This window comes from Lissotriton vulgaris, chromosome 7, assembly GCF_964263255.1.
Source record: "Lissotriton vulgaris chromosome 7, aLisVul1.2, whole genome shotgun sequence".
Classification (NCBI taxonomy): domain Eukaryota; kingdom Metazoa; phylum Chordata; class Amphibia; order Caudata; family Salamandridae; genus Lissotriton; species Lissotriton vulgaris.
The window spans coordinates 1,713,995,638-1,714,503,723 of NC_141695.1; the positions used below are offsets into that span (position 1 = coordinate 1,713,995,638).

Sequence of the window (508,086 nt, forward strand, 5' to 3'; positions counted from 1 at the left end):
GGCAAATAGGTGAGACAGATAGACAGATAATGTGACAGACAGGTATGCACCTATCTAAGGGTTGCTCAGTTGAGAACACTGGAGCACTGTAGTCTGTAACCACTGGGGGTTAGCTGTTGCAGCAGGTCAGAGGCAGGTCTGCTCGTTTAGACTAGTGAGGAATAGCTTTGCTATCTGCACTAAGAGAGATGTTAGCTACCTAGGCAAAGGCCAGAGATGCTTTATGGCATGGACAATTGCCCAGGGCCCCCACCTTCCAAGTGCCCCCTTTGGAGAGTGAAGTTTCTGAAAGGGAGAACTCACTTGTGTATAATATAGTAACTTAGGGCCATATGTATCAAGCAAAATGGCATTTGCAAACGCCGAAATTTTGCGAATTTCGGCGTTTGCGAATGCAATTGTGCCAAATGGTATGCATTAAGGCAAAATAAGGAATCTCAAAATTTGTTATTCCTTATTTTACGATTGCATTTAAGGAATCGCAAATTTTGCGATTCCTTATTTTGCAATTGCATTTAAGGAATCGCAAATTTTGCGATTCCTTAAATGCAATGTAAGAAGCACCAAAAAAGTGCAATTTGGCCTTAAGGAATCGCAAATTACCACCAACTTCAAGTTGGTGGTAATTTGCGATTTCTTTGAAAAATTCACTTTTTTGCATTTTTAAAGTGCAATGTGAAGCACATACATGCCAGGGCATGTATGTGCGCCACATGTGCACCCATGCTTATTTCAGGGGTGCATCAGGGTGTTCTTTTGACATCCCTGCACCCTTGAAATTATTCTCAATTTGCGATTGTCAAATTGCGAATCGCAAATTGAGAATAACTTCCCATTCATTCCTATGGGCCTCCTGGCCCATAGAAATGAATGGGAAAGTATTCCTTAATTGCGATTCGCAATTTGCTAATCACAATTAAGGAATATTAAGAAATCGCTAAAAAATTGCGATTTTTTACATACATCCCTATTTGCAATTCTCAAATAGCGATTTCTAAAAAATCGCTATTTGAGAATTGCAAATCAGGATGTTGATACATATGGCCCTTAAATTTTAAGGTATCATTCAGCATTGGAGGCCAACTTAAGGCTTGAGTTAGCCAAAAATAAGAAATAAAATGCTAAGCTGTCACAACCGAGGCCCCAAAATAGATGTGGCCCGGCCCCCCCCCAAATCCTTAAATTGACACTGGCAAAGGCATTGATCCGCAAAGGTGTGAGATAGCTCTTCTGTCTGAGACAAGTTTTTAGACGTTCTCCTGTCTGTGACAAGAGACAGAGAGGTGGTAGTTGCAGAAAAGCTAAATTCTTTACATGCGTGTTCCTGCAGGGCGCGCTGGTTTAAAAAACACCCGAGTGTGTATTTCAGATCTGTTCTTTTGTGCAGGGTTCAGGATTGCGGAAGAATGCCAAACCTCGCGTGGCCATTCTTTGAGCGCAGTGACGTCACGGTGGCGTGCGGGTTAAATTAGAGCCTCGCTCGGAGGGATGCACAAAGCAATGTGGCTCGACCGGTGGAGAAAGTGGCTGAGCGGTCGCTCTTTGTCCCACATGCGCCGCCTTACTACGAAACGCAAGCAACAGGTGGACTCGAGGAATACGTCATTTGATAATTAGGTATGCGGCTCAACATGCCACACATGCCTTGGCCCTGGTGCAATTACTTTTAATGGACCTGTCAATTACTTTATGTTGTTTTTAAGTTATGATGATGATAAATCAATGTATGTTCTTTATGAACGTAGTCTGAGGAGCAGGTGCCCGGAAACAACTATTTTTGTAGGACGTTCATTTTTACATTGAGTTTCGCGTTAAGTTAAACAGGATCAGGGAGGAGTGATAGCAAAAATATCTCCTCTGAGTAACGATAGTATTGTTCGTAGTGTCTGTTCATGTAAAGTTGATGAGAAGATATGCTCTACTTATTATTATGTTGACAAAAATGTACCTCGTCAGAGTTTGCCTTCGGTATTTTGACGTGCAAAGGTGCTGTCGGGTTTTAAACTAATGGGGGGGTTGATTCAGTTAAGGGAATCAGAGGTGGAATCTATAACAATATTTCACTACAAAAGTACCTCTGACACCATGAATGAGAGTCACTAATATCACAGAAGTCCCTTTTATTGACTCTGCGTTATAACTCATTTAACTTTACTTTATATTTTTTATATATTGGTATCTACATTCGTTTCAAAAGCTCTCCTCTTATACACAACAAATTATGTGAGGTTATTGCCACAAAAAACGTATTTACATCACAAAACATAACTTTACACAAAACATATATGCACTTTCTGTGCGGTCAGTTAGATTCATCTGTACATTTCATTTGATTAGTTCAATCAAGTCATTTAAATGCGTCCTACTATATGTTATGTTATGTTATGTTAACTGTTTTGTAAAGCGCAAACAGCTGCCCCAGCAACGGGGCGTCCCGGCGCTAGAACCATAACACAACCAGCTGAAACGAGAGACGGGACCTACAGGGAGGGAAAGAGATGGGTTTTGATCGCTCTGCGGAAAGCTAGAGTATTGTCGATGCATCGAATGTGGAGGGGAAGGGAGTTCCATAACTTGGCCCCCAGTAGTTTGAAGGAACGCCCTCCGATGCGGCAGAACTTTGTGTGGGGTACCATGGCTAGGTGTTGCCCCTTGGACCAGAGATTCCGTTTGGGATTATAGGGGGTCAACAGCGAACGGAGGAGCTCTGGACCTTCGTTCTTCAGGATTTTAAAGGCAAATGTGAGGGCCTTGAACTGGATGCGGGCTTCCATGGGTAGCCAATGTAGTCTGTGAATGGTCGCTCTCGCCGAGCACCTTCTAGGAAGACCTACTATAGCCCTTGCAGCCGAATTCTGGATCTGTTGGAATCTCTTTATTTCAGTTTTGTTTGCTCCTAACAGCAGGACACTCGCGTAGTCCAACCTGGACAGGATGGTAGATTGTACGATAAGTTGTCGTGTTTTGGAGTCAAAGTAGCCTAAGATGGGGTTGAGACTTCTCAGTAAGCCAATGCAAGTTGCGGCAACTTTTTTGGTGTGCGACTGGAAGCTAAGAGTAGAGTCCAGCCAAACTCCTAGATTTTTTGCTAGAGTCTTTGGGGGGGGTGCTGGGCCCAGTGATTGGGGCCACCAGAGGTCATTCCAGTTGTTACTATTTTTCCCCATTATCAGCACCTCGGTTTTGCCACCGTTGAGTTGGAGGCAGTTTGCTGTCATCCATTTGGCGACGGCAGTCAGTCCATCCCTGAATCTAGTGGCATCGGGAGAAGGGGCCTCATTGAGGCTGATGACCAACTGAGTGTCGTCGGCGTACGACACCATTGTGAGGCCCCATTTCTTGGCAACCTCCGCCAAGGGTTGCATATATAGGTTAAACAAGGAGGGACTGAGGGCAGAGCCCTGTGGGACTCCTTGTCCTATGTCTTGGGGTTGGGAGATGAACGGAGGGGCAGATACCCTGAATGATCTGTTGGTTAGAAATGATCGGAACCATTGAAGCGCCGAGTCTACGATCCCTATGTTTTCAAGGCGTTTTAGTAGGATGGCATGGGAGACCGTATCAAAGGCCGCGCTGAGATCGAGCAGTATCAGCGCGGCACTTTTGCCGGTGTCCATGATTTCCCTTAAGTTTTCCGTGGAGGTGAGGAGCGCGGATTCCGTGCTATGGCCCGGCCTGAACCCGTGCTGGGAGGGGTCCAGGATGTTATTTTTCGCCATGTGATCACTGAGAATTTTGTTCGCGTGGGCTTCCGCTAGTTTCGCGACCCATGGGAGCAGTGAAACGGGCCGGTAGTTCTCCGGTTTAGCGGGGTCTAGGGAGGGTTTTTTTATAATCGGTGTAACCCAGGCCTGTTTCCAGCAGGTGGGTACCGTGGCTGTGGCAAATGAGAGATTAAGGAGAGAGGTCAAGGATGGGAGGAAGAATTCCAAGGCTCCCAGAAAGTGAATTGGCCTCATCGGATCTGTGGGTGCACCAGATTTCACCTTCCTACAAAGTTTGGTAAGTTCTTCACCGGAGATAGCGGGTAGGCATGTGAGCCTGGAGTCTCCGAAGGTGGCGTTGGGAGGGCTGATGTCCTCTGGACTATCCTGGGGGAAGGCGTTGTAAATTTTCTTCACTTTTTCCGTGAAGAAGGTGGCTAGGTCTTCACATTGCTGCGTGGAGGTGATGTGAGAAGCCGGTTTGTCTCCGTTTTGTAATTTTTGCACGATTTGGAAAATGGTTTTCGTGGGGTTTGGGCTAGCTTTTATCTCAGTAGCGTAGAAGGCAGCGCGGGCTACCCGGATTGCCTTGTGGTATGTTCTGAGAGTGGCCAAGTATGCGTTTTTGTCCTCCTGCTTATATTCCTTCCTCCATTGCCGTTCCGTTTTTTTACAGGTTTTCCTCATCGTTTTGAGGTTCTCATCGTACCAGGGGTTGGAAGGGGTGTTTCGCCCTTTTGTCCACTTAGCTGGTATAATGGCGTCCAGTCCCTTGGTGATCCAGTCCTGGAAGGACGCATATGATGTTTCAATGTCGTTTATATCCTCCAGGTTAGGTCCCCCTAGGCTGGCCGCTAGGTCACATTGTTGGAGTTTGTGCCAAGGTCGTTTTAGGCAAGAGGTGGGTGACTTTTTTACGGGAGGGGAGTTGTTCGGGATTGAGAAGGTTACTAGCGAGTGGTCCGTCCAGGCCATGGGTTTGGGGTCGTCAGCTCTGGCCTCGGGAATGTTAGTAAATACCGGGTCAAGCAAATGGCCCGCGACATGTGTAGGGGTTTGGACGAGCTGGATTAGCTGCAGGGCAGCTAGGTCTGCTGCAAAGTTGCTGATTTTAGCGTCCGCCGAATCGTCTAGGTGGAGGTTGAGATCTCCTAAGATCGTGAAGTTGGCCGAGCCAGTGATCATAGCGTGTGTTGCCTCAATGAGCTCTTCAGTGAATTTCGTAGAAGGCCCCGGGGGTCTGTAGATAAAAAGGCCTGAAAAAGTGCAATGGGGACAAATGCTAAATCTGGGGTAGAGTTATATGCTCCTCAGATTTAGACTGTGTCTATAGTCCTAGATAGTGTAGGAGAGAATTACTATATACAATTATGCTCCTCTAGAAAAATATCTTTTGTTTCTCTTATATATATATAAGTAGTTGTAGAGCATAAATATCTCCAATCCACTAATTCGTGCCAACGCGTTTCGACCGTCTTTCGTTAGGACAAGATAAACTTTTGTTGTGCGGTCTTCATCAGGGCTGTGATTTGGTTGTAGGACATCACCTAGAAGAGGTAATGGTACTAGTTCAGTATGAGTGTACAACTGGCTTTTAATCAAATTTGTGTGCTTTTAAGTGGAGTGTTATGATCACGTACCCTTGGTTTTCTGAATCCATTGTGGGAAATACTGTTGTCCCTCTTCGGGGTTCCTGGTGTGTCTTGGGTCACTGTCTTGGCTTTATCTGCAGGGAGGAACAGAGCGTCATGAGTTTTGGTGCGTGTGCTCTGGTCTATTGTTTCTTATCTTTCATTGGACCTATCTTCCTGTTATGGTTGGGTTGAATTTTTTGGGGTCCTTAGTATCTGGTAGCGTGTCCCTCGTGCTGCGTGGTTGTTCTATCCCCTATTCCCTGTTCCCTGATCGTTCTCCCCCGTGTTTACCACATGCTTTACGGAGAATAGCGTGCTGTGTCGCTCACTGTTCGTGTTCGGCAGGTGTCCTTTGATAGGCTAGGCAACGCTGTTTTGTTGGTTTTCTTGGTTTGATTGCCTGCCGAGAAAGGATATTCTGTGTAGATTATTCCGGGCAGGTTACTCCACTTTGTTTTCTTGCTTTTAGGGTGGCCGAGACAGTTACCAGTAGTTGGTCAATTCTGACATTTCGTTCAGTCCGTTGTTCATAGTTCCCAGATAAAGAATTGTTTTGGCTTCCAATCTCGACAAAATGTTTTCCCTGTTCTCTGGGGCTACAAATGACATCCAGAAAATTGTTCGTAAGAACTGGACTACAGTGAAAGGCCTAAAACCACTTGAACGCCTACCAACCTTTGCCCTAAAAAGAAATGGCAATATAAAAAACATGCTGGTGAGAGCCGACACTTACAGTCCAAGAGGAGAGATGTCCCTAAGGTCCATGTTGAGCCTACCACCGATTAAAGGCCACAGGAAATGCGGAAATTGTGTCTCATGCGACAGTACCTTAGAAGGAACCATATTCACATATGGAAACAAATACATACACCATGACGAATTCACCAACTGCAACACACATAACGTCATTTACTGTATGATATGTCCATGCGCAATGGCATATATAGGTAAAACGAGCCAACCAGTCAAAACTAGAATCTCACAACACCTTTCAAGAATCCGGTGCAAAACCCCCAACGCACCCATGGTAACACACTTTGAGAAAGAGGGTCACAGACCAGAGGACCTACAATGGACAGTTGTGAGACACATAAAAGGCAAAAACAGGGAAAACATTTTGTCGAGATTGGAAGCCAAAACAATTCTTTATCTGGGAACTATGAACAACGGACTGAACGAAATGTCAGAATTGACCAACTACTGGTAACTGTCTCGGCCACCCTAAAAGCAAGAAAACAAAGTGGAGTAACCTGCCCGGAATAATCTACACAGAATATCCTTTCTCGGCAGGCAATCAAACCAAGAAAACCAACAAAACAGCGTTGTCTAGCAACTTCCCTCACGCAAGCACCCCCCACGTGACAAACACTGGCGGAGTTCACCCAATAACAATAAAGCTAACTAGAACCAATCACCGCCTTCCTACGTTCGGAACAACGATTTAGATCCATATCCTGTACGCGGAAGACGACAGAGCAAGACAACAAGAAAGAAATAACTATTGGGACCGGAGAAAACAAAGAAAGGTATGAAATAAGATAAATACTGCCAACCCGCGCTCTGAGATAGTGAACACTTGAAGCCCTACCCTCGGCCACAAAAAGCGAGCATATTGTGAGAAACATCCCTTAAACCTTAATATCAAAAGGACACCTGCCGAACACGAACAGTGAGCGACACAGCATGCTATTCTCCGTAAAGCATGTGGTAAACACGGGGGAGAACGATCAGGGAACAGGGAATAGGGGATAGAACAACCACGCAGCACGAGGGACATGCTACCAGATACTAAGGACCCCAAAAAATTCAACCCGACCATAACAGGAAGATAGGTCCAATGAAAGATAAGAAACAATAGACCAGAGCACACGCACCAAAACTCATGACGCTCTGTTCCTCCCTGCAGATAAAGCCAAGACAGTGACCCAAGACACACCAGGAACCCCGAAGAGGGACAACAGTATTTCCCACAATGGATTCAGAAAACCAAGGGTACGTGATCATAACACTCCACTTAAAAGCACACAAATTTGATTAAAAGCCAGTTGTACACTCATACTGAACTAGTACCATTACCTCTTCTAGGTGATGTCCTACAACCAAATCACAGCCCTGATGAAGACCGCACAACAAAAGTTTATCTTGTCCTAACGAAAGACGGTCGAAACGCGTTGGCACGAATTAGTGGATTGGAGATATTTATGCTCTACAACTACTTATATATATATAGGAGAAACAAAAGATATTTTTCTAGAGGAGCATAATTGTATATAGTAATTCTCTCCTACACTATCTAGGACTATAGACACAGTCTAAATCTGAGGGGCATATAACTCTACCCCAGATTTAGCATTTGTTCGAGTGTATATAGTAGGACGCATTTAAATGACTTGATTGAACTAATCAAATGAAATGTACAGATGAATCTAACTGACCGCACAGAAAGTGCATATATGTTTTGTGTAAAGTTATATGTTTTGTGATGTAAATACGTTTTTTGTGGAAATAACCTCACATAATTTGTTGTGTATAAGAGGAGAGCTTTTGAAACGAATGTAGATACCAATATATAAAAAATATAAAGTAAAGTTAAATGAGTTATAACGCAGAGTCAATAAAAGGGACTTCTGTGATATTAGTGACTCTCATTCATGGTGTCAGAGGTACTTTTGTTGTGAAATATTGTCGGCTTTTAAACAGCAAGTGACTGACAGCTTGCACTTGCAATAATAGAAACCCCACCAAACAACGGACATGAGAGGTACAAGGTTATTTAGAGGTCATACTTGCCAGACCAGCAGTACAGCCAAGGCAGGACCTCGTTACCAGGACTCAGTCACTTTGGGACAGTAATATTGCACCAGGTAAATACTGTACCACAGGGTGCGTAATTACAAGATGTGCTATCAGTGCTTAGTTTGAGCTGGTGCTTTCTGGTGCTTGGCACTGGCACATAATTGTAAACACCGGTACTTTTGACAGTCTGACACATGATGGCGGTGTTTGCCTAATTTAGAAATGAGCACAGCAATAGTTGTTTATTCATTCAATATACATTTAGAAATGACTACTACCTCTTGCCCAAACCATTCTTATACCTTTGGGGGTTTGGAATAGTCTGAATTGTCACACTTACTAGGGGAATGATGGTTAGTAGTTGTGTTGGTATTGTCATTGCCAGCACTGACAAGGGCAATGGGTGGTGCAAGCTGCAATGGCTTCCTGACAAGGGCCTGGAACATGTTTTTTTTTTCTCCAAATTTAGTACGGTGTAGTATTTCATCAGTCAACTTCTACAAGGCTAAATGGGAGATAGCACAGTCATACTGAAGGTTTCCCTCCCCCCATCAGGGCACGAGTCGGGGTACCACACGAGTGGACGGCGTCCCTTCACTTATTATCCAGGTTGGACGCCGTCCACCCTGCATATCAAAACACCGTCCACCACGCCGTCCACCCTGCGCTGCTCATCTAAAGCGTGATAAAGTGCGCATCAATCAAACCACGCATTTGGTGATTGCCCCGGACTGCCGGCCACCACTCCCCTCACCTAGTTGTTAGGTTAACTTGCCTGCCTATACGGTCTAGCGCAGATCTTGCTCTTTAAACCTGCCCTCACCTCTTCGGAAACTTGCCGGGGACCTACTAGTAGATCACAGATGTTCTGCGACCAATCAGTGGTCATAGCAGACGTTACTGGATGGGTGTATCTGCAACTCAGCAGTCCCGCCCTCGTGCTCCTTGCCCTTTTGTTTTGGGCTTGTCTGCTCTGCCTCCTTTCCTTTTTGGATGTGACCGGATCTGGATATTGACGTGTCTCTCGGCTAGCCCTTGCCTGCTGCCTGACCTACTGGAGTCTTTGCTTCCTGCCTGGTCTCACCTGCTGCCTGACCTGCTCGAGACTTCCCTTCCTGCCTGACCTCGCCTGCTGCCTGACCTGCCTTGCTTTTCCGTGGTATCTACGATCTGCGATCTACACCGTCACCTAGGAAAACATTTTCTTCTTGGCAATGTTGGTGACAGTTTCACTTAAGAAGTGTTCAACAACACGCCATTTAATATTGAGTATTGAAGATGATCGTACCGCTTTTTATGAGCACCATGCAGACTGACGCATTCGTTTTTTAGGCCATGGAGAGAGATTAAGGGGCATATTATCAAGAACGGCGTTAAAAATTATCGCTGGTTTAGCGGCAGTAAACTGCAGCTAAAGCGGCGATAATGGGCTTGATAATATATTCCCTTGAGAAATCCAATAGAAGCCAAAAGAAGGCAGAAAGTCCCTGTAAATATCGGTAAATGCTGTTTTTGGCCCGAAAAGCACCAAAATTTGTGTGCTGTGCCCCGCTTTGTTTATGGGCAAACTCGTGGTTGGTGCTATTTCACTGGTTGCAGAAAAGGGCATTTTCTTTGCAGTTTTTCAATACGAGCAATGAAACAACCGGAAAAGAGTGCACACCATCATTCCCCATCCGTTTCAAAGGAAAGGAAAGCACTCTCCCATTCGTTACTTGTCGCTGCTATTTTGAGACAAGGCGTTGCGTTGAATCTGGCGTCAGTCACAGAGTCAGAACGGTTAACGAATAAAAGAGTGTTTTCCTTCCCTTTGAAACTGATGTTTCTGCTAGTTTCTTAAATTGCACGTATTTCTGTTGTGTATCAGTGATAAATTTACGACTCTGACCATAGATCCACGCTAAGGCTTTAGGCTGGATTCACTGATTATAGAAGAGTCTTCTTCTAAGTAATATCTACTGACCTGAAAATGGTCTGATGGACTGACGCCACAAAGACCGAAACGTCGACTCCGCCATCTATTCCTGACAAATTTGTTGTTCTTTAGTGACTTTTATTCTCATGAGGAGATTTGTGGCTTTTGATTTGGTTGGAATAGATGTTTGTCATGAATCGTTGGATTAATTGGATTTTACTTCCTTTCATGACTCATTGCTGATTTGTTTCATGTTTTTGTACTCCTTTTTAATTTCTGCTATATAAAAATACGTATACTTTCAAACAAGTAGGATTTCGCTTGTTTTTGTGCTTGCAATTTGCATTTATTGTTGTTGTCTAATGATATTTTGGTGTATGTTCCTGTAGGCCTCACCCCTAAAGTAATTCCGCTGGTTTAGCGGCAGTAAACTGCAGCTAAAGCGGCGATAATGGGCTTGATAATATGCCCTTGAGAATTCCAATAGAAGCACATGTTCTGGTGAGAACATGGGCTTCTATTGGAATTTTTTGTAGGGCCCACTGTATTTGCTCTCTAAGCCCAGTTTCTTGTTTTTTCTTTTTTGAAAACAAGCCTTACGTTCCCAAGAATTCTAAACTCTGTGCCCATAAGCGATATTTTGAGAGGAACATGTTTGGTCACTTTAACAATACTGGCTGTGGGTATCTATATCCCGTACAATATGGCCCACCTCCAAATAAAACCCCTCTGTATGATTAGGTTACTTTCTACAGAATAATGTTTATGTGTATTAATCACTGTTTATATTAAACATTGCCCACTTAGTGGGATTGGTATCAACAATATAGCCGTATATCCCCATGCAACTACGTGCGTAATAGCCGTACAACTAAAGTTAGTTCGTACAAGACCATTGAATATTCATGAGTTGTGAATATGTCCGTGCGTTCTTTTTAATAAGAACATTTTCTGCTCAAGTCAATTTGCATAAAATAAATGTTCATTCGCAGCAAACATAGCTCGTATCAATCACGGTTCACCCAGTGAAGCCTCTATCAGCTATGTGGTTGCATGCGCGATACCCATCAATCCCTAATTGGTTTTCACAGGACCAACATAGGATCAATATAGGGTCACGATCTGTAATCATATACCGTTACCTTAACACCAGAGTCCTGAAGAATAACGGTCACTTCCCCTTTAATAACTATGGTCAAACCCATTTCCGGGTACTTAAGGCAGGGCAGCCGTTCCGGCTGGCTAACTATCCTCTCCCAACGGCTGCGGGACGCCGATTGAAAGTTCTAACGGGGCGCCCACAGGTTGATGTTACGGACCGGACTCTATCTTTTCCCGGTAAGCAAACTACTTAGACGTACGCTGCCGCCCTATGCTTGTTCCTGCTCAGCGCTATGTACCAACACCCTGAATTGAAATAATTTAGTCCCGTTCTGTATTCCCTTCCAGGAACAAGCACGTGCAAGCCATCGGCTGCAAGACGCCGTAACAAACCATAACTCGGTAAGCAAACAGCTAGGACGCACGCCGCCGCCCGATGTTCGTTATTGTTCATCTCTATGCACCGGCATCCTGAACTTTAATAATTTAGTTCCGTTTTGCACTCCTGTTTAGGAACATACACGTGCAAGCCAACGGCTGCGAGACGTCGGGATTAACTAAAAAAGATAAAATAATATTTGTGGCGTCAAACAGGTTGATTTTACGGCCTGCACCTTTGATATTCCCGGTAAGCAAGCTATGAGGCAAAACATAAGTGACTGAAAGTTGAATTAGATTAGCCGCCGTTCTAGCTTGGACCATAAAGAATTGTTTATGTTCTAGACCTCCTCCAGGAACAAACATACGCACACCAACGGCTGCGAAGCACCAGAACACAGACGTTGGCATTGTTGGCCTCCCTTTTATTTTCGGTAAGCAAGCTAGAAGGTTACATCAAATCCGTTCACCTCTACAGACACACTTGAGAGTAATACTATGCGCCCTTTATTCCTAGCATGTCCCAATTTCACCGGTAGTATACAGGATCCTAGAGTGAGGATCGCTTGCACATCGCCAATATTAATTCACGTTTTAACAGAAACGGTAAGCTTTTTCTCTGCTACCTGATGCACGGATGTTATGCCTAACAAATTGCCGCATGATGGGTATTATCTGACTGCTTACCTGATTCATATACGATCTTCTATGCTTTCATTAGATCCATGACAATACAAACCTGGTAGGAACAGAAATGGGAATCATGCTGCTTTTTAGCTGATACACAAGTAGAAACCTATTATTTGCGGATTATGAAAGTTTAGCTAATATCCTAATAAAAAACTCTGCATAAAAGTAAGGAATGCCCACAAAATCTACTTGTGTGAAAGGTTTAGCTAATATCCTAATAAAAAACTCTGTATAAATGTAAGGAATGCCCATAAAATCTACTTGTGTGAAATAAATATGAAGTCATATTATCTTACAATATATATAAAAATAATCAGTATCCAAAAAACGCATTACAATTATTTCATCCTTTATAAAGAATTTATTTCTATAACCAAACTGTGAATAGAGTGTTATACATGTTCATTAAATACATCTTTTACAGACCGAGACTTCTAGCAAGGCGAGATAGAGTTCCGCCAAGAGAACAGCTGTCAGACTTTGTCCAGCACTAATAGAGAACACCTATCTTGTGTTCACTAGGTAAGACCAAAGAGAAGAGATCCATGTCCAGGCCCTTTTTTCTTTCCCGGCCTGATCGCGCTTTAGCCAACATGAGTAATCTATATTTCCCTCTGTTGCTCCATAAATGACAGCCATTTTGCTGTCATTTGCACTCAAAAAAAGCCCTCATTTTCCAGCAATGGATATAATTACTGCTCAAATATATATTAACTAGTTTGTATCAGTTGCAGCTACAATTTGTAGCTGCATCTTGTAGGGGTTCATTTGTTATGTAAGCACAGCGATATGTTTTTAATTGATTGTTGATTATTTTCTATGAGGTATTTATGACCTCTACATGTCTCTAAACTTTTTTTACACATGTCTTACAGATTGAATGTGGCTCCTGATGAAGGCGTTTTGTTAACGCCGAAACGCGCGTCGATGAATTGCATTGTTTGCCACCCATGTTTTTTATATGTGTTTTTGTATAATTGTGTTGCAAATATTTTTTTACATATAATTTTGTGAATTTTTATAGAAACATTGCACTGATTGTGTTTTTTTAAAATTGATACTGTATTCTCTTCAATAAATCAAACTTGTAATTTTTAATTGGTTGTTGTGCCTTACATATTGCTCTTTTCCCTTGTTATATTATCAATTGCCTTTTCTTTTTTACACATCTTCTATTGGAATTCTCCAGGGCATATTATCAAGCCCAATATCGCCGCTTCAACCGGCGATAATTTTAATGCCGTCCTTGATAATATGCCCCTAAGTGATTTGCCCAGAACTTCACGATGCTTGAGCCGAAACCAGACTCCAACCTGATTCCTCAGCTTTAAAGTCGGCCGCTCTAGCCTACAAAAGTAAACCTAACTTACTTTTGTATGCTAGAGCGGCAGACTTTAAAGCTGAGGAACCAGGGTGGAGTCTGGTGTCGGCTTAAGCCTCGTGAGGTTCTGGACACATCACTTAATCTCTCCCTGTGAGTCTCCTTAAACTGCGCCCCGCATTCTCTGGATTTTTCCCTCATTGAAATTTTAGCATGTAAAAACAGTGAAATTTAATTGGGGGCGGAAAGTCTTGGTAAATATCGTTAACTGCTCTTTTTGGCGCGAAAAGCACCAAAATGTGCGTGCTGTGCCCCGTTTTGTTTTATGGGCAAACATTTGGTTGGTGCTGTTTATCGCACTTGGTAAATTCAGAACTTCTGGGTATCGGATTTCACTGGTTGCAGAAAAGGGCATTTTCTTTGCAGTTTTTCAATACGAGCAATGAAACAACCGGAATAGAGTGCACACCATCCTTCCACATCCGTTTCAAAGGGAAGGAAAACACTCTTCCATTCATTACTTGTCGCTGATATTTTGAGACAAGGCGTTGCCTGGAATCCGGCTTCAGTCCCAGAGTCAGAACGGCTAACAAATGGAAGAGTGTTTTCCTTCCCTTTGAAACTGATGTTTCTGCTAGTTTCTTAAATTGCACGTATTTCTGTTGTGTATCAGTGATAAATTTACAACTCTGACCATAGACCCACGCTAAGGCTTTATGCTGGATTCACTGATTATAGAAGAGTATTTTTCTAAGTAATATCTATAGACCTGAAGATGGTCTGATGGACTGACGCCACAAAGACCGAAACGTCGACTCCGCCATCTATTCCTGACAAATTTGTTGTTCTTTAGTGACTTTTATTCTCATGAGGAGATTTGTGGCTTTTGATTTGGTTGGAATAGATGTTTGTCATGAATCGTTGGATTAATTGGATTTTACTTCCTTTCATGACTCATTGCTGATTTGTTTCATGTTTTTGTACTCCTTTTTAATTTCTGCTATATAAAAATACTTATACTTTCAAACAAGTAGGATTTCCCTTGTTTTTGTGCTTGCAATTTGCATTTATTGTTGTTGTCTAATGACATTTTGGTGTATGTTCCTGTAGGCCTCACCCCTAAAGTAATTCCGCTGGTTTAGCGGCAGTAAACTGCAGCTAAAGCAGCGATAATGGGCTTCATAATATGCCCTTTTGAATTCCAATAGAAGCACATTTTCGGGTGTGAACATGGGCTTCTATTGGAATTCTCCAGGGTATATTATCAAGCCCATTATCGCCGCTTCAACCGGCGATAATTTTAATGCCGTCTTTGATAATATGCCCCTAAGAGATTTGCCCAGAACTTCACGATGCTTGAGCCGAAACCAGACTCCAACCTGATTCCTCAGCTTTAAAGTCGGCCGCTCTAGCCTACAAAAGTAAACCTAACTTACTTTTGTATGCTAGAGCGGCAGACTTTACAGCTGAGGAACCAGGGTGGAGTCTGGTGTCGGCTTAAGCATCGTGAGGTTCTGGGCACATCACTTAATCTCTCCCTGTCAGTCTCCTTAAACTGCGCCCCCGCATTCTCTGGATTTTTCCCTATTTATATTTTAGCATGTAAAAACAGTGAAATTTAATTGGGGGTGGAAAGTCCTGGTAAATATCGTTAACTGCTCTGCTTGGCGCGAAAAGCACCAAAATTTGCGTGCTGTGCCCCGTTTTGTTTGTGGGCAAACTCGTGGTTGGTGCTGTTTATCGCACTTGGTAAATTCAGAACTTCTGGGTATCGGATTTCACTGGTTGCAGAAAAGGGCATTTTCTTTGCAGTTTTTCAATACGAGCAATGAAACAACCGGAATGGAGTGCACGCCATCCTTCCACATCTGTTTCAAAGGGAAGGAAAACACTCTTCCATTCATTACTTGTCGCTGATATTTTGAGACAAGGCGTTGCGTTGAATCCGGCGTCAGTCACAGAGTCAGAACGGCTAACGAATGGAAGAGTGTTTTCCTTCCATTTGAAACTGATGTTTCTGCTAGTTTCTTAAATTGCACGTATTCCTGTTGTGTATCAGTGATAAATTTACGACTCTGACCATAGACCCACGCTAAGGCTTTATGTTGGATTCACTGATTATAGAAGAGTATTTTTCTAAGTAATATCTACTAACCTGAAGATGGTCTGATGGACTGACGCCACAAAGACCGAAACTTCGACACCCCCATCTATTTCTGACAAATTTGTTGTTCTTTAGTGACTTTTATTCTCATGAGGAGAGTTGTGGCTTTTGATTTGGTTGGAATAGATATTTGTCATGAATCGTTGGATTAATTTGATTTTACTTCCTTTCATGACTCATTGCTGATTTGTTTCATTTTTTTGTACACCTTTTTAATTTCTGCTATATAAAAATAGATATACTTTCAAACAAGTAGATTTCCCTTGTTTTTGTGCTTGCAATTTGCATTTATTGTTGTTGTCTAATGACATTTTGGTGTATGTTCCTGTAGGCCTCACCCCTAAAGTAATTCGAAACAAATACAAGTCCTCTGTAAACAAAATCCCTTGTAGGCACTTTTCACCTCTTAATATTGTATAGCCTAAGCCTCCAAGGGTTTATTGGGTCTCCCAAATTATATACTGATCTTTATTCGGGCACCATATGCACTTTGACACAGCGGGGGCTGTTGCGATTTGGGTTTGCGGTGTACTTAAAGGTAGGTGTAATTGAAGTAGGGTGTACTTTGAGGGGGTGTATGTGTTAATCCAGACAAACCTCGTAGCTATTATTTTTCTTTAAAGAATAGTGGATATTTTATGCAGAATAAGAACAGAGAGGTTGCAAACTTACATTTAGAGATATTGGTTTAGTAAAACATGTCGGATAGTGTTGTTGTTAAATTCTGTGTTCAATGCGGTAGATGATGGATTATGTGGCAAATGCAGAATGCCTATACTAATGTGTAGAATTATGTCACAGAATCGGTTTAATGGCTTTATTCCAGTGGCTCTAGATATAATGCACAGAAACCTGAAAGAATCAGAGGTATCTCAAAAGACAGATCAATAAAAAGGTTGAAACACATGTTTGTTGTCAATTAAGCTATTCTGCCAGCAAAAATGAGCAAATACCAAACCCTATCCATCATGTTACACTGCTGCCCTCTATTGGCACATGATAAAAATATAGTACACTCGGTTTTGATTTACAATAAAAGGTCTTTCGATGATGCCCGCAAAGACCAACTGAAATGAAATAAAAATAAGTTAAAAATGAAACCGCTTTCCTGAAGAACTTTTATTCCATCTTGTCCTAGTTGGATGTGCTAATTTATTTGTTTAGAAAACAAATATTATAAGACAACTTGATGATAGTGATCATTAGCAACATGTAGTGATTATGTTTGGGATGTAATCGACAAGCTACTGAATGTTTCACGCTTGTTTCTTTACTAAAAACATATATTTGTTAAAAGGATACAAAAAATAATTTTAAAAAATCCAATGATATACAAATACGGACTAGCCTGCCTGCATAAAAAATAGATTATTCTTTTCACAATTTTAATATTCTGAAAACGTTAAGCAGAAAATACGGAGGGTTATCGTTTTTCACATACACCTCCCATTAAAACCAACAAAGATCTAATTTACTGAGCACAAAAACGGACACCTTGGAATAAATGGGCACCACTTCAGACCAGGACTCAATTGTCAATATCACTGCGAAACCTGAATTGCTTAACCCCTTCGCTGCGGCGGCTATTCCGCCGCAGCGCTAAAGGGGCGGGGCGGCCGCATGCTAGTGACAGAACCGCTCCGTCACCAGCCGCGGTTGAGCTATGCTGGTGACGGAGCGGTTCCGTCATGACCCGCCCCGCTCATTAGAATGCCCGCTCAGGCGCGAAATCAGCGCCGCGCAGGCACGGCGGCTGGGCCATGACGGAACCGCTCCGTCATCAGCACAGCCCAACTGTAGCTGATGACGGAGCGGTTCCGTCATCAGCAGGGGAGGGGTTAAACAAAGATATAGGCAAATGTATATGAAGCAGATCTTTTTACACAACACCACACACGGAGCAAGGGCAGTCTAAGAGTATTCCTAACGTACACATACCCATACACAAACATGCAACAAACCAACTAACACGGAATAATTTAGAGGATGGACTCTGGAGCCGTATTGTGAAAGAAGGAGAAGCACACAGAGGGTGGGAGAGAGTAACACAAAGCATGGAGGGAATTTGCAGGGGGGAAGTAGACGGGGAAGAGAGTAACACAGAACAGATGGAGCATCTTCCTGGGGGGGAAGCACAGAAATGATAGGGAGGAACAGATATCATGGGGCAAGGGAGGTTTGAAGGAGCAAGAAGCGCACGAGAGGGAGAGAAATGCATTAAAAGGGCAGGGTATAAATGAGCAAGACAGGGATTTGCAAGGGAAAGCACACAGGAGAGAGAGCAACACAGAGTGCAGGGGTGTTCCGAAGGTGAAGAAAGCACACAATGGAGAAAGCAACACAAATCTGAAGAGTAAGATGTGTGGTCAATACTAGTGTCTCGACTTGCCGATCTTGTTCAACCCTCCCATGAAGCATAGGTGCTTTACCATCGCTTTTAATTGGCTGACTTTTAGAAAGTTACATTTTCCTTGCTCGAAGCAGGTGTATGCTAATCAGTATTTGCTCTCCAATTTCTCAAAACTATTGATTGCATTTGGATCTGTGAACATGGTATGAAACACGCCTTTCTATTTCAGGTGTTTTGCAGCAGTTGCAGAATATTGTGGAGCTTCTCATTGCTGAAAAGGGTGCAATGACTGATATCTATTACTTTGCACTTTGTAGCTTGGTTTCCACTGAGTAGAAAGTGTCACTCCAAGTGCCACACATACACACTGAAACTATGGAAATGTCACACATAAGTAGGGCTCCCGGTTTTATGGTATTTATTTTTTTAACATTTCCATCTGTATTTACTCATATTTATCTTTTGGCCATTTTATCTGCATTTATCTATAATTTTTTTATGCTTTGCGTATGAATGAGGTTGGCAAACTGTACATTTCCATATTTTTTTCACTGAGTGACGCGCACTCATAGTTTGCTGTCTGTCGAGTTTTAGCTATTTAAGCTTGCAATTATTACATAACAATACCTCCACTGTAAATACTAGCATTATACCATAAATGTATGTTGACATATGCCATTGTTTAAAGAAATGTCATCCTGTTTTTTAATGTCCATGCTGTCCAGCTGCTGGCCTATAATTCATGAAATACAGCACGGAAAGTCAGTTAAAAGTAGGGCAATTTTCTGTATTTAACCACTTTTAAAAATAAATGCAGGCAGAAAACACATTGCTTTCTGTCTGTATTTATCCGTAAAAAATCCTTAAAAACTGAACACGGGGAGCCTTTCACATAAGCATTGTGAAAACTTGGTAGTTATTTGTATTAATTTGAGTTATGCACTATTATCCCATCACTTTGCGACATGGAAGTCCATCCTAACTGAAATACACCATACCTACCTTACATGGGAAACATTTCAACCCACTTTGTGCTGCTGCACTATACAAGCCCGTAACATAGCCTGAGGAACTGCATCTTTTTGCTTTGCTCTTGACCAATTCTCCTCCACACTTCATGCGTGACCTTTCCAATTGACTTTCCTCTTAGTTCCCTAGTGGGATTGTTGTTAGGGCAAGGAAGCATGAAGGTTTCTAAGTTTAGGATTAAAAATGATCACTTTCGAAAGGTCGCAATGCTGTCATTAATGGCAACCTGCTGTGCCGCCAACTTTCAAAAGCGGTTTAACCTCTTCAAATATTAAAATGTGGGTGCTCAAGATTGGTTGAAATCTATGGAATGCCTCAGAATGGTTTCTAAGGAATGAATGACCATGGCAGCAGGAGGCCACCATTCCTTCAACTATGAAAATGCTTACAGTTGCCTAATGTGGAATGTTTTATTTGCACTACAGCTTACAGTATCTTGGGAGCCATCCTGTTCAACAGATCTCCCTGCCTTTGATTTTTTCCTGCTCACACCTGCAATGGTCTATCCTGCATTGCAGCAGGGCCTCGTTGGGTCCCATGTTCACCAAGGACACAACACAGATAACCAGGAAGTCGCACAGTCAGCTGCTGCCAGACCGGAAACTCTACCTTCTGCCCCTAGCACTGAGGCTGCAATTATGGTAGCCAAGAGAGGTAAAAAGCGGTGGTACTCCTTGCCAGAAAATGTTTGGTTCTTTTATGACCACAAATATTTTTAATTTAATGTTCATATAATACATGGGAAACACAATGAGCAAGATCACACCCTTAAAATTGAAGATCATCAATTGCTAATTAAGGGAATTTTTCTTTTTTAAAAAGGCATTGTGTGACTTTCTCTTTTTTTTAAAATTGTAATACCACCACAAACCGGGATGGGTGGCTCATTGGACCACACACATTTTCCTTAGTGCGAAAAGTAGTACGAAAAATATTTTTGCCAAGCAATTTTGCAATTTCTTCTCCTCACCAATCATCAGTGAATATAAGAGTGACAAATGAAAAAAATATAGCTGAGTCAATGCTTTCTGCTTTTTACAGAAATAAGCAAACGCAAATCCAGCATCATGAATTTCTTTGCAAATGCGAACAAGAGATCAGGGTTTGATTCTGAAAGTAGCCTAGTACAGCCCAGTGCGTGCTTGAAAGATGGACCTGCACGACATACGGAGAGTATGATGTCAAGCCAAGTATTGATTCAACCTTCTCCACTGAAAGACTCTTTAACAAAGATCCCGGATGAGTTCCCCAGTTTTGAAAGGGATACCAGCTTGCCAGAGTGTTGCAACCACAACCAGTGGTTTTTATTTAAAGAACAGTATCCATGGCTAACCAGTGAAAATGGCCACCTTGGCTGCAACATATGCAGTGAGGTTAAGCTACTTAGAGCATCATAGGGTGTGGGTATGTCTAGAGAATAGGTCACTGGGAGCATTGCTGCATCTGGCCCAACAAAAGCTAGCCAGTTAAGCTCACTGTGGAAAAAAATACATAAGCATAAAATTTCAGAAGCACATTGTAACGCATGTGATATCCGAGCTGCATCCAAGAAGGAGGTACTGCGGTCAACGATCCTGGAGCAGCAGAGGCATTGTCATGTTTCAACGGTTAAGGTGTTTCTCACGCTTTACATTTGTGCAATAAATAATTGTTCCTTTTCAGACTTTCTAGGTCTAGTAGCCTTGCAGGTTGCTAATGAGTCAGATATGGGCTTGATTCTACACAGTTAATTAACTGCAGCACAGATAACCAATTGCATTGCTAAGGAAATGCGGACAATGCTTTTAATCGGCATTGTTGAACAGGCTTCAAAAATCTCAGTTTATATTGATGAGTCAACAACCCATTCTTCCATGACTGTTTTAATTATTTATGTCCGTGCTGCAATCAATGGAAAAAAGCCCCTCACCTTTTTCCTTGACTTGCTTGAGTTGCCTAGGCGCGATGCAAAGTGCATTGGTCCTCACTGTGGAAACGTCTTGAAAAACATGGGTTTTGCAGCAAGTTCCTTGCAGACAATTAAATAGGGGTGTGCAGTGATGGTGCCAGTGTAATGCTTGGGAGAAACTCTGGTGTTTTTTGAGAGGCTATGTTGTAAATGCCCTCACCTTGTAAAATGGCACTGTCTATGCCACCGGCTTGAGCTCAGTGTAGCGGACACCGTTGATACAGTGCCAGGCCTTAAGCACCTTTCATCATTTTTTGAAAAACTGTATGCCATGTACCACCAGTCTCCCAAAAATCAGCGAGAAATCTCTGCAAGTGCGAAAGAGTTAGAAATTGCAATTCTGAAAATTGGGCGAGTATTTTCAATCCGGTGGATTGCTTCTAGCAAAAGGGCAATAGTGTGGGAGTCATACCCAGCACATCACCAGCATTTTGTTCAGTCCAGCTTAAGTACTTCTTGTGATGCCAAACACCAGGCTACTTTCAGCGGGCTCAATAAAATCCTGACATCTTCCGATTTTTTGCTGAATCTCGCCGGTGTTGCAGATGCGGTTCATGAAATTGGAACACTGTCAAAAGCACTTCAAAGGATGAAGTAACTCTGACATGAGCTTACCAGCTCATCAATCGTTCAGTAAGGGCAATTGAAAAGCTTAAGGAGTTTCCATGGACACAGGAAGGAGGCTGAACAAGCTATTGAGAGTGGCTTATTTAGAGGAGTGCCAAAGAGCTGGGAGGTCTCATGTGGGCAAGTAAAAATAAACCTTCCCCAGTTTTATCAAAATCTGGCAGATAACTTGCACTCCAGGTTGTATGCACAGTCTGCAAGCAATAGGTTGGCCACATCATCTTGGACAGATGAATTTGTAGCTCTTACATCAGAGCTAGATGTTATCAACCGACAGAAGTGGCCAAGCAATATTGAGAGCCCATGGTATGAAGGTGAGGAGAAACTACAAAACCTGTGCAAGAGATTCGCTCTTAATTATAAAGGCAAATCGGAAGGCTTCAGAGACTATGGTGATAATGGTGGTAATGAGATTCCAGAGCAACTGCAAAATGTTTTGAGTGCTATAAATACACTTCCTGTGACTTCAAGTGACTGCGAAAGGGGTTTCAGCACAATGAACTTGATAATGTCAACCATACGAAACTGCCTTGGTATTGGACGCCTTCCCTCATTAATGTTTATAAACCTCATGGGCCCTCCTCTGCCTCTTTGGAATCCAATGCCGTATGTCAAAAGGTGGTTGATTGCTCATCGCCATGCTGATGATAATCAGTCTAGAAATGTAAGATCCTACAGCCCAGCACAATAAAAGACATGCAGACGCATGGGCGTTTTTTAATTGATGGTTTTCAATACTATAAGTGGTCTTACAAATTTTCCATGGTCAAACATCCTGGGGCAATATAACATGTCCCTTAATGTCTGCAATAACAGATGTACAGAGTATCAGGTTGAAACTGTACAGAGTGCACCTTGCATTTTTTTCTCATGGTCACAGTGTATTAAACTTGTCAATATATTTGAATGTGGTGTTCAAGGTAGCGCAATAAATTTGATAGTTTTGATAATCACTATTGTAGTTTCTAGTATGTGTTTTTTGGGGGGTTTTTTCAACGCAAAAATTCTGCTTTTGTTCATGTTGCCATGTTTTAGTATGCCTCACTTACAGCACTTAATGGCTTGACTAATGTAGTTGTATGCCAAACTTTATCCATATTTGGGCTGTTTATTCCTCTATACAGAGACCTTAGATCCCAGGCTTAAGTACTGAGCAGCTTCAATTGTTAAATCTTGCAATATGTGCAAATGATAGATCTGCTGCACATGCGATGTCACTTCCTGCCGTGATATCACTTCCTGCAGTGATGTCACTTCATGTTGTGATGTCACTTCCTGTTGTGATGTCACTTCCTGCAGTGATGCCACTTCCTGTTGTGATGTCACTTCCTGTTGAGATGTCACTTCCTGTTGTGATGTCTTTCTGTGACACCACCTAAATTGGAGAGTCCCCCCACTTATTTTTTTAGGACTTGTGCCCTGCCCCCCATTCTTAGATGCATTCTTCGGAATGCACATTTTTCACTGCATAAACTCCACTAAATAGAAATTTGTGTGAGGATAAAACTCACAATTTGCGAAGTTCCACATGTGCCAAAATCAGGATTCCCAAGGAATAGGAATGAGGGCAATAGTTGCGGGAAGTAGTTGAGTACCGCCAGAAGGTGGATGTTAAATTATGGTATTTAGTTTTGCAATCCAGAAGTTGTCAATAAAAAGCACTTCTGATTGTAAATGACACATGGCAGAGTGAGAAAATAATTGTCATCATCGTGGGACAGAAAATAAGAAAGTGCCAGCAGCAAACAGAAGATAGCATCCACCTGGGAAAGTGTAGACACCAAGCACATAAGGGAAGTCAAGTAAATCCAGGAAGCCCATTGACATCGTTATAAAAGCTGGGTTCCCTTTAGAAATGTGTCCTGTGAGTATAACTTCTATATGGAATCATCTGCCTTCAATATGTTTGGGGAGCCATGCACCACTAATACCTCAGTTCATTGAAGGAAAAGAGCATAGGTGTTATGAAGGCTGGACTACTGCAATATTGTGCATGTCACAGCCTGAACAGAGAAATAATTAAACTACAGAACCTGCATAATCAACCAGTAAAATTACAGACATCTTCTCACATCGCTCCTGCCCCAAGGAATTGCAGTGGCTTTCTGTAGCCTAGAGAGTTCAGTTCAAACTATCCTGCACCATCTGTAAAACTCAGGGATACGTGGCTCAAAACATCTCCAGCCGCTGTTCCCAAACTGTGCCTCAAAATGCATTCTGTGATCAAGTACTATTAATATACTTGTTCAGGCCAGATTCAATCAAAATCAGTAGCAGCCTGTGTTTGAGATGAGCCGCGGGGCAGGGGCTGCGGGAGGGCATGAGGGGGGCGAACAAATAATATTAATTAAAAAAAACCTTACCTTTACCCTGCCACATCCGGCGTCGTGGTCCTCTTACATGAGAGCAGCTTCAGGATTGGCCTGAGTGCCCTCGATTAGTGCTCCAGGACAGACTGGGAGTTTGTGCATGCTCTCTCTATTCCCAGCAATGCAGCTGGGGTTGGAGAGAGGTTCACTGCACATGATGGTTTGGCCAAACCATCATGCGCAGTGAAGGGAGTGCACAACCATTCCCCTCAGTGCCTGTCAATCCCCAGGCCCCGCTCCCAAGACTCAGCAGGAAAGGAGAAATAAAACGAGTGTTGTTGCACCTCATGCATAGGCTTGGCATGGAGGGCTGCTATGGCTCCTATGAGGCCCTACTAGAGACTATGTAGGTCATACAGAATATCTCAAGACAGGTTTAGTATAACCCTTTTTCATTCTTTGAATTTTTTCAGCATATACAACCACCTCCGTACGGGAAACAGCGTTTACATCGCATGCGCTACAACGCATGCGATTATAACGCGGTCGTTACAAGGACCACATTGTTACAACGCAAACCATTACATCGCAAGTCGTTTCTACGACTTTGCTGTCGGGGGCGCGCTAAACTAAGCAATAGTATAATTTACTATCCCAACACCTTCCCTACTGTTGCACACACTGGAGATGGAATAGTAAATTGTACTTTTCCTAAGTCTAGCGTGCCCCCTACAGCAAGACGTAAAAATGACTTACGATGTAATGGTTTGCATTGTAATCGCATGCGTTGTAGCGCATGCGATGTTACATTGCATATTCCCTCCGTGCACACTAACAGTGATAATGAGTGTAGGGGACATAGACTTTTTAGAGGGTCTCCTAGTTTGGTCCTGGTAAATACCACTGACCCCTTTTGGGCACAGGTGTTAACAAGCATATGTATCACCTAGAATGGAATCAAAGAGAATGAATACCAATATGCCCATTCTTTGGGGCATATTTGCAAGATAATGATGCAGGGCAGCACTGCCAGCCATCTTGCTCTACCAAGCTGCGTCATTAGGAAAGGGCAGGGATGCATCATATCTAGAACAATATAAAGCATCCCTGTGCTCTCCTCTTCGGTGGCGCACAATAGGCTGCCTAGCACCAATGCCAGAAACCGGTCCTATGAAGCTTGTTTCCGGTCCAGGAAAGCATGGCTTGGCAGTTCGGGCTGGACTGTTCCCATGAGGCACAGGGTCAGACTGATTTGCATATGGCCATGTCTGAACTGGGGTGGCAGAGTAGGCTAAAGAACGGTGATGGATTAAACCCAGATCTGTTGACTGGGTGTGAGTGTGTGAGTGTTTGATTGGTTTAGATGCTCCATCCATAACCACCCCCTTTTGTACTGCTTTGTTCGCCATAAGTTTGGCACGGTATGCTCAGACCTGAGTCCCTTGCTCACTTTGCCACTGGATTCAAGCAAGCCGGGCTGAAGACTGTTGTAATGCCAGAAACCGGTCCTAGGAAGCTTGTTTCCGGTCCAGGAAGGCATGGCTTGGCAGTTCGGGCTGGACTGTTCCCATGAGGCACAGGGTCAGACTGATTTGCATATGGCCATGTCTGAACTGGGGTGGCAGAGTGGGCTAAAAAACGGTGATGGATTAAACCCAGATCTGTTGACTGGGTGTGAGTGTTTGATTGGTTCAGATGCTCCGTCCATAACCACCCCCTTTTGTACCGCTTAGCACCAATGCAGGCACCCTTGCACCATGTTGCAAAGGGGCCTACATTGCAGGGATGATTGTTTTTGTGCAGGAAGGTGCACCTTCCTGCACAAAAATGTAATAATTGATGGAGTTTTCCACATTGTATGTGTGCTGCAGAATGCAGCCAACATAGAAAGAGGAAAAAACTAGGAGAAATAAAGGCATTTCTCCTCGTTGAGCCACTTTTACGCAACCCCTGGGGAGGAGTTAGAATCGAACTCATTCGCAGGTTTACGAAACCTTGTAAATCTGTGAATGCGCCAGAATGCATGGGTGAGCACTCACAGCAACACCCATGGAATGCCCCTTTCACGCAGATTAATATGTGAAAGGGGGCATATTTACAAGGCCATGAAAAGCCACGCAGGGTGACTTTGCATGGCCTTTTAAATATGGGCCAGCACACTGCACCACCGGAGCGTCTAAAAAAAAAGTGACGTTCCGGTGGCACAAGGGGCTTGTAAATATGCCCCTTTGAATTTTTAGTCTTCCCATAGGGAAAACTAATGAAGGTCATATTGTTCACTTTCAGGTAATTTTGATATGTTTATAGGATTGAATGCCAATAGCATTATTCTTATAAGCAACAGGAGAAAAATGTCCACAAAAAAGATCTCCATCAAGCGCCCCTGAGCATAGGAACCCATTGGATAATCTGAACCTTTGTTAACGGGGAGCAAAACTGATGATAAAGCATGCCACAGAGTGGGGGAGGGTTTTGCATCCTTAAACATAGGAATAATTTTATAACCTCAAAGGAGCAACTTGTCATTTTTGGGAACATCATACTTTTGTTTTTGAATATTCACAAACATTTCCAGTAGTATGCCTGGAGAACCGTCCCAGGTACAGGTTTCCAGGTTTACGCAGGCGCAGGATTGAGACAGGAGTGAGATGGGAATGAGACGATCGAAGGAGCAGACGCTGCCTCTGCACCACCTGCTCCGCACGCCCGCCCCTTTTGCAGGGGATCCTAGTGGGGTTTTAGTGCTTCTGTGCCACTTGTTGCCGCTCTAGTTGCGGTCCCTAATTCACTGAGGTTCTAAGTCTTTATGCACAGTTCTATATAGGAGCAGAAATCGCTGCTACATGGTGCCCGATCGTTGGTGGTCTTATTACATGACACTTGAGTAGTACTTATATCAGTCCCTAACACCTTTCGCTATTGTTTCCGGAAAACAGTAGTGTCGGATAAACCTGCCTATATTGATATAGGTCCTTTCAAGCTTTATTCTTTAAAAACGGTTTCCTTGAATTACTACCCAGTTGTTCTACGTACTTTTTGTTGTACCTTTCTCTTTCTGTGTCACTATGGCCGCGGTGGACATTCCGCAACATAGTCGCATTGCGGTGGGCTATCACTTGCAGAATTATCATGTCCCTGTGGATGGCATGGCCGTGATTATGGTGGTGAGTGCAGAGGTGGCTTACCGATACGAAATATTTTATTCGTGGGTGACCTTCCCGGCTCTGAGCGCTAATACCAATGTGTTCGACACATACACTCCCACTGCTGTGCCGCAGGTATATGCTCCATACAGGACACAGGAAGTTCTGATTGATGCTTGGCAGCACCGAGTTTGGTTTGATGGTGCCGTACCCCACTCCTTGACGGCACCAAGATTAGGTCCTTTATCCATTCCAGGGGCTACATGGCCTGTTTTGGCTGGATTTACACAACATCCTCGACATAGAGCGGTTGCCGTTGCTGATTTGCGGCTGTTACATACAGTCGCAATTAATGTAATTAGGTCGTTAGTGCAATACATTACCCGCAATCTCCCAGGCGGGCCCCAGGAGGTGCGGCACTTCCTGCTGGTCAGGGCGGAATGAAACTTAGCCCTGTAATGGTCAACGCTGTGATGGGCAAGCGTCCCCAGGATAAGGATGAATTTCCTTTCTGGCTTGCTGAGAAGTTTGACCAGCTGGAAGCAGTAGTTCCTAACACGACTCCTGGTAAAAAACACAGAATTCTGACAATTAGCATGCCTAAGGAATTGACCCCAGAAATTGGTGACTGTGAGTTTTGGGGGAAGATCTTTGCGGCAGTTTATGCGAGGTGTTTTGGCACTCCGTCCATGACTGTCCTTCCGACGGTCATTAAGCGTGTTCAAGATGAGCACGGACCTGAGGCAGCAGTTGAATTGGGTATGCGCCTATGCGGCTCCTTTGATGTAGTTTCCGATCTCATAATTGCGAATGTCAAGGGGGATGAGGTGAACTTTTAGGTGTCCAATGCTTTGCAGGCGGTTCCCGACGCCGACAAACTCTGACAGTTACCGAGGATTATTGTGGCGGCTTATAAGACCGTGGGCCGCAATAGGGTGGGAGTCAAGCCGTTTCCCACTAAGGAGAAAAAGCAACCCCAAGGGCAGAAGTCAGAGAATGACGAACAGCCTAAGTCCAAAAAACAAAATTGGCAGAAAAAACAAAAACAGGGTAAACAACAACAGCAGAAACAGGAGTCTCGTCCTGCATCACCAGTGCCTGCGCCTACACAACGTATTCATGACTTGCGCGATCGCGCGACGATAAAATCACCTGATCATTTTCAAGTTTCTGAACAACGCTCTCCTCGTTCTTTTCAGGACTCATTGGCCTCATCGACCAGTGGTGGAGGAGGCGGCAGAGGTCGGGGTGGCCAGCAAGGACCCGACCAGCCCCGCCCGAAAGACGGTAAAGGCAAGCAGGACGATTCAACACCGAAGAGACCCCAGTTTCAGAAAAAGAAAGTTGCCGCTTTAACAGCGAGATATGCCACAGATAGTGAGAATGCAGCTTCGGAATAAGACATGGGCTCTGACCTTGCTGGACAGCGCGGCGGAGATTACCATAGTGCGAGAGGCCCTGCATCCGCTACTGAAGGTGACAGCGACTGATCGATATGTTGTTGTGGAAACAGCTGATACTAGAGTAGCACCCCCTGATAGTCCTTTTAATTGAAGGTGACATACAACGTACAATCAAAGGGGTATTTTGGGAGAATCTTACGACTACATATGACATTTTGTTAGCGGAGGTTGACTGGCCCCCACCTTTTGTGTGGGCCAGTCAGCCTCCGCTATTAATATGTTAACATTTAAAAATACAAGAAATTACAAATATTTTCCAAGAAAAAACACAAAATATATATATTTAAAACAATTCCCAACCTGCTATGCCAAAAATTCAACAACCCCAAAAACAAAATGAAATAATAACTGGAAAAAAGATAAAAACACATTAATTTAACAAATACAAATAAAAAATTATTCATATATGTAAAACATATTTCAACAAATAATATGCAAAGCATTAAAACCAATTAAATAATTTACAACATCATTAATATAGCTAACCAATGAAAAAGTACCATTAAATGCCATGTTAGTTAAAATGATTTGAAATAACTGACAAAAATTAAATTGTGTACATTTTATTAATCAAATCAACATATTGACAATAAAAAATGTTTATAAGAATTTTGCAAAACTCCCCAACTTATACCCATGCAATAATATTTTTGACATCACAATATCATTGACATGATATTTGTATTCCACAATATTCTTGATTCAATAGTATGATGGAACACATCCCTAAGATTACAGATAGTAATTTTTTTTAGCATTGTTGTAGCCCAACTGACATCAATGTAGGGGTACAGGGATGCAGCATAGTGCACCGTGCTTCAATTTGCCAATCAACTTTACGTTGTGTCACTGGTAAATCAGATGGGGGGGAAGTATTTTGTCCGGTGCATGGAGTAAAGGCGCAACCTTGTGGCTACTTTTGTGTAATGCAACCAAGTATGCAGCTAGACATGGTGGTGTTACCAATGTTTATGTCATTTTTAGGCCGCGTCTAGACAGCCCATGCGCTGACTCTTTGAGACATGTTGTTTACAATCAGTGGCTTTCAGCCCGCCCATAGCTAACCATTTGTTTGTTTCAACGTCGCTCTAGTATCCTTCGTTCCTGTTTGTCATGACATGGTGGTATCATGCCTCTTCTTGTGACTGGCCCTCCTTCAGAGCGTGGACCAAGTACTTGTGTTCATCCAGTGCCCGTTTTAGAAGCTATTTTTTTATTTGTCTTTAAGCACTCCATATTAGTGCTTGTGTTTTCAATCGCTTCTTCTCCCTCCCACCCATCCCCATCCTTGTTGCTTCTTTTCCCTTTAGAGCCCGGTAGCAATACGTTTACTGCAGAGAGGATGTGGTGTAACAGGCAGAGGGGCTGACTTTGAAGCTGGGGAACTTTTGAGTCTTGGCGTCGGCTTGACATCCTGTGATCCTGGGCAAACCACTTAATCTCTTACCTATAAAAAAAAAATGAATGTGTCCTTGTGTTTTGTAACTGTATTGTAACTGGTGCTCGTGTAAGCGGGTCAATAACTTAAAGTTGAGTTTGTGATATATTAATAAAATGTAAGTCAAAGGGGTCAAATCCTGTGGAACACATAAAGCTACTCATCCTTCCAGAGTCTACAAAACGAACACTGCATCTTCCTGAGGATGGTAAAATAAGTGCCACACCTGTGTTTAAAAGTGATGAATGTAACCTTTCATGGTTACTAATGGTTACCACAAGGTTAACAGTTCATTATTGGGGTAGGGGATGTGAATAATCAGGTCAGAAACAATCAAGCCTGGAAAGGAGACCGTGCAGCAGATATATCTGCAGAAATGAACAACTGCTGCAGAGCCGGCTGGAATCTGGATTCCACTGCTGGGCCATTTGAGTATTGATTTGTAAATGTTTCTGTTTCTTGATGCCTGGCCTTTGACCTGGAAACAGCAACAGACACGCCATGTGGAGGTGGGGGGAGGTGACTGTGGCTGAACATCAGCCACATGGCTACTACCATAGGCCCTAGAGCAAGATAGGAATGGGCCACCTGGTTGCTGTTCAAATCATGAAATGCAGCCATAATAGCAGTTAAATGGGCAGGAAGGAGTTCCTTCCTGCACATAAACAAAGCTTAAATGCCATTTTGTAACTTACATGTGTGCTGCTTTATGCAGCACACATGTAAGTTACAAATTGGTATTTTTAATAAGAGGTTTGTTTATGTACAGGAAGGGACACCTTCCTGTACATAAACAAACCTTGGCATTTTGCTTTTTCCTTGAGTGCTGCACAAGGCAGCACACATGGAAAAAGCAAAAACGAGGAGAAATGAAGCATTTCTCCTCGTTTCGCCACCTTAAGAACAGGTCTGACCTGTTCTTAAATTCGGCGCTGCCACCTATTATCGCCAAGCTTGACAATAGGTGGCAGCGTCGAAGTGAATGGGTGTTGCGGTAGAACGCCCACCGCAACACCCACGGCACTCCCCCTTTCACGATGAGTTTATCGTGAAAGGGGCCCTATTACCAAGACAGCGTTAAGTCAACGTGGCTTTAAGCCACCTTAATTGACTTAACGCTGCCTTGATGATAGGGTGATGTTGATATTGCCGCGTTATCGGCAGAAAAATGCCGATAACACGGCGATAAGGAGCTTGTTAATGTGCCCCTAGGTTTGAGTTTCGGTGACGAGCACCATCCTGTGATTCTGGCCGAAACACTTTTTTTCCCCATGCACACCAAAAATGAATGTCTTCTTGTGTAATGTAACTGATGCTCAGGTAAGTTCCTGCTTTATAAAACTGCAAAACAAACAGTTACATTATACAAGGACGTATTCATTTTTAGGTCAGGACTAGACAGCACATGCACAGGCTACAGGCTCACAGGTGCATCCCAGGTGACCTTGTCAATTTATTGGCTGTGCTGGGATGAGAGGCAGTGTGCTCCCTCTCCCTTTGTGTTTTAAAGGCTGCCGCGAGCCATCGAGCTGACTAGCTCACCTGTGATGCACCTGTGCTCCTGTGGAATGGTACTGTGACCTGTTAAGACTTGAGCACCATTTCAGCAACCCCAGATTACTTTTCTCTGCTATTTACTACTCCTGGTCTCCACTGACGAAGGGGTAAACCCAGAAACACATGTCTAGAGATAACAGAACTACCTGCACTAAATTTGGTGAAAAGCTACAGCCACCTTGAAGCAAGTGTGCTACATTTACCAGAATATAATGGTGTGAACCATGCTGGGAGGAGAGGCGGTATACGCCCTCCCCCTTGTGTTTAAAAGGCTTCCTAAAAAAGGGTACCTGCACTCCCTGTCTCCGACCACTAGCTCAAAGTTAGCACTGCATACTGCACTTCTCTTAGAGTGGCTACAATTCTTCATTAAATACAATTACAAACTCGCAAGATGGATTAAACTGTTACATATCAGAATGTGCATACATGTGTAGGGCTGAGCATATGTCCCAGTGCCGTCTTGTAATCTTGTTACATTGACCCCAATTGCTTAAGGCATTTAGCATTTTCTATAGAATCCAACCTTTCTGAACTACTACTTTTATTTTCAGAATATGTTGCATACCAAGGTGTTCCATCTGGCTGCCTGGTTAATGTGGTGGCAAATTCCAGCACAGTACGGCTGATAGGTTTGAAATATATCCTTATAGCCCAACCATGCCGAGCATTAACTCCTTCCATGCTTATGACGAGCTCAGCTCGTCATGAGGCACAGCGGAGCTGCACTCATGACGAGCTGAGCTCGTCATGAACAATGGAAAATCTGGGATCCCAGCACCGGGGGGGGAAACCCTTAGCAGCCATGGAGTTAAAGGCCCACTCAAGCATTAAAGACCAGATATTTATTGTCTTTAGCGTTCTCTTTCGTAATTCCTTTACAGTACCAAGGGGTGGGGGTGGGCCAGTGCTTTATTTAAACTGGCGTTTTCCAGTGCTTGGCACAGGCGTTAAATTCTCAACACCGGCCCTGAATCCTGATAATCCACCACATGGTGGTGCTGTCTGGCTAATTTTGAGCAGAGCACATCCACAGATTGTTTAAAAATTCAATATACAGATAAATCTCATCCAGGCCTTTCGTACAGGTTTAGTTACATTGAATAATTCGAATGGTCACATTTACTAGAGTATTTTGGTTATTAGATAATGGGTAATGACTGGCATTTTGACAGCACTAGCCAAATGCACACGCCACGGTGGTGTGTGAAATACTTTGGGCACAATCACTTATGTTTACAAATGAAGTACTGGGGCGTGGTACCTATGGTCCTCAATGTAAGCTGAAATATATAAGTTTTTGTGCCTTGGAGTATGTGTGTCCAGCAGCAAAAGAAGAGAGCTGCTGTCTGTTTAAATCATTATTATTATTATTATTATTATTAAATTAGTTTTGTAAAGCGTGCAGCTACCCAAAAAGGGTTTCCCGACGCCTAGCACACAAATTGCTACAAAAGGAGCAGTCAAGAACCATTTGCTACTAAAAGAGCCAAGTTTTAAGATTTCTTCGAAAGCTGAAATAGAACGGGTCATTGTTCAAGGACACTGGAAGAGAATTCCAGATTTTGGGGCCAAGACAAGAAAAGGAGCGGCCTCCCATTTGTGCAAGTTTAAATCTGGGAATCACGAAGTCTCTGTGGGCTGTAGAGTGCAGGGGACGAGAAGGAATGTAAGGATGGATGAGCTCTTGCAGATACGCTGGTGCCACACCTTGTTTGATTTTAAAGATGTAACACAGGGTTTTAAATTAAATTCTTTGATCAATTCGAAGCCAGTGAAGGTCACGTAAAAATAGTGAGATAGAAGCCTGTCTAGGAACTTGACAAAGAAGGTCTACTGCAGAGCTCTGAACTACCTGTAGCTTTCTCAGTACTGTTTGGCAGTTACCGAGATAGAGAACATTGTCGTAATCGAGGCGAGAGGTGATGAGTGCCTGGACTACCATGCGTTGTGTTGAGGCAGGAAGCATCCAAATGATCTTATAAAGCCACCTCAAGATCGTGAAACAGATGGTTGCAACACTCGCCACCTGTTGTCTCATAGAGAGACTATCAGTCAGTCAGTCAAAAATACTTTATTCGGTTTCAAACATAAACCACAAAAGTATACAAAAAACATGCAAATTGGTCCAAAAAGCAACAGATTATACAATTAAAAAGGACCAAGGATTGGCAATAAACAATACACAAGGTCAAGTTAAAAGTGATATAAGTATGTTTTTACGTTAAAAAGCGTTTCATAATTAAAATGTAATAACAATCATATCTATACAACCAGTTAAAAAAGAGTTGCGTGCATTATGTTATTACTTTGCCCAATTAATTTTTTTACTTAATCTTGTTACAATTGTCAAAAATTTAGCAATGTTGTAAATTTCCCAAACACTTGGTAATAACTGGAGAAATAACAACGCAGGTTTCACTTGGTAGAACCCTTTTCCCTTTAATAAAGGTACAATAAACTTTTTCCTAAGGGCGGTGAAGTGTTTACAGAAGAACATAAAATGGGCAGTGTCCATAAGGGAAAGCCCGTCACAATTACATAGCCCCAGATCATTTGAGTTTGTCCAGCCAGAGCGGTCACTGATCAGTAGGTGGATTTTATTCAGCCGGAATTTAGTTAGAAGAAATCTGTGGTTTGAGATGTTTACCACTTTTAAGTAGAATTCCAGCTGACACCCTGACGTCACAATCAACTGGTGCGTTCTTACTGTGGGCTTTACCAGTTCCAAACATTCTCTGTCCATCCTTCTGATTTCCAAAAAGGCATTTTTTACCCAATTGACATCACCCTTAACCAGATGGGATGGATTAGTGAACATCTCAAGGCGTCCCAACTTGATTGATAAAAGGTGGACATATTTCAACCAAGGGATATTGTCCCAATGGTCCAGTGCTAAGCAATTGGTAAGGATTTTATGGTTTACTGTCAATTCTGGATTCAAACATACAGAAATCCACTTCAATAAAGGGGCCATAGCAATGCGGTCCTCCAAGTAATCTATACCACATTCCTGGTGCACAATATACCCAGCCGTGGATCTCGGTAAGGACAAGATTGATTTAAGGATATTGTCCTCTACTAACTGGAGGGTCTTGGCTGGTTTATATCCCCACAGATCTGCCCCGTACATTACAATGGAAATACATTTAGCGTTATACACCTGCAGTACCGCCTCCAAGGGTTTAACCCCTAGTTTACGGGACAACCCCAAAACCGCAAAAATTGAACGTAAGAAGACTTTTTTCTTCTCCTGCAACTGGGGGATCCAAGTTGAACATTGATCGAAAACAACCCCCAAGTAGGGAAATCTGGACACCCTTGACAATCTATGCCCATTGCCATGTAGAGCCTTCATGTTTCTCTCTGGCCTGCTTTTGTGGCTCACAACCATTACGTGTGATTTACCATGGTTCACGCTAAGATCTAAGGAAAACATAAAAGTATAAAAAGAATTTAATAAGCGTTGGAGACCCACTGCAGTACGAGCCAGCAAAGCAGCATCATCTGCATATAATAATGCTGGCAAGTGAAGATCTCCAACCATGGGGATATCTTTACTCGATGTATTTAAGGTCATCCCCAAGTCATTGATGTACAGAGTAAATAATAAAGGCGCTAAGATGCACCCTTGTCTAACGCCGTTAGAGATATTGATCTTACCAGTGCTGTTGCCTTTGCGCTCATACCTCACAGAGGCTGTGACATCCCTGTGGAGGTCAGCCAGGAAGTATACAATATTAGCGTCTATACCAATTCTTAAAAGTTGACCCCAGAGCTTGGACCTATTGACTCGGTCAAACGCCGAGGATAGGTCCATAAACGCTATATATAAGTTGCCTTTCTTGGCTTGTGTGTACTTCCCTATAAGTAGTTGCAGGTTCAGGCTCTGATCTATGGTACCTCGCCCTTTTCTAAAGCCATACTGAAGGGAAGAAAGAGTGTTAGTTTCTTCTAACCAATCAGTCAGCTTGCACAGTACTACTCTCCCAAGAACCTTTACGGCGGAATCAATAAGGGAAATGGGGCAATAATTTCCCGGGTCACCTCTGTCGCCCTTCTTATAGATCGGCACGATCACTGACTGAGACCATGTCTCCGGAACGCCAATACTCGAAATTCTGTTAAAAACATTGGTTAAGATCTTGGACCAGAATGTTATGTTTGATTTAAAAAGATCGGAAGGAACACCATCCGGTCCGGGGGCCTTGTTACTGGTCATTTTCCCAATTGCATCGGCCACCTCGCATTCCTGAACTATCAGCGTATAGGGGAGCCTCCTAAAGGTGGTCGATGCCTCATCCCCGGAAATCTCACTCTCATAGACTGACTTAAAATGATGTAGCCACTTGTCCTCCTGAATACCACAATCCAGTTCGTTATTATCAGAATCGGAGAAGTAGGACTGATTCACCACAGCCCAAAACTTTGCACTATTTTTTAGAACGTCAGTAGATGTTAACTCTGCCCATGCGTCCTCTCTGATCTCTCTGCGCCTCTTGGCCACAGCCTCCTTATACTTTTTCCTGAGCGTAGCAACAAGCTGCTTATCCACTGGGCTGGTTTTAAGGGCCAGTTTCAAGTTTGTGTTAGCTGATGAGCAATTATTATCGAACCAGCCTACCCTCGCACCATGTGTGCTTTTGCCAATGCTGGTCAGGTTAGTAGCAATCTCATGGCACACTTTTTGGTATGCCTCCAATACTTCCCTGTCTCCGGCATCGGGATTCATACATAAATCCAGCTCCACCCCACTACTATTGCGAAGGTTAAGCAGAAACTCACTGGGCACTATATTTCTCCATCTAATTCTGCGTGCTTGATCTGTGGGCCGGATGTCATTTTTATCCACCAGATTTGCCTTGGTCACCGTCATTTTAATGACGTTTTTTACCATTAACAGAACTGGATTGTGGTCGCTAAAATGTGACATTAAAACCGAATAACTAATAGTGTGGCTATGGATACTACTACTAATAAAAATAAAATCAATAATTGACCCGCTACCATGTCCCTCAAAAGTGGGGATCTCCTCACCATCCCTACTGGGCGAAGTAATCCCATTTTCTGCCAACAGGGTTTCCAAAAGGGCACCCTGGTGTGAATGTTCAAAGTGGGTTTCTTCCTGGTCTGGGGGGCCCAAAAACACATTAGAAGAACATTTATCCGGGCACTCGTGGAGGTTAAAGTCTCCCAGTAGGAAAATAATGCACTCTGCCTCAAATGACTCTTTAAAGTTTAAAAGAAAGAGGTTGAGCATTTTTAAGTTGCTGGTTGGTTCTATTCTGTCATAAGAGTTATAGAAGTTTACCACCAGAACATTATGCTTGCCTTTACATATGATATGTACTGCCAAACAGTACGGGCTACCCGTAGCTATTTCTTTATAAGTTCCTGGTATTCTAGCAGAGATCAACGTGATCAGTCCACCCCGCGCCCGTCCCCGGGTAGAGGGAACTGCCGGACAATGAAAGGTCGTAAAACCGTCTAATGTCAAAGCATTACGTGTGTCCCAAGTTTCCTGTATTGCGATGATATCCATACTACCTACAAGATTCCGCCAAATAGGGTCATCAATTTTATTTTTTAACCCAGCAATATTCCATGTGGCAAGTAGACACTCCCCCTCCCTTCTTGCGTTAATGTCTACGGGTATAGAAACAATATTTCCAACATTAATACCAGGGTCATTCACTACAAGCAATGTGCTAGAAGAATTAATCAAGCCTTGTGTGTTGGTGATGATATTGGCCTCTGGTAATGTAACCCGGGGTGGGGTTACGGGGTCCTTTGCCATGGGTCCCTCTCCATGTCAATCTGGCCATCCTAAATTGGCTAAGCATGCATAACGGTTGGCCGTAGGGGTATATAACATTTGATCTTGACAGTTAACCGGCTGCAGGTAGTTATTGCGGTAACCATTAAATTGTGCACCCCCGAAACCCACTTGTGTTGGTCTACCACCGCTGCCCTGTACCATGTTCCACCCCCGTCACCTTCTTCGCCCCAACAGTGATTATTGGGGTAATCCTGCTCCTTCCTCTGTGATCGGTCTGGCCTTTCAGCCAGCTCCATCTTTTATCGAACCGCTCATTTGACTGATAAAAATAAGAGAGAGGTCTGGCGGTGACTGTGCCAGCTTGATGGGAAGGTGGCCTACTACAGATGTAATCCACTACCTGTCGATTTTCAAAGGTAACCACTATGCAGTCCCCTGGTAGTCTCTTTCTATTTCCACCCACCCAGGGGGCTCTTTCCACCTTTAAGATATTACTAGGCATGTTCATTGGTAATGGAAAGTTATTTGATAACCAGTGGCACACTTTGTTCTTCAAGGCTTGGAAGGGTTCCACATGAGGAGGGTTTAATTCAGTTATCCCGGTAAGGACCACTACATAAGGGGCGGCCTCTAAGGGGAGATGAATATTTTTGCGAGGCTCAGACTTTTCTGGGTTCGAAGAAACCTGTTTGGGGATTGGGGTGGTCTGTGGGGTCTGTGGAGTCTGATCCTTAAATGTAACCTGGGATGTCATCCTGGGTTTGGCAGGGATGGGAATGTTTGTAGGGCCAGGTATGATGACAGGTGTGTTGGAGTTTGGTCCTGCCAAGGTGGAACCGCTATTTGGTTTTTTTAACGATGTTTTATTTCCCTGTGTTGACATTCGTCCCTGCCACAGAAGAGATGTGATTGCTATTTTTCACAGTAGGAGCCATATTGCTAGTTGGACCTGGAATACTTGTGTTGACGTGGACATCTTTTAACACAAGTTCAATGCGCCGCAGCCTTGCCTCCAGGGGTGCCAGTAAGGACTTTATGGCCTCAATGACATTCACGGACGTCAGAGCTGCGGCTGAGTTATCCTGATTTAACTCCCCCACAATCTCCAGGTTCTCCCCGCTTACTCCCAGGATGTCGGCCAGGCTGTCATCCACTAACGAGTCCTCCAACATGCTCAGGGACAGGCGCCCTGCCACTGAATGTACGGCCTCTAGGTCGTTAGCTCTTGTTGATTGATCCCCACTCACAGCATCTGTGTTATTACCGATATCGGTTGGCTAGGTGCATGTACTAATACCTTAGTGGGATTGACAGGAAGCAACTTAGCACTATTTTTTGGTATTGCCCCCTCTTTCTGACCTCTTGCATTTATATCAATACATATGGGTTGTACATCCACATTTGAAATGCGGTCACTGGGCACAATGGTATCTGATATGGGATTAAATGTAGGGAGTCCCCCCGGATTTGAGAGAGTACTTAGTCTCTCCGAGGTGTTACCACGTTCTAAGGTGTCGGGTGTACGTGCTTGGGCAATATGGCCTAAGGATGACCTTTTCGCCAAGGCCAAATCCTGCGACACCCTTCTACTCATCAAAACTATCCCCTGATCAATCAGACAGTTTGTACGAATTATAAAATCATCAAGAGTACCGGTTAATTTCTTAACCCCAGCAGTCATGCTACGAGTCTCTCGGCATTCCATATCCAGGTGGTGAGTTATAGTCAATAGAGAACAAAGTCCACAAACCTCTTATTACAAAGTTATGGTATAAGTCTAAAGGCAAATGCTTACAGTTCTTTTAATCAATCCCCGTTGTGGCGTGTAGATGATGCAGAGTTCCTGGCCCAGGCCAGCCTCCTCAGGCCTCTGAGGGCCACAGAGGGCCCGCCCTTTGCCCAGGCTTAGCTCCGGGTGTCCCGCTCGCGTCCCGCGGAGCAGTCTCCGCTCTACCTTATGTAGAAAATTACAAAAAACAGGCTCTGTGACCCACGTCTGAGCTACCCCAGTACACTCAGGGAGAAAATTACAAAAAACAATTTGATGGACAGAATGCAGATCAATGTCTTACATTCACCCCAGTACAAGGATCTGGGCCTAAATCCATCGTTGTTTGCACTCCACGCCACCCTGGGTTAGATAATGGCTTTATGCAAATCAGCTCTGACCCTGTGCCCCATGGGAACAGTCCAGTCCGAACTGCACAGCCATATCTTTCCCAGACCGGAATCAAGCATCCGAGGACCGGACCGGTTTCGAGGTAACACCTCTCATCAGCCCGGCTAGCTTGACTCCAGTGGTGTGGAGGCTCTGGGACCCACGTCTGAGCTACCCCAGTACACTCAGGGAGAAAATTACAAAAAACAATTTGATGGACAGAATGTAGATCAATGTCTTACATTCACCCCAGTACAAGGGTCTGGGCCTAAATCCATCGTTTTTTGCACTCCACACCACCCTCGGTTAGATAATGGCTTTATGCAAATCAGCTCTGACCCTGTGCCCCATGGGAACAGTCCAGTCCGAACTACACAGCCATATCTTTCCCAGACCAGAATCAAGCATTCGAGGACCGGACCGGTTTCGAGGTAACACCTCTCATCAGCCCGGCTAGCTTGACTCCAGTGGTGTGGAGGCTCTGGGACCCACGTCTGAGCTACCCCAGTACACTCAGGGAGAAAATTACAAAAAACAATTTGATGGACAGAATGTAGATCAATGTCTTACATTCACCCCAGTACATCCCAGACCGGAATCAAGCATCCGAGGACCGGACCGGACCGGACCTTATGTAGCCATTAAGGAGGGCGGTGGGCGGGGCTAGCAGGGGGCGCTGGCCGGATGTTGGTAGGCCACGCAGGGACTCCTGGAAGAGCGAGTCCCTGCCGTGCTTCACCCCTGTCGATGTCTCACCGCCTCACAGCCCGCAAAGTCCACCAGGCACACTCTCCCGGGAAGAGAGCCACGCAGCGGCACCCGCGCAGAGGGTGCGGCAAGGAGTATCGTCCGTAGCAGGGAGGACAGGCTCAGGGCTCCAGCAACGCAGGACAGAACAATAGTCGTCAGGTAAGCACTCCTGTGCAAAAGATAGCGTGTTCCCGCTTGTTCCCCGGGATGGAGGCTCTTTAAACACTCTCACTGCCGGGCGGGGGGCGGGGCTAGCAGGGGGCGCTGGCCGGATGTTGGTAGGCCACGCAGGGACTCCTGGAAGAGCGAGTCCCTGCCGCGCTTCACCCCTGTCGATGCCTCACCGCCTCACAGCCCGCAAAGTCCACCAGGCACGCTCTCCCGAGGAGAGAGCCACGCAGCGGCACCCGCGCAGCGGCACCCGCGCAGCGGGTGCGGCAAGGAGTAACGTCCTTAGCAGGGAGGACAGGCTCAGGGCTCCAGCAACGCAGGACAGGACAATAGTCGTCAGGTAAGCACTCCTGTGCAAAAGATAGCGTGTTCCCGCTTGTTCCCCGGGATGGAGGCTCTTTAAACACTCTCACTGCCGGGCGGGGGGCGGGGCTAGCAGGGGGCGCTGGCCGGATGTTGGTAGGCCACGCAGGGACTCCTGGAAGAGCGAGTCCCTGCCGTGCTTCACCCCTGTCGATGTCTCACCGCCTCACAGCCCGCAAAGTCCACCAGGCACGCTCTCCCGAGGAGAGAGCCACACAGCGGCACCCGCGCAGCGGGTGCGGCAAGGAGTAATGTCCGTAGCAGGGAGGACAGGCTCAGGGCTCCAGCAACGCAGGACAGGACAATAGTCGTTAGGTAAGCACTCCTGTGCAAAAGATAGCGTGTTCCCGCTTGTTCCCCGGGATGGAGGCTCTTTAAACACTCTCACTGCCGGGCGGGGGGCGGGGCTAGCAGGGGGCGCTGGCCGGATGTTGGTAGGCCACGCAGGGACTCCTGGAAGAGTGAGTCCCTGCCGCGCTTCACCCCTGTCGATGTCTCACCGCCTCACAGCCCGCAAAGTCCACCAGGCACGCTCTCCCGAGGAGAGAGCCACGCAGCGGCACCCGCGCAGCGGGTGCGGCAAGAAGTAACGTCCGTAGCAGGGAGGACAGGCTCAGGGCTCCAGCAACGCAGGACCGGACAATAGTCGTCAGGTAAGCACTCCTGTGCAAAAGATAGCGTGTTCTATCATTAATAAGAGAGACTATCATTAATAATGATGCCCAGATTATGGACGTGGGTGACAGGTAGGGGAAAAAAACCCATTTCCTGAGGCCAATGGTGAGGGCCCCATAGGTCCTTGTGCTTGCCCAGGATAAGGACATCAGTCTTATCCCCATTTAACTTCAAAAAGGTAAGGCGCATCGACTCTGTCACTTGCCGTAGGCCGCACTGAAGGGCAGATGTCGTAGCGTCTTTAGTGGTTGAAAGCGAAAAGACAATCTGGGTATCATCCACATACGAATATAGGGAAAGACCAGCCTCTTCCACAATCTCTGCCAGAGGTCTGACATAGATGTTAAAGGGCAGGGGGCTTAAAATAACCTAGGCCTCCCGCATAGAGGCGTTAAGAAGATCGATAAGGACACCTTTAGATGTGGCAGAGAGCTGACAAAGGATGTTAATAGGCAAAGGATCAAGAGGAGACCCAGATTTAATACTGTTTAAACAATTTTGGAAAGGCACCTCTTCAAATGGGTGCCAGGAAGAAATCTTGGCTATCTGGTCACAATTACTGTGATATGTAGGGTCAAATGCAGAAGCCATACTACACAAGGAAGGGGAAGGAGCAGAGAGTGACTTGTAAATAAGTTCAACCTTCTGAATAAAGAAGTCAGCAATGTTGTTACATTGATTTTCATCAAGGACAGCAGGGGGAGGGATGGTATCAGAGCCAGCTAACTTCTTCACTACATAAAATAGAGCCCGAGGACGATTAGATGCCTTCGTTATTATGTTAGCAACGTAAAAAATGCGTGCCTTTTTACACGCTGAGTGATAAGTTTTAAGAGCAGCTTTGTAAGCATCTTTACAAGTTAAAGAGTACGATCTCCTCCATCTTCTTTCTAGTGCTTTACATTTAGACTTAGACACCACAGATCAGTTACATGATGCACCTGGAGTTAACAGAAATAGTCTTCCTAGCAGTTCGTTTGCATCCAAAAATGCTAACTGATTAAAAGGGATCTGGAAAATTGTACTCGCAACTGGTGTAATGAAATGTCCTCTGGGATTACTGAAGATCATCATTGAGACTAGTTCTGCCTATCGGCATGACTCTACAGTATGTTTCCATTGACTAGTAGAATAATACACATTATATAGCAGCTACTCATTAAATATTAAGGAATCCCACAACACCAAATATTTAATGCAGACCAGATACAAACTGATCTAAAATTTAATTTGCTCCTTGAAATGATAGCTAGGTGTTAAGTTGTGTTCAGTGACCCAGATTCACAAAGCCCTTGCATCGCCATTATGTCATATAAGGTAGTGCAAAGCAATGTATGGGCTTCAGTGAGCTGTACGAAGCCCCGCAAAGCCACCTTGCATGGCTCTGCGTGGCTTACTAAATGTTGAGTATCCTAAGGCAGTGAAAATCACTGCCTTGAATTACTCTGGGCCGGGACGGTCATGTATGGAGCGTAGGTGTTCTCACTCATCCACCCATGTATTAGTAAATCTGGAAATGAATCAAAACAATACGCCTTCCCAGGGGAGGTGTGGCAAGGAGAAATAACTTTATTTCACTTTACTTCCTATTTCTATGTATGTTGTATTGGGCAGCACAGATAGAAAGAAAAATATACCTCAGAGGATTGTTTTTGTGCAGGAAGGTGTTCCTTCTCGCTTACAAACAATGCTGCCTGTAACGCAGACACTCTTACTCTCTGGTGTCAGGGTGTCTGCGTTGGCACATGGCTTCACTCAGTACAGCAAACAAAACAGGTGATGGACAGAATGTGGATCAATGTCACACATTCACCCCAGTCCAAAGATCTGGGCCCAAATCCATCGTTTTTTTGCACTCCACACCACCCTGGGTTAGACAATGGCGATATGCAATTCAGCTCTGACCCTGTGCCCCATGGGAACAGTCCAGTCCGAACTACAAAAGCCATGTCCTTCCCAGAACGGAATCAAGCATCCGAGGACCGGACCGGTTTCGAGGTAACACCTCTCATCAGCCCGGCTAGCTTGACTCCAGTGGTGTGGAGTGCCTGGGACCCACGTCTGAGCATCCCCAGCACACTTATGGCGGTAATTGCAAACAAAACAGGTGATGGACAGAATGTGGATCAATGTCACACATTCACCCCAGTCCAAAGATCTGGGCCCAAATCCATCGTTTTTTTGCACTCCACACCACCCTGGGTTAGACAATGGCGATATGCAAATCAGCTCTGACCCTGTGCCCCATGGGAACAGTCCAGTCCGAACTACAAAAGCCATGTCCTTCCCAGAACGGAATCAAGCATCCGAGGACCGGACCGGTTTCGAGGTAACACCTCTCATCAGCCCGGCTAGCTTGACTCCAGTGGTTTGTTTGCAAATTCACTCAGTACAGCAGCGCAGAGGGAGAGCAGGAATGTGCCATACGTCCTCATTTGAGGCAGTGCAGAAAGAGAAAGTGTGCTTCACCGCAGCCTTTGAGGTAGATTAACTCCGGTGCAGCAGTGACACCTAGTGGTCCATTACAGTATGCCAGAGATCAAGGTTCTGATGAAGGATGCTTTTGCCTCATACATGGGGGTGCCATTTCCAGCAAACCTAAGAGGAGGTGAAAGGAAACTCAAAACAATGGACAGCAGGGGGTCACTGCCAGCAAAAAGTCCCAATTGCTCCCTAACAGCGAACACGCCACCCTGATCAATGTGTAGATCAGAGAAATATAGAAGCCTTTGACTAAGTATGAGCCAGGAAGATCAGATGCAAAAACTGAATGACAGGAATAGCAGGAAGGCAAGTTCAGTCAGACTGGGATATAAAATAGGCCAGGACTCTCAAAATACAGGGGTCCCATACAAAAAAAGTGGATTTTTAAAAAAGAAATGTGATCTTCATCATATGGTAAATTGTGTTATTTCTTCTTGGTGGTCTTTGAGGGATGCAGAGACACACGTTTATTTTTGCTACTGGCATAGCTAGTGATTATTGAAAAAAAGCATGAGTGAAATTATTTTTTTCCCTGTTGATCAAAAAGATAACATTACATCCCTGCTCTTCCCATCACACAGTATGCTGTTGGTCTGTTGACTGTGCCTTCAATGAGGCGCTGTCATGAAGACAGAGCTTGACTCAAGACAATAGAAGCAAAATACACAAATCTGTACTTGTCAAGGTTATATCAGCTAAATGAAGACACACCACTGTCAACCACCCTGCCATGCTTCAGCACCATACATTTCGATGCCAGCCCAGCAAAATAGAAAATAATTGTTAACACACTAGTTTCCAAAGTGACCAGTGAATAGCAATGCATCTGCTGCAGCATGGACCATATCAAGCTGGCGGCAGGCCCCTGTGATGTCCTCTCCTTTCCCGATATTAATTTGGAACAAAAGTCGTGTTGTGCTAGTTAATCCTAATCTGTTCGTTGACTCCACTCATAATGATATTGGTTTGTGCAATAATTCCTTTCTTCCTTCCAACTCTTCGTTTGACAGGTCCTCGTCTCCTTCGTCAAGAAGTCAAAGAATTCGTAGTGCTCCGTATTACTTAAAAGATTATGTTTAGTTTAATTTCTTTTGTTTATTCTGCTTAACTTGGTCTTTTTCTCTTGTTTTTTTTAAAGAAGGGAGATGTGTGATGTTCTTTTTCTTTTTGTAAAGGAAGGGAGATGTGTGATGTCCTCTCCTTTCCCGATATTCCCTTTCTTCCCCTTTAAGACATGTCATTTTCCCCTTCATTCTAAGTTCTCAGAATGTGTCTACTTATAAGGTTCTTTATCTGTCAGTTACTTGTGGCTGTTCATGGATGAGGTTTTTATTAAACCCACTCTGCTTATTCAAATTGACTTCATCATCATTTATTACTTATTTATACAATATTATAGCCCCTTTGAGCGATGATGGGAAAAGGGCATTGTTTATTACTGTAATATCGCACACGCGTCTTCTGCCAGCAGTCAGCACCAGCCAGTAGAGAAAGAGCACGCTGACAACAGCCACAGTGGGCCAGCCCATGGGCCAAATGAACCAATCAGCAGCTGCAGCCTGGAACTCTGGTGGCACTTGAGCAGCTGATTGGATGAGCCTGTTATCCACCTAAGTAAACCCAAAATGAGCACATGCGTCCTGCAAAGATAGCCACACTGTGAAGGAAGGGGCGGGAGGCTGTGATGCGGGACAGAGTGTTTTGGTGGAAGTAGAGATTTTTAAATGTAAGTGCTCCTCTTCACTCGGCACACTTGGGGGTTATTTACAGGTCCCTTGCACCACCAGGGCGTCACTTTTGTTGACACACCGCGGTGTAGTGTGCTGGCTAATATTTATAAGGCCACCCTGTGTAGCTTTTTATGACCCCTTTTCACACATCACTTTGCCATGAGTGTTGCCACGCAACACCCATGAATTCTGCCATATTCCCAAATTTACAGCATTTCATAAACCTGGGAATGTGTCAGAATCCTATGCCTGAAGGAGTCACACTGAGAAGACATATTTTTATTTGTCCTAGATTTTTCTTCTACTGCAGCACGCAAAGAAAGAGGAAAACACCATCAGTGATTGTTTATATGCAAGAAGGTGTCCATTCCTGCACAAAAACAATCATCCCCACAATGCAGGCACCTTTTCACCAGGGTGCAGTGTTGCCTGAGTTTGCGCACAGCAGCCAATTATGTAACAGCGCAGGAGAAAGGAAAGGGATGCGTCATATTGTTGTAAATATGACATCTCTCTGTGCGTTTAAAATGACGCAGCTCGGGGCAGCAAAATGGCTTTCAGTGCCTTGCTGCGTCATTTTGTTGTAAATGAGGCCCATACTTCTTAGTCATTGATAACCCTGTATTTATGCCCTTGAACAAAGGAGCTCTGTGTCATTCTCCAAGGAGGTGGACACATCTGAGACCACCTGTGTACCTATGCATATAAAATAAACCTCCCCTTTGCCCAAACCCTATGTTAGTTAAACACAAAATGACAGATGAGTAGAACTTGAGACCCTCCTATAATGGGACCCACATCACTCAACCTGTCGATGAACCCCATATACCTGAAATCATGTCTCTGACTGTAAGATGGAGGAACGCAAAAATGAAATCTGGGCAGATGTGTTTTACCATGAAGAAAACATCCACATATAAACACAGTACTTGCAGGCAATTGAATCTAACTAGCTTTTGAAATAAATGGCAATAGGTCTGATTTTTATCTGCTACGCCATGCATTCTCCCTAGCACACAGCTCGCCCTTCACTCCAAGAGCAGAGCATTTTACATGTGGTGTACTGGTAATATGAGTGAGACCGCCAAGAAAGCGCATCTGCCAGCTCTGGTGCAATGGAACTTCAGCACAATCAAGAGTGCACAAGAAGAACAAAACGTGTGAGAGGACATTTAGGTCTGAAGCTGAGTCTGAGCTACTCAGGACAAGTGCAAGTAAGTGCCTTGTGCAGTATGCAACCTGCCTTTAAAAAAGGTCTGTTTGTCACTGGTAACCAGGGGTGGAAGTCCAATTGTGTTTTATCGGAAGGACGCTGAGGTTAATTGAGGCACAGGTTAAGCCTGGGCGGTGGACTCTGCTCTCGTAGTTTTCCGTCCTTCGCGTAACGTGGAGCTCGTCATTTTTTCCCCTCGCTAGCGCTCATCAACATTAAGTTGGCAAGCGCATGCGAGGGGAATCAACCTCCAGCTGAGATTTCTCAACGCGGGTGGTCGGATTTCTCAATGAGAGTGGCCACGTATGCTCGCGACCACTCGTGCTTAGAAACCGTCCATTCGCATTGAGAAAATGTACTCAAGCGGCAGAAATTGAGCAGCGCTCGCTTGCGCTGGTTATGCTGCCGTTCGCGATGATTTCACAGCATGGACAATCACCCGGCACTGAAAATTGCAGCGAACTGCATTTTTCTAACGCATTCCGCCTCCTGGGGAGCTCCGTACTTTGCAGAGTTGTAGGTTGTGAATTGTGTGGTGTTATAGAGTAGGAAATAATAAAAAAGTTAATTTATGTAATACCTAATGTTTTTGATTCTAAATAAACCTAATTAAAAATATTTATTTGTTTTAAAATTATTTTTTAATTTTTTAATATAATATTTGTAGGTATTTGTCATATGCATTTAACATTATAATATGTCATTTTTTTAATATTAAATATATTTGTATTTTAATTTTTAACATATTTATACATTTATTTCTTTTTTTTATATTTTGTTGTTAATATTTTGCTTGTTTTTGATTTTGAAGTGGCCGGAGTGAGAATATTAATTGTTACACCTCTGCAATTCAACAGTTGCCCTACTGTTTCACTGATTGGAGTGGGAATAGTAATGTTTACCCTTCCACTATCCAACACTTTCCCTATTGTTGTGCTCACTGGAGTGGGAATAGTAATTTTCACCCCTCCGCTATCCAACACTTTTCCTACTGTTGCACTGACTGAAGGGGTAAATTTATGTTTAAAGATTTTTAAAATAGTTTCATGTTTTAATTTATAATAGAATGGTTTTTTAATAGATTTTATGTTATTGGTATATATACTGGAATCAAAACCCCCCCGCATTACCTACCTGGATGGAACAAAGCAGTCTGGGACTTGTGGTTCACTACCACTATGTGAACAGCAACAGGTGAGTGAGATCACAGTCTGAGGGGCCTAGCTGACCGCAGCCTATCAGCTTGCAGCCGGACATTCATTACCACACTGGCGTTTTAACCTCCTGTCTATTCCGGGCGCTGAGGAAGGCTTATGATGCCGAAATGCATTCGCCACACAGAATGTTTGAATAAAGACGCCTCCAAGGTTGTCCCCTACTGCGGCCTCTGCTCTTTTTTGTGAGGAGTTGTTTGTGATTATGATTATATATATATATATATATATATATATATACATATATATATATATATGTATGTATGTATGTATGTATGTATGTATGTATGTATATATATATATATATATATATATATATATATATATATATATATATATATATATATATATATATATATATATATATATATATATATATATATAGATATACGGCTCCAAACGCCGAGTCTTAAACCACCGCAGCTCCTGAACGAGGTGTGCGTCGCCTGAAAGGACTGACTCGACCACGTCCTTAATTAATTGTCAAATCCTCTACTCAAGGCACAGGGAGACGACGCCATGTTCTGCTTCTCACAAAAGTTTTATTTACGCAAGTCAGCTGCTGGGACACGTTTCGCCTGTACACCAGGCTTGTTCACCACAGTGAAAATAAAGTTTGCCATATTTAAAGCCCATTGACATCCCGTCACGTGAATGAAACTACACTGTCAGTGCTATGGAAGAAAGACTCGTAGTTTTTTGAGTTTCCAACTCCGTCCACGGCCCATTATTCAGCATTAATGTATCATGTTAACCATTATATAAATACAACGTAAAATACATTTCCTCCATTTTTTGGGTTAAACATATACATATTACAATGTAATGGCATTGAGCATTCATAATTAATATTATATCTCATTGCATAGAATCTGTAACTTCAATACAGAGCAAGTGCTCCAATACAACATTTCGCTGTTTTGTTGCCGATCAATTTGACGTGTGTAGCCCAAGTGGGCATTTCCAATAAGCAAGTACATTGTGTCTATCACTCTATTCTGGACTTTAAACAAAAATTCAATAACTAAGTGTGACCCTAAAAAAATAAAATTATGTTAAAAACATCAGCGAACTCAGAAGGGGATTTATTCCTGCCTGTTAATTACAAATGTGTATGTAGATCTTCCTCCATGTTAAGACCTCCCAGGTATTTACTGTTCAATTTGATTATATACATTGACTCCATTTTGCGCAACTTTTTCTCATAGTTCCCACCTCTTACACTCTGTTTGACAGCATCTATCACAAAATAAGTCAATCCTGCAATGTTTCTCTGATGTTTTTTATCAAAATGTCTTGCGACAGGATAAGACTTATCCCTGTTTTTTATTGCCCACAAATGCTGCAAGATTCTCATATGTGCGGGGAGCGTGGTGCTGCCTACGTACTTCAGGCCACATGGGCATTGAAGGACGTAGACCGCATGGTCTGTTTTGCAGTGAAAATGCCCTCGGATTTTAAACTTCTTCCAATCTCTTGAATAAGAATAGGTAGAGGTGTTTTTACCATGAAGGCATGCCTTACATTTATTGCACTTCACAAAACCTTCTTTTTTAGTAAGCCACAACTTTGCTGGTATTTTCGGGAGCGGAGTTTTCAAAGTGTTGCTTACTAGCATCTGCTTAAAACATCTGGCTTTGCGAAATGTTAATTGTGGTCTTTTGGTAACAATTTTCCCCAAAATTGGGTCACTCCGTATTAAATGCCAATGTTTATTTAGAATACCTCTAACTTGATTATGTTGGGTGTTATAGGTGGTTAACATTCTACAGATGCTTTTATCCTCATTCTCTTTTCTTTTTGCACTGTTACTTTTTCCAAAAAGAATTTCCTCTCTAGGTCTTTTTTTCGCTTTTGTAGCTGCTGAGGCGACACACTCTGAGGTGTACCCTCTCGCTCTAAAGCGTTGACTCAAATTGTTTAGGGCATCATTGCATGTACTTGTATTACTGCAATTGCGTATGGTGCGTAGACTCTCCCCATAGGGGATGCTGCGAATCAAGTTATGTCGATGGAAACGCTTCGCGTGCAACAACGTATTGCCCGCTGTTTGCTTCCGGTAGAGTGATGTTTCTAGTTTACCTTCCTGAATGTAAACAGTTAGGTCCAAAAAGTTAACCTCAGTTTTGCTTATATTACTGGTAAACTTTAAATGTAAGTCATTGTGTTGTAGTGCCTTAATGAAGTTGACCAACTGCATCTCTGGACCTTTCCATGCAATGAGTGATGTCACGGACCATGTCATGAGTGATGTAATATGTGACGTCATCAGCAGTGCATTGCACGCGCAAGTTATAGTGAGTCCAACTAACTATAACATGGGAATTTCAATGGTTTTATGCGAGTAAAATTTCCACCTAACTATAACTGGTGTGAAACCTATGGTTTTTTCAGTGAATATATATATATATATATACACATTTTTATATAATTTAAAATTATAAAGTAAATTAAAATTAATAGTTTAATTGTTTTAAAGTATATATATATATTTTTTTTATTATTTTGTATGTGTTTAACTTTTTAAATTAAGTTTATTTGTTATATTTGTTAAAATGTATATTAAATCGTCTTTATCTTTTAAATAATAATTTTATTTTTTTATATATTTAATATATAGACTTCTGCGCATTGACCATGAAACCTAATTGGTGGAGTAGTTCTAATGTAGTCTGAGTGTGTTGTAAACACTTTTGTTGTGTGCTGGCTTCGATGAGCCAGTCGTCTAGGTATGGGAAGACATGAAGCTGTTGTCTTCTGAGATGTGCTGCTAATTCTGCTAGACATTTTGTGAACACTCTGGGAGCAGTGTGTTTGCCTGCTTTTACAAATCTGAGATATTTGCGATGTGCTCAGTGAACCGAAATGTGAAAGTATGCGTATTTTAAGTCTAGTGTGGACATAAAATCGCCTTGCTGTAGAAGTGGAAGCACTGGTTGAAGCGTGACCATGTGAAAGTGTTCTGACAGTATGTACAGATTTAATGTCCTTAAGTCTAAAATAGGTCTTAAGGAGCCGTCCTTTTTGGGAATTAGAAAGTACAGAGAGTAAATTCCTGAACTCTTGTACGGTAAGGGAACTGGTTCTATAGTTTCTATTGTTAAAAGAGCCCGTACCTCTTGTTTGAGGAGTGGTAGGTGCTCTGACGAGAGTTTGTGAGTGTGAGGTGGAATATTGGGAGGATTGCTGGTGAGCTCCAGGCAATAACCATGTCGGATGATGTCTAGCACCCATTTGTCTGATGTTATGGATTGCCAAAAGTTGAACTCTTCCCCCAACAGGTATGAAATGATTAGGGGGAAGTGTAGGCAAGTCAATGTTTATTGGCAGAAGGGGAGTTATGCGTTGATGTGCTCTTATCCTTACCTTTGAAGTTGTTTTCTCTGTACCTTCCTCTATAGAAGCCTCTTGAGGAAGGAAGTTGTGTATTTTACTTATATGAGAAAATGTTAGGGTCTAAGGATGTTCTTTTGAACCCTCCCATTTAAAATGAGCAGCAAAAGGAGCCTCTGAGTGATGGGGACTGAAGTGCTTCCATGGATTTTGCCACATCTGTGTCTTTCTTAATCTTTTCTAAGGCCTCATCTACTTGAGGTCCAAAAAGATGTTGTTTATCAAAAGGGGTATTTAAAATAGACTGCTGGACCTCGGGTTTAAAACATGAAATTCTAAGCCAAGAATGTCGATGTAGGAGAATGCTGGTAGTAACTCCCCTCGCTGCAGTGTCAGGGGCATCTAAAGTACAACTAATGGATGAATTAGATGTGAGCTTGCCTTATTAAACCAACTCTTGTGATTTCTTTTTGTGTTCTTCTAGGAGGCGTTGAAGAAGGTCTTCAATTTCATCCCAGAGTGCCCTGTCATATCTAGCTAGTAGACCCTGCGTGTTGACAAAGCATCAGTGGTTAGCGGCTTGAACGGCCACCCTTTATCAGCAGCGTCGATCAATTTAGACTCTTGGTCCGGGGGAGGTGAATCTGCAGACATCTATGAGTTTACTCTCTTACGAGATTTAGAGACATTCCAGTGAGTCTAAGGGTAGCTGTCCTTTAATAAAAATAGGATCAGATGGTTGGGGTTTGTATTTTTTGTCAACCCTAGGTGTTAAAATGAGGGCACAAACTGGGTCCTTAAATATCTAATCTGCATGTCTCATCCTTCCTTTTATCATGGGTAGATTCTGACTTGTCCTACATTAAGACCCTAGTGTCTCAAATAAAAGGTCTTATCCAAAGACTCTTTATGTAATGTAACTCCATGATAAGCTGCTGCCCTTGAAATTAGCTCTTGATAAGCTACATTATCATCTGGATGTGATGTCTTTGCAGGGTATAAATCTGGATAATTATCCATGGGTGGATCAATATTATAGTCATCCTATGGATCTGCTGGTAAATGACCATTTTCATCGTCATCATCCTCATCACCTCCTAAAGCAGGCTGTGTGTGAGGAAACCACTGAGGTATTATGCATAGTGTATCTGAGACTGGCAGTGGTGGTAGTTGTGAAGATGGTGGAGGTGGAGGGGATGGCAAAGTAGGGTGAATAGGACTTGTAGCCATGTCCTTCTTTTACTTGAGAGGAATCTTATAGCTAGTGTCCTCTTAACTGACTTTCCTTTTGGAAGGTGTTTTAGCTGAAATGTGTCCAGTATCTGGATTAATGTATAGCTTCTTCAGTTTAGGGTCTAATCTGTCTTTCATAACGTCCAGGATTGGTTCGGCGGGCTTTAGAAGATCTTCTTTCAATTTGGTGCAGATGATTTCGGTACCAAACCGGCTTGTATTTTTTATCCTTCGAAGCAGGAGGTTTTGGTTCCAAACCTGACTTGTCTTTCAGATGGAGCTGTGTCAGATCCGAAGATGATCTGTCTCGACTCAATCCAAACTGGAAGGCTTGACTGTTTGTTTCAGTGCCGGGCCCGAGGGTGGACGTCAAAAACATCCTCTCAGTGCCGACCAAGGGCCAAAGGCACAGGTGGTGCCAAAGCCTTATGTTTGATGGAAGGGAGTTTATGGGGTAAAGGAGCTTTAGTACTCACGGCACCATGTCCCGGTGGAACATCCTCGGGCTCCACTTTGACTTCCAGCTCGGAATCTGATTCTGGGACAGAGAAGGCCCTTTCTTCTTCCGCTGCTGTTGCTTCTTCCTGTTCAGATTCTTCTCTGAAGCTAACTGGAGTATGTTGGATGCTTTGGTTCTGATTTTCTTGTTGTCGAGCCTAATGATCCAGAAGAGTTTTTTTTTATTGGAACGACCAACAAGCCTCACAATCTTCATCCTTGTGCTCCAGTGAGAGGCAGAAGTTGAAGACTTTAAGTAGGATGGCACGAGGGTACTTGGAGTGGCATGGAGCACAGAATTGAAACTGAGTCAGTTTCATCGGCAGATGGTTGCACCAACACGGTTAGGCCTGAAGGCCACCCATGATGTGTTCGACCAAAGATCGAGAGTTTTCCGAACGAATCGATACACGGAGAATAGGAAAACGTGTTTGATGACAATACCGTTGAGGGTACAGTGGATTGTGCACCGAGGGAAACCTGAAGTACAGGTTCGAACAAGAGAGCAGCAATACACATCCGAACCCGATGGCGGAAAGAAAACTAAATCTAAAAGTGGAGTCAATGCCCATGTGCACTATCACCTTACCTCGTGACTTGGGAAGACTTCTTCGAAGAAAAACAACTTGCAAACATCCGGACCCAACACTAGATGGCAGGAGTATGCAAAGCATGTGTATCTACAGCACATATGCCTCGAACTATTTATCTTGAGGAATATAAAATACATGCAGAGAGCCACGATGTGACATTCCTGAAAAGTGTTGTGGCCAGTTTGGAATATCTTTTCTTTACAGAGAAGTATACAATAATAAGTTGTGTACAGGTTATTACATCCAAATGTTTTGAGACCCCTCCTGTAGGCATGCATTATATTTATTCCTATTAGGCAATGAGTACATGGATTAACAAAGAGTATTTGAGAGACAAAATATTCTGTGAGTCACACAGGACGTAGTCATAAATAGTGCGACAGATGCAGTAGCACCAGCACCCAGTGGAGTGAAAGACCCGCTGCTCCCCAACAATGGCTATCTTTCATTGCCCAGGAGTGGGGACAGGTCTCATTTCCTGTTTGCATTAGCACCCATTGCATTCTTACTATGCCACTGGAATGTGTATGGAATCAGTGCACACATGAGGACCAAATCAGTGAAAGATTACACATAAAAGGATGATGTATCACAAGTACAAATAATGTGGTATATATTTTATCATACCCCCAAGAATATTGAGCACACAGACAAACATTGATAAAGAAATGGATTGAAAAGAAATCAGAACTGCCTCGCAAACTTTCTTCTAGAATTTAGAGTAAACGTCAGCATTTTATGATGGGTGTCTGATATAATTCAACGAATTTGTTGCACATTTGCAGCATAACGACTAAGTATGTAAATGTGTTCAGTTGGATTCATTGCATCTAAATTTATCTTATGCAAGAAACTCTGATATTGACTTTGCTGCTCTCATGGGCATACATTGGAAATGTGTAAGTTAGGAAATAATTTTCCACTTTAGGGGCATGTTAAACCCATTGATTAATTTGTCTGAAGTATGATTATGTTAAATGGATTGTGTAGGAAAACTGCAAGGAAAAACTCTTTTTGGTATTAATCTTTATTAGGGGATTGAACTGAGTAAGAATTCTAGTTGGGTTCAGCAAAATTCCCTGTCTCACAGTCTGTTGAAGGATGCATCTGTTACACATTCAGCCAGGCATCTTTTAAAGCAATAAGCACTGATCCCTTCTCCCTAATGGAAACCCCTGAACTACTGGACACCAGGGAAGGGCCAGCTCAATGGCGCAGCTCTAGCCTTCTACCCTTAAAACAATTTTGGGGAAGTATTGTTTGTGGAGTATAGGACCAAGAATCCCACATGGACTTGTCCTAATACCCTTGTGAATTGAGAGGAAGAGATGTGCTCTCACAACAAAATGACCAATGTGATTTCCGTTCTAATTCTCTATAAATAATAATGCTGAATTGCTGGATTGTGGCGGAATGGATCAGCAAACTTTGTAGTATTGCTTCATCACTGAGGGCTCAGCATGTTCCACTAATCATCATAGCCATTCAAAACACACCATGTCCAAAGGAGGCATATTGTTATGAAGTGCTTGGATTCCCTGAAATAGGCATTGTTGGGATGGTTGTATGATGTTACAACGCGATCCAAAAGATCGCGGTGCATCACAACGCATCTTTTACAACGCAAGTCGTTACCACGACTTGCGCTGTAGGGTGCTGGACTTAGGAATATTAAGATTTACTATTCCAACTCCAGCCTACGTACTGTAGGGAAGGTGTTGGAATAGTAAATCTACTATTCCTTAGTCTAGAGCGCACTCCAGCGCAAGTCGTGGTAACGATTTGCGTTGTAAAAGACGCGTCGTAATGGCACTGCGGTGTTTTGACGGCGGTGTCAAGGATGTTTACCGTTGGGATGGGGTGAGATATTCCCTCGGTTTGATTTAGTGATAATTTGCTGAAGAGTCCCCCAAAATGTTGACCTCAGAACCAAGTGCAGTTCCCACTTCTCACAAAACCTCAGAGAAGGAATTCAGAATCAGTAAGATGGCAGCATCAATTGGTGCAAGCCGTAGAGCAGACAGGATGTGGCCGAAGAAGGGAGCATCAGCCCCAGAAGTGATAGAAGTGTTGTGTCAGTGCGCATAGCCATCTTTCATGTTTCTAACATGTCATTTGCTATACACCACATTTTATCTATTTTTGGATGGGTTATCTAGAAGACCAAGGAAGCCAATCAAAAGGACTGGTACATTTTGAAAAGGGGCTGGGAACAAGAGTGAATATAGCTTACAGGGCATAGGCTGAGGGTGTTATGTCATTGAGTCTGGATTGTTAAATTTAGGAATTCAAAAGAAAGTGGTATTTTGTGTATTTGATAAGGCTGGAAGTTAAGTACGCCCATAGTGTTTCTGTGAGTTCAAATCTGCTTGAAGTAAAACCGTTTTCCACTCCTTAAAGCTGCACGTGTAATGTGTTGTTGTAACTTGGTACACCCCTCTTCGCCATTTACCAATTGGATCAAGGTGGCACCCAGACCTTTATTACTAGCATCTGTAGACAATGTGGTATTTGCATTCGGATCAAAGGTGTGTAGGATAGGAGCCTCCGAAATGGCTTCTTTGATGATTTGGAAGGTTTGTTGATGCTCTGTGCTCCATTCGAACTTGGTTCCCTGTTTAAGTAACTCCCTGAGAGGTTGGACTTGGTCTGCGAAATTCTTCACAAATTTCGACATATATTCAACCAGGCCCAAAAAGGATTTTAGCTCATCTTTGTTTGAGGGAGCCGGTGCGAGTTTTACTGCATCAACCAAGCTGGCCTTGGGTTTAATACCTTCACTAGAAATCGTGTGCCCCAGGTACACCACCGTTTCCACACCTATCTTGCATTTATCCTTCTGAGTAGTGACGCCAGCATTGCTGAGTTTTGACAATACTTCCTCCAAGATTTTGTTGTGCTCAATTTCAGTCGCTCCATAGATTAGAATGTCGTCTTGGAAGCAGACAACTTTTTCAAGACCCTGCAAGATGTTTTGCATAATACGCTGAAATACATCGGCTGCAGATGCGAGCCCGAAAGGTAATCTTGAGAATTGATACGCACCAAAAGGGGTTATGAAAGACGTGAGGTGTTTGATTCTGGATGGAGAATGACCTGGTGGTAGGCAGAGGACAGATTTAAGACTGAGAAAAACTTTGCTCCTTTAATGGCCATCAACATCTCATTAATGTTGGGGAGGGTGTGTCTATCCACCCAGATGTTAGCATTCAAATCCCTGAGGTCAACACAGAGGCGGATACCTTCCCCCCTCCCTTTTGCCGCTACGACAATGGGGGCCAACCATTCTGAACTTTCAATTCGCTCAATTATCCTGTTATCTTCCAATCTGTTCAATTCTTTTTGCAAAGGTTCTTTCAAAAGCAAAGGAATGGATCTGGCTTTGTGTACTAACAGCTTTGCATTAGATTTAAGCTTGATTTTGTGGAGGAACCCTTTAAGCTGTCCCAAATTGTCTGTGAACACCTCCGGAAATTTTTCACACACTTCCCTCCCAACTGTAGGCCTATCAATAAGCAGTACGGGTTCAGAGGCATTTGGATCTAATTTGATACCCAGGTCCTTTTGGTGCTTCCATCCTAACAAATTTGAACCCTTTTCTGTGATATACACTTTACCCAGTGTGGTTCTACCTTTAAAATGTATCTGCATCATCAACATTCCAACCAGTGGAATAGGATTGTAATTGTATCCACCTGGTTTAATGTCAGGTGGCAACAGATTAAAGTTTTTATGGCCTGAATTTTGTTTAAAGGAGGTCTCATTTATCAGAGTATAAGGTGAACAGGAATCCGCAAAGACCTCATATACCACATTGTCAAGAGATATTTCACATTCGGGATAACAATTCACATTCTGTTCACCAATGTTCAAAACTTGGAAGATAATATCCACCTGCAAAAGTTGATCAGAGTCCTGGACCACCATGTGAGTAGTACTGTCCTTTTCATGGCATACTCTCGAAAAATGTCCCCTTTTTTTACAATTGCTACAAGTGGCACCCCTTGCCGGACACTTTACATCATTAGCTAAATGGTTTGGGTTACCACATCTATAGCATTTAGGCTTGTTATACTGCGTGCTATTTTTATTCACATCAGGCAGGGTAGATTTAGATCTGCTATCTTTTTGAACCACCTTGTGCACACAATTGTCACTAACCTGTTTCACTTCATGGGCTTCCTTCATTTCATTCATGCAGTAGCTTGTGTGCTCTATGCTAATTGCAATATCAATTGCTCTTTGTAAATCTGGAGCTTCAGCTAAAAGTCTCTCCTGAATTTTTTTTCACATGAGCACCTGACCAATTGGTCCCTGATTAGAGACTGTGTGATCACTCCAAAATCACACGTGGCTGCCAAACCCCTCAAAACTGCAATGTAATTCTTCACTTTTTAATTTTTCCCCTGGGCGCGTAAGAAAAATTTGTGACACCATTTTTTCCAGGAAATAAGAGGATCGCCTGCCGCGAAATTCTTCACAAATTAACCTTCCCTAAGCCAGCAGTAACGCTTCTCCACGGGTAATAGAGAGTCTAAAAGGAGTAAAACTCAAGTATACAGGGTTAATTGCTGTTACGAATGAGATACACCAAGGAAACTGCTCACTGTGGAACAATTGAAGAGAAAAATGAGTTAGTCACTAAATCCCACGACGTCAGCTGTAGAACGCTCCCCCTTAGAAGTTGTGTGCTAAAATTAGGAACAAATTGTCGTTTTTCTGACAGGAATGATTTAGAGTCACAGTCAACTGTAAGACGCTCCTCTTTTTTCCTTGAAACGAGCACTCGATTCAATACCAATTTCCCGCTTACTGACAGGAATCTCGCAGGGTCACAGTCATTCCAAAAAAATAACCCGCTTGTTGAATGAGGAGATTTAGGCAACGACGTTTCCTACCTCCTTCACGCTTGTCTTTGACTAAATGCCAAACGATATCCACACCAGTCTGGTTTAAAGACGCTTTCTTTTCTTCTTTTCCACACCAGTCTGGTTTAAAATCGCCAACTTTTACTCTCGTCCACGGAAGTTACAATCTCATCATCTCAGTAGATTTTGACTTTTGTAGTTGACAAGGATTACAGGGGAAAGAATCCAACCGTCCCCAGCACGGTGATCGTCGCCAAATTGTTAAGAATAAACTCCACACGGTGAAAGGTGAAGAGAGTTTATTATGAACCGGATTCTTCAGTGCCAACCACTAGAGTGAGCTCACCAACATTCTAAAGCGAGCTTCACTCCAACATTCCAGGTAGGAGGAACCAACGGGGGACAATGGCGGTGCAGGTTGCGAAGAGGGGTGTACCAAGTTACAACATGTGTCTTGTCAACTCTCCCCGAGGAATGGTTTGGACGTGAAAAAAAAGCATATTAAAAAGTTTGCAGAAGACTCCTGTCACCATTTTTAATGGCAAAGGCTGGTCACAAATAAACATTGAAATTCTTATAAAAAATAATCTGAAAAGGTGCAAATTATATTCACATTGTATTGTAGGTTTCTGACAGTGAAATCATGTGCATGAAAGCACCATAAACGCAAAACGTACAAAACATCAATTGCGAACATTTCCAAGTTCCAGTAAAATGTGTTTATTACAAAATGTCATTGCACAGAGAGAAAAACAATACAAAGCATAATGCACGTGCTTCCAGTGTATAAACATACCTTTTATGTGAAGCATTTTTTAACATTTTATAAACAAGTCCTGTCCCAAAAAGTCCTAATTCTGTTCACAGAGCGGTGTCCCAAATGGTGCGTGCAAAAAAATATCACAGTTGGCGTCAAGTCCAGAAGTGTCCAGGTAGAAGATGTAACATGAGTGTCCTTCCAGGTACCTAAGCTTTAAACTTCTTTCACATAATATCCTATTGCCTTCAAAGGAAGATGTCCTTTGAAGAATTACACTTCATGCCATTAAATGGAATAGAAGCAATAGGCCAAAAAATTGAGGCAATATTGATCTTGCATTTCTTGATAACAGGCGAGAACCACCTTATTTCAAAGTGCAAAGAAGAAAATGCAATGCAGGGGGTTTCCTGAATTTTAAAAGTATGCAATGTGATTAAAATAAAGAGGCCCTTCTTCCCAGAGAGACAGAAAGGACTTGGCATATAGCAGCATTGGTCATCACAGGACCACATGATTATCCCCATGTATGGAATTAACGTTCAGCTAAATTGCTGAACTACCCTGGTACTTGACAGTCGTTCATACCATCAATAAACAACCAATCTGCATAATGTATCCCCTGAGAGTGCCATCCCTGCAAAACATATTTACAATGAGAGCTTGCTTCGCTCGATACCAGGAACTGGCTTTTTTGCATAGTGTTATATACAACAGTCTAAACACGTAGGCATGCTTGACAGCATATGTTTAAGTTGACTCGCTAGATAGCTCCTGTTGTGTTTTTCTGTTATGTGCACACTAATTTACAAACTAGAGCACAGCTGTCCCATGGGTGATGCAGGTGACTGTGCTTACTTCCGGCAGATATCCCCAAGAGCAGCAAATTTAGGCCCTAGGTGATCCAAGAAGTTACTGTCCATGTCATCCGGAAATGTGAAGGAGTCAACGGATTCAATTCTTTCCAGTTCTCCTTCATAGGCATAAATGCGAGGCTTGTAGGCGATCAGATCATCTTCGTAGTCTCGTAGTCCATACAGCCTCTGGTGAGAGAAAGCAAAAGAGATGTCACATAAAAACAACCAATGAAAGTCAGGCGAAACCTCACAGTATAATGGACTAGAGCTCAAGCCGAATGATGCACAATTAGATACCTTCACCAATATTTGATGGTCCTCAGGGAAAATAAAGGGCTCAAAACATTTATATACTATGCTAGAAGAATAAAATATTTGCTTATCTGAAAGAAGGTCCATAAAATTCACTAGCTGGCTTCACTTTCATGTCAAAAGAAATCTATGTGAAGCATGGCTTCATTTTTAAGATAATTCTTTAAACACCTTTGTCAGGGAAGCCATTAGGAACAAAGGTGAGTGAAGCCCAAAATTAGATACAATCAGGTGATTTATTCTGCATTTTGTAGTATGTATTGTATCATGTGTGTAACATTGTATGGGAACTTCTCAAAATAAATTATTTTGACGATCATGATGTAAAAAGGATGACCCTAGCAACATGGGCAGAAGCATTCACTTGTGATCTTTCTGGGATTAAAAACAATGCCTTATGAAATGGAGGAGACTGGCCATGAGCCTGTATTACCATACATTCAACTGGTGCCTTAGAATCAGTGGGAAGCTGAAGGGTGCAGTTTTTAGATGACCTTGTTGCATAGAAGCCTTGCGGAGAAGCAATCAGCGTTTGCTCCGGTTAACTAACTCTATGGTGCTGATGTGTTTCTCAGTGGTTATATATGCAGTTACACCATGTGTGCAGGAACTCAGCAAATGTTCTTTCATTGAACAAGCACAAACAAAAGGACACTTTATGAAATTTAACCCATTAATCTTAGTCTACAGGAGTACATAGCATTGCTCTTCTAGCTACCATGCTTTACCTAACTTCTTTGCTATTCTAGAATCTATTTTCTTTGCTTAGATATTCCAAGGAGCCAGACTGAAGTTCAAACATATTCTCCTGCAGCTCAGTATTCATGAAAGACTTCATGTTTGTCCATCAATAATAAAGTAATTGTCTGTTTCCTAAGCCTATTGACACTTTTTGCCAGTCCACTGGATAAGTAGAAGGTATAATTCAGTTACAAATGTGTTAATTATTCAAATGAGTCATGTGCTATCATATGTCACATAAGATCAGTTCTCAATTCTAATAATTATGGGCACATTAGGATGGCGGGCGGACAAAGGGATGCAGGATGCGCCCGCCACTGTGGCAGGCGCATCCTAATGGCACACACGGGACTACCGCCCTTATGGCGGGCGGTCTCTTTTTTCGACGGGAAGGGAGGGTCAGAATTATTTGTACATAGCCATGTCTGAACTGGGGTGGCAGAGTGGGCTAAAGAACAGTGATGGATTAAACCCAGATCTTTTGACTGGGTGTGAGTGTTTGATTGATTCAGAGGCTCCGTCCATCACCACCCCCTTTTGTACCGCTTTTGGCCACCATAAGTGTGGCAGGGTATGCTCAGACGTGAGTCCCTTGCTCACTTTGCCACTGGATTCAAGCAAGCCGGGCTGAAGACGGCTGGAATGCCAGAAACCGGTCCTCGGAAGCTTGTTTCTGGTCCAGGGAAGACATGGCTTGGCAGTTCGGGCTGGACTGTTCCCATGAGGCACAGGGTCAGACTGATTTGCATATAGCCATGTCTAACTGGGGTGGCAGAGTGGGCTAAAGAACGGTGATGGATTAAACCCAGATCTTTTGACTGGGTGTGAGTGTTTGATTGATTCAGAGGCTCCGTCCATCACCACCCGCTTTTGTACCACTTTTGGCCACCATAAGTGTGGCAGAGTATGCTCAGACGTGAGTCCCTTGCTCACTTTGCCACTGGATTCAAGCAAGCCGGGCTGAAGACGGCTGGAATGCCAGAAACCGGTCCTCGGAAGCTTGTTTCTGGTCCAGGGAAGACATGGCTTGGCAGTTCGGGCTGGACTGTTCCCATGAGGCACAGGGTCAGACTGATTTGCATATAGCCATGTCTAACTGGGGTGGCAGAGTGGGCTAAAGAACGGTGATGGATTAAACCCAGATCTTTTGACTGGGTGTGAGTGTTTGATTGATTCAGAGGCTCCGTCCATCACCACCCGCTTTTGTACCACTTTTGGCCACCATAAGTGTGGCAGAGTATGCTCAGACGTGAGTCCCTTGCTCACTTTGCCACTGGATTCAAGCAAGCCGGGCTGAAGACGGCTGGAATGCCAGAAACCGGTCCTCGGAAGCTTGTTTCCAGTCCAGGGAAAACATGGCTTGGCAGTTCGGGCTGGACTGTTCCCATGAGGCACAGGGTTAGACTGATTTGCATATAGCCATGTCTGAACTGGGGTGGCAGAGTGGGCTAAAGAACGGTGATGGATTAAACCCAGATCTTTTGACTGGGTGTGAGTGTTTGATTGATTCAGAGGCTCCGTCCATCACCACCCCCTTTTGTACCGTCATCTCGGCAGAGCAGGCCTCCGGGAGAACAGGTACTTGGAGAGACAATGGTGGCTGCTCTGCCATGTGGAGCAGCTGGTAACCATGGCCTTGATAGAACTCTCCATATCCCCAACCTGCGGGAACCTACAGACACTCAGGCATGGAGCACACTTTGTCCCTGTGGTGGTCTTCCCTTTTCTTGGTTGGTGGAGCCCGGGTGAGTTGCCCCTCATTGCCCAGCGACCCGTGGGTTGAGAGTGGAAGCCCTTACTGTTACTGGAAGTGGTGGGTTGCATTTGCACCTGTGCTTTGAGAAGGTTACAGAAACAGATTAGCTGGCCCTCCTGGCGGGTCCTCCTTGTTCCCCTCCTTGTTGGCGGCCCTGGGTCCCGCCTCAGTGGACCCTGTAAAGATGACAGTCCCCACGGAGTGATGAGGCAACGTCAAACCCAGCTGGTGTCAGATCACTCGTGTCACTCTAAATTGGGAGGTAAGGTGGGTCTGGTGTTAGATTTTGCCACTCATAGCTGCACTTACCCCATGGATAGAGGAGATAGTGGACGTGCACCTGGGTTCTTCAATGGAGAAATACAAGACTCTTCCCAAGTATGGCAAGACCAACAAGTTTGCCTAGCTCCTTTCGCAGGATGGAAGCCCCACAACCAAATTAGTATCTAAACCTGAGAAGCACTATCAGCTCAGAAGAGGGCAACTGCTCTAGCACCAAAGCCGTACTGCAGGGGATCCATTTCTCCAGACGAACCCTAGAAACAAAAATTGGGGAAGTGGGCGCTGATGTAGTACTTTTATTTCAAGGCATTTCAACACAATCGACCATTTTGCTGAGGCGGGAAATCACAGAATGACCCTGGGAGACACTGTGAGCGAGCTCCAACAGACGGTCCAGTAGTCCCAGACTTCCAAGATGAAGTGGTGGCCAGGATTGAAGATGCTGAGGGCCGCTCTTACTGGAACTCCATTCACTTTTTAGGATTCCCAGATGTTGTTGATGGACCCAATCCAGAGAAGAGTCTGGTGTCCTGAATTTGTGATATCCTAATTGAGCAAGGACACCATGCACTCACGCAGCGGCTGTTGCCAGGTGCTCTCCGCTGATCCACTATGGCCGTTTTTCGAACTATCAAGGTGGAGATATCATTATTTGGACAGTTGGAGGACTGGGTGAAGTCAAGTATGAATCGTGCGCAGTCCTACCATGACGTATGTCTGACGTAGGGGATTACGGCAAGGAGAAGTAGGGCAGCCCGCAACGCCGCGATAAGGTAAGTGTGCTTTTATTTTACTTTAATTGGACAGTTTAAAAAATATTTTTTGCGGGGCTGGGAGGCGGGAGGGTTTGGGGCTGAACTCCACTCCGCTGCGAAGTTGGACGTTTTGCATGAACTTTGCGTTCTCCGCGGAGTTTGCAAAATTCTGCAAACTCCGCCAGCAGTTCGGAGTTCGGTGCCCAGGGTTAATCTTGATCAAGCTTGGGTAGTTTATTCCATGGGGTATTTGATGAAGGTTGGATGACAGATATTTTAAGGTGGGAGGTGTAGGGTAGCAGGTTGCTGGGTGGGCTACACTTCTCCATATTTCATATGTTCTAATGGCACACAGCAACACTATGCTAATAACACACGCACACCAAGCTCAGCACAATTGGGATGAATATCAACACTCATGCACAAATTAAGGTGCTGACCTGGAATGTAAATGGGCTCCTAGATAGAAGTTAGAGGGGGCAGTGATATGCAAAGAGACTCATGTCTAAAATCATTTTTTCTTTAGAGGAAACTCACCTGCTGGGCACCAAGTACAGATCCTTGAGAAGACAAGGTTACTCCAGAGCTACAAAAGAGGGTTTGGGAGGGTTGGCGATACTTATTCTTAGGTCCCTCCCACTGGTAATTACAAAGTCTTATACTGAGAGGGCCACTTTGTGCTGTTGGCAGCTTCAAAGAAGGGATCCGTGAGTTTTGGGCAAAGTGCACACACCGCCTACGGTAAAATGCAGCGGGGTACATCACTTACAACGCATTTGTTACAACGCACTACCATTACATCGCAACCATTACAACGCAAACCATTACAACGCATTGCGCTGGGGGGCGCTCTAGGATAGGGAATATATTTAATTTACTATCCAACACCTTCCCTGCTATCCACGGGGACTGGAGTTGGTATAGTAAATTAAATAATTCACTATCCAGCGCCTAAAAGCATTATGCATTGTAATGGACTGTGTGGTAAAAACCGCGTTGTAAAGGCATGCGATGTAAAAGCATGCGTTGTAGTGACACCAATCCAATGCAGCACATTGCAGGAGCTATCTGCTGAGATGATCCATGTTCCGTAGGATACGCTGATTTTACAGGGCGACCTTAAAACTTTGTGCAATAGGTCCTTGGACATCGCAACAGCAGCTCTGACTGTAGAACTCAGATGCTAGATAGATGCTTCACCTCTTTGGACTGTAGAGAATGAGTACCCTGACAAACTGAGTTTTACACATTTCTCACTTCTCACAAATGTAGCTCCACAATTGACTATTTAATCATGCCATGAAGCTGCTTATCACTCGCCCTTGCATCCGTCCAAGGGGCCTCTTCCACAACGCACTGTTTGAGATGTTCCTTAAAGGCTCACATCGAGGTATAGGGGCCAATTGGCACTTTAACGCAAGGTGGCTCAGAGAGGAATCCTTACAGTATCTGCTCTGTGATGTTATCAGAGACTACTTTGAGGTAAAGTTACCTTCAGTGATGTCCCCAGTGAGCCGGGAGCAAGCCATTAAGGTGGTCTGTGGCGGGGCATTTTTCACAGTGCACAGGAAAGAAAAATACATGCAACAGGAAATTGTTGCTTTAGAGGTGTACATTTTTTTAATTTGAAGATGTTCGATGTGCCACTATCTCTACTATCCTTAAACACTACAAACATCCAGAGCTTTGTGCCTCTTGCAGGCCAAAATCTCTGTTCTGAAAATGGAAATCAAGCTCTTAGCTAACGATTTAGCCAGAAGGCAGGCCAGGGTCATTAAAACGTTGATCCATAAAGACCAAAATGGACTTATGTCTTGTATCAGTACTCGTCATTGCTAATGTAGATTGCAGGTGACCCTTTCCAGTGTGGGCAATTTACAAATCACAGAACCTCTATTATTAATAGATTATCAGTTGGCTTTCAATACTGTCTACTGACTCTTCCTGTTCCAAATACTCTGCAAGATGACCATTGGTCTGAGATTCATAGTGTGGAAGCTAACTTTAGATAACAATGGTTGCATCCATTTTGTATAATTTGACATTGTGATAATTCAATGATGATGGGAATTATATACAAATATAATAAATGCTTGATATCATGTGACAGTCCTAAATAAGAGTTAGAACTTTGTTTTTAGTAAGCTGCCTGTGACGCACCTCATTGCAAGGCTTGCAGAAAGAGTACGTTTCCATGTTGTTATATTTCTGCCGGCTTGCATTAGCAACAGGCCCTGTAGGCCTCAAATGTATATTCAGCCACATCAACTAATGTAGACCATTGTGATTGCATTTGGGCATAAATGTAATAGTTAACTGTCTGGCTTTAGACACAGGGGGCTTGTCAAGTGCACATCGGGTGATTTCCAATGTGTTCTTGTGTAACGATGTACTGTAAGTTTCCGAGCACAAAATATTTCTTCACCACTTGCCGGACATGAGGGCCTAGACATGACCTGTTATGCAGACAATTTATAATAAAATGTTCTGGTCTGTGTCTATAAATGCTTGTGTTTTACTTGCTGTTCGAGCACCCAGCACCCATCGGAGGCTCCTGTGCATGGTAAATAAATTCTCTTTATTTTACTCAGGTGGTTGTGAGTTATGATTTTGGGTTCAACAGATCTTTTCAGTTTCCACAATAGCTTTTGTGTAGGCCCTGTTGGGTGGTCTTAGAGCATGTGCAAGGGTTAATGGGATACATTCCTCCCTCATCAAATACAGAACATGTCATGGTTGCTCCCTCTTTCCTCTCCTCTTTGCTTTGCTGGTGGAACAGCTGGCGGAGTGGATTAGGAGAGATGTGAATACATGTGGGTTCCTTTGGACAGATGATCAAGAAGATAGAGTGGGGCAATATGCTGATGACATGCTTTTGTATCTTCAGCATCACCTGACTTCTCTGCCATGCCTGACACAAATGTTGAAGATCTATAGCAACACATCTGGCTTAATGGTTAACTGGGGAAAACAATGTATGTACATCTGGCCAGCAAGCCAGCCACAGCAGCACAGAGGGCCCAGTTCCAGACAGCAAAAGGTAAGTTCTTATATCTGGACATACATATAACTTGTGACCAACAAGCAGCTTGGAACACATATATTGCTCTCACACCAACTAGGAGTCGGGTCTCCACTACTGCTTAATCTTCTGGGAAGGGAGACATTTTAGGAAACTGTCTTCCATTATTCCTCTACATACTACAAAATTACCCTTATGTATTCCCTCCACATTTCTTTCAAGTCCTGGTTTCTAAGTTATTCTGAGAGGGTAAATTTTGCATTGTGACGTACGCTAAATAGGCCAGCTAGGTGGACAAGGGCAGTGTGGGGGCCCGGACCTCCGACTCTACTACTGGTTGGCATAGACAATACTAAGTGGATACTGACCTTTGGTGACAGGCATGATTCCACTTGAAGGCTAAAGTTGGTTTCCCTTGAGAAACAAGGGACTTTAAACCTTCTATATTGGAGGCGATCTCTGGCCTCGCTCCCAGAGGTCACAAAACTACCCTTTCTTGTGCTGAAAAGGCAGATCTTTCCCATGTTAAAAGGCTTGACAAACGCATAGCACAGACCCCTCTATTGAAAGGCATGAGATTAAAACAGGGGACACAACTGGAGGGCTTCCGTGCAAGGGACTTGATCAGGATTTCGAAATTGGGAGATGTCTGGGATCATGATCACATTAGGGCATTCAACCATTTAGTTGAAGAATTCGACTTACAAAAAATTCAGTTTTCTAAAGTATCTTCAGCTCTGTCACAAATTAGACAGATATAAGAAAGGTTTAAAGAATGTAGCATAGCCTTATAGTCTGCCGTAGCACGCTATACCTGCTATTAAAGGCCCGCTCCTGTGTTAAAGGCCCGAGCCGAAGGCTAGGGACTTTAACAACAGAGCAGGACTTTAATACCCGGTATAGCCCTGCTACGAAGGGCTATAAGGCTATTAGAACATTCTGCCACTAAAGAGCAGAATGTTCTAACAAATAAAGCTTCTCGAAGCTCGAGGGGATTTAAATCCCCTCGAGCTCCGTGAGGCCCTTGTAAAGCATTGCTCCGGCCCCTAGAAGTAGGGAGCACTACATTGTCTTCAATGGAGCTCCCACCATTACAATGTTCTAATGGAACTTAACATACTTCAGACCAAACTAATGTTAGGCCCACTGGGACGTTAGGGGATATCAAGGCTCTATATATAATTCCTCCTTAACATCCCTCATCCATTCCAGGGCCTCAAGACTGCCTGGGAAAAAGATGTGGGTTAGATCAGCGACGAGGAGTGGTAGGAGGCCAAGATGGCCGCCCTGACACTCACCATTGCACCTAACCTCAAAATGATTCAGTTAAATTATTTGCATTGCATATATTAGAGCCATGATAAGCTTTGAAAAATGGAGAGATCCCCAAAGACTGATTGCACGTGCTGTGGCAACCCAGGGGGTGCCTTCTCTCATATCATTTGGACATGTCCTGTCATTTCTCCTGCTGCCAAAAGTACATGGCATCCTGCAAATCTGTATCTAACTCCTAACATCCTACTCCTGAGGGCTATGGAGAGTTGAGAGTATTCTCTATTTGAGAGTTTACTGACATGCATAGGCTACTTTGAGAACAAAAGTGACATTGCTAAATACTGAGATCTCCCGATCCCCCACCACTGACGGTATTGGCCAGGGGTATGGACCACTGCAGTAATGCTGAGAGGTAAATCTACAACTGCAAGTAAATTCCAGAAAATATGGGGCCCCTGGTCTTCCAGAATTTTAGCCACCGGTAACTGATGTGTTTGTGCTGCTCTTGTGCAGATTATGTCAATTTCAATGTGGGTGCATTAATATGTATCTATGGAGTGTCGCTCCTTTGCAGTTCCTGGTGTGTGGTTGTTCAGGTTATGACTTGTTTTTTATTAAAATTAAAACAAGAAACATGTGTAAATAAAAAAAATGTTCAGTTGCTGCCAGATTATTTCAACTCTGCCTTTACCTTGTTACTGTATGCCATTGTCTGCCTTTCAGAGATCAGATTGGAACGCGTTCAAGACCATAAATCCCTGTATCCATAGTAGCTTTGATCTGTATGTACATCTATTAAAGAACAGACCTTTGCATGCAGCACCAGCCAGCAGAGCAAGAGAAAACAATAGCTCTGTTGTTACAGATTATTTCAGATACAACTATATGCCTCTGCGTGTTTAGAATATGTACTCCATGTATCTGCTCACCTTTAAAGTGACAGAGTTAAAACAACAAAGAGTGGTGCTGGATACAACGTTTGTGACATGTTCATCAGTCACATGAAAGGCTAGCAGAAGGTCATTACTTTGTGGTCAGCTTTGCTGGCAAAGATAGTGGCCTTTTAATGCCTTCAGAAAGAGTAGAATGAGATAGACATCACTTGAATGAATTCCTACAAATATTTTGAGGCTGGTCATGCCGCAGGCAGGGGCGACTCTAGGCTTATGGTGGCCCTGGGCAGGAAGCGTAGGTAGGGGCCCCTGGAAGAGGGGGTCCGGGCGGTGTGGAGCACGGAGGCCAGTGAAGAGGGGGGGGTCAGGGTGTTTGGAAGTGGAACAGAGCCAGAGGCCACCAAATCCCTGCCAGGGGCCGCCACGCAAATATGTATCGATCCTCAGAGGATTCTTATATTAAGGATTTATATTGGTGTGGTGGCCCCTGGGATTTGGTGGCCCTGTGCAGGTGCATAGCTTGCACATGCCTAAGGCCGCCCCTGCCGCAGGGACTAGGCCTGGCAAGCCCAGGCAGTGCACGGAGGGTGGAACGAGAGGACACCAAAGCATCATTGCCCTGAGGGATGAGTTTTTGTAGTGGACGAGCTGAGAGGCCTCAAACAGTGGACTGCTGCTGGAGAGCACCGTCTACCAGCTACCCATTGCAGCCAGTGGTGTAACAAACTTGAGCACCCCCTGCAAAGTACATTGAGCCCCCCCCCCTCCATGCTCTGGACCCAGTCAGGATCTCTCGGGCAAGGCAAACCTGCCACCGGTGCGCAGTGCTGGTGGGAGCCCCCTGGAGCTCGGGCACACTCCGCACCGCGGGGGCAATTGTTACACCACTGATTGCAGCTCCACGCAGCAACAGGAATTATTTCCAACACACCTTCCTCTCTTCTTCCAACGCTTTCAAAGTTTTTAAAAACATTCAAGAAGTTCCATATCTACTAATAAAGCTGTTTTTCAGTTTTGCACCCCGCGAACAAAACTGCCTGAGGTATAGAATGTTTTGTGGAAATTTACACAGGGGAAAAAAGTTAGGGGGAGGCAAACCATATGTCCCACTTAAGCTTTCAGAGAAAATAGTTCTCAATGTTTTAACAAAACCCTTTGAAATTATTTCCCCAAGGCTTGGCATGAAAGTACATTTTCAATCACGAGGGTTGATTTTTAATTTGGCGTAAATCAGTTTAGTAGTTTTGAGACATTAGCATTTGAAATGTTTCGGCCAGATCTTAAAGTGTTTATATTTAGAAAAACCTTAGCTGTTAAAAGTATGAGCAGGAAGCTTGCAAGTTTTGCCAGTTACATTTGAATTTTCATGAACTATGATTGTCCTTGAATTATTTTACCCTCCATGTTGTCATAGTGAGTTTAAAAAAAAGTGTATGTTTGACATGATCAAACTAAAATTCACAAAGAAGGGGGGGGGGGCTCACTGAGCCCTGCCATTCAACAAAAAGTGGCTAGACAAGCTCCCAGGGTAATGGAAAAACTGAACAGTGAAATGTGTGAAAATTCATTTAGTGGATAATAATCTCACAATAATCTCACGAATTCTCAAAAATTTGAGAGCACAGAGCTGACGTTATGGAAATAATAGTGGACGCCATTTTCCAGAGCCTGCAAGTTTCGATGGTTTAGCAGCTTAGAAATGCCAAAAATATAAGGAACCATTTTAACCAAAACTGAAGGACAAAGAGAGTAAGGATGGATGAATAAAGGTAGAGGACTATCATTGTGGAATGGGGAGGGAAGGGAAAAATAAAAAATATAAAACACTTGCATACAGTACCCGTTCTAAGTAAATAGAAATTGGTGAGCTCAAGAGTTTCAAAAAATTAGTGAAATGAAAAAAAAAAAGAAAAATATGAATAAATCATCAAGCCTGTGGCTTGCCGCAGGGCTTTTTGGCAAGCACATATGTTTGGGCACAGGACCAGTCCAAAGGTTGTTTTTTCAATCTCAGACATGCATGGCCAAAGAAAATATCACCAGTAATACAAGGGGTGGTCCTGTGTCCAACTATTAGTGTGTCATTTAAAACAAAAAAAAGAAATTGACTGAAACAAACACATTTGAGACAATGTAAACGACTATGAAATTCACATAAAACTCCACAGTTACAGTGAAGTTATGGTTCCACATCCGAACCTAAAATCCCCCAAATCCACCAGTTCTGGTCCTCTACACAAACCATGCCTCCGGTCCACCACAAGTCCCATTTCAGTCCTGGATGGTGGGTGAGAACTACAGCATTTCCTCTCTGTCCTTGAGAGACAGACTCTGCCCTGAGTGCTAGTGGGGAAATTAGGGGGCCAATTTCCTGCAGTCTGATGTCCTAGTCCTTTATGTGGGACACCCAGCTGAAGGGAGTATGTATCAGAGAAGAGAAACCTGCCTCATCTAGTTTGGGCAAAATCAGGAAACTTTGCCTGACTGCTCAAAATACAAAATTTCCTGATTTGCCTTAGATTTCACACATCTGTATAAATAGTATGGTGTTCTTTAACTCTTCACTATATACACCATTATCATAAGCATATTGGGTTTCTGTGGATATTCGTGGCCCGTGAGCACCTCTGTGGCCTGTGCCAGGCACTGATAAAGGCACAACAAAAGAATTATTTGAAATACGGATTTTAACAAAAATATTGGAACAGCAAGCAGCACCTGCTTTTGTCATTCTATGCAGTCATCTTTTTTCACATTATGCAATCAATTTGGATTGATTAAGAGATTACCACAGAGTGCTACATCTCAAGCTTTATTTGTAGCGCTTAATTTGTAAAAAAATAATAATAAGTGCCAGGACCCTCACCATCTCAACTGAATACTTGTGATTTTATGGAAAGTCTGGCACTGATCCACCTTTGTGGACTAATGTTGGATCCTCTTGACCTAATCAAAAACTGTGGTAGTGCGCCTCGGTATCTCCCATCATGTGCATCTATTATGAGGGGCGCAGCAATTCTGTCAACTTTGAAGAGGTATATGCTTGTCACAGGAAACATGCGCAATTCGAGAAATTGCCAGCTTATTGACCACATTGTGCCCATCGATCTTTCGTTGATCATATTAATTATAAATCACCTCTATTAATTAGCTGAGTCAACTCTTCCTATAAAAACAACACATAAGCTTTTTTGTGGGAAATCCTTGACTACCCGTAATGCTCTTGTACTGACTACAGTGGCTAAATACCTACTAACAAATGTATTTCTGATGTTTGCCACAATTATAAATCTACACAGTATATTTGACTTGATAAGGTAGATCCTAGAATCTTAGGTGCTTAGTTGACCACGTGGTAGGCCATTCTCACTTTTAAGACTATCATCAGTCGCTTTAGGTTACCCGTTGGCCAACGGCCCATCTGGGCAATTCTGATCTTTCTTTTAGGATAGTGAGTTGCAGACATCAAGTTTAGCAAGACTGCGCCATATTGACTTTGTATTTTAACCCATTCCATGCTGAGGACGGCTCCCGGCCGTCCCACGTGATGGTGGGCATGTGCGGAGGACGGCCGGGGGCCGTCCAAACCATGGCCACTGTTTAAAATGCCCGCACCGCAGCGTTATTCGTGCCGCGGTCAACAAGTTAATCTCTTTGCCTCTGATGTTTTCAAACAAGTGGAATCTAAGTATGCATGCACTTGCAAGTTGGTGTGTGTATGTGTGTGTGTGTGTGTGTAGTCCCACTGTTGTCTTCCACGGATGACACACTGCTTCTTGACCTCTTTCCAGTTGGTCTCCAGCATGCCTTCAGAGTTTGCTGCATTACTGCACAGCAAACAATCTATTTTGTAAATGTAAATGTAAATGTATAGGCATTTATATAGCGCACTACTTACCCGTAGGGTCCCAAGGCGCTTCGACCGCTGTGAAACCCTTCCTGGCTTCCCTGAGAGATGGTCCCTTAATGGGTATCTCCAGGGTGAGACCAGGCATCCCCGGCGGTCTGGTGGGGCCGTTAGTGAAGATGAGGCAAGCTAATGCCCAGAGTTGCCGAGTGTGATCGCTGATCAGAGTGGGCACCGAGGCGAGAGAATTATCGAGTCCGCTGACCCTGGTCCAGAAACCTGCCGCGCCGGGAATCGATCCCTGGTCCCGGGCCGTCCTCTGCTCTCGGGTCTGCCGCCTCTAACCAGTGAGCCACACTACTTCACTTTTAATGCACAGTAAAACAATATGCAATCCCAAGAGGTATTGGTCTCTCAATAAAAAGCGCATTGAAGAGGCCTTTGTGTGGATCTAAGAATCTGTATTGTTTCTACGTGGTGCTGTCTAACAAAAATGTTGAAGCTAATATGGTAAAAAACATATCCAGGACTTGCCAAAAGAGCTCCAATGTGGGTGATCGGTGTGGGATAGTTGGAAGCAGATGCTCTGGTTTGATAAAGTCTGCCGCACATGACGTTTTCTGCGGGTCAATTTCTTTGTGCCTTTGACAGTCATTTCTATATTGTTGTCGAAGTACATTTTGAAAGAAGAGTAAGGTTTTGCATCTATGTTTGGTTAAATGATTTTCCTTTTGTGCGTCTACATGATGAAATGTTAAGCATGGTGCGTGTTACATGCTTTTTCTTCATTACAACTGAATTAAAATATTGAATTGAGAAATACAAGGAAAAGACAGGTATGCTGTCTGTGACATTGTGGAAATATCAGCTAAATGCTGATAGGGGTGTTGTGGCAAAACACAGCGTGCATATCTAGATTATTAGTGTGCCAACCAATGCATTGTGTAAATGTTGAAACAATCCTGACAAGTACACTTTTGTTTTGTTAAATCTAACATAACCTTGAACACTCCCAACTTGGTTGTTTTAGGGCCTACAACCATTACATGGGATTTTCTGAAACTGGTACACAAATCTAAATTGTATTTTAATGACACAAAATAATCTAGAAATGTTTGCAGACCTAGTGCCATTCCGGCCAAAAGGACAGTATCATCAGCATAGAGTTAATGCAGAAATCGGGCACCTTCCCACAAGAGGTATGTCCTATTCGCTCTTGGATACAGTGCTTTCTAGAGGCTTATATACAAGAATGCACCATAGTGGTACTCCTCGATTTAATTAAAAGGACTCTAAACAGTCTCCCCCAGGGTTGTACCTGACAGAGGCAGAAGATCCAAATGGAGAGCACCTAAAAAGTTAACAATACTAGACTCAACACGCAGAGACCGCAATGCTTCACACTTTATCTTTATTGACCCTTTCAAAGGCTGAGCTGAAGTCTATGAATGCTTGGTCACTGTGGGAGACAGCGTTTACAACGCGGTGATTACATCAAAGTGCCTTTACAAGGCGGTTGTTACATCGACCGCGATGCCTTTACAAGGCAAGTCATTAGATCGACTTGCTCTAGGGGGCGCTCAAACCTAAGGAATGGTATGATTCACTATTCCAACACCTTCCCAGCTGTTTTGCAGGCTGGAGTTAGAATAGTAAATTATACTATTCCTAAATCCAGTGCACCCCCTACAGCAAGTCGATCTAATGACTTGCATTGAAAAGGTATCGCGTTCTAACAACACAGTTGTGGTAACGACCGCAGTGTAAAGGAACGCAATGTAATAGCATGAGATGTAACATGCTATATTCGTCACTGTAGATTTATTGATGATCAAATAAAGATTTAACCATTGATCAATCTTTCCTAGTCCCGGTTTAAAACCTTACTGAAGATCTGAGATTATCCAGTTCACTATCCCTATTTAAGACGGTTGGCCTTTCTTGACAACAAGTACATTTATGGACTGAGACCAAGACCTCGGGACACCATGCCTGGCTGCGGCCTTGAAGGTGAATGCGAGTAGAGGAGACCAAAGTGCGACATCAGATTTATACAAAGCGCTACATCAGATTTATATAAATACACCGGGACCCCATCAAGGCCTGAGGCTTTCTTAATGGGGGTCACAGTAATCACGTTTCTGACTTCCTCTAGCATCACCTGAAGAACAGTTGCACCTGAGAGCTTAGACCGTTCATATTAAGTACACCTTTAATTTGGGAACAAGGCACTCCGGTATGCCACTGACTCTATTTTGAAAACAATGTGCAGGTGTAAGTCGTTCATTTTTGGAATAGTGTACGGTTGAATGATCTAAGATGCAAAACAACATAATAGCTTGGTAGCCAAACATTTGCCACCTTATAGGGCACAACCACTTTGGCTACATGTCTGAAGTTCCACATATTTGTACTTCAACAACGGCCACAACGCCACCAAGAAAACTTACGTTAGTCACCATTTCGCCCACTTGCTCAACGAAAGGGTCCTTGAGTGCATTTTGGTTCTGGAGTCTAGTCCCATATCTTCCATTCTACATATGAAAAAAATGCCATAGAACATGTGTAAGATAATGATGCAGCAGCAAAATATATTACATGTATGTACCAGAGATAATAACAGATGTTTTCAGAAACCCTACTCAAATGTGTGTGTAGGTAAAGTCAATGGATACATCATGTCTCCCCAGTAGAATCTGCTTAGTATCTAGGACTATGGCTGGGTGTTATGTATTGTCCATTGTAGAGCCTTGTGTAATAGTGAGCACGCGTGGGTATGGGGCTGAGGAGTTGCCTGGAGAGGATGATATATTGATGTGCTTCCTATCATGTGCTCACACTATCTGCCCTGAGACTGCCTATGTGACATTTATTTCTCACAGAAGAAAGTTAACAGAAGACAAAATACCTCCAACGAGAGCAGCACAGCTCAAACTGACGTGCATGCTGTACTGCAGCACTCTCACAACAGGGCACTCACTTGCACATGATGCTCTGCATGCATGTATGTATGCATGACACAATGTGCTTTGTCTTAGCAGAGTCAACAACTATCAGAGTGAGTGAGTGTCCATATGTTACACGCGTTACTTGAGGGTGTAATCAATACAATGATCTTGGCATGAAGCACCTTCCAAAGCATAGTTTATAAGATGTTTATGGGGTGACAGAGAGAGGAAGATGCACAGAATTAAGGTAGGATGCCCCACTCCTTAGTCCATCCTTGAAAGCAAACCGAATAACCCTTTTACTGGACTGGAGTGCTCAGTGACCGCGAAGAGATGGGGACCTATGATGCAAAGTGGACAGGAGGCTCATATTTGGTGACTTTAGATATGTAGGGGTCATGGGCAGCAGCCATGCAGACAGTAATACATTGCATCGTGTAGGGTACCAGTGAGTGATTCATAGGCTTGAGAGATCAGGTCTCTTTTCTTGAGGCCACGAGCCAGCCTTACTTCAGCTTTCTGAGTCAAATGGAGGTACTGATTGAGGAAGACTCAAGAGAAGTGTTACTGGTGTTTGGCCCTATGTGGGGCATTCTTTATTTAATTCACGTAAACAAGTTTCTATTAGTCAAGGATTGCATTTACCTGCATTCTCAAGCCTGGATTCTTGAACTGATTTCGTATGTAAACATACTATCATTTGTTCTCTAATAGCAGACCTTACATGAATGGATTGCTATCTGGTGCTTTCGTAAGACAAGGTGACACAGAAGCCTTATGGCGTCACCACTAGGTGGTGCCAACCAACAGGAAAAGGCTTGCAATTGTGCCTTTTGCTAAAAGGGCTTGGAGCAGTCCCATGTTAGAATGCTTTTTTGCAGGGGCCACTGAAAATCTTTTTGTGCCGAATGCAAATATACAGTGTTAATCTTCATGCTGAGGTGCTCAGTTTGCTCCATGTATTTCGCATAACCCTGAGAGAACAGAACTTACACTTATTTCATACAAGTTCTCCTTTTGTGGTGGTCTTGGTGATGGCATTCCTGTTGAACTCTGTAAAACATGTTTAAAGTTATTGGTTTTGTGAAACAGAAACAGGAAAATACAGGTGATATATTTACAGTCTATGAAACCCCAATCCGGCAATTACATTGGTATTCTCAGACAAAACATTCCCTGGTCACCCTTCGAGGCTTTGTAACAGCTTCCCATAGGATTAGAAGACTGTTGCCTGCCCTATTCTCCTTCAAGGATGACTTAAAGTCCCAACTACATTGTAAATATCCATATGAACATAAATATCACGGGGCATATACAAGGCTCTTGCGCCACTTTTACGTCATTTGTAACATGGGAAAAGTGAAGCAAAAGTGGCACAAGGGCCTTGTAAATTTTCCTCCAAATCTTTACTCAAGTATGTCACTACACACATAAGAACCCACTCAACTTCTGCCCCTCAATCCTTCCAAGTAAAAATCCTGGGCGTCATTTATGAGAAGTGACGCATCGCTGCGTGAAAGCAGCGATGCGTCACTTCTCAGTGCGCCCTCCTTGCGACATGATTGATGATTCATATTTACTAAATGATGCATCGTGTCGCAAGGAGTTACAGATACGTCAGTATTGCTGGCGTATCTGTATGGCGCAAAAGTGACGCATTGCTGGAGAGTGTCACAAAAGTGACGCAACTCCAGCAATGTGTCCTTTCACATGGGGCAAGCCTCATGTGAAAGGGGCTGCGTCAGTCTTACGCCTGCAGTGAGGCAGGCGTAAGATATTGAGGCATATGCGTCCTAGAAGTGGCGCAGTGAAATCTTATAGATTTTACTGCGTCACTTCTATGAACCATTCTTGGGTCAGAACGCCCCCTCTGCATACATTATACCTGGCGCGGGTATAATGTGGCGCTGGGGTTTACAAAGTGACGCATCTACCTAGATGCATCACTTTGTAAATATGGTGCAACAAGGCACATTTTTTACGCTGCTGATGCGTCACATAAAGTGACGCACCGGCAGCGTAAAAGTGACGCACAGCCTCATAAATAAGGCCCCCTGCCCATACAGAAGCTTCTCTCTCATCTACCGATTAACTCGGCACCTCCCCACACCGATCAACATCTTATACTGAACACCGTATTTTTCACAAAATGATCTGTTTACTATCGACTGATGTTGAGGTTTACACGAATGCACACGTTTTCTTCAAGTCGTTCTATCAAAATTGTAACAGAAAACGACAAAACTCATCTGGCTTGAATGCTGCAATATAGTAAGTGTACACAGGGTAGCAGCAAAGTGCAATGAGAGTGATGTAACAAAGCTGGAAATTCCGGCGCCCTTTGACTGCAGATATACTAGAAAATGAATGGCAATCTGTCCCTCCGCGAGGTGCCAGCCCTGTACTGTAAGAACTCATTGCCGTGGCAACAGACAGCTAAAAACACTAAAAAAAGACAAATAAATAGCATACTCTTAACTCAGCGGGAGTCTTATGTAAAGTCTAAGTAAAGATAATAGATGCTGGACCTGCAATGATTTCAAACACTTTCTTGTTATAATTGGCCAACCATACAGACAAGGTCAGAATATTTTTTTAAGGAAAATACCTGTAGGGGTTCACCAAAATATAACCAAGGGCGTGGCTGAGTCAGTGAGATTTGGAGTGGGGGGCGGGGGGTCTCAAATGTCCCAACTAAAAAGCAGTGGGCTGCAGAGTGGAGAGACGAAATGACCAAGATTCGGGATGAACTGTAGATGATTCGGCGGTGAACTTTGCTCCGTTCGCGGCGTTTGCTGAGTTTTCTGCACTCCATGCTCCGCGGAGCTCACAGAGTGCAGAAAACTCCGCACTGTGTAGTGCAGTAGAGTTTTTTCCCCGCTTGCGAACCGTAAGTTGGCGAGCGCGAACTGCCGCTTTGGTAGAATTTCTACTCGAGCAGCAGGAACATCAGCGTGAAAGGCAGTTCGCACTGCACTCTACCACTTGCAGAAACCCATGGAGTTTTTTGTCACTTCACTGAGTTTCGCTACTACGCCTAGGTCTGTTGAAGTGTTCTCATGAAGAACAGGGTTAGCACTGATCTGTTTCAGGTGGGCCCCGTCTAGAGTGGCACAGTGGGCAAAAAACGATGGATTGGAATATGCCAGTGATAACCAGTGGTTAGAATGTTTGCAAGTATTCATCCTATCACGTCTTGGGTGTTTGATTGCCAGTAGTATGCCAGGAAACCAGAGACTGGTGGGGATTTCTGAGTTTAGTAGTGCCATTGTTAGTGAGTTCTAAAAAGTAGTATATTCAACCAGTACATCTGTGGTTTCACATTTACTACTCCCTTGGTTAAACCAGGCGCTATATTTAAGATCCTGATCCAAAGGAGGCACAAGTTATAACCTCTTAGTGAAATGAGAATGTTGGGAAAACCGACACAGACATACCAGCCCCGACTCACAGCCCGCAATCCCAACTAAGAACCAAGAATGCTTTTGAGGGGTGTCACACCCCAAACAGCCACAAACACACCAGCTGAAGCAACACCCATTCCCATCCCACCTGGGCCTGGTAGTTCATTTTGGGATTTCATGAGTACGTTCATGTACAACACAACGGCCTTGACTCCCTGCCCTGGGTTCACTTATTTTAAATGCATTTTCTCATCCTGAACTCTTCTTTGTATATGCTAGAAGAAGCCTCGATGGTAGAGTTTCCAAATCGGTGCATGTGGGCAGGGCTCCGTGTTTCTAATTCTTAGCTTTTAACAATAAATGTATCAAGTGACTGACAACCCCATGTACTAAGCCCGAGTTGCAAAGAGAGGAGGGCATGAAGGCTAATTAATAAGACGAGCAGCGCCAGAGCAGAGCCATGGGAGAAGTGTGGCTCAATGGTTAGAGCAGGGAGACCTCGATGCAGAGCTCTGGCCAGGGACCAGGGTTCGATTCCTGCCCCGGCGGGTCTCGGGTTCAATAATTCCCCTGACTGGATATTCTCGCCTCAGTGCCTATTCTGACCATGGGTCCCACGCTGCACAACTCTGGGCAATAGCTTGCTTAGTCTCCACAACAGCCCCCACAACGCGAGGGATGCCTGGTCTGCACCATGGGGGTGCCCAGGAGTGGACTCTTCACAGGGAAAGCCAGGAAGGGTTCCCTTGTGGTATTCATACAAGTGCCGGGAAACCCACTGCGGGTAGCATTGTGCTATACAAGTACAAAAACATGGGTCTGATTTAACTTTAAGAGTCCATGCAGGAGCCAAGTCATGTAAATGTTTGGCATATATATATCGTGCAATAAAATGGGCTGATTCCCCTGCTGTGCTGAGCATTCCATTGAAACGGGTGTGGCCATGACGAGCTCAGCTCGTCATGAGCACCGGAGCGCCATAGCTCATGACGAGCTGACCTCGTCATGAGCACCGGGGCGCTGTACGCGCCCCGCCCCCCCAGCACAGCGGGGGAAACAGCCCCGCACGGAAGGGGTTAAGTCTTTTAATTTTATTTTAGCTCATTCCTGTCAATAATTATACTTTATTAAAGTATTCCCATGTTAGCCTATGGAGCTAATGTAACACAATGGGAAAATGAAACTGGTAGTTTTCCCTCACCAGGGCATATCAAAAATCTTTTAAAATGTCCCTGCTTATTTTAACAATGCACCCTACCCGGGGGGGGGGGGGGGGCCTTATGGTAGACGTTAGGTGTGACTTATATGTAAAAATAAGGTAGCTTAGTACCTTTAATTTCAAAGTCAAAGTTAGACATAGTCTTATTTTAAAAACAGCTTGCAAAGCAGGGCTGGCTTTTAGAATGGGAGCAGCAACGCAGCAGTGCACTTTTAAGTGAATTAAATCTACTGGGCCTCTAAACCTACATGAGCTATCAAATACTAGGGGCCAGATGTAGGTAGGCGTTTACCAGGTGGTAACGGCCGAATTCGGCCGTTACCGACCGGTAAGAGCAATTTGACATGTAGGTCCCTGTATTTTACAGACTCAGTAAATTTACCGATAAGTAAATTTACCGAGTATGTAAAATACCGAGTCGGTATCATTACGGATTCCGGTAAATTGGTATGTAGGTGGGACTCTTCTGAGTCCCACAAGCAGTACAAAATCGGTATTTTACCATCAAATACTACTTGATGGTAAAATACCGTTTCTGGTGTGCATGCACATGTGTGCATGCACACCTATGCCATATGACAGGCAGACCTGCCCTTAGGGCAGGTATGCCTGCCACATGGCACCCGAGCCTCTTTTGGGGGTGCCAGAGGGTGTCAAAGTGACACCCCCTGCACCTTTGTGACAGTCGGTATTTTCCGATGTGGTAAATACCGACCGGTAAATGCCCAATCAATCCTATGGGCTTCAAAGCCCATAGGAATGAATGGGCATTAACTGGTCGGTATTTCCCGCATCGAAAAATACCGACTGTTTCCGATTCGGTAATTGCACATCTGCATTTACCTACATATCGGTACTTTTATTTTCCGACCTCTGAAATACCGAGTCGGTATGACTCGGTATTTAAGAGGTCGGAAAATAAAATTTACCTACATCTGGCCCTAGGAGCTTACAGGTAGGTTGTCATTCCAATTGTGATGACACCTAATTACCATATACCTTTTACACAGAGCAATGGACCTGGGCCTGGTTAGCAGGGCCTAAGGCACAGAGTCAGTTACCACCAGTATCTGTCAAAAATGGGTGTGATCAGGGAAAAAAGCATGACTTTCTCACAATGATGTAGTCAAGTCAGAATATATGTGGACCCGGGAGAAGGAGTAGCCTAGGATGCAAGTGTGGTCTAAAGAGGAGGGGTGTCACCAGGGTAAAGCTGTGGTCTGTAGTAGTCAAGAGTAAAATTGTGGTCTGCATTAGGGTGCAATTAGGGTCTAGGGTGGTGGTGTGGTCTACAAGGAAAGAACTTTACCAGTGATTATAAGTAATCTAGTGAAATAGACTGGCTTGGCTGTTAAGGCATCAATAGCCCAAAGATTCGATTTTTTCGAATATTGACACACTCTGAGATTGTGTATAAATCACTATATGCACGAACTAGATATGCTGCAAATTCATCATTGAGAGTGTGCAATATTACTCAATCTCTCAAGACAGGGCCACTTAAAGCTGATCTTAGAGGATGGAAATGTTTATACAGGGGACCTTCCTCTCAAATAGTTCAAGGTTTTAATAGACATACAGGATAGTTGAAAAACATTTGTAGGCTGGTGGACAGAGACAATCTTGTATAATTATTCATTACAATGGGAAACCCAACCAACCCTTGACGGCTTGGGCAATATAGTATGAACTGGTAGGTGTACCTACAAGGGATTTGCTTAAATACTTAATTTTGTAAGACCATCTTCAGGACTAGTGTGCAAAAATATAGTAAGTGAACAGATATTCTATGTGGAGGCGCGAATCCTAATAAAATGGTTAGGGCTCTGTTTTGAGAGACTATGAGCGAGCATGTTACCTGATGTGATTCTGCCACGACAGACTTCAGATTCACTTTCAGCACGTTTTATTTGCCACTGCAAACATCCATATAAATGAGATTCGAACTGCGATTTGCTTCAACGAATCTCAGGCGTATATATAATTCTTCTCATATATTGAACAGAGGCTATATCAGACGTACCGTCTCTCAAAAAGAGAGGCATAACCAATTTTCCTTGAGTCATCTACAAATTCTCTGGAGTTCCGTTATAACTTGAAATTAGGATTTGCTCCTCTACATAGAATATCTGTTGACTTACTATATTTTTGGACGCTACAGTGACAGTGATTTTCACACTGATTTTAGAGGATGAACCATTTTTATCTTGCATAGTCCTGAAGATGGTCTTACAGACGACAACTTAAAGACCAAAACATCGACAATTGCACTTATTTTCTGTACAATGTTACCATAGGCTGTATTCTTCTTATTAACCAGTTGATCTGCCTTAATCTAATCTGAAAAAAGTGTACAAATTTGTTTTACTGTGAAGTACAAAAACATCTGTATTTTTCCACACCTTCCTATTTCATTATATGTTTAATGATTTAGTAACCTTTATTATCATTGGTTACGATAAAATGTGTCTTTTGTCATACACCCGTGTGTTTTGATATATTTTTTGACATTTACTGATATAATTTGAAGTTTTCATATTTTATTAGAAAACCAAAATTGTATATAAATCATTTATGCATGAACAGTGTAAAATATACATAAAGAAATTAATCTGCAAATAAGACATAAGAACTTGCATTAAGTAAAGAGCAAACATCATTTAAACATTAAGGGCCAGATGTAGGTGGCCCAATACTGGTCGGTAATGGCCGAAATGACCAAATTTCGGCCGTTACCGCCCGGTATTGGGCATTTGAATTGTAGGTGGCCTAAATTGCGGTGCAAAAGGGGGTGGTGATGGACGGAGTATCTGAATCAATCAAACACTCACACCCAGTCAAAAGATCTGGGTTTGATCCATCACCGTTCTTTAGCCCACTCTAACCTAAATTGCAAATTCGGTAATTTACCGATTCGGTATTTTAAGGAATCGGTAAATTACCAATTCCTTAAAATACCGAATTGGTAAATTACTGAATTTGCAATGTAGGGAGCACTCAAATTAGTGCTTTTCCCATTTTAGGATTCGTTATTTACCACCAACTATAAGTTGGTGGTAAATAAGGAATACCTTTGAAAATGCATATCTGTGCATTTTCAACTGTGCCATGTGGCAGACACCTCTTTCACCCTGTTTTTAATATATCAAAATAAAATGTACATTTTTTGTATGACTGTATCGATTACATCATTTGCTGCTCCGAAGTTGTGATATTTGTACTGATTGTGAATGTGTGTTTCCAGATTTAGGTTAGCTTAAAAAGTTCACCCGAAGGGGAATCTTTTTCTGACCATGTGGCAGACATACATGCCCTTAGGGCATATATGTGTGCCATATCTGGACACAAGCACGATTCAGGGGTGCAACAGAAGGTCAAAGTGACACCCTGGCACCCTTGAATGTTTCCCCCATTTTACCGAATCGGTATTTACCTATTCGGCAATTGCCATTCATTCCTATGGGTCTCCAGGCCCTTAGAAATGAATGTTTATTACCAAATCGTTAAATACCGATTCAGTAAATACCGAATCTTACTGATTCGGTAATGTTTACCGAACATTTATCTACATCCCATTTACCTATTCTTAAATACCGAATCGGTAAAATTGGGTATTTAAGAACAGGTAAATATGGATTACCTACATCTGGCCCTAAGTATTTAAGCAAATCACGTGTAGGCACACCTACCAGTTCATTCTTGTATAATGGCATTGGCTTATAGCCCTAAGCCAATTCTGCCCAAAGATTTTCTTATGGGCACATACATGCTATCCATTGCTAAACGTTGTGGGAACTCTGCATGCTGATGGTTCCTTGTTCTGTTTGACAGTGCCTTCTAGGTTGCAAATCCCCAAAGAATATCCTGATGATGACAGAAGCAATGCAATACGTACCCTTGCTGTCCATTTATCTGACTTTGATTGACGTGATGTCCCAAGTGTTGACATTCCAACAGCAGCCTTAAAAACACAAGATAACACTTTATATTCAAGAATGTTTACAAATGTACAAGTATAGACACACAGGCAGGGAAGTTATATACATAGCAGTATGTCAATATGTAAAAGTGTTTAATTTATAATTAAATTAGTAAAGAGACTCCTTGGTATTTCTGGCCCACTGGTGGCACTAATGAATGCAGGGGCTGCTGTATACCAAGGCTGCCTAGTCTTGATTCCACCACTTGCTCCTTTCTTATACAAGCTTACACTTCCTCTCTTTATCTCCATTTTAGTTGTTCGTTTTTATCCTGTTTTCTCCCTTTATTTCCCATCAAATCTGTCTTATTAAGCCCAGAGCCTCACAAATGAGTGCTGGAGCCCACCACCTGCAACCCCCGATGCACATTAAGCACAGGGCGGATAGAGGAAGATCGACATCTGAAGACAATAGAGTCTTATCAAAAGTCCATAATCATCATACTGGTGGCTAATAATAAGACATGTTAAACAAATACAATATGACATGAGCAGTAACCATGATAAGAAAACATTAGTGAGAGAAGAGGAGAGTTGAAATGATGGAAGAGGGTGAGAACAGATGGCTTCTGAACCCCGTGGTGAACTGCACATTGGACCATAACATGTTTCCCATACCTTTCAAAATATCTATACAACCTGTCTTTCCAAGTTCAAAACTGCCCTATTTGCAAATGTGGGAAATTTTTTAGCCACTTGATTCACTAATAGGGGCCACTTTTATTTTGGTACCGGGGTCTATTTTCTTTCACAGTCCTACCTTACCCCAAGTCCATGAGTTGACGTCTTCTTTTTTTCAGTGTTTGCAGTGAAGCCTTTGCTGCATATCTATTCTATTCCAATATACTCGTAAAATGCAGCAACATTAGTTGTTGTGGTGACGAGGAGCCAACAAGGATGCACACATCCTGCTGCACAATTTAGCATGTTAGTTGTGGTTAAATGATGCAGCTTAGTTGCTTCTACCCAGCATGTCTGCACATGCGGAGGAGAAGCAGACTTAGGGATTGATTGCACATGGTCCATAAAACTGAAATCCATCTGCAAAGCACAGGGTTCACAATTGTAATTGGTGGGATGTTTATCTCACCTGGTAATTAATGGGTGCAAAAACCTTCACACCATCTGTTAATTTTCTGCATGTCAAACCTAACAGAAGTTAAGAGGGGAAAGGCCAATTTTTCCTGGCAAATGCAGATTTTGGTGTGGTAAACACTGCAATGCTCTTGGTATTGACCAAAAATCAGAATATAATAAATGTATTACACTTGATAAATCCCAACACCAGGTGGGGTCAGATTTGATCAGGTGTGACAAATTTCAACTAGCCCTCTGTGCAGAGGAGGCAATGCCAGTGGGCATCACAACCACACTGCAGCCCCTCTTGCCTTCAGCAGCAGCTTCTGGCTGTGGACAGCCTTAGTAGAGTGAGTGGCTTGGTGCGGACGAGCCAGCTTTGCAATCCAGCGCCCTCCTATGGAGCAGACTAAAACCATTCTCCATGCTCTCAGAGTTTAGTTGAATAAACCCACCCAAGAAAGGTCAAGTTTCCCTTTGCTCACCTTCACATTACGGGGCTCGTATGAGGTACTTTTTGCCAGCGCTCCATAGGTTTCCAGTTTGGCCCAGGGCAAAGCTGGCATCTCACGTATCAGTGGTGACATACCCTTACAATGATTCTTTATGTTCAAGGTAAATATGGCAATTCAAGTATTCTGAGCAGGTACTCCGCCTGCCCTCAGAGTAATCTGAGTATGCTTGAAATTGCCGCAACAGATTCGGATTGTAATACTGGGAGATGAGGTTTAGGCCATTAAGGATTCTGCATGTCTCTCACTGACCCCTTAATGGTCCCACACTATCTGGACAGAGTGTTCTTTTCAGAGTGGTGAGAGTGGTGGTACCTTGTTTTTTCTCATCTCTAAAACCTTTTCTTGAAGGTCTCGTCCTCCACTACTCTCTGCAACCTGGACACCTCTGTGGATTCAAGGCTAGACATGGCTGCTATGCCTTTAAGACCAGTGGCCTCTTTGACTGCTGTCTTGGTAGTGAAATTCTGCAATAACCAGGGTTCAGTAGGCCTCTGTGGCCTGGTGCACCTGCACCATCGAAAGCTGCACTCCTGTACAACACTTATTTAGAAATCTTTGATGTTTCCATCTTTTTTATCGCCTACTTCTTCTATGTTCATTCCCAAGGCACTGCCTCTGTCAATCACGTCAAACAATCTGCTCATAACAAGAGTCATAATAACAAAATCTATTTGATTGCCTGTTTGACTCTCTGGCTGTCTATCCCCTCTTATATTGCTCTTACCACAACACTAAAGTATTGCGCATTTTAACCCTTTCGATGCTGATGACGAGCTCAGCTCGTCATGAACAATGGGAATAAATGAGTTCCAGCACAGGGGGGGAAAACACCTAGCAGCCAAGGTGTTAAGTTACTGAATTATCTTTTGGAACAAAAAATAAGGTTCTAGATGTATTTTTGGAGACTGTGAATATGTCCTGAATATAAGATCAGAATAAAATGTACAGGAGAAAGTAGAAAATCAAACGCCACAAGAAAAGGAGCATTACAACAGCCTCTTTCCACCCTCCAAGAAGTGTGCCGCTGTACAAACATGTTATCGAATATCTCACGATCTACAGGAAACCTACCTGAGCCGCCCACATCTCCGTCTTCTCTGGACCCTTTATACCAGACATGGCAGAGGTTCCAACAGCATTCTTCAATACAAAAAAGAGTGACGCGGCTTAGAGTCTTTCAAGCAGCACAAGAGACTATATACACTGACCATGGGATGGAAGTCCCAAGTAGAAAAGTACAGCAAAGAACAAGGCAAGTTTTCAATGTAATTACTCAAGGAGAGACAAGTGTTTGGGACCATGCATGTGTGTGTGTCAAATATAAAGAGGGTTGTCTCCCCTATAGGATGGCATAGATAGTTCACAGCAGATACAATGTTCTTGGGAGTAGGCAACTATCTGGATAAGTCTATTAGGAAGGCTAAACAATCTGTAATAGTGAGTAAGGGATAATAAGGAAGGGTATGCCTCGTGAGATGATGCCTAAATGCATGGGAGTTTCTAAACAGTATACATTCGAGTGAACTGAAACTTTCCAGATTAGACTGGAGAATGGTGGAAGCTGGAAGGAGAGATCTGTGGGAAAGTCCTGCCGGATCGAGGCCCTGCCACTTGTTTAGGGAAATGGAACAAAGATGTCCCTTCAGGAGGGACCTAGCGCTTCATGGACCCTTCCTGGAGGGTGTGCCAGATGTTTGGCAAGCCAAGGGTGAGGCAACCTGGCACAAGGTGATGCCTCAATGTCACATACAAATATAAAAAACCAGAGAACGGAACACTACTCCTCAGTCAAAGGAAAGGGAGTTGCCCAGGTTGAATTTTATTACATTGATAACAAGTAACACATAGCGACAAAGTAACATACCCGATTTTTGATATATATATCTGGACCATTTCCCACTTTGGCTGCAGAAGAAAGCACACTTGGGCTTGCCTGAATCAAAGAAAATGTATAATTCCAAAATTACAGATTGACAATATTGATCAACCATAATAGGGTTATTCAGTAAAATCAAGAATAGGATTATAGAGATCAAGCAAACATCCCAACAGGAACTGACCACACTAAACATCTTTATGAATATTAGCATTATATTACATTTTACCATCTAACCCACCAATGCAAAGTGCAATTTAGAAGAGCATCCCTGTTCAACAGATGGAATACATAGTCACTTCAGCTAAAACAGCAAGCTAAACATTCCAGTGAAGGGCAGCAGTGGTTCTATAACCCATGTTTGATCACAACTGTAAACTAGGAGCTCAGTTAACAAAGGAAAGTCCACATGCAGAATTCTGCATGCATGTAAATTTCTGCCTATGCCGAGATCTCCTCCCAGTAGGCATTGGCCAATCCTTGTCGCAAGTCTCTGCCTTGTATTAGGATTTTTGAGTTCCCAACAATTCATATGGGAGGATGAAGACTCTTACAGAAAAAAATAGGACAGTAAAAGTATAACTGGTAACTTGATGGATTTCAGTCATATGGCTGTTGGGGAGGTTCTCCGCCCTGACGGCTGAGATCGCAAATCTCTGCCACTGTGGTAAAGATTTTCAAATGCACGGGACTAGGGAAACACCTTACACACAAATGTCACATTCCCTGCACCATGCAATCACTTAAATAAAGCTCACATCATAGATACTACCTTCTTCCCTTTAGACCATTTACCGCCAATTGCAAATTCAAAGATGCAACCATCCCCACTCAGAAGGAAGAGGAGCTTCATGGAAGAGGAGACATACCTGGTGTTCCCTTCGGGGTTGCTCATTACAAAAAACTACACAGTCTGCCTCCACAGACTCTCAGTGAGGGAGAGAAGGCAGTCCTGTGGCAGAAGTTGACAGACTCAATGCATTGGGGGTGAATCAGCTCTTAGTAAAATGTAAATTACGCTGGCATAATTAGCATAATTAGATTAAGAAACTTTGCTTAATGCTTGTTATGTGAAATTCCCACAATTGTGCTGCTTCGCGTAATTAAGTGTCATTCGCAGTAAAAAGCAGCTGTTGTTTTCCAGTTATTTTCTTAGTGTGAATGCTTTCTCACCTCAAAATTGATGAAGAGACTTATTTTGCGCTAAATTATAAATTGAAATAACAGATTTTCATTTTATAAAATTTCTCTTAATTTTGCCACTCTTTTGCATAGTTAGGTGAAAGCAAATTACACACATTTCACGAACCTAAATGGTGAAGGCATGCACCATGAAGAAACCCAAGAAAAATACAATTAGAAGGAGTCTAAAGGAGAAGTTCTGCAGGAAACAGGTGTCAAATTCTATTCCAGGACCTGAACCTGGAATCCATCTCCACCTCACCTCTTTCAAGAAGCCTGTCTGCTTTCCCATACAGCCTGCCTTGCTACATGGCCTGCTTACTTCAGGGAACTCCATGCATAAAGGCCAGGTAATAACCCAACACTCTTCTCTCACAACAATTTCTTATAACAATTAATTCCTCTATGTCCTTCAACCACCCTTCACAGATAAGCAGACATCACACATATGTCCCCCGCATACAGCCTGTAACCCTCTACCCATTCAAGAAATTAAACAGCAAAAAAATTCCAGATGCACTCTACCTTTCTGGCATACAATACTCATACCAAGTAGCTTCTTAGCAACAGCTGAGAAGGAGCCGTTCCCACTGCGGCGGGCGATGAGCCGCTGCACTCAGCTGGTGGCATATCTCAATACCTGTCTCAAGCATCATGATGAACTTGCCTTTGAGATGGCTACGGTGTCTCCAATGAGCCTCTGGAAAGATCCAGTGATCAGACTGGAGTGCAGGCTTAATTTCAACATCTGTGGTGGGGCCTGGAGTGTGGTGTAAGGGGTCTGAGCTCCTGCTTCTAGATTACAATCACATCAGATGAGAAGTGGTACCGAACAACAACTGCTTCCCTGGACATGCCAAAGATGCTGATCCACTGCCTCTAAATCCCTCTCTCTTCATAAAATAATTGTTCTTCGGAATGAAGGGGAAGGCAGGAAAGGTATTCACCATCATGGTGAAACCTATTATGTCTGTGTTGCTTCCTTATCTGAGCACGCTCTGTGTGATTAGGTGATGCTGTAGTGAGATTCACAAGTTGATGGGATTGGTGGCATCCCCACTTCTCATGCCCTCCCCGTTTACAGTGGCAGGTGGGTTGCATGTGTTTGAAGCCTTATTTTATATTATTTATGACTAAGTTTAATGTTGTTTTTATTTTCCAAATGTTCATTCAGAATAATGATAATAATACATTTAAGAAATTACATTTGTTCCATTTATTTTTCCCCATGTGGTGGTGGTGTTATTCCTTGCCTCCGTTGATTTCTATGACAGTTTGTTACTGCACCAGATATTTTGATCATGTGGTGTGCTTGACAACTCAAAAGTTTGGCTGATGTAATTTTGAGCCTATTTTGTCAGAGGTATTGTAGATTTAGGTGTAATTTTTGTGAACAGCAATTATCTTACTCTTTTCTGAGTGTTTTAGAATTTGCATGTGACATCCACAATTGTCCGTAAATTCTCCTTAACCCCAAGCATTTGGGTTTTCCAACCACTCACCCTTGTTCTTCACAAATGTACTTTAAAAATATATATCTTCCTGTATGGAAATTTCTACACCTGTGGTAGAGAACTTCACATATAAAAGATATCATAGGCAAGGGTAGAGATCCCAATCTGGATATTTGCAAATAGGATTTGTGAGTACCACAGGAGTACTTCTCCATGTACTCACAATACTTTCCTAAGTAGGCTCCTAGATATTAGCCACTGTCCAAAATGAGTTACGAAAAAGATATTGCATAATACTAGACCTAATTGGTTCTCTTCGTAGTGCGTTTTTAGACATTTTATAATAACATTTAAAATAAATCACCAAAAATGCTTGAGTTAAAACAATATCAACATTTCCCATATCATTGCTTTTATATGGCTGTTGAAGTTGAGTTATTCCCTGCCTTTTTATTCAAATATGCAGGGAATTAAGTGTGCCACTCTTTTTATAAGCAAAGACAAAAAAGGGTTTTATGTATTCATGCACAAAATAATTGACGAGTCTCCTTGTTGCAATATTCAGCAAATCAATATTGGAAAAGAACTGACTTTACAGGGCCTTTTCTAAAAGTGAAGACCCAGAGACAGCAAAGTTCTTGCTTGCCATGTTGCTGCTCAGTGATTTTGAATACAGGCGTATCATCCATCGTTGTCTTAACAGAATTTCAAAACTTCTTTCACGAGCTCTCATGGTGTAGATGGGCACCATTCAGCACTGCAAGGGTACCTTATGACTAGATATTTGTGATGGAGGATAAGGTTCCAGTGTTTCGGGATGGTAATTTACGGTATATGCAGACAGTAGCAGACAGTTGATACGACTGACATATTCATTAATGCCTTGTGTTAGGGTTTCTAAGGTAGACATTTAACAAGCATATACCGTCTGCAGTTGTATGACGTTTCAACGCATGCTTTTACAACGCATGCCATTACAACGCAACTTTTACAACGCAAGTCGTTACAACGACTTGCGTTGGGGGGCGCTGGATAGTGAATAGTTTAATTTACTATTCCAACTCCAGTCCCCGTGAATAGTAGGGAAGGTGTTGGATAGTAATTAAACTATTCCCTATCCTAGAGCGCCCTCCAGCGCAATTCGTTGTAATGACTTGCATTGTAAAAGTTGCGTCGTAATAGTAGTGCGTTGTAAAAGTTTTGTTGTAAAGGATGTTTCCCACCGTCTGTTCATGCAAACTATTATTTAAATACCAATTAGTGTTTCCCCATATTCCATTCCCCGGTCATAGCTTTGTCTTCAACTCAAATGTGAAGTGCAAGATTGATCATGAGACTAGAATTACAGCAAGTCACAAAATACAACTTAGTGGAATGAGACCAAGTATTTCATTCTCACATTACAATGAAGAGACCTCACTTGTTCAAAACAAGTCAGTGTAAAAAAAATAACTGCACCTAGGAGTCAAAATCTGAAAGCAGCTGAAAGCTGGGCTATTATCACCACTTTGTCAAACCTAGTCCCTGATACAATCACTGACCCATCACTTGCACACCCCGGTACCTGTGTCAAGGAGCTGCCACCTTCCTCATTGTATTTGATTAACGTCTGGTTCCCATCATCGAAAGGTGGCAATCCACCACTCTTCTGGGAGGAGCCACAGAGAAGGCATGTCAGAAGAAGGAAGGCCACTACAGTGGGAGAGAAGAGGGCCAGATATATGAGAAGATGATGACCTGTCCAACCACTGCATTCTCGTGCGCCAAGAGGCGCTTTCCTGATAAAATTTCATGGAGCGGAATGAGGTATTGTGAATGAAGCAATCGATCTTTCATGAATTTAGCCAGCTAACAGAATCCCTAGCTACTAAATGCTAATGTATGGCACATTTAAGGTTAATCAAGTTTTTCTACTGTAGATTCAACGTTTCAAATTAGTGGGTGTCATACATTATCTATGTAGTAACACCATGTATAAACATATCAATATTTGGGTTGTGCATACACAACCTATCAAATATTGCAGAAAGTTATTGACCGAAAAAAAAACATTAACAACCTTTACATTATCTCTGGGATACGCTGACATTTCGGGGGGGGGGGGGCAATTTATAGCTATCTTTTTCAACAATGATTTGAGGGTTTTAACTGAGTTCCATACACTTTTTTTCATGTATATTGGTGTTAATTATTATTTTTGTTCCTCTTTAGATTTGAATATAGGTTATTTAACTTAATGATTGACTTAAATCTCAAAATGTCCTGTCCTGTTTCTGTAAAATTCATGCACAATAATTCTGGTCATCTCATTAGTTATCATTCAAATCTCTTTTTCAAGATGTGTAAATGAACTAGTTATTTTTTTCTTTATAAACAGTACTTAGTTGCCTTAATATTCTGGCTCAGCATTTTAGCACTCTTTATATGATTACCAGGTAGGGCTTCTTTTATGCTAAGTCCAGGTATCGCCCCTTAGACTGTGATATTTCAGGGATATCTCACCCTCACTCCAACATTGTTTGATAAAAGTGCTAAACAATGAATAATTATGCTCTTTGAACATGAGCATCATTCAATGGCAGGTAGGAGTAACAATTACTACCTATATGTTGCTGTCTCTGGGCAGTAAGGACCTCTTTGCAACCACTCTGATATTTAAAAAAAAGAATTGTTTTGTTAGTTCTTGTTAGATTTATTAAACAGATAGTTTGCCTATTCTCTTGCTATTAATAAGCAGCTGTGATGAGTATTAGTAAATATAGTTTAAAACATCACACATGGCCATCACGGAAAAATTATTTGAAGTATATTCATTTTAAAAGGTGTATACTATTAAATAATAATGTAATGGTAATATCCTTTTATACATTACCAGATATTATCAGCTCCACAACAAATGTGCTTTTGAAGTAGAAAACCCACTGCACTAGACTAAACTTTTTATGTTGTTAACTCCGGATGGGGTCTTATCCAAAGACAAGCTTGGGATATAGATGGATGTTATTTTGTTTGCTTTACCCTAAATAGCAGGGCTTAGCCCAAAAGTTGTAATAAACAGAATCACAGCATGAATGGAATACTGCAAAATGTGTGTAACTCCCCATATAAATTCATGATCTAATCCTCAATATGATGCAGATACAATCAATATCAAACTTGTCAGGTGGACATCATACTTTGAGGAACACTGATTTAGCTATGCTGCTATACTGATGTTTAATAAATCAAGCCCTCAACTAGAATGAGCTATGCTATGCCAAGTGTTAAATAGGAAGAACTTACACATCTCAATCACCACTTACATAAAAAGAGCATCAGAGCAGCTAGCATTACAGCAATGCTGCCACCACCCAGGAAGTGAGCTGCAGGTTCCATCTTCTCACATACGCGACCATCCGGGCAGGAGCATATTCGGATAACAAGATTCTGTGTCGCTGAATGTCCTTGTCGGTCGTAAATGTTTAGGCCTACCGTGTGATTTCCCTTGGGCAAATTTTTCAGAATTCGGAGTTCAGCTGAACCATCTGCGGGGCAGATAAAATGCTTTAGTTATAATCCCAAGAACTGTCCAATGGAAGGCATGCATTGCTCTGAAATTATCCCTTCACACTATTTCATACAACTGTGAGAACCCAGTATGTATAGCAGTTTAACAAGGGTCTTACGGCATGTGATAGATGAGCAGGCATTCTCTGGGTGGCCCAATCAACCAGTCATTCATTCATTCAAAAGTACTTTATTTCAGTTAAAAACCTTAAAAATTTGTACATAAATAAAACACGAAATATAACATAATTCATTGTCAAAGTGCATCACAGCATGAGGTGAAAAAGAGAAGCTCAACTAAGAATTTGTATCGAAGCACAGTCCAGTGATAAAAACCTAAGGATCGGTCTGAAATGTCATTGTACTATCCTCAAAAATCTACCAATAGAATCCATACACCTAATATCATAGAGGATACCCCCCTCGCACCCAAACAGAAGTGTGTGATAATCAATCAGTAACAATGCAACAAGCTGTATACAGAATAAATAACATACAACAGAAGATATCAGAAAAGTGCAGTCATAGTATAAACGGATATGTACATATCCAAAAGTAATATGAATATGACAGGAGTCCCACTGTATACAATATCACTATTTGGTGAATCTCAATTTTGCATAAATAGCTTTTAGTTTGCAATATGTACATTGATGGTCTATGCTCAAGTTTTAATACATGTCGATTAATCTGTTGATTAGAGTAAAACCATGTAATTAATAAATAACTTAATGTATCAAACATACAAAGTTTACTGGCAATGAATGAATTGTCCAGATTTACTTTTATAATTTGTTAATTAGTTTGCAACTTCAAACCCGTACAGTCTTTTCACTATGTCTATGTCGCACGCTGCGTCATGCATGACGATATATGGGTTCCTGAACTTTGAATCTTTCCATGTGACCAAGACCACAAGAGAGGTCAAAACATGTCATTTTTGTGCCATTAAACCTTCATCTTCGTGAATCTCTAATTTCGAAGTGGCTCAGTCTTCTCATACTAACCAGCATGAGGGGAAACTGTGGTGATATTGAGTGTTAGCGTCCCGACCCGTTTTGGATGGGCGTCATTTTGCAAGTCAGTTACATATATATCTATCTATCTATCTATCTATCTATCTATCTATCTATCTATCTATCTATCTATATATATATATATATATATATATATATATATATATATATAACCTACTGGTGGTCGCCAGTAGGTATATATAGTTAGGATTTTTTTCCTATGGGATTTTTGAAAATTCTATGTGGAATAACTTTGGCGTTTGTGGACGGAATTGGCTGAAATTTTCAGGAAAATGGCACATTTGTTTTCTGAGCATCCCCTGAAAGATTGGGGGGGTTTCGTGAAGTGGGAGCCGAGAAAAAAGGGGGGTTCCAAAACGTGTTTTTAACATTGAGTTTTCCATAGGGCGGTTGGACTCACTTTTAGCTCGAACGGCTGAATGGATTTACACAAAACTTGGCAAAATTGTAGATATGGTTTGCCCGACGTGCCTTTGCTATGTCTCAATATATGTGCTCAAGTGGATTTTGAGAAATTAACGTTTTAAAAAACAGATATATCTGTGACAGCGCTCCGGTTAGCGCCCCGGTTCGCGTACCTGACGCGTAACGGAACTTCGCGAAGTGAAGCTGATTGGCTCTCCGGTGTCTGTCAACATTCTAAACAGTCCGGACCGGCCGCCATCTTGTCTTTCGGTAGGATTGAGAGACAAGAGGAGGAGAAAAACGAAGGGGGAATTTAATGAAAGGGGGCAAGGTAGACCCCTCTTGACCCCCTAGGAATGATGTTGTGGTTATTAAAGGGTCCCGTGGGGCAAAAAAAAAAAATTCGATTTTTCGCGGTAGAAGCGCTTCCCGGTACGCGAACCGGGTCGCTCACCGGTAGCGTAACGGGAGTTCGCCATTTTGTGTTTCGGTGGAATTTAATCACAAGATGGAGGAAAAACAATGTGGGAAATGGGTATAAGGGGGCACGGGAGATGTATCCTGACCCCCTAGGTTTTCTGAGGGTGGCTGAGGAGGCTCATATATGTTGGAATAAAAAAAAAAGATTTTTAATTTTTCGCTAGGTTTAATTGGTCAAAGGTGTCCTTAAAGAGCATTTCCAGACCTACCCCAGTCAAAGTGCCCAAATCATTTCCTCCACAGTGCACTATTATGAGGTCAGGGTTTGGCAAATGCTATTAAAAAAACATTGAAATTCACTGAAAAAACCATAGGTTATAGACCATATATAGTTAGGAATTGGCATTTACAAAACCTTAAAAATTCACTGAAAAAACCATAGGTTATAGACCATATATAGTTAGGGATTAGCATTTACAAAACCTTATTTTACTCGCACAAAACCATTGAAATTCGCATATATAGTTAGTTGCACTAACTATATATCGCGCACCCGCAATCCACTGCTGATGATGTCACATATTACATCATTCATGACATGGTCAGTGACATCACTGATGACATCACTGATGACATTATCCAGTGACTGTATGTTTCTGTAAAGTTAAAATATGTCTTACATATTGAAGAATGAGTGGATGTATAAGTGTCTGGATGAAGGATTTAGTAGGTGCATGACTGACTGTATGAGAGAGCGATTAAATGTGTCTCACTGAGTGCATGGGTTAGTGACTAAACTGTCTTAATTTGTGCATCATTATATCTGTTGTTCTGTAAACTGCTGCATGTGTTGACCAGTAGCTATATGAGTAACTATATGGGTTATTGATTGGTTGCCCAAGTATTTGTATGGGAGAGTGAGTGTGTGTGTGGGGGTGGCTGGGAGGTGTGTGACTCTGTGCATAGATGTGTCAACAGTTGATTCACTAGATGTATGGGTTCAAAACTGCATGTGGAAACAACTGTATGGGTTGTTGACTGTGTGCATGGGTGTATTGGTGAGTGAATGTATATCTCAGTGCTACATGTCAAAGTAAGTACATATGTAAAACACAGTACATGTGAGAGTTGTCATATATAAATTACGGTGCATAAGAGCCAGTGAATGTGTGAGTGGCTGTATGGATCATTGTAAACTTGTATCAGGGATTGTATAAGAGAGTAAATATGTGTTAGTATATGTTTGAATAAGTAAGGTGTGTATAACTGTATAGTTGAGCAAATGGAAGTGTGATTGATTTTCTGCATGAGTGACTAGGTGTGTGAGTAACTCCATGGATGAGTGACAGTCTGTGAGTGTCTGTTTACACTGATTGTATCTAAGGTTATATTAGAATCTGAAGAGGTTCATCGTATTATCACATGAATGATATCATCAGTGATGTGATGAGTAATGTCAAATGAGATGTCATCAGTGATGTCATTTGAGATGTCATTAGTGATGTCATCAGTGATGCCACTGACCATGTCATGAATGATGTAATATGTGACATCATCAGCAGTGGATTGCGGGTGCGCGATATGTAGTTAGTGCAACTAACTATATATGCGAATTTCAATGGTTTTGTGCGAGTAAAATAAGGTTTTGTAAATGCTAATCCCTAACTATATATGGTCTATAACCTATGGTTTTTTCAGTGAATATATATATAGATATATATATATAACACCCCCCATGTTGAAAAAATGAATGCAGTTGTGAACTTCTGTTCTCCCGTGGAACTCAGCAAGGCCCACATATGGTTTTATGTGAGTCCTGCGCACCGAAAGCCAACACAAAAACACACAGGCCAACATTAGAAACACCTAGGAGCATATACACTTCTGGAGACAAGTGCAAACTTCGCTCTTTCCTAGATAACTGCACCGCCTGCATTCAGAAGACAGGACTCTTCCTCAAGGGCAATCCTCACCTCATAACCCAGGAACTGCACCCAACTCCCTATCAAACTGCTTCCATTATACAGGTAAGCAAAAACAAAACTGCTGACCCATGGTTCGCCGTGGCATTATATAGTTATGTACTTCCATATATAACCGTTATGGCCCACAATAATACTAAAACCATAACACACAGCAGTGAGCAACACATTGTAAATGATATCTATTACATTCACATGACAGATCTGCTATGAGGGTTGTACACCAGCAGCACCGTACAGTCAAAAACTAAACATCACCAAACGAATAGGCACAGAATAACTAAAGAGATATGTCACGCATTACTGGACAATTTTGGAGGACTTTAATATAGCCCATTCACTGCAGGTTGCAAATATCTATAAAAACTGTCTCACAAAAAGACACTCAGATATGTAATGCTAATAAAAATACCCATCCTTTCAGATCTTTCTACTTCTCTTTCCCTACAACCATGCCAGCTCAGGATCACAATGATACATATGATTTCAGATTGGACAACAGAGTGAAGTAAACAGCTAAGAAAGCTATATCATGCGAAATATCATAAAGGGGTCTGCAGAGCTATTCAAAGCTGACAACAAACTGAAAACCATACAACTCTCCACCTGTCTCTTACCCTCCACCCTCCAACACACTGATAAATGCTGCATTTCATAACATAATATCCGAAACTCAGAGGTAATCATGCCCAACGCGAAAACACTAACTACTTGGTAGCAAAACAAAATAATATCCTTCCAACTGCATACCCTACTCAATTAGTCAAGCTCTTCAGCGCCCCACATAGGTGCAGTAAGCAATTATTAAATGCTACAATGCAATACAATACAATACAAACTGCAGAGGGCCACAAACCTTTGCGTTGCCGCACTGATGGAGGACACTCACAGTGGTATCAGATGCCTATATATAACATCAGACCTAGTGAAATGGCACCTGTTGAACTGTTTTTGCATTGTAGGGCTCCCACTTTGTTAAGTTTGTCACCGGCTTTGTGTCCCGCATATTGGTTGTTATGGATTGCTTTCCTCAGTTTGTGTACCCACATTCCTTTTATCCACTTCAGCAACTCATACGTTCTACCTGTTTCATGTATTATGAAGATTCTGAATGTTTGGACCACATAGTCTGGCAGCATCTAAAATACTGGTCCCTTCAAGGTACTAGGAATATTCCAGGTGCATGGAGGGCACAGCATAGCTCAGCCTTTTAAAGGAACTGACAAGTCAAATTGCAAACCTGTATAGCATTTATGTTGCTTTCATGGTTATTAGTTTGTTATGCTAATGATGTCATGCAACCTATTATTTTAAGGAATACCAAAACAGATATGACCAAGCAAGGCTAAAGGGTGATGTAGCGGAAATTAAAGTTTATTTATAGGGGTGCATTATAATCACACGTGTAGAGCGCACCCGCATATAATCCTTTGTTGTATTAAGGTGAAGTGTTATAATTTCGAAATGTAATAACATGAAATGTGATGTGTTTTTGTCTGTGTGGTGGGAAATGTATATATATTTATTTTGATTTGTAATAATTTATTTTATGTTGTAATTTATATAATTATGTGTTTGATTTATTACAGTAATAATATTATAATTTACAAATTTTTTAATTTGTAACTTATTTTTATTTAAATTGTAAAATGTGTGTGTTTTTATTTTAAATTAAATTGATTACCTTATTTATTATTCTATGCTTTTGGTATATTTAAATATGTTTACATATATTTTTGATAATATTATGCTATTTAAGATTTTTTTAATGATATTATTAATTAAATATTAGTTTATATTTTATATATGTTTAATTATATATATATTATATATAAATATATGTACGTGTTTATATATTTTAAAAGGAAGTTTATTTGTTGTATTTGTTAAACTATACATATAATTTTTTAAATTAAAATTAGTATTCAATTTATGTTTATTTTAATATTTTAAATTATATATTTTTAAAATCGATATTGAATACAAATATATTATTACAAACAATTTTTTTCCGATTTTGTTTGTACTTACTTTTTAAAGTAAAGGGAGTCGATATTTTTGTATTCTATATTTTTCCCTCAATATTTTTTACATCTATATTTTTTGTGGTCTATTCTGTCTGTAACCCTTCGGAGAGAGACATTTTTAGAACAAGCTCTGTCTCAAAGCGTTATGCTATCTGACCCATCGATGGTGTAGAGACTTCTTAGGGAGACTCCGAATACTAACACCTTGTAGTTCTTTTACCTGAAGATGCTTAAGTAGTAATGTGATATTAGCGTTAGTGTAGGGATAGATTAATGCTTTTTATTCATCAACCCTCGGTGCAGGGAAACTAGGACTCAGTCCTCTGCTTCTTGAATGAATTGTTTTGTATATATTGCACCATTTAAACTGGTTGCACAGGTTTGGCTTTATGCTGATTCCAATGTATTTTTACACTCTTATCTTGAGGTGTGTTTATGTCAAGTTATTTTTTGCATTGTAATGAATTAACTAATCATACGTAGTTGTCTGTGGTTATTATGTGTGGAGAAGCTCCTGTAGAATTAATTGGCAATAATTAACAACTTTCTCCCCTCTACAGTTACATGCTGCTAAAAAGAGCCATCAGATTGTGATTCAAGATTAGGGCTAGAACTTATGGGCCTGGCCCTTTCAAGAGTAACATGAGTATCGGTAGTACCTTCACAGTGCTCTTGGAATGAATGATGTTGATTCTGAAACTTACCATTTGTGTTTCCTAATCTCCACGTATCCTTTGCATTTCTGGTCTCATCTGACATTTCAAAGGTAAAGGGACCTGCGAAAGGATCCTCATCATTGTCAGCAGCATGGATCATCATTTCTGGGTTCTTCAACTGATCACATACTTCCATGTAAGGGGATAGCAGGTAAGGGGTGTTATCATTGATGTCGGCCACGTGGAGCAGAATTGTTCCAGTCCCCGTCTGAGGAGGCTCTCCTAATCCCAAAATAACATTTTTTGTTAAGTTTTCTTAGCAGCATCAAGAGGTCAGTAGAGGATACAAATTAGAAGCAAGAAACATGCATTCGAGTTAAAGTACCAATCTGTTTCCCTACCAGGGAGTGAAAATATCATAACATGAACTCTATTCAAACAACCTCAAATTATTATAATTAGTATTCAGAAACTACTCAAAAGCACACTTCACCTACACCTGAGGAAATCTCTGTGGTTTGTGTGTCCTCTAGAGCCCTTTCCCAAATCACTACAATTCACATCTTACTATTCACCACTGGTGTACAATCTGCAGAGGAGCAATAAAAATGGCATGCAACAAAAATACAAAATGATCATTCTGTTTGGAGTTTAAAAGAAACTTTGTCATGTGTTTGTCAATATTGATTCTTTTTTCCAGGGTGCCGGATATTTTTTTTTTTAACTTAGGTCCTAATTATGATGGAGGTCAGTCGGATCGCTGACTGCCATCGTATCAGGCAGGTGACTGTCCGACAATGAGTCAGCAATCCCACCCAGACTATTTTGATCAGAACAGGTGCAGTCGGCCGGAAAGTGCTTTTTTCTACCGCAGTAGAAAAAGGCACTTTGAGCACATCCATGCACCAACATGTGTCCCCAGGGCCACTTAGCAGTGGCCCACAGGGGCCCCGCTTGGGGCCCTCAAAATCTGTTTCCATCTGCCTTTACATGGCATTGGGACCATCATGAAAAGGCAGTCGGTATGGGACATCCTAATCCCTATGGTGGTGCCTGCACAGGCATTGCCCCCTTTGTAGGGATAGGATCCTACACCCGACGTGATCATGGGTCCGGTGAGAGGCGGCGGTCTTTCCACCTAACCTGTGTTGTGTGACTGGCTGCATCACAACGCAGGAAGGACCGCTACAGAGGGCCTGTCAGTGGCAGTCTGCCCGACATCATAGCTAGGGACTTATTTATTTATTTATTTATTTATGGATCTTGTAGAGCGCACGGCTACCTCCGTCGGAGGTGTCCCGGCGCTACTTAGGGGTATATTACCAACAAGTAGCGATATTTATCGCTAAATAGGCTTAGGGACGATTTTTTTATCGCTGCCTATCGCTGAATATGTTAGCAGAGTAAACATGCTAGTAGCAACGTTTTTCTCCATTGTGCTAAAATATCCAGCGATAGCGGCAAAATGATACAGCGATATTCACGCATTAGCGACAAAATGCTCTTAGCCATGTTATCCACCTCCCATTGGATAACATGGCTAAGAACTGGTCTGGGCAGGTGTTAGTATTTGGAGATATTCGCGCTTAGCGCGAATATTTCCAACGCTACGCCTGCTAACTGGTTGGGTACGCCCACTTTGCATGTCATTAGCGAAAAAAGTCGCTGACATGCCAAGCGGGCCCCAAACCGCTCGCTATCGCCTAAAAGCTGTCGCTAACATCAGTTAGCAACAGCTTGCTAATAGGGCGATAGAATTATCGCCGCTTAGCGGCCGAAAACGGCCACTAAATCAGTGATAATTGCCTATCGCCCCCCTTGGTAATATGCCCCTTAGATTCAAAACAGTCAAAGTATTGGGAAGTTGCAAACATATGTTGTTGATTGTCCTCATCTAGTTGTTTTTAATGCCTCTCCATTATAACAATTTTGTTGGAGTTACATAAAATCAAAGAGAAGGTGATAATGCTGAAGAAAATATTAGGCAAAGCACTGACTTCCAAGGATTGAATGACGGAATCAACGAGCAAAGCCATATCAAAAACACAAGATAGCCATTTTGACCATTTCGAAGCCCATTGGTCTAGCTCATCCTCCTCCCATCCATCCTTCAATATACTCCGGGTTGCTGGAAACAATATCATAAACATGGAGTATGTTCGGGAAGGCGGTCCTCCGCACAGCTAAGAAAATGTCCGGACCTGCCCCATCTTTATGAAAATAATCTTGTCATTGAAAATATGTCAATAATCTTGTTGTAGTGTACAAACATTTGTTTGCAGATCAAGAATAGCTATACAATTCCTATACTTATACAGCAGTCTATAAACTGTAGATTGAATTTAGACCACTGTGAATCCTTATTAACATGGTAGATTTCTGTGAGTGGCTTATTATTCCATAAAGTAATAGCTTCATGTAACCTTGGTAGTCTGAGGTGCACATATCACACCACAACATTCAGCACAGGGCAAGCAATTTTTTTTTAATTTAGCAATCTCCGCAAAGGAAAAGGGATGGGTTGATTTCCGTTCCACAGCTTTGATTGTTGGCACAGTGGTAATGTCTTGAAGCAGACTAGTGTAACACTGGAGCTTTTGGAGCACCCCTCACCCCTCGTAATGATATTTAGTAGAACAGATGGACTTTCCTAAGTTTTATATACCTCCATATTTACAAAAAAGAGGTGTGTTGACCTATTAAAAGAAGGCTGCTGTACATTACTTGTAAGGGAGCAGAACACATATATATTATTTTACTTGACAGCACCCTCTTGACTAGATTGATTCATCATAGGGAGGATTGCAGATACTACTATGTTTGAAAAATAATGATACATTCTTGTAGAACCCCCTCTTAATTCTGCACTTTACCTTGTAGAATTTATCTGTTCTCCCAATCCCTTGATTTTTAAGCAAATTGACAAGCTTTGTGTAATTAAGTATGGGATTACAGTAATAGACCACGAAATTACATATTAATGGAATTTTCCAATAAAAATCCGAAGGACTCAACAAGAAGGTCAAATCAAGAGAGGGGTAAAGTTCCACATGGTCAACAAAGGGTTTTCACCAGTTGTTTGTGGCTGTGCTTTATAATTGTTTAGGCCATTTAAGGTGCATTCTGTCTGAACTGGATACATTTTATATATCAGTGCATGTATAACTTCTATGCACATATTTTGAAATACAAATGATCTTGGACAGTAAAACACTTTCAATATGAGGACACTAAAGCTAGTTGTCACAGATAAACCGACAGAAACACAATACAAAAAAAGAAAGCTTTGTTAAAGATCTTTTTATGCTTCTATTAAATCCTTGATTGAATTTGGAATCTGCACCATACAGACTAGACTAATGTAGGTCACGCATTTATAACATCTTTTATAGTTAAATTGCTGCTTTACATATATCTTTAAGAAACTGCAGTTAGAATTATTGATCAAAGTTCACTTCAAAGCTTCAAAGAGCGTTCTGTGATATTGGAAAGTCATATGTTTAAGGGACAATAAAACATATTGCTTTTTAAAGTAAACGGTGCATATTAATTGGATATAAAAGTTCTCAGAAGGGGCTCATAGGTGTCCCACTGGCTTACCAGGACTCACACATGATAGTGAAACAGCCTCACATACTTAAATAATTGTGTTTTTGTCCTCTGTGAGGAAAGTCTTGGTCTGTATCCGTTTTGTTACTTACCGTCATCAACAGCATGAATAAGGATAGAGTAGACAGAGTTGTTTAAAAATGGTGATTCGCGGTCAAGTTCTTTTACAGATGTGACAACGCCAGTGTTTTCATCAACAGTGACCCAGCCCTCAGGATCGTGGGCCACTTTGTACCTTGTAAAATGAGAGTAATACATGCATTATGTTTTGCTCCTACACAGTGATCAGATGCTAACAATCAAACTTTCCCAGAAATTGGTGTTCAAAATATGAGGTGATGGTTCAAGGGGGGACAACACTGGACGAAGGTTCTTGCTAGTGCGCGTTCTTCCTTCAAATCAATGCAGCAATTGTTGTTTCGCTGCAGATGAAGGTGCTGTCTTTTGGGATACCCTGTTGTGGTTACAAGGTCAGAAACTCAACCCTGACTTCACCACTGCCCACAAGGATCATACAGTCACCCCAAAAACAAATTAAACTTTCACATGACTCCTGAGCCAGGCCACTGTTTCTAAAACCAAATTGACCACACTGCATTAGGTGGATGACCACTTTTTTTTTTTTAAGTATTTTTATTGAAATTTTTTTCCCCTTTTTTCCCCCCCGAGATGAGAACAGGGCACAATAACATTCATTACAATACAAAATCATAAATAAGTATTGGGATTATACAGAGCATTATGATCATAAAATAATATCAATTCATATATGGTTTTCTCAAAACAAATCATATACTCCAAATATACACAGACTTCTATATACTAAATTCTCAATTTCGAACCCCCCCCTGATGATCACTAATCGGGACCTTGTTTCCAGTGGACGAGCGGCTCCCATATTGCTAAGCCTAGTTTCTTACCGTTTCTCCCCCTCCTCGCATAGATAGCTGATTCTAGCTTTTGGATAGATAATAGCTTCCCCAGCCATTGATGATAGGTTGGAGGGTTAGGATCCAACCATGCTGAGGCGACTAAGAGTCTGAGGATAGCCGAAGCTACGAATAGAAACTTATCATTACCCACACAAGTCTCAGGATTGACTCCTAATAGCATGACAGCTGGACTTAGTTCTATTGTTGTTGATAGTACATTCTGTAGAAACTGCTCAATATCCCGTTTTATATTATTCAGATGTGGGCAGAGTGAAAAAATATGTGTTAAATCCGCCCCCAGACTCCCACATCTAAAGCAGGTGGTTCCCGTAGTACCCCCCCATTGAGCAATTTTTCCAGGAGTGTAGTAGAGATGGAATAAAGTCTTATAATGTTGAGCCTGTAATGAAGATGAACACAACAGTTTTCTTCCCAACTCTAATGATTCTGAAAAAATATCCCAACTTATATCCAAATCTACAGACCACCTATTTATCCATTTCTCCATATCATCTTTCTTTAACGCTGTCATCTCACAGTAGAACCTCTTTATAGTACAATCCGAGCCTGTTTCTATAATATCCAACAATATATTTCTATCGAACCCCATAGGTCCTCCTTTCCTGTTTATTAGACAACTCCTTATTTGAAGATATTTAAAAAAATGTTTTGTATCTAGGGTATATCGATCCTGTAACTCAACAAATTGTAAAATACCTTGGGGGCCCAGAATATCTCCAATCTTTCTTATCCCACGCGACTCCCAGTCTTGGAATACAGCTCCCGAAAAAACCATACCCGGAAGTGAGGGATTATTTTTGAGTCTAGTGGAAAAATTATATTTCCCAAATCCAATCTTTTTTGATATTCCCTTCCAAACATTTGAGCAGCCATTAGAATCTTGAACCGTGTTCGTTTATAATAACTTTCCTCCGTAAATCTTAAAAATATATTTTCCGCATTTTTACCTAAAACCAAACCATAAATTGCAAGTGATCCTGCTTTATCCCAGTCATCTATATCAGCCCCCCCTACCAATCCCAACATATTTTGGAATGCAGCGGCCCAGTAATACACTTTTAGGTCTGGTAGGGACCAGCCACCACGTTCCCGTGGTAGAGACATATACCTCAGTGCTCTGCGTGTCTTTCCCTTAGCCCATACGAAGCGGTTGATCATTTGTTCACATATATTAAACCACTTGTTTTCAAATAAGAGTGGGATAGCCCTAAATATATACAAAAATGTTGGCAATATCATCATTTTAATAATATTAACCCGACCCACTAGCGATAAGTGTAAATTTTCGTACCGATCCAAATCCTTCTTTATTTTGCTTATTATTGGGGCGATGTTATTTTCCACCAAGTTGTTTAAATCAGCTGTTATTTTAATTCCAAGGTAAGTCCCTGCCTGTACCACACGATTATCATCACACGGAGTCGAGTTTTTAATTATCTGAGTCTTGGAGACATTTAGGGCATACCCGGATACGCGTCCGAATCTGCGGGTCTCTTCTTCTATATGCCCAGTTGCCTCTGTGGGGTTTGGTGTTATCACCGCCACATCATCAGCATAAGCTAAAATCTTACATGGTCCCAGTAATGTCGGCAATGGAGTTATTTCTGGACAGAGCTCTAATTTGCGGATCAGTGGATCCATATACATGGCAAAAAGTAATGGGGAGCATGGGCACCCCTGCCGTGTACCCCTTTTAATAGAGAATTGGCCAGTAGTCCCCCCGTTGACTCTTAGGGCCGCGACCGGTTCTTTATATAGGGTTTGCAGTGCTTTTATAAACCCACCCTGAAGCCAACTCTAGCCAAGGTGTACCACAAATAGTCCCAGGAGACCCGATCAAACGCCTTTTCAGCGTCCAATAGAATGACTGCCATCGGGTCCCCTGTGACTTCGGCGGCATCCAATAATGTTATTACTTTCCTAGTATGATGGGTTGTTCCTCTACCAGGGATAAAGCCATGTTGGGTGTGATAAACTAGTGAGTTAATTACTTCTGCAAATCTCATTGCCAATATTTTAGAATATATTTTAGTATCGTTATTCATTAATGTAATGGGGCGATAAGACCCAGGCTCCTCCTCCGGCTTGCCCTTCTTAAGAATCAGGACGATGTCTGCACCCCCCCATGACTTTGGTGTAGACTGCCCAAGCTGTGCAGATTGAAGCACTCTAGTTAACTCTTGTGCAAGTACCCCCCAGAAAGTTTTATAAAATTCTAGAGGTATCTGATCGGGGCCGGCAGCCTTACCAGAGGGGAGTTTGCCCATGGCTTCCTTGACCTCTTCCATTTCTAACTGGGTTTCTAATCTATCTGCATCTTCGTCTGTTACCCTCTCATTTGGTATATTCTCCAAATAGTCACTAATCTCTTCACTACTACAAGGATATTGATGATCATAGAGGGTCTGGTAAAATTTCCTGAATACTTCCCTAATTTCTTCAGGACCAGTTTGTATATTACCATTTTCATCTCTAATTTGCCTCACCGTGCCCGCTGCCGCTATCTGCCTAGTAGGCATGGCCAGTACATGCCCAACTTTTTCATTATATTCGTAACATCTTTCCCTACGGATTGTATAGTGTACTGCCGCTTTTTTTGCCAGATCCCCTTCCGCCTCACTTTTGACTTTTAGTAAATCTATCAGATATTGTTCTACTGGGTCACCTCTAATAAGGCAATTATCGACTTGCTCTTCTGCTTCTGAGACGGCTCTCTCTAGCTCCCTTTGTAATATCCCTTCCATTTTGCGTTTGTGAAAACTGTAACTGCATGTTTCTCCACGGACGCCTGCCTTAAAAGCATCCCATATAACTCCCTCCGATGCCGTTCCTTTATTATAGTAAAAAAAGTCAGTGATCCATTTCGACATATGTAATACATAATCCTCTTCTAAAAGAAGTCTTCTTTCAAAAGTCCATACCCGATTGGATCTTTTTCCTCCTTCTACCTTTAGTTCCAGAATTAATGGATTGTGATCACTTAGAATTCTTGGCAATCTATCAATATTGACCCTTGACATTAGATTACTAGAAATTAAAAAGTAATCGAGCCTAACACAAACTTGGTGTGGTGCAGAATAATAAGTATATCCTTTCTGTTGTGGTCTAGTAATACCCCAAACATCATTCAAGTTGTTACTACACAGGAGATCAACAAGTGCCTTATGAACTCTTTTCTTACGGCCTTTATAGCTTCCATTTTGACCAGTTCCTAGCCCATCGGCCCCGTTAATATTAAGATCTCCTCCTATAATAATCTGTGGGGGCCAAGCAGCTAACTCAGAATCTATAAACTGTAACACCTCCGGGTCGTCCTGTGTAGATCCATAAATAGACACCATCGTCGTCCAAACCCCATCTATCTCGATCTCTACCATGGCCCATCTTCCCCACTTGTCCTCTAATTTTTTTCCTATTCTCAAGTTTTTACTCCTTGACAGAATAGCGACTCCTCTATTTTTAGCACCTTGTTTGGAACTAACTATGAGTTGATATCCCATCTGGTTCAGGAAAAGCTCTTGGGTACTCATTATATGCGTTTCTTGCAGGAAAATGAAGTCCACATTCATCTGGCGTAATCGTACACCTATCTTATGTCTCTTTTGGACATCATTTAAGCTGCACACATTCCATGTTACAAACCTAAGTGTCATTACTAATTTTCACAAAACTTTTGACTGCCTGATCACTTGACATTGTCTTAACATACTTTATCTTCAATTCGCCTAAAACACTCAATACATGAAGCTTAGAATTGATAATCCCTTCCTTGACATCCTGCCACTGAGAAACTTTTTCCATCACATGCCCGTCATTACCTCTACAAGTTACCATATCCTTGTGCCCTGCCCCTAAGTTCTCCCTCCCCCACCCCAGACGCCCCACCCTCATGATCCCTCCCCCCCAACAGGCAAATAGGTCCATAAGACCTATGTCTGGCTGACGTTTGCCTCTGGGTTGTCTCACCCTCCCCTCCCCGATTTTCCTTTAACTATATACATTGTTCAGAATGCTCACAGCATAGACACAGACCCAATCATTTTGTTATTATTTTTCCCTTTTCCTTCCCCCCCCCCACCATGATTCATAATTTTTAGCAGTAATTTCAGAATTTTTACACTTTTTTTTTCTTTTCTTCTTTCCCTCTTCTCCCTTTCCCCTTTCCCCCCTTTTCCCCCCTTCTTCCCCCCTTATCTTAAAAAAAAAAGAGAAAAAAGAAAAAGGGAGAAAAGCATGTCACCAATTTGGGCAGCAAAAAAAAAAAAAAAAAAAAAAAAAACCAAATTCTTGAATATAAAAATATATTGCAGAGAGTAATATGTCTAATGGGGTTAGTAGTTGACTACACTACCATACACCGCTATACCACTATGCAGCCACCCTTCAATTAATAATATAGACGAGGAGAAAAGGAGTTTAGCAATCAGGCTGCTCCTGATGCCTCATTTTCCTTTTTATACTTATTGCTTAGCAGAATATGCTACTTTTTACTTTTTACGAGGTATATTTTGGACAGGTCCAGCTTGTGTATCTTGGACCTCCAAAGATCCACGTGTAGGCTTTTGACGACCTCTATTCTCTCTCAAGTAAGAAAGATATTCTTGCGCCATAATTTCAGAATGAAAAACTCTAAAGCTACCCTCCAAGCCGACTTTCAGACGTGCCGGAAATAAAAGATAAGCCTCGTAGCCTATATTATGGAATGGAGTAATAAGCTGTCTCATCCGCCACCTTCTTTCCACGGTGGCATGGCAAAAATCGGGGCGGGTGAAAAACTCAATTCCCTTATAAGAGCGTTTAGCCTGTGATTTTGCCTTATTGATTAATTCTTCGCGCAGAAGAAAATTACCAACATAGATCAATATCGCCCGTGGCTTGCCCTGCAAATCCTTTCGTATCAACGGAAATCGGTGCGCTCTTTGAATCTCATGTTCCCAATCCCATGAGACCAACTCAGGGAATGCGCCTTTCAACAAATCAATAACAAATGTTCTAACATCCCCCGCCTCTTTCCCCTCTTCAATTCCAATTAATCTGATGTTATTCCGCCTTTGTCTGTTTTCAAAGTCCTCTAGCTTCCAGAGCATATCTGCAGTTGTCTTGTCTTTATCATCGCCAGCGTCTTTCATCTTAACGAAGTCGTCTTCCAGTTTGCTTGTTCTGACCTCAAGCTCGGATACTCTCCCGACCATATCCTCGTACATTTTGTTGACCTTTTGCAGAGAGGATTGTATCTTTCTATTTGCACGCCTGGCCCTTCTACTTGATCTGTGACTCTCAGCGCGTGCCTCAGTTTGGATTTGTTTTAGGGTTGCAAACAAAAGTTCAAAATTGGCGGCACCCCTTCCAGGGTCCCCCTCTGCTCCATGAGTGGTAGATTCCTGAGCCCTTATTTCCGTATTCACGGATACTCCAGTGTGAGCTATTCCATGCTCTGCGATGTTATCCCAGATTAATTTTTTTGCAACTGGTTTCACTTGTCTTCTGCGAGGTGCTTTAGATTCATTCCTGCGGGTTGGATTGCCTGTTTTCCCCGTGTATGCAGAGTCATTATCTTTTGACTTTCTGAGCTCCTCTCTTAAACTTTTTTTAAGTTTTGGTCTTGCCACCCTTTGTACTGTCTCATGTGCCACTGAATCAGTATCGCTATCCGAGATGGTCGATACGTTCCCGAGACCGGATATGTCAGTTTCTGAACCTGAACCTACTATGGAATCTGAATCACCCAATTCTGACTCTGCACTAGAGGATTCTGCAGTGCTTGTCTCACTTCCATCTAACTCCTCCTCATCTCCTTCATTGTCTGCTTCATCATTCCCAGTAAAAAAGATGTCTTCACCAGGAGATGCCATAGATGGATCTGGGATGCTTTGCACATGTTCCATGCTGCTAATAGTCATACTTGTATCCACTGACATATTACTACCTAATTTTAATTGATCCGATACCTCATATGCTTGAGCTCGTGTCTCTTTCCTCATATCCTGCACATCTTGCGTTCCTTCATTGTTTCCACAGAGGGCTGAGATCATACCCTCACTCTCAAGGCTACCCTCTGCCCCAGAGTCTCTATTACGAAATTGGAGTGAAGGCAGCGCTGCTGCATGGTTATTTCCTACCTTCCTTGTTATTGACTCGGTTTCATGTTCCTGGCCCTTTAAGACCGCGGGCCCGCCCCCTGCTGCAACCACTGAAGAGACAGCCACAGCCTCTGCTTCTGTAACCTCACTTCCTGTAAGAGGCGTCGCCGAGCAGCCAGCAATCTCATCGCGCACCACGTCCACGTTGATTTCTTGAATAACACCAGCCAACACGGAGCTCTGCAACTGCACATGGCCCAGCTTGCTCCCACACAAAACTGCCAGCGTGGGAATGAAAGACGCCTGCTGCCCAGCTGTTATATCCGACGAGACTGCCACCGCCGCTCCAGGTGCAGGTAGGAATGATTCCACTATCGTGGTCTGTCGTAAGGCAGGTTCTCTCCCCAGCGCTTCCAGCAGCCTCGGGTCTGTGGCTCCCTTGCCAGGACCCCTACCAGATCGGGCGCTTTCCGTTTTGTTTGTTTTTGCCAGCTCCCTTTCTTTCAGCTTGCGTGCTTTTGCTTCCTTTGCCTCTTTCGCAGCCTCCCGCCTCAGCTGAGCTTTGCTCCTCGACTTTGCTCTCAGGTTAGTAGCTGAAGATCCAGGACCCTCTTCAGAACATTCTTCATCGGAGGGGGGTAAATCCCTACTTTTGTTGTTAGTGCGATAGATCTTGGGCGCCATCGCAGCAGAGTAATAAAGACGGCCCGCCTGAAATGTCCTTGAGATTAAAGCTGTAAAGGACTCGAAGAAATGTCTTCCTTTTCTCAAACTTCTGTCCTGAGTCAAATCCTTAACAATCGTAGGCCAGTGTGGATGACCACTTTTAATGTCAAAACATTCTCAGTACCCTGATCCAGAGTCAGCCTGATTGTCATAAAAATATAGAAACCTGCACCCACGGATTAATGGCCTGCAATATGTAATTGTACAAAGTGCACAATCGCACACTGAGAAATACATCCTATAACTGCGTATTTGCACATTTTCACTATCTTTTTTCTCAAGGGAATAAATAGTTTTTTTACCTTCAGATATTCTTTACCTTGTTAGAAGTAAATCTCCATTTGGAGAATAGGAGTGGGTGTAAAAAGAAGTTAGTGAATACCTACACTTAAATATATCTCTGGTGTTTTTGCAGGCGTTCAGGGTATTCCCACTCTTTCCTTGCCAAAGGCTATAAATTTACATATACGAAAATCCTTGTGTTGTAAAGATTTTGTGAATTGAAAAATGGATTTTCAATTTATAAAGAACGCTATTTGCGTGTAAGTTAAACGTGAATGTTCAAATTATGTTGTGAATCAAGTCCACTGAATTATCCACACAATAACCCCAAATCCAAAATGACAAGACCACCATAAACAACACTGCTAAGGCTAAATCTAAAGTTTGTATGGCAGCACTGCCAGTCACCCAGTGACTTCGAATACTACAACTATCAAATCTCCCAAAACTGGATAGCAGCTTCTAAACCCCAACCTGCCACTTGTAGTAACCTCTAAAGCCCAAACAAAGTGAACACACTTACATCACACAGGATTTGAAAAACTTCAAACTGTCATTACACTCTGAACCAAAAAGTGACCTCTACATTTAAAACAACAATACCCTGAGCCATTTAGTTACTCAGCTACCCAGGCCTCCTACAGCACCAACTAACAAAACTAACAAAGCACCATCAACCAGAGTTAATCAATCAATCAATCAGTCCATTTATTGAGCGCGCTACTCACCCGCGAGGGTCTCAGGGTGGCGGATTTACTCTTAAACCCAAAACTTCCAAAGCACCCTGAGCCAGACAGTGACTTCTAAACCCAAATTACTAAATCATTCTTATACATACAATGACTTATAAATGTAAAACCAGAAAGACTAGAGTAAACTTGATGCACGGTGAGCAAGGAACCCGAACGTAGCACAGTACCTTCAAACATACACCATCTTATTATCCCAAAAATACCACACCTACCCAAAACAAAGAATACTTAAACCCAAATCCAACACAGCACTTTGACCAATGAAGTGACATTTAATTCCAAACATACCAAAACACCCATAGGTAAACAGTGATATACAATGCAGTACTATACATCACCCTAAGAGTCTACCGCAAATCCATTTAAAAATGATTAGAGAACCCTGGACCATGCAGTCACTTTTAAAACCAAAACTACAGATGGATACCTCTCACAAAGCCCCTTCCACAGTCAATGCTACCACACCTGCCCAAAGACACCGACTCCTAATGTCATAACAGTAACCTCACCCAACAACAAGCAGCCATTTCAGAATACAAAGTTATGCTGTGCTCTGAAATCCCCATTTTATGTGTGTGTTTCCCTCCTAAAGTCCATGATTTCAAGAACCTCATATGACTTCCACACTAAGGTCCTCATTATAATGTAGGGCGGAACGCACAACATCCATGTCATCGGTCCGACCGCTACATTACAATGCAGGCGGTCGGAGAGATAATGTTGCGGGGAAGAACCGCTGCCTCCAACAGGATCAAAGATCCAGCCGGATTCCTAACCCTACTATGGAGGCAGTGCCTGAGCAGGCACTGCCATAGGAATTAGGATTTCCCTTACCGACTGCCTGTCTAAGGTGGTCTGACTGCCATGAATATTCAAACAGAAAGTGACTTTGGGGGCCCCAAGCAGGGCCCCGTCCCCCATCGCTCATTACTGTGGCCTGGAAGGGCACATGTGGTGTCCCCCCACACATCCAGGCACCACATGGTTCCTGGCACACAGTGCATGATGTGCACAAAGTGCCTTTTTCTAGCACAGCTTGTGCAGCAGCCTATTTCCTGTTTTTTTAATTTTATTTATTTATTTTTAGTGTTTTATAGAGCGCAAACTTGACCCGTTAGGTTATCAGAGCGCTTTACAGAGTCAAAAAGTCAAACAATAGGTAGGATATTACAAGAGTACTGTAAATTGGGGTTGCAGCACAAGCAGCACTAGAAAAAGGCATTTTACAACCGCCAGCAAAGCAGTCATATTCTAATATAATGGAAGGGACTACCGACTCACTGTCGAGTGGTTCCTGCCCGAAACGACGGTGGTCGGCGGTCCGACAGACTGTCATTGTAACAGGACCCTACGTTTTAGATTAACCATTTTCTGTTTTTTAATATAGGTAGTTTTGTTTCCTGACTCTCTAAACATGCATAGTTTAAAACAATCCATTTTACCCTTGTTTTCCTTGAATATTTTTTATTGCCACCCAACGTTCTACCTTTATTCTATTTTCTTTACAACTGTATTTTTTGTCAGAGTATTATTAACCATTATGCCACAATTCCTTAATCTTGTGAGTTATTTCTTGTGGCATAGGTTTATTGCTTCTATTCTTTTTGTTACATTGATTCCACATTTGCATTCAATTTGGGTATACAGTGGAAGATGTGTATCATCCTCTCAGCAACTCAAATGTTGTTACACTATATTGTGCATTAAGGTGCTCCCATGTCAAGGCTCTTAAAGCCACTCCTAGATCAGTCCTACTAGTAAATGTCCACTGAATATTTTTTTTTATTATGAGATTAATTCTCTCTGAAAGGCCACTGGCTTGTTGGTGGTACAAGGATGTGCAAAGACACTATATCTCTGACACCCTCATAGACTCACTAGTCTCAGCATATGTAATTAAAGGTCAAGCAATTGGCTGATTCATTTTGTTTTCGCTCTAGGTATGTGTCTTAATGATGTTTATTTATTGAACAGTTCATATTGCAAGCAACGCCTTGACAAAATGTGTTTTAAATTGCATGTTACTAGTACATAGAATAAATGAAATTCCCTAAATAAACTGCCTATATTTTGTTGTTTTTGCATTTTACTACAGCCAAACTGCATGCTAGCGTCACCGTTTCTATAAGTCTATAATTGTGCTTCATTGATCATAGTATACAATAGGTAAAGGAAATAGTGTTTTATTTGAGCCTTCTACCTGTTTGAAAATGGCACCAAAGTGATAAGTGCTGGCATTCACAGTTATGAAGCATTTCAGTTCCGTGTTACAGTTATCGAGAGCTTTTGTTGAAAATGATACAGTTCTTAACGTTTTGAAAACACGTTTTACATTTCCTTGTTCCATGCATACTTAAAAAATGTAAAAAAATGTTTTGGCATGTATGTCCTGTTGGTGAAATTAGGAATACACTTTGGCGGTCATTAGAATTGCGGTGAATCTGCATCCTGTGGGCTGGCAGAAGCCACCGCCGGCCCGGAGGATGAGGATTCACCGCTGCGGTGATTCAAAAGACCCCCGCCAGTCCACCGCTTTTCCGCCGCAGTCGCCTTCCCACCGCGGCGGAAAAGCTCTAATATGGTGGCGGTGTCTATCAGACACCGCCAGCCATATTAGGATATGCATTGGGACATGCCTTTCTGCGGCGGCAATGCTGCCACGAAAACGCATACGGTCTTTACTTTGGGGGCCGTTGCGGGCCCCCAGGGTGAAAGGGGGGTGGGAGGGGCACATGGGGGGTACCTATGGTACCCCGCTGCATTTACATGTACAAAGCGGCAGGCACCGCGCGGTGCCTGCCTCTTTGTGCATGTAAATGTAAAACATGGTCTTTTTAACCTTGTGGCGGGTGCTGCTTCAAGCAGCACCCGCCGCCAGGTTAAAGATCCAGGATGTGACCGCCAGGGTGGCGGTCACATCCTAATTGCACTGGAGGGACTGCCGTAACCCCTACGGACGGTCCCTCCACCTCGAGGGTGGCGGACGGACGCAGGTCCGTCCGCCATCCTAATGAGGCCCTTTGTGTATATCCACATGAACTCAGGAATCATTACAGTTGTTCATTGTTTCCTGGGCTTGGTGCTAAATTGATAACTTCTACTAGGCTTGGGCTGGGCAACAGTCAATAATCTGTAACGATGTGTCCCAAATACGTACTTTACATGATTTTTACCTAAAAAAAACTTTTTCCTTTTGTAATCTCACCCCTTTGTTTTTTTACTATGTCACTGCCCTTATCTTGAGTCTCACATCTTCTTTTTATACAGAAAAATGGTTTCCTTTTGCCTTTCATGAAAATAATTTAATTAAGAGATCAGGGGCCAGATGTAGGTAGGCATTTACCGGTCGGTAACGGCCGAATTCGGCCGTTACCGACCGGTAAATGCAATTTGAGATGTAGGGCCCTGTATTTTACAGAATCGGTAAATGTACCGATCGGTAAATTTACCGATTCTGTAAAATACCGATTCAGTATTTTTTACGATTCGGTAAAATTGATATGTAGGTGGGACTCTTCTGAGTCCCACAAGCATTACAGAATCGGTATTTTACCATCAAATACTATTTGATGGTAAAATACCGATTCTGGTGTGCATGCACATGTTTGCATGCACACCTGTGCCATATGACAGGCAGACCCTGCCACATGGCCCCCGAACCTTTTTTGGGGGTGCTAGAGGGTGTCAAAGTGACACCCCCTGCACCCTTGTCAGAATCGGTATTTCAAAGCCCATAGGAATGAATGGGGCATTACCGGTCGGTATTTACCGATTCGGTAAATACAGATATTTACCGATTCGGTAAAAGGAACATCTGGATGTTCCTACATATCCACCCCTCAGATTTACCGATTTTTAATTACCGAATCGGTAAAATTCGGTAATTAAAAATCGGTAAATCTCATTTACCTACATCTGGCCCCAAATCTTATCATGAAAAGGACACCGTTTTCCTGCCTAAAAAGAAAATGTGATAGTCATTATAAAACTAATGCTATAGAAAAAAAACCTAACAGCAATTCTTATGAAGTGAAAGCCCCTTTAGCAGTGATTAATGCCTTGTGATCTCATGGTTTTTTTGTAAGACAATTTCGCGATCTGCACTTTTTAGATCTAAGGTTGAAAATATTTTTGAATCATATAGTGTGTTGATGGGTTCATTAATCTTGAGTAAAGAATGCCAGTCCACCAAATGATTTGTTCAAGGAGTAGAGATCAGTACACAAATGCACCTGCTCCTCTTCTTTCTGGCCACTGCTAATGATCTACGCATTCATGTTTGCTATCCTCAATCACCATTAAAATAAATCACATTGGTAATTTTGCCACCATCAACAAACTTACTAATGTCTCTCCAACATACAGGCGTAATCCCCCATAAACTCAAACAAGCCATTCATAAACTCTATCCGGAAAACAACAAATGCTGATAGAGAATATTTATCCAATTACTGTCCCATTTGGGCCTATCATGCATTAGAGTTTAAAGATCAGTTGTCTTTCAGCACGTCTGGAGACTATCAACCTGTAAAGTGTACTCCAAGTGGGTTTTATTCCTAAGTGAAAGGCAGAAACAACACTACAAATACTTTGAGAAAAGCATCTGGCCTTTTGTAACAAATTCCAGGCATAAGCTCTGATTTTTTTTTAAACATTTGATATCATTGATCACAAGGTGATTTTTTGGAAACCTTTGATACCATTGATCACAATGTGTTGGGTAATCATCCAGTCATACATGCTAGAATTAGTGGGAAGGCAGTTTCTTGGTTCACTTCCTATATTAACCATTAAACGTGGAAAGTCACATTAGGCACCGACCTATCCAAAATCTTAGCTATTGACTGTGGAGACTGGCAGGGATCATATCTCTTAAATATCTTTTTAACGTCTTTATGGCCACACTAGTCTGCTTCTTGGAAACCTGCCACTTTGATCACATATGTGTGAATGACACTCTGATCAATGTCAAATTTCTCAAAGGCATTTCTTGGCCAGAATAATGAATATCAAGCTTAGATCTTACAGCAAAATCCACCTTATTGAAGCTCTGGGTCATCCTTTGGAAATGGTCTCACAATCTAACTATTGAGATATAAACAATTTGAGAAAAGAACGCCCCACCAGCAAGATTCTCTGCTGTGGAACAGTCTTGTTCCACACTTAAATGCTAGACGATTTCTTTCTGAGAGACCTAAAAACCCAGTGCTTTCATTCTGCCACATGATCAGCTCCTCTGAAGCAGCAAGTACTTTGGTCAATCAAATGCCTACGATTATCCTTATCCCTTGCAGTTATACAGCACATGCCATGCTTCAATCATGAGTAACAGTAAAAGTCTTTTGTGCATATTTGAGAATGGCTGAAATTGCCCTGGAGCATTGCATCTGTCTTTCTTTCATAATGACAATAACCAGCACCACAAGAGGCCTCTGATAGCATTGGTTTTTCCAGGCTGGGTGATCACTGACCTGCCTGAGATCTAATTTGATTCACAGTCTTTTGAAGATGAGGTGGGAGTTCTAAGGCAGTCAGTACAATCAGTGCCTAGAACTGGGATGGAGCAAAGACTGTTCTGTGGCACTTGGAGAAAAGCAAATTCTAATTTCCTTTCAGGTTTACAGCTAGATAATGTTTATTCATCTCAGTTTCCTCTGTCGAAACAAACCAATAAATTTGTTCGCAAGTCTCCCCTCACTTTTAGACACTCTGATTGGTTGATATCAAGTATGTGGAACCCTTCTGTTGTCTTCATGTACTATTGGGATCCCAAATAAGATGGCCATCTAAGGATAAAAAATTGTGCACAAGAATACAGGCTTCCTGTAAATGTAACACACAGCAGCTGCTCTGCATACCCCCATCACTGCTCCTGCTGTGGAGCCAAAAGCAGCAGCACTTACCTTATCTTATTGGGCACCACATCAGGGTCGGTGGCGTTACATCTCGCCAGGACAGTACCAGGCTTAAGGCCCTCTTTTTCTCGGATGATTTGTTTGCCTGGGTTGAAATGGGGTGCATCATTAGCATCCAGAATGTTGACATTCATTGAGACTGTGCTTGCTGGGTTTGAGTCCGATCGTCTCGCTGTGCCTTTTTCACATGACGCAAAAGGTTCTTCATTTTCCACAGAAATTTGAAGTTTCTTCTGTGCGATTCCCTCAAAATCCAAAGGCTGCAAAGAAAAAACAGCATTCAGTAGTGGGGCCATTGGTCTGCCTTAGTGGCAACAAGACTTACACTATTAAGGAATGGGCCCTAATGTTGTAGCCGCATATCTGTTCATGTAGATATGCCCTCGCCTGGAGTATAGTGCACCATGCCTTAGGGCTGTGAGGCCTGCTAGAGGGGTGACCTATCTATACCTTCAGGCAGTGCTGGCTGGCATGGCACCCAGGCAGAGTGCCTTGTAGACTTTGTCATTTTTAGCTCACATGGGCATGCGAGCTGCAAGTGCAGTGGTATGGGCCCTTGAGGGGGGATCCCAGGGGACCCTCTTCAGCTCCCAGGACCTAGGTACCCAGGGGACCATTTACTAGGGATTAACAAGGGGGGAAGTATAAATTGTGGATATGCTTTGGGGGAGACGCACTGGCACATGGTACCTAGTTGGCATCAACCCTGTAAACTACAGTTGAAACAATATCAAAACCAGGCAACAAGTGAAGGCTAACCATGTAAAAAGAGGCACTTTTTCTCACACCCCCTAATGATTTTGATCTCTTGTTAGTGTCCTGTGGTGCAAAAGTGCCTCCTCCCAATCCCTCCCCCATGCTATCATGCTCCCTTCTCAGCCAGTAAAAACAATTAATAGACAATACAGATATTACAATTTGAAATCAGCGCAGCTTAGTGTTATCACCTTACTCACTCCTGTCTCATTACATACGCTTGTAACCATGTATGAAGATGGGTGCCTGGCTTGTGCTTGGCCCTGAGCCTGAAGCCTGTTTACAGAAGTTCTCCTTTGGGCGTGGCTCAACACATTCTCTGTTGAAAGCAAACCATGAATCATGGTTGAATGGTATCATTATCTCAGATTCAGATGTCTTAATTGAGCCATCACTCAACTTAAAGGGTTTAATTAGGAAGGAAGAGGAGAGATGTGCAGAAGGAGGAGAAAATCATTTACTAAAGCATCTATCCTCACTGTTTAGAAGCTATGAAGGCACCTTGATACAAATGTGTGTTTATTTGAAGCAAATGATGTCATTAGTTGTGTCAATAAAGTTGAACATTTCTAACGTGCACTCAGATCAAAAACATGGATTGTTAAACAGTGCCATTGTTTTGTTCTTTTTTGAGACTGAACCAGTCAACTTCATCTTTAACCACACATTTTGTTGCAAAAATCCTCCTTTAAATGTTCCGAGAACACTCCCTGAATCTCTTTTCAGATCCACTATTAACAGGTTGTTCAACAGACTAACACTTATTTTCAATCTTACAGTTATTGTTTTCTGCTTTTGCTGGCCATGCTAAGCTTTTGCCACTGGATTCTCCCTCTTTGTACCACTTTTGTGATATTGTAGCCATGATATCTACTTCATCCCTATAATAAATAACCCTAACAGTGCTTTCAACTGCTTCCCACCTTTATCTATGTGTAAGGGATTTGGAGAAAATTATGCAATTTTTGGCGTGTTTAGTTTCCTCTGTGAGTACACGGTTTTAAATATTTATTCTTGTTAAATAGCAATGAACTAGAAAATTATTCTTTTTTATTTTACAGAGTTTTATATAGCGGTAACTAGACCCAAAGGTATCAGGTATCAGAGCACTTTACATAGCACCAGTTGTGTTTACATGAGGACACATTCATTTTTATTAGGCACAGGGAGATTAAGCAAATTGCCCAGATTCACTGGATGTTGTTGCTGAGACTTGAACCCAGTTCCCCAGATTCAAGGTCAACCACCCTAGCCGTTAGACCAACTTGTTTCTACCAGAAAGTATTACTTTAAAAGGACTATTGACAAATCAGCCATTTTGATTTATGATTAACAAATAAATCACATCGATTCTGCAACCCACTTTCATCATCCAACAGTTTCATGGGCCACCTAGCACTCTTAGTTGCTGGCATTTCTGCATTAAATCCAGCTGGAAGGGTCATGATCTGAAAAACTATTCAGGAGAATACGACCCGGTTTATCATTCAATGTGGAGAAGATAAAAATAGTCAATCTGAGCTGCAGACTTTAATTTCAAAGATGGGCAGATAAATTCCTTGGTTTGAGTAAATGCTTGCTAACAGGGATCAATAAACTTCAAGTCGATGCTGCTTATCAAACTCAAACCTTTACACTTATTTTGTTTTCTACTACAGATTGGTGTATCTACAATTGTTGATTGCATGAACTTAGAAGTCTCCTCAGATAATTAATTCTTGTTTTAGCAGTGCGATTGGTACATCATTTAATGATCATGGTTGGTCTTCAATTGGGCCATAATAATTAACTAAGCTTTAGAGTTTTGAGTTTATCATGCAGATCACTCAAGTCCATCACCCTTTAGTGACTGATTTAGAAGATAGGATCTTAACTTCCTAAGTTCTAGAGAAACATATAAATACTTGTCTAAGTGCAGTTTCCATTAATGCAAACATCTTGCGACCTGAACATCTTGGAAAAACATTATTTTGTTTCAGTTTAGGTCTGATAATATGGGGCTTCTATAGAACATTAGATGGATTAAGACTTAAAACCAAAGCCTTGGTTGTGTTACCCTAAATATTGAAATAGCAAGCTTTATATGAAATTACTTTAAGGTTGTTAACTTGCCAAAAGGTCGGAGAAAAAGAGCAACAATAAGAGGAACTTTTTAATCGATATCAGTAGTTCAATATAGAAATGAGGTATTCTCTGACTGTTTAAACTTTTTGTAGAAACTTGTGAGTTCTCAGATTCCCACAAACATACCTATGCCCTCCTAGTAATGCCCGCATTCCATCTTTGCCCCAAGCCATCCTTCCACCCTTGCTACTATTCCCCTTTTACCCCTCAGTACTGTTGACTTGACCTGCAGGCCTGTGACTTGGACTCCCAAGGGGATTTAAGAGAACACATAACATCAACTTGTCACCTCTATTGAAAGACTTCAATATAACTTTCGATACATACTCAGCAGGATTAGCGGTTACCTACGAAACGTGTTCTCTGAAATGCTGCTCTACCTTTTTGTTTCCGAAACTGCTATGATTCTGCAATTGACGATAATACTTACCTTCACCTGTTGAAAAGACAGACATCAATCCAGACTGCACGAAAACTGGGAATCATCTGTATACATTACCACCTGCTCACAATCTCACAGGACTGGATGAGTTTGTCTGGATTGAATGGTGAAGTACTTACTTTTTTATCATAGAGTCTGCAAAATTCACTAAAATAGTTTGAGGGGATGAGGACTATTTAGATGTTGATAATGTCAACGGATGAGCTCTTGTAATTGCCATCTACTTGGAAGTCAGGAAATGCTTACATATAAAAAATAATGACCAACAAAATAAAACTTTTTCTCACTTTGTGAGATTTCAGAATTGTGACACACATTATGTTAGATATCCTAGTCTGGTTTTCCATAGCTTCTTGGTCGCTTTTGATCTAGGAAACACCACTGGAGAGAGTTGAGACCAAAACAAGAGGATGTTGTTGCAGAAAAACTCTCAAAGTGCTCTGACTGTCCATTATTGATCTATTTGTGCATGCAAAAATGACCTTGTTCTTGCTTCTACTATTTTAATGTTATTTACGTCTTTCAGCGTTGTATTCACTACCTGGACCAGTGTGTCATATCCATCCTGAGGGTAGAGTTCCCCTCCCACCACACTGCTCTCATGATGGTACTAGATTCAAAGATTGCTGGAAGACCAAATCTAGAACTGTGTCCTTTTTCTACTTTAGTAAACTGTTGATTATTTTTCATTGTTATTCTTTATGACCCAGCCCAAGTGTATCTGACTGGAGTTCCTCTAGTTCTGGAATGCTAATGAGCAGTCATGTAGCACCTGTTGAATCCTGGGTTCATCAGAGATTGCAACATAGACTTGAGTTTCAATTGTTTATTATCACAAACCAGGTGGGCTAAATAAATATTAAGGGAGCCAGTGATCCACTGTAGACAATATCAATATCAGTTGTACATATGACTTTGAAACTCCTGTGTAATTCCCTCATGATCGACCACAAATGTTAATCATTTTAGCAGTAATATTGTGATAAATCACTGTACAGTTACCTATTTTATGCGGGGTTAAGAAATAACCTTAAGGTAAAACAGTGTTATTTAATGTAAGATGGCATATATTTTACAAGGTGTTGATGTACCAAGTAACAAGTTGCTGGTGTCTTAAAAAATAAATAAAAGAGACCCACTATAATGAATGGACAAGATTCCAGTTCAGAAATATCTATTGCAATGTTGTTTCAGAGATGAACTGTTTGATGCTGCTTATACCTCTATGATTGAAAAGAATTAACAAAAATATAAAAAGGCACATGGAAGATATTTATAACCACATAGCACATAGTGGAATTACACGGTGATATTTTAGTCTACTAATGATTCAAATAACTACTTTTGTTCAAGCTTTATAAAGGGTACATCAAGACTGGGCCTGCTTGTTTGAATGCCAATCTTTGTTTTAACTGCTTTTGCCCTCGATTTTTTTCTGTAACATAGTTTGAAGACACCTTCCAACCTTTTTTACTGGATGGAAAAATATTACTTACCTGCTGGAGCCGTGTTACAACCATATAAAGCCTCTGGGAATCTTCAAAAGAGTATGCATTATTAAGAAATTATTGTTGGTTAGGTTAATAAAACATATCAAACCCTGGAATATTTGTAAGTATAAGACTAAAGTTAATGTCTATTATTTCTGTGCTGTACTAATACTCTTACTGGAATCAAAGAAATGAGAGTCTTGTGGATTTTGAAAAGGCTTGATTTTGATGAGCAGGAAATCTTGTGACGTGACGTCAAATAAGAAACTCTTTTTTAATTAGATGACTTGTAGAAGGCTTCTTCCAGAATAGATAGTAAACCTAGAATTTATTATAATGTTTACGAACATTTTACGAACATCTTATTCAGTTGTATGGTGACTCATGATAACGTTTTTTGATTGAATCTTTGCTAGCTCCTTTGTAATTTTCTATACTGTGGCCCCTTCTACTCCTTGTCTTCATTCACATATTCTAGTCTTTTCTCTTCCCTTTTAATCCTAATATTACTTTTTAAATTAGAAATATCTCGATGAGATGGGACAAATTGTTTCCAAAATAGTGATGATCATCTAGATGCTAATACCATAGAACAAATATTTCACACAAAAACACAAAAAAAATTTCCTGTATAAAGTCAATGACTACATTTCTTGGTTTGAGCCTAAGAGAGCATGCACAGGCGCATGTGTGTCGCTTACAAGACCCTATTGTATGCAACAAAAACTGTTTGTTGGCTTCATGTCACTCTTCTTTGCAGCCTCCTTAATTGGCCGATACATGCAAAACATAATCTCCGATCATTTATTTGGAGCAGAGACCAAGCACAGATTCAATTTCCTCTGCTTCCGACGAGATTGAGGTACTATTTCTTCCCCGCTTCCATTGCCTGCCTCTTCATAGCGCTTGCACTTGTATCTTGTTTTTGGCAGGCGTTACTTTGACTTACTTAAAATTAATATGCATTACTCTGCATAGCAGCAGTAAGACTGTCTGGAATGTCAGTGGTCTTTGCTTTACATGGAGAATATTGTCTATGGAGAGGGCTCAGGTTTCAGTGGGAAGCACAGGCCAGCACAGCTTCATTTGTCAAGTTGATTGACCTCGGTGACCTCGGTGATGCTGAATTACCCTTGAACAGAAGTGAAACCCTGTACAGAGCTCCCTGTACTATCATCCATGCTTCCACCCCTTCCCTCACAAGGTAGCTTTCAAAGAAAAACAAAGCCATTGCACAATGCAGTCAGTCATCCAAGCTGTCCGTCACCCGTTTTCTAAAGGACAGAGCAGAAAATTGTGGAAAATTAGCAAACAGGTTGCATGCACCTTTCATATGCATTGAAATCTAAACCAGTGCATGGGCAGATTTTCTATGTGTTTTCGAGTGCAACAAAAGATGTCCTCCTGTTACTAATCTGAAAAGTATTACCTTTTGCACTTATATCTCATTGGTCTTCATGTCCGATATTTCATGGCCTGAAACTACTGACGTATTTTTTTAAGATCCAGCATACACACACACACACACACACACACACATATATATGTATATATATATATATATATATATATATATATATATATATATATAAATATATATATATATATATATATATATTCCAACAACAAAGGATTCAAAGGATTACCCATAAGGAGAGAGCATCACAGGTAAGTTCAGTCCCAGCGTGAGGGTGCAGCGAATGGGGCTGACACACCCAGCAACATCAGCTGCCAATATTTTACCCCCCACGCGGAACACCGACCTGCCATGAACACCAGAGGATCCGGTGCTCGTGATCCACCATTACATATTGGCAGTGTACTGGGATACAGACAATGTAGCAAAACCACTGGGGTGTTTTGATTTTATGAAGGGGTGCCACATGAAAACCCACTGAGGAGCATTTGCAGGACTACAATGACCATGATGTCCAGAAGCCAGAGGGCGCGTTTTGCAGCTGATGTTGCTGGGTATGTCTGTGAGGCTCTCTCCATATGGGTAATCCTTTGTTGTTAGATTTGAATGTGGCTGGCCCGGTCACAGAGACTGCGCGCCGCGTAATTGCGGATCACGAGCACTGAACTATCTGGTGTTCACGGCAGGTCGGTGTTCCCCTTGGGGGGGTAAAGTATTGGCAGTGTACTGGGATACAGACAATGCAGCAAATCCACTGGCGTGTTTTGATTTCATGAAGGGGCGCCACATAAAAACCCACTGAGGCCCATTTTCAGGACTACAACGTCCATGATGCTCAGAAGCCAGTGGGCGGGGCTTATTATGAATAAAGTAGTTGACCGCCAATTTCATGTGTGTGAGTCATAATTGTTTGTGATCAAGGGCATGAGCCCGAAACGCGTTTGGCGGCTGATGTTGCTGGGGGTGTCTGCCCCATTCGCTGCCCCCTCACACTGAGACTGAACTTACCTGTGAGGCTCTCTCCATATGGGCAATCCTTTGTTGGAATATATATATATATATATGCTCTGTTTTACCAATGTCCAATATGCACAGAGTGATGCACTCATGGGGGTGAGTCATAGAAGATTTATTAGAACTCTGCGGCAAACAAGACGTGTTTCGGCAGTTGCCTTCGTCAGTCTCAGGCCCGCCGGAAACGGTCATCATTTTATCGCTTTTTCAGAATACAGAAATGAGCCTGCGCTGCCCTCTTAAAATCGCTGTCTGTGGTATTGTTTCTCTTGATCCTCAGGAGCTCTCCATAGGGAATGCTCCTGATCAGACTGCGCGGGTGACTGCAATTATCCTATCCTTTAGTTGATCTTTTATTTCCTTTTCCCTCTCTTTTTTTCCGTCCATATTTGTTGTATTATACAGTTGGCTGGACGCATTTGTAACAGCAAGCAGAAGGGGCGTCATATATGAAATATTTTATGTGGTAATTGATGCTGATTTGTATGCTGGGAGCATTAACAGTGGGGATAATAAGACATATGAAGAATGACTTATTAGCCCATCCAGGGCATAATGTTGGTTGTTTATCAATTTATGAAACGTTGATACTTGATGCAGGCAACAGTAATATTACGTCAATATGGCATCCCTGTGTTTTTTGACAGAAGTCTCTCCACTATATGTCTATTAGTTTGACAAGCCCATTCAGGGCATAATTGTTGTAGTAATTTTTATCTCCAATATGATGAATTGTATTTAAAATGAATTGCCTTTGTGATATTGTTCCTAATGTGCATCTGATGTTGCTAATATACTAGCACTGCTGTATTATTTACCATGTTAAGATGGCGTTGGATAATTCATTTGAATAAGCTAATTTCTGTATTCCACAAAAATGATAAAATGGTGACCGTTTGCGGCGCGCCAGGCACTGACGAAGGTGACTGTTGAAATGCGTCTTGTTTGCTGCAGAGTTCTAATAAATCTTATATGAACACTCACCACCCGCGTGTGCATCACGCAGTGCTTCTGGGCACTGGTAAAACGGAGCGTTAATTTTCAACATGGATACACCCACGTGCGAACATGCACCCGTCCGCGAGTGCAGAGACTGTGCTGTAGATACAGGAGATTTGATATATATCTTTCAGCCAACTCCCTTCATCCATTGGTCAGCAAGTATGTCATTCACAATTTTGTTCCGTCCACCCCAGCTTACAGCAGTGGCATACCATAGCTGCCTGCTCTTACATAATCTGCATTTACACACAAAAGTAGTCCCATTTTTAGTTTTAAAGAAGCATTCACAAACATTGGCAAAGCCAAACGTTGGCAAACATTGCACTACCTATTGGCTGTGCCTAAGCTTGTATATTTACTTATTTGTGTGCATTGTGATACAAGTCCTAAAGGTCTTCAATACTGTACCAGGCACAAAAGCAAGAACATTTGGCATCATCTAGAGTTAAATATACATACTAAGGAAATGACAAGCCATTGTAGAGTTCCATGACCATGTTTAAGCATATGGGTCTTAGCTGGGTGCCTTTTTGAGAACTTTCATGGTCATATGCAATATTCTTATATATGTACAGTCACAAGCAAGTAGTGAGGTATTTTTATCATACAGGTGCACTATGACACAAACACTTTCCTGTAATTTGAAAACGTTCCTGTAATACGAAAATAAAATGCTGTGTTTATAATGCGATAATGCTTTTGCATTTATTATAATGAATGCATCAATGCAGGAGTCCAGCATTATGACAAAATAGGATTTGCTTTATAGGGTTAGAATAGGCTTAATACCTTATAAATGTAAAATAAGTTTAAATTAGAATATTTTCAAACTTCGTACAAAGGTGAGGAATGTTGGACTTTGTTGTGACGTGATTGTTCCTGCTTTTCTAATAAATGATAATTTGCTTATTACTTACTGAAAAACTCATAATATAAGCACTTGGCAAAACCAGTAGGCATTAGCACTGGCTGTCTGCCTTTAGGCTTTTTCGGTGTTTGTTTGGTTTCTTCATTGCTAGTGCTAAATGTTATCACTGGGGAAGCCGTCGTCAGTCTTAAAAAAAACATTGGGTACAAGCAAAAATAATTTTTGATCTCAAAAAGCACACATTTCAGTAGGAGTCCCTGGCACTGAAGGGAGCAGTGTGTGTGTGTGTGTGTGTGTTTTTGTGAAATGGAAGAGTGCAGTCACTGACAGTGAAGTTAGCCAGTGGCTGCAGTGGTCCGACCGATTGCCTGTGCAGAATGCTGTTGTGAGCAGAAGAAAAATGCGACAGGCACAAAAACGGACCAATTGTTGAAGAGGATTGGCTGGAAGCCCCTACAAGTAAGTATGTTATACATATCATTTTACTAAAATCAAAAGGTGTGGGATACCACAGACCTACAGCTATGTACAATTGTAGGGTGTCGCTTCTTTCCCTATGACACTCCCCACGACTCAGTCCCTGCTGTCCGTATTGCTTCATCCCTCCCACTCACACCCTCCAGTTGTCTATGCTTCTCCCCCCAGCCACATTACAAAAAGTGCTATGAAGTGGCCATGTTATAGCATTTATTTTTTACTATCCTATTCCCTATCTTACACACTTCTCCCAATTGTCCATTTTACCCATTCCCTCCCTCCCGTTTTCCGTCTTGCCCACCCCACCCATCAGAAGAATAAAAGTACTATGATGTGGTCGGCATTGGCTGCGTCCTAGCGCTTTCTTTCTAACCTAACTTTTAACCATCCTGCTTAACAACATGGATAAAAGCCATTGGCAAAGCCAATAGCTCTCGCATAGACAAGACCTATTGGATTTGCCAATGCTTATTCATTTCCTGGTTAGATACCCAGTTTTTTAGATAAACAGCAGTTGTTTTACTTGGTCAAACTAAGAAATTCCATGCATCTTACAAATGGCAGATGTGATCTGCAGGTTTTTGAATCCCCTTGCCCCTGAAAAAAAGAAAAATCCTCAAAACGGGCAGGTTTTTGCAAAGGAGTCAGCAGATCTGTCCCTGCGCATAACATCATGGTTGTGGACAAATCAGCAGATACAATTTCAATGTGCCTACAAATATTTTAAAATTTAGTTGGAAACATGGTTGTTTAATGTTAATATTTTATGTATCTAGTACAGTTCACAATTTGTCTCGTCTCTACATAGAGAAATCTACAACTGACGAATTAGTACAGTGAGCTAATTAACCTGCTTCCTATTTCATAGCAGATCTGATTATGACCTGAAAAGAGAGTCCTGTGGCTATTTGATATGTGAATACAGAATCCGGGATCATGCTTGTACATATTTGTGACCTAAAATCCTCAAAATAATGTTCATATTTCATTTTTAGAAGCAAATGTATTTATTTGCACCATTATCTTTGAATCATGAGATCATCAGATTAGATATGGAGGTAACACATATGATTTTTAGGGAGCAAACAAATTACCTTTATGACAGCTAAAATGCCTTCGTTGGTTTCAGGATCCGTGGTGATGTTAAAGTTGCCTTTTTCATTGCCTGACAATATTTTGAACTTTGCGCGCCAGGCTGGTGTTTTAGGAGTATCCTTATCTTCGACGCGTATTCTGGTTATACTTTGGTTAATTTTTCCTTCGAGGATTGCACCTTCATACTGAAAAACAAAAGGATTCTGTCATAACCAAAAAAACTTCACTCTAAATAGACTTTCAGTGAAGAGTGACATATTTATTCGAGAGTTAAAGATTACTTTAGCTACACAATCTGTGTTGTGTGATTTGAAACCACCTGAGAATCTACCAAAGCATGGACATGGGTTTTGTACATTCAAAGAAGTGATTAAATCAATTCAGGCAATGCAGAGTTCATGAGAAAACTTGGAAAGAACTTGAATAAATGTTGATCTTCTTAGATTATCTCTTAACTCAATTCTCATGCAATCTCTATACCTAAAAGAAAAACATATTATTGTATTACTGGTCCATGAAATTGTTTTGATTAACAGGTTTATACTGTCAAAATCTATTGAAATGTACTTGTGGATACATCCGAAATGGATACCGCATTGTCTCATGAGTCACTTATCAATTTTACTTTGCTTTAATTTTCCATATTAATGCCTATTGTCTTGCCTCTGACTTGTTATGGTCAATGCTAGTTTATAAACTGTGGCATATTTTTTATCGGATACAAAAGAAAGAGCTTCTAAGGTTCTACATAGAGACTGCTTAGTGAAAGTCACTTCCTTTTTCAATCTTTTTATCTGTTGATGTGAAAAATGTTTCTTGATAATGTTTGAAACTATGTTCTAACATTCATTTCATATAGTGCAATTGGTCCTTTCTTTCTCCTAGGATAAAAATCTAGAACCCACCATCATATGCACATGATAGCATATATTCCAGGGCTGGAGTTAAAATAACAATTTCACCCAGAGCTACAACAGGTGCGAAATAAGTTCAGCTGGATTTGGAAAAGGTTTACAAGTAGACATTTTAGCAGAAAGTTATCCTTGGATTTTTTTTGTTGTTGTTGGATCTTTTACATATTTCTTTTGTGGTCTTGTCTTTGAAGACCATGCACACATTTCATATTACTTTTTTCCATGAATACTTGTAACTAGCTTATGGAAATTCAGAAGAGAATAATACGTATCTCACACATACTCACAAAAAATCTTTCAAAAGGAATCCATTGAAACACAGTTTGCTTGGGGAGTAAAACCAAGAACATAGCATATACATTTGGAACAATTAAGCAAATGTATGTGCCTTCAAATAACAGCATGAAACATTAAATCGGCAGTTTTGGTCATTATTAAAATTCTGTAATCTCTACATCCAGAATGCTAGCATGGGTGCAAACTTGGGAAATTAGCACATCATGGTTACCTCTTGTCACAAACACATCAGTGCACATCCTTGTTTAGTCTCTATTATCCAATAGGCAGTCTGCCTTGTTAATCCAAAATTCTCTTGTTGCCGTACAATCACTATTCTTTCAGTCCACAATAGAAACGCACAGTATCCGATAATCCATGGGAGACAGAAGGGGGCAACTCAGCAATGCCTTCAATCTTTTGCAATGCAATAGGCCTTGCATTTAACAACGAAAACATAAATAAAAGGCATTGTCATTTACAATGGCAAAAGTTAAAACTCGCGTAAATGCAAGACCTATTGCATTATAGATGCTTGTTTTGGGAATGCGACTGGGTCAGAGCTATCTGTGTTGCACGACTTATCAACAGCTGAGAAAAACCAGCTACATGGCCTGGGGAGTTGACCATAGATAACGCCTTTGCTAGGTCTATTTCTCAAACCTCCCGCCCATCGCATTTTCATTTCTTCAGATGATGTTAATAAGGATACTTAGTTAGATAATTCATATGGTAATGTGTCATAGTTCCAGCTGGTAACCTACAGTTAAACAATCTACAATTCAATTGTTAATTACTTCCTAAAAACATATGTAAAAGATACTAATGAAACGGGTGTGAATTATTCAAAAAATAAATGTATGTGATGTAAATAGAAAGGGTACAAGAATTAGAGTAGCATAAAAATGACTGAGGTTTACAAAAGAATTCTGTACTAACACCTCAGAGTCATTAATGCGAACTTATATTCCAAACATAAATACATAAATAGAACCGTGAATCTGAACAAAACAGAAAACACTTTCTAAAGAAAATCAATCAAAAAGGAAATAGATGCAGTTGTCGACGTTTCAGTCTTGTTGGTGTTCGCATCCGTTAGACCATCTTCAGGACAATCAAATAAAGTGTTGTATGACCCTTATGAACATTTCATGGGCAATGTCTAATCATGACTGAGTCTGTTATGTAAGTAAAATCTTCCTGGTTAATTGCACCACAAAAAAGCTACTGAAGATCTCTTTCAAACAAGCAAAGAGCGGACGTTACTCCTATGACTGGTGGCTATCCCTGCAGTCGGCGACCAATTATAAGGCTCTGGTGGAGACCCCTGTAAAAGTTTCCTTGGCATTTGTGCTTGCAAAAGTCAAATTAAAAAAGGAGTGCAACTCCTCTGACAGTCCACTGTGAAAACAGTCGGCGTTCGTAGGAGAAAATAAGCGTGATACTTATGTCAGTGAACGTCAGACACAAGAAATAGCGCTACTTCTCCGACACGCCGCTGTCAATACAGTCAGCGTCTGTTTTGACCGAAACGCCGACAACTGCATCTATTTCCTTTTTAATTGGGGGCAGGCCGAGCAGTTACCCAGGTCCGGTTTCCGTTCCCAGTCTGGCCCTGAGTGGGAATTTGAATAAGTGGGAGTCACAAATATTTGTGTGTGATGTTTTTGGCCAAAGTCTTCTCCTTGCTCTATCTGTGACTAAAGGGCCGGCAGAGGTCACAACGAATACTTTTGTGATGGGTTTTTGTTTGATAATGGCTTCCATAAATCATCCCTCGAGGTGCATTCGTCCGGTGGAGCATTCTTGTTTATGAAGCTGCTAAATTCATTGTCCGATCCTGGTGTAAAGTAACAAAAATGTTTGTTTTCTCTTTTTTGTTTTTACAATTTTCTGTATTTTACTGTTATGTTTATAACCACACTTTGTTTATCTAATTAACCAAATAGTCAGTTAAGTTTGAAAAAAGCAGATGCACTAGGACAAAGGATAAAACACAGATAGTAATCAAAGTGAGTGTTTACATCTTTAACAACCACATTCATGATGTATGGTGGAGGAGCATCGCCCTGCTGGTCTGAGAGCAGAAACAAATAAAACAATAAGAACTTTGTTATTATCATTATCTATCTCTTTGCAATGGAGCTGTGTTAGGGCAGGGGGGAGCTGGACTGGGGTCTGAGCCTGGGAGGAGTGGTGAATGCACACTCTCAAAGTGCGCATGACTGCTTGGCCGGCCGTCTTGGCCCGGCAACGCATCATTCACACTTAGCATGTTCCCACCAGGCTGCATTACACTGCCTGGTAGGGAACATGCCCAGGCCCCAAGTCCCCATCTGAGTGCCGAACCACAGCGCTCACACCAATCACTACGCTGTGTTGCAGAGTTGTGATTGTTTTAGGGCAGCCGGGTGCTTCCTGCTTCTGGACTTGCCAGGAAGAGAGCCGGCAGCCACGGAAAGGTAACCGTTTTTTTAATTTTCTTTTCTTTGATTACTGCTCAGTGGGAAATTCCATTTTGTCCAATGCTGCCTGGACCAGACGGTTGAACCAGGAAACTATATCTAGATTGTAACTTGTCCCCATTTTTCTCCCAAATCAGTGCTTAGATGATGCCTTTATTTGCTCTCTGGAGCCTGTTACTGGATAGCTACGGACCCAAAACAACAACAGATTGGTCTTAAAGATACAAGTGTAAATGAGTGTGCTGGATCTGATGGTTTAGTGGATTATTGTGTCCAATGTGGGGACCGGTGTTTGACCTCATGGTCATAGGTTCAAGCCCCAGTAGGTTTACTCAGCCTTTCATCCTTCTGAGGTTGATAAAATGAGGATCATTGAATTGGGTAACAATACACATCAGTTATTCAATGCCAAGATGCCCTTGGGTGAATGTGTGCTTTACAAAAGCTTATGTTATGCGTGCCTTGCATCATACAAGGAAGGCTACAGAAAGCACATGACACTGCGCCAAATAATAGTTTACTGGGAAAGGCGGCGCGTAGTTAGAAAGGGCTACCATCAGTTTAGCTCTGATCAGAATGCTGCCAATTACCCATAAGGCGTCTAAAGGTATCATTCTGATTCCTAGATTTGTATATGCGTTCTAAAGTGTTTATTGTTTTTATTGGTAAGGTAAAATAAATATACTTTTTTCTATTTTATTATCCTTTGCTGCATGCAAATTTAACACACGTCTAGCTCTCATAATCTAGGTCATGCCCCTAATTGTGATGGCCAAGCCCCTTTAATAGATTTGCCACACCCTTTTTAGAGACAATGCCCCGCGCCCCCAATTTTTTCATCCTACTTAAAGCCCTAGGGGCCTTATTTATGAAGGCCTTGCGCCGCCGGTGCGTAACTTTTAACATGGGAAAAAGTGACGCACCGGTGGCGCAAGGCTTTCATAAATGAGGCCCTAGATATCTAAAAAAAAAAAAATCGAGGGGAGAGTGGGTCTTCCTTCACTTGACACTGATGTGCCATTAGAAACTTACATTGTTGTTACCATATATTCTTGTGATTTCGCCACAAATCATTTCATATCGAATGTTTTGGGAAACCCATCCGATAAAACTGGGGCTATTCCACTGATGGGGCAAAATTGTGAAATTCGGTCAAATAGGTGCATTCACAACTGCAGACAAAAACAATTCGACCCGTTTTCGTTTCCATAACAATTGCAACCTTTGAGGTGTGGACAGTCATGCTACAAGCATCCTGCCTGCAGTGTGTTCTGTTTGTGAGCCGCCCCTCTCCCTCCACCTATATACCGCGGGCAATATGCCGTCTTAAACTGGACTGGGAACACGTGACGCACGGTTCTTACGTCAGTGATACGTCAACAGAAAATACTCGGCAGAGTGTAGTTACGATTCCGTGCTGCTGACAGTCATGAATGTCTTTGTAAGAATGTTTCGTTTTCTCACCTATTACTATAACATTCCATCACGAGCTGCGTGACTTTTAAGTATTGCTAATTCCTCATGCTAAACACTGAGGTGATACATTTATTTAGTGTCTTTAATACCATGATGGTTTCCGATTTTAAAGTTGTTATTATTATCACTTTATTTTAAACATCAACTTTTCATTTGCTGCAGCGAGGGAAGATTCCCAAAATGACAATTAAATTCACGTGGCAAAATTGTTACTTCGCAAATAAGAGGGCCAACAGAAGCTAATGGCCAATCTTAGGGCTTGATTACAAGGTAAGACGCTATTTATCAAGTGGCGGCCGGCACAGGTAAGAGTGGTAAGCTGTGGGGTGCGTGCGAGGGGGCCAAGTCAACTGACAACGGGCTAGGGAAAATTAAATAAAAAATATATAAAACCACTTACTTTGCCTGCCACATCGCCGACTTGGCGATGTGGCGAGCGCAAGATAAGTGGTTTTATTTAGTACTAGCAGCCCGTCCCGACGTTGTCCGGGTATGAATTGCTGCCGGCCAGTAGTATATTGTTTTGTGGGATTTCGTTTTGATAGCATTCCTTATCTGTGACAGGCCTGTGAAACGCTCCGATTCACAGTGCACTGCTGATGCACTTAAGAGTGCGCGTTCAGTAGTGTGTGAACTCGAGTTTCCCTACTTTATTTTTCCTTGCAATATTATATAGCGCGAACTCGACAACATGGCATGAGCACAATTTACATTACAGAAGAACGCATTCATTTGTGGTAGGCACGGGGAGACAAAGCAATTTGCCTGGAATCACAGGATGTTGAGCTGATGCCGAGATTCAAACGTAGCTCCCATGCTCTAAAGTGAGCAATTCTAGAACTTGTGGCGGGAGGTGTGTCTAAAAGTGTATGTCGGTGCTGGCCATCAACGAGAGAGACCTGTGCATTTTTCAAATCGGTGGTGAAAAAATATGAGTATGTTGCTGGAGATGTGGGCCGCCGTGCCACCAATGTACTTACCGGGGGAGGGTAAACACCCATTATTCCGCAACTTTCTTTCCGCATACCATCACTCCGCATACTTTCATTACGAAAGTACCATGACTCCGCAATGCCATTATAACGCATGGCATTACATTTTATATGCTTTTACCACGCATACATTTACAACGAAATTCGTTGTAAATACATTAATGGTAAAAGCATGTTTTTTTAATGTTTGGATAAGGTAAGTATGGGTATAGGGGTATATGCTTTGGGGTACTGAGGTATATGTTTTGGGGTGTTTGGGTATTTTAAGGGTTCAGATATAGTTTTGGGTTATGGGGTACAGGGGTAGTTTTAGGGTTTAGGGATAGGTATGGCTTTTGGGGTACAGGGGTATTTTTAGGGTTCAGGGCTAGGTTTGGGTTTTGGGGTATAGGGGTATTTTTAGGGTTCAGGGGTAGGTTTGGGTTTTGGGGTACAGGGGTATTTTAATGGTTCAGGGCTAGGTTTGGGTTTTGGGGTACAGGGGTATCTTTAGGGGTCAGGGCTAGGTTTGGGTTTTGGGGTACAGGGGTATTTTAGGGTTCAGGGGTATGTTTAGGTTTTGGGGTACAGGGTTATTTTTATGGTTCAGGGCTAGGTTTGGGTTTTGGGGTACAGGGGTATTTTAGGGTTCAGGGATAGGTTTGGGTTTGGGGTACAGGGGTATTTTTAGGGTTTAGGGATAGGTTTGGGTTTTGGGGTACAGGGTATCTTTATAGGGTTAAGATGGGTTAGTGTTTAAGGGTGTTGGGGTATTTTAAGGAGTAAGGGTGGGATATGATTATGGGGTGCAGGGGTATTTAAAGGGAGCAGGGTGGACACCCGGAGCTGGAATGTACAGAACCTGGGAAGACAAAACAATGAAATATTGGGCACAACGCTCGCTTTTTTTCATAATCCCTCACCCAGCACGCGCCCACAGCACACGATATGAGACATGGCATGAAGGGCGGAACGTACCACACGCCCCCAGCGTTTGTCACGCCCCCAGCACACTCCCACAGCACAACGTAGACACACCCACAAGGGACTACTTTGCTGGCATGGTTCTTTAACCTTTTAAATGTATATGGTGGGCGTCTGCATAGCCTATGTCCTTCTGCTGCAACTGCCCCTTCCAACGCTGTATTGGGTGTTGTGATTAGTGCTGTGGTTCCTGAGATTACCCGCCTCAAAGGTTTGGGCTCTCTCTTTATTATATTAAGTATAGATTGTATTCAATTTTACCTATCCCATCGTTTTTCGATTCAACCCTGCACCCCGCCCCGCCCTACCCCACCCTACCGTTGTTACCTGTGGCAGCTGCCACTTTATTTATCGCCCCTGATACCACAGGATACGTTATTTATTGGATGCACTAAATAACACCTATTACGAGTTAATGGGGAATAACATGCATATTTTGATTTTTAACCCACCAAAAGGATACAGTAAATACAGTATGTTTGGCCTGCCAAAATTTGACTAATGATGAGCTGCCTAACGTATCTGATAACTCGTAATTCCTAACCATGCAAAAATAGGAGTTTGCACATGGGTCATATTATAACAAGCAACTCGTGATCAGGCCCCTAGACATTTGGAAGCCAATGGTCAGAATAAGAAAATGCTGAGGTACGTTTTATTTTTATTGAGAAGCTAGGGAGATGGGCAGCACAGTGGGTCACACGTAAATGTGATACAGTGAAATACAACAAACTAGAGTAAACTATCGAAAGGTTACAGGGGACAAGGGGCAGCACTCAAGGGCCTCATTTAAAATTTGCCAGAGTGTGAGCTCCACCATATATTGGAACTAGCGGTCCCAACGCTCCATTTACATGTCGCGGCTCTGGTGACTGAGTGGAACCAGAGCCGCGGCCATTTCTGGCGCACCACAATCGTTGGTAGCTGAGGCAGGGAATGAGTGACCAAGACATAACAAACACCCCAGCAGCCCCCGCGGGGCGGGGGGCCCCACTCTCTTCAGTAAATGAAGGGGACCCCGGGCCCCATCTGCTCTTCGATGAGAGCTGTGAGAGTTTTGTTACACCACTGCACAACCTTTCCTCCTGCAAAGAGGGTTGTGAGAGATGTTGAGAGGAGAAAGAGGGTTGCAGGGAGTCAGCCAATGCCACTTTACTTCTCATGGTCGGACGAGTGCGAGGAATGCAATGAGCTCCTGCAGGGAGGGAAGCAGGGGGTACTTAGAGTGCAGGGACGTAAGTGAGGCCGGTAGGGTGTTCCTGCAGGGAGTGTTGTGAAGTTGCATTGCATTAATGCATGGAGGCGAGTGAGGGGTGTAGGGAACTCCTGAAGTAAGTGCTGTGAGGGGAGCAGGGAGCTCCTGCTGGAAGATAGGGGGAGGTGCAGAGTGCTCCCACTGAGGGGGGAATGAGAGGTGCAAAGATCTCCAGTATTGAGCATTGTGAGGGTGCAAACAGCTCCAGCAAGGAGGAAAGGGAGGGGTGTCTAGCTCTCCTGCTGTTAAAGCCCTAAAGGTCATAGGGATCACCTGCATGATGGAGAAGGAGAGGTAAAGAGTGCTCCGGGGGGTGGGTAAGTGGTGCACGGAGCTCCTGTAGTGAGAGCTGCGATGGGAACAGCGAGTTCTTGCCCTGATACAGTGTTGTGAGCGCTCATTGAGCTTGTGCAGGGAGAAGAGTGAGGAGTGCTGTGGTCTGTTGTTGAGTGGAGAGAGTAGGGGTCTGTGGTGGGCTCTTGCAGGGAACATTTTTAGCATGCAGCATGGTGTGTTTTGGGAATTTGCATGTGGTCTGCACTAAAAAAGTAACAGAAGACTGGTGCAAAACCTTTGTAGATCTTGGTCCAGGTGTTTTATCAGCAAGTAACTCAAGGAGGTAAGCCCTTGTTGCCTACTTTTTAGGGTAACTAGCAGGCTATGAGTCTGAATCTGGGAAGAATCAGTTCAGGCGTTCACCTTTCTGATGCTGATATAATAAAATGGCAATAGCAAACAAACCGCCTTAGATACCTTAAACATGCCTCTACCAAGATGGAATACTCTGATGGAGTAGTGTCCATTAATTTACGTCTGAAAACGAATGACTGCAGGAAAAATAAAGTGCTGCAATGATGCCGCACAAATTTACATTTCTCTGCCGCACAAATTTGCTAATCAATGCCTCTAAATCCTGGGGGGTCTGTTTGTGGAGGAAGAAATACTGGAGAGAACCACATTCAGTATAAAAACATATTCTTTGGGAAGCACTGAACAGTATCAGATTCTGAAGGCAGCCATTGCCAGAGGAAAGGGACAAAGAACAAGAGAAACACAGCATTTTACACAGTATGCTTCTTCAGGGACCTGGACACTCCTGATCAAAGAGGGTCTAACCAACCAGCCTGCTCCCAGGGCTGTCTTCTGCAATGGACCCCATCATAAGAGAGTCCTTTCAGGTAAATTATGTCCCAATACATCTCAAACCCTGAACATAGGTCATCAAACAAAGCAACATTCTCTACTGTTGATGATTGTTAGAGATTTTGGACGGGTTAAAGAGAACTGTTCAATCTCTACACAGGATGGTCCTTTTGAGGCTGACTCTTGATCGTGCCTTCTTCTGACCTTCTTGAGGAACGCTTAGGCTGATCCCACTTGTGCGAGGATTATCCTTTTTATTGATAATCCAGCTTCAGCCTCCTCTACTCCTAACCCCAAACCTGCAAATTTTCTGTCCTGCAAGTGATTGTGGGGCGGTGGCAAGAATTTGTAGGGTGAAGGGTCACACATACAGGCATGTATGAACCTTCTTGATTTTTGAAGCATACACCAGGACATTAGTAAATTGGAAAAATGTCTGATGATTCAGCAATCTGTCTATCCATACAGCGTTGACAATTTTTAATGTAGAATATCATGTATTAATTTCATATAACTCAATAGTACCAGACGTTTTTGCCCAACTGAGAGCCAATTAGCAAGAAAAAAGCTTGTGAGATTACTTGTATGGCCAACATGCTATTGGAAGTTTTTGAAAAGTCTTTCTGTGGACACCCTGTTTTTGTTGGTTATTCTACTTCAAATTAAAATGAAGTGCTGTGTTTTATTAAAAAGGTGGGCTTGCAAACAGTGATTTTAATTTTTAGGTATATTCACTCAGCCCTGGATCTGCACAACTTTATTGTAACAGAATATATAGAGCATCAGTTTAGTTCATCAAGTTGCAGTTAGACAAGAAGGGTGGTGGCACTTTACGTACAAGACAGACAATGGTAAAAAGAACAATTTGCACAAGGGAAGTGGCAAACCACTGAAGAACATAATCCAAAATCGTGCATCCTCAGGGGGAAGAAGGGCAAAGACCCATGCATAAGCAAAGTAAGATCATAGAGTAGCTGCGAGCAGCCATGTGTCAAACAAATTATTCCACAATCATCAGCAGCATCCAGAGGTTCAAATGTAGGCATACACAGTTTGATTAAAGTATGGTTTGCATTCCTAGCTAGCCTCAATGCGTAACTAAAATAACTTACTTTTTGATCGATAATGACAGGCATATGGTTGTTCCCATCTTCAACAAATATATTAACAGTTGCCGATGATGACAAGACTGGGGAACCATTGTCACTTGCTTTTATGATAATCTGGATTTTTTTTGCAGCCTACAATAGAAAAAAAATCAAACATATATTAAATGCAAAGAAAGTTTTTGGGCAGTCAGATATGCCTTTAATAATGTGCTCTGTAATGTTATGTATTTATTCATTATTTTTTTATTTGTAATACATGGGAGGATGCAGTGTCTGTAAAAAAAACATCTCTAATGTCATTATCACAGGTGACTTCTTTAGTCACCTGTAATAAATAAATGACACAGCTGCTCAATGGTAATACATTGTTGCAGTTGAGTTCTAATGTCTGATGTGTGTGTATTTGCAAAGTTGCAACCATTTGCCAATTTGAAAGTGACACACCAGGTTCCTGTTACACGCTCTTGTCCCATAAAGTTTCTGGACACACTGCTGTGCTCAATTTGTGTACAAAAATAAGTGCAGGTTCCCACAATGTTTCTAAAACCCAGTGGTCTACTTTCACCATGGACGCAATCTACTTCCACCGCTGGCATTCCCCCGGTCTATATTGTACCCCTGCTTTCCTTTCTACCCCCTACCTTTTGTCAACTGTTTATCCTCACACCCCTCTCCCCTTCGCTCTCTTTCTTTTATTATCCCGGGCATGTTACCTCTCTCCCTCTATTTCTGATTTGCCCTTTCTTTATTCTACAATTGGTACCTTGCCTCTCCCCTACAGTTCATGCTCTGCTCTCTCCCCAATCTATGTAGACCCTTCACTTTTTCTCCTCCGACTGTCTCTGCAGTGTAACCATGCTCTTTAAAAAGGTAGAAATAACCCCCACGCGGTGAGCCCACAAGCAACCACAGTCACAAATTTAGCACTGTACTCACCTCACATATACATGGAACACCAGAGTGGGAAACCCTACACAAACTCCCCTGAAACCATATATTGTAAAACCTACTCCAACGCAGTGCTTAATTTGAGCCAGTGGTTTCCGGTGCTCGGCACCCTCACTTAATTGTCAAGTGCCAGACACGTGTTTCTCATCTGTTTTCTTTTCCAGAGCCTCAAGCCCCTTTACAAAAGAATTGAGGCTATCATCTGCAACAAATCACCTTTCCTCACAAAGTGACCCCAATTTCCCAATGTATTCACCCCTTCTTTCAATCCAGTAGGCACTGACCTCATAATTCAGGCACCCCTTCCCGCGTATCAATCCGTTCTTGGGATCAACGGTGAATGTCATGTCCGAGGTGGAAGGACTCTGCGACACAAGAGAAAAGATGACTTCTGAATTTGGTGTGTCTTCTTTATCGTTATCGTAGGCATGGAGCTGGATAACTGGATTTTCTGTGGAGAAGAAAACAGCCTTTACCATTGATACACTGCAGGTGGTGAAGGGTGTGCACAGCTGCTCCACTGCTAAGACAAAAATAAATGTTCATTGTGGCTAGGGGTAGGTAACCCAGCAAAACATCAGCAGCAAGAAAAGCAAAAGCAGTGTTTACAGCACCTTCCCCAGACCTACAAGTCAAGTAACTGAATGCCAGCAAAAATGAAGCAAACTTACAAAAAAATACCATTAAATGGGGTAATAATAACATCCAAGTGGTCCCGTCACCTGGGACGCTAGTATAAACTTCCATCATAAGCACCCTTTGCTTCCAGTTTAGAGTAGACCTCATTAAAAAATAGGCATAAATAGTGATTTTACCTGTCTTCTGTTTGGTAAATTATCATTAGATTAACCTGGTGGCAGGTGCAAAGGCACCACTTTGTGATAGTGGTACTAACACACTCAAAGAGGGCAGGAATACAGTTTGTGCATGCTATTCTCCAATGAAAATTGTGCATATATTAATAGGAAGCAAAGCTGCATCCAGGTACAGGAGCTATGCATTTACTTAAGGGTGTCATTGTGGCTACTAATACACTTTGGTTCTAAATTGTAATAGTCCCGACTAACGTTTAAGCACCTAAACTAAAATGTCTGTGGTGTGCAGTGTCTATAGACAGTCTCCATGCTTTATGTTTGAGTTGTGTTGACCTCTGTAGATCAGCTATGATTGTGCATAAAGCCCAGCCCTGGGGTGCCATGAGAAATGTTAGTGTCTGTTCCCACGCAAAGTGAACCTCTGCATGTCCCCCCAACCTTTTCATACATTTGTAACTTTCTGTATGGGTGACATTTTATAATCACCCCACATTGACATGCGCGCTTCATCACTACAGGTCTGGCTACAGACACACGCAAAGGCATGACATCTGCCTGACGCCCTACTGTCTAGCTTTGCCTGCGTCGCCTCATCAGCCCCTGACTCCTGGAGCAGTGGGAAGGTCGAGGAGGGAAGTTGACCAGCCTTATGTGGACACAGATGAAGCACCTCATTATCTTCTCCTGCCCTTGTTCCGTGTCAAGAAAATGCAAGAAACACTTAGCGATAAAGCAAGTCCTATTTAGGGCAGGATTACATCTTGGGTGGTCTGGCAGCGGGCCGCCACGCCAGCAGCCACTACCAGACTTCCAAAGTCAACCTACTCCCACTCGCCAAATTACGAGTTTCCTTGTTTTCTGGCGGGTCGGCGCACAAGGCGGTCCCATTTCGGTGACTATTGAAAAGGAACTGCAATAGGAGTGCCCGAGGCTGTTCCTACTCGGCATCGACTGTGCAGTCCATGCTGTGCAGGAAAGGGGGTTGCATGCAGACAGGGGGTCACAACATGTGCCACCTTCATGAATCCCCTTGCACAGGGCAGCAGGTGTTTATTCTCTGCCAGCCTTTTCACGGTGGGCTCACCACCATGAATAGGCTTCGCCGCCAAGCATATCGCTTCCCTAGACCACTGCAAGACCAGCAGAGATTGTGGATCCCTGGCGGGTGTGGTGGTCCCCTGGAGGTCCGACCGCCGTAGTGGTAATACGACAGTCGGACTGTTGATGCGGCGGTTCACGTCTGCCACCGCACCTCCACCGTGACTTTGGCGGTCTTATGGACTGCCAAACTCACAATTAGGGCCTTAGCCAAATGATAATGGGTGTAAAACTTTTTGAACTTCGGTTTGCTGATTGGTGCGGCTCATTCACCTTAGCTTAATTAACCAATTCCATCATAGGAGTTCCCCACCAGTGTTCATGCCTGATCCGGGACGCCTCGTTGCTGGGGCAGCTGTTCGCGCTCAATAAAACGTTATAACATAACGTTATAACATCCCAGCTGAGAGAAACTCCAAAAATGTTTCTAGAGTTCTTTAACACCTTGAGTACCATAAATGACATACGGCAGAGGGGAAACAGGTTCTAGCACGATTGACAACGGCGAAAGCTGACAAACTAAGAAAACCAACACACCGGTTACCACAAAGGAGATACACGTAAAGAATAGAGTCTCCCAACAGAACCCCATTGAGGGTCTGAATTATCACCTCAACTAAAAAAGAGCACCAAGTTGGAGAATAGCCTTGAGAAAGTCGTGGGTTACATTCCCGCAACGACGAAACACGTGTTGGCTGTGACGTCTCCAGAAAATTAAACAACACCAACAACAATCCAGACCTAAAGGATCAGATTTATTTACGAGTGAAAGACTGATGTATGGTGGAAACACATGTATACTGCTTAAATTAAGAGATATAAAACGTGTGCTAAGGAGTATCAAGTACCATAAATGACATATCCAGGTCCTAGAAATGAGGGTGGAAGTTTCATGTGACTTAAGGGGGTTCATAGCTTGACTCATACAATGCATTATATCAGAGATAGCACTTTTATTCATTTCCGGTTTATAATATTACAACCGTCAAGGAATCAACCGTGCAGCATGACCAGGACATGTGGATCACAGACAGTATGATATTTACAAAGCTCACCATTTTCAGAGACACCACTGAACTTACCAAAATTGAAGGTCTCCTTCAGAGTGATATTCACTACATCATGCTCAAATTTGGGCGCGTTGTCATTTTTGTCCTTCACCTCAACATTGAAGATCAAGGACTTATCGACTATCCTCCCCGAAGCCCTGTCCGCAACATCAAAGCGCACCTGTGAAAAACAGACACATTTCTCAAAAGGATGTCTCTGTTGTAAGGTAGACTTCTGTTCTACATTTAACATTCCTAGATATTTTGGGTCTGATAACATATTTGAGCATTGTTTATGGTCCTTCAAACCCACCAGCAATACTCCATTGTGTGACAAGCTTAGCTTGTTCGAGAGCAAGTTTGTGCAGCTTTGATGATGTACCTATTGGCTTCCAAGCACTGTCTTTCGATTTCCGGCATGTCAGAGTACATCCTAACTTGGTTTGCCCAACACAAACTGACACTTTGCACTCAATTACAGAAAAAAACTGTGCTCTCTTCTCTTCAGTGCATATGGTGAACTAGGGCATGTATTGAAGAGAGGGCAGCAGTGATGGTCATAACAGAGGTTTGAAATGCATCTCCTACCTTCACTGCAGCCAGGACTGTTCTTCCCTTGAAGGAGGGATGGGACCCCAGATTAGGGGTTCCTTCTGTGACTTCACCACTTTGAAAGTCCCTTGGGGTGTTCTCAGAACCTTCCACACCCATTTTCAGACAGAATTCTCAGGCGCTCACTAAATACACTCCACTTTCCAGGTGGTGCAGAGTTAGGATTCCTCCTGATAGTCTCTTTGGCCATGAGCCATATGTTAAATCTTAAATGGTGCACCTGCATGGATAAAGACATGTCCTCTTTCTAATAGAAGCACACCCCTACTCAAAAGAAGAAACTCCCCTTCACAGTGAGCGAGCACGAAATGTGTTTGTGCCAGGCACCCGCAAAAAATGTATTACTGTAGGAGCGATGAAAGCATCTGCGGTGGCTTCTGCATTGCGAAGGTGCCTCAGAAGGGCAGAAAGGAAGACTGAAATGCTCACTGCTTTTTTAGTAGTTTTCCAGATTCTAGCTCTTGGACTTCCTGCGACTTAGGGGCCGATTACAAGTTTGGCAGTCTGATAGACCGGCAAACCCACGGTGGTGGTGCATCTACCGCCGCACTGGCGGTCCAACTGCTGTATTACGAGCTTGACATTTGGACCACCATAGGATCATTGCTACTACCAGAGATCTGCGTTCCCTGGCGGTCTTGCAGTGGTCGGAGGCTCACAATATGCTGGCGGTGCTGCCACGGCACCACCAAGCATATTGCAAGTTTCCTCACCTCTACAGTTTTCACGGTGGTGAGCCCACCAAGAAAAGTAGTGTGGTAAGGAAACTAAGGGGGCCCCACAGGGATCCCTTTTGCCTCTGGGCCAGGCGGTTCATGCAGGAAGGCACAGTATGTGCCCACCTGGCTGTATGCACTACTGTTCCAGCACGTCATGGACTTCACAGTCCATGCCGTGCAGTAATTTGCAGTGGCAGTCCCACGGCGCTGCCTTTCTAAGGCTCACATACAAGCCTATGAAAGACACCACTGAGGGCCACCCATCGCAGGATCGCCCGAACTCTATTTCAATTGGAATACAGCGGATCAGCCAGTCTACAGATTTGGTGGTCTTGGAGCATGGCGCTGGCATGGTGGCCTTTACAATGAGAACAGAGGGTTGCAATGCTGAATTTATAAAGTAATAAGTACAACAAATTAGTGCCCGGGTCCTTGTCTGGAGGCCACTGCAGTTTGCACCACACATTGCCACTGTACTTACACAGCTATTATCCATCGCACTGAAGTGTGGCAATTCAGACTGTTCAAGGCCACCAACGCTTTTAAAATGGCTTGGGTGGCAAGTATTCGGTGGTGTTAATGTATATTGAATTAGCAAAGAATTGTTTTTCTGCTCATCTTCAAATTACACAAACAGCGCCACCATGTGGCAGCTGTCATAAATTCAAGGTCAGGCAATTAAGTGGCAGTGCCGGCAATTACGTTTAATTGCTGAGCACTGAAAACCACTGGCTCAAATTAAGCACTGCAGGGTTGTGAGTTGATATTTAGTAATAAAGATAGGTCATTTGTTGTATGAGCTCCCTTTTTATTGCTAAAATTTTCCAATTCAACAACACTGAAAATCTTATAAAAAGGAATAAATGTGATTTGCTCCGAGACTACAGGATCAGCGATGAAAGACAAAAACCCACGGGTTGTACGTCTTTGTGTAGGCAATACAGTACAGTGATGGATCTACATACAAACTATTCTTCTAAAGGCCATCCTAAGAGCTCTGATGACTAGATCATTTTAATTGTAACAACATCTTAGAAAATATCCTTATCCCTACTCCAGAAGGATCTCCTCACTGGAACAAAATGAGTTATCCAATTCTATGGCTTGATTTAACGTTTGAGCGAAAGGTTACTCCGCCCATTTAAGAGATGGATATCCCATCCGCTGAATTACTATACCCTTATAACCAATAGCATTCATAAGATGGTGAACTCTTCTGCCGTACTCTAAATTCCTATAAAATCAGTAGATTTGTGGAGCACTTCTTGTCACCTCTGATGTTATCCAGACATTGACGCACTTAGTGATGGTGGTACCTGTGGTTCAGATTTGTGACTATCATGTTGATCTATTAATGCTCTTATTACCTTCATGAAGGAGCAGGGCCAATTTGATTTCAATTTCCCAATGAATAATTGTATGTCACAGCCAATCCAATCATGAATAAGCTGCTGGCATTAGGGCACAGCCCCACCTCACCACTGCCCTGTCAAATGCATGACCAAAAACACCAGCAACCTCCCAGGAAGCTTCTGAGAAAACCATGGAAACACATTTTGTCAGTAGCACAATTGCCTTATTCATACTCTCTGTGACTCCCACATTCACATGCAGTCTAACATTTTCTTGGCAGCGATATTTACCACGAATAAAGGAGTCTTCTCCCGGTCAATAGTACGATGGACATAGACTTTTCCATCAGCGTCATCCACAGAAAACAACCCAGGCTCGGGAAACTCATCCACGCCCGGGCCACTGATGAGGTACTTGATGGTCATGTTAACTGAGCGATCGTTGAACAACTGTGAGGGAGAGAGGAGATCTGTTAGGGCTTACTTTTCACAATGACAGTGACCATGATTGCTGCTTGTGCTGATAATAGTTTAAATACAAAAGAAATAGACATGCACACAAAAAATGACTGAGAAGAAAGAAAATTGTTTGTCCTGTTCATCAATTTGGAACATAACCCCATCCTTTTACAGGAGAAAGAGTCCCTTAAAACAGACCTAACTCTTTTGCGATTGATCAGTGGGGTAACCAGTCCCAGCACCAAGGTTTATTAAAACTATTCAGCGATGGGAAAAAGACTCCAGTCTCTAGGGCTGTGTTAGTTGTGACATAGTCTTTGAGACCCTGGCTGGATTGGTTTCACTGGTAGTACTAGAAAAAAGTACGTAAAAAAGCAGATGAACAGTTAAAAAGGTGTACTTGGGCCAAGCTCCACTAATAAAAACACACGAAGAACAACAAGAAATGTAATGCTATAACCAACAGAAACTGGGAAAAACAAAGTGACAAGTACACGAACAAATGAAAAGTAAGGGCGGGCTGTAAAACCCTGTTAAGATGTATATTGATTATATGAGATTTTACAAGCACAGCGCAAGTAGGCTAAACCTAAAAAGTACTCCATGACCACCTATCTAAATTGCGTGGGCAGACATCTAACCATTTCTCCAATGGCCCTTGGCGATGGTGGAGACAGAGCAGTCTCCAATGTGGCCAAACTGAACGTCCGCCCACATTTAAATATGGCGGGCAGACCTTCATGTTGGTGATAGGTATACTTTGTGGGCATTGCAACAGAGTGTATATAAATCACACCAAAGCTTGCTAACCTTGATGGTTTGACAAATTACTAATGTACTAATGTACTAGGCAATGTACTAAGCAATATATAAACATATAACACATTAACAAAAGAGCAAGATCAGAATAATAATTTATTGTTTGTGTACCTAGATATGCACATTGTTGTTCTTATATATTAAGTTTAACCTGATGACGGAATGTAACACATCTGGCATTCATTCTGCCATCTTTATGTATACATGATATGCAGTTATGCAGTGCCAGCAGGAGCCTCAGGGCAAAGGCAGGTGAAGCTTAATTTGAAACAAATAAAGGAAAGGGTGCAGTGTTTTTCTTATAGACAATCAATCTTTTATACCATGTTCTGGAGTTGCAGAATGCAAAGGATAAATGCTTGTTGTTTCTGTCTCCTGCCTCTTCCACCGCTCTGTAATTCCTCCCTTGCGGTGACTTGTTCACAAACTGCATTTTGAAGTACAATTAGTACTACTACATAAGTATTACCCACATACTACAAAATTCAATTTGTTAACCTATATACGGAGGTCTACGCCTCAGCCTCTCGGAGGTCTACGCCTCCTAATTTTTTTTTGTGCGGAGACCTCCATTTACTGTGGAGATCTTCATGTATGGTCGCATATGCCTTAGTAGTAAATTTGAGAGGGATGGAGGAGTATCTATCAAATGGGCAATGGGGTTAGGGAGGGCATTAGGAGGTGCATGCACCCACCCACAAAATTGCAAGCTGACCCCTCTTCATACATTTTAGTCCTAAAGTTACTACAACTAAAACGACCCAAGACAGTTCAGACCTGGTGTAAAAACCACAGATAACCGGCCACTAGTACCGCAACACCCTCTCATTGAAAATAATGGAGGTAAGGACTTAAAATAGCACCCTTCAGGGTCTGATGATGACATTAGGAATCGTAAAAAAGAGTACTGAGGTTAAAAAAAGACAATTCTTGGCCACATTGCAGCCCATAAGAACAAATTAATGATGGAGACAATGTAGGGTCTCCAGGTAGCATTTTCCTCCCCTCATATTCTGGAGTAAAACCTACATTTCAATGCCCATTTAATACAGTATAGGGTGGTGAAAGGCAGGTGAAATCAAGAAGAGAAAACTTTGATATCCAGTGGGCTCCTAAGAGGAACACTTTATGCCCAGATCTTATTTTCTTTTTACTAATTATTTGACCCTTGTTCAAGGCAGTAACACAAACTGCACTCACAGGCCTCCTTTCTTAGGTGCATAGCTGACTTATCTTTTCCATAAGCATACTAGGATGCCCTTCCATGGTTTGCATTAATGCCAATTAGTTTCCAATTCCAGAAACCCTTTCAGTTACGTCATTAACAGCCCTCCTCTGGAGATGGTGTCCAGCAACTATGTATGGACACAGCATCTCTGCTATCCAGATGGTGCCTCAACCTACAATAATGCTGCCACCCAACCATATCTTTGGATCTTCAAAAAGGATATACATGTAAATTCCTCAATCTTAATTTTGCAACCTGCAGCATTTCTTTTGACTAACAGTCCAATCAAGTTCTTTGTATTTTCTGTGTCATAAAAGACTGTGAGATACCCTATTCTGATCCCCACCTCAAAAGAATCAGTTGAGACCAAAAAAGAAATTAACAGTGATTTGACCAAACAATTCATTTAGGCAAACCCTTCCCCTACCTCGCCAGCAAACTTTGGGAATGGTCCCGGGTCTCCTTCTTCCAGTACAATTGTTGTTAAGACCCATCTTCTTTTTGAGCGTCGTAATGTCTTCAAGCTTTCTGATAGAAAGAGAGATGCCCCCTGTAAAGACAAACCAGATGTTCCATCTCAGCACTTTAACCACTCTATTGCTTTATTTACACATCTCACAATATTTTTTACTTCACAGTGCTTTTCAGCTGAGAAACCATTATCAATTTGCAATCTTTAACATACCATGAGGACAGCCCACATTGAAATGCAAAGATGACTTAAGTATCTATGTTTGGGCAGATACATTGTACTAGAGGTTTGAAAAATCATCATTCTATCTCCAAAGTTGAGCAAAATATATATATAATACTTTAGTTCTTGAAAAAGGTTCAAACTGACAACCTGTAGAAAATGGGAAGTATTGATGTACATAGGCAACGTTCATTTCCCCCTTTTTCCACTCCCCTCCCTGCACGCACCATGAATATCGTAAAGCATTGGCTGCATCCCTCAGCCCGCAAAGGCCTGTACCCATGTGTACATGATAGCCATTCTAGGCGCCTTGGCCTCTTGCCCACTCATTAGAATCACTGGTTTCCCTCCTGCGCGCATTTGAGCACCCCCCCCCCCTCTCCCGCTCTCACATACATAGACCATGAAACCCAGCACTCAGCGCGACCCTGCTATGAAAGGCAACCCTCCTGCTTGACCCAGGCACCCCCCCCCCATTTCCCTCTTGAAGAGGCACCCTTCGCCTCAGCTGACATAGCCCCCCAGTTGTATCTGACTGCCCCTGTTCTCTCATGTACAGGTCATAAGATCTCTCTCTCTGCGCGACTCTGGCCCTGCATGCACCCTGACCCCCCCCCCTCCTTCTCCTCATATGAGCAAGTCATAAACCCTCTTCTTTCGCAAAGCCCTGTCCTTGAGAGTCACGGCCGCGCCTGACCAGCACCTCCTTCCCTTCCATGAATACCCCTCTATTGACAAGCCCTCCCTCCGCGCTCGATTGTCCACGCAGGCATGAATACCACTCCTTTGATGACCCCTTCCCCCGAGTCCGGCTGACCACACATGTCCGAGGCCATCGCCTAAGCCAGGAGATACCATTTACTGCCCTTATTGTATGCCTAGCCACCCCACCCCCTGGGCCATGATCAGGCGCACACATCCTACGACACACTCAGTTGCACGATCGCCCTTCCCTCTTATCAGCAGGTCAAGGGTCCCCATTGTGAACGTATGTGGAGTAGGATCATCACGAGGATTATAGGAATGTTTTCCTTTTGCGACACATTGACCTGATTGTATCATCAAATGTTCTGCAAATGTATAAAAGCCAGAGTCTCAAGCTCACTTGTTAGAGCACCTCCCGAAAGACACTGTGTTTCGTGTCCGAAATGACTGGCTCTCCTCATGAGAAATAAACTCTGTTCTTGATTCCTGCTCCCAGCGCCCGTCTCTTTATTTGGTAAATTATTCGGAATGGAAACGAAGAGGCGGTTTGCGCCAGCAGCCTGGGCATCGATAGAATTATGGGCTCACTTTCAACAATTGGCGCCCAACGCGGGGCCCATCAGTGACATAGGGTTCGGTAAGAGAGATCCAGACGAAGAAGTGAACGTCTAAAATGATCGGAGTATACCTGCCTTGAGAGGGCCCTAGCCCGGCTGCCGATCGACAGAACTTCACCAATTCTGAACGGACCTCTCTTGAGTGACCTATTGTCCTGACTGGAATCCCACAGGAATGCTACATGGAGTAAGAGAACGATCGGGCGCTGGAGGAAGGAGTCGAAGAACTGTCCGTATGGTCCGGTCCGGGTAAGATTAAGTAGGGTGTTTTTACGTCTGATTGGTAGGGTGGCTCTGTCCACCTGATTGATTGATTGTTTGTATTGAAATCGGTATTTGTATACTGATATTGTATTGGTTGGTATTGGTTCATTTAGCTTTGAGGGCTACTTGACATATTGGTTCTCTTCTAGAGAACGAGACATTCTCTGTTTGCAAACAGCGGCGAATAGGAACGTCGTCCCTCTTTGCAGATAGAGAAGGGTAGGTAATGCAGACTTTTGTCCCCGTTGTAATCCGTCATGCCTACTTTTCTCCCCACTGATTGTTTGAAATCGATTAATAATCGATTGTTGCTCTTTGAGATCTTCCCTGTCTACAAACTGAGACGAATAGAAATATTCTGTCTTCCTTTTTGGATAGCGAAGGGCAGGTAATGCAGACATTTGTCCCCGTTGTAATCCGTCATGCCTGTTTTTCTCCCCACTGATTGGTTGGTTGCCTGGACATTGTTGTTCCAGGAATTGTTTCGTTTGAGGTATTTTCTATTTGCAAACAACGTGAAATAGAAACACTCTGTCTAGTCTTTGCAAGTAGAAAAGGGTAGGTTATGCCCCTTTGTGAATTCGTCAGTCCTACCCACTCCCCACTGGTTGGTTATTGTGGGGTAGCTCACATGGTCCGCCCAGGAGACTACTCTTATGGAGGACATATGCTCTCTACTCATGGGCCATTTAATAGAAATAGACCGACTGGTCCGTCCAGGAGGCTACCCTAGTAAGTGGAAGTACATCGCTCGGTCTGTCCAGGATGATACCCTAATGAAGGAATATATGTTCCCCTTTTGATCGATAATCTCGTTCCACCCCGGACCATTTATTGGAGGGGACTCGTCTGGTCCGTCCAGGTGTACCCCCCCCCCCAGTGAAAAGGACACATAAAAATATGAAGTGATCACCGTTCCCTACTAACAGAAAACTTTAGCTCGAAACACGCTAAGTAAGAGAAAGAAAAATAAAAGGAAATCAGGCTAAGTCAGTAACCCCCTGATGAGCTTTTGACTTCACCAAAAATAAGAAACATTAGAAATAACTAGCAATAAGAAACATAAAAATGGCGAGGGAAGACAAGCCTGACACCAAGGCAGCCACGAGGTAGCTAGGTTCCGTTGCCTATTTCTGCCCTAAACATGTCTGCCTCATTGCCCACCACGCCCAAATAACGGTCACATGAAATAGAAACAATTCAATAGGTACCTACCCCCATTCCAGAAAGCTCCCGAAGTGCAACGGGTCCGCGGTTACGCCCATCCGGAAGGCGAGGCCTGGAGGCACGAGGGACTCGCCTGGCCACGGTCAGGAGGAGATGACGTTGGGCAGGCGGTCCAAAGGATGACAAGGACCTCTCCGTCTTCTCCCTTCTGCCGCCCTGCAGGCCGCGGGGAGAGAGGGGGCTGTCTTGCCTCGGCCGCCGACCACCTCTCTCTCTCACCCGATCCGGCTCCTGTTGAGGGCCGGAGCCAAGGCGAAAACGACGGCGAATCAAGTAGTCCCACCACATTTCAAATTCGCCGCATGCCATCGCCTGCTGGTCCACAGCCGAAGCCAAGGCAAGAACGGCGGCAAATCAAATAGTCCCGCCAGATGCCAAATTCGCCGCCTGCCGCCTGCCTGCATAGGTGCAGGCAGTCCCGCCACATTCCACGCTCCCTGGAGAGTTGAAGGTAGTCCCGCCACATGTCGCCGAGGGAAGGGGGGGGGCTGTCTTGCCTCAGCCGCCGACCACCCCCCCCCCCCATCATCAATGGCTGGCACGGCCGATGTCGAGAACGATGGAGCCGAAGAACGGCGCGGGGTCGCTGGAAGGGGGAGGTGTCGCGAACGACCCTCCCCCACCTCCCTCCAGGTGGAGGCTTCCAGCGACACCCCAACACTCTTTGCTTAAAGAGGGTCAACATCAAAAAGAGGTCTTCTGCCCAGGACGGGCACCCGCTCCATATCGCCTCTCCTCGACCTTGAAGATTCTATAAGAGCCGGGGGGCCCCCGACCCTCTGCATGGGTGCCCCCGCCCCCTTCGCTGGGAACCACGACATCGGTGCTACTCCTGCCGGCACCAGACTCGGATCGGAAATGGCTAAGATGCCGCCACGGCACAAGCTTGTTCAGTTCCGGAGGAACACCAGAATGACCCGGTAGGAAAATTGTTGCCGCCCTTCCCACTCTTTGACTCATGGTCCATATTTGTTAGATTGTTAACCACATTGCACGAGACTTTCTGAACTGCCAATGGAAAGTTCTGGGCCAACCTTGCGAGACTAGAGACACTCTGACTGTGCTAGAACTTGCCTGACCCCACCCAAAATGGCGTCGACCCAAAATGAGACGTTTTTCATGAACTTTGTTGCACCCTGATTGCACAAGCTTTTACCCCGAGATATATAACGTTTGGATAATGAAAGTAGATATGAAGGATATTGAGCATGTGCTTGGACAATGAATTGACTTAGGGTGGGTACTGATTATGAATTGGAAAATGAATTGGTGTAATTTAAGGTAATGAAGGATCATTGGATGATGTATTTATGAATGTATTAAAGATGAATTACTGACATGCATCATGCTTGCTCTGTAGGGGAGTTTAATATGATTTTATTGCACTGCCGCGCTTTATGCAATGAACTGCCACCAGCTTCGTTCTTCCCATGTACAGTTCCGATCTGCTCCGTGGCTAGTCCACCGGGTTGTAGGCCTGTATTTATGTGTCAACACTTTTTATTAAAGGTATTTTGGAAACGAAAGCATAATTGTAGCGGTTGCATTAATGAGTTTTAAATGTATTACTACTGTGAACAACGAGAAAGCATGATGAAGGTTAAAGGTTAAAAAAAGGACCCGATATTCAGCAGCCACGCTATGTGTCACAGGCAGCCGGAAAAGTGCTTTGAAAGCCCTAAAAACGACACCACAGAAATGCCACCTGACCGCCACCCTTGTACCCGATCGAAAGGGGTTACGACCAAGTAACTCATGTAGATACACAGGTCATCAATGATTATATGCCTGACCTTCCTGGTCCATCTGGGCTTAAGCGCCGTGATGGTAGGGAAATGCACTACGTGAAAATAGGTCGAGTATGTGGTAGGTAAAGCATTTCCGGATTACTGCACGTTGATAAGGCTTTGAATGTTGTCCCCCACCCCTTCTTTTTCCTCCCTTCTGCAGGTCACGTCGGAACACTGGCTGATGTATGGATGGACGACGACCGAACCGCCGATGGAAGGAGGAAAAAGGGAATATGAGCATGGTCCTTAGGACAAATAAAAGTTTTTAAAAGGCGTAGGCTTAAACATGACTGTTCCTCCTTAGAGCATAGCAACGGGAGGACGGACTGACATAGAGACTGGACAAGTACTGAATGACAAAAATAAAATTGACTAGAAAAGACGCGTTAAATGAAATGACTGGACGTTTTGACTAGGTAGGGAAAGGACAAAGAAAAATTGTACGGGTAAGGGTTGCCACGGCACCGCCGGCCTAGGAAGTTAGAAAATGTTGCCGATGTTCAAAATGCACTGCCACCCTTTCTCACACTCTTACAGATATAGCCAAGCTGTCCGACTGTTTTCCCGATCAATGCTTGCCGTTGCCTCAGCCTGGAGAACTTCCCACCACAGGAGGGAACAGAAAAATGGTTTAAGATTCAACCATGGGTAACTAGCGCGACCAGGTTAATTTCTGATCAACCAACCGAGGTGTGAGTATTGGTAATTGGGAGCGCTCACAGGCGTGACAAGCGAGAAGGGAAAGGGGGGAAGGGCAGAAAGAGCTAAGCACGTAGATAAATAGGATAGTAAAGATACGTAGGATATATATAAAAACAGATGTTGTAGACTAACAATTGTTTCCTGTCTTGTTGTGAATGTCTTGTATATGTGTAATACATGTGCCGTCTTCCCTGTCTGAGTTTGTGTGTGTGTAATGTACGAATATATGTCTCCCCTCTGTCTATATCTGCATGTTACCTGACCTTTGCTGTTCTGTGTTGTGAGCGCACTAAATGATCTATTTTCGTACACGTCTCTCTCCCTCTCTCTCTCTCTCTCTTTCTCTCTCTCTCTCTCTCTCTCTCTCTCTACATGTCATACGTGTACAGAATGGCTCGTTTAGATTGCGGACGACTCTCACTCTCTACGGGAGTCTCCCTATTTTCTCTCCCTTTTTGGTAAAATTGTGCCCCACCGGCACCAGTCTGATTTGATACATATTGAACACGAAGGTGTTCAGCGAAATTGACCGAAACTAAAATGACTGTATCTCGCCATGTTACTGCCTCTCCTTTCTGCAAAATGAATGAACTTGAATTGGCTGAGAAGGAAAGGACAGGTAAGACGACTAAAGTCCCCCAATTTGGCCTTTTATAGGGGAACTATATGTCAATGGCATCCTAATTTTTATTGTTAGAGACAAGCGCCAAGGTCCAGATTGACCCCCAATGCCCAGATTGTCCCACCCCTTTGCACCCAAGCGCGAATGCCCGAAGCGTCCCCGCCCCACTTGATCGACCCCAGCTACTGTCCCCGATATACATATATGATGACCATGAGTAACTGCCGCCCCTCGAGAAAAAACATGTTTGACTCTGTCTTTCAATGATTGCACCCCCGCTTTGTTTTAAAGAGTTAGCCGGCTCTAAAGGGAAATGTAAGACTGTTAAGGCTCGAATTAGAAGGACGAGTCTCTCCTGAATGTTGTCAATCTTGGGTTTTTGTTGAAATACGCAGGTGATTATATGCCAGCCTCTGCCCATATATGTCATGAACAAACGCCGATTAGACTTGGCGCGAACGCAGTAGAAATATCCACCTACTTACTTCATGGTAATAGACCTCTGACTATGACCAATGAGCATAACGCCAGGTGCTAGGATTGCGAATGGAATTCATATGCGTAGATGTCCTCTTCTGCCATTTCTCTAAAACATTGTTTTGTACTCATTCAAAGATTCACGATCACCAGAGGAGATGGGTCAGAGGTGACGTTCAGCCTGACTGCAGATCTTGGGACACGTATGACATCGACCAGAGGTGGAGCTGCAGAGCAACAAGGCACGGGACGAGACCGCAATTTCAACGTGGAAAATGAAAAAAAATGACGGGCCGCCTCGAAGCCCTCCGACTGCTAATCCACGTGTGCCTGGAGTCTCCGTCCCCCTTCTTTGGGCCCGATTGATGGGCCTGCCTGCTTGTTATCCTTTGCTCCCTTGGTCCCTTTTTGTGTGTCCCAGGAACTCTGACCCAACTCCGATCACTCTTTCTCCTATCGACTGTCTGAACCACATCCACCCACCTTCCCACGTGACTTTTTGCCAAAGGAAAGAACTCCAATTATATGGGAAGAGGGTGTTGCCACAGAACGCTAGGTGCCGAGCACAAGGCGCCGCCAAACGGACTGTTTAGGGAACAGGACTGTGGTCTAACAGTAGAGGACTGACCGCACCCTGCAACGCGTAAGGATAGAACCGAGCTGGACCTATAGCTCCACCGCGGGTGCTCAACAGCGCCAACGACAGGACACGGACTAGAGCCTACCAGTGATGGCTCACTGATAAAAGACACTGTGATGAAGAGATCTTGCGTATTGAACTGAATTCCTCCCTTGACTACTTGGTCAAAATGTTCATTGGTCACATTTTTAAGTCAGAAAAATTTATGCTATGTAGTGATTTGAAATGATAGGGACTCGACAAATGCCATCCCCTACGTGCTGCGTTCTACCAAACACATCAACTGTCCATGATTATATGCCATATGTTAGTATTGACAAATGCAAATTCTTCGATCACACCTGTTTTATATGTACCTTCATCAACTACAGAAATGAACTTTGCTATGTAAAAAGGGGCGACTGTAGAAAATGGGAAGTATTGATGTACATAGGCAACGTTCATTTCCCCCTTTTTCCACTCCCCTCCCTGCACGCACCATGAATATCGTAAAGCATTGACTGCATCCCTCAGCCCGCAAAGGCCTGTACCCATGTGTACATGATAGCCATTCTAGGCGCCTTGGCCTCTTGCCCACTCATTAGAATCACTGGTTTCCCTCCTGCGCGCATTTGAGCACCCCCCCCCCTCTCCCGCTCTCACATACATAGACCATGAAACCCAGCACTCAGCGCGACCCTGCTATGAAAGGCAACCCTCCTGCTTGACCCAGGCACCCCCCCCATTTCCCTCTTGAAGAGGCACCCTTCGCCTCAGCTGACATAGCCCCCCAGTTGTATCTGACTGCCCCTGTTCTCTCATGTACAGGTCATAAGATCTCTCTCTCTGCGCGACTCTGGCCCTGCATGCACCCTGACCCCCCCCCCCTCCTTCTCCTCATATGAGCAAGTCATAAACCCTCTTCTTTCGCAAAGCCCTGTCCTTGAGAGTCACGGCCGCGCCTGACCAGCACCTCCTTCCCTTCCATGAATACCCCTCTATTGACAAGCCCTCCCTCCGCGCTCGATTGTCCACGCAGGCATGAATACCACTCCTTTGATGACCCCTTCCCCCGAGTCCGGCTGACCACACATGTCCGAGGCCATCGCCTAAGCCAGGAGATACCATTTACTGCCCTTATTGTATGCCTAGCCACCCCACCCCCTGGGCCATGATCAGGCGCACACATCCTACGACACACTCAGTTGCACGATCGCCCTTCCCTCTTATCAGCAGGTCAAGGGTCCCCATTGTGAACGTATGTGGAGTAGGATCATCACGAGGATTATAGGAATGTTTTCCTTTTGCGACACATTGACCTGATTGTATCATCAAATGTTCTGCAAATGTATAAAAGCCAGAGTCTCAAGCTCACTTGTTAGAGCACCTCCCGAAAGACACTGTGTTTCGTGTCCGAAATGACTGGCTCTCCTCATGAGAAATAAACTCTGTTCTTGATTCCTGCTCCCAGCGCCCGTCTCTTTATTTGGTAAATTATTCGGAATGGAAACGAAGAGGCGGTTTGCGCCAGCAGCCTGGGCATCGATAGAATTATGGGCTCACTTTCAACAAACCATGTATAGTTATAAATGTATAAAATAATTCAAATTAACAGTAGTTTTTAAAAATTAAATCACATTTGTTTTTAATGGAAAAACAGCTATTAAAATATTTTACGATATAATATTATACATATGTATATATAGTCACACAAGTTGAAGCATGGTCAGCCATCTTAGAATGTTTTTTTAGGAAGTATAACAAACACCAAGCTAGAGCATGAATGTGCCTGCATGGGCAGCCATCTTGGAATAGGCTTGGATATTATTTCTTATTAACAAATAATATCGAAGCCTAAGGTGGCCTTCACTATTAGTGCCAGTGAAGAATATGCCACACTGCGATAGCAGTGCCAAAGGAGATCCAAGGCGCTCCAAAAAGTTAAAATAAATAGGCACACTAAAAAATACATTAACACATAACTAAAGGTTAAAACGAAAAAAAAAATTGCACACATTATGTACCCCTGGCACTGAAGAAGGCTATCTTAATGGCAGTCGTGCGTGTTGTGGTATCACAGGGAAAACAGCATATGATTGAAGAGGGCTGATCAATTGCCCTATGTGGTATGGTTTGGTGGGCAGAAGAAAAGTGAGTAAAAATGTATTAGACCACGGGATGAAGGCCACTGTTATGCTATATATATATATATATATATATATATATATATATATATATATATATATATATATATATATATATATATATATATATATATATATTCACTGAAAAAACCATAGGTTTCACACCAGTTATAGTTAGCTGGAAATTTTACTGACATAAAACCATTGAAATTCCCACGTTATAGTTAGTTGGACTCACTATAACTTGCGCGCCTGCAATGCACTGCTGATGACGTCACATATTACATCACTCATGACATGGTCAGTGACATCACTCATGACATCACTGATGACACCATCCTTGTGAGAAAGTGACAGACATTCTTTCAGTGTAATGTAACCCTTGAAACACATATTCAAAAAGAGAAACAAACATTTTCAAAAAGATGGACATACCCATACCAGTTAGAACAACCAAATCAGTAATTCAACCATCTATATACACATCCACTCATTCACCAACAGTTCTATATAGTCACTCATACATATACTCACTCATCATATGTAGTGATACACCTACACATCCTGTTACACACCGACAGTCATCCAAAAGTTACTCACACACATACTCACACATGCAAATAAACTATTGAACATCCATTTATTTGCATATACAACTATGCACACACTACCACCTTACTTCTAAGGAAACTTACACATACTTATTCTCTTAAACAATCACTTATAGAAAACATACTTATACAAACAAGAACTCTTTCAATCTCTCATTCTCACATATACTCACTTATATACATCTATACTCACATATACTAGATTAAAACGTATGTCGTTACTGCTAAAGACACTAGTGAGACAGTCATTCACTCACTCACACACACATACACACACTCATACACCCATACAGTCCTGCACATATGCTGTCTTCAAAACACATACAAACAGTGAGTCAGTCATTGATGCATCTATGTGCTAAGTAATACCCCCACCAAACCATACAGACACTCATACTGATACTAAAAAAACATCTAATAACCCATATACACACACATGTAGCTACTCACCAACCCATGCAGCCACTTATACACAAAGTGAAACACGGATACAAACATTTAAATATTTAAACAATACTCGCTAATATATGTATTCACTAAGATACACTTAATAAGCCAGTTAACCAATCAATTTAAAAAAAAGAAAATCCTTTTACATATACATATATAAAACATATTTATTTTTCAAAAAGACACACATTCACTGGATGGTGTCATCAGTGATGTCATGAGTGATGTCACTGACCATGTCATGAGTGATGTAATATGTGACGTCATCAGCAGTGCATTACAGGCGCGCAAGTTATAGTGAGTCCAACTAACTATAACGTGGGAATTTCAATGGTTTTATGTCAGTAAAATTTCCAGCTAACTATAACTGGTGTGAAACCTATGGTTTTTTCAGTGAATTTAATAAATGTTTTAAATGCTAATTCCTAACTATAACTGGTCTGAAACCTATGGTTTTTTCAGTGAATTTCAAAGGTTTTTTAAATGCTAATTCCTAACTATAACTGGTGTGAAACCAATGGGTTTTTCAGTGAATTTCATAGGTTTTTTAAATGCTAATTCCTAACTAAAACTGGTGTGAAACCTATGGTTTTTTCAGTGAATTTCATAGTTTTTTTAAAATTCTGATTCCTAACTATATATAAGGCCCCAAACCTATGTTTTTTTCAGTGAATTTCAAAGTTTTTTTAATAGCAAATGTCTATAGCTATGACATGTAATATTTTTGAAAATGAATCCTATATTATATATTTATGTGAAACAATTTTTTTTATGTATATTGTTTTTTTTTTTTTGCCCTGGAGCGCTCCCGGTGCGCGCCCCGGTGAGCGCCCCGGAAAGTGTAGTCTTTTGAAGCGCCCCGGTGCGCGAACCGGGAAGCGTCCCGTTAGCGCCAATGTCGCGAACGAAAACATGATCGTGACGTATCGCGTATCCGCGTCCGCGTGATACGCACGGCGTAAGCGCCCCCGGAAGCACTCGAGCGAATACGATCGCGCAACGTAAGCATCCGACGCGCTTACGCGACGCGCCCCGAGGCACGCCCCGGGGCGCGCCCGGGGGCGCGTAGCGTAAGCTCGTCGGGTCATGTGACCTGAAAATAACACTTTTCATTGGTTCATAACAGTTTTGGTTTCATAATGATGAAGCCCCTGGTCTTGTGACCTGAAAATAACACTTTTCATTGGTTCAGGACAGTTTTTTTTCCAAATGATGAAAGACCCCACCTTTTTTCCTTATTCTGACTTTGTCCTTTGACTGAGGAAGACCTGTTTGAACATCTTTGAGAAATATTTTGTACTTTAAAATGGCTACAGTAGCAGCAGCTGGAGCACCTGCACCACCACCACCACCACAACCACCAAGAGGACCACCACAACATTACATTGGTGGTCAAGAAGAGGAGGAGGAGGAAGAGGAGGAGGAGGAGGGGAGTAGATGGCTGCAAGAAGACAATACCCCATACAAACCAAGGCAGCACATTGTATGGGAGTTTTTTTCTATACCAGAGGGCAAGAAGAAAGTCAATGCGCCCAAGGTGACTTGCCTAATCTGTGGCATGGAACTTTCAAGGAGTAACCCGAACAAAAAATATTCTTTCGGTAATAATACCATGATTAGACACATGCAGCGCAAGCATCCGAGAAACTATTCTGCTGCAGAGGTGAGAGAACTGGCCAGCAACCCTCCCCAATCTTCAACCACCACCTCCAAAAGAAAGCAACCCACTACATCGGGACCAGAAACAAGGGAGACGATCCCTTGCATACAACCACGGTTTGGGGAATTCAGAATTACATGCATTTTTTGTGGTAAGACCATCTACTATGGTGAGCAGAGCATAAAGCTCATCCTCCTTGCTGGTGACAATCACAATTGCCCAAAAAACCCCTAATTTTTTCCTGATTTTTTTTGCTCCTGTTGAGCCATTTTGAATTCCCTGTTTTTTGTTTCTCCCCATAAAAATAACCAAAAAAATACAAAATAGTTCATAAAAGCCAAAAAAAGTACAAAATGTTAAAAAAAACATTTAAAAAAATATAAACAAACAAAAAGAAGAAAAAAACTACCTCCTATTTCTAAAAAAAGGCTACATTTTTTAAAAACTCTATCATTCATTTTTCCCCATGGTACGCTCCCCGGTCCGCTCCCCGGTGCGCGTACCGGGCGCTCCCCCCGCGCAAATCAAAAAAATTTTTTTATCACCCGCGGGGCCCTTTCATAGCCCCCACATCATACCTAGGGGGTCAAGAGGGGTCTACTCTGCCCCCTTATGGTCATTTCCCCCTTTGTTTTTCCCACCTCTTGTGTCTCGATCCTACCGAGACACAAGATGGCGGCCGCTCCAGACTGTTTCGAATGTTTACAGACACCCGAGAGCCAATCAGCTTTCCGTGCGCACCTCGCGTGGCGTGCCCGGAGCGCTCCCCGGTGCGCGTACCGGGGCGCTGCCCTAGATATATATATTCTTTTGAACCTAAATTACTCAAAAACCACTGGAGCACATATCTTGAGACATAGCAAAGGCACATCGGGCTACCAGTCCCTACAATTTTGCCAAGTTTGGTGGAAATCCATTCAGCCGTTCAGGCTAAAAGTGAGGTCGACCGCCCTATGGAAATTAACATGGGGAAAACACGTTTTGGGACCCCCCTTTTATCTCGGCCCCCGCTTGACGAATCCCCCCCAAACTTTCAAGGAAGGACCAGAGCTCCGCGAGGAAAATTTGAGGAAATTTTCAGGCAGATTCGTCAACCGGCGCCAAAGTTATTCACAATATAATTTTGAGATATTGCATTGAAAAAAATCCTAACTATAACTACCTACTGGCGACCGCCAGTATGTAATATATATATATATATATATATATATATATATATATATATATATATATATATAATTAATTTTTTTTGTAAGCAATTGTCTGTTAAGGAATAGGCATTAGGATAGCCATCAACCATGTAAATTGTTTCTTTTCAAGCAAAATACACAGATAATTTAGTCAATCAGGATACACAAATATGTAATACACATAATAGCCTCATAGTATAATGTTGGACACTTCTGCACAATCCTGGCTATCCATAGTAGAAATTGAGAGCGTAGAAACAAAATTACAAAATCCGCTATTTACTTCTCCACTCCATCATAAAAAAATAAGAAAAACAAGCAGTGGAAAACTGCCAGTAGGGCTAGCTTATGGATAAAAGTGCCTTTCATGTCAATGATAGGTTAAAGCACTCAATAAGTCATCATACATACACTCTGTCATTCATCTTTGCACTCATTCATCTATCTATACATCTACGGATGTAAGGAAAAAAATGGACTCCAGCAAGTGTATAGGCAATATGTGATGCTCCATCATTTCTATTTCACTGTAGCTTGTATTTCTAGTTCGTAGTGTGTAAAAACAAAATCACATGATGTACCTTAGCCCAGCATTAGCTCGACAAAGTGTATTCTTGGTTTTGCTAGAACACGAAAAAGGTCACCAGGTCAGATGTCAGCTGCACAGGTCAAAACTGAGACAGTTCCTAAAGAGCTCACCTTACTCACCCAGAGGCCATAAATCTGACAGAGCACAGAGTCGACTGAAACACATAATCCTTGCAGCCTGCAACATCCATGGGACAGGCAAAGGCAAAGATAAACAGACTCTGGGAATAAACTTCTACCATGTTTGTGATGTGTTGGGTTTCCTAAAAAAACACTCTTCAATGTAGTCTGGATCTACAGTGTAGAGACTGTCTTATGAAGAGGTTCCAAAGGGCTAAGGAGTTCTTCCGGACATGTATATAAACCTCTTTTTTGTGCACACTGGGAGACTTTTGGCCTTTGTTAATGTTGATTTGGATACTATGAACACCTGAGCGTGTTTATCTTCATTCTGGGAGCTGTGTCCACTGTGCTTCACATTATCCCAAGGTGCTGATTGACAGTGAGACTTCTCGAGACAGTTGAACTCATTTCTTCAATCAACCTGCTGGGATTAGAATTTGAGCAGACACCGGGAATGATTCTCTCCATCCACTGAAACATTCCTGTATTCTCCTTGTGACACAACCTCAATAAAGCACAATCAAATTCAACAACATATGCAAGATAAATTAAAAGAAAGGAAAAAGAAGCCATGCTGCCATCCAAAAAGTGGTTGTAATATGCTGGCAATAATGAAACTAAACAGAGCAGCAGGACAAGAAAGGCAATGCCTTATGTGGACTCAGTCATTACCCCCATTAATTATATTATCCTGGTTAGGAATCAGACTCCAAATGACAATCTGAGAGACTACTGGCGGGAGAAGGATGACCCAATAGTCCTCTGTTTATCTCTATGTACATATATGTACGTATGTATTATTTAATGAATTTTTACTACAAGATTCTAGCAGTCAGAGAGGCCTGTCAATCCTTCCCAAGAAATACTGGCAAGAATTATTACAGTGCAAATCTTGCACCCCTCTTGTTTGACAAAGAGGGTAACCAACACCACAAGTGTCTGTACAAAGATGAGTCTTAATATAATGAAACACTTGACTGCAGGCTTTAACACAGTGCAAAACAATTCACTCATATAGGCCTTTAGGCCTAAACATATGTGTTACACAGGACAGAAGCATTTGTAAAGCCAGTAGATCCTGCCTTTGGGACCATTTGGCTTTGCCAATGACTGTTGAAGATGCTGCGGAGCATTGGCAAAAAATGCTGTTAGAATGGCCAAAAGTAAAAAAAAAAAGAGACACAATGATGCTACTGTGTAGGCACATAAATGCCTGATGATGTGTGTATATGCATGAGTCATCTAGTCATGCATGTGCCTTTGAAATGACACTGGCAACAAGATTTATTTAAATTAGTGCTCCAAGATGAATCTGTAAATTAAAAATAAAAAAAATAAAGTTTGAAAGCACTTATTTTTAGGGGGAGGGGCTGCAGCAATTTACTGCCTGGACCTCCAAAAGTAATAAAAAAGAAAAAGGATAATTTTTACTTATTTACAACGCAGTGCCTGCAAATATTTTGATCTGAATTTGGACAGTATTGACGCTGTGATCAGGCATCACAATCTTACAGACTTGACCACAATTTCAACCCTACCTTGATCTGAAAGGAAGCAGATGGTAAAATGATCTTTTAAGCATAATTATCATGAGGAAGACCTACGCTCTCTCTCAAACTACAAGCATAATGACAACATATAACTTTTAGATCACTCGAAAATGATATATATTTTGTTTAAATTGTGCTTTTTATCCAGTCCCCATCTTTTTCTTGTGCTTTAATGACATTCTTAAACCTTGCCAACTAGCCTGGGTTCTTAAGTTACCTGATGTATTTTTCTTTTTAAATGTTTAAGGTGTTTTTTTTAAATGATAAATTACTTATAATGTGTATCAAAAGTGATTAATTTAGGCACATTTTAGTTCCTATTTTAATAGCTATCATATTTATTGTAATATGATAAATACAATAAATTGACCTATCTACTTTGTTAATTCACACAATGCAATGTTTATTGATATTGATTATTATAAAAATGTTTTATAAGGTTTCAATAAAAAAATGTTTGTGACTCTTTCTGTGAACATGGTTTTTAATGTTACATTTTGTGGTTGAAAAGTGTTAAAATAAATAGTAACATTGTTTTTTAATAATAAAACCAACATTTCTCTGAGTCATTTGTTGGCCCAGAAAATTGAATCATAAAAACAACGACAAGAGGGTCTACGCTCCTGTTGAAGAGCATAGAGCTTCACATAGGATTCCTTGAAACAAATTATGGTAAGTTCTTCTGGGGTCATGAATTGAATAACCCAGGAGACTTACTGTTTATATTTTTTAATGTTGCCGGGGGGCTATTGCACTCCCTGCAGTCCTCAACTACATCAAAATAAACCACTTGGCAGTGCTCCACCCGCAAAACTTTTTATTCACTTTGGTGCTTTTTTAAATTTATGGAGGTGGGTTTTTCATGGCATCCCACCCCCAAGTCGTTACATCTTCGAGGACACCATCCCCTATGGCCGTTTTTGTCTAATTAAGGGGATGGGGCATGCGGCCCACTATCCCAAGCCACTAGGGCAATGAGGATTCCATCCCTGGGGCATTATTTTTTTAATTAAGGGGAGGGGGCATGCAGCTCTCATCCCCAAGCAAGATTCTGATGGGGTCACCCAATTAAAAAAGATGGGGAGTGGTCATGGTGAGGCCCCGTCCCCAAAATGATTTCAGCATTAGGGATCCCATTACCCAGGGCCCATGCATTTTTAGATGGGGATGGGGAACTTGGGGCCCTACTCCGCTTGCCAATTTCGGCCACAAAGACGTCATCCCCTTGTGCTAAGCGAATGTGTGGCTGGGGGGTGTAGGTTCCCCTCCCTGAGCTAATTTCAGCCCCAGGGGCCCCAGTCCCTGGGGCATGGTGAATATTTATGTGGGAAAGAGATGTGGGGAGCCCCATCCCCAGGGGTCCATCTGACCATAGCATCCTGGGGTTTCCAATCCCGAGACACTTATGTTCTCTGCTCAACAGAGATTGGGGCAGAAAAGTATCACTGCTCCCATCAGCAGGAGCAGAAACGCTCCCGCCAGGTGGGAGCACAGATCATCTCCTTGCCCACTTTCTGATGGACAGGGAACAGAAGATTGCTGCCATCCAGCAGAAGCACATAGAAACACTGTTCCTACCATGGGAGCAGAGAGTGCAAGTCAGCTCCTGCCAGCACCCAGGACGGGTGCTGGCAGGGGACCTTGCCAACTGCAGCCCCAAACATTTACCATAGTTGTGGGTGGCACTGGGGCACTCACAGTAAAATAATGCTGCCCCAAAGTGAACAAAAAGAGTGAATGTTCCGGGTGGGACCGAGACACCCAAAAAACTAATATAAAGGAATATTAAAGGAGCAGCAGGAGACTGCTCCAGTCAAAGAGTGCCTCATAATGCCCTAGGTGGGCTGTTCATGATATTGTTTCATCCTGATGTTGCAGTCAGAAGGAGCGGGGGGCATCACCGAACATTTTCTTTTATGTTGTGGAGGGCTACAGGGAGAGCACCCGCCCTCCAGCAACATTACGAAACACACTTTAAGCTTCCCAGGTCATTGAATCCATGAACCCAGGAGAGCTTACCATCATTTCTAAAGCACTTCAAGCTGGATTTGCATACTTCTGCACTGTAGAGACCTTTTTCGGTTAGTTCTATAACTGGATTTTATGGCCTGAAAATTGTTAAAAAAAAGACTCAAGATATTGTTGTTTTAAAAAATGCTTTATTTAAAATATGTTGTTAAAATATGTATATTTAAACATTGCAATGTGTGTTTTTATAAAAATATACATTTGATTAGAATTATTGCTGACATGTTGACAGATTCAATAGGGCTGCTTTTATGTATGTTGATGTGCTCACCACCTCATAAACAAAAAAAGGCCTGCCATTTTAATTTATATATTTTAAAAAAGGGGACTGTCTCCTAGGGGTGTTGGGTACCCTTGGGGTGTGGGGGCTGTGCTTAGGGCCTGGGCACAGGGTATTCCCTGCATCCAGGCTAAACGCTGTATTCGGCAGAGCGTTGAGCACCCACAGGGGGGGTTGGGCACCTGTGGAGCGTACACAGTGATGGACATCTTAGTTTACTATAAAAAACAGATATTCACTAAAAAACAACAATTGTTAAAGTAACATTTAGGAATTGAAATAATATCTTACTTTACTGAAAAAACCTTAGGAATTCTCTGAAAAACAAAGGTTATACTTACATTAAGTAACTATAACTCATGGCCTAAAGTTACTTAACGGCACGAGTTACATTTTACTTTGGCTAATGATAACAATATTATTACTACTAAATGTCTATGGTTTTGTGTGAGTAAAATGTGAACCTAACTATAACATCTCTGTAACCATTGATTTTTTTCAGTAAATTTCTGTTTTTTTAATGTATAATTACCGTATATTAATACAACCACTTTTGCACATGGTGGTCAGGTCCTGTGGTCAACATCTCTGCATGCACTCAACCTCACACAGCGCACAACTTTTGGCCATTAAGGTGAGGGTATGGTGAGTGAGTAGGTGAGGGTTTCTTTTTCCATTGGGCTTCAGATTTGCAGGTACCCACAGATTCCCAGCAGATACCCGCGGAATCCTAGATTTGGGAAAAAAAACTAAATTTTGGGCAATTTCTTGCCAAATATGTCCTATGGGGCCAGATTACTTGTAATAATAATAATAAATAATAAGCATTTATTAAGCGCCTGGCTGCACAAAACTGTGTGTCCCCGCGCTGACTGCAAATGCAAACCATCAAGAAGACCAGGAGTTGGGCGGACGGAGTTAATTTTTGGGAAATAGATGGGTTTTAAGTCTGGCTCTGAACCTTGTTTCAGATGGTTCCATCCGCAGCTGGATTGGCAAGGCTGACCCATTGTTTGTTTTGACACTTTATTTTTCCTTTGCCTGGCCCAACCTACAGACAAAATGTCAGCTGCAACTTTCCTTTCAGGTTGCTGGCAGCCAATCAGGGCCTTGCTTTTCCTCTGGATCCACAGTTCCCCCCGTGGGTACCCCCTTATTGCCCCCAGGTAGATCCGCAAGGGATCTGAGTCCCAAGATATCGATATATTTCTTTCTTTGATAACACCCAAACTACTGATTGGATTTACACCAAATTACAAGAGGAGATCTTTCTGGATCAAGATCTAGCTTGCTGCCAAATGTGGGCTAATTCCCTTTAGCTGTTCCGGCTGTAGCCATGTCTAAAACTGCTAATTCTCTATTGACATTGCATGGGGGGAAAAAGTATTTTGTAATCAAACCTTTTCTCTGCCCCGCTTGACGAATCACCCCGAAACTTTCCATGCAGTACTAGGCAAAGCAGGGCACTTTTTTTAAGGAAAATTTTGTAAAGATTTGACAAACGACATCAAGGTTATTAGCGAAACAAAAAAACATTTGTCTATGGGAAAAGTTAGTCCTAACTACCACCTACTGGCTGTCACTGACAGCTTTTTAATATATATAGAGGTCGATTATAACTTACCTGTGTGGGCTCACGTCTTCCCTATCGGAGAGGTTTGTTTGGTCGGATGTTGTGTGCGTGGCCACTCGCACTCTAGCCTCCGCCCTGAAGAGTTTGGCGTACTGTGGCAATTGGTGGTGCATCTCAAAGCGTTTGAGGAGACGCCGAGCCACGGCAACTTGCAGCGCATTGCCAGGCCAGAAGAACTGGGTGATGACTACATCGCGGCACCTCTGCTTACTTAGCCGAAGGTACACTGGCGCGCTGTGAACATTGATGGTAGGGTGAAGGTCAGCAAATCGAGCCACCAGAACACTACAAGAACCACAATCCTAAGGGGCCGGCAGTCACTGCCCACTGGGGCAAGGACTTCCACATGCGTAACTGCAGCCATTAAACTCGGGGCAGCAAGTTTGAAAATCATCCTCTTAAAGGTGGGACTTGAAGTGGACAGTTCATTTTAAACAAGCACTTGGCGTCTGAGGAAGGCACGGAGTGCCAAAATGCATAATGCCGTTTGTTTCCTGGAATAAAAGGAGGTCGGTTATAACTTACCTGTGTGGGCTCATGTCTTCCCTATCGGAGAGGTTTGTTTGGTTGGATGTTGTGTGCGTGGCCACTCGCACTCGAGCCCCCGCCCTGAATAGTTCGGCAAACTGTGGCAACTGGTGGTGCATCTCAAGGTGCTTGAGTAGAAGCCGAGCCACGGCAACTCGCAGCACATTGCCAGGCCAGAAGAACTGGGTGATGACTTCATCGCGGCGCCTCTGCTTACTTAGGCAAAGGTACACCGGCTCGCTGTGAACATTGATAGTAGGGTGAAGGTCCGCAAATAGAGCCACCAGAACACTACAAGAACCACAATCCTAAGGGGGCTGCAGTCACCGCCCACTGGGGCAAGGACTTCCACATGCATAACTTCAGCCAGTAAACTCGGGGCAGCGAATTTGAAAATCATCCTCTTAAAGGTGGGACTTGAAGTGGACAGTTCATTTCAACCAAGCACTTGCCATCTGAGGAAGGCACGGAGTGCCGAAATGCATAATGCTGTTTGTTTCCTGGAATAAAAGAAGGTTGATTATAACTTACCTGTGTGGGATCACATCTTCCCTATCGGAGAGGTTTGTTTTGTCGGATATATATATATATATATATATATATATATATATATATATATTTACCACAAACAATAAAGTGATGGCACTCCACTCGGTAGTTATTTAAAGTTCTTTATTCCAAACTGTGATCGCCTACGCGTTTCGAACCTGAGTCCTTGTTCACGGCAGTGTTTTTACAGTTTGTCCGTCATCTCTTTCTCTATTTATACTGTTGAGCCGTGCAGTGCATTATGGGATATGCAGTTTCTGCATTTCATTACATCAAACTTTATGTGTACCCTTTATATTAACAATTGCACATTTCGGAGGACCCGTGGTGTATATTCACGAGACAACATTTGTGAACACTGTGACTTTGATACCGTATCAATTCACTGCGTGTATGTGCTACCTATCTGCCTAATTGTATTACGCAGATGCGTTTTCGCCATGTTCTTGTTTGTCGCTATGTGAAAGCGTATTACTTGGGCTGAGTGCCCTTATCACCACTTAGCTGTCTTTCTGATGTGTTATTTGTCCTATCTGATGTTGCGGGTCTGGAAAGTGTGTATGTGCGGCTCGTGTCTTAAGGTTTATGTGTGTGTACCTTTTAGGATTTTTTAGATCTCTATCTTTCCTTATGTTATTAGTATCTTTCTCATCGGGTGGTAATATAAGTGGTAGTGTCAAGAGCGTTTGACCAGAAAGATACTAATAATTATCTTTAACACAAAGTTGCACTCCTGGAGTTTGCTGCAACAATCAACTTATGTCATGTTGGATTTTTATACCACGTTTTACAAAGGAAGGAGATAAAGAAAGGAGCAATGAAGTGAAAATGAAAGTGGGAAAGTAGTCATAGAAAAGAAGGAAGGAGAGATACATCTACTTTATGTTCTATGAAAGTAGAAATTACACGCTGTGAACATTTTGGGGCACTGAATGGCTCACAATACAAAAACCGCTTCAGGGTCATACTTGACCAGCCAGTGGGGTTTGCCACTGTTGAACACAAATCCGTCCTTTCTACACTTACATATCTAAGTTGTTTCGACCATAATTGTCTCAAGTCATCCATATACCTCTTGTCTAACAGGCAGCAGCTATTCACACAGAACTAAGGACCTCATTTATGAGGTCCCTCGCACCGCCGGAACGTCAATTTTTGTGATGTTCCTTGGCACAGGAGCCTAGCACTAAGCCACTTTTTTTGCTTAATGCAGCCTCAAAAATTTCATTCCCTTTAACACTGTTTCCTGTGTTAAAGGGGCGTGCAATGGGTGTTGCTGGAGGCACTCACAGCTACAACCATGGCTTTTTCACACAAGAAATCGTAAATCTGAGGCAGCGCCAAAAACACACACGTCCCCATGTGAGGTGTAAGGGAGGCACAACAAGGAGAAATATCTTTATTTGTCCTTGTTTTTCCTTTTTCTATGTGTGCTTACATAGAATAAGGAAGAAGCCTCTTGTGATTGTTTTTGGGTTTCCCTGCCTGCACAAAAATAATCAACCCTGCAACACAGGCACCCTTGCACTATGGTGCAAAAGTGCATGCGATGTAATATTTGCGAAGGTTCCAACTTTTAACCAGTTTTCTCAATGCCATATTTGGGGTCTCTAGCATCCCTGCTCACAATACAAGCAATTAAAACCATGTTGGGTAATGATATTCCCCAAAATAAATCTTGTCTGGTACTCAATGAATCCAAAAGTCCAAGATTGTATCACAACCTCAAAACCTGACTTCTTCAGCTCTTCTCTTTAAAGCTTCCAATCACTAATGTTTCTACACCGTCTCACAACTAACTTCTAAGTGCTTGTTAATAATGAAATCCCAGACTGCTTGGTATTGCCTCTACCTTCTCTGTACAATTAAACCTGACTCAGACGCTTCCGACTTCAAGCGCTGTACAGGACCTCCTCTTTTGTCAAATCAATGGGAAAAGAGCCCAATTTATTGGCCTGATCAACTCCTGCCCATCAAAATCTTCCTGACTCACAAATAAATCCCTTTTGGGCCATCAACGGTTGATATCCCATAAACAGGTTTGGTGCAGATGTAAACGTATAAGCCTCTAATTACAAGTTGCACGTTACTGCAGAAATGATACCGCACAATGATGTGTGATTTTATTATTTCCATGCATATAATCACCCCAGTACTGTGCAAGTACTTGTAAAACCCCATGGAATGAGGAATTAGGGCCTCATTTACAAGAAAGTGACACAGCGCGACACTGCAAGTCCTTTGGCTGCGCCACGCTACAGCACTTTCAAAGCACAGGGATGCAGCATATTTACAATAATATGTTGCATCCATGTGCTGGCGCAAAATTGACTGCCATGCGCTGACGCAAACACCCTTTCACCATGGAGCAAGGCAGCCTGCGTCAGGGGGATGATTCTTTATAGGCAGGAAGGTGTTCCTTTCTGCACATAAATAATCTGAAATGACATTTTGTCAGCTTCTATCTATGCTGCATTAGCACACATAGAAGTTACAAAACGCAATTTTTTAGGATTGTTTATGTGCAGGAAGGGACACCTACCTGCACATAAACAATCACAAGAGGTGATTTCTTCATTCTATGTGTGCTACAGAATGCAGCACGCATAAAAAGAGGAAACAAGCACTGGCGTTGCCAATAGGTTTCGCATTTGGAAAGTTGGAGCTATTGGTTTTGTAAATGACATTTTATATTTATATATGGTTATTGACAATGCCAATAACGATATAGAAATATAAAATGTCATTTACAAAACCAATAGCTCCAACTTCGCACGACTCCTTTTTGTGGTCGGTCGTAGAAGACATATTTTGGCATACACTTTGTACTGTATTCCTGTCAGAGGCTCTGATCAAACAGAGAACCAGCACATGACAGAGAAGCATGAATGTTGGCAAAATAATGGAGCCTGCCTCGAACCAGACCCCATGTGTTTATTTGGAAAACAAGGTATGCACAAAACAGTGAAACTGAAACAAACACGATGGAACACTATCTGAACAGGACGTTTCCATCTTAACAGGCCTTGCCAAGTCAGGCTAAGGCCACCTTGCTGGTCAAGATGAATGAATTGTCCTTCCACTGCCTCCCGCTGAAGATGTGAGTGCCTTGTTGAAGAGAGGGTCTGGGTGCATGGGTTGCTGAGTTTCAGTTTGGGGCGCTGGTAACCACCAATACCCTCTGCACGGGATACAAGGGGGAGGGGGTGCAGGGTTCTGTGCATCCCGTGCAATGGAAGCTAGTTGTTCTGCTACTGCAGTGACGTCACGCCGTATATCAGACAGCTGTGTCTAGGGCTGAAACGTGAGCATTATAATTATAATAAAGTGTGCGTGACATCACCCCCTAGAGTACATCGGAGCAGGATGTGGGGCGGTGACATCCAGTGGAATAATTGCTGACTTTTTTATTACAGAACTATGTCTCACAGGAATGTTTTCTGTTAATCGTGTCAGCGATGGTGATATCAAATATTTTGCAAACCTGTAATTAGTTAGAAGAAAGCGTTGTTTAAAAACGTGACTTCGGTGTGACTAAAGGCACAGTAGATGTTTTATGTGCGCGGAGGGAAGCCGGATGGGGGCGGGAGAGCCTGGTGGGGGGGCGGGAATGCGAGCGAGGGGAGAAGTGTGGCAGGCGGACTTCGGTGTGACTAAAGTCACAGCAGATGTTTTATGTGCGTGGAGGGAAGCCGGATGGGGGCGGGAGAGCCTGGTGGGGGGGCGGGAATGCGAGCGAGCTGCTTCTGTTCAGATAAGTACCTTTGTTACTGTCTTGCTATTTTGGCTAAAGTATGAGTGTGTCTAAATATAAATTAGACCACTTCAGATTTTTAGAAGTAGTCTGAGTGGTGTTAGTAGGAATATTATACTTAAGCTTTAGTATGGTTACATTTGTTTGTTGGTGAACCAGGGATGAAACAGACTCAATAGGGCTTTTATTTTTCATATCGGTAACTATTCAGTATTGGTAAAAACATTTTTATTGAAGACTGTGATAAAACAATTGTTTAAACTGGCTTAATCAGATTTGCGCATTCAAATGGCCGTTTGAATGCGCTTGCGATCCTGCTGATAGATTCTGCCCACACCATGAGGATGCGAGGTGTGCTTGAGGAGATTTAGAGGCTTTCTGTAAACGTGTCCCCGCCTTAGGAGCATGACCGCGCGCCAGCAGTAGGAAGGGTGATCGAGGCAGTTTGGTCATTGTAATTAAAGAAGGGAAACATCTGATGGCATTAGTGCACCATGCGCCAATGACTGATTGTATGTATGACAGCATGTGGACACATCCCTTACTGCTGCTTTCTATTGCTGAGCGCATGCTCTGGAATAAGCTGATGACGTAACAGCGTGCGTTAAGGCATGCAAATATTGCGTGATTTGGCAGCCATATTTGTTTTTTTCGGCTGATTATGAAGGATAATTTTGTAGGACGAAATAGCTACAGATGTCAGTGTTATAAGGCAGGATGAGGGACAATTATATTAAGAATTAATTCAGAAGGAGGTTAGAGTTTCTGTTAAGAAGTTAGTAGATATTGTGACGGAAAAAAGAAAGAAGGATTCAATTTCCTGATAGGAGAAGACGAGGAGGCTGGGAAGAGTGAAACAAGGGAAAAGACCGAGGAAAACAAAACCTATAGAGAAAAGACCATTGAATAAAAAGATAAAGGATGGATTAAACTCCATGACAAAGGGTGTTGTAAGTAGTGACATGCATACCGAAGGTGTCCTTAGCACGTAGGGAAGCCGGATGGGGGCGGGAGAGCCTGGTGGGGGGGCGGGAATGCGAGCGAGGGGAGGAGAATCGTGGCGGAGATGCACGTGATTGTGTGGTCACGTGACCAACTTTTGTGGTCACGTGACTCACATGCACTGTGGAAAAACCGCAGTGGTTTCACGAGTCGATTGAGCACTTGAATTTTCGCCTATTACATTCGCAAGCGAATGATAATAGGCGAAACCTAAAAATTAGGAGAAATGAATACATTTCTCCTCGTTGCGCCTCCCCGTAGCATTCAGACATATTTCCAGGTTTATGATTTCTCGTAAATCTGGAAATGTGTCAGGTTCCATGGGCGTTGCGTGTGAACGCCCAAAGCAACACTCATGGAACGCCCCTTATCACGCAAAGTGCTACATGTAAAGGGGCCATATTTACAAGGACAGGAAAAGCCACGCAGGGTGGCTTTTCCTGTCCTTGTATATATGGGGCAGAAAATGTGCCGTAGTGCGTCACAAATAGTGAGGCTCCAAGCGGCGCAAGGGGCTTGTAAATAAGCCCCTTAGTGTGTGGAGCTGATTTTTCTGGTGATAAAACCAAAGGGAATCCCATATTAACAGTGGGTTTAACGCATATACTTACCACCTGCTCTGAGTAGGTGGTAAAAGTCCCAGGGCCTGTGCGCACGGTTTAGTGGTGGTATGTGGGTGAGGCTGTAGGGATGGGAATATTTTTTTAGTAGTGGAGAACTCTGGCAAAAAAAATTGGTGGGAGAGTTGGCGGCTGTTGCAGCCAAACCTCATGCGATTCATCCAGGGGGGAGTTTCCAGGAGAAAAAATCAGGTCAGGTTTATCCCACCTAATTCTAGATACAGAAAAACCTAACCACTAATAGTCAGGTGAGGCAAAATAAACCCATCCAAGCATCCCTTAAGTACATTCTGCCTAACTTGTAATCAAGCCCTAAGAGTATTAAGTGCACACACTGTTATGTATTTCTATGTATCTTTTTCTCTGGATTATTTTCTGTTTGCTAAACATTCCTTCCCTGGTGCTATGTACAAGCATAGACACCAAAGAAGGCCTAGATAAAATAGACACCAAAGAAGGCCTAGATAAAATAGACACCAAAGAAGGCCTAGATAAAATAGACACCAAAGAAGGCCTAGATAAAATAAAGATAAAACAATATAGAGTATGTATAAAAGATATAAGTAAAACAGTAAAAAATGATAAATTAAATGTTTAATAGCGCAAGTAAAAGAGGAAAGCCATTTTTTCTTTTAGATTATGTTTGTTGTGTGTAGTGGCGGTTCCTCCGCTAAGGAGGAGGAGCATCGCCCAACTGCTTTAGGAGCAGTGCAGCAGAAAAATAAAATGATAACCTCGTTATTATCATTTTATTTTTCACCACAGGCAGGGCGGGGCTGGGGTTACAGGGGGAGGAGGGGTTTGCACACTCTAAGTGCACATGACCGCTTGGCCTGCCCTCTTGGGCCGGCCAAACAGTCATGCGCACTTTGCATGTTCCCCACCAGGCTGTAAGGCACAGTTAGCGAGACAACATGGTTGGTCTAAGACATAGTATATGCTTATGAGGAACTAGGCAGGCGTTCTTGTAATGCTAGTCTAGGGGGTAGCGACCAGGGTGTGGGGGGTCTCGCTCTGACATTGAATTGAGTTGTGGACGAATAGGATGTATACAGCAGGGAATACAGATAGGCACGGTTAGATTCTAGATAAAGGGTGGAGTTTTGATGCCTTCCCCTGTTTGCACACCTTTTTGTTCCACAGAGCGGGGCCTCGTATACCTGAGTACGGTCCAGGTGAGGTGAGGCCCAGTCCCCTGTCATTTTGGGTGAGCAATATACTTTAAATGTTTTAATATACACATAAGAGATGTTGTGAGCACGTGTGGCTGTGAATCTTTGAAAGTTCTGTACCAATATGAGTAACAGATGTATATCTTCTCCAGATCACGCTGAGTTTCCATATGACTAGGAGGATGAGTACATAATTGTAGGTACAGGTTGTATCGTTCCTACTTTTTTCATTCATTTTTTCGTTTCATTGATTAGGTTGGTGTAATTTCTTTCACATACTTGTTACAGTAGCAACGTTTAAGAGCAGTGGCCCTGTTGAAAGCCAAGGGACATTTTGCCCGGTAGGCAGAAACATGTTGGACCTTTTTGCAACAGTCATTAGTTTCATACTGTCGTTTGCACTGTTCCTGTTCTTTTAATTAGGGGATGTGCCTTGTTTCTATTAAAGAGTTGTTTAGACATATCACCATATTTTAAACTCACCACTTTCTTGTTAGCTTGCACTGTGTTTTCCCCACTTTTTTTCAACCATCATCAACTGGCCAACAATTGGTGGTTCATAGGGTACTGTGGACCTGATCCAGTATTAACAACTTACTGTGTGGCATGGGGTCTAGATGATCTAAGACCGGCCTGGGCACAGTGTGGACGGCCAAATGATATGACTGATCACTTGGTTTGTTTGATGGTTATTCACAAGCAGCTGTTCTGGATTTTGTTGACCAGTTTTTGAGTAAGCTTTAATTAATTGAGTTTGTATTTCTCACACATGTGACTCATGCCCTCTCTCGCTCTATATATAAGTTTGTCTCATGGTGACTGTAGCACCCACTGACATAGCGTACTACATGCCAGTCTGGCCAATTGATTTGGCTAATAGACCTTACAGGTTCTTTTGTGGTATTCATACTGGTGAGGAACATGGCCAGCCTCCCATGTCCCGCCCGAGTGCTGAAACAGAGTGCTCAGAACAATCACAACACTGCAATTTTTTCAAACCGGCCACACAGCATGCTTTATACTGCTCACAAACAATGAACTAGAAAAACATTTAGATCATTGCCGTCAGCTTTGAGATATTATATATCAAGAAAGCTCTTAGCAGTTGATATTCTTTTGTTCTTTTTAAATTACCCAGGGGACAAGAAATGTAATACCAATTACTTCTCAGAACTGAAACTATGACAGCATACAAGCAAGCACATTCATCGTTGGCTACGACCTAGTTTACTGCTCTTGCTAGCCACAGGTTTTGAAAAATGTACTGAGTAAAGGGTTTTATGACAAAGTATCAAATTTTTTACATCAACCTGCAGTAATATTGTACCCATGACATTGACTACCAACATATGGTAAAGGAAAGTATATATAGATAAGTATACATTTATTCCTCTTACCTTCACTTATACTCAGTGCTTTACATGGGCAGGTACTGCCAAGTATTAAGTGCCTGCACTTCTGTAATGTGAAAGGGAGTGTCCCAGCACTTTTCAGCACTGCTGCAATACATTTAATGGGAGGGGTTTGGCACTTTTCAGGAGCCAACAGGTATTCTGAGAAATAACCACCAGGACTTATTTATTTCAATTTAAAGCAGTGCCTATACTTAACTAGTTTATAGGTTGATAGTCAATATTATGAGAAAAATATTATTGCCTTCAGATTTAAAATCCACAATATAATGTTTGTGTTCTGGTTCATGGATGACCTGGCTTTGCAGTTTGGGCCGGACTGTTCCCATTGCAGCAGAGTCAAGACTGATTTACATACTGCTGGGTCCAAGGTGACGTGGCATGTTATGTAAAATAGCAATGGATTGCACTGTGGCTCCAGTAATTACCAGTGGCTGAGATTAATTCAAGCATTCCATCCATCTCTTTCTGTATACTTTAGTATGTCTATTTAATGACATCACAGCAGGGCAACATGCCAGTTGTTTGCAACTATTACCTTTTCATCCCATTTCCTTGAGGACATTGTAATGTGGAATACAGTTTTATTCTAGACCATCTCATTGTTTATCATGTTATTGTAAATCATACAATGAACAAGCATTTACAATGCAATGGTCTCAGCATTATTAAAGGTAGAGCTATTGGCATTGCTCATGACTTTTTTTTATCATAAATAAATGGCATTGTCATTTACATTGCCAATAGCTTAATCATTAAATAAATGGCATTGTCATTTACAATGCCAATAGCTTAATCGCTCGCAAATGCATGACCTATTGAATTTACGCCCACACAGAGCCACACACACAGAGCCACCCAGTCATTCACATAGAGCCACCTACACAGAGCTACTCTCACACAGACAGTCACCCACACATAGAGCCACCTACAAAAAAAGCTATCCACACAGAGCTACACACACACACACAGAGCGCTACGCGCTAAACACACACACGGAGCGCTACACACATACAGAGCACTACACACACAGAGCGCTACACACACACACACACAGACAGAGCTCCACACACACACAGACAGAGCGCCGCACACACACAGACAGAGCGCCACACAGACTATACACACACACAGACTACACAAACACACAGACCGAGCCCCACACACACACAGACTTTGCTAACACATATCCTGCCTACTGTCCCAACTCCTCCATGCACTGTAAACCCCTTTAACCACTCTACACTCACCCCAAATCTTCTACACCACGAGAGAAAACCACTTCCAAACAATCACACATTGGACCGCACTGCTATAATCCTCCTGCATTCAAATAATAAACCTGCTTATCACACAAATAAAAAAATCCTAAACTCTACATTAGCATTTAAAACTGGTCCCACAGCTTGATATATACATGTCTCCCTTCAGCCTCGCTCTAAAATCTAACATCACCCTCCCACTATTATGACTACCCTTGGTGTGAGACTCATAGGTTTCACCCCAAGAACCTACCGCTTACTTTCTCAAACCCTACAAGATTCCCCCACCCATTGCACGCACTCCAAACACTCAAGCTACATACACACACACACACACACTATCTATAACCACATCTATACCTTGATGTATATCATCCACCCACATCACACCTATAGGCTCCACTGAGTCATCTTCGACACCACACACCCACATCAAATGTCCAATAAGTAGATTACACATACACATGCCACACACTTAGGGCACAACCCAACACGTATACCCACGAAACTACCCCGTCACATCCACTCATACCATTCGCATGAACACGACACACTCGTCCAACACACATTAAAACTTAGCCCCTCTCCACTCCCCTACAGTATCTCTACACCACTCAGTGAGTCCTACACCGACCCCACCAATTTGACACCACTACACCTCATTAACTCCAGCGCACCCTACAACCCCATGCCTCCTGCATACCTGCTCACTGGTACGAGTTCCATTCAATTAGTAAAGCAACGCGTTTTATTTAGAGCGCTTAGAAACCTAGCCGTGTCGTGTGAAGCGCTGTATATTTTTTTTGTTTTATAGCGTTAATGGTACTGCTAAGTACGCCTCACACCGTTAAACTCCTATGCAGTACCACACCGACCTCTCATGCCCGTTCCAAGCACCACACAGCATCCACACCAAGCCCTGCCTGCACACCTCACCCACCGCACACCCTCTTCTAGCGGCTACTGACCTGCTGCAGCATCAAAGCGCTGGCAGCCCCAGCCGGTTTATTGTTGAGTGGAGGGTGGTGTGTGTGTTTGTGCGTGTGTGGTTCCAGCGCAGACTGCTGAGCTCAAAAGAGGTGTGTGGAGATGCGAGGTCTGTGCTGCTCTGCTCTTTATGTGTGTGTGGGGGGGCGGTAGCGGGGAGGCGGGGCACTGTCTCATTGAATCAACGAGAGAGTGGCGCTAGAATAGTGGATGGGAGGAGAAATGGATGCTCTGGTTGGGATTCAGGGACTCTCGAAGCCGGTTCTTGAAAGAGATTTCCACCACACGACAAGGACAGCCCCCTCGCCCCCTCCCAGTGTCTGGAATGCCAATGATTGGGTGGGGGCGGACAGTGCAGCGTCTGGAATGTCCCAGGATAAGGGTGTAGTGTAGGTTATGAAATGCCAGGATGGAGGGTCCGGTCAGTGTTGAATCTGATAGGACACAACCTGGGGTCAATGCAGTGCACTGAATGCCAGAATTTGGTGGCATAAGTATGCTCTGGACCACACAAAGCCAAGCCTGTGTCTTTGATACCAGGGCCGGAGGGGCTAGGGGTCTTCAGTGTTCAGATCCGAGAGCGTGGTGTGGATCTGGTGTCACGTGTTCTAAAAAGATTCCCACCAATTTGACACCACTACACCTCATTAACTCCGGCACACCCTACAACCCCATGCCTCCTGCATACCTGCTCACTGGTACGAGTCCATTCAATTAGTAAAGCAACGCATTTTATTTAGAGCGCTTAGAAACCTAGATGTGTCGTGTGAAGCGCTATATATTTTTTTTGTTTTATAGCGTTAATGGTACTGCTAAGTATGCCGCACACCGTTAAACTCCTATGCAGTACCACGCCGACCTCTCACGCCCGTTCCAAGCACCACACAGCATCCACACCAAGCCCTGCCTGCACACCTCACCCGCCGCACACCCTCTTCTAGCGGCTACTGACCTGCTGCAGCATCGAAGCGCTGGCAGCCCCAGCCAGTTTATTGTTGAGTGGAGGGTGGTGTGTGTGTTTGTGCGTGTGTGGTTCCAGCGCAGACTGCTGAGCGCAAAAGAGATGTGTGGAGATGCGAGGTCTGTGCTGCTCTGCTCTTTATGTGTGTGTGTGGGGGGGTAGGGGTGGTAGCGGGGAGGCGGGGTGCTGTCTCGTTGAATCAATGAGAGAGTGGCGCTAGAATAGTGGATGGGAGGAGAAATGAATGCTCTGGTTGGGATTCAGGGACTCTCGGAGCCGGTTCTTGAAAGAGATTTCCACCACACGACAAGGACAGTCCCCTCGCCCCCCTCCCAGTGTCTGGAATGCCAATGATTGGGTGGGGGCGGACAGTGTAGCTTCTGGAATGTCCCTGGATGAGGGGGGAGTGTAGGTTATGAAATGCCAAGTTTGAGGGTCCGGTCAGTGTTGAATCTGACACAATGTTCAGATCCGAGGGCGTGGTGTGGATCTGGTGTCACAGGTTCTAAAAAGATTTGGTTTTGGAGGTGGAAAGTCTGCTCTGGGAAAATCGCTTTTGAATCATGTGCGCACACTTCTCTGGGGTGTTCAAGGTGAATGCGCGATTTCAAGTGTGTTAACACGCATGCCATTCTCGGCCTGGAAGCGACGAACAGAAAGAAAGACACAGGGAAATAAGCGGAAACAAACACTTTGCATGCCTTCAGCCTCCGTGGAGAAATGTGTAGCGTGGAGCCTGCGTGTTGGGGGCTGCGGGGGACATGCTCAGCACGGCGCTGGTGGCCATGGGGAGTGCAGGCTGTGCGAGCTGCAGGATGGGGTGTAGTGGGGCTGCTGCTTGTGCGCTCTGGCTCCCGCTCCGTACCTGCGATCCTGTGCATGTCTTCTGTCTGGCCGGGCTGCCTCCGCCTAACTCCCCGGCCATTGCGAGCTCTGTTGCAGTAATGCAGCAGCAGGGGCGAGGACTCGGCGACTTCTTGGTGTGGCGGTCATCGCGAAATGGCATAAAGAAAAGCGCCGCCATTTTCAGATTCGGGGGCGTGTTTTTTGCGCTCTGAGTGACAGATGACGTCACAGGGCAAAAGAACGCAAAAATCACGCCTCCGAATCCAAAAAAGACGGAGCTTCTTTGGAGGGATGGCTCTCTCCTCCAATGGCTGGCCTCCGTTTAGGAAGCCAGCCAATGGAGGAGAGACGAAAAGAGAGGCGGGATAAAGCAGCCACTCTAAACAACAACAATTCTCCGGACTTCCGGTCTTGGCCTACGGCCAAGCCCTACGGTCCCTCGACCTAAAAAACTAAGGGTAAGGAGTTAAGGATATAGGGGAAATGGGGTAAAAGGAAAGGGGGTTAGACTGAGAAGGTAAGGGGTAAGAGGTAAAGAGTAAGTGGCAATGGTTTGGGGTTAAAGCAGAGTTATTCAAACTGTGGGGGGCGCCCCCCTGGGGGGGCGCGATGCCATCTCAGGGGGGCGCGCACTCCACCATAACATTTCACCTTTCATTGTTTCCCACGGCGGAGAGGCCGACTGCCACCTGATTGGAACTTGCTCTATATGCAGCTCCCTTCGTTACTCCATTGCTGAAGCCCGAAGTCTAGATACATATATTTGCATTCCATTCCACATGGAGTTTTTTTTAAGGCTCTGCTCGACGCTGCAGATCTCTAATGATCTGCACAGTGACACACTCTGCTCGCGCCCCCAGTGTTTCTCAGACGTCCATTCCCCATCTGTCTCCGGAGGGCAGGGCATGTCACAGATGAAATCCACGGTGCCCTGGTGCAAGGAGGCACAGCTGGACTCCGAGCATCTGTAATGCGCCACATTCTTCCAGCCCCCGCAGATACAGGTCTCAAAGCCCTTTCCCTGCTGGAGAGCGGTCTGTGTTGGAGGATGTCACGCATAAGACCTCTCACAGGGGATGTCTCGGTTTTCGTGTTCTTGGAAGCCCTTGGTGCACAGAGAGAGAGCTGGGCTCTGAGACAACTCCAGATGGCGCTCCTGGTGCATGGAACGAGCTGTGCTCCGAAGTGTGAGGACTGAGCTCAACCTGGAAGTGCCTATTTGAGAGGACGTCTGCAGGCTGGCGCTTAGGAGCCCCTCCCTGGTGCAGGAGAGTCGCCAGCCATGGAGTTCCCTGCGCGGAGGCCATCTCCAGGCTGGCGCTCATAGAGGTCCTCCCCTGGTGCAAGGTGACAGAGATCGGCTCCGAGGCTGGAGGTCAGTGCACGAGCCCTGAAGTGGCCTCTTTCAGAGGGCAGCTCCAGGTTGGCGCTTCCTGGAGCCCTTGCCTGGCGCAGGATGTCCGAGCTGGGCTCCTATACCGGTGGACATGGGCTGCATAGAGGACGGGGGTGGCTCTCCTGCCCTTTGCATGCACAGTGGACGGGGCGACTGCTGCGTTGCAACTTGTGCGTGCACAGAGGACGAGTGCTGCTCTGCACGTGTGTAGACAAAAGTGTGAATTTGCTGTGCTGCACATGTACAAAGGAAAGATAGATCTAGTGCGCCTCTCATGCATGGAAGGCGCAGCTCGCTGTACAGCGCTGCACGTGAACACTGTTGTGCGTCGTTCTGCAGCGCTGCATATGCAGAAAGGACGCGAGGTGCCTCTTCTGCGCTGCGCATGCACAGATGAAGGATGGCTTTATTGCACTGCTCGTGCACACGGAGACAGCCCGCAGTACCGTGAGCTGCGCACTTTGCTGCAAGCGCAGTTGGACAGTGCTTCTCAGTGGAGACCATGGTCTTTGAATGGTACTCATTTTATTGACCACAGAAGTTTCTTTGAGGAGGCTTTGCAAGAATTAAGTGGAGAACCTGTAACAATTTGCACACATTTTATCTTGAAAAATGTAGTTTTGGACTGTGTAGTAAGCCCCTGTCATTTCACCGCACAAACTTGCAAACCTGCAGTTTACTAAACACTCTTACTGTGTTTAACATTATTAGCCAGATATGGACTAGAGGGTAGAGGGTAAATGGTGCAGGATAAGGGGTTAAGAGTTTGTGTATGGGTTAGGGGTAAAGGGGAAGGACTTCAGACTGTTAGGGTAAGGGGTTAGGAGATTAAAGGTAAGGAGTTAAACATATTACGTGTATTATATTGCAAAACGTATACATCACTTACTACCTCTCTGTCGGATGCTGAAGCACTTCTCTGCAAGTGCAGAACGCAGCACTGTGTAAGGTGTGTGGTTGCGAGGGTACTGTCTTTGGAGCCTATGTGAGAAGTGTTTTCATGCTGAGCATGACAACCACTGGGGTGTGATCATGCAGTTATGGGATGCATTGCTCACAGCGTGATGGATGAAGAAATGAGGGGGATTAGCTCACAGTTAATGGTTTTCCATAGTTATTAGATTTAAACAGCTCCAAAGGTACATATATGGAATTTTTTAAGATGATAATTGACTGAGCTTGTTACTGCACTGGGTTGTTCATTCTGAGGTATTCTGTTAAAGTTTATGATTCTGAGCAGGAATAGGGTGGAGGGAGAGATGGTGGGGAGATCTGCTTATCATTGTGAGATGTCAAGAAGTGAGCAGAGTATTTAGCTATTTGGGTCATGCAGCGGTGGGCTTAATTAGAGCCCCTCACTAGGCAAAGGTATGTGGAAGATCTTTTCAGTAATTCCAGTTAAGTTGGTGATTGGTGGTTTATTGCTATAGACTGGTAAAGTATTGGTTGATGGATATGACTCTTATGGATTCTGTTTTACGTGAGTGAAAGGATAAATTAAGGGATAAATGGTGTAGGGTACAGGAGCATGGGTTAAGGGTAAGGGCTTAAGGGGATGAGAGGAGGGGTTATGGGTAAGGGGTATGGGCAGGGTCAATGTTTATGGGTAAAGGGTTAAGGGAAGGGTGTAGAATTACAGATATGGGTAAGGAGCAAATTGGTAAGGGTAATGAGTTAAGGGTAAGGGTCCAAGAGGTACAGGTAAGTGGGTAAAGAAATAAGGGAATACGGGTTAAGGTGTAGGGGCTAATGGAAGATGTTTAAGGATAAATGTACAGCGTTAGGGAAAAGGGTAAAAAGGCAAAGGGTTAAGTGTAAGATTTAATGTGTAAATGACTAAATGCAAAGGTAAGGGGTTAAAGGGGTTAACATGAATCAAGGTGGATGGGTAAGTGGTTAATAGTGAAGATGTAAACAAGTAAAGGGTTAAGGGCTATGGTTAAAGGTTAAGAGTAAGACAGTAGGTGGCACAGGGTAAAGTAAACGAACTTGGTTGAAGGTAAGGAGGTTAATACGGAATAGAGTAAGAGTAAAAAGTAGTGTGTTAAGAGTAAAAGGTACAGGATAAGAGGTGAAAATAAGGAGGGAAAGGTAATGGATTAAGGGAGCGGTATACAGGTAAGGGACAAGGGTAGAGGTTAGGGTAAAGTGGATATGGGTTTAGGTTGTGGAAGTAAGGATAAATAAATAAGAGCAGGCACTATTCTGACCCTGACTAGTCCTAACAATGCAGTAACAAGTTCTCATAAAGCCACTCTATCAAGATTTTACTAACACAAAGCAATACTCATCCTACTCGCTTGTTGAGTCAAATTTGCAACATAGACACACCTGTCTTCGACATGGCTATTCATGTAAAGAAAGTTATATCCCAAAAAGAGGGTACTTCCCAAAGTAACTGTTATCCACCTCAACCTATCTGAATTTGAGGACACCACAGAATACAAAACTCAACTCTGCAGCTCAACTACCACTGGAACTAACAAGAAGCAGCCACACTTCTCCAGCCATCTCTACCCTGTAATGGCTACACATACCCAAACAGCAGGGATAGGTTCTCCATTTGAGAGGAGGAGCATTGCCCCAATTAAATGCCCCCTAAAACCCCCAGAGATGAAAAACGAAAAGTTCTTATTCAGTCGCTTCCAGTCAGTAGACTAGACTATGGGAACTCTTTACTGGTATCGATTAGGGAAGATCTGTTATCAAGGCTGCAAGTCATCTAAAACACAGCAGCACGCCTTGCCCTCAACAAACTGGCACGAACCCCATCACTGCATCTCCTACAAGAACTGCACTGGCTCCCTATTAGGAAAAGATCCGTTTTTAAACTCTTATGCCTGGTATTTAAATCTCTCCATGGGTTAGGCCCAGTATGATTACCAAAAAACACTAGAATGGTATACCCCGGGACGCCAGCTGACATCCAGCAGTCAACAGCTGCTCTGTCCCCGAAGAATCAAGAAAGTCAAGATGGGGGCAGTGCCTTCTCCCACCTAGCCCCGAAACACTGGAATGGTCTGCCAGAAGATATTCGGGCATGCACCAACCTGGCACAATTTAAGAAACGTCTTAAAACATGGTTATTTCAATGAGCATTGTTCAACCATGTTATCATTAACAGTCTGCCACCCGGGCGCCAAGAGATCCCCCTGTGGATGATTTGTTGCGTCATACAAATACTAAATTCAATTAAAATTAAATGAATGGTAATTCATTACCATTTTATTTTTCAACATCCTGTCATGAACCAAGTGACAGGACGGGGGAGGAGGCCTGCTTAGGGGCAGCAGGGGCGAGTGGTGGGCAGAGGGCTTTCTGTGCACAGTTTGAAGTGTGCATGTCTAATTGGCCGGCCGTCTTGCGACGGCCAGCCTGACATGCGCACTTTAAACCTCTCAACCCAGTTGTCCTAGGCAGCTGTGTTGAGAGCAAGTGCAGGCCTCCAATCCACTGGGGAGTGCAGAGAAAGGCTGCTCCCTCCAATCAAGGCGCTGATCTCATGCTGGTTAATTTGAGTAGCGACCGCAAGTCTGCTGGTGCCAACACTGCAGTCGATAGAAAAAGAGATCCAGCGCAGAGGATGTGTTCAGTAAGTTTGTAATTTTTAATTTTATTTTTGCACAGTCCCGACCCGCCCCTTCACCCCTCACCCTGTATAAGCCAGCCCCCACTGCCAAACAGAACCATTTCAAGTCTTCCTTTTTGATTCAGTCAGCCTCAAAACCTTCGGCTCATCACAGCAAAATGTCACCATTACAACCTGGTCTAGAATCCTTGCTCATTCACAGATCTTCTCTCCATTCTTGCCATAGGCGCTAGAAGTAGGGGAGCGGGGGCTGCTGCAGCAGCCCCAAAGAACCGTATATTAAACGTTAATTCGAGAGGACTGAATCCAAGCAAGTCGCTTTACGTGCGAATCCTTGCTCCATCAAGGGAGTAAGGTGAATGAGAAATAAAGATGCTCAAAAATGTTCCCTTTATCTTGTCCATTTATTTGCATTCAAAGAGAGTGGTCAAAAGTCAGGATCTGTCTCATGTGAAATTGCTGCTTTTTCCTTTAACATAGAGACTGGTGTTAACTTGCCATTCTGTGACTACAAAGTGAGAGGATTTTGTAAAGTGAATTAGGTGACTAACTTGCTGGAGTACAGGGAATTTGAAAGGAAAGCCTGTAAAATGTAAAGGCCTGTGAATGGACAGTACAAATATTTCAAAATATAGCAACAGATGTGAAAGAATAAATTAAGTCCTTTTTTGTAATTCTGAAGTGAGGTGGAAACAAAGATTATATTAGGATCAAAACAACTCAAGATCATTTACTTGGTGATGTGCAAAAGGGCATAAGTATTCCCTGAAACCCAATTTCCACACATTGTTTATGCAATATATAGGTTTATCAGTAAAACTGCATGTCAGTGTAAATTTAGTGGCCATTATAATGAAAACGTGCTGTCTGTAAATTACAGAAACCAAAGGAAATGATGGACGGAGCGTTGACAATACAAGCACTCACCCCCAGTCAACTGACCTGGGTTTAATCCATCACCGTTCTTTAGCCCGCTCTGCCACCCCAGTTCAGTCATGGCCATATGCAAGTTTGACCCTGTGCCTCATGGGAACAGTCCAGCCCGAACTGTCAAGCCATGCTTTCCCTGGACCGGAAACAAGCTACCGAGGACCGGTTTCTGGCATTTCAGCCGTCTTCAGCCCGGCTTGCTTGAATCCAGTGGCAAAGTGAGCAAGGGACTCACGTCTGAGCATACCCTGCCAACTAGTACAATGTACTAGTTGACATTGTTTTGCATTCTGTCCATCAATTGTTGTTTTTGCGTCTTTAAATTACAGTGCATTACCACACCATGCTTTAGCAATATACTTGTGACAGTGTGCTCCAAAATGCACCACCGGCCACGTAGCACATCCTTACCACTCTCCTCCTGAATCGGCGTGGCTCATTTGTTCTTTGTGTGACACTTGGATTTTTCACAATCCCTATGATTTGAGTTATGTGACACTGACAGCCCTCACCCCCACTCTGAATATTGTTCCAGCACCACTGACTCTGGTTGCCTGGACATTTATCCTTATTCATGTTATTTCTAATGCCACACAGAATCAGAGCAGTGAATACTAATTCAACTCGTAGGCAATCCTTCCTTTCTTATACCACCTTTTTGAGAGTCAAAACTTCAAGACGAATGTTTCGCTCTCAGTAAACAGGACAGCTGCACCCAAACACTTGGGGCACCAGTGATAAATAGAAGTGCCCACATTGAAGTGATCGGCCTGCCCCAAGAACTGGAGAAAAGGCTGGGCCCTAAGAAACTCTCACATCTGAGGCCGAATGATGGAAGCGGAGATCCATGCCTTTGGACATTTTATCAACCAAACCAGTGAGTGCGATAAAGGAACGTAAATTAGCGCAATCACGTTGGCCCTAAGGGTAGGTTCGACTGACTTGTCTGCCCATATCGCCACAAGCAATCAAGCAATGTGACGGCCTGGTCAGGCGATTATAGGTCTCACAGATAGAGAACCTCTCTTGTGTCCTTCTCATCTGCTTTCTCTTTCTTTCACTTTCTTTCTTTCTTTCTCTCATTAACCTCATAGCTGCGGCCGTTATTTCGGCGCAGTGCTGGGGGTTCGAAAGAGTGGGCGGGGCCACGTCAGCCGTTGAACGTTCGCAGCACCAGCCCGGTAGAGCTCCGAACGTTCAGCGGCCGACGCTAGCAGCAATGGGTTTAAGCCACATCCGGTGGGGTTAGCCAAGCACATGTGTTGGAGCCATTGTAATCACTGTCATACAAGCCACATATGGCTAACCCTATAACCGAAATGCTAATGTCTTGGAATATAAATTCAATAAAATACTTTTAAATAAAAAAAAAGAATGGAAAGGGGAGACCGCTCGGTCACCCCGAAAGTATGGGTGGGTGCCCCGATCCCCCGGGAAACCGTTGCGGGCGGGGGGCGTGTCCCGGCCGGTATGCCCATAGCGGCGTGGTCGGAACACGCCCCCGCCACCTAAAAGGGTTGTCCTAAACACCCGCCCGGAAGTCCGTGCACCTATGGGCGGGATGGGGTCGCCTTCCCCCTGCTGGATAAAAGACGTGGGAATCCGGGGAAGCGTCCTCTTGTTCCTGCGCTCTGAAGGCGGCACTACTCCTCGCTCGTGAGCCCTCAAGGGAACAAGGTGCAGTTTTTTGAACGTGTAATCGTTGTTTTTTCTGTCTCAGTCGTCAAGGCGTAGCTGGAGTCCGAGTCACTACTGGAAAACAGGCAGAGATAAAGCAGAACGCAGAGATGCCTGGCAAGAAGAGCGGAAGAGCTCCGAGATGGAACGAATGCTGCGCACACTGGTGAACCGAGTGTCGCCGATGGACAGAAAATTCGGTAAAGTAGATCAGCTGGGTCGCGGCTTGGCGGACCTCCGGAAACAAGTGGAGGCCCAAGCGGGCCCCTCAGGGTGACCTAAGAGGATTGTGGGGCCTGCCTTGCCAAACATTACCCCAGGGGGGATAAGGGGAAAAAGAGGAAGGGGAAAGCGGGTCCTAGCGAGGCCCCAGTCTCGATGGAGGTCCTACTGGTCCCAGTAGCACCAGCGTCCAGCCCGGTACCCACACCGGATGGGGGGTTTGCCAATCCCTGTGGTTATCACACCGCTGGATAACGACCAAATGCCTCCCGAACTAGCGCGTCAGTTGGCGGCTGTGTTACCCTGGTTGAAGAAGGGAGCGGGGGATCCGCGGCTGTGGAAGACCCGGCCGAAGAAGCTAGGCAGATTATCGAGGAGCTAAGGCAGACAAGGGGTGCTGGGACAGCGAACGTGCCTTCTATTTCTCCACAGGTGGTGAAGCTGGTCGCGGTCGAAAACCGGAATAAGTCGACGGACACGGCTGGAGGTACGGCGGAAGCCTGTAAGAGATCACTCCCAATGATGGGGGAGGGCGCGGTACCCTCAAGGTGGGAAAGCTTGGCACAACATATTCCTATGGCAACTAAGGAAATGGTGTGGGCTAATAAATACATAAACATGTTTTCATTGTTGACTGATCATCGAGAGTTAGAATATGCCAAGACTCAGAAGGATTTATGGCACCCCAGTGTATGGCGGGCAAAAATGGCAGAATTCAGGGTGGAAGAGTCTATGATAAACTGGATCAGGGCCTTTTCTAATTATCGCTGAACGAACACTAGAACTGTTGAGTGACCTGGCTTGCTACCAGAGCAGGATCATGGGCTTCCATGAGAAGTATGGAGGAGAGGAATGGAAAGGGTATGACATGGCTTTTAGAAAAGCGAAAGAGTTTAATGAAACACTGACTTGGGATTGTTTGGATACTGTATCGTGGCATGCGCAGTTCTTGACGGGATCAGCGGGTGGATCAGAGTCTCAGCCTGGATCGGGCGGGAACGGAAATAAGCGAGGAATATGTTGGGGTTTCAATAAGGGAACGTGTAGCAGGCCGCAAGGAACGTGTAGGTTCAGGCATGCGTGCTCCAGTTGTGGTAACACCTCCCACCCCCCGAAACTAGCTGCCGATCCAGAGCCAATGGTACCGGAGGAAAAGGGGGTACCAAGCAGAATTGATACGGTGCCGCGGAAGTCCAAACAATCACCCGTAGATATTCTGGCTTTGACCCCGTGGCTGAACAAATACCCTGATCATGTGTCCGCTGGGATCCTGCGAGATGGCTTCTCGTATGGCTTCAGGATCCCGACGGGTGATTTTCGGGGGGACCCCTCATGTAAGAACCAACTGTCCGTTCAGCACAACCCGGCCATTGCCGCCACAAAGATCGCCAAAGAGGTTGGCTTGGGGCGGGTTGCAGGACCTTTTAGTGACCCACCAACGGCCGATTTTGTGTGTTCCCCACTAGGGGTAGTGCCTAAAAAGGACCCGGGGGAATACAGGCTCATTCATAATTTGTCGGCACCAAGGGGGGCTTCCGTCAATGAGGCGATCGATCCAGACATTTGCAGTGTGAGGTATGCATCTTTCGATGACGCAGTGGTAATGTTGAATCACTTAGGCCCCGGTGCATTGTTAGCAAAATCGGATATTGAATCTGCATTTAGGTTGCTTCCGGTGCATCCCCAGGATCAGCACTTGCTGGGTTTTAAATTTCAGGGGAAATACTACATGGATATGTGCATGCTGATGGGTTGTTCAATTTCATGTCCATATTTTGAAATGTTTCGCTCATTTCTGGAGTGGGTATTCTCGAAGGCCACAGGGCACCAACATGTGATGCATTATCTTGATGATTTTCTGTTTCTCGGCCCAGCGGGCTCTCGGGACTGTGCACGGGCATTGCAGGATTTCTGCGTGCTCATGCGGGGTTTCGGGGTACCGTTGGCGCCAGGTAAAACGGTGGGTCCAACTACCTCTCTAGAGTTTCTGGGTATCGAACTAGTCTCCGTGGAGGGTTGCTTACACTTGCCGGCGGAGAAGATCGCCAAATTCAGGGCCTCCTTGTTGCAATGTCTCCGGAACGACAAAGTCACACTGCACCAATTACAGCTAACAGTGGGTCAGCTTAACTTTGCATTGAGGGTTATGCCGATGGCTCGCCCTTTCTCACGATCCATTGCCCAGGCCATGGTTGGCCTCAAGGAAGGGCACCAACGCACGAGACTGTCGGCAGAGGTTCGCCACGACATGCTCATTTGGCTGGCATTCTTGGCGGATTTCAACGGCCGAGTAGTCTGGAGCAAACCCCCGGCCTCGTCAGCAGAATTAGGTTTATGGACCGACTCTGCGGGCAGTGTTGGGTTTGGCGCGATCCTTGGTAACCATTGGTCGGCCCAGAAATGGCCAGCATGGTGGGAAACAAGCGGTTTGAGGAGCAACATTGGTTTTCTAGAGCTATTCCCCATCTGGGTAGCACTGTCGGCATCGCCAGAAGAGTTCCGAAACCGCTCGGTGGTATTTTGGTCTGATAACATGACTGTGGTCGAGTGCATTAACCAGCAGGCAGCACGCTGCAAGTGGATATTGCGAGTGTTGAAAGAAATTGTGTTGAAATGCTTGAGACTAAATGTACAATTCAGGGCAAAACATGTGCCGGGAGTGCTGAATAATGCAGCTGATGCGCTCTCTCGTTTCAAAATGCAGGCTTTCAGGGATTGTTTACCCTCAGCGGAGCTAGTGGCAGCGCCATTTCCCGAAGCACTATGGCAAATCGGCGCCCCGGACTACAAAACCTCGTGGCAGCCAGTTTAGTGCCCAGGACAAGGAAAGCTTATGAAGGGGCGTTCCGCTCGTACTGCGCCTTTTTGGGCCCTGCATGGGAGCATAGATAGGGTCAGGAGGGGTCCTTTACCCAATTTTTAGTGGCACTTCATGAGGAGGGCCGGTCGGCAGCAACCGCCAGTCGGTATAAGGCCGCCATATCATTTATGGCTCAGCTCCATGGGATCAGGGACCCGACGGACTCCTTCATAGTCAAGAAGGCGCTGCGCGGCTGGCAGCGCTTAGAGGGGCGCCAAAAGGATACCAGGCACCCAATAGGATTTGACAGGTTGACCTCCTTGTTGGCTAAACTGGAGGAGACATGCTCCTCACCTAGCGAGGTTGTACTATTCCGGGCAGAGTTCGCGTTGGCTTTCTATGGGGCCCTGCGGGTGAGCGAACTAGTGGCTGCCAACAAAAGAGATATGGAGGGGGGTCTGCGCAGAGATCACACGTAAGTGAGGGGGGATTCTCTGCTGATCACGATAGCCAGGTCAAAGACGGATCAGGAGGCCCAGGGGAATAGCATTGTGTTGCAGCGCGCTCCAGGTAGTCCCTGTTGTCCAGTGAGGCATATTGAGGCCTACTTAAAACAGAGGTTGACAACGTGGGGGGGGAGGCCTTGCTGCGACATGCGGGCGTCACCCCGTTAACAAAGTTTCAGTTTCAGAGTGTGCTGGCAATCACGATTGCAGCGGCGGGCTTGAACCCGATTGATTTTGAGACCCATTCATTCAGGATAGGGGCCGCTACAGAAGCAACGGCTCGAGGTCTGCAGGCAGACAATGTTAAACAGTTAGGCTGCTGGTCTTCGAATTGTTTCAAACGGTACGTGCGGCTGCACATGTTGTAAGTTACGGAAGAAGTGCACTCACGCTTGTTGTCTTTTGTTTGGATTACAGTTTCACGAGCCTGTGACGCAGGGCGGAAATTGGGACCGGCCCAGTGTCAGCTAACCACCACTTCAGGAACAAGGAATGGAAGACGAGTGGTCTGGGTCGTGGGCCACTCATACGTGAGGCGTGCCGGGGACATATTCAAGACAGGTGATGCGATCCACACATCTGAGGAATATGGTTTCAGGGTATCCTTCCATGGGAAGGGCGGCCTGTGTATTGACCGACTGCAAAGTTTTGTGGAAGAATTATTAGGGCGGCACAGGTCACCGCCATCTGTAGTCATAGTGCACATTGGGGGTAATGACTTGGTAAGGTTGGGCAGACGAGCTTTAATTGAGCAAATACTTTCTGCAGTTAGTTGGTTAGCAAAGACGCTCCCGGGATGTACAGTAGCTTGGTCTCACATGATTCCGAGGAGGGTATGGCGGGGTGCTTTGTCCACAACAGTGTTGAACCATTCGGTAAAGAGGGTCAACAATAAAATGGAGAAATTTTTTCACTCTGCTCATCTTCAAAGCATATCTCATGGGTGCATCTGGGGCGATCACTGTTATTCTGATGATGGGGTACACCTGTCCAGGGTGGGGAATGACTTATTGATAGGTGACATGATAGCTTGGCTAGTGGGATTGAAGAGACATGACCTATAGGAGGTGTGGGGGTGCCAGATAGTCGGTCAACTATCTGGCCTGTGGCGGTAAGGTCATGATGGTGGGTGCGCCCAGGGGGAGGCGGCCATTGGCCCCTCCCAGGGGGGGTGGCACCCATTACAGATGGGTGCCCCTCCCCAGAATTTCCCGGGGGCCGGAAATCCGCTCCGGCGGAAGAGAGTGCGGGGAAAGGGGGGGAGTCCACGCTGTCCTTCTTACGGATATCCCGCACGGGAACTCGAACGACCTTAAGATGGCGTCGAGTGAAAGGGGGCCCCCACGACATGGGAAGTTATAGTTGGCAACGAGGGTAAAGTCCTCTGCGCATGCGCCACTCACACGTGAGGGCGGGAATTTGATGATAGGGACCTGACACCGGTTAAGACCTTGCCGTTGGCCCCTAACGTTAGGATGTACAAATTCGTATGCAATGCATTATGTCATGATGTTAGACTCGGTTAGGAAATCTTTGTATTAGAGATTTGTTAAGGTTAGCCTGAATACCTGTCTTCATCAAATGTAATGGAAGTTGAATGTGTACATGATACATGAAACGTTTTTAATTTAAAGTTATACATTTTGTTTCATATTTTAATAAATACGGCCAGGGGGGGTCGGTCGGCCCCCCTGCCTTCCAAAAGTTCAACCTGTGTCTGTCTCCTCCCATTGGGATTGGTGGTGGAAGGAGTGGCGGGCATCCCGGCCCATATGAACATGAGACTATTTCTAATACACACTGGAATTCTTTCTCTGTAATTGGACTCATACATGTTCTTTATATGTGTCATGCATTTACAATCTGACCTGACTCAAAAAACTCAATGGAAATTGTGTAAAAACTTGACTAAAAATGATATCCCAAACAGCTCTTCTAGTTCTTTCTACATATCAATTACATGACTGATGGAAATCCTATTTATTTATGTGTTTATGTTTATTTAGGTGTTTTGTGTGACACGCAAATAGTCATCCTAATCCGAATTGGCCCTAGTTTGTTTACACAACATGCAAAATTCATATTTTTTAGGGCGGTGGGCAGGTTATGTACCTGCAGATCTAATATGGTGATAATGAAGCAAGGCTCTGAGTGTGCTTCTAGGGAAAGGTAATAAAATATAATAATGTCATAATTGAAGGCGGAATGCCAACTGAGATCCACCCAGCGGCTTTCATAGAGTGAAGACTTTACAATGTAAGCATCAAGCTCTTTTCATTTTACAAGTCATTCCTCGCTCCAGGTGATGCAAGTGCCAGAATGTAGCAAGAGGGCAAGTTTGAACCTGGCACTTGCAGGCTGGTAGCCAAACACCTGTTTTACCAAAGCTCACACAGTACAATATAAAAGAACAGATTGCTAAACAGCTGGGTATAATTACTGTAAGTAAAGTCAAAAAGGTGTGCCATGGTGAAACAAGTGTAAAAATAAAGGCAAACATATCTATCTAGTAACCTGGTTACGGATATGGTGATAATGACATTTGTCCAGTGTAACGGAGAAGTCGCCATCAAGTAATCGGAGACTGAGGCAACACGGGGTACTTAAACTTACACATCCCCCTCTGTCACCACAGAGCCCCTCAGAGCCCTCTAACAATCGCGGACCCTATTCCGTATAGGGCACACCTTCCCTGTTTGCACCATGGCGCACCTTCAAACAGCTCTCCCGTTCAGTGCACCCCATTGGGTTGAATGCATTGCCCTCAGGGCAACCATGAATGTGAGCTGTCCTGGAGGCAGCACGTTCTAGTGAAATACAGAGTGCTGCTTCAAAGCCGCTCCGTGGTTCGCTGTGCAGGCGGCACCTGCCTGCACTTTAAAGAGGGGCGAGAGATCCCCTGCAGGCGGGTGCAGTGAGTGACTGCACCCTCCTGCAAAGGGATGTCTGAGAAGTCCTTAGCACACCATTGACCTCCTACAGAGGGCTGCCATCGCCTTATGGTCCCGCACTGTCAAGGCGCCTCCTGACAGCTTCTTTACCTCTGCCCCCGCGTCCATAATATGGCGTTGGCGCAGATGCAAAGATATTTGCTAATTTTTTTGGGGCCATGGCCCCATGCAAATGAGGGAACGTCCTCTTGAGATAGCGCTGGCGCTTTATGTGCCCCAGTGCATTACAGAAGGGGTCGCACAAGCGTCTGCAGCCCCTTCTGTTGTACCAAGGTGAACAGGGGGCACATAAAGCGGCCGCACATGCCAATTACGTCCCTGAGGCACTTCTGTAATCCAGACCCAGGTCCCTTTGGTACCCCATCATTGGAGCTCGAGGAGCCCTAAACTCCTAGGATTCAGCTCTAATCCTAGTCCAAGATGCACTTGGGAACCTCCAGTAGATTGCAGAAAAGTTTTGACAGGTCAATAAATATATTGTGAGAACAGGGGTGTGCCCTCCTTTTATATAAAACAAAACAAAGTATTTCCTGTTCATATCCCTCAGTGTGCAATTTTGATTTGCAAAAACAAGGACCTGTTTCTTTCAATGCACCAGTGGAGATTCCGATACCGGCATGTGGACATTTCTGTACTGTGTGGATGATGGGCCACTCAGAAAAGAAAGACAGTGAAGGTCACTTCTCCCTGGATTCCCTAAAGCAGGGGTCTCCAAACCGGTCCTGGAGGGCAGGATCCATGCCAGATTTTTGGGATATCCCCATTGAGATACATGTAGTTATTGTAGTCTTCTTTGAAAAAATGCATGCCATTAATAAAGGTTGGAGTGCACAGAACTCCTTTTCCTGGAAACCACAGCATGTTCCAGATTTGCTTTTACTTATATTTATTTGTCTTCTGGTACTCTTGGAAACTGTTGCTTTCAGTTATCATTGGCACAAGCGCACGCACGACTGGCATTCGTTTTCATTGGCAGATAGGTGCATGTATTAGATGGCATGTTTTTCACTTTCTGTAGGTTTCCGATGTGATGAAAAATCAGTGGTTTGGATGTGACACTCTGTGTCCTGTTTTCTTGTTATGAGCCAAGAATGAAAAACAAAACAGTGACTTTTGATGTAAAGGAGGGAAAGAAAGAGAGAGAGACCTCCACCTGGGGGCTCAATTTGAAAATGTGAATCCAAATAACCAGGAAATCTGGCTTCCTTGCATGTCTAAATTATGTGATCCTAGGCATATATTTTATTTCACATTTCTGTCTTCTTTACTATCACATGTGAGTGCACCTTTAAATACTTGAGATTAACATGTGTGCTCTACAAGCCTCTCTTGTGTTTGATGTAATGGAATGGGGGTGGGGGCAAGCCATGTATGTTTCTATAAACTAGTGCTTTTAATAAATTTCTGCTATGCAGTCAAATGTTTTGATGCACTACGGTGAAAAAATTCCACATGTTTAAGAAATACATTTATTTTTATTTTGAAGAGATGGTATCATAATTTTACATTATGTTTGTTGCCAAATGTTTTCATGCCTCAGCTTGCATACATACTCTTAGACCTAAGCCAAACCCAAGACTCAGCTCTAGCTCGGCTAACCCGATTAATTTGCCTGCTCGCCCTCCTCCACTTGCGCCTCAGGTTTATTACATGTCAGTCACTCGATAAAATGATTTGCAAAAGTTGGGTATGAAAAAAATCGAGCTCTACCTATGTGCACCGATCTGACAACTCTACCATCAAAGCTTCTTGTAGCAGAGCCGAAGAAGAGTGCAGGCAGTGAGAATATGTTTAAAAGAAGTGATGCCAGGGCAGGGACTCCAGGCTGTTGTGTTGTACATGACTGTAGTCATGAGTTCCCAGAGAGAACTATCACACCAAGGTGGGACAAGCAGGGGTGTAGCTTCAGCAGGGTTGTTTGACATGTGACAGCCATCAAATGCATTTTTGGTCTGGGCCTGGGTCAGGTTTGCTACGTCTGTCGCTTTTTCGTATCATTCTCATTTCAATAATAGGTTGTTGCTTGTTCATTTTTTAGAATGGGATCTTAAATACATGTACAGGCACATGCATCAATGTTGGCTTTTGCGATTCCTTAATTGCGATTTTTAAGGAATCGCAATTAAGGGATCGCAAAAGCCTATGCATGTAGAAATCGCTGAAAAAATAGCGATTTCTAAACATTCCTTTATTGCGACTCGCAAATTGCGAGTCGCAATTAAGGAATACCTCCCCATTCATTCCTATGAGCCTAGAGGCCCATAGGAATGAATGGGAAGGCATTCTCAATTTGCGATTCGCAATTAGCGAGTCGCAAATTGAGAATGTGATTTCAAGGGTGCAGGGGTGTCCAAAGGACACCCTGTTGCACTCCTGAAATTAATCTGTGCACTGCCCTAAGGGCATGTGTGTGCACAACATAAAACTTTGAAAAATGCACTAAAGTAAATTTTTCAAAGTTTTCGCAAATTACCATGAGGTTCAACCTCATGGTAATTTGCTCCCCCGAATTGCAAAATAGCTATTTTTAAAACTTTCATACATTGCATTTAAGGAATCACAAAATGCGATTCCTTAAATGCAATCGCAATTTGAGAACTCGCAAATATTTGCAAATTCTTAAATTGCGAGGGCCTTCACCCTTGATGCATGCCAAAAGCTGATTTTGCGATCGCAAACGGATGATTTTTGCGATTCGCACCGTTTGCGATCCCAAAAAGCTTTGATGTATGTGCCTGATAGTGACCTGTTACCAAGAAAGTAGTGATTCTGCACCCATAGAAGTACTCCTTGAATAAATGCAAATGTACTGCTTTTTGGAATTCACAAACATTGGCAGCAGTAGGCTTGAAAGCTGCATCAATGTCAGGTTTCCAGGGAAATTACAGGCAATAAAACACCCAGAGGGTGATGGGATGAATGCTGGCGAAATGTAAATGTAAATGTAAATGTTTTGTACTTGTATAACGCACAGCTACCTGCAGTGGGTTTCCTGGCGCTTGTACGAATACCGCAAGGGAACTCTTCCTGGCTTTCCCTGTGAAGTGTCCACTCCTGGGCACCCCCATGGTGCAGACCAGGCATCCCTCGCGTTGTGGGGGCCGTTGTGAAGACTAAGCAAGCTATTGCCCAGAGTTGCAGCGTGGGACCCATGATTAGAATAGGCACTGAGGCGAGAATATCCGGTCAGGGGAATTAATGAGCCCGAGACCCACCGGGGCAGGAATCGAACCCTGGTCCCTAGCCAGAGCTCTGCATCGAGGTCTGCCTGCTCTAACCATTGAGCCACACTTCTCCACGAAAAGGCTAACCAAGTGCCAATCGTTTGGGGTAGCGTTCCAACCCTTTGTTTTTGATTGGGCCTCTCTAGACAGAGGCCCACCTAGTGCAAATCGGTACTGCCCTTATTCCTCAAGGAAACAATCTATCCCGAACCTTGGTCTGCTCACACGTCCACCCTGCAGCCTGTTGCTTTTTAGTCGGGAAATTTGAGATTTACACTCCGAGTGCCACTGACTAAGCTACGCCCTTGTATACAATGGGGATTCATTGTAACATTCTACAACTACTGGGGTGTTCTGTGTAGAACAAATGGATTCGATCAACGTGAGTGTAGTGTCAGTAATAATATATTTTGCCAAGACCTAGAACGAACTCCCCCTTCACCGCCGGCGGAGCCTGACACTGCACCAATTCAGAAAGGACCTCAAGACCTGGCTATTCAGATGACCCCAACGGAGCTTCTCACCCCCAGCGCCTTGAGACCCTCCCAGGTAAGTAGTGCGCGCTGCAAGACCCTGGATTGATTGATTGATTGCAACTCCAAGGACTTCATGGGTAAGATAAACTTGCTTATCTGGTACAAGCAACTACAACCTAGAATTTCCCGAACTCTATATTTTTTAAATGTACTGTACTTCTATATTTAAGGGCTTTATGTATGAATGAAATGCTGAAATATCAAGGGACCCTCACCACATTTTGCAGGGGTCTTAATCATTTTGCATTACAACAAAGTTCAAAGACAAGTTATGCACATCAAGTACTGAAAGACATTCACGTTTACAGCCTTTATCAATCTATGTTCCTTTTTTGTAAATCTTCAATTTCTGCCACTTTACACAATATATTATTTTTCAATACATTACCACATACTTTTTATATGGATAAGAACAATTTGGAAAGAAAATATAATTGGCCACTTATTGGATTTTTGATTAAGTCTCAATTTCAAAGATCTGAATCTTTCAGGGCCCTTATCATAGTATGTTTTAACCTTTTTACCAAATGAGTGAGAACTAGCAGCTAAAGTTGGCTCGTCTTGCATAGAGCACGCTTATGCTAAACAATAAACATCTGTTATTCAACGCCAAGATACCCTTCGTAGTGAACGTACGCTTTACAAATGCACATGTTATGTTATGCTATCTCCAGTGAGTGCCAACTTACCTTGCCTCTGCTGCTTTCTGTAGCCCCACTTCCTATACACTCCTAGAGATATAGTGACTAGCAAGAGCCGTGGTACCACTCATGATTTCTGTTTCCAGGTTACAATCCACAAACATAACATTTTCCACTGCTATTGTCGATTACTGTCACATTATCTGCTATTGTTCTTTTTTCTTTTGCAACTGAAGACAATCCCTGTCCCGTCACTTACACCATAGACATCAGGTTCTAAATATTTGTTTCTGCCCCCCACTCCTGCCTACATATTTTAAGGGAGGGTCTTTAGATGGATCAGGGGCACCACTAAACATTTGCATTTAAATTATTGATGACAAAACTGTGCATGTTGAGGTAATAAATAACATCAACAGGTTAATAAAGTATAAATGTGTGCATACATATGTGTGGATATATATGTGTTTATATATATATGTGTATATATATATATATATAGATCTACATATCTATATATATACATACATATATAAATATACACACATATATATATGCATGTAAATCAGTATTTGTAAAGCGTGTACTACTCCCCCTTACGGGTCTCAAGGCGCTGGGGGCCTTTGTGGAAATTAAGTGAGCTATTGCCCAGAGTCACATGGTGCTGAGCTGAGCTGCCGCCGGAGATCGAATCATGAACCCTGTGCTCCGAAGGCAGCTGCCCTGGCCGCTGCACTACACCTCATCAATGTTTGTGCAACATTGAAAATGTAAATAAATTGAATGCTCTATAAAAGTGAAATAATTTTTAATTGGAAGATAAAAATGAAGTTGATGTATTTAGATTGACTTTGACCAATGCAAGCAGCAGAGGTACCAGGGCTGTACTGGCCATAGCCTGCATAGGGATTTCCCCCTTTTTTGGTTACAGGGGTCCCCCAATAGCAAAAGCAGCAGTGCTACACATTTGCAACTCCCATGCCTGCCCCCGGCTAGTCCAACAAAATTGCCAGAGCTACTTTGGGTTTCCAGTCCGACCCTGGTAAGTACAGCAAACAAAATCTAATGTGGATGATCAGTGGCATCAAATGAGGGCATGCATTGGGTCAAAAAAGAGACAAAGTAATATGTAATATGTTAAAGAGTAGCATATTGCATTCATCCTTTAGAAAAAAAATACATTTGGAAAAGCTCCAACCTTCTCACTAAAATGTCGGTTTTGTGTATTTTTGTTTGGAAATGAACAAATTCATTATTTGTGCATTTGTTTGATGTGTACCTGTTTTTTTGTGTATTGTTTGAGGTTCAAATCATTAAAAGTGCTTATGTTAATACCCTCTTCTCTACCACAGATCACCTTCAGCGGCCATGAAAAAACTACAGCGGATTCAGAACTCGGCTGCCAGAATACTCTTACATATAAAACCGCAAGACCACATCCCCCCTGCCTTGAAAGCCCTGCATCGGAGACCGGTTGCCAGAAGATCCATGTTCAAGCTGCTTTGTATCACCCACAAAGCGATACATGGAACAGGACCACTCTTCATCAGGAATAAAAACACCAAACACATTCAACAAAGGAACCCCTGCTCTAGAGTGGCACCTCGCCTCAAAATCCCAAGATACAAGACAAAAACCATGGGTGGCACTTCCTTCTCTGTTCAAGCAGCCAACGCAGGAACGCTAAGTCTCCAAGCGGTTGAGGCCACCTTTGTCCCACATGCACCCAAGGTTATGAGCGCATCGGGCCCACAGAGACAGCGCTGGGGCTTTCTCGCGGCCGGACCAGCTGCATATTATCCAAAAACACAAGGTTGCCCCAATGAGAAAGCCACACACAAAGGAGTACAGCACAACACTCCTCAAGCAGCAGCGTTCGATCAGACTGCGTGTGCTTCATCTGGCCATACGCGTTTCGAGCTCCCTTGAGCCCTTGATCACTGGCGGCATGAAGAGGGAAACAGGTAAGTAAGAACTAACTACTTTTATTCAAAATTGAACCTTTTATCATAACTATTTATCTACAATTGCTTCACTATTGAATTATATATATATATATGGTCCAGTGGAAGGCAGGAGCCGAAACGCATAGACCGTCCTTTTTTGATGCACGTTACATTTGCACTGGTGTGTAAATAATAAAAAACGCTAAAACCATCTGTTGCTGTGCCGTGTCCTTTGATCTACAAGAAGTGGAGAAAAGAAGCTGTGGCAATATATATATATGTGTGTATATATATATATATATATATATATATATATATATATATATATATATATATATATATATATATATATATATATATATATATATATATATATATATATATATATATATATATATATATATATTTTAAGTACAACACTTGAAAGCCGGAGTATATTTAATGCGTTTTTAATCTTCACATACTACCTTTCTTTATGCCTCTATATACCTTCCATGTAGTTATGGATCTATATATTTATTACTTTTCTTCTAATTCAGCATATTCAATGCACTACCCAATTTCTCCCCCTATACCACTCTCAATATAATCTCTCGCTCAACTCCCAGACTCATGTCAAATCTCTTTCTACTACTCTTTCCAATGCATTACCCAATTTCTCACCCTATACCTCTATCAATATATCCTTTACCTTCACTCTCTCATTCATCCCAAACCCCATTCCACTCCTATGATCCCCAAAATAACTCTTTCTAGACTCTTCCCTACTCTACCCCTCCTTGCATTATCTCATACCTTTTACTATTCCGATCTCCCAAAACAAGCCTTTCTAAACCCTTCCCTCTGACTCTTCCCCCTCCACCTCCCTTTCACTCATCCCAAGCCTCCTCCTAATGCTTTGAGCTTCAAAACAAAACAAAATAAATTCTAAATCCTTCCCTCGTCTATCACTCCACTAACCTTTTCAATCCAAATACCTGACTAACATGGCCACTACTCAAATTTCTGTCATATTTCACTATAGTAATTCACCACTTATGCATTATGGGTTCCAGAGTAGCATGCTACTTACTGAAAACGTACTTCAACATTCCATCAGGGGTAGCAAGCGCTGTATAAATGCAAACCTTTTATCCTCTTCTATCCCTCCATTATCCTTCTCAATCCAATTAACTGCCTAACATTTCTACCACTCAAATAATTTTGATATTTCACTATGCTAATTCATCACTAATCCTTTATGGGTTCCAGAGTAGCGTGCTACTCACCGAAAAAGCGCTTCAACACCCCATCAGGGGTAGCAAGTGCTATATATACGCAAACCTTTTTTTCACTTCTAACCCCCCACTGTCATTCTCAATCCAAACAACTGACTAGTATATCCGCCACTCAAATTACTTTCATATTTCATTATACTATTTCACCACTAATCCTTTATGGGTCCCAGAGTAGCAAGCTACTCACCGAAAAAGCGCTTCAAAACCTCGTCATAGGTAGTAAGCGATATATAAATGTAATTACAATACAATACAATACATTTTTCCGCAATGACTCATTGATTGTCCACGACTGCTGATGTAGAGCAAAAGGCTGAGAAATGGCCTTTGGCATGGTGCTGAAGGCTCCCACCTGCTTCTGTTTCTTTTGAGCTACAGGTAGGCAGGATGGGTGTGGTGCCTGTATCTTCTTTCAGAGAATTTGTTTCTAGGTTTCCCTGTCTCCACTTTTATGACAGACATCCTTTACGAAAAGAGCAGTTCAAGATTTACTACTTCACAGAAATATCTCACGGGTGCACGGTGATGATACTCTCAGATGCGTCCCACGGTCAACATCAGAGGCGCGCCTCGAGGCGAAACAGCCAAGAAGAATGTAATCAGTTCTGGCGGGGCTTTAAGTGGGCCGGGTCCTGCTGGTGCTCAGCACTGGAAGTTCTTAAAAGCAGATGCTGAGACGGGTCTCTATCAGGCTCTCCATTTTTGCCCTCACTCTCAAGGTGAAAAAAAATCTTAACTTTGCAGCAGTATCACTGCTGCCTTTGATGTAACTTCAGAGACTCATTTCAGAAATTAAGCAATTTCAGTATTATATGCAACAAAGCCATAGTTGTTGTTTATTTAATGTATGCAAATAGCAACCATTGACAAAGTCAAGAGTCCTGACTTGCTGTAGGTGTAATGTTACTTGTTTCATATACCTGGATGCAATGACAGAAACAGCAAATTACCAGTCGGTGGCACACTAAGCTAAGTACAGATGTTTAGCGTATGCGTTTTCAAGCCACACCCTTAATTACATCGGTCACGCCCCTTTAGGAGACCCCCCAACCCCCCAGTTTTTTCATTCCACTCAATGCCCTGAACTATGGTACCGTTAAAAGGTCGGTTTAAAGGGGATACAACACAGAGGTTTAGTATAAACTTCTGAGCCCCCAGTTTCGCCCTGTGATATATCATCAAAATTTCACTCCCTGGCTGCTTCTGTGAGCGCTTAAAAGTGGCATTTTACCGACAGGAAATGCTGTTGTAAAGTAAAAGAAAATAATCAAAACAAATCAATCCATCCAGGATTTGTAAAGCGCGGCAAATCGCCCGTGAGGGTCTCAAGGCGCTGAAACATTTAACAATGTTGACAATCAATTAAAACACCGTAGGTTACAAAAAGACTCATTTGAAGATCATAAAAAGTCCTCGTTTCGAGTAGCCCCCTTACGGGTGGAGTAACTTGTTAACTGTAAAAATTCAGATTTCCCGATAATAAGAATTTAAAAGGTGCTAAAATTATCGCCTGTTACAAGTTGCGTCTCTAAAAATGGGACATACAGCCAGATTCATCATCGGCATGTTTTGCGAGTCTGTAATAGCGAATAATAAGGAATCGCTATTACAGACTCGCAAAACGGGATTCATGTAGGAATCTCAATATTTATTGCGATTCCTACAGCTTCCTTATTTGCGATTAACTAATTGCTAATCGCAAATAAGGAATAACTCCCCATTCATTCCCATGGGCCTAAAGGCCCATAGGAATGAATGGGAAGACATATCAATGTGCGAATCGCTATTAGCGATTCGCATTTTGATTTTGCGATTTCAAGTGTGCAGGGGTGTCCAATGGACACCCTGTTGCACCCCTGAAATGTAAATGTAGCCTGATGTTGCGCACACACATGTCCAAAGGACATGTGTGTGTGTAACATACCACTTAGAAAAATGCACTAAAGTGCATTTTTCTAAGTTTTCGCTATTTACCACGAAGTTACACTTCGCAGTAAATAACGGCCAGAAATAGCGAATTCGCGAATAATAAATGGATAATGAATTGCATTTAAGGAATCTCAAATAGAGATTCCTTAAATGCAATTCCTCGCAAATATGCGATTTCGCAATTAGCGATTTTTGCATTTGGGATGATGAATCCCAAATGCAAAAATTGCACTCGCAAAGGGCCAGATTCGCAGAATCCGGCCCTTTGCGAGCCGATTTTCCTTTCATGAATCTAGTAGTTGGTTCGCGGATTTTGTGCTTTGTGAACCTAATAGTCTCACTTTCGGGTATTTACCAGGACCAGGCAGTCCCTCGCTTATCCCCCCACCCCTTCCCTTGTGAGACACATTTACTTGACGAATTTGATTTGTGGAACATTTTAGAGAAGCTGTAATGGCGCAACGCGCGTGATTCTGATCCTAGCGTAACAGTGTATTTGCGCAAGGATGCTGAAAAGCTTTAGGGCAGTGCAGTGCGCCTGTCTTTCCCGCTAATGACTCGCTTACAGCTTCATTCAGGACGTCAGTTGTCACTTCAGAGGAGCGCCCGGCAAAAAAAGGCCTCTGGGCGCACGCTACTGCACCGCCCTAATACCTTCCAGCTGACTCACCAAGCACGAGATATTAAGCTTTTACTACAATGACCCCCAGGGATAAAACTGCCATCACTCCACCCCAGCCCAAAATGTGTACGCTAGCTTTTCTGTCCATCTAATTCCATACCCCCTCCGGCTCATCTCAGCGGAGTCAGTGCACACCTCAAGAACCAGGGCAGGTGCAAGAGTGTACGCTGCCCTCTGCAAGCATAGCTGATGTGGCATTATGGGTAATGAGACCACATTTGGGCTGCAGTGGCACTTTGGCACCAAAACTGCTGAGGAAGCCCTTTGCAAACACAGGGGCAGATTTACAAGCCCCTTGTGCCACTTTTGCGTCGGGAAAAGTGACGCAAAAGTGGCGCAAGGGGCTTGTAAATCTGCCCCACAGAGTTCTGCTTACACCTAAAACCACCCCGCCACCGCACTGAGTGACGTGGTAGGCACCCACCTGACTCAGTCAAAGCAATCCATTCTCCAACTCTGCAACCAAGCTAAGGGACTCTTCATAGCTCCATTTTCTTACCCTTTTATTTTTGTAGCAGGCCATGACTTGGTTTGTACTAAGAGTATTCTCATAAGACAATCTTTGATGCTGTTAGGACCTTCATAAGGGTTGTCTGATATTGTATGTAGTTATTTTGGCACACAACAAAACAGAAACCGAGGTGTTTTCCATTTATCAAGTGTGAATCAATGTGTAACATGCCAAAATCCGCATATTAAAAGGTTTACCTGATAAATTCCTCCTGGTTAATATTGGCAGATTTGACCTCCTAGAATTTTCTAAGGCCCATTTGCAACCAGTAAAAAGCCATGTCCGATGCATCAAACCTAATTGCATTCGCAAATAGGTAATCACAATTTTTGCGATTACTCATTTTGCGAATACATTTAGGGAATCACAATTTGCATGAAGCATTTAAAAAATGTGACTTAGCATTAAGGATTCGCAAATGACCATCAACTTCAAGTTGATGGTAATTTGAAAATCCTTAGAAAAATGTACAAAATTGCATTTTTCAAAGTGCCATGTATCCGTACTGTCTCCGCCACATGTGCACACTTATCTTTTTGGCTGTGCATCAGGGGGGCTTCAGGCCCCCTAGCACCCTTGCAATTGCATTCGCAATTTGCGATTACCTATTTGGTAATCGCAAATTGAAAATGCTTTCCCATTTATTCCTATAGGCCTCTAAGCCCTTAGGAATGAATGGGAATCGGAGTGGTGTGGCTCACCGTTTAGAGGCGGCAGACCCGGAAGCAGAGAACGGCCCGGGACCAGGGTTCAATTCCCGACGCGGCAGGGTAGTGGACCAGGGTCAGCGGACTCGATAATTCTCGCCTCGGTGCCTACTCTAACCAGGGATCACACTCGGCAACTCTGGGCATTAGCTTGCCTCATCTCTACAATGGCCCCCCACATTCGCCAGGGATGCCTGGTTTCACCTTGGAGATACCCAGTAGGGACCATCTCACAGGGAAAGCCAGGAAAGGTTCCCCAGCGGTCTACAGCGCCACGACGCCTCAGGGCAGCAGTGCGCTTTACAAGACACATACATTTACATTTACATTCCCATCGCGATTCGCTATTAGGGAATGCGTAGGAATCGCTATTTATTTAGCGATTAATACATGCATAAGGAATTGCTACTCCTAAATAGCGACTCCTTAAAAATCGCTATTAAGAGTCGCAATTCATTATCTTGATGCATGTGCCCCATAAAGAGCTAATAAGAAATTTGTTGGAACAAGACATACTTCCTGTTACCCATCCTGCATTTTTCAGGACAATGCGTTAACCAGGAAACATTTTAGGATAGTAAGGGCTAGATGTAGGTAAATCTAATTTACCGATTCATAAATACCGAATTCTACCGATTCGGTATTTATGAATCGGTAAATCAGAAGGAGGCAGATGTAGGTAATTTTTAAAACACAATTACCGAATCTGTAAGATTAGGTATTTACCGATTCAGTAAATACCGAATCGCTTTTGCCCATTGATTCCTATGGGCCTTGAAGCCCATAGGAATCAATGGGAAATACCGATTCTGTATTTACAGAATCGGTAAATACCGAATCCTGCAAGGGTGCAGGGGGTGTCACTTTGACACCCTCTAGCACCCCAAGTACAGGCTTGTGTGCAATGTGGCACACAGACATGCCCTAAGGGCATGTCTGTGTGTCACATTGCACAGGTGTGCATGCACAGATGTGCATGCACACCTGAATTCGGTATTTTACCACCCAATAGGATTGTGTGGTAAAATACCGACTCTTAAGGGCCTGTGGCACTGTAAACTGTGCCACCTACATTTGTAATTACAGAATCGGTATATTTACCGATTCGGTAATTTACCGAATCGGTAAATATACCAATTCTGTATTAAGGCTCCTACATCTGGCCCTAGATTCCTTGTTGAATCCCACATGCTTCTCCGTGTCAGTTTGACTTCCTTCAGATTTCTTCTATGACAAAATTGAAAAAAATTCTGTATTTTTCCTTCGCGTGCAGTTTGAATGATAGGGTATCTTTTTTTACCATTACTCTTCAGGGTCCTCTCCTCTTAGCCAAATGTACCCCTTTTTCTCTTGATAAGGGTAAGTAATTTAATTGCTTTATTAAGTCTTGTTCTCTACTTAATTTTTGCCCTTCCTGTTGTTTTCATCTTGTGGTACATGCAGTTTGTGCTGTGCTCAACATAATTTACATTAATTTTCTTGAGGACAGTTTTAGTTCATTCTTTCTCATAACAAGCTTTGTTTGTCTCCAGGTTAAACAAACCATAGGTTGAGCCCTTCCTCCTCCAATCAAGAGCCTGAAAAAAGAGATTACTTCCTAACTCACATGATTTTTGGAATACAGTAACGTTGTTGAACCAGTTCAGTTGGGATTCAGTCCACTACATAGTACTAAGGGCCATATGTATCATTCCAAATTGCGATCTCTGAATTTCGGAGTTTGCGATCGCAATTGGGCTCAGTGGTATGTATGAAAAAAAAACTGCCTCACAAAATAAGGAATCGCAAAATTAGCGATTCCCTATTTTGCGATTGCATTTAAGGAAACGCAAATTGCTATTCCTTAAATGCATTGTAAGAACACAGAAAAAGTGCAATTTGGCCTTAAGGAATCGCAAATTACCACCGACTTCAAGCTGATGGTAATTTGCGATTTCTCTGAAAAATGCACTTTTTTGCATTTTTCAAAGTGCCATGTGGCGCACATAGGGCATGTATGCCTGCCACATGTGCACACATGCACATTTCAGGGGTGCAACAGGGTATCCTTTTGACACCCTGGCACCCTTGAAAATGCATTCTCAATTTGTGATTCTCTAATTGAGAATCGCAAATTGAGAATGTCTTCCCATTCATTCCTTTGGGCCCCTAGGCCCATAGGAATGAATAGGGAGATATGCCTTAAATGCGAATCGCAATTTGCAATTTGCAATTAAGGAATATGTATACCCAGTAGGGACCATCTCACAGGGAAAGCCAGGAAAGGTTCCCCAGCGGTCTACAGCGCCACGACGCCTCAGGGCAGCAGTGCGCTTTACAAGACACATACATTTACATTTACATTCCCATCGCGATTCGCTATTAGGGAATGCGTAGGAATCGCTATTTATTTAGCGATTAATACATGCATAAGGAATTGCTACTCCTAAATAGCGACTCCTTAAAAATCGCTATTAAGAGTCGCAATTCATTATCTTGATGCATGTGCCCCATAAAGAGCTAATAAGAAATTTGTTGGAACAAGACATACTTCCTGTTACCCATCCTGCATTTTTCAGGACAATGCGTTAACCAGGAAACATTTTAGGATAGTAAGGGCTAGATGTAGGTAAATCTAATTTACCGATTCATAAATACCGAATTCTACCGATTCGGTATTTATGAATCGGTAAATCAGAAGGAGGCAGATGTAGGTAATTTTTAAAACACAATTACCGAATCTGTAAGATTAGGTATTTACCGATTCAGTAAATACCGAATCGCTTTTGCCCATTGATTCCTATGGGCCTTGAAGCCCATAGGAATCAATGGGAAATACCGATTCTGTATTTACAGAATCGGTAAATACCGAATCCTGCAAGGGTGCAGGGGGTGTCACTTTGACACCCTCTAGCACCCCAAGTACAGGCTTGTGTGCAATGTGGCACACAGACATGCCCTAAGGGCATGTCTGTGTGTCACATTGCACAGGTGTGCATGCACAGATGTGCATGCACACCTGAATTCGGTATTTTACCACCCAATAGGATTGTGTGGTAAAATACCGACTCTTAAGGGCCTGTGGCACTGTAAACTGTGCCACCTACATTTGTAATTACAGAATCGGTATATTTACCGATTCGGTAATTTACCGAATCGGTAAATATACCAATTCTGTATTTTTCAGCCCCCTACATCTGAAAACCCTAATACCGGTCGGAAACGGCCGAAATCGGCCGTTTCCGACCGGTATTAAGGCTCCTACATCTGGCCCTAGATTCCTTGTTGAATCCCACATGCTTCTCCGTGTCAGTTTGACTTCCTTCAGATTTCTTCTATGACAAAATTGGAAAAAATTCTGTATTTTTCCTTCGCGTGCAGTTTGAATGATAGGGTATCTTTTTTTACCATTACTCTTCAGGGTCCTCTCCTCTTAGCCAAATGTACCCCTTTTTCTCTTGATAAGGGTAAGTAATTTAATTGCTTTATTAAGTCTTGTTCTCTACTTAATTTTTGCCCTTCCTGTTGTTTTCATCTTGTGGTACATGCAGTTTGTGCTGTGCTCAACATAATTTACATTAATTTTCTTGAGGACAGTTTTAGTTCATTCTTTCTCATAACAAGCTTTGTTTGTCTCCAGGTTAAACAAACCATAGGTTGAGCCCTTCCTCCTCCAATCAAGAGCCTGAAAAAAGAGATTACTTCCTAACTCACATGATTTTTGGAATACAGTAACGTTGTTGAACCAGTTCAGTTGGGATTCAGTCCTCTACATAGTACTAAGGGCCATATGTATCATTCCAAATTGCGATCTCTGAATTTCGGAGTTTGCGATCGCAATTGGGCTCAGTGGTATGTATGAAAAAAAAACTGCCTCACAAAATAAGGAATCGCAAAATTAGCGATTCCCTATTTTGCGATTGCATTTAAGGAAACGCAAATTGCTATTCCTTAAATGCATTGTAAGAACACAGAAAAAGTGCAATTTGGCCTTAAGGAATCGCAAATTACCACCGACTTCAAGCTGATGGTAATTTGCGATTTCTCTGAAAAATGCACTTTTTTGCATTTTTCAAAGTGCCATGTGGCGCACATAGGGCATGTATGCCTGCCACATGTGCACACATGCACATTTCAGGGGTGCAACAGGGTATCCTTTTGACACCCTGGCACCCTTGAAAATGCATTCTCAATTTGTGATTCTCTAATTGAGAATCGCAAATTGAGAATGTCTTCCCATTCATTCCTTTGGGCCCCTAGGCCCATAGGAATGAATGGGGAGATATGCCTTAAATGCGAATCGCAATTTGCAATTTGCAATTAAGGAATATGTATGATTCACAAAATTATTTGCAAATCCTGCATAATTAGCGTTTTGCGATTCTCAAATAGCGATTCGCAAAAAATCGCAATTTGAGAATCGCAAAATCAGAGTTTGATACATATGGCCCTAAATCTTCTTTTCTCCCATCTTAGATGACGTAAGCATCTCGTAGACCATGGAGGCTACATTACTTTTTTGTGACTAGCCATTTGCCATGACTTTCTACCTCTATCAGGAGGGTGTGCAAAATAAGGCCCTTCACTTGATTAATTCCTCTTTAAATAACCACAAACATCTTCCTTCATTCAAATCGAAATTTGAACAGCTACCCCATGGAATACCACAAGGTTCCTCATTCAGTCCTACCTTCATCAAATTCTATGTTTTGTCACTGCACATCATATGCATTCTTTTGATTTCACTAATACGTGTCACGCAGATGACATGAAAATTCTTGTCAGGCTTGATGATCAATCTTTCGCAACTTACCATGACTATCAATGCTGCCTCCCATTAGAAATGCCGTAGATAAATGTCATTAAATGTCGTATACTTGCAAAGCGCACAGCTGGCCCAGCAAAGGGGCGTCCCGGCGCTGTGTACCGCTGGGGAACCCATCCTGGCTTTCCCTGTGAGATGGTCCCTCCTGGGCATCTCCAAGGTGAAGACAAGCATCCCCGACGCTGATGGGGCCGTTAGTAGAGATTAAGCAAGCTATTGCCCAGAGTTGCTGAGTGGGACCTATGGTTGGAGTAGGCACCGAGGCGAGAATGATCGAGTCCGCTGACCATGGCCCAAGATAGATGAATCAGCTTGACACTTAACATATCCACAACTGAAACATTAGTGGTCAGATACAAGGTACTTCTTGGTCCAATGACTGGTGACCCCTGATGTAGGCTTAGCCCACATTCTAGTGCCCTCTGTTCGAAATCTAGGCTCTCTTTTTGATCTGTCTCTTTCTCATCAAATCAATATCTTTTTCTCTTCATTTTTTCTACGTATTCTTTTGCTGCACAAAATCATTCCATTAATTCCTTGTGGTTCTTGCTGTGAAGTAATTCGTGGAATTATCACAGTCTCCTTAACTACTGCAACTCTCGTTCTTTGGTCTCTCAATACTTATTTTGTCCAGAAAATCGCTGACATCAAGAACGCCATCTCTCGTCTATTCCCTCTAGTTCCTCAGACTCCTCCCCTCTCAACCCATTCACCTTCACTCAGTTTCCAGCTATTACTCCCAGTACCCTTACCGAGCTTACAACTCGTATTAAATCAGGTTCTCCCAAGGGCTGTTGTCCCCCCCCCCGGTCCTCAGGGCAGTTTTCTCAGTTTTACCCGACATTATTCTCCCCCTCCTGAACACCTCCCTAAGTACTGGTACGGTCCCCTCTGTGTTCAAACAGGCCATACTGGTTCCCCTCCTAAAAAAAGCCGGAGCCGACCCTGCCAACCCCGCCAATTACAGGCCCATCTCCCTCTTACCTTATTCTTCTAAACTGTTGGAGGCCCATGTGACAACTTGTCTGTCGGCGTTCATAGAGAGCTCTGGCTTTCTAGTACCTAACCAGGCAGGCTTCAGGCCAGCTCATTCTACCGAGGCAGTTATTCTAAAAGTCATCGATACTCTTCGGAAGAATGCCGATAGAGGGTCCCCCAGGCACTTATCCTTCTGGATCTCTCGGCCGCGTTCGACACGGTGGACCATGACATCCTCCTCCACCGTGTCGGACAAGCAGGCATCCAGGGCCCTGCACAGGATTGGATTAAGTCCTTCCTTTCTGGCAGAGTGCAAACAGTCCACCTAGGCCCCTTCACTGCAACCCAGGTACCCACCACCTGTGGAGTCCCCCAGGGATCCTCCCTCTCACCTCTACTTTTTAATTTATACCTTCGCCCGCTAATTCACTCACTCAGCAACTGGAACTGCACTGTCCTCAACTACACAGATGACATGCAGATCATCTTTCCTTTAGACACCCCGGATGCGGCATCTAATTTCCAGGCAGTAATGCTGCACATCCAACAATGGATGATTTCTAATCAGCTCAAATTAAATCCGGAAAACACGGAACTCATCCTGCCTTGCACTAGCTCTGCACACTGGGGACCCCAATTCTGGCCAGCCGAGCTGGGCACTGCCCCTACTCCGTCGAGCGCAGTAAAAAGTCTGGGTGTCACCATTGGCAAAGACCTCTCCCTGAAAACCCACGTCGGAGCCATCATCTCTGCTAGCATGTTCCAGCTACGCAAAATTCGAAAAATTTCTCACCTGCTTTCCCACGAGGCCTTGGTGCAAATTGTTATTTCCCTTGTCCTCTCCCGCCTCGACTTCTTCAACTCCCTTTACTGGGGCCTACCCAGGTCCCTGCTCCACCGCCTCCAGATGGTGCAGAACCAGGCAGCAAGACTCATTTGTAAAGTCCCCAAATGGCAATCTGCTAGACCCCTCCTGGCCAAGCTGCACTGGGTGCCCATTGAACAAAGGGCTGCCTTCAAAATTGGATGCCTAATCTACAAAGCACGGCATACCAAATGCCCGGCCTTCCTGAAATCCCTCATTAACCCACATTGCCCGACCCGCAACCTCCGCTCTGCCCATCTTCACCTTCTCACCTCCCCAGCGATCAAGTTAAAAAAACTGGGTGGCCGGAGATTCAGCTTCCTGGCACCCAAGCTGTGGAACTCCATCCCCCTACACATCAAAACCTCTGACACCCTGCTGAGTTTCAGAAAGAGCCTAAAGACCTGGCTCTTCTCGAACTCCCACTAGCTCTCTTTCCTACCCCAATTTCAATCTTAGCGCCAGGAAACCTCCGGTGTCAGTGCGCTTTATAAATGCAGCCTAACATTAACATTAACATCTTTCTTATTTCTAGTCTCATCTGAAGAATATTCAACATGCAGCCACTCATCTCATTTTCCGGGCTACTCTTTATTGGCTTTTTGTCCCTAAAGGGGTCATTTTTGGAGGTTTGTGAAATTTACCTCATCTGCTTCCACATATTTACATGAAATTTCAGGAAAATTACATGAAATTACTCGTAATTACATGAACTACAAATCCATCACTTATTGCTATATTTTAGCGCAACGTGTCCCAGCATACTTTTTTTAATGCAAGGACACCTTTTGTGTTAAAAAAAATAGCACCCAAGACTCAATTACTGTGAACATCAGTTGCTCATGTTCTGGTTGTACGTGCTGTTTTTGGACCCATGCACTATACTTTTGCCACAGTGGAGTAATTGCATGAAGCAGCATAATATCGGGAACTATGTATAGGAAGCTTAACACAAAATTCTCCAAATCACGTAAATTATGAACTTCATTTAAATTTCAACCAGAAATAGTCATTTTTTAGGTTTTGCCTGGCGAAAGCTGCGCTCTGCGCAGCTTTTTCGCGCAGGCGAAAACCTAATGAGAACTGTAGTGTGGGTTTGGGTCGGCCCTCGTCATTCATTGGCTGGCTCCATAAATGGAGCCTAGCCATTGGACGAGGGGCCTGCCCGTCAATGCCGGAGGAGACACGGGGGCGTTCCCGACATTCTTTGGCTTTTGCCGACGTCACGCGACGCCGGGAACGCCCCCGATTCTGTTCCGGCATTGCCGGCACCTCCCTTGCTCCCCCTCCCGCTTGTTTTGGTGCCCGTCTTCTGCTCCGGCCGGCCGTCGTCAGCTCTCTCCTCCCCCTTTCCCGCCCCCTCCCGCTTCTCTCTAATGCCCGCCTTCCTGCTCCGGCCTCTCCTTTCCCGCCCCCTCCCGCTTGTTTTGGTGCCCGTCTTCCGCTCCGGCCGGCCGTCGTCAGCTCTCTCCTCCCCCTTTCTCGCCCCCTCCCGCTTCTCTCTAATGCCCGCCTTCCTGCTCCGGCCTCTCCTTTCCCGCCCCCTCCCGCTTGTTTTGGTGCCCGTCTTCTGCTCCGGCCGGCCGTCGTCAGCTCTCTCCTCCCCCTTTCCCGCCCCCTCCCGCTTCTTTCCTGGAGGCTGAGCCTGGACACAGCTCCATGGAGGCGGGCGGGACACAGCGGCTCCGCCTGGACCTCTCCCGGGCCGCTCCAGGCCCCTCAGGGCCCGCTCGTGCCCCCCGGCCCCTCAGGGCCCGCTCGTGCCCCCCGGCCGAGGAGCGAGGTGTGGGCCTACCTGATGACCCTGGCGGACCGGGGCCTGCAGAGGAAGAAGGCGGAGGAGGAGGCCAAGCACGGAGTGAGTGTCAGACACCGGGGGCCGCGGAGTGAGTGTATGGGATGGGAATGTCCAAGTTAAGTGGCTAAAGTGGGGATTTGGGAACGTTTTTCGACCACGGCCGCCGGCTGTCTACTATGTACACGACAGAGAGACTCCCGCTGAAACGGTGGCATGAGGGGAAACCGAGCACTGGGAACGAGGTTACACAGAACTTATTTTATACAATGCTTGCAGTTCCAGCCTCAGCCGTGAAGCGCTAAAAAGAACAGGTACGGCTTGTGATGAGTCTGTGTCCCTGGAAGGATGAAATGCCATACCAGCCCTGCTGGATGCAGTAATCCTAATTGGCAGATTAATCAAAGATCTCTGCCACAGGTGCACTGTGATACTGAGCTGCCTCGCTGGCTGGATTACATGGAGGGTTGCACAAGCCTGGGCTGTGGGGTAAACATGCTGCCCTTTTCACGCCTTAGCCACGAGGGGTTGGTGGCATAGACTCCAGTGACTCTCTCAAAGACCCCAGCACTGCAGGTCTGGGACCATGTTTCTCTTCCCTCCACGAGCCACCTTCTCACTTACCTCACCTTGCCGACGTCACAATCATCTGCAGTCCGGTCCGGACCCCGTCGGTTGTTAACCTGCTGGGCATCACCCCTGCACAGCAAGTGGCGTCGCTCCACCCGTCCTGCTCCGGTCTGCTCCAACACTCCGTGTAAACATCACCTGCTAGAGGTGCACCTTCGGAAATTACAGAAGGGGCATGGCCAGTGAGCATGAGGTCATTAGGGAAGACGCAGGCGTTTCAAGGACGACCCTCCCCTTTTGTCTTTCTCAGTCATACACTACGTGGCGGCTTTTACACTCCTCGGGCTCTGCAGGTTACATTTAGTAGCCTGGCTGTTATGTCCTAAACGAAGAATACCTTGTTACAGTGGCCGTTTGTAATGCAATGGGCTGAGCACGCTACATTCTAATGACTGATGTCATAGGCTTAGAATGCTACATTCCAATGACTTGTGATGTCATAGCTTACAACCCTGCATTACACTGGCTATGTGAGGTCAGACTAACAGTGTACCGCCGACTGGCTGTGATGTTCTAGGCTTAGAGCGCTCCCTTCCAACTGTTTGTGATTTGATGAGTTTAGAATTAATCATTCCATTGGCGGCTTGTGATGTCATCAGGTTAGAACGCTTAAATGTAATGATTGTTTGTGATGTCATGAGGTTAGACCGCGTCACTCCAACAGCTGTTTGTGATGTCATGAGCTTAGAACGGTGCATGTCACCGGCTGTTTGTGATGTCATTAGATTTGAACGCTTCATTGTAATGCTTGTTTGTGATGTCACGATCTTAACATGCTCCATTACAACTGGTGCTTGTGATGTCACGAGCTTAGACCGCTTAATACCCACGCCTGTTTGTGATGTCATATGCTTAGAACAATGCCCTCCATTGCTGTTGGAGATGTCAGAGGAGGTGCGTGGTGTATTGTACCGGCAGTTGGGTATTACCCAGACAAAACGTTGCATTACTTCGTTTGTGAGGTCATAGCGGCGCTCCCGCAACTTTCACAGCGTGTAAGGTCAGAGAGAACAATACACTGTACTGGCTATTTTTTACTTCAGTTGGGGCATGTACATCCCACAAACAGCTGAGGATGGCAAGGGAAAGGGCAATCTCCATGCACCTCACTAGAGACACATGCTTAAATCTGGGGCTCTCTGTTACCACAGGCTCCCTGTGATGCAGAGTGCAGAATGCGTCGAGTGAAGGTTGTGAGTGTGCAGAGTAGTGAGTGCGCAGAGTGCAGAATGCGCTGAGTGCAGATTGTGAAGTTGTGAGTGTGCAGAGTAGTGAGTGTGCAGATTGTGAAGTTGTGAGTGCACAGAGTAATGAGTGCGCAGAGTGCAGAATGCGCCGAGTGCAGATTGTGAAGTTGTGAGTGCGAAGAGCAGAATGTGCAGATTGTGAAGTTGAGAGTACGCAGAGTAGTGAGTGCGCAGAGTGCAGAATGTGCAGATTGTGAAGTTGTGAGTGCGCAGATTGTGAAGTTGTGAGTGCCCAGAGTGTGAAGTTGTGAGTGCGCATAGTAGAGAGTGCGCAGAGTAGAGAGTGACTGCAGAGATTAAGCTAATGGCAATGTAAATGACAATGCCATTTATTTATCTGTTTTCAAAACCAACACAAATACAAATTGTCATTTACAATGCCAATAGCTCTAATTTTTCCAAAGGCAAAACCATTGCATTGTAAATGCTTGTTTAAAAATCTCTCTGCTTTGCTCACATGATTTCACAAGTTTAACCCTAAGTATGTACATTCCAAATTCTGTCACTACAATCCCGAGTCGTCTGTTCTTTGTTCTTTTCCGTTTAGAATTGTGTCCGTTCCTTAGGTCCACCTGCCTTGTATTAGCGGGTGTTAATCGTAATTGACAGCTAAAACTCAAAACCTGGCTGTTTTCCTTCTTCCTATCTTTAAGCCTGGTCACTTGGTACTGTGCATCTCTCTGGCAATTCTCAGTGCTACTATACCTCTCTGGGTGATCATGCAGTTATAATAAAAACTTTTTCAGTATTATCCACAATATGTGGCTGAAATGTAAGGTTTCTTTACCTAGCCAGCAATTCTAAGATCCTAAAATTGGGGGTGGAAAGATTTTGGGCAAGATGTAGGTAATCCCAATTTACCTATTCTTAAATACTGAATTTTACCGATTCAGTATTTAAGACAATTAAATGGGATGTAGATACATTTTCGTTAAAAATTACTGAATTGGTAAGATTCAGTATTTACCGAATCGGTATTTACCGATTCGGTAATTGCCATTCATTCCTATGGGCCTGGAGGCCCATAGGAATGAATGACAATTACCGAATCGGTAAATACCGATTCTATAAAATGGGGGAAACATTCAAGGGTGCCAGGGTGTCACTTTGACACCCTGTTGCACCCCTGAAACGTGCTTGTGTGCAGATGTGGCACACATACATGCCCTAAGGGCATGTATTTCTGCCACATGGCACAGTTGAAAATGCACAGATTTGCATTTTCAAAGGTATTCCTTATTTACCACCAACTTATAGTTGGTGTTAAATAACGAATACTAAAATGGGAAAAGCACTCATTTGAGTGCTCCCTACATTGCAAATTCGGTAATTTACCAATTCGGTATTTTAAGGAATCGGTAATTTACCAATTCCTTAAAATACCGAATCGGTAAATTACCGAATTTGCAATTTAGGCCACCTACATCCCACATGCCCAATACCGGTCGGTAACAGACGAAATTCGGTAATTCCGGCCGTTACCGACCGGTATTGGGCCACCTTCATCTGGCACTTTGACTCCAGAAAAACTTGAAAAAAGTCTTTTTTCAGTGTGGTAACCTCTGTTTGGAATAAATAACCACCAGTACATAAACTAGATATGCCCACAAGTGGGTTCCTCAGCTCACTATACCATAGTCTGCTGGTGACAAGGGCGTGAGTGACGGTCTTTCTGTGCTCGAGGGGGATCCATTTGAAGGTCTTACATAGGAGGCTGATGTTGTAAAAGCAGGAGGATGCGACCGAGTTGACCTGGCACTGAAAGAAACTGGAACAAAATCACCACGGAACAGATCTCCACATCGCTCCTTCAAACCTCCCCAGTCCTCTCTTCTAACGCCAACGAAGCCGCCTCTAACCTCACCCTTTGGTTATCCAACACCGCCGACACCTTAGCACCACTGAAAATACGTCAACACAAACTTGGCAGCAAGAAGACCTCATGGTTCAACGATGACCTCAAGAAGTCCAAGAAACTGTGCCGCTCCCTTGAAAAGGCCTGGAAAAAAGACCCATCCACCAGCAGCAAGGACGCCTTCAAAAGCGCCATCCGTACTCACCATCAACTGATCCGAAAAGCCAAGAAAACAGCATTCAAGGATCGACTTGACAACAACGCCCACAACAGCAAGGAACTTTTCAACATCGTCAAGGAATTTTCCAATCCCTCAGCCAACTCCAACGACATCACCCCCTCTCAAACCCTCTGCGATTCCCTAGCCTCTTTTTTCCACAACAAGATTGCGGACATCCACAACAGCTTTGACAACCAACCCGGAAGCCAACCCACCCTACCATCAGATGACCATCTTTCCCCCGTTAACACCCTTAACGCCTGGAACCCAATCTCCACTGAGGACACCATCCGCCTGATGAATTCCATCCACTCTGGATCCCCCACAGACCCATGCCCTCACCACATCTTCAACAAAGCAGACTCCGTCATAGCTCCGCACCTCCGAGACGTCATCAACTGCTCCTTCAACTCCGCTACCTTCCCGGAAGACTGGAAACACGCTGAACTCACCGCCCTTCTGAAAAAACCAACAGCAGACCCCACCGAACTCAAAAACTACCGCCCCATCTCGCTTCTTCCATTCCCGGCCAAAGTCACCGAGAAAGCTGTCAACAACCAGCTCGCCGCCTTCCTCGAAGCCAACAATTCACTCGACCCCTCACAATCTGGCTTCCGAGCCAAACACAGCACTGAGACCGCCCTCATCGCAGCAACAGACGACATTCGAACTCTACTGGACAATGGAGACACAGTCGCCCTCATCCTCCTCGACCTCTCTGCAGCCTTCGACACAGTCTGCCACAGCACCCTTTTACAACGCCTCAAAAACATTGGAATCCAAGGAAAGGCACTGGAATGGATCACCTCGTTCCTTACCGGAAGAACCCAGAGAGTCCGCCTCCCACCATTCAAGTCCGAGGCCTCTGAAATCATCTGCGGCGTACCACAAGGATCCTCACTCAGTCCCACCCTCTTCAACGTATACATGAGCCCCCTCGCGGCCATCGCCCGGCAACACAACCTCAACATCATCTCGTACGCGGATGACACGCAGCTGATCCTATCTCTCACCAAGGACCCCAGCACCGCCAAAACTAACCTTCACGAAGGAATGAAAGAAGTCGCCGAATGGATGAAACAAAGCCGTCTGAAACTGAACTCAGACAAAACAGAAGTCCTCATCTTAGGTACATCCCCCTCTGCGTGGGACAACTCCTGGTGGCCGGAAGCCCTCGGAAAAGCACCCACCCCGACAGACCACGCACGGAACCTAGGTGTCATCCTGGACTCCTCACTCTCAATGAACAGACAAGTCAACGCCGTGTCCTCTTCCTGCTTCAACATTCTTCGCATGCTCAGAAAAACATTTCGCTGGATCCTCACCGAGACAAGGAAGACAGTCACCCACGCTCTAGTCACGAGCCGACTGGACTACGGAAACACCCTCTACGCAGGTACCACCGCTAAACTCCAGAAGAAACTACAACGAATCCAAAACGCCTCAGCCAGGCTCATATTAGACATCCCACGCAACGAACACATCTCTGGTCACCTTAAAGACCTCCACTGGCTACCCGTCAATAAGAGGATTACTTTCCGACTGCTTACCCACGCACACAAATCACTCTACGACATCGGACCAAATTGCCTCAACTCTCGACTATCCTTCTACACCCCCTCCCGCCAACTTCGCTCCTCCAACCAAGCCTTCGCCACTGTACCTCGCATCAACAAGACCACCATGGGAGGCAGATCCTTCTCATACCTGGCTGCCAAAACATGGAACTCACTCCCCGCTTACCTTCGCCTCACCCAAAATCACCTAGCGTTCCGAAAGCAGCTTAAAACGTGGATATTTGACAAATAATCCTCCTCCCCTTCCTAAGCGCCTTGAAACCCTCTGGGTATGTAGTGCGCTATATAAATTTTATGACTTGACTTGACTTGACTTGGCAGTCCATTTTGAGCTCGGAATCCAGGATGATTCCAAGATTGAATGCATGGTCCGTGAGGGTGGGTGGGCTTCCGAGGGTGGGGGGCCACCAGGTGTTGTTACAGGCATCAGGGTGTGGGCCCATGATGAGTACTTCTGTTTTGTCAGTGTTGAGTTGTAGCAAACTGCTTTTCATCCATTTGGCGACAGCGTCCATGCCTTCTTGAAAGTTGTGTTTGGCTGCATTGGGTTCGTTGGATAGGGAGAGGATAAGTTGGGTATCGTCTGCGTATGAAACAATGTTGAGTCCGTGGGTTCTGACGATGGGAACGAGCGGAGCCATGTAGACGTTGAAGAGCATGTGGCTGAAGGAGGACCTCTGGGGGACTCCATAGGTGGTTGGTGTAGGGTCCGAGAGAAAAGGAGGGAGCCTCACCCGCTGCGGTCTGCTGGAGTGGAAAGAGTGGATCCAGTCGTGGGCCCTGTCCCGGATCCCTGTGTCATGGAGTCTGCGTGTTAGGGTGCAGTAGGAGGCAGTGTCGAAGGCTGCCTAGTGGTCGAGAAGGATGAGGGCTACTTTTTCTCCTCTGTCCAGGAGGGAGCAGATGCCGTCTGTTGCGGTGAGGAGGGCGGTTTCTGTGCTGTGTTTTTTTCTGAAGCCGGATTGGGAGGAGTCGAGGATGTTGTGCTCTTCGATGAAGGTGGCGAGTTGGCCGTTGATGGCTTTCTCAATGACTTTCGCTGGGACGGGAGCAGGGAGATGGGTCTGTAGTTTCTGAGGTTGGGGGTCCGTCGAGGGCTTCTTCATGAGGGGGTTAATCTCGGCGTGTTTCCAGTCATCGGGGAAGGAGGCGTTTTCCAGGGAGAGGTTGATGGTGTGGCGTAGTATGGGTGCGATGCTGTCGGCAGCTCTGTTTAAGATGGGATGGGGGCAGGGGTCTGTGGGGGCCCGGAGTGGATTGTCTTCATTGTCTTCAGTGTGTCTTCAGTGGTGAGGGTTGTCCAGCTGTCAATCGTTGGCTTTAGTGTGTCAGGGTGGCTGGTGAGGGTTCAGTGTGTTGGTCGTCTTCGTCGAAGTTGTCATAAATGTTCTTGATTTTGTGGTGGAAGAAGGTGCTGAGTTTGGTTGCAGAGGTCTTGTGAGGGAGGAATGTCAGTAGCCTCGCTGGATGGTTGGGTGAACTACTTGATGATGCTGAAGAGTTCTTAGCTGTTGTGCGCATGTGTGGAGATTCTGTTTTCGATCACTGTTTTTCTCGTATTTCTGATGAGTTGGTGGTGGGCGTTGGTGGTGGCTACGAAGGTGTTGTGGGCTTCTGTGGATTTGGAGTACCTCCAGGCCTTTTTGAGGTGGCGGGAGGTGCATCTGGACTCTCAAGGTTCGGTGGTAAACCATCTGGCTTTCTTGGCATATGTGCTGTTGTTCTTCTTAAGGAGGGCTATGATGTTGGAGCTGTTGGAGATCCACCTGTGCAGAGTTCGGGCTGCGGTGTTGGGGTCTTTGTCTTCCGCGGTATTTGGGTTGGAGTTGCCGAGTGAGGAGGTGAGCTGGTCACCGGTGATTTTGGTCCAGTTTCTTCGTGGGAGCAGGTGCTGGTGTCTGTGGATGGTGGGTGTGCTGAAGGTGAAGTGGATGCATCAATGGTCTGTCCACGGGAGTTCGGTGGTGTGGACGAAAGTGATTGAGTGTTCTGTTGTGAAGAGGGGGTCAAGGATGTGTCCTGCTGAGTGCGTGGGTTCGGTTACGATCTGGTGCAGTCTAATGTTGTGGAGGTTGTCCAGAAGGGATGCTGTGTTGGGGTCTAGTTGGTTGTCGAGGTGGAAGTTGAGGTCTCCCAGCAGGGTGTAGTTGGTGGATGCAATGGCTTGCGGGGAGATGTCCGTGATGGAGTTGGTGGAAGGTCCGCAGGTTCCGGGGGATCAGTAGATGAGAGTTCCTCCGAGGGTGGTGGTAGGGCTGGCTTGTATCTTGAAGTGTCGGTGTTCCAACAGGTCTGTGGGCTCGTTGGGGAGTGTGCTCAGCCGGAGGGTGGATTTGTGGACGATGGCGATTCCTCATCCTGGGAGGGTGAGGCTTTCTTTCTGGGAGATCTTGTATCTTTGAGGAATGTCTGGTCCCGAAGTGGTGTTAGTCCAGGTTTTACTGAAGAATGCTGCGTCCGGGGTGGTGCTATTGAGGAGGTCCTAGATTTCGGTGGCATGTTTATCTCGTACTCGGAGGTTGAGGAGGATGCATTGCAGGGTCTTTGGTTCGGTTGTGTTCTTGTGGGCGGGTTGTGCTGGGTCTGTGTTCCTGGCGGTGCTGCAGGTGTGCCGGCAGTAGTGACAGCTGAAGGGTCTGTGGGTGTCAGCTGGTGATGCTAGCTTGCAGTTGTGGTTGCGGCCTGGGTTGAGTGTGTGGCGTGCCGCTGGGTTGTAGTGTGGGCGGTGCGGGGGTCCAGGGTTCCTGGTGTTGGTCCCATTCGGGTCGAGGAGAGGAGCAGACGAGCTTGCCTTTGGCATTAAATAGGGGTCGGGTGGGCTGGACAGCTGAGAGACGGGAGCGGGGAGAGGAAACTAGCTTGGGCTGGTTACGCTGGGGGAAGGAGCCACGGGGCAGCAGCAGCAAGAGGAAAAACGGGCGCAAAAGTGGGAAAAAGGAAAAGTGGAAGAAAGAGTGTTAGGGTGAAGATCAAGAGAGTGAAAGGTTGAAAAAAAAATGAAGAGTGAAAAACGGAGCAGAAAGGAGAGGATAGAGCTGAGCGAGAGGAGTCAGAGGGGCACTGGACCATAAGGTATGAGGTGCAGGTATAACCTGCGAGTGGAGGAAGGCCTTGAACACCAACACAGAGTGCGGGGGCTCAGGAGGGCCTCACTTAATAGTGGAGCTGAGAGGGAGGGAGAGCAATTTCACTGACAATGAGTCAGTGGTCTTGCTCGTCTGTCCTCGCATCAGCCATCATTAAGTTTGTTTTGTTTTGCTTATGTTCCATGAAGAGGGAAGATGAACTAGTATTTGAGCCTTGAAATAAGTCTTAGGAACTAAGAAACATTGTCCTGGTGAGCTCAGTTCAACAATGCTTATCACAGTGTTGCTGAATACTTACCTGAACATGAGAAGAGTAAAAAGCAAAGGATGGAGAGGTTGGATAGAACCTCAGAAGCAGGTAAGCAACTAAGAGCCGCATTTCACTCCATTATTTTTTTTGCTCACTGTTGCACAACTGACATTATTCACTGCTTATGACATTGCATATTAGATCATTCATGACATGTCAAATGATATAATTGGTGGTATCAATTATTATATTTAAATAACAATAATATTGAAATTATTAATGAGATCAACAAATGACTGACAGTGTGCTATAGGCTTTGTGAATGAAGATCAATATATGAGTTTAAATGTATGGTTAGACTCATACAATTATCTATATCTATAAGCTTTATCTATAAGCTTTCAAAACATGGGTTCTTCAAAAGTGAAGAACATTTGATGGCCGTCATTGTCTTTTTACTTGTATTCACCCAACAGATGTGTGTAGTGGAGATAGGTGACTTGTGGAAAGCCAGCTGCTGAACACCATTGAACAACAGGTCCTTTAGTCAACCTTTGATGTGAGGGTCTGAAGACTGAGCAAGTAGAGCATTGGGTGGTCATGGAGGGAATGACAGGGCCTGGCCACAGGTGAAGAACATGTATAGCAGGGTTTGGCCACATGTGGAGTGTTGGGTGCCGTCCATAGGGTAAGCCCACTGCTCAACTTCTATTTTATGTTGGATGCAGGGTCTGGTGTGACACCAGGCTTAGCAAACAACTACCATTGTGTATGTCCAAAGTCTGTGCATGGTGGGGGTTTGCCAGTTGTGAAGGGATGGGTTCATCCACAAGCTAAGCCCTCTGTCAAACTTGTCCTACGTATGACTGAAGTTTGTATTCATTGGAGGTTTGATGCTTGCAGAGGGTTGGGTACTGAGACTTGCTGGAGCCCAGGCATTGAGTCCAAGTCCTAATGCAGATTGGATGCAGGTTCTGACCAAAGACTATGGCTCAGATGTCAAGGGTGAGGTCATCAATGTTGTCATTTAACCTGTCATGATTGATTTAACATGTGAGATCATGAGCGGTGCATGATGGGGTGCAAGTAATAGTTAATTCACTAAAAAATAACTGTCTTATTTCACATTTGTTTGTTTTTTTGAGCTAAAGTTAATGTCATAGCACTTAACCTAATTATAGCGTCACTATAAACTTTGCTTTTTGTCAGTGTATAGTTATGTATATTTGTCTACCAAATGTTACTATTTTCAAATTAGGGAGCTGTTAAGTGACTGAGAAGATGGGTATGCTAAGTAAACAGATGTGGAAAGGGGATGCTGTACTTATGCAGACCTCTCTCTCTTTAACTGTTTGTATCCCCTTTAAAAAAGCATTATGGCTAAAATTACTAAAAATCCATACCCCATCTCACCCTTTTAACCTGCGGTTTAAAGAACTGCATTAACATCTCAATGGCCATTTGCTTCAGGGTGCTCCCCAGGAAAGACTTTAAATTTGACAGCTCCTATTGTATCAAAATGGCATTCAGATGTGCCTCACTTTTTTCTTGATTGCAAAATGTTAGCTCTGTAGTCGCTCATTAAAACTTTGTGGGTAATCTACAGCTGATCACTCTGGAGTTGGCTGACAGACTGCTGCTGGTATTGGAAGTTCATGTTTCGCTCTGCATTTCAGAATGTTTTACTGACATGATGATTGAACCATATGTCAGTAAAATGGGGGATAACTCTGCTGTAGGTTTTCATCATTTTCCTTCCCCAAATTCAATCTAGCTACCCTTCTCAATGTTTGTTTGCTGTTATAAGTTAATAAAAACGTCATAATATTTTACAATTGATACAAGATAAATGTGTTTACATTAAAATACATCGCCTTTTCTAATTAGGATACATCGCCTTTCTAAATGATCCCTGCACATTATATTATAATTAATACAATTTAATAAGACCTGTATAAAATTAAATACTTTGCTTTTAAAATAAATCCGTTTTCTAAAATGCGCAAATTAATATTGCAAGAATACAGAAGAATAAAGCGTTCTTCTTCGCAGCATGTGTTATAACATTTCCTTCGACTATAACCCATCATAATAATCTCTTTTTTTGTAAAGCGGCATGTGCGCCCTTGTCAAAGCATTGTGCTATGAGTTGCCCAACTCCCATCCCATACTCATCTCTTACTTCATCAAAGTACTTTCATTTAATTTTAAATTTAAATAGCCCAATCTTGCTATATCATCTGCCTGTGATGTGTTGTTATGCTGTTCAGAGGCCACATCCTGATAAGGTTTAAGACATCACAGGGGAACTGCAGGTGACCGGAGCACCTCCACATTAAGGGGTCTATTACAATAGCGGGCGGATCGCACTGCCCGTATGGTGATGGTGATCCGCCCGCCATTTCTTCCCGCCCGCCATTTCTTCCCGCCCGCAATCCCTTTGCCCATCGCCATATTATGATGGCGGGTGGGACCCCGGCAGACGGAAAGACCGTACGCCAGTTTTCAGACCGTCGATGACTCGACCGGGCAGAAAAGGGGCTGTATATGGTGGCGGTGTCTTCAAGACAGCCCCATCCATATTACAATGCAGGCGGAGAAGTGCTATTCCATGGCGGCGTTGCCGCCATGGAAAGGCAGGCGGTTCCTGCATGTGGGGGCCCGTTGCGGGCCCCCAGAGTTTTGGAGAGGTGGGAGGTGCACATGGAGGGTACCTATACATTGGCATGGACAAGGTAGCAGGCACCCCGCGGTGCCTGTCACCTTGTGCATGCCAATGCACATGGTGCAGCCACGTGGTACAAAAGGGGGTGGTGGTGCAACCACAGCATTGTGGCGGGCGGTGTTATGAGCACCGCCTGCGACAATGTGTGGATAGGGGATGCCACCGCCACTGTGGTGGTGGCATCCTAATTCCCAGTGCGGGACCGCTGCACCACTGGCGGCTCGTCCCAGCACCGCTAGGGTGGCGGGCGGACAAAAGTCTGCCCACCATCCTAATGGACCCCTGAGTTGTTTCAGGTATTGTTGTCAGGAATGCACCACTGTTATCAGTGCCTTGCAATGTGTTTTCAGTTTCGCCCCATTAGACAACATGCTATGTATGATATGTATCTCTAAGCAGGCTTGTAACTTTGTACCCTCTGAGTCCACCCCGGGCTCACCTTCGCATCAGCCACTGCAGCCGTGAAGAGGTGAGGTGGAGAGGCCGTGAGGATCTGCTTTTTATATATGATGAAGTAAAGCTTTAATATTGAAAAAGATAAGCATGACTTTGTGTAAGATATTAGAGAGGTTCTAAGCATAAAGCAGAGTCTCTTTTCTTATAGAATAGTTTTAAAATATACCGAAGGAAAGAGGCAAGCTACTTCCACTATTGAAAATGTGTTTCCCCATGTTACATCATTGAAAATGAATTATTAAAGAAGAGAACAGGCGGGCCCAAATTACCTGATAGGTACCAGGGGCCCGATTCACAGAACTAACTTAAGACAAAATCCTAAACTTTCTACCATTTTGGTATTCACAGAAGGCATTTAGGAGTCCTAAAGTTAGCAGTCCTAACTTTACTACTCCTAAACTGAGAAAAATCCTAATTTTAAGACTTTCGGTATTCACAGAAGGCATTTAGGAGTCCTAAAGTTAGGAGTTCTAACTTTACTACTACTAAAGTGAGAAAAATCCTAATTTTAAGACTTTTGGTATTCGCAGAAGGCATTTAGGAGTCCTTAAGTTAGGACTCCTAACTTTACTACTAGTAAAATGAGAAAAATCCTAATTTTAAGACTTTTGGTATTCACAGAAGGCATTTAGGAGTCCTAAAGTTAGGACTCCTAACTTCTGTGAATACCGAAATGAGTAAGTGCCTTCTGTGAATACCAAAATGAGTAAGTGCCTTCAGTGAATACCAAAATGGAAGTAAGTTTAGGATTTTGTCTTAAATTAGTTCTGTGAATCGGGTCCCAGCTTCTTTCCAGCACTATATCTGTCTGAGGTGAGTGCGTGGTTTTGAGTGGGTGGGTGCACAGGAGTGAATGGAGTTACTTGTGGGTAATGAAGTGATGTGCTTTGGAATAGATGAAACTGGATATAAGCATCCACTGTGGTGTGATGTGGGGCTCCATGGTCCTTGTTTGTATATCATAGGTGAATGCCTAGCTATGAGAGATGATTGGAGAGAGTTTTCTTTGGGGTACCACTTTATTGTCAGCAAAAACAATGTTTTATAATATAACACACTGGTATATGTATATCTCTATGTATATTTCTAAAGTATAATGTTCTATTTATAATTTAGACACACAGGGGTTACATCAATGTATTGTTGTTTTTTGCACAGTTTTAATTTTTATGTATTCTCGCAGAATAGTTTGGTTAGTCCTGAGGAAGGTGGCAACGACAGAGTAATTTCCACCAAAACGAGTCGATGTAACTTTGAATAGTGAATCTGTGCTGACAGTGGATTGGGAGATTGATACTCGGGAAATCTCATGAAGGGGTTCCCACCAGAGATCTAACGGATCAGTTTGCAGATATAGACAAAAAAGCTTGTGTTCTGTCTCCTCCCAATTTTTTTTTGTTTTTCGAATTTTCATTTAATGCATTGAAAGGTTTTGCGCCATGTTGTGAGGAATATTTCTTCTTTTTAACTGTTGTGACATTTTTATAATTGTTTTTAATTTGTATGGATCTGATGATCCTTGTGGTTAATATTGTATTCATGAGTATATACCTACTGTAAATGTTTTTTATTACAACGTTGCATTTTTACACCTGTATAATATTGTTGTGATACTGGACTAAAAGTGACTACTGGATGATTGTGGTATGAATGGAGAGTGGACAGTGAGTGAATATGACTCTGAAGGGAGATAAACCTTTTGCGAAGAAGCATGTAGAAGATGTTGATAGAGGCAACTGAGGAGGAGCAATCATTCACCTCCAAATCATCCATAATGTAAATAAACATCTCAGATTCATATGTGTGTTTCCGCCGGGTATGAACCCACACTGATCACGGTGGATTATGTCTTTTAATAATAGCATCAGTCTGGTTGCCATAATTTCCCCCAGTATTTTATATTTAGTGTTGAGGAGGGATAGAATTCAGTAAGATTTGACATCTAGAGGAAGGTCTTACCTTGTTTTGGCAACACCACTACCTGCCACTCTCTAGTGGTTTGCAGAAGGATCTCAACACCAATAAGCTTCCCAATATATTTCCAGGAGGGTGGGGCCAGTTTAGACTTATAGGAATAATTACATTCAGGGGGCAGTTTGTTAGTGCACAGTGTCTAACCTCTGCCCATATCATCCTTGGCATTATTTATCTCTGCAAGCATTAGGGTTGAATCAAACTCTACTCTTTGTTTTTGGATTAGTCCTGTTAGTATTGTCGCATCCAAGTAGTTTCTTATTTGTAGTAACGGCTCTGGGAGGGGGAGAGTACATAACTGTGCACAGAAACTGACAAAGGTATTATTTCTTTCAATCTGCAAATTCACCATTCCACCAGGCGCAACATTTAATTGCACAGATTGGATTCTTAGTTGTTTCCGCTCTAAGTAGTCATGCCCACAGTCGGCCAGTTCTGTCTCCTTCACTATGATGTTGTGAAACAAACCCCTTATAATTAATGCCGTTCAATCACTCCACTGTAGTATTACATTCTTCCTGTAGTCTATTCCACATGTGCCTATCCAGGATCAGTTATAGCTTCAATTTCTGGCTGGAGGATATTATGGTCTGCTGCCCAAATATCACCATCTATTGTCAATTGTATACCATGGGTAGTTGTGAAACATATGTGCTTAAAAACAACCTTAAAAGTATCTCTTTCTTTAGCTCCACTGAGTGCTGTGCCTTCATTCTCCTAAAGGTTATCAGTCACCCCCACCCCTTATACCCTCCTTTGTGAACCTACAATGTCTGAGCCTGAAGCCCTGATGTTGATCTAGTAGGGCTAATGCTTTCTCAATTAAGTGACATCAATAAGGGAATATGGTCGGAGTTAGTGCAACCCAAAAATTCAATAGTACTCACCTTAGTTTCTATCCTCAGTCCCATCAAAAATATTTCAAGCCTGGTGTGAGTTCTGTATACCAGAAATATAGGAATGTTCTCAATCATTAGGTAGCAGCTCACAACATGGATTTACCAACTACCATTGTGTTACCCAATATTTAAGCTTCAGCAACATAACAATGATTTGCGTCCCCTGTAAGGTAGGAGTGCCCTTTCCTTATCCCAATCCAAGACTGCACTATAAACCTCGATGCCTCTGCTAGGTCTGTTGCGGTGATCTGAACACATATGAGGCTAAAGAATCAAAGAAATTCATCTGAATATTGTGAGGGGTCTATATGTTATCAAAATCAAGAGGCACCCCATGTAGACTGGCATCTACTACCATGTATTATCCTTCAATGTCAATATGTTGTTCCCTTTTGATCATGTATGGGAAGGTCCTATCAAATAAGCGTACCTCCTGCATGTGCTGAGTGCACAGTGTCAATTAATTGCCCCACCATCTCTTTTGTATCTTCTGTAGTTCTGAGGGAGTAAGCTGTATTTCTTGTAGATAAGCTACGTGCAATTTCCCTTGGTTGCACTAACAATGGGGACTATCGCTTGTAAATAAAATATGCTGCCTTTGCTATCATTTTGGACCCTCTCTTCGACTGACATGTTTTGGTGTCCTTCTGGTAAACATTGTCCTCCCCTACCTGCCATCACAACTCTTAGAATATCCATTTGGAATGTAAGCATTTAGAGCTCATAGATATCCTGGTTTGACACTCAATATACACATGCAAAACCTTTCAGATGCTATTGTCCTTCTCCATCTCCCACAATATGCTTCTCCCAATGTATCTGTCTACATCATAGGGTCCCACCCACATCTCCATTGTCAGTGCATCACAGCTCAAAGCACCTCATCTGCAGGTAAGTGCTTGACTGATGGACCAGCTCTCAAGTTTCTCCTTGTTATAGATTCGTCCACACTTCCAGAGGTCTCACGTTCAGGGTCAGAGTCCACTCCGTGAGTGCTCCTGTGGTGCATCACATCTCTTATGAATCAGGCCCTTTATGGTTCAGCTTTCTCCCTTGTTAGCCTCCCTGGTAGGTCTTGTTTGTGATTTAATGTATTCCTATTTGATCTGTGGCTGGTGTATGTCTCCACTTTTAATTTCACCTATCACGTTTTGCGGCTGTTGAAGCCAGACATTCACGTCTGCTGCAGTGGCAAAAAAGAAAAGTATACTTAACTATGCAGGGTTTAATCATCAATATCAGGGAATGAATGGCATGTTGTCTCAATATCTTTTTAACCTTTAGGACTGATGCCATCGGTTCTTGTACATTAGTGGTATAGTCCGAGAAGAGATGCTCCTTCCCCTCTCCCTCTGTACATGGGCCAACTCAGTGAGAGGATTACAGTATACAGTCTCTGTAATTTAGAAATCAAGCTAGCATTGGTCCAGGTGGTGCCTCTGGTAAAGATGGTCGACCTGGGAACCTATGTACTCTTTCAACTGAGACAAGGGTAGGAGGACTTCTAGCATATTTGTTTTTCGTCAGCCATTGCTCCAGAAACGGCTTCCTTCTGTCTTCCCCCGTATCCCACAAGCAGGATATTGTTTCTTCTGGAATGTCCCTTTGCATCCTCAACTTTCTCCTGTAGGTACCTCACCATCTTCTTAATAGGTCACCTGTTGCTGTTGGTTGTTCACAGACAGTCACATAACTGCCAGTGTAGATTCCCTCTCAGTGACCTATTTGGTCAGTTATCTGTAATCCACTCTCAGGAAACTCATATCTATTGCCACTGAATCTATTTCAGTCTCATGGATGGTCTTAGTATCTGAAATTGCTTGCAAAAAGCAGTAATTTTTTTATGTAGCCTCTAATGTATTATCCATATTTTTAAAGGATCTGTATCAATTTAATTTTTAAATCCTGCATTAGGAGCTTGCATTTTCATGATTTTGTATGAGTATTTTGCAGAACGTCTTTCCTCTCCCATATCTACATCAATATACGATTGGCAAATATATGTCCGAATAAGTGATAATACTAACATTCTCACAATTAACACATGTTTTTCAACTTAATATAGTGATTAGATACACTGACATTTTGAATTGAGGAAATTTTAATGAAATGATGTAATGCTAATTGAGGACATTTATATGAAATGATGTAATGCTATCTATAAACTCTATTAGTGATAATTGATGGTTAAAGATAAGGTAATGTAAATAATAATGCACATATAAATAGCTTGATTGAAGCAATGATGAATCAGTGCAATGATAAAAAGTGTTGGTAATAAAAAAAGTAGTACTCACTTCAAGGTAGCGCCAAATGATGTTGCAGCACTTACTGTATCTTAATTATCAATCTACACTGGGATGGTTCTTTGCTTGGCTACTCTGACATCTTTCGCTCACATCTGATGCTTGAAGATATACTTACTAAGGCTATTTCAGGGACTCCTAATTAGCACTCTTCATTTAAAAACAAGTTAAAGAATTGATACTAATTAAGCAGACACTTATATCCTTCTGATCTCAAACGGAATATATGGAAAACATCCAGACATTGAATAGGAATAATTCATGTAAATAGATATCTAAGATACTTCTATCTTGGCTGCTTGACAAGTTCCATGTATTTTCTAATTTTGTGAAACCAAAGTATGAGAGAAGGGCAATCAAACTTGAATGTCTTACTAACCTCTGCCTTGAAAAAGTCATATCTAAGCGTCGAAACACATGTTGGCTATTATGCTGTGCCACAATAATACACGGTTTGCAATGCCAAAAAAAATACTTTAACATGCAACAAAAGAAACATACGTTATTAAGATGGACATATGACTTTGTATATCATTGTACACTGTTTCAATACCGAATATTGATATGTGCCACTAATCTGTGTAAAATGGTGCAATTAACTCATCTTTATGATCAGTTCTATTTGAATCGTAGGTAGTGTAGTGTCTATGAGTAGAGCACACTGATTTACCTCAATACAACAGTCCTAATATCATATCACAGGTTGAATCTCTCACTGCTACCACTGTGACAGCTGTATTCAGACATGGAAGAATGGGACTTAATGGTTGTCATGAACTAACCCCTTCACTGTAGTTGTAAACAAATCAATACGCACAAATTAGGAACTGGGGTCACCACATGTAACCTTGAAATGCAGGATTAGACTGTTTTGGAAAATGAAGTTACCTTTCTCTTCCGGAACTGTGTGTTTCTGTTAGTTTTGTTTTGCTTTTTTTTTCAAAATTAGTCTGACTCACCCAGTTCAGAAACTGGTAATTATGGTGTCAAAATTTCTGCTATTATCACAACAAAGCCTTAACTTTCCAAGCAGTAATATTTCCGGCCTAAGGGCCACTAACTCAAGATCTTGGCTCAAGATAAAAGTATTTTGCAGTTTATGTGACATTTCAGGTGTTAAGAAAGATCCCACCCACCCCCTGCAGGGGCTAAGTGAGTCACCGCCTAGTATCGTGCCCTATCCCGTCCGCTTTTCTTCAAACTTTTATGTAGTTTCTTATTTTTAGGTCTCGTGACCTATCGATGTGCGCAAGTGCATCGAGCGGAGCGAGAATTCAAGTGGCGAAAACATCATGAAACCAAAGGGCTTTCAGCCCCGCGGTTTTCATGCAGTTCACGTGAACCACGTGATTAAACATGCACGCGCATCGGCAACAATTCTCAATCACCCTCCCACAGGCACGCCCCCCCACCAGGCTCTCCTGCCCCCATCAGGCTTCCCTCCTAATCCGCCGCAACATTTCTCAATCACCCTCCCACAGGCACGCCCCCCCACCAGGCTCTCCCGCCCCATCAGGCTTCCCTCCTAATCCGCCGCAACATTTCTCAATCACCCTCCCACAGGCACGCCCCCCACCAGTCTCCCGCCCCCATCCGGCTTCCCTCCTAATCCGCCTACCCTCGCTCGCATTCCCGCCCCAGGCTCTCCCGCCCCCATCCAGCTTCCCTCCACCATCTGCCTGCCACACTAGAGCTGCGGACGCCTCAATCTCCTCCCACCTCACATGGCCGTCCTTTCTGCCCGCCAGCACTTCAGTTCCGCCCTGTCTAAACCATGCCTCCTTTCTCGTCGTTGCCTCCGCATCAGTCAATCAGATGCTCGTTCTTGTTTCTTTTTACTTTCAAACTACTTTTTCCAATTTCAACTGTCTCGGAGTTCCCTTGTTTCTCAGAGCATGGTATTATCTTCTTATTTCCATCACGTCCATCGCTAAAAGAGAGGAAGGCTTACAGGAAACATCCTCTGCAGCGGGGCTTATCTCGACTGGGACAGTAATTCAAAGTGAAATGACGCCCCCCCACCAGTCTCCCGCCCCCATCCGGCTTCCCTCCTAATCCGCCTCCCTTCGCTCGCATTCCCGCCCCAGGCTCTCCCGCCCCCATCCTGCTTCCCTCCGCCATCTGCCTGCCACACTAGAGCTGCGGACGCCTCACTCTCCTCCCACCTCGCATGGCCGTCCTTTCTGCCCACCAGCACTTCAGTTCCGCCCTGTCTAAACCATGCCTCCTTTCTCGTCGTTGCCTCCGCATCAGTCAATCAGATGCTCGTTCTTGTTTCTTTTTACTTTCAAACTACTTTTTCCAATTTCAACTGTCTCGGAGTTCCCTTGTTTCTCAGAGCATGGTATTATCTTCTTATTTCCATCACGTCCATCGCTAAAAGAGAGGAAGGCTTACAGGAAACATCCTCTGCAGCGGGGCTTATCTCGACTGGGACAGTAATTCAAAGTGAAATTTTTTTTACTGTTTTGGCTTCTTTCTGCGCCAGCAGGCGGAAAAAAAGACAATGGGAAACACCCGAGCCGCCAGAGTCAGCACTCCAGACTGTCAGAATCCACAGAAAGTACGTGCGCCCCACAAATAGGCCATCAGCTCCACCGCATGCCTTCAACCCTAGTTACATCAACCCAAGTTACATTTAATTAGCAGCAGCAGCATTTCTCCTGCGCCAGGCCACATCAGGACACTTTCACCCACACAGCAACACTTACAGACACGCAACGCCACTCACACCCACGCAAGCCCACTATCATCCACGCAACACCACACTCACCCACGCAACGCCACTCACTCACTCACGCAAAGCCACTTTCACCCACACAGCACCACTTTCAGACACGCAACGCCAATCACACAGGCAACGCCACTCACACAGGCAACGCCACTGACACAGGCAACGCCACTCACAGAGGCAATGCCACTCACTCAAAGCAACGCCACTCACTCAAAGCAACGCCACTCACGCAATGCCACTCACGCAACGCCACTCACTCAAAGCAACGCCACTCACACATGCAACGCCACTCACACATGCAACGCCACTCACACATGCAACGCCACTCACACATGCAACGCCACTCACACAGGCAACGCCACTCACACAGGCAATGCCACTCACACAGGCAACGCCACTCACACAGGCAACGCCACTCACACAGGCAACGCCACTCACGCAACCCAACTCACTCACGCAACGCCACTCACACACGCAACGCCACTCACACACGCAACGACACTCATCCACGCAACCCCACTCATCCATGCAACACCACTCGCACACGCAACGCAACTCACACATGCAACGCCACTCACACATGAAACGCAACTCACACATGCAACGCCAATAACACATGCAACGCCACACATGCAACGCCACTCACACATACAACGCCAGTCACACATGCAACGCCACTCACATATGCAACGACACTCACACACACAACGCCAATCACACACGCAACGCCAATCACACACGCAACGCCACTCACACACGCAACGCCACTCACGTTGCTAATAGGTCTCGCAGTAGGAAAGTTGGAGCCATTACCATTGCAAATAACAATGCCTTTTATTTTTTTTTCATGTTAAAAACATAAAGGGCTTTGTCATTTACAAAACCAATAGCTCCAACTTTCCTACTGCGAGACCTATTGCCAGCGCCAGTGCTTGTTTTCCATTCTCTCCTGCTCCCTATTCACACATCATGTGCCATTTTGTCTAGAATATAGTGGTTGGGTTCCAGGAATGAGGGAGTTATTATCGGTATCACTGGCAAAAATGCATATTTGTCAGTAACTTCCCATATCCCAAGGGGGCATAGTTCCCAGCTGTAATACAACACTCTTTGAAGCCTCCCCCCGCCGATGAAGCAGGCGGGCAAGGTGTAGCTTGGGGGTGGGGTGTTTGGGGTGTTACACTCCCCTAAAAAATGTATTTTCTGATGAATACTTGGATACAGGTGCTTTCAGCCGAATTTCACATGGGGTTTATTTCATATTGTGTTTCTCCCATTTAGTAATCCTACCAATCAGCATTCCTTTTTCCTTTCCACTGCCTCCTAATCCCCTCTCATGTCCCCTGCTTGACCCATTATGTACTTTTACATTAAATGCCAGAGTGATTGTCAAGAAAACTTAAGCTCATCCCCCATGGGTGGATTTTAGTGGCAAATCGGCCCTACTATGTTCTGTCCAGGTCTTAAAATTAGGTATAGAGAGATGCATTCTGGGGCCCTTCTTTCCTTGATGTCATGTCTATTACGATATTAGGAAATGCACGTTATCTGGATAGTATGTGTGCTTATGCTTTGCTAACCATGACCTATTTATAATATCTAAGGGCCTCATTCACCAAAAATTGGCGTTGAGCAGCGCCACAAGTTTTTAGCGGCGCTGCCCTAAATCAATTTGACAGGGCAGTAATGCACCGTAAATACGAGATACAGGGCATTCCTTTCCTTTCGGCCAGCGCAAGAACACAATTTTGCCTAGTGCCAATGCAGGCACTCTTGCAATCATGGTACAAAGGTGTCTGTGTTGTTGGCAGGATTGTTTTCCTACAGGAATGGGTCATTTACTGCACAAAACAAATCCATGCAGGGTGTTTTCCTCGTTCCATGTGAGCTCAAAATGCAGTACACATGAACAGGCAAAAAAAACAAGGAGAAAAAATAAATAATTATCCTTGTTACGCCTGCTCTGGGGAGGCATACGTTTTTCGCACTACCCCAGGTTTACAATGTTTTGTAATTCTGGGGCAGCATCAAAATCCATGGGTGTTGTGTGGCAAGCCCACCGCAAGGCCCATCGAATGCCTCTTTGATACAGAGTAAGGTAAGGTGCTTTGTGCTGCCTTTCTACATATCTATGAGGCCATGCAAAGCTACGCGGGATTGCTTGGCATCGTCTCGTAGATATGAATGCGAAGACTGCGCCACCGGAGTGTCAAAAAACGTGACGCTCCGGCAGCAAAGGCCTCTTGTAAATAAGCTTCTAAATTTGTATGTTTTTTACATTTGTGGTTATAGCCTCGAATGTTTCAGAGCTCTTTTCAGATGCATTGCAACCATCAACAGTAAAGATGTTTATTGCTCTAAACATGGTCGCACTGGGCCAGAAAATAGGCTCGGCACCAAAATAAAAGTGGCCCCCATTAGTGAATGAGATAGCTAAAACAGTGACCCGTGTTTGCAAATGAGGGCAGTTATGAACTTGCACAGACACGCTGTATAAGTATTTTGCAAGGTATGCAAGACTGAATGCATTTGAGCTTGGTGCACGCAATGTTAGTTTTTGAATCCACTGTAAAAACCAGCCCAGCAGACCACAAAACAGGCCCACATTCTGATTCTTCAGATCAGCCCTCAGAGCACTGATTGATGGCCCTAAGTGTCAGTCCGACCTTGGGTGTAAATGGAAATTAGTACCACGAATACTGGATTCTACTTCCATATATCCACTGGTACTGACACAAAGTACACTATTGAGCTGCCGTCAAGGAAAGCAATGCTTGCCTCGTGACTCCCCCCCACACTTCACCGGGGACCTTATTCACAAATATAAATATACATATGTCTAGGTGTAATTCTTCATTTTCTTGCTCTTAACCATTTCTGAGTGGAGATTTACACATAAGTGTAAACTTACATGTCACTACCCCTTCAAATTAGAAGGTGGAGTCTCCAGCAACAGAATTTATGTTACTTATTGTTACTTTCACTTGCTTGTGGAGATCTATGCTACTGGGGTGAGGATCTTCCTATAGGAATGTTTGGCGAAAATGATTAAAGTGGAATATTTAAAAATATTTTTCTCTTTTACTATCTAATATAAATTTAAATTAATGTAAAACAGTTAATACTAACTTGGATAAAATAAAATAGCATGTTATAGTACATTAACCTATCAAATTCTATGGACATTAAATAATAAAATAATTTAAATATAATAATTTAATCTATAAATCTATAAAGACAATTTTGCCTAGACCTTATCTTTTCCACTTTTTCTACTATTTTTGGCTGTTTGGTGTTCATCAGACGTTGTGTTTTTACTTTTTGTGTGTGTACTTTTAAAACATGAATTACCTGATTCGTTAGTTTTTCCACTCACTCTGGTTTTTGTTTTAGGTGCCAGAGGGAGGGTGGTACCTGTGTCATCCTGAAGCATCATTTTTGTTGATGTTCTAGCGTCTCGGAATGCAGCCGACACCTTATTTAAACAGGGCCTTTGTCCGAACATTCCTTACGCCCAAAACGTGCATTTTGAGACAGACGCCAACTCAGTAATTGTGCGACAATATCTCACCTTTTTTGAAGAGAAGATTTACTCTGTACAGAGTAGCTATACTCCAGCGGGAGCTATTATCTCCTCAGATAGCGCTCTTTTACTGACAAGAAATGTTTCAGAAAAAGTTTTCTGGCTGCTGACTTGCTTCTGAGGAGATCACTTTGGAAGAATCTAGTCAATCTTACAATGTCAGTCAGGTTCTTCAATGGAGTTGTGTCCTCCCTAGGTTTTAGCTTCGTCTGTTGAGATTATTAACCCTATTTTGATTTTTTGTGTGACTCGCTGTCCTCTGGTGTGGTTCCTAAGGAGTGGAAACAGGCAATGGTTATTCCATTGCTCAAAAAAACCTATGGCCGACCCCACCAAACTGGATCATTTTAGACCAATTTCACTGCCTCCAGATTCCTCTAAAATGTTGGAGAAGCTGGTAAATCAGCAATTGAATACATTTCCGTACCAACTATTATTACATCATTCCCAGCCTGGTTGTCACTCTCGACATAGTATGGAAACTGCCCTGATGGAGAACTCTGAATCAATTAAGAAGTACCTTGATCACGGGCCTCCCTTATCCTCTTAGATCTGTCGGCGGCTTTCGATACTATCTCCTATCAAGTCTTGCTGGACAGTTTAGCTGACATTGGGATAGGTGGCACTGCCTTGCAATGGATCTAGTCCTTTTGTCAGGTGGGGAGCAAGCAGTCACGTTGGAGCCTTATTCCTCCTCTTCTAAAGCACTTAAATGTGGGGTCCCCCAAGGGTCTTCTCTGATATTATGCTGTGTGTGCATGGTGCGTTTGGCAGCCATCGCTGAGACCTTTTGGCATTCAAGTTTTCTCCTATGCAAATGATAATCAACATATCTTGTCTCTGGGTAATAACTCTACAGGGGCACTGCTGCTGTTTAAGCGCTACCTTCTAGAGGTGGTCGACTGGAAGCATATGAACTGCCTGAACTGTAACTCTGCTAAAACAGAGAGCCTTCTCTTTGACCATAAATAGTCCAGTTGGTCGAATGACTTGTGGCCGACTGAACTAGGCCTGGTTCTCATCAAGGGAAATAAAACTTGAGGCAAAATTTGACGATAGGTTCTCATTTTGTCCCCATATTACATCATTGGTAGGGATGTGTTTTATTCTGATATATTCACTAAAGAAGATGTTTGAATTTGTCCCACTTGAATCACGGAAAACTATACTACAAAGGGATAATCACTTACAGACTTGATTGTGCTAATGCCGTTTTTGGGTCCTCCCGGCTATCTGATTAAACATTAACAAGTTGTTCTAAACGCAGCTGCCAGATTATGATTGGATGTTCCCAAACGCCATTCGGTAACAGAATGCATTAACTACATTGGCTCTTAAATGAGAAATGCATTACTTTATAAAAGCCCTGGTTATTGCATTCATTCTTTTACAGGGATGGTCCCCGACTATTTATGTAGAAGACCTTGTCAATATGGGCTGTCTCGAGATCTTAGGTCTAGGGATGACCTTTTGATCCAAAACCCTAGGTTTGCATCAAAACCAGGGAAGCCCGCACCCTCATCTATTTAGCGTCCAAAGGTTTGGAATCAGGCTTCTCTTTTACTTCACCATATTCCCAATGAATAACAGTTTAGGAAACAATTAAAGACCTGGTTATTTAATAAGTGAGGGTTTCCGGTGGGGTCTCTTTTGCTTCTAGCTTCGGGGCATCCTGTTTAGAGACGGTGCGCTTTATAAGTCCTATTGTATCTTTAAGCAATAAAGAAAACATTCTCACCCTCTCTAACATTTTAATTTCTTTAACATTTAGTAAACTTGGTTAAAAATATATACATCTAATTAATCTAAAAATAATTTCAATATTTTAAGAAACTAATATATTTTTTATTACATTTCTTATACTTTTTAATCAATAATTATATATTGTAAGCACTTTCAACTGTATACCTAATTTTATATGTGAAATGCATGTAATTATTTTAATACTAGCAGCCCGCACCAGCATTGCCTGGGGGCAATGAGGCTTCAGGGCCAACCGCCTGCCCAGGCCCCCGCCTGCCCCGACATTGTCCGTGCATGCCCATGCACGGACACCGACCAGGCCCCCCTCCCGCCCCGACTCCCTCCCGCCCCCCTCCCGTCCCGACTCACTCCCGCTCCGACATTTTCCTTTCCTAGCTGCCTCATATTCGAAAAAGATGATGACTGCTGCCTCTTCCAGCTGATAGCACTGCGAAGGTCCTTCTTTGAACACCTGTCCTACAGGAGGACCATTGCCAAGACACCCCAGGAAGATTTCGCTGACGTAACTCTGCCTTCCTCTATCTCCCCAAAAACAAAAGCAGCTGGCTCCGGCTTAAATTCGGGTGCCATGCTCTGCCTGGAAGTAGGAAACTCGAATCTATACTTTCCATCTGAGGCTTCAGCCTGGCTTCCTTTTGAGAAAAGATTTCTATTTAAAGCTCCGTGCTTCTATCGCCTGGCCTCCTCTCTGTGCTCCCGGCTCTTTCAAGATGTCTTTCTGAAGTGTGATCATGTGCAGACGCGTTAGGAAGGCCATCGACATGTCGTCTGTCTGCCTCACTTCACCCCCCCCTGGGACGCCTCCCCCTGCATCACACAGTCTCGCACTGAGAGTTTAGGAAAAGCTCGAAAACTTTCTATTTCCTTACTTGTGCCGCCGCTCCTCACTGCACAGCCGCTCGTCATTGCATGGCTGCTCCTCCTTTGTCGTCATCACGCACGTCGCGGTCATCACGCACGTCGCATCGCGGCTAGCGCTACGTCCCGCCCGGCGCTACTTTCAGGGGACTACTTTGTTTTCAACCTTAATTTTTTTAATTTACTTTTTTATTTTATTTATATAACCTATGTCCATCTACACACCCTGACATTTTCATAGATGTATCGGGTGTGTAGATTGGCACTTTGGTTCCCGAGTTTACCTGGCCAAAAGGTGCAAGTTCTCTCTTTATAATAGTAGTATAGATTAGTACCTATGGGTGACATCTTAATTTTCTGCTTCAATTCTTTTCTACGAGAGTGTGTTTCAGCACCAGTATTTGGCTGTATGTGGTGATCAAATCATTCTAAAGCTGAGCCAGAGTACATTTGTGCCTCTTTTAACGCCTTTAGAGCTTTAACAACTTTATAGGTGTATTTTGTAAAGTATTCCCAATGTTTTAGATCACTCCTTCTTGTCCTTCCCACATTTACTACTAATAAGTATACCAATATGTGCAGAGATCTTTGCGACAGTGGTGAAGATTTCTGTACAGGAAAGGTAGGAGAGGCGAAGTCTGAGGACTGAGACTGTAAGTTTGTGATTTTTAGCAGCCCCCCTACATAAAACAAATGTCATCTTTACACACGACATTCAAAATACCCTCCTGCACCTTATTTCAATACTTAGAAAACACACTATACCTGCCACTCTCCCAAATTATCCTTCAAACACTCCCCAAAACCAATCCTAATTTTGTTTATATGAAAAAGTACTGTCCTACCACTATACAAACTGCTCTTGAATCCGCCTATTTCAGTATAAAAAAAGGCCCTACCTTCGAAACACACTCACCCACCTCATTACAATATCTTCAAAGTACAGTTACTAGTGAATAAAAGAGGGAGGCCATGATGTGCATAACTTCCCTTTGACTTTGCATCCCCAACACGGTGGAGATATAGGATACGACGCTTGTGGGAAGATAATTGAGATCGAAGCTGTCAATATTATAGAGTTTTTCCACCTTGAGATTCCAAGTAACATCATAGAGAACTCAAGCTTCATTTTTGTTGACTATTTAAAGTCACTCATTCCACCTTGTTGAACTGTGCTTAAAAATGACCATCAAGACTCCATTCTGTGTTGCCATGCTCTTGGCAACCTGGTAAAGAATTGCTTTCCGTGACTCTGTTTAACCTTGCTTAACCCCCTGCTCCTCGTGGTTGAGCCTCCTAAAAAGCTGCTCGTGCACTTGTCCTCCAGTTGCACCAGAGGTTCAGCCACTTCCTGTCAGCTGTTGGTAATTCAGCCTCTCATGACCAGCAACTGTGACTTGTGACCACCATCTGTGTCCTGAAAACAAAGGCTGTGAGTGTTGTGCAAGCAGAAACAGATGCTCTGTGACTACGCCATGTGAGCACGGAAGTCAGACCCAATGATCATTGGACCACCTGAGGCACATGCTCAATGACCACGAGTGCGCCACCTGAGGCTGAGGAAGCACGAGACCTAACTAGAATTGGACAGATGAGAAACTTGCATTGTGTGAGGGGGGTTGCCAGTACTATAAATATGTGTAAGCTGTGGAGTAAAACAGCAGTCTCCGTAGAATTTGTACCATTCTGGGACCCTGTCCTTAGCTCGAGCTAATAAATAACTTACTTCCCTCCACGACTGGTTGTCCTGGTCTCTTTGGTAATGTATGATTTAAGTAAGAAGAACCCGTAGATTCTAGGTGTCCCCTGCACCACTGGCTTTGACTCTCCTAGTGGTGGAGAGGTCTCCAAAAAGCCGGTTCTACAACCTAGGTGAAAAACAACCCAGTTATTGACATCTACCCATCTCTAAATCTGCATATTTAGTTGAAAATATTTTTTCCAGAAAGGTACATGAAAACAGGAAGTTGATATCAAGTGTTTTTTTGATTCATCACTGCCTTGTGGAGTGCAACTGCACCTTGATAATAGGCATTTGCAGTTCGGGGTGTAGAAAGAGAGTCATACCTTAACGAGCGGCTATCTTTCTACACCCTGAACTGCCAGCTTCGCTCCGCTGACCCTGCCCTTGCCTCCGTCCCACGCATTCGCCGAACGACCACCTTGGCGGCAGATCATTCTCCCACCTGGCCGCCAAGACGTGGAACACCTTCCCGTCCACCTACAGCAGACCCAGGACCTGCCGACCTTCAGGACCCTCCTCAAGACCTGGCTGCTTGACCAGTAGCTGCCCCCCGCCTCCACAGTGCCTTGAGGCCCTCACGGGTGAGTAGCGCGCTCTACAAATGTCTTGATTGATCGATTGATTGATTCATAGTGGTGTGGTGAAAAGTCAATTACTATGTTCATTTGAATGTGTGTAAAGTGAGGTGGTCTGCAGTGTTGGCGTGGTTAAGCTATTGAAATTGGTGAGATCACGTCATACCCTTTCCCTCAGAGAACAGGTCAGGAGGGACTGACACAAAATGCTTCTAAAGAGATTCGGTGACAGGTAGTAAATGGTTTATAGGTCAGAAAGGAGAAAATGTCTCTAGTGCCATGTAGGCATAAAATGTCTGGAGCTAGCTATACAGAGCTATGTTTCTTTGTTGCGTTGAAAACGAGACAAGATTTACATTGCTTCAGCAAACAGCATTGTATTTAATGCTTTTCAGAAGCTTCACTGATTCGGGGAATTGTGACAGTGAAAGGGGGAGTCACAATGTAAGCAACAGCTAGATGAATTTGTGAACTATCTTGGTGGTGAGATGGGAGGTGTGGGAACCTCAACTATTTGTTGAAGAGTCACAAAGGTTACAAGAAAGGTTGCAACCCTTGAAAAAACTTCTGAAGCATTTGCAAACTGTCTGCAGAAGTGTGATGCTGTTATAGAAGGCAGCAAAACATGTGCTCTAATTGAAGTTTCTCCACTTGATCACATTGTTTATTGCACCCCCTTTCCTCAGTTATTTTACTTGTTAAATTTATTGTGCCCAGACATATTATACATATATTTTTCTAGTTGGGATGAGGGGTGTCATATCCGGCAAAGCTTGCAATGCACCCATCTGGGATACCTAGCTTGCTGAAGTGAGAATAATAAAAGTATTCCCATGCTCGTAAGAAGGAATTCCTACCATGTCACTACTACGGCGCGTCTCATTACTGCTTACTTTATTGACTGAGTCTCCCTCTGGTCGCCTGAGATGATCTGGAGATTACCACATGACCTAATATGTGCCTCCATGTTCTTTCCCCATAACCACCAAATTGATTAAAGTCTCGCTTTCTATTTCTTGAATCCCTAATAATCTTAAGCAGGTTGTCACCTCACTCGTGAAACAAATGTATTCAGATCTTGAAGTTCTATCCAACTCCCAATGTGTTTAGGCCCTGATGCCAGACCAAAGCCTATTAAATCTAGCAATCAAACGAAAGAAAGCATTAGTGGACTGAAGAGGTCATCCAGTAGGATAGAGTCTGAACTTATTCTTGAGATATATTGCACCTGTATGACTAAAGGCTCTGTGAACGTAGCAGAAAGTGAACAATACTCTTCGCCACTGGGAACCAATGAAATTAATCCGATGCTGTGGTGGTTAAGACAAGCCAATGAAGACCTGGAGTGGGTTTGGCTGCCTCATTTTGAACAGGCACAAAAATACTCCAAACAAGAGGAAATTGTTCTTGTCCAGGTGACTCAAAATGATAGCCCGGACCACTACCCAAAATGTGAATGGCAGATGATTAGCTTGTCTTAACAGCGAAAGATCCGATTCTAAAAAGAAGCCTTGATGTTTCCCTGATTTCACTGGATCAGGTGGTTGATACCAAGACGGCATCCAGGAGGCAGAAGGCAAAGGCTGTGATAGCAGGCTTTGTTGAATCGAAAGCATCTGTATCTTCTCAGAATTAGAATGTAATGTGTTGGAGCTCAACTAGAATATATATCTATTGTGTTAACACTCACCTTTGAACCCCATCATATTGACTAGCACATGTACACAGACAACTTGGGGGTTCAGTGTGATCATAACATGTCAAGCTCATTACTGGTTTCCTTTCAAAGAAGTCTCAATTCAAAAACTCTTTATCTACAAGGCATTGTACTGCCACAGATTAGGACAACTTTACATTATATTCCTGCTCATCCTGCCTTCATGTAGCCGCCAGCCACCTACCCATAACCTTCTCACATGCAACCGTGCTAACAATTTTAAGGCAGATGTGTTCCTGGACAACATACTCATTGTGGATCTTCATCTCTGTACACACAAGACTCAAAAGAGTTTTCTTGACGTTTCAGGGAAGTCCGAAAACTCTTCTTCTCAGCAAATAAAATAGAAAACCGCCTCAGGTCAGTAGCCTTCAAGATTATTCTTCGCACTTTATACTGGTCAGAAGCTTAAGACCAGATCCCCTGTGTAGCCAATCCATGTCTGTTGCACACCTTGCACACCAAGGCTTTATACGTGTAGATACACTGTTTGCTTGGAACGTCATATGGATTTGGGAGTCGGGCAGTTACCATTCACAGTATGAAACAATGTTCTTGTACCTGCACTCATCAGGTCTTCCCCCTACAAAACACTCTGTGCTGACCCCAGTGCTTTACAAATACAATAAGTATGTAAGGTGGTGTTGTTAGAAGTACCCTGAGATCAGCTTTGTACTTCTCTCTGCTCTACACTATGGGGTTTCGGCAAGTCAATTGATGCATTTTTCTGGCAAGGACTACCAGAAGGCTCTTCTCCTTGAACAACATGACTTGATTGACTGGACCCTGACCAGGTGCCGCGAGCGTGAGGGGTAGGTGTCTCCGCCGTCCCAGCGTCTGTACAGAGGTACACTAACCAGACAGCGTTGGCCTCACGGGAGCTTGCTGCGAGGCCCGTGTTACTCTCCCTTGAGGTCGCCTAATTAGAGCAGGACCCCTTGGCCCTCTTTGTACCCGACCCAGTGAGGTTGTATTTGCTTTTTTACTTCCTGAATAGCATTATATCACTTGTCTTCTTGTGTAGTACCTTGTTTAGGTCCTGACGAATCGCCGGTTGGCGAGAAACATGTTGACCACACCAGGGGGTTGAGTTAGTTTTCTGTATACCTCCACAGTTTCTAGCTCCCCTCCCACCCCTTTTAATCAGGGAATCAGCCACGTTAATAAAACCCATTGTGGACTGCTTACCCTGTTTTAATATTCACTCACTTTACACCGACTACACTTCCCTTTTTTACTCACACACACCATCGGCAAGGAACAAAAGAACTCCGCCAAAAGAGTGCCTTTGGGCACTCCGTCAGACATTGCAGTGCCGGTCTGACGAGGAGCAGTGAGCCGATGATGATACTGGACATCCTACAGCCAGGGTGTGTTTCACACCTAACGCTCTGGGTGTGTGAGGCTCTCTAGTTCCGACAAGGGAACCCTTCTAGTTCCCTGACTCTGCACCTCTACCACACTGTAGTACTCTCCCCGGGGAACTTTGTATCCTTCTGTGTGCTCTTGATTGGGCAACAGACTTTCCATAATGCTTGTCATCAGCAGCACAATTTATCAGCTTTTATCCCCTTAATGCAAACCTGCCACTGCAGAGTTATGAGAAGACTTGTACTCAAAAACAATATTTAATTAATCGTCTTGATTTCCGAGCTAGGGAAAAGGCAGCCTGTGATGATTCAGATTTTTGATACAAGTCAAGCATGCAAACTTCACGCCAAAGATTATACAGATACGAATTTGAAAGATTTATTCATGGATTTTAAGAAAAGATATTGCGTGAGAGGATTCTGTTTTATTTGTTATCAAGTCAAAGCAAGACAGCCCACCTGTTCCATAAGGTTTGAATCATCTGTATTCCATGCACCTCAGCCAATTTGTTTTCTTGAACCTGAACCCCTGAAGCTGTTTGGCTGCACCTCCCATGATGGTGTCTGGAAAGTGCTCTCAGGTGCAAAAAAGCAACAGATATTGTCCTCTATGAAACTTTTTAGCAAGTATGTAAGCTTTGGTGGCAGATTACTAAGGTCTGACGCAGAAATCCATTGCATCAACAGGAGAGAGCAGAACAGTCCCATATTCACCAAGACATGGCGCTGTTTCTGTCTGACCTGCACTGGTGCACTACTGTCTGCCTTGATTCATGTACAATAGTGCAAGGGTGTGTCCAGAATAGGATAGGACTGGAGAGCTACCCTTCCAGTGCACAGTACTATGCGTGGACATGGAGGGAACGGAGAGGCTCGTCTACTGACCTTTGAAGCAGATCCTCTATTTTAGAAGGGGTAACTTTCATGCAGTACCAAAATGGACAACTTGGGATCAAGACGGGTCATGAAAGGATAAACTGTGGCAGTGAAGGACATTGTAATGAAGAAAGTAATGCGAAACATCCTTTACAACGCAACTTTTACAACGCACTACCATTAGGACGCAACTTTTACAAAGCAAGTCAGTACAACAAATTGCGCTGGAGGGCGCTCTAGGATAGGGAATAGTGTAATTACTATCCAACACCTTCCCTACTATCCACGGGGATTGGAGTTGGAATAATAAATTAAACTATTCACTATCCAGCGCCCCCAACGCTGTAACGACTTGCGTTGTAAAAGTTGAGTCGTAATGGCATGCGTTGTAAAAGCATGCGTTGTAATGACATACATCCAAAGTAATGGATCTTAATTCATGTCTGGGTATCATTCATTCTTGGATCAGGTACAAAAGGCCCTCATAAGCTGGTAAAGCTATGTTTCCCCTAGAACCACACCCTCTTCAAATGATCCTCTTACATCAAATATTGTTATCATTAATTTTGAAACTACTTTCTTTTAAATGTGGTTTCTGAATGAAGGATCTGTGGAGAGAATTGAATCTATTCTTGGCTACCACAATTGACTCATTTTTTTCCAAGCTTAGTTGAATGGGATTAACCCAAAAGATTCCTAAAAGGTTTCCAGTCGAGCATACGTGAAACTTCAGCAGGAGCCGAGTGCACAGAGAGACTCTCACAAACACATCAGGTCTGCAGTAAAGACTTTCATAGAAGCAGCAAGACACTGATCGTGGGTAGCAGTGAAAATGAAGAGAAGAAGGGCTTGATGACACTCTGATGTCCAATAACCATAAATTCTTAGGCGTGAGATCTCAAGCTTAAAATAGCATCGCAAAATAAATTATATGTGCTCATTGACGTATATTTTTGCAACAGGGGCTCATTAGGGTAAGACACAATCTTAGAAAGGCACAGAAATGTGCAACCACAGAATTATTTGTTCTCTCTGTGCAAGTTCTCAGGGACTTATTCTTAGCATTTGAAGCCACAAGAGAGGAAGGTGAAACTTGAAACAAGCATGTGCAATGCAATAGGGCTTGCATTAGTAAAGTTTGAGGGATTAGTATTGTAAATGACAAATTTATTATTTATGTTTTTGTTTTGAAATTTTGGAAATTAATAACGTTGTCATTTACAATGCTAATAGTGTTAACTTTTGGAAATGTGACACCTATAGCATTTGTAATCCATTGCTTGTGCTACACAAGGGCCGATATAACAGCAAGTTTAAACATATGCAACAGAAGCAATGAGTGAGAGTTACCACGGACAGCAGGACGACGGCGGAGGTGAAAGGAACTACAGACAGCAAGAGGAGGGCAGGCCTGCGGCCGTGAATAAGTGACGGCGGGGGACGGGGCAGCGCCTGTATTTTAAAGTGATAGTGGTCGCACTCGCCAGACACATTGTCCCAGCCATTGTTTGACTCTGTACCCCAGCCTATCTCCACTTTCGCTTTTCGCTGCCATTTTACTTGTTGTTGTGCGCGGAGCCCGTCCTCCACAGCCCGCCCCGCCTCCCAGCTGACCCTCCCTCGCCCCTCCCCTCCCACTATCCACATATGACAGATGCACCTACGTGCAGCGTTCACGTGCAGCGGTCGCGCCACATGCGCGCCGAAGGTGCGCCAAAGGTAAGCCCGTCTACGCCCGTCCGCGCCTGGACCACGCCCAGCACTAGACCCCCTGGCCCCCGCAATCCGTACTCCTCCCGCATTACGTATGACGCCGCCACCCTCCTAGCCCTTAACCCCGGACGCACACCTCAATGCTACGAAGCTGCCCCGGGACGTACCCACGGTCCCTTCGCTTGCCACTCCTGCAAATTCACCAGCATCAAGACCAATACCACATCCACTAACCCCAAACACAGCGCCGACTCTAACCACCTGAAGTGCATCCTGCTGAACACCCGCTCGGTCCACAGACACGCCATCGAACTCTGGGATCTACTCGACACTACATCACCGGACGCCGCCTTCCTTACTGAAACATGGATGAACGCATCATCAACACAGGACATCGCCATAGCCATCCCGGACAACTACAAGATCATCCGAAAAGACCGCACCGCCCAAACAGTTGGAGGCATCGCCATTGTCCATAAGAACACCATCAAAATCACGATCAGCTCCGACGATCACCTTACTACCGCCGAACACCTCCACTTCCAGATCCACACCGACCCTAGGACCACACTCAGAGGCACCCTCATCTACAGGCTTCCAGGAACACGTAAACAATTCAGCGAGGACATCACTGACTTCATGAGTCCACATGCCCTCGCCTCCGTGAACTACATTCTACTAGGAGACCTCAACTTCCACCTGGAAAAGAAAAACAACAGCAACACCACCACCCTTCTAAACAACCTGGCCAATCTCGGCCTCAAACAACTTGTTGACACCCCACCCATATAGCCGGACATACGCTCGACCCAATCTTCACTTCCAGCAAACACATCTCCTTCGATCGCACCACAGCTCTCCATTGGACGGACCACAGTTGTGTTCACTTCAGCTACAAAACCACCTCGACCCACAACACCCCACAACCTATTCCCCGAAGTAAATGGAACAAAATCACCACCGACCAACTCCTCACATCGCTCAACCAAAACCAACCCGCCCTCTCATCGGACCCAAACCAAGCTGCCATCAAACTCAAACAATGGATCACTCACAGTGCTGACGAATTAGCACCCTTGAAAAACCATTACACCAAACAAGACAGCAAAAAGGCCCCCTGGTTCAACGATGACCTCAAGAAATCCAAGAAGCTATGCCGTACTCTCGAGAAAACTTGGAGAAAAAACCCACCCACCGACAACATGATCACCTTCAAGGCAGCCACCCGCAAACACCACCAGCTGATTCGATCCACCAAGAAATCAACATTCAAGGATCGAATCGACAACAATGCCAATAACAGCAAGGAACTATTCAACATCGTCAAAGAATTCACCAACCCCACCGCAGCCTCAAACGACATCACTCCCTCCCAAGACCTCTGCGATTCATTATCCTCCTTCTTCTACAACAAAATTGCCGACATACATAACAGTTTCGAAAACAGTTCCAACGAACAATCCTCTCCACCCCCCTCAGAACCCAAACCGCCCTCTAACAATCTCAGCCCCTGGAACCCAATCACCACCGAAGATACCATCCGTCTAATGAATTCCATCCACTCTGGCTCGCCACCCGACCCATGTCCCCACCACATCTTCAACAAAGCAGACTCCATCATCGCACCCCATCTCCGTGATGTCATCAACTGCTACTTCAACTCTGCTACCTTCCCAGAAAGCTGGAAACATGCCGAAGTCAGCGCCCTCCTGAAGAAACCCACAGCAGACCCCTCTGAACTCAAAAACTACCGCCCCATATCCCTCCTCCCATTCCCGGCCAAAGTCATCAAGAAAGCCGTCAACAGCCAACTCGCCGCCTTCCTCGAATCCAACAACTCCCTCGATCCCTCACAGTCCGGCTTCCGAGCCAAACATAGCACCGAAATCTCCCTCATCGCAGCAACAGACGACATCAGAACACTACTGGACAACGGAGAAACAGTGGCCCTCATTCTACTCGATCTTTCCGCCGCCTTCGACACTGTCTGTCACAGCACCCTCATACAACGCCTCAGCAACATTGGCATAAAAGGAAAAGCCTTGGACTGGATCATCTCGTTCCTAGCTAGGAGAACTCAGAGAGTCCGACTTCCCCCATTCAAATCAGTGGACACCGAAGTCATCTGCGGTGTACCACAAGGATCTTCACTCAGTCCCACCCTATTCAACGTTTACATGAGTCCACTCGCTTCCATCGCGCGTCAACACAACCTTAACATCATCTCCTACGCTGATGACACCCAGCTGATCCTTTCCCTCACCAAAGACCCCAACACCGCCAAAACGAATCTTCACGAAGGCATGAAAGAAGTAGCCGTATGGATGAAAAACAGCTGCCTAAACTTAACTCAGACAAAACGGAAGTGCTCATCCTAGGATCATCCCCCTCTGCCTGGGACGACTCATGGTGGCCTTCGGATCTGGGTTCAGCACCCATACCCACAGACCACGCACGCAACCTTGGCTTCATCCTAGACTCCTCCCTCTCGATGACCAGACAAGTCAACGCCATCTCATCCTCTTGCTTCAACGTACTTCGTATGCTCAAAAAAATCTTCCACTGGATCCCCGCCGAGACAAGAAAGACCGTCACCCACACACTGGTTACGAGTCGACTAGACTACGGAAACACCCTCTACGCCGGAATCACAGCCAAATTACAGAAAAAACTCCAACGCATCCAAAACGCATCAGCGAGACTCATTTTGGACATCCCTCGCCAAGATCACATTACCGGCCACCTGAAAAACCTCCACTGGCTTCCCGTCAACAAGAGAATAACATTCCGTCTCCTCACCCACGCACACAAGGCCCTCTACAAACTAGGGCCTGAATGCCTCAACACTCGACTATCCTTCTACACACCCACCCGCCAACTAAGATCCTCCAATCAAGGCCTCGCCGCAGTTCCACGTATCCAAAGATCCACCATGGGAGGTAGATCCTTCTCCTACTTGGCGGCCAAGACCTGGAACTCACTCCCCACTCACCTCCGCCTTACACAGAACCACATCTCCTTCAGAAAAGAACTTAAAACCTGGCTATTCGACAAATAACGAACCCCTTCCCCAAGCGCCTTGAGACCCTCTGGGTGAGTAGTGCGCTATATAAATTCTTGAACTTGAACTTGATCCAAATGCTGCTGCCAGGGGGAAGGCTCGTGCATGAGAGCAGGTCACGTGATTGTGATTCACGTGAACTGTTCAAAATCCTCTGGGGCCTGAAGTTTTGTTTAGCTGCATTAGGGCTCTTTTCCTATTCCTGCGGAATAGGAAAGGTGAGCCCTAATGAATACCCTGTAGTGTTACCGAATAATTACTAATCCTCAGGCCAAGTGCCTGTGTTAAGATAAAGATTCAGGTGACAAGAGTTCCCCAAACCTAACTTTCAGATTCTCTCAAACCACTGGAGAATCCATCCTTAGTCAGTCAAGACTTGGTGCATTGAGATTTGAACTTGAAACTTTGCAGCAATCATTGAGCCTTCTTGGAATCTTACAATGACAAGCATTTTCCTAATGGAGGACTATTGTTTGTCTTATAGATTTCAAGCAATCAACTCAATATCCTGTTATATGTTCTAAATTAACTTGTATGTGTATTAATGTTTTTTCATGAATATTTTCTACAATCCCTCTGCACTCGGACATCAGCATTCTGGGATTGATTAGTGTTCACTCTGCCATGGCATACTGTCACTTCTATCACACCTGCCAGTGGTGACAGATGTTGGCTTCTATAGGCATATATTTTTTACTTTGTTGGCACCAGGGTGGGTCAGGGTTTCAGCAAAATATTGACTCCCATTCAAAACATTCACATATACCTCAGTGGCTACGAGATCTTTGACTGGTGTGTCTAAGACCGCCCCTCACATACTGGTTAAGGCCTCGCCCTTTCTTCTTCAGAGATACAAATGAGATGACGGACACGTCTTCATCTTTTGTCTCTTCATCATCCGGTCTCTCCCTTGCCCAGGGTCTGGGATCTCTTGACTGTGGCATTTCCACCTCATCTACGGGAAGCTTCCAGACCACTGACATTGGAGGGCCTTTTCCCCTTGATCCGTGTCTTTTATATTCACCCCAGCACACCCAGGCAAAGAGGTTAGCCTTGCTGCAGGAAGAGCAGAGCTTGCCTTGACTTGGCCATTTGTCCACCAGGCGAGGCTCTAGCCCACAATTCTAGGAGTACCCTCCTGCCCACGTGATGTTGCTCCGGATGGCTTCAGGCTGGGTCAGCGTTATAGGCCATCTACTGCTTCCGCCTTGTGGGCTTTGGCATTGCCATTTCTTCAGCGCTGGTGAGGTCATAGGACCTTGTGAGGTTCTGCATTGTCCGCCAGTTTGATGCCTGTTTGGTGTAGGATTCGGCATTTCTTCATGGACACATGACAGCCTTTTATCAGTGGTGCCCAGAGTTCTTTCAGCTTATCTTCATCCATACATGTGCTCACCATGCTCTCAGGTGAGTAGTGAAGTTGCCAATGGTCTCCTCTTCCTGTTGCCAGGCCCGCCTCAGTCCGAATCATTAAAAGCCTGGGTTTAGTTGAAGGTCAAAATGTGCATTCAGCGCAGTGATTGCTGTGTCATAGTCATAGCCTGTGACTGGAAGGTGCTCAGTTACTAGATTTCTTTTCTTGGAAAACACTGCAGTAGCAATCTCATTACAGTCCCATCAGTTTGTCTTGTGTCTCTGAAGTAATTATTAAGGCGACCGACGCATGTTTTTCACCTGGGGGCTGCTGTTGCAGGGTCGACCAGCTTTTTCATAGGTGGTAGTGATACCATAGCTATGTGGGTGCTGGTTGCCCCTTTAAAGTGTCCTGCTGGTGTGAGGTCTACACTGGGAGCTCCGTGTGTCTCATCAGCTATGGATCAGCGCAGAGTATGTGCTAATAGCACCCGTCCCCTGAAATGAATGGCAGGCTAGTAGTGGAAATGGTGGCACGAGGTTGAGCTGCTGACTCACTCTAAGCTGCTGGGCTGGTGCTTTCGGAGAATGTATGATGTTACAACGCAAATAAATTTTAACAGGAGGGGGGAGAGAGAGAGTCAGTGGATTCAGTCTCCCGGGTTATATGAATAAACAAAGTGGAATCCACTCAGAGTGATAGTGATCCCTAGAGTGATGGGGAACACACAGTGTTGTTTAAATGCCCCTCACACACCAACAGGCCCCTTGGTGTCATGCTTCATCATCGGGGCCTTCGCACCCCTCTACGGGATGCGGCGTGCTACGACTCGCGGATACGCAGGAGCACTTGAAGTGAACTATGTGTAGGGGTGTGTGTTTGTTACAAAAGTGTGAGTGAGGTGAGGTGAACAAAAGAGTGAGTGGTTAAAAAATACCTGGCACGTGGGAGGAAAAAATACTTAATTTAAATCCCCGGCTGGTATTATTAAAACAAAAGTGCAGGGCGTGGTTTAAATAGATACATATTAGGGTATCCAGACCACTGTATCAAGATGTCAACATGTTTCGGAGGTCACAGCCCCCTTCTTCAGGACAAGGGTTAATGCACTTACCCTCCCCTTACTCACATGTAAAATGTAAAAGTGTTATTAAAAAATTACCACAATGTGTAATGTTCCTAACAATGTTTTTATGTTAGTGAATGTCGTTGCGCCCAATTGGCGTAAGAACTTAAAGTTCCCAACTACAGGACTTCATGAGCCTAAGCGTATATTGGGGAATCCTTCCTTTCTAATCAGAAACAACGGTTACTGCAATAGCTAATCGCCTGCCTTCCCTCGGCTCCGATGAAGTGAGACATTCTCTAACATAAAAACATTGTTAGGAACATTACACATTGTGGTAATTTTTTAATAACACTTTTACATTTTACATGTGAGTAAGGGGAGGGTAAGTGCATTAACCTTGTCCTGAAGAAGGGGGCTGTGACCTCCGAAACATGTTGACATCTTGATACAGTGGTCTGGATACCCTAATATGTATCTATTTAAACCACGCCCTGCACTTTTGTTTTAATAATACCAGCCGGGGATTTAAATAAAGTATTTTTTCCTCCCACGTGCCAGGTATTTTTTAACCACTCACTCTTTTGTTCACCTCACCTCACTCACACTTTTGTAACAATCACACACCCCTACACATAGTTCACTTCAAGTGCTCCTGCGTATCCGCGAGTCGTAGCACGCCGCATCCCGTAGAGGGGTGCGAAGGCCCCGATGATGAAGCATGACACCAAGGGGCCTGTTGGTGTGTGAGGGGCATTTAAACAACACTGTGTGTTCCCCATCACTCTAGGGATCACTATCACTCTGAGTGGATTCCACTTTGATGTTACAACGCATACATTTACAATGCATGCACTTACAACAAAGCTTTCACATCACAACATCCACTACAATGCAGCCCATTACATCGCATGACACTACATCGCATTTTTTTAACCTACCTTTACATCACATTCCAATACATCGCATACTACCTTTACTACGCATACCATTACAACAACCATATCATTACATTGTATTTAAAGTTAGTATTGGATAGTATATAACTCCAGGGGGTGCAACAGTAGGGTAAGTGTTGGAAAGTGTAGGGGTTAAAAATTACTATTCTAACTCCAATGGTATGCTTTGCAATGATATGCGTTATAATGCCTGTGTTGTAGTGACATGCGATGTAGTGTAATGCATTGAAATGGTATGCATTGTAATGCCTGCATTGTAGTGACATGCGTTGTAAAGGATGTTGCGATGTAATGACTGCGTTGTAAGTGTAGTGCGATGTAATGGTTGTGTTGTAAAGGTTGTTACCCGCTTCAGGAGAATGCTAATCCTCTTCATTGCCTTTCGCCACCTCGCCTCCTTAGACCTAGAGTAGACTAGCGGATGCGTGTGGGTGAGTCGTCAGACTGCCCAGTTACTTGAGCTGCGTGAGAGCTGGGAGCTGAAACAAGATGCACACAAGCTCGGTACACCTTAGGTGCCCCTAGGTGGTATGCCATTTCTTGCACCCCCCGGATGGTTCCGCTGGCGCTTTGAAGCACCCACTTGCCGATCTCTGCTGCTCCATTGGAAGTAGAGCTCTACTACTGCGGTTGCTGAGCACGCGGGCCTCTATACTCACTTGCTGTAGGGCCAGTCTTCAGTGCTGCAACACTCCTCCTCCCACCCAGAAAGCAGCAGATGCAGGGAGAAATATACAAGGTGGGTGGCAATGAAGGGCAGCGTTGCACCGGGCGTGAATTTTTATTTGAGTTTTATATAGCGCTGGCTAGACCAGGGGGTATCAGAGCGCTTTACATAAGGTTCCACAAAATTACAAAGTTACATAAGTTACAAGTTACATCAGTTACTAGGAAAACGTTTCAAGAGCGTAGAAGACGAAATAAATGGAGTTTAGAAGGCTAAAGGGGTAGGAGGTAGATAGGATGGGGAGACGAAGGAGAGTCTGCCCAAAGTCAGTCCATCTCTGAGGAGCACCGCCCTTGTCGCCAATTTGATCAGAGGAAATCGCAAGGCCTAGTCTGGATCTTGTTCTGGTGACACAAAGTCTTACACACTCAGGATTAGCAGTGGGACTGGCCACAAGCGACTCTACCATTTATCTATCCCATCGCCACGCTCGCCCGGTAGAGTGCGTGCTGCCCTCACTCCGCCCAGAGTAGAGCCAGGGTGGCTCACTAGAGTTTGGGGTATTTCCTTTCTTTTCATCGATTTGCTTGTGGTATAGTAAAATAAATACAAACTGTTCACCAGAAGAAAGGAAGTTGTTTGCCTTGTTTGCAGTTGATTGAAATATGTAGGATGGCTCGGATGGATATTTGGGGGGGTGAAGACTGAAACCTTCTTGATCACAGAGGTGTATTAAATTGTGTCCTGTTTGCCAATAAAACGATACATGCAAGTTCCTTACCCACGAGATTGACATCTGAATTTGCATGTGTTTTATGCATGTACAAATTTGTGATAGTTGAATTTAACAATGAGAACTGATAAAAAAAGAACACTTTAGCATGTTTATCTTTAGAGTAATAATCCTGAAATTAGCAGCATCTTATACGGCTCGACTATCATGACTTGGGAAAGGACTGACACAGATTTTCCAGTAAACATTACATGTAAAGAGCATGATCTGCAATTAAAAAGGAAGTGGGCATCTAAACGCTGCCTGACTCTAATAGGGCACTTAGGGTGAGACCCCAAGGGACCTCTTGGCAATCCTAACATAATTATAGCTGCGTTTCTGCGGCAAAATGAGCTATTGCAAATAACAATAAAAGAGCAGAATTTAAGTTGTGAAAGCAAAATTAATGAACAGAAATCTCTGTAACATTTCAAATAATATTTAAAAAACCTGAACCCAAAAAGTACTGCTTAACATAGTATTCAGACCGACACCTACAGAGGGTGCTGCTTCCATAACGCAAGGCCTTAGACTAGTCAGCTACCTCGAGCCATGAAAGAGAGCACAGATTCCCTTTTAGTATATAATGTTATGAGGATGTAATGAAAGCAGTGGGGGCAGCCATGATGGGAGCTTTTGGATAAAGTGAGCGGTCAAGTGGAACGAAGAGGAGGAGTGGGATGACATAGCCAGTGCTTAATTTGTAAAAGATTAAGGGGGTCATTAGGATCTCAGGCGGATCGCCACCTCCCGCATGGCGGTGGCGATCTGCCCGAGAACCGTCCCTGCCTGCCACCCATTTCCCCCGCCATATTACTACGGCGGGGGGACCAGGGCGGACGGAAAGACCGTCTGCCGCTTTTCCGCTCAGTCGACAAGTCGACTGGGCGGAAAAGAGTTTAATATGGTGGCGGTGTCTGCTAGACACCGCCATCATATTATGATGGAGGTGGACAAATGCCTTTCCGTGGCGGGGTTGCCGCCACGGAAAGGCATGCGGGAATCTCTTGCAGGGGCCCGTTGTGGGCCCCCATGGACTCTGGGTGTGGGGGGTGCACATGGGGGGTTAACTATGGTACCCCCCTGCATTGCAATGTACAACGTGGCAGGCACTGCGTGGTGCCTGTCATGTTGTGCTTTGAAATGCATGACGTGCATTTTAGCATTGCGGCAGACGGTGCTTTCAGCACCGCCCACCTCAATGTTAAATATGCGGAATTTGCCCGCCACTTAAGCAGGTGCATCCTAATGGCCCCCACGGGACCCCCGCCCTTATGGCGGGCGGGTCCCTTTTTTACATCGGGATGGCAGGTGGACAAAGTCCGCCCGTCATCCTAATGACCCCCTAAGTGCCAGGTGCTCTAGTCAAGAGGCCACTGCAGGTTGCACCACACCATTGTCCCTGCTGCTAATAACAGCACCACCACAGCTACAAACCATCACATTCTGCAACTGTGACAATTCAGACTATTCCACGCCCCTAAAGATATAAGAATGGCTTAGGTGGCAAGTATTAGTCATTTTTAATGTTTACTTAATTAATAAATAACTGTTGTGCTCATCTCTAAATAAGTCAGACAGTGCCACCATGAGGCACTGTCATATGCGCCGGTGTGGACAATTAAGTGCCGGTGCCGAGCACTGGAAACCACCTGCTCAAATTAAGCAGTATAGCATGTCAGCTCTTTGCCAGACTCTTTTGTGGTAAATATGTGCTAAAAGAAGCTGTAGCAGAGAAGTAGGGACTCTCCTCTACAAAATGAATTAAAAAAGCCATAAATGAAAACGAATTAACATCAATGTGTGACTCAGCTACTTATTAACAAGGGGCCCGATTCACAGAACTAATCTGAGACAAAATCCTAAACTTACTACTTTTGGTATTCACAGAAGGCACTTAGTAGTAACGTTAGTTTACTACTTCTAAATGCCTTCTGTGAATATCAAAAGTAGTAAGTTTAACCAAAAGTAGTAAGTTTAACTAAAAGTAGTAAGTGCATTCTGTGAATACCAAAAGTAGTAAATTTAGGATTTTGTCTCGGATTAGTTCTGTGAATCGGGCCCTACTCTTTTAAGTACTAATCAAAAATGGTAGCCAGGCACGCGAGATCTCGCCTCAATGAGTCGTGGTCATCTGGTGTAGAATCTAAACCACGGTTCAGTGTTCTCTGGCAAGAGTTGGCCTCCTCCCAACCCTAATATAACCCAAGGGGGTTGAAATTATACAAAAATCGTCCTGAGCACTCAAAGTGACATAGATTAGACGTATTACAAGAAATTCCCTTCTCCTGTGCTCAAATCAAAATAAAAACTCTTTGGATCCACGCCAAGAAACAGTGAGGAGAACTCTCCAGAGCTTCAGTTCCTTTAGATACATTGCGATTACACGACCTGTTATCACGGAGGAGTTTTTATTTTAATCTGAACAAAGGAAGCGGAGATTTTTTCTAATACGTCTAAGCCCTGAGGAAGTCTGAGGTGACTGTGTCCCTATGACGAAACACGTGGTGCCTGTTTTGAGTGTATAGCCTTCTGCGGCAACTAAGAATCTTCACCGCTGTGCATGAATTGATGTAAAGAATATGGGCTCAAGGAAGTACTTATGGATCTAATAAAAGACAACAGACAGAACTCCTATTTGGACATTTAATTTTGATGTTACTTTGAGTGCTCAGGACAATTTTTGTATACTTTTTTTTTATTTAGATCCTCAAAACTCGAGCCAGTGGCTCAAAGGGACTGTGCAAAAGCTCCTTTCTCTATCTGTATATATAGAAGTATCAGTGTGTGTAAGTTGTGTGCAGTCTGATCTGTGTTGTGTGGTGGTATGAGCTCTTGTGTACAGATAAAGTCAGACCTGCTTACATTCATGAAATCTGAAGTAGCTGAATGTCAACTCAGCATTTTGTTGATTTGTTTATGCTAACAAACCTGTTTTACACATTTTCAATAAAATGATATCAGTGTATTATTGTGCATACCATACAGTGAAGTCTGGGCTGGACTGGCTGTAGCGGACACCGAGCGTCTCCCTGGTGTGCCGCCAGGGTCGGCCCCTGGGGGGGCGTTTTTGTTAAGGGGGGGGTATATATGTCGGGCACCTGCAACAAAAGCGTCAGCGGTGAGAAGGGAGTGGTGCTTTCAACTAGAACCCACAACCCACCCCAGGGGGCAGTGCAAGCTATTTGCCAGGGCCGGTTTCGGTTCCCAGTCCAGCCGTGCGTGAAGTTCACTACGGCATCATGCATTGAAATGGAAGCACTCTTTCTGAAGTGGCACAAACAGTTGAATGATATGGTAACCTTTTTGCCACATGCTGCACTCTCTTTCTACCAAAGTTTTAGCTCCACCCATTGCTAAAAGTGAACTTGCTCAGTGTAAAGTATTTTACTGCTAATTTCAGCTCGGCCCTCGTTGTATGAAGGAGGTGTGGCCTAGTGACTTAGCTTCTGAGAGCATGGGTTCTAAAACCAATACTTGAGGTAAAATGGTGTTATTCTGGACAGAGCACTTTGGATCTCATTGCAAGTAATACGGGAATACAACAGAGATGCTCCTTCACTCGAGCGTGCTGACACTGTGGGTATTAACACTTCTGTGTGGTGGATAAAAAGGAAATAACCTGTGAATAGTACCTACTGCTCATTTGGAGGTGTTTATTCACCTGCTCATTTCACTGGCTTTCAGCAGTTGAAATATCTTGTTGAAAACTGGTGAGACAGGTGTTCCCACATCAGTTCTAATTCCAATGCGACTAGTTTATCTGGGCCATCTGTGATTGTACCCATAGGGGTGTTTACTGTTTGACAAAGAGGGAGCCCCGCCTTGCCAAACCTGCGGGTGCCACGTCAGTTTAGAAGTGGGCAGACCCACTGATGATCGGTGGTTGAACCAGTGCAGGTGGCCAATCATTGGTCGCTGCTTATGTACCACATGGCCACCCACAGCTGTGTCAAAAGGATTGCATATTTAACAACTTGTCTGTTAAGACAGATGCGAGGCATGGTGCACCATGACAACAAATGTCATGTATGGCCCCTATGTACAAGATGAATACTCCCTGCGCTTTAAGCCCTACACAACATCGGACCTGCATACCTCAACCACCGCCTCTCCTTCGACACTCCCACCAGACACCTCCGCTCCGCCAACCTGGCCCTGGCCACTATCCCACGGATAGTGCAAGACCATGGCCGGAGGAAGATCCTTCTCCTACCTCGCTGCGAAGACCTGGAACTCTCTTCCTCTACATCTCAGGCAATCACTGACACTGCCTCAATTAAAGGAAGGACCTCAAGACCTGGCTCTTCGACTGAACAGGTGATTAGCTGCGCTCTATAAGAACCCTGATTGATTGATTGATTGATTGATTGATTGATTGAAACACTTTTATGTTTCTGTTTTTAAAAACAAACCCAAGCTTTGTTGTGTTTGTCCCTAAAAAAAACAATAATGCCAGCCAGACAACAAAACATGGGGACTAATCGAAATTTGATATTATATATTTTCCATTGTGCTTCTTTTAGCCAACATGTTCGGGATGTCTAAGATTGGCAGGTGTTGCGCTGCCTGGAGGGCGGAAGTAGAACCTCTACCGCCCCCGGTGGCGTACACAAGAAATACTTTAAATGGCCCACTGTACTTTAAATTAGCCCTTGAATGTCCCTGTTTATTAAACTGCAAATGTGTTGGAATTGTAACACAACTGAAAATATGAGAAATGTTATATACTTGAGAAAATAAAATATGTATATCCCCAAAAGATATACTGGAATGCACTGCCTGCCAACACCCATATCACAGTACAGTACAGTACTCCATTGCTATATAAATACCAGTACATAAATACATAAATATAACATTCCTAAAACCTGTCTGTTCTCCACAACATGTTAGATCATGCTCTGGGGAAGCCTGCAATTAATCTGGTATTCCCTCGCATATTGTGGGCGCAGAGCCAAAAGGCTTCAAGGGGTGAAACCATGTGTTCAGAAGACATGGCTTTGTAATAGTTCCTTCTGTTTATTTGACATTTTTATCACCCTCCGGTGTGCAGGGTGCGTGATACTAACATGTATGCAGCTCCCTCAAGTTTCGTTGTAATTTTTAAATCTTCTCCCAAGGCAAAAAAGTTTTATGGATTGCATTTTTTCAGTAAATACGAATAAAGCAAACGAGTGTTCTAGGCCATAAACTCGAGGTAAGAAGTTTGGAGCTGGACAGTACCTGTAGTTTTAGGTAACTTATAACTAGAGCGTATAAAGACACATTTCATATAGTCATATTAAACCCTCAATGCGTCACTATCAAGGTTACCCCAAATTCAAGGTACAAGAAATTATGTTTTCTGCAAAATCTCTGCAAGAAACCCAAAAAGTGATAACACCAAGTATTTTACCACGGAATAATAGCAGTATCGAAATTGGTGTCATTTAAAATGTGACTCTCTCAACAAAAGACAGACATCTCTCAAAGATGCTCAACAATCCGAGACTCATTACTTTCCAAATGGTGCTAATCAAGATGATGCAGGTGAAAAACTAGATGTAGCCCAGATTTTGCATCAGCTATAAGCGAGGCATTCAGTTATTTTTTATACAGTTTACTTTTCAACTATATACGTATCTGTAGCTATTACTATGAAGATAATCTTGCAATAAAAACATATATACTCATTGCGCGTGAAATATCTACTCATTAAAATCAACAAACAAAAACTAAGAAAGAAAATGCGACAAATCAAACTAGATCATATGAGACAAAAATGAGGACAAAAGGAGGGGGTAGAAAAGACGGGGCAAGGCGGGAAGATGAATAAACTCACCCCATCAACAAGGAAATTAATAAAAAAATCCAGCAGTAAGGCAGAGGAATTTAAAACAAGCATTTGCAATGCAATAGGTCTCGCATTAGGAAAGTTTGTGCTATTGGTCTTGTAAATGACAGTTTTTTTATTTATGTGTTGGTTTTGAAAATAGCTCAATTAATAGCTTTGTCATTTACAATGCCAATAGTTATAACTTTCGCAAATGTGACACCTATAGCATTTGTAATGCAAGATGTTTTGTATTTACGTGACTTAGATGTATTGATATTACAAATAAAAATGGCTTTTAATTTTTTTAAATAATTAATACTTAAATAAAAGTGATTGTAATTTATAATGGCAATAGCTTAAACATTTGTAAATAACTTTAGTGAAGATTAAGTTCAGTGTATTTTATTGTGACGAAAATGCAAGAACAGAATTGAAATATTAAAACATTTTTGTGACATTTGTAATAAAGCTTGAAACATTGAGAGGACATATTTGAACCAGTTGTTGTTGAATGGTTGCACAGATTGATGCTGTGATGGTGCGGAGTGATGTTGTGGTGGCGACGAGTGATGCTGTGGCGTTCAGTGATGCTGTGGTAGCGCATAGTGATGTTGTGGTGCCCCTGAGTGATGCTGTGGTGGCCCTGAGTGATGCTGTGGTGGCCCTGAGTGATGCTGTGGAGGCCCTGAGTGATGCTGTGGAGGCCCTGGGTGATGCTGTGGAGGCCCTGAGTGATGCTGTGGAGGCCCTGGGTGATGCTGTGGAGGCCCTGAGTGATGCTTTGGAGGCCCTGAGTGATGCTTTGGAGGCCCTGAGTGATGCTGTGGAGGCCGTGAGTGATGCTGTGGAGGCCCTGAGTGATGCTGTGGAGGCCCTGGTGATGCTGTGGAGGCCCTGAGTGATGCTGCGGAGGCCCTGAGTGATGCTGTGGAGGCCCTGAGTGATGCTGTGGAGGCCCTGAGTGATGCTGTGGAGGCCCTGAGTGATGCTGGGGTAGCGCATAGTGATGCTGTGGTGGCGCATAGTGATGCTGTGGTGCCGCTGAGTGATGCAGTGGTGGTGCTGAGTGATGCTGTGTGGTGCTGAGTGATGCTGTGGTAGTGCTGAGTGATGCTGTGGTGCTGCTGAGTGATGCTGTGGTGGTGCTGAGTGATGCTGTGGTGGTGCTGAGTGATGCTGTGGTGGTGCTGAGTGATGCTGTGGTGGTGCTGAGTGATGCTGCTGGGTGGTGCTGAGTGATGCTGCTGGGTGGTGCTGTGGTGGTGCTGTGGTGGCGCTGAGTGATGCTGGGGTGGCGCTGAGTGATGCTGTGGTGGTTCTGAGTGATGCTGGGGTGGTGCGAGTGTCACAGGCTTAACACTTTTCTCCAAAGGCTGTCTTTCGGGTCTAAAACTTCTTTGAGAGTTAGAGATTGGTCAGCAAAACCATCCGATTCGAAATGACACACGGGTGTCTGTCACCAATACATTTCAGAAAGGTGTACCCCTGCATTCTTTAAAGTCACAGTAAAAATAAATCTTGCGTAACCTCTGAAACGCTTCTTTAAAACCATGCCATTGCAAATCTAAATATTCAGCTTCAAAGATATGGAACTTAGATGATTCAAGTTCGAACTGTATGGCTGCGTCCATATTACCTCCACCTTCCGCCAGAATTAGAAGGGTGAAATGTATTAAATAAGGATAATACATTTAGTGAGGAAAAGGTTCAGAGACTTGAGGACGTTATAAATAATGTTGTCTTTATGGTTTTTAACATCGAGGTTTTGTAGTTTCAAAGCTCGGTAAATAATATTCCTGTTACCCAACCTCACCATAATCACATTCTATTTGGTGACACAATTAATGACCATATGGTACTGTGCGGTTTCAAACCTTTGACCTACGAATCACGCAAGTATCTGTCTGCACAGCAGAAAAACACGCAATCCAACTAAGTGCTTAAAACGAATTGCAAATAGGTGAAGTCTACCAAACACTCACATTGTTCCCCCATTCAAGAACATGACACCACTAAAGCCTGGTATAACTCCTCTAAACACAGCTAAGTAGACAGCTGTCACTACACGTGTTCTAGAGTGCATGGTAGAAGATGATGGAACATATTGCTCTTTCTAAACCGAAGGCGCATAGTCCGAGTTTAAGGAGAAACTCGACGTTTTACTAATAAAAATTCCAGTTTCATCTGAAAGTAACTTCGTGAAAAGGTATATCAGACAGACTTATTGGAGAGAGCATAAAATAAAATGTAGCAAAAACATAAGTAGGATTTTATTAGTTACCATATAAAAACACAAACGCTCCTTTCAGAAAGACAAAATGTGTTTCATTAAAAAAGTGGCTATTGGAAAACCCCATCATTGGAGGCTAAAGATGTCCGTACAGACATTTAATGTTTGGGTTGTAAACAAATAGCCCGAGTGGAACGAGAGAGAAACAATCAAGCATAATTTTTCAAGTGGTGGGGAAGGGAGAAAAATCTTCTCTGAGGAGCGTCATTCAAGAAATAACATATGTTTTAATTTAGGACAATTACAAAGCGACGTTTCAGTAGGTTGGCGAATAGAACCGAAAAACCTGAAGGTGAAGATGTCAAAAACCACACATCTAGGTTAAACGCTGCGTCCTTAAGTGGAAAGGAAAATAATGTGTTTGGGGAAGTTTTACAACAACAAAAAAAACAAGTGAAAAAAAAAACAAGCATCAGAGAGCATAAAAGGAGACACGGCCTGGCGGCCGTGAAACTGAAAGTACGGCCAGCCGGCCGTGAATAATTAGGGGATGAGAAATGCGCTGGGAGGAGAAATGCAGAGCGCACGCTGGGAAGCTTGTGGGAGGGAGGCTGGGCTGCCTTTGATGTGGTAATGCGAGGCAGGCAGGCAGGCGGCTGGTGGCATTGTGCACGCGCTTTTTCGGGCTTGCGCTTGCGCAATGACCTAAAAAGCGCACATGCACTGCATGGAATCACCAGTGGTTAAACTCTGGATAAGCCACTATAGAGCTTCGCCAGCGATGCGCAAGCGCATTAGCAGGCGAGCCCTAAAAAGGTCTTTGATTACCAAACATTTCCATAAAAGAAGGAAATCACAAAATAGGAGTATGGGGCATATTACCAACGTTAAGCGATATTTATCGCTAACGATGCTTAGCAACGAATTTTTTAACGCTAAGCATCGTCAGAAATTATCGCAGATAAACCTTGCTATTATCAAGGTTTATCGCAAAACTGATAAAAATCAGCCGCAATGCATGAATATCGCTGAAAAATCTGCGATATTCATGCATTACCGAGCTAATGCTCTTAGCCATGTTATCCACCTTCCATTGGATAACATGGCTAAGAACAGCTCAGGGCAGGTGTTAGCTTTTGGAGATATTCGCGCTTAGCGCGAATATTTCCAAAAGTAGGTAATCCTTGATAATAGGAGAAATGTCGCTTAACAACATTTCTCCTATTATTTTTCTCTGGAACGCCCCCTTTGCATCTCATTAGAGATGCAAGGGGAAGCGTGGAGAAAAAGGGTGCTAACATGCGAATTTGCGTGTTAGCACCTTGTTGCTGATAGGAAGATAATTTTATCTCCGCTTTCTTGGCTTTTAAAGCCAAAAAAGCGGAGATAGATCCCTTGATAATATGCCCCCAGATTTTTTATCTACAAACGCTTTTTAATGCCACTTGTGAACTGAAATCAAGTATCCAAATATCTATATTCTAAAGATTGGTTGTTTTATCCTTAGTTTACAGGGCGAGAAAAAAACCAAAAAGCGTTGGCAAAGTCAATTTGTCTCACCTACTAGAGGTGTTATTAACGTTGTTTAGCTATGTCTTCAGAAGCATTGCTGCTGTGTAGCATGGCTGAAAGTTGTTGTTGTGTTTTTACTATTACTCTTTGCCTGACGGACTGAACCTAAATCTATTATAAAGTTGGCGCTAACTCGTCACAAATGCTGTAATCTACATTTTCTTAAAAATGCTACATTTGAGTGGGACTTAGGAAGTTCTACTCCTTTCGTTATTTCCCTTGTAACTCGAGAACAAACCATTCATAAACTGAGAGTGTTATGCTTTTGGAGGTATACCCTGGCACATTGATATTCAGCGATGCTTTTAAACGCATTGTGCATCCCTGTCTTGGATGGATGTGCAGATTTCTACACAACGTTATGAAATCTGAACGCAGTAAATCTTACAGTGTGAGATCACTAAACCAAGGCACTTGGCAGCTGTAAAGCCTGCAATGTGCAGCGCATGTAGGGTGGGGGGGGGGGGGGCTTTACTTTTGGGGAAACACAAAGTTTCTTCAAAGAGTAGTGTCCTCTTAGCCTGGCATAAATACCATCTCTTAAACTGAGTAGAGAATGAACACCCTCCAATCTCTAATTTAAATGAGAACATTGCAATATTGGGAGCACCACCGAAGAGAGTGCCGGAGGGCCAATAATGGCAGGCATAGGACTCCTGCGCTAACATTCCAAAGTTTGCATTTATGATTCCCCCACTTTCATTTCGAACCCCCTACCCTCCACAGGTCGAATATTCTAATCGCATTATAGGCTATCTACCGCAAACTAGTCTAAGGGTCTTCTGTCTCCCGTTATAGGTCCTCACCTGCAGCTGAGTCCTAGAACTCAGATGGAGGGCCTTTAATGACTGTTATAGGCCTTGAAAGGTGGCTATGATATAATAATGTCTGCAGTAACTAATTGCATTATCACTGTTGATGTATCCTCTCTTCAGTGCTTAATTTGAACAGGTGGTTTCCGGTTCTCGGCACCGGCACATAATTGTCAGCACCAACACTTATGACAGTCTGCCACATGGTGACGTTGTATGTCTAATTTAGAAATGAGCACAACAGCAGTTGTATATTAGTTCAATATACAAAAAAGGACTAATACCTGTCACTCAAGCCATTCTTATAGTGTTGAGCGCCTGGAATAATCTAAATGTTCACACTTGTAGGAGTGTGAAGTTTAGTAGCTGTATAGGGTCTGTCCTTAGCAGCACTGGCAGGGGCAATGGGTGGTGTGAGCTGTAGTGGTCTCCTGACGAGGGCCCTGGCACTTAATTTATTTTATTTTTTACAAATTAAGCACAGCTCTCTGTACAACATTTCTATTTCAGATGTTCAGCAATACAAATGCTGCTGGTATTGGAAACTGCTCAGAGCACTTTTTGTTATTTTCTCAAGTAACTATTGGAACTTGTCCTAAATACCCTAATATGTGACCTGATTTCAATAGAGCAGTGAACTTATGTTTGTTCTGTGCTGCCTTTCACTCTGTGATGCATGCAGTAGAGGACACAGGTTTTGAGGTTGGCACCAGGTTGTGTTGCTTGCTTTGAAACCAAAAACCTTGGATCATCCCTCAGTGCTCAAGCATCATTTAGAAACCATGTAAATACAAGGAGATAGTCGGGGCGGGGGGGGGGGCAGTGTTCAGGCATTCTTCTGGTTGGCAAATGTGATCCAGGCACAGCTCCTAAGTGGGGCATATGGAAAAGAATCATCCAGAATCTTTGGCAACACCGACAGCATTGGCCATTGGTTGCACGCTCTTACACAAACCTAACCATAGGCTCCCCCCCCACCAAGTCTATATCCCACTGCAGCCACTCAGTGAGTGCCGAAGAGTTCATTGTTGTAATAGATGTGTTAGTAATTTCCAAGTAAGATAAACACATGAAAACTCTGCATCAGAAACTGGATAACTTGCAAAAACGTTGATAAGAATGAAAAAATCCGAAACTTTGCTAAATTTCACCAGCGGAAAAAAAAACTGTACGCATAAAAAAAATGCCCTGCCTGAGGTCTCATTAAGGAAAACAAGACAAAAAGGTTCCTGCAATGGGTTGTCAGGGTCTTATCAGTTGTGGTGACCCTGGAATGTAAATCATTGAAAAGGTGCGGGGAGGAAGGCCTGCAAAAAGTCTAACCACTGGCAATGCCCTGGGCTACAGGGATAGTACTGATTTGCACAAGGTTGGCCTTTCTCTAGAATGGTGCAGTCAGTAAAAAACGAAGGGTTGGAATGCTTCCCAAAGTGATAGCCAGATATTACAGAATTTGCAAGAAACACTCTCTTCATCTTTACTTTCTGTCCTTGGATTGGTTTAGGAATTGCTACAAGCAGCCTAGGCTGTCTGTGTGGAATATATGATGTTACAACGCAAGCCATTACAATGCATGCTTTTATGTCGCAGATTTTACAAAGCAGCTACCATTAGATTGCATGTTTTTACAACGCATACCATTACAACGCAAACAAATCTAAATGCACTAAAAGATCCATTACATTGCAAACATTTACAATGCATACATGTCCAACTCATACAATTACTATACATTTTTTAAGTACAATAAACCCCTGGGACGGGATGCAGGAAAATAGGGTTTTGGGTGGGGTTCTGTACTAATACACGGGCATTTAACATTAATACTGAGTATTAAAAGTAATACGCAAGTAATAACATTAATACTTGTGTAATTTTTATTTGCGCTTTTCTTTTCTAACCAATGGGATGGGAAGCAGGGAAAAGAGGGGTATTGGGTGGGGTAGGGTATTATTTTAAATGAATATCTCAATATTAAAATTAATACCTGTGCATTAATAAAAATACTTGAACATTAAAAAATTAAAAAATCTTTAAAAAATAGTAGACATCATTAAATAAATTGTAATTGAATTTTTGTTAAAAATGTGTTTAATTATTTTTATATATACTCTACTATTAATTTTAATACCGGAGTATTAAAATAAACTACCACAACCTAACAAATACTTACCATACTATACATACCAATACGTTGTTTTGGAATGCTTTGTAATAGCATGCGTTGTAATGCCATACGTTGTAATGGTATTTGCGTTGTAATGGGATGCCATCTAATTTTGTCTGTGCTGTAATAGATGTGTTGTAAAGGCATTACGATGTAGTGCCTGCGTTGTAATGAATGTCTCCTGTCTGTGTGACTTTATGTGGCTCACTGGTTAGAGGCGGCAGACCCGAGAGCAGAGGACGGCCCGGGACCAGGGTTCGATTCCCGGTGCGGCAGGTTTCTGGACCAGGGTCAGCGGACTCGATAATTCTCTCGCCTCGGTGCCCACTCTGATCAGCGATCACACTCGGCAACTCTGGGCATTAGCTTGCCTCATCTTCACTAACGGCCCCACCAGACCGCCGGGGATGCCTGGTCTCACCCTGGAGATACCCATTAAGGGACCATCTCTCAGGGAAGCCAGGAAGGGTTTCGCAGCGGTCGAAGCGCCTTGGGACCCTCCGGGTAAGTAGTGCGCTATATAAATGCCAATACATACATACATACATTATCAATTCTTCAAAAAAGTACAATAAGAAGCTTCACTCAGCAGTTTGCTTTCGTGGTTTGCCATGGATTGGATTGGCAGTCCATCCAGGTCACGTCATTGTGAGCATTGATACATTGTCCATCTAGTAGCCCTAAAGTCAGACTGCAGACATGTACCTTCAGAACCAGTGTTTGTTCTTTAATACATTCATTTTGCTGATTTTAGATGCTGGTTCATGGTTTTTTTTGCAGCAAGTGCTTGCAGTTTAATCCTTCCCATGCTCGTGACGGAACCGTTCGGTCACGAGCCTCGGGTGGGCTGTGCTGGTAACGGAACAGTTCCGTCACGGCCCACTCGCCAAGCCTGCGCGGCGCGAATTCTGTACCTGCGCTAACGTTCTGTAGCGCGGACGGGGCCATGACGGAACCGTTCCGTCACAATCACAGCTCACCCGCATGCCGTGACGGAGCTGTTCCGTCACGAGCACGGGACCGCCGCGCGGCCCCCCCCCCACCCTCTTAGCACTGCGGCAGAATAGCCGCCGCAGTGAAGGGGTTATTTAAGCCACAATGCTATTTACTAATCACCCTTTGCGTTCAATTGTTTCACTTTACTGTCATGATAAGATGCAGGCGTTGCAGATTTTTTATATTTAATAAGTCAAAACGTGCACACAGACACGTTTTCTTAAAGACATAATAAAAATACTGGTCCTTTAGCAAAATTATCACCGATGCAATATTGTACAGTGTACTCCTTTTAAGTTCGCCACTTGCAATGACAACTTCATCTTCTAACTCCTTTTCCTAATGCTATTGTTTGAGGGTGCAACTTAACTCAGTTAATGCAGTTTGCTCATCAAGGGAGAGCATGTTGCTTCCATACTGCTGTAGGACAATATCTTGTTTTATTATTGGGGTTTCTGTCAAGAACTGCTGGGGGCAATACACAAAAAAAGACCCCTAACTATGATCAAATAGTTCTCCTAATAAAAGGCAAGACCCATTGTCTTAGCCGATGCTTGTTGTTCTCTTCTAGACCCTTCCACCGTTGAAGATCTAGTTTCCACAGCAAAATGGTGTTCATGTTAAGGGATTATAAATACCCAGCAACATTTCAGACATGCTGCTCGGTAGGAAAACACTCAGTATTTTCCCACCTAACCCTCATTTGAGGGACACATTAATATCCTGATTTCAAGTACCCAAGTTTCCTCACATCTTGGTTTCTATAATCCAACCTCATAGAAACTTCACACCCAGGAATGTTCTATTTTCATTGCCTTATTTTTCAAATTGTTCTTCATCAAGACTAACTATTGTCAAATGCAATATCTCCGCCCTTTCCAAGATGGTGCAATTGCAATTGCATTTTGTTTTTGTTTTATTACAAGCAAATGACAAAAAACTAATAGAAGAAAACAAATGCCACTGCCTAAACGTAGTGGCCATAGGCTTTAAATAAACATCTTACATAAAAAAGGTTGTAATTGCCTATAATTTTAAAAGAACAGTAATGGTGCTTCCTAGCCTAGCAGAATGGTGTACTTAGAACACAGCTCAATTAAACAGGTTTCAGTTTTAATGCACTTCACAGAAAAATATAATTCTTCAGACAAGAAAATGAACAATTGAATCAAATCACTGTATCAGGAGGGCATACCATAGGGGCATAGGGGCAGATGTACAAAACATTTTAGTGATTGCAAACTCTGGGATCCATGAAATGTGTGAGTGTCCGACCACTACAACGTTTTTCCTGTGCACAAAACAAAACCCATTTTAGAAGTCTTTAAAGTTTGCACAATTCGTAAAATGGGTCTGAGACTGGATACCATATTAAATTTAAAAGAATAATTATGACTCATGTGCATGTCAAATCGTTCAAAAATACTATGGGGCAGATTTACAAGAAAGTGACGCATCTGTGAAGATGCGTCACTTTCCCTGCGCCACTTTGAGAAACAATTGCGCCACTATGGACGCGCCGTATTTACAATACTGCACACCATGGCGCAAAGAATGGCTGATGCGTCAGAAATTCTGACGCATCTGTTGACGCAAAAGTCACGCATTGCTGGAATTGTGTCGCAAGCGCGAAGCAACTCCAGCAATCCATTTTGTGGCCTATTCCCACTACACTGCATCACTCCTTATGCCTGCTTCAAGCAGGCATAAGAATTTGACACAGTTGCGTCCTAAAAGTGACGCAGTGAAATCTTGTAGATTTCACTGCGTCACTTTTACCAGGCTTTCCTGCGTAGGAACACCCAGCCCCTGCTTACATTATACCTGACGCAGGTATAACGTGACGCATCTCCCTAGATGCGTGACGTTGTAAATAGAGGGCATTGTTTGCAGCACAAAGAGGTGCAAGGAGCTTGTAAATCTGCCCCTAAATACTTCCAGTTTACTTTTGAATAGAAAGTGTGTTTTACTCCATGCAGAGAGAGTCACGAGTTACCAGGTTCTGACAGAGTTAGAAAAGGCTACATTGAAGGATTTCCAGGGTGAATAACTAAACGTGAAAATCCTCTTGTGTCCATCAACAATAGGGGAAAAAAGAAAAGATGAGGTAATTAAAAAACTAAAATACAAAAAAGGGAAAGCGCTGTGTGTAGCACTGTATGGCGTCTACAGGATTTGATTCCAAAACACGGTAAAAATGAGGCAGGTAACGCCGTTTGATTGGTACAGATTTAGAAAGCTTTAAGAATAAATTTTAGTTAAAGGCACGTGGGAACGAGTTTATGTAAATTACCCGATTTTTGGTCACTGGCCGGCGGCACAAAGAGAACCGAGGTGATCTATGGGAAAGTCAACAATACAACCACTAGACCACCTCCCTTGGGCTGTGGAATAACTCTGAAGCAACAGGTACCCAGTCCAGAATATAATCAGCCCTGAGAGTAAATAAAAAGGTTTTGTTTATTCCCCACCTCCAAGAGTCCCTTAAGCTCTTTACGAGGAGCAGTCAGAAGACACAACGCTGCAGATCTGTTCCTGCAGAACCCCACTCAGGAATGCGAGGAATTCCTTTCCTGCCCCCATCTTATCTCTGGTTGAACAGGAGGAGCCCAGGTGTCCTGTGTCAGAGAATGAGTTGGTCACGGGCGGGTACAAACGCTATTACCACAAGCAGGTACGCTATGCGCAGTCTAGTCTACTTCCGGGGTAATAAATCACGTAGAAAGGCGGCACCTTCTTTTAGACCAGTGATACTGGCCTGGGGGCCCCTTGCACCCCTCTTGACCTTTACAAGTAGCCCCCCTGGTGAACAGTAGCAGGAACTGCTGTTTAGTTGCTGAGCACTAATATTCAGAATTGTTTTTTAAATAGAAGAGCAAGCATTTATTACCCTGCAAATAAATGCTTGCCCATTTATTTAACATGTGTTTAGACCTCTTTACACAATCCCTGACCCACCCAGACCCCCTACCACCACCCTGCTGGCATCAGTGCCACCCTCGGTCACAGCAGAGGCGTACTTTGCGGCCCCTGGGCAAATGTTTGCGAGTACTCGTGTTTTAGACACTGCTGTAGACATGGCAACCAAAATGGCGGCTGTCGTGCCTGAAGGGATGCCTCTGGCCCTTGACGACAACTAACCACAGCTCTGCACTGAACCACAGAGCAGGGCTTCTGTTTACCTTCTCATGACGAGTAGTTCGTACAATGGAGGGATAAACCGGGCTGAGGACTGAACCATCCCTCTTTAACCGCGGAGGGCAGGCTTGTTGTTGCTTGTTTTTATACCATAAAAGACTTCTACTGAAACGTTCTTATAATCCTTGCGAGTGAGTGACCGGGAAATGATATACAGTGTTCACTATCAACAGGACGGTCTCTTGTCGATGGTAAAAGTTCCAGTTTGAATCATATGTGGGAACCTCGTCAAGACCCAACCCAGGATGCACAGCGTTGCAGTGTATTCACCAACAGATGAGTTCCAATACTTTTCTCTTTGTTTTTACCATGTTTTATTGCCTTCAATTGATACATAGTTCATTTTTCGTGCCCTTCTTCAGGGGTAACTACAATAAAATGAAAGGAAACGCATTTCAGTTCCCAATGCCCTTCCCCAGCTCACATGAACTGTTGTTCTGTAATACGCACCTCTGCCGATGTAATTAGACTCCTATTTTTATGCATCCATAATAGAGTGCCCGAAATACATTGGGTCACATGAGTTTTCAACGTGCCATCAGGGCCGGACTGGCCTTAGAGGGGCGTTTCCCCGGTGGGCCGTCAGGGTGGGGCCATTTTTTTTTTATCGGGTGGTGGGGGCCATTTTGTCTTACCGGGTGTCGGCAATATCAGCCCCCTGAAACAAAATCAACAGAAACCAGGTTTTGCAAACAGCTCGGCCGCACCCCCTCAGCCGCCCCGGGGGTCAGTTTGCCAGGGCCGATTTCAGTTCCCAGTCCGGCCCTGCACACCATGAAGGAAAGTGAACCCCCTTGTGGTTTGAAGAAAAGCCATCATAGGCATATGTTGAACTTGTGGTTAAAATTTTGAATAATCTATTTGTTTGGAGAAAATTAACTACGTATCAATTGAGGGCAATAACACATGGAGAAAACAAAGAGAAAAGTATTGGAACTTGCTTGTTGGTGAATACAATGCAACGCTGTACATCCTGAGCTGGGTCCTGACGAGGTTCCACATATGGTTCAGTTCAAGTCACGCGCACGGACGGAGCACGTTGGAGGGTAGCACTCGAATATTCTATGCCTTGAAGCAGCATTAAAAGTTAATTGACATGAGTAACTAGATGTGCATCCTACAACATTTGAATGATGAAAGTTCCAGTTTACTAGCCTTGTTTGTTTTTGACTGTATCCTGGTACACTGGCCTAGCCTCATCGGTCGTACATAGATGCAATAGACCTGATTCAGTCGCAGACTCCCCATATATTAAGCCAAAAATGGCTTCTGTTTTTTTGGGCTGCCTATGGCCTGAGATTATTTCTGCCTTAATTGAAGTCAATGGGAAAATCCATTCCACCCCCGCTTTCTTTTTCACCTTCTACTTCTTTTCTGATCTAAAATGTTCCCATTTATGTATGGCAGTAATAAGCACTATATAAAAGCAAGTGCAATAAAATCCAATAAAAGTCCAAAGAAAAACAAAAGAGAAGTTTTCCAGGTAGAAAATAAAAACTGAAACCAACAGACACTATTCAACAGCAAAGACCAGAGCAAAGTTGCAAGTGGAGTGTACTGGAATTTAGTTCCATCGTTGCCGGGTATTTACGCATGTGACAGACTTCATCTACAAGCCCCTTTCAATAACGGTGTTAGAATAAAGCACTCATGTGGACATGATACAAAGATTCTGAGGGATTCAGTACTATCACTAATCTGTTGAATTACATAGTAATGTGTGTGGTAGGTGTATTTTGGGCATTCAATACCACAATAAAAATATTTATATTAATAAAGTAGGTTTAGGGCTAGTTTGTTTAGGGAAGACACCCCAATACGTCCCTAGGCCATTAAATTAGCGAATTAATAGGATTCTTTTCTAATTACACAGGTGGTAAAATGTCCATGTATTCAAGTTGACCATTAAAAGATGTATATTAATAAAGTGGGTTTAGGAGTAGTTAGACCTTGTTGTGCGCCCCCAAATAAGGGACTATTTACCCGCTGAACGTTGAAAAGTTCCCAGAGGAACTTCAGCGTGTCGGTGGGAGTCACACCACTGGAGAGAGGGGTGACAGGGTAAATCCTTCCTAAGGAGGTGCTGCTCCCACACTAGCTCCTTAGGTTCCAAACAGAGAACGCGTGTAAGGAACTCACCAAAACTAATGATGTCCACCTGAGGGGAAGGGAACCTATGAGTATCTACTAAGTCAGACAACACTCATCACTGTGAATTTTGTATTTTTTAATTAATGTATGTATGTACATATTTATTTATGAAAACATCTTGGTCATAGCTCAAGGCATAAAACCACGTCAGAGCTACGTAAAAATTGATGAATAGGATTGGTACCATGATGTTGGGTAAACAATATTTTGAGGTGCGGCGCCGCGGCCAGTGCAACTGATGCTGGACGCTGGGGATCACAGTTCGGTCCACGGCTCAGGCATCAGGGGTCTGCCCAGCACCATGCGACTCTGGGCAATAGCTCGCTTAATCTTCCCAATGGCCCCAGGGCCGAGATACCCCTTCGGGGGTGATTCGTGTGGGGGTGATTTGTGTGCTATACAAGTACTGGATTTACCTCACGTTCATGTGTTTGATGGGTGATATTCCTCTGAGCGAGTGCAGCCTGGTGTTTGGAGCCTATGTAATAGTATAATCCAAATGCATCATTTGGGCTCCATAATTTCGAGGTTCTGTAGGAATCCTGTGCAGTGATAAAGGTTTCCTATAGCCTAGCATGAAAATTAGAAACATAGTGAAAAATGTATACTATAACAAGAATAAAACGCCTGACGGAGAATCTCTGAACTCAGCCCTTCCTTCTGCTTGTTGTGATTTGTCCCCGGTGCACCTGCCCTTTGCCGGTCCCACTTCGCGGGATTATGTACAAAGCGCTCCCGCACTCTGAACTACTTACAGGAAAAACAACAATTATTGAACACAAGATGAGCTCAGGTTTGGGCTTGTCCTGTCCTGGGTTGGAGGAGCACATTGCCTGTATGACATATTTATATCTATCAGTGGCTTCCACCACTTGTGTGGTCTCAGGTCACTATTCATTACCTTTGGTTAAATGGTTACAGGGTGGCCATGATTTGGGGAGGGTTTAGGTTATGCTCATTTGATCTCTTTCTGGCTGTAGGAGTGTTTGGAGACATAAACATGGGCACTGTGAAGAAGTGTACTGTGTTAGGAAGAGAGTGAGGCAGGCAGAGTTCTTTTAAACTTGTCAGGTGAAGGCAGTGAACCGGCACATGCATACCGTTTGAGTCTGTACCATTTTAAAAGGTATACGTGCTTCAAGACCACCCAAGGATACGTGAAGGGCTGATAAAGAGGGCATGTTCTGTGCTTAGAGAGGATGGTTAAGCACTCAGTTCTAATTGCAGAGCCGAGTCTTTAGAAATGTAAGTGGTTTTGAGAAAGCCTCAGTCTTTATAAATGCACATTGGGTTCAGACTGAATATTGAGATAATTAAGGGATCCTATGTCTCCCATAGGATCAGATCTTACATGTCCTTTGGAAGATGATTGTCCAGAAAACATGATTCCTCTGTTTCATATGGTTCTATTTTGTTGCTACATCATCATGTTTACTAGTGAATGCCATACCCCAAGTGTCGCTGGTGTGTTAAGACAAGGTTAGTAAGTTGCCCCCATATTCTTGACAGCCATTAATGTGTGTGTTCTTCTTGAATCTGATAATATAGAATTTAATGCTAGATAAACATCACTCATCTAATCAGTGTATTGTTTAGGTCTTCAGAGCTGTCAAACAGACCTTTATAATAACAATGTTGGTAGAGTGGGCTTTAGATCAACCCCTTCCAGCTATTGGTTTTCTTAAACCCACCTCTTTCAGCAATTGCTTTGAGAGGATGCCAATCTACGTCTTGGCTAAGCCTACTGGATTATTCATCTTTCCCCTGATGCTATTGGCTATTTGGGTTTATTCTTCCGCATGAGAGGTGAGGGGCTACTATGCAACGGTATCCCTCTTTGGTCTGCTGACTCCATCCTGCCTCACTGTCTCTCTGTTGTGCTAATGCTGCATGCGTTAGAAGATTATATGCAGACCGTGCTTTTCCTCCTGCTGTTGACACTGGATCCAACATGGTCTCAAGCTTTATCCTTGCTGCTTTATTACTACTGCTCTCCTGCAAGGCTGAAGCCTTTTTAGGTCGAGCTTGGGCAGCACAAGCGCTGCTCTGCGAGGCATGCTGTATTGAGGTAAGTGCTTGAAGCTCCGCCCACTCTCCGGCCCACATTTTTCATTGGCTTGTGTCATTGTCCACTATCAACTGTGGATGTTCATAGGTCAAAAAACTGCCGACACCAGAGTTAGCGAACCTCATAAGATATACGAAATAACACTGCGTATAGAGGGTGATAAGACTAGGAAAATAAGGGGTCTATTTTGGGATAACCTCTCAAAGGGCTATGATATCCTGTTAGCTGAGAAAGATTGGCCCCCGGAGTTTGTCAGGGAGTGCCCTCATGGCGAAGAAATGATTATGCCTGCCTTCTCAAATCACATTCCAATTCACACTAAATATATATATGCGTTGTTGCTCGGTGGGCTTTAATTAAGGCCTCCGAGCACTTTTTCTCAAATAGCTTTGGACGCGCTCTCTCCTAACACTTAATTAAGCCTGGGTGTAACTTCTGTTATGCTGGTGTAATCTTGTGTGGATTCAGCAATTTTGCATTGACTTGTTAGGTGAGAGTCTCTAAATTACACGATTTCACAACAGCAAACATTTAACACAAGTGCACAGGAACAATGCAACCGACCAGAACTCAAGTGACTATTATTTATGGCATTTGTGTGTTTTTTGCACTACTTTTTTTAGCACAAAATGTTTCCTCGTGCCCAGATTGTACATGAGAACGCATTTCAATCTAAAATACAGCACCAAATGCCAGTTTTGCATTTGACATAATAATACATAATTTTTCATAATTTTTCAAAAATGTCGCATAATTACCCAAAAGCAAATTCCGTGTATTTCACATACCCCTACTCTTAATGGCTGAACCAGATCTTTTCCCTCCTTTCTTCTGCTATGTACATGTTTTGGTATTTGAGTCTCGCTTCATGGCACATGGGACCTACGTCTAGCTGTATTTTGATATCTCAGTCATTGTACTGTCAAAGTCTTCCACTTGAGGAGTGTCCACCTAGGCTCATGAATGCCACACCAGTGACAGACATCACCAATTACATAAATGAATCTCATTTAAATACACTGTAATTCAATGTATCCTGAAAATATAGCTTGTCTCTGGGTCTGATGGCCCAGCTTTGGACACCCATTGCCTCTATCATTCTGGAGATGCAGCATCCAGGTCTGAACACACCGCAGAGGAGTCTGGGTTGGTCTTTAAATGCTAGACGTGCTCCGCCTTCAGTGTCAGACATTTTTCTTGTGTTCTGTGTTGCCTGGTCACATTCTTTAGTCAATGTCAGGTCATGCATGGTCCTACCTCCCGTGTCCAACACCTGTTTGGACACTTTCAAGACATCACTTCCTGACATGAATTCCTCCCTGCAGCCATGACTTTCCACTTGGCTGCAATAAACCTTAGATGTCACCTCTAGTCCTTTGTCAACATGTTTTAGGTTGTTTCTCAAGTCCTGCTCCAGGGTATGAGCTTCATAGATGATCATAAACCTGTCAGGAAATAGGCAGATCTCACTATCCAGTGTCTCTGCAGCTTCACTCATGGATGCATTGGCAGATCACAAACCAAAACCAGTCCCTTTGATTCCCCACAAATCCTCGCTTCATCAGAATTTAGGGCCATATGTATCAACAAACCCTTTTGCGATTCCTAAATAGCGATTTTTAAGGAATCGCTATTTAGGAATCGCAAAATGGTATGTATGAAGAAATTCGGGTTTTTTTTGCAATTCCTTAATCTTCCTTATTTGCGAATTCGCATTTTGCGAATTCGCAATTAAGGAATAATTTCCAATGCATTCCTATGGGCCAGGAGGCCCATAGGAATGATTGTGAAATAATTCTCAAATTGCGAATTCGCAATTTGCTAATCGCAATTTGAGAATTATTTCAAGGGTGCAGGGGTGTCTCAAAGACACCCTGCTGCAGCCCTGAAATGTACATGAGTGTGCATATGGCACACATACATGCCCTATGGGCATGTGTGTGCATCACATGCCACCTTCAAAAATGCCAAATTGTGAATTTTTTGAAAAATTTGCAAGTTACCATCAACTACAAGTTGGTGGTAATTTGCGAATTCTTAACCATAATTTACAGCCCAAAAATGCTACATACATAGCATTTAAGGAATCGCAAAATTGCGATTCTTTAAATGCTATGGCAAAATAAGGAATCGCAAATCTTTGCTATTCCTTATTTTGCGAATATTTCATACATACCAAAACATGCAAAAAGGCCTTTTGCGATTCGCAAAGGCCGAAATTCTGCGAATTTCGGCCTCTGCGATTCGCAAAAGGCTTGATACATATGGCCCATAATCCATTTTCCCAGGTTCAGTTACTGCAGTACAGCTCCCTGGCCCATTTTAAAGCTTCAGCTAACAGGCTTTCTTTAGAATGCAATCTGAACAATTTAAACCTGTTTTAAAAATTTTAAATAGATCTGACCAACTTAATCATTTCACCTATTTTCTTCTTACCAGACCAATTTGCGATGGACTGTCTAACTTTAAAACTGGAAACCAGTATTTACGGAGACAGAGAAAGTGTGACTCCGTATTTGATCAAAAGAATGAATTGATGAATGAATGAGCAGAAAAAAGAATTAATGAATATATGCTTAGAAGTGGCGGCTGATGAGCTTTGAGAGTGGTGAGCCTTAAGTCCAAATAATAAACCCTCCTGTGTGAACAAGCACAGCAAGTGAGATTTACTGTCCTAATAGGGGTCTTTTAAAAAAAAGTGGTAAAATGGTGCATTTTACAGTACAATTTCCCTCTCTCCTCATATCCCTTTACCAAGTGAAGTTACAGTCAAAGGCAGGACTCACTGCTCTGTCGTGGCAGCGCATATACCCAATTGACTTGAAACACAGGTGTAATTTGTCACTGGACTGAAAAGTCAAACAGACATGTATTTCAATCAATCTCCTGTCAGCTGACACAGAGTTCATGGCAGGCATTAGCTTAAGCGGGATAGGACAGGAGATCTTAAGTTTCATGCATCCCTGTGAGAATAGTGTAAAGCGCTGTAGGAATCAGCTGTCAAGTTATGAAGCTCACTGACCCCACCCTGCCCTGAGATGAATTGAGAAGGAGTGGGCTTTAAAGCTGATTGAAGTGTAGCCCCTGGCACTTTAGGGCTTAAGCTTAAAGCTTAAAGTGCTGGGGCTACCATTCTGTGTGTCATCGACGAGGAGGCGCCGAGGCGTGGCGGCCCTCTCAAGCAAGCGCGGTGCCTTCACCAGCCCAGAACAATCTCTGCAATGGTCAGCACAGGAGCATTCATACACATGCGCCAGTCATCACACAGATTGACTGATCCAGACTGCATAACTCCTAGAAAGTGTGGGGATATTTTTATTTAATAGTAGTCACCATTAAAGAGAAAAAAGGCAAAAAGTAGAGCAGAGAAAGCCCATGCCCTGGTTTGCCAGGCGCCACTGAAGATTAGGGAAAGATTTAGGAAAAACTTGAAAAAATGTCAAAGATGAAAGCCATGATGAATCAGTTTCTGGTATCTTTTGCTTTTCAAGTCTATATCATGACATACTTGGTCATCTTCAGGATTACACTAATAGTACCGGAAATGCTATAAGAGACACAAACAATACCTAAGTCCCTTTCCACAAGAAAGTGTCTTTTCGAGAGTAGTTCAACTGGAAACCTATGCCTATATGCCTTCCAGTAAGTTATTAAGGTCTTTAATCACAGTGAGAATTTGTAGGATGCTATCAAAACTATCAGACTTACATGCATGCCATCTCTAGCACTTTAGAAAAGTATTTACCTAAATCGTAAATAGTCTCACAAAACTCAAGGTACCGTCTTCTAAAGTTGGAAATTGTAGTTCCTGGAAGCCCTTACCTGACACAAATCCCAATTTTCTTATGTTAGATTTGTTGTTTTACAAAGTTCTGTTTTTCCCTTGAAGGATTTACATTCAAACTACTGAGTCCTGAACTGGATACTTTGTAATCCTAAAAGCTTTTCTGGTATTATTAAAACCACTTTTATCTTATGATATCAACATGTGCAGCTTAATTGTCCCTTGTCCAATAATTAGTGTCAACCTCATGGGAAAGGAGGAGATATATTAGGATCTTTCACAAAACGTTGTAGGTGAAAGAATGTGTTTTCACCTCAAAGTTAATTTGAAAGACAAGTATGATAGAAGGATGTATGACGTTACAACGCATACTTTTACAACGCCTACCTTTACAACGCATTTTTTACACCGCAACATCCATTACAACGCATACCATTACAATGCATACCATTACAACGAATACTTTGAAACTAACTTTACAACGCATTCCACTACAATGCATACTACATTTACAACACATACCATTACAACGCATAACATTACATTGCATGTAAGGTAAGTATTGGATAGTGTAGGGGTAAAAATTACTATTCTAACTCCAGGGGGTGCAACAGTAGGGTAAGTGTTGGGTAGTGTAGGGGTTAAAATTACTATTCTAACTCCAGGGGGTGCAACAGTAGGGTAAGTGTTGGATAGTGTAGGGGTTAAAATTACTATTCTAACTCCAGGGGGTGCAACAGTAGGGTAAGTGTTGGATAGTTTAAGGGTACTAAGTGTTGTCATGCTATGTGTTTTAATGGTATGCGTTGTAATGACTGTGTTGTAATGGCATGTATTGTAGTGTTGTGCGTTGTAGTGTCATGCGTTGTAATGGTTGCGTTGCAAATGCATGCGTTGTAATGGATGTTGCGTTGTAAAAGTTTCGTTGTAATGGTAGTGCATTGTAAAAGTTGCGTTGTAAAGGTTGTTTCCCGTGATGGATGCACCAGCTACTGCTCAAAGCATTTTAAACACCTCCGCTGCTTCGTCCCTGTCATTCAAAGTCATTGCTTCTGCTCCATTCCCGAAACCAACATGCTAGTTTATGGAACTTTCACCATACTAGAGGGCAACTAGACATGCAGATGGAGGCTGAAGAGATTACGCCTGATTTTGAGTTTGGTAGAGTTTGTCACAACAGGGACAGAGTACCCTCTCCGACAAACTGAAGGGCCGTCCACCTCATTTAAGTTGGTGGACCTTCGTTATGTCAACCGCAAAGACTAGTCCGTCTCTGCTGCAGACACAAACCTATGATGGGCCGACAGAGTAAGGGCCATCGGATGTTTGGGCATGTGTCCACCCACCTGATTTTGAGTGGGTGAACACATTGCAAGTTTTCACTGTCCGGTCACCGCCAGGCAAAACCTGGTGATAAGGGGCAGTGGAAATTGAAATAAGCCCCTCTCGCCATGCGAGAAAACTTCATTGGCAAGGAAGGCTTTGATCTTTTTTATTTTCTAAATCAAAATCCCACTTTGGGTTTTTGTTTTGGAAAGTAAAAAAGAACATTGTAAGTGTGCTGTGCAACTTTATCTTGTTTACGGAGCCGTTCATCAAATTTGCAATGCATTCACAGGAAAGGCGTGAAGGAGGTTCCGGCCAATGCTAGTTGGGCTGGCAAACATCTCAAAATGTAGCAGGCAGAGTACTTTCTCCATCTCCCTGACAGATTAAAACCCCATCTGCCAACATCTGAATCAGGCTCAAAATATTATTCAGGTGTAATCTGGATTATCATGTAGAGAATATCTTTAAAAATGCTGAAAGGTATGTACACATACGGAGTACTTTAAAGACATACATTGACAAGGTAAATTGATATGTAGTTAGGTATAGAAAATCTATGCATACTTACCAAGAAATATTTTGACCTCAATATTATGGCTATGATATTAACGTATAATGATATTCCATTCTCATTTTTCAGAACCCACGTCATCTTACCCTGGGGATGAAACAACTATGTTGTGTTTTGTGTGAGAAGACTTCCTCTCACAGTGTCAAGAGGCCATTTATGGTGAACGTACATGGGACACACATTAAAAGTTAAAATATATAGAATTTATCTTTGTTGTATGGTAGCTTTAACACAGGTCAAACATGGGATAGAATATGTGGATCCATGTGCCTTTTAACTATCTGTTACAACTGTGTAGAGTAGTGCAAAGCGACCACTCTCTTTAAGAAGAATGCTAATGTTATAGTGATGATACTGGAAGATATTGTTTCAATTTTCTTTTGCTTCTAAAGAAACCCCTAACTCATTTACTGATGTTAGGGCATGCTTGTTGACTTCCATAACACTCATCATAGTATTTAACATACTAATCAAATACCTTTCAAAAACCACAAATAACACCAAAGTGTACTCTGTCTACTTTAAGCCTAGCAAATTTCTTGAAACAAGACAACAACCCTTATAATGGCTTCTCCAGAGTGATGAATGCATGGGTGCGGGCAGGGTTTATCTGGGGGGGAGGGGTGATAATGAGGAACAGTATCAAACCGAACACAAAGCTGTGAAATGCAGTAACTGTACAACATCTGCAGGCTCTAGTACCCATTCTGCACTACTTCCCAGCCAAAAATGAAAATTATGGAGGACTGTTGCAACGGGGAAAGAGGCGCTGGGGCCGATTCGGAGAGCTACCTTAAGACAAAATCCTAAACTTACTGCTTTTGGTATTCACAGAAGTTAGGATTTTGTCTTAAGTTTGTCTTATGACAAATTTAAGACAGACTTAAGACAAACTTAAGACAAAATCCTAACTTAAGTCTGTCTTAAGTTTGTCTTAAGACAAACTTAAGACAAAATTCTAACTTCTGTGAATACCAAAAGAAGTAAGTTTAGGTTGTTGTCTTAAATTAGGTCTGTGAATCGGGCCCATTGTTTTTCCACCTCTCACAGCATCCTTGGTTCTACACAGAACCGTAAAGACAAAGGTCCAAATTGTACCTATACTAACTCAAGTCATCCAGCTCCTCAAAGAGCTGAAGCCACTGTGTTGCGTCTGACGAGAAGGTTGTAAAACATTTAGACTCTCATTACTAGTGAAGTGGAGCATTACCTGTTATTTTACCCACCCCCTGGATTATTAGGATGGGACATAACAGATTACATGATTTTCAGGAATAACATGTGGAAATGAGTGCATTCACGCTATTTCGAGCATGACTTTCCTAGGTGTTTCACATGGGGATTTTCGCTGCATTTGGCTAGATTTGTGCTACAGAAATACCACATACATAAATACATATTAGCTGAAATCTCCATGTGAAACACAAAGAAATCTTGATGAACATAAGAGAGAACCTACTCATAGGCCTAGATGAAGGCAATATCCTCATCAACTGGGGGCGTCCTACAACACTCTACACCCTACCATTGTTGTATTAAGACAAGACATCCGATAATGGGTTTGGCCACCTCTATCAAATTTATTGAATTAATTAGGGTTATTTTATTCTTTAAAATGGTGCAATAACCTGTGGAGTCCCCTAAACAATCCTACTTTAATTGTGTCTACAATGCATTTATTAGAGCAAGTGTTATGGTGGTGGAAAACATTAGTCAGGACTATCTCGATTAGACTACTAATAAAACAAGCTTTGCCGAAGACAAATCAATAGGTCTGGTTTTACTCTAAAGCATGTAAAGGGCTTTTGCATTTGTACTTATTCAGAGGTACCTTTTTTCTGCTGAACATAAAAACACAATGGCTGAGAAAGGGACTAAGAATGGGACTGAAATGGAAGCACACTAATAACTTGTCTTCTTCTGGTGTGGAATAATCACATTCAATTTGAGGCTCACCCAGAAGGGCCTAGTTGATTAGGAAGGTTGATTATATTGGTGTGGTCATCAGGATGAAGGCCTACAACAGGTTCAGTAGAATCTGAACTCCTACATTGGTGCCATCTTCCAGTAGTCTCGGTTAGGCCCAGCTTTAGTGCTGGTGGTAATCGGTGTGACAATCTTTGTTGGCATCCTTCCATGAACTCATTTTTCACAAATCCCCTCACTGCCACTCTCTAACAAGGGCCCTTAGCTTTCCATACCAACTCTCTCCAATACATTTCATTTTTTACAGCGCTACTTATAGTTCAATCAAGCTCAATTCTGTGATCTGTATGATACAGGTTCTTTGCAGCAGGCACATTAGCCTTCTGCTCTACTTTATGATGCATCAAAACTGCCACTAGACAGAACTCCGAACTCTCTCTAGCAGGAACATTATTCACCAGAGTTATCTTGACGTTTTTAATTGTTGCCATAAAACTGCCAGACACCCAAGGTACTCTGCAGCAGGTGCTTTTCAACCCATAAGTTATTTTAATACAACAACTCTTCCCCAACTCAACCCCACCCCAGGTCAATACCAGAGGTGGCTTGCCCAGTCTCACCACCCTAAAACCGGCCTGGTCTGGGTACTGATTAAGAAGACTATGACTGCATCTGTCTCTAAATACAGACTCTGTGTGTGTGTGTGTGTGTGTGTGTGTGTGCGTGCGTGTGTGTGTGTGTATGTGGTTCTGTGTTTGTGTATGCGGCTCTGTGCGTGTGTGTGGCTCTGTGTGTGTGTGTGTCCCTGTGTGTGTGTGGCTGTGTGTGTGTGTGGTTCTGTGTGTGTGTGTGGCTCTGTGTGTGTGTGTGCGCTGTGTGTATGTGTGTGGCTGTGTGTGTGTGGCTCTGTGTGTATGGCTATGTGTGTGTGTGCGTCTGTGTGTGTGTGGGGGGGCTCTGTGTGTGTGGCTCTGTGTGTGTGTGTGTGGCTGTGTGTGTGTGTGTGTGTGGCTGTGTGTGTGTTGGGGGGCTCTGTGTGTGTGTGTGGCTGTGTGTGTGTGTCGCTCCGATGTTTAGAAAATCTTCAGCTGACAGATTTAAGGACCATGTTATTTTAGAGTCAGGTGACTTAATGTATCAGCGATATGTACACCCTCCAAATTCACAAAATGAAATTAATGAACATTTCTGTTCAATCAATATATCATGAAAGTTTGGAGTCAAACAGTATTGTACTCTGTTACAGATCATCCGTACTAGTCTCAATTTGTCCATCCATCGTCACACCTTTCTTACTTTCCCAGCAATAAACATTTTAAGAATGTTCGGCAATGTGGCGAGCGCAAGATAAGTGGTTTTATTTATTTATTTTACCTATCCCATCCCGCCACTCTTCCCTTTGCCATCCACGGAGAACATACAAGACAATGCATTTCTAATCATTATTGCAATTGGACTATCTCATATTTGCTCTGGCTCTCTAAAAAATGATCTGGAACAGGTTTGACAAATAACGGGGGCTGGAACAATGTTTACTACAGGCCGATCTTTGGAATCAATGCTTTACCTATAAGTGACCATGCATCATTTGGAGCTCCATATGTTCATTGACTTGCCACACTCTTTCCTCAACCTTTCTTATTTTACTAACGTGTTCCACAAGAGACTCCACTCCGCTATTGAAGAATACTTTGAAAAGCATGTTGGCTCACTTGGGGGAGTGTATCCACTATGGGAAGCATTCAAGGTCACAATCAGGGGTGTGTGTATCGGCACGCCTGCCAGAGTGCTGTGGGTGTTACGCACCCAATTGCAAAATGCTGAGAACACATTCAAATCATTTGAAGGTGATTAGCAAACTAATCCTTTCCCTACTACCCTGACTGCCATTTAGGAACACATCACCACCTTTAATGAGCTGGGTTCACAAGAACTGCAATTCTTATTCAAGTGTCATAGGGGTAGGATGTACGTAGAGGGTGGGTGCCCTGGACGTAGCTTGCCTACAAAGCTTAGATTACTGAAAGGGCATGCACACATTGTACAGATCACCCCCCCGGAGCGTGTAGACCACTATGATGCCCCCTCTATACTTCCGACTTTAGGAATTTCTATACCATTCTCCATAGTACCCGCTATTCTGCTGTGGAAGCTGAACTGGGGAGTTACTTTGAAGATATAGGGTCAGATGTATCAAAGAGTTTTACCCATTCTGTTTCTATGGGAAAATGTGTTCATACATATGGCCCATAGTGTTGGTGTGGCTGTCACTAGGACAGCAGGAATAGCTGACAAAACCTTTTACGCCAGAGGAGATTAAAGATGCCATTCGCTCACGCCCTAATGGTAAGGATCCAGACCTGGACAGCCTAACAGGAGAGTTCTATAAAAAATTCATTGATTTGCTGGTGCAACATCTACAAGCCCTCTATGAAGAGGCATAAACTAGGCAGACATTGCCCCCTTCCTCGCGGGAAGCTCTCATTGTTGCGTTGTAGAAACCTGGCCAATCATTAAGAGTGCTGTGAATTGTACAGACCACTGTCTATAATTAATACTGATGCAAAGATACTAACCAAGATATTGGCGACTGGCCTGCAACCTCTGCCTGGTGTTGCCGGATCAATCAGCCTTCATACCAGCCTGATACACCCCACATAACTTGTGCACCCCGTTCGCACTGTGACACCAACTAAATCCCTCGTTCAGTGTTTAATTTGTAAAAAAATTAGTCTCGTCAGGAGGCAGCTTACACCATTCCCATTTCTCCTGGCCTGTTAACGCTGCCTAAAACCAAACCATGAAAGTGGAAAGAGATGTGGGGTGATGGCCAGAGCTGCCGACTTCGGAACTGGGGAATCAGGTTCATGTCTAGGCGTCGGCTCAACATCTTGTGATTCTGGGCATTTCACTCAATCTCCCCATGTCCTTAACTGTTGCTCATGAAAAGCGCCAGTGTTGATGATTAAGTGCTGGTGCTGAGCACCGGAAACCACCAGCTCAAATTAAGTACAGTCCTCGTTGTAGGAGGTGCAGTTCTGCTGGAGGCTGCCAAAGCTTTAAATTCCATCAAATGGGACCACATATTCAAGATTCTGGCCCATATGCGAATACCTACGGCATTCCTGTGGTGTATTCGCTTGCTCCACATAGACCCACTGGCTCGAGTGCGCATCAATTGGAGCACGGCCGAGGATTTCCCAGTCCACAGGGACACATGACTGGGATGTCCTCGGTCACTTTCATTATTTGCTAGTGCACTGGAGCTCCTGGCTTGTATAGTCTAACAGCTCCATGCCACTTCCAATGCTCCTCTTTCGATTGCTCCTTCTGGGTAGCTCATTATACGACGACGATATTGTACTATGCATTAAAAACCCTGCCTCGCCTCTAGCGCCAGTAATCCGGGAATATATTCAATTTGAATGACACAAAGGCCTTAGAATTAACTGGTCAAAATCTGTGGTATTCCTCCTTACTGCAAACACCCAAGCATACCCATCAGACTTTCCCTTGCTGTGGATTATGACTCCTGTTAAACACTTGGTAATCTGTATCCATAGTGATCCCAAACTTGTAATCCCCTACAACTGTGGCAGGGCCATATTGCACTTGGAAGATCAAGTTCAAAGGTGGTCCAGGTTACCGATGTCCTTAGCAGACCGAATAGATATTATGACAATGGTAATACTGGCCAAAGTTCAATACCTTTCTTATAAACATTCCCATAGTGCTACTGCAACACTTTTTTAAAACACTTGGCGGGCATATTATCAACGGCCAGCGATAATTATCGCTGGCCGTGCTTAGCGATAATTTTATTATCGCAGGCTACCTCTGGAATTTACCAACACGTTACTCCAGTGCGTCTTTTAAAATCATGCCAGTTGAACAGTTAATCAGTGTTCTCCCGTGCCACGCCTCAATCCATCAGACACAAGGGTATACAAGTGGGCTGCTCCTAGAACGTTGCGGAGTCAAGGGCCATTCACAGAGACAATGCAACATAAAGCAGTGTCAGTACAAGCGCCAATTCATGGTCTTTGAGGAACTTCATGCAGTGCATGTCTACTCAGTTTTGCCACTGCTGCTGGCAAGTGACTAATATCACTAAACTACAACCTACAAATTGTGATTCAGTTTCTGTCATTGTTTCCAGGCCTAGGGTGGCTCAAGACAATGAAAGTGCAACTTCATATTGATGAGGACATTCGCCCTGTTGCCCAGCGGCACGGCAGAGCAAGAACTCTGCTGATTACTTTTCACAAGTATCATTACATCACCACAATTTGACACCCTAAATGGCCGGGGAGTACATCAGCTTCATTGTGAGATCCAGCACGCCTGCAGCCCTATCCCTTGAACAGATTATTGCTACTACTAATGCCAATAAAAGCATGCTTATCCTTAAAGACATCATTTCAACTCAATCGTGGAAGAAGAGTACTCAACCGTTTGCTGACAATGTTGAATTTCAAAAATTCAAAAATGTACAGGATGAACTGTCCATTACAAGGGAAGGTGCTGTGTTGAGAGGATTAAGAATTGTCATTTATGAGAGCCTAGGACAGCAAATCATTGAGCTAGCCCATAAATGACATTGTGGCATTGTAGCCACCAAAAGAGCCCTCAAGGGCCAAGTGTTGTTCCAACGCCTACATGAGCGAGTAGAGAAGGAGCTAAAAGAATGCCACCTTTGCAACTGTCTTTATCCCAAAGTGACACAGAATCTATTAACAATGTCTGACCTTCAGACACATGCCTGGGAAAGAGTTGCAGTTGATTACTTTGGGTCCTTAGGAAACAGACAACATCTCATGGTAATCATTTAAAAGGATTCATGCTTTTCATCTAGTAAAGGAGTCATCATTAACAACCCATGACAAGGTCATTGAGTGGCTGGGTGACATCTTTGCGGCATGGGGTACCCCCACTAGTCCCAAGTCTGACAATGGTCCGCCGTTCATTTGAAGTCAAGGAGTTCTTGGTCAGACTTGATGTCAAGCATCAAAAGAGAACAGTTCTGTGTCAAGCCAATGGTGTTGTTGAAAGATTCATGGGTACCCTTAAGGGGGTGGTGTAACGAGTCTCAATGGAGGGAATATAGTTAAACCAGGCCTTGTGTCAAGCTATCTGTGTTTATCGGTCAACTTCTCACTCCACAACTGGTGAGAGTCTTGCCTCCTTGTTATTTGTGAGAGCCATCGGAACCAAGCTGGACAGCAGACCGATCTTGGACTGCTGATGAAGTTCATATCACGGACATTGCTCAAAAGTGCATAATGAAGACCTATGCTGATTGGCATCAACGAGCTCAGGAAACATTCTTCGGTGAAGGTGACTTGTTCCTAGTTAAGCAAAAATGAACATGGAAAACAGACACTGCATTTGTTGTCGATCCTCTGAGAGTTGTGACATGCACAGGACACATGGTGACAGCACATTGTCCCGGAAAGTCCATCACAAAGGGACCCATCACACTTTAAGCACCTACCTTGACATTCATCAGCTCTTAAAATCATGAATGAGGCAACCCCGCCTGACAGTCGAGATCAAGCATCAGAACCTGTGCCATTGTGCACCGAGTGCATCTCAACTACTGCATACTACTCATACTGGCCACATAGTGTGAGCGCCTCGACAACTTATTAACCCCTTCGATGCTCATAACGAGCTCAGCTCGTCATGAGGTACACCTCTCGTGTGTTCATGACGAGCTGAGCTCGTCATGAACAAGGGGATTCAATAAATATCAGCACAGGAGGGGGATCAGCTTATCACCCAAGGTGTTAAACAAGTATGATGTACCTGGTGTTTGTACCTTTTTATTTAACAAAGGGGGAGATGTAGTGTCATGAGACCATGTACGCAAGGCAGTGCTTAATTTGCACAAAAAAAGTGCTGGGCCCCCGACAAAGAGGTCATTGCAGCTTGCGCCACACATTGCTCCAGCCAGTGCTGCCCATGGCAGTACCAAACCAACTATTAACCATGACACTGCTAAAAGTGTGACTATTCTGACTATTCCAGGCCCTCAATGCTATAAGTAAAGCTTAAGAGCTGTTAATAGTAATTTTTGATGTATCTTGAATTAATAAACATCTGTTGTTGAGCTCATCTCTGAATTAGACAGTCAGTGCCACCATGGTGCAGACTGTCATAAGTACCGGTGTTTGCCATTTAAGTGCTGGTGCTGAGCACCGGAAAGCACTGTCTCAAATTAAGCACTGGCGCTAGGACCCTTGGGCAGACCCTCCAGCATTTCGCGATTCACGAAAAAATCGCGAAATTGGCAGATTACCGCAATGGCCGCGATATTTGCTGATTCGGCCGCTAAAAAGGGTCTCCCTGAAAAAAGGAAAAAATGAAGGCTTTTTATTGGTTGCAAGTGACACACACGTCACTAGGTGTCGCCGTGTAGCCATACAATAGCTGCTTCCTATGCATAACTCGGTGTAGAGCTGTGGTCGTAATTTTAGAGCTGTAGGAATGGGGCAGATTTTCACTCACTGTACCCAGAGCGGAAACTGAAAATATAAAAGTGCTGGTTTTCACTGTCTCGAGTACTTGCTGCCTCTGAGAAGTAGCAGTATTATTCTTTTAAAAGTGCTACATTCCGGTCGAGGTTCTAAGTCACGGTGGCTAGGCCTTGGCACTGCCCGGGCGAGGCCTTCCGTGGCTTGGAGGCAGCAGCAGTGAATGGAACTGAGCCATGCTGTTCCATGTCTTAGTGAAGGCTGTTCCACGCCATTTTATAGCAACCGTGCCATGTCACTGTTTATCCTGTATGATGTGCGTGAATATAACTTGACGAAGATTGTGCATGTTGTGCCACGTCACTGTCCTCATGTGTGATATGTTTTTTTTATACTTTGACAAAGCTGTGCGCGCCGTTCCATCTCACTGTTTATTGTGTGCGATATGAATATATATATATATATCTTGCTGAAAGTATGCACGCTGTTATAGTGCTATATAGAAAATATTATTGTCCCCCCAGGAAAGAAAAAAATAAAGTCTAAAAATTAAGTCCATTGTTCCGCCTGCAAGAATAGATTTCCTTAAAAACCGAGCACACTAAAACATTATTAATATGCTTTTCAACCCCCGAAGAAAAGTATTTCTGATGTTAAAAAAATCTAGTGACTGAGCATTTTCATACACTTATAAAGTGCACAGTGCTTCCATCTCTAGGTGTTATTTCGCTATGGTGGAATTGAAGAAAAATGTCTAATATAATGAAAGCCAATGAGGTATCAAGTTTATTCCAAGGGAATGAGAATTAGATGATGTTCCTAGGGGCAGGGTGTTTTCAAATTGAGAGAGTCCTCGGTCCATAGGTACATGCAGGGTACACGTTGGTTAATTTTCTATTCATGATATTCTGGTCCTACAGCACGTAGAATTGTATGGGTAAGCAGATAACATTGCTATGATCGCTGTATAATGGTGAGTTCGCTTAATGACTGCCTGAATAGGACAAGCAGTGTACTTTTAAAATGACTGTGATATCAGAATATGCAAATCAGCCACAACATCTGGCCCCTATACTTTTCATGCACAAGATGTACTTTGTTTTAAGCTGTTCAGGTTTTTAGACTAGGGAGTTGTAACAAATGTTTTATGAAGATTTTAATAACGGATTGATCTTATTGATAAAACCTTTTGCCTTTTCTACTTATGCAACCACAATATAATAGTGTATGTTTGCATGTTTTATGGAACAATCTTCCGAAAATAAACAAATAGAATTGAATAGAGCAATCTTTTCAAACTGATCAAGTTACCCTTGAAAATTCAGGGGTATATTCTCAAGCCCCCATCGCCACCACAACGTCACTTTCAGTGACGTTGTTGTGACGCTAGGGGCTTAGCCCTATTCACAAGGCAGCGTTAAGCCACATTAAGTGGCCCAACGTGACCTAACTCTGCCTTTAGAATAGGACCCCTTCACGCTGTATTTAGCCTGAAAGGGGCGTTGCAGTGGGCGTTCCACCGCAACACCCATTAAGTTTGGCGCTACCTCCTATTCACAGAGGCAGCATAAATAGGAGGTAGTGCTAATCTTAAAACCAGGAAAAATCTGGTCTTAAGGTAGCGAAATGAGGAGAAAAGCTTTATTTCTCCTCGTTTTTGCTTTTTCCATGTGTGCTGCCTTGTGTGGCACACATGGAAAATGCAAAATGCCATTGTTTGTTTACGTACAGGAAGGTGTCCCTTCCTGTACATAAACAAACCTTTTTAAAAAAAAAGCCATTTTGTAATTTACATGTGTGCTGCATGAACAGCACACATGTAAGTTACAAACTGGCATTTAAGGTTTGCTTATGTGCAGGAAGAGACACCTTCCTATACATAAACAAACGCCGGAGAGGAAGGAGGAGGTTCACGCCAGGGCCTTCTCTAGGATCCCAGCGTTGTGGAGGCGTGTTCGTAGTGTGCGGTGGCAGACCGTGTCGAAGGCGGCTGACAGGTCCAGGAGGATGAGGGCTGCTGTTTCTCCGTTGTCTAGTAGGGTCCTGATGTCATCGGTACAAAAACAACAGTGGTCCCAGGCAGGGAAAAAGAATAGTAGCCAAATAAATATAGACCCTCTTCAGCCTGATGTCATCGGTGGCGGCAATGAGGGCATTTTCGGTGCTGTGGTTGCTGTGGAACCCAGACTGGGAAGGGTCCAGGATGCTGTTCTCCTCGAGGTAGCAGGTCAGTTGTTTGTTGACTGTCTTCTCGATGACCTTCACCGGGAACGGGAGCAGGGAGATGGGCGGGAGGTTCTTGAGGTCTTTGGGGTCCGCCTTGGGTTTCTTGAGTAAGGCGTTGATCTCGGCGTGCTTCCAGCTCTCCCGGAAGGTTGCTGTCTCGTAGGAGATGTTGATGACTTTCCGGAGATGGGGTGTTATGGCTGTGCTGGCTTTATTGAAGATGTGGTGTGGGCATGGGTCTGACGGAGATCCGGAGTGGATGGTGTTCATGATCGTGATGGTGTCGTAGTCGTTGATGTTGGTCCAGGAGAGTATGCGGTTGGTGCTGGTGGTGGTCGTGGGGGCAGAGGTCTCAGTGTTTGTTGGGGCGGTCGTGGTGTTGAAGCTGCTGTGGATGTCTGCGATCTTGCGGGCAGTCTTTTGCTTTTCGAGGAAAACAAGGTGTCTACATTGTAAATAAACCAAATATACATAGCTTCATGTTGTTAAATAACAAAAAAAACTAAGATATCTGTGTATGTTGTAGGAAAAATGGCCACATAAAATGCCGCAAAATTGCCGCTAAATTTCCATATTTGTGCCGCTAAATTTTCATTTTTGTGCCGCTAAATTTGGTAATCCATGCCGCTATATCCTGGGGGGTCTGCTTGGGGTTCTGGGTGTACATGACAGATGAATTACGTGACTTGCTGGGGGAGTTAAGGTGTTATTATAACAGTTATGACGTAATGAGAGTGCAGTGTTGAGGAATAAAGAAGTCTGTTACAGATCTCCGTGTGTGGTGTGTTCATTTGCATGCTTCCGGGCTGGGGAGGACGCTACAACATCTTCAATATCTCAACAGATTTCTGTGGCAACATTAAATTAAAGTCAGTTGAAACACATAGACAGCAGTGCATTACGAACTTGAAGGCTTGAGAAGCAGGTGGACAACTGTATTAGCCGCAATAGCCTGCAGCTAGACATGAAAGTCCCCTGACAGGCGAGTGACAGCTGTCAAGTGACGACAAAGAGGGAAGGGAGGAATATTGGAAGCAAGAAGCTTTAAAAAGATGAACCCATAAGCCAGACATGTTAAACCGAATATTATTCAGAAACCGTTCGTTTTTAGGCACCATGATAGTACAACGCCCTTGCCACAGAATGTTAATTAAGTCTAAACCACAAAAGTGTTCTTCATTTATGCAAAACAAACTTTCCCACACATAGGGAACTCTGTGGCCTAATCACTGAAGAATTGTTAAATGTCTTCATTTTGTCCCTCCTCTTCCTCGAAAAGAGGAAAAATTACTTATTCAGCAAAAAACAATAATGCAGCTGCATGGGCACCGTGGTCCCGACTAGGGTCAAATTATATCAGAAAACATGCATTGTAAAAGCCAGCAGCTCTAGCTTTAATGTGTTAGGACATGCAAAGAGCATTTCTGTATGCCTGTCTTTGTGTGTCTATTATTACATGCCTTAGAAATTTAAATTCAGACTTATTGGTTTTGCCAGTGCTTCTCTCCCATTACTGCCAAGAACCCACAACGAGAATAATGCTTGGACTCTTATTTATGAGAGGACTGCGCCGCATTTTTTTGACGTTGCGGTGGAGTAAGCCTCTCCATCATAGCTATGACGCAATGCAAAGCCACCCTGCATGGCTTTGCATAACCTCATAGGTAAGGAGGAAGAAAAAGCAGCGCAAGTTGTCAAGGAGGCATTCCATGGCCGTTGCGGGGGAAACATCCTTTACAACGAAACTTTTTCCACGCAGTACCTTTACAACGCAGGATTTACAACGCAAGTCGTTACAACGACTTGTGCTGGAGGGCGCTGTAGGATAGGGTATAGTTTAATTTACTATCCAAAACCTTCCCTACTATCCACGTGGACTGGAGTTGGAATAGTAAATTAAACATTCACTATCCAGCGCCCCCCAATGCACGTCGTTGTAATGCCTTGCGTTGTAAAACCTGAGTGTAAAGGCATGCGTGGAAAAACCATGCGTTGTAACGACATACATCCCCGTTGCAGTGTATTTTCCTATGCAGCACCCGTAGATTTTGACACTGCTCCAGATTTACTTTATTACATAAACCTGGGGCAGCGCCAGAAACGTATGCCTCCCCAGAGCAGGTGTAACGAGGAGAAATCTTATTATTTCTCCTTCTTTTTTCGTCTTTTTATGTGTGCTGCGCAGCACACACACAGAAAGAGGAAAATGCCACTAAGGATTGTTTTTGTGCAGGAAGTGTGTGCAGGAAGGGGCCGCTTCCTGCACAAAATCAACCTGCCTGCAACGGAGGCACCCTTGCAGCATAGTGCAAGGGTGTGTTGGCACTAGGCAGCAAACTGCGCGCCAACACAGCGGTAAAGGACAGGAATGCACCGTATTTCATAAATACGGTATGTTCCTGCCCTTTCACGTTAGTGTAGGGCAGCTTAGCAAGAAGACTTGCGGTGCTGCCATAGGCCGATTCCTCATAAACGAGGCATCTAGCTAATAGAGCCCAGATTTTGAAGTCTGATCACTCATTATTCATCAATACTTCAGTAACCGAAAAACAGCCCCAGTCGTCATGTGTACTAACATCCTGATCAGTCATTTGCAAAAGTTGTAAAATGCAGTTCCATTTCCATTTTAAAAGACAAACAATAATTAACACCTCTTACAAAAAGAAAAGCTAAAAATGGAAACTAGTATAAGAAAACATATAAAAAGAAAAAACGAAAAAGGATTGAATAGATACATCTTCTGTGCACAAGCGATAAAGACAAGGTGAACTCTACAAAGGAAAGTAAAAACACAGGAGTGAAAAACAGAGAAAAAATAACTCGAAGGGTGCTGGTGACTAGAAGTTATTAGTGGGAAAAGCAAACAAATGTTTAAGGTGTATATTGCCAGTGTAAGAAATTAGATTTACAATTACCTAATTATTTGTCTGATATGATATCAATTAAATGTCTACCCCAGGGACAAAAGGACATTCCTCCGCAATATTGAATCAACAACATTGATGGGACAGATTATATAGAGAGCAGAATCTAGATTTTCTATACTAACTCCACATATATGTACCTATGTGATACACATATCTTTAATGTACAAAGATATGGATTATTAAACCTATACTTCTCTATATGCACGTATCTTTCGATATTTTGTCCAGCAATATTCCGTCCTCGATATTGATTTACCAAGATATTGTTGCTGTTGATATTCAGTCGTATAATCATACAAAAGGAAAGGCCTGTAGCACAGGCATGATAGGATCAGGCATGATAGGATCAGGCATGATATGATCAGGCATGATAGGATCAGGCATGATAGGATCAGGCATGATAGGATCAGGCCTGATAGGCTCAGGCATGATGGGATCAGGCATGATATGATCAGGCATGATAGGATCAGGCATGATAGGATCAGGCATTCTAGGATCAGGAATGATAGGATCAGGCTTGCACTTGAACCCTGACAAATGACTTAAAGCATGCTGCAGTGAAAAAAACAATAATTGCAAAGGATTGCTTTCTGTTTAGATCCCAGTGTAACATAAAACACTGGAAGAGAAAAAATGTGGTACAATTACGCTTTTAAGAACTTTTTGTATTACAATGGAATCACTTCCTCAGAGGTGGAGTGAAAACCAAACTTCAAATAGTGAGGTAGCTCTACTCCTCTGAAGCCCACTCTTTGCATGTTTCAGAAGAGAGCCCGGGTTGTCCTCTGATTTCCACTAAGTTCCTTTTACATCCCAGCCGAGGTTTGCTAAGAAGGTCAAGCATCAGAAATGCTCAATGTATCTCCCAGAAGGCTGGCATCTAAGCCAGCATTTTAGGATTACCGTAATCCATGTACATGATTTCCATTTGGAATTATTGCATGAATGAAGAGTGTAGACCTGGCATGGATCTGGCCCATCTGCACCTACAATGAACTCTCTTGTGCTAGAACACATTCTTGGAAAGGGACTGGCATTCAGAAGGCACGGTATGAGAAGCACACGTCTGTTTACATCTGTTTATATGTTTGTTTATATTTCACAAAGTTTTCCAGACAAGAGGCCCTTCTGTGGTTGAATGTCTGGTGCCTTCACCTCACGCACATTTACCACAAGTCCATTTGGTCTTTTGCTTGGCCTGGCACCAACCAGCTCTAATTAAATCATATCATAGGAATAAATATGAACAGTGTATGTACTGCTTTCCTGCAGTTATTGTGGTTGGCACTTTTCCTGATAACACAGTCAATGTATTCCTAAACAATGCAACCTCTATTGTGTCCTTAACAAGTGGAAATTGGCTCTTCCAAGTACCAAGAGGATCCTGTACTATATGAAGGATAGTTGAGAGTGAAAAATCCAGAGGGAGACATAGCATCTCTGTGCATTGTGAAGAGAGATAAAAGAGAAAGAAAGAAAGAAAGAAAGAAAGAAAGAAAGAAAGAAAGAAAGAAAGAAAGAGAGAAAGAAAGAAAGAAAGAAAGAAAGAAAGAAAGAAAGAAAGAAAGAAAGAAAAGAAAGAAAGAAAGAAAAAAAGAAAGAAAGAAAGAAAGAAAAGAAAGAAAGAAAGAAAGAAAGAAAGAAAGAAAGAAAGAAAGAAAGAAAGAAAGAAAAAAAGAAAGAAAGAAAGAAAGAAAAGAAAGAAAGAAAGAAAGAAAGAAAGAAAGAAAAGAAAGAAAGAAAGAAAGAAAGAAAGAAAGAAAGAAAGAAAGAAAGAAAGAAAGAAAGAGAATGAAAGGGCAAAGAGTGCGACCAGGGAGTGATACAAATGTTCCTGTACCTTATCAGGATAGCAGTAAAGCTTTTTCGAAACATAGATGATAGCCAGATTTATCTTCTCGACATGCACTTTGCATCATGATTTAACTCCTAAATTGAATGTGGGCTATTTCCCGAAGGGAAAGAAATGGAAATGGGGCTTTTTCACGCCAAAATCAAGTTCATGAATAGAAGGCCCCAAAGACTCATATTTGCTTAAGTGCCTACTGGATTCCTTCTTAACACCCCACTGAATCACCAAATATACAGGTGCCCAACATAGATCCTGCAGGGCCAGAAGCATTTCAAATCTTCAGACACTCAATGACGATAAGTGAACCACCTGGAACTCCTCTACGTAGTCAGTGGTTGTCCTGAAAGTCTGGCATAGATGTGGCACTTTTCAACCAATGTACAAAATCACAGGAGTGACCCGCAGATCAGAGTTGGATAGGCGTATGTTTCCTGTAAAACAACAAGATCCAATTAACATAGAACTTATGGCCTCATTATAATGTTGGTCGGAAAGGCTCTGAACGGCATTCAGATTTTCCGAAGCCAAGTCGGAACCCATGTTTCCGACCAACGCTGAAACATTTCCGACTATTCGATTACGATGGTAGGTAACCGTTCAGTCTGTCCGAATCAGACAACTCTATGGACCGCCTTTGCAACCAACATACTACAATGTCGGATTCAGACAGCCTTTCTGAATCGGTCCGTCCGACACGAAACAGCTGTTGGAAACTGACCTTGGGGGGCCCGTAGCAGACCCCCTTCATTCAGAGGGCTTCAGTTGGGACCCGTGGGGGCTTCCAACCATGCACAGTGTGGCAGGCACCATGGGGTACCCGCCACAGGGTGCAGGTTTTCCGCAACTACCCTGTTTTCTCAATGGGAGCCAGTGTTGTCAGTCAGAACACAGGCTACCATTGAAGTCAATGGGAGTCCAACTGAACAATGTTCGGAAACATCATAATCAGTTGATCATACTCCCCGAACCCAAGTCGGTCAGAAAGGATTCCGACAAGGAGTCAGTCGGAATGCTTTCCGACTGACATTATAATGAGGCCCCCAGAACACAAGTTTTTACATAATCAGGGAAAGGGAGGTCTTTCTCCTACCTGCCCCCCTTTCACTGGAATAAACTCCCCCTACCAATTGTACAGAGCTGGAAAAGTTTAAATAACTCCTAAAAAGGTGGCTGTTTTAATTAGCTTCACTAGTCCTGTACTTCAGCAGAAGCACCAAGATATTCTTCTGGGGATGATTAACTGCGCTATATCAAGTGATGTAAATATAATATAACATAGCTGAAAAAACAATCCCAATCCACAAAATGACAATAAAGTTGTTCTAATCAGGCCATATAACCACAAACAAAGTCAACACATAGCTTTTATATCTGAACAAACTGTTTGAAATGAGACACAGGTGGCAATAATGAAAGAAGGTTCCAGAATGAAGGCGAGCGCACAGTCCTAGTGATAGCACAACCAGTCCTTGTGTTATCACTAGCACTGTGCACTCGCCTTCATAGTCTGACAGTCCAACCTAAGTAGCCCATACATGCCCTATTGTGAAACACTGTCCTTACTCCAGTGATTCTGGTTACAGGACTATCAGTTCATTGGAACTGTCTTTGAAAAATGGAAACATGTAGATTTCCTGAAGATTACTGTTTTCTTTTTTTTTTAAATAGAGTGAGTATAATTGTGCAATTTCCTTTTATCAAATTTCTCTTATAATACATATGATGGATGATAATTCACCACTAATCCTTTTTGGGTTCCGGAGTAGATTGCTACTCACTAAAAAAGCATTTTGACGCCTCGTCAGAGGTAGTAAGCACTATATAAATGCAATTAAAATCTTTGTATGTTTCACTCCAAACCGCAACCCTCCCAAAGGTCCATGTTTAATTTTAATCACATAAGAATAATCCCCTGCAGATCTCCTTATTGGGCTACTCCTAGATTGCGTAATTCTCCATTTTGCTTGCGCGTATGCCAACCGCATAATTTTCTCCGTGGACAGCTGGGCTCCAGCAGAAATGTCTCACAGGGACTGTGAAACTGTTGCCGCTGCTGCATGGGGTGAGTAAGCAATATTCAAGACGGAAGTTCAGAAAGTCAAAGCTCTTTCTTTGGCATTACTCCACCTCACTAGGTGGCAATATTTAGTAACGTGCGTGGGCAAGAGGCGTTTGATGACATTAGGATTATCGTGATGAATGAATGAAAGTCAGGCGTTGCTCAGAAGAAATAAAATGAGTTTGTGTGCATAAAAAACAAAAATGACAACAGGGCCTCCAAGCCAAGCACTGAAGTCTGCGGCCCCTGCAGTGAGCGCCTTCCTTGGTTCTGTGAATTGACCAAACCAACATAAGTTTAGAGAACTCATGCATACACGAACATTCCAATGACATCACACACACAGGCTGAGCAGCAGAGAAAGAGAAGACCAGAATATAACAAGAACTCACAAGTGAGTCCCACAAAAGCTGCCTTCCACTTTCAGGGGAAAAAATATCCTGGGTGTCACTTACAACATTTTGATGCACTGCAGCACAGCAAGCACGGCCACACTGGGAACTGAAACCGGCCCTGGCAAACAGCTCAGCTGGCCGGGGGCGGGGCCATATCACTGCTGCCTCTTTTGTTGCAGGGGGCGATATTGCAGCAATGCTGCAAAACCGGCCTCAGTAACAAAAACGGCCCCCACCTTGGCGGCCCACCGGGGAAACGCCCGGTGCCTGCCCTGGCATCAAGCTTTCCTGCTGCATCCTTTTCCTGTGCGCATATGCACAATGAGCAGCCATGCGCCAAAGCCGGCACCCATGCGCCATGGTGCAAGGCTTCTGAGGTGTAGGGGTGATTCTATTGTGCAGGATGGGACATCTTCATCTACTAAAACAATCACAAGAGGTGTTTTCCTCTTTCTATGTGTGCTGCAGAATGCAGCAAATATAGAAAAAATGAAAACGAGGAGAAATAAAGGTATTTCTCCTTGTTGCATCTCCCTTATGCCTCATCGGACGCATTCCCAGGCTTACAAAACCATATAATTCTGGGAATGCAACAGGTTCCATGGATGTTGCGTGAGAACACCCACTGCAACACCCATAGAAGGCCCCTTTCACGCAGAGGTATACGTTAAAGGCAGGGCTGGACTGGGAACCACAACTGGCCCTGGCAAAGTGCTCGACTGGCCCCCTTCCCCCCTAGAGGGGGTAGGAGGTGCCGCGGAGCTCTTTGCCGGTGCCGGTTTTTGGACGATTTTGTTACAGGGCCAATTTTGCAGCTATGCTGCAAAAACGGCCCTGTAAAAAAAATGGCCCCCAGGAGCCCAAAACCTGCCTCCACCTGTGCGGCGCACCGGGGAATTGCCCGGTGCCCGCTATGACCAGTCCGGCCCTGGTTAAAGGGACCGTGAAAAGCCACACAAGGAGACTTTACATGGTCTTGTAAATATGGACAGGCAAAATGCGCCGTCAGTGCGTCACAAAAAGTCACGCTCCGGTGGCACAAAGCTTGTAAATATGTAAATATGCCCCCCCCCTATGCCAGGCACGTGGACGTCTGTAGTCAAATATCTCTGATAAACATTAAAAGGTGGAAGCGGGGAGGCCTGGTGTGCTCTGCAGGCAGGACTTCTAGCTCTGGAATGTTGTTCGTCCATCCATCATATTCTTATCTGTAAGGGCTCCACGGAATGGGAGTGTCAAGACCTTTGACCTCAGACCGTTGCTCGTTTAAGATGCATAGTTTATAATGATTGGGTTAAAGGAAAACGCAGATGTGCATTTAATGTGCATTTGGTATGTGCAAAGTGTGCCATTCTATCATGCATGTCATGTACATGTTAAAGGACATTCAGCTTTTCATAATTGTTTAGCAATAAGTACATTATATGGGGCGTGCATAGACCTTACAAAGAGCTGTTTAGCGGTACGTTGCTTTTGCTTTCTTGGGCTTTGACTGCCGCCAAGAACCTCCTGAGGCTTTCTGGAGAAAGTCAGGTATAGAACCGTGCATGATGAGCAGGGCCGGACAGGGGAACCAAAAGCAGTTTTTGCAAAAATCCTCAAACCAGTTACTCTCCCTTAGACTCCATAGGCAGTCTCTCTCTTTCTATCCATCCATTCTCTCTCTCTCTCTCTCTTCTTCTACCTTTTTTCTCTCTGCTCATTTACTTTCTACCTTCTCCACCCTCTCTTTCTCTCTCGAAGCGCCTCGTGCCTTCTGCAACTAACTTTGGGAAGCTGGGGAAAGTCACAAAGACACCAGGTGCGGCCATTGGCTTTAAAAAACATCCTCCAAGGGATTAGGCCCATTGGGGAAATGCCCGGTGGAATAAAAGGCCTGTCCTGTCCTGATTGTAAAAACCTAATTGCAAAGCACATAGAATTAGTACCTTCCAATGACAGGACGACTTCACAGATGCCTGTAGTCCTGGGCTCTTTGGAGGGATTAAGTTGTTAGTCTGTTGGACTTGGGTACATTAGACTTTGAACATCAAATAGGCTTTAGGTATCGATTAACTCAAGGTGTGTCTATCTTACTACAGGTAAAGCTCACTTTCGACTATGTTGCAGTTGGGTGCCACATTTATAAATATACAATTAACCTTGATAAATGCCTAGATCTCTGCTGTCACAATATGCCCCACAATTTGAGACTTCATTTGTAGTTGTGAAATGTGCCCATGTTTGGCCAAATTTACAACATTCAGGGTTTTCTCTATCAGTGGGTATACTCCTGCTAGATTTCGAAATCTTGGGATAACTCCATCACCAAGAGATCTAGCATTACTTATTCCATGACTAGACTCATGACTTCTGACTGACACCACTTGCACTAGGACATATAATGCTGCATTCGATTGAAAGGGGAAGACCCAGACATGGGACGTTGCAGTTCTCGTGTTATGGCAGTGTCATAGCATATGAGGCTAGACCTGCAAATATATACTGGGCCGCCTCTAAACACGCATATGAGCCTGTACTTTACCTAAGCATACGTGCCTGTACCTAGCATGTGATAGGTTTATCTGTGCTCTAAAGAAATTGTATGGCTATCATGTGTGCCTCTGTGCTTCACATGGGATATGGTGGTGGTGCTCTATGGACATATGGAGGTTACCTTAGCATGATGCCGTATCTGTATGTGAGATGTAAGGTTGCACTTAGTATATGTTGCAGCATGGGAGTCTGTAACTGGCCATACACGTTAGCACATGTGCATGTAAAGTCATGCGATGGAAGGGCTTAGCGATATGTGATTTTACTTAACATATGACGGCAACGCCTCTACATGTGAAGCTACTCTTGGTCATGTTAGTTTGTACCTTGACATATGAGGGCTTTATTGGGGCGAATGGCTTTGCCTGGGCATGTGAAGATGTATCTGGACATGAGACATAGTTTAGTACTTCATATTTAATGACAAGATGGGACATCTGAGCCAGCTTCTGGAGCATCTTAAGTTGTGGGGTGTATACCTTACACTTGGGATACAACCACAGTATCCCAGCATATGAGCTACTACTTTAGCCTACGACTCCTCTCCTGGGCATGTGAGGGATACAATTGGGAATATGATGCTGAACATGGTGTCTGATGGGTGTACTTCTATCCCTCAGCTATCTTTCTTTATCCAAACAACAGACTAACATGTCCACCGCTCAAATTAATTTCATATTTCATTATACTGATTCACCATTAATCATTTTGGGGTTCAGGATTAGCGTGCTACTCACTGAAAAAGCGTTTCAACGCCTTGTCAGAGGTCGTAAGTGCTATATAAATGCAATTACAATTATTTGGGCATGTGATACTGTATAGTTGAAACAATAGAATAGAAGGGAGGTCCCCAGTGGGTAACGATAGACAGCAGGAATGGGGATAAATAACACAAAAATAGAACCAAAACCCTGCCGCCACTATTATATGAAGGTCCTACTAGGGGATCCTATATTATTTGAATGAGCAACATTTAGTATAATCAAAGCCACACAAGATATTTAGCTCATGAACACATTACTTTTTTCATTTTTAGTTATTTTTATTCTCATAATTATTCATTTTTTCCAACAATTCTTATTTAAAAAAAAATCAAATTCATTTATACACATAGGAGCATACATAAATTTCGTAGCATGTAGAATTAATTGCTAAAGAGAAAAGTCCCATACAAACAACATTCATTAAACATTCATGGCCACAAACGTATCCGGAAACTACTGTCATTCCACAGATCATACATTCATACAATCAAACCCCAAAGTGATTCATCCATATCAAAAATCATAATCACAATGGTCAACATTTCATAGACAAAGCGTGAAACGGGTAGGACAAGGGCATAAGGATGGAAAAAGGATCAAAGGTGATATCATTGATCCAGCCCATGGAGGAAATTACGCCAACGCGCGTTTCGGTGTTCCGGCCCACTTAGGCCGCACCTTCGTCAGGGCAATGAGTGACCAACCAGTATGGGACAAAAACCAGCCAACAAATAATGTGTTAAAAAAGTTTTTATGGAGGGAGTCCACGGACATTCCACTCAGACAATGTCGATTTTAGGATTTCAGGATGAAAACTAGACGCCCACTTCAACTGAGTCAAATGGGAGGAGGCTACATAGTAGATTGGAATGTGCTGCAAGTCCCTGGCTGTGTGAGGCATAAACTGGGCTAGAACTCATGGCATGTTGTCTGTAACACAGGAGTGAAGGGGTAAACCAATTATGGGATGTCTCTTGCAATAATGCCCTTCAGAGGTTAGAGGGTTCATGATGTCACTTACATTATCCATATGGTTTTAAAGGATTTGGGGGCATATTATAAAGGGGGGCGATAGGGAATTATCACCGCTTTATAGGCCGTTTTCGACCGCTAAGCTGCGATAATTCTATCGCCCTATTAGCAAGCTGTCGCTAACAGCAGTTAGCGACAGCTTGTAGGCGATTGCGAGCGGTTTGGGGCCCGCTTTGCATGTCAGCGATATTTATGGCTAATGACATGCAAAGTGGGCGCACCCAACCTGCTAGCGACGGAAAGCAGTCGCTAACATCGCTATCGCCTATTACCAACACAGGCGTATCGATGGAAATATTCGCGCTAAGCATGAATATCTCCAAAAACTAACGCCTGCTCGGACCAGTTCTTACTCATTATATCCAATGGCAGGTGGATATAATGGCTAAGACCCTGTTGGCGATAATGCGTGAATATCGCTGTATTCTCAGCAATGTTCACAGATTTTGCCGCTATCGCCGGGAATTTTATCGCTTTTGAGATAAACGTTGCTAATAGCACGTTATCTCAGCGATAAAATCCGGTGATGCGCGGCGATAAAAAAATTGCAGCTAAGCCTACTTAGCGATAAATATTGCTATTTGTTGATAATATGCCCCATAGTTTTAATGGATCCGCAGTGAAAGATGGAGCTAATAATATTCATCTTGGGTGCTACACACCACTAATCAATGCATTAGAAAAACAAGAGAAACTTGATAATGAGAAATTGTACTGAAGAAAGAAACAGGTTTTAGTAGGCAGGAAGTATTGGCGCTCAAGCACTATTAGCGTTACAATCAGTGATAAGTATCCAGTATTAGGAATGGTGCTGACAGGGAGGGGAGACCCTCAAACCCCTCAATCCGTGTGGAGCACGCCACACAATCACAAATTAACTAAAGTCCTGCACACTCAAAACTGAAAAACACCAATGTGTAAGTACGGCTAGAAGCGTTACTCCGCTCTTGACTGGCAGTCAAGAGCGGAGCTACGATTCTAGCCTTGATACACACGTAGTCGTGCCTCACCGGGAACAAGCCGGTTCTCCATTCCTGTTACCTTGCCACTCTACATTTTAGGTGCAGGACTTGATACGTTTTTACTGTTACATAGGACTCATTTGGAACTGGCGCCCTGATACTTTAGGTGAAATTGCCAACGGGCTTTTACTCGACCTCTACCTACCCTTGATCACTCATAATTCGGTTTCCCTTCCGGGTTGGAATTAACACCGGAATTGGGCCTACCTTACTCTGGATTCAGCCACTAAGCCCTGATGAGTTGTAGAACTTTGCCTTTTTCTACAATGAAACACGTCGGCTGGCTGTGCATAACCTATACCTGATGACCTACTAAAAAGGGAGAACAAAAACTCCAGATTATACTACCGACGTTGGATGGTTTCTTCATCTCCAGAACTTTTAACTTTATAATGAAAAATGACTATACTGTTTAGTTATCATGGTATTGGTAAAATGATTACCTGATCACAGAGAGTGTTAAAGTAGTGAGAAAGGGCATAATATGGCAGATTTCTATGTGTGTTACCTTGGCTATTAATGTTGCTGACACCTACAATGGTGTCTCACCTGTCCTACTCTCATGGCCGCCTCTATGACTCCTATCCTCAGGCTGGGGTCCCCTTCCATGCCTTGCCCGAACTCTGGTTACAATAATCACTGCGGGCCCCCATTACAAGCACACCATTGTCACATCTCATAGCCACACTAGCACCTTTGAATATGACACCTTGCTCCTGGCAACCCTTTCTATCAGACCACAGTCCCTTGTCATGTGATGTGAAAATGGCCAATCACACCAATTTACTCTGATTACAAAAGCGCACAGCAAATAGGAGCAACTGTTGTCAAAATACATAGGGCCTTATTTAGAGTTCCATGGATGTGACACATCACTAATGTGGCAGAAGACCTCTCTGCTGTGTTACAAGTGTACTGTATCCTATAGCACTTTTACTAAGGTGGACAAGATATTTGGCATGTTTTGATAGCATATCGTCTTTGCCATACTCCTGATAACGCCATTAGTCCGGTGTGTGATTCCAGCCGACTGCAATATGATTTGTTCTGTAGGGCATTGGCATCTGCTACCATATACCGGTCAGGAACAAACCACAGTAAACATCTGTGTGTTCAGAGAAAAGCTGTGTGTGGGCTTTGGTTGGAAGCCCCCCTCATTTAAAGTAATATTTCTAGACTTACAGACCAGCTGGTGTCTGCACAATCAAATCAAGTTCCTCTGTGTAATCTGGAAACTACAGCGCAGTCTTTCACTGTGTGTGCAGAATGCAGCACACATGGAAACAGCAAAAACAAGGAGAAATTAATAATTTCTCTTCATTGTGCCAGTTTATGACCAGGTTTTTCCTGGTCTTATTTTTGGCGCTGCCCCATATACAACAATTCAGAAAAGGGGGTGGCGATGAACAGAGTGTCTGAATTAATCAGACCACTCTTACCCAGTCCAAAGATCAGGGCTTGATCCATCACCGTTATTTAGCTCACTGCACCATCCCTGCTCAGAACCTGGCTATATGCAAATTAGTCTGTCCCTGGCCCAGTGCATCATGGGAACAGGGCAGACCAAACTACCAAGCCAATTCTTCACCAGAAAGGAGACAAGCTACCGGGGACCGGTTTCTGGCATTTAAGCCGTCGTCGGACCGGCTTGCTTGAATCCTGATGGTGCAGTGAGCAAGGGACTCATGTCTGAGTATACCCTGCCACACCTATAGTGGCCAAAAACGATTCAAAAAAGGGGTGGTGATGAACAGAGTGTATGAATTAATCAGACCACTCTTACCCAGTCCAAAGATCAGGGCTTGATCCATCACCGTTATTTAGCTCACTGCACCATCCCAGCTCAGAACCTGGCTATATGCAAATTAGTCTGTCCCTGGCCCAGTGCATCATGGGAACAGGGCAGACCAAACTACCAAGCCAATTCTTCACCAGAAAGGAGACAAGCTACCGGGGACCGGTTTCTGGCATTTCAGCCGTCGTCGGCCCAGCTTGCTTGAATCCTGATGGTGCAGTGAGCAAGGGACTCATGTCTGAGTATACCCTGCCACACCTATAGTGGCCAAAAACGATTCAGAAAAGGGGGTGGTGATGAACAGAGTGTCTGAATTAATCAGACCACTCTTACCCAGTCCAAAGATCAGGGCTTGATCCATCACCGTTATTTAGCTCACTGTACCATCCCAGCTCAGAACCTGGCTATATGCAAATTAGTCTGTCCCTGGCCCAGTGCATCATGGGAACAGGGCATATTACAACAGCCTTGTAAATAGGGGGCAGTGTCTAAAAGCAATGGGTGTTGCGGTGGAATGCCCACTGCAGCACCCATTGCTGCCCCTTTCACGCTAAGTGCTGCAGGAAAAGGGGCATTATTCACAAGGCGGCATTAAACCACATTAAGTGACTTAACGCTGCCTTGTAAATAAGGAAAAGGGGTTATCGCCACCAGAACCTCAAAAAAAGTGATGTTCTGGTGGCGATGACCCCTTGTTAATATGTCCCCTAGTGTGGAGTAAAGTTTGCCATACCTGGGTGGTCTTGGAATGCTTGGTGGCAGTCCCAAAGTGGGTAAAAAAAAAGATTGGTCGAACAGCATAGCAGACACATGACTTGTAGTTAGGTCACAGCCTAGATGCCACCAAGGGAAGACCAGACTCTGCAATGATCATCCACTGATTTATTAAGATTCAATGTGCAGCACAATTCTTTAAATATGCCAGTGGTTTTCTTCCACCTTCTAGCAGTGACCGTGGCTCATATATTTTATCCCATCTAGATTTCTAAAGCGCATGGCTACCCAAAGGTCCTCCCAGCGCTAATCCAAAAGAGGAGATATCTGAATGAGCTGAATTAATTGAACAGGATGGTTTTTAGCAGTTTCCTAAGCTTCTGTTCAGACTTTTTTCCTGATACATTGCGGAAACACGTTATAGATTATATTAATAAATTGTAGCCTGCTATCTCTAACAAAAGGACTTCACGTTTTCTTAGGCGTGGGATCTGTTGGAGCTTCAATCTTGGTAGGCTATTTGCCGTGATTTAGCGAGTTAGAAGAAACTGTCATAGTTTTCTTTACCTTCAACATGAAAATGGATGCTGATTGTTCTATTAATCGAATCAATCCCCGGCATTTGACGTCATCCAGGGTTCCCACCCACGGATACAGTTGCATGTCTTCTGGGTATTTGTGGAGGGAGACACTTGAGACCACCGGCAGACCCTCAAGTGATGGCATGTACATAGAGAATAGGATATCACAGGAGACAGGAGCAACACCAGGTGCAAAAATTGAATGTATGGATCCAGGCCAAGCGTGCTGGTAGAGACACAGACTTTGGCTTTGAAGCTCACATGTCAGCGTGTCACAAAGGATTACCTTTTCCATTGACATAATCCTTTATCTGATATCCGTAGAGCGGTAGCAGGAAATTAATATCAGATATATGAAGATGATGCACTGGAGATATTATAGACAATACGATCAAGAAACAAACATACTTTTACTTACACAAGAAGGAATAAACTTGTCTATTTATCCAAAAGAGAATTTTGGGAATTCTCAATGTCAATTAAAATATCTGGGTCCTAACTTGCCTATTCTTTAGCTGAGAGCATCCAACTAACTTGAGTAACATATTCAGATACCATTCTGGGACCAGGACTACCGAAGGAAAGCTATGTAAATATTGTCATTGTATTTGGGTGCTAAAAACACCTAAAAAAACATCCCTCCCAGGTGTACACTCTACCTTCATTCAGCCCAGGTAGTGGACAGTAAATTATTCATCAAAGCTATCAGTGTGATTATTTTGAAAAGTGAACCAGTACAGTGTCAGCCACCAAACCCTAATGTCCTTGGACACCATTGTGAGTCTGAACACGTGTGCACGTGCAGGCTTTTTTTGTGGCTAGTGGACTGTGTGTGGGATGGGACAAAAAGCAATGGGTGATAGGTGGGAGGGTGGGAGATGGAAGGCAGAGGGTGGGAAGGGGTAAGAGGCAATGGGGGAGATGTCCACGCGGGAAGTAACAAGAATGGTTGGGCAAGCAATGAAGTGGCAAGCAATGAGACTGGATCATGGAGGGGCCAAATGGCAAAGCAAGAAATGTGCAAGCAACTACTTGGCAGGGAGAATGGGGAAGCAATTATGACGGGCAAGCACTGATGGAGGAGATGGATGGCAAGAGATGACGTAGGACAGAGGATAGAAAAACAAGCAAACAACAATGACAATGGAAAGAAGAAAAATGTTACCCCATCACAGCTTGAGCAGTAGAAGGACACTAATGAAAAAGTACTTGCTTCATGAGCCACAGAAGGAGGAAATAAATGAAGAGAAAGCGAATCCGATATGCACTGGCTATTCAGGAGCCAGCAAATAAGAGGGACCATGAAACTGAAGGATGGCCAGCAATGGTTGGGCTCCAAGCCTCTTTTAGTCAACAAAACGTGTCGAAGGCGACAGCGCATGCACTGTCTCAGGCAAGACCTAAAAACAGAGCAGCCCAGCTGCAAAAGACAGCTGCCTGGCCCTCCAAAAAATAGAACAAATTAGTTTTACAAGGACTGCGTTGGGAGAGGTGTGGTGCAAAAGAGGATCAAGTGAGGAAAGCAACTAAGAGTGGGTGGGGGAGCAATGGAGGAACTTAAGGCATGGAAAGAATTAAAACGACTATTTTAAATCCCAAAAAGATGGTGGCGGGGAAGCAGTGGATGAGATGGGAGCGAGGGAGCAACACAGAGCACATATGGGGCAATATTTTAGGTAGGAAGCAGCAGACAAGGGAGAGAGCATAAAACACATACCCCTAGATGCATCATTGTAACATTTTGCGATTTCTTAATTGCGAAAATTAAGGAATCGCAATTAAGAAATCGCAAAATGCTATGCATCAAAAAAATCGCAAATTATTTAGCGAATCGGTAATTTTCCTAAATTGCGATTCACAATTTGCGAATCGCAATTAAGGAAAACCTTTCCCATTGATTCCTATGGGCCAAAAGTTTCTAAAACTACGAAAATTCCAAAATGCTTGATGCATCCCAAAAACGGGATTTGCATTCGCAAACGGCCGATTTTTGCGATTCACACCGTTTGCGAATGCAAAAACCCTTGATGCATCTAGGCAATACTACCTTGCAGTACCAAAAGGGTGGTAAAATAAGTTCCCTGAAAGGGTGCAGCAAAAGGACATATATCATAAAGTGAAAAGGATGGTAAACCAGCTATGATCTACGGGAAGTACACACACAAGAAGAGGAAGAAAAGACATTGAGTGAGAAGCAAGCAAATGAGAGTGACAAGAAAGCCAATCCATGGTAAGAAATGGACTGCCTCTAAGCCCACTGTGAGTCTTGCTATTGTCTGCAAGAGGTCTTTTGACAACAGACAGCTAAAAGCTGCTTGTTTAGGAGTCCTAAAAATGTCATGCTGAGCCCCAAATGCTCTCTGCCACTGTTCCTCCCTTGTTGTTTCTTAAATGGCTCTCTACTTTATCTCCTGTTTTGTTATTTTTACTGATCTTTCGTTTGATTTTCTACATGATTCACTGTTTTCTTTTGTCCATAGGTTTTTGGTGTATGGCTTCTCATTGGACAGGGCTCTACCTGCCTTGAGCCATGTTTATTCACACTCTGCAAAACTGCATGAATAATTAAAATGCAAACATTTCTGGTGATCAGGTTAGGCCACAATTTATTAAAAATAGTTATTCTCAGATCAGCTCAATTGTAAAAAGGATACCGGGTTTCTTGCGTAAAGATCACATTGTTTAGTGGTTTAAAGAGTATTATTGAGATTTTTCACTTTTGAAAAGTGTAGACTTATTTATGTAAAAATGGAGTTTAGAAGTGCAGTTAGTAAGTTAAGATATAAGATCTATGGCTTTGCACATAAACATAACGCGCCATACAATCAGAGTATATTGAATACAGCTTCGTAATATGGACCAATGGACTTCTTAGGAGCACAAGGGTGTAATTGTGTCATGAAAACACAAGGGTCTGCCAGTGGGACATCAGTTCAGTGTATAAGTTTTCATTTTTTAGAAATAATATTTTATGCAGAGTACAAGTGTGGGACCCCGCTGGGGATTAAGGATTCATGGAGACGAGGGAGTGATAGGCGATCCTTTTGAAGGAAAACAGATACCTAGATATTTTGATAGCCCTCCTTAATGAATAGCAATAATTAGTTTTAGTAACCAGGAAGAGGTGGCGCTCAAGCAGTATTGACGTTATGTGTGTATTGAGTGTCCTTAATAAGAATGCTGCCAACAGGAAGGGGAAACCCTCAAAACCCCTCAATCTGTGTAGAGAACCACCCAACAACAAATGAGCAATATCCCTGTGCACACATTTAACAGTAAATAATCTGATAGATGAGTAAATTGAGAAAAATAGGACAATCCAACGGTGTCTCTTCACTGACCGGCCTATTATAGGCTCTTATTCTTATCTTCGAACACCTCTATTCAAGACTCTAGCTACCCTGCCGGGTTGGAATTATCACCGGATGTGGGCTTTCCAATTTTGGATTCAGCCATTGAGCCCTGAAGAGGTGTAGATTACTTTTTTCTACAATGAAACACGTGTCGGCTGGCTGTTTGTAAATTGTACCTGATGCACGATTAAAAGACAAGATTAAGAACAAAGACTCCACCGTTGGATTGTCCTATTTTTCTCAATTTACTCATCTATCGGATTATTTACTGTTAAATGTGTGCACAGGAATATTGCTAATTAGCAATAATTAGTATTCTGGATCTATGTGTACAACCATGCCCTTTAGAGATCCCATTTGGAATGAGGCTATAAAGGTGGCTTATTCCCCAGAAATGTTAATCTCATAACAGTTGTATTTGTTGATACCTTATAAACTGCAGCATATTACCTGCTCTCCAATGAAAGCCAATCCAAGGACATGCCCAGTTATTCACCGGTAATCTTCATTACTTCAAGTTCTGGGGTTCCTGTTCCATTCCTGAGCCCGTCCCTCCCTCCCTCCCTGTTTCTGTTTATGGTGCTTGTTTTGTGTTTTTCTTTCCCTTAGGTTCCTTTGGTATTCTCAGGCTGTTGTAGTGACTCACTTTCCCCTTTATGCATGCCGGGTAGGCAGCGCCATGTTTGGGCAAGTGTTTGACCTCTGCTAGGTAATAGGGTTCTGTGGAGCAAACGAGTTGCTCATTGATAAGGAATGGGACAGGAAGACGGACGAGGAGGTCATCAACGTGTTAGGTGCTTCTAACAAGCTCAAGCTTGAGAGAGTGAATTGCATGAAGAGAAGGTCCCTGAGTTCTAAAAATGCTACGGTTGCCTCCTATCCACTATTACCCATAATAAAGTAAAGGCAGATTGCAGGTAAAATTTCCAATTTGGATGTCAAAGTAATGAGGGAAATTTAAGGTGGGAATTGCAATCAACCAGTTACTATTGGTGTCAATAGGATCCCGTTGGTAGCAATAGGGGGTTGGAATATGTGATAGGAGCAACTAACAGGAAAATCACAATTTGTTCTATTTTCCTCTTGGAACTAAATATTAAAGGCTTATGGTGTTTTTAGTTGGTATTTCATTTAATTTAATCAGTAAGGACCATTATAGCCCTGTGTAGAAAAAAGGTATATCAGAACTAGAACCGATAGTAAGAATTTACAATTGATAAACTTAATTTTGTACCAGAAAGACCTGAATGATTACAGATCATCGAGATATAATTAGTGCAATGGGGGAAGAAGAGAAAAAGAGTGGTAATGCTAGTCGAGGTTGCAGATTTATTGATCCACTACTTGTGGTTCTCAGGCCCCCTGTATCTGTGCCCACCACGGTTGGCTTTGGAAGTTGGAAGAAGAGATCTCCATTGCTCGTGCCCCAGGGGCATCATCATGGCTACTGACAGACATCCTGCTCTCCAAGTCTGACCTCTTGACATAGCCACCACTTTAGGGAATGGGCACTGAGGCATTTCTGTGGTTCTGTCGTGGAGTGGTGTGGCTCACTGGTTAGAGGCGGCAGACCCAGAAGCAGAGGACGACCCGGGACCAGGGTTCAATTCCTGACGTGGCAGGGTCGTGGACCAGGGTCAGCGGACTCGATAATTCTCGCCTCGGTGCCTACTCTAACCAGGGATCACACTCGGCAACTCTGGGCATTAGCTTGCCTCATCTCCACAACGGCCCCCAACATACGCCGGGGATGCCTGGTTTCACCTTGGAGATACCCAGTAAGGGCCATCTCACAGGGAAAGCCAGGCCGGTTCCCCAGCGGTCTACAGCGCGGAGATACCCCATGTGGGGTGATTCATGCGCTTTACAAGACATCATTACATCACACCTGGCAGCCAGAAAACATTTTCAAAGGTGGCTTCAGTGAATCAGAAGGCAAATGTTATCAGTCAAACATGGGCTGCCATTCCAATTTAAATGGGAATCAGTCTTTAAAACCAGGGGGAATATTATCAAGGACTGCGTTAAAATTATCGCCTGTTAGGCAGCAGAAAACGGCCGCTAAAGCGGCGATAATGGGCTTGATAATATGCCCTGGAGAATTCCAATAGAAGCCCCTGTTCACACCAGAACATGGGCTTTGATTGGAATTCTCAAGGGCATATTATCAAGCCCATTATTGCGAATTTAGCAACAGTTTTTTGCCGCTAAACCTACGATAATTTTTAACCCCGTTCTAGATAATATGTTCCATGGTCTTTACCACGTTGTACCTTTGCCGCGCATTTTTTACCATGCATGGTTTTAGAACGCATATGCTTTAACAACATATGCCTTTACCAGGCATTTAAGATAAGTTCGGGGGTGTGGAGGGTCTCTCCCTAAAAATACATTGTGTGTGTGTGTATGTATGTGTGTGTATATATATATATATATATATATATATATATATATATATATATATATATATATATATATATATATATATATATATATATATATATATATATATATATATATATATATATCGCTTTCCGTTTGATCCAAGGTGCGGGCTTCCAGGCGCTCTTAGGCGGTGCACGCGAAGCGCGGCAGAACCAAGCCGCGTTTAAATTAATTCCAGTTTCCCCTGGAGGGGAATTTTGTCTTCATGCACTCCCGGGTATTGTTTTCAATTACAGCCATATACAGGGTTTGTAGATCGGTACGGTTTTATTTTCCAATATATCAGCAAGCCAGCAACACCCAACGTGTTTCGGTCTCTACGGAGACCTTGCTCACAGGAAACCAATTCTACATTTTTTTCGCTAAGTTTAAATAAAGTACATCCTCATTATTAACATATATATATATAAAATGAGTGGTAAAGGCATACGTTGTAAAAGCATATGCACTCTAAAAAAATTATGGGTTAAAAAAAATGAGTGGTAAAAGCATGCAGAGTATTTCTCTGCGTTGTTCCATCATACAACCAATTTAAATCAGTCTGAAGACTATAACAGCAATCAGTAGGTCTAATAGAAAAAACATGTGTGGCCTGTGCAAACAATTGGAGAATTTCTCAAAAAACAAATAGTCCAAAATTCTAAGTTTCTGGAATTGATTATTTCAGCTTAACACTGCCTGTCAAATCCTACCCCTCTTGTCCAGTACGGATGAGCTGTTTGTGCGATCATTTGTTACAAAAAATATCATATTGGGTATCAAATTTGGAATAATTTTCCAGTCTAACATTTCTAATACTCTCTTACACCCACTCCCCTCCCAGCACTTTATTACATTTCCATGTTTTCCAATTCCTTAACAGTTGACAAAGGCCAAATGTCTATGGTCATTTGATTTACATATGAGATAGGATTTGTGTAGCTTTAATTACAAAGTTGCAGTTGCTACCACTGATGTGATATGTTTGTGTAGTTGTCATCTCAGCAAGGAGACTATAACCGGAAACAAGCATCCTGGGACTTGTTTCGGATTCATAATCCTCTTCAGCCAGGCTATCTTGAATCCAGTGGTAGTGAGCGAGAGACCCACATCTGGACATACCCTGCCAACTTAGGGCGAACAAAGAGATACCATCATCCCCTTTGGTAACCGCTTTGGTATTCAAGATAGCCTGGCTGATGAGGAATATGAATCTGAAATCAGTCCCAGGATGCTTGTTTCTGGTCCAGGGAAAACATGGCTTGGCAGTTTGGGCTGGACTTTTCCCATGAGGCACAGGGTCAGACTGATTTGCATATGGCCATCTCTGAACTGGGGTGGTGGAGTGAGCTAAAGAATGGCGATGGATCAAACCTAGATCAGTTGACTGGGGGTGAGTGTTTGATTTGCTCAAATGCTCCGTCATCATCCCCTTTGGTATTGTATATGTAATGGTGGCATGTTATGGGCAACATTATTAGTATTGTGATTTGCTCTGTGTTTTTGGGGTGTGCCCATTCCCTGTTTGTGTTCAGTTCCCCTGAGCCCACCATCCACGTGCACCCAGGTAGTGTTTACAGGTAGGAAGGCGCACTTCTTAAATTCTGCAGGTGGTGGGTCCCACTGGCATTCATTTTTAGTTTGAGCGTAGAGCAGCGCGCATGCCCTGCTCTATGTGAGGCTTCTTGTGAGGGCTCAAATCTTCTTTGTGTGGTTTGGACTCCTCCCACACATCTGATTGGCCTTCGTGTGTGCCTTTCAATGATGAAAGCACGCAAAAGGCCAAAGGCGGGTGCATGTGCCACCTCTTCTTCAAATGTTCATTGCCACAGCATCTTTCTCGCGGGCGGGGGGAGCAGCGGCGCACAGGCTGGCAGCTGCATTCCTGTCTCGTTGTGGATCAGGTTTCTAATTAGCAGCCTGCGCTCCATGTTTGCACCCCTCCCACTTTTCTTTGTTTGTTCTTTGTAGAGAGGTCCGGTTTCACTTTAGGGACTGCGGACCGCGCTTGCTGAAAGTGGCAATGTATTCCAACAGTGTGACCCTTCTTTCAGTTCATAAATGGAATGGAGAGTAAAGACGGAAAAACAACCCCCACCCCCAATGCCGGTCCACTTTTCTCCCCATTGTAACCTCTATACAGTCTATAAACACCAATTTCATCACAACTCTCAAAGAGGCAAAGGTTTTGGGGTTAACAAGGCTTTCGCATGTTTACATCGTTTTCAACACATCATGTTTTTTATTAATCTTTTCATGATTTCTCATCTAGTTGTGAGTTCGCTTCTAGTTGTGTTTCTTTTATTGTACCTCTCGCTGTGGATCCCTATTAAGGTTCTCTTGAAATATGGATGGATTTCTAGCAACAGGGGTGGTTGTTACTATTCTCTTGCTTATCCTACTAGTTTGTGTTCATTCTTGCTTCCTCATTGACTGACTATCTGTCTCTGACTATCTCTCTCTCTCTCTCTCTCTCTCTCTCTCTCTCTCTCTCTCTCTCACTCTCTCACTGTCTGACCCTCTCTCTCTCTCTCTCACTGACTGACTCCCTGACTCTCTTTCTCACTGAAAGTGCCCCTGAAAGTTCAAGCTCACGCAGTTGGATAAATAAAGAAAATTACCACAGCTTTGTGGAGCGCAGGCACTATTTTATGGAAGCACAAAACTTTCTCCGAAGCAAAACATGTATTCATGGCTATCAATATGTGGGCGGAGCCAAAGCCCGTCTCTAGAGATGCACAGATAATTGGCTGGTGACAGCTGCACTGTTATGCCAGACCATAACCAGACACATTATATTCGAACAAAATATCAAGAAAAAACAAGCACTGGCGTTGCCAATAGGTCTCGCAGTAGGAAAGTTGGAGCTATTGGTTTTGTAAATGACAAAGCCCTTTATGTTTTAAAAATGATAAAAAACTAAAAGGCATTGTTATTTGCAATTGTAATGGCTCCAACTTTCCTACTGCGATACCTATTGGCAACGTGAGTGGTGTTGCGTGTGTGAGTGGCGTTGCGTGTGTGAGCGGCGTTGCGTGTGTGAGTGGCGTTGCGTGTGTGAGTGGCGTTGCCTGTGTGAGTGGTGTTGCGTGTGTGAGTGGTGTTGCATGTGTGAGTGGCGTTGCATGTGTGACTTGCGTTGTATGTGTAAGTGGCGTTGCATATGTGAGTGGCGTTGCATGTGTGAGTGGCGTTGCATTTTTTATTGGTGTTGCATGTGTGAGTTCCGTGTCATGTGTGAGTGGCGTTGCATGTGTGTGTTGCATGCGTGTGCGAGTGGTGTTGCGTGGATGAGTGTTGTTGCGTGGATGAGTGGTGTTGCGTGGATGAGTGGCGTTTCGTGTGTGAGTGGCGTTGCGTGAGTGAGTTGCGTTGCTTTGAGTGAGTTGCGTTGCATGTGTGAGTGGCGTTGCATGTGTCAGTGGCGTATCATGTGTGAGTGGCGTTGCATGTGTGAGTGGTGTTGCATGTGTGAGTGGTGTTGCGTGGGTGCGTTGCGTTGCATGTGTGAGTGGCGTTGCATGTGTGAGTGGCGTTGCCTGTGTGAGTGGCGTTGCGTGTGTGAGTGGCGTTGCGTGTGTGAGTGGCGTTGCATGTGTGAGTTGCGTTGTGTGTGTGCATGGCGTTGCGTGTGTGAGTGTAGTTGCGTGTGTGAGTGGTGTTGCTTGTGTGAGTGGCGCTGCTTGTGTGAGTGGTGTTGCGTGTGTGAGTGGCGTTGCGTGTGTGCGTGGCGTTGCGTGTGTGAGTGGAGTTGCGTGTGTGAGTGGGCTTGCGTGTGTGAGTGGGGCTGCGTGTGTGAGTGGCGTTGCGTGTGTGAGTGGCGTTGCGTGTGTGAGTGGCGCAGCGTGTGTGAGTGGCGTTGCGTGTGTGACTTACGTAGTGTGTGTGAGTGGCGTAGCGTGTGTGAATTGCGTTGCGTGTGTGACTTACGTTGTGTGTGTGAGTGTCGTTGCGTGTGTGAGTGGCGTTGCGTGTGTGCGTGGCGTTGCGTGTGTGCGTGGCGTTGCGTGTGTGCGTGGCGTTGCGTGTATGACTGGCGTTGCGTGTGTGAGTGGCGTTGCATGTGTGAGTGGCGTTGCATGTGTGAGTGGCGTTGCATGTGTGAGTGGCGTTGCATGTGTGTGTGGCGTTGCATGTGTGTGTGGCGTTGCATGTGTGTGTGGCGTTGCATGTAATGCTGGATTATTTGTGAGTGGTGCTGTCCTGTTGCAGAGATGTTGATGTGTTGGTGCTGAGTGTTGTTTGTGTTTTGCATAGTTGAGTAGTTGTGTTTTTGTGATGGTGTGTATTAATAGTTTTGTATATATGTTTGTTATGTAGTGTATTATATGTTGTTGCGTTATGCTTTGTGTTTGTTGTTTTATAGCAATTGTCAGATGTGATGTGTGAGTGTTATTGTGTTGCATGTATGTATTTTATTCTAACATGTCTTTGTATGTATTTATTTTTAAGTATGTGTTATGTGTTGTAATGTTTTTTGTTTTAACGTAGTGTATAAAGTGTTATTGAAATAAAAATGGCGGGCGCTATGTGTTTCCTTTACGTGAATTACGTTAAGTATTTAGCGTTCTAGTCTTTTTTGTGTATTCTGAATGTGTTTGACGTATGACGTAATCCTTAGCCAATCGCAGGGCTACGTTTGGTGACGTAGCGTTGCGTTTGACGTGCGTTAATTGGGAAATCCCAAGATGTTCGGGAACTTTCGTGGGGGAAAGGCGTGTTGTTGTTCCTGTCTTCTTCCGGCGTCGTTTGACAGGTAGGTTTTTTTTTACAACTATTTAATGTATGATGTGAATGTATTATAGACTATGTAGAGATGTATTTGATTAATTTTTACAGTTTATTATTAATGTTATACTTTTGTGTATCACAACATTGTTTACGTTATCGTATGTATATTATTAAATATGTATTGAACTTTCTAAATTGTGAATGTGAAATGTTGTAATGTAATTTTATGTAATGTATAGCAATGTATTGATTTTAAGGTATAGTCAAAGTGTGTATTTTATGCATTTATTGATTTTGTGTACTTTTTTGTTTTTGCTAATAGTATTTCCCTTTGTTTCCGAGTTGTTAATTATTAATAATGTAATGTATTAAAGTATTGTTATGCTTCGAATCGGTATATATTAAGTAGGTGTTGGGTTATTATTTCAGGTATCGTATGTACAGTATTGGTCTTGTATTGTTAATAACATGAGTGTATTACTTCCGTCCCTTTTTCCAAGTGCATATTTTGGGTGTAAATTGATTTTGTTTATTGGCGTATCTACAGGAATGGTATTTTAATTGTAATTTACAAGAGTTTTTTTATGTGTTAGCAAGATCTTATTGTGTAGGTGTTATTTTTGCCGTGTTATTTAGTCCATCAGTACATGAATGCATTGTATTGTTTATTATTTATTTAAATGTGGTGTAATCCTATTATTGTATAGATGTTGTTGTTAATTTGTGATTTATATAGATAGTTAGATAGGTATATTGAGGGCGAGAGCTAACAACACATGCAGCATCACTTTCCAGCAGCCTAGCAACACTTACCAACACAGCCGCATTAATTTTTAAACATTAGTATCATTGTGGTGTTGTTGTTTTGTCCATGTGGTGATGGAGAGTGGTGTTGTGATGGTGCTGAGTACTGTTGTATTTTGGAGTGTTGGTGTGGTGCTGTGTAGTGTTAATGTGGTGTTTGCGAGTGATGATGTGGTCCTTGAGAGTGGTGTTGTGGTGTTATTGGGTGTTGTTCTGGTGTTGCTGAGCGATGTTGTAGTGTTGCAGTGTGACAATGTTAATGTGCTGAGTGTTGTTGTGTTGGTGCATTGTGTTAATGTGTTGTTGCGGAGTGATAATGTTGTGTTGAATCGTGGTGTTGGGGTGGTGGTTAGTAGTGTTGTTGTGTTGTTGAGTTGTGCTCTTTTGATGCTGTTTGATGCTGTTTTGGTGTACGTTGTTCCTGTTGTTGTGCACTTAGCACCTCCAAAACACTTCGTGCAACAGCAGCATGAGTTAGAGCAACACCAGAGTCGCGTGCTTTTGTGATTGCGCACTTTGTTTGCGTTTTTGTTTTTTGCTGGCATTGTTTATTGGTTTATTTTCCCTTACTTTAGTAAGTGCTTTATGTTGTGAATTTGTTTCCTTTAGCTCGCTTTGTCCACTTTTAAATTGTTGTATTATTTGCTGTGTATTCAGATGTTTGCCTATTTTGTGTGCATTTATGATCTTTGTGAAAGAAATGTTTTATTTTACAATCCCTTTATTCATTTTTGTGTATTAATTGCTGCACTGTCCTTGCGTTGCATTAAGTTTACATTTTTGAATAGCTACAAGTGTGTAATCTGATTAGTACGTATTAAAATAAATGTTGCCTAACGTTATTTATGTGTGGAGTTTGAGGGTGGAGTTGTAGTTGGAGGGTAAAGTTGTAGGGTGGTATACTAGTTATAGGGTGTAGTTGGAGGGTTGACTTGGACGGTGTGAGTGTGAGGGTGAGTGGATGTGAGTGTTTGGGTGTTTGAGGGTGTGTGACAGTGTGTGAGAGTGATTGAGCGTGACTGTTTTGAGTGAGGGTGTGAGTGTTGTGAGTGTGTGTGTGAGGATGAGGGGGTGAGGGTAAATGTTGCCTAACGCTATTTATGTGTTTTACGGTGTAGTTGGAGGGTGGACTTGGACGGTGTGAGTGTGAGTGTGAGTGGATGTGAGTGTCTGGGCGTTTGATGTTGTGAGTGAGGCTGAGCGTGTGTTGGTGAGTGATGGTGTGTGAGGGTATGAGTGTGATTGAGGGTGTGAGTTTGTGAGAGTGTGAGAGTGTGATGTAGGGTGAGGATGAGTGAGGGTGTGTGAGGCTGAGGGTGAGGGTGGGTGAGGGTGTGAGTCATTGTGATGATGCCTATAAGTGATCATTTTTTCTCCGTGAATATTGTACACTTCAAATGTATTAATGTTGTGAAGCGTTTTTTGAGAAAGCTAATCCTGCCCTATGTAATGTTGATTGATGCTGTTGTTAACGCTGAATCAAAAAACAAACACATCAGTAACGTTTTTTATGTAATGCATGTCAAAAGTTATCATTTTTTTGTACGGTACACATCAATTTGCACTGCAAAAGCTTGGCTTGCATTAACATAGATGCGCATTGATTTTGTCTGTGTTTGCTTATTCGAGACAATGTTTACCTCCTTATAAATTTCCGACTACAGATGTGCATTAATTGTGGCAAAGTATAAGTATGAAGCCACCTTTAAAAATTGTATTGTTGTTGTTGTTTAGTTTGAGTGAAATACTTTCTTGTACTTATTAGTGAATTGCAAGTAGGATGTGAGGTCTAGTGCTCTTGTGATTACGCACTTTCTTTGTTTTGTGGATTCTTTCCACCATTGTTTAATGGTTTATTTACTTCCCCTTACTTTAGTGACTGCTTTATGTTGTGAATTTGTGTCCTTTAGAGGTCTTTGTCCCCTTTTAAATTGGTGTATTACTCGCTGTGTATTCAGATGTTTCCCTTTTTTCTTCGGATTTATTTTTTTCTGTAAAAAATGTTATATTTAACAATCCTTTACTGCGTTTTTATGTATTAATTTGTGCACTGTCCTTGCGATGCATTAAGTTTTCATTTTTGAATACCTAAAAGTGTGTAATCTGATGTTTTGTTATTGAATTAAATGTTGCCTAATGCTATTTATGTGTTTTACGGTGTAGTTGGAGGGTGGACTTGGACGGTGTGAGTGTGAGTGTGAGTGGATGTGAGTGTCTGGGCGTTTGATGTTGTGAGTGAGGCTGAGCGTGTGTTGGTGAGTGATGGTGTGTGAGGGTATGAGTGTGATTGAGGGTGTGAGGTTGTGAGAGTGTGAGAGTGTGATGTAGGGTGAGGATGAGTGAGGGTGTGTTCGGCTGAGGGTGAGGGTGAGGGTGGGTGAGGGTGTGAGTCATTGTGATGATGCCTATAAGTGATCATTTTTTCTCCGTGAATATTGTACACTTCAAATGTATTAATGTTCTGAAGCGTTTTTTGAGAAAGCTAATCCTGCCCTATGTAATGTTGATTGATGCTGTTAACGCTGAATCAAAAAACAAACACATCAGTAACGTTTTTTATATAATGCATGTCAAAAGTTATCATTTTTTTGTACGGTACACATCAATTTGCACTGCAAAAGCTTGGCTTGCATTAACATAGATGCGCATTGATTTTGTCTGTGTTTGCTTATTCGAGACAATGTTTACCTCCTTATAAATTTCCGACTACAGATGTGCATTAATTGTGGCAAAGTATAAGTATGAAGCCACCTTTAAAAATTGTATTGTTGTTGTTGTTTAGTTTGAGTGAAATACTTTCTTGTACTTATTAGTGAATTGCAAGTAGGATGTGAGGTCTAGTGCTCTTGTGATTACGCACTTTCTTTGTTTTGTGGATTCTTTCCACCATTGTTTAATGGTTTATTTACTTCCCCTTACTTTAGTGACTGCTTTATGTTGTGAATTTGTGTCCTTTAGAGGTCTTTGTCCCCTTTTAAATTGGTGTATTACTCGCTCATTCAATTATTTCCCTTTTTTCTTCGGATTTATTTTTTTCTGTAAAAAATGTTATATTTAACAATCCTTTACTGCGTTTTTATGTATGAATTTGTGCACTGTCCTTGCGATGCATTAAGTTTTCATTTTTGAATACCTACAAGTGTGTAATCTGATGTTTTGTTATTGAATTAAATGTTGCCTAATGCTATTTACTTTTGGAGTTGGAGGGTGGATTAGTAGTTGGAGGGTGCATTAGTAGTTGGAGGGTGGATTAGTAGTTGTAGGGTGGAGTTGTAGGGTGGTGTTGTAGGGTGGAGTTGGAGGGTGGACTTGGACGGTGTGAGTTTGAGGGTGAGTGGATGTGAGGGTCAGGGGGTGTGAGGGTGTGTGATGGTGTGTAAGGGCGAGTGATGGTGACTGTGTGAGTATGAGTGAGGGTGTGAGGGTTGTGAGGGTGAGGGTGTCTGAAGGTGAGGGGGTGAGGGTGTCTGAAGATGAGGGGGTGAGGGTAATGGGGTGTGAGTGTGTGTGATGCTAGGTGTGGGTGAGTGAGGGCGAGTGTTGTGAGGGTGTGAGTGTGTGAAGGTGAGTGAGGGTGTGCAAGTTTTAAGGTTGAGTGTGTGACTGTGGGTGAGGGTGGGTGAGGGTGTGTGAGGAGGTGTGAGGGTGAGGGGGTGATGTAGAGTGATGGTGTGTGAGGGTGAGTGGGGGAGGGTGAGTGAGGGTGTGTGAGGGTGAGGTTGTTGAGGGTGAGGGTGTGTTGTTGAGTGATGGTGTTTGAGGTTGTGAGGGAGTTTGAGGATGAGTGATGGTGTGTGAGGCTGTGTGTGAGTGTGTGAGTGGGTGTGAGTGAGAGTTGTTGTGATGATGGCTATAAGTGTTTATATTTTCGCCGTGAATATTGTACACTTCAAATGTATTAATGTTGTGAAGCGTTGTTTCTGAAGCTAAGAGACCTATGTAATGTTTATTGATGCTGTTGTTATCGCTGAATCCAAAATCAAAGACATCAGTAATTTTTTGTTATATTATACATGTAAATTTTTTTCATTTTTTTTTTTGGTAAGGTACACATCAAGCCGCACTGCAAAAGCTTTGCTTGCATTAACATAGATGCGCAGTCATTTTGGAGGGTGGAGTTGTAGGGTGGTGTTGTAGGGTGGATTAGGAGGGTGGCCTTGGACGGTGTGAGTGTGAGTGTTATTGGATGTGAGGTTCAGGGGGTGTGAGGGTGTGTGATGGTGTGTGAGTGTGCGTGAGGGTGACGGTGTGAGCATGAGTGAGGGTTGTGAGGGTGGACTTGGAAGGTGTGAGGGTGATTGGATGTGATGTTCAGGGGGTGTGAGGGTGTGTGATGGTGTGTGAGGGTGAGTGAGGGTGACGGTGTGAGTATGAGTGTGGGTGATGGGATGAGGGTGTGTGAAGATGAGGGGGTGAGGGTAATGAGATGTGAGAGTGTGTGATGATAGGTGTGGGTGAGTGAAGGTGAGAGTTTGAGGGTGAGTGAGGGTGAGTGTTGTGAGGGTGTGAAGGTGGGTGAGTGGCGTTGCGTGGGTGAGTGGCGTTGCGTGGGTGAGTGGCGTTGCGTGGGTGAGTGGCGTTGCGTGGATGAGTGGCATTGCGTGGATGAGTGGCGTTGCATGGATGAGTGGCGTTGCGTGGATGAGTGGCGTTGCGTGGATGAGTGGGGTTGCGTGGATGAGTGGGGTCGCGTGGATGAGTTGCGTTGCGTGGATGAGTTGCGTTGATGTGGGAGTGGTGTTGCTTGGATGAGTGGCGTTGCGTGGGTGAGTGGGGTTGCGTGGGTGAGTGGCGTTGTGTGGGTGAGTGGCGTTGCGTGGATGAGTGGCGTTGTGTGGATGAGTGGGGTTGCGTGGATGAGTGGGGTTGCGTGGATGAGTTGCGTTGCGTGGATGAGTGGCGTTGCGTGGTCTAACACAATTAATTAAAATACTCGAAATCGTAAAAATAAATGTGACTCAAATAACAGATGAATGAATCAGCCTGCAGATTTCAAAGGACATTATTGTAGGCGATGCGATGTGGGTAAGCATAGAGTACAGGCATTGTGAAAGGAGATGCGTGGAGGATGGGGGGCGTGGAGGATGGGGGGGCGTGGAGGATGGGGGCGGGCTTGGGAAACAGAGTACGGCCGGCCTGCGGCCGGCCATGAATAATTAGGGGAGGAGAAGCCCTTTGATGTGCTGGGCTGAGTGCAGGCATGGTGAAAGGAGATGCGTGGAGGATGGGGGGCGTGGAGGATGGGGGGCGTGGAGGATGGGGGCGGGCTTGGGAAACAGAGTACGGCCGGCCTGCGGCCGGCCATGAATAATTAGGGGAGGAGAAGCCCTTTGATGTGCTGGGCTGGCCCTGAATGCGCGTGCTTGTTCACGTGAACTTCATGAAAACCGCGAGGCTGAAAGCCCTTTGGTTTGACTTGTGTTTTGCCGACATGAATTCTCGCTCCGCTCGATGCACTTGCGCACATCGATAGGTCGCGAGACCTAAATATATTGAGATACAAAAATATCGAGTTGTTATTATCCTGATGCACAAATATTGGGTGCAAAAATATATTGGAAAATATTGAATTTAAGGTAAGTAATGTTGATGCTAAAAATATCTATGCTGTTAATATCAATGTTAAACAAGCACTGGCGTTGCCAATAGGTCTCGCATTAGGAAAGTGTGAGCTATTGGTATTGTAAATGACAATAATTTTTTTAATATGTGTTGGCATTGAAAATATATAAATTAATAGCATTGTTATTTACAAAGCCAATAGCTTGCACTTTCCTAATGCGAGTCCTATTGGCTATGGGAATGCTTGTTGTTAGCCAGCAAGGACAGTGCTGTTGTGGTGCTGAGTGATGCTGTTATGGTGCGGAGTGATGTGGTGGAGTCCCAGAGTGATGTGGTGGTGTCCGTGAGTGATGTGGTGGTGTCCGTGAGTGATATGGTGGTGTCCGTGAGTGATGTGGTGGTGTCCGTGAGTGATGTGGTGGTGTCCGTGAGTGATGTGGTGGTGTCCGTGAGTGGTGTGGTGGTGTCCGTGAGTGGTGTGGTGGTGTCCGTGAGTGGTGTGGTGGTGTCCCAGAGTGGTGTGGTGGTGTCCCAGAGTGGTGTGGTGGTGTCCCAGAGTGGTGTGGTGGTGTCCCAGAGTGGTGTGGTGGTGTCCCAGAGTGGTGTGGTGGTGTCCCAGAGTTGTGTGGTGGTGTCCCTGAGTGGTGTGGTGGTGTCCCTGAGTGATGTGGTGGTGTCCCTAATTGATTTTGTGGTGTACATCAGTGATGTGGTGGTGTCCCTGAGTGCTGTGTTGGTGTCTCTGAATGATGTGGTGGTGTCCCTGAGTGATGTGGTGGTGTCCCTGAGTGATGTGGTGGTGTCCCAGAGTGATGTGGTGGTGTCCCAGAGTGATGTGGTGGTGTCCCAGAGTGATGTGGTGGTGTCCCCGAGTGATGTGGTGGTGTCCCCGAGTGATGTGGTGGTGTCCCCGAGTGATGTGGTGGTGTCCGTGAGTGATGTGGTGGTGTCCGTGAGTGATGTGGTGGTGTCCGTGAGTGATGTGGTGGTGTCCGTGAGTGATGTGGTGGTGTCCCAGAGTGGTGTGGTGGTGTCCCAGAGTGGTGTGGTGGTGTCCCAGAGTGGTGTGGTGGTGTCCCAGAGTGGTGTGGTGGTGTCCCAGAGTTGTGTGGTGGTGTCCCTGAGTGGTGTGGTGGTGTCCCTGAGTGATGTGGTGGTGTCCCTGATTGATTTTGTGGTGTACATCAGTGATGTGGTGGTGTCCCTGAGTGCTGTGTTGGTGTCCCTAAGGGCTGTGGTGGTGTCCCTGAGTGCCGTGGAGGCCTCTTCCCTGGAATCCGAAACAGCTTGTCATAACACTTCTTAACACGTAAACATCGCCTTATAAATGACCATGCCCCGGTCCTAAATAAGGCACAAACACGAGCTCAGAAATGCCTTGCTTGCACTGGCCATTTTCGAGCTGCATTTCCTCCTCCAAACTAGAACATTCTTCCAATAACATAAACCTCTTGGTGGGGGCGGAGGGGGGCACTTCTCCGCAAAGCGTTTCTTCCTTCACACGAACACCCACTGCCCCTACAGAGACATATTCGGGCGTGTTGGTGGCCACGCTTGAGCGGACTCGAAAAACAACCCTCAAGTGAAAACACACGAGCTGTACATTTATAATTATGGCTCCTCGGGACTTCTGTGTAGGTGTGTGTCCGTGTCTTTCTGTTTCATTGGTGCAAACTGCGTTTAAAGCAAACACCACATTTGCAAGGAAAGTGTGGAGTTGATTCTGCTTACACTAGCCCTTTCTGTGTCGCACATTTGCACCCGGGAAAGTGCCGCGAGGACACACTTCCTACCCTTTTGTCTGCCCGTCTTTGTGGACGGGCCCTGGAGCATGTCAAATTCCCATGCAGAGCAAATTTAACCCGAGAAAAAAAAACAGCCGAACAAATAAGTATGTCTGACCGCAAGCAAGCGATCGCTTGATACTCGGCTACGCTTTCTCTCGGTTCTTGATGAGTCATTTTATTCGGGCGTGTTGGTGGCCACGCTTGAGCGGACTCGAAAAACAACCCTCAAGTGAAAACACACGAGCTGTACATTTATAATTATGGCTCCTCGGGACTTCTGTGTAGGTGTGTGTCCGTGTCTTTCTGTTTCATTGGTGCAAACTGCGTTTAAAGCAAACACCACATTTGCAAGGAAAGTGTGGAGTTGATTCTGCTTACACTAGCCCTTTCTGTGTCGCACATTTGCACCCGGGAAAGTGCCGCGAGGACACACTTCCTACCCTTTTGTCTGCCCGTCTTTGTGGACGGGCCCTGGAGCATGTCAAATTCCCATGCAGAGCAAATTTAACCCGAGAAAAAAAGACAGCCGAACAAATAAGTATGTCTGACCGCAAGCAAGCGATCGCTTGATACTCGGCTACGCTTTCTCTCGGTTCTTGATGAGTCATTTAAATATATAAATAATAATGAATACAATTCTGAAGTTTCCACAGAACTCTTGAAATGTGAGTGTGCTCGCGGAGAAGTTTACATACAGAAAGAGAGTTTGGGAGTGCAAACACAGCCTGGTGACCGTGAGAAGTGTGAAGTAGGGGGCGGGGGAGTGGATGCCTGAAGTGAAGCTGCTGGCACCACGCTGGGGTAGCAACAGATGGCTGGCTTTGATGTGGTGATGCAATGGGTAAGCCTGTGGGGAAATGCGTGTGCTTGGCTGGGCTGCCTCTGATGATCTAATGCGAGTCAAGGAAGGCAGGCGCTGGAGAGGGAGGGGGTGGGAGAAGCTGTGTGCGGGAGGCTGGGCTGGCTGGGCTCGTTCACGAGAGGCTTGTGGTCACGTGATTCTCCCGTTTTTCACATGCACTCCCCATTTCCCATTCCTGCGGAATGGTATGAAGATGTGCACATAAATTCCGCGAAATTGTTTGAGAAATAAAAACATTTCTCCAGATTAGCGCCTGCTTCAAGGAGGCGTTACTTTGCATGACTCTTTGCTGGCGCAAGGTATTCGAAAACCTGTCATTTGATTTGAGTGCTGCGCTACCCCTCTGCTGAGTTAACAGAAGTAACTTAATTGTTTGAAAGAGCGCACAGCTCCGTCCTGCGCCTGCGCAGACTCGGTCTGTGCGCCCATCACACCATGGCGCCTGTTAAACCCACACCAGCGAGAGAATGAAAACAACAGCTGTGCGCCGAATGTTCCTCTGCATTCATCTGAGATAGAGGAGCGCTGCTGAGAAACGTGCCTGGAGAGGGGCTCCGTTTCACTGCAAGCGCAAGAGGAACAGAGCGTGTTTGCGGTAGAAATAGACCTCTGATGACCTCAGCGCTCCAGCTGCGCCCTCCGAAAGAGGACATCTGATTTTAATATTGGGATCAAAAACTGCATCTACGGCTACGCGCAGGCGGGGCTGAACCTTCCAGACCACCTTGAGATGCTAGAAACCTGTAAAAAGCAACAACAATAAATACATTCTGCAACCAGGTCTCTTGGGATACAGGTTTCAGACACCCCACTGGATTACGTCTTTAGTTTGGTGATGTCACATCAAAGTCTGGCTTTGTTAGGTTAAAAACAAGAAGGTTTCCTGCATGCTTGGCGCACAAGTGCGGTTTACATGGAGTACAATAATAAGTGATATGCAGAGAGACTAGCACGTGGTGTCTGCCTGGCAGTGCTTAATTCGAGACGGTGGTTTCTCGATATTCGTGATCAAGCCTGTTGTGATTTCCCTAGATACAGTGGGCACACACAACCTCAGTTCCACACCAAGACAACCAGTGTCAGTAAGTGGAAGATTAATGTCCTTCTGCCACATCTGCCTCCACTCTCATAGGATAACAAGTATGTGGATCAAAAGAAAAGTGCGATTTAGTGCATGGGGGAGGGGGCATATTTACAAGACCGGGAGAGAAAATAAAGAGAAACAAGGATGAGGCAGATACCAGACGGCAAGGCTGTGATTGCGTGGAGAGAGAGGGGAGGTGCTGGTGTGGGAGGGGGGGGGTGCTGGTGTGGGAGGAGTGCTGCTAGGGAAAGGCTGTGATTGCTTGGAGAGAGAGGGGAGGTGCTGGTGTGGGAGGGGGGAGGAGTGCTGCTAGGGCAAGGCTGTGATTGCGTGGAGAGAGAGGGGAGGTGCTGGTGTGGGAGGGGGGAGGTGCTGGTGTGGGAGGAGTGCTGCTAGGACAAGGCTGTGTTTGCGGGGAGAGAGAGGGGAGGTGCTGGTGTGGGAGGGGGGAGTTGCTGGTGTGGGAGGAGTGCTGCTAGGGGAGGAGAAGCCCTGGACGTGAATGCTCGTGCATGTTTGATCACGTGATTCACGTGAACTGCAAGAAAACCGCGGCTGAAAGCCCTTTGGTTTGAAGAGAAAATAGCCGACTTGAATTCTCCCCATTTCCCATTCCTGCGGAATGGTAAAGGCGAGACCTAAAAATGTTATGTTGTTAATATCTTTTACAAAACGATATTTGTGAATAATATTGTTTTTTAAATTTTTTTCATGTATTTTAGTATACATTTTATTGTATATGTGATAAATTGCTTATATAATTATTGTTCATGTTTTTTAATATCGTTTGTAAATGTTTATTTGCTTTTAAAGTTAATTTAATAGTGTATTGATGTTTTTAGTACCTTAATGTTTTGTGGGGTTTATAAGGTTACAGGGTGGAAAGCAAATTCATTATAATTAATAAATAATTACCTTTTAGGTAATAATAATTTTTTTAATTGATAATTATATATGTTAATTATGTAATTAAATTCGAATCATTAAGTTAAGTTTTAGGTGTGGGTTGTGGAGTTTGTAGGACTATAGGGTGGAAAGTAATCCAATTATAATTTATTTTTAATTATTATTAATTATTTAATTGTTAATTATGTAAATTGTGTAATTAATTAGATTTTTTTGTGTGGGTTGTGGTTTTTGTAGGGGTAAGAGTTTAAAGGAAATGCATTATAATAATTAATAATGTTAATTGTTTTATTATTATTTAATTGATAATTAATTATGTAACGTGTATTATTAAGATATGTTTTATGTTATATATCAGATGTAGATTGTGATTTGTAGGGGTGAATGGAGGGAAGTTAAATATAATTAATGTATTATTAATGGTTATAAAAAATATTTTTGACAATTAATTGTGCCAATCGAGAATGTATATTTAGCAATGTAAGCCAAGCCATGTAGGGTTCCAGAACCATGCGTCTCCAGTCTTCAGTCTGTCACGACATGAGTGTTGCCAGCCAGACTATTTTTTTGTCTGAGGGCCACTGTCTTTAGAAAATAGGTGAGCGGGGCAGCAATATGGAAAGCAGATGGGGCAGAAACAACTGGTGGTGCCACGAGTGTTGAGCCATAGCAAAACAGGGGTTGAGCAGCAGAAGCAACACAGGCGATTGGGTGGGGGAAAAACATAGGGGCGTAGGTGTGGAGAATCAAAACTTGAGCATGGGTGGAGGATTAAATGGGTGAAAGAGAGCAATGTGGAGCTGCAGGGAGAAAGCCCACTGGCAAGAAAGGCAGTCATGGGAGTGAGGGAGAAGCCACTGGTCATGTAAGAGGAGCACAGAGTGTGGTGGTGCAGGAAAAGAAGCAGGCAGCGGAAAAAGACATGCATTCTAGTAAAGAGCTTAAACAAAAAGAAAAAAGTAGCGCATGAAATTGCAAGCAGCGTAAGGACACAGAAATGTGGGCATGTTCAGGAATAGGGCCAATCAAGAAGCGGAAGGAAAGCTCACATAGCTAACGAATAAGAAGCAAGATGTGAGAATGACAATGAAGCCAACCAATGTTAAGAAATGGGCAGGCTCTAGATCCACTGTATGAGAACAATATGTTCTTGCAACCGACACCGCATGCACTGGCTTAGGCAAGATCTAAAAGGCAGCCACACAGCAAGTGTGCACCTTTTGTTTGTGTTAAATGACATTTGGCCTGGAAAAAGTTGGCCTATTTTTTCCCATTTTTTAAAGAAAATTGTATTGAAACACCATAAGAATATGCCGTTCCAAACCCACCTAAAGTATGCTTGCAGCACTGTGGCTCTACCTCACAGGCCCCACCTCATCGCAGAACAAGCTGTAACTTGCAAGAGCCCCTTTGTGTAATTTGTGTAACCTTCTAAAGCGCTTCACCCACTTGTCAGCAGTAGTAAACGCTAAGTAAATGCTAGCACAATACAATACAATACAACCGCTCGCCACGGGCATGGGTTAAGGAGATTGCAAATTTTTAGTAGTTTGGTGTGTCGACGTGTGTGCATTGAGTGCAAAGTGGCGTTAAACAAACAGCAATGGGCTCTCTGGACAAGACAATCCTTCCGTACATAGGTAAGCAGGGCATTTCAATGGAGTCCTTTAGAGAGTATGTGGTTCTATTTTTGTGCAGTTGTAAGCCAGTGGCATAAAAAACTTGAGGGGAGTGGGCTGGAAAGTTCACGGAGGGAGCCCTCCACACTCCAGACCAAGTCAGGCGCTTTAAGGCCAAGGGCCCCACCATCCGTGCACAGTTCTGATGGGGCCAACTGGAGCTCAGGGTCTGCTGGGCCTATTGTCAGGGCCGGACTGGGAACCAAAACTGGCCCTGGCAAAGTGCTCGGCCGCCACCCCTGCACCCCTAGGGGGTCACGGGTGCCGCTGAGATTTTTGCCAGGGCCGGTTTTCGGCCGATTTTGTTACAGGGACGATTTCCCTCCCATTTTGGTGCAGAAGTCGACCCGTTTGGCCCATATCCTGAGATCTCCGCCATTTCTGGCAAGACTATCCTTGAAACACATATTCCCTCATCACCCGGCTGGGTTCAGCGGTTGTAGTTTTTATCGGTATGCTGAACCTTGTTCCATCCATGGGAAAGCTCAAAGAGTACCTCTCCTAAAATGCGGTTTTGCAGGTCATTGGTATCAGGATTGCTGCGCCTTTATCTCTCCCTTAAACCACTGCTTCCCCTAACATTCAGTTCTTAGAGACTTCTATGTCAGTCGCCATCTACTGCGGGACCTGCCGTTCTCCGTCCTGAAGGGTTAGATGCTGATCAGTTACTTCCCTCCGATACGCTGGGATATGCTGTTGTTTGCCCAGAAACCTTGGAATTGAGTTAAATTTCACCCTCTTGATAATTTGGAGGACCTTGATGGCCACACATATTTGAATGACTGGCGCCCTGATGAAGGAATTCCCCACTGTGGCATTTTTCCGAAACGCGCGTATGCGCTTTTTTCTGTCTGGCTGTTGAGAATGTGTTTGTAGTTGGTTGTACCCTGGTGGATGTTTGATTTATGAATGTGTTGGTGCTTGATTGTATGAGTGATGTATGTACATAAAATGTTTTTAATGTCCCTTGATGTTCTGGGCTGACGTTATATGAATTATATATGTCGATATATTTACTGAAGTAATGGAGTTTTTTACAAATATATATATACATGACAATAAAATGATTGTTTATATTGGAACCTATTGGTCTATTAGAGTAATGGGAACTTCCCTTTCATGTTGTTATATTTACAGGGACGATTTCGCCCTGTAACAAAAACGGCCCCCACGGGCCCAAAACCGCCCCCCCTCCCCACCCTGCGGCGCACCGGGGGATTGCCCGGTGCACACTACGGCCAGCCGCGCCTGCCTATTGTTACGCCACTGTTGTGAGATACTTTTGTTGCAATTCTTGCTCTGCCTGAAGAATGATGCCTTCCACGGATCGTGTGGTGCAAATTGTGATTCTAAGCAGCTAAATTAAAAACAATCACAGTGATCTATATAAAAAAGGAGGGGCAAATTGTGTAGAAGGCGTTTTGTATCTATAGTGGGAGAAATGAAATGAAATACCAGTATTTTTGTAAAGCTCACAGCTACCTCCGAAGTGGTGTCCCGGCGCTGGGGGCCCTCTGGAAGATTAAGCAAGATATTGCCCAGAGTCACATGGTACAGGGCTAACCTGCCTCCAGGGATCGAACCGTGAACCCCATAGTCCGGAGTCAGGCCACCCTGGCCGCTGTGCCACACCTCTCCCACAAGCCTAGCAAAGGTGCCTCGGGCACTGACACAAATAAGGAAAATGCCCCATCCCAATTTTGGCAGTAAAACAGCTATATTTGGTTCGAGGGGGTACGTTAAACACCCTGGGCCCAGGCATCACTGCGCCTGTTGCACTATTAAAGCTACACCCGCATACAGTGCATCATACAACCGTGGCTGGTGCCTCTAATAATGGGCTGACCACATTACATGGTGGCACTTTCGACCTCAAAGAGTATGGTTTGAGCTGCCACAAACAGAACATGAAAAGCAAGGCAGAAGAAGAACGGCTTAAATGTGCATTGATGTAGGTATGTTTTAAAGCACCGCAAACCACCGTAAAACCACTTCACAGCGCTTTCATAAAGTTCAGTCAGTGAAATGTAGATATTGCGACACAAAGGGGTTAGGTACTGATGTTTTTGAAATCAAAGGCGAGTCATTTCTCAATGGGCGGAGCTTCTTGGTGTCTGAAAGCATTCTAGAGGCGCTGGGGTTTCCAGCATCCTAGACAAAAGCGAAGTTTGCTGCTAGATTGCTCCCCGTGCACACAAAAATACATTTTTGGGCCATTTGCTAGAAAAATATGGCACGGAATGTGTTGCATAACAAGTCTATAAAAGAATCATATCCCCATGTACATTGATTTTCCATGCCATCTATATTACCTCTCCTAGATACCTCATTTTATCAATCCTGCTCCATAATTTGGTTTTTCTCAGAGGGGACTAGATACCAGTTTCGAACTGGGGTAAAAAATATGCCTAGGCGCCAAAATAAAAGTGGCCCCCATTAGTAATTCAGATAGCTAAAAAAAAGTGGCCCACGTTGGCAAATCAGGTCAGTTTTGAACTTCTAAAGACACACTGTATGGGTATTTTACAAGGTATGGGAGACGACATGCATTTTTCCACGCTGCAGGCCATGTTTATGGTAACACCAGGGAAATCAACCCTAAAAACTGGCTCATCTGGCCACAAAACAGGCCCGGGAACTGATTAAGAAAAACGCCCTACACACTTACTTGTGAGACCAGCCCATCAGCACTGCCTGATTGCTCTGTAGGCCAATCCAACCCTGGAAGCTACCATTGGTTCAGCAGGTGCAGCGGCACCGGCCTGCAGAGCCCTGAGGGGCCCATTGAACATATATCATTAGACCAACAGTAGTCAAAGGGGCTATTATCTTTGCTTGCACCAGGGCCCATGGCCTCCTCGCTATACAACTGCTTTCGCAGCAGCATACCTCTCAGAGTGCTCTGTATATATTCAAATGGGTCTGTGTAGTCCAGTGCGCTATTGGGTCACAACATCTTTGTATGCCTCCTTTGCAATGCCTCTTGGCCTAAAGATCACTTATGCACTCAGCCAACAGCTAAGCACAGTACAAAGCGCCACACGTAGACCAAGGGCAGGACCGACTATTAAAAGGAAGTGAAACCAGCAAAGGGGCATACTCATAGGTGCCAGTTAGTGTATTCAGGGATTGAGGTTGATGCTCCTGACATGCTGTTTGGTACCCCTGGCACCATCCTTGCCACCCTTTGCTTCAGCAGGCCAGTCGGAAGCTTTTAAGGGGCCCAACAGGGCTCGAGTCGGGGTACCACGCGGGTGGACGTCGTCCCCCCTGCAAAGATGCCCTTGCTGAGGAATAAAGTGTATTCTGGCCATTAACTGCATACAAAAACATACCCAATATAAAGACATTAACCTTCCATAAGCCTTTTTAACCCCTCCCCTGCTGATGATGGAACCACTCCGTCATCAGCCGCGGTCGCGCTGTGCTGATGATGGAGCGGTTCCGTCACGGCCCGCTCGGAACGCCTGCGCGGCGCGGATTCCGCGCCTGCGCTGAACGTTCTATTGAGCGGGCGGGGCCATGACAGAACTGCTCCGTCATAAGCACAGCGCAACCGCGGCTAGTGACGGAGTGGTTCCGTCACCAGCATGCGCCCGCCGCTCTTCCGCCCCGCCCCCTTAGCACTGCGGCGGAATAGCCGCCGCAGTGAAGGGGTTAAAAGAAGACTACTCACAGCAGACGGTGCACAGAAGATGAGTGCACGCTACTGCTACCTCTGCAACAGAGGGCAGACTTTGGGCCAGTACACAAGACTCTTAAGAAGCGTGTGTCGCAGCTGCCTTGGACAGGAACTACCAGCCCCAATGCACCTCCATTAATAGAAGTCTATGTTTTTTACCTTTCGTGACATCACACTCAGTCGTGACGTCACCCCATGTCTTTGAGCGTCCCATTTCTATGTTTTACCTTTTGTGACGTCACTTCCTGTCATGGCGTCACTTCCAGTCTTTGAGTGTGCCCCCACTTCTTTAATTAGGACTTGTGCCCTGGGGCCCAGGTCCATAATGTTAAGTGGGCCCTTTTAGGAATCCATTCTGGTGCATTAGGGCCTCGTTCAAAGTAACTACAATTCCATTGGACACATTTTGGCAGCGGTGGCTCCTCCTCTATGGGTGGGGACTGTCGCGCCCCAACCCAAAAAAGACAGGAAAGGAGAAAAAAACAACCCTCGTTTTATTTCTCCTTTCCTGCTTTTTTTGGGGGACGGGGCCTGGGGGATGACGGCACTGAGAGGATTCGTAGTGCACTCCCTTCACTGCGCATCATGGTTCGGTGGTCTCCCACTGGCCAAACCATCATGCGCAGTGAACCTCTCTCCAACCCTAGATGCATTGCTGGGGTTGTAAGGAGCAGGCACAGACTCACAGTCTGTCCTGGGGTGCTAATGAAGGGCACTCAGACCAATCCTGAAGCTGCTGTCATGTGAGAGCAACTTCAGGATTGGCCGCAGAGAATTCTGGGAGTCTCTGCCTGAAGTACAGGAACACCTGGGGGACACAGTAAGGTTTTTTTTCCTGGTTTTTTTTCCATTTTGTCCCCTCACTTTGCGACCCCTAAGCCCCCTCGCCCCCCCCCCCTCTCCTCATCCCAAACACGGCTGCTACTGTATTTATTTATTTTTTAAGAGCTTTATTGAAGCAAATAACAACAAAGGTACAGTATTATACCAACAATTATGAACGAAATGCATAATATGTCAACTAGAGTATACAAGCAAGGAAAAATGAAAAACTGCCTTTATCAAAAACTAAAACCAAAGGCTAAGGACACTACTGAAAAGTTATGTACCATAGCTAAGTAAATGGGAGCACAATACAACAGCTCAAGAGGGCATGGGTGAAGGGGACTGCAAGTGTTTAGGGGTTTGGTGTGTCGACGTGTGTGCATTGAGTGCAAAGTGGTGTTAACCAAACAGCAATGGGCTCTCTGAATAAGACAATTCGGGCATTTCAATGAAGTCGTTGAGGGGGCTGCAGCCTGCCATGGAACTTTGAGGACGCTCCAGTGAAGGGTGGCATCTAGCAGTGGCAGGTGCTACCTGCCTCGTCATGAATAAATCATAAGGGCAGGTTAGACCTGCTTTCGCCGCTTTTGTGATATATAAATACATTTAGGAGTGGCAGCGCAGGGCTCGGAGAAGAGTGGAGCCTGGTGTAACAGTTCTGGCAGCACCCCCCTTGTGACTACCCAAGGTCACAGGGGTCATGAAGGTTGCAAAAGGAAAAGAAAGTAAATACAGCTTAAATTCCCTCTGTGCTCTGTGAAATTTGCCCTCCTTCCCAAGGGGCACTCAGCAGCAAATATGAGACAGGGAGGGCAAGGTCTGGAGAAATGCCTCACTTTGTGCTTTCAAAGAGCATGTGATTTCCCTCCCACTTACCCAGGTGCTTTTGTTATCTATTTTCAAGTATATACTTTTAGTCTCCCTAATGCATGTGCTGGTACTCGTTGTGCTGGTGGGTACTTTTGCATTGTTCTCGCATGTGCTAAAGAACATGCAGTGCTCACAAATCTGAGCGCTTTCTGGTTCTTTTGTAAATTATTTATGTTAGGTGATTTGTATGGGGCACACCCTTCCTCTAACACGATTGTGTGACCCTTTTGAAAGTCTTGGTAACTTTTCATAACTTATCATATCAGACTGGAGTCTTGTTTATGTGGTGAAGCTGTGTTTCGGGTATAGTGTTCTGGTCTGTCTCTCGGTTGGTGGCAATGTCTTGTGGTTTGAATTGTAGGTGGGTGATTTTGCGTCAGACAGGAGTGGTTGAAGCCTTTCACTGCTCGTATGGGCATTTTGTAGATCAGTGTACATGCCTGTTGCTTGAATGGGGAAAAGCACCAAGGAATGTGTGCAAGATATGCCTATATCTAACTTGGGACAAAGTCAAAAATAAAGAACTCTAGTCTGACAACTACCAGACTGGAGAACCTCAGTCAAACGAGAATAGCATTTTCTCGAAAAAAACTAAAGAAATTTAGAAAACCAACATCAGAAAAAGAGAAACTACAAGCTGAACACACAATAACGAATGGTAACAAAGTCTCAGGATATTGGACAAGGGAAAATATATTGAAAGAGGTAATAAGGCTGATTTAGAATTTAGCAGCGAGGGTACTCCGGCGCCGCTGCGAATGAGTTCCCTCTCTGCCTAACTCACTGCTCGACCACTGGATTTAGAGGTGGACGACCAACAGCATGTCAATGACAGAGTCTACTCCAACTCAGTCGCCAACATATTCCTGGCTCTGACCACCAGGTGAAAAAAAAAACCACACTAGGGTAGAAAACTTCTGCTTTACAAGTTTGTTTTTGAAAAAAGTTACATTTTGTAAAAGTGTGACAGCTGGCTGCCATGTTTTATGGAGAGAGCAGTCTGTCAAACTTTTAGAACATTGTCAGGACCCACAGGGATGGTGGGATTCACCAAAGTTAAGAGATGTCTGATGGGCTGGCAGACATCTCTGAATTTGGGGCATGGTATGAGTGTCAGGGGGACGGAGTAATTTACTCCGCCCGTCCTCCAAAGTCTAAACCAGGCCGAGGTGTTCAGGACTAGGTGGGCTCAAGGTATCAGGGTAACAGTAATTCTAGGGCTATAAGGGTGTACTCAGTGGGTAGCAGTATTAGGGCATGAGTAAGGTAGTGATAACAAACAGACGTATTGGTTAGTATATTACAGTATTGACAGGGAAAGAGTATGGTTTAGGGACAGTTAGAGGTACACTGCATAAGATGGGTACAAAGCAAGGGTAGGGGTAGGGCTAGAGTTACTAGGGAATAGGCAGGATGTAGAGGTGGTAGGGTGTAGGCAGGGACACTGAAATCCTGCAGCAATTGAGGACTAAATTATGTGGAAGGCTTGAGTAAATTACAAGAAATTGCATATTATGCAGAATAACGCAGCACATCCTGTGCAGGTATTACTTTGCTATTTTGTAGTTTAACACATTAATACTGTCTTAATACTGTCTGGGAAAATTCTATTCTTCACTTCACTAGTTTCAGTTTCACACCTGAATACAGCAGCACCCAATTAAAATGGGGATAGATAACCTTCGCAAACGGCAGGCTACTGCACAGCAACAAGAGACGATACGTTTGATCCATTTGAGCTAAATACAAACTTTTTGTTGTAATCTGCAAAGTATGCTGGATGGAGGAATATGTGGCATGTGTTGTAGTTCCATAATTATGTGGAAAGCACTTTAGCCACTGAATCATATTGTTGTGGCATTGGGTGTGGGTAGTGAAAGAGATGCTCTGGTATAGGTGAGGGTTGAGATACAAGGTAATGTGTAAGGGAGTAGGTGCAAAGTTACTGGCATGAGTAGAGAACAGGGTGAAGGAAAATTAACAAGGTAGAGGGAAAGATGGGACAGCCAGCCGGTGTGTAAGGAAGAGCAATAAAGAGGAGAAAGAAGCTGGGAGTGAATGGGGGTGCGTGAATGGGGCTCAAGTGGAGGTAAGACAAACAAGGGATCTTTGTGACCCAGATTAAAACAGAATGCAGAGGGCTTAAGGGCTTTCCTCAGGATGAATCTGAAATTTGGGAATGCCATTAGTTTTGAAAAAAAATAGGGGAAAGGTTTGTGGAGAAAGTTTCTGTGCAACAAATGTTCACGATGATCCCATTAAAGAGTTGAGTAATGGCTTTGTACAGTGGCCCCACTGCTCCCTGAACAGTGAAATGACCCCAGAACACATACATGTGGTGCCTTTGTTCAGTTACGTAACATACCACAGGTCTAGCTCTAAGGGGAAGCAGAGCACATGCGTGCTGTAGCTGGTGCACCTTGGATACGACGTGCTACAGTAGGACATATGCGATCTGATTGAGAATGGGTTACAGAAACCAGGATGGGACAGAGGAGGGGGGCAGCCTGGGTTAAGGCCACAAGATAAGCAGTGTTTTAATACCTATAATGTTATAATGCCTGTAATGAAGACAAACCTTCATAAACAAAATGATTGGGCAAAGCATGCACAGAACTCTACCCAAAATGTATCCCTGCAGTACAAAATATATTAGACTTCAGGTCTAAGTTTACCTTTGTGAATCGGGCTGATGGTTCCAAAGAAGAGGTGTGGCGCTGTGGCCAGGGCGACTGACTCCGGAATCTGGGGATCACGGTTCGATCCCCGGTGCTGGCAGCAGATTAGCCCATCACCATGTGACTCTGGGCAATAGCTTGCTTAATCTTTCCGACGGCCCCCAGTGCCTAGAGACCCTTACAGGTGATTGTTCGCGCTTTACATATGTGGATTATTGTTATTAATACATGAATTGCCAGCAACAAAAAAAGCAATGTTTACGAAAACATTCATTATTTAAATTTTAAAAATAACTTTCCTTTTTTACTACTTTAAGAAGAGTAGGCTCAGAAAGAAGCATCCGTTTTACTTTCAGCTTCCAATAGAGGGAGCACAGAAGTGCCACTTGGAAGCCTCGCCTGCAGCCGGGGGTGGTTCATGGTAATGGGCCAGTTCCAGGTTGCACAGGTGTTTTCAGGTGTACTGGCAGGACGCCTGGGCTGCCACTGAGGCAGGAGACATCCCAGGTGGTTACACAGAGCATCGGCCATGGCTGCCTCCTGCCAGCGCGTGCCGCGGGCTGTCAATCTCGGGTGAATCCTCTAGACCGCCTCTATCGTTTATAACAGTCACATTCATGTAAAGTGTTTGCGCTCTGTTCCTCAGTCCTGTCCCCAGGAGATAAGAGCATCCCACTGGCCCCTCATACACAATATAATACATGTCTACTATACTTGTTATCTATGTTGTGAACATTGACTGCTGTAAAGCGCTCTGACTCAGATGCTCTGTATGGACGAGTTATCTTTGATGTGAACATTTACTGTTGTAAAGCGCTCTGATACCTTCGGGTCTAGCTAGCGCTATATAAAACTCTCAAATAAATAAATAAACACCAAAACTCCTCCTCCTAGACCGCACTGCAATTCAACATTCATTCAACCACGGAATAGCAGGCCGCCCTTCCACAAGGGCACTTCTGCACCTCGTGCACGGCGTGATGTGTAAATAATACATGCAATACGGGTTCATTTTCAGAATAAGATACTGTGTTGAAATAAATTATTCATATTGCACATTCCTCTCTCAGGTGTGGCTGCAAAGCTCTGAACAGATGAAGTTTCAGTTTTACTTGTATTAGAATCTTTATGAGGTGTGTATGCATGCGTGTGGTTGTGTGTGTATGTGGCTGTGTGTGTGTGCAAGTGTTGGCAGTGTGTGTGTGAGTATGTGGGTGGTTGTGCATGTGTGTGTGGTTGGGTCTGTGCGTCTGTGCAAGTGTATGAGTGTGGTTGGTTGTGTGTGTGTGTGGTTGTGTGTCTGTGTGTGTGAGGTTGGGTGTGCGTGTGTGTGGTTATGTGTGTGTGTGCATGCATGCGTGCGTGTATGTGTGTTGGGTGGGTGGTTTTGAGGCACCATCTTTCAACACTGCTCACTTCTACAGTCTGCAGATGAACTGTGGAGCCAGTAATTGGATTGTAAATATGTACTTATGTCACATGTGTGTCTGTCTTCGCCATTCATCCTCCCACATGACGGAGTCCTTAATCCTCACTGCGGTCTCGCTGCTTTTGGTCTATGTTGACCATCTTCGCAGACTATTAACTTGTGTACTGTAATTGTCTTCTTACGCACTTTTCTGTTTGACATACTGTGGCTCCTATGTAAATTAATATATATGTAGCATTGCACCGCTCCTTGCTGAGAGCAGCTGTTACCATTCCATATGAGGTTGGGCTCTAGTCCGACACTCAATTCCACAATATGCTTCCACCAAAAAAGTCTTCCTACCTCTTTCCCCATTTTAGCCTCAACAGCAGTTCTAGTCAATGACTCTATGTTACAGAACAGTTGTATGACAACCTCGATACAGGGGTTAGTAGGGCATGGGCAGTGCTTAATTTGAGACAGTGGTTTCCAGTGCTTGGCACCGGCACTTATTTGCCGACTCCGGCACTTAATTGCCGAAGCTGCACGTATGACAGCTGCCACATGGTGGCGTTCTTTGTGTAATTTAAACATGAGCAGAAAAACAGCTGTCTGTTGATTCAATATACATTAAAAACAACTAATACCCGACTCCCAGGCCATTCCTAAAGATTTGGCAGCCTTAAACAGTCTGAATTATCGCGCTTGCAGCAGTGTGATGGTTAGTAGTTGTGTAAGTACAGTGGCAATGTGTGGTGCAAACTGCAATGGCATCCTGTCAAATTAAGTACTGGGTATGGGGGGCATTTTGGGGGGTGAATGATGGAAAGATTGACTATCGAAGGCTGGTCTCATATAACAGCTTTGTACTGTTCATTATTTACCCAAACAATGCATGACTTTGGAAATTGTGATCTCACTAATACACACAGGGCTTTAAATGGAAATATAGGAGATAGGAGTACTGGTACACATGTTTGCTCCTGAGAAGTGCCTGAACTCTCCCACTAAATGTACAGTAGCACTGCTAAGAAGTGCCTGAACTCTACCACTAAATGTATTGCAGCACTGCTAAGATATGCAAGTACGCTCCCAGTAAATGTATTGCAGTGGTACAGAGACGTGCTGGAACTCTCCTACTAAGTGTATTGCAGCAGTGCTGAGAAGTGCCGGAACTCTCCCACTGAATGTACTGAAGCACTGCTGAGAAGTGCATGTACTTTCTCATTAAATGTATTGAGGCAGTGCAGCAAAGTGTAGGTGCTCTCCCATTAAATTCATTGCAGCAGTGCAGAGAAGGGCAGGTACTCTCCCGTTAAATGTATTGCAGCAGGGCTGAGAAGTGCAGGTACTCTCCCATTAGATGTATTGCAGAAGTGCTGGGAAGAGTAGGTACGCTCCCATTAAATGTACTGCAGCAGTTCTGAGAAGTGCTGGTGCTCCACTATTAAATGTATTGCCGCAGTGCTGAGAAGTGCAGGTACTCTGCCATTAAATGTATTGCAGCAGTGCTGGGAAGTGCACGTGCTCTTATATCAAATGTATAGCAGTAGTGAGGAGAAGTGCAGGTACTATTCAAATTAGAGTAGAATAGGTACTTAGTATTGGTGAGTACCTTTCCCATTTAAAGCACTGATTACATATATAAGGTTGGTGTTCATCCAATGGGAGGGTCTTTTGAAATGATCAAGGACAATATTACAGTAACTTCACATCAGGCCAAAGACATCAGAGAACATCCATTTGCTCCATTTGTGTTGTTTATGATGTAACGAATCTGCACAAAGAATGTAAACCAATGTAAACAATGTAAACACAATAACTTTACACTATTGCTGCTTTAAAAAATAATAGATAAAGAAATAAAATGTATCCACGTTATCAAGGTCCAAATAATGTTTTCCCAAGCCCTATTACAAAAAAAGTAAAGGTTTACAAATGGGTTTGCCTAGTTTTTATTCAGTTGTTTATGTAATACTTTTTACAGCAGTGCAAAGTTTCTGAAATACTGACAAGGGTCTTTTCAATTTTAGCATAGAAATGGTAACAATATGTCACTTTTACTTTAACTCTTAGGCCCTCATTACTAGTCGTCCAGAGTGTACAGCTTTTTGTCGCTCAGCCTATGGGACTTAGGGCCAGATGTAGGTCGCCAAATACCGGGGCCGGTATTTGGGATTTGACATGTAGGTGGCCTTAATTTTACCGATTCGGTAAATTTACCGATTCGGTAAAATACCGAATCGGTAAAGTTACTGAATCGGTAAATCCAGATCAAGGCCCATAGGAATCAATGACAATTACTGAATCGGTAAATACCGATTCGGTAATTACCGAATCCTACCGATTCAGTAAAAAATACAGAATTTTTAGCTACATCTCATTTACCGAATCTAGAATACCGAATCGGTAAAATTCGGTATTTTAGCGTCGGTAAATGAGGATTACCTACATCGTGCCCTTAGTCCTCAATGCACCAAAACCCGCATAATCCAATATTTAATAATAATTTAATAATAATTAGGAGGCATTTGTGACACTATAAATTCTTTCATTTTCTGTCTACTACAAAGTTAGGTTTTACCAGCTACTTATAGGATGCTTTTCCACACTTGATCTTCTGCCACCTTGGGCGCTCCAACCACCTTCCAACAAGTGTGGTTTATGCGGTGTGTATCCGGAGACTCAGTCACACCTACTTTGCATCTGCCCTCGTTTAATAAATGAACGAAGAAATCTTCTTCAACGGCCCCTGATTAAACAAGGATTACGGTCAGTCCAGACTTCCGCAGTCGTATTTCTCCTGAGAGGAGCGCATCCCTAAGTAATAGTAAGCCTCATAAAATACCTGAATACAGTGGACAAAGCATTGAGGAACACAGCTTCAGCAATTGTATATCCCCTAGGAACGCAGCCTCCCTTTGAGCAGAAGCCATCCGCAGAAAAAGACCTACATGTGGAGATAGCAGTCAGGCTGCTAGAGGAAAGTTGTCATCTTTAGCCTGATTTTACCTGAAAATAGCATTGGATGATGGTTTTAATGGGACGACCTTAACTAACCTGCAGTCATCAGGAATATAACAAGCCATAAGGACACATTTAACTTCCATCCCTTGAGTGCGCTAAGCGCTTGTTTTAGAGCAGTAAAGTTCCACGGCCTCTGTGCTTGTTTTACATCAACAGCCCTCCTAGCTCTTACAGGGTCGAACTGGCCTATCGGGCAACCAGGCAGTACCCGACAGGGTGGTCTGACAGGTCACTGTTTGGCACTTTACCATTTTAACAATTTGGTGTTATTTGTAATTTTTATTCTGTTAATATTTATGAACATGGTTTTAACTGGATGCAATGTTTTTTTGTTATATGTATATTACTTTTATGGATGGAAATTCTTCCGAATAAAGTTTCTAAACTGAACCTGAAACAATGTGCGGGCCACTTTTTGGGCCGGTTTTGTAGCCAGTTGGGCCAATCTTTACTTTTTATTTCCCATGTATTATCATCTTATTAACTCGATGCTTTGATAATGTGGGCCACTTTTATTTTGGTGCTCAGGACTATATTTTGTCCCAGTCCGAACCTGTCAACGAATGTTTTAAGTGCAAATTATTTAATGATCTAATTCATATTGTATCATCAGTGATGGACAAGACACAGATATATATCTCGCCGCAGACACATTTTGATATAATGTACCAAATTCTCTTGTCTTTATTTACGTACAACAGTCATTCGTACAGCGATACGCCTATCCTTGCCATCAGTCCTGCACTAGACTTACACTTTATTATTTTAGACCACAGCACTTTTCTGAAATAAATATAAATATATATATATATATATATATATATATATATATATATATATATATATATATATATATATATATATATATATATATATATATATATATATATATATATATATATATATATATATATATATATATATGCCATTGCAGTAGTTCAAATATCTAGTGCTCATTTGCACATTTGCATAGGGTTTTCAACCCTTAGGTCAAAACTGTGGAATCGTTGATTTTTTTTGCTGATCAGTGATTCACGACAATCGGGATTCTGTAAATAGTTCTTTGTACTTTTTACTGGTCATCATATTGAGTTTCATCTGTTTTTAACATTCCTTAATCAAACAACAATTATGGTTGCGTAAACAGACAACTGCACTTTATACTGGCGATGACATTGAGGACTATCAGTTTTAGCATTTTTTAACTAAGAAACACGTCTCAGATTTGTAAGTCCTCTTGAAATCGTTGTGTTTGCACTTTAATGGGCTTGATTGTCTAAATATAGTAAATCTATCCATCTATCCGTCTGCCTATCTCTTTCTTTCTTTCTTTCTGCCAAGATTTAACCGGGCAAAATTGTGAGGTGTTAGCTGCAACGTAAAATAATTGCAGTATGTGCAGATACCGGAGGTACCACACACATCGGAATATATGAACCACACATATTGGAATATACAGACCACTTCTTACTAGGAGCCCAGAAATGCCCCGTCATTTGTGATTTCAGGAGTTCTGCTGAGGTAGCTGGTCTCTCTCTTCAGCAGAGAAAGTTTGCACTGGTGCACTAGAAAAGAGTGCAAATCGATTTTCACTAGTTGTGATTTCAGTGTGCTAGCGAAAGTAGCAAATTGTAATTGCACCAGGGAGCAGGCAGCGGAGTAATTTCACACTATTTGAAGATAAATAAATACAATACTTTGTTTTTTAAATCTTTGCCCGAGTGCAAACTGCCCTCTCTGATTTAGACAGAAGCACAAGGTTTTTCTCCACCCCGTGTAACACCCAAGTACTAAACGTGCACTACTGTTTTGCACGGATTGTTCTCCTTCAGACCGGTGTGAATGTCCGGGGATACCTCGGCTTACTTTTAAAAGAGACATAAATGAACACATTTGTCAGCTCTGGTCATCAGTGCTGGAACAACTGGAATTTCACAATGTGTAAGAGATAAAGTGAATACTTACCGCCAGGAGCAGGATGAATAGCCGGGTCAGCCCGCCCATATTCTGGCTGTAGGAGGAAGGACCAGCCGGCGTGGGCGGGTTTTCTTTAAATCCGACAGCGGGCACCAAGGTAACCTGCCTGGGAGGGTTGTGGTTGCCCTGGAATGGATGTCAGAGCTGGTGGCTGGTTACTGTCCCATCGCACCTGGTGGCTGTCCTGGGGACGCTTGGCACAGCTGCGAAATGTACTAAGGTCCCGGTATGCCCGGCAGAGCTCGCGACTGCTCCGTCTGCTGGAAGAGCTCGCGCCTCCTCTGGGGATTCCTGGGGGAGAAGGTGGTATCCCTCGTGGAGCTGTATTTCAGAGATGTGTCCCTCTCGGTGGATGCCTGGCAGCCCTGCCACAGGGAGAGCTGCTTTCTCTCCCAGGACTTCCTGGCACAGTCGATGCCTCCCCAAAGGATGCCCGGCCGGCAGGGCCGGCGTCTCTCCTAGAGTTGCCTGGCAGGGGTGAATTCCCTTTCCGCCCAAGAGCTGCCTGCACAAAGCTGAAGCCTGCGGAGCCGAGACTTCGATCAGGTTAAAGGCGGACTGATGAAGACAGACTCCGAGACTGAGCCCCGGGCAGCTTTGAGAAACCGGTCAGACCAGATCACACACCCTTCCAGAGCCCCACCCCCCTGCACTCCTCCCACGCCGATAATCCCCCCTGCCCCGTCCCGAAAACAGCCCTCAGCCCCGAGGAAACAAGACATAAAACAACAAGAAGCAACTATTCCTCGCACTGAAGCCCACACCCATTCCCACTGCTAATCACCAGCGATCAGCAGTCTGCATTGTTCTCCAGGCAGCTCTCCCACGAGTGATAACCCTCAAAAACAAGCATTTGCAATGCAATGGGTCTCGCCTTTGGAACCTTATATGTATTTAGCTATGCAGCACATTGGCCTGGGTGCTGAAACATCTCCTGTTCTTTAACATAGAAGGGAAGTAAGCACCAAACTGCAGAACATGCCAGGTATGGGAACACATGGAGAGAAATATTGCCTTTCAGCAGGAAATGGTATAGTCCAAAGCTTTATTTTTAATATAAAAGCAGGGCTTTCGGTGGTTATATCAATAAAAATACAAGATTGGAAAAAAATATTATTGTGTAAGGAAACTCGTGGAAGACAATTTCTGTGGACTGTAATCTAGAGAATGCTAAAGTGCTTCTGGTGTTTTACTGATCTCTACTGGTTGTTTTCTCTCAAAAAAGTTAAATAGAGGCAGTTGCCAGAAAAATAAACAAGCATTAGCATAGCCAATAGGTCTCGCTTTTGGGACCTTATAAGTATTTAGTTATGCAGCACAATATCCTCGGTGCAACAACATTAACTGTTGCATGGCTAAATATTTATAAGGTCCCAAAGGCGAGACCTATTGGCTATGCCTTGACAGTAAAACCACTAGACAAGGGGGGTAGCGTAGTACTTATGGACAGCCGTGATTATGATAACAGAATGTTCAAACTTTTAAACAATAGTGAACATTACAGAAAATCTAGCAGGGAAGAATGGCATATCTTAAAGGGAGACATAGGGAAAATGTTAAGACTGGCTAAAGATGATGATATTATATGTGAGGAAGAATTCGCATTTATGCTTAATACAGATCCTTTAATCCCGGCACTATATGGTCTTCCTAAAGTGCACAAGGATATCTTAGACCCACCCATGAGGCCCATAGTATCATGCATAGGGTCCCTCACTGAACCTTTAAGCAAGTATGTGGAGGTCTTTTTACAACCCCTAGTACAACAGCAAAAAGCCTATGTTAAAGATACGACCTCTATGATTAAAAAAGTAGAGGGATTAAGCTTTAATCCGGAGACACAAGTGTTGGTGACTTTGGATACCGAAGCACTATACACCAACATCCCCCAGGAGAGTACCATTGAGATCATGGAAGAAATTCTAAGTGATAATCAACAGGACCTAACATACCATCAAATATTCATTATAGATTGTATTACTCTGATCCTTAAAAATAATATTTTTATGTACAGGGACGACTTATTCAGACAGATCAAGGGTACCAGCATGGGGGCCACATGTGCCCCCAGTCTGGCATGTCTATATGTGTCCAGATTTGAGGATAAACACATCTATAATATAACCGCCCCATTCTACGAAAACATCTCTGAATGGGGCCGTTATATAGATGACATATTTTTTTATATGGACAGGAGAGATAGACACTCTTAAAGAGTTCCTCCTTTGGCTTAATCTGGGAGATGTGAATCTTAAATTTACATCACACATGAGTAAGCACTATGTGGAATTCCTTGATATTATCATCAAGCACACAGATGGCCACCTGACGGTGGAATTATATACGAAACCGTCAGACAGGAATAGTATGCTACACTTTGATAGTAACCATCCTGCATCACAAAAGAATAATATCCCATTCGGACAATTCCTTCGGTTAAGAAGAAATTGTACCTCGATACAGGATTATGAGACACATGCAACAAACCTGAAAATCAAATTCCTAGAGAGAGGCTACCCTAAAAGGATGGTGAGGCACGCCTATAAACGGGCGAAATATTTTAATAGAGAAATTTTTTTTATGCCAAAAAATGAAAATCACAGAAGTCCACAACTCATCGTGTTCGTAACAAACTTTTCACAAGTTAGTTACAAAGTAAAGAATATTATAAACAGAAATTGGCACTTAATCTCAGACAAAACACACATGCCAAACCCAAAGCCTATGTTTTCATATAGGAGAAATAGAACAATTAGAAATTCTCTTGTCCACACATATAGAGAAATGCCTAAGAACCTGCAGACAACTGTTGATGGCAACCCCTTACCAACAGGGACACACCCCTGTGCGGGATGTGTAAATTGTACCAGTATTATTAAAGGCAACAAAGTTACAGTTAATGACAGATCAGTACACATCAAAAGTTTCATCAACTGTAGGACAAAAAATGCAATTTACCTTATTCAATGCCCCTGTCAAAAATCATACGTAGGTGAGACATCCAGGGAAATCAGGCTACGACTAAACGAGCACCGATCAGCACTGAGAACAAATAAAATAGGAGCACCTCTTACTGAACATTGGAGGGTAGCTGGACATGCAATTGATGATTTGAAATGGTGCGGGTTAGAAAAAATAACTGGCAGTAAGAGAGGTGGTAACCAAGATGATAAGAGGAAAAGAAGGGAACAATATTATATGTCCACCCATAACAGTGTAAGATGTGGTCTGAATTCAAGAGAAGACTGGGAGAAAATCATTAAGTGAACTTAATAGTCTTTGATAGGAATTAGTGACAATGCTTAGAAATCTACAGTACCTGTTAGCATAGCACAGAGAACTAGATACACCCATGAACAGAATAGAACTGGGGGAAAGGTTAACACTAAACCATGGTAGATCGTATTAGTTCAAAGAATAAACAATATAACCTAATGGTTGTTTAAATGGATATATACACTATTCAATCATAGCTGGTAATATGAGATTTTTTGCTAATATCGTAGAACGGGCAAATTGACAGACATCCTGCCATAAGGGGATATATCAGATATATGAAGCAATGAGGCAATCAGTAATGACTTCACAATTTGAGGGGCGCCTTAGGAAATACAGGACTTAGCCATAACGGCGAAAATAATACTGGCAACAATTGGAGAATATGAGGGGTGCCTTAATAAGTATAGCTCGGAGAGACTGTGGCGAAAATGATAAGTGTAATTAATACAACAACACAAGACTATATATTTAAATCCTAGCCGTGCGGTGACTTGGTCCTCTCATAACTAAAGTCAATATCGCTATAGAAGCTCCATAGAAACACCATAGAAACGCGTTAGTGACTAGCACCAATGCGGTGGAACAGGATAAATTCTATGACCCAATAGGAAGAGCTAAGTAAAAAAACAGTGAAATGCGTCAATTCACTATAGCAACGCTTTGTTGAATGGTGAGTTTTGAACCAATGACAGGATAGGAGAGGGGCGCCCAATCAAAAAGCGGGACGCTTATAAACCAGGAAGAGCAGTCCAGACCGTTCCTTTCATTTCGGCACACACCGACTGAAGGAAAAGAGAACGGACTGCCAGGAGATAGGAGCAGGGAGGCCGATGTAAAGACAGCGGGTAAGCGATACGGAATAGCTTCTACCCGCGATTACGGAAGAGTAAACCTTATACTCGAATGGAAACGAGTACATGGGGAATAGTTTTTAACCGCGATTACTGAGGCGTAAACCTTATACTCGAAGGGAAACGAGGCAATGGGGAAAGGATAGTTTATTTATATATTTCTATAAAAATGTTGCTAATAAGGAAAGGCATGTGACCCTACTACTTATAATACTGGGAGACAACATAGAGGAACAAACCGGCTCGTGTTATGCGATGAGCGGTAATATAATGATGGGTTGGGTGACACCTTTTTGAATCTATGAGGTACCTTATTCGAAATAAAAAGAAATGAGGCCCCTTTAATTAAAAATATGGGAACATAACGGACACGGAGGGGGTTCGCTGTGTCTGCCGGTGTACAATTTAAATAAACCGAGACCAAGCAGAGTGAGAGGATGTTATTGATAGTTGTCATATTGAGGCACACATAATGAGAAGCGATCACAAAATAATATATCATTTGCAACACCTCCACAGGTAATGACAAATTGATGAGGCCAGCCCCATTTTGTCATGGTGTTCTCCACTAAGAACGGACCTAATTGAAAGCGGACCGTATTGGAAGCGGCATCGAGACTTTAGTAAAAACTCCTTTACCTAGCTTGAATGGTGAGTGATAAATCAGAACGTAAGAAAGTAATAAGGTCCCTTTGGAGTGAAACAGTAGAATTTTAATTAAAGCATAAATTGTAATCCCTTAGGTAAATTAACGAGAGCAACGATTACAAAAACGGTGGCTCCTCCTGGCAGTCTAAATCCAGCAAGACTACATCCTAATTACAGGTACTAGGCGCATGGAACTAAATCAAAACAAATAAGTGGATATGAGCCATGTAAACCTAAAGACTAAGGGTTATCTTTTTTTGATTCTTATGCTTTAGAGACATTTATTGATGTTGAACAATAGAGACAGATGACAACAAAAAGGAACGTTGTTAAAACTTCTCTACCAGGGAGGTATGTAATAACGATATAGTCCGCCTAAATTTAGCAAAAGCATATGAAAGTATCATTAAAGGATCCAAAAAATAAATATTAAAAATAAGAATTGTTTTTCAATCTAGAGACATCACACTTTGCTAATTGAGTACAGCATCCTGTGACGGGTCAATCATCTAAAAGCCCATAGAAATTTTGTCAATCAGCATTTTCCAGTAGAGATATTAACTCCATCTGGAACAAGGTAGGCGTGCTGATAACATTATTAAAATGTTTCTAAATGTCTAATATAGGGGGTGACAGCATTGGACAAAAGGTCCAGGGAGAGGCAAACAAATCTAGCTGTGTATTAGGTTTAGAAATATGTGTAGACAATGAACAATAGAAATGCCGGAGGGGATGACATGTATATGATAGTAATGAGAAAAAGAAATAAGATATTGTGGTGTTCAGCAACAGTGAAAAAATACAGACATATGTCTGGGAAATGGTTATCTGAATAACATGACAAAAAGAAGGGGCAATCACTTTTGTGATATTGTGTCAGATATAGAGATATGTCCTGATAAAACTGTACCAAAAAATGGTTGGTAACTCTGTGTTTTTTAAATTCATTTAGAATCAGTCCTGAAGAAGGTGTACTAACAGAAAACCGAAACGCCGCGTCGACTCTTTTTGATTCTTTGTGTTTTTATTCTTTAATTTTTTAATAAAATGTAGAATATGATGTTTTTAATGTTGTGATTTTGAATAATGAATTAATATTTTGTACGAATAAATTCAAACAGAGTTTTACCAAACATATATTGTGATGATCATCATTATAATTAGGAATTGTGTCAGTAATTTATGATAATACATAATTGCCCCTTGTTTGTGATACTGTTATAATTTGAATACACCACATTGTACCTTTGCCTTTCCCGCCCAATTGATGGCATGCTGTTTTTAGATAAATAAATATACCCTTAGGAGTACATATTGTAATTGGGCATATCCTTAATTGTCCATTCTTTTGGGACTTCTTTCTTTTAAACATGTTTCATTAGGGCACCTGTAAGGGGACGTTTTGGACTCTTTAAATGTCATGTGCAGTAACACACTGGCAGTATGGTGAATTCTGTGCTTGAATTCTGTGAAACTTACACCAAAACGCTTTGTTGCAGGTTTTATCGTACGAGTAAAATGAAGTGTTTGCTCAGAAGCTGCCAACAAATATGTCAACTGTGTCATTTACAGGACAAGGGCAGATTGTCTTGAGCACAAACACGCTGGCACAGGGGTTTGTTTTCCAACGAGCAGGTGGGCATGTTGTATTTAATAGTTGCCTACTCTTTATTGTAAAGTAAGGCTTTGATTTCCTGCTGATTAGTCTTCTTTTTATCTTCTTTACGGACACCTCTTGATCAGTTAGCTTTACTAAAGGTCATCTAATTGTTGTGCTGTCTTTGCAATGGTTATGTGCCATACAGAGCTGAGTCGGGAGCGGCATTGTTTCCCACCTCCTGAACACAGATGGATGACACCGACGCTCTGCGTCTTTATTAGCCGCCATTGTACAGCATCTGGAAATTGAAACCGGAAGGACAGGGCGATTATTTCTGAAGTCCACGGGCCTTGGACAGGTGGAGGGTTCTGAGATGCTTCGGGCGCATGGGCCCTGCCTGCTCAGAGATGTAGGGAAACTACTATATTTGAATGCAGTCAGCTGTTTTGTCAACAAGATGCCGCATGGTATCACAGCGCTTTACATAAGCACGAGTGGCACTGTTGGAAAACGGGGAGCAGACAAGTAACTCAGCCTTAGTCCAGAGATTCAGCAAAGCAGCAGTGTTATGACAGTGCAGTTGATACTCAGAGAAGGGGCTTACAGCACTTTCAGCGACAGAGGCACCCTGCAATGTAGGAGCTATTGGGTTGAGTGAAGGATACTGGCATGATAGCTGGACCCATAACGTCACGTCAGTGAACCCACATACTGTGCAACAAGACCTAGAGGGACTGCCAGTGGGGGAGAGGAGTAACAAAGTATGATGTTATGTTACATCACAAGGGTCTCACAGTGTCTGTTGGTTTGCAGTTATTCCATCTGGAGCTGTCAGTCTGACGGGAGAACTGAAATGAGGTACCTCAGTTTTACTACCCATGGTTTGTGTTTTACTACCAATGGCTTCTAATAGGAGTCTCATAAGCCTCCGCTACACATTCTGCACGTACCTTGCCTGCTGTGGGAAGAGATGTTCGAGAAGGCTCCTTGTATGACACTTTCAGCTTTGCGGGGCTTGTAACCATACACTCTGCGCTCCGTATGATAGAGTCAAAGCCCGGGAGGTGTGCGCCTCAGGGCCCTGCAAAGCAGCAACCAAAGCCTCAACATGTTTACAGTGGAGATCAGGAAGGATAACACTACAGCAGACATCTGTGGCTCTAAGACTCCGCACAACCACCGACGTGCAGGCAACTCCCCCAGCGTCTGTTGGCTGGGGATTTTGACGTAGGGAAGGAGCGGGTAGGACAAAGCCATGTGGTGTGCACAGGGTGGAGCAGAAAGGAGGAGCCACGTAAAAAGAATGCACTAAACGCAGCGAACCCGCACTCGCTAATCTCACAGAAGTATCCTGTTCTAAGTGTAAACTATACAAGAGGGGTGTTTTAAGTGATTGAGAGAGGAGGTGCCTTGCTTTATGTGTGCCTCCTCCCTTCAAGTCCCCAGACCATATTCCAGAGGGAAAAAGCTAAGAGTGTGTGAACACAAAGGGGAAACAAGCATTGGCCGTGCAGCATTGAAAGTGATGTGATTGCGCGCTGTAAGGGTGCCCGCGAGCGAAGCGCTTAATGGCCATGACAAGAGAGGAAAGCCAGATAGTGCCATTGAGCGTAACCACGCGCGTAACCGCAAGCTTTAGGCCACAAGCAAAAGTGTGTGGTGAGCTTTTTGAAGCCCTCTTACTAAAAGTCTCACCAGGGCGACGCATGCGCTGGCTCAGGCGAGACCTAAAAAAAGAAAGTCCCTCAGCAGAAATTAATTCTGGTATTTTACTGACCTCTGCTGGTTGTTTTCTATCAAGACAGTTAAATAGAGGCAGATGAACAGAAAAAAAGTCCCTAAGCGGAGGCAGACAAGTCCTAGAGCTGATCTCCAAAGCCCACAAAGTACATACACATATAAGTATATACTAAAGTATATACTAAAGTCTATATACTAAAGTATATACTAAAGTGGTACAAGGGTAACCATTTACATACTCTTACATGCCTTTGTTAATTGGCCCTGAAATGTGCAACTTCCTACTAGTAAAAGTGCAAAAATGGCATAGTCATTTCTATATCTGCTAAATGTATATGAATATTTCCTGAATATTCCCATTTTATTCCAATTGTAGATGGTTTGAAAGCAATTCACAAAGGCATGTGAATGCAGAAAAAAGAGCACCAAGGAGTAGTACTGTATGCACTCCAAAATGCCTTTAAGAATAGGGCCCAAAGTTTTGCTGCCACTACACAAGCTGTTTATGTAGTTTTCCATTTGAGAAGGGGCGGATGGCACCCTGTTGGGAATAATACTTTACCAGTGCCCTTCCTTTGAAGGGCTTCTTTTATGAGCCACACTGATTTTAACCTCGATATTAATGTCTATATTAGGCCTCTTAGAGCATATCAACATCAGAACAATAAGGTTTCATGACAAAAACAGCAAAGTGCCACATATTTTCTAAGCTCACTGTTTTTAAGTCAGTTTTTATAGCTTCCTGGTCAGCACTGCATGTACTCTGAAATGCAAAATATTATGGTCCTGTTCCTCATCAAAGTTGAACCACTAATATTAATTTCAAAACAATTGTTTAGTTATAGACATGTCTGTATACTTCTTCTGAGCGTGAAATATCAAGTTTGCTATGACTGCACTGGTCAGCATGTCCTTAGAATATCTTCAGTCAGACTCATTGCTACTGAAACTGTTAATGATAAATGACCCCCCTCATCTAAGCATCTTGCTCATCTGACTCTGAACCATTGACATTGAAGGGCAGTCTGCAGTAAAAATGTTTACACTTTGCACACATTCTGCTTTAAAGGTTTACTACTGTAGGTAGATAATCCTTCTACAAATCCTGTGAGGGGATTTATTAAACTCTTTACAAGTAAACCACTCCTTGATCCAATTGGCCGCATAATTGTGTGGGATTTCTTAACTGCTCACCCCACCGCGAAAACACATCTTTCTTAAGTAGTGAGTATTAAGTGTCTTGTAAGAACCTAGAAGTAAGGCAGAGTTACTGCATGTGTATTTTAGTCAATGCCAAGCCCTCTCCACCCCAGTACTCAGCGGTAACTCTAGAAGCCTGCATAGGAAAGTACTACACTTTTGGAGAGGCCCAGTTTCACCACTGAGGCAAGTGAATTCTTCTCTGTACTAGTGCTCCCTTCTTGAACATCTTTGTAGAAAACAGGGCTTTCATCAACTTTCCTTACAATCTTTGCATTCATTTCTGCCACCCAAAGACAACAGGAAATAGCTGGCTTTGGCAAATGTTCAATTATTCTTACGAAATGTTTCTTGGGAATATACACCTACTATTGTGATTCTAGGAGGTTAGTCCTCTGTGAAATTTCGGCTGAACTTCAATTTTTTCTTCCTTGTTAGTCAGCAATGCTTTTTTTCAGGGCACAAGTCCTAAAAAAAGCATTTGCAATGCAATTGGTCTTCCAGACATCCCAGAGGCTCATTAGAGACACAGACTGACTCAATAGGAATGACAGCAGTCTCCCAAATACCTTAAATGGACAGGTACAGTACTGTTTGGCACTCAGTTTCAGTACTGCTGCAATGCCTAGAATGGGAGAACATGGGCACTTAACAAGTACTCTAAATAGTGAGTACCTGTACTTCTATGTTTCCATTTAAAGCAGTCTCTCTCCTGCCCACTGGAAGGTCAGAAGAAGAAAATGATGGAAGGATGCTCACAATAATATTTGCCACCGGCGACCACTGGGGACAAGTCACAAGAGGCACCGCCTGCCAGCCTAGGGCAAGTTCATATGACAAGCTTTGCACACAAGATGATGGACGGAACGCTTCCAGCCCGAACTGCCAAGCCATGTCTTTCCTGGACCGGAATAAAAGCATCCTAGGACCGGTTTCTGAATATCAGCCGTCTTCAGCCATGATAGCTTGACTCCAGTGGCTTAGTCAGCAAGGGACCCACGTATGGGCATACCCTTCCCACATAGGGTGAACAGCAAAATACACAAGATGATGGACAGAATGTTGCACAATGGCAAAACATTCACCCCCAGTCATAGATCTGGGTTTAATCCATCGTTATTTTGCTCACCAAGCCACCCCGGTTCAGACATGGCCATATGCAAATCAGTCTTGACCCTGTGTCTCATGGGAACAGTCCAGCCCGAAATGCCAAGCCATGTCTTTCCAGTACCGAAGTCAAACATCCTAGGACCGGTTTCTGGCTATCAGCCGTCTTCAGCCAGGATAGCTTGACTCCAGTGGCTTAGTGAGCAAGGGAACAACGTCTGGGCATACCCTTCCCACATAGGGTGAGCAGCAAAACACAGAAGATGATGGACGGAATGTTGCACAATGGCAAAACATTCACCCCGTCACAGATCTGGGTTTAATCCATCGTTATTTTGCTCACCAAGCCACCCCAGTTCAGACATGGCCATATGCAAATCAGTCTTGACCCTGTGCCTCATGGGAACAGTCCAGCCCGAACTGCCAAGCCATGTCTTTCCTGGGCCGGAATCAAGCATCCTAGGACCTGTTTCTGGCTATCTGCTGTCTTCAGCCAGGATAGCTTGACTCCAGTGGCTTAGTGAGCAAGGGACCCACGTCTGGGCATACCCTTCCCACATAGGGTGAACAGCAAAACCCACAAGCTGATGGACGGAATTTTGCACAATGGCAAAACATTCACCCCAAGTCACAGATCTGGGTTTAATCCATTGTTATTTTGCTCACCAAACCACCCCAGTTCAGACATGGTCATATGCAAAGAGCGACCATGAGTTGTCTCGAGGGAAGGAAGCTGTGCGGTCCAGCTTAATGGAGTAAAAATAAATGCCTGCGAGTTCCCCATAGACAATGGGAAAATATACGAGACAACGCGCATAATGTGGAGCTGGGAGAAGAAAGAGAACAATCCATATGTAATTCAGGACGCGTTATCAGAGAACATTTAAACCAATGTGGCATCGTTAGGTTCCGAGAAACGGGGGAAACCCCCGTGTGTGCAGCACAGGGTTTGATAATAAAGCAGCGAACAATATGTGAACCAAAGAAAAAAAAGTTGTGTGTTTTGAGACATATGTGGCATGAACAAAGGTGGACACAAGCTCAGTAGGGTCCGGAAATACAGGCGGAACACCATGTGGGCAGCACAGGATCAAACGCAGGGATGGTGTGTGCATGAGAAACTCAAGGGGGATAACCGATGAGGTTAAAAACAGACGGGCAGTGTTGGAGGAGGTTGGGAACCGGCGAGGGTCAGAGGCGCTGGTGGGAAAGAAAGCGGTTGAAATTAAATACCTGTGAGAGAAGTATGCCTGGGTGTGTCCCGATCCGGTCAGAGAATGGCCTTGTCTGTCCTCTCTGTTATATATGTACCACAAACGCGGGAAGCAAGTGGGCAAGTGGCCATGGTGGAAAGACATGAAGGGCCATACATCGCACACGGAAATGGCGATGCATCCATGAATCCACCGACATGTCTGACCTGTGTAAGCGTCAGTGGTGGGATGTTGTTGAATATGTAGGCCGGCAGGAACGTGTGTGAAATATAAAATAGAAGCATGCAAGATCGAGTAAAAAGGCAGCGCCAGCACCTGTTGCATAATACGGGGTTGAAGTAAGGTATGTCTGACCACGTGTGTGAAGTATAACACAAAAGCCTGCAAGGACGGGTAATAGGCACCTGTTGCATCATACAGGGTTGAAGTGAAGTATGTCTGACAATCAGAAAACAGCATGTGCCATGGAACGCTGGAGTGGGTGGTGGAAAAGAAAATACATTACGGGCATCGGGCCTGGGAGGGCCACTTCAGATGGGTGAGGGGAAAGGAAACAAAACAAGTTCTCGGCATTGCTGTGGCGGGGGTAGGCGGGGGAGCGGCAGCCTTTGAAGTCTGATGCGGGAACGAGAATATGGGGTGTGAGCGAATGAAAGTTAATTGCTGTAAGAGGGGGAGCAGGAAGTGAGGCCAAGCGCGCGCTGGTGCCAGATGCCAGCTTCGCGCTTGAATGCCTCACATGCACTGGCCATAAACCGCATTCCAAAGGTCTTTGGCAGACTTTTCTTTTCCCCTTACTATAATCTTGCATAGCGATTGCTTAGGTTCGATCTAAAAAGAGCATCAGCGAGCACAGCCTGTGTGTCTGTGTGTGTCCTGTGTGTGGGTATGTGTTAACACTCAACAAAGAGAGCATGAGCGAGCACAGCCTGTGTGTCTGTGTGTGTCCTGTGTGTTTGTGTGTGGGTATGTGTTAACACTCAACAAAGAGAGCATGAGCAAGCACAGCCTGTGTGTCTGTGTGTGTCCTGTGTGTTTGTGTGTGGGTATGTTTTAACACTCAACAAAGAGAGCATGAGCAAGCACAGCCTCGGTGGGTCTTGTGTGTTTGTGTGTGGGTATGTGCTAACACTCAAAGAAGAAAGCACAGCGTGTGTCTGTGGGTGTTCTGTGCGTTTATGTGTGGGTATGTGTTAACACTCAACAAAGAGAGCATGAGTGAACACAGCCTGTGTGATGTGTGTGTTTGTCTGTGGGTGTGTGTTAACACTCAAAGTAGAGAGCATGAGCGAGCACAGCTTGTGTAGTGGGTGTCCTGTGTGTGGGTATGTGTTAACACTCGACAAAGAGAGCATGAGCGAGCACAGCTTGTGTCTATGAGTGTCCTGTGTATTTGTGTGTGGGCCCTCTGCAAAGAGAGCCTGGGTGAGCACAACCTACATGCCTGTGGATGTCCTGGGCATTTTTGTGTTGGTATGTGTTAACACTCGACAAAGATAGCATGAGCGAGCAGGGCCTGTGTGGCTATGGGTGTCATGTGCATTTGTGTGTGGGTATCTGTTAACACTCAACAAAGAGAGCATGAGTGAGCACAGCTTCTGTGTGTGTTTGTGTATTGGTATATGTTAACCCTTAACAAAGAGAGCATCTGAGAGCACAGTCAGTGTGCCTGTGGGTGTCATGTGTGTTTGAGTGTGGGTATATGTAAACACTTAACCAAGAGAACACGAGCGAGCACAGCTTGTGTCTGTGTGTCCTATGTGCGTGTATGTGGCTATGTATAGCCCCAATAAAGAGACTGAGCAAGCACAACTGTGTGTCTGTAGATGTCCTGTGTGTTTGTATCTGGGTGTGTGTCAATCTTCAAGAGAGAGAGCCTGAGCAAGCACAGCCTATGTGCCTGTGGGTCTGTGTGTGTCTATGTTAACCCTCAACAAAGGGAGCTTGGATGACCATAACCTGTGTGTCTGTCCTCTGTGTTTGCGTGTGGGTATGTGTTAGTCTATACATAAAAAAATGAATGTATGTCCGTCTGTTTGTCCTTTATGCATTACTACACCATTCATCCGATCGGCATGAAACTTTGGGTAGTTGTTGAGAACACTCCCACGAGGGTTTCTGTTCTGGCAAAAAAAATAATAATAATAATAAATAATAAAATTTAAAAATGTTAAAAGTTGTTGAGTACACTCCCGCGAAGGTTTCTGGCAAAAAAAAGGTTAAATATTGGCCCCCCAGGGCCCTCATAATCTTTCCAAAACTGAACGTTTACAGTTTCCGGTGCGACTCGCTTTAGCAATGACCATCAACAAAGCACAAGGACAATTGCCTCAAGTGTGTGGAATAGATTTGGAGAATCCGTGCTTCTCACATGGACAACTGTATGTGGCCAACTAACGCGTCGGAAAACCTTCTCATTTATTAGTGTATGCAACATTTACAGTTTCTGGTGCGACTCGTTTTTGCAATGACCATCAACAAAGCAGAAGGACAATCGCTGCAAGTGTGTGGACTAGATTTGGAGAATCCGTGCTGCTCACATGGACATCTGTATGTGGCCAGCTCACGCGTCCGAAAACCTTCTGATTTATTTGTGAACGCACTAGACGGAAAAACAAAAAGTGTATTCACAAGCACTCGAATAAATAAACAGAATTAAAACAACACTTTAAAATGTTTTCCATATTAAAATGAACAAGTTTCAATAAAAAAGACACAATGTAAATTGAATGTTATCATAACAAGTTTCCTTAAATTTTCCTTCTTCAGAGATTGCAGCAACGGGCGACGGGTAAGCTAGTCTATATATATAAAAACGAAAGTATGTCTGTTTGTCCTTTAAGCATTACTACACCATTCATCGTATCGTCATGAAACTTTGGGAAGTTGTTGAGTACACTCCCGCGAAGGTTTCTGGCAACAAAAAAAAGAAAGAAAAATGTGTTACATATCGGCCCCCTGACCTCCCAGGGCCCTCATAATCTTTCCAATACTGAACGTTTACAGTTTCCGGTGCGACTCGCTTTTGCAATGACCATCAACAAAGCACAAGGACAATTGCTGCAAGTGTGTGGACTAGATTTGGAGAATCCGTGCTTCTCACATGGACAACTGTATGTGGCCAGCTCACGCGTCGGAAAACCTTCTGATTTATTCGTGTACGCACCAGACGGAAAAAAAAAATACTGTGTATCCACAAACACTAGAATAAATAAACAGAATTAAAACAACACTTTAAATGTTTTCCATATTAAAATGAATAAGTTTCAATAAAAATGACACAATGTAAATTAAATGTTATCATAACAAGTTTTCTTAAATTTCCTTTCTTCTGAGATTGCAGCAACGCGCGACGGGTAAGCTATTCCTTTATAAATGAAAGATCCAGAGGGAGCACAGCCTGTGTGTCTGTGGATGTTTGTCTTTGTGTGTGGGTTTGTGTTAATCCTCTACAAAGGTCGCCTGAGCGAGTACAGTCTGTGTGTCTGTGGATGTCTGTGTCTTTGTATGTGGGCATTTGTTAATCCTCTACAAAGACGGCCTGAGGGAGCACAACCTGTGATTTTGTGTGTGGGAATGTGTTAATCATCTACATAGAGAGACTGGGCAAACACAGCATGTGTGTCTGTGGATGTCTGTGTCTTTGTGTATGTGTTAATCCTCTAAAAAGAGATACTAGGCGAGCACAGCCTGTGTGTCTGTGGATGTCTGTGTCTTTGAGTGTGGGTATGTGATAATCCTCTACAAAGATAGCCTGGGCGAGCTCAGGCTGTGTGTCTGTTGGTGTCCTGTGTGTTTGTGTGTGGCTACATATTCACCCTCAACAAAGAGAGTCGAGGCAAGCACAGTCTGTGTGTCTGTAGAGTCAGGTGTGTAAGTGTCTGTCTATGTTTATGTGTGTGTACATACCCACCTGACTATGTGTGTGCCTTTGTGGGAGTGTGTCTGCCTTTGAATGAATACTTCTCTGCTCGTGCTTGTTTAGGCCAATGAGTCTGCCTGTGGATTTATGACTGTGTCTACATTTGTCTCTGTGTTTATGTCTTTGTGGGTGGGTGTAAGAGACAGAAACATAGAGACAGAGAGGGAGTGTAACCATGTATTTGGGGGCTTATTTACAAGCGCCTTGCGTCGCATTTTTGTGTCACTTTTTTTGCGCAGCGGCGGTGCTCCAGCTGCTCCATATTTACATGGATGGAGATACTTCACTTTTCTCCAGGCTGTATAGGTTTTCACCTGCATAAAAATCGTCTGCACCACCTGGGATTTTAATTTATGCAAGGTCGGCGTTCCATCGGAAACACCTACCTTGAAACTGACGCAGTGGTATTTACCACTTTTTTCATGCAGTCTACCGCTGCGCTGCCATTGTGACACAATCCCTACACCTGCGACCTGCGAAACCAAGGCGTAACAATGACTCATTGGCTGTTGCAGTGGAAGCTACGATGGAAATGACGTCCCCCTGACCGGTGAGTGTATTCACAAGGTAGTTAAGATAGCAAATGTCACATTTTGCGACATTATTGTCTTTTGTCATGCATACAAGTGGGCATAGTGCTCCACATAAGTACACTCTGCCCACTCGTATGAGTGGCATACAGGATTAATGTACTGGAGCGCAAGGTGAGTCTTCCACCTTTTTACATTCTTTTATTTTGGTCCCCATACTATAGGCGATGCGTCCCTGAAAACTGATGCATCGCCTCTGTATTTTGAGGCGTGTAAACGGACGCAACTCCAGCAATGCGCCAAAAAACCCTGCACCATGGTGCGCCTAATTGTAAATACAGTGGAGCAGATTAACATTAACTGGCGCATCCCCAGGGATGCGTCAGTTATTGTGCGCCGCAGCTCCGCCACCCATGGTGCGCCGCATTTACAATGCGGAGCACCATGGGGCAAGAACTGCACAGATGCGTGACACATCTGTGCCGTAAAGGCGGCGCATTGCTGGAGTTGCGTCGCAAGCGCGATGCAGCTCCAGCAAGGCTCGGGGGTGCCCTATCTGTCCAATGCTGCGTCAAGCCTTACGCCTGCTTCAAGTAGGCGCAGGGTTTTGAGGCAGCATTTGCCTAAAAGTGACTGAGTGAAATCTTGTAGATTTCACTCAGCCACTTTTAGGAGGCGTTCCTGAGCAGGAACGCCTCCTTATGGCGCAGGGCTTTACAACGTGACACATCTCCCAGATGCGTCACGTTGTAAATACCCCGCACCATGGCTCATCAAAAGTGAATGCAACAGTGGCGTGAAAGAGGCGCAAGGGGCTTGTAAATCTGCCCCAGTACATCCACAGTGGCGCAGGCGTTTCTACCGCAGGAGCAAGAAAACTGACGCATCGCTGTTTTCACGCTTTCAGTGAGTGGGAATGCGCGGGCGTCTATCTGAGTGTAACCCTGTTAATGTGTTTTTGTTTGTATCCATCTCTATGTTGGTGTCCATGAGAGTGTGATTGTAGTTGTGGATACCTTGCTCTGTGCAGGTGTGCATGTTGGATGTATCTGTGTGGGTCAGGGTGTCTGAGTAGATGTGTATGTTCGTGCATCTGTGAGTTTCACTATTTATGTGTGTCTGTATTCCTGTTTGATGGTAGCTCAGTTGTTTAAGCACGAATGTATGATGTATGTGCCATGTATTTCTGCTGACATATATGTGTGTGCTAATGTGCATCTGTGTGTATTGTGTGTCTATATTATTGAATTTCATAACAGAGAATATGAATTGTTATTTTACTTTTTATCAGCTTTTAAACTAATTGTTTTTGTTGTAATTTTACTGATACACTTGAAGTACTTTGTAGTATTATTGGTCATTGTGTATTGATTTAATTGTTTGTGTCTTTTATGGTTTCAATTAACGGTATAAAGAATATTTGAAGATGATGTGTCTATATTTTTGTTTCTGTGCATGTTTATGTGTACTTGTGTGCACTCGTGAGCCTCTCTATACATGGGTGTGCTATGTGCACCTCTATATGTATGTTTGTTTGTTATGTGTCCCTTTATACATATGTCAGACCCTCCAGGATTTTGAGATTTTCAAGAACGGCAATTTTGTCAAAAAAAGACCGCGCTTTTTGCAAAATCCCACAATATTTGGATTGAATTACTGCGATTTGATATTTTTTGATCAGATTATTTTTTTATTTTTTACGAAACGATGCCATCTTGTGGTCATTCTGTGGGTGTACACAATTAGAACATTGGCATCAAGTTGTCAATTCTGCTCCACGTAAAGAGGTTCTATTTAGGACAGACAAGAATGTAGTCGGACCCTAAATAGGGGAAGGTTTGATTACACTTTTATCCTCAAGTATGCTCTGCCTAGTGGGATTTCCACAGCAGAACAATGGAACATACCAGAAAAAAACAGGTCAGAAAAGAAATGCGTGACTCTTGAATGAAATCTTGACACCGTCTCGACCTCAGTTGAGCAAAAGGCAAGCATTGTGACAGCATAGGCCAAGTTCATGTTCAGGTTGACGCCCCGCCCCCCTCCCCCCTCCTCCCCGCAAAAGAAAAATAATAATTTATGACACCCTTCAAAAGACTGAAAGGTTGCAAGAAGGGACGGAAACATTCTCCTTAGTCTGAGGTGCGCAGACAGCCAGACGCTATGTGCATTCCATTACATGATGCAGAAATGCATCGCCTTCAAGGTGCAATGTTTACCAAGCACGTGCAAGCCAGTGAATACTCATTTTATTGACCAGCAACAACATCGAGTAATTTGTCTATTAGAATAATGCAAAACGTGTCTCTCTGGCCTTTGCTAACAGTACATAGACATGTAGATAAAATCAGTTTCAAGGCAGCTAAAAAAAAATCACCCCAAGAGATTCAGAGTGTAAAACACAGTGGGGCATATTTTCAATAAGTGGCGCATCCCTGCATATCAGCAGGAATGCGCCACTTATTGTGTGCCATGGCTCTGCCACCATGGATGTGCCGCATTTACAATGCGGCGCACCATGGGGCAAAAACGGCACAGATGCGTCACACATCTGTGCCGTAAAAGTGGCATATTGCTGGAGTTGCGTCGCAAGCGCGACACAGCTCCAGCAATGCTCTCGGGGGCCCTATATTGTTAATGCTGCGTCAATCCTTACGCCTTCTTCAAGCAGCGCAGGGTTTTGATGCAGCATGGGCCCCAAAGTGACTGAGTGAAATCTTGTAGATTTCACTCAGCCACTTTTAGGAGGCGTTCCTGCGTTGGAACGCCCCCCCCCTGCGCAGGAACGCCTCCTTCAGGCGCAGGGCTTTACAACGTGACGCATCTCCCAGATGCGTCACATTGTAAATATCCTGCACCATGGTGCATCTTTTGCGCCGCCGCTGCGTCACAAAAGTGTTGCAATGGGGGCGTAAAAGAGGAGCAAGGGGCTTATAAATCTGCCCCACTACACTTAAGTGTGACACCCCATATGCTGTGCATGTCCAAATATAAAGCCATTTGGCCGAAAGCATATGGCCTAAAGAATCATATTCAAAATATTCCTATGCAATGTTACATAACAGCGACGTCTACGGTGGTGTAGCAAGGGGCGTGGGTCCGTGGGTCGGGCTTACCCAGGCAGCACAAGTGTTGGGGGTGGCGCCCGCCCTCTTTTCTGTGGCTGACGTGGGGCAACAGAGGCCGGGACCATCGTCACCCCTCCCCCCCCCCTCCCACCTACGGCCGTCACGGTGCGGCACACGCCCCGACCGCCTGCCTCTGTCGTCTCCGCATAAAGGATTAAAGCTGAAACTGACGACTTGTTTTTTAGGGCATCATTATTCAATCGTTGCTGGAGGCCCTGATGCCCACAGGGGAGTTGTGTTTTAAAATTCACCAAATGTATTGTATTTTGGGTAGCAAGCATGCACATGTCTCATGCTTTCATAGAGCTGCAGAAACTTTAAACATGCCTATTTCAAAGTGGAGTACTCTGCTAAAACAGGTTCCATTCATTTAAGGCTGAAAAGGAACGATTCCGAGTAAAATAAATTGCTGCAATAATGCTGCAAAAGGAAAAACAAGTCTGCCCCTAAATTTCAATGTTTGTGCCACAAACTGCAGATCTATGCTGCAATATCCTGGGGTGGGGGGTCTTTATGTGTCACATTATGGAACAGAAAGGAATCTTCTGAAGGGCGCATCTCGGAATTTTGAAGGCAAGGCTCTTGATATATCTTAAAGGCATACATTAATTATGGGGGGAAAAACATTAATTCAAATATTTTTTCAAGTTAAAACTATTATAAAGAAGCCAATGGAATGTTCGGACATAAAGGTCAGGAAAGAGAAAAGTCAGCGGGTGCACAAGGGTCATTTATAGACCAATGGCAACTTTCGTTGCTGCAGATTGGTTCCTAGCATGGGCGTCCGCGGGGGGGGGGGCAAGGAGGGGCGCTTGCCCCCCCCCCCCCTGTAGCGACCCTCCTTGCCCCCCTGCGGACGCCCATGAAAACCGTGACTTCAAGACGGGGTTCTCACTCTCTTTCCTCTCCTTTCTTTTCTTTGCTTCCCTGGGAAATGGATCCAAAAAAGAAAGACCCTTTTGCTGGAAATGTATTTTTCTGACATTTTAATTCCAAAGTGCAGCATTGGGAATAAAAGGCTAAAAATATGAAAAATAGGTAAATAACTGAATAAAGTAAGACAGAGTGGTAGCAAACTGGCCAAGCTGATTTTATTCACACTGGAACACATTAGCGCCACTTTTACAGAGTTTGCCAGTGAAGCGCTATTTTTGTTCTCTTGTCTTTGTTTTCCCTGGACTTGGAACTAGTGCACCAATCCTGGAGGTACCACAATGTGTGGATTGGAAAACAAAATGTGTGCTGCGGCTCTGCGTCCAGGGGTGTGGTCTTTTTAGGTTTCGCCTAGCGGAAGCTGCGCTCTGCGCAGCTTTTCCGCGCAGGCGAAATCCTGTTGAGAACTGTAGTGTGGCTTTTGTTCGGCCCTCGTCCTTGATTGGCTGGCTCCGTAAACGGAGCCTTGCCATTGGATGAGGGGCCTGTCCGTCAATGCCGGACCAGACACGGGGGCGTTCCCGACATTCTTTGGCTTTTGCCGACGTCACGCGACGCCGGGAACGCCCCCGTGTCTGGTCCGGCATTGCCGGCACTTCTACGTCTCTCCTGCCCCGTGTCGCATCTGTCCCCGGAGAAAAGCCGCCACCGAGACTATCATCGGGCTCGGGGCCCGCAACGTTTGTTTCCCCCCTTGGTTTTGGGGTTGCCAGCCTGCCTGCAAGTGCCAAGGTATTGTTGATATCCCCCGCGGTGCGAGCCGCCCCTTCCCGCTGACTCGCACCGCTCTGTGTCTCTCTGCCTGCCTGCAGCTCCGCGCTGCGAGAGCGCTCCAGCCCCTCCCGCTGGAATCCTTTAGCGGTCGGGTCCAGCAGGCTGCAAACGAAGCCCCCGCCCGCGTGACTGAGGCGGCGCTGGGTCCTTGGGCCTTCCCTCCCCCTGGATAGCCCTGAGGTCGGTGGTTCCCCCCCGAGTGGGTCCTGTAGACCAGGGGGGCCATCCGCTCTACAAGACCCGACCGGGCCGATCGCGTCTCACGCGGGAAGCGTGAGACTTGGCAGGGAGTCGGGATTTCACCCGTCCAAGGCACCGCGAAGTGCGGCAAAGTGCATAGCAGGACCCCGTAGGTCCTAATCAGGCTCTCGACGATGCCTTCTGTCAAAGTCCCGCTTGATGGGCATTAACAACAATGCAATGGGTCTGGCTTTGCTACAGTGTTACCTTTTGAGAGGTGTGCGTGTGTGTCTGATACCGCCACGAATTGCTCATTGCGGACCTTCGGATACACATGTAATAGCGTTGCATTATTATTGTATGGTGCTTGCTGCACACCGTCGGAGCAGCACGTCCTTGCGTCTCCAAAACACCAATGCTCCCCTTTAACACTACCGCTGAATTGCAGAGACTCTCAGAACAAGCACATAAGTGCACATCTTGCATCAGCAACAGCCACAGGAAGGCAGTAACAGCTGATGGTTTACCTCGCCTCCATGTAATTTACCAATAGTTTAGGTCAGCAATTCCCTAAAGCAGTATTAAAACCACATTTCTTTGAACTGATGAAAGCTAAAAATTGGATACCCTTTCGCAAAAATGTGCTTAGGAGCTCAGATTCTGCTTCAGTCTCTTCAGAAGCCTCGGATACGCACGCCAATAATCAGATGTGGTAATTACCTAGTTACCATACATGATAAAATCCTACTTTGAGGCTTTTGGTGTTACTGGGTGCAATAATTACTGGATATTTCGAGTTGAGCCTGCAAAAAAATAGACCTAAATACATTTTTTTGACCTTAACAAATCACAAGTCGCATTGGTCCCTAATAAATATGAGTAGTTCAGACCTGCTATAATCTACCAGGGGAAAACTGCAGGGCCTCTTTCTATGTTTGTCACAAAACTCTTAAGTATGAAATGTGTGGGGATAGCAGTTACCGCACATACTGATTGCAAAGCACTGGGGCACTCGTAAGGGAAGAGATGACATTCTGTCTCAAAGGCTTGATGCGACGATGATCACAGTAGGTTTCCCTTCTTTCAGGATCTCCTCACCCTACCCCCCATTTGCTGGATCGAGTGCTATTTTGTGTATACAAAAAATGCTATTCACGAGAAACAATTACAGGCTACGATGAGTGCTTAATAATTGAACAGATTCTTTGACTTGTGTGCAATCCTAGCTGACCCTCCGCCAGCTGCCTCCCTTTTCTCATGACCCGGTGGGATGGGCTACCTGCTGTTACTACATTACTTTCACTCTCAGATCAATGAAAAACCAAAAGGAAAAGGTTTCTACTGTAAACGATCAGAGCTGCATCAGTCGCAAACCAATAGAGAGCTCTAAGTTTTCTTGTCGTGAGGTCTAAAAAGGGTAGTCAAATGACTAGGAGCCAATAGCTCAAACTTTTCCAAAGGCGAAACCATTGCATTGTAAATGCTTGTTACCATACTGCTTACATTTTGTAGGAGTATAAGAATTGGCCATTGAAATGGGTCAATTCAGGGCTCTGTTCTCGTGTCCTTAACTTTTCAGGCAAAAGCACTAACTGATTTCTGAATAGTGAGTGTAAAAGCATTAAGGTAACCATGTTGTTCCTGCTTACATGTCCCATGGTTTGCTAAATTTTGCATTCCATATAAGTATTTGCTTCTTCCAGGATGTTGTTCCTTTTTTTTTTGTAGGCCCCATATTGATCTTGTCTAGTGCGTAATTTAAATTGCGCATCTAGGTGATTATAGCGGGCAACAATTGGGTTGTAGTTGAAAACAGTGGGAGTTTTTCTCAGTGGGGCAGTACGGTGTTCAGTGAGGCAGAGGATGTGGCACTATGGTCAGAGCTGCTGAATTTGGAACTGGGAAACAGGTTCAGCCTTAATAACCAGCCCATCAGACCACTCTCCTGCGAGAGCACAATCACATATTAGACCTTAGAAGGCTTCGCAACACTTTAGATGTCCTGGTGTCATCGCACCAGCAGGTGGACCCTAGCATGACAAGTGTAGGTTAACCTTCAAGGCTTGTCCACCACAATCCATACTGAAGTTCACCTTCAGTCTTGCGGGCAGGCCTTTGAAGCAGCACACCCTAGAACAACAGTCACTGAGGTCATAGGACCCTTGAGAAGGGACAGCTCTAGGGCGGTGCAACCAGTGTGACCGCACCGGGTGCTGACTTTAGGTGAAGGCATCATGTTTAAAAGTATATTATGGTTTTAAAAACTCTTTCTGCCTCCTTCCTGGCTTCCAGCAATTTTCGGCAGCAATAAAAATGTCATGATGACTCTGGTGATTAATGTTCTTCCTAGAGAGAGATCAGAATTTAGTCTAGTGGAAGTTTTGACTCATGGAAAGGTAGCTCAGAGGGTTAATGTAACGGCTGCAAAGAACATGCGCCATGCAGATCACAAAGTGCACATAATGTAAATAGGTTGGTGGGCTACTGCTTTTGTCAGAGATCCTTTTGCTACTTGCAGTTTATAAGTTAAAATCCTAACTTACAACAGTGAGCTATTAACTGTCATCTAAGAGCTGCATACAAACTGCAAGGTATAAATTCGAGTGTTATGTTCCCCCCTCACCCCTCAGTCTTTGATTATCCTAATGTCCCAAAAAGTGTTCTTTTGGACAGAAATCAATTCTGATTATTAAGGAGAACCGCCAACCATGGTATTACGTTTTAAATTCCGGGTATTGTGTTTCTCCAGACCAATCACTATAAAACTATACGGGCTACTAGTATGGCTGTCATGTGACTCCTACACCTTGTAGTCCTTAGTCTTATGTAACATTTTCTATACAGTGATTTACACACATATTGATTGTCTCTGTGTAATGTGTGTGATGTAAAGTGCTCTGACACCCTACAATAGTATGAGTGGCGCTGTAAATCAAATGCAAAAGCATTGAAACCCTTTAATGAAGCTGCAGTTTCACTAGTCATTACTAGTGTCCCTCATGAGTCAAATGCAAACGCCTTTGACTTGAGGGACACCTAGCAACGACTAGTTGAACTGCAGCTTGATGTAATAATTTCAATGCTTTTGCATTTGACTCATGAGGGACACCTAGTAACGACTAGTGGAACTGCAGCTTGATGTAATATTTTCATTGCAGGACAGTGCAGCAAGTCACCTTGTTTCGCTCCCCTGCATCACAGGGAAAGGGCAGGGATGTGCCGTCCTTTGCCCTTGCGCTGGTGCTGTTTTGGCAGCCTAGCGCCAAAGCAGGCACCCTTGCAGCATGGGGCTTGGGTGCTTGTGCTGTAGGTAGGATTGTTTTTGTGCAGGAAGGAGCACTTTCCTGCACAAAAACAATTGTGAGAGGCTATTTCCTCTTTCTATGACTGCAGGAAATGAAGCACCTTCCTGCACAAAAACAATTGTGAGAGGCTATTTCCTCTTTCTATGAATTGCATTTAAGGAATCGCAAAATTTGCGATTCCTTAAATGCAATTGCAAAATAAGGAATCGCAAATTTTACGATTCCTTATTTTTCACCAGTTTTGCATCATACATTCCATTTAGCAAATTCGCATTCGCAAAGGCCGAAATTCTGCGAATTTCGGCCTTTGCAATTGCGAATTTGCATGATACATATGGCCCATAGTCATTAAGCTGATGGCATGGGCAGGTTAGTTCTTCACCTGCTTCTGGTGGTCTGTGATCTCGATAGGTATGTAAATGCCACTCGTAACACCTTCTTGCTTGTTCAGGGATTTAAGTTGTTGATATTCATTTTCCAGAACACTCCCCAAACTTCATGTCCTGGACTTTAAAGCATGATAACTGAGAGCACAACCTAACTCTTCACTTCTGCTGTGCAGTGATGTCTGCAGGTCGAAGTGGGTATCTAAAGGCAATATGAGATATCTTAGAAGCGTGCCATCAAAGTCCTCCATTTATCTGTAAAGAAATATACCAATACATTGTATCCTGATAGGAAACCTCCTGTTCCTGAATCTGAAGCATTGTAAGAGATGAGTGCCTCTGTATAGGTTCATCAACACTTCTCTGTGTTTGGTAAGATAGCTACCTCAAGCTTCACAACTTTGCTTAGATGACCTTAGTTTCTGTTTGACTCTTATGTCAATGAAAAAGTAATTTGCAGTCACTAACATTCTATTGTTCTTTTCTTTAGCAGTCTATCTATCACTTGTTAAGAAGTCTTACTGGCTTACTAATAAACATACATACTTATATGTAATATAATCTTGACATGAGAATTAATCCTGTTTCGTCACAGGTTCAAACCCCAAGTTTAACTCGACAGTTCCCACATCTTTTCAAAGTTAGTGTTCAAAATAGTTCAAAGTTCATTGTCTCAGCACAGCTTGATCTTCAGAATACTTCTCTGCGTTCACAGCTGTCCTCCAACAAACTATCAAGGAAGCAACTGTTCTTTTACAAATGGAAATCCTGAATCCAACTAGTATGGTCCTGGCTGCAGCAGCACAGCATGGTCGCCTAGCAAGAATGGAGTGGAACACGAGTAAGGCATATCCAATCATTGAAAATGGCCACCACCATCTCCAAACAATGGGAGCGTTCAAGGGTTGATGGGAAATGTAGTTCGTTGTCAGGGCATCATCACACCAACATTTTCTGAAGACCGACCTCTTTTCTTTCTCTGCATTGGGCTTGGGGCAAGCACGTGTGGAGCATTGCGCTACCACTGACTCATAAGCAGTAGGTTATGCCTTCAAACATGCCCACTGACATGAATTCCACGAGGTCTGCCACCTCTGTGGGATGCACCAGGCTGTTTTCACTTTTTTCGATCCAGGATAAGTGGAAATCAAGTCTGCTTGTCACAAACGAAAGCAAAATGGCCAGCTCTACTGACCCCGAAAGGAAAAATGAGGAAAAAAGGGAACTCTCACTATAGGAAATATTGAGAGATCATAATGCCACGTACTGATAAGAAGTAATAGATTAAATTGCTCATTAAAAATATCTCTTTATATTTCTTAAAAGGCACACTGCCCGCTCTGTTCTCACAGATATTCTCTCTGTGGCAGTACGAAGGTTAGCTCTTCCCAATTTCAAGTTTATTTTTGCTTTCTAGTTTCTTATTATTATATTTTCCTTTTTAGGGCTCGCTGGTACTGCATCCGAAGGATGCGTCCAGCTGGAGCCTCTTTAGCTGCCTGACACGGGGGAATGAAGGACACGAAACTGTCACGAGTTTTTTCTCGTCTGGATTCAGCTGCGTGCACGCGCACACTCACGCATGCGCACATCACAGCTGCGCACATCACAGTCACAGCCACACCTCCTCCCTCCCCCCCCCTTCGCCGCCGCCGCCGCCGCCGCCGCCGCACCTACACACACACACACACACAGAGCAGGCTGTTCACAACACATGCACACGCAGGCAGACACGAGCGCACACATACAGACACACACTACACCTCCCCAGCCCCCCCCCCCCCTGCCGCCGCCGCCGCCGCCCACACACGAGAGTACACGCACAGACAATCCCCCCCCCCCCCCGGGCCCCGCCCCGCACCCCGCCCCGCCTCGCCTGCAAGCTCTCACTTACCGGCTCGGTGTGCAGGTTCCTGGGCCGTCTTTTGGCACGCCGCAGGGGTCTCCTCACCACTCGGGAGCCCCGTGTTGCCTCTGTTGCCATGCAGTCTGCCCTCGCTCTTTCGCCCGGTCTCTCTGAAGCGCCCCGGGACTTCAGCGTGGAGCCTGCATGTTTCGGACGTCCTCCTCGGCGGTTACTTCCTGTTTCTTTGACGAGCCCCGCCCACGTCCAAACAAAGGCTGCCTGACTTCCAGAGTGCGCCCGCGATGAAGAGACGGCCATTTTGTCAGCACACAAGCACCTAGCACTGTGTTTATTTGCATACTGGACTGTCACTGTGCTTTCGGTAACGACGTACAGCTTCGGAGACTGCACACGTTGTAAGCATATTGTGGTGCACGTACAACAGACAGCTGAGTGCATAATCAATCTATGTGAGCAAAGAACATGTTTTCATAACCCTTGCTATCCTTTCCATTTAATTGTTTTGTTCCATTATTTGATTACATTTCCTGATATTTGACAAATGATTTCCGTGTACATGCAGAGGATTAAGCAATTGCAGTGAAAGGACACGCTTATGATGCTATCGCTAATTCTGTGGTTTTATGTATGTCCTGGTGAAATTTCTGTTACACAGTGTAATCTCAGTTAATTTCTGGCATTTGCTTTACATTTGTGATGAAATCATGGCAATTACGTGATTACACCGTGACCAGATCAAGTAAAGAAGCTCTGTTCGGGTCAAAATCCCATGGCATAAACACAGGAAACAAGGTTTGCAAAGAGAACGTGTGCAGATGCTGTTCGTGCACGCGTGATTTTGCGACTTTTTCTTAGTGCAAAATATGTCCTTGTATCCAAGAATGAATGCGAGGATGTACATGGCAAAACAGCTGCCAAATGCTGGACCGATGTTTTTTTGTTATTTCGTGTACTTATTGAAGAATTCCATGTATTTTTTGCAAAAGAATTTACGCAAATATCGCACACTCCTAATATTATATTACATTTCCTATTAATTATCACACACCATTTGCACACAATTGCGAAGGTTATTCTTTCTGAAGGATTTATCTTCATGTTGGGTTTTTTGTTTTCATTATGACGGAAATGAACCTCAACTACGCAGCTAGGGCATGTTTTAAAAAAAATTATTTCTGAATGCAGTGCACATTTTGTGCCTTGCTTCTCTTGGAGCGTGGGGACGCAGAGCCTACATGGAGTGGCTGTATAAAGGACATAGCACCACTTTATATTGAATAGAAGGTCAATATTTTATTAAGCGTAACATGAGCATACGTGCATAGAGGATGGGCTGGTGGAAGGCTGGGAGAGAATTACAGGCAGGGATGCGGAGAGTTTCCCCGTGTTCGTTGATTACAGTTTCCAAGCAGCTGTGAGCACCAAGAGATTACGGTGCGTCCGCTCTTGTTCCTTGTAGACTCTTACTCTAGCGCTCTCTAGTTTGCTGTCTTGCCTGTGGGCATTTGTCCCCAGCCAGATTGCATCTTTAATCTGTGTGGTTTCTGCAGGTCGTAAACTCTATCCCAATATTAATAGCTTTTTCGGTTTTTTTTTCCTTTCTAATTTACATGCGCTTAATTTATTTCATGCCAGCCTTTTAAATCAGAAACGCGCTCCGATTAAGGTCCATTGAGAGCTTTACATTACTGTTGCATGTGTTGCGCTTTTAGTTGACTGTATGTAAACTTTATTAAAATAACTTCAGCCGTTCCGGCGGCTTTTATCATTTATTTGGGGACACTGACACTAATGACTGACAGTAGTGTCAGTGAGTCAGTGCCGAGCGTCCACCGCCCAAAAGCTAGTGACGCCTGGGGCAGACCCCCTCCCCCCCCCCCCCCCCCGCCCCCTTAGCTACGCCACTGCTTCAGGGGCCTCTTCGGGGATGAGATACAGGATGCTCCTGCACTGATATTGACCGCTTGACCCTTGCAACATTGTAATGGCCTCTCCAGGGCACACCATTTAACTGAGGAGGGGAGATTAAGTGTTATTAATCTAGTTTCCTTTTACCTATCTGCAGTATGCAGCAACAATAACATGGTTGATGGAATACTTGAATAATCTCAGAGACTAGTGATCACTTTGTCCCCAGACATGGCACAGGTGAGGGTTCTATGCTCATTACCATATGATTCACAAACTGCTGACGTGCCAAAATAGGCCAAGAATGATCTGGGGGTTTGGCTTCTTGTGATTTCTGGAGGGTGCCAAGTGCGGCATGTCAGGATTGACTGTTCTCATGAATGCAACGTCAGTGCTAATTTGCACAAGTCAGGCCTCTTTCTAGTGTGGCATGGTGGGTGAAAAACAATGGACTGGAATGGGGTCCGAGCAATGGCCAGTAGCTGAGATGAATGTAGACATTGCATCCATCACCTTGTTTTCAGCAGTTAACAGTCTTTCTGCAATATACTGTGTGAGCAGAGTCTAATTAATTCCCTCATTGCAATGTAAATTTGAGAACATCCACTTACAACTACAATGGACCTAATTTGCAATTGTGTAGCAGGTATTGCTGAACGTCCCCTGCAGTACCTTATAATCTTATGGATATCATGGGAGCACTAAAACTGGCACATATTTTTGTAGTACAGCCTTGGGTGATGAGGTACTGGGTTTTTCAGAACCGGTACTAATCCGGTAACCCAGCGGTGTCAGGGCAACACCCAAAGACCCCGGATTCCCCTGTCTTGGCAAACAGAGACACGGGACAGTGAGTACAGAGTGCGTGCAGAGTGACAGTGCGTGCAGAGTGACAGTGAGTGCGGAGTGACAGTGAGTGCGGAGTGACTGCGTGCAGAGTGACAGTGCGTGCAGAGTGACAGTAAGTGCAGAGTGCGTGCAGAGTGACAGTGAGTGCAGAGTGCGTGCAGAGTGACAGTGAGTGCAGAGTGTGTGCAGAGTGACAGTGAGTGCAGAGTGAGTGCAGAGTGACAGTGAGTGCGGAGTGACAGTGAGTGCAGAGTGACAGTGAGTGCAGAGTGACAGTGAGTGCAGAGTGACAGTGAGTGCAGAGTGAGTGCAGAAACAGTGAGTGCAGAGTGCGTGCAGAGTGACAGTGAGTGCAGGGTGAGTGCAGAGTGACAGTGAGTGCAGAGTGACAGTGAGTGCAGAGTGACAGTGAGTGCAGAGTGACAGTGAGTGCAGAGTGCGTGCAGAAACAGTGAGTGCAGAGTGCGTGCAGAGTGACAGTGAGTGCAGAGTGCGTGCAGAGTGACAGTGAGTGCAGGGTGAGTGCAGAGTGACAGTGAGTGCAGAGTGAGTGCAGTGACAGTGAGTGCAGAGTGACAGTGAGTGCAGAGTGCGTGCAGAGTGACAGTGCGTGCAGAGTGACAGTGCGTGCAGAGTGACAGTAAGTGCAGAGTGAGTGCAGAGTGACAGTGAGTGCAGAGTGAGTGCAGAGTGACAGTGAGTGCAGAGTGACAGTGAGTGCAGAGTGACAGTGAGTACAGTCACTCAGCACCACCACATTATCACTCAGAACCACCACAGCACCACTCAGAACCACCACAGCACCACTCAGCACCACCACAGCATCACTCAGCACCACCACAGCACCACCACAGCACCACCATAGCACCACTCAGCACCACCACAGCCCCATTCAGCACCACCACAGCCCCATTCAGCACCACCACAGCCCCATTCAGCACCACCACAGCATCACTCAGCACCACCACAGCATAAATATGTTCTCTCAATGTTTCAAGCTTTATTACAAATGTCACAAAAAGATGTTAATATTTCACTTCTGTTCTTGGATTTCGTTACAATAAAATACACTGAACATAATCTTCACAAAAGTTATTTACAAAAGTTTAAGCTATTGCCATTATAAATTACAATCACTTTTATTAAGTATTAAAAAAAATTAACAGCCATTGTTATTTGTAATATCAATACATCTAAGTCACGTAAATACAAATGTTGCATTACAAATGCTATAGGTGTCACATTTGCGAAAGTTATAACTATTGGCATTGTAAATGACAAAGCTATTAATTTAGCTATTTTCAAAACCAACACATAAATGAACATTTGGTGAATTACCATTAAAATATTTGACTTTTTTACTAAGATATTATTGTACTCTTTTATGCAAAGAAAATTTAGATACTGCATAAATAACTTTAATAAAACATATTTTATATGTAGCTTTTTATGTAAAAAAATAACTATAGCACAAAGCAAAAAACAATTGCCATTTACAATGCTAATAGCTCAAACTTAAATAATGCGAGACCTATTGCATTGCAAATGCTTGTTTAATAAGGCTTGTTTTTTCAATTTTTAACTCTTTGCTGTATTACCTCATTAAGAAGGATTATTCTTTTATCACAAATGAATTATTTATTCAGCATCATGTTGATGATGATGATACCCCCAAGGACATAGCAACATTGACAAAGACAGTCGTTTTGACTTTTGTATAGTGAAAGACACACTTAGGTGAATAGGTGGAGAAAAGGGCATTCAGTGAGAGAGGCGAGGGTACAGGAGGAGCAGGACACTGTGGCACCATAGTGCCTTATATTACTTTTCTGTCTGTCTGTCTGTCTGTTTCAAAGACATGACAATTCGACAGATAAGTGAACCTGAAATTAAATCATTTGCCCAAGATGAATAAAAGCAAGGTGTCCAATTATGGTTCTGTAAAATCCCATTACAGAGACACAGAGATAGGGAGAGAAAGAGAGGGAGAGAGGGAAAGAGACAGAGAGGGAGAGAGAGACAGAGAAAGTATGAGTGAGTGTGTGTGTGACTGAAAAGGAGAACGAGTGGGAGAGAGAGATAGAGAGAGAAAAAGAGAAAGTGAGTGAGTTTGTGGTGTTCGTGTGTGACTGAGGAAGAGAGAATGAAAAAGAGTTGGAGAAAGAGAGAGAAAGAGACAGAGAGTGGTGAATGTGGCAGCGAGAGAGAGAGAGAGCATTATGTTCTACCAGATGGAAATGCATCATGTTTGTTTGTGCTGCTAATGTTATTCCTTGTCTCCATTTGGTTTCCTTGTGATGCCATTAAAAAAAATATTGAGTCGCATGTGTGGTGCATGACTTTCTCTTTGGTTTGCATGGAAGCAATTTGCCTGTATTGGGCTATAATACTTCTGGTTAGATGTGTGTGTAACTTCTGTCCCTTTAGTTGGTGTGTTTCTGTATTTACAAATGTGTACCTGTGCCACTCCTCAATTTCCCCTTTTCTCCACCCAAGCTGTGGAACATATTCCCCATTTTCCATTCACTACAGCTTGCCGCTCTCACATTTATACCTGAAATATAGAACTACGTGTGTAATTCTACATACTCTCTGCTAGGAAGATATGACAGGTGTAGGCGCACAGCTATGCTTTTATCCTTCTGAACTGTATTTATGGCACATAGGGCCAGATGTAGGTGGCCATTTACCGGCCGGTAACGGCCGATTTCGGCCGTTACCGACCGGTAAATGGGTTTTTGGGATGTAGGGGGCCAATTTTACTGATTCGGTAAATTTACTGAATCAGTAAATTTACCGAATCGGTAAAATACCGAATCGGTATTTACCGATTCGGTAACTTCTAGATGTAGGTGGGACTCTTCTGAGTCCCAAAGGCCTTTCAGATTCGGTATTTTACCACCCAATCCAATTGGGTGGTAAAATATCGAATCCAGGTGTGCATGCACATGTGTGCATGCACACCTATGCCATGTGACAGACAGACATGCCCTTAGGGCATGTCTGTGTGCCACATGGCACACATGCCTGTATTTGGGGTGCTAGAGGGTGTCAAAGTGACACCCCCTGCACCCTTGCTGGAATCGGTATTTACCGAATCAGTAAATACCGATCCGGTAATGCCCATTGATTCCTATGGGCTTCAATGCCCATAGGAATCAATGGGCATTACCGAATCGGTATTTACAGAATCGGTAAAAACCGAATCTTAACGATTCGGTATTTACCGATTCTGTAATACCTACATCCCCCCCCCCCTCTATTTTACCACTTCTTAAATACCGAATCGGTAAAATTCGGTATTTAAGAAGTGGTAAAATAAAATTACCTACATCTAGCCCATAGTCATGAATGGTTTTGTCAACATAGCCTCCAAAGTATAGACTGCAAGTCTTGACCAGGAAGAAATACCTCCATACAGCATGTAAGACCTGTAGTTAAACCCTGAATACAGCTAAACATTCATCAACATATTGTACTTATTGTTTTTCCACAAGTGGTGTAGACAATTCTCATGAGAATTGTGGGTTTTGCATGCATTACACTTGAGAGGTTGTATGTGTAACAATTGAGGGCGAGGTATGCTCTTGTGTATAAAGGACACACGAAATACCAGCTCAAAATATCTTTCATGCTATTCTCCTTCACCTCGCGCTATTTGCACGTCACTGAGGTTTACACAGTATGTATTTAAAATATTGAATGCAGTTCTGGGAGACTGCTTACAAACCTTTATTTTCAGCAACCTCAGCACTCAACCACATTCCAGAGATTGAGGCTATCAGCCAGGTTACACAATCCACAGCATCTTTATTTGTTGTCTTATTTAAAAGTAAGGCCCGCATTTGCTTTTAGGAAAATATTTCTTACTATATCTGCCACCATACCTTTTTAGGTTTTCAAAGATTCCCACTGCCAATCAATTTCGCCATACATTCCTAAGTGGGATGTGTATGCCCAGACGTAGGTCTCGTGCGCACTGTGTCATTGGAATCAAGTTGTACCGGTCTGATGAGCCCTCGAAGGGTGAAAACGGTCTTGGGTTGCTTGTATTTCAATTCGTGAAGGACCTGGCTTGGCAGTTCATGCTGGTTTGACCCTGTTGGAGCAGGGTCAAGATTTATTTGCATATGGCTGGGTCCAAACTGAGGGGCATATTTACAATGAGATTGTGCCACCGGAGAGTCACTTTTACCGACATTCCGGAGGTGCAATGCCCTGCTCCATGTTTACAAAGTGGGGATCAGCCACTTTTTCTTTCTAAATATGGTACCCTTTAACACAGATATCTGCATGAAAGAGGCAAACAGTGGGTGTTGGTGTGGGGTTCCCTGTGACACTGCCCCAGATTTACATAGATGTCTAAATCTGAGACAGTGCCAAAAACTAATGCCATGAAAAAACTGGCGTTAGATTGGTGCAACGAGGAGAAATACTTTTATTCTCCTTGTTTTTGCTTTTTCTATGTGTACTGCATTCTGCAGCAAACATAGAAAGAATAAAACACCCTTAATGATTGTTTATGTGCAGGAGAATGTCCTTTCATGCACATAAACAATCATTAAATAATACTTTTATTTCTCCTCCTTTTTAGGTCTTGCTGGTGTTAGCAGCGCGAAGTGCTGCGTCCAGCGAAAGACCTTATGTTGTGCACTTGCCAGGAATGTTGGACAGGGGAAGGGTACGTGCTTTCCCTCGGCGATTTCATGTCTAGGACGTGCACGCCAAGCCCGGCGCCGTGCACATCTCCTGTTCAACATTCACCGCAAGTCAGCCTCTTGCCTCTCTCAATCGCACGCGCACACACAAAGCCACACTCATGCATGTACACACACACAAACACGCACACACACACACAGGCACACACACACACATGCACGCACACACACTGCATAGACACGTGTACACACACACACACGCACGCACACAGGCACCGCCCCCCCACTCTCCTGGCTCTTTCCAGTGTCCCTCTCTCCCTCAGCAGGCAGCAGATCAGTCTTGGCATGGGAGACCCGCTGCGTTGGTCTTCACCCGGGCCCCCTCCTGGGACCCGGGACTTCAGCTGCCGGCGCCGGGGCTCCCTCTTCATTAGATATAGCGCGCATGCGCTGGCAGTCCCCGCCCTCTCAGTCACAGCCTGGTTTCAGTTTTGCTGTCTTCCGTGTTCGCTGTCCCCATGGCGCCTGGTTCGCGCATATGTTTAATATGCAGGGCCGCTTTCCTCGGTGTTGCACGGCCGCTTTCCTTGTGCTGTCACCCCCCACCTGCCCCTCGCTCCTTGTTTTAGAACTGCACATCCAATGTGTCGATTCCTCATCTGCACATCAAAGCAGTTGTGCCTGAGAACGCCTGAGCAGGAGAGCTTGTAGGTGCTCCAGTCCTCTGTCAGCATTGAAGGAGCAGCTTTCCTGTCAGTGGAATGCATTCAAGTGCCCGAAGGTGGCTCCTTGCTTGAGAACACAGTGGCATTTGATTCACAATCTTAGCCTTCTAGAAACTGTTTCTGTACAGCTTTACCTTCAGTCGTGCCATCAAATTAGATAAAAATATGATTCTGAAGTATTTCGTTGTTTGCAAGTACGAGGTGACTTTCCCTAGGCTCGAACCTATGAAAGTGACCACTCCACTAGGATGATTAAGGAGAATCACATAGTCACAATACATTGTTCTTTAGAATTATGAACTTCGGAGACAACCTTAGGCAAAAAGACAGACTTTACCTTCAAACCATCTTTCCTGGTATAAAATGTGTAAAGTAGTGAGGACAGTGCTTTCTTGAAACTCCATTACTCTCGTCAGGGGCGGCTCTAGGCTCATGGCGGCCCTGGGCAGGGAGCGTAGGTAGGGGCCCTCGGAAGAGGGGGTCCGGGCGGGGCCCCGGAAGAGGGGGTGGTCAGGGTGTTTGGAAGTGGAACAGAGCCAGAGGCCGCCAAATCCCTGCCAGGGGCTGCCACGCAAATATGTATCCATCCTCAGAGGAATATTATATTAAGGATTTATATTGGTGTGGCGGCCCCTGGGGTTTGGTGGCCCTGTGCAGGTACTCAGCTTGCACATGCCTAAGGCTGCCCCTGCTCTCGTGGGCAATCTGAAGTCAACTAGGAAAATAATCTTATTTTATTATCTTATTTGCTACGGCAAAGGGCAAGAATGCTCTGGCCTTACTGTAGATCCCAACATAAAGAGAAACACCAGAATGAAATCCCATCGTGGCCTGACGAAAGGGAGCAGCTTTCAGGCGTCCATTTTAGAAATCTGTTCATGTTTATTGTGCAGGAGACTGAACAGGGGAATGTCAAAACGAAGGTTAAACACTAAACTCTATTGATGTTGAGGCCATTACAAGGCAATAAAAACATAAATTGCGCATGATGACAAACTGGCTAAAAGTGTATTCATTCCTTTCCTTGCATTCCAAAGAGCAAAAGTTCTGGAATCTTTAACACAGTCTGTTTGCTGCAGGGAAGACATGCAACCCACCTAAAGGCAGGGAGTAAGCCATTAATGACTTACGTTAAATTTCCAATAATGTAATTTTAGAATGTCCACATCTGGGAGCAGAACTGACAACAGCTGCTGGGATAACAGGTCTTCCTTGTTCAGCAAAGGACAAAGGCTTGAGGTTTTTGCACTCACTCTCAGAATGAGGGGTAAAGGGGTGAAGGCAAAATGACCCGTCCATTTAAAAGGTATTACCCCAAGAACCATCCACTCCATAAGTACACTACGCAGTAATGGTTGCATTTCTTGTTTGACTTTGTGGTGAAAAAGCGGCTTCCAGAACCTCCAAGTTCTAAATGATTTTTGTAGGCAATTGATGATGAAGTTCTCACTCAGCTCCAACTAGGTGAGTTGCTCAAAAAATAATTGTCATCCATTTAGTGTATTTTTTTAGCTCTTGCGCCTAGCGTTGCAGTGCGCAGCAGTGCCCGCGCAGCGCAAGACTTTATGTGAACAGTAAAAGGGCTTTGGAAAGCTGACCAGACTCTCGTGGTTTTGTTTTCCTTGCAGGCTATTGGGCGTTGCGTGCTCCTTTCTATCAAAGACAGCATGCAATTGGGCAAATGCGGGCACATGTCCCGCATTTGCCCTGCCCACGGCCTATTGGTGCCTGTTACCCACACGGCCGACATCTGTTTTGCAATATCGTGGCCAATAATGCAAAACAGATGTCTCACTGTGGCGCGCGCGTGCACCACTTGCATGCTTGTTCTGCTTCCAAAGGCTCCACCACGTGTGCATCCGGGACAGGGGCTTTGTTAATGGTGGCGCATGTTTATTTTTATTGTTTGTCATTCGTTGTGGTTTGCTTCAAACTTCTTTTGATTCAGTTATGTTTCTTGTTGTGTGCTCTTCACACGGTGTGTAGGCTATGCAATAAAGGGTAAACTAAATCTTGCTGTGAGTTTACTTACCACATTTTGGTGATGGTTACCACCCTGAAACCCACAGAACGGACAGCGTGGCATGATATTTTCAAGCTGAGCATGTGTCTGATTAAATATAATGCTCGATGCATAGCAAGGATGAAAATTTACCACTTAAATCTCCAAGGTATCTCCAAGGTATGTTTGATTTTCCAGCGCAGATGTATGCAATTGTATTGTTTTCTTCATAACTTTTGGGATTTAAACAATTTATTTTCACACAGTTGAAATACAACGCTCAGCGCTCCCCGGCAAATCTTGAACCCCATATGTAAATGTAAATGTATTGGCATTTATATAGCGCACTACTTACCCGTAGGGTCCCAAGGCGCTTCGACCGCTGCGAAACCCTTCCTGGCTTCCCTGAGAGATGGTCCCTTAATGGGTATCTCCAGGGTGAGACCAGGCATCCCCGGTGGTCTGGTGGGGCCGTTAGTGAAGATGAGGCAAGCTAATGCCCAGAGTTGCCGAGTGTGATCGCTGATCAGAGTGGGCACCCAGGCGAGAGAATTATCGAGTCCGCTGACCCTGGTCCAGAAACCTGCCGCGCCGGGAATCGAACCATGGTCCCGGGCCGTCCTCTGCTCTCGGGTCTGCCGTCTGCCGCCTCTAACTGGTGAGCCACACTACTTCTTGTATGCATATTAAGCGACTAGCCTCAGAACGTCTCCATCTAAGTGGAATGCAACATTACTGCTACTTGGTACACTACGCACTGCGGACGGCCGCTCAGTACGCTTGTGCATCATGTCATGCGACCTTCTTTGGAACTGCGTTTTGATCTGGATACATTCACTGTGACCGACCCTTATGCATGAATCGATGTGCATTGTATGAGGAGAAAAAGTCAGACGTTATCCGGTTCATTTCACAAGAATAAAGGGAAATTTGGGATTTCTGTACTTTGCCTGTGTTTACATTTAGCCCCAGAAAGTCAGTAAGTAAACATGTTTCATTTTAAATAGTTTGTCGCTTTACAAAATGGTTGAACAATGTGCTAATCCACCACCCTATTTTTGAATGAGCCAGGGCACCTTAGTGTGACATGGGAGAAGTTGGCTCACTTATTTAACAAGCTTTTGCAATGCAATAGGTCTCGCATTTGCAAAACTTTCAGCTACTGGCTTTTATCTATGTGTTGATTTTACAAACAGATAAATATAAGGCATTGTCAATTACAATGCCAATAGCTTAAAATTTTGTAAATGCGAGAACTATTGCATTGCAAATGCTTGTTGCTTTTTCTATGCGTACTGAATTCTGCAGCACACATAGAAATAGCAAGCCGCCATTATTGACTGTTTATGTGCAATAAGGGACACCTTCCTGCAGATAATCAATCACCCCTGCAATGCATAGTGCAAGGGTGTCTGTGTTGGTGCTAGGCAGCTATTTTTAGCACTAGGGAAAACACAGGGGTGTGCCATATTCTTGTAAATACGGCGCATCCTTGCATTCTGGAAATGGCGCAGCGCCACACTGCACCATTTCCTTGTACATAGGCCCTGGAAGGTGCAGAGTAACAGTGGACTGGTCTACGGCCCAAGTAATTCAAGCATACGGTCCATCTCGTTTTTGTATACTTAAGTGGCTCTCTCTGGGAGTCGTGCATAACAAAGTGTTAAACAGGTATTCATCCTTGATCTCTTGAGCTTCTTGCAACATTTGAAACCTGCTATAGAGCGCTCAACCCCCATCCTTACAAAAATGTATGAGAACCAAAAACAACTCATCCAGCTATCACTTGCATACCCAGCCCATCAACTCACACCCTGCCATGTCAGAGCTATGCCGCCTCTCCTCTGACTGCTTATGCTGGCTATCTGTTTATCACACAATGAGAAATCTTCCATGCAAATGCACAAGTCCTACTCATTTTAATTTCCATCTCCTCCCCCCAGCCTTTCTATGTGATTAGGTATGGTATGTTTAGTTTTTTTTATTTTTAAGTTTAAGTTTATTGAAACCAAGCATAATAATCAGATAATAACAGTGCATCAAGGCAATATAAAATTATATGAAAACGATAAAAATATAATGCGGGTGTACAATGAAACGGAATCAATAAACATGTATCTCTGAACTAAGAAAAAGGAAGGAAGGAGAAAAAAAAATCGTATAAGAAAGCAATGAAGTAAGGCAGCATATGCGAATACAACATTGTATGCAATAAATACAACAGTAATAAAGGCAAGAACATAAACAATGAATATCAATTAGGAAAAAATAAAAGAAAAGTCATGTAAAAAGACAACCAAAGGATAATCATGGAGGTTTACAGACTTCATCAGATGAGTTTGTATGAGTACCAATGGTGGTGGAACTTGGAGTAGAGAGTGAGGAAAGATAAGTGGTAAGAGGAATCCATAATAAATCCCTCTTAATTGCAAGGGAAACAGGGGTAACGTATCAAGTCTGTGATTGAAACAAATAGCATTCCACCAAGCAGAGTACCTGACTTTTGTCGAATCTTTCCAATTGGAGGTGATCAAGTGGAAGGCTACAGCTAAAAATAAGTCCAGTAACTTAAAGTGAGAAGAGGAATGAGGCAGATCTGGAGATAAGGAACCCAATAGGACAGCAGAGGGGAAAAGGGGAGCTTTATGTTAAAAATAGTGTTCATACGGGACCAAATTGAACGCCAGAAGGTATCAATATTGGGACAATGAAATAGCATATGGAGTAAGTCGGCAGATTGGTAAGGACAGGACCAGCACTTAGATGAGAGGTCGGGAGAAAATGATGCCAACTTAGCCGGGGAAAATAATAAACGCTGGTAAATGAAATAGAGGATTTGAGTAGTATTGGCAGCCATTGATGTTTTATGAATCTTTAACCATAGCTTATCCCATAAAGAGATGGACCAAGATACTGACAAATCCTTTTCCCAGGCCAACTCAGTCTTCGTTTTGAGTCGCTCAGAGGGGGTTAGCAGACATTTGTAAATGCAAGAGGCCGAAGGAGAAGAATCCAAAAGCGGGAAAATAGTGAAACAGAGAAAGGTAGGTCAGAGGAAGAAGGGAGAGATTGAACGTATTGGAGAAGAGCAGGGAGTAGAAGATCATATTGTTTCCTAAATGTATTAGGAAGAAGAAATTGAGATTGCAGATCAGCAAAAGTTAGGGGAACGTTATCGAGCAGGAGTTGGGAAATCCACAGTAAACCCTTGGATTTCCAAGATTTCCAGAAAAAAGAGCGGTTTTTGATTCGGAGTAGTTTGTTGTGCCAAATGGGCTGTTGAGATAAAGATGTAAGAGAGGGATAAGAGGAGGGTAAAAGGGGACTTAAAAGGAGACGTGAATGAGCAATGATAGGAGATTGCAAAACAGAAGCTTTAGCAGAAAAAGCAAGAATCTCAGGAAAGTCAAACAGCGAGATGAGAGATTTTTCCATGGATAACCAAACAGGGGGATGATATGTTTAGATTTCTTGAAAGCTTCATGTCATTAAAAATCCAAAAATCATACTTACTCACATAAAGAGGATTGTTGACAGCTCTCTGTTCATTGGTCTGTTCAACTATCATGCACACTTTGCTCCCACCCACTCCCGTGTGCAGCATGAGGCAATGAGGTGGCCCACTCCAGCCAGTGGCTCTATAGCTCTGTGAGAGATGGCATTTTTCCTGATATGCCTGGCAGGGGTTGTCTTTTAATTTAGGGTTTTATTGCAATCATATTTATTATTGTGGCATTGCTTGCAAAAAACATGAAGAAACAACAGCCACACCAGCTTTCCAAGTCCAGATCTATTGATTTTGTAGTCCATGTTATTATCATTGGGTGGGTTCTGCCCTTCTCTACAGCCAGTGAAGCAGGTAGGCATATACACTGGCGCATAGAGGTACACAATGTATGGAACCTGAAGACACAGACACTGGGGCAGAGAAATAAAGAAAATGGAATACGGAGACACAACTAGAGAAACAGGAAGACACATACACAAGGGCATAGAAATAAAGCAAATGGGATGGGGAGACACAACTAGTCAAACACAGGCACCTGGACAGGGAGAAACACTCTGAGAGAGAGACACACACAGATAACAGGACAAAGTTGCACAAACAGGGTGAAAAGAAACTAGAGAGAGACAGACATTTATCTTGAAATGGAAAGACACAATATATAAGGAGATAAGGCAAGGAGACGCTGAGATCATATGTACGGTTCGATCAGTTGTATAAAGGTATGCTTTTGAGCTAACAATCCCCAACACAGTATCTAAAGTTGTTGTACACTGAACAATATTGTCTTATATTAACGTTAATACAATTTACTGACAGTTTACCGACTACAGAAGAATAGAACGCTGAGTAGACCCCGCTGGACTTAAGTTCTTGACATGCAAATCAGAATACATGTCACTGTCAAGTGTTTAGCTCACTGAGGCATTTTGCGAGCAGGGTACAGGTATAATTTGTGACTCCACTCTGAATGCATGCACTATAGCCTCGATTTATGTGTGGAGGTTCTCAGACATAACTTCTCAGACATAGCTTGAAAACCTCTGACAAATTTCCTTGTGCTACCTTTCGCTCGTGCCTAAAAAGTATAGACACCAGGGCACAAACGAAAGTGACACATGAAAAGTGCTTCCTCTGTTTCATTGTGGGTTTGAGGATGTGCATGTAGTTTTTGTAGAAGCTAGCTGTGAAGCCATCTGGCCCGGGCGCTTTATTATCCTTGAGGCTCTCCGTGGCTTTGGCTATCTCATCCTCTGTTATGTCTAGCTCAAGGATGTCTCGTTCACAGGATGATAATGTAGGTGTGGTTATACTTCCTAGCAGCTCTTTGCCCCCATCCTCCTTTAGTGTTTCATCCCTAGTGTACAGTCCCTCATAGAAATCTCTAAAGACCTCTAGTATATCTTTGTTTGCAGTCATGGACTTGCCCTGTCTGTCTTTGATGGCTCCTATCGTGTGTTGTCGCTGTTTCCCTCTTAAATAGGATGCTAAGTTCTTGCCGGCTTTGTTTGCAGTGCAGTGGTTGATAGATTTATATTTGTTAATCCAGGTCCCTGCTCGCTCACTCAAGATTCTATTGAGTTTGTATTTGTGCTTGGTCAGATTCGTGAGTGTGTTCTTGTCTTCTATTCTGGCTATGTGGTTGCTCTCCAGTTTTTTAATTTCATTTTCTAGGTCTTCAATTTTTTTATTCCTTCCTTTGTTTAATCTGCCCTTAATTGTCATGACTACTCCCCGTACGGTGGCCTTTAGTGCGTCCCATAGTATCTCCCTGTTTGTCTCTGGCTCGTCATTTATTAGCAGGTATTCGTTTATCGCCTTCTCTATCTCTGCTTTCGCTGAGGCGTGATGGAGTATGCTATCGTCGAATCGCCATCTGCGGGTTGGCTTTTCGTTATGCCTACCCGCCAGGGTTAGGCTTACGTGCGAGTGGTCTGATACTGTTCTGGGTCCTATCTCCGTGTGGTCTATGAGGTGGGTGTGTGTATCTGACATGAGGATATAATCTATTCTGCTGTATGAGTTGTGTGGGTTGGAGTAGAATGTGTACTCTCTGGCGTCTGGGTTGCTTAGGCGCCATGGGTCTCTCAGTCTGAGTTTGGCGCAGAGATTTTTCAGGATGTTGGGGTTGTTCGCTGTTTGACTTGGCCTGCTTGGGTGTTTGTCGATCGCTGGGTCCAGAACCTGGTTCATGTCCCCGGCGACTATCAGCAAGTCTTCTAGTGGTAGGGTGTGTAGTTGTGATCCCACCCCCTCCCAGAATGATTTATCTTCGGTGTTGGGACCGTATATGTTCGCAACATGAAATGTTTCTCCCGCCCTTCTAAGAGTGGTCACCAGTGTTCTTCCTTGGGTGTCGACTTGTGAGCCTACCACTGCTAGCTGGGATTTTTTGGTGATAATTGTTACTACCCCAATCTTCTTGTTCTGTGCCGGAGATCCCACCACCTCGCTTATCCAGTTTGCACCTATGCGCCCGATGTCAGCTGCTTCTAATCTAGTTTCTTGGAGCACATAGATGTCTCCTTTGAGTTTCTTAAGATGCTCGAGCACCTTCCTTCTTTTGACCGGGCTGTTGAGACCCTTGACATTTAGCGACACTATCTTAATGTCAGTTGCGATGCTGCTCTGGTTGGTGTTTGTCATTTTATGTTGCTTGTGTTTCGCGGTCTAGTTAGCCCTCCTTTGCGTGCTTGCGATGTCTGTGTTATATGCATTCCTTGGTACCTGTGCCTGCGTTTCCTGGACCTCGACGTGAAGATATAGAGGGGAAGATAGTAGAGGAAGAAGAAAAGATGATAGAAAGTAAGCCCATGTATACGCTCCCCGCTCCCCCCCGCCCCCCTCGGCCCCCCGCCCTTCCCTCCCCCCCCCTCCCCCCACCCTCCCTTACTTGCTGAGTGGGTGTGCGACGACAAAGTTCCTCTGCCCCGCATCATCCCTGAGGTAGATTTTGTGTTCTTCCTTTGTTTGTTGGTAGGTTGGAAGTAAGAAAACATTGTCTTGTTCAGTGTCTGTTGCATAGTTGGTCGCTGGTATTGCCATCATCCGGCATTTTGTCCCTTTGTGTCTGCTGACAGTTTCAGCTCCTGTTTGGGTGCTCATGGTAGCTTGAGGTAGATTTGTTGTCTTATGTCCTGAGTGATCCTTTGTTTGTGGTGTGGTGTTTGAGTGTTCATGGTGGCTTGAGGTAGATTTGTTGTCTTATGTCCTGAGTAATCCTTTGTTTGTGGTGTGTCCTACTCAGATTGCCCGCTCACGTTTGGTGATGCACTTCTTTTTGCTGCTCCGGGGCTTTTTATCTCCTCCATCTCTTCCACCGGTGGTCCTCGTAGGTAGTTCCTTAGATCCTCTGGGCATTCAAAGATCATTGTTTTCCATTTGTCGGTTACTTTGAACCTGGCTGGGCCCACAAAGCTGAAAGTGGCGCCTCTCTTGCGTAGGGTTTCTCTGAGGGCCAGGAACCCTTTTCTTGCCTCTACCGTTTGCTTCGAGTAGTCTTGGGTTAGCATGATCTTGCTTCCCGCCCACAACAGATTCTGGTTCTTCCTGGCAAACGCAAAAATAGCTTCTGTTTGGCTCATCCTGAGTGGGTTGCAAATTATCGCCCTTGGCACCCTCAATGGCTGAGGCAAACATAATTGTCATACCAAAGGAGGGGAAGGATCCAACTGAGGCAAAGAACTTCAGACCGATCTCCCTCATCAATGTAGACTGCAAGATATACGCTAAAGTACTTGCCAACAGACTCAATGCACACCTACCCAAACTCATACACAACTCTCAAGTGGGCTACCTCAAAAAACGCATGTCCCACGATAACACGAGACTATTATGCCACATAATCAACCACTCCTCCAGGAGCAACAACGCCGCAGTCATGATAGCCCTAGACACGGAGAAAGCTTTTGACAGGGTCTCATGGCCCTTCCTAGAGCAATGTATGGCGAAATTCGGTTTAGGACCAAACTATAGGAAGATGGTGATGGCCCTATACAGCAACCCCAAAGCCAGGGTGGTGGTCAATGGAGGCACATCTAACATACTCAACCTAGGCAGGGGCACGAGACAAGGCTGCCTATTATCACCAGCCCTATTCCTGTTAGCCATTGAACCTCTCCTCACGATAATCAGAACGAATGAAGATATAGTAGGAATATCAATAGGGAGAGAAACTTTTAAGTTGGCGGCGTATGCAGACGATGTCCTAATAGTCACAGAAGACCCCGAAAAATCCATTAAAGCACTCACTGGCACTATTGACAAATACGCGCAAGTATCGGGGTACAAGCTCAACAAAGATAAATCAGAATGCAAACCCCTAAATATCCACACAACAAGAGAGGTACTAGGGAACTCCGGATTAACATGGCAACAGAAGCCCATAAAATACTTTGAGAGGGACCTAAAAACAACGAAAAGGCAACAATCAAGAAGATTAAAGAGAAAGTGGAGGGGTGGTCGCCCAAATTCACCACATGGTGGGGAAGGATAGAAGCGATAAAAATGATGCTTACACCTGTGGTCAACTACATGCTAACCATGCTCCCATTGACGAGCATAGAAGATTTCCACAAGAAACTAGACAAGATACTTAACAACTTCCTGTGGAAAGAGAAAAAACCCAGAATAAGCCTACACAAGCTTAGACTCACAAAAGATCAGGGCGGTCTGAACATAACAAACTTCAAAAGATTCCAGGTAGCATGCATAGCCAGACAGGGACTACATTGGTTAGACCCAAGAAAGGAATATACCCCAGCATGGCTGACACTAGAGCGTGGACTATTAAAAGGTATGAACCCCATCACCCTCCTCACAGCCACCAGACACCCAGCAGTCAAGGAGAACCCCGTCCTGAAGAACACGAGAACAGCTCTCCTAAGCGTCGACAAATTACTGACATCAAGCATAAGAGGCAGCCAATTAGAATCTATATGGCATAACCCAACATTGAAATACAGAGATAAGGTCCTAGACATGCACGAATGGTACAGACACGGCATCTCCACCGCCCAAGACCTTCAGGAACAGGGCGCATACACAACTTTCGACACCATCAAAGAAACACACAACTTACAGAGCATAGAGCTCTACAACTTCCTGAAAATCAAAGTAGCCATCAGGAAGGCAAACCTCAATAACCGCACTCCCCCACTCTTACAACTCGCAGCCAGTCTCAACACACTAGGACACCAAGTAGCACACCTATACAAAGCCCTCCGCCCCAAGAACTCCAAACTAAACGATAAGATCACAAATTTCTGGGGGGAGATAGCAGCAAGGGAGCTAAGCGAGGCAGAGAAAGCAGAGATGTGGAGATCCTCCACTAGGAAGAAAATAACGGCAGCGCTCAGCCAGACCAAATATTGGCTAATGCACAAGGCATGCTGGACACCAGCCCGCCTGGCCGCTCTGGGGATCCGAGACAGCGATACATGCTGGAATTGCCACAAAGCGAAGGGAGACCTAGAACACCTTCTGCTCAGCTGCCCTATGGTCAGGGAATTCTGGAACAGAATTGGAACCCTCATCAGTGAGATCACAGGAATAAGCACACACATAGATTTGCCAAACCTAGTCCTAGGCTTTACGTCTCCGTCAATCACAACGACAGAAGATCGCGACCTCATTGACCTATTGCTAACGGCAGCAGTCAAAACGGTCCTAAATAATTGGAAGGACACCTCAAAAGCCGCGCCCCAAGCATGGCTCAACTGGGTCGCGTTCTTAAGGGGGGCAGACAACATCACAGCGTAACACTCACCGAAAACACATAGACAAGCGAACATGTGGGGACCCCTAGACCATTACCTAACATCGCACAAACCCCCATAGGCGCAGAATCCAGACACTACAGAAGGGATACACGTTCCTGCGTACCATGCACTCTCTCTATCATGCACTCTCTCTATCGACCTCGACCTCTATTCCCCCCCTCCTCACCATGGTCCGGGGTTGGGGAAAGAAATACCAACGAACAACGAAACGCCGCAAAGGAGGAGGCATAAAACAAGACCAACAGAACATGGACAATCGAACTATTACCCCCCCCCCCTCCCGCCCCCCCGGCACTCCTTTCTTTCCCTCTTTTCTTCCTTCCTCTCTCTTTGTTTCTTTTTCACTTATGTATATCCCACGCTCCATGTAAATATATATATATATTTTTTTTTTACTCAATAAAAAATTACAGAAATAAAAAAAAAAAAAGTGCTTCCTCTACTATGTAGAATTCGACTATGTTGCTAAATTGTGTTTATATAGCATGGAAGGCTACCCATTACAAGTGCTTTAAATAAATGTTGTCACTGATGATTAATTTGATGGCACTCAAGTAATCGACCTCAGAAAGATGAAAGAATGAACTGGCCCTCTCAGCATTTGAATACTAGGCCAGCAGGTCACACCAGACACTTACTTGTAAAACCATCTTGCCAGCCTCCATTGACATCATAACCTGCGCACCTGCGACTGAGATGTCTTGCAGGCTCTTTTCTATTTTTCAACCTAACAAAAGTGAACAAGCATTTTCAATGCAATGGTCTTGTCTTTGTGAAAGTTAGAGCTATTGGCATTGCAAATGTCATTTTTTTATTTATTGTTTTTTTTTTAAACCGATAAATATATGGTATTGTCATTTACAATGGCAATAGGTAAGCATTAGAGAGTAGTAGATAGTATTAGCAGTGATTGATAGTTAGTAGTGAGTGACTAGTTGATTAATAGAGAGTATACTTGTGTAGAGTAGAGTAGGAGTGAGTTGTAGGCAATAGTAGTTAGTGAGTAGTGTAAATTAGTATAGATTGAGTAGTCGATAGTGTGTAGAGAGCGTGTAGGAGTTAGCGAGTAGTAGAGACAGAGTAGTAGTGAGTAATGAAAAGTACTAGATAGAAATAGATGTAATGTAGTGAGTTATAGATAGTATATGGAGTAGTATATCTATTTAGTAGAGTGAGTAGCGAATGACTTAAATTAGAGTATATATTAGACAGCAGTAGTTAGTTAGTACTTTTTAGTATTAGAGTGTAGTAGAGAGTGGTAGAGAGTGAGTATAAAATTGTGGATAGTGTAATTTAGTGAGTTGTGAGGAGTGGGACTTGTATGTAGTAGAAAGTAGTTAGAGGGTGTATTAGTGTGATTAGTTGAGTCAATAGTAGAGTGTGATTTTTATTTATGTGTTGGCTTTGAAAACAGATAAATAAATGGCATTGTCATTTACAATGGCAATAGCTTAATCTTTCGCAAATGTCACATACAAACACACAGACCCACACACACAGAGACAGAGACACAGAGCCCCACACACAGACACAGCCCCACATACACAGTATGGAAGGACAACGACAGACAGTGCCCCTTCTTGTGGTGTGACTGAGAAGGTGGTACACTAAGAATAGGCTCAGATAACAACGGTGGAGGTGTCTAATGAATAGGGCATCAGATGGGCTAATGGCAAGTTCACCAGGTGTACGGAAATGCAGTAGAAGGGGGTACACTGGGTAAGAGCAATGGGGTGTCAAAGGGCCCAAAGAGAGCAAACACTACAGTCCCGGAAGGATTAAAAAAGGCCAGGGTTGGTGTCACAGGTGAGGAAGAAAATGCACAAGGGATAAAGAGGTAAAAGAGCCACAGCTGGGTTCACTACGGTTGGGAAAAACACAGTGTGGATAGCAAGGGAGGCATCAAAATTGCGTGTGGTTATGAGGACAGTGGTAGGTATAGTGCAGAGTATGGCTATTACGTAGGAAAGATGGCACTAGCCATTGGGTAACAGGGGGAAAGAACAGGAGGCAGAGGAAGTACTAAGTCCGGAAGTAGCTTGAGGTTGACAAACGTTGTGATGTAGCTCAAGATAGAGATGTGTGAAGTATCGAGTGCTGAGCAGGGTTCCACTGACAGGAGAGGTGGGCGACAGTGAGGACTGCACATATAGTTGCTAGTGGTGAAAGTAAAAAGCTGACATGGGTAAGAACAGACAGGAGACATGGTTGAGGGTACAGAGATGATGGGTGAGAGCGCACACATGACAGGCGAGAATCAGCTAGGGATGAGAGGACAGTAGCAGGTGAGTGGTAACAGGTGACAGTAGAGTAACTGAGTAACCAATTATGTGGTGTGGCACACAAGAGACGGGTGAGGGGCAGGCAGGTGGTGAGGGCGGGCACGTTGTAAAAAAAAAACGAAATAAATAAGGCATGTACAGGTGAGAATCGAAAGTGTGGAGTGGAAGAAGTGGTGACAGCGGATGTGGCTCCTTCAGGATAGAAATGTTAAGGTTATACACGTGACAGGTCGGCAAGGGCACATGTGGGGTGTGTGTGTGGAGAGGACAGACAGAGGCGACGGTTCACCATGAGTAGTGCGGACAAGAGGAAGTGTTGAAGGGGCATCCAGTGGTGACAGTACTGGACTGCAATCCTCTTCCGGGTATGAGTGGAGTCCCGCAGCCCCTCTCTCTTTCTCTTACCTAGCGCCACCTCGCAGGCTTTCCGTAGCTGTGAGTGGTGCGCCTTTTTCACCTCCTTGTCTGCAAGGATCTTCTCCAGGGCGCGGGTCAGGAACATGTTCTTAGTCTTTTTGCCCTCATGCATGGGCGCGGCAGGCAGGGGCAGCCTTACCCATGTGCAAGCTGTGCACCTGCACAGGGCCACCAAACCCCAGGGGCCACCACGCCAATATATATCCTTAATATAATAATCCTCTGAGGATGGATACATATTTGCGTAGCGGCCCCTGGCAGGGATTTGGCGGCCTCCGGCTCTGCTCCACTTCCAAACACTCTGCCCCCCGCTCTTTACTGGCATCCGCGCTCCGCCCTGCCCAGACCCCCTCTTCCGGGGCCCCCTACCTATGCTCCCTGCCCAGGGCTGCCATGAGCCTAGAGCCGCCCCTGCGGCAGGGCTGCGGTTGCTGGGCTCCTGCCTCCCGCAGCCCCGGCCTCCTCCGGCGCCTTGCCCTCGCTCTGCAGTTGCTCCACTCGCACCCGGAAAAGGTGGGCGCTCGCTACCCTTACCGCCCACCCTGGGCCATGGCTGATGGTCTGTTGGTAGATCTATTATGGGGCACAAAACGGAAACGTGTGCACCTAACAACACTACAGAGGACATGGAGTGGAAGGCGGTTTGAGGTGCCCCCTTTGGAGCTCCCAACTTCAACATGCAGTCCACTGGCTGGATGATTATTCAACAGGTACTGGGCATCCGTGTAATAAAAAAAAGAACTACATAAAGCCTCATATACTGGCTTTACCATACTACCGGTTTCAATCGCATTTGTCTCCAACTACTGTACTATCAGAATTGTTAATTACACGTGTGCCCAGTACCTGTTGAATATTTGTATGGTGTCAAGGTATCTTGCGCCTCAACACCATTTAGAGGTTTTAGGGTTCTCTACACTGGCAGCACCGTTTCCCCACCGTTCAATCTTGTCCATCACCACATGGTTGATGTTTTCCACGCTTCACCTTTACCTCGAATATTCCTTTACCACGCATACATTTACACCGTTTTTTGTTGTAAATGTATGCATGGTGAGGGCATACTCTTGATAAAGGTTAAAACTCTCCACTTACATTCCCCCAGCCTCACTCCTTAAATTTACCCTTAACCCTTAATATATATATATATATATATATGTATTTTTCTAAAATACCCCTTACCTTTTAACTCGCCTTCCCTCCATCTTCTCTGGTTACGTTGGTCATACGTCGTTAAGAGGAAGTGGAAGTTACTTTCCGTTTCCTCCCTAACGACGTTGATTGCTTCAGCTTCGGTTTCGGCTTTTTCTTCGGCTCCTCAGGTTAGTTTTGTTTTTTTGGGGGGAGACCCCCCCAAACCCCCCTTTTTATCCCAGGCCTTTATTTTTTTTTATGGGGGAGACCCCCCAAACCCCCCTTCGTTTTTCTTTTCATTTACCACACATGCCTTTACTACGTATTTCGTAGTAAAGGTATGCGTGGTAAACCCTTTCGTTGTAACCACGCATGCGTTGTAGTGCATGCGTGGTAAATGATTTCGTGGAAATGGCTTCGTTGTAGAGGCCGTTTCCCCTATAAACGCACTGTTTGAGCGCCCCTGTCCTGTATACCCCAAACCCACAGCTGATCGCACACTGGCTGGGTGATGACGACAATTGGGAAAAGCAGCGACTGGCGGGCATGTACGTGGAGTGGTCCCTCTCGGTGCTCTGATGCTCTGTACCGGTGTTCCCGCTACCGTTCCATACATTCTCCCACACATGGCTGCGGCGTGGGAGTCCGTGGTTCGTAGAGGAGTACGACGCTCGCCATATGCCATGCATATGACATTGTGGGTGGTGAAACCCTTTCAGCATATAGCGGATTCCAAGTTGGTGCCGAGATGGTGGGAGGGTGGGTGTCAGCGGAATGAGATCTATGTGAAAACAGACACTTTATAACGCAAGGGGGAGCAGAGGTCTCCTTCGCACCAGGGACAGGGCAATTCTTACAGTGCGAGAAGAGCTCTAGCGTGGCCCCTGAGTTCTGGCCATTATTCCGGAGCAACCCCCCTTGCACCAACGTGCTACGGGTAATGCATTACAGGGCCTGGGGATGTCGATTGATATCTCATCTGTATCAGGCGTTTTGAGAGGACGCCCCAAGGGAAATGGGGCGATATAAATGGAGAACCTCCCACGGAACAAGAGTGGCTATGAATACATGAGGGAGTCAGGGGCACCAGCTCTGACGTGCAGTTTAAACTCGTTATATATAATTTTGTACATCTGACTTACTCTACCCCTACAAACACTGAGCAGAATCTACCCAGACTGTTCGGATACATGTCCCCCGTGTGAATGCAGGGGATACTACCCGCAGGTAAATGGGACGGGGGTAACGGGGCTGGGGTTCAACAACCCTCTGATACCTCCTGTATAAAAAGTGTCTATTCCTGAAATGTAACTAAAGGTTTTTGAAAGAAGAAAAAAAACAAGGTTTCAAAAGGCCACATCCTCGTTCCGAATGTTTGTTGCCTTTAGTCTTGTCACCAAGAAGAGGGTGGCAATGTCCTAGGAGAGGGGAGGCTCGATATCCAGACTAGCTGGATCAATGAATCACGGAACGGTCTATTACAACAATATGGCGAGTACACACACCCTACTATATCATTTCACATAGCAACCCCCTCAGGCATTACCGGAGCAAAGATGCTACCTTACAGAAAGAGCATTCACCTCAAATATGGCACTGGCGTGATGCTCCCCTCCACCAGTGCTGCAAATGGTGGTGTTGTGGGGAGAATGATATTTTAGGTTCATTTTCTCAGCGACATTTGTGACAGGTCTTATTCTGTGGGGACCTGGGGTGGTAGCCTGAGGAAGATTCTGTAAAACGTTCCCTCATCTTCGTACGTTGATGCCACTTTCACAATATAGATACTGGTACAGTGCTACAATATTGACAGCAATGCATTATTAGCTTGCCATTTCTATAGATGTCACGTGAAGTTACTGTTATTTTTATCTGAAAATATAAATAAATGTTTTACAAAATCTAAAAACAAAAGCTCTTTTCTTGTACAACTATATTTATTTTAAAATTGCTCAGCAACACTCATGCGCAGCCCACAAGGTTACTAGTCCCATGTGCTGCTCGAGCCCATGTTTTTTTGGGGTGGGTGGGGGGGGGGGGGGGGTTCGGGTTGATTCTAGTTCTTGTATTCATGTGTATGGCATTACAGAAGAAGAACAAAAATAATAAGGACTACTACTTCCACAATTTATAAAACAACAGCCCTAGACAGGCTCTGCACCCCAGGCATGGACCTGTGAAACTATGCTATGTGCACCACGTCTGGAGCGCATCTCTGAGCATTATGTACCCCACCATGCCGTCTGAATGCTCGCAGGAACCGAAATGAATCAGTGAACCAAGGCCCGGATCAGGCAGGTCTATGAAACGGTATACACCTGTTACAACGCAACTTTTACAACTACCTACTGTTACAACGCAACTTTTACAACGCATACCATTACAACGCATTGCGCTGGGGGGCGCTCTAGGATAGGGAATAAGTATAATTTGCTATCCAACACCTTCCCTAGTGTCCACGGGGACTGGAGTTAGAATAGTAAATTATACTTACCACTATCCAGCACCTCAAAGCGGTATGCGTTGTAATGGTATGCGTTGTAATGGTCGTGTTGTAATAGTAGGTAGTTGTAATGGTATGCGTTGTAACATGGTACATCCCTAAGAAACGCCTCATAAGTCCTACACCTCAAGACAATTCCATGAGCAGCGCGGGGTGAGCAGGTGTGGTCAGTGGGGATGGGGATACGAGATACCAGGAGTGGACCTCTCTGACTTGCATAACCATCCCACTGGCCGTTATAGTAATGGACTGTCGTTTGATTTTTGTATACGTTATTTTACAAACATCACTTCTGTTATCATTGATGTTACATTTTGCGACACATCACTTTTTGGACTGTCATCAAATATATGACTAAGTTCTCACTCCTACAGATTTCAGACCCTGGGAAGCTGCCAAAGAGCAAGTTGTGCTGTAAAAAATAAACAAAAGTGTACGCTTGAAGGCAGATTACCCTGCAACTGATGAACTACCCACCTCGGCAGTGTAGTCCACATTCACTTTCGTGATGGTCCAGTAGCAAGGGTCTTCGCTGCTATGCAGCCACGACTTGCGGGTCACAATCCGCCCGATGCTGAAGTGACGCAGCCCGCTGAGCAGGGAGAAGAGGCGGCTTTCTTTGCGAACGTCCTCCCAAGCCAGCACGGATAGCCGCTTTCCAGTGAAGGGGCGGGTCATGGTTTGGTAATCCAAGGCATAGCGCTGCGAATCACGTGGGCGATTCTTAAGAGCCCGATACTCACGAATATTGCGAGCCATCTCGGCAATCAGCCGCAAGCGATTCTTCCGAGCCATTGCCAAATCGAAATGGGCATGGAAACACAATCAGAAAACACTCGGATAAGCCTGAGGCTTTGAAGTGTCCTGCTGCACCTTTCACTTAATAACCTGAATTCTGGCTTTTGCTATGATAGGACAGAATAACATCGTATGTGACAGTAAGAACTTTCCATCCGAATCTGTTGTAGAAGGGATGGCAAACCAGAGTACCCGCACCTATGGTTTGAAGAACATGCTGTTGGTGGGAGCAGCCATTCTAAGGTCATTAAGGACAGTGCACCCGCTTAAACAGACCGACTGTGAAACGGAAGCTCAAGGTCGCTAAGGATTGGTTCACCCAGGTGATGATCACAGAAAATAAGTTAGCCTTTACTCATAGGTGCACTTTATTTCCCGCCGGAAGCAGGCGGGTTCTTTGTCTTAGTGTAGTAGGTTTGTATTTCTCAAAAAATAAAGCGACTTCAAAAGGCGAACTGAGTAGCCATGCTGGAATGGTGGAACTGATCGTATCGTATCCTATACTTAAAGAGAAGTAATCCCCGTAGTGATTTATATTCCACTAAAACACCTTAATGAAAACTTATAGCATTCTATGATCAACAGTCCATCCAGTTAGAACAGTTACCACATTATCATTTTCAATATTGGAATTTACTATTCTCATCCTTATTCTGAGCATTTCGTGTTATGGCTGTACGCCATATTTGAGTTAGCCGTCGAGTAAATGATGAGTGTGACAGTAAAGTGTGTCCCTCCCTTCTGGACCCAGACCCACATCACCGGTTCCACATTACAGTCCGTGAGAAAATTCAGCACAGTGATTTTCTGGAGTTTTAAACGCATTTTGTTCGGCTGCAGGGGAAATGTGGAAACTGGGCTTCGAAGCAGACAAGCGAGCAGCAGGAACTCGGATCAGCGGAACCGTAGTTGGATGCACGGAGTGGAAAGGAAGGAAACCAAGGGAAGTGTGTTTATTTTTGGTGTTTTGAAGTGACACCGTCTGAGCCATGAGCCTAGACATCAAATTGTTTTGTTCATCCGAAAAAAACAGAGACTTAGACTAATTTGATTAAAACGACTAATAGGTAAAAAATTAAACCTTTTATTTGCATCGTTAATGTAGCATCAGTGTGAGCAATCTAATTATGTAAACTCAATTATTAAAATCATCTTGTTTCTTTTTGTTATGGTCGTAAAATGCAACATCCATGCTTTGGAAAAGGGGAGATATGTTTTCGGCTTAAACAGTTTACGGGCACTGACTAGAGCAGGGAAAAGAGGACACCACCATCTTTCTCCGAGGTCATGCAGAAATGCCTCGGAGAAAGGCCCCATCATTTTCTGACTGGGGGGGCGAGTTTTTCTTTCTCTCCTCTTCCCATTGGCTGGAATGTAAAATTCCAGCCAATGGGAAGAGGAGAGAAAGAACAAGAAAAACCACGCCCAAACCCGAAAAAGGCGGGGCTTAAACGGACAGACGCCCCTCTTCTCCAATGGTTGGCCTCCGTTTAGGAAGCCAGCCAATGGAGAAGAGGGGCGGGTTTTAAGCCCCTACTCTAGAAACATAAAATCTCGCCAGCGAGAATGCGCAAGCGCAGCCTACGCAGGCCGAGACCTAAAAACTGCGCATAAAAGAACAAATAACGATGAAAAAACAGGCATCGACAAACATAAAAAGAAATGACCCATCAAGGCAAGACATGCATATCCCATGCAAACAGCACAGAAAAGTCACAGAATCTCTGGATCCATATGCACTGGGTCCCCACGGTGCACAACTGGAGACAGAGAAGGGTGAGAACAGTTTAACTCAGGACTCCGTGACTCCGAACTCTATACAATCTTTTACTCTCACCACTCTAGCGATTCCTCCTTAAACTTTCAACTTGTACAATTCACCAATATATCCCTGTGTAGCGTTCCGTGCAGTTGCTAAGCTTTCTCCTCCACAATGATGGTTTGCTGTAAAAAAAAAAAAAAGGTGAAAAACAAACAGTGGGTGACATTTTCTGTTGAAAATAGTTTGTGGAAAAATAATTCTGGACTAAATTCAATTTTAATGTGTAAACTTTCTTGCAAAAAGGTTTTGGGTCCAGAATTGTCTCACAAAAGGTTAGTTTTTTATAAACTCATCAAACTTTGGAAATTATGCCAGTTTCACCCACCGATGCTTGCAGATGCTGCAACTTTGTCTATCTCTGCCTCGAGAGACAGGCTCAATGTCTGGAATTTAAGAGACAACATACAAGTACCTTTTGTTTTTTAGGTCGAACCTACACAATGCTTTCGCTACCTCTTTGAGACATGTTGTATATTCTTTCTGGGGTTACAGCCTGCCCATTGCTTTTCATTTGGTTAGTTACGTCTCCTTTATAAAACCTTTTCTTCCAAGTGGTTAATCTTTTCTATTTGTCCCACCTTTTTATCGGTTATTCACTCCCACTTAGCAGCGCCCCATTACCTGTAACCTTCCATTTGGTGCCATTTTAGTAACAGATTCAGGAAGAATTTTTTGAATTCTGAAGCAGCAGTTGACACAAGCGTTTGTGTTTTGTTTCCCTTAAACAGCGTGGCGCCTGCTTCACGGCTACTGCGCTTCCTCTTTCAGCATGGTGGCCTTGCAGGAAGCAGAAATCCTTTCTTTTTTCTGCAAAGGTCTCGCTTGTTAATTTGTTGGCTCACCCACCTCTATGAATACGTTAGGTGTCATGTAAAATTGTATGGCTTATATAAAACTGCACATTAGATGACACTGTAGATGTCAGGTTGAGCCATAATGTTTCGTGTATCCTCATTTTACCTACCATATCCACACCATTGGTGGGAGTCGCTTTCTACGTAGATTTTCTGTTACAGTATTGCGCTTTTTTCCTCAACAAAATGATAGCAGCGTACTTCTTCCCAGAAGGGTTTCAAACATCTAGAGTTTATGACACCTTCACGTGGCCTCCAATCTTATAGCCACAAGTCGATATGGAGTCCTGGGTTCCCTTCATGCACATAGCTAGACCAAAGAGCAGCTGTTCAGGTACGGATTTAATTGAGCAGGGTTTCAGGAAACTAAAGCTGATTCCCCATGATTTTAGTGTCAAGCGTCTGTCGGGTTATCTCCTAATGCTCAACTTATTTTCTGCCCTACCTTTGGTTATAACCCCCACAGCCACCTCAGCATTTGACCTCAAATCATTGTCGGTAATTTAAAATTTCAAAAATGTATATAGCACCTGGCAACCCAACAGGCCTCCCAGCGCTGGTATAACCTTTGCTCTGAATTGGAATATGTGTGTGTCCCTAGAATAGATAGATTTTCAGTAGTTTCCTAAAGGAAGTTTCTGATTCCTCCGATCTAATGTAGGAAGGAAGGTTATTTCAGAGCTTAGGAGCTAGAAATCTGAAAGAGCTTGCACCTGTCCTTGCCATTTGTAATCATATTTACACCTAAATAGGTCATACTGTCTAGTCTCACCATGATGTTTTGTACTAAAATCCCATGTGACAATATTCCGACAGCTCTCAAATCTTCGCTCCAGAGGTCTGAGTTATTCACAATGTATGAGTAGTTTACCCAGTCCTTTTTTTGTGACAAAGTAAGACTCGCTAAGCCTCTGCCTTCTTTTTTTCATAGCTGCTAAGTTTTCAGTATGAGTGCGCGTGACATTCCCATTTTTAAGTGTGTTGATGTGACATTTTATTGCTGCACGTGTGACACTTTTAATAACACTTTATTTTGCGTGAAAGAAGCTGTTATGATGGAGTGGAATAAGTCATAAGTGGCCAGGATGCCATAAGGACTGTAGTACTTGAATTTCAACAGTGCAGAAATTCATTTATATACAATGGGAGGGGCCCTACCAAGTCAGTTGTAACCAGTAGTGCTGGTCAACAATAAGCAAAATCCTAAACATGTCCATCATCGATTTCCGGTATTGATATGCAATGTGGGTACCGTAACATTGGTTTTATATAGGAGTTGCGCGTTGCCTCATCCAGCAAAGTACTCTCCATACGTCATGCACATTTGTTGTATTATTTCTTTTAACATCCAGGTAACATACTTCCAGCTCCTTCTTAGATTGCGACGTTTAGTGAGTGTATGGGCTTCATGTGATAATGACTTACTTTAACTGTTCATTTATGCTTTATTAGCCTTCCCGCATTCACCACCCATCAGACAATCTGCCATAAAAATGAATAAATTACATACTGCTTGCTGGCACAGCATCACTGCTCACAGTATGCAATCTGCAGCAGACAGATGAACACTCTGAAGACAGTGAGGTTGCTCTCCAGGTCCTGGTACTGCAGTTCTAGTCTTTGCTGTGGCACAATCTTGTATTTTTAACACTATCAGTCTATTGTTTGGGGGACTGGGAGGTCAGCTGCCTGTCTAGAGGCAGGTGAGCAGTTAAGTGGAAAAGTAAAGGAAATGCTGGCCAGGCAGACCTGTTTGGCTGCATGTGTGCAGCCCTTGACTGAAAGATCTGGGTGAAGAGGGAATTCCATGAATGAGAGGCTGCCATCCAAAGTGGGACTCAAGCCTGGTTGTCTTTAACCGCATCCCGTTTGGCCTTTTGTAAATGTAGTGCTTATATAGCGCACAAATCCCCCCCGAAGGGGTCTCAATGCACTGTACACATACCGCTGTGGAACCCTTCCTGGCCTTTCCCTGTGAAGTGCCCACTCCTGTGCACCCCCAAGGTGAAGTCAGGCATCCAAGCGCTGCTGGGGCCGTTGTGGAGATTAAGCAAGCTATTGCCCAGAGGTGCAGAGTGGGACCCATGATTAGAATAGGCACCGAGGCGAGAATTGTCAGGTCTGCGGAAATTGAGTCCAAGAGCCGCCGAGGCGGGAATTGAACCCTGGTCCCGAGTCAGACCTCAGCATCAGGGTCTGCCGCTCTAACCATTGAGCCACACTTCTCTTCTTGTAGGCAATGATGGCATACAACTCTGAGTTAAAAAGTGTCTGAGATCCTTGAAAGTATGCTTTAAGTTGAACTCAGCAGACTTGTGCGATTAACCTTCATCAATGCAGTGAATCAAAATAAATTACTATTATGCAAATACACTGACTCGAGATACGTGGTACTTAGTAGAGCTCTATTTTGCTACCACGTGAGAGCTCAGTTTTTTTTCAAATAAACAACTCTTGCTTATACCTTCAGCATGCCAGCTGTTTATTCCTCGACATATCCAGTGCAGATTGGTAACTGAGAATATTATGAAAGTGGCTAAGGTTTGTAGCCTATCCAATAGCATTTTCTAAGCTACTTTCCAGTAGTATCATACTTTCCACTTATTGAGTCATTTTCACAGTGATACAATTGTGGACATATTACAAAAAACATTATTTCTATGACATGTGCAGTTACTGCTTTGTATACAGTTATATGCATGATTTATTTAGAAAGGCAGCAGAAAACAATTTGAACTAAAACATACAAACCATAGGAATAGAAGTAGACCCCATGTTGCCAGTGACAGTGTTGTAAACCTTGGCTTTCATTTGTATGCATTGAGAAGTGCAGTCTTATATCTCATCACTGCTGCTGAAACACCAGATTACTGTGGTCTGTAAATAAATGCTCAAGATTGGAGCACTGTGTCATTGGTGACATATAGTCTTACAGTGACCCTAATTAGGCCATACAACACTTCACACAATGCAACTCCCCTCCACTCCATGCCACTCCGCTCGACACAACACCACTCCACACAACACCATTCCACTCCATGCATTGCCACTCCACTCAATGCTGCTCTTCGCCACTACACGAAACTGCACTCCACACAACTCCACTCCACTGAACGCAATGCCACTCCAATCTACGCAACTCCACTCCACACAACTGCACTTTATGCACCTGCACTTCACGCAACTGCACTCCACTCCACTCCACTCTACACCACGCCAATCCACTCTATGCAATATCACTCCATTCTACGCCATGCCATTCCACACAATGCCACTACATGCAACACTACTACACTCTACACAATACCACTACACTCTACACAACACCACACTACCCTACGCAACACCACTTCACTCTGCACAACGCCACTTCACTCTATGCTACGCAACTCCATGCAACCGCACTCCACTCTACACAATCCCCCTCCACTATACACAATGCCACTTCACGCAACTGCACTCCGCTTTACGCCACGCCAATCTCCATCACTGCTACTGAAACACCAGATTACTGCGATCTGTAAATAAATGCTCAAGATTGGAGCACTGTGTTGTTGGTAACATATAGTCTCATAGTGGCCCTAATTAGGCCATACAATATTCCATGCAACTCCACTCCCATTCACGCCATGCCACTCTGCTGTACGCAACCCCACTCCACGCAACTGCACTCCACTCCACGCAACACCATTCCAATCCATGCAGCGCTACTCTCCTCTAGTCAATGCCACTCTATGCCACTCCACAAAACTGCACTCCACACAACTCAACTCCACTCTACGCAACACCACTCCACTCTATGCAACTGCACTTCACACAACTGCACTCCACGCCACTCCACTCTATGCCATGCCACTCCACTCTATTCCACGTCTCTCCATTCTATGCCATGTCATTCCACACAAAGCCACTACATGCAACACCACTCCACTCTTGGCAGTGCCACAGCATGCAACACCACTACACTCTACGCAATACCACTACACTCTACAAAAATGCCACTCTCCTATACGCAACACCACTCCACTCTATGCCATGCCACTGCACTCTATTCCACGTCTCTACATTCTATGCCATGTCATTCCACACAAATCCACTACATGCAACACCACTCCACTCTTTGCAGTGCCACAGCATGCAACACCACTACACTCTACGCAATACCACTACACTCTACACAATGTCACTCTCCTATAGGCAACACCACTCCACTCTAGGCAATACCACTACACGCTACACAATGCCATTCTACCATACGCAACATCACTCTACTCTACACAACGCCACTCCACTCTATGCTACGGCTCTCCATGCAATTGCACTCCACTCTACGCAAAGCCATTACACTCTACACAATGCAACTTCACACAACTACACTCGCCACGCCACTCTACAGAACGCAACGCCACTCCACTCTGTACCACCCCACTCACACAATCTACTCCACTTATTGCCACTCTACTCTACAACACTCTACTCCAAACTGCACAACACCCTTTGCGTCACTCAGCTCTGCTCTACGCCACTCCACAAAACTCTACTCCACTCTAAAAACTCTCCTTCACCCAACTCTACGCCCTTTCACTATACAACACTATACTCCATACATTACACTGCACAACACTACACACCACTTCATAACACACCATACCACTCGACTCAACTTGACACCACTCGACTCCACACCGCTCCATAACACTACACTCTACTCAACTTTAGAGCACTTCACTCCATGCCCCTTTACACCAATAACTTTAGGGATACTGAATAGCAGACATTCTAGAGTACGACATGATTAAAACATATTGGCAAAGCCATAGTTGAAACGTATTGGATATGACAATGCTTGTTTGTGTCTGGAATCGAATATTAAATGGGCAGGTAGGTGTTCAATTTACAGTACACAACATTCTAAAACGTTCTTCTTTGACGCCCTTGTGTGACTAATTTTAGCATTGCTGGCACTTTGTGTAAGGCGAGTGGCTGTGTTTTTATGTGGAGATTTCCATATGATCTCCCGAGTATTGCACCTTCTGACTGTAAATTTCCTTGCACATCCAGCCATCTCCAGAATATTTGCTGTATTTTTTTTTTAAGTATTTGTTTATTTTTATTTTGATTTCACATTTGTTGACATGACCAGTGCTCTACCGTACAACCGTTACAAACATGAAATAAACGTTATTGCCATTCCACCCTTTCCCCGTGCAGTGTCCAATGATACATTACCCAGTTTTTTTAATTTTCTTTTAAAGGACTACAATAATACAGTATTTGTGCTACTAGCGAACCGTATAGAACATTTGCTGTCTAATGTAAATGCTTTTCTATATAATTTCCTATGCATTTTTTTTTTCATACAAAAAGTTTATTTTTCAACAACTGATAAGTCTGATTGGAAGGAAGACAGACGCCACTACCAGTACACCGACGACCACCAATCCTACAGACAGGAGCCAGGGCCAGGACATCCACTGCTTCTCACCTGCATACTTAGAGCTGACCACATCCTCCATGGCCAGGATTTCCACAGGTCCCAAGGACACAAATTCAGTCACTCGATCTGACACAAATCCCGTTCTTTCCTCCCTGAGGTCACAACTTTGTACACAGGCCTCCTGACCAGCTTGGCTCCCATCACAGATCGATACTCTAGTCTGCAGTGAATGTGTACCGGGCCACAAAGTCCATCCACATCTGTGGAAGGTATCGCCTTGACAGCGAACCGCTGCACACTTCCCACAGGACTGTCCTTCAGGCTGGAGCTGTGTGAAGACCCATCAACAGCACACCTGCGCAATACGAGGTCCAATCGTGGGATGTCATCTGGATCAGCAGTCTGAGTCGCCCAGCAGTCCTCCAGTGCCGCGGCCTGATGCTCTCCGTGCTGCAGCAGCTCTACTTCCAAGAACAGCGTCGCCGATGCCAGGTTCTTTTGAGTGAAGTCTTCGGCAGAGTAAAAGGTGTCATAAGAGCGATCTTTGGCCAGCATCATTCGCAGATTCAGAGCATGTCGGGCCACCTTCCTCAGGCTCGTTTGCCTTTCAACTTGAGCCCCTCTCTGGAGAATCACCCTCTTCTTTCCGTAGACCCTCTTGGTTTGGCTGACAGGGTAGCGGCAACGGATGGTCAACTTGTATTCTGGATCTCTGGAGATTGCCGGCTTTTCAACAGGAATCCCCTCTCGGTCGAACAAGATTGCATTCTCATTCACCAAATACATGCCATTAAACATGCATTTTTGTCTCCCTGGCTGCAAAATGGGCATCACCAGCAGAGCAAATCTCAAGTGAAACTTCATTATCATACTCGGCACAGCAAGACATTTATATCAGTGATTTAATCATCATCATCAGGCTGGCCTTTCTTTCAACATCTGTAATCATGGGATCACAGATTAGGGGTTGGTGAATGTGCTTGTCAAAATGCAAATAGGGGAAATTATGTTCACTTGCACAGTAGATTTATTTGTTAAATACCACCATAATATATTATGTAGGTGGACAAGATAAAATGGCAGATTCAGTGGCCAAGGCTAGCTTTTGTTTGAGCTGTCTGCCCTCTCTTCATCATAGAGCATGGTCCTGAGAGGTGTGGGCTATCAACTTATTGGCAGTCGGGAGCACAGTTGGTTTGACGGAAAACCAATCACAATGTTCGTAACACAGTCACCTATTCATAGTGATTGAAACGCTGGCCAGTAAGATTTGCTAAAATAGGATTTTGTTTCAGCATTTCTGATTGTACCCCCTTTTAACAAATCAGAATCAAACTTTGTGCTGGCACCATTCCATTTGACTGTCCATCTCCCACATATGTATGTGCATCTATGTGAGTATGTATGTATGTATGTATGTGTTAGAAATTAGGCCTCTAGTTGGCAGAGATATGCACCCTGTCCAAGTAAGGACCAAAATCCTATATATATATACTAAAAGATAACCTGAGCTCACCCTCTAGAAGCTTGGCACAGAGCAGTCAGGCTTATCTAAAAAGGCAATGTGTAAAGTATTTGTGCAACAAACATATACACACACACACACACACACAGAGTAACACAATGAAAATACCACAAGAATACTCATGCCGTCTTAAAAAAAGAGAATAATTTAATGAATAAAACAAGACCTAAACAACAAAAACCCAATAATTTTTAAAGAATATATCAAAAATAAATCTCTGAGTCAATTTTCGCTTAAAGGTTACTTGAAGTCACGGGGCAAATCCAAAGTTCAGGCCGACAGTGATGGCGGGCCGGCCAGATACAGGATGTGAGCATGCTGAAAAAGTTCCTTGGATGGAGCAAGCTTCGCGTCGAAGACTCAATGCTTCTGTTCCTATACATGCAGTTGGGTGGATGCGTCAATGTCGCGTCTCGCGATCAGGTCCCATTTCATAGTAGAACTCCTTACAATGCAGGCACTGCATCATCATCGAACTTCACAGTTGGGTCATGTGTCATCGTTGAGCTGCACAGGGCTGTCCTCGGAATTGCACTGCATCAGCTTTGAAGGGCACTGCATTGGTTCCTGTCAGCGCAAGTCGTCACTGCATCACGTTTTAAGGTTCTGGACAGCACAAATCACCTTTCAAGGTATCAGGACTAGATTGGTACCATTTGGCAGGGCAATACTCATAGATGGCAGAGTCTAGGTGCCTTGTCATGACAGGACTCACAGATGGCAGAGTCCAAGTGCTGTTGCAGAGTTGCAGGAAGTCTATGATGGCCGAAGACTTCAGAACACGGGCCAAGGCCTTGGGGTCAAATGAGATGGGCCCAGTCCTTGTCCTCAGCAGGGCAGAGATTAGCAGGGCTGCTCAGCAAAGTAGAAAGCAGTTACTTCAGGACAGCAGTCGGGCAAAGTGGCAATCTTTGTAGCACAGCAACCCTTACTCCTCGCAAAGGTCTGCACAGGTCCAGTAGTGTACTGTCTTGGTAGGGTCAGAGCTCCAGTACTTATACACAAATGTGCCTTTGAAGTGAGGGTGACTTCAAAGCAAGCCCTTGAAATGCCCAGGTCCCCCTTTCATCCCAGCCCTGGTCAGACTATCAGTGGGGGGAAATCAGTGCCTTGTGTGGGAAACTGTACATTGCCTATTCAGGTGTAAGTGTCAGATCCCCTCCCTCTTCCTGCCCATTACTCAGAAAGTAGATAAATGTAGATGAGTTCTCTGTCATACCCACCATTCTATTGTTTATAGCTGTCTAGATGGAATGCACAAAGTGTAGCTGTCACCCATCCCAAACAGGTATTGGAGACAGGCTGCAAGGCACACAGCGTGGTAAAGAGCAGAGAAATGTCCACTTTCCCAAAATGGCATTTCTACAACAGTTATGTTAAATCCAACTTTATCAGTAAAGGGGATTTATCATTACCATTTCAAAGGCATAAAACCCAATGCAGCCACTCCTTCTAATCAGGGATTACAGGTTAAAAGTGTTTTGAGGAATTCCCAATGCTAACCTATCAGAGTAGACCTCACAGTAGTGAAACACTGGGATTCTAGGTGTTTGGCACTACTAGGAACATGCAAAACTTAATAGTACATGTCCTACCTTTTACTTACAGAGCACCCTACCCCATGGGCCACCTAGAGCCTACCTAAAGGATGACGTACGTATAATAAAAGGGGAGTTTAAGGCTTGGCATGTAGTTTTAAATGCACCGTTGACATGGCAGTACATTGCACACACAGGCCCTGCAATGGCAGGCCTGAATGAGGGTTGAAAAGCTACTTGTGTGGGTGGCATAGTAAGTGCTGCAGGCACACTAGTAGCATCTCGATTACAGGCCCTGGGTATATCGTATACCACTTTTAAAAGGGTACTTACAAGTAAACTAAATATGCTTATTGTATATACAGCAATATTACCATGTTTAGGGGAGAGAGCACATGCACTCTAGCACTGGTTAGCAGTGGTAAAGGGCTCAAAGTCCTAAAGCCAACAAAACGAAGGTCAGAAAAAAAGGAGGAAGAACGCAAAAAGTTTGGGGTGACCCTTCAGAGATGTACTTTTTCCCACAATATCTATATATATATGTATGTATGCATTTATTTATTTAAAAGTGCATCATTACTGTTAGACCTGGCAACATTTGGTATGTTTCCCCTGTCTTTTTGCTTTCTGACGTCCTGGTTTGGACTCTGTTTTTGCTGGTTTAGTGTCTCAGCGCATTTTCTCACTGCTTTTCAGTGTTAAAGTATAAGTGCTCCTACTGTAAAATATGTTATGGATTGGTTTTTCCATGATTGGCATGTTTGAGTTATTGGTAAGTCCCCAGTAAAGTGAACCAAAAGTGCCAGGGCCTGTAAATCAAATGTTATTAGTGGCCCTGCAGCACTGATTGTGCCACCCAGAGAAGTAACCCGGTAAAGGTATCTCAGACCTGCCACTGCAGTGTCTGAGCGCAGTTGTGACTGGAATGTTGACCTAGCAAGTGCACCCCACTTGCCAGGCTCCAAACCTTCCCTTTTTAGGTCGAGGACCGTAGGCTGCGCTTGCGCAGTCTCGGTGAGAGATTTAATGTTTTCTAGTATGGGGGCTTGAACCTGCCTCTCTCTTCCATTCAGAAAAGGGGGTGGCTTGTTTCCTTCCAAGTGAAAGAATTGGCTTGGTAGTTTGGAAATCACCACCCCCTGTTCTCTCTTCCATTGGCTGGTTTCCTAAACGGAGGCCAGCCATTGGAGGAGAGGGGAATCACTCCGTTCAAGCCCCATCTATTTCGGATTCGGGGCTGTTTTCTTTCTGTTCTTGCTACTTTTTAAGCCCCATCCCTTTTGTTCAATCTTGATAATCTAATCTCTTTTTGTCTTTTTTTCTAGGTCCAACATGCCCGGTGTCGTGTGTGTGCAGCGCTTTGCACGGAGTGCTTCCGACAGCTTCAACGGTATGTATGCTCCTGTTTTAGTGTTTAAGGTAAGCAAGCTGCTCAATCTTGGTAATCTAGTCTCTTTTTGGCTTTTTTTTCTAGGTCCAACATGTCCCGTGTCGTGTGTGTGCAGCGCTTTGCACAGAGTGCTTCCGGCGGCTTCGACGGTATGTATGCTCCAGTTTTCGTGTTTAAGGTAAGCCATCTGTTCAATCTTGGTAATCTAATCTCTTTTTGTCTTTTTTTCTAGGTCCAACATGCCCCGTGTCGTGTGTGTGCAGCGCTTTGCACTGAGTGCTTCCGACGGCTTCAACGGTATGTATGCTCCTGTTTTCGTTTTTAAGGTAAGCCATCTGTTCAATCTTGGTAATCTAATCTCTTTTTGTCTTTTTTCTCCAGGTCCAACATGCCCGTGTCCTGTGTGTGCAGCGCTTTGCACGGAGTGCTTCCGACGGCTTCGACGGTATGTATACTCCTGTTTTCATGTTTAAGGTAAGCCATCTGTTCAATCTTGGTAATCTAATATCTTTTTTTTTTTTTTACGAGGTCCAACATGCCCCGTGTCGTGTGTGTGCAGCGCTTTGCACGCAGTGCTTCTGACGGCTTCAACGGTATGTATGCTCCTGTTTTCGTGTTTAAGGTAAGCCATCTGTTCAATCTTGGTAATCTAATCTCTTTTTGTCTTTTTTTTCTAGGTCCAACATGCCCGTGTCATGTGTGTGCAGCGCTTTGCACGGAGTGCTTCCGACTGCTTCGACTGTATGTATGCTCCTGTTTTCGTGTTTAAGGTAAGCCATCCGTTCAATCTTGGTAATCTAATCTCTTTTTGTCTTTTTTTCTAGGTCCAACATGCCCCGTGTCGTGTGTGTGCAGCGCTTTACACGGAGTGCTTCTGACGGCTTCAACAGTATGTATGCTCCTGTTTTCGTGTTTAAGGTAAGCCATCTGTTCAATCTTGGTAATCTAATCTCTTTTTGTCTTTTTTTCTAGGTCCAACATGCCCCGTGTCGTGTGTGTGCAGCGCTTTGCACGGAGTGCTTCCGATGGCTTCGACGGTATGAATGCTCCTGTTTTCGTGTTTAAGGTAAGCCATCTGTTCAATCTTGGTAATCTAATCTCTTTTTGTCTTTTTTCTCCAGGTCCAGCATGCCCCGTGTCCTGTGTGTGCAGCGCTTTGCACGGAGTGCTTCCGACGGCTTCGACGGTATGTATGCTCCTGTTTTCATGTTTAAGGTAAGCCATCTGTTCAATCTTGGTAATCTAATCTCTTTTTGTCTTTTTTTCTAGGTCCAACATGCCCCGTGTCGTGTGTGTGCAGCGCTTTGCACGGAGTGCTTCCGATGGCTTCGACGGTATGAATGCTCCTGTTTTCGTGTTTAAGGTAAGCCATCTGTTCAATCTTGGTAATCTAATCTCTTTTTGTCTTTTTTCTCCAGGTCCAACATGCCCCGTGTCCTGTGTGTGCAGCGCTTTGCACGGAGTGCTTCCGACGGCTTCGACGGTATGTATGCTCCTGTTTTCATGTTTAAGGTAAGCCATCTGTTCAATCTTGGTAATCTAATATCTTTTTGTTTTTTTTACGAGGTCCAACATGCCCCGTGTCGTGTGTGTGCAGCGCTTTGCACGCAGTGCTTCCGACGGCTTCGACGGTATGTATGCTCCTGTTTTCGTATTTAAGGTAAGCCATCTGTTCAATCTTGGTAATCTAATCTCTTTTTGACTTTTTTTTCTAGGTCCAACATGCCCGTGTCGTGTGTGTGCAGCGCTTTGCACGGAGTGCTTCCGACGGCTTCGACGGTATGTATGCTCCTGTTTTCGTGTTTAAGGTAAGCCATCTGTTCAATCTTGGTAATCTAATCTCTTTTTGTCTTTTTTTTTTAGGTCTAACATGCCCCATGTCGTGTGTGTGCAGCGATTTGCACGGAGTGCTTCCGACGGCTTCAACGGTATGTATGCTCCTGTTTTCGTGTTTAAGGTAAGCCATCTGTTCAATCTCGGTAATCTAATCCCTTTTTGTCTTTTTTTTCTAAGTCCAACTTGCCCCGTGTCGTGTGTGTGCAGCGCTTTGCACGGAGTGCTTCAGACGGCTTCGACGGTGTGTATGCTCCTGTTTTCGTGTTTAAGGTAAGCCATCTGTTCAATCTTGGAAATCTAATCTCTTTTTGTCTTTTTTTTCTAGGTCCAACATGCCCTGTGTCTTGTGTGTGCAGCGCTTTGCACGGTTTGAGTCTTAGAGGTAAGCTATTCTGTCTCTTTTTGTCATCTAATGTGTTTTTTTTGTTTACTTTGTAGGTCTACTCCGTGTCGTGTCGTCTCCGTGTACCGTCGTGCATGGACTGCTTTGCCTGGTATGTATGCTGCGGTTTCCGTCTTAGAGGTAAACCTTTTTGTCTTTTTTTGTCATTTAATGTGTTTTTTTGTTTACTTTGTAGGTCTACCCTGTGTCGTGTCGTCTCCGTGTACCGTCGTGCATGGACTGCTTTGCCCGGTATGTATGCTGCGGTTTCCGTCTTAGAGGTAAGCCATTTTGTCTTTTTGTCATCTAATGCGTGTTTTTGTTTACTTTGTAGGTCTACCCCGGCCCGTGTCGCTGTGGCAAGTTTAGGGTGAGTTATGTAATTTTTTTCATTTTGACGTGTGCTATTTTCTTAATATTTTTGTTTAATTCACTTTGTTTCTTAACATTTATTTGTTTTATTATAACAACAAATCGTTATTTTTTGTTATATAATGTGTTTGTGTAATACTTACTAGTTTCATTACAAAATGTAGATAATGTTTTTGATTTTTTTGTTATTGACGCTTTTGTGACTAAAGTGCTTTGAATAGAATTTTGGGGATAGTGCGTCTATTAATTACGTTAGGGTGGGTCACGTTTTCTACTTAGACAGCAGTCAGCGATATCTCCAGTGGACTCTAGAAATCACCGTACGCAAAGCAGCAACCTACAGGTAAGTGGAATATTTTTTTAATGTATCGGAAATGTTAATAATAGATGTATTTTACTGTCATTACATTGTGCTTTTATTATTATTACAGATTGCCATTGGGTTGTTTTGTTTTAATTAAAGGTAAGTCTAAATTTTTTTCACAATATTTTTACTGCTAATTGTATGTTCTATTTTGTAGTTTTATTCACTTTATTTTTTAATGCATTATTTATTTTAATATAACAGTTCATGATGAAGTTTTTGACGAAAGTGCTGCTAATATTTTTTTAGGGGGAGTATCTTATTTGAATACGGCAGGGTGGGGCACGTTTTTCATGTAAACGGCAGTCGGCGATATCTTCCGGCGAGTTCTACAGGTTAATGCAATTTTTGGGTGATGTTTATCTAATCTTGTCTCTCTTTGTGATCTAATGTGTTTTTTTTTTTACTTTTCAGGTATACAATGTCCCTGTCGTCTTCGCGTTTGTCCGTGAGATTTATAGATTTCACCGTCCGTGCTGCGGCGACATACAGGTAAGTGCTATATTTTTATATAGTTAGAGATTGTGTTTGTGTTTTGTTACATTATATTGTATGGCAAGGTGGGCACATTTTCCATTTAAACAGTAGTTAGCGATATCACCGGTCGTCTCTGGAATTCACTCTCCGTGATGCAGCGACATACAGGTAAATGCAATTTAAAAAAAATATTATACAATTTTAATAGTAAATGTCTTTTGCCTTTTTTTCAATTCTATATGTATAACTCACAATGTTATTGCACTATGTTTGTTATTGCAAATTAGTGTTGTGCTTTTAATATTAATACAGTTGGTTATTTTGTGTTAGAATGTGTTTGTGTTGTTTTGCATCATTTTGTGTATAATTTCTTTTTTGTTTATTATAGCTGGTAGTTTATTTCGAATATATTAATAATGTTTGCAGGTATTCGTAATTGAAGTTTTTGACGAAAGTGCTGCTAATACGTTTTTAGGGGGAGTACCTTATTTGAATACGGCAGGGTGGGGCACGTTTTTCATGTAAGCGGCAGTCGGCGATATCTTCTGGCGAGTTCGACAGGTAAGTGCAATTTTTGGGTGATGTTTACCTAATCTTGTCTCTCTTTGTGATGTAATGTGTTTTGTTTTTTTACTTTTCAGGTATACACTGTCCGTGTCATCTTCGTGTTTATCCGTGAGATTTATAGAATTCACCGACCGTGCTGCGGCGACATACAGGTAAGTGCTATATTTTTATATAGTTAGAGATTGCGTTTGTGTTTTGTTACATTATATTGTATGGCAAGGTGGGCACGTTTTCCATTTAAACAGCAGTTAGTGATATCTCCGATCGACTCTAAAATTCACCGTCCGTGATGCAGCGACATACAGGTAAGTGCAATTTTGTAAAAATATTACACCATTTTAATAGTAAATGTCTTTTGCCTTTTTTTAATGCTATATGTATGACTCACTATGTTATTGCACTATGTTTGTTATTGCAAATTAGTGTTGTGCTTTTAATATTAATACAGTTGGTTATTTTGTGTTAGAATGTGTTCGTGTTGTATTGCATTATATTGTGTATAATTTCTTTTTTGTTTATTATAGCTTGTAGTTTATTTTGAAATAATGTTTGAAGGTATTCGTAATTGAAGTTTTTGACAAAAGTGCTGCTAATAGGTTTTTAGGGGGAGTACTTTATTTGAATACGGCAGGGTGGAGCACGTTTTTCATGTAAACGGCAGTCAGCGATATCTTCTGGTGAGTTCTACAGGTAAGTGCAATGTTTGGGTGATGTTTACCTAATCTTGTCTCTCTTTGTGATGTAATGTGTTTTTCTTTTTACTTTTCAGGTATACACTGCCGTGTCGTCTTCGTGTTTGTCAGTGAGATTTATAGATTTCACCGTCTGTGCTGAGGCGACATACAGGTAAGTGCTATATTTTTATATAGTTAGAGATTGCGTTTGTGTTTTGTTACATTATATTGTATGGCAAGGTGGGCACGTTTTCCATTTACACAGCAGTTAGCGATATCTCTGGTCAACTCTAAAATTCACCGTCCGTGATGCAGCGACATACAGGTAAGTGCCATTTTTTAGAAATATTATACAATTTTAATAGTAAATGTATTTTGCCTTTTTTCAATGCTATATATATGACTCACTATGTTATTGCACTATGTTTGTTATTGCAAATTAGTGTTGTGTTTTTAATATTAATACAGTTGGTTATTTTGTGTTCGAATGTGTTTGTGTTGTATTGCATTATATTGTATATAATTTATTTTTTGTTTATTATAGCTGGTAGTTTATTTCGAATATATTAATAATGTTTGCAGGTATTCGTAATTGAAGTTTTTGACGAAAGTGCTGCTAATAGGTTTTTAGGGGTAGTACCTTATTTGAATACGGCAGGGTGGGGTACATTTTTCATGTAAACGGTAGTCGGCGATATCTTCTGGCAAGTTCTACAGGTAAGTGCAATTTTTGGGTGATGTTTACCTAATCTTGTCTCTCTTTGTGATGTAATGTGTTTTGTTACTTTTCAGGTGTACACTGTCCGTGTCATCTTCGTGTTTGTCCGTGAGATTTATAGAATTCACCAACCGTGCTGCGGCGGCATACAGGTAAGTGCTATATTTTTATATAGTTAGAGATTGCGTTTGTGTTTTGTTACATTATATTGTATGGCAAGGTGGGCACGATTTCCATTTAAACAGCAGTTAGCGATATCTCCGGTCGACTCTAAAATTCACCATCCGTGATGCAGCGACATACAGGTAAGTGCAATTTTTAAAAAATATTATTCAATTTTAATAGTAAATGTCTTTTGCCTTTTTTTAATGCTATATGTATTACTTACTATGTTATTGCACTATGTTTGTTATTGCAAATTAGTGTAGTGCTTTTAATAATAATACAGTTGGTTATTTTGTGTTAGAATGTGTTCGTGTTGTATTGCATTATATTGTGTATAATTTCTTTTTTGTTTATTATAGCTTGTAGTTTATTTTGAATATATTAAGGTATTCGTAATTGACGTTTTTGACGAAAGTGCTGCTAATATGTTTTTAGGGGGAGTACCTTATTTGAATACGGCAGGGTGGAGCATGTTTTTCATATAAACGGCAGTCAGCGATATCTTCTGGTGAGTTCTACAGGTAAGTGCAATTTTTGGGTGATGTTTACCTAATCTTGTCTCTCTTTGTGATGTAATGTGTTTTTTTTTACTTTTCAGGTGTGCACTGTCCGTGTCGTCTTGGTGTTTGTCAGTGAGATTTATAGATTTCACTGTCCGTGCTGCGGCGACATACAGGTAAGTGCTATATTTTTATATAGTTAGAGATTGCATTTGTGTTTTGTTACATTATATTGTATGACAAGGTGGGCATGTTTTCCATTTAAACAGCAGTTAGCGATATCTCCGGTCGACTCTAAAATTCTCCGTCCGTGATGCAGCGACATACAGGTAAGTGCAATTTTTAAAAAATATTATACAATTTTATTAGTAAATGTCTTTTGCCTTTTTTTCAATGCTATATATATGACTCACTATGTTATTGCACTATGTTTGTTATTGCAAATTAGTGTTGTGCTTTTAATATTAATACAGTTGGTTATTTTGTGTTAGAATGTGTTTGTGTTGTATTGCATTATATTGTGTATAATTTCTTTTTTGTTTATTATAGCTGGTAGTTTATTTTTAATATATTAATAATGTTTGCAGGTATTCGTAATTGAAGTTTTTGACGAAAGTGCTGCTAAAAGGTTTTTAGGGGGAGTACCTCATTTGAATACGGCAGGGTGGGGCACGTTTTTCATGTAAACGGCAGTCGGTGATATTGTCCGGTGAGTTCTACAGGTAAGTGCAATTTTTGGGTGATGTTCATCTAATCTTGTCTCTCTTTGTGATCTAATGTGTTTTTTTTTTTTACTTTTCAGGTATACACTGTCCGCGTCGTCTTCGTGTTTGTCCGTGAGATTTATAGATTTCACCATCCGTGCTGCGGCGACATACCGATCAGTGCTATATTTTTATATATTTAGAGATTGCGTTTGTCTTTTGTTACATTATATTGTATGGCGGGTGGGCACGTTTTCCTTTTAAACAGCAGTTAGAGATATCTCCATCCGACTCTGGAATTCACCGTCCGTGATGCAGTGACATACAGGTAAGTGCACTTTTTTACCATTTTATACAATTTTAATAATCGTTATTGCATCTTTAGCATGTCTTATTAGTGTTGTGCTTTTACTAATATCACAGTTCGTTATTTTGTGTTACAATATGTATTCGCGTTGTATTGCATTATATTGGATATAATGTTTACTTTTTTATCATAGGTAGTACTTTATTTTAGAATATATTTATAAGGTTTGCAGGCATTCGTAATAGACGTTTTTTGTCGAAAGTGCTGCTAATACGTTTTTAGTGGGAGTACCTCATTTTAATATGGCAGGGTGGGGCACGTTTTTCATGTAAACAGCATTCGGCGATATCTTCGGTCGAGTTCTAGAAATCACTGTACGTTATGTAGCAACATACAAGTAAGTGGAATGCTTTTATAATTTTTACGGAATGTAAATAATATATGTTTTTTATGTCTATTTTTTGATGGGGGACTCCTGAAAATAACCGTCCATGATGCTGCGACATACAGGTTAGTGGTATATCTTTATATTGTTTAAAAGATGTTAGTAAAAGATGTATTTAATTTCTTTTTTAAGGAAACTATTTATTATTCACTGTGTCTTCTTTTCCAGATGCTCACATAGCTAGTAGTTGCTTTAACATATATTGTCTTTTTTACGTGATTTGTAATTAATGTTTTCCTTACGAAAAGGCTGTTTGTGGGGCTTTGGGCAAAGTGTTAATTGAACTTCAGCAAGGGGGTGCACGTTTTTTTATTTCCATAGGCGGTTATCGATATGTTGGGTGGAGATCGAAAACTGTTTTACTTTCAAGTTTTGTTTCCTTTTTCTTATACATGTGTTTTTAAAATTAATTTAAATGTATGTTTTATCGGGTCTACTCCGGCTCGTGTAGTCTGCTGTTGGCGTGTGTTTCGTAAACCATCTGCTGTTTTGTGCTCCTCTAATGTACTTTTCTGTTTGTTTCCTAGCTCGACCCCGGCTCGTGTTCGGCTCGTGTCGTATCTATGCATCGGCTACTGTTTGAGCGTGCCCTGCTCGTATCCGGCTCGTTTAGTCTGCTGTTGGCGTGTGTTAAGTAAACCATCTGGTGTTTTGTGCTCCTCTAATCTACTTTTCTGTTTGTTTCCTAGCTCGCACCCGGCTCGTGTTTGGCTCGTTGTCTCTATGCATCGGCTACTGTTTGCGGGTGTCTTGCTCGTGTCTGGCTCGTGTAGTCTGCTGTTGGAGTGTGTTAAGTAAACCATCTGTTCTTTTGTGCTCCTCTAATGTACTTTTCTGTTTGTTTCCTAGCTCGCACCTGGTTCGTGTTTGGCTCGTGTCGTCTCTATGCATCGGTTGCTGTTTGCGGGTGTCTTGCTCGTGTCTGGCTCGTGTAGTCTGCTGTTGGCGTGTGTTAAGTAAACCATCTGGTGTTTTGTGCTCCTCTAATGTACTTTTATGTTTCTTTTCTATGTCGACCCCGGCTCATGTTCGACTTTTGTCTTCTCTATGCATCGACTGCTGTTTGCGTGTGTTAAGTTGCATTTTGTGCTCGTATAATGGATTTTTCTGTTTATTTTACAGGTCGGCATTAGCTCCTGTCCGGTTCAAATTGTTTTTGTGTTGTTTGCGCGTGTTAGGTAAGCCATCTTATCTTTTATGCTGCTTGAATTTATTTGTAAGTTTGATCTCCAAATTAAGTTAGACATGTTAACTTTTGTGCTCCTCTAATGTTTTTTCTTTATTTGTTTTCCAGGTCGACCCTGGCTCATGTCATCTTAATAAAAGCTATCTTATGTTTTGTGCTTCTGTAATGAATTTTTGTCTTTTTGGGGGGTCTACCACAGCTTGTGTTTCCTGCTCGTGTCGTCTCTGTGCTGCAGCTGCTATTTTTTGCATGTTACGTTGTATTTTTTCATCTTCTAATGTATTTTTTTTCTTTTCTAGGTCTACACCATCTTGTGTCCGTCTCGTGATGTCTGTATGCAGCAGATACTCTTTGCACGTGTTAGATAACATATCTTGTGTTTTGGGCTTCTCTAATGTATGTTTAGTGGTTGTTCTAAGTTAGGTAAGACATCCTGTGTTTTGTCCTCGTCTAATGTCTATTTTTGGGGTTGTTTATTTTCCAGGTCTACCCCAACTCATGTCTAGCTCGTGATGTCTCTGTACAGCAGCTGCTGTTTGCGCGAGTCAGGTAATATGTATCTCTACTTTATAAAAAGTACAGCTTTATGAACTCTAAAAACAACCATTACACACTCTACTACTAAGTATCGACTTCTTACTATTTGTACTCCCTCTACTACTTACACTTACTATTTGTACTCCCTCTACTACTTACACTAGAACTATCTACTGTGTGTGTGTAGCTCTGTGTGTGTCTACCTCTGTGTGTGGCTCTTTGTGTCTGTGTATGGCTCTGTGTGTTTGTGTGTGTGTGAACCTGTATGTTTGTGTCGCTCTGTATGTGTGTGGCTCTGTATGTGTGTGTATAGCTCTGTGTATGTGTGGATATAAGTGTTGCTCTGTGTGTGTGTGTGTAGCTCTATATGTGTGTTGCTCTGTGTGTGTGGCTCTCTGTGTGTATGTGTGCAGCTCTGTGTGTATGCCTCTGTGGGTGTGAATGGCTCTGTGTGTGTGTGACTCTTTGTAGATAGTTTTTTAAGTAGGTGGATCTATGTGTGCGTAGCTCTGTCCGTGTGTGTGTAACTCTGTGTGTGTAGATCTGTCTGTGTGTGTGGCTCTGTGTGTGTGTCTGTGTGCCTCTGTGTAGGTATATAACTCTGTGTAAATAGCTTTTTTGTAGGTTACTCTATGTGTAAGTGCCAATGTCTGTGTGAGGGTGGCTCTGTGTAAGTGTCTCTGTGTGTGTAGGTGACTATGTGAACAACTCTGTCTAGGTGGATCTGTATTTGTGTGGCTCTGTATGTGTAAATTCAATAGGTCATGCATATGCAAAATATTAAGCTATTAGCATTGTAAATGACAATGCCATTGATTTAACGATTTAGCTATTGCCAATTAAAAAGACAATGCTATTTATTTATGCTTTTAAAAAAACATAAACAATAATAAACAATACCAATAGCTCTACCTTTAATAATGCCAAGACCATTACATTGTAAATGCTTGTTCTACATGCATGTTAGGCACCCTCAGGTAGCCCCAAGGTACCCCCATGGGCAAGGTGCAGTATATGTCCTGATAGTGAAATACAGCGTATTACATTTTTCACTATTGAAAGGCTATCTGTCCCATAGGTTAGAGTAGGCGATACTTTGTACCATCTTATAAGTATAACTTCCCATTGGGACAAGAGAGAGAGAAATTGAGTTTAGTATGCCTGAACTCAGAATGTAAAAATGCATCTTTTAATGAATAGGATTTTTAAGTTGTGTACTTGAAAATACCACTTTTAGAAAGTGGTTATTTTCTTGCTTAGCCATCCTATGTGCCTATGCTGGGTTGTGGATTGACTGTCTGGCTTTGGGGTGCCAGGGGCTGGAGATGTGCATTCTCTTCAGATAACCAGTGGGGGAGGGGGAGTTGAGGAGTGTCTTGCCTGTCCTTGATGAGTCAGGGCTGGGCTGAATAGACCTGGGCTGCATTTAGAGTAGTGGGAGGAGATTTCCTTGCACCTGAATTGGCCTGGTCTGCCTTGGACAATGCTGTCTCCACCTCTTGCCAGAAAGCTGGGCCAGAGAGGACAGAATTGGTTTGGACTGAGCACAGACACTCTCTGCCACAAGAAAACAAAGGGAAATGTGGAATAAATATTGGGGCCCAGACCCCAAAACTTTAGAACTCTTTGGACCAAGACAACTGCTGAAAAGAAGAGCTGGAGAAGCTGTGGTGAGGAATTGCTGTGTGCTTTGTTGGGCTGCAGTGGCTGCTTCTGCCTTGGGCAGTGAAAGGCCTGGACTGAACTTTCTGCAACTACTTTAAGTGACTTTCGACAAGGGCTTAAGGTAGAGCTTGCCCCCTGTTCAAAAAGTCTCAGGAGCAGTTAAGACTTCAACCATCTTCTACCACCACTGGGAACTGTGTGTTGTGCTGCAACAAAAGAAAAAGAAACCCAATGCCATCAACGACACCGCTGCCGGCTCCGTGTCCTGAAGGCACTGCAAAGGGCACTGCCACACCTCTCACCGCAACCCTGGTCTCACAGATGATGGTGTTCGATGCCGCCAAAGAGACGCTGCTTGCACCATGACCTGTGGGCACCACCTTCACACCACCTCGCTTCACGATGCTGGCCTGTATCCCCGACGATGCTGCTCCACGACCACATCGATGCTGCTGCTTGCACCATGGTTTGAGACCACCGCTGGTAAGTCACACAGCACACCTCCCTTATTCTGCACCGCAGCCTTGGCCCGACGCCAGCGCCATTGACTCCAGTTCATCAGCTGACAACAGCACTTCAGCAACGACAATGCCACTGCTTGCACCATCACCTGCCAGCACCGCGACGAGCCCCTCATCACTTTGCACCACAGTCCTGGTCTCACAATGCCACTGGACAACTCCCAGCACCGTGACCTGAGGGCACCGCACACCGCACTGCTGCCCTTCGCACTGCATTCCTGAGGCCAGCCAACAACGGTGCTCCCGACTACAACTGCGAGGAGTTTGATCTGCAATGCGGGCTTGCACTCGCCAACTTACAGTTTGTGAGCCACACATGAGAAAAAAACTCCACCATTCGTCGATTAGCGAAATTTGGCCAGAACTCTTGGCAAAAACTCTGCCAACAGCCCCTGCAGAGAATTTATCACTCACCCTTAATGTTATGTTATGTTATGTTATTCTGAATTTGTCAAGCGCACGGTCACCCAGAGGTTTCATGGCGCTAGGATGAGACAGATGGTAAAGCTGAAGAATAGGTAAAGCAGTAGCCTAACCGTGAGCTTTCTTGAATAACCAGGTCTTCAGAGCACCCCTGAATTTCACCAGGTTAGTACAGGTCCAGAGAGACAGGGGAAAAGAGTTCCATATCTTAGGGGCAAGATAAGTGAATCGGCATCCGCCCAGACGGTTTCTTTTGTACAGTGGCAGCCTAAGGAGGGACTGGTGGGCGGAACGAAGGTTACGGGGCGGTTCATATTTGTTTATTAGATGATTAATGAACCTTGGGCTTTTGCCATAGAGGGCCTTGTGAACTAAGCATCCCGCTTTGAAGGTGATCCGGTGAGTGATAGGAAGCCAATGAAGAGCGGCTAGCAGAGGTTTCGCCGAATTCCTGCGATTGCTTTTGAATATTAATCTCGCAGCTTGGTTTTGGACAATCTGCAGACGTTTTGAAAGAGTAAGGGGGAGGCCCAGATATATAGAGTTGGAAAAATCTAGGCGGGAGAGAACCAAGGCGATTACCACTTGGATGAGGGCGGGGTGTGTCAATAGATGGGAAATGTTCTTGATCTTTCGAAGTTGAAAGAAACAAGAAGAGATCACTGTTCCGATCTGACTTTTCAGTGAGAGGTCGGAATTAAGAGTGACCCCAAGGCTCTTCACCGACTGGGAAGGGTTTGGAGGGGACCCCATCGAGGATGGCCAAAAGTGAGGGCCCCAGCTTGTTGCACTGTACCCAGGGAGTACCAGCTCGGTCTTTCCCGGGTTGAGCTTTAGATGGTTCTCATCCATCCAGCCCTGAATATGCAGCATAGTGGACTGGAATTCTTCCGCAGCGTCCGCTGAGTTTAGGGGAAAAACCAGCTGCAAGTCGTCTGCGTAATTGTAGATGGTGACTTTCCTATTTTTCAGGGACTGCAGCAATGGTTTCAGGTATAGATTAAATAGGAGGGGGGATAATGATGAGCCCTGCAGAACACTGCATGTGGTGGAGAGTTTGGGTGCCATGAAATTCCCCAGCTTAACTGCCTGGGATCGGTCTTTCAAGAAGGCTTAATCCAGGCAAGAGCCGAGCCACTGAGGCCGGCTTGGTCGACACGGTGTAATAAGATGGTGTGATCCACTGTGTCGAACGCGGCCGATAGGTCTAAAAGTACAAGGGCCTGATGATTGTCGTTATCGGCGTTGGACCTTAAAGTATCCAGAACTGCAAGAATAACCGCCTCGGTAGAATGTGCCTGGCGGAACCCGGCTTGGTTTGGCTCCAGGTAATCGGATGTCTCAATGAAGTTAGAAATACAGCTAGCCACATGGGCTTCAAGCAACTTGGCACCAAACAGAAGGAGAGAAATGGGGCGATAGTTAGAGAGAATGGATACATCCGCGCCCGGTTTTTTAATTAATGGGGCCAAGATAGCATTTTTGAATGAGTTAGGGACTATTCCCTGTGAAAGAGAGCTATTCAAGAGTGGGAGTATTCCTTGAGGTAATGTAGAAGAAACTGCCTTCAGTATATGCGGGGGACAGGGATCATTTGGAGACCCGGACTTAACCCGGTTCATAAGCTCCACCAATTTGGGATGATCAATATGAGGAATAAACTGAAGTGTGTGTGGGTTTCCACAGATTTCCTTGCTGGTTGCCATGACCTGAGTCGTTTGGATACTAGCTTTTATAGTATCAATCTTCTCCTTGAAGAAATCGTTGAGCTGATTACACATTAGTTGAGTCGGGGGTTGAGAGGGGGAGGTACGGGTGTCATTACAAAGCTGGTTAACAACATTAAAGATTTCTCTCGATTTATTATGAGCCATGGAAATTTTATCAGAGAAGAAGGCTGCCTTAGCAGCTAAGATGGAGCTGTTGTAATTCCTCCGAGCAATCGTGAATAAGCGTCTATCTGACTCAAAATAACCCTGCCTCCATTTTCTTTCTATTTGGCGGAGTTTTAATTTTTGAATTTTCAGGTCTGTGGAAAACCACCTATGTGCGTCCATTCTGCGAGCGCAGAAAAACTTTGTTAAGGGGACATGTGCGTCACAGGCAGATGCGGGCTATTAGTGAGTGCTTTATCCATCAGGTTAATATCCAGAGCCTGGGTCAGAAGGGAGTTAGTCAAGGTAGATAAAAAATCTGGGATGATTAATATTCTCCATTTCCTGGCTAACCCTCCTAGGGGCACAGGGATTTTCAAGATGCCCTGCAGAGTGATGGAAAATTGCAGCAAATGATGGTCAGACCATATGCAGGGTGATGCCGTGGGACTGGAAATAGGGATATTATGCGACCAGATCTGGTCCAGGATGTGACCTTTGTCATGGGTGGGAATCAGGACATGTTGATGAAAATTTAAGTTGGAGAGAAGCTCAAAGAGTTCTGAAGCGTGAGGACCTGCTTCCATGTTATTATACCAATAGTTCAAATCCCCTATCAGCATGACTCTATCATAATCAACGGTCAGACCGGCCAGTTGCTCAGCTATGGAGACTGGGAAAGACGGCATAGGTGTAGGAGGACGATAAATCAATACCAGTACCAAAGTTCCCTCGACATTATCAGCTTTAATTACCAGGTTTTCAGTGTCTGGTAAATCCAAAGAAGATAAGGTGGTAAACGTGTGGTCTTTGTGAATGATAGCTGCGACGCCACTCCCGGATTTTCCAGGTTTTCTGTTTGCAGACAGAATATAATAGTCTGACGGTAAGGCTGAAAGAATATCCGGTAAGGAATCTACGGAGAGCCAGGTTTCAGAAACAAACAAAATGTCTGGCCTATCCGATTGAAGTAAAAGAAAGATATCTAGTTGATGTTTTAGGTTTAAAGCTTTTTAATAAGGCAAAAACATAGGGGTAAAGGGAACAAGGAAGGGAGGGGTATACACATTACAAATCAAAATAGCAAAGTGAAAGTAATTGAAGCGTGGCGGTGGACAGTGGCCACTGCAAATGAAGTTTCGTTGAGAAAAGGCTAAACATGTTTGCCACTGTCAAGAAGGCTGGACAGTTAAAGGAAGAAAAACAAGAAGCTAATTCTCCCTCCCCCCTTAAACGATCCCCCCAAAAAACCCCAACTCCCCACAACTCCCTCCTAACCTCCCCCCGTCCAGTGCTAAGCAATGAAGCGTTCTGCTGCCCCACCCCACCCCCCCGCCCCATGAGCCCCCATCCCATGTCTACTTAGTTGGCGGAGTCCACAGGAGGTGTTAGTCTCAGGAGTCTAAGGTACCTTGGACAGGTAAGTTCTCTGAATTCCGTGGTCAAGAGCGCATGAAAGGGTTGCCACAACTCATCAAATTGCTCCACATCCCCCGCCACCATAAGCGACAATTTTTCCATGCCTAAAACATGCAGAGTCTGTGTAGCCAGCCCGTGATGGAGGGGACCGTGGTAGTGCGCCAATGAATCAATATATTCTGAATCGCCGACCCCAGTGCTATTGGTATTTGGCGGCCTCTGCGGGACTTCAGCGGGTACATTAGCCCATTCGGGAGACCCAACAGAACATACGCCGGGAAGCGTGGCAATTCTATCTCAAAGTGGGCATCTATCTCATCAATGATCTCCGTCCAGTATTCCTTCAACAGGGGGCAGTCCCAAAGCACGTGCGTGAGAGTCCCCATGTGTCCACATTCTCTCCAACACTCTTTCCCAATATGCCTATTCATTTCATGTAGCCTCTCCGGGGTATAATACCAGTACGTGGACACCTTTGTGAGTGTTTCTGTGAGTCCTGTGTGGTATGCAGAGTGTCTCGCTCGGTATGCATTCTGGTCCCATTCCTTGTGACTGAGCGTCCTTCCCAGTTCCCTGTTCCAGCGTTCCCTACCCGGGTTATAAAAATGAAATGGGGGGGGTTGCAGGAATTTGTAGAGGTCCGTGATCAGCTTAGCATCAGAGGTGCGAGTTATTAACCACCGCTCATACGGCCTCATCTGACGATCTGCAGTGCCTCGCACCTGAGGCTGAAGCGCCCAATGTCTGACCTGCATGTATCGTAACCTATCTGTCTCAGTCAGTTGGAATTCCTGCTTTAAATGCTGAAAGGGGACCACCCCCTCCGAGTCATACATCTGGCAGAGTGTGCGGCAACCCGCTGCCCTCCAGTGCGAAAAAGCGCCCGGTTCTAGACCTGGGGAGAAATCAGGGTTCTCCACTATCAGCGTGAAGGGCAAGGGGAATGTGGTGAGATCGTGAGCTTCACTAACCGTGTCCCACACCCTCAAGGGGACTCGCGTGACATAGGAAGCATATAAGTTGGGAGGGCGGTGAATCCATCGCAAGAATGGCACTTCCTGTAGGGGACGTCCCGCCACCGCCTGGTCCTGAAAGAGCCAGTGCTTGTCAGATTCCCATTTTCTCCATCCCACTAAGTAGCGCAACTGCGCTGCTTGAAAGTATTTCCTGAGATCCAGGATGCCAAGGCCTCCCGCCTCTGGAGCCAGTGTGGAGAGGACCCTCTTCATTCTCAGCTTGCGACCCTGCCAGATGAAACGAGCAACATCTGCTTGTGTCTGTCTGATCCATCCCGTGGGTGGCTGGAGCGGTAAGGCTCGAAAGAGATATAGGATCTGGGGTAGGACCGTCATCTTGACCGCAGCTATCCTGCCGAGCCAGGACAACATTCCTTTACCCCAGCGGGCCAGATCCTCCTTGATTTTCCTGCTAAGGGAGGCATAATTGGCTGCCACCATCGCTGGCAGCGTCGGTGCCAACTGAATCCCCAAGTAAGGCACCAGGAATGACGACCACTGCATGGGAAAAATCCTCTGCAGATCTCGTCTCGTATCCGTAGTCAGGGACACATCCAGGGCCGCTGACTTGCCCATGTTCATCTTAAAGCCCGCCACTTTCGAAAAAGCATCCAGTTCCTGAATGCATGCCGGGAGGGCCCGCCTCGGGTCATCTAAGGTCAACAGGACATCGTCCGCATAGAGACTTATCGTATGGACATACCGCCCCATCTTAACCCCAATCGCATCCGGGTTCTGGCGAATTCTCTGGGCGAACGGCTCGATATAAAGAGCAAAGAGGAGGGGGGAAAGCGGGCATCCCTGCCTGGTACCCCTTTCGATCTCGAAGCTGCGGGAGCTGCAACCATTAACTCTAACCGTAGCCGAAGGAGACTTATAACAGTTAAAGACCATCGAGCAGAATTTCTCTCCAATACCCATTTTCCGGAGTACCAGTTCAAGATAGGGCCAGTGGACGCGATCAAAGGCTTTCTCAGCGTCCACCGCCAGCAACATTCTCTCTCCCTGAACCCGTGAGGCCTTTTCCAAGACGTGCACCACTCTCTTGGTATTATCGACTGTTTGTCGGCCTGGGACAAAGCCAGCCTGATCAGCCTCAACTAGCCCCGGCAAATGCAGGGCCAGTCTAGAGCCAGAATTCCTGTATACAGTTTTAGATCAACATTCAGGAGGGATATAGGCCTGTACGAGCCGCAGAGGGTCCGGTCCTTCCCCGGTTTCGGGATCACTGAGACCGTTGCCCTTAGTAGGTCCGGCGGTATGGCTCCCGGTGTAGAGAAGGAGTTAAATAGGCGGGTAAGGATAGGAGCCACGACCGGGCAAAAGGTTTTATAAAACAAGGACGTATAACCGTCCGGGCCCGGGGCCTTCCCATGCTTGAGCCTGGATATAGCGGATATAACCTCCTCGACATGAATACTGCGTTCCAAGTGCTCCGCCTGTGCTGGGTCCAGGGCCGGAAGGGCCACCGACTCCAGATGGTCCGCAGTATCTTGCGGCAAAGGGTGTTCCCCTGTGTAAAGGTCTTCATAGAACCTACGGAACACCTCCGCGACAGCCGCGTCGTCAGAGACTGCCACCCCATCAGAATCGAGCAATTCCTTTACCAGGTTACGCTGATGCGCCATACGAAGTCTATTTGCCAAGAGTTTGCCACACCTATCCCCTCCCGTGTAAAACGTGTGTTTCAGGCGCAGCGCCGCATATTCCGCCCTGTCCATGTCTAACGCCGATAAGAGTTTCCTAGCAGCCTTCAATTGTTTCCACACCCTAGGAGCCCCAGTACGGCGATGCACGTGCTCTAGTTCTCTGACTTTGGAAGTCAGCTCCTCCCTCTTGAGTTGTCTCTCCCTGTTCTCCGCCGATGAGATAGAGATGAACTCCCCCCTTAGGACCGCCTTCAACGCCGCCCACTGTGTCGCTAGAGAGGTGTCTGAATTATCGTTATGTGTTTGGTACTCCCGGATCGACTCCTCAATGTGTTTCACGACTGTTTTTTTATGTAAGAGTGTGTCCCTGAGTCGCCATACCCCGCGAGAGGGGGAGACCGATGGAAGCGCAAATGTACCCGTGACCGGTGCGTGATCAGATAATGATAGGACCCCAATGTCCGCCACCGTAGCGGAGGCACACAGCGGTCCGCTGACCAACAAGTGGTCCAACCGCGCGTATGTCCTGTGTGCATGTGAATAGTAAGAATAGTCCCTACTCGTGGGGTGTAGTGTGCGCCAAAGGTCATGTAGGTCCAGATCAGCGAGTCAAGCCTTTCCAGCCTGTGAGAGTTCCCCAGTTTGCGGGAATCTCTGCGCGGACCTATCAAGTGCGGAATCAAAAACTATGTTCAAATCACCCCCCAGAATGACGTGTCTGTCCGGGGAGGCAGTCACGTCCACCAGTGCTGAGTCTAGAAAGCGCTCCTGGTGGTCGTTCGGGCTATACAAAGAGCCAATAGTGAACGTCACGTCTCCCAGCTTAAGGCGATACGCCAACAGCCTCCCCTTCTGTTCTGCGAATTTGTACAGCACCTCCCCACTGAAGGAACGTACTATCAATATGGCCACCCCCGCTTTATTAGATGCAGTAGAGGAGAAAAACTGTGTGGGAAACTTGCTAGAGCGCATCCTATGACAATCCTGTGCTAACAAGTGGGTCTCCTGCAGGAGACATATGTCTGCATGTGTCCCCTCCAACAAAGACAAGATTGCTCTCCGTTTAACCGGATTGTTCAAACCCTTAACATTAAGGGTTACTACTTTCAGTGTCGTCATATTCCTGAAGGACAGTGTGTGCTAGGCCGTGGGTGCTCAATCGGGGGGGGGGGGGGGGCACGGGACGGCAGCGCAGGAGAAGCCAAGTAAGATAATGCAATAACACGTAAGACACTGGACGATGTCCCCTCCAACCCCCAACTGTTCCCAACTTCCCTCGAAACAACCCCATGGCAACTGGCCAACCCCCCACCCAAACCCAAGCATCCCATTGTCCCAGTCATGTCCCAAAACGGACAAGTCCGTGGAAAGTACAAAAAGTGGACGTCCGGCCACTCGTTCTTCCCGCCTCTCCCCCAATCCCCCTCCAGCCCCAAACCTGTCATCTCAGAAGCTGTGTCCATCTCCCCCCGCAGCGTTTCTACGCCGTCATGGCCACACCGTTCGTGGCAGCAGAGTCCATGGCTGCTTCTCTCAACGCGTTGGCCATTTCTGCTCTGATGGTGGGTGAGTCCGGCCTCCCGGCACTAGCCATCGACCTCCGCCTCGCCGTCCGCCGTCGTCCTCCTCGCTCAGGGCGTCTCCGGCCCGGTGTCGCTTCCCCCTCCTCCGTAGCTGTGAGACCCAGGACCCCGCAGACGTCCTGCAATGAGCGCAATTGGTGCAGTACGCCATTCCAGCAGAACATAAGGCGAAAGAGATGCCCCCAAGAGTACGGTGTCTCATTCTCCCTTAGAGAGTCCGTCGCGATCTTGAAGGCCCTGCGTTTTTGCAGCGTGATGGCAGACAGGTCTTGAAACAGCACAACGGGCCGTTCACGGAAGGTCAGCAGCTGCTTCTTGCGGGCCTCCACCATTATACGTTCCTTCACTGGGAAATCCGGAAGGTAGGCCAGAATGTCCGGAGGAGGCGCCATCGATTGCCGCTGCCGGCCGACCCTATGGGCCCTATCAATCCAGATCGGGAAGTCGGCAGGCTCACCCAGGATCTCTCTGAACATGTCCCTCAGGTAGCCAGCAATATCAGTTCCCTCTTCAGCGGACGGAACTCCCCGGACCCGAATGTTATTTCGTCTCGACCTGTTCTCCAAGTCTTCGTTGTGCGCCTGGAGGTCCACATGCTGTTCCCTGAGGCGGAAGAGGGTCTTGACTCGACACTCAGCAAGGCTGAGCCAATAGTAACTAGAAAAACAACACACCTGCCTATGCTGAGCAGTTCTTTCCTAAGCAACAATTAGAAAAATGTGCATGAAAAATAAGCATGAACACTTGCTTTAGAAATTGCAACATTTGTTTTAATCCTTTGTAGACTATTTTGTTTTTTAGTCTTTCTTTGTATTTTAAAGCATGAGAATACAAAAATTGTAAAGAGAAATACTATACATTTACAAACAAACAAGGAAAAAATAAATAAACTTCGGTATGTACATCAATCACTCAAACTCACATTCAACACATTCTTGGCCATCCAATCATACAAAAACATTCACACTGGTCCCATTGTCATAACACAGTTGTGAAAAATGCAAGAAAAATAGCATTTGCTAATATCAAACGTTAGTCACAATTTTTTCAGTTCTTTCCAAAGAATGATCTTTTCAATCCTATGACATATCCTTGTAAATAATAATGACACGGGACCGGGTCAGGTCGACGCGTTTCGAACCCTATCGTTCCTAGGGTTCTCTTCAGGACCACAGTATTACTAAAAAAGAAGAGGAAAGCAATAATCACTACACCGCAACCTGAGAGATCAACGTCTCGACCGAAGCACCGCTACACTCAGCCTACCTCAAAAGGTGGGTCAAAGCTCCTCAACTGGTATGGGGAGACCGATGTATTCCCAGCAAAGAAGAGAGCGAAGAAGTGCTGTGAAAAGGGAACAAGTAAACTCAATCATACATGGTCTCATAAGAGTCACTGTGTCTGGGCTAGTGAGATCAAGAAAACGGGTCCGCGCACTCACCTAAAGAGCAGCGCGTGTCTGCTGAACAGATGTTTTACAGATGGGTTGCGCTCGGTCCGCGTAGCGTATGGATCCGGCGTCCCTAAAAGCGGGAAGTTCAAACTATGCGTTAGAGTTTGAAATGCGAGGGCAAAGCGCCAGTTTAGCGGCTACGAAACCGCGTTTAAACGTGCCTAGGTCAGCTTACCTTGGGAAAGTATTCCAACACTCCAAACGGTAATTCAAAGGTCCTCGCTCCTCACCCTGCAGTCACTCGCAGGTTACTGAAGCAGCCCTGCAGTGTAACTCAAGAAGATGCTCGCGCCCCAAGGGGTGTAGGGAGTTGTAGTCTCCTGTAAGGTTTTCTGGGAGATGAAGTCCTATGGATAGTATCAAGGATAAGTTTTATAGATTTCAGAGATTTCGTTCAAACCATTGACCGCTGTGTCATATTTCATGATCAGTAAGGCCTCTCTTTGATTCAATCTTACTTCCAAGTCCCCTCCTCTTGGGTCTTTTTCGATTTTGGACAGGACAGTCCACTTGAAGCTGTTTTTGTCATGTTTTTTCATCATCCAATGGTGTACCAAGGGCGCATTTTCAACTTCTCTGCGAAGTCTGGATTTATGCTGCGTGATGCGTTGTCTGACCTCTTGGGTTGTTTTCCCAATGTATACCTTTGGGCAGGGGCATTGGATAGCATAAACCACATTTCTTGCAAAACAAGAAATGTGGTTTATGCTATCCAATGCCCCTGCCCAAAGGTATACATTGGGAAAACAACCCAAGAGGTCAGACAACGCATCACGCAGCATAAATCCAGACTTCGCAGAGAAGTTGAAAATGCGCCCTTGGTACACCATTGGATGATGAAAAAACATGACAAAAACAGCTTCAAGTGGACTGTCCTGTCCAAAATCGAAAAAGACCCAAGAGGAGGGGACTTGGAAGTAAGATTGAATCAAAGAGAGGCCTTACTGATCATGAAATATGACACAGCGGTCAATGGTTTGAACGAAATCTCTGAAATCTATAAAACTTATCCTTGATACTATCCATAGGACTTCATCTCCCAGAAAACCTTACAGGAGACTACAACTCCCTACACCCCTTGGGGCGCGAGCATCTTCTTGAGTTACACTGCAGGGCTGCTTCAGTAACCTGCGAGTGACTGCAGGGTGAGGAGCGAGGACCTTTGAATTACCGTTTGGAGTGTTGGAATACTTTCCCAAGGTAAGCTGACCTAGGCACGTTTAAACGCGGTTTCGTAGCCGCTAAACTGGCGCTTTGCCCTCGCATTTCAAACTCTAACGCATAGTTTGAACTTCCCGCTTTTAGGGACGCCGGATCCATACGCTACGCGGACCGAGCGCAACCCATCTGTAAAACATCTGTTCAGCAGACACGCGCTGCTCTTTAGGTGAGTGCGCGGACCCGTTTTCTTGATCTCACTAGCCCAGACACAGTGACTCTCATGAGACCATGTATGATTGAGTTTACTTGTTCCCTTTTCACAGCACTTCTTCGCTCTCTTCTTTGCTGGGAATACATCGGTCTCCCCATACCAGTTGAGGAGCTTTGACCCACCTTTTGAGGTAGGCTGAGTGTAGCGGTGCTTCGGTCGAGACGTTGATCTCTCAGGTTGCGGTGTAGTGATTATTGCTTTCCTCTTCTTTTTTAGTAATACTGTGGTCCTGAAGAGAACCCTAGGAACGATAGGGTTCGAAACGCGTCGACCTGACCCGGTCCCGTGTCATTATTATTTACAAGGATATGTCATAGGATTGAAAAGATCATTCTTTGGAAAGATTGAAAAAATTGTGACTAACGTTTGATATTAGCAAATGCTATTTTTCTTGCATTTTTCACAACTGTGTTATGACAATGGGACCAGTGTGAATGTTTTTGTATGATTGGATGGCCAAGAATGTGTTGAATGTGAGTTTGAGTGATTGATGTACATACCGAAGTTTATTTATTTTTTCCTTGTTTGTTTGTAAATGTATAGTATTTCTCTTTACAATTTTTGTATTCTCATGCTTTAAAACACAAAGAAAGACTAAAAAACAAAATAGTCTACAAAGGATTAAAACAAATGTTGCAATTTCTAAAGCAAGTGTTCATGCTTATTTTTCATGCACATTTTTCTAATTGTTGCTTAGGAAAGAACTGCTCAGCATAGGCAGGTGTGTTGTTTTTCTAGTTCCCTGAGGCGGAGCACATCCTGCTGTAGGTGAACAATCTCCTCGTCCCTCCGCTGAGCCGCTGCCTCCACCGTTTCCATCCGTTCACCAAGGCCCTCCACCTCTTTGCGGACCGCACGCACCTCGCTGGCCACTTCTTGCTTTAGCGTCTGAAAGTCTGCTTTGAGTGAGCTGAACAGGGCCTCCATGAAGGATCTCGTGACTGGGGGCTCACCCCCAGCTGGTTCTCCTGAGTTTCTCGAAGAGCTCGGGGACGGTTGCGCCCTATCCCGTTGCTGCTGGGCCCTGCTGAGCATATCCCGGAGCGTGCGGTCACCTTTCCTCGCGCCCCGGTTCCCCGACATTTGCACACCATAGATCGCAGCACGTCCCTCAACGGAAGAGGTGATGCCGGGCTACAGACAGCAGGTCCCGGTGTTGCTAAGTCTCCACCTATGGGCAAGACACCAACGAGGGGAGAGTCCGATGCAGCAGGGCCGCTGTGTGTTCCGTGCTTCCGAGGACAAAATGGCGGCCGGGCTCCACTGCACAGGCCCTCCTACACCTCCGACCAATGTCCAAACCGCTGACCAACACTAGGACTTCCCGGTCCGCAGTACTTCCAGTGGAACCACACCCGTGCCGGGCGCTCTGCTCAGGGTAGAGGGTGCGTGAAGTAGTCCAGGCCGCTACTGTAGGAAATCCTCGTTAGCGCCTCCATAGGGACAAGATGGCGGCTGGGCGTAGCCAAGCAGACCCTCCGATGTCGATGGCCACTGCTCGGATCACGCACAGATTCAGGGCCGCAACAATGAATCCCTTCCGGACCCCGTCGAGCCGCAGGAGGGCCGAGTGTCCTGCCTCTCTGTTCCGTGCTCTTTTCAAAACTTGATACGGGGCCGGGGAACACGCAGCGGACCAGGCCACCGCCGCGGTCTCGAGTGTCACTATGCCCAGGCAGCAACCGTCGCACCTCGCGGCATCCCTCGCAAGTTGGCCATCCGGCACGCCAGCTTCAGAGGCACAGAGCCGGTGCTAGTAGGCAAGTAGACGCCACACTAAGCAACCAAAGCCCTGGTATCGGGGCCCAACCAGGCTTTCCGTCCGACGATCCGCTCCGCCTCGGCCCCGTGGTGCTCCGCAGTCAAGTCGCCGCCGTCCGAGTAGGCTCCTGCAAAGTCGCTCTGGACCAAATTTCGACACCTGTGCATGCACCAAGGTCTCCACTGCCCTTCTCTCGGCTGCTGAGCTCCAGCGGGGGGAGAGAAGCGGTCTATAAAGGGCTCGGGCCTAGTCGGGCCGGAGGAGCTGCGGGAAGAAGCGTCCGCTCACCCCGCCATCTTAGCCACGCCCCCCTAGTTGATGTTTTACCATGGATCTGGTATTCAGGTATAGGCAACGGAGGATCCTAGCATCGGAGCGTGGAGATGAGATAGTAATATTGGAGCTTTGGAGTGAGGTAGAAGGTGGCTCCTGCGATACATAATGGGGGTAGATGTTATTGGCCTTTAAGCGAGCATAAGTTGTAGAATCAAGGAGGTATGGGCCAGAGTTCTGTAAAGCACGGAGTTCACTAAGGGTGTACCTGGTGATTTCTCCATTCTGCCTGGTCCCTGGGCCCCTAGTTAAATACAACAGCTCCTAAAGTCTTCAAAATGTTCAAGGTCATTTTTCAAAATAGTTCAAACTTCGTGTCTCCTAGATCCACAGTTTACATTAAACCTACTCGAGCAGAACTGGAGTGGAGTGATTCTGATGGAAAGGCCAATGGAGGATCCTTCTCAGGCAAATGGTCACTGTATGTGGTCCCTGTCCAGGCTAAATATTAATTATTTCAAATATATTAAGGTAAAATGGAAAGCCGGGGTAGTTGTAATGTTTGATGGTGGTGGTGGTGGTGCATGTCCACTTGAGCGGACTGTCAACCTGATTAAGGATCCAGACAAGGTGTTTTTATAGTACTCAATACATGTATTGTGGTTATTCTGAAGCCCTACACCCAATATTTTCATATAAAGCAAAAAAAGACAAAAGTGAGACGTTTTCTTTAGCTCCTGAGGCGGTAGGTATTTACTAGGCAGTATCCATGGTGGATACTGTAGTTTACCATTAGGGTTTCAGGTCTTAATACTATTTCATTCCTATTGGATGTCAAAGTTGTTTTTATGTAAACCTGTCTCTCCAAAGGTGCTGGTAGGCAAGGTTTACTCCAGGAGGTGGTGAAGAGGTTGGAACTCAAATACACTATGACACAGTAATCAAACTCGATAAACTTAATGCCTAGGTAAGTTATACATTTTAAAATGGTCTGATTTAAAGGAGTGGGTTATGGATTTAAATCACAAAATTGAACTCAGAAATCCACAATTATACTCACATTTTCCACCTGCTCTGGGTTAGAGGAAACTGTCAGCAGGAAGGACGGTAAGGGATGGAAGGCCGGTTAGTTGGGCATTTCCAGGGAGAGCTCTGTCTGCTCCCATGTACTACTGCATGGGTGGGCAGTGGCCCGGCAATGCTGCTGTACACAGTGCTTGCCTCTACAGTATTCAAGAGGCTCTGGTGTCTTAAGGCCTGGAATTATTGCATCCAGAGTTTGCAAACCTGATATTTCCAGGCTGCGAGACACTGGGAATTGTAAGGTACATTATTTCACCAGGAATTATCACTGTGGGTGAAATACTACAGCTCGTAATGAGAGCATTATCAGCAAAATGTTCCTCTCCATGAAGCAAGAAAACAGTAATCCACAGGTGAAATGTAACCATTTAACTTTTTTATTGTACCATATGCTGAATTTCACTATATAGTAGCATAAGGTGGATTATGTGGCAAGTGTGGTAAATCCACTATTTGGCATAACATGCAGCATTATCATCAAATTCCAGTGTCCTTGGGTTTAGTGTTCATTCAACAGAGCACAGAATGCTATTCTATTTCTCAAAAATATGTTTTAATTAAGACCCCTTCAGCTGTTCGGTAAGATCTCTATTCATTGTTTTTTAAGCTGCTGCAGTACAGGTCTAAACCTATGTTTATTGCAATATATGTTTAATCATTTAAGGCACATTCCAGACAATAATGAAAACTTAGGGAGATATGTACAAGAAAATGCCTGAGCGCTGGGTAAAGCAAATTTGGCAACGTGGTGCTCTGACATTTTCAAAACACAGGGATGAGCTGGATTTACAAAAATACGGCACACCCCTGCTTTTCCCATAGCGCTGGTTCCATAAAAACTACTTATAGCCAGCGCAGGCATCCTTTTGCCATGTTGCAAGGGTGCCTGCACTGCAGGAAGAGACAACTTCCTGCACATAAACAATCTTTAAAGTCAGTTTGCTGTTTCTATGTGTTTTGGAGAATGCAGCACAGATAGAAAGAACATATTATTCGCCAAGCACATGACCATCAAATCTGTCCATGGAGTCAATGGTTATGTGGGTTTACTCTTTGTTACTCTCTGTAGAAATCATAAATGCCAATAGCATACCGTCACTGTTGGGATCTTCTTTTGTTATTGATATAATTGCAATGCATTCCTTCACCACTGCAGGTGACTAAAATAAAAAGCACAAACCAAGAGAATGTTATAGATATACAGACACCAGCTCAGAGCAGTACTCTACAAGTATGAGCTAATAAGATAACAAAGAAAACTTTGGGCCTGATTCACAGAACTAACTTAAGACAAAATCCTAAACTTACTACTTTTGGTATTCACAGAAGTTAGGATTTTGTCTTAAGTCTGTCTTAAGACAAACTTAAGACAAAATCCTACCTTCTGTGAATACCAAAAGTAGTAAGTTTAGGATTTTGTCTTAAGTAAGTTCTGTGAATCGGGCCCTTTATGACTAAAGAGCAGTGATGGTAGAAGAAAGCCTTATAGATGGATGTTATCATGGAGGTAGAGTCTAAACGGATGTTTTCCAAGTCCTTTCTGAATGTACGGAAATCCGGAGTTAGTCGAATGTAGTAACGGACAGGGCCCATGATCCTGGAGCAAGGAGTGGAACTTTTTGCCTTGGAATTTTGAAAATGAGTCTGTTATGGTACTTGGTTCTTAATTTGTGAGCTTAAGTCTGTTCTACAGTTAGGAAGGGAGGCCTTTGTGTATTGCTTTAAGATTCTTGCAAGCAATCTTGACATCAATACTACCATCCAAAGAGGCGTGGGATGTCATAGGATAGGTGTAGCATGATTCGATATTTTGGCGTGTGAACTTCATGCATTGTAGGCATGTGGCAGGTAGGCCTGGGAGGAGTTCGCGGAGTTCTGCTAACCAGCGGAGTACGTTTGGTCATGCTGCTCGCGTCAATTTTTCAGCGCCGGGAGATTGTCCCACGCGTAAAATCAGCACAAGCAGCACCATGTGCAGTTTCAAGCAGACCCTGCTTCTTTACTACTGCTCGGATAGATTTTCTACTCAAGCAGCAGTTTTCGCAACATGAATGGAAGTTTCTCAACATGAGCAGTCCCGACCATCTGCGAACGCCCGCGTTGTGAAATCCAACCACCCATTTTTGAGAAATCTTGCACAGAGGTGGATTTTCCCAGCTTGTGCTCACCAACTTGACGTTGGCAAGTTTTGTGTTAGGAAAAAACTCCGCTCTGCTGCTCAGAGTGGAGTTTTTCGCAACCCCCGCATGCTCCGCGAAGTGTGGAAATCTATGCAAACTCCGTGAAAAGAGCGAACTGCACCGCCCAGGGCTAGTGGCAGGGGAGACAAAACATGTTTGCAGCATTCACTTTGTGGCTCCTTGCACATAGTGTCAGGTTCCCAAGGAGGAATAAAGATATCAGGGTCAGAGAAGGATAGAAAGTAAGAGGTACAGAAAACTAGAGAGGGACAGAAAAGACAGACTAAATGAGGAAACCAGAATATTTTTGTTATTTATTATTTACTGGAAGGAGACAGAGAAGTCTAACCAGCATACAAGAAAGACCTATAAAAAGGTAAAAAGAACTAATGGAACTAATGAAAAATCACCAGGAAGGAGACGCAGGAAGACCTTATAGACAAGAAGATGCAGATAGGGAGAAGGACTATATGACCCAAGACGTGGAGGATTTCAGAGGAGACCCTATGCTGCAGGAGTCATTACCTCAGACGCCACGTCACTGCAGAAAGTCGACTAACATCAGATAAGAAGGTGATGCTGACTAGGACGTGGAGGGCCCAGAACACATCTGATGTGAAGAGTGATGGTACCCACACACCCACATGGACTTCATCCTACCACAGTCCAGGAGGACTGTGGGCAGACCAGGTGGGTGGCTGGTGATAGCGCCATATTGAGGGGAGCGTATGAAAGAAAAGGGGATGGGGGCAAAGAGGCATAAAATCAAAAGGCAGAAAAGATGGTAAATGGACTTTATGTATGCGCAAATGTATTTATTTCGACTTTCAAGAAACAATCGTAATTAATATCAAATATAGCAATCATATTTTTTATTATGCCTGACTTGCTTATAAAAATTTAAAGAGGTCTCCACTGAGTCCAGATTTTGATCATTTAAACTTAATAGAAAGAGATTTAGAGAAGTAAAAACTGAAAGAAAGAAAAGACAGACAGAGAACAATACTTTCAACAGAAAGGAGGAAAGGACACAAAACACAGTGCACTCATTTGTGCAAATTGATGGGGTCTACCATCTTACAAACTGCATGGTCCTCTCTTCCCCCACAAAGGCAACAAACAGACTCAACTTCTTGGGGTTGGATGTAGTGAATTAACTTTACATGAAGCAAGATGGTATAACAACCACTGCAGCAATTTACATTACACAGTACAAATTACAGCAAAATACACAGCAAACCTGAACACAAAATTGCACATATCCTAATAACATCCCCATTGGCCACTTCCAACCTGGCCCAGTGCTTCAAGCTCCCACCCCTCCACAGTGGAGCCACTGATGATGGCGAAGGCCTCTTAGCCAAGAATCTAAGGTAGAAGATTAGGAAGTAAAGAAAACAGTTAGTCGGGACAACAATAAGAGAAACCAAGAAAAACCAAGAGAGATCAGAGTCGAGGTTTGTATTTCCTACTTGTCTTTCTTCTAACTGTTACTTGTGCAATCTGCGAGGTATGTCTACTGATGGGCGAGGAAAGATGCTCGTTCCTACACCCCGGAAGAAAGAAGAGATAACCTGTTAGAAAAGTATTTTCTGTGGACTGAGGAAAATGTGTTTTACTTTTAGTTAATTGGAAAATAATCTCTGTAATTTACCATAAAGTGCTGGCTTGTTAGTTGAATTTAATCCCATTCTTACTATGTACTATATCACACAAATATAGGGCCTCATTTATGAGGCTGTGCGTCACTTTTACGCCGCCGGTGCGTCACATTTTGTGACACACCAGCAACGTAAAAAATGTGCCTTGTTGCACCATATTTACAAAGTGACACATCTAGGTAGATGCTTCACTTTGTAAACCCCTGCGCTACATTATACCTACGCCAGGTATAATGTATGCAGGGGGCGTATTGACGCAAGAAAAGGTCATAGAAGTGATGCATTGAAATCTATAAGAATTCATTGCGCCACTTCTAGGACACACATGCGTCAATTTCTTACGCCTGCCTCACAGCAGGCGTAAGACTGGCGCAGGCCCTTTCACATGGGGCTTGCTCCATGTGAAAGGACACATTGCTGGATTTGCGTCACTTTTTTGACCCTCCAGGAATGCGTCACTTTTGCGCCACACAGATACGTCAGAAATACTGATGTATCTGTAACTCCTTGTGCCATGATGCCTCATACTGTAAATATGACGCATCATTGGTGTCGGAAGGAGGGCGCAGTGAAAAGTGACGCATCGCTGATTTAACGCAGCGATGCGTCACTTTTCATAAATGAGGTCCATAGTCTTTATTCCCACTGTCTAATAGTTAAACTCTATTCCTCACCAACATCTAATTCTGTCTTCTTAATATCTGCAGTAAATCCAGATTACTTTAAAATTGTGCCAAATCCGGTTATTTCAAATATTTAAATATATCACCATAGCATGTATTATTAATCCATTTATTTAAAAGATGCCTCTGCCAAGAACCCAGTTCTACTAAAAATGACATATCTCATTAAAACGCTAGGCATATATTTCGAAGTGCCAGTAAACACTGTTGTACACGCTACGTATGGCTAACCTTGTAACAGAAATGTTAATGTCTTTGCTTGTCAATTTATTGACTACTTTGAAATTTAAAAAAAGACGTTATCTAACTTTTCAGTTTACCAGAAGAGGGCGCCAATTGCTTTGGAATATGTCATTTAATTACATTGTGTCCAAAAAGGGCTGCAAATGTCTCGCACATTTAGATAGATGCGAATAAACTAAGGGGCATATTATCAAGGGATTTATCTCTGCTTTTTTGGCTTTAAAGGCCAAGAAAGCGGAGATAAAATTATCTCCCTATCAGCAACAGGGTGCTAACACGCTAATTCGCATGTTAGCACCCTTTTTCTCTATGCTTCCCCTTGCATCTCTAATGAGATGCAAAGGGGGCGTTCCAGAGAAAAATAATAGGGGAAATGTTGTTAAGCGACATTTCTCCTATTATCAAGGATATCGCTAACCCTGTTAGTGATAAAAAAAGCAGTGCTAACCGCGTTTAGCGCTGCTTTTTTTACACCTGGTATTTTCCTGACTAAGCCATGATACCCTACGGAAGGTGGATATCATGGCTAAGTTTGTGAGCCCCTATCATCAAGCTAACGCCAAACTTCGAGAGGTTATCGTTGGTTTTCCAGTGATAATCTCTCATTTGGCAGTTAGTGTGACGATTTTTATCACTTCTGAGATAAACGTTGCTAATAGCAAGTTATCTCAACAATAATTTCCGGCGATGCTTAGCGATAAAAAAATCATTGCAAAGCCTAGTTAACGATAAATATCGCTACTCGTTGGTAATATGCCCCCAAATTCCTTAGGATTGAATGTAGACATTCTCCATGGTTTAACCATTTCAGGGTAAGGTCCATTTAAACTCTAACCGACTGAGTAATAATGTTTCCCCCGGCCATATCTTATGTGGGATTCCAAAGACTTCCTAAGGCTGATTCACAAAGGTAAACATACACTTTAATGTAAGTTTACTATTTTTTTCCTAATCATAAAAAAATTAGTTAATAGTAAATTTACAACTGCGTAGACTCTGCAGTCGGTTCAGAGAACTTCTGCCCATGAAAAAAGATAGGTCTGTCCCAAGATTAATTGACCTTAACTTACTTCTGATTGATTCCTGTCCTTTCTTACTTTAGAGAGACCCTTACCTTCCATCCAGGGCCAGACTGGCCGTAGCGGGCACCGGGCTTTTTCCAGGTGGGCCGCCAGGATAGAGGGGCAATTCTGGACCCCTGTGGGGTCGTTTCTGTTACGGGGGCCACTTTACAGTTTAGCTGCAGTGTTTCCACGAGCACCAAATCGCTGCAACCTTACAATACCTCACCTGCACCAGTCTATTTATCTATCATACCAAACATTTTTCTGAAACCACAAAGCCCTCACTAATGTCCATACCTAAGTGGGATGTTTCTGTTTCTTGAGGGCGTATGACTAATCCAAATTACCCCAAATACCTCCAGATTGTATTGTATTGTATTGTAATTGCATTTATATAGTGCTTACTACCCCTGACGAGGCGTCGAAGCGCTTTATCGGCGCGTACCCCGCTACTCCAGGACCCATAGAGGATTAGTGTTGAATTAGTATAGTGAAACATGCATGTACATTTTAAGTCCTGGATAGGTTAGTCAGTTATTTGGATTTGGAATGATAGCAGAACAATAGAGGAGGACAAAGGTTTGTATTTATTTATCGCTTGTTGACGCACGCTATTCAGGAAGCCTACAAAGGATTAGTGGTGAATTTATATGGTGAAATATGAGGTAATTTCAGTAGGGGATATTAGTCTGTTACTTGGAGTGAGAAGGATAGTGGAGGGATAAAAGGGGAAGAAAGATTTGCATCCATATAGCACTTGTTACCGCTGATGGGTGTTGAAGCGCTTTTCTGGCGAGTAGCACGCCACTCCGGAACCAATAAAGGATTACTGTTGAAAATTAGTATAGTAAATAATATGAAGTAGTTTGAATAGTGGATATGTTATTCAGTTATTTGGGTAGTATATTAGTATAGTGTATTATGGAATTTGAGAAGTGAACAAGTTTGTCTGTTAATTTCGATTGAAAAGGATAGTGGAAGGATAAAAGAGTGAACGTTTTTATTTTTTAGGTCTTAGCAATAGGAGGAGGCTTTTGGATGAGTAAAAAGGAGTTTTAGAGGGGAGGACTCAGAGGAAAGTGTTTAGAAAGGTTTATTTTAGGGGATCGGTATAGTAAAAGAGGTGTCAGATGATGCAGGCAGGGGTAGAGTAGGAGATAAAAGTTGGTCTGTTAGGTGTAATTACAGCAGGGAGAGTGTGTCTGAATTAGATGTAGTTAAACCTCTAACTTTGGGTTCCGGAGTAGCGAGTTACTAGCTGAAAAAGCACTCCTACAGCTTGTTGTGAGTAGTACCCGCTATCAAATTCAATTACAATCACAATACTTACCCATATGTTTAACTCCTAGTGCTCAGGGATCACGTCTATGGGGATTAATGAATTTAAAAAAAGGCAGTGGATGATATGGGATTTACCAAGTGGCAGTCTGAGCCCATTTGGTGGACGGCTGTATGTCAGAATATCATATACTGAAATATCATCTGACATAAATATAGTCTTAAATATTCTTTTTAAGAATATTAACCCGTTGGGTGAATATTTTCTTCGAACATACTTAGTACATGATGTTCTAGCAAGAGAATGTTTCTGACAATGTTATTCTGGTGACACGCCTTAACCAATGAAAGACTTGGGTACTAATTTAGGGTTTGGTAAAGCAGGACATCTGACAAAAGTTACACATGTCCCATCTGGTGTAGTTAAAGTGAGATGTATATACTCTGGGACATATTCCTCTTTAGGACAAATGCCCAACATCTGACATCTCTAAGTCCCATGGACCCTAATACTCGATTCTTGACTTGTCCAATTTATAGTACGGCACCTCCTATTTAGAAATAAATTAAAGATTAACAAAGGTGTCCAGAGGTAAGCAGGTTGTGTTTCCAGATGCCCCTGGGAGCCCATTGACGATAGCTGATGTTGGGGGATATATAAACTGGAGGAAAGGTTAAGGAATAGTATAACACACTTTGCTTGATGGGAAGAAAACGCTTTAAGCATCTTGATGTCGACAGTAGATGCTTTTGTTTAAAGGTAAAGTTAATTATTTAAAATCTTCTTATGAGTGAGGAGCAATTTTCCTGAGGTTTACTAAGTACCCATCAGTTTTTTACATGACGGGGGGTTGTGTGGCATCTAAACATGGCTGGGAAAATACATAAATTAACACAATGAATATGTGCGAAATTACAATTAGTAAGACATTTTATCAGCTGGGATTCTGCTTTTGTGGCTTGTGCCTTATGTTCCCCTGCACGGTTGTATACATCATTATTTCATCTAAATAACTACAAATAAGAATTAATTTACATATTACAGCTGTAAATATCCGAAAGTGCATATTGTGCTGCTGAATATTATCAACGTGAATCCAGATGTCCAGATGTTTTGCCTGTCACATAAATGTATCAGATGAGAAAAAGTGTTGACGTGGATTGGATGTCAAATGGATGCCACAGCTTGGAACGACATTCTCAAAAGAATTGAATCAGTCGAGATAGTTGATTCATTCCTCAAAGCATAATAATTTGAACGGCGAAAGGTCCTTGAACACCTGAGTGAGGAGGTTTGTATGTGATGTCAAGAAATGAAAGACTTTTAATACATTGTTGCCATCCGGTGGCCGTTTGAGAGAATGCGCATAACATTTTTTTTTTTTTAAATGGTTGCCACTGATGCAATTGTTCTAAGATTGATTAAAATACATGGTTTCCTGGCATTACATTTTGGGGTGCACATATTTTACATAATGGCAAGGTAATTTTGAAGAATAGATTATAGAAGGAAGGCGAGAATAAGGGATTTGCTAATGATAATTATGTTCCTATTTTACAGCTAGGAGTGTGTTTGATATGGTGGTTAAAGTTAAATCTATATATGTCATGGAAGTCATTTAAGACCTAAAAGGTAGTTTTTTGCTTTTAATTTTGTGAATATATTTTGTCTCTTGATTTGCGAATGTGGTGTTAAGAGAGGCAAATCTTGTTGACTGATTGCACTGATCAAGCGCCTCTACGCTGCTTCAGAAGTAGTAAACACTATATAAATGTAATTTCAGTACAATGCAATCAGATTAAGAAACAATGGAAAACACAAGGAAAACTCCAGAGGGTGAGAACTGATGGAGCAAGGATTGGCGTATAAGCAACTTGCTGGAGTAACCCTCTCATTTAATCATAATAAGGTACTAAAATTGTTTGTTATACTATTTACACCAATTTCATATACAATGTAGAAGTAGGGGAAGCTTGCCTATGTGTCTACTAACAAGTAGTTGGTTGAGACTAAAATGGCCGCTAAAAAACACGGGAAACAAATTGCACATGCGCCAAAGGCGAGATGTCATAACGCTTGGAGGGAAAGCTTTGCTCCTGCGCACTAATGTCCAAAATGGCCGCTTCAGAACTCACATGCTAAACATCTGCTTTGCTCAAAACTAAACTGTGTTTATACTAAGTGCTAATGCATAAAGAAATATTTTAATTAAATGGGATTAGAGTAGACATCAGTGGTATACAGTGAAACCATTTTATTTGAATATCACATCTTGTCTTTTGGACTTCTCTGTTAGTTCGTAATTGGGCCTAAACCAAGAGACGAGGCTAAGAACCATGTGGTTAACGTGCGCAGACTCAGTAGACAAGGTCAAGGTTGATCTTTTCTCATAAAGAAAGCTGACAGAACATCCTGAAGACTCAATAAACAAATGTACAAATGAAATACAATGTTTAATTTTCAATGAAGAAACAGGTGGGAATAAAGCTTGGGAAAACAAATTAAATGGGCGGGAATATAAGACAATACTCTTTAGAAAAGTAATACATTTAGTATGACATGATGATCATCTCCCTTGGTTGGTCCAATCAGAATACACAATTTACACCAGTTTGAAACATTTAGGGGCGGAACATGCCACCAGAAGTTATAATTGGGATAGTTAGCAATATTGAATAGCCCAGGTGGAGTGGGGGCCTCAGGAGTTGGGAGGGGTCAGTGGCAGGCCCAGATGGTGGTGGCGCCTGCTCAGGGGACACCATCTCCATTTCCAGTCCTTGTGGGCCACGGAGAGACCCACATTTGTCATCCCCCTGGCTAGTCCTGTCAATGTTCCCTCTTTCAGCCACCTTAGCCTCCACCCGGGCTGTTGAAGTAGATGGTCATGTCTCTGTCTGGGTGGATGCACTACGCCTGCTTGATTTCCCTCCTCTTCGTTGGTGGTATCCAGAGGACGTGCCCACAGATGAGGATGTACTGATCTGCCCCTGGTCTGGTCCAGATGGTCCTTAGCCAGCCTGGTACACTGAAAACGACAAAAAACAATTATGTAGGTGATGTACAATTTCTAATAAAGGTAGAGAAAACATGTGCTGACATTGTAGTTATTTCATCTCACTAACCAATATTATCTTCTTTCAATAAAACGTAGGTGTGCTGTCACTGTAATGTCAAGAAATTAAAGAAACAAATTACTCAATTTTATAATCTTCGGTATTTACCAACCTCACCTTCAGCTTTAGCGTAATGTGAGGTTCTTAATATTTTCACATAGTAATCTTCCAATGTTGATTTTGCAGGTGGAGATAGTACGCAGTCACAATGCGATCTACGCACCCAAAAGTTGAACCAGGTTTATCCTTTTGTGTGTGACGCTCGCAGCCCCGAATGTGCATTCTCAACAGTCTTACACTTATAATTAACTGTCATCTGTTGTGTAGCATAGCAAAAGACATCATACATGCTAATTGTTTTGTACCTATGCAATTCAAGGCCTTGGAGATAACCTTTGCAAAGATGAGCCCAAACTATTTTCTGTATTCTTTGGTAACATCTGACACTGTACATGGCAAGATCCACATTTTGCATTCCAAGACTACTTTGTTTGTGCTGTACACTGCAAATCAAATGTGCTCCCTCAGTACAGCTACAAATAAATTGGAATGGACATGTGTGCAACTGTTGAGCATATGTGTGTATTTAGTACACACTGGAGATATATGTATCATTTTGAGTGAGAAAATTGACAGAATGTCAGCATTTACTTTATTTTAAAACAAATATTAATAGTTATGATAAATAACACACATAAAATGCATGCATGATACAACATACAACACACAAATATTCACATTCCAACAATAGACATTATCAAATCCATTCATTCACCATAGCATACAACATATAGAATGTCCTTAGTTTAACAGTCATGATTATGCAAGTGCATTTTGTCTTAACAATGTAATTGTACTGCAAATCTACCGATTTGTGTTCCTAAAACAAGTCCCAGAATTCCTTCAGAAAACAGCATTCCAATAGCTTCTCTGATGCATAGACCTTATAATGTCTGCAGTAAGCATGGGCGGAAAATCCGTTACGCTCGCGGATTTTGCGGATTTTCGGTAAATTCGCAATCCGCGAACGCTCGCGAATTTACCAAAAATCCGCAAATTCGCACGCAGCGGATTTTTTTTTCTTGGTGATACAATTTTGCGGCGTGCGGTGTAAGTTCGCAATTGCGAACATGTAGGTGCGGCGGGCAGCAACAATCTCGCACTCGCGAAATTACAAAAATTGCAATTCTGCACAAGAAATCTACTAGCAAGCAGCATAGACCTTCTGAAAATGATGATTTTTATCCGAATAACTCCTCAGGTTGACATTTGCCTGCACTTTTTTGGACTTGAGGCCTTTTGATTTTCTTTGGATAACTTTTGGATTAGAAATCAACTTTCTAATATAAGCTTGGTGGGGCATTACAGTTGCTGTAATGCTGTTCTGCAGAAAAACGAGTTTTGCAAAAGTGAAAGCAGGTTCAAAAGTTCAAACTCATCATTAGTAACCGTTCCCTGTAGTGCTTCCTGACAAGGGCCCCTCCAGAGTTCAGTTGCTAGTTGCAACAATTGTATGACCCTGCTCTGACCCTCACAGCAGGCTCATAGAATAACTACAAGTAGGCCACAAAGGTCCTGGAAAAAAAATTGCACTGCAACAGAAAGCAAATTACAGATAAGGAAGCAGGTGCCAGACTGGAATTTTAAAACTGACACATTAATAAATCAACCCCAAATTAATTCATGTCAGTTGAAGCAGGCAGGTGTGCTTGCTTTTTCCCCCCATAATCTACAGTGATGATGAACCAGAGGGTTGCATTGATGTACCAGAGGGTGGCATGGGTGAAACAGATGGTGGCAGGGGTGAAACAGAGGGTGCTGGGAACCTGTGATGATGAACCAGACGTAGAAACAACATAATCGTGACCGTTGCGAGCCGACATGTAAGTTCGCAATTGCGAACTGGTACAAAACCCTCAGAAATCCTTGCGAACTGGCAGAAATCCTTTGGGAACACAAAAAAAAATCCGCAAATTCGCGAGAATTCGTGGATTTTGTGGATTGCGAGTTTGCAAATTCGCAAAATTCGCGAACGCCAGATTTGCAAAATTTGCCCATGCCATTACTCAGATAAGGTGATAAACAACACATGATTGTACATCCCTCTCACCACTCATGTCATACTTCAAGACACGTAATGCAGTTCATGTGCTTAACAGCTTTCTGCTGCTCAAAGTCCTTCAGCTGCGCATGGAGGGCTGGTCAGGCTTGTCTTCAGGAACCTCCTGTACATTGTGTTCATGCAGGGCCATTGTGAATGTGGCTGGGAGTACACGCCCATGATGTCCTGGGCTTTTATATGGGCCCAGCATCACAGGTCCTCCCAGCGCTTGCGGCACATATTGTCCCACCACTGCTGCACACCCACTGCACTACAGGGTGTAGCAATATCACACTTATTTGCATACGTGCTGCATTACTCAACTAACTCTCTGGACCCACATAAGTTAAAGGGCACTTATCAAGCACTCCCTCTGTAAGGATGTTCAATTCAGACTCACTGAAGGGGGGGTGACTTGTCATCAAGTCTCTCAGCCATGTTGGGGACAGGATCAATGAACAAAGTAGCAGGATGGAGGAGGATGTTGCTCTGAGGTGAGGATTACTCAGAATGAACACAAAATGGCTACCTTCAACTTCCTGTATGTCATTTCCTGCATGTCATTTCCTGTGTATTTTCATTGGTTTCCACCCCGATCGTGGAGATCTCCACACATGGAGTAGAAACTCCACTATCAGTCCAGAAATCAATGACAATAAATGGGAAGTGACATACAGTAAATTACATGCAGGATGTGTAAGTTCACCATTTACATCTCAAACATCTCACCTCCCCCACTTCCTGTAAGAAAGGTCAGGAATTTGGGAGTGATGTTTGATGATAAACTTTCGTTCATACATCATGCTAATGCTCTGCTGTCTTCATCTTTCTTTACTCTCAAAATGATCAGAAAACTTCTTCCTTTTCCTCCACCGAGTGCAGGAAAAACCTTTATGTGCATTGACTATTGAAATGGCCTTTTCTTAAATATTCAGGAAAAAGTGCTGAATAAATTGCAGCTAATACAAAATTCAGCAGCAAGAATTCTATCAGGCACACCCAAGTTCAAATCTATTTCCGCGGTAATACGCCAGCTCCACTGGTTGCCGGTTAGGAATCAAATTAAATTCAAGGCTCTCTGTTTAGCATACAGAGCGGTTAACAATTCTGGACCCAAGTTCTTAAGAAAGTCATTCAGGCATTACACTCCCAGTAGATTACTGTGTTCCTCCTCAGCTTGCCTTTTAACTGTCCCTCGCACAAAGAAAACATCATGGGGAGACAGACGTTTCTCAGTTGCCACAGAGAAACTCTGGAACACCCTACCCCCTCACATCAGGGCCAGTCCCTCTCTTCTTACCTTTAGGAAGTCAGTAAAAACGTGGCTTTTTAACCAGTAATCAATCTCTTTAACAGCTCTGTATTACTGTTTTTCAGTGCCGAGACACCTTTGGGTATTTGTGCGCTCTACAAATTGCATAAATAAATAAAAAAATGAAATAAACAGTGCCATTCCAACCTTGCCAATTATTTATCATGCATCCTGGAGGTATCCATAAGGCAGTTACATATAATAATAGGTGCACATTAGACTACATTCGTATGTGTGATGATGATTTCCGCATCACACACACAAATCCAATCAATCTACTTTTGAGCTGAGCGCATGAAGGAGTCCCTTTCTGAGCAGAAACAATCTAAGTCATTACACAGGTACACTTGCACCATGATGTACGTATGACAGACATATAGCTACACTGCCACATGAGTAGCTGCAAACACAGATACAATATACATATTTCCCTACCTGCACATACATGTGTTTAATGTTTCTATTTCTAAACACAACTCCACAATGATACTTACCATAATACATTCAGTATTGTCTGAGTACATCAGATATGCAAATTTTAATGAGTGTGTAGAATGTCACTATAGCATCGTGCAATCCATCATGATACAACGTAGGTTAACAGTAGATCATACCCACTAAACATTTAAACACTCCTAGCCTCACTAGGTCTGCACCCTTGGCGAATATATCTCAAAAACTGACATTAACTTAAAAATGTAAATAACAGTATGTAGTTTATTACAATTTGATTATCAGTTGTCCCTGAAATGTACAGTTAGAAGACAAAATAAGTTCTGATCCCAATGTAACATATGTTAGTAAGGACCCTTGTGAAAGGTACAGTGTGCCGCACCGCATGCTGCAAATAAACCATGAGGAAGGCATGATTGTTTGTAGTATGAGTGACCCAAAAATCAAAAGATGACACCTCTAATTTATATTTGTAATCTCAACTGTAATTTCTATCTTGTACGCAATGCCAATCCTCGCTCACTCTATGCATAGATATGACTCGTGACACTTGGTGCAAACAAATGTTCATGTTCCACTGTCTGGGGACATCTCACACATGCAGTGATATTTACACCCCTAGGTCAATGCAGTTCTTTAAGACTTTGTAAGCACTAATTACTGTCATATGCAAGAAATGTATTGCATGGCCTCAGTCACTTTTGACTCTTGACAACAGCTGTTGTTTACATACATTATGTCTGGCCTACATTGTCTCGGGATAGAATTTATGAACAAAGTGTTCAATGTCCACCAATCTTCATTGGCAACAGACTGTGAAACCACATAAAGGCCGTAGCACAACTGGTAGCTTAAGAGAAAAAGTCTCAACCGACTGGTGACACACCTGCATACACTGGCCTCTGTTTGGAACAATAACCTGGTTGCTTGTATTCAGAACTTGGTGAGTGTTCAGAGTTTCTTGTAAGCCTTGACGTACACCAATGTTGTGCAAGACAAAACAGGCTATTATTATCTTGTACACAACTTAAGGGGAGTACAGCAGCATCCCCCCGTACAGTCAAGATATCTGAATCACAAATTTAGGAGACCAAAAGTGTGATCTATGATGGCTCGTGTAAAAATGTTTTCCCTATTGTACCTACACTGAGGTACAGTGATTGCACATCTGTATGGTGTGAGGAGACGAGGAGAGAGTGCATAGGCAGCACCACCTGAGGAGGTAAATGAGAAAATATTTGTCCATGTCACTCTTGCATCTGTAAAGTTCAGAATGTATAGACTTGTACATTCAGTGTCTGTTGGGGTCATGTATGTGTCATGAGAAATAGTCATTTGTAATGGTTGTGGATATTCAAACAACAATTATACATATCAGATTTGTAGGCTGCTTCAGTACTTATTCAGAAGACAGATGTTGCCAAATCCTCTCTCTACCAGACATGGGGCAAGATGTGACCTACAGAATATGAAACTGTCAAGTGTACTGCCTAGGAACACTGCATTTGCATCAGTATAGCAACCACTGGCATCACACACACCCTGCAAGTTGATGGAGTTCCAGCAGTGCCTGTTGCGGAAGATGTGTTCATTTTGGCAAGGTGGCTGGAGTGTCACATGAGTGTAATCACTTGTACCTACCACATGTGGTAAATGGAAAATAAGGTAGAAGTCCCAAGCAAACCTTTTCCTTCCTGCCAGTGTATGTGGCATACCTATGCTGAAATGCACTCTATTTATGCATCTCAGACCTGATGCAAGCATCAAGACTGACTTGCCAGAGAAATGCCCACAAAGTCACTGGTAACCCTCAGAAATTACCCAGTAGCAAAGTAATGTAGAGCTACTACGATCTTAACATAAGATAGGATGGCGTGGAAGAGGCATGTCTCAGAATCAAGATCCTGCTCCAACTCACAAACCATGTCCAAGATGAAATCAGGTAGAAAACAGAATCTGGAGGTAGCATCTTTGCTGGACATCCCAAAGATACTGAGACTTTGTCTGAAGATCCTCTGAGCTTTCATCCTCCTCCTCCTCAAATCATTCTCTTTCATTACAAGGGGCAAACCGACAAACACATTCAGCGACATGTAGGATCTGAAAGGGTTTGTTTTTGGCTGCTCATATTTTATGTATACGGGTAGGCTGGGTGTGGGATGGTAAGCACAGACGCAGATGTGTGTAGTGTTTGGGAGATACTTGGAAATCTGATGTTTGACTAGAGGTTTTGCCTTGTTTATAACATTCACATTTCAACTGATTATGGAAGACATTAGATAACAGAGCAGTAATTCTCAAATGTGCAACTGAAGAAGAGAGGCTGTAACATATATACTTGTGATGTTCTTGTTTTTACTTGAAGGGTCACAAATATAGGTTTATGGTATTGTATCTTACTTGATATATCTACACTGTTGTAGAGGTGAGTTTTGACCATCACAATTACCCCTCCAATACACTCCCTTTATGGATAGTTCATCCTACTCCCATCACATTCGTACAACAGCTTCTTTTTAGCTCCAAGTAGGGTGTGTCCCTCACTCATTAAGTAATCCAATGTTTAGTAACATGTTGTCTTACTCTACTGTTACCTACATGCACATGTCCTGCACATACACATATGTAACAGTCAGTGCCTACTTATAGCTGTTTTCCTTTTTAAGTGAGGCATTTTGTACTATGTTGGTTGTACAACTAGATGTCATATATGTCATGATGCATGAATCGAGGGATATGTGTTGCGGCATTCACCAAAGCTTGCCCTGTTATTTCACTGTTGTGGTCCGGCCTGAGTGCAGAGGTTCCGCTCTGAGTACAGAACCTCTGCTGGGATAAAGATACTACTCGTAGATCCCTTTGTGAATATTGAAAAGTAGTAAAGTTAGACTTTTGATCTAAGTTAGACTTTTGGCCCAACTTTAACTTTGTGAATCAGGTCCAGAATTTCAACATGATCCCTTCTTTGTTTTCCTGATATTTGTCCTGGTCCCCCATCACTCAATTGTTCGAGTGGTTTGTGCTCTCCCATGTTTGCGACTGTCTACTTATCATGGGGATGTTGAATTTCCTTATTTTCGGTCTTCCTAGTTTCTCCCTTTTCTGCAGTGAAGGTTGTGTGAGGGTTTATTTTGTACCTTGGCATTTTTTGGTCCCATTTCTCAGGTTGAAAGTGATTTCAAAAACAATGTAATGGACTTCATAACTGACAAATCATTTCACCTAATCCTTAATGAAAGATGCAGGATGAATGTAATTTACCATTTCATAGAAACCATTTCATAGAATGCCTTTTTTTTAAAAATTGGCTTTTGCAAGCTTATTTTTTAAGTTGTAACTGCAATGGATACAATGCAAGAGTTGCATATCTTACTATCCTAAAACATTTTGTCCTAGGTATTTATTTCAGTGCTTTTTTCAGGGACATTATTTCGAATTTAATATTTTACATTTTGAAACATTACTCTTCACGCTTTTAATTCGGTGACCCCTCACCACCCCTTAACAAAATTCATATCTGACTCCCACACACCCTGTAAAATCCAGCCGTTCTGCCCCCTTAAACAACCCTCACCACACCCAAACTCCACCCATGTCTGACCATTAAACTCCACCCATAACTCAACCCTAAAAGCCCTTTCTACCCCTAAATTCCACCTAATGCTGAACCCTAAATCCCTCACATCTAAACTACATCGATTTCTGATTCTTAAAATACACCCATTCCTTTAACCTTAACCTCTTTCTGCCCTTAAACGCCCCCATCCAGGACCCCTAAAAACCTTCACCGCCCCTAAACTCCACTCATCCCTAAACCTTAAAAATGCCTTTTTATGCCTGAACTCCATCCATCCCCTTCCCCTAATCACCCCTCCTCTCCTATAAACATCACTGGTTATATTAGGGTCATGAATTGTCTACTGCTCCTGATGGTTGCCAAAGATTAACTGTTTGGCATGCGAGTGATGGGCTTGTGTACCTGTAGGGTCTTGATGCTTTTTACTGGTTTTAAAGCCAGCTTGGGCTGTGGTACAGATATTAATGGGAGGCTTGTGTCACAAGCCATTTCTTCCTTCTTAGCCTTGGCTGCCCTCTTTCTCATCCTCTAGTCTAGGCCTACTCCTTGACTTCTGCCCAGTATATCTGGGCTTTGGTCAGATTCCAACAAACATCCTCTCACATCATCCTGTAACTGCCTGTTGGCCCTGATCCTAGCTATAATGCAGTATTGGGGCTGATATAAGAAATAGTCTTCCCCAGGGGGTCATGGGGATATGCATATTGAGAGGATGGCAGCTCTCTGGTGCTGCTTGTCTTTTGTAGTTTTTGAAACATTTGTGAAATATTTTTTTCTGCTCCTGAAACTGGACTCTGTCTTCCAGAGGGCTTCAAGCTTGGAGGGTAAAAAGGCAATTTCTCTGGCACTAAACAATTTTGGGACTTATTTATGGGCCCTCTCGTCACTTTTACACCAGTTCGTCACTTTTTGTGATGCACTAGCGGCGTAAAAAATGTGCCTTGTTGCACCATATTTACTTTGTAAACCCCTGCGCCACATTATACCTGCGCCAGGTATAATGTATGCAGGGGGCTTTCTGACACAAGAAAAAGAAAGACATAAGATTTCACTGCGCCATTTCTAGGACGCAAATGCATCAATATCCTAATCCTGCCTCATGGCAGGCGTAAAACTGACACAGGCACATTTCACATGGGACTTGCCCATGTGTAATGACCCATTGCTAGAGTTGCGTCACTTTTGTGACACACTCCAGCAATGCATAATTTTTTGCGCCTACAGCTACGTCAGAAATGCTGACATATCTGTAACTCCTTTTGACATGATGCGTCCTACTGTAAATATGACGCATCATTGGTGTTGCACGGACAGCGCAATGAAAAGTGACACCGCTGTTTTCTCGCCGCGATGCGTCACTGTTCATAAATGAGGCCCTTTCACTTTTGGAGCTGAGCAATTATCTTAAGGCCCCTTTTCATTCTATCGCCACCTTTATGTACCACGTAGGATTAAGTCATGTAAAGAACAAGTTAACCAACCAACAACTGGAGAGGTGTGGGCAGGGCAGTCAGCAAAAGTAAAATACAAAGTTAAAGGGCTATTGCACACATCGGACTCTCAAACAAGGCTCCTCTCCGTTTTTCTGCCTTTTTCACCGCTACTCTTGACCTCTTGACCTCACTTTCCCCTGCCTTGTTAAGTAATGAGCCACAAAATACGATGTAAAGTACCTGAGCAGGAACGTCACCGATAATGGCCGCTGTAATGCCATAACGAATTGCAGCACTTCAACATTCTAAGGAATGAACCAATAGGAGAGTAAGGGGGAGGGAGGGGTGATGGAAGGGGTGGGATTAGGAAGGGAGGTGCAAGGTGAACGATCTGAACATTACATGTATGCAATAAAGATGAGCAAACAATGGTAACGCAATGCAATAAGAATGACAACAAAGGAAGTAAGTAGTAAAACTTTATTACTGGCTCAAAGGCAATAAAAATACAAAATAAGAACAAGCACACAGTCTGAGCAACAATAAAAGACTGGAAGAAATCTCAGCATCCAGATACCACAAGTTGGCCTTTTAAAATGCATTAGTGACTTAGTTCAGGTAACAGTCATGGGGCGGCTCCTCCATTACGGCGGAGGAGCATCGCCCCACTGCTTTCTCGCAGTGCGAGAAGCAGAAACATAGAATGGTATTTTAAATACCATTTTATGTTTCTTCTTCTCGCGCTGCGAGAAAGCAAAAGGCATGGTATACCTGGTTGAGGGCAGGCGGGTCGAAGAGGTGTGGCTCGCCCACTGTTGTGGGCACTGACTGTTTGGTCGGCCCACTGGGGCCGACCAAACCAGTCATGCGCACTCTACATTTTCTTTATGTAGGCTGCAGCCTACATTGAGAAAATGGACTCCCTACAGGCGCCCGGCTGGGCGCTGTCCCCACAAATAACAACGCTGCCATTGCAGAGTTGTGATTGGCTTAGGGGAGAGGAGAGAGGAAGCCTGTTCCTGTTCCTGTAACAGTCAAGTAAAGTGGATAATAATACACTATGATGACATAATGAGCTGCCATGGAGTACTCATATGATATAATCGAACTAGTAAAGTACAAAGGAAAGCATATAACTGGTGTATTTCATGTACGCCGAGCTTAGCATGAGAAAGAATTCCTGTTGAAATAGTTAATTGAGTTTATTAATATGTGTTATATGTCTCAGTTGTGTGAGGTCAAGAACCTATAGGTCAGACCAACACAATTATCTATTTGTTGCATTGTCTTTGAAGGGTCAGAAGTGTAGATCCTATAAGCGATCATGAAAGCAGTGAGAAGACAAACAGCGATCACAATATCCAGATGCCGCTGGTAGCGTTGTTTGAGTTTTGCCTGTATAGACATTTAAAAATGGGGAGATAGCCTGAAACTGGGAGGCTTTGTGCATTTTTAGGATCCTAGTGAGGAATGAGGGACTATCAAGCTGCTTTTGAGCATCTGGGGAGACCTTGAAAGGGAGTTGGTAATCTTTACCCAAAGATAATCAAATGTTTGGATCAACTGCAGTGAGCCGTTCCTAAGCAAAACTGATATCTGAGGAGATGTAAAGGCCATAATTTTAGGGGTTTGAGTGTTAATTTCTAACCCTCTGAAGAGATAATAGTCTTCAAAGTTCGATAAAAAAACTTTGTAAACCAGATAGAGTGCTAGAAAGAAGGAGGGTGCCATCTGCAAAGAGCAGTACGGGGTTCTTATTTCTGCTGAACTTCGGGACGTCAGCCCGCTCAACATTAAGATGGTTGGCAACCCAGTTGATAAAAAGAGAGAATAGTCTGGGTGCCAATGGCCACCCCATGCAGAATCCCCTGCAAACAGGAATAGGATCAGTAACTCGCCACTAAGGCACCATCTCACCCTCTCATAGTTGGATTGATGTAGCCTGATAAGAATATCGAGGATATTAGGAGGAACTCCAAAATCACAGAGAACCTCCCAGAGTGTATGTCTTGGGACCAAATCAAACGTGGCCTGAAGATCAACGAAGGCCAGATAAAGGTGGTCTTTCAAAAGAACAACATATTTCCAAAGGATAACGAGGAATCGAAGCACCTGGTTTATAGAGCTGATCTTTTGTCGAATACCGGTCTGAAGTGGGGATAATATTTTAGGCATAGATGCATCAAGCCAAAAAGCGCTCGCAAAGGGGCAGATTCTCAGAATCTGCCCCTTTGCGACTGGTATTTTTGCATTTGGGATGCATCATCCCAAATGCAAAAATCGCAATTAAAGAAATCGCAAAATTGCGATTACTTGCATTTTAGGAATCTCACATTGAGATTCCTTTAATGCAATGCATTAAAGTTAAAAAATTAGCGATTTCGCTACTAGGGGTCGCAAATTACCATGAAGTTGAACTTCATGGCAATTTGCAAAACCTTTATAAAATGCACTAAAATGCATTTTTTAAAGTTCCATTTTACACACAAACATGCCCTTAGGGCATGTGTGTGTGCAAGATGTACCCATATGCAGATTTCAGGGGTGCAACAGGGTGTCCTTTTGACACCCTGGCACCTTTGAAATTGCAATCTCAATTTGCGATTCAATTCAATTCAATAGAATTCTCTAATTGAGAATCGCAAATTGAGATGATCTTCTCATTCATTCCTATGGGCCTAGAGGCCCATAGGAATGAATGGGGAGGTATTCCTTAATTGCGACTCGCAATTTGCGAGTCACAATTAAGGAATTTTAAGAAATCACTATTTTTTAAGAGAGTTCTTTTTGCCTAGCTTTTTGCTATTCCTTATTAGCGAATCGTTATTTTTCGCTAATAAGGAATCGCAAAATGGATGCTTGATGCGTCTGGGAGTGTAGTTTCTTCTAGCCTACCCTGAAGCTACATTTTTTGAAGATTATCCAAAAGATTTATAGGCCTGTAATTTTTTGGTTCACCACTATCACCCTTTTTAAAGATGGGCATAATGTGAGCCCCGCCCATGTAGACGGCAGATCGGCCCCTGCGAGGATTTCATTAGAGAGGCAGTTGATATAAGGGGCTCAATGTCGATCTTAGATTTAAAAAGGTTGCCGGGGATAGCATCAGGTCCAGAGACCTTGCCTTGATGTAAAGATTCAATAGCCCTCTTAAGGTCAGATAAAGATAAGGAGAGCTCCTTGGGGCAAGAGTAGCAATTATTGAGCTATCAAGGATAGGTTGATCATGTGGAATATCGAAATAAAGCATCAAGAAGTGATTTATGTTATGTTATGTTATGTGATTTTTATTTGGCGCACAGATGCTCCAGCTAAGGAGCGTCCTGGCGCCCGACAAGGCAGCTACACAACACAACTAAATAAAACAACACAAGCATACAACTAAGGGAATAAAAACGTTTTCACAGCGTGACGAAAGGAAAGCAAATCGCTCATAGCGCGAATTGCCGGGGGTAAGGAGTTCCACAAAGCAGCTGCCCGCACTCGAAATGAGCGTCCACCGGCCCTACTTCGCTTGAAGCGCGGCACAACGGCCAATTCGAGGTCTGCCGATCTTAAGGGTCGTGCTGGGATGTAATTGGCCAGGAGGGTCGCAAGGATCGTTGCCGGGGACCCCTTCAAGATCTTATAGGCGACGCAGATGGTGGAAGCTTATCCAAGCAGATGGTGGAATGAAATGATCAGTATGGGTACCAGACCCAGTGTGACCATGTAAAAGGATGCACCAGAACAGCACCTGTTGCCTGCCCGGGGCTGCGTCAAGCAGATCCTGCCAAATAGATTAATCCCAATTGCTTTGTTTTTCTTTAATTTAACCAGTGCGAGTAGCAGTTACATTGGGATTTTTAATCTCCCTCAGGAGGCGTGTCTTGGCCCTACAGAAGTCTGGATCACACCAAGGGGTTGTTTTAATTGGTTTATTGGGATATTGTTTACATGGCCTTAGAAATAAATCTTCAAGAGACTGGACAAGGGAAAAATGATGATCTAATATCAGTTTGTTAGGGTGGAGGCAATGTTCCACATTTACCATCTTGGCAAAAAAAGGGTATAAATGTCGGCCAGCAGGTTAGGATTGTTCCCTATGAAGGGCCACTTGATGCCCATTTGGTTGTTAGATACAGATCGAAGAGATTGGGTCTACATTTGTGGGACAGACAAATCGCAAATTAGATCCCCTAGATAATATTAGTTCTAGCGCATTATGTGTGCTCTCATCTCTATAAAAAATTTTAAAGTCCCGCAAGTGGGCCCATAACTGGTATCAATAATGCAATAGTCAATACAAGATTTCTTAGAAACCCTTTTAAATGTAAAGGATCTAGATTTATCTATCTCCATTGTATAGGTTTGTAGGTGGTATTAAAATCGCCTGCTAGAATCATATGTTTAGAGCTAGGGTGCTAGGAAAGAAAAATATCCACAGGGGAAAGTGTCAGAGACTTTATTTTTTAGTAACTTTATGATTCTAAATATTCAAGATGTTGATAAAGCTCAGTGGGGGCAGCCACAAAACGAAAGTTGGGGATGGGGGATGGACGGACAGGGGGCGAGAGACAGGGAAGGGACGGCGAAAATGATAATAGAAAAAAGTACCTTTCGCTGCCTTCGACGGCCTCCTCGGTGCTCTCCCAGCAGTCTCTGGGAAAGCAGGCTCGCTACCCAATCCAGATGCTGCTCTCATGCTATGAGACTAGCACCAGGATTGGTCTGAGTGGACTGGTCTGCTGCTCAGACAGTCCCTGGGAGCCTGTGGCTTTTCTCCAACCCGGCTGTGAACACATAGAAATAGAAGTTCACATGTCTGTTTTGCTGGCCTAAGACTGCCGGCCAAACTTACATGTACACTTCTAATTGCTCACCACTCTTTCAAATGCTGTTTTATTTTCATTTTATTTTTCTGTGACTGACTCTGACAAAAGGGGTGATACTCCTCCGTCATTACGGAGGAAACACCCCTGACAGAGCTCCCTTTGTGAAGGCTAAGATTTAGCCCTAAAATGTCAGGTGAGGAGATATCCAGTTTGGTGCATGCTCAGTGGAGGGATATTTTGAGCCAGATTACCAGGCCACCAGAAGGTTTAAGTTTAGAAGCTGGGATTGTGTGATTACAATAGGAAATCTACCAAACTCTGTGAATGGGGGAAGCAGCCCAGGATCCCTGGATTAAAATTATATGAAAGGAGTCCAAGAAGTTGTTCCAAGCAGGGTCCACAATTTTAGCTGCAATCCCAGCAATGATCCATGAGAGCATACGGATCTCAGTGAAAGAGATCAGAGTGTCGACTGGTGGCATTGTATAAGATGAAAAGGAACTAGGCAGTGACCTCTGTAGGGCTGGTGGAAGAACGCGGGCCTTAAGAAGTGGGGGTCATAGATGGGAATAGTCAGCCTCATTCATTGAGAGGGCCACATGGCATTAAAGAGGTGACCTTATGGAATGTTGGGAAATGAGTATTTGAAATAGAATGTACCTCATCACTGAGAGGTAGAGATGAAGTAAGGGACTCAGGATAAGGTACTTGGGGCCAGATGTAGGAGCCCTAATACCGGTCAGAAATGGTCGATTTCGGACGTTTCTGACCGGTATTAGGGTTTTCAGATGTAGGGGGCTGAAAAATACAGAATCGGTATATTTACCGATTCGGTAAAATTACCGATTCGGTACATATACCGATTCTGTAATTACAAATGTAGGTGGCACAGTTTACAGTGCCACAGGCCCTTAAGAGTCGGTATTTTACCACACAATCCTATTGTGTGGTAAAATACCGAATTCAGGTGTACATGCACACCTGTGCATGCACACCTGTGCAATGTGGCACACAGACATGCCCTTAGGGCATGTATGTGTGCCACATTGCACACAAGCCTGTACTTGGGGTGCTAGAGGGTGTCAAAGTGACACCCCCTGCACCCTTGCAGGATTCGGTATTTACCGATTCTGTAAATACAGAATCGGTATTTCCCATTGATTCCTATGGGCTTCAAAGCCCATAGGAATCAATGGGAAATACCGATTCTGTATTTACAGAATTGGTAAATACCGAATTTTACAGATTCGGTAATTCAGATTTTAAAATTACCTACATCTGCCCCCTTTCCATTTACAGACTCTTAAATACCGAATCGGTAAATTCGGTATTTAAGAGTCTGTAAATGGGAATTACCTACATCTAGCCCTTGATGATCGGGGAACCTCTCAGTCACTTGAAGGCGATTAGGGTTCACAAAAGGATTACCCTGCTGTGGCTATGGACCATGGGTCCATGCTTATCAAGCCCTGGACTAAAGAGGCACTTGCAATCTCTATACAAATACAATCCAGAGGGATGTTATTTGTTCATATCCTCAAAGGCATCCCCTTTGGGTCCTAATCCAATAAACGACAATTGATAAGGGAGTCACTGTCCTCGAAAGACTTAAGGCCCAGCTAGGGCTCATTCATCATATAGAACTTTGGGCCCGCCCGATTGTGTGGGCAGTGATAGATCTAAACTTTGATGGAAGAACTAAACAGGAAAGGTGAGCTATTGCAATTACAAATTATTTCTAGTCACTGAGGGCAGTTTTTACACATAACTGAATACAGGGACCTTTTAAACAGAATTCCTGACGGTACTTGTGAAAAAGTGGGTTATTGGTTGACAAGTGTGAAACCCACTCAGCAACAACTACAATCCCTGTCAGGGTGAACCAACAAAAACTTGCTAAATTAACCTACTGATAGTTTGGCACAAAAGCACTCAGGCTTTACTTAAAGGTAACGTGTATGCAGTACACAAACAGTAACAAGTAAAATCCCACTCCAAATTAAAAAGAATAGTAAAATGTAATGATTTATTTGATACCAAAATGACAAAAATCCAATCAGTAAAACCAGAGCGTTGCAATTTGAAAAAGTTAAGTGGATATAGCGCCTAAAAGCACAGAGCACCACTCACGGTCATGTGGCCATGCTAGACCGAGACAAAGTCACAAGTTCAGGCAGACCGCGATGGAGTGCAGGTCGGATACAAGGACCTGGTTTGTCCTGCTGAAAAAGTTACCTTCCTAAAGTCCAGAGCAAAGAGTCCAGTTTGCAGGAGAGTAGGCTGCGAGGAGGAGGAAGAGCATTGTGGATGGACGGCATTGTATCGCGAAGATCCAGTAAGGTGTCGCGTCCGGTCTTTGCTGGAGCTTTAGGTTGGTGGTAACAGCAGGCTGGCGATGCTGTAGAGCAGAGTCTAGATCTTGCATTGCTATTTGTCGCTGGTGGTCGCAGTAGCACAAAGGGTTCGGTTCGCCAGAGCTTCAAGTTGGTTGTCGTAGTGGGCGGTAAGATTTTGGTGTTAACAGTCCCAATCGCCGTCACAAAACTTCAGGATTTCTCCTTTTCGTCACAGGAGGAGCTCCACTAATGCCAACCAACGGCCTAGGACCTGGGAGGCACTTCTTTGGGATCAGGAACTCACTCCAGCAGGGCTTGGGCAGGTACAGGCAGGTCCGGAGCAGGAGACCAGCTGGGCAGTTGTCCGAGGCCTCTGGAGCTTGTTATGTCCCTGTAGCTCTGAATAGGAGGTTAGTCAGCTGACCCTTGGAGTAACTTCAAGTAACCTGGGAAGAGGGGAGCATGTCTAGTCTTCCTTCTGAGACAGCAAGGTAGGCCTCAGGCAGCATGGCAATCCTCTGGCAGAAGGTCACTTCTTACTCTATAGTATTGAGTGATCCAGGAGAATACTGAAGTGTTAGTCTGAGGGTCCAATACTTATATCTGGTGACAGCTTTGAAGTGGTAGAAATATCTAGACTTGGAATTTCGTTCCTCCCTGTCCTGGTCCCAGGATGTCTGGATTCACAAAAGGCTAGTGTGAAGTTATTTGTGTGTGTACTGAGGCAGCTCCTTTGGAGTGCAAGTGTGGTAGGTGGCAGAACTTCCCCTCTCATTGGTACAGGATGGCCCATTTTGCTAACACCCATCCCCCTTTGTGATACTGTTAAGGAAGAATCCACACAGGTCAACAGCCAACCACAAAAAGTCATGTGACCCAGGATACAGGCTGCAGGTACCAAATGGTTAGGACAAATAAATGGCAACTTTCTAAAAGTGCAAAAACCTATAGGGGTTAAGCCCAATGGACCAGGGCCAGGTAGGGCTATTCAAAATTCAGAACACAAAACAATGAACCCAGCTCCGTACTGCTGTTCAATCCTACTACTTATGGAGTAACGAGCAGTCAACTCTTTTATCTGTCCGAATGGAATTTTTATTAACCATTCCTGTTTCTTATTAATTGAAAAATGTATCAAAACAATTGTTTTGGACTGAAAAAGAAACACAGACTTATCAAATTCGCATATGAACGAAGTATAAATGCACCCGAAAGATGACTTACATGTACCACCTCTCTATCAATGCACCACAAATCCTCAGACGTCCATACCCTATGTGAACTCAAATCTGTCTGTGCACCTCGTTCCCAACCACAGCAAGACCAGTGCACCTCAGCCGGGTATCTACTGATGCACTGCACACATACTTTTCTGCAAGGGCTCCTCGATACTGACCTACATATCTCCCATTGCTCTTCTGCAGTGGTATAGCCTGGTCAGTAAGATTGGGGGGGGGTTGACCTTCAGATTTCCCAACAACCACACTGGCATATAATGTTAAAATACATTCTACGACAAGCATGGCTCAAAAGAGGCGCTAAAGGGGCAGTGGAAAAGGACACAAATGCGGATTGTTAGGGGTACTAAATGAGAGTGTTAGAAATGGGGGTCTCCAGTTGGCTGTGGATGACACCCTTTCCAAGCAGGGATGAGTAAAATACACACCAGCGTTTGCCTGTGCTCACTCTCTGGGTGCTTGGCACAGAGTAGTCAAGATAAACTACAGAGGCAATGTGTAAAGCATTTGTATATAACCCACAGTAATACAGTGACAACGTCACAAATGGACACCATGCTAGTTTAGAAAAATAAAGTATCTTTATCTAAACCAAACAAGAACAAGAGCAAAACTCAAACTATTACTAGCAGAAGATTTCTTGCAAAAATATAGCACTTAGAAGACAATAGCACCAACTGCGGCCATCTTAACGTCGTGACATGTACAAATCCAAAGTACTGTGCCAAACGTAAGGTGTGCTGGCCAGCCACGGAGTCAAAAGGACCCCCAGAGAAACAGTACCTTTTGTGATAAGCTAAACAATGGCATTGCACTGTGTTGGGGAGGTGATGTGGTGCCTGTACCAAGCGGCGGTGGTTCCTTACTGCCACAAGGGATGTGAGGCATCAGTTCCTTACTGCTATGCAGGGGAGGTGAGGCGTCGGTTCCTTACTGCTATGCAGGGGAGGTGAGGCGTCGGTTCCTTACTTTGCAGGAAAGGTGACATGGCTCCGGCCATGGTGCATTGGTTCCTTATGACTGTGTGGCTTCAGGGCAGTCACCCACGTCAGTTATCGACTCCTCAATGGTATTAGCGTTTGATTTACATGCCCTGGGCACACACAGTGCACTCTACTAGGGACTTACCCGTTGATCAAATATGCCTATCATTGCTAACCAATCAGATTTACAATTTACCCAGGTAGCACTTGCACTTTGGCACTGATCAGTAGTGGCAAAGCGCCCAGAGCACCTAGACCAGCAAAACAAAGTCCAGCATACAACCAATAAAACAGGAGGCGGAGGCAAAAAGCCAGGGGAAACCAAGCCTAGGATGACAGGTCTAACAGAGAGAAAACACAATATTTTGTAAAAATGACCAACAATTTTGAAGACAGAACTAACTTAGGACAAAATCCTAAACTTACTACCATTTTGGTATTCACAGAAGGCACTTACTCATTTCGGTATTCAGAGAAGACACTTACTCATTTCAGTATTCACAGAATTAGGATTCCTAACTTTAGGACTCCTAAATGCCTTCTGTGAATACAGAAAGTCTTAAAATTAGAATTTTTCTCAGTTTAGTAGTAGTAAAGTTAGGACTCCTAACTTTAGGACTCCTAAATGCCTTCTGTGAATACCGAAAGTCTTAAAATTAGGATTTTTCTCAGTTTAGGAGTAGTAAAGTTAGGAAAAAATCTAATTTTAAGACTTTGGGTATTCACAGAAGGCATTTAGGAGACTTTCTGGGTGCTAGGGGTTATTTTTAGTCCTAATCCAACACTGCATGTGTCAAAACCTAGAGCCTGATTCACAAAAGTCATCTGAGACAAAATCCTACCTTTACGACTTTCGGTATTCACAAAGGGCATATAGGAGTAGGAAAGTTAGGTTAGGATTTTGTCTAAGATGACTTTTGTGAATCGGGCCCCTAATCTTTGGGTGGATAATGCTTTATTAAGCCTATGTAGATAAATAGAATATCGCCTGCATCGTCACTTACCTTGTATTCATTTTTTTGTTGCTGCTTTGCAGGGAAAATCATATTGCTCTTGAAATAGTAGATTCTGCATTGTTTATGTTATAGAGCTAACTGGCTTATTGTTGGTTATAACGCTTTAAAATTCTTATGTATGTGTACATTAACTCATATCGTACCTTTGGATTTGTAAAAATTCAAATTTGCACAGGTTGGGAAATCTTCTTAAGGCATCCAACTAATGTTCTATTGACTCAGAAAGTAAATGCAGTATTTCCTAAGTGTCAATATTTGTTGTTAGGGTAAACTGTTTTCTCATCTACTTGACTCCATTAGGAGAAAGGCCATTTTACTCCTTCCTCTGTGAGACGCAATGTGTGCAACAAGGGGCTTGCAGCCCACCCATTACTTACCATTTATTGGCTTCTGTGTCACTCTTTTTTGCTGCCTTGTAATAGGTCGCCGCCACCTCTTCTTCATCTGGAGCATGGACCAAGCATAGATTGCTTCAGCTTCAATTCTCTCCTCCGCTGACCAAGGAACTATTTTTATTGTTTAAATGTATTCTTTGTTTTGCTTCTTTCCCCTCCCACCACCCCAGGCATAACCTTAAAAGCACTATGATTCAGCCAGCACCGGTTGTGCCCTAGTACTTTTTTAACAAGTCCTGTTGCTGGTTCCCCTTCCACCTTCCTCTAGTTGTTCATGGTGCCCCTTCCCTCCCACCTCTCATAGGAAAAAAACCTTATGACGCAGCCAGGTCAAGCTGCTTTAAAGTGCTTTTGAAAACAGTTCAATTTTAACCAAGGTGCACGGCTGTTCAACATGGCTAAAAGCCATTGGCAAAGCCAATTACCCTCATATGAGAGAGAACTATTGGCTTAGCCAAAGCTTGCTTGATTGGCAGGCAATTCACACTGTGCTTTGCTTCCTTGCAGCTCTTGAAGAATTCAAAGATTGTGGCTAAATGTCAGAGTAGCTCTTATTGAATGCTGTTTGTCACTTTGGTGGCTTTATTTTATTTTCCAAGAGCCTAGGCAGTGCTGCTTGCCGAGTCTGCCTTTACATTTTACTCTTGATCTGATGTAAGTGTTCATTCACATATCTGTTTTACTGGCACAGTAGCTTTCTCTTCCATGGCTATCCATTCAGCTAAATAAGCTTTTCATTGCATGCAACCTGGGAATCATCCTCGACTCAACGCTCTCAATCACCAAGCAAGTCAACGCCGTCTCCTCCTCCTGCTTCAACACCGCATGCGCCGCAAGATCTACAGATGGACCCCGAAGAAAGACAGTCACCCAGGCCCTCATCAGCAGCAGACTCGACTGCGGAAACGCCCTCTGTGCGGGAGCCCAGTCCAAGCTCATCAATCGAATACAACGCATCCAAAACGCCTCGGCACGACTGATCCTCGATGTACCACGACACGGCCACATCACCCCCCACCTGGGAAACCTGCACTGGCTCCCGGTCAACAAGAGGATATCCTTCAAGCTCCTCATCCACACACACAAGGCACTCAACAAGACCGGCCCAGCCTACCTCAACAGACGGCTCTCCTAGTACACCCCCAACTGCCAGCTATGCTACGCCGACCTCTCACTCGCCACCGTCCCACGCATCTGAAGAACAAGCACTGGCAGGAGATCCTTCTCCCACCTCGCCGCCAAGACATGGAACACCCTCCCACTGAGCCTATGACAGACCCAAGACCTGCTGACCTTCAGGAGGATACTAAAGACCTGGCTGTTCGATCAGTAGCGGCCCCCACCTCCCCACCCAGCACCTTGAGACCCTCGCGGGTATGTAGTGCGCTTAACAAATGACTGATTGAATGATTGCAGATTAGCAGATGGTAATTTATTTGCATCCACTCAAGCTCTTGTAAGAAAACTATTTTTATGATGTCAACATGTTGTGCTATTGTGTCTCTCGGCTACATCAGAACAATGCAATGCATCCATTGGTTGGCAATTCTCACTCTAGCCCAGTGCAAGCCCACTACTTAGAATTCTGCTAGCTTGCAACAAAATTGCCGGTTGGCAAAGGGCAATGCATGTCAAGGTCGGCTTCATTCACGAGTTAAGATTAATGCATCTTATTTACATTCCATCTGAATCACATTAAAGTCAAATCATAAAATCAGAGTTGCATCACAGAAACACACATACAGTATCACCATCATTCATAACAGCAACACAAGACGCTGTAGTACAGATGCTGATTTAAAAACAAAATGTCAAACTAATCAAAAGGCAGACTTGAAAATAAGAATTAGGATCTACACACAACTCCTCAGGCAATAGGAAATGTCTGCATACCCATACTGTTTTATAATTCTGACTCCTATCCAGAATTCTGTTGTCTTAAGCATAGTTCCTCGTTTTATGAGATTTGTGAAGTTAAATGTGCATGAAACTCCGCTCAAGTGAAATGCAACAGGATGTTACTGACAATAGGATAGTCTAGCACTGATAGTTGAATAGGAGCCTCTGAAATAGGGCATGGTACTATTTTTCTTAAAGGGTTAGTACATTTGCCCAATCAAATGTTGTACTCACGTCAACCATCCTCCGGGCAGAGCAATGTCCCTTTCAATGTACTCCTGAAAGTTCCTTTTTATGATGATCTTATGAGGTCTGGTGAAAGATGCACTGTCAAGCCAGACCAGTTTCATTCCTTTTTCAGCACTTGATGTCTTTATTAATAAAAACTGGATTATCAAAAAAGTGAGAGAACTTGAAGATAAAAGATTTCAACTTAAAGAGCAAAGAAGAACTGGAGTTCTGTTTTCAAGCACTGGAGAGCATGGTGGTGGCTACAAGTCCAGAAGCATGCCACGACTGCAGCAGAAGCACCCAGCTGTAATAATACAACCCCCATTCTAGGACACACCTGTACTAAATAAACAACATCAACAGCATCAATTCTACCAGTTTCTGCACTGGGTTAATGTAAGAATAGCCTAGGACTCTAATCAAGCACATGGCACTGGCAACTAAACAGCAAATGTCACAGGCTATGAATCTAGTAAAGATGGTCCAAGACTACTTGGAGACCAAACAGCATTCTGCTTGGATCAAGATCATTGATCTACTGGCATGAAAAAAAGGAACAGTGGCCAGAACTCAGCAAGCTGGCAAAAAGTGTATAGCATGTCCAGTATCCAGTGTATCTTCAAAGCAGGTTTTCAGTGCAGCTGGTGCAGTTGTTATGGTCTGGAGCAGTCCCTGTCCTCCAAACATTGAGAGAGAGACAATGATCAAAATGAATACATATTTTATCCCCAAAAATGATAAGGTACCAGAAGACGCAAAAGTGTTTCCAGAAGACTAAGCCCTGTTCTCAAAAGAGAGAATGCCATAATGCAGATGCACCATTTTTATAAAGTAACTTTTTTTACTTCTATTATAACTATTTTTGAACTGGTTGTGTCCTCCTTGTTGTGTATTTCTAGCCTGGGTTACTAATAACTAACTTGTGAGTCTATGTGCTGCTAGTGACTGCTTAACTTGTTTATTATAACTGTCATCTCCCTTCCATGACAGATGTGCCTTGCTCATGGTGTTTCTGTATTCTGTGTCTGTCTATGAACTTTTCTCTAATTTGCCCTACGCAAACACTGATTGAACCTAACCCTCTTCCTACCAGTTGTGAGCTCTATTGCTCTATAATCTATTTCCACCATGAACAGACCACGCATTTGGCATGTTTAGTAAGCAACGATAAACTGTTACAAGAGGAGGGTAAAGATTTGAAAAGTCACCCACCTCCTCTTGGCCACAGGACATCATGGTGCATAAAATACATTATATTAATACTCAATGGTAGACCGGGGCTAGGGAGTGTGTAATTTGTCTCTCAGTCCATACCCCACAGAGGATCTAGCTTGCAAAATAACCTGCTCCAGACTTGTGTGTGAGTTTTTTTAAATCATCCATACTGCTTGATTTAGTGAATGACTCCGTACACTGTGTTGATTTATGCTGGTCTCTGTCTTGGATTTTCCACTAACAATCTTCTTTTAGTTTCATGTTGCAGTATCCCTTTCCTGGATTATCTGCTCCGCTTACAATAATGAACCTTGTGTTTGCTGTGCTGTGCTGCCTTCCTGATTTCGACCGGTTTGGGCCGCCAGCAGTTACTCCCTTTGCCAACACACCCAAAAAAACTGCCGCTCGCAGGTATTGGGGTAGATGGTGAAAAATAAATTGCTGCTCAGGTAAGACCTGGAAGGAAGGAGTAGTTGAGTAGGAGGTTGGAGGCAGTGTAATGTGACATCTATTCCAGGGATTGTAAGTATTACTTAGTGGTGACTGCAGAGGGAAGGGCATTACACAGCTAATACTGATGAGAGGGAGCTCCAGTAACAACACATCACAAAGGGGGGTGCATAGGGTGGATATGGTTAGTTTGTGAATACAGATACTGATTACAGGAGGGTGAACGGAGAACCACACTGCGGGTAGCCTTGCAAAGGATCTCTGGTAAAGATTGGAGAGACGGCGATGAACCAATGGGCATTGTCTTTGTTTTTTATGATGGACCAGGGTCGGGCTCAGTGTCTGTTGGTAGGTAGGTGGATCGTCATGGTTTCCTAGACATAAATACATAGTAAACAGTATGAATGGGACAATGGGTGTATAACAATTTTTTTATTGATTTATATGTTTTTTAGATCCTGTCATCCACACCGCTCACAACAATCCCACTCCCCTCACGTAACCATTAAACAAACTCAAGACGTACCTACCCCTTCCCCAACTATTACCACTCACAATAGAACCACCCCATCCTAAAACCTACGCAAATCCACAACTTAACCTAGCTATTCCTAAACTTTTCCCACTCCCACCACCCTCAACAGATCCACCTCCTGCCCAAAGAATAAACAGACCCAAAACTAGAAACCCTTCTCCAGTTGTTTACACCTGCGAAAGTCCCACCCAACCCACAGCAAAAATACCACTCCAATGTGTCTATGCTCTCCATCAAATGCCTTTGCCCTGGTCTGGGAGGTTGAAAGAGCTGTTACCACTTTCTTCACCTCCGCCAAATCCCCCATCTGACAGAAGGCCGCCACTATTGTCTCTAATTCTGATTGTCGCAGTGAAGCAGCTATCTGTCCTCTGGGGAGTCTTTCTCCGAGTCCCAGCCTCCTGTGGGAACAACAGTATTTGCTAAAGGTAGAAGAAAACATATGATAATTGCAGTACCTGGTGCAAGCACATTTTTAAATTGCTAGACAGTCATGGGGAGGCTCAGATTCTCTAGAGCCACAGCAATTATATGACTCTGCAGCCCTTGAATTTTCTTTTAGCCATAATTAATATTTGCAGTTCTTGACATGAATTAAACCGCGCCCACCTGTATATTATTAGTTGTTACCCCAAATGAGAAACATCCTTTACAACGCGGTGTTTACACCGTGCGACCTTTCCGACGCAGCCATTACAACGCAAGTCGTTACTACAACTTGTGCTGGAGAGCGCTCTTGCTTAAGGAATAGTTGGATTTTCTATTCCAACACCTTCCCTACTGTTACGTGGGCTGGAGTTGGAATAGAAAATTAAATGAATCCACAATCCAGCGCCCTCCAACGCAATTCGTTGTAACGACTTGCGTTGTAATGGCTGCGTCTTAATGTACCGCAATCAAAATGATCGCGTTGTACTGACGTACATCCCCTCAAATGGATGAAAAGTTTAAATAAATTAATTTATGAGCTCACACTCGTACCATGCAAAAACCATAACAGAACTGCTAGGCAATATATATTGCAACAGAAAAAAATGATTCATTAAATTTCTGCTGCACAATATATTTGACTATATGATGCAACATTAAAGAAGCTAACTCGGTGGCATGATTTTTGTACAACTATTGGAACATACCAACAACAACAACATCATTATTATCATAAATATTACTTTTATTATAGCAGCACTGCTCTTTCCCTACCCAAACAACTCCCACCCCTGAACCTTAGCCCACACCACACCCTCCTTCCTAGTTCGTTATCAGTACAACAAATACTGTTCCAGGGTAAGGGAGGGAGTGAGTGTTGGCCTGAGATTGGCAAAAACAAAAAGGTATTGATTTAAAGAGAGAAAATACAGAAATCCAAAAATATACCGGACAGGCTCACGCCCATTTGGCACCCCCAGGAAAGGGAGCCCCAGAACCACTGCTTGCCACTGCCATCACTTAGGGAGACGGAGAGTGACAAAACAAAAAATACACAGACAGGTAGGGGAAAAGAAAAAAAAAAGCAAGCAGGCATAGAAAGGTGACAAGTGAAATGAAAGTACAAACAATAGTAGAAGAGGGCAAAAAGGGGTCAATCTGGACTGGAGGAGCAGGGAAACAGGAAGGCAGGAGAAGGCGGAAGTCCTAAATGTTATTCCCTATTAAAAAAAAAAGCCACTCGCTTGATTGCATCATGCGTGCTTTTATGCTATTTCTTAGCTTGAAATGTGTGCTGTATTAATTAAATCCTCACCCCGCCCCCCAGTCAGTCAGGTTTAGAGGCAATCACAAAGAGACAGGGAAATATAATTACTAGAACGGTGAGGCACCGACAGAGGAACTGAGAGACACAAACACACGAACATGGAGACCAATGCATGAGGACTGAGACCCAAGGACAATCTCCTTTGCAATGACTCAGAATGGGATTCTATTCCTTCCCACTGCAACCTGAGGCAATGTAATAGAAGTACAGACTTTAAATACAGCAGTAAGCACTTAGGGCCAAATGTATCAAGCTAATTAGCTTTCGCAAAGGCCGAAATTCTGCGAATTTCGGCCTTTGCGAATGCTAATTTGACAAATGGTATGTATCAAACATGTTTGATGCAAAATAAGGAATAGCAAAATTTGCAATTCCTTATTTTGCGATTGCACTTAAGGAATCGCAAATTTTGCGATTCCTTAAACGCAATGTATCAAACAAAAAATATTCAAAATATGCCATTAAGGATTCGCAAATTACCACCAACTTCTAGTTAGTGGTAATATGCAAATTCTTTTCAAAAAGCTTTTTACCAAAAAACAAAAGGTGCCATCTGACGCCCATGCATGCCCTTAGGGCATGTATGTGCGCCATATGCCCCCAAATGTCTTTTTCAGGGGTGCAGCAGGGTGTTCTTGAGACACCCCTGCATCCTTGAAGAAATTCCTAATTTGCGATTAGCTAATTGCTAATCTCAAATTGCACCTTCATTCATATGGGCCTCCTGGCCCATGGGTAATTTGCGATTAGCAATTTGCTAATCGCAAATTAGGAATAGTAAAGGATCGCTATTTAATAGTGATTTTGGGCCATATGTATCATACTACCGTTTAGCGAATTCCAAATAGCGAATTTTAAGGAATCGCTATTTGGAATTCGCAAAACGGTATGTATGTACAAAATCACTATTAAATAGCGATTCTTTACCATTCCTAATTTGCGATTAGCAAATTGCTAATCGCAAATTACCCATTCATTTCCATGGGCCAGGAGGCCCATAGGAATGAAGGTGCAATTTGCGATTAGCAATTAGCTAATCGCAAATTAGGAATTTCTTCAAGGGTGCAGGGGTGTCTCAAGAACACCCTGCTGCACCCCTGAAAAAGACATTTGGGGGCATATGGCGCACATACATGCCCTAAGGGCATGTATGGGCGTCATATGGCACCTTTTGCTTTTTGGAAAGAAGCTTTTTGAAAAGAATTCGCAAATTACCACCAACTAGAAGTTGGTGGTAATTTGCGAATCCTTAATGGCATATTTTGAATATTTTTTGTTTGATACATTGCATTTAAGGAATCGCAAAATTTGCGATTCCTTAAGTGCAATCGCAAAATAAGGAATTGCAAATTTTGCTATTCCTTATTTTGCATCAAACATGTTTGATACATACCATTTGTCAAATTAGCATTTGCAAAAGCCGAAATTCGCAGAATTTCGGCCTTTGCGAATGCTAATTAGCTTGATACATATGGCCCTTTGTACATACATACCGTTTTGCGAATTCCAAATAGCTATTCCTTAAAGTTCGCTATTTGGAATTCGCTAAACGGTAGTATGATACATATGGCCCTTAGTCAACATGCAGACAAGAAGAGAAGCATAAGAGTTAAAACAATTAGTTGTACTACTGAATATCGACCTCAAGAATACTGACATATAAGAATGTGAGGCACAAAATACAAATGGAAGGTGCATACAGGGGAGTGTAGATTTACTATTCATAATATATATATATATATATATATATATATATATATATATATATATATATATATATATATATATATATATATATATATATATATATATATATATATATATATATATTTCCGCTCCGTTGCACCAAAATAAAATCCGGGTCACTCGCAGGCGGGTGCCTCTCGTGGCGGCGCCCCACGTAATAAATCACAGCTCAAGTTTCTTTCGCATCCCATGGAAAGAAATTACGGCACTCACAGGGAAAGTGTTCAGTATGTTTTTAATCGCTCAGCAGACAAACGCGTTTCGGTATTCCTTCGTCAGTGTCTACCATTGACACGGAAGGAAGCGTGTTTAAAAAGTTTTTTTCACGTTTGTGCATGCACATAGAAAGAGGACTGACGTTTTACCTCCGTGAGAAACGTTGTTTACATAGTAAATTACTTTTTACTTCAACATTTCAGAAATCACAATCATAAAGGCATTTTAAATTACATTTCAATAATTTAGGCACTTTATATTCTGTAATTTACCAACATTTTTGCATACATGTGTAAAGTATATTTGCCTTTGTTGTGTGGTGTGAGTTATTCAGCCGTGGATCGGCATTGCTCACGGGGTATAATGGATCTCGTTATTTACAGAGTTTAAGCTTTACCCAAATGGGAGGACAATTCTTCATTCCTATTAAGTCCCTTAGGGGCCTTTGTTTGAAGGTCAATTATATAGCGGGATTCTAGTCTTCTTAATTTCCGCAGCCTGTCTCCACCCCTTGGGTCTACTGGAATGTGATCTAGCGCAAAAAACTGTAAGAGTTCCCTATTGCTGTTGTGCTTGAGGGCAAAGTGTTTCGCTACTGGATAGTTAAAATCCTTATTCATAATTGCACGTTGGTGCTCCAATACCCGTAACTTAACATTTTTCACTGTGCTGCCTATGTTCTTTAATCCACATGGGCACAATAGGCAGTAAACAACGTATGTGGTGTTGCAAGTGAGAAACTTAGATATTTTCTTACTGTGTCCTGACCCCTGTATTTCAAAAGTAGTTCTTTTCTTGCTCTTCTTGCAGGCTTTGCATTTGCCGCAAGGATAAAAGCCCGGCATATCTTTGATTCTGCCTGTCACTGTGATTTTTTCGGGTAAGTGACTATGTACAATTTTGTCCCTGATGGATCTTCCTTTCCTGAAAGTGATTAGGGGAAAAGTTGGAATCTCTTTTCCGATAACCTGATCAGTTTTCAGGATATGCCAACTCCTCTTTAGGATAGTTCTCAGATGATTGGAATCTTCTGAGAAAGTAGTTATTAACCTGAATTTTCCATCATTTTTATTTGGTTCTGATTTCCTAGTTTGTTCTTTTAGGAGTTGGTTTCGAGGGATTCGTTCAACTCTTTTCAGGGTATTTTCTAGAAGGATATTGTCATATCCTCTAGCTTGGAATCTACCGATGCTTTCTTTTGCTGCTTTTGCAAAGTCTGTCTCTTTGGAGCAATTTCTCTTGATCCTAAGAAGTTCTCCGTAAGGGATGCTTTTAACTAGGGTCGGGGGATGGCTGCTTCCGGCATGTAAGACCGAGTTGCCAGCTGTTGTTTTTCTGAACAGTTCAGTCTCAATTGTCTCACCATTCAAGTTAACTTTCAGGTCCAGATAATTCACTGTGGATACATTAATATCTGCAGTGAAATTCAAATTCAAGTTGTTACAATTTAAAAATGCTACAAACTCTTCTGCTGAAGTCACAGATCCCTCCCATACTAGAAAGAGGTCGTCAATATACCTGTACCAGACTTTCAGATTTCCTGCCCATTTTTGGAACCCGGGGCTTTGGGTCACCTGCTCCTCCCACCAGCCCACGAATAAATTCGCGTAGCTGGGGGCGAAGCAGGTTCCCATCGCCGTCCCCGTGATCTGTCTATACATTTGTCCTTGAAACAAGAAAATGTTATTGAAGAGACAATATTCAATGAATTCCAGCAGCATTTGACTATGTTTGCTGAACTTCATGGGTCTCTTGTCAAGGTAGTGTTTTATTGCCAGTAGTCCCTGGTTGTGATCAATGCTCGTGTATAGGCTGGTAATGTCCATAGTTATTAAAATACACGAGGGATTACATTTCACATTTTCAATCTTATTCACAAAGTCTTTAGTGTCTCTGATGTAAGATTTTAGCTGAAGGACACTCTGAAAAAGAAAATGGTCAATGAAGATAGACATATTCAGTAGCGAAACACTTTGCCCTCAAGCACAACAGCAATAGGGAACTCTTACAGTTTTTTGCGCTAGATCACATTCCAGTAGACCCAAGGGGTGGAGACAGGCTGCGGAAATTAAGAAGACTAGAATCCCGCTATATAATTGACCTTCAAACAAAGGCCCCTAAGGGACTTAATAGGAATGAAGAATTGTCCTCCCATTTGGGTAAAGCTTAAACTCTGTAAATAACGAGATCCATTATACCCCGTGAGCAATGCCGATCCACGGCTGAATAACTCACACCACACAACAAAGGCAAATATACTTTACACGTGTATGCAAAAATGTTGGTAAATTACAGAATATAAAGTGCCTAAATTATTGAAATGTAATTTAAAATGCCTTTATGATTGTGATTTCTGAAATGTTGAAGTAAAAAGTAATTTACTATGTAAACAACGTTTCTCACGGAGGTAAAACGTCAGTCCTCTTTCTATGTGCATGCACAAACGTGAAAAAAACTTTTTAAACACGCTTCCTTCCGTGTCAATGGTAGACACTGACGAAGGAATACCGAAACTCGTTTGTCTGCTGAGCGATTAAAAACATACTGAACACTTTCCCTGTGAGTGCCGTAATTTCTTTCCATGGGATGCGAAAGAAACTTGAGCTGTGATATATATATATATATATATATATATATATATATATATAGTCATTCGCTGAACAAACCAAAGGGTGCAGGGCATTGTAGTTAGGCACCGATTTCACTCATACAAAACCATTGGAATTCAGCAGTTAAAGTTACCTGAACTAACTATAACTTATGTCCCCGCAATGCACTGCTTATGACCTCACATACAACATCACTCATGACATGGTCTGTCACTAATGACATCACAAAGGATATCACTGATTGTGAGTGTTTTCTAAAAGTTTATGAAATGTAAACATATATACTAAGGTACTACAAGCATTGAATTACTATAATTTGTGTACTGCTAATGAGTGATACTATTTCAAACATATATTATATGAGTGACTGTGTGTATCCTTGTGTGAATGGATGTCTGAGTGGCTGTATATGTGTGTGAGTGGCTACATGGGTGAATAGGTGGGTGTGTGAGCACCTGTACGGGTGAATAAGTAGGTGTGTGAGTAACTGTATGGGTGTGGTGGTGGCTATGTGACTGGCTGTATTGGTGAGTGAGTGAGTGTGTGAGTGGCTGTACGGGACAGTGTGTGTGTCGGTGGCTGTGTGGGTGAGAGAGTGGGTGTGTGAGTTGGTCTATGGATGAGCGAGTGACTATGTGGTTGGCTGTCTTGGTGAGTGAGTGGCTGTATGGATGAGTGGCTTTGTCTGTAAGTGGCAGTATGAATGACTGAGTGGGTGTTTAAGTGGGTTTTCAATTAACTAATTGGTTGCCTAAGTGACTGTATTCGAGGGTGAGTGTCTATGTGAGTGGCTGTATGGGTGAGTGAGTAGCTCTGTCTAGAGGCTTATGGGTGAATGGCTGGGTGTGTGAGTGGTTGTATGGGTGAATATGTGGGTGTGTGAGAAGCTGTATGGGTAAGTGAGTACTGAGTGTGAGTTGCTCTATGGATCAGTAAGTGGGTGTGTGTGTGATTGTATGGATGTTTGAGTGGGTGTATGGGGTGTCTGAGTGCGTATATGAGTTGTGCATGTATGTGAGTGGATGTGTGAGTGATTCTGTGGATGTGTGAGTGATTCTGTAGATGATTTCATCAGTGATGTCATCAGGTATATAATTTGAGATATCATCAGTGATGTCACTGACCAGGTCATGAATGATGTAAGATATGAGGTAATAAGCAGTGTATAGTGGGATGTTATAGGTGGCTCGGGTAATTGTAACTGCTAAACTTCAATGGATTTGGAGAGTGAATTCTAAAACTAACTAGAAGGTCCCTGTAACCTTTGGCTTTTTCAGTGAACTTCTAAGGCTTTATTAATTGTTTTCCTAAATAAAAAGTCCCTGTAACCTTTGTTATTTTGAGTGAATTTCAAAGTTTTATTTTTATTTTATTTCCTAACTGTAAACTCTAGCCTTTCAGAGTGGGTGTGTGAGTGACTGTATAGTTCGGTGAGTGGGTTTGTAAGTGGTTGTATGGGTCTGTGACCAGGTGAGTAATCAGTTATGTAGGTGTCTGAGTGGGTGTGTGAGTAGCTGTGTGAGTGGGCCTGGGAGTGGCTGTATGGGTTTGTGAGTGGATGTGTGAGTGGCTGTGAGTGAATGTGTGATTCGTTGTGTGGGTGTGTGAGTGGCTTTATGGGTCTGTGAGTGGGTGTGGGAGTGAGAATGTGGGTCTGTACAGTGAGTGGATAAAGAGGGCAGGGTCTCCAATGAGCTCTCTGCAATTCCGCTGTGTGGGAATCACTGGTGGTAACAGGAGGGGTTCTTGGCCCCAACGATCCTCAGCATCCAAGGGTCCGTCATCCCCTAATGAGTAGGGCACTAGAGGGCACAGTTGCAGAGTGGTGGAGAACAGGGGTGGGGCCTCTGACCACTTCTCACCAACCTTGCTATGTGGGACTTACCACAGGTAACAGGAGGGGTTCTTTGCCCCAACGACCCTCAGCATCTAAGGGGACTGCACCCCCCAAACAGGAGTGCGCCTGGAAGCACGTTTGCATAGTGGTGAAGAAAGGGGGCTGGGCCTTTGACAACTTCCCCCGGAGGCCGGCAGTTAAAAAAAAATTATAATTAGGGGAGAGGTGCTAAGCAGCCCCTCTCTCCAAGCCAATTTCGGATGGCCCAGCCTTTTTATTTATTTTTTTTTAATAAGGGAGGGGGGCAGTGCAGCCCTATAACTCATGCCATAAGGTAGCTCTAATTCGCACCCTTGCCATACACTGCTACTTATCATACATATTAGGTCAGAATTACATCTTCTATGAGATCATTGATAATATGACTGCAACATTTGCAATAAAATTAGTGATGAGAAAACTGTGCATGGCAGGGGTGCAAATTATAGTTATCTTAGGGCAACAGTTATAGTTTCTTGAGACAAGTATAACTATAACTGTTGAATCTCTATGGTTTTCTGTGTGTAATTTAGAACCTACCTATAAAATCCCTGTAACCGTTGATTTTTTTAGTGAATATATATATATATATATATATATATATATATATATATATATATATATATATATATATATATATATATATATATATATATATATATTGACTAAACAAATAAATGGTTACAGGGGTTTTATATATATATTCACAGAAAAATAGATGTTATAGGTAGGCTGACATTGAACACACACATAAACAGTGAAATGTGTCTGTTATAGTCAGCTGATCTAACTATAACTTGCGCCCGCACTGATGACATCACATATTACATCACTCATGACATGGTCAGTGACATCACAGATGACATATCAAATGACATCACTCATTACATCACTGATGACACCACTGATGACATCATCCAGTGACTGAGTGTTTCTAAAAAGTTTAAGAATGTTATATATACACCAAGGTGTATTGAAGAATGAGTCTGTGTATGAGTGCCTAAATGGATGATATAGTGGGTGTGTGACTGACTGTATAAGTTAGTGATTGAGCGTGTCTTAGTGAATGCATGGCTGAATGACTAATCTGTGTGAACGTATGTGAGTTGGTGTCAACATAGAAGTACCCTATGCACACACACAATATTGCTATATACGTAGGTGGTAGTACACAAAATTATTTCAAAAGGCAATGATGGCAGAGAAACAGTTACTATTAAGACAACATAGAAAAGAAGAGGGTGACGTAAGGTGATCCTTTGGTTCTTTTAATTTCTCAAAGCTTTACAACAGCCAGCCGACACGTGTTTCATCGCTTACGCGAATCTTCAGGGCTCTAGGTAGCTGAGTTTAAGCCAAAGGTCGCTCTGCCGGTGATATTTCCGACCCGGATGAGAGGACGTGGACTGTCTTTGAGGATTCTATGTTTTTCCACTTGTATGGTCTGGAATTTGACTAATCCCAGTCAATTGCCTTGAAGCTCTGTGCGCTTCTGCCTTATGCCCGGGAGCGGTGACGTATATCGTAATAGGAGCGGATAACTCCAAATAAATCGTGGTCTCGCTATGCAATGCAGAGGCGGGAGGTTCAGAGGTAACTCTGTACCCTCTCGATGGTTCGTATTTGTATTAGTATGTGTTCCTTCAGAGGTGCTGCTCCCGGGTCGCCATGTTCCTGGTAATGGACACTACCATTACGATATACGTCACCGCTCCCGGGCATAAGGCAGAAGCGCACAGAGCTTCAAGGCAGTCCACGTCCTCTCATCCTTTCTATGTTGTCTTAATAGTAACTGTTTCTCTGCCATCATTGCCTTTTGAAATAATTTTGTGTACTACCACCTAAGTATATAGCAATATTGTGTGTGTGCATAGGATACTTCTATGTTGACATTGTGGGGTTTTGCCAGCTTGCTGACCTAACCTTTGAGTGGTTATATGGTTTTGCACTCACCCAGTTGCACCACAAAAACTCTTTGTCAGTGCTTCTACAAAGGCCGTGCGCCCAGTGCTAGATTGACATCTAAAAACCGTTCTGTCCTTCTTTATGTGAGTTGGTGTGTAAGTGGCTGCATGGGTTGGTGAGTAGCGATATGCGTGTCTATATGGGTAATGATTGGTTGTCTGAGAACTTGTATGGGTGACTGAGTGTCTGTGTGGGTGGGTGGGGGGTGTGTGACTCCCTGCTTGGATGTGTGAGTGGGTGATTCACTGGGGGTATGGGTTCATAAGTACATGTGTGAGGACCTGTCTGGGCGAGTAAGTGTGCGTATGCCTGTGTTCATGAGTGAGTGGATATCTCGGTGGTATATGTGTGAGTAACTACATATGTGAAAAGCAGTATATGTAAGTGTGGGAGTATATAAGTGACTATTTGTAAGAGTGAGGATTGTGAGAGTGACTGTATGGATGAGTGTGTGCTTGTGTCAGTGATTGTATAAGAGAGTAAGTATGTGTTAATATCTGTATGAATAAGTGAGGCGGTGTGTGTATTACTGTATAATGAGTAAATGGCAGTGTGATTGATTCTTTAGGTGATTGACTAGGTGTGTGAGTAACTCTATGGGTGAGTGGTGGTGTGTAAGTGTCTGTATGGGTGTACGAGTGCATATATCAGTGGCTGTATTGATGAGTGACTGTATGTATGAGTGACTTTAGGGGTGAGTGAGTGGATGTGTGTACACCTATGAATCAGTGAGTGGGTATATACTAACTGGTATTGGTGTGTCTATGGTTTCAAGAATGGTAGTCTGTATTTTAGAGTGGGTGTATGAAAAGTTATATTAGGGTGTGAGGAGCTAGAACAGATATTAAGTGGCTGATGTCATGAGTGATGTTAATTGAGATGTCATCAGTGAAGTCACTGACCATGTCATGAGTGATGTAATATGTGATGTTATCAGCAGTGAATTGCAGGGGCGTGAGTTACTATAACGGCTGAATTTGTATGAGTGAAATGACAGCCTAACTATAACATCCTTGAAACCTGTGTTTTTTTCAATGAATTTTTAAGGTTTTTTAAATGCTAATTCCTAACTATAATGTCCCCGACACCTCTGTTTTTTCAGTGAATTACTAAGGTTTTTTAAATACTAATTCCTAACAATAACATCCCTGAAACCACTGTTTTTTTCATTGAATTTCTAAGTTTGTTTAAATGCTAATTCCTAACTATAACATCCTTGAAACCTCTGTTCTTTTCAGTGAATTTCTAAGGCTTTTAAATGCTAATTTCTAACTATGCCTACATAGGTATGAGGTGCAGAATGAGGAAGAAAGGCACAGAAAAAAGCAAGAGAAGTGCAGAAAGAAACAACAGAGGTTCAGAAAAGGGAAGAGGGGTGCAGAAAGAGGCGAGAGAAGTGCAGACAGAAGGGACAGAGCTGCAGTAAGAAGAAAGAGACCTGCAGAAAGAGGAAAGAGAGGTGTAGAAAGAGGCTAGAGAAGTACAGCAAGAGGAAAGAAGGGTGCAGAAAGAGACAAGAGGGGTGCAGAAAGTAGCAAGAGAGGTGCAGAAAGATGCAAGAGAAGTGCTGACAAAAGCAAAAGGTGCAGAAAGAGAGAACAGGGCTACAGAAAGAGTCAAAAGAAGAGAAGAAAGAGGGAAGAGTGGGCAGAAAGAAGCAAGGGGTGCAGAAAGAAGCAAGAGAGGTACAGAAAGAAGCACAAGAAGTGCAGATAGAGGCAATAGAATTGCAACAAAAAGCGAGAATGGTGTAGAAGGATGCAAGAGAACTCCTGAAAAAGGCAGGTGAGGTGCAGAAAGAGGCCAGAGAGGTACACAAAGAGGAAAGAAGGGTGCGTAAAGAGGTCATAGGTGTGCAGAAAGAAGACACAGAGGTGCAGAAAGAGGCAAGAGAGGTGCAGAAAGAGGCAGGTGAAGTACAGAAAAAGGCAAGAGAATTGCTGAAAGAAGCAACAGAGGTCTAGAAAAAAGCAAGACAAGTGTAGAAAGGGGCAAGTGAGGTGCAGAAAGAGGGAAGAGTGGTACAGAAAGAAGAAAGAGAAGTACAGAAATAATTAACAGAGGTTCAGAATGATGCAAGAGTGTTGCAGAAAGAAGCAAGAGAGGTGAAGAAAGAAGCAACAGAGGTACAGAAAGAGGCAAGAGAGGTGCAGAAATATGCAGCAGATGTGCAGAAAGAGGGACCAAGGGTGCAGAAAGGGGTAAGAGAGGTGCAGAAAGAGGCACGAGAGGTGCAGAAAAAATCAACAGAGGTGCGGAAAGAGGCAACAGAAGTGCAGAAAGAGGCAAGACAGGTACAGAAAGAGAGAAGAGGGGTGCACAAAGAGGTAAGAGAGGCTACAAGGGTACAGAAACAAGCAAGAGAGCTGCAGAAAGAGGAAAGAGGAGTGCAGAAAGATGCATTTAGGGGTACAAAAGAAGCAAGTGAGGTGCAGAAAGAGTTATGGGAGGTACAGGAAGAGGCAAAGGAGGTGCAGGAAGAAGCAACAGAGGTGCATAAAGAGGCACCAGCGCTGCAGAAAGAGCAAGAGAGGTAAGAGGTGCAGAAAGAGGCGAGAGATGTGCATAAAACAAGAAAGAAAGGTGCAGAAAGAAGCAACAGAAATGTAGAAATTGAACGCCCTCATTTAGAAATAAGTACCAGTTGACCATTCTAGGTTTGGAAAGGGCTTTCCACCACGCTGTAACACTTGTCCCTGCATTTTTGGTAACGTTTGAGCCATTTGAGATAGAAACAAGTTTTTTTTGTTCCAATCTGTGGATTATGCAGAAGATGATTGATTATGTGGCAAATGCGGAATATGTATAATTGTGCAAAGGTCAGTGCAGACAAACAGTCACATAGTTCCAGTGGTCCTGCACATACCTTTGACTAGATCCAGAAGTGCTCCTCAGTGGTTCCCTTTTTTTGTCTCATTGAGTTTATAGTTTAGTTTCTATGGAAATGAGGAAGACTAAACCTAAGGTTACCTCTCCACAACACAGACTGCCATACCATACAATTACTCTCCATAATATAAAATCTCACTCTACATAATTCCTATACACTAAATACCACATACTTTCTATCCACAGAATTTCACTGCACAATATACCACATAATTCCACTACACACAACCTACACCCACTCCACTCCAAAAAACATTAGTAAAAAACGTTTACATTTGCAATGCCAATAGCTCTAACACTTGCAAATGCGAGACCTATTACATTACAAATGCTTCTTTTACTGGTAGTCTGATTTGCAGAGTGGTGGAGAAAGGGGTCTGGGCCTCCAACCAGTGCTAAGGGATTGCGTCTCTGTAGGACTAATAGGAGGTACCAGGAGGGCTTATTGGCCTCCAAAGTCCCTCAGGGGTAAAGTGGACTTCATCCCACAACCAGTAGTTTGCCAGCAGGTGCTTTTGCTGAGTGGTGGAGAAAGGGAAGTATGGCCTCCAAAGACCTCTTAGCAATCCCACTGTGTGGGACTTACTGGAAGTAACAGGAGGGGTAGTTGGCCCCCATGGACAGCCTTGGGGGCCAACCACCCCTCTTATTATCTCCAGGAATGGAATTTAAAAAACCTTAGAAATTTACCGTGAAAAACAAAGGTTACAGGGAGGTCATAGTTAGGCTCAGGTTTCACTCATACAAAACCAATGAAATTCAGCTATAAATCACACCCCCGAAATGCCCTGCTTATGACCTCACATATTACATCACTTATGACATGGTCAAATAACATCACTGATGGCATCATCCAGTGACTATGAGTGTTTTAAAAAGTTTTATATGCGTTAAATATATATGCCAAGGTGTATTGGTGAATCTGTGGTTGTATGTGTGCCTGTTTGGATGATTAAGTAGGTGCGTGACTGATTGTATAAGTGAGTGATTAGGTGTATCGTGAATGTATGGGTGAGTGATTGGTTGTGTGAATGTCTGTATCTGTATGTCAATTGGTGTCTGAGTGGCTGTATGGGTGTGTGAGTGGGTATGTGAGTTTCTGTATGGATGAGTGATTGGTTGTCTGAGTACCTCTTTGGGTGTCTGAGTATCTGTGTGGAGTGGTGAGGGTATGTTTGACTGCCTGTAAGGATGAGTGACTAGGTGAGTCAGTGACTTTATGTGTTACTGAGTGCATGTGTGAGGGGCTGTATGGGTGAGAGAGTATTTGTATTGCTGTGCCCGCAAGTGAGTGTATGTGTCAGCGGTCATTGGGTGAATAACTTGGTACAAAAAAGGCAGTGTAGGTGTGTAATGGGGCATGTGAGTGACTGTATGGGTGAGTGAGGGAATGTGCCAGTATCTTATGTTTGAGTGTGTGCTTGCGTCAGTGACTGTATAGGTGTGGGTATGTGTTAGTATATGTATGAGTGAGTATGTGCTTAACTGTATGGGTAAGTAAGTGGCAGTGTGATTGACTGTATGCGTCAGTGAGTAGGTGTGTGAGTAGCTCTTTGGGTGACTGACTCAGTATGTGAGTGGTTGTATGGGTGTATGAGTGGGTATGCCAATGGCTGTATTGATGAGTGAGTGGCTGTATGTGTGAGTGAGTGGATGTGTGTGTTGATCTATGAATCAGTGAGTGACTGTGTAAGTACTGGTATGGGTGTGAATGGGTTTGAGAATGGTAGCGTGGAAGTTGAAGTGGGTGTATGAAAGGTTATATAGGGGTGTGAGTGGGTGTGTCAGATATGTGGATAATGTCAGAAGCGATTTCAGCAGTGATGCCATAAGTGATGTCACTGATCATGCCATGAGTGATGTAATATGTGAGGTCACAAGCAATGCATTGCGGGCCGCAAGTTATAGTTAGCTCACTAACTGTAACAGCTGAATTTCACTGGTTTTGTACAAGTGAAACTTGAGCCTAACTATAACATCCCTATAACTTTTGTTTTTTTCTGTGAATTTATAAGGTCCTTTAAATTCTATTTCTTAACTATAACGTCCCAGTAACCTTTGGTTTTTATAAGTGATTTCTATAGGTTTTTAACTATTAGTCAGGTTTGCAGAGTGGTGGTGAAAGGGGGTGGGGCCTCTGACCAGCTCTCAGCAATCCCGCTGTCTGGGACTTCCCTTAGGTAACAGAAGGGGTTCCTGGCCCCCAAGAACCCTCAGCATCTAAGGGGACTTGATCCCCAACCAGCAGCAAACCAGGAGGCGCGTTTGCAGAGTGGTAGAGAAAGGGGGTGTGGCCTCCAAAGAACTTTTAGCAATCCCGCTGTGTAGGACTTACTGGAGGTAACATGTGGGGTAGGTGACCCCCAAAGATGCCCTTTCGGCCCACTAACCCTCCTGTTACCTTCAGTAAGTCTCATGCAGCAGAATTGGTGAGAGGTTGTTAGAGGGCACAACCCCTTTCTCCACCACTCTGCAAAAGTGTCTCCTGCCACACAACTAGTTGGGGGAGGAAGTTCCCTTAGCACTTGAGGATCCTTGGGGACCAATGACCCCTCCTGTTGCCTCCAGTATGTTCCACACAGCTGGATTGCTAAGAGGTTGTCAGAGACCACTCCCTCTTCTCCAACACCTTGCAAACACACCTCCTGGTGCCCTACTTGTTGGGGGGAGAAGTCCACTTTAGTCCTGAGACTCTTATTTACTTTTGAAATAATGGGTGGGGGGCTGCCAAGGGTCCCCTGCCCCCTGTTAAAAAAAAAAGTGAGGGGGCCGCACTGCCCCTGGGCAAACTTTGGCCCCAGGGACCCCATCTCCTGGGGTCTGCAGTCTTTTTTTCAAGAAAAGGGAGGGGGACTGCGGCCCTCCTCCCATGCCGATTTTGACCCGGGCTCTCTACTGGCCTATCCCATCCAGGACACCCAGTAATTTTCTTTGGGGAATAGTGAGGAGAGCTTGAAGGACCCTGCGGTCCCTGCCAGTTCCTTGCTTCTTGCAGGAGTCAGCATTTCTTTTGGACAGAGGGAGCTGCTAACATGCTGTCCAAAAACAATTATGCTCTACTTTGTGCAAACAAGAAAAAATGTTCTGCTTTCACTTTCCCGAAGTGGAATAGTATTTGCCATGGCTTGGCTGGAGCAAGCGGTAGCAAACTGCAATGTCCCAGGAGTGGGCACCCTGGGACACTGCAGGAGCCATCTAGGGATCCAGGAGAGGGAGTCCTTTGTTTTGGCCCCCCAGCACTTATTAGCATTAAAGCTTCAGGGATCTGGCAGCTCCTGAGGCTGCAAGGGGTCCGTGTGTGCCCCCTTGTTATTTTACAATGAAGGCCTGGGGAGGTGCAGCCCCAAGGGCTACGGGGGTTCTGCCCAGCCCCCACACTTATTTTATTAAAACCACAGGGAGGTGGTGGTCCTTGGGACAATATTAGACCCTTGTACCCCCCTCCCTTATTAAAACAATGCCCCTGGGACATGGCCCACACGGGGGCCACTTAATAGGGAAGCATGGAAGCCCTGGTTCTTTTTTTAAAAATGTTCATATTATTATCCAGTAAAAAAAAATCTGAATGTGTTTTTGGTCCCCCCTGGGGGGTCCCAGTGATACCCCCAAGAGGCCTAGGGGGTCAGGGTGTTTCTACCCTGACCCCTTTTCTTTATTTTACTTTTTTGTGGGTCTTGGTTCCACCAAGTCCCAAGATGGCTGTCAACAGTTTCTTGTTGAAGTGTTGGCATCCAATCAAATTTCAGTACGGTTTCAGAAGGCTGTTAGGCTCCCAGATATCTATATTTTTTAACTTAAATATCTCTGAAACTTCTGAACAGATTTTCACGTTTTGGGGCCCCCTTTTTTCTCGGCCCCCGCTTGACGGATCACCCTGAAACTTTCAACACAGCAGACAAACCAAAAAGGGGACGTTTTGTGAAACTTTTGAGAAGAACAACACTTAAATGACAAGAGCCAAGTATCATTTCATTGATGCTTGTATTTTTTAGTCCGGGAAGACAGCCAAAATGTGTTTAGTCACACAGGTGACTTTTTCAAGGATAAAAAAGACGGTTCAGTAAAGCTGGTCCTGTACGAAGGCCAATGAACGGTCACAATGTATAACAGGATAATATCAAGTTGTATACTCTGATGTGCCATCTGCTGTGTGGATAGCTGTCCAGCTGTAAATAATAAATGTCTTAAGTAGAGGGGAATAGCTTCAATAGCGCTTCTTGTTCCAATCAGAAGGTAGTACTGAACTAACATCCCACTGTTGTCGATTTTGTCATAGTAAAGTGAAGTAGGGAAGGGCCATGATAAGCCCCCTGTATTCGGTACAAAGTCTCTGCTACGAGTTTGTTTTCGATGTTAATTCCCATAGGGATTTTTAACACAATTACAGCCCAAACCACTGAACGGGATTACACCAAGTTTGGCAGAAAGGCAGGTCTTGGTTCAGAAAATAATCTTTTTGTTACGTGGTGTAAATCTGGTAGGTGTTTTAGAGATATTTAAGGAAAAACAAATTTCTATATCTAGAGGCATGAATCCTCCAACAATCCATGGCGGTGGTTTGTGAATCCTCGGACGAATGCATCGATTGGTTGGCCACAACCGGAGTTAAAAGTTGTGTCCACCATTTTAGACATTGGGAACCGGTCCTTGGCAGCAAGAATTAAAATGAAACATAGTGGGAGGGGGCAGGGTAGAGGTACCTTGACCTCCTCTGAGTAATATAGGGTTTTGTGAGGGACCCCTGATTGGCAAGAAAGTGTCCAGAAAGTTTTTTTCCACAAGAGAGAATTCGCAAATACGTCACAATGCTCAGCACGGCCCGTGTAACCTCATGGTGGTTTCACAAAATCTGACGGGTCCAGTGTGGTTTTGAGGCAGATTCACAAATTCTGGTGAAATAAAAAAAAAAGATATACATGTATATGATGCACATTTCCCGATCTCTGTCCGACAGCCTCGCTTTCTCCAAGGTAGAAACAGACCAACACAGGAAGGCGGCACATGATCAGGCAACTGGATTAGTTCAGGCTTTTTTCTTTCTTTTTTTCTTCATCTTTTGTCTCCAGCAAAGTGCACATGCATTTAGACAGGATCAGATCTACGCGTTTCGGCAACAAGCCTTCGACTGGGTCATAGAGTTCTGTGTGCAGAGTGTCACATTTAAAGGGCTATTACAGTCCTCCTACCACACATTTTAAAAACACAAATTAAAGGAACACATCCACAGCTTGCAAATTATTGAACATCATAAGTATGCAATGTGCATGACACTATTACATTGAAAAAGAAGGTTGAAATAGCACAATGCACTTTTACAATTACGGTGAAGTACCATAACAACAAACGCAATCCAACCCCACCGAGTATCTTAAAATACTTATACTACCACACTGAAAAATATAACACTAGAACATGTCAGGAAAAGACCCAAGATTAAGTTAACAATGACCATATGTGCACTTAAATGGGTTCCCCTTGTGATATATATTAACTCATATCACTATACCAAGATTGTTTCTTGTATGTTTATACAATGGGTCAAGATTCACTAGTGCTGTATGTCAAGGAGCTCTGTAATTGCTCACGGTACCTTCACAGTTATATGGTTTTCTCTATGCAATATTCACAGTGTCTTTGAAAGTGCATATTTAGCTAGTATTACCTAAAGCTTAACAATGTGCAAACATCTGCAAAGGGTAATTTTCTGTATTCACATGTGCTAATACAATGTACCATCATAAAATACCTTAGGAAAACAAATCGCAATATTTGACCAATTGCAATCAAAGTGCCTCTGAATGTAAAACATTCATGGTGTTTAATTAATAATGCCTAAAGTGCTTCACAATGTGCAAAATCTGCAAAAAAGGCCATCTCTATATATAGAGAACTAGTGCAGTATCATAGAATACCCTATGAGGCGAAAATGATTCGCAATATATATCCAATCTCATTCAAAGGGACTTTAATTGTGCAAAGTTTGCAATGTTGAGCTGGTAATGCCTAAAGTGCTTCACAATCTCTAAAACAGTAAAAAGCCCTTCCATATTTTAAAAGGCTAACACAGTATGCTATCATGAAGTACCTTAGGGGAAAAAATAATGTTTGTGGAATGTGCAAATTTGTATGATCTACAGAAAAAATCTGATCAAAATCCAAATGGCAGTGCATACCTGTATACTTCATTTCTTGATACCTATCCTGTATGCTGGACTGATAATTAACTACTCATTCAATTTGAAAAAAAGTGCATGTGCTACCCTATGTTGTTCAGGTATCTTATGAGAATCTAGTCATGTCATACTTCAATCATCATTTCACATTGCATCTAAAAAAATCACACTGGTTAAGCGTACATGTGTACCTATGCCCTGTTGAAGGCTAGGACTGAAACGCGTAGTCCATTTCATGCTGCTGCTGCACATGGTTGAATAAGTAAATACATCATTTTGAGATAATTGTTTGGAGGTGCCATGTCTTGCTTTTGAGCGGGATTAATGTGCGCTTGCTTGCTTGCTATATATATATATATATATATATATATATATATATATCCACACACACACACACACTCACTCAGACACTCATGTACCCACTGAGAAACCTAGAAAGACACTCTCATACCCAGTGACAGACCCACTCAGACACTCACACACCCACTCATAGACCCACTCAGAGACTCACACATCTACTCACAAATAAGGGTGGGCGCAAGACTACGCTCCGCCCACGGAGTGTACGTAGTGTTGCCTTCTTTGCATTTTGCAAAGTAGGCATAGTAGGCAACACTACGCACGCTCCGTGGTCAGAGCGAAGTTGCCCACCACCCGCCTCCCTCCCGCCCTCCTTTACATACATACATTTAAGTAATAAGTGCAGTAAAAGTAAATAAAAGCACGTACTCGCGAGAAATGCGCATGCACGGGAGGCCGCGCATGCGCATTTCGATGGGAGAAGTCGGCGCAAAATAGAAGAGGGAGCTCCGGGACGCCGCGGACCAGGTAAGTGCTTTTATTTACTTTTACTGCACTTACAACTTAAATTTATGTATGTAAAGAAGGGCGGGAGAGAGGGGGGAGGGAGGCGGGAGGCGTGTGAAGGGGCTACCCGAAGCACGTGAGCGGGCATAGCATCATGCCCACTTCACGTAGCTTCGCGTAGCCCCACTACGCCTACTACGCCCACCCTTAGCCAACTCAGAGACTCATGCAGGCACAAAAAAAATTCAAGTTTACTGTGAATGGCAGTCCATAGGTTAACATGGACTTGCTACGGGACCAAACCGAGATAGCCAGCTCCATGATAGCACCACCAAATGCAGGTGTGTTTGGTATTAAACATTGTGCTTTTTCCACCCCAGACACAATTCTCATGTCGAGGGTGAGCTGGCATGTACCCAGGTGACACCCTTAGAGAGTCCGGACAGAGACACCGAGTCCCTTTGCGTCTTGGCGGGCTTTCTGAGCCATTTGTCCCCAAGACAGAAGTCCGACCTCCTGCTGGTGAGTGCTATCACTCTCAAAGAATATAAGACAAACTGCCAGGGTAGGAAGGAGGTCACACCTCCGCCGTCCCAGGATTGGCTAGTGAACGACCCATCAGGTCGGTGAGCCACAGGTCTTCACCACCTCTGATATGTAAGTGGCTTGCCTACCAGTGGAGACAAAGGCCCCCCAGGCACCCGCATTTGCGGGCAGGTGGGAAATTAGGTATTCAGCAGATGTACAACTCTCAAAGGCTTGCCACTCATCTAGGGTGGGCTATTGGGTCTGTACTGTCAAGGATGGCCCATTCCATCTTGAAAACTCCCAAGAATAGCAGGTTCTGGGTTGTTTGGTGACATACACCACCCCTGACATGTGGTTACCTCGGGGCGGAAAAGCCGCAGGACTAGTAGCCTGTTGGCTACTAGTCCTCACATCTGTAAACACCCCCTAAATCCAGGATTTAAGGGGCACCCCTGCCACCAGAACTCTAGATCTGCTCTGAAGAAGAAAACGACAAAGAAGAGATTAGTGTCAGCACAAGGCAGGACTCCACAAAAGAAGAGGCACAAAGTTCTGCACCCGTGCCAGCCCCCTGCAACTGCTGGACTACGACTTGTCCCAGACCAGACACTAGTCCCAAAGGAAGGTAAACCTCTCTGGTACCCAAATATTTCACCAGGACTCCCTAGGACTAGAGGTACTACTTCCTTGTAGTCGGCAGGCACAAACCACACTTCCAAGATCCAAAAAAGGACTGCCCACCAGGCTCACGTTGAGGACCAGCCTGAAAGTAACCAGCCAAGTGCCTTCTGGGAAGTGTAGTCCTGAACCTCAGTGGGTCTCAGCCTTCTACAGCTTTCCCAAGACTTGTGGAAGAAGATGTGCTTCATTGCTGCATTTTCTGTGGCAAAGGTTTGTTGGTGGTCTTGCTGACCACTCACTGCTTTATTCGACACTCCAAGAAGAGGAAATCCCTTTTTCCAATGATGTTCTCCTTCTGTGGAGCAGTTGTCATTTGCTTGCATCCCAAACCTGTCTGCGTTGACACACCATGTAAAGTCTGCTCCTGCAGTACCATTCAAAACCATGGATATAGCCAGGTACACTCTGCAACCAAGACGCCCAAGCTAGGCAGAGCTGTTCTGCCTGGTGATTCTTGGTCCAATGGCCCCTCCAAGCTTCACCTCCAAGGGGCTCCCATGAACTGAACCTCCAAGTATCATTTTGCAAGTACTGCTTTTCAGCACCTGCAGCTCTTGTTCAGCACCAAGGATAGCCAAGTCACCTCTGCACCCAGACTCTGTGGGCAGGGTAAAAGTGTTATGACCGCCAAAGATTGGCCTGTGGACTCACAAGACCTTAACTCCAAATGGATTCCATGGAACTCAACCCGTAAGTGACCAAGGTGCTGATTTTGATGTGTGTAGAATCAATTTTTGGAGGCTGAAGTATTTCCTCTAGAATCGGTATTTGCATTCTATTTTGTTCCTTGGAAAAAAGTCTTTAACCTGCCCATTTCTCCCAAAATATTGGAGGTAATTACATTTCCTCCACCAAAAGTTTATCTCAAAAAATCTGGAGATCCTTCCATGGTTACCACTACTATTGGATTTTACCCCAAATGAACACTTATACAGCTAATTTTGATCCCGCTTACCTACAGTTTTCTAATGTTATTTTTGGAGGTATTTTCCTTCAGGGAGAAGCTAGAGTTACCAACTTCATTTTACTTTGATGACAAGATTTGGTGGTAATTTCATCTCTGGAAACTAGTTATATCTTTATTTGTGTATTTTATAAAAGAATAAACTTTTATCAAAATGGCAGCAATAGGAGCAGCTTTGTGGAACAACGTTTTACATCGTGTGCAGACAAGTGCCTTTTCAGTCTACTATTGGCCCTTGGCAGGATGTGGCATACCTTGATGCACTACAAACTAGAAGAAGGTACCAGCAGCGCATCTACAGATGTAAAGTTGATCTTTGTGCAATGTCGGATGAACACATTTTTGTTCAAGTCTGTTTTATTGAAAGAACAAATCAAAAGAAAGATTACAACAATTGAATATTCATGAGGAAAAAAAACTTTAAAGGAAAATAAAGAAGAAGAGAAAAAGAGGAGAGAAACAAGGGGAGGGAGAGAGGGAGGAAGAGACGAGTGGCGCAACAGGGACAATGCCAAAGAGGAGAGAGAACAGAAGAGTCAGCCAATGTAAACACAATGGAGTAGACCATGAGCATTACATTGCACGCCGGGAGAGGAAAGGCAGGATGAACACATTTTAAAGAATAACAGTCTTGGTTCTCACACAATATTATTCATACTTGACCGTATAAAGTGTGATTCAGAGCTCAATAGTAATATTAGAACTGCTGTCCCCACTACTGGGTAAATTGTTGTCAGTTTTGCACTTCTGTCCAATTGGTTCTTTTCCAGGAATTGTTGCCATGGCTTCTGGACTCTCTCAGTCTACCTTCAGTAAAATATTGCAGCAACTACTCAGTGCTATTTGTAAACAAGGTTCGATGCACCCTGCGAATACCACTACCAACGATACCCTGATCTCCTGCAACCAAGTTTTTAAAACCGCTGCGACCAGATACGGCATCACCCGCCGCCAGCGCAGTTTTTGGAATATTTGGAAATCTTGATTTTGACACACAACACGCACCTTGGAGTGCGTTTTCTCTTGTTGTGACAAACCCGACCAGGACTGGGGTGGAATTATCACCGGTCCCCCGACCCCTCCCTTTACGACCCGTTAACAGCCCTGAAGAGTCACGGGTTAATACCCTTCTTGACGAAACACGTGTCGGCTGGTTTCATGTTCCAACTATATGTATTCCAATAAAACGACACAAAAAGAACACATTTGTGCGACTCCATCCTTGCTACTTGTTTGTGATCAATCATATCACATATACTTGTTGTGTGCATCGGACCTTGTTTACAATTAACTACAAGGCAGGAATTCCTCCACCCTTGTTTTCAGAGTTTAGGGTTCTCTCTGAGCCAGTTGCACCAACCACAACTACCATTTCTTTTGACTCAACCACTACCTGTTGTGCGCCATTTCATTTCTGAATACTCACAAACCCTTCTCAGAACTTCAAGTACTCAGTGCTATTTTGAAACATATGCAGTGTTTTATCATCTTCCCTAAAACTTCATGTGCGCTTACCAAAGTGAGAAGTGCATTCTATGGAATTGCTGGGTTCCCAAATGGTGTTGGAGCCATTGATTGTACACACATTTGCATCGTTCCACCTCATGCTTGAGAACAGTTGTTCAGGAATCGAAAGCTGTACTACTTCATCAATGTTCAAATGACTTGCACCACTGACCTCATCTTCACGCACTGCAATGCAAAGTTTCCAAGATCGGAACATGACTCCTTTATCTTACGCAGCAGCAGTATTCCTGAGGTTCTGACTGCTCTCCAACATGAAAGGAACTGGTTACTTGGTGAGTGGTTTTAGTTTATGTATATTTCTTTTTGTTAGTCACATTTTGTTATTGGCATTAGTTTCTCATTATCAGACAGTCATAGGAATGTGAAGTAGGGCACATAACATTCAAATCACGTGTTTATTAGGGTGGTAAGATAGGTCATTTGAAGTTACCATTTTCTTCACTCTGCCGGTAAACTCAATTTCTATTTGAAAAACCTTATAAGATGGTCATAACAGAGAGACCATAGTGTTTGTCTGATACAGTACCAAGGAGATTGCTGTTATATTAGCAATCCGATTGGCTTCCTTATTGATGTATGACGTTACAACGCATACTTTTACAACGCCTACCTTTACAATGCATTGTTACAATGCAACATCCATTACAACGCATTCCATTACAATGCATGCATTTACAACAAATTTTTAATAACTACCTTTACAGCGCATTCCATTACATCGCATACTACCTTTACAACGCATACCATTACAACGCATAACATTACATTGCATTGCATATAAGGTAAGTATTGGATAGTGTAGGGGTAAAAATTACTATTCTAACTCCAGGGGGGTGCAACAGTAGGGTAAGTGTTGGATAGTGTAGGGGTAAAAATTACTGTTCTAACTCCAGGGTAGGGTAAGTGTTGGATAGTGTAGGAGTAAAAATTACTATTGTAACTCCAGGGGGTGCAACAGTAGGGTAAGTGTTGGATAGTGTAGGGGTACTATGTGTTGTAATGCTATGCGTTGTAATGGTATGCGTTGTAATGACTGCGTTGTAATGACATGCGTTGTAGTGGTGTGCGTTGTAGTGTCATGCGTTGTAATGGTTGCGTTGTAAATGCATGCGTTGTAATGGATGTTGCGTTGTAAAAGTTTCATTGTAATGGTACTGCGTTGTAAAAGTTGCGTTGTAAAGGTTGTTTCCCAATAGAATCCTTTGTTAGGCAGTTTCTGAATGGCTGTTGCCAGACAATCACAGGCTTATTTACAGGTCGATTGAGCCGCCAGTGTGTCACTTTTTTTGATGCACTAATGGCTCAATAGGCTTAACCATATACAAGGCCATGTGACATCGCCCTGCGTGCTTTGTAAATATGGGTTCCTTTCAAGTATTACTCTGCGTGAAAGGGGCATTCCGTGAGTTTTGCTGTTAGTGTTCCCATGCAACATCCTTGGAACTTGAGGCATTCCTATATTTACAACATTTTGCAAACCTGGGAATGAGTCATAATCTTACGCTGTAATCCTATCTTTTAAAAGTGGTGCAACAAGGAGAAATACTTTTATTTCTTCTAGTTTTTTCCTCTTCCTGTGCGTGCTTCATTCTGCAGTATTCATAGAAAGAGGAAAATTACATGAATTATTGTTTATAGGCAGGAACGTGTCCCTTCCTGCACAAAAATAATCATTCCCACAGTTCAAGTACCCTTGCAAAATTACACATGGGTGTCTGCGCTGGCACGCTGCTGCTGGTTGTGCACCGTTGCTGGGGAGAAAGACAGGAATGTGCTGTATCTTGTGGATAAGGTGCATTTGTGCCCTTTTATTTTGAAGCAGAGCAGCAGGAAGGCTTGTTGCACAGTCGTGCGTCAAAATATCGTAAATAAGGCCCATCAGTTCGCCAAACAGTCTCGGATTCTGTTGTGGGCTGGTAGTTTCACAGTCGTCTATGAACTGCTGAAGGATAATACATGCTGTTTGCAGGCGATATATCCAGCCCAGGCTAGGTGATGGAAGATCCCCCCAAAAAGTGTATTTCCTTTTGTATTCACTTCCTCTAACTGTGGATTGGATATACAATGTGCCTAGCCCTTGTTGTGTGCCAATTGTTTATAGATATTGCCAGTTTTATGGGTTCAGCTGCAGTCATGGCATTAGATCAAAGCCAGGCAGTTGTGGCTCTAAGTCAAAGAGTGATCACATAATAGGTCTTCAGCCAACTTGCCAGGTATAAACTGTGTTTATATAATTAGATCAATGATCACCTTTTTTGAAACACGTCCTTCGATAGGTTTTGTTCTCTACAGGTGACAGTGCATATGTAATGTAATGTAAAGAACACTTATATAGCGCTCCTATCACTCCAAGGAGTATCTTGGCGCTCTTTTATCCATTGAAGGCATGGTTGATGAACTCAGTTTTATATGCACGTAATGCAGCAGAATCCAGGTACAATGCCTACCACATACCAACCAGGAACACAATAGTGAGAACTTTTGGCTCATTAAAAAGTGGATTTCGCAGTCTTCATGGATCAGGGGGCGATCTTTTCTATTCACCAGAGAAAGTGTGCCACATCATTGAGGTATGTTGCAAAACATAGCAACCAGGCATAACATTCCTCCCCCGGAGGATTGTGACATAAACATGGAAGATAAAGGTGTGTACAATCACAATATGGTTGATGAAGGAGGTGAAGCTGCTCGAGTCCATCGAGAAATAGTTCAGAATTTTTATACATAAGTGGTTCAAATATCACATGTATCAAAGTGCTGTTTGGCCAGCAGGTAATGGTCTATTTGTTGGGCTTCACCAATCCTTTGCTGGTATGTGAAAAAAACAGTTTATCTACCTGTATTTTGGTATAGGCACATTAACTAATTAAATTGTTGTGTTGGTCAATGGAAGGTGGTCATTTTAAGCTTCTTAAACATTAAGTGCATATAAGAGCAAAATAAAGATCTTACAAGAAGTTATCACGTATCTCTTTTATTAATTATCAAAAGTGATAATCGAACAAATTCAATAAAACTACATTCAGCAGCAAGTGGCCAGGTAAACAATGTGCAATGAATAGGCAGTTGCACTGTGCCTTAACAACATTGAGTTTGAAACCTACAACTTTGTAAGTTGCAAAGAAACCTGCACCTTGCAAAGTAAACAACTATAATCAAATACATTAAATTGTACATAAGAGACAACTTTGCAACATTCATGCAACCTTCATGAGGCCTCAGTAACATTTAGCAGGAGGCATGCATTGCAGTAACAAAAAACAGTCATTATGCTACATTTAAAACTTTGACTTCTTTGGAGCAGGTGTAACATTAACTACACTGATTATGTAGCACTCATGAAGTTGTCAGGGGTACTTTTAGAGACAGAAGCAGTGTTGTCACCACTAGATGGAACCTGGGCTGATTGCACAGAAGGGAATCTTTCTGCAAATTTAGGGTTAGTACTTTTGTAGACTAATAAGGTCTGTTCTTCTTAAGACACTATTTGTTCAAGCATGTCTTTTATGGCTTCCATTCATTTGGTTTTACTGTCAATGCCTTCTTTCTAATTGGCCTGTATTGTGATTAACTGTTTCTGGACGTTTATGTTACTATCAACATACTTTGTGACTGACTGTCAAATTATCAATAATTTTACCTATTTGCATCAACTCGTGCAATGTGAACAAGCTGTCCACATGAAAGGTCATGTGGTCTTTTTTCATTGCAACTGTATCTCTATTTATTAAACGATTCACTGACTCCATCAACCAACACTGCTTATTAGTATTTTGCACTAATTTGTCTTTATTCCCCAAAACATTGACAACATTAATTTAATTGTCCATTTGACCCTCCATAGTCCATACCCTTTTCTATCCTCTCATTATTTCCAAACACTTGACTCTTTCTAGCTGTTCTGCCCATTTCGCCTACTTGTATCCCTAAATCGCCTCACATCCCTTTCATCTTACTTCATCAAATTACACCCATTACAACTTGTAGATTGTGTACAATTTGAGCAATGTCTTCAGTTTCACAATTGTCAACATTCCTTACTGGGTATGCGCCTTGCACTATCTCCAGTTCGCCATTATCACCACAATCTGCAGGATTATTACATCATCCTGTACATTCCCCAGAATTGTGCTACTTGTCATAAGATTTCCCTCTCTGTCGCTGACTTCCAACATCATAACTTCATTTTCATATAACAAAATTTCAGATGCACTGCTCGGTTGACGACCAGCATCCAAAAATGCTTGTGCCGGCCTCGCAACCTGCCCGATGCCCATCTGGTCTCTGGGTGGTGCGCAGGCTGCACAAAATATGTAAAAGTCAATTAACAAGAAAGTTAATAAAAATGATAGCTTTTGAAGAGTGTTTAAATGTATATAGGTGTGAGTGAAATGTGTAATATGTTTTTTGATAATTAGAGGAGAAATGTCTGAAAAGTATATAAAATTATGCATAGTTACATGAAATGCAAGACCAACATTTGGCGCTTTAGTATAGCCACAGCCACTGGAATTATGCAGCAGGTGAGGGCCAAATTATATGGCAGGTTAAGTAAATTATGTGGCCAGAATAGGCCAATTATGCACACACATAATGCCGCACATTTTATAATAGTATTGCTTCATTAATTGGTCATTTTTAGGGCTCGGCGACGTCACCACTTCTTTAGAAGTGGGGCGGAGCTGCGAGCTCCTATTCTTACGGGGTTCCGACTTCTGCTTGAAAAATTCCTCAGTGCACGAACTTGTGTAGTACATTATTTTACTATCTGCATGTTGATTGGTCCTTACGGTGCCTTTTTTCTAGTAGCCTTATCTCAATAGGCCATGTGTAATTTTCGTCCGCCATTTTTGGCATTTTCTGTGCGGTTTCGCGCACGGCAGTCCATTAATTTTAATTAGGAGCTGTCAGGGTGCCCGTGTAATGCAATCCAGATGGGCTGAGCGCGTTCCCCATTCAGCAGTGCGTTTGTCGGGCGTGCATTCGTCTGCATGCATGATCAGTTGTATCGTTACATTACGGCCCGGGGTTATTTATCTTTAATCCCAGCGCAGTGATCATCGGAAAGGTTGTTGGTAAGCGAGTAAAATTAAAGACGTCCTGGTTCCGACAGCCCTTGCACAATGCAAGCTCAGTGCGGTTCAGGTTGTAATAAGCTTGCAAGTTGCAACTGTCTACTAATTGATGCAGTGATGAAAGCAGTGCTACATGAAGTGTTCGGTGCAGTTTGTAGCGCCTGGTTGGCATTAGTGATGCAGAGCTGGACAAAATTGTCTGTGTATCGAGCCATGGTCTTCGAGGGAGCATTTCGTGGACATTCTAACCCCTAAATTCCCTATTATTTGACCCAAATTAATTACCCGGTAACTTCTGACACCCTGTGTAAAATTACAGGAGTCCAATTCAAAACACAGAAACTTCAAATTGGATCGGAGGCACTACAATCTCAAACGCTCGCTTGGAACAGTACTGTAAATGCTTAAGAATTGGGAGCTTGTGGGTGAATTGAACTTCCGCAGCAGGGTCATCGGCATGCTGTCACTGTATGCGGAAGTGGTGGCTGTTAGAAGGACGTGGCGCTCGCCTACTGTGCCCCCCTCGCCGGGTTACACTCACCGCACTCCGGCTGCTCCTCCCAAGGCTCTGCCAGCTGCCCGCAGCCCGGACCTCGATGGTGCTGTGGGGTGAGGAGAGGTAGCCGCACGGATTCCACCTGCCACCCCAGCGCGGTGCCACACATCCACGACAACACCAGACCCCAACAGGCGGCTGTCATTCTAGCTAGGAACACTTCACCGCCCCGTGGCCGCAGACTGCCCAGGCACCGAGACAGGCGAGCGCCGGTACACCAGAGCAGTAGCAATACAAGCTCATGCATTCACTCTTCTTGTTCCTCTTCCCCATCCGTCACAGGTAGTTTGGCAGATGCCGCGATGTCACATGGGAATTGTAGTTTCCTTTGTTCTCACCTTAGTGCCTTAGGTTGCAAGGTCGCCTCAGGTTCAGGAGATACCCAGTCAATAGGAAGGTGATATAACACGCTAGGGAATCAGTAGATTACGACTGCTTCGTTGAGTGTGACTCTGATTGCAGCATTCTATTAAAATGCATCGGAGGAGTTTATCCAATGTAATTACACCTATATTGTACAAAGTGTAGACGTTCTGCCAAAGAATGTGTTGCACTTTTTTTTCTTAGAGAAAAATATAGTCATTTTGTTTATGTTTCGAATTTCCGGACGTTCCATGATGTGGTGCTTGAATAAGCATTTGTGTAAAATCACCAGTGTTCTTTTTTGCCTTACCTAGGGTTTCCACCTTTGTGAGAGAAAAATAAAGGCCATCTGCCCATATTTTCGTATTATAAAGGGATCAGGAGCTAAGACTTTAATAAGATTTTATGTGACTATATTGTTATTTACCCAGGGTACATCCTGGGCCTTGAAGAGCAGGACCTAATGTGGGGCTTCACCAAAGCTTTGAATACTTGTGCTCCAGTTGAGTCGGTAGGAATACGGCGTTTTAAGTGAAGTGGATGACAGTGCAGATTGAGAGTGCAGATTGAGAGTGCAGATTCAGAGTGCAGAATGCAGATTCAGAGTGCAGAGTGCAGATTCAGAGTACAGAGTGCAGATTCAGAGTAAAATGAATTCAGAATAAAATGAATACACTGTATACCATGAATTTCGACACTATACCAATTATTTTAATAATAACTATAGCATTAGGATTAGGCAGAACGAACAGCTTAGCAAAAGCAGCAGTGCAAGCTTCTCGCATGTGAGAACACAGAGCAGCCATATTAGCACCAGTGCGCAGATGCAACAGTATCCCTCCAAAGCTGCGAGTACTTCATGTCACGTGAGTATGACAGATGCATGCGCAGTAGAAAATCCTGCCTAGAAGCAGCCATTTTAATTGAAAGCGTATTATGGTTAGTAAGACACATAAGCAAGCTTCACTCTGACACCCCATGTCAATATAAAAAAGGGCAAATTAGTAGGACAAACATGTTAATTACACAGTTAACGTTATTCCAGGTTCATGAGTACAAGCAAGTTGCTTCTCGTGCGAATCCTTGCTCCATCATCACCATCCCCCAAACATACAACTCGCAAGAAAGAACTGATTTTTTTCCTCTGGTGCTGTCCATTTTTCAGCAGCTGACAACGTACTTCACACACTTCCCCACAATCACAATTGAAACCTATGTGACCATCGCTCTGTGTGTGTTATGCAGAGAGGCCAAGGATTGGATGTGCATCTAATCTGACCACTTGTATGAGCCTCCCTGCAAGGACTGAGAGAAACTTGCACCGCCTTCAGCCTCAGCTGGAGAGTTCTCAGTCCCGTCCAGTGCTTTAAATGGGCCATACTCACTCACCAGTACGGAGTACCGGCACTTCTTTTTTTCCCTTCAGTACTAAAACTTCTGCATGCCCAATGAGAGTACTGGTACTGCCTGTGACCATACACTTCATTTTTTCTCTGCTGTGCATGCTCATGTGATTACCGTTTAACACTGGCGTCAGATCGCTGTGTGGCAGAAGGGAAGGGAAGCCCTTTAAAAAAATGCAGTTTTCTTTCGCTTCCCATTCCTTCTTTGCCATACACCAGTGAAGAACAAGGGGCAATGCCAGGAGCAACAGCTACTGAGCAGGGTCCCCTCCGGTGCCAGCCAGGGACCCATGGGCCCGGATTTCTCATCTACACCATTCGGGTCCCAGTACGCAAGGATCGGATTCCTGTAGCTGGGCGGGCCCTGCATCCATATAGGGTCGATGGTGCCTCGGGACATGCTTCCTGCAGCTGCTTAAACCTCCACCTATGCAGGCCTGATGCAGAGATCTTCAAGGGATAAGAAGGGTAAGGTGGGCGTATAACATTCATTGAGGCCAATGGTGGGGCTCTGCCTCATTCTTCCACTGCAAGATTGCCGATATACACAACAGCTTTGGCGCACCAACAACGCACCAAACCACCGAACCAACGCCCCCCACCACCACCATCTGCGCCTGGACCCCAATCAGCACCAAAGACACCACCCACTCCGGATCACCAACCGACCGCTGCCTCACCACGTCTTCAACAAGGCCGACTCCATCATCGCTCCCCAACTCCGGGACATCATCAACACGTCCTTCAACACCGCCACCTTCCCGGAGATCTGGAAGCACGCCGAGCTCAGTGCCTTCCAGAAGAAACCAACAGCGGACCGCACCGACCTCAAGAACTACCGCCCCATCTCGCTCCTCCCCTTCCCTGCCAGAGTCATCGAGAAGACCGTCAACAGACAGCTTGCCGCCTTCCTCGAGACGAACGGATCCCTCGACCCCTCGCAGTCTGGTTTCTGAGCCAACCACAGCACCGAGACCGCCCTCATCGCAGCCACTGACGACATCAGATCCCTGCTCGACCACGGGGAAACAGCGGCCCTCATCCTCCTGGACCTCTCTGCAGCGTTCAACACGGTCTGCCACAGCGCCTCAACAACATCGGAATCCAAGAGAAGGCACTGGAGTGGATCATCTCGTTCCTCGCCGGAAGAACCCAGAGAGTCTGCCTCCCCGTTCAGATCCGAGACCACCGAAGTCATCTGCGGCATACCACAAGGATCTTCACTTAGCCCAACCCTCTTCAACGTCTACATGAGCCCTCTCGCAGCCGTCGCACTCAAACACAACCTCAACATCATCTCCTACGCCGACGACACCCAGCTGATCCTCTCCCTCACCAACGACCCCACCATAGCCAGTACCAGCCTACACAAAGGGATGAAAGACGTCGCCAAATGGATGAAGAACAGCCGCCTGAAACTGAACTCAGACAAGACGGAAATCCTCATCCTGGGATCATCGCCCTCCGCCTGGGACAACTCCTGAAGGCCCCCTGCTCTGGGCACCACTCCCATACCAACGAACCACGCACGCAACCTGGGCTTCATCCTGGACTCCTCCTTTTTGATGACCAGACAAGTCAACGCCGTCTCATCATCATGCTTTAACACCCTGTGCATGCTCAGCAAGATCTTCCGATGGATCCCCACCGAATCCAGGAAGACTATCACCCAGGCACTCGTCACCAGCCGGCTAGACTACCGAAACACCCTCTACGCCGGAACCACAGCCAAACTCCAGAAAACACTCCAGCGCATCCAGAACGCCTCCGCACGACTCGTCCGGGACATCCCCGACACTGCCACATCTCCAGTCACCTGAGAGACCTGCACTGGCTACCCGTCAGCAAGAGGATCACGTTCAGACTCCTCACCCACGCACACAAGGCCCTCAACGACCTGGGCCCCAAGTACCTCAACAACCGCCTGACCTTCTACGCGCCCACCCGCCAGCTACGATTGGCCAGCCTCACACTCGCCGCCGTACCACGCATCCTCAAAGCCACCGCCGGGGGAAGATCCTTCTCCTACCTGGCAGCCAAGACATGGAACTCCCTCCCGACCCACCTCCGGCTGACCCAGGATCATCTCTCCTTCAGGAAGCTCCTCAAGACTTGGCTCTTCGAGCAGTAACGGACCCCTCCCCACCAGCGCCTTGAGACCCTCTGGGTGAGTAGCGCGCTATACAAATGCCGATGATTGATTGATTGATTGAGCACAATCTCTTGTGTATTGTCAGGTCGGTTTTCGTTTTTTTTCTTCACATTTGTGTTGAGCTGTTAACAAAG

General features: G+C 43.7%; 2 protein-coding genes, 1 long non-coding RNA gene and 1 pseudogene across 3 annotated transcripts; all 4 read right to left on the reverse strand.

Annotated features, from left to right (window-relative positions):
- Window positions 1-59,325: 59,325 nt before the first annotated feature.
- On the reverse strand, window positions 59,326-350,043 carry LOC147706377 (cadherin-like protein 26). The gene is made up of 18 exons (XM_086932875.1): window positions 349,266-350,043; window positions 149,975-150,097; window positions 147,333-147,491; window positions 144,392-144,539; window positions 141,681-141,847; window positions 140,452-140,580; window positions 129,855-130,040; window positions 119,159-119,430; window positions 104,555-104,697; window positions 100,902-101,135; window positions 94,083-94,304; window positions 92,345-92,472; window positions 88,133-88,201; window positions 87,340-87,408; window positions 84,593-84,658; window positions 77,068-77,127; window positions 75,577-75,660; window positions 59,326-60,429 (listed from the first exon to the last, which is right to left on the reverse strand). The coding sequence occupies exons 1-18, from the start codon at window positions 349,302-349,304 to the stop codon at window positions 60,241-60,243; spliced, it is 2,487 nt and encodes an 828-aa protein (XP_086789001.1). The 5' UTR covers window positions 349,305-350,043; the 3' UTR covers window positions 59,326-60,240.
- A 52,111-nt stretch (window positions 350,044-402,154) lies between these two features.
- On the reverse strand, window positions 402,155-402,499 carry LOC147706378 (small ribosomal subunit protein mS34 pseudogene; annotated as a pseudogene).
- Window positions 402,500-410,732: 8,233 nt separating this feature from the next.
- LOC147706379 (zona pellucida sperm-binding protein 4-like) lies at window positions 410,733-411,485 on the reverse strand. Its single transcript, XM_086929608.1, has one exon. The coding sequence runs from the start codon at window positions 411,483-411,485 to the stop codon at window positions 410,733-410,735; it is 753 nt and encodes a 250-aa protein (XP_086785734.1).
- Window positions 411,486-450,005: 38,520 nt separating this feature from the next.
- Window positions 450,006-469,031, reverse strand: LOC147706380 (uncharacterized). The gene is made up of 2 exons (XR_015297351.1): window positions 468,726-469,031; window positions 450,006-450,590 (listed from the first exon to the last, which is right to left on the reverse strand). It is a non-coding gene; the product is annotated as an uncharacterized LOC147706380 (long non-coding RNA).
- Between the last annotated feature and the right edge of the window lie 39,055 nt (window positions 469,032-508,086).

Excerpts from the sequence above, each read along its gene's own strand:
- LOC147706377 (XM_086932875.1), bottom strand. The coding sequence starts at position 349,304 with ATGGGCGGGCTGACCCGGCTATTCATCCTGCTCCTGGCG. Across the intron at positions 92,473-94,082 it reads TGCTCTGATGCTCTTTTTAT|TGGCCTTCCTTCTTCTGACA; the intron begins GTAAGTGGTGAT and ends CTCCCACTGTAG. Across the intron at positions 84,659-87,339 it reads CGGAGATGTGGGCGGCTCAG|GCTGCTGTTGGAATGTCAAC; the intron begins GTAGGTTTCCTG and ends TGTGTTTTTAAG.
- LOC147706379 (XM_086929608.1), bottom strand. The coding sequence starts at position 411,485 with ATGATAATGAAGTTTCACTTGAGATTTGCTCTGCTGGTGATGCCCATT.